The 568,164-nt window shown below is 36.3% G+C and overlaps 3 protein-coding genes and 1 pseudogene across 4 annotated transcripts; 3 read left to right on the plus strand and 1 right to left on the minus strand.

Annotated features, from left to right (window-relative positions):
* The first annotated feature begins 14,891 nt into the window (after positions 1 to 14,891).
* Positions 14,892 to 56,515, plus strand: COL3A1 (collagen type III alpha 1 chain). Its single transcript, XM_059055225.2, has 51 exons — positions 14,892 to 15,189; positions 25,228 to 25,430; positions 25,685 to 25,735; positions 26,173 to 26,286; positions 27,577 to 27,657; positions 29,448 to 29,501; positions 29,964 to 30,017; positions 30,777 to 30,830; positions 31,487 to 31,540; positions 31,704 to 31,757; positions 32,418 to 32,471; positions 32,898 to 32,942; positions 33,082 to 33,135; positions 33,583 to 33,627; positions 34,207 to 34,260; positions 34,670 to 34,768; positions 35,304 to 35,348; positions 35,495 to 35,593; positions 35,795 to 35,848; positions 35,971 to 36,078; positions 36,267 to 36,320; positions 36,931 to 37,029; positions 37,359 to 37,412; positions 37,570 to 37,668; positions 37,995 to 38,048; positions 38,165 to 38,218; positions 38,550 to 38,603; positions 39,374 to 39,427; positions 39,761 to 39,805; positions 40,384 to 40,482; positions 40,570 to 40,677; positions 41,082 to 41,135; positions 42,620 to 42,673; positions 42,761 to 42,814; positions 43,514 to 43,567; positions 44,547 to 44,654; positions 45,096 to 45,149; positions 45,432 to 45,485; positions 45,680 to 45,841; positions 45,958 to 46,065; positions 47,023 to 47,130; positions 47,817 to 47,870; positions 47,959 to 48,066; positions 48,545 to 48,598; positions 48,978 to 49,085; positions 49,381 to 49,434; positions 49,531 to 49,638; positions 50,506 to 50,800; positions 51,392 to 51,579; positions 54,387 to 54,629; positions 55,389 to 56,515. Exons 1-51 carry the CDS (start codon positions 15,111 to 15,113, stop codon positions 55,533 to 55,535), a joined length of 4,398 nt encoding a protein of 1,465 aa, XP_058911208.1. The 5' UTR covers positions 14,892 to 15,110; the 3' UTR covers positions 55,536 to 56,515.
* Positions 56,516 to 68,134: 11,619 nt separating this feature from the next.
* Positions 68,135 to 435,933, minus strand: COL5A2 (collagen type V alpha 2 chain). 2 transcript variants are annotated; one of them, XM_067026444.1, is made up of 55 exons: positions 435,767 to 435,933; positions 255,171 to 255,359; positions 150,490 to 150,714; positions 146,033 to 146,046; positions 141,682 to 141,714; positions 140,566 to 140,598; positions 138,880 to 138,933; positions 133,736 to 133,846; positions 132,306 to 132,383; positions 130,382 to 130,426; positions 129,327 to 129,380; positions 128,856 to 128,909; positions 127,622 to 127,675; positions 124,664 to 124,717; positions 123,404 to 123,457; positions 122,466 to 122,510; positions 122,026 to 122,079; positions 113,702 to 113,746; positions 112,215 to 112,268; positions 109,891 to 109,989; positions 109,503 to 109,547; positions 109,300 to 109,398; positions 108,003 to 108,056; positions 107,662 to 107,769; positions 106,550 to 106,603; positions 105,865 to 105,963; positions 104,606 to 104,659; positions 103,783 to 103,881; positions 103,623 to 103,676; positions 103,474 to 103,527; positions 102,462 to 102,515; positions 101,689 to 101,742; positions 100,061 to 100,105; positions 99,645 to 99,743; positions 92,694 to 92,801; positions 92,363 to 92,416; positions 90,074 to 90,127; positions 89,780 to 89,833; positions 89,301 to 89,354; positions 88,770 to 88,877; positions 88,604 to 88,657; positions 88,011 to 88,064; positions 87,034 to 87,195; positions 86,262 to 86,369; positions 85,079 to 85,186; positions 83,608 to 83,661; positions 81,063 to 81,170; positions 80,452 to 80,505; positions 78,240 to 78,347; positions 77,791 to 77,844; positions 76,674 to 76,781; positions 74,466 to 74,757; positions 72,637 to 72,824; positions 70,192 to 70,431; positions 68,135 to 69,505 (listed from the first exon to the last, which is right to left on the minus strand). In XM_067026444.1, the coding sequence occupies exons 3-55, from the start codon at positions 150,671 to 150,673 to the stop codon at positions 69,359 to 69,361; spliced, it is 4,362 nt and encodes a 1,453-aa protein (XP_066882545.1). In that variant the 5' UTR covers positions 150,674 to 150,714; positions 255,171 to 255,359; positions 435,767 to 435,933; the 3' UTR covers positions 68,135 to 69,358. The 2 variants fall into 2 exon arrangements, with proteins under 2 accessions (XP_066882545.1, XP_058911210.1); XM_059055227.2 differs by lacking the exons at positions 255,171 to 255,359; positions 435,767 to 435,933 and adding an exon at positions 216,020 to 216,349.
* Positions 435,835 to 478,448, plus strand: WDR75 (WD repeat domain 75). Its single transcript, XM_059055268.2, has 22 exons — positions 435,835 to 435,933; positions 436,081 to 436,338; positions 441,851 to 441,980; positions 447,616 to 447,681; positions 448,578 to 448,668; positions 453,150 to 453,274; positions 454,934 to 455,004; positions 455,962 to 456,081; positions 456,527 to 456,615; positions 459,463 to 459,621; positions 460,460 to 460,519; positions 460,612 to 460,727; positions 461,805 to 461,980; positions 463,015 to 463,172; positions 463,636 to 463,816; positions 464,629 to 464,723; positions 465,734 to 465,829; positions 466,431 to 466,600; positions 467,427 to 467,486; positions 470,084 to 470,233; positions 477,349 to 477,440; positions 477,837 to 478,448. The coding sequence occupies exons 2-22, from the start codon at positions 436,253 to 436,255 to the stop codon at positions 478,039 to 478,041; spliced, it is 2,496 nt and encodes an 831-aa protein (XP_058911251.1). The 5' UTR covers positions 435,835 to 435,933; positions 436,081 to 436,252; the 3' UTR covers positions 478,042 to 478,448.
* Positions 478,449 to 523,696: 45,248 nt separating this feature from the next.
* Positions 523,697 to 524,653, plus strand: LOC131751452 (nucleophosmin pseudogene; annotated as a pseudogene).
* The last annotated feature ends 43,511 nt before the right edge of the window (positions 524,654 to 568,164 follow it).

The raw sequence follows: 568,164 nt of genomic DNA on the forward strand, positions 1-568,164 counted from the left end.
CACTCAGGAAAGAGGTCAGAGGTGAAGTAAATGTTTAGGGTTTATTTATTCATTCATTTATTTTAAAAATATTTATTGAAGATCTACCATGTCGGTACTTGAGTATTAGGTGCTGGCGTTGCAGGAAAGAATAGAAGAGACAAAAGCCCTGTTTTCATGGAATTTATAAGCCATTTGGAAAGACACTAGCAGAAAAGTAAGTAAAATATATAGTATGTCAGGGGATCGTAAGTGGTGAGAAGAAAAATAAAGCAGGAAAGAGAAGGTAGAGGGATGGTAATGGTAAGGATGTGAGATTTTAAATGAGATAGTCAAAGAAATACTCACTGGGTGATATTTGAGCAAAGATCTGCAGAAGATGAGGGAGCAAACCATGCAGATGTTGGGAAGGAATGATCAAGGATGAGGAGGAGAAGGAGAAGAAGAAGAAAAAGTAAAGAGATCTTAGGATAAACAATACCTAGATTACTCTAAAAATAGACGCTTAGATCTCTTTCTCAAATGCATTACAAAATTACCTAACTCCTTTAATAGAATATAGAATATAACATCTCTCTCTTACTGGTAAACATTATTGACAATACTACAGAATAGGGCTTGTTCGGGGGCTTATGGCTCTTGTAGATGTGTTTGCTCCAACTCTGAATGTTTTGAGGCATTATGATCTGGAAATAAGAAAGAGTAACTAATTTGCCTTTTAGATTTCTTTTTTTTTTTAATTTTTATTTTTTGGCTGCATTGGGTCTTCGTTGCTGCATGCGGGCTTTCTCTAGTTGTGGAGAGGTGGGGCTACTCTTATTTGTGGTGCGCAGGCTTCTCATTACGGTGGCTTCTGTTGTTGCTGAGCACGGGCTCTAGAGCGCAGGCTCAGTAGTTGCGGCGCACGGGCTTAATTGCTCTGCAGCATGTGGGATCTTCCCGGACCAGGGCTTGAACCTGTGTCCCCTGCATTGGCAGGCAGATTCTTAACTACTGTGCCACCAGGGAAGTCTCTAGATTTCTTTTATCTATCCTCTTTCCTACTTTCTTTCCTAAAAAAGCTACTGAGATGCACAACCTGAACGCAACTCTATTTCTTATCAAGGAGAGGGAAGAAGTATTACGAAAGCCCTTTGGTTGTCAGAATCTTTCATTACCCAATTTCACATTTATAAGAATTTTCTGGATGGTTGAGGAAGTTAGAAATGGTACCATGTTCAGTCTTTCCCAGGTAGTGTAGAAAAGAGGGAAGCGTAGCAAGATCGTTATAGAACAGGCCAAGGTTGGGATTTAGATGTAATTGGATGAGCCTCTTTGTGTAAGATTTGTAGAAGATAGAAGCAGAAGCAGTATCATTCTTGAAATCATTTGCTGTGGAAAACTCATCTTGACCACTATAGACTAGATCATGTGGCCTTCACAAGTTTCAGTACCACCTTTTTCATAGTATTTTTCACTCTGAGTTGAAACTGTTTCTTGTCAACCTTTTAGACAAGACTATTTGTAGATTTATTAAAGATGTGGATCAGGTCTATTTCGTCACTAGCCCCATGCCAGGCATAATGCTTAGCACACAATAGGTACTCAATAAGTATACATTTAATTCATAAACAAGGGCATAGACCAATTTAACAGCCATATTTCCTGCTAAGATTGACTAAAACCTACCAACATTTTTTTTGTCACATCAGCTACTATTATGCAGCCATGTCTCTTCAACATATTCTTCTGTAATCAGTTTTTAATAGATGCTTTTACATTTATCTCTTACACAATTTTGTGATGTTGATATCAGCCCACCATCACTAAATTCTGAGATTTTAATTGTAATCCTAATATTTCCATGCAACATGTAGTTTTTATCACCCACAAATTTGATTTAAATTTCTGCTATGTCCATTAATCATAGGACCATTGGTTAAACTGATTTCACACCTTTTATTTCAATATCGACCCACCAAGACGTCTTCATTTATCTGGCACAGGATAATATGAGAGACATTGCCAAAATTCACTAACATGAACTCTGCAGAATCAGGAAGAAATCTCTAATTAGCCTCAATCATGTAAAATTGTCCAATTGGAAGATAGTAATGTTGAGATTTTTGTCATATTATTTTTAAGTATATTCACTGTTCTCTACACTAAAAAGCTTACATTATTGTCAGCACTTTCCTAAGGCAGAGTGACGCATTTGATTAGAAATGTTAGAAGAATGTATGCTTTCAAGGTCTTGAGCTTTCTACAGGACAGTATGAATCAGACTCAACTGGTATGATTAACAAATAAAACAATGTGACAGCCAGATGAAGAATATGCTTACCATGACTCAACAAAGCAGTCACAAAAAGGCCAACCACCCCATCTCTGGATCGTGGATATTAACAGTCCCTATATTTATTAAGCAGTTAATACACTTTTTAAACATGCTACATATTTTGATATGAATTTCTTTGATCTCTTGGCATAAGAAACATTTTGGTTAGATTGAGAAAGTAAGTTTCTTTTTTCTAGGCTTATTTCACTAAAGTGTATACAATAGAAAAAAATAGATGCTACCTACTAATAGTTAGAGTTTGTAAGCTTATTGCCTTATTCTGAAGCATCCCATTCAAAATTAATACATCAATTAATCAGGCGACTCCAACTAAAAACAAAATGAACTCAAGTGTAATAAAATAACAAAAAAGAATTAATCTAGAGAATAGGTATAATCTTTTATTTTAAAGTACAAAAAATTCTAGCATGAACTTTAAGTGGAAAGCATCCATATATCAGCTCCAGAGAGAGCTTAAGTAGCTCACAGCTCAGAAAACACTTCATGTGCAATATTTTAAAAAAGTATGTTTGGTTCTCTTTACCTGTGTTTTACAATGATGTGTTTTAAGAAAAAGAATGATATACTGTTAAGTCCAGAGAACAGATGCATCTATTTCTGTGGGAGCTATTTGGAAAACAAACTACTGCAGAAATACAAAACATATTACAAGAGGGAGAAGCAAGTATGAGTAAATAATTGAAATATTTTTAATTGGGGAAAAAATAAGTACTCTATTATTTTTTTAGAAAATTGTCAAATTCTTAAACTAGAATAAATCTCAGTCAAATTATGTTTAAACTTATCACTTCATAGATGAATTTATTATAAGAGTGCCCAATGGATTTGTTCAATATTAAGTAAATTATATAATCTCTGTAAGGCTAAGAATCATATTACTCTTCTGTTTATACCCTAACAAACTTAGTGTGGTTCTTTGCACACAATAGGTATTTGAACAGCATAATTAATTAATTGATCAGAAACTGTTAGAATCATCAAGGAGATATGCTCTACACCTAGAGGCACTTACCTGAATTGTTGGAAAGTAATTTGGAGACAAAAATGTAGAAAGCGGACAATGTCCCTGAAAATCCAAATCTATAAAGTGAGGGCAAACGGCACATCTATCAAATGATTAAAGTGAAAATAAAATAAAATAAAAATTGGAATTTAGTTATCTGCTTTACTTTAACTGTTAATAATCCTCAATGTCCCCCAGCTTAACTGTTCTTCACGTTCTTCAATTGCTTCTTAGCACTGAATCAACATGTACATCAAAATAAAATTGTTGTTTGAATAAAAAAATTTTCTTTGAAGAAACTGAAAATTAATAAAGCTTTAAAAAAATGATAAACAGAGAAAGTGATAAAGAGACGGCCAAGCTGAGAAATGTTGTAAAGGCTATGAAATACTGTTGTAAAGGAAAACCTATGATCCTTTTGGAAATATTTGTCTAAGTATGTCATTTCGGGACAGCTCCCTGCCACATATGTAAGTTTTGTTGGAAACTGTTCATTTCTGCACTGTCAGGATGGGATTGTTTTGTACAGTTTACAACGTGGACAGGCCCTCATGGGAAGGAAAGCCTAATTTTTCACTTTCTGGTTTTGCTTGGCTAATCCTAGATTAATACTGCCTACAATAAAACTTGGGTTGTCCTAACAGATTCTGAGAAAAACAAAAATCAGATTAAAAAATATAATTTATTAGAAGAATGAGATTCTACACAAAGACCTCTGTATTCCAATGTACATTCACCACCTCAATTCAAGACAATGGACTGTAAGGACTCTTCCATTGACTTTTAAATTCCATAAAGCACTGAGATTTTTCTTTTCTATTCTTCTCTTTTTACTAATATAATAGAAAGGATACACCTTTGACTACATCTTCACATTATATATTTTTTCAAAAACACTTTGGATCTAATCTGTGGGATTGTCTTTACAATCATTTTATGAGACATGAAGGAAAATTGGAATCATTACTTTGTATTAAATTTTGTTTTTTGATGCAATGTCACACAGTTTTACTTGTTTAATCCTACTTATTCACCAGAAATTGCAACAAATCGTTTTTGGTAGTTAAAGAAATTAAACCTACTCTCAATAGGTTCACCAGTGGAAACAGCGAAAATAATGTTTCAAACAAATATGTAATTGAGAGGAAAAAAAATGAACTAAACCTAGCTACTCTGATGTTTTCACTGATGAGGAAAACACTCATTTAAATATAAAGTTTCTGATCTGTTTGAAAGCATTTAGGGCTACTAAATTCAACTTAATACATGGGGATTGAAAGAATGGATCCTGGAATCAGATTTTCTGGGTTTGAATCTTGGCTCTGTGTTCACTAAGCATGTGGTCTTTGGGAAGTCATTTTACTCATTTGCAAAACAGGTATAGCATTAGTCATGCTCACAGGGTTGTGGTGAAGATTAAATAAATTATATGTACATGTTATATATTCTACTTATATATTCTGTTTTTATATATTATATTAAATACATATAAAAATAAATACATACCAATAAAACTTAGAATAAGGCTGGCACATAGTAAGTATTAAATAAAAACTTCTATTATTATTCTTATTATTACTAAGGGCTTTCTTTATTGTTTTAATTATGGACAATCATCCACAATTATTTTTTCATGAAAATAACCTTCTTCCTACTAATAAAATCAAAACATGAAAACCCAATTCATAATTGAGCACCTTATGTGCCAGGAACTGCATCAGGCATTAGATATTTAATATTTTTCAAATTTTATTTTGAGATGATTGAATCTCTCTGCATTAACACTCTTTAGGGCTAAGTGCTTAAATGACACAGTCTAAAACAATTTCTGAGAATATTTTAATTGTGGGAGACACGTCCTCTTCCTCACTCAACCCCATTCCTTGCCTTTATCTATGCAAACTAACATTTATAAGCCAAGCATTTTCTTATAAGCTTAAAAAAAAATTATCTTTTGGATGGTGATCCAAAATAAACAGTTCAAATAAGATATGCTTTGGGAAAATGTTAATAAACTTGCCCTGGCAAATTATTTGAGTCTCCTTGTATTACTTTCGTTTGGCAGGGATTTTATCTGGGGATTTAAAAAAAAAAAGAAATGAAGAAAAATATCATAAAACTTTACAGATGGATATTTTTATTCTAAAGTGATGATTTTCTTATAAAACCACTATTACAGGTTGAGAATTAAGAAGGCTTTAATTTAAATTTAGATTATATAAATTAGACTGGAAAAATAATGAAATCACCAGAAAGCTTAGACTCACTGGTATTGGACTGGATTCTCAGCATCTCATCTGTCAGCAGGTCAGTACTTCCTGAGCACTTACTTACTGAGTTGAGTACCTTCTCTTTGAGACTACATGCAAGGTACCAGAGAAAACAGTGACCACCAGAACAGACACAACTCTTTCCCCATGAAGGTTTCATTCTTGCAGAAAATATAAAATAATAATTATGAGTAATCAAGTAAATTATCATAATAAGTAAATAACTACCAGAAAATAATGAGAGAAAATAACTGAACTAACGGCCACTTCAGGAATGTGACCACTCAATATGGCCCATATTTTGGCCTTCTTTTTCAATATTTTAAAATTCTGTGTCTTAAGATTTCTTTACCCCAAACTCTTGATGCCCACTTCCCCTAAGTTCTAAGCTGTTGAGAAGAGGAAATGAGAAGTGTTCTCTTCACCTTTTTTAGCCAAGAAGAACAACATTTAATCACACCAATGTAGTGTTGGAAAAAAACAACTAGGAAGAGAGGTAACACCATGGTTAGCTCTTTTTGCTAACTAGTATGGCTGCAATCATTAACAATTTGGTGAGATTCCAAAATCCACAGCCCCTAGAAATTTTCCTGGATTCCCTACTTGGAGAATCACTACAAGCAACTTACAGCACACTAAATCAGAAAGGTTGGCCTGGAAAACCATTTATGTAATTTCTCTGCTTTTGTTTGGGGGAATCTTCCAAATGAAGTGTCTAGAGAATCAGATATAATTTTGAGCAGGGTATGCTAACGTGGCTTCAGCAATGATTTTACTTTTCTTGTAATTTTGCACTTGACATCATTTTTTCCAGTGGTGTGTCATGCTGTCCCAATTGACTGTCTGGCCATATTTTGCTCTGGTGTCTGCTATAGCAAAAAGTGCAGATATGAAGTTACCTTCTTCAACTTGATGTTAATTTCAGTGAAATCTCTCAAGATGCATCCTCTCCCCTTTTCCTACACTAAATCTATATGATTTCAAAGAGTCCACCAGTTCTTGAATATATTTTGAATAGGAAAGAGTAACTCTCTGATATTTTTAAATATTTCAAGAGACTTATTTTAGCTTGGGATTTCTTCTTAATTAGTTAGTTATCACAATTAATAACTAGCAAACATATTTCTTTCTTATTTCTTCCCTTCCCCACCATAAAAGTACTTTTTTTTGAAACGTACTTTTATTTGAAGTACACCACTTCAAACTGGGAGATGGAGAGGGCCAAGGAATTTTCATACAATCCTATGCAGTTTGATCACATAGTGCCTCCAACTATAACCTTTAGCTGTTGGCCTCTCACTGCCAGTCATACCCTAACTGATATTTTAGGAGTGACCATTTCAGCTCACACCAAGCAGCAGTCAAGAGTGATACACCCTGATGCTGAATCTAGGTCAATGAGGCTGCTCATTTTGGAGATGACCTTGACCCAAGCAACCGAAAACTGGATTCCAACTCCTACACACAGGGGTCCTCTCAAAAATACTATTACCTGTTTCTATATTTTCCTTGGCATACTCAACTAACCCAACTGGCATTTCCATACTTCTCCAGGGAATTTAAACCAATAAAGCAAGCAATACGAAAAAAGGCATTCAACATTTTTCTTACATTATGTGTGGGGTGCCTGTATTTGTGGAAGAGAAGGAAAATGTCAGTATTTTGATGACGATTATTTTACATTATTTTTTTTTTCCTTTTTAGAATTTTTACTGCAAGGAAATTGAGTCAAGGGAAGTGAAACAGTTCAAAAGTGTGAGAACTCCTCGTTGAAGTATTTTCTTCTCATGATACTCATTGATATGTCATTAAAAAATTTTTATCCCCAAAATAAAACAGATGAAAATCATGATGCATTTCTAGCTCAATTATTTAAATTGTTTTTGAAATTGATTTTTGACTTTCTTGTCATTCTTTCTTATCATCCTTGGCAAATTACCTGTGTTTCATTCCATTTAAAAACAAATTGTTTGTTTTTCTTGTTTTAGTGGTCTCTTACTTGTGATGCTTGTAGTAAACACAGTTTGACTGTTTTCAATTTGTTTGCTAACTAGTTCTATTGTTTACTTTTTTTTCTATTTTAGAAATAAATTCATAACATCTGGAAGTCTTAAAAACCAATTATAAATCCAAAGACTTCCTACACTGGAAAGAGTGACCTTCCTTTTTTCAGAGTGATGGAAATATTGGGGATAATTAATTTATCAAAAATTACATGAGTTCTAAAGGATACAAAGGAAATAGATTATTTCACATGCATTTTGTTGGATTAAATGTTTCATATTGTAAATCATGACACTTGACATTTATTAATTGCATACTCTATGTAAGGCACTGTAGTAGTTACTATTGGGTATAAAATGATGATTAAACCTGAATCTTGCTTTCAGTAGCTTTCAGTCTAGCAAGAAAGATAAAACACTATAAATTAAAAGAAACTAAGAGCCATGGGAAAGCTAAGGAAGATTAGAGGAGGAGTAGAATTATCTCAACAGGAAGGATCAGAGAGATTTCCTAAATTAGGTGATGTTTGGGTTGGGTGTTAAAAATTGAGTAGGACTCAAGCATATGGAGGGGAGGAAGGCTCATTTCAGACAGGAAGGCAGTGTAAGGAAAGGCATGGATACAAATAAATATGTTAGGTATTGGAGAACGAGAGCCATTCGATTCTCATCAGTCAGATGTTTTGACCTAATCACTTCATGAAATGTATCTAATATCTGTGAAATGATGAAGGGTAGAGGCAGATTCTTGGTATGGGTCCTGTAAATTTTAAGAAATTCTTATATTATTAAACACTTAACTTTTCCCCTACATTTTTTTTTTTTTTCCGGTACGCGGACTTCTCACTGTTGTGGCCTCTCCCGCTGCGGACCACAGGCTCCAGACGCGCAGGCTCAGTGGCCATGGCTCACGGGCCCAGCCGCTCCGTGGCATGTGGGATCTTCCCGGACCGGGGCCCGAACCCGTGTCCCCTGCATTGGCAGGCGGACTCTCAACCACTGCACCACCAGGGAAGCCCCCCCCCCAACTTTTATTTGTTTACTTTTCAATAAGTCTAAAATCTCAAGGGGCACAGCATCATGTGGATTCTGTGTCCAGTGGGGCCTTTGCAGGAAGATTGCTTCAGAATTTGGCACAAAACATGCCACTTGTTTGTTTCCATGAGCATAAGTGTACTGACTTTTTTCCCCACATTTTTTTTTTTTTTTTTTTGCGTTATGCGGGCCTCTCACTGTTGTGGCCTCTCCCGTTGCGGAGCACAGGCTCCGGACGCGCAGGCTCAGCGGCCATGGCCCACGGGCGCAGCCGCTCCGCGGCACGTGGGATCTTCCCGGACCGGGGCACGAACCCGTGTCCCCTGCATCGGCAGGCAGACTCTCAACCACTGCGCCCCCAGGGAAGCCCCATTTCCCCACATTTTTTTGGTTTTGTCTGGTTTGCCACGAGGAGTCACTGTGTTCTTTGCTTTGTATACAAAAGAACATTTCTTGCCAAAATAGAATTCAGTTTTATTTCAGGCATTAGCATCTTCAGTTTTAAGAAAAGCTGTGTGGTACTCCCTCTTGTTCTGGAGATCCCACTTAGGCCAGCAAAAATGGCCTTGGACCACAACCTTCCAGACATATCTGCATTTTAGAAATTCTCTTCCCAGCAGGCGTCCACACATACCAAGATGGCAGAAAGAGAATGCCTAATATTTCAACTACTTCATTCCAATCCAGTCATTCTTTTTTCACATTTATGACCTATTACCTATGATCTACACAGGACTGTGTTTGCTGCTGTGCATGATTTTTAAAAGGGGATGGGAATAAAAAATAAGAATAGTTTATAGGCAGGAGTAAAATAAATATATAAATAAACATAAATATAAAGCAAAGTTACAAAAATGGACATTGTCACATGAAAGCTAAGACTCCCAAGGGCAACACTCACATCCTTTGGAGCAAAAGGAGCCTATTTACCATAGCTTCCTTCCACCAAGAATCTAATATTGGAATTATTCCATATACCAATAACATGCCTAAATATAAAGCTTCTTTAAACATGATTTATTGTATAGACAAAAATGCAGTCTTCAGACAATCAAGCAGAATATTTGTTACATGAGCAGTAATGCTGACCTGAAGAGGGGTTAGTTGTACAGAGCAACAGTCATAATAAGTTACACCTGGAAAGGCCACATTTACCTCCATTTATTTGGTGAGTGGGAAGCAGGTGGCTCTAAATTTCTTGTCCTAAAGAATTATTTGGATTAAGAGACCCTAAATATGGCCCCCCATGGAATATCTGAATATAAATATATTGAGAGGCATTAAAATCACTCTCCATTTGAAGCATGTAAATCCAATAAATTTGGCTTTGGCCTATCTCATGATTCTATCAGAAGATCGTAATTTGGGCTTTCTTTTTATCTTCAGACAGAATTGGCTTCATTTGAAAAGCTATTGCAGCTGTGTTGGATACTGCTGAAAATTCCTAAGTATGACTCAGATGACAAATTATATTTGATAGAGAGTCTGGTGGGATTTGCAGAGTGGAGCTTCAATCCTGAGAATGATTAAGTTAACTGAAGACCCAACAGGGAACTTCTGAACTCCTACAAGATGTTACTCCCAGACTCTGTGTCACCTTTGTGACAAAATTTATAAAGTAATCACACTGTTCTGGAATGAGTCAGTATGTTATGTAATTAGATAGATTCCAATTTTCTGTGAATTTTCAAATATAATTACAATAATTATGATGGCAAATAAATATCATTGAAACATAAGTATATAAAGACTTCATTCTAGGAGGACATAATCATAACACTCCATAAACTTTCACAATTCAAACATGTACATTAAAGCATTTTCCAGGGGACTTCCCTGGTGGCATAGTGGTTAAGAATCCACCTGCCAGTGAGGGGGACACGGGTTCCATCCCTGGTCCGGTCCCTGGTTCTGTCCCTGGTGCCACATGCCGCGGAGCAACTAAGCCCATGCACCACCACTACTGAGCCTGCGCTCTAGAGACCGTGAGCCACAACTACTGAAGCCCGCATGCCTAGGGCCCGTGCTCCGCAACAAGAGAAGCCACTGCAACCAGGAGCCCCAGCTCACCGCAACTAGAGAAAGCCCACATGCAGCAACGAAGATCCCAACGCAGCCAAAAATTAATTAATTAATTTTTTTTTTTTAAAGCAGTTTCCAGGAAATTTTACTTGCTCAAATTTTAGTCAACCTTTAAAAGTATATGTGAAGGACTTCCCTGGTGGCGCAGTGGTTGAGAGTCTGCCTGCCGATTCAGGGGACACGGGTTCATGCCCCGGTCTAGGAAGATCCCACATGCCATGGAGTGGCTGGGCCCGTGAGCCATGGCCGCTGGGCCTGTGCATCCGGAGCCTGTGCTCCGCAACGGGAGAGGTCACAACAGTGAGAGGCCTGCGTACCACAAAAAATAAAAATAAAAAATAATTAAAAATATATGTGAATATATTAAAAATATATTTGCGTATATATAAGCATATAGACACACACATATATGAATTCTCTTGCATGCCCTCAGATGGAACTCCATCATTCAGTATAAATTAATGAGGATTTACTCAAAACTTCTTAAATTACAGCAACACTGGAAATTAAATGATGAGCTGAAATTAGAATATTTATTTTTAAAGATTAATGATGAGCCGAAATCAGAATTAATGATTAATGATGAGCTGAAATCAGAATATTTCTTTTTAAATTGGTCATTAACTCTACAACTGTATTCTTTCTCCATCTTTTTACAATCCCTCATTAAAAAAAAAATGTATTCACCCAATTCCTAAATTGCATAAAAATATTGTTACCACATCAGTGACTAACCCAAGTGGAAAACATGGTGAAAAAAATTTGGAAAGCATGCTATTTAATTCCAGTTCCAATGAGTAATTTTGAGATCATGTAACCTCATTGAACTTTCTGTTCAATCTTGGGGTAATTTTCAGCTGAAAAATACTGGGAGAGAAATGCAGAACCTCAGGCTTAACAGCAAACAATATAAAAAATAGATAAGAATAGAGATACTTAGTGTTTCCAAAATGAGTACGTGTAGCACACTTCATTTTACTAAACATCAAGGAAGTGTGAGTCCTGTCCAAAAGTAAAATTTCTATAAAGAGAAGTGGTTATCAATATAGTTCTATAGGAACAAAAATAAGGGGACAATTAACTCTAGTTTAGGGAATAAGAGGAAATTACAGGGTCTTGAAGAACTGATCATAGTAATCATTCAGAAATTTGCCTGTCATGTCCCACTACCAATCTCACTGCCTCAATCTTAGATATACCTGTGGTTAGAAGTGCCCCAGCCATTCAATACAACATGACATTTGCAACCACATTTTGGCTCTACTACACACATATTGGTATTTGTTTACATTATTTTAAAGGGAACACATCTCTCCAAACATGTTTTCACCACATAAAGTAAGAGAACTGACCCACCTCTCTAGGAGTAGCAAAGAAAATTTGCATTGTATTTTACAATTGTAAGTTATCCTATTTTAGGCTGCAATTCTGCTATGGATTCAGTATATTTTTAAGTGAATCTTACCACAGATACATTTTAAATGGTTTTACAGTGATTTGAAAGCATATCAAAAGTCCATTAAAAATGCACCTCCTTTGCTTAAAGAAGAAAGTTATATATGAAGCAGTACGAGAGAGAGAGACAGAGACAGAGACAGAGAGGGAGAGACTTCTCTTCCATGTGTTTTTCATGATGGAGATAATTGATTTTCTTATCGCTATTGTAGAGAGCACTGCTGACATTCACTGGCCCACTGAGTTCATCACAGCTGTGCTTATGCATCTCTCCCAAGCTCCATTTTCCACTGAACTGGAAAAGATTTGAATTTTGGTTTGATAATCTGCCACACCCTTGCTTTGCCTCATCTTTTTAGTCACCCTCTTTGTTAAAGGAGAACCAGATTAATCAGTGCTTTAGTTGGTGCAGGTGTTTAGATTTGTGTTAAAACTCTAGATGTGATCCAGAGAGCAAAATGACATGTCTGTGTGAACTGGTTAATATCAGGGAAGTCAGGGATGTATAGAAATCAATGTGTGTCTAGATTACTACAAGGACATCAGCCCTTGGACTGCATAACGGAATTCAACACTGTGTGTATTTTGGCCAGTCGTGACACCAGCTGAGATCCACATCCATCTAGACACCTTATTAGAAAACATTTTGACATGAAGAGGAAAATAAGATCTGGGACATAGAATACAAAGGATCCTGGGGCAGGACCTCCAGATATGCTTGAGGTAGTGAAGAATGCCAAATCAGAAAATCTGGAGTATGAGATTTATCTCTGGATCTCTCATGGATACCTTAAAACACAAGAATTATTTTTTTGTGCAAAATATCAGCTAACTTTTTAAAAATGAGTACATCAATCATGAATTTTTCTCATGGGTATAAAACTTTTATTTGAATAGATAACCAAATTAAGAATTTTAGGACAAACCAAAAATACAATAGAAATTATATATGTAATGCCTGAAATAAAGCATAAAAAGCATAATTTAAAAAATAATGTATCTAATTTTCCACATTGGAAAACAATTCTAATGAAGAAATTTAATAAATTTCAACTTTTATTGATCATGTACATAAGATAATGAATACAGATATATAAATTTTTTTATGCAAGTGTCAGAGACACCAGGAGAAAAGTGAATCATGTTTCTGAATTGGTTTGAATGCAAGGGGATATTTTTTAATATAAAGTGAAGATGATTGAAAGACAGAAAAATGTATATAACAGTCTTTTCCCCCAACATCTCCACTATGATCCAATAGCAAAGCTTATTTTCATGACTGTTCAATTGTTACTTTTTTTCCCTCAAGTAGTGTATCTCTGGTCTAAAACCAGAAGATGTACAAGAGATTGGTCCAACTAGTTTTCTTTTCCTGTCACCAGATGATGTCATCTACATTTGGACATCTTTGTGCATTTAGTAACTGGGCCTGTAGGGAGGCAAGTGTACAACTGTCCTCTCTTATAGAATAGATGTACACCTACGATTATACAAATAACATGTAAATTGAGTAAAAAATTGTGTAACATGAATTGGGAGAAAGATAAAGAAGAAGATGAAAACAGTTTTAACGGAGGAAGGTCTTGAACTGGGTATTAGAGAAATAACTTCCATGAATTGGTGTGAGATGGGGAGAATTTTACATGCACATACATGCATGGAGATGGGCATGGCTAAGTTGACATGGAAAAAATAAAATAAATGCAGGTGACCTTGATTAGAATTGAATAGCTCATGTAGAATAGAGAGATGAATGCAGGAACTATGGACTGATGATTATGGTATAAAGAAATATCTTGATTAATAGAAATAACATGGTACTGTGGACAAGCACATTTTTCTTGCAAAGATGTATCAAAGACCTATAAATAGTATTTGCCCCTCTTTAAAATATGACCCAGAAATTATTCCCCATATCCAGAAATACATTGTAAAGCTATGTTAATGTGGCCTGGAAATTATACATACAAAAGTCTAAATTGAGAAATATTTATACTAATATTTATACCAATCCAGATAAAATGAGAACTTTTGGTACTCTTTTGATATTTCATGTGATAAGCTCTTTCTCTTTCTGTTTCTTACAAAGTCAAGACATGGAGGGCTAAATTTCTCTCTAGAAAAATCCGTTTCAGCTTTTACATCAGTATAAAATTCGCACTCTCACAAGGAATTACTCTTTGGCTGGCTAAATAAATTTGTGAAAAATAGAAACAGCTATAGATTAGTATCTAACTTTTAAGGTGCCATTCAAACATATCTTAGATACTTAGTCTTTTGACATTTGCCTGAAACTGAATTTCCAGGACCCAGAGTGGGTGGATGAATGAAAGGGACAAACAGAGGCTTTTCTTCCAGTTAATCTTTTACAGTTCCCTATTTAAATTGAATTAGGGTGGATTCTGGCAAAATCCCAATAGAAAAGTCTTCTAGGAAGATCAGGTTGGCAAATTAGTCATACCCGAGAAAAGGGCATCAAGAAATTCCTCAAAATGATGCAGTTGTTAATAAGGGGAAATAAAAAAATACCCACATCTAAGTCTTCTATTAAAACTCAAGGCAGAGCCTTTTGATATATATTCTTAAGTTGTGCAAAGACACGTATGACTAAAATATGAAACAAACTTATACATACACAGATAGACACAAGCTCCAGATGTGCAATTTCTCCTAAGTTGTGGGTTGTGTCTTCCATAAGGGAAAAAGACATATTAATCATTTCTTTTACTGCTCAGGGGATGGGTGCTGCTCTCATATTTCAGAAAGGGGCTGGAGAGCGAGGGAAGCCAAACTTTTTCCTATTTAAGGCCAAAGCACAGGAATCTCAGTGGCTGAGTTTTATGACGGGCCCGGTGCTGAAGGGCAGGGAACAACTGATGGTGCTACTCTGAGCTGCTTTGCTTTTCTCCTTTTTGCACAAAGAGTCTCATGTCCGATATTTAGACATGATGAGCTTTGTGCAAAAGGGGACCTGGTTACTTTTCGCTCTGCTTCATCCCACTGTTATTCTGGCACAACAGGAAGGTGAGTAGGTACCGATTTCAAAAAACTTTATGGGGTTTTTGCCTTTACTTCTCTTTACAAATCAGTATAAAGGGGAAACCAGTCTCCTAAAAGCTAATTTCCTCTGTCAGCTCCCAGCTGTGAAACGTAGAACTGACCAGGGTGGTGCTTTTTACATTTGCTTAAAGAGAATACTGTCCCTTTTGTATTTAAAAGTTCTCTGGTTGTTGAAGATAAAGATGTTCTTGTACTAACTTGTTTTCACGTTAACGGTACTGGAAACTTTTTTAAATGGCTTTCAAAAGTTCCCCTCCTGGATTGTTAACATCTGGAATGCTTCCCTAAGCAGTCTGGAAGTTATTGGTCTCCTGTAATACCTTTATGCTCTCCTTTGTATGCTGGATTCTTTGTCAGGATAGAGCATTAAGCATTGTTTACCCAGTAAGATAATGCATCTTAAAAATTGCATGCATTAAGGACGGTCTAAAGGAAAACACTACACATTGTTAGAGCCACTGAAATATATTTCTGTAAAATGGCAACAAGGTAGTATCTGCAACGTTCTTTAAACGGGTTCAAACTGTAAAAGAGTTTCATTGTTCCTGTTTGTATTCAGTTTCAAGCACTTACATGGTTGATTAATACGTATCTTCTAATAATTTATTGTTAAGGGCCTAGTGTTTTCTGCATGTTCTACATTTTAACTGCATTTACATTGACAAAGAGAATATTTATGAAAATACTTTCAATAGGAATGTTTGACTTTTCTGCAAACAAGGTAAAGATATTAGTACTCTTTGACTTCAAAAAGTTGATTTGTTTTATTTTCTAATAAGTGCAAATGATGGTTCCCATGTTCTAATTTCCTCAAAGCCATGTTTGGCTCATTATCTTACTGTGTGAAAATATATCTTTTAATTCATATGTTTCTCAGAGTCATTAAAATACCAGACATACTGGAATTAAAACTTTCATAGAAATAAGTCTTTAAATGCTAAATTTGAAGATACTAGAAGAAATCATTACACATTCATTTCTATGTGCACATAATAAAAAAAATGCTTACATTTAAACCTATAGTTTTTGCAAACATGGTGTCTGAAAACAGTTTTTCATTTTTAACGTCAAATATCTTTAATGTCCTATAGGTTGTATATGTAAGTAGGGGGGGAAACACCCAATGATCTTTCTTCAGTTATATTCAGCCCATGGCCACAAACGAAAAGAAACATCCATGTTCCTTGTTCCCTTCATTTCCTCTCCTCCTTTTCCCTCTCCTCCCTTCCTTTCTCCACCTTCTTATCTCTCCACCCCTTTTTGACTCCTTAGGACCTCTTCCCCCTTGTCATTCCTTCACTCGTCACCCCACCCCCTTCCTAGGCAAGACCATCTCTCCTCACCTCTCCTCCTCCTTCCCCTCTTCCTCTATCAACCCCTCCCTCATCCCCTAGTGCCTCCCTATGGCTCCATCTCTTTTCTTTCTTCCCTTCTCTTGCCTCCTCCCCCTTTCCTTCCCGTGAATTCTCAATCCTCTTTCCTCTGTTCCTCTCCTCTTCCCCTCCCCATTCTATTCTCCCAGAAGATGCCACAACCCCTAGTCCTTCCTTGGCTAAAATACCAAATGACTTCTACCACACCTCCACCTCAATCAAGACTTTTACCTTTTTAAAAATCCTTTAATTCTGCTAATTTCTGGAGAAAAAAATCACAAAGCTCTCATTTATTGGAAAGACTATAAACCTTTAATGTTTAGTTCAAAAGAGTGACAAAATATTTGTGGTTGCCTGGTGGTTACAATCTTTTATAATCATTCTGGCTATTTTTCTTCTCAATCCCACTTTAGAGGGGAAAGAAGTGTTTGACACCTACAGGATCTTTATATCACATAAGTTCTTTTTATTTTCCCTTTAGCTGCAGAATATAATAAGAAACTATGAAATTTTGCTGATCCATTTGTATGCTTTTATGCTCAAAAGAAGTTGTAAAGGATTTTGTTCAGTTTACTGCTTTTGTTTCTCATGAAAAAAGATGTTTTAGGTTTTTTTTGAGATAGTAACATCTTATGTTCCCTGGAGGTTTTACAAAACAAGACCAAAAATTGCTGGTAGATTAGTTTTGGGGAGGTTATAGGAGGTGGTTGAATATATAGCACATTGAGAATAGTCATATATAGTTCTGGGGTATGGGTTTCTTATAAATGCCCTGAGAATCCCAGAAACAGAACAGCTCCAATAAGCACTAACTTCTAGTCTACTCACACGAATATTCTAGAGCATAAAACATGTCCTCACAAAGAATTTTGGTCTTTTTACATATCTCTGTAAGTTCTATCTAATTCATGTATTTTCTTCTACCAATAGAGAAATATGTTCTATTTTATATTTCCTGTAGTTTATAAACATGCCAGATTTTAAGCACAAAGACTTGCCACCTAGTGGCTGACAGACAGTTATCATTTGCATAACCAATGCCAACATAAATGTTACACAGCTGGATTCCGTACTTTATAATGAGATTTTAAAACATCACATGTGTGAATTTTAAATATTAAACACTACTTTCCTAAGAAAACAGGTATATTACTGATAAAATATTGTCAAACACACATACTCAAACACAAACACATGGTAGCAATATTCAAAGACTTTTAGGAAATGGGCTTGAATGTTATGGCCATTTTCAAAATTCCATATGTAACTATTCCACATATAATATATAACTATTTTTGTGAATATTTGTCAAATTTCTGATTTTTTAGACTATTTGACATATTTTAGTTACTGCTTATTAAATAGATAAAAGGATTAAAAAGTTATTTCTAATGTTTGAGCTTATATTTAGTTACTCGGCTAATTCCACTGTGATAATGAACTGTGGGCATTTAATTGTTTTAGAATTAAAGTCCACTGCAAATGGACTCAGAGAAATCAGTTCCCTATCACAGATTATGAGAGTCTATTTTCTTTTACACTAATTTCCATTATGCTTTTAGAGGGGATTTGTAACTGATCAAGCACACTTTGAATTGCTAAATCTACTTTTTAAATAAGAGGATCATCTAAAATTTAAGCAGAAATTATCTTCAGCTCTGTAAAAATATAAATTCCAAGAAAATAAAGTATTGGTACAAAATTTTGTGTCTTTCATTAATGATACCTTGCATTTCCTCCCCACCTATAGGGTATTCAACATCAGATGATCTAAAGGCCTCTAAGTAAATAGATATTCTGATTAAATTCTGAAATTAAACATCTCTGTATTGTAAGAGAAAAGAACAAAGCCACTGGAACAATTCTGGAAAAGAAAGACTGTGGTTATGTGCTTCTAACTAATTCAGATTCTTGGGTAGATGTCTTATCTACAGGCTCATTATAAAAAATCAAGAACTGTTGGATATGAGTTTTCTAGGAGTAGAGTTGAGACTAAAAGCCCTCACAAAAGTCTCTGTTGCACAACTACAGAGTTGCATGCGAGAACTTGAGTAGTCACTCAGGGAGAAGAGTGCCATCTACTGAAACCCCATGGTTTCCATTGTGGATGACTGGTGCGGAGTTCCAAAGATTATGTAGCTCAGTTCTTTCATTTTGTAACATCAGATGATCTCACCACCTTGAAGTGATTAAAGTGGATGGCTTAAGAGTTAAAGTTTTAAAGATGAAAGATGTTATTGCCTTTGCTGGACATGAAGAACATTTGTAAAGTTTCCAGGTCTACAATAACTTTCTGGAAACGTCTCAGTGGGCTGTTTCTCGTAAAACAGTTTTCCTAGAAAAAAGTGTAGTGCTGCTATTTTCTACATTCAAAAGAAAAAAATAAAATAGAAAAGAAAAGAGAGGGGTGGTATGATGTAAAAAAATCTAGAGTTTTCAAAAGGGAAACTTGGCCTGTTTCATGTCAAGATGACAACGGAAAAAATAAGATAGCAATTCTTACACAAATCATTTGTTAACTGCAGTTTGGGGAGTTAACATTAAACACTAGAATTTCTGTCTGTGCCTAATGAAAACACAGCAGAAATGGATTCCTTTCAGATTAAGTAATAAAACCCTTGTATTTTCCATGACTGAGGTCAAGAACTTCTGTTTAAAATGTAATCTTAGTGAACAAAATGAAAAGTTCAAAGAAGAGGGCAAAAATTAAAGTGCCCCAAAGATGTAAACATTGAACATAAAGGATTTAGAACCTATTAAAAATTAAATTTGCTTTGAAAAGTCACATTAAGAAATTACTGCTTCAGTAAAATGGCATTTATTTTTCCAAAACTTTGTTTTCTATAGTATTTGGTGTGGAGGCCAGCAAACAGGGACTGTGTTTCTCAAGTTAATTAAAATCAGAGAAACGCTCTGGAGCTGCCTGGTATGTTCATAAATGTCCAGATTCAGAAGGGAAGCTTTTAATGAAGTTAGAAGTTCATTAATATGAATCATTTAGTAACTATATTTTCTGAAAATCAATCTTAGACATCCTAAATATGTTTTTTTGCACCGGATACATAAGTCTTATCTGTTTATTGTTGTTGTTGCTGATAGGATCCTGCTTCTCTGTATCTAGTAAAATGCATGCTGAGTTCCCAGTCCCAGTTAATCCTGTTGGTGGTCTGGATGTCATTAGGGTGGTCTTGGAGATTAAACTCTTTTTCATAAGGTCAGGAGAAAATAAACAACAGAATTCAACTCCAGATATTATCTTCTAGTTTTGAGGCCAGATTGAAAAGATATTCTGCAGAAAAATATTATTCCTTAAAAAAAAGCAGAAAACAAAAAATAAACCGGTCTTTTTAGATTCTGATTTTAAGTTTGCAGGATTTAGAAATGATAATGGAACAGAGTTTGAAGTTAACTTCTTTAATCCTACCCTGCCCTTGAAACTGCAGAAAGGGAATAGAATGTAGTGGTTAAGAGTATGGAATTTAGAGACAGCTTTCCTAGGTTCAAATATTAGCTTTACCTCTTACCATATAAAACCTTGGGAAAATCACTTCATGTCTCTATATCTCAGATTTCCCACCTGTAAAATGAGGATTATGACAACACCCACCTCACAGGGCCTGTGGGAAGATTAAGTAAAATAGATATACGAAGCACTCAGAGCAGGGCCTGCAACATAAGAGATACAGATACAAACTCTGCCTAGTATTAGTTTTACTAACATTGGAAAATAAAATTACTGTAAGGAAGAAATTAAAATACGTAATGATTTAGTGATAAGGAAGGTAAGAATAACATTTTGGTTATCAGACATAAAACTTAAAGTTGTTTGCCAGCTGTAATTATACAAGTAGAATATATTTTCCTCAGTATTCCTATAATTGATCATTAATCAGATTATATGATAATGTAATTGCTGATTGTCAGGTATATGATACTTTTAATTCTAATTCTCTAATATTTTTATTTTTCACAGGGCAAAATATTAACCACCTTAAAGGAAATTTCTAATCGGAGACATAAAAATCATATAACTATAAAGAATAAAACAAAGAAACATCTAGAAATGATGATTCATAAAATTTCTTGGTTTTTTTTTTTTTTTAGATGGTGGGGGTAGGAGTTTATTAATTAATTAATTAATTTTTGGCTGTGTTTGTTTCTGTGCGAGGGCTTTTTCTAGTTGCGGCAAGCGGGGGGCCACTCTTCATCGGGGTGCATGGGCCTCTCACTGTCGCGGCCTCTCTTGTTGCAGAGCACAGGCTCCAGACGCGCAGGCTCAGTAGTTGTGGCTCACGGGCCTAGTTGCTCTGCGGCATGCGGGATCCTCCCAGACCAGAGCTCGAACCCGTGTCCCCTGCCTTGGCAGGCAGATTCTCAACCACTGCGCCACCAGGGAAGCCCGGGTTTGTTTGTTATTTTTTGTAGGGGTCAAGAATACGAAGAATCTACCTTGTCCATGCAAAACATTTTAAAATTGAAATTATCTATCTACTTAGGTCTACAGATATTTCCTTTAGTCCTTTTTGTTAATTCCTCTAACATACTTTAACATACTCTGATTAATAATAAGCAGCCAAAACATGTTTATTAAAAAATGTATGTTCTTCAAACATAAGTATCATTGAAAAGCCAAACGTATTTCAGTTGGAAGCTATGTGAACTCTTTTTGCTCACACCCTTACAAAATATTCAACTTTCTACAGTAACAGGAAAAGATGAAAGAAAACCTTCTCTCTGAAGAGGATTCAATAAGAAGAGAAGAGAAAAAACTTAAAATTATCACTCAAGCTAAATTAACAATTTGAATGGATGCTTTAGGGCATATTATTTTTACTCCAAAAATGGAATTAAGACAAACATAACTTGCATTATTTTTTAGTCACTACAGTAAAATTCTATCAAATCAGCACAAATTAACATTTGAAGAATGGAAACCAAAACAACCAAAAGGAAAGCTTTTAAGAACATCTGAAAATATTAAATTATGTTACTTGGTTTTATTTTTCTCTAAAGTTCCAAAACAGAGAGCTAGAAAATAAAAGAGTCAAATAGTGGATTATGTCATACACTAGCTTCATTTTGTTTTATAACTTAGATGATGATTTAGCCTAATGCATTGTTTGAGTGACCACAGAAAAATTTATTTCAGGACAGTTCTTTGTACTAAGGAACAGAAACACTAAGTGACATAAGAGGTGGGGTTTAAAATTAATTACACATTGAAACAGGGAGGCTTAGTTTAAGCAATAACAATAAAGGAAGTAATTGGGAAATCTATTACTTGTCCAGCAGTAAAAATGAGATTATTTACCTTTTCTTTAACATATTTACAAAAGTATGTATCTTATTTTTTTTCATCAAAGCTGCTCTGAATTTAGATATCTCAGAAAAGAAGGGAATAATATGAGATGACTACTGTTTCTGAATTCCATTTTCTATTTTATTTCTAAACACTGCAAGTGGCTAACTAGAGCATTTTATTCCCCTTGAAAACAAAACATTTTTTGCCTTGACTCTGCCATGATTTTCTCATATATAACTAGGCTATGGTCCTAAAACTGAGGACCGTGAGACATCTGTGTAATAGGTTTAGCTTCTGAGAGAACATATTGCCAACCATACTTTGTCATGCACAAAACACAAAGCTAGAGGCAACTGCATAAAATTCTCCATTCTTTCAACAAGGGTGGCTGAGGTAGAACGGCAGAGAAAAGTCTGACTTTCCGCTACAACTTTCTACAGGAACTGACTTTTCAGGAGAGCCAGGTTTCTTTCAAATAAATGTGAGATAAGTTACAGCAATAAACAAAAGTGCATTAATTCTTACTTTTCAAGCATTCCACCTTTCTTCTTTTATTTAGAACAACATCACCTTTAAAAAAAAGAGAAGTACACCAAAATAACTCAGCCTTTATATTGAGACCTCTATGTTTTGAAAAGCATAATACACATGGCTTCTAATAAAATTTGGAAACAAAAGGCTAAAAAATTTTCATTTATGTAACACTGAGTTTAACCACAATTCTAAAAAATTCATTTACAACTTTAATGTCAATATTATGCTCATATGTTTAAAAGTTTGCAGAGTGAATGTAAAATACCATATCTCTAGGTTGTGATAGTACCTTCAATGAGACACAAATATAGGAGGATGAATACACAAGGGAAAATGTTTTATGTTAATTTTAAAGCAGAATAAGAACATAGGAAGAGGAGATATTTAAAATACAACATGCTTGACCCTAGTTTTAACTGTTATCTTCATTTGTCTTTAATATGCCATCAGTATCCAATAGCTAATTTTTATAAGACAGGTCCTATGTTAAATATAGAAAGATATTCTTGACCCAAAGACAAAGAACTAAAGAAAGTAATCGTATAAACTGGTCGTATCTTTTTCTTTTTTTCCTCAGCTTTATTGAAGTATAAATGACAAATGAAATTGTGTATATTTAAGGTATACAACATGATGAGTTGATATATATACACATTGTGAAATGATTACCACAAACAAATTAATTAATACATCCACATAGTTACGTGTGTGTGCGTGTGTGTATGTGTGTGTGTGGTGAAAACACTTAAAATCTACTCTCTTAGCAAATTTCAAACATATATTGGCTTATGGTCAATATTCTGTATACTAGTGATATCTTCAAGAAAGATGAGAAGCCTGATATCCACATTATTAATGAGAAAAAATCTTGAGCTAAAACGAATCTGTTGGGACACTTCATATAATGTTAATTTAGAGAAATTTTTACAAAATAATTCATCTTAAGAAAAGGGAGCCAGTGTAAAGTTTGAAGAGTGTATGTCATACAATTTTATTAAACAACCTTCCATCTCATCAATATTTTCAGGCCTTTTCTGGAAACCAGTGAACTTAGTTTCTAAACATGTCAGTTCTGCTTAGAGAACAAATTTAATGCCTAGATCCTTTAAATTACTACTGTTCATAATAATATGAAAAAGATTGCACTTCTCTTAAGCATATCTTTCAAAACACCATTTAAATAGGCCTACTTCATTCACATGAGGTAAGCATTTTGGCATTCAGCTTTTATGCCCACAAAGTATAAAGGAATGTTCCTTTAAAAGCTTAGACAATATTTCTTTCCAATGTTCTCATCTGTTTCAAACATGGAGGAGGAACTAAAATAACTTTTTAAAATAAGCAGATTCTTTCTTGCCTACTTAAAATTGCAGTGAAACAATCATACTTTCTTTTATTACCTGTAAACACATTGGGTAATTGTAACAAGAAAAGACTTTTAAACTTCTTGAATCCATCAGGGGTGTGGCACGAGATCATTAAAGATATATCTGCACACATAGATGGAAATGAGGAGGGGAGGTACGCTGTAGAGTCCCTAGATTCTAAAATTCTCCTTTTTGTGTGAACTTTTTTTTACTGAATCAGCCAAACCTCTCTACCGAAAATATTTAGCATTACTTCAGGTATGGAGAGGATATAAAAACAGGAACTTGAAGAGGTGATCTTCATGGCTGTATGTAGTATCCAGGTGGAAAAAAGCTCAGGACTCTCTCAAAGGCCTCTTGGCCACAAGGCACCAAAAAGTGTTCTTAAACGACTTGCCTTCTCCCAAGCAAGCCTCTTTCAACAGACAAAAGTTCGGGCTCTGAGAAAATAAAATTCACTGTTTCACAAAAATACAAATACTGAACAAGTATATGATTTGTTGTTGGCAAAAATTTTTGCAGATGTTTAGAAACCTGTAATTTATTTTCTCAATTACTGGCAAGCTATCATAGTAATCCCCAAGAGCTAAAGTTGTATTCAAGCACAGTCCACAGCTAATGCTTTAAGAATTGAGACCTGGTTTTATTTTGGCAACCCCTAAGCTGATTCATTGTTAATAGCTGCTGAAATTTCAGTATCTTACATATAATTAGGAAACAAGTCTAAAATTTTGGTTGAAGCAAATTTTTGACCATTTTAAGCCACACATACACATGGTCATGATTCATATTTTTCCCTATTATTCTATTCCTTGCCAATTTTTGCTTAAAAAACTTTTTTTTTTAGTGATTTGGAAACCTCTTTACATCCATATGAGGTATACAGTATATTATATTATATCATATTATGTTGACCTACTAATGCCCAACAGAGCTAGCAGTGATATTCAATACATACAATAAGACTTGTTAAGATTTTCCCAGGAATCTGGAAGAGTTTTATGTTGCCCAGAGTAATTCAGTTTGCCCTTGAATTTCTCAACTAGGTTAATAAAATCCAGAAAGTCTTCAGAGTTAGTGACAAAATCATCTTTATAGTTTAATGCTCCCATCTATAGTTAAAGCAAAGAATAGAAATTAGATAGAAAAACTTGTTTTCAATTGCAGAATTAATAGATAAATGTTTAAGTGATTGTCAGATTTCCACTGGTGTTAAGTTCTCACTACCAGCAAAAGTAAAATACCTACTGGCCCTAAGGAAAATTTATCTTGGTATGCCAATTTGATGTTAATAAACAGATTTGGTATTTAAAGCAGTCTCTTACTACTTAGCAAATTATGGAGGAAGACCATGATAGTCTTCATAATTTAATTTTTGGATTTTTTTGAATGTGCAAAATATCACACCATCTCTCTTATTTTTCAGTTGTTGAAGGAGGATGCTCCCATCTTGGTCAGTCCTATGCGGATAGAGATGTCTGGAAACCAGAACCATGCCAAATATGCGTCTGTGACTCAGGATCTGTTCTCTGTGATGACATAATATGTGATGACCAAGAATTAGACTGTCCCAACCCCGAGATCCCATTTGGAGAATGTTGTGCAGTTTGCCCACAGCCTCCAACAGCTGTGAGTTTAAAGAAAATCTGTACATACTCAAGATTCATATTTAAACACATGAATAGTTCCTATGTCATAGGAGCCTGAAAGGAAGTGAAAGTAATGTCTAGCAAATAATCACATGGGTATTACCAGTAAAAGGTGAACCTTCCTGTTAAAAACCAGAGATTGGATGCAATTTAGGATAAGAAATTGGGACACACTTCATGGGAAAATTGTTCCTATCTATGTCTTGTTTAATCTATATCTTTTCCATTTATTAGCCCACTCGCCCTCCTAATGGTCATGGACCTCAAGGCCCCAAAGGAGATCCAGTAAGTAAACATTCTACAGTGCAAGGAAATTAGTTCCTTGATGAGTTTGCTTTCTTTTTTTCCCTTCTAATAACCTTTCCATATTTGAACTTTCATCATGTATACATTTCCTCTAGTACCACATATTTAAATAATGACACATGATAACTCAAACTGAGAATCCATAATTGTGCATGTAAAGATTCAGATTTCCCCAACTTTGTATAATGTCATAATCCCTATTATTGGTTTGAAAAATAACATATAGGTCAATATACAAAGGACTAAATTACACTGAAGTTATTCACATGATTTGGGTAAAAATGTATAGATTCCCAAGAAAACGTATCCCTATGTTGATTTCTTATAAAGCATAGAAGCTACAATCTAATAATGATTCTAAATCACTAGGACTTTTCAGTGTTTTGTTTAGTTTTATCTCTGATTTTTTTTTTTAGGGTCCTCCTGGTATTCCTGGGAGAAATGGTGATCCCGGTCTTCCAGGACTGCCAGGTTCCCCTGGTTCTCCCGGCCCTCCTGGAATCTGTGAATCGTGCCCTACTGGTAACCAGGTAATAAATTCCAGAACTAAAAGAGTGTCCCATTTAAAACTACCTGCTTCATTTTCTTTTCTTTAGTCTATATGACATCTCACTTCTGTGGGTTCCTATATCTATTCTCTGATTTTATGTATTTAACAAATTCCCATCTAGTGCTTATATATACTAGACACTCTTCTAAGTGCTTTATAAATATTCACTTTTCCTCAAAATTATAATGCTATTGCTACTATATCTTTGCAAAATTTCCCAGCTTCTAAGCAGGCATATAATATATGCATTAGGTTTGAAAAATGAACCATCAACTCCCCAAAGAATTAACCTAGAGAATTTAGAATTGCTGTAACTATTCCCCTTATAATCCTGATGGTAAAGCCTCTGAAAGTCTGGACAAAAGCAGCTGAAGAGCTATGAACACTCCTTAATGACTTCAAGTCCAGAGGATTATTCAAGCCTATGCAACTACTCTTGCCAAGCCTTCAGAGCATATCCTGCTCCTCCTGAAAAGCATGACAACCCACTAACTCTGCATGTAAAGCAGATAACTAAACAAATAAATAAGACAACATTTCTACTGCATGAAATTAGAAGAAATTAGAAAACACATATACAAATCACTGTGGGTTGAAAAAAAAGATTTTTAAAAATCAATTTGACAGGAAGCAAAGGATATAGTCTAACTTATTCTTATCTTGGTACCAAACAGAATCCATTGCTAGGCCTAGAATTCAAAATAAAATGATCTCCCAAACTATCCAATAAACACATGAACCTTTCTATTAAATCTCATGCTTGTTTTCTATGGGGATGTTTACTTTTTGGCGAATCTGTTAGGTACATTAACCAAAAACTGGAGATATAAATTTTGCTTGTATCATTAACTTTTGAGAAAGTACTTTGACATCTTCATTTTTTTCTGCTCAAAGTAAGAAAGTCAGATTATGGGATCTCAAGGCTCTTTCAGCCTTCGTCTATGATCTTATGTTTCTAAGGCTGTAGATATCACTTAGAAATATTTTTAGTAAGAGCGTATAGAAACAAATTATTTAGAAACAAATTGCATACAGTCCGTTGAAAGATTTGTGCATTACATAGGCAAGTATTTCTGTAAGACATCTAGTATCTAAAGTTACAGAGAGATAGAATTAGCAAGATAATTAAATAATACATAACACATGCTCTGGCATGCAGAAACCTTTCTATCAGTGAACAGATGTTGCATGCATTTCTTCTAAATGCTTCTGAAAAGAACTATGATCTATATACCAACATGATCTTATCTACCTGGTCTCTTTGCTACAGAACTATTCTCCCCAGTATGAGGCATATGATGTCAAGTCTGGAGTACCAGGAATAATCGGAGGAGGCTATCCCGGGCCAGCTGTATGTACAAGTGCTTGTCAGCATTTAGAGAATAATTGAACCTTCCACTCTGTTAAATCTCGAATGGTTGTTCTTCTAGTAATACAGTGTTATGACAGAATTGTACAAAACAGCTTATTCTTTGTTAAGGCCGGGAAAGAAAATGGTAGGTTTATCGTGATCCTTCTTTCCTAACTCATTTTTTTTTCCTTCGCTGCCTCTTATTTCATGCCTGTTTTGCCACTCTCCTTCCTTCTTTACAAAACCACCTATTCCAGGGGCACGCTTGCCTTCATACTTAGGTCTCACACTCATATATTTCCTAATTTTAACCCAACTTTGTTATTTTTCACTTCCACTTTTCCTTTCTCTCACCTGAGTTGTTCAAAACCTTCTTTCCATGTCTGCTCACTATTCAAACGCTGCTTTCTAGATGACAATCCACTTGATGACAATCCAATATCACAATTCATCTCACCTCAAATCCTGAAATCAAATACAAATATTTCCAGAATTTATCGAGTATTTAAGTTCATCTAATGTAAATGATATCAATTCACATTGTATGCAAAGGGTTCCCTTCAATGTAAATGACTTGAAGTTTTGATAGAAGAAAATAGCAAAAAAGCATTGAAACCTAGGTACGTGTGCTTGACGCACGGTGTCCCACGTAAATGACCCTTGTTGAAGAATAGCCGTTAGGAGGAGCAGTACTATGGAAGGTTATCATTTTACTGCCAGAAGCAGGTATGTGTGTGTAAATGAGACATGAAGCTGGATTCCCAGGGATTATGCAAGATTGCTGCCCAGATCATTGGACCCCATAGTTGTGACTTCTAAAACTATAGAGAGGACAAAATTTCAACTATTACATCTAAATGATCAGTTAAAGAAAGACCCTTAATTGGTAAAAAGTAAATTGTAAGAAGAGAATTTTACTCCTCTTTAAAGTTTTAGAGCCTGTGATTTTTTGTGTATATTTTAAAACCAGAAGGACAATTGTATTAACTATGTACATGTAAACATCTGTTGTTACTCAGCTACATTCACATTATGAATCCTATTTTTCAATCCTATATACTGTTTTTACTAAAAAAAAAAACCAAAAAAAACTAAAAAATCCACTACTTATTAAGATTCCAGAAAAAAAGTTACAAGATAAAATTTAAGAAGAAACTCTAGATTTATAAGTTTATTATCAGTATTTATAAATAGTGTGCCACAAAACTGAAGATTTTCTAGTTTAACCTGTATTTCTGAACAATGATAAATCATTTACAATTTATTGTTGTCCCACATACGATGAATCTTACATACGCATCTAAATCTTCATATCAACACAACTCAGTGATATAGTTAAGAACTTTTGGGTTGATTTACATCATTATTTTTAGAAACTGGGGTTTATAGTATGCAGATCAACATTTTTCCACATTGAATTGAGCTGCCAGGCAAAAATATGCTTCTTCACTAGTTCGAGTATCACCTTAATGTTGCAGAGATTCTCAACGCATTTTGTATAGATTTTTCCAGATTTTGAATGCACTTTTTGGGGAATTCAGGTCAAAATTTTATAACACCAATAATTTTTATTGACTCTGAGAGAATTTCATTTAGAGTGAAGTTTTTGTGATGAGATTTTCATTTAAAATTAATAAAATTAATCTATGAATAGTTATCACATAATGAGGTATGCTGTTCTCATTTTTAAAGATATCAGTATCATTCCAGACAGAGACATCTCTGATGCCTGGATAAAGTGTATTTCAGATGCATTTATTTTGTACTTATCCTTCAAATTTTTGTTCTAGGGTCCACCTGGCCCACCTGGTCCCCCTGGTACATCTGGTCATCCTGGTTCCCCTGTAAGTATAGCCATTAATGGTGATTTCTTCTTCATGCATATTATATGGATCAAGTTAATACAGATCTTGCTGTAATTTTGCCATTCCAGCAAGCATAATCCCAATTAAGTAGAGAAGTAGCAACCAAGAAACTATCATTCCTTCAAAGATGTTGGAATTTCACATTTAGTTCCTTTTAACTATTAGCAATCAAAACCTTGGTAAAATTAAAACACATATTTAATTTGCATGTCATATGGCTTCAAGTATGAAACAATTCAGTTTCAGTGGAATTAAGTGTGTAGAATGGAATAAATTAACTCTATTTTGATCTGAAAAATTGTGGTTTCAATATTTATAAACTAGAATAAAATTCGCTGACTACATTCACAAATTCTGATTTTATACTGTCTTCAAGATGTAAATGAATCATATGAAGATTAAGTTAGTTTAAAAATATTTACGTATTATTCTATCCACTAGGGTTCTCCAGGATACCAAGGTCCCCCTGGTGAACCTGGGCAAGCTGGTCCTGCAGTAAGTAACAATTATATCTATATTTAGTAAATTAACAGTTCTAGATAGAAACCACCTTCATTTTCTAAAACATAACAGTTGAATGCTACAAAATATAGATCAAATTTATTTAAAATAATAAATTGTACTTTTATGATTGTTGAACTGGTTTCAAAGATCTTTTGGACTCAATGGTTTAGCTATCTTAGAGACACTTACTATCTTAATCTAGGAATTTCCTTGCTAATTAGCCACCACCACAGTCTACTTCCTAGTGTGAATACAAATCCTCTTTCTCTTAAATATAGATTAATTATCCTGTAGCCACTCAGTTCACCTGCATGTCTACTCTTCTGAAATATAATTTTAAAATTAATTTAGTAGAAATAAGCATAGTCTAACAAAGTCCACCAAGAAAACATGCTGTGTAAGTAAGGTGAAGTTAGTTTAATATTTCAAAATATTTGAAAATACCTATACATTTAAAATTTCAATATCTCAAAAAATGTAGACGTGCACTTGGGTTTATAAATACACACATGTGATATAAAATACTGATACATGGTACTTTTAATTTTCATTAAAAATAAGTTTAATAAACAGTAACAACAAGATTTAATATAGGTATACTATTAACTCGGTGTGTCGTTTTCATGATGAGAAACATTGATAGTATTTTTTAAAGGAGTTTTTTTCTAGATATACACTTAATTAGAATAATAAATTGATTGTAACAGAAAAATCTACAGATATATTTGTTTTTTATTTCCTTTTTTTCAGGGTCCTCCAGGACCTCCTGGTGCTATAGGTCCATTAGGTCCTGCCGGAAAGGATGTAAGTTTTGAAGAATTGAATGGGGATACAGCAAAATTCAAGTTGGAATATTCTAAATAGTATATCCCATGTTCTAGAATCTCAAAGAGAAAATCCTTACTCAAAAAATTGTTGCTATCTTAATAACTTTTTAGCTCATATTAATCTCTGAATATCTACATAGTATTTGTATGGCTACATATACCAGTTTTTGAATTCCAAACCAACAAAACCCCCAAATGTGCTTCTTGACTCTGTCAAGAGGAGTCATCCAGTGAATACATCACTTAACTAGAGAAGACGCTTCCTCTCTCTGTCTCTTGTAATAAAGAAATTTGTATCAGTTCTTTATGAACTTGAAAACTTAAAAACACAATTAATATTATGCCAGTCTCTCTTTCCCATTGAATTTCCAATGGCAAATTCTTCCCACTGGATTGAGAGGTGGTCATAATACTTGTTTGGAGTGATGCCTGCATTTTTTATAAGTATATATCAAGGGGGGAGAAGCTCTCCCCATTCCTTTTACTAGGAAAGCTGTTCTCACAACTATATGTTTAGTCTAACCATTTTCATGAGTCCTTGGTGAGAAAAATGCAAAATAATCAGTTTACTAATTGGTTACAATGAGTTTTCTCTTACACAAGCTCCCATATATTCTTTATTTCTCCACCTAGGGGGAATCAGGAAGACCCGGACGACCTGGAGAGCGAGGACTGCCTGGCCCTCCAGTAAGTCTTCAGCATGCAATGAATTAGTTGGAGTAATCACAATGATCTTAGATTGAAAATTATTATATAATTAAATTAAACTTAAAAAGGGAAGGCATTTTTACTACTGGATTGTGAGTCTGTTTGAAAGTTCATTAATACCTTTTTTATTCCTTATTTATAGGGTATCAAAGGTCCAGCTGGCATGCCTGGATTCCCTGGTCTGAAAGGACATAGAGTAAGTACAGTTTCTAAATTGACTCTAAGTTGTTGCATTTGGCTATGTTTACTTACCTAACCAATTTTATTGGACAATTGAGTGTGTGCCAAAAATGATTGATTCTGACTAGCTTTTTTTTATTTTCTAAGTCTATCAACTTTATCTGTTGACCAAATCAACTAGTTATTTTACATAAAGTAATAAAGCTGATTTTAAGTGTATGGAAAATACTTGCAAAACAGTAAGTTTCTTACTGCCACTGTCAGAAAAGATGAAAATATACTATTGAGAACTATTCTTGACTTAGTCAATATGACTTAGAGACCGAATCAAATGACTTATTCTATGCAAAACATTAGATAGAGTAAACCCGCTGAGCCAAAAATTGATCAACTTCATAGACATAAAAATCTATGAAACTGATACTTGCCTTAATGCTACATTTAAAGCAAATTCCTAATTGGACTAAATTGTACTTTCTAATTAGTTCATGTTTTTTACTGTAAAATCAATGTCCAAGGTCTTCAATGCACTTAAAAGAGTTTTAAATTATTCATGTCAATGTTGAAGATAGTGCTATGTGGTAAAGCTAGCTATAAAAAATTTAATGTAAAGTGTTTAACTGTTCTGAATTGTTAACAGATCTTAATATTTTTACTACTTTTATGTATTTCAAAGGGCTTTGATGGACGAAATGGAGAAAGAGGCGAACAAGGTGCTCCTGGATTAAAGGTAAATCACAACAAAATCATATTTTCATAAATAAATTTATTTAAATATTATAGCTATATTTAAAAATTATATTTTAGGGTTTGCCTTTTTCTAAAACATACCTGTTTTGCATATTAAGAGCTAAATAACAGCGACTAATTGAGATGTTCTCTTAAAACTTCCATGAAAGCTGATAACTTGAACTGTCTAGATTAGAAATAATTGAGCGCCCCTGAGTAACACGTTGATTACTTCTGTTTAGTCCTCAAGTTTTTAAAATGCAAAAACTGATATTTATAGCATATAAGATTGCTAACAAAAATTTGGTATTGTTAAAATGTAAACTTTTTCTTGGTTCCATATGTTTCTTATAATATGCTGTGTTGAAAAAGTTATAAATTTCTCCTCCTGTTATACAAAATGGTGACACATTTTACATGTTTCTAGGGTGAAAATGGCCTTCCAGGTGAAAATGGATCTCCTGGAGCGATGGTAATTATATTTCTTATCATACAATTTTCAGTTTTACTATTAACTTCCACCTAACGCAAAACTTGCCTCGCTCACTCTCCAACCATTCTCACACATATCTAGTTTAAAATAATACCACACTCTTAATTTTATTCTGTAGGGTCCAAGGGGGCCTGCTGGTGAGAGAGGACGACCAGGACTTCCTGGAGCTGCAGTGAGTATTCTTACTGATATTACACAATTACAACCCGAGTCACCGAGAAGTGTCTCAGTCAGTTTCCAGGCTGTGACAATCTGCAAGAAGTTTTCTATAAAATTGCATTTAAAGTCACCTCCATAAAGATTTTAGCCATAGCTATATGCAAACAAATAAGTGTTTTATAGTTATTACCTGTTGAGGATTTTTTAACGTGTTAACTTGGCATATTTATGCATTAATTTGCCTTCAGTTCTGTAAAACACAGAATCCAATCTTTCTACATCAGATCATTGCTGTACCTATCAGAATTTCAACAATTTCCCTCTAAAGATATATAATTATTAAGCATATTTTAATAGACTTGAGGAAAAGTCAACTCAATTGAGTCAGACTTTTAGTTAAAATATTACTTGTGACCAGCCTTTCAGAAAGAAGATATTTAAGACCAACTTCTCTTTTTAGGGAGCTCGAGGTAATGATGGAGCTCGAGGAAGTGATGGACAACCAGTAAGTAACTTTTCATCTAACCCTGATGGGCTTAGTGGAATGAGAGGTTATGGAATTTTGGATTAGTGGAATAACATGGATTGTAGACATAAAACTCAACGTTGTTCATAAATGTCTGATTCAAACTGACACTGATCCCATAAACAAAATCTAAAAACAATTAATCTAGAAACAGGAAGCCCATAAACAAAATTCTGATACTCCTTATTATACTTGGCCAGTTACTAACATCTGTATGGTGCTTACAATGTTAGTTAAGGGCCAATATTGGATATGACAATTAAAAGAGTCCTGAAAAATAGATAATAATGCTATCTCTATTTTATAAATGAGAGCTCAAGGCTAAGGGACCTGCACAAAGTCACCAGAATTCATGGCATAAGTTGTCGGGCATGGGGGATCCAAATTTTCTTTTTATTTCACCACACTATTTCTCCACATAATGTTCATCTCTGACGATAAATACTGTTTTTATCTAATTTTCCTCTGTATTGTGTATGTACCCACTTATTATTTACCAGTAGTGTTAGTTTTCTTTTACTTGATTAAGAGCTCTTGAAATGCTATTTATTTTTTTAGGGTCCCCCTGGTCCCCCTGGAACTTCAGGATTCCCTGGTTCTCCTGGTGCTAAGGTAAACATGTATTTCTGTAGAAGAATGTAAAATATATCTTTGAGACAACAGAAAATCATTGGGCTGCTTCTTGAAAGTGATTTTTTTAAGAGTCAAGTGGATCTCTTTGAGCTATATAGATCTTTAAAGCCCTATTCTTGATTCCAAAAGGGGTTTTATCCCTGGCCTTTTGCTATTCTGATCTCTTCTGATGTCTTTTCTTTTTTCCCAGTCTCTTTCTGCAAACACAGATAACACAGTCACACACATAGTTACCATTTTTCTCCGCCTATATGATTAATGAAACTTTGCTTTAATTATCATACTACTTCAGCCTTTGGGAGATGGGTTTAAACAGGACTGACTAGCAAACTGGCCAAGAGATTAGAAGTGGCAAGGGAGACTGATTACTTAGGGTTTTATCCCTTAGGGTGAAGTTGGACCTGCAGGATCTCCTGGTTCAAGTGGCGCGCCTGGACAAAGAGGAGAACCTGGACCTCAGGGACATGCTGGTGCTCCAGGTCCTCCTGTAAGTACCAAATATGGCTGTTTAAGGGAGAGCATTGTTACACTTTATTTCATGAAAGCATATGTTCTAATGTTGCTATCAATTAAAATTACTTTTTTGCAAAGAAATGTTGCTTAGTGCTCTGCAATAAATCTACTATGATAAATACTGATTTGACTAGTACCGAAATTAGTTTTGCGGTCTGTACTTTTCTAGAATTTATGAATTTTATGGTTATATGACACAGAATAAGTAGAGGATGGATAGTTATCTGATACTTTGAAGACTGTGCCCCAAACTAATCACCAATCAGAAAAATTCAGAAAATAAACAAGACCAAAAACCTCTTCTCTATGTACTTATTTAATAATTTAGACCAAGTGCATATTATCTTTAATTTATTCAGATTATGATCATTTTTTGCAACATTTTATGTGTTGTGCTGTAGTTGGAAGAATCACCTAATCTCTATAAAGCACAACACCCATCAATAAATTTATTTTAGTTATATAAGCAACTTCAAAATTCTTATTCATATGCTCTTTTCCCCCTCTAGGGCCCTCCTGGAAATAATGGTAGTCCTGGTGGTAAAGGTGAAATGGTAAGATGTCCCCACCACTCACCCGCATTCAGCCACACACATATTATTGGCTTCCTCTGCATTTTTCAGGACAATACACTTAAGTTAGCTATTTAGAAAAGAAAGTTAAAGTTTGCCTAATGTTAATGTTCTTGGATTGTTTCTAGGGTCCTGCTGGCATTCCTGGGGCTCCTGGACTGATAGGAGTCCGCGGTCCTCCAGGACCCTCTGGTACCAATGGTGCTCCCGGGCAGCGAGGTGCTGCAGTAAGTTGTCTATTTTTCCTTTATTGTCTGAAAGGTGTGGTTAATTTCTCACAGTAAAAAAAGAAATAGCAGGCTCTTTGTTCTTGTTCCATTGAATTTATATTGATTTCACTCTGGTTTTATAATTGAATCAGGTGTGACTGGTGATTATTTTGTTAGTCTATTTTCCACATTTTTAAACCAAAATTATGTCCCATTTAGGGTGAACCCGGTAAGAATGGGGCCAAAGGAGAGCCAGGACCACGTGGGGAACGTGTAAGTACCGCCCTAACAGATTTGATTATTTCTTAGAAATGTATACCATAATCAGGAAATAAACAGGTAAAAAATTAGCACTGAAATTCAGTCATTATTTCTTTATTGACGTCCTTTCACAGGGGGAAGCTGGTTCGCCAGGTATTCCAGGACTTAAGGGTGAGGATGGCAAAGACGGTTCTCCTGGAGAACCTGGTGCGAACGGACTTCCCGGAGCTGCAGGAGAAAGGGTACGTTTCCCACGGGCGTTGGAAAGGAAAACAACCATAGAACTTCCCCTTCACTGTGAGGCAACCATGTTTGTTCCTAATCTGAGTGGTACTCAATCCCAAATATTGTTTTGAAGCATTTCACAATATGAGAATTATGAAAAAGTTTTGACACTTTGGACTTAAATATTTGCTTTTCACTATTTCAGGGTACGCCTGGATTCCGAGGACCTACTGGAGCAAATGGCCTTCCAGGAGAAAAGGTAGATAACTTTAGTTTTCAATGTTCAGAAATGCTGGTGCTACACATAGGTATATTCTTCTATACAGTTTCCCATTAATTAACACCTAACTATCTGAATGAAATATATTGGAGTTAAAAAAATAATAATTCCCAATGTAAAACAATGATTGCATTCCCTGCTCAGCCATTCTCTTAGCTTTGTAACTAACATTATTTAACCTCTATGAGAATTCTTTAATTTATCTGTCAATTGGAAACTATTTATCTCAGTATCATTGCAAGAATAAGTTAGACTAAAATGCCTGAAAGTTCTTTGGAAACTCTGAAGTGCAGTGCAAATCTGATTTCCTAACATCAAAGATATTTGATTTTATATGCACCAAACTATACTGCTAAGCCCCCTAAATATTGCTTTCTTCAGCATGTGATGTTCATCGAAGTTGCCTTAAAATATTTCCGGTATGACAACCCAAGCTAATAGGTAACAGTGATTTACGCTGAGCATGCCAGCAACACCCCAACTCTCTTTAAGGGACCAAAAGAAGTTCTCTAGTTGCAACCTAAGTACTGTCAACGTTTAGGTCAATGAAGGCTCTTTTACATACATGTTGATTTATTTCATCACATAGGGTCCCCCCGGGGAGCGTGGTGGTCCAGGCCCTGCAGGGCCCAGAGGAGTTGCTGGAGAACCTGGCCGAGATGGCCTCCCTGGAGGTCCAGGATTGAGGGTAAAGAGGAACACTTGTTTGATTGACACTGTCATTTACTAAGAGGAAAAGCAAATGAAGAACGTTCAAAAATAACTTAAATCAGACTATACATTTTGTAGGCTCAAAACAAAACAAAACAAAATTCTCTGAAGAAAACTTAAGCTAGTATAGATTGAAGAACAGAAAATAGAATGCTTGACGAAGACATTTACAGACAGAAAAACATGTGTGCAAATATGAAGCTACATATATCAGTGGAAAGCTCAAAATTTTACAGATAGGTGCTTTTAGTTTTTTTTTAAATTATCATTTTAAAATCAGCTGACTGACTGAATTCTTCAATTTAGGGTATGCCCGGTAGTCCTGGAGGACCAGGCAGCGATGGGAAACCAGGGCCTCCCGTAAGTACATTTTTAACATCTCATTTTACAAGTCCAGAGAATAATGAAATCCACAGTTTGGACTAGGCTTGATGTATATTGTATAGTCTTGGTGTGTACATGTATATTTTGATCAGATTTTTATGAAACCTCTATTAATATAATTTTTTCTCGTTAGGGAAGTCAAGGAGAAAGTGGTCGACCAGGTCCTCCAGGCCCACCTGGTTCCCGAGGTCAGCCTGGTGTCATGGGTTTCCCTGGTCCTAAAGGAAATGATGTGAGTTCCTTCCTTCATTTCTTCAATAAATATTTGACAAAAGGTCTTGTACTTTCTATATGGGAGTGCAGATGGCCAAACATTGATCTCCACTTCAAAGCACAGAAGAGTATATGAAAATCAAACTACCATGTGAGAAGGGAGCTAAAGTATTTTTTCTGGAGTTCTGGGCAAAGAGTGGAACATTTATGGAGACCTAGTTCTCAAAAGTAGTTTTCAGTTGTGGATGTATGCATGTGTGTGTAAGGGACAGATCAAAAACATGAGAGAACACTATAATGAATAATTTCCTTTTGAGAATAAGTAAATACTGGCTACTTCTTTAGGGTGCTCCTGGAAAGAATGGAGAGCGTGGTAGTCCTGGAGGTCCTGGCCCTCAGGTATGTAACTTTCATCCACTCATTTCCAGTCTTCTAGTAGAAGCATTTCTCTCCAACTCTATGACTTCTATTATCTTTATCTCTGCTTCCATAACTACTTTTACTTTTTTTTTCAGGGTCCTGCTGGAAAGAATGGTGAGACTGGACCTCAGGGTCCCCCAGGACCTACCGTAAGTTTACTCACATAAATTGGAAATGGAAGTGGATGGGACTGGGGCCAAGGGAAGACTTTGGGAATTATACAATCTCTGACACTATATCATTATAGTTCACCAAAGCAATTACAAAGCTTGTTTAGTTAGTTAGCTAGCTAAATACTAATATTGAGTAAAGTTTATGTTGTGCATGTCTCCCTTGCATCACTTGCACAAGCCAGACTCTGCCCTCCTTTACACCATTAATTTTTTAATTAAGCAACTGGCCTGATGAAATGAAAACGGTGTGAACTAAATATGAAAGGATATCTTTTAATGAAGCATCTCAATATTTTTTTGTACATAGGGGCCAGGTGGTGACAAAGGAGACACAGGAACCCCTGGTCCACAAGGATTACAAGTAAGAATTTGTTACTTAAATGTCATTGGGCACCGACTTTTATCAGTACTTTCCTTTGATAGTTAGTTGTATTTGTTGAGTTAATCAGCTGTTCAGTTTTTTTGTGACACTAAAAGATTATAATGCATCCTAAGCTTAAAATGGGTCGATCTGGCTTCCCTGGTGGCGCAGTGGTTGAGAGTCCGCCTGCCGATGCAGGGGACACGGGTTCGTGCCCCGGTCCAGGAAGATCCCACATGCCGCGGAGCGGCTGGGCCCGTGAGCCATGGCCGCTGAGCCTGCGCGTCCGGAGCCTGCGCTCCGCAACAGGAGCGGTCACGGCAGTGAGAGGCCCGCGTACCGAAAAAAAAAAGTGTGGATCTGACTTCTACCTTGAAATGAAATAATAGGCAATGTTAATAGGCATAACTTCCATGCCTATTCTAGAATGAGTGCATTAATTATTTTTAAAAAAATAAAGTTCACATAATTCTATATGCTTATACTTATTTTATTGTAATTTAAATGTATATAGCTAAATTCATCTCACCACACTCATCAATTCATTTATATATACAGCAACAGAAAGAACTGAGGGAGATGAACATAGGTTTGTAAGATATGACTATCACCTCTCGATTGTTGGATTTTGAGAGCTACATATTTTTTACACCTAAAAAGACTGCTAAAACCGTTTTTTGAATACTTTGCCGAAACATACTTACATGAGAGAAGCTTTTCTATAAGCAAAGTTTGAAGTGATTATACAATACAAATATGATTCTTTGTAGGGCTTGCCTGGAACGAGTGGTCCTCCAGGAGAAAATGGAAAACCTGGTGAACCTGTAAGTTGCTTGCCATTTTTTCAAAACTCAGAAACCAAAAGAATAAATATGAATCATTTAGACATTATTAACTTTTGCATTTTCATGCCATGATATCTGAGCTTTAACAATTAGTTTTGAAATATTCGTTAATAAAACAAAGAAAACTTATTGTCATAACTACTCCATGGAAAGTTTGAATTTTATCATAAAATAAAAGAAACTCAAGGAAGAGTAAGTATACAGCTCAAGATTGGACAAATTATACAGTATGCAAGTCAAGTGTGTATTTTGCTTATACTTATATAACATATATTCTGATAGAGGCCTAATCATGCAATGCCAATCTCCTAGGGCCCAAAGGGTGAGGCTGGTGCACCTGGAATTCCAGGAGGCAAGGTAAATATTTCCATTTATTTTCTCATTTCTTCAGCATGTTATAGAGCAGTTGATTAGTGACACATTTTTAGTACAGCAAACCAAAATATTCCTTTTTTTAGAAGCATGACATTGCAAATGTTTGGTGAATACACTTAGGGTAACCCGAGACATTTCCAATGCACTAAATTTGCATCATCTGGAAAATGAAATTTTCTGACATGAATAAACACTGTAGAGTCAACTATGGACCTGAAATATCAAAAGAAAACTTTTCTAGTGCATTAGCTCTCTCTAGAAAAACTGTTTTGGTAGAAGAACTTTAAAAATTTGCCCTTGTGATAAAATAATAATAATAGTGTCAAAGCTAGCTCATCAGACCAGCTATCCAGGTTTCCTTGTTTAGATTAACTAATTTTGTGTTTCTGTTTCTCACTCAGTTGATCAAATGTCTTTTATAATTATAAAAATTTCTAAATTGTTCAAAAATGTAAGTTAAGAACCTTGTGGTCTGTATCAAAACAATACAATTTAGGGTGTTTTTGCTTTGTTTTTAGCCTTGGTTTTCCTAATAGGGATATTCCATTTTCCTACTACAGGGTGATTCTGGTGCCCCTGGTGAACGTGGACCTACTGGAGCTGCAGGGCCCCCTGGGCCTAGAGGGGGAACTGGCCCCCCTGGTTCCGAAGGAGGAAAGGTAACTCCACATAATTCAATTCACCTAGATTTTACCAAATGCATTTCACTTCTTTCTTGTGATTTACTATTTCTCCTTTAATTTCAGGGCCCTGCTGGTCCCCCTGGGCCGCCTGGTAATGCTGGTTCACCTGGTCTGCAAGGAATGCCTGGAGAAAGAGGGGGTCCTGGAGGCCCTGGTCTAAAAGGTGACAAGGTACCAACTTATTCTCTGTTAATTGTGTAATGAAACAGACTTTGTTGGTTAAAGGAAGGCAACATTTCTGGAAAGTAATCTATTTTCAAAATTAATCTTATCATTTTCTTCATTTATTTTTAGATTTTGTTTTTTATTGGAGTAAAATTTCTTTACAATGTTGTGTTAGTTTCTGCTGTACAGTGAAGTGAATCAGCTTTATGTATACCTATAACCCCTCCCTCCTTGACCTCCCTCCCACCCCACCCCCATCTAGTAAGTATAATTTGAGATGGATTTCTAAAGCAACTTTTTAAGCAGAACACCTACTATACACTGAAGCTAATCTTGAGGGTTTCTCCTCTTCTTGGCATGTTTTCAGTGAAGATACCTCTAATCTGATGACACTGGCTTTTATTTGACAGGGTGAGCCTGGCAGTTCAGGTGTCGATGGTGCTCCAGGGAAAGATGGTCCAAGGGTGAGTACTCGAATTGGGGAGAAACAGAATTTATCTGTATGTGATATGGAGTAGTCCCTCACCTCAATTTCTATGTTTTCCAAAAACTCTTCATGATAAGTTAGACCTTACTTTGCCACCTTCTGCGCATTAAGAAGACCCAAATGACATGATTGTTAAAATTCCTGATTTCTATCACTAATAGTTCAACAGTGACCTAAGAATGGAAAAAATCTCAAAAGTATGATAAATGTTATAAGCTGAAGTCACAATAAGTCACTAAAATTCAATGCTGATGAAGGAACTTTTTGATTTTAAAAAACATTGAAATTCCATGGTACATTCATACCATGGAATATTACTTAGCAATAAAAAGTTGATACATGCAACAACTTATACAAACACCAAGGACATCATGCTGAGTGACAAAAGTCAATCTCAAAAGGACGTGATTCCATTCATGTAATATTTGTGAAATAACGTAATTATATAGAACAGCTTTATGGTTGCCAGAATTGAGGAATAGGGGAGAGGGAGATGGGTGTAACTATAAAGAGGTGACATGAGGGAGTCTTTTATGATGATTGTACCTTTGAATATCTTGATTGTGGTGGTGGTCATGCGAGGCTACATATAATAAAATGTCATAGAACTACATACACACACACACACACACACACACAAATGAGTGCATGTATAACTGGTGCGAACTGAATAAGCTCTATGGGTTGTACCAATGTCAATTGCTTTGTTTTGATACTATACCATAGTTGTGTAAGATGTAATCCTGAAGGAGGCTGGGAGAAAGATGCACAGGATTCTCCTGTATATTTCTTTGCAAACTTCCATGAATCTATGTAACTATTTCAAAATAAAAATTGGAAGAAAAACCACATTACAATCAATTCTATTCACATTAGTAAACACCTAGATATGACTAGAGCAAATAAACATGATAACTAAGCCATTAGATAGACATTATCTTTACTGTAGTTGCCTTAAACAAATTCATAAATGCTTCACTTTTAACAGATTAGATGAGTAAGCCATCATACAATTTTTTAAAAACTCTAATATTTTATTTATGTAATATAAGTAAAACTTTAATATTTGAAAACTTCAGTGTGAAAACTTTAATATGTGTAACAATACTTTGAGTGGTTAAATGAAATATTTTGAATTATCATACAATTGAATAAGGCAATGCACTTTAATTATAAAAGATACAACTGTGAAATCTTATATCACATCTTATTTATCTTCTGCAATAGAAAGAAAAAATGAATCTATAAATTGCCACTGAATTATATAATCCATAAAATCTTATATTTACTGAACTCTGCAGTATTTACACACTGAGTGAAGAGCATATCATTCAAGCCATCAAAGCAATCATATTATCTAGTTTATTAGATGAACAGTATGTCCTTATATATGCTCTTTGATTTATAAGGAAAATGATGCTTTTTATCTTTGAAATTAAAGTATATTTCTATTTTCTTTAGGGTCCTACTGGTCCCATTGGTCCCCCTGGCCCAGCTGGTCAGCCTGGAGATAAGGTAACACTATTTAGAAACAGAAAATGTCTTTTGTCGTCATTGTTGTTTGGATGCAGGGCAATATAAATTATTTTTCTCTTTTTTAAGGGTGAAAGTGGTGCCCCTGGACTCCCGGGTATAGCTGGTCCTCGTGGTGGCCCTGTAAGTGTTTAAGACATTTCAACATAATTTTAACCCCACACAGGCAGCAGCTACCTGTGCTTCCTTCTTTAGCAATTCTGCTTGTGGCCCTGAGTCTCAATGATGGGTTACTGTCTTTAGGCATCATATGACATGCAAGGCAAGGTGAAAGTTCTTAAATCTAAAATTCAGAAGAGACCATTTCAAATCTTGCCATCTTTCCTAAATGATTCTGGAAAAAACATAACAACTGCACAAGTAATATGCATTTGTAAATGAGTATTTCTTAAAGCTGTAGGATCTTTGCCTGAGCCTCCTTCTAGACCTAAAATTCTCTGCCTTCAGGGTTTGCAGACTCAGGAGAGATATTTAGTAAATGTTTTTAATTAATTAATTTAATGATTGATTTCTCAAAACTTTTACCACATTTTTAGAAGTTATACAAGTAAGTCTTTTAAACACTTCAAAATTCTCAAATTATTTTTCTTGCAAATAATATCACAGTCAGAAGCAGAAAGAATCATTGGTTCTGGTGTTGTCTACTTTGAATTTTATTGAGAAATGGAAAAGTCTTCAGAGGTTAAGCTACGTTAGTTAGCTTTGCACACTAACACTATCTTTTCTTAGCTTAAAGGAAAGATAAGATGATACAGAGGATGACATGTGCTCCCAATGGGAAGATGTCTTCACTGTGACTAATGAGTATATTTTTCACTTAAGGGTGAGAGAGGTGAACATGGGCCACCAGGACCTGCCGGCTTCCCTGGTGCTCCTGTAAGTATGAACATTAAAACCTACATATCACACAGCCCAGAATCACTATCTCACTGAAAAATAGCAGAAGTATAAGTCAAGTCTGAATTCTAATCTATCTCAACCACTTATTCCTTATGGGGGTTCATTTATCGACCTCCTTTTTTTTTTTTTTTTTTTTTTTACACATTATTCTTACTGTTTAAAAGATGGAGATAGGGCTTCCCTGGTGGCGCAGTGGTTGAGAATCCGCCTGCCGATGCAGGAGACACGGGTTCGTGCCCTGGTCCGGGAAGATCCCACATGCCGCGGAGCAGCTAAGCCCGTGAGCCATGGCCGCTGAGCCTGTGCGTCCGGAGCCTGTGCTCCGCAACGGGAGAGGCCACAACAGTGAGAGGCCCGCATACCGCAAAAAAAAAAAAAAAAAAAAAAAGATGGAGATAAAAACATCTGGCCTGTCTTTATGCCAGGTTAATGAGGCTAACATGATCCCCTAGACTTAAAGCACTCTGAAAATTTGTAAGGTTCTTCCATTATTAGATGGTATTAATTAAAATTTGCTCTAAGCCCCATCTTTCTCAAATGCATTTACTGGTGATTGCTTTGAAATGCACAATCCTTGGAGAGAGGTTCTCCTGTATGACAAAGAATGTACATCTTACCACTTTCTTCAAAATTTGCTTTTATCATAGAAACTCTTTTTTGGGGGTGGGGGGCACATAATGGGGCATGTGGGATCTTAGTGCCCCAACCAGGGATCGAACCCGCCCCCCCTGCAGTGGAAGCTCAGAGTCTTAACCACTGGACCACCAGGGAAGTCCCTGTCATGGAAACATTTTCATTGTCTTTGTTTCTTCCATGACTTCAAAGACTCTTCTTTTCCAATTTTATTTCAATAGCTCTCCACCTGAAGAATTCTATTTTCTGAAGGAAAATAAGGACAAGCCCAGTGTATTGTGAAGGATGTAAGCTCACAGGTTGTTTTTGTTTCTGAATGCAGGGCCAGAACGGTGAGCCTGGTGGTAAAGGTGAAAGAGGCGCTCCTGGTGAGAAAGGTGAAGGAGGCGCTCCTGGAATCGCAGGGCCCCCCGGAAGTGCTGGGCCTTCTGTAAGTATTTCTCTTTCGCTAAGCCTTCTAATGGAAAGCACTTAGGTTTGTCGATACTTCAATATTTCACACTGAGAGAGCTTGTCATGGTGACAAGGGTACAGTTTTCCTAGGAATACAGTTCTGAGTTTGACACTTGACTCCAACAATCTAGATATGACCTCAGTCAAGTTATTTTAATGTCCTCATAGAGTTACTGGTTTTGTTTTTGGTTTTTTTGATGTAGCTTCTCATTTCTGTAGTAATGTTTTTCCGCCAGTTCTACTGAGATATAATTGACATATAACATTGTATTGTATATGTACAACATAATGATTGTATCTATTACAAGATGATTATCATGATAAGTAGAATTACTGACTTTCAAAGGCTTAATGCTTCTCCCAAATTTTGATTTTGGTGCTAGTCTTATAAACTATTTCCATCTCCCTTCCTGTATAGGGTTCCCCTGGTCCCCCAGGTGTCAAAGGAGAACGTGGAAGTCCTGGTGGTCCTGTAAGTAATGATCCTCTTAACTATTATTGACAAGCATTAATTAATATCAATCTGTATAAAAACTGCTTTGAAAGCACTAGATCCCTAAAGAGAGTATAAAATTATAATCACTCATTCATATGTGAGTTATATGTAAATTCCAAGAGGAAAAAACAAACCATAAGTGATCTCAGAGTAGAATGCAGGTCCTACCACATTTCTTACAATTTATATTTGTTTTTAGTGGTTAATTATTTGTTTTCCTTGATTTTTGACATCAAAAATGTATTTATAATTTCACAGGGTGCTGCTGGCTTCCCTGGTGGTCGTGGTCTTCCTGGTCCTCCTGGCAATAATGTAAGAACTTTTTAAAGTATTTTTTAACCATATATTCCATAAAGAGCATTCATATATACATAGGGTGAGAAACTTATCCATTGCTACTTCTCTTTGTATTAAATTCCATATAAAATTATTTGAATGCAGGTAAAAGAGGGAAAAAAATTACTTGTTCATTATAAAATATTCAAATTTCAAACATTTCTTTGTAGGGTAACCCAGGCCCCCCAGGCGCTAGTGGTCCTCCAGGCAAAGATGGCCCCTCAGGTCCAGCTGGTAGTACTGGTGCTCCTGGCAGCCCTGGGGTGTCTGGACCAAAGGGTGATGCTGGCCAACCAGGTGAGAAGGGACCACCTGGCAACCAGGGCCCTCCGGTGAGTGGTTTCTTTGGTCTATTGATTGACAGTAGTTTTATTTTCAGTCATAAATCCAACAGAGGAAAACATAGTCATGTAAAGAATAACTAAGATTTCATTATCTGTCACAACAGGGAGCTCCAGGCCCACTTGGAATTGCAGGGATTGCTGGAGCACGAGGTCTTGCAGGCCCACCAGGCATGCCAGGTGCTAGCGGCAGACCCGGCCCACAGGGCCCCAAGGTGAGTATCGTTATCTTTCACTGGACTCTTGTTCCCTTTGATAGTCTTCAGACGTCACATAAACATAGCAAGTATGTAATGATCAAGTTTTCCTGTAATTAGATGCAAATTCTTGATATTTTCAAATTTTCAGGAAGCATGTATATTATTAAAAGTCCCTGGAACACAAAAACAATGCACGTAATAGACCAGCCTTGAACATCAAAACAAATAGATTGATATCACAGAAAAATATCTTGTCATCTCAAATACCTGTTAGGAAACTTGTCAGCATTCTTCAGTTTGCTGACTGTCAGTCTTGAAGTGGGAAATCATGTCAGGTTATAGACCTATGAAAGCCTTTAATTGATACCAATTATCCATCAACTCAATTCATTTTATACTCCTGACTTCCTTTCACTGATATTACTATAGCATCCTAGTGCTTAACATCTTAAATATTTGTTTAGCAAATAGGGTAATAAAATCGTATTTTATTAGGGCGCACCTTTTTTCACTTTGAGCACCTCTTTAAACTAAATGTCATATACGGTTATAGTGAAATTACAATATAACATTTAAGTCTAGTCAATTTATATGAACATTTCCAATAAATGTATGTTCTTTAAATAGAGCCAAATGTTCAATATAACCTAATTCTAATGGGTACCATAAACCTATAGTTTCATGATGGCTCATCATTATATTTTTCTTACAATAGCCATGTCTATTTATGTACCTCATATTAGGATGTATTCTAATATGATAATCAATGTAATTACTCAGCCTTTTGGTATCCAGGTTCATTGGGCAAGTTAGAAAAGACAAGAAGCTTGCTTCCCCAAAGCTTTTCTCCTATGGCAGGGATAGTTTTAGGAACAAATTCGATAGAAATTGGGAAATAAAGATAGCTGATAATATCATATTAACTGATTTCTTAGGTTAAAACACAAATTTATTTTATTCTTTTGTACACAGGGTGAAAGTGGGAAACCAGGAGCTAGTGGTCTCAGTGGAGAACGTGGTCCTCCTGGACCCCAGGGCCTTCCTGGTCTGGCTGGTGCAGCTGGTGAACCTGGAAGAGATGTAAGTACTAGTTCTTAGAAAATACACAATAAGCTGGGTAGTATTTGATAATTTATTTAAGCAAGGGTCAAATTGGGCCCTACTTTGGGTCTAAAAGTATAAATATTGCCACATGCCAAAGTTCTCCTTCTTTCTCTAGTAATAGATATTCTTTCTATTACAACTTAGAATAGCCTTAAATGTTCATGTTCTTTAGTATTTACCCAATGAATGATCATTAATGGAAAAGAATATGATCTTTAGCTAAATAAGAAAAATGTTGGGGATGGGGAGAGCCCCAATTTACAACATTCCTTCTGGGTAAGAATATTCTGCATGTTATCTGTGATTAGTCTTTCCTTAAATTGTAGATTTCCGTTATCAGCTGAAATTACGGTGTGTCAAGGTTTTATTTATTATTTCTCCCCCTAAGGCTCCTTTTTAGACTTTTTTTCCTAGTCACTTCTCGCTCTTTCACCCTGTGAAGCTTTAGTACCATAGATATACTGCATATCTGTTTAGGTATTGTCACTTCTTGCAGGGCCACACCCATTGTCATATCTAAGATTTTTCACTCCCAAGAACCAATTTTTATCCTCTTTAGGATGATATTTTTCCCATTGAGAATGCAGGGCTTAGATGGTATTTAAATGGTTCCAAAGAATTCAATTTCCTTTCTTCCTCTTTCTTATTTTTTCTTTAATCAGGGAAACCCTGGATCAGATGGTCTGCCAGGCCGAGACGGATCTCCTGGTAGCAAGGTATAACAGGCACACATACAATAGGTTTGTGTAATAAAAACAATAGCTGCTGATCGGATTGATTTTGGAACTGTGAACTTGTCCACAGGGTGACCGTGGTGAAAATGGCTCTCCTGGAGTCCCTGGTGCTCCTGGTCATCCAGGCCCGCCTGGCCCTGTCGGTGCAGCTGGAAAGAGTGGTGACAGAGGAGAAACTGTGAGTTCTCACGAACTCCATCTTTCCCTACTTACCTATTTTCCTCAATAAGGAGCTCAGTAGGTAGAAAATAGAATGTCATATCTGCCAACCAAAAGATCTACTCTCAATTGTTTCACAGTGTTGTATGCTAGTCAGTCCTTAGGCAACTGTGGTAATAAAGATATATGAGATTTTCTGGCAGTAGTCACTGAAGAATATTATTAAAATTCGAAATGGTATTAATCACACTAAGTGTATATCCACTTGGTCAATATAAGGTTGAATTAACAGGTTTTTCTCAGCTTGCCTATTCAGACCCCCTGGTAAAGCTATAAACAGGTAAAGAATTTTTAAGGAGCAAATAATACTAACTTTCAATAATAGCAAACATGTCATTATTCCCTCACAATGAAATTATTAACGTTTAAGTAAAACACAACTGTATCAATAAATAAACGCTTCCCTGTGCGTGTTCATTTGTTTATTTTTATTTTAGGGCCCTGCTGGTCCTTCTGGTGCCCCAGGTCCTGTTGGTTCAAGAGGTCCTCCTGTAAGTCATTTTTTTTTTTAACTAATTCTACAGTGTAGGAAATATTCTATTTTCTGGCATGCTCAGCAAAAAGGGATGACTAAATACATAACTATGGAACCAAATTCAAACTTTCCTTTGATGATATAGAAAGGAATTTAGGATCTAAAAGTTCCCTGGGGCTATGAGATTACACATCAATTATTGGGGCTCCATACAATTCTCAGTCCAAGATCAAAACAACCACAAGAACAATCTTTATCGTTCCAAGTATGCAGTGTTTGTTGATGGGATTTCTAGCTTGTAGAATGTTATAAAATGGACTTAATTGTTACAAATCCTATTTTGTTTTTCCAATGTGTATGTGTGTATGACCTTAACTCGAAATGTGTTTGTGAAGGGTCCCCAAGGCCCACGTGGTGACAAAGGTGAAACGGGTGAACGTGGTACTAGTGGCATCAAAGGACATCGCGGATTCCCTGGTAACCCAGGTGCCCCAGGTTCCCCAGTAAGTGTATCCATTTTGTTAGAAAATCCCCTCAATGCATTTTAACTAATGAGATAGGCAAATCTTAGAGACCAATGGTAGAAAAATGTTCATCTGTGAAAGTCATGCTGAAAGAGATCAGAAATGGATTTGAGGGCTTATTTGAAATAGTAGTTGGCATGAGACAATGGGGATATTAAAGGAAAAGGAAATCATATTTTATCATGATCCCCATGGTTCTTGATCTGATCTTGAACATACCGTTTCCTAAGCCTTTTTAAAGTCTTCACTTATATTCACCTTCCTTTCCTTTCAGGGTCCCTCTGGTCACCAAGGTGCAGTCGGTAGTCCAGGACCTGCAGGCCCCAGAGTATGTACCACAGAAAGATATTGGAAGGTCCATATTTTAAAATGTTAGCACTGCAAGAAAATATTCTAGCATTGTGATATCATGATAATTTCTTAGGGACCTGTTGGACCCAGTGGGCCCCCTGGCAAAGATGGAACAAGTGGACACCCTGGTCCCATTGGACCACCAGGGCCTCGAGGTAACAGAGGAGAAAGAGGATCTGAGGTAAGACATCACTTATAAATATGCATATTTAATTTGCTTTAATTTTCACATTTTCAGAAACACTTTGCAATATTTTAAAACTGAGATAGTGAGTTAAACACGATGCAATTACCAAACCTAAATTAGGACCTGGACGATGACTTTAAGACATTCTACCCCACATGAAGACTTTCTCATCACACTATAATGACAGGGAGAAAAAAACCTTTCTTACAGTTTATCAGGTAACAGTTATATCAGAATAAAGACATAGCCCAATCAATAAGATGAACTCTGCCAGCACTGATCTCATATTAGAGATCTCACAATTATGATAATCTTAATGATTTACAAGTATAAAGTACATTCCACTTCTCAAATGGCTTCCATGACTCCTGTTTTGCTACTGATACCATCATTCTTAATACATTCCTATCCCACACTTTTGGAGTAAGCAGAAGAAAAGCTATTATCCCCACAAGTTACACAATTAAAACACAAGTAGGTTAAGTGGTGAGCCCCAAAACACAAAGTTAGATTCCAAAGTTGGGATCAGAATCTAAGTTTCCTGATCATAACCCCTCTGTCATGTCAGCATTAGAATTGCTTACATCATTTATACAGAAGGAAACATGAGAGAGTAAAATGTGTGTTCCAACACCAATTCTTCTTACACACTGGAACACACTAAGTGTCATAACAATGAATTATAGTTATAAATTGGTTAATATTTGATCACAAAACAACCCAAATAAACTTTTACTGAAACAATTACTATGACACAATATACTAATTGTTTGTAATGCATTTTGAGGGGCTAGCAACATATTTTTTTCAGTGGATACCAAACAAGTGCCCCTCAGTGATGTATGTTCTTACGCTTCCTAGGGCTCCCCAGGCCACCCAGGACAACCAGGCCCTCCTGGGCCCCCTGGTGCCCCTGGTCCATGCTGTGCTATTGGGGGTCCTATCACCACTGGCGTTGGAGGTGAAAAATCTGGGACTTTTTCCCCATATTATGGAGATGAACCAATGGATTTCAAAATCAACACCGACGAGATTATGACTTCACTCAAATCAGTCAATGGACAAATAGAAAGCCTCCTTAGTCCTGATGGTTCTCGTAAAAACCCTGCTCGGAACTGCAGAGACCTGAAATTCTGCCAACCTGATCTCAAAAGTGGTACGCTGGGGAATCTTTCACACTCATGGCAACAGGATAACAGAGAAAACTGCTTATATTAGAATTTGGGGGAAAGGAATATTTTACTGGGAATAGAAAATATTATATAGCAGAGATAGTACTTAAAGAATGTTAGTTGAATTAAAACTCCTTGATATTCTGAGTAAGAAAACATGAATTTTGTAGGTGTACTTAAACTGTAATGTAAATTCAAAATATGCCAAATGTAGGAAAATCTAAAGACTGTTTTATAGAAATTTTAATACAAATTATAGTTTGGCATGTCTTTTCATATCATCACAAAGTTGTCTGAGTGATAAACAACGTATAACACTGTGTTTGTAATTTGATGCAGACATAATTTGTAATTTAATTATTGCAACATTTACTTATTGAAACAATTTTTATAATAAATCTAATTATCATTTTTTTCAAATTAAGAAACAACTAAAAGTTCCTCTATTCTGCTACACTATAAAAGTACAAATACATTAGCAGTCAACATTATGAATGCCTTACAAAATCATTTTGGTCCAAAGCCCATTACTGGATATTATAACCAATTCCATTGTCCTTTTTGTGACTATTCAGGAGAATATTGGGTTGATCCTAACCAAGGTTGCAAGATGGACGCTATTAAAGTATACTGTAACATGGAAACTGGGGAAACGTGCATAAATGCCAGTCCTTTGACTGTTCCACGTAAGAACTGGTGGACAAATTCTGCGGCTGAGAAGAAACATGTTTGGTTTGGAGAATCCATGGATGGTGGTTTTCAGGTAAGAAAAGATATACCATTTTTCTTTAACTAATCCATCTCTACTTACCTGACTTTTTTGTTCCTCCCATTTGTTCATCACAAAACAAATTTAGTTAATAAATAGAAAAGTGAAAAATTTTATATACACAGGTAACTACGTTTATAACTTGTCTCTCAAAAGCTAAACTAGATTATTCTTCATAAGTTACCAACTTTCCTTCAATTCTTTTTTTTTAGGTGTCTACTTTATTATTTTATTTTTTAAACATCTTTATTGGAGTATAATTGCTATACAATGGTATGTTAGTTTCTGCTTTACAACAAAGGCAATCAGTTATACATATACATATGTTCCCATATCTCTTCCCTCTTGCATCTCACTCCCTCCTTCCCTCCCTATCCCACCCCTCTAGGTGGTCACAAACCACCTAGCTGATCTCCCTGTGCCATGCAGCTGCTTCCCACTAGCTATCCACCCTATGTTTGGTAGTGTATACATGTCCATGCCACTCTCTCACTTCGTCACAGCTTATCCTTCCCCCTCCCCATATCCTCAAGTCCATGCTCTAGTAGGTCTGTGTTTTATTCCCGTCCTACCCCTAGTATATCTTCATGACATTTTTATCTTCTTAGATTCCATATATATGTGTTAGCAAACGGTATTTGTTTTCCTCCTTCTGACTTACTTCACTCTGTATGACAGACTCCAGGTCTATCCACCTCATTACAAATAACTCAGTTTCATTTCTTTTTATGGCTGAGTAATATTCCATTGTATATATATGTCACATCTTCTTTATCCATTCATCTGTTGATGGACACTTAGGTTGATTCCATGTCCTGGCTGTTGTAAATAGAGCTGCAATGAACATTTTGGTACATGACTCTTTTTGAATTATGGTTTTCTCAGTGTATATGCCCAGTAGTGGGATTGCTGGGTCGTATGGTAGTTCTAATTGTAGTTTTTTAAGGAACCTCCATACTGTTCTCCATAGTGGCTGTATCAATTTACATTCCCACCAGCAGTGCAAGAGGGTTCCCTTTTCTCCACACCCTCTCCAGCATTTATTGTTTCTAGAGTTTTTGATGATGGCCAATTTGACTGGTGTGAAATGATATCTCATTGTAGTTTTGATTTGCATTTCTCTAATGATTAATGATGTTGAGCATTCTTTCATGTGTTTGTTGGCAATCTGTATATCTTCTTTGGAGAAATGTCTATTTAGGTCTTCTGCCCATTTTTGGATTGGGTTGTTTGTTTTTTTGTTATTGAGCTGCATGAGTTGCTTATAGAATTTGGAGATTAATCCTTTGTCAGTTGCTTCACTTGCAGCTATTTTCTCCCATTCTGAGAGATGTCTTTTGGTCTTGTTTATGGTATCCTTTGCTGTGCAAAAGCTTTTAAGTTTCATTAGATCCCATTTGTTTATTTTTGTTTTTATTTCCATTTCTCTAGGAGGTGGGTCAAAAAGGATCTTGCTGTGATTTATGTCATAGAGTGTTCTGCCTATGTTTTCCTCTAAGAGTTTGATAGTGTCTGGCCTTACGTTTAGGTCTTTAACCCATTTTGAGCTTATTTTTGTGTATGGTGTTAGGGAATGTTCTAATTTCATACTTTTGCATGTAGCTGTCCAGTTTTCTCAGCACCACTTATTGAAGAGGCTGTCTTTTCTCCACTGTATATTCTTGCCTCCTTTATCAAATATAAGGTGACCATATGTGTGTGGGTTTATCTCTGGGCTTTCTATCCTGTTCCATTGAGCTATATTTCTTTTTTTTGTGCCAGTACCATACTATCTTGATTACTGTAGCCTTGTAGTATAGTCTGAAGTTAGGGAGCCTGATTCCTCCAGCTCCATTTTTCTTTTTTTCTTTTTTACATCATATATATATATTTATTTCCAAAATGTTTTGTAGCCTGCTTGTGCCCCTCCCCAATCTGTGAACAATGTATTATGGGAACATTTCTTTTTTTTTTTAACATCTTTATTGGAGTATAACTATTTTACAATGGTGTGTTAGTTTCTGCCTTACAATAAAGTGAATCAGTTATACATATACATATGTTCCCATATCTCGTCCCTCTTGCATCACCCTCCCTCCCACTATCCCTATCCCACCCCTCTAGGTGGTCACAAAGCACAGAGCTGATCTCCCTGTACTATGCGGCTGCTTCCCACTAGCTATCTATTTTACATTTGGTAGTGTATATATGTCCATGCCACTCTCTCACTTCGTCACAGCTTATCCTTCCCCCTCCCCATATCCTCAAGTCCATACTCTAGTAGGTAGATGTTTTATTCCTGTCCTACCACTAATCTCTTCATGACATTTTTTTCTTAGATTCCATATATATGTGTTAGCATATGGTATTTGTTTTTCTCCTTCTGACTTACTTCACTCTGTATGACAGACTCCAGGTCTATCTACCTCATTACAAATAACTCAGTTTCATTTCTTTTTATGGCTGAGTAATATTTCATTGTATATATGTGCCACATCTTCTTTATCCATTTATCTGTTGATGGACACTTAGGTTGCTTCCATGTCCTGGCTATTGTAAATAGCCTCCAGTTCCATTTTTCGTTCTCAAGATTGCTTTGTTTATTTGGGGTCTTTTGTGTTTCCATACAAATTGTGAAACTTTCCTTCAATTCTTAAGACCTTCTTTACTCTAGCATTGTATGTTATACATGCAATAAAGACATAATCATACATAAAATATATGAACAACTTACATTACAATGACGATACTACACTGCATTAATCCCTTATGTATAATTGCAGCTAAAATGTTTGACCAGCCTTATTTGTTCCCTATCACAGTTTAGCTATGGCAATCCTGAACTTCCTGAAGATGTCCTCGATGTCCAGCTGGCATTCCTCCGACTTCTCTCCAGCCAGGCCTCCCAGAACATCACATATCACTGCAAGAATAGCATTGCATACATGGATCATGCCAGTGGGAATGTGAAAAAAGCCTTGAGGCTGATGGGCTCAAATGAAGGCGAATTCAAGGCTGAAGGAAATGGCAAATTCACCTACTCAGTTCTGGAGGATGGTTGCACTGTAAGTAACAGCATTTTTATAAGTATGCATCATAATGAGCTTAGCATTTCTTATTTAATTATGCTACTTTGAAAAGAAGGAATAAAAATAATGAGGGTGAACAAAAGATGGCATTTGGTGTGAATTATATTGAATCTACTGATCCATTCCAGGGAAGGTTAAATCACACAAAAAAATGAGTATATCTTCTCAACCTCCAGGTGAAAACCAGCTGATATGAAAGCAATTGAAATTTAAATCCATGATATAAAGTTTGCCAGATAATTTAGACAGTTACTAGCCACTCTACGTAATTGCCATCATATGGACTCAATCTAAAATCTCTTTTTAATTTTAAAGGTCAACTTTAAATCAATCATTTGTTATCATTTAAGAACAGAAGGAGAATTCACTTCTAATATTAACAGATTCCAATGTGAGAGACCTATCCACTTCTTAGTAAACCAGCTCTATACCTGGTAACAATGACCAGAGCCAAGGTTTCTGAGAATGGACTGGCCTGTGGCAATCTCCCTGTTGGGTTTACCCTGAAGCCCTATAAGGCTTTTGTTTAACAATATGGTTTATCAACTGGGAGGATTATCACTTTGAACTGGAGCAGGTCTCAGATGTATGGAAGATAATATACATGGCAAGTTGGCAACTCCCTTCAACAAATTTTTTTTAACTTTGTCAAACAGAGAAATTGTCTAAGTAATTGTAATGTCATGTTCACTTACTTTTTTCTTTTTTTTTTTTTTTTTTTGCACTTTTTTACAGAAACACACTGGGGAATGGGGCAAAACAGTCTTCGAATATCGAACACGCAAAGCCGTCAGACTACCTGTTGTAGATATTGCACCCTACGATATTGGTGGTCCTGATCAAGAATTTGGTGTGGACATTGGCCCTGTTTGCTTTTTATAAACCAAACTCTATCTGAAATCCCAGCAAAAAGTTTCACACTCCATATGTGTTCCTCTTGTTCTAATCTTGTTAACCAGTACAAGTGACCAACTAAGTTCCAGTTATTTATTTCCAAAATTTTTGGAAAAAGTGTAATTTGACCAAAAAAGAATACTTTTTTTTTTTTTTTTGCTGTTACACCAAATACAGTTCAAATGCTTTTTGCTCTATTTTTTTACCAATTCCAATTTCAAAATGTCTCAGTGGTGCTATAATAAATAAACTTCAACACTCTTCCAATAACACTGTGTTACATTCTTTGAATCCTAGCCCATTTGCAGAGCAATGACAGTGCTTACCATCAAAAGATAACCTTTCTTCTGAAATAGTCAAACATGAAATTAGGAAAGACCTTCCTGTTTCAACTACCTCAACCTGGTCAGAAACACAGATGAATTCTATAAGCCCCAGAAGATGAAAAAAAAATGTATAAAATACCAAATTTATAAATTTCATTGATTAAGTTCCTAAAATATTGGTTAAAAGAAAAAGAGTAGAGTGTAGTACAAGAATTTAAAGAAATATTTTTGAAGCCATAGTTATTTTAATCTTGAATATCGACTGCTTTTAAAGGTGCTTTTCCTTTTTCTTGTCATTGCTGGTCAAGATTACCAATATTTGGCAAGGCTTTAAAGACACATGTTCTGGTGCTAATGTACTTTCACTTTTAAAACTCTAAGTCAGAATTGTTGTCTTACGTTAAAAACACAGATGCACACCATCTGTACGTGTCTCCGGTCAAAAAGATTTCTTGGTGTGTCACTGCCGGGGACTCTTTCTCTGCAACGTGTAAAAGTCAACAACAATAACAAAAAACAAATTTTGGGGCTGCTTTTGTCACAATAACAGAGAATGTGTTGAAATTAAACTTTGTAAGCTTGTATGTGGTTGTTGATCTTTTTTTTCTTACAGACACTCATAATAAAATATCATAATAAACATTCCTGGTTTTTGTCAACTTTTCATAGATTTAAAAAATGCAAGTTCACAATCTAGTGATTTTTCTTAAAAAAAGCATATTGAATCCTAGCTCTCTGGCTTAATAATGCAATGACTTTCAGGAATATGAGATGATATAACTCATGCTGGGAACAATAATGCGCAATGGGGAATCTTGCAGATTTTTAGATCATATTTAGTGGAACTCCTTGGGGCATATTGAAAACTGAGGGCTTCTATATGACACAATCCCTGGAAATATTAACATAGTAAATTAGGGAGTCTCCAAGTAGTAGTAATCAGGGAGGAAATTGCTGGTAATTTAGAAAGAAGTAAGCAGGGTCTGGCAAAACAGACATTAATATTAAGAACAATTGCAAGCTTAGGCTTTTTCTACCACCTTTAAACACTGCCTCATTTCCCTTTTGGGTCAGCCCCTTCTCCACCAGAAAGTTATTAATCTTTTAGTTACTGCAAATGAAAATAGCATCGTCTTGCATACCAAACTTTATAGTTTGAAATGTATTCACTCTATATAATTAATAGTAATAATACTTTCAAAAATAAAAATTCCATCAGTCAAATGTCAAGACTCTTAGTCTACTTATCCTCCAAGCTAGAGGCAACCAATGTTAGCAGTTTCTTGTGCATATTTTCAGAAATATTATCTATCTATCTATCATCTATCTATCTGAGTCTATTTGTGTTATGCATTAGAAATTAAATTCCTTGCAGTTTCATTTTAGACATATTCAAAGCCAGCAATATTTGGTCAAGTCTTTCTCACATTGCATCACACTGATATTGGCTCTCCTGCCTCATCTTTCATTTATAAGGACTCTTTTAACTACATCAGCCCAGTCCCCAACTAGATAATTCAGGATAATTTCCCCATTTTTAGGTTAGTTGATTAGCAACCTTAATTCCTCCTTGCCTTGCCATGTAACATAACATATTCGCAGGATCCAGGGCTTAGGATGTGGACACATTTGGGAGCCATTATTCTGCCTACTTCAACAATGATGCACAGAAGTAAGGAGAATGGTGGTGGTCATAGCTGTAATGAGGGCAGTAATTCCAGGTTTCCAAAGAAACTTGGCCAGTAGTGTCAGAAATGTCATCCAGTGCCCAGTTTGTTGATTTCACCCGGCTGCTTCTGGGGTGTGATTTTGAAGATGGCTCTGAATGTCAGCATTCCCTTCATAGCTGTTCATTTTATGAACCTGGGTTCTATAACTTGCTCTGAATTTCCCTGAATTTCCAATAAAATCTATCAATTGCATTTCTTAAATCAGCCCAAGTTGGTTTGGGTTGTTTGCATGAATCCAAATGTTTTGGCCTGAGTAACTGGGAGAAAAGTTGCCAATAGCTGAGATAGAGGAGACTATCAAGGTAAAAGATTTCAAGAGCTAAAAGATTTAACAAGATGGGGCAAGTTAAATGTAGAATGCCTATCAATCATCTAAGTAAACTTGCTGAGTTGGAAGTTAGGTATAAAACTGGAGGTCAGAAGAGAGGTCCAGGTTAGAAAAATAAATTTAGGAGTTTCAGCATATATATGGCTTTTATATCCATGGAAGTAGATACAATCATTAAATAATTGAGTATAGAAAGAAAGGAGAAACTGTATAAGAACTGAATTCTGGGATATTTGAATACTTACAGGTTGGAGAAGTGAGGATGAAGCAGCTAAGGAGATAGAGTAGGAATAAAGGGAAACCAGGAAAATGTAGTGACCTAGATGTGAATAAAAATGTTTGCTGTTTAAATTTTAAAATTATAGCATATTAAGAGGATAAGGATGCTTAAGGTTGATATATTACAAGGCCACTAATTGTGTATTTTAAAAAGTAAGGTCACGTGAGGTTATATCAATATTCCTATGCCCTATAGATGGCAAATAATGATGTAATTAAATCTTCTCATTCACAGTTATAGTATCACTTTTTTACCTCTTTGTTGATGGAAAACTAATACAACTCTCTTTACCTTCAAGCTGGCATTTAAGCAAAAAATATTTCATTTATAAAATTTATTTTATAGGTCTTGAGGGTGAATTTTTGCAGTCATAACAGTATTTTTGGAAAATGGAGAAAAGTAGGAAGAAATATTAATTATCCATGTCTCACATCTGTGGATACTTCCTTAAAGTCTTTGTTGTATATGCTGACATAATTATGACAAAATACACTTGTAATTTTGTATGTTGCTTATTTCATTTAACACAATACCATTTTATCCATAAGAATTCTTTTTATTTTGTTAATAATTAGGAAAAACATAGAGGAAAATAACAGTAATGTATCCAAAGTTAGAAATAACATCAAAGTGATTGTACTTTTATCTAGTTTATATTAAAATTTTATTTGTCTGAGTTCTATCTTAAAGGAATGTACTTATTTTTAAAAATGAATCATAAACTGTGAAAAATATTTTCTTTTCAGGCAAAACTCTCCAATGAATCATAACTCACTAAGTGAGCTTGATACAACATTGGTGAAAATATTTTATATGATGGAGCACACATGAAAGCTCTCCCTAAATCTTTATGTTTCCCAATTTACCACACCTAAGGTTTTCAGAAATTTTTGAAGAATCACTTGTTGAGTTAATGTCATAAAGAAAAAAAGGCAATCATCCATAGCCAATATATTTTTAAGCAAATTCTTATCTGATCATATTTTTCCTCCTTTTTCTTCTCACCTCTTTAAATCTTGTTCAAAAACTATTTCCCTTTAAAATTTCACTAAAATACATAAAATGACTTTGGCATCTTTTAACCATATCTAACATGATATTCATTAATAGAAGAAAGGCTATCCTATGTCCATAAAGTTTATAAGTGGGGATTACTATATTTCACACCAGTTTAGTGATGATGGAAAAGCAATGATACACTTACTTCAATTTTGAAAAGGAGATATTTCATAATTAAATAGGTGGGAGAAAAAATAAAAAGATTTAAGCTCTGTCTTAGATTGGGTTCCCTGGAAACAGATTCTATGGCAACTTATGTGAAGATTTACTGAGGAGTCATCTCGGGAGATACAGAAAGTCAGGTTTGGACAGAAGGAGAAGCTGACCCATATGCAACTGACATTGAGGCTTTGGGAAATCCTACAAGAAGCTCTGGAACTGAGATGGCCCTTTAGAGTTGTTATAATTCACAGTAAGAGTGAAGGGTCTGTGTAACCTTGACTCAGGTGGTGATTGACTCTGGGCCAGAACCTGGAAGGGGTGGGGAGTAGGAGAACCTTCTGAAAGGCAGTCTTGGTGATTGAAAGAAATTTTTAATGAGGGGCATGGCTGTGAGTCCTCAGTAACAGATACTCTCAGGAGCTGACGCTTTGGCTTTGAAGAGAGAATATGGATGGAGCAACACATTATCTGCTAGAAGCTTCTCTTCCATGCTCAGCACTCTGTCAAACACTATAGGGAAATATAACACATGATCACTCCTTGTTAGGAATGTGTTGTCTAGAATAGATAAGTTGAACCCATATGAAATGGTACAAAAGCCTTCAGATGGTGAACAATTAAGTGCTAAATTATGCTGGGCCAACCATCTGAGATATAGGTAGTAGATGAGAAAAGGAATTAGCCAGTGGTGATTATATTGTCATAAAACTCTTTAAGAAGATAAAACTTGAGTTGTGTAATAAAGAAGGGGAATAATTTTGGTAAATTGTGGCAAAAAGGAAAGCTACTTTAGAGTAAGAAACAAAAAAAGAGGAGAAATAGGAGCAGGGATAATTATTCCATGCTCACAGGACAGTGAAGAATCCAGGCTACCTAAATCTATTTATTTCAACAACATTCCTGAGCAATTATTAAATGCAAGGCTCAGAACCAAGTGCTCAAAAAGGTTCAAGGAGAATGAGATTCCATGAAATTTAGAAAATAACAATGTCACGAGACTCAAAGTAGTAAGTTGTATTAGAGAGATCCAATGCACTTAGAAAGGCCCAAGGAAGGAACTGTCATGTCTGCTTGGAGGTCCTCAGGAAAGGCTATGTGAAGTATATTTGGCAACTTATATTAGCCCAGTTTCAGATGAAGCATGGATTTCATGTGGTGGTGTAAGAGATAAGGCTGGAAGTATAGTCTGGACCAGAGAGCTTAGAAGAGCCAGGTGACAGGTTTTTGTATTTTTTTTTTCTAATCTACATCTCAATGTAGACCCATATAAAGGTTTTAACTATTGGAAGGCTGTTACTTGAGGAGAGCCTTGAGGTCAAGGGAAGTGTAGTGAAACAGCATCAGATTTATGGGAGATGAAGAGACACCTACTGTGGAAGAAAGAAAGATGAATCAACATTTTAGGGAAGAAGAGGATTAGACTGAAGAACCTTGGCAAGGGATCAGAACACCTTTATTTTCAAAGACTAGACTGAGGAAAGAGTCACAGAGTATAGACATAGTTGCTGGGAAAATTAGGTTAAGAGGCGACAATGGGGACAGCAAGAGGAGGACCTCAGAAATCAGGCAAGAGATGTTTCTATTTAACACAGAAGAACTCAGCGGAAAGTTACACAACTCCATTCTTACAGCTCTCAACGTGGCAGTTCACCATGACAGTGATTCCTTTGGAAGTGTAGCTGAACATGATAAAATGTCTGACTGATTGGAGAACACTAGGTCAGGGGCAGTTAAGTAGATTTGGAAAGTACCCTTATACAGATGGTCGATGAAATCATCTGGCTCCAGAATGAAATCATTAGGGATCAAAACTTCCAAAGGAAAGGGGAAAAGGACAGCATGGTGTGCCTGTGGTGGGAGGGGTTATGTGGAGAAAGCATCAACAAGCGTTGGATTTGGCATCCTTGGTTTTTTATGGATTAAGAAAAGGAGGGTTTAATTTTGAGGGCTAAGGTTGTGATTAACTCAAGGGTTATGAGGAGAGAGAGGAGATTAAACAGAAGGAGGGTTATCATTTGTGCTACTGATAAAAATGATTGGGGTCTGATTTTCAAATCTTGTCTTGAATTTAAACCACCTGGAAACTGTCTTCAGTGGTATCAGCAAGAGCACAGATTTGAAGGAGTGAAGGCTGTAACTGCCTGTAAGAACCCACAGGGCACAGCATTATGCAGAGAAACTTGTCAGATGTCTCAAGGAGGGGCTTGGACTGCATCTTCCTATCTGAATCTGTAGGGCTTACATTTGGACTACAGATGTCTTCAATTTTGTTGCATTTTTCTCATTAAAGTGACTAACAATTGTCATTCTGTATCTCCAGCTGCCTTTCATTAGAAGATCTATCTCATAACAGTTTCAACTCTTGGGAAAATTGTTCACATTGCATTTCTGCCTTCCTCTGTTTATTACCATCTGAATCCACATTTTTTTACTTCACATATGCGCAGACCAATTTCTTATACTATTGATGGCATTTAACTGTAATTGCTTATATATGTAGGCTTTTGTTACACACTCTAAATTGTGGTGAATCATATTCTTAGATAAAAATAAATGCACTCTTCATATTTTTGTTTTTGTTTTTAACTTGTAAGATAGTCCCACGGTAAGGCATCGATGTGAATTAAATATCATTTGAGGTGTTTGTTGACGGCATCAAAATCAAATCCTGCAGAGAATTAAAAGTGTAAGTTGTATAGGATTATGCTTAATTAGTACAACTTCATCTTTAGGGATCCTTATTATAACAGTCTCACAGGTATCTTTGCTTAGATTGATTTTCAACCAGAATTTTCATCTTTCTTCATATTTCTTTCTATTGGTCTTCTTGAGTTTAGTCAAGAAAGGGCAAAAATGAGAATAAAAACTGCATTATTGCATCAAAGGAGGCTTCAGGTAATCTTTTCCAAAGTTCATGGTTACCTTTAACAACCAAGTTTTGGGATCCTACAACTAAAAAGTAATATTCCTAACTTTCCTCTTTCTCTCTTTTCCCCTTAAACTCCAGAGGTTCCCAGTGATGTGTTCTGGCTCACTACTCTCCTTTGACGTCCTTCTTGAGTGATCCCATTCCCACCCAAAGCTCTAACAATTCCTTGATGTGATGGCTCACTTATCTTTAGGTATAACACCCACTTTACCTCCAGAGAGATGCTCCATACACACATCAGTTACATCCTCAGCCTGTTTCCTTTTCTATTTCCCCATGTTAGTAAATGTCATCAGCTTCCATCCAGGTACCTAAGAAGCCAGAAACCTGAGAATAATCCTAAATCTCTTGCTGTCTCACCCTCTCACTCTTTCATCAGATTTTGTTGATTCTATTTCTTCAATCTCTTCAAGTCCATCTCTCTTTCTCCATCCTCAGTGGCACTGACTTCTCATTCCCTGTTACTTTTTCTCCAAACTTGTTCTAACTAATCTCTCTGTTGTCAGTCTCACTCACAGTAAAAATTCTCCCTGAGTATTGCTGCCGAGGTGATCTTTCCAATATGCAAATCACAATATGTATCTTCTTTGTTTAAAATGTCAGTATTTTGCAGTAAAGGTTCTCTTGATATTTTGGATGGTTCAGATTTTGTTCAAAGGGATTGGCTTGCATGCAAGATATCAACATCTTTGGCCCATCCATAAAATGCCTAGAATATTTCCCAACTGTTATAACCACAAACACCCTCCTCACACATTTCCAAGGGTTCTCTAGAGAGTATGTTTACACTCCCAGCTTATAACCAAAACTAGCTGCCTAAAAAAAAAAAACAAAAAAAAACACAACTTCTTCAGAATAATTTTCAATCTCTTTAGCTTGACATACCTTCATGGTACCTCTTTCTACTTTAACTCCAAACAATCCCTTGTAGGCAGTCCACTGCCATGTCAGCCTAACTGGGATTCTCTGAACAAGCCACAGCTCTTAAGAACTGCATACCCTAATTTATGTTGTTCCTTATATCTGGTATGCCTTCATTACTCAAGACACTGCCTTAATCCCTCACAACTCACTAAGAGAAAACCTTTCCTAGTCTTCCTTGCTCTCCCTCCTCTCCAAATCCCAGCCTACTTTAGAGGGCTTAGTTCTGTGGTTCCACTGGGCATACTCCATTTAGATCAGTTATAACCATGTATTTATTCAATTCAGTTGGTGTATTGGTCTGTTTTACCCACAAAATGGTAAAAACAGCATATAAAGCATGGAATGACTTCCTGTAGCGTCAACCGGATACTACATTCCAAATAAAAATATACCAATATCCTTACATGAAATACACAAGCAATACATACACTCACAACAGATTCTTAGGCTATAGTGTAAATTAATCAGCCACCATTGTGAAATTGGTTTTGTTATGTGAATTTTAAGTTCCATTCTATTTATATTTATATCTGCAATTTTTACAAATGATATTTTAAGTTACTCATCATCTGTTAAAATTCATAGTTCTGGAAGATCCCCAGTGTATCCTGTTCTTTCTCCTACCCCCAGATCACTTCTGCTGGCACTATCTACTCACATTTACAGGAACTCTAAGTAAACCAATTTGATAAAATGACTGTAACTATACTTTCCACATCCAGTGGGAAAAACAGACAGAAAGTGTATGTGAGTGTTTTCCCGCATCTTCTTTTACACCTATTACAATCAAACATTTTAATATTTGTCAAATTCTGATAGATGAAATTTAATATCTTACTGTTTTGGTTGCAGTTTTTATTTCTAATGGCATTATATTTCTTCCACATGTTTATTGGCCTTTATATTATGACTTTCTGAATTATCTATATAGGATTCTGCATAATTTTGCTTTTTTGTACTGATTTTTAAGGGGTTTTTTTGCAAATAAAGTATATGAAGTCTTTTCTGTCATAGTTATTACAAAAATTTTCCCTATTTAAACAAGCTCTTATGCATGCTCATTGAGTTTTATAATATAGATTTAAAATTTTAGAATCTGATATTTCAACATTTTACTTTGTTATTTATATATTTGTTTTCATTACCATTCCAAGATTATTAAACTACTCAAAATATTATGCAAATACTACATTTAGAGGTTTTTTTAAAAGTGAAATATTCAGTCCATTTGGGAAATGTCTTGGTTTAAGGACTAAGGAAGGAAACATTCTTTAAAATGATAAATATCTATCAAGTAACTGTAACAGCATTTATTGAATTAATGAGAATTAATTTAATTATACATTAAAAATATAATATAGACATGTATTTATATATTTATATATAAATCTAATATAGATATATAGATTCTTGCCTAAGTACTCTTCTTTTACCATGGTCAGTAGATTTTTATTATTTTTTTTCATATCTAATAGGAAGAGTGACCCGTCTTTACTCAGCATTTCTGTTTTGGGGGGGATTCCTTGTCACTTTTCTTGCATATTTTTGATTCCAACGAGTTCTAAAATGGTTTTGTCATGTCTCATGCTTTTAAGATCCTACAGGGATTTTGAGTAAGATTGTACTAAACTTATATTTTAATTTAGGAAAAAGAATTACATTTTTCAAATACTGAGTTTCCCTATGTGAGAAAAAGGCACAATTATGCCCATTTTATCTTATTTTACATACCTTGGTCAAAAGTTATAGTTTTTTTTTCAATCAGGTTCTATAAAAGTCTTATCATGTTAGGTCCTTAGTGTTGTATGTTGTTATTGCCTTTGTGGATAGAATCATTTCTTCTGTTAGGTTTTCTATCTAGTAATACAAATAGAAACAGTAATCATAACACAATAGTAATAATGACATATGCTTCATACTAGTACATAAATCAACTATAAATATTCTCTAAATATACTTTTCCAGTTACACAGTAGATATTTTCTCATCATTCACTCAATGAATGTATTTTGAACAAACACAAATATCAAGCAGTATGTTGGATCTTTGTAAAGAGCCCCTGCCCTTATAAAAAATACAATTAGTAGAGAAGACTAAGACTAATCAAATAATCATACAATTACAGAAAGCATCATAATTTGTGCTATACGGAAAAAATACAAGGTGCCAAGAAAATTTATAACGGGGGATGTTATCTAACCTGGGAGGTAGGGAAGGGTGAGGACTCTAGGAGGATTTCGTGAGGATGCAGCATCGAACAGAGCTCTAAAAGATGAGTCCTAGTAAACCGGGCAAAAGAAATGCAAATGCAGATGGCCTTTGACAGGATGGGGAATCTGGTTTAGGAAATGGACAGAAATTCATTGTGTGTGAAGCAGAGAATAAGGCAGATGGTGGCAAAATGAAGCTTGAAAATTAGGCAGGAAGTCAGGTCATGCCAGAGCCTCATAAAGTTTAAGTGTTTTTGTCTTTATCCTAGAAGTTACCAGTGAAGCTTTTTAAGGATGTGTGTGTGTGTGTGTGTGTGTGTGTGTCTGTGTGTGCACGCGTGCATGTCTGTGTGTTGTGTTGGATGGTGGTGGACAGTGAGGTGACATATTCAGGTTTATATTTCAGATTGATTGCTCTGGTTCTCCTGGGAGTAATGGATCATAAGAGGGTAAGAATGGATGCCTAAAAACCTTTTAGAAGGCTATTGAAGGAGCCCAGGTGAGAAATAATGATAATGTGAACTAGGATAGTGGCAGTGGAGGTAGAGCGAAGGGTATGGCCATAAGGAACATTTAGGAAGCAAAATTGAAAATACTTAGCAATGCCAGGATTCTGGCATTGTAAGGGAGAGAGAGGCTACAAGAATGACTACCAGGTTTCTGGCCTGCCTAAATGGATGAATGATGAGGCTCTTGCCTGAGATAGGGAACACAGAACATAAATCAGCTTTGAGATATAAGTATCGTAACTTTTTGAAACATAATGAGCTACTAGTACTTCTGAAATCCAAATGAAGATGGTGAGTTAAACATTTACGCATGCATTTCTTGAGCTCCCAGGAAAGATTTAGGTTGTGTATATACATTGGAGCTATTGACATTAGATAGAACTCACATGGATAAAGCCGGTGATGAAAGAGTATTGAGAGTGAGGGTAAAGAGAAAAAGACTGGTCCCTGGGGAATGCTGACATTTACATATTGAGTAAAATGATCATTGATAAAGGAGACTGAGAAGAAAAGCTGCTCTTGGGTAAGCCAGCCAGTCTGATTAAAAAAAAAAAACAAAAAACCATCCTACTGGCATGCCCCACACTCCATAGGCTTTTAGTTGTCTTTGAAGCATCATTGCCTTGGTTTGCCACTGTTGGACCTCAGCCCTAAATCAGCTTTTAAGAGATTATTCTTAGTCTCTCCTAAAATTTTCATAATTTCAAAGAAAAGTGTTATCTTGAGGTGTTCTTTTTTCATGGTGGGATAGGAACTCTAAGTGAGATGGTTCCAATGATTTTTTTTTTCCAGATTTTTCTTGCACTTGCTTTCTGCCATATAACAACATTGATGTGAGAAGAAATGTTCTCTACAATTCCTTTGAATCTTTTTTAAATTTAAAATAAGTTACATTGAAACTGGTTCATTTGCCAAATTTCGTGTTAGGAGTCTGGGACTTTTTTGGCATTGTTTGTGTTTTCTTTGCTATTTTTCTTCCTTTCTGTTCATTTGGGGAATTTTCATTTGTATTTTTAATAAAGTAATAATAAATTAATGTCACCACCCTCCCCAGCTGCAGATTATTTCACTTCTGATGATGCAGAGTTTGGGGTGTGTGTTGGACATGACGGAAAGAAGTACACTCATCTAATGAAACCTATAGATCTGGAACAAAGGCAAGAAATTTGAGGGCTTCTGGAATGGTCTGGGACGGCCTTTTATTTGTAACATTCCTGAGGTTCAAATAAGAAGTGTTATTTCTATAGTTGAAAATTATTAGTGCTTTTGACTTAAGAGAATCACCACATATTTCTGGCTCATCTAGCTGAACTTGTACAACTTGTATAGGTTGGACTTGGAGGAAGTGTTACTACAAACAAAACTCACAAATCTTTAGGTATATACATATTCAAATATTCAAAATCAAGACGTGGAGCTCAAATAATAACCAACTTGTGAGAAAACAATACTGTGAAATAAATATTGAAGGTAAAACTCTGAAAACATTTAGGCTAAATTCATATGTGATACACTGAGACAAACGTTTTATTATCACAGTTTATTCAACCATGAAAAATAAGTTGCTTTTCTCTTGTTATCAATAGTCAGTACCCTGAGATTTTTAAGAGCATAGAGAGTGATAATTAGTGTCATGTTGCCTTTGTGAGTGACGCTGCAAATTGATTTTCTTTATAAGCCAGTATCTACATGATGAAAGGTATTTGTTATTTTATCTTTTAAACAAATGGCAAACAAAGAATACCACAACACCTAACTTTTCACTACTGAAAATGAAATGGATCTTATGTTCAAAGGAATTCCACGAAACGAAAACCATTGACATGACAAAAGCGTGCATTTAATTCAATGTTTTGCAGAGATACATGACTAAAGTTGTGTGCATGGCTTGTCCTTTGGGATGGTCCCAGCTGTTTATTTTTAAAGAAAAAATAAAAATGGAGCCAACAAATGCAATTAAGGGAAAAAAATCCTTGAGACATAAGGGGACCTACATGTTCTAGTCTAAGAAAAATGCAAGTATTACAAAACATTCCAGATACAGTATGACAGATGAACAGTGAACAGGCACTGGAACAATGCTCCTTCTTTCAGAAACGGGAAGTGTAACAGTTGTATTTTCACAAATGGTATTGATGAAACCATCTTTATTTTTAAAGAATTTTATAGAAGGAATTTTAGCACCATCATTAAAGGAAAAATAATAATACAGTTTAGCCCTGCCTATCTCCAGTCTTGGAATAATCACAGAAGCATAGCACCTTTTAGTATCTAAAATATAAACAAGACTAGTTAAGTCCATCCCAGCTTGTAGAGATGAGGTAGCTCATGCTAAGAAATGTTGGGTCATTTTTCCTATGAGAGTTCAAAGGCCAAATGTTCTAATTCCAATCATCAGATTTGATTAGAATCAGCTCCACAACTCTGAGTTTCGAAATCTTTTTCTTCATTACAGGCCTCAAGAAGATGAGATTGTACATGTGGAAGACTCTCAATTTTGGGTCCTGAACATTTGTTTTTAAAGTTATGTGGAAATTATTTAGCATTCTATATTTTTTTAAACAAGAAAGTGCAAATGTATTCAATGGTATACTCATTTAACTTCTACCTATATTGATAGATCGAGTCAAGAGGGAAAGGTAGCTTTAAACTTGAATGAGAAAGTTTAGGTTCAGCACACTTTACAAAAATTTAGGATTACTTTTTTTCAGAAATTCCATTGAATATATACTATTTTAACATTCCATTTAAGACAGTGAGAAACTGATATTTTTTTCGTGGTTCCCTTTAAAGAGTATCCATGTTAGTTATACAATATCAAGACATGCATGTGGGTTTCAATCACAAGGATAAACATTTTGCTTTCATTTTTAATTGATAATCTGGAAATGAGAGGTCACAAAAGGGTACTACTTTCTATTTTTCCAACTGCAGCCACGTGAAATAAACATGTGTTGTGGTTTTATATACCCCACTCTTTAAGCTATCTGCCAGGAAGAAAGATTTTCTTATAAATACTAAGCAACTTTGTCATTACATTGAAATAAATTGAAGAAAATGGAGATTTATTTATTCAAACAGTTTACTTTTTTTAAAGGTTGTCATTGATCATCTTAAACCTAAACTTCTTATTGAAAAATATTTTAAATCAATTAAAACTTGAGGATTGTAAGTAAAATAAATATTCTGAAGGATAAGGAGGCCAGGCACTTAAGACCATATATACAATGCTGATGCAGAATCAGCCATTACTTCAAGAGTCTCAGGATCAGCTTCAAATAGTCAAAGTCCTGTGAATGGTGGTGGTCACTGAGGGTTGGGGTGGTGCTCATTGTCGATGTATCTCGGCTTGCTTCACACAAAACAAACTGGCCCAATTTCGATGCCAAATTCTTGGTCTGTACTGCCGACATCCACAGGGGCAAGATCTATAATGGGCAAGCGTGCTACATTCTGTGTTCTATATTCATAGATGGTCTTGCCCACATTTCCATTTCGTTTCTGGAATTAAATGGTACAACGGGTTAACAGCATATACAAATTATTCCAAAGATTTTGGACAGCAACTTCCAAACCGGTTTTTATAAGGTAAAAGCAATGATTTTTAGAGCACTATTTAAAAGTAAGAGCGCTGTTAACATAAAGCGAGATACTGGCATAACTGGCGGGCAGTTCTCTCATTCTTTAAATTGAGAAAATGACCTTTATTCTTTTGCAGCTCCCCAAATGGTCACTAACAATATAAATTATGAAAGCCTTTTTGATTTTCACAAGTGAAACCATAATTCATCATTAAATATTTTCCTTTTTTATATCTAGGTATGCAAGGGGGAAGACATATAAATCAGTGAAAAATATAAGGTAACTCAGATTGATTACATATTTTAGAATCAGGAAATTATAAGCATGGAATTGAGATTAAATAAACTAAGTAACTTGCAGGAGAACCAAAGTGAGTTTGCAAAAGAGCTGCAAGGATCCAGTCCTTTATTGTTTTGTATTAAAACCTCTACCGGCATTTCACGTACTAACACACATTCAAACTTACCCAAAGGAACAACTATAAACAAACTGCTATTGTGTTTATATACAGGGTAAAATTGCCCCCACCTCTAGTGCCAGGACAGTATTTTTAACAAAATGATTTTTTTTCTTCAACCAGATCAATATGGATCAAAAGTACTTACAGAGCAAGTATCATGAAGAACTACGTATCTGAATCTAACGTTTCCCTCTGCTTTGATTTCTAAGTCATTTGACCCTTTGAGAACCACAGCTTTCTTGAAGTTTTTAGCTTGATCATCCATGTACCCTACACTGTTTTTACAGATGTAAGTAATGTTCTGGGAGGCTTCTTTCGATAAAAGGCGCAAGAAGGTCATTTGAGTAATGGCTGCATTTGGTGACTGGTGGTCTCCATAAACAAACTAGAAAAACAAAAAGAGTCGTTGTTATACGTGTCTACCCCTCTTGAGTTCTCATGGTTGGACTAATAAAGTTGGCACAAGACGGATTAACAGGAGAAAAAGAAACAACTTTAATTCAGGACACAGAGGTCTCATAGAAATGGGACCTAAGAAGTGGCTAAAGCAGGCAGCTTTTATACTTTTTAGACAAAAAAACAAACAATAAATTTGAGAGGAATTGACAGGACAAAGAAACCTAGGTTTGGGTATGTAATTGGTAAGGAATTTAAAGTTTGGGCTTGGGTAGTAAATTAATAAGGAAGTAACAAGGTTTGTTTATACAGCCTTCTTGGCTCTAAATTCCCTGTCTTCGATGATAAAAATGTCTTTTTGTCCCCCAGTACAGGGACGGCACCTTTCACAAGGGAGATTTATTTCCTGCTTTTGGGGAGACAGAGAGCAGGGCCAAATTGTCCCTGTTGCATCAACTGTTACTTAAATAACTTTAATTCAAAATAATCAACATGCCACTGAATCATATTTTGGAGCAGCTTGCCCTGGACCCCAATATATGTAATACTGATGAGCTTTACAGTGGTGTGTGTGTGTACTGATTTCAGACAAATTAATTTTGAAGAGTATTATTTCTTTTGAAGAGTATTATTCTTTCATATAACAAGATATTCTACCTATATACATAAAAATATCTTAAAGTTTCTATGAAAATTCACAAATAAGAAGCTTTGTCCTTACTATCCCAAACAAGTGGTGATGAAACCAAAGATAATTATAACTCACCAGAGAAAGTTTAAGTATTTTTAAATTTGCTTCTCTATTTGTTTCAAAAAAAATCTTGAATATTACTTTTTAGAAGAAGTTATATACTTGAGCATAGGTTTGGATATTCAATCATGTAGCAAAAATAACTCACTGTTTTTATTGTTAATTATAATAAGATTTAGGACTTAACTACTGGTATAAAATCTTTTTTAACCCGACTGTTATATACTTGTAGGAAATATGAAGTGTAAGTTTTCCATTAGCTAAAACAAATAATCAAAAATAACTTCCTACAGGATATTTCCTACCCATCTTCTACTTTGAGCTTTATTTTCAATGCTCCTATATGAGCTTTTTACATAATATGTTAACTAAATTACATTTCACTTAGGTATATTTAAATTAAAAAATTTTCCTTTTCATTAAATAATGGTAGATTCTAGTATATCCTGCATATACCCATAATGTCCTCCTACTATGTTTATTATGAACAGGAGTTCTGAGAAAAGGTCAGGAGCAGAGTTGAGAAGGAAATTTCAGAGTTAGGCTGCCATAAAGAGGTCTGGAATAGAGTTAGAATCTAAACACTGGACCATGAAAGAAACATAGAGGGGACTAGACTCAGAAAAATATCAATACAATTTATATAATCATAAAAATGCCTTAAGTTTAAATAATACTACAAGGTTTGCAAAGTGATTCAATCATTAAATAATATTATAGTAATTATCTAATATTTATCCATAACTTAAATACTAGACACTATATTAAGCAGTTTATATACACACAGAAATTGTGAGATAAATATTATTGCCGTCACTTTTTTTTTGCGGTACGTGGGCCTCTCACTGTTGTGGCCCCTCCCGTCGTGGAGCACAGGCTCCGGACACGCAGGCTCAGCGGCCATGGCTCACGGGCCCAGCCGCTCCGCGGCATGTGGGATCTTCCCGGACCGGGGCACGAACCCGCGTCCCCTGCATCGGTAGGCGGACTCTCAACCACTGCACCACCAGGGAAGCCCTGCCCTCACATTAAAATGGCGAAACTGAAGCTCCAAAAGGTTACATGACTTCCTAAGGTCCCAAAGTTAGTAAGACATCCAGGTATGAGTCACCTAGGTCTCCTGACGCTAAATATACTTCCTGTCTTCCAACTATGGCAAGATCCCTCCCTTCAACTCTACTCCACAGTCAGTGTCATGTGCATTAAAGGAGCTAATGTGAAAAAATAATTACTTTTGGACTTTCCATCAATGGGAAAATTACCATTCAAAATTTATGTTAATTTAATTCATAGTAATGTTTATGCAATGATACTACAGTTGTAACTAATGAGAATATATCACTTCAAAATAAACCCAGTCAAAAAATAATAGCACAGTCCTAAATAAATACAATAAATAATGACAAGCAATGAATAAAATTTTAAGTAAGCATATTAAATTACCTGAGATCCTCTATTCATATCAAGACCATACCAAACAGGCTTATTATCAGGAGATTTGCTGGCCCACCAGGTTTTACGTGGTACACTGGATGGGTTTGCTGAAATACATGTTTCTCCTGTTTCCATGTTGCAATAAACTTTGATTGCATCTTCAACAGATCCCTGGTTAGGATCAATCCAGTACTCACCTATTTTCCAAAATAAAAATATTTGCTAAATAAAAAGAATTTTAAACATGATTATGAGTCTCTAAAAGAATTAACAGAGGGTTTGAAAATATGAACGCATTGATTAAGGACTCTTTGAAGGGAGAATCGCAGTTAAGGAAACACTCTGCAGCTAAGGAAAAAGTAACTGTTATGCATTTGGGCCCTTTCTACATTCCAGGCACCTTGCCAAAAGGTGCCTAAGGCTCAAAACACAAACGTGAAGAAAACATCATTATACCCATTTTACAAATGAGAAACTATTCCCATTTTACAAATGAGAAACTATACCAAAAAGAGAGAATCCACAGTAAGTAAGCAGCTTTGCCAAAATGAACGTGTTCCCACTTAGTTTGTAAAGCCAATATTTTAAAACAAATAATAATGGAATGTAATAAAATAATGTATTCAGAAGTATGAATAAAGTAAGTAAATGAGTCAAACTACAATTAGAATGCTATGAATTATCTCACTGGCCTTAATTAGAATTGATCTCATGTAGAAGAGATCCTTGAAGCAGGCTATACCAAGATAGTGCTGGGTGCTAGAGATACAGTCAGTAAATACACAAACTAATACATTTTTGTGTATATATGTCTATGTACACATCTGTGTGTATATTTTGTACATATATAAAATATATGTATATATATTACATGTATATTTATATATGTATATATAAATATATATCATTTATATAATAGTATATGTAATATATGTGTAAAATATATAAATATATGTATGTATATATAAAATGTAGGTATAAAATATATAAATATATGTATGTATATATAAAATATATATATAAACTATGTATGAAAAACTGCATTTTAAATGAAATGAAGGGGCATTTATTTGGTGGTGGGATGTAAGGTATAGAGTTAGTAATCGAATTGCCTATTCTGCAAAGATAACAATTTTAGCTATCCCTGTCAATATCATTTCAAAGTTAACTGTAACTCTTAAGCATTTCATAGCTCATTCCTGTGGCCTAGGATCTTTCTTTTCCAGGTCTTATTAGATTAATTAAAATGATAGAATTTTGCAAACTTCAGGCATGGTATATACAACTAGAGAAAAAGACTATTTAATTCCAAAATATTTTATAACATAACTATAACATAATCCTGCAGCAGAGATTACTGAAGTGTGATTTGTAGAACAGTAAATGACATGAAAGGAATTCCATATTCGAATAAATTTGGGAAATAAAATGTATACTTTATTCTACTCTTGATGATCCAACTATATGTTAGCATATTAAATCCCTGAGAATTACTGAGGTAACCAAATATATTTAACCTTGCTTAAGCAAGTATTTTGGACATTTATATCACCACAAAATTATCAATATTTTAAGACTTCTGGATGGAAATGGAACTACCACCGTGAAATTGGATCATGAATAGGCTATGTCCTCAATTAAAGCGCTTAGCTTCTCACCCCCTAATTTTTCATATCATTGGCCATCCCCACCACTAAACCACAAACTCTGTGACTCTCCACCATTTTATCTCTTGTGTCTATCACTAAATAGAGAGTAAATAAAATATTTTGGAATGCACTGGAGAATTACACATCAGAAGCAATGAGCTTTGCTCAAATGGGCAGCTGTCTACTCACCGCTCTGCTTCGCAGAATGGCAAAGCTTTAAGTCATCACAAGTTCGGGCTGGGTGCTTTCTAGAGCCATCAGGGCTGCGCATGGTTTCGATCTGACTACTGAGTGACTTCAGGGTAGCATGCACCCCTGGGTCCGTTTTGTTTTTGTCATCAGGAGCTGCCTGATCTTCAGTAAACTCTGGAAGTGGATCTGGCATGCTCTCATCATAGTGCCCCATGATATCCCCAAGAGCAGCTGTAAGGTGGCCAGGGGGACCCGGAGGGCCAGGGGGACCAGGCTCGCCAGGAGGACCCTAATTTTAAAAAAAATTAGAAGTACATTTAACACATTTTTTTTGGTTTTTGTTTTTCTATTGGACGTAAAGGCATTGATGGGACTTGGTGCAAAGAGAGTTACAATGCAACACCCCAATGTGATGGTACTTGGGAGATCTGTGACTCATGCCCTTTTTAAACTAGATGGTTCTGGCCTGTGAACCTGTAACATGTAACATTCCAAGGGTGAGAAATGATGCATAATTGTTTTTCAGGCAACACATCTACAAGTTGGCATCTGAGGTAAATAAAGAGCAAAGCATAAAATATTTGCTTTGATGTTTACCCTTGAAGATGCAATACATTTTATGTTAAGAATATATAGATATGCACACTCATTTGCAAACTATTTTGGGCAAGGCACAACTAAAATGTTTTAAAAGGATTTATGGACAGAAGCTGAATGAGGATATGCAGAGGAGTTGTGGGTGCTAGTTCTATAAGACTACACATCAGCGCCAAGGAAATACACACAAGAAACACCCGCAAGAGAATTTCCCCGTATTTCCAAATAAGGGGGAAAGCACAGGACGTCTTTTTATGTGCATTAGTTAGTGTGTAGATCAAAATCCTCTATACTAAACAAAACTGGAGGAAGTTCTCTTTGCCCTTTTTATTAGCAAAAAATAAAGAGTTCTCTTACTTTTTTTTTTGCCAAACAAGAACTACTGGAGCAAAAGGGAGATAAGCACAAAAATTGGCAGAGGCTAGAAAAATGGATCCTCTTTATTAATTTCCTTCTGCATTTTCTTGAGAAAAAACTCAGCAACTTGAGAGAATTAACCAACAACCTGAAGATATGTGTGGTCCACATCTCTCGTGGGGAGTACAGTCCTGGCAGGCAGAAGGCTGGAGTTCTGTTACTGGCTCCGCCACTTGTTACATGGCTCTGGAAAGTTGCATCAACCTCTAGTGCAAACATTTCCTCGCTGTTAAGAGACTGTTAAATCTGTGGGTTTTTTTTTTTCCTTTAAGATCATATCATGATTCCATACATTCCTTTATGCTAATCTCAGGGGAGGAGATTTTTTTTCTGTCAAGGACCACTAAAATACAAGATAAAGTTAATCAAGAGCCACATAAGTCTGAGGTATTCCAATTCTGTGGCTGTTTTCCATTTAAAGATAGAGAAATAAACAAATAGAAAATATTCCTCTTGACCACAGGAAATGTAAAGCTATTCTTTCCATGTAATAAATGATAAATATTTGGCTTAATGGTATTGACAATAAAGGGCAGAGACAGAATAAAAAAAGGAAAATAAAACCAAAGAGGAAGAAACACCAGGGAGGGATGCATAAACTCATATACACACATGCACATACACACATGCAAGCATGGCAGATAGAGGAGACTGTTTCTTAAAGTTTGTTTTCTGAGAAGCCAAAGTCTAACTAAAGCAATTTTTATAGCTTTACATAATCCTCAAGTCAATACTACTAAAATATGTTATTAAAAGTTTTAATTGAAATCCTTTCTGAATTTCATTTTCAGTAAGTAACTCTTCGATTTCATATACTTCACTTTCCAGCATTTTCATGAATGAATGCATTAATCAAATCTCACATTTAGTCTATTGCCTTTTAAAGCAAAGCAACATTTCCAAAACTCTAGTTATAATACATTCATAACTTACTATTTGCTTTCATTGATATCACATGAAGTCAAGGCCTAGGTAGCTGGGACTCTGATTTTATATACTTTGAATAATCTGTATTAAAATGTTTGAAATAACTACTTATACAGACAAGCTCTTATGTGACTTTTAGACTTATTTTCAGGGTTCCCTGAAGTCTTTTGTCCATCATGCTGCACAGACATTCCTTAGACAGAATCCAAGCTATGAGAATCAATAGAATCAATCAATCACTTGCATACAAATCTGTGATTTTACCTCAGGGCCTGCTTCTCCGACACTGCCTCGTACACCCGGAGGCCCGATGGGCCCAAGTGGCCCAGGGTTTCCTTCTTTACCTGAAGGACCAACTGGGCCTGGAGGACCCTGTAAGCAACAAAGACTGTATTTTAGATTCTAGGAAGAAAATCTTTACAACACCTTTCTCTGATCAAAGAACTATTTCTTTATGGAATTATCACAGTGATTTCTCATATTTGTTTTCCTAATGACTAATAAATGGAATTCTAGCACTTTCTAATGTGTACTACTTCATCACACATGAATTTTCCACCAACCATGCAAGGTAAAAGACCAGTGTCAATTAAAAACGTGAATGGACTAGTCATCTACTTTTACTGGTAGGCATTGTTTCATCAAATTTCATGTATTGCACCTAACTAGAAATTCAATTAAGTAGGAGTAAGAAAATGACAGAAGGAGTGTCTGATATAAATTAAATTTGTGCACCTATACCCCAGAATCTCATCACATCCTAGTAATTTTGATACTGTTCTCAATTTTATGTGTGACTTGTTTGTACTATATTTAGATACAGCGGAATTTTTTTCTAATGATTTTCCTAAGTAATTATGTGTGTCAATTATCTTATGGCATTAATGACCTATTAGAGGCAGCATTAATACTAATGTAGAATTTCTATAAGCTTCAAATATTGGTTTCATTTTATGATTTGCTTCCTAGTTAGCCTTATGCCAACCATTTCTGAGGAACTATTACAATTACTTAAAGGAAAAAAATAAATCCAGCTTCAAAATCTATCTCCACTTCATGGTAAATCATATTATATCATTTCAAAGAGTACAATTAAATGGAAATTTCAATAAACACAGAGTAAGAAAATGAACTAACAGATGAGTATATCCACCCTAGGTAAGAGATTTTAATGTGGGCCCATGAAGTAATATGTCATATTTCAGGATATTTCTACTTAAAGGTAAATGCTGAATGGTTTGTCTCATATGTTTGCTGCCAGCTTCAGAGAACCGAGGCCAACTCCAACTTCAATACCATGAAAATGATACTGAAGCACTAACAGTATGCCACCAGGAGCATTATTATTTACATCTGCAACTTATTAAGTTTTGTTACTTACTCTTGGGCCAAATGGTCCTGGGATTCCAGCACTGCCTTGTTCACCATTGGGACCCTTAGTAGGAAAAAATAATGATGCCAAAATATTTATATCCTACGTTTTACCATTCTTAGCTTTTTCAAATGTCCTGTCATTGACTTTAGCAACATAAACTACTTTCATAAAGTCATCAACCTCTATAATGTTTCATGAGTTGACCAATACTAAAGACAACTGTAGGAGTAATGGTGCATATATCATTTTGCTTTATTTCTTTCCTACAAAATTACAGCAAATATATGAACAAGTATATTGGATAGCTAGGTAATTAGTTATTCATCGAGATATTCTTTGAAATGAAAATAAGATACAAAAAAACCCCATCCATTTTATAGACAAATAAATGTTCATGTCAAGATACCTGTGTATTCTCACATGCAGGGCAAATAATACTTAAAGGGATAACTTACAGGAGGTCCAGGAAGACCTTGAAGACCAGTAAAGCCTCTGTGACCCTTCTGACCTCGGTCACCTCGGTCTCCATGATCACCTTTGTCACCTCGAGGTCCTTGGGGTCCCTAGAAATAGGATCATAGCATGGATATTGCCTGTTGAGACTACAATTTACTATAATTTTACTTTGTGCAATTGTATTTGCTACAATTTTGGGTACTGAATTTTATATGAACTAATATATTTACTTATCTAAATAGTATTAGACCTAGGAATTTTTGTCTATTTTTCTCAAGGAATGAAGGTAATCGTTAAAATCATAAGATATATAATAATGCTTTCCTAAAGATTCAGTTTTTTAATGTTTATCCTACATTCAGGCTAAAATGAGGTATTTTAAAGTTTGATCTAGCCTAACTGAGACATTTTCCAAAGATTATATTTCACATATTTAGCTGATATCATTATGTAAAAATACTGCCACCATATATAGATTCTTTTAAATTAAAACGTGAGTTCTTATTTACTTATGTTAGTTCTAAGAATAAAATGTTTATTAAATTTGCATATGCAGATAAACGAACTAGATATGAGCTGGGACTATGTTAAGAAATTGTCCATATTTGAAAGTTGCAGAGGGAGTAGATCTTAAAAGTTCTACCACAAGAAAATAAAATTTGCAACTATGTGGGATTATGGATGTTAACTAAACTTACTGTGGTAATCATTTCACAATATACACCTACATCAAATCATTATTACCTTAAACAAGTACAGTGTTATATGTCAATTACATCTCAATAAAACTGGTGGAAAAATAAGAAATTGGCAAAAACTTGTTTGAACAAATGAAAGAGGAATATCATCATTGAGCCACTCTCTTCTAAAGAAAACACAAAGAACTCTATGTTATCCTCATATCTGCAATCTAAATCAATCAACCCTGATCCTGAGAAACTAAACAAAAAGCAATAGTTGAGAATTTAACTGTGGGACAGAAGCTACACCAAGAAGTGAAAATTATCTGATCAATCTTATCAGTCACAGACTTTTTCTTTGTAAAAGTCTCAGGTAGTAAAGGCAGCTCCAAGGGTCTAGTGGTTCACAGTAAACTGACAAGTAACACAGGGTCACCTACTACAGGGAAAGCTTCTGTTGTCTTTAAAGTTTTTCTAAAAGAGAATTGAAATTCTATCAATCTGACTTTGGAGAATGGAAGATACTATCAAATAGACTGGCTCTCAGGTTAACTTGTCCGTTATTAGTTTTTTGTTCTTATTTTGTTTGCTTCTTATTTTTTAAATTGGATATCCTAATTGTCAAACAGTACGAGAATCTTTTTTATAATAAAAACAAGACTACATCTCAGTAACTTTTACATATTGTATAAAACAATGTAAATTTAAATACTAAAATCAGTTTGAATGTTTTTATAATGTCAGAAAGGTTATGTTATTTTAGGGATGCCCCCAAATTTCATAATTAAAATAAACTAAACCAGAAAGCACCTATTTAAATTATTCACTAGAGTTCATTTAATCATGGAAAACAAATTGTAACTGGTTAGAAAACCATTCACTTGACATGCCATGTAACTATAAAATCTTCTCTAGCTTAGCTCAAATCAAAGCTGAGAATGATGATTTAATAATAGGTCATAATTTTAAGGCTATAATTGTTCTTCATGAATATAGATATTGATATTGAATACAGATATTGATTTACATAATGGGTGTGAAAGAAACATGACCTATTAGACTGCCTGTAAGAGATGATTCACTCATGATAAGACATCAATATAATAATCATTAACCTCGAAGCAATTGCAAAGAGCAAAAAATCAGAACATGGGCAGGGCAGTCTAGTTGAAAATAAAATATATTTGAATAGTACTTTTCAAGTTTACAAAGAGCTTTCAAACCCATTTTCCTATGTAATTTTTAGAAAATCTCAGAGAATGGCACTATTTCTCCTGTTATTTTGGGAGAAAATTGTGACTCTAGAAGTCTTAATTGATTATTGAAATAATTTGTAGTTAAATTCAGAGGAGCTATGTTAACGTTATAAAAATAAATATAAACTCCTGGGTATCATTTTAAATCAACATTTTGTTGAAAGCTTGAAGAATCTGGTAATTTTCACTTATGAGTCTTAAATTGTACTTCTTCTTTGGGAGTATATTTTACGTAAGACATATATTTAAAAAAACAACAACAACAGAGAACTTACAAGTAAGCCACGTTTCCCAGCTCGACCAGGTGGTCCAATAGGACCCCGAGAACCCTAGAAGAAATTTTCATAGATATTAATACAAAAATATGGATGTATTATATAGATATAGAATTCAAGAATATATGTTTGTAGTTGAATACTTATATATGTGTATGTGTGTATCTAAGTGTATAGTTCTATGACTAATTAATTAAAACCAGGCTGAAGTCTCTAGGTATAAGAATGTGCTCACTATAACCCCAATGACATTTCTATACTCGATTTTATCAATGGTCTTCACTGAATGAAAATCATCTTAGTTGTTTACATAAGACATCACTTGCTTAAATTTAACATGATACATCCTTATTACATTTCCTGTAAACAACAACATTTTTAGATGATGAAAGTCAAAGCATCAGGATTTTTGAATACCTATTAGAAATCAAATTTTTAAGACAAAAAACATTAATTCCTAATTGACTGTTTATCATTCGTTGTTTAGAGTACTTAACCAAACACACGTCATTGAATGCGTGCATATATGTAGCTCATAATACAGTATGTGGATGTTTATAACTGTGAAACTGTGTGAAACTGTTTATAAGTGTGAAACTGACTCTCCTTACCGGATCTCCTCTTTGTCCTGCATCTCCTGGGGCACCAACGGGACCAGGAGTTCCAGGTCCACCCTGAGAGCCTGGCAGACCTGCAGGCCCAGGGTCTCCACGATCCCCCTGACAAGAAAACCATGATATTATCTTTTTAATATTAATTCTAAAACAGCCATATTCTATATGCTCATACTATTCATGAGAAGGAAAAATATAACTTTTAAAAACATATTTTATTTATTATTTTACTAATATTTTACTTAAATATTTTAACTATATTTGCTTATTAATAAATCAAACTGAAAAGAATGAGATATTTTCCCCCAATTTCATCCCTCCCCTCACTCTCACCCTATTATTCCCATAGTCAAGATTGCTGGACTATAGGAGTGGTCACCTCCAGAATTCAGCATGTTTCTTAAACCAATAAGCCTTCCAACTGGGATATCCATGCACTTGGTATAAACAAAAACTTTCCAAAGAGTGTAAAAACAGGGAAAATTCTAAGGAAAGCACTTTCCAGATTTTCAACTTCATATGTGTTCTTTCAGAAAACTGACTTGGAGCATCCTTCCCTACTTCCTCTCTAGTAATCACCCTTCTCCCATTTTATGAAATAAAAGCAGATATCATACAATCTGCAATCTTATTATGGCGCAGTGCTTCGAAGAATAAACACCACTGGGCATCAAACTAAGGGACTTTTCCAGAATGCACAGTTCACTTGAGAATAAAGCAAAGAGGTATTCAGGAAGAAAGAGGCGGCTCCTTATTTGACCCAGATGACCCCATTATGACAAGGCTCCAAATCTTACTTGTCTCTTTAAGTCAGAGATGAGATTATTGTTACGTGGACATGTATTAATATAATTATTTGACTTGAGAAACGGAGTCAGACCTTTTTTCTGACAGAAGTTAAGTCTTATTTGACTGATTAGTTTGGCAACCAGGATAATCTCTGGCAATTAGGTTAGAGAATTGATACATAATACATCGAATAAGCTGAATTGGCAACTCCAAGATGGTGAAAAAAAATATATTGAAAGCACATGTACATTTAGAATGTACTAAGAATTACCTCATTTGCAACTATTAAAACTTGTGATTAAAATAAAATGTGATGGCAACTTAAATTATACATAGGGGTTCACAGAGTTTCAAAATTATATCAGGGTGGGCTTCCCTGGTGGCGCAGTGGTTGAGAATCCGCCTGCCGATGCAGGAGACACGGGTTCGTGCCCTGGTCCGGGAAGATCCCACATGCCGCGGAGCGGCTAAGCCCCTGAGCCATGGCCGCTGAGCCTGCGCGTCCGGAGCCTGTGCTCCGCAACGGGAGAGGCCACAACAGTGAGAGGCCCGCATACCGCAAAAAAAAAAAAAAAAAAAAAAAATTATATCAGGGGTACATCAGCAAAATCTTTGAAGACTACCACACTGGACAATATATTACCGACTGAGGAGAAAAACCCAGATGCCAAGAGAATTTGCATTCCCTGGCTTTACGGTAGATGGAGGGGAGTGGCGGTACCCCAAGATTCCTCAAAACTCTTTCTTCCCCTCTCTTTGAGTGCCTACTAGATACTTTAAACACGTTATTTGAAACACAAATGCCCAGTGGTATAGGTACTAATCATATTTAAAGTATTTGAAAATTGAGGTTCAGAAAATATGTTCAAGAGCACATAGCTAGTTACTTAAAGAATCAAGATTCCAATCCAGGTCTCTCTGGTTTCAAAGCCCATTCTGCTACATGATGAGCTCCTGGAGTGGAAAAGAGCCTCTGCATCATAATAGACATTAGAGAGGGTTTTTGTTTTTGCCTTCCATTTACTACTATGTAGTCAGAGACAACTGTGTGACTGCCCAAAGGGACTAGAGTTTCAGATAAAGTTGGGGATATTTTCAGTTCAGCCCATGTCTAATTTAAAAACACATAATGAAATATACAATATTTAGAAAGACATGGTTTATTTCCTCATGGGGCATTCACTTTAGGAGGTGAGTAGAGAAATTTAGATGTTACACAGCTCATTTGTGCTGCCATACTTTTGTGAATGAGTTTGAAATTTAGACTATTTCATATGTATCCTCATCCAAAGCCTCATGGTGCACCTTTTCCTACTGTTAATTAAAAAAATGCCAGCTCACTTGGCTGTGTATTCAAACTTTCATTTGTAAGATCTACTCAAGGGCTTCCCTGGTGGCGCAGTGGTTGAGAGTCCGCCTGCCGATGTGGGGAATGCAGGTTCGTGCCCCGGTCCGGGAGGATCCCGCATGCCGCGGAGCGGCTAGGCCCGTGGGCCATGGCCGCTGGGCCTGTGCGTCCGGAGCCTGTGCTCCGTGGCGGGAAGGGCCTCAGCGGTGGGAGGCCCGCGTACCGCAAAAAAAAAAAAAAAAAGATCTGCTCAAATTATGATATTACAAAAAAGATTGTTACAATCAGAAATTTCAGGGCTGCATTGGAGCTATGAGAAGAAAGAGTAGCTTTTTACAATTTAGTATTACAAAGATTTCAAATTTACATTATTCCAGATTTTTTAATCAGTGAAATTGCCCTTACACGTTCTCCAACAGCACCATCCCGTCCTGGAGTTCCATCATTACCAGCTGGACCCTATAAAGAATCATATTTGAAAAATGAATTAACTGAGTAATAAAAAATCACATTCCAATTGCCAGAAAAATTACAGCATGTTTTCCACTTCTTTTCCATATTATAAATTAGCATTTATGGAAATTTCAGAAGAAGAAAGTCTTCTGCCATCTTTCTATTACTTTGATTTGCCTGTAAAATTATTAACACATTCTTACATTTTTGGTGCCAACTTTAAATGCAGTTTTATTTAAGACACTATTTTCCACTTACACTTCAGTGCTTATAAAGTGCAATGTTATTTCCTTTCCCCGCGTACATATTTCATATTCAAGTATTAAGAATGCCCAGTTATTTACTATAGCAGCTCAATGTTTAAACTGTCCTGGAATTTGCTACAAATATGGGCTCTTCAATGTTTGGTGTGAAACAGTACTAAATCTATGCTCAGGTTGGCTTAATCAACCTCTTCAATGGTGGGCCCAGTGGAGGAGCTCCATCCACCACCAGAGAAGCCCCCAGACATTCCTCCTGGCGTGCCTTCTGCACTAAGTCTAAATTCTTCATTTCTGTTTTTTATTTTTAAAAAAGAAAAAGTATTCAAATTCTTCTAAATAAACAGACAACAACTACATTCCTGGTATTTTATGTTTTGTTTATATTATCAGTGAATGGTTTTCCTCACATTTACCTACCCAGATAATATCCTTAAAGTTTAAAGTAAATATCTGTGTTTAGATATTAAATTACTTTAAAAAATATATAGTCTTCTTTTCCTATTTTATTTTGATTTTTTTCAGAACTATATTTTTACCATTTGAGCAAAAATTGCTTTGAAAGGCATTAATTGTTTCTTTCAAGAAAATGTGACACTAAATGTTTGGTGATTTACTCATTAAAGCACTGAACAGAGGAAATTCCAAGCTATAATTTCTCAAATCACCTTTCAAAAGCTGATTTCCTCTCAAGAGAGCCTAAGGGAACATGATCTCCATAATGTAACTTTATAGGGATATGTAAGTAAAAGCATCTCTACTTACTTTGCCCTCTTCACAAGCTGTAACAATTATATTAATCCTATCACCATAAAACTTGGCAATTTTGACAAATATGCCATTACAGAATGAAATAATAATAAGAGAAAAGGTAAATGGTTGTGTCCTTTCACCTTCAAAATAATTTGGCAACAACGTAAATCAACTAAAATACTTGGCTCCAGACTAGATGAAAGTCAGTGCAAGACACAAATCTTACTACTTTTTCTTATGTCATCATTTAGTCAACTCTCTAGGCAAGAACACATCAAGAAACATCACTAGGAAACTTCCTTCAGGTCAAATGTACAATTTCTAAATTTCTAAATTGACTTCTAAATTTAAAAAATGTCCCTGGAACACCCAGATGAGGAAGGGAGAGGGATTTTCACTGTAGTACTCACTTCAGGTCCTGGTTCTCCCACAGGGCCATTTGAGCCTGGGGGCCCCACCGGTCCAGGCGGGCCTTTATCTCCTGGTGCACCAGTTGGTCCTACTTTTCCTGGTGTGCCCTGAAATAAAAGTATAAATATGTCCACCACTTCTGAAGAAGTTTAAGGAGGCCAGTTCACATAAAGGCTACATTTATTCAAATGGCACCCCAGTCCCTCCTTCTATAGTAATAATTGTCCATTATCCCACAACACTCATGTCACTATAGTGCCTTCCCAGAGGCATGTGCACTTCTTATCACACTCATCCTGACATACCAAAGGGAATAAAAAGTATCCTTTGTACCAATTCAGGTTCATTTTGGTTTCTAATCTGATGTATCATTGTCATTTCTGGATGCCCTTCTTGAATCTGTGTCACTAGTAAGACTTGCTCATCCTTATTCATTTCTGCTTTGTCTCTGCTCACTTTACTTCTATATCCTAGCACTTTGGTCTCAGTATTGAGAGATTTTACTTCCAGGTTCCTCGGCTCACTCCTGATAACAATAAGACAGCCCTTAACTCCCGGTTTTCTGGTTTCACATCTCCACCCATATGTCCCCAGTTCCAAGGTCCCAGCAGTAAATCTCTCTGTCTACATTCCATATAAAAACACCATTTTTGTTCTCAAGCATGTAAACTTTCAGCAGTAAAATTTAGTCTCTTCAAAGCTAACAGCGAGTTAAACTTTTATCCATACTCCAGGGAATATGAAATTCTTAGCACCCTCCAGGGAACAGGAGATTACTTTCAGAATCCTTCTTTATTGTTCACCCCACTTTCACCTCCAATATTACTTTAGTTCAACTACTTCTTCCCTTTGATGGTTTATGAAAACTTACTCTCTCAACTGTGAAATATGAGTGTTTCTGTTAGGCATGTTTATTTTAAAAGAGGCTACCTACTCACCAGGAGACTATCCCCCTTCTCTAGCTCCATGGATATTTTTAATCTTTGAAGAAAGATTTAGAGTCACCAAAAATCTATATCCTTATTTGTCTACTTCTCTAGTCCCCAGGGTTAAATAACTATATTTTTCAAGGACTTTCTAAGGTACTTAAGTAAAGAATTTGACATTTAAAGTCAAAAGGTTTTTAAGATACTCAGAATCTGTGTCTAAAAAAGACTTCAAATCTATTGCACAGCTACTCACTGCTGGGCCTGGAAGGCCGGGCATCCCTCGCTCTCCACGCTGCCCCGGCATGCCGACGATTCCTCTTTGCCCAGTAGTTCCAGCTGGGCCAGGGGGACCATCTGGACCCTAATTTTGAGAACAAACTATAATGAGAAATTCTCCAGGGAAAACTATATGCAAGCACTTTACAATACATCACAGCTTTACAGGTTTTTTGGTATGAGAAAAAGTTCTCTGTTCCATAAAACCACACTATGTATGCGTAGTCAAAATGTGTAATCCACACTGAGCCTCTAACATTATTTAAAGGGGAGAATGGCTCATTTAGTTGGAAAGGAACTTGAAAATTAATGTGAATATTAGTAGAATAAAAGAGGTAACTATTCAGGCAAATATTTTTCCCCTTTTTAAAATGACAAGAAAAAATTTAAAACAAAGAAATAGGGCTCTGTCTAAACATATTAATGTTGAGGCATTTGGATATTAAATAAAATAGTTTGGTTTAAAAAAAGGTTCTTCATTCAATACAGATATTTAACAAAAAAATGTTTCCTTGTTTAGTTTCTGAATACCATATCCATGACTATTATATTTTTATATCTGTATATATACTTTTTCCTAGAGCACAGAATTATAAATTAAAAACCTATAGGGCATAATGCATTTAAAGGATTATGAAAGTGCTCAGCATAATATATATAAACAGTTTCTCTGTGGCAGTAATTCTTATGAATTTCTACTAGTAAATATCTCAGTTAGAGGTGGTCTAGAACAAAGATTCCAAACTTACAGGTTGCCCATCTTCTCCTGGGTCCCCTTTGTCTCCTGGGCCACCAGGGGGGCCAGCTGGTCCTCGATCTCCTACTCGTCCGTGAGAGCCGGGGTCCCCACGAAGACCTGGAGGTCCCTCCTTCCCAGGTTCCCCTAAGGGCCCTGCAGGTCCTGGAGCTCCCTAGTACAACATAGAAAGAGACTCAGGAGGGCAAAGTGGAAGCCATGTTAGAAGACCTAATGTGATGGTCTCTGCCTCAGAGGCAGATTCCGAAGCCTCACAGGTCCATTTTTCCTGTTAGATGATCACTCAGTGGATTTAAACAAAAATAAAAAACACAACTGCCACACAGCTGATTCATTTCCCAGAGGAAAATCTAAATTATTTGCAGACAATTACCTTTTAGTCATTATTAAAAGTGTGCTGACAATATTGAAAAATCAACTATACTTCAATTAAAAAATAAAAAATAAAAGTAAAGTGATTTGGAATTGCAAAAAAAAAGTGTGTTGAAGTTAACTTGAACTTTCAAAGTCCATAAGGCTCTGCCCCAACAACGAGTACATAATTTGATATTTTATTCTGTCTGACCTGATCTTATAATGAAAGAATAACTTTTATTAAAGATGATTTCAGAGATTCTTCCTAACTGAAAAGAATTATTGTTAGCACACAATACTGTTACTATTTAGTACCCAAATGAAGTAACAGTCAAACATTGGGGCTTGAAAGGATTTGCAAATAAGCTCCTCCAGGAAACACTGGATGATTAAAGAAGGATCTGCTTGACAACATACCACTATGAATTATTGGGACAAGAGTTGTCAACATGGGATAACAACTAATTAAGGGATTAAACAAAAGAACTAATAATAACGTAATTAAATATATGTGTGTATCATTATAATATGTACATATGTATGTGTTTGTGTGTATTTTTATGTGTGTGTAAAATTACTCCACTATCAATGATTTCAATTACTGAATCGACTTACAGTAGGACCTGGAGGTCCAACTCTGCCAGCAGAACCAGGAAATCCTGTAGCACCCTAGAAATATAACATCATATAAGCAATTTTAAAATAAAAATTAATTCTATATACTTTCTAGGGATTATTGATTTTACAGGGATACTTAGGCCTTTATATTCCTCTCATTATGACCAATATATATTTTTTCTTTTATTCTATGTTTTTTGGAATGGATCTGGATTAATTGATAGGAAGGATACTATTTTTCTCTTTCCACTTTCCATTTATCTTGAATACATACAAGTATATTGAAGGCAAGGGCTAGAATCACATTAATATTGTATATAACAGAACTATACAAAGTGCTTTGACATTATTCATTCCCTCTTCCATAGGTAATATATTATTTATGTTACATATGAGGCAGCTGGGTCTCCAAGATCAAAAAACTAATTTTAACCCAGATCTCCATCAAAGTTAAGTGCTCTTTCCACTACTGTATAGTTATACAACTAAAAATTTGTTGTTACGGGCTCAAATGAACTTTAAAATGGCTATAAAGTAATAGGTATCTGTGACTAGCTGTGTGTAATTCCCAGAGCTTCAAACCAACTTACAGGTGGACCCTGAGTTCCTCGACCACCTTTTAGTCCAGGAACGCCATTAGGACCCTAAATAGAATGAAACAAACAAAAGATCGCTATAGGATAGACAGATGGTCTCAACACAAGGTCAAACAGTGGGCACAGGACTCAAGTTGTGTCTTTTTTATTTGAAACTTACATGAGGGCCTGGGGATCCTGCTAGACCTTGTGGTCCAGGAGAGCCAGCATCGCCCTTCTGTCCTGGCTCTCCAGGTTCACCTTTTACTCCAGGCTGCCCATCAGGACCCTACATTAATTGAACAAATAAGCAATTGATTATAACACTTATAGACATATTATTTCATGATAATTATTCCTAACATATCATTTATTCATATATGGTATAATGGTGCTTTGAAATCAGTATAAAAGCATAGAAGAAAAAAAAAAACGCCCTGATAAGATCTTTGAAGACAGTCTGAAAAAATGTTATGCCACCACATTTTTATTATAACAAATAAGTATATAATTCAATATAATGCAAATTCATCCATTTTGGGGCCAGTTCATGATAAAAATGTATTAAAAATGAGAATATTGCCTAGAAAACTATAAGTTTTTCAGAATCTTGAATATACCTTCAAAACACATGACAACAATAAGTAATTAAGTTCATTGCTCTAACAAGAGGAATGTTTGTTTGTAAATTAGGGATATTTGAAACTCATACCTGGGGTCCAGCAAAACCAACGGCTCCAGTTGGGCCATTTTCACCACGAGAACCCTAGAAGAAGACAAACATTACTGTAGCTTTCACACATTATTCTAAATAGGAACAGTATTTTAAAGTGCAATTATATAAATTTGTAGTGTCTTGAAATCTACATATAGAGAAAGTAGACATATTGCTTGAGGAGGACTCTTAAGCGTGATGTAAAGATAAGGGTCATAGAAGAAATTTTCCAAGGCCCAAAGTCTCAAAAAAGCTTCTAATTACTTAGTAAACGAGCTGCCTACCTAGACTTAATAGATTGTACAGAAATAATGCAATGATTTTTTTTAAGTTTAATGAGAATAGTAAAAGGTGAAAACCAGGAAGTTAAAAGTAACCTAATCCAACAGGCATGGTTTTATAAATATCAAGACAAAATGAGGAATTGTTTTACTGCTCAAGCTCATACTAAAGAACATCAAAATACTGTCACTTACAGGATTCCCACGGGAGCCAGGTGGGCCAACTAAACCTCGAGGGCCAGGTTCTCCCTAGAAAGCAGATTTTAGATTGTTATTGTCCAAAGCAGTGGCAGTTATTGTCCAAAGCAGTTATTGTCCAAAACAGTACAACTGTAGGATTTGGGCCCTATGTGTAGGGCGGATGGGAGGAGAACTCTGAGATGATCTAGTCCAACTGTTAAATTTTATGAAAGAGAAAACATTATGAAAAAGATTCAGCATTCAAATCTCAGGATTTCAAGTCCACAAAATAACAACTTGTGACATTACCTTTTCTCCAGTAGGACCTGAAGGACCAGGAGGACCCAAGGGACCCGGAAGACCCTGTCAATTAACATAACATAGGCATACTGAGGAAAAGAATGCACAGAAATCTCCATGTTTAAACAAACTAACAAAGAAGGGACTATTTTGTTACAGCTGACTGCTTTTGTAAAACATTACCTGTAATAAATGATATAACTGTATATTCTCAGTATTTTATATAGTCTGAAACAATTTCCAATGGATTTTCTCCACAAAATGTTTTAATCTCATTCATCCAACTCAACTCCTCCATATATAACACCATCTTCAAACATTAGTATGAAATTAGTGCTACCCTTCAATAGTGTTTCTGTGCTTCTTAGCTTATTTAATTTTGCTAATACTTATTTGAAATGTGACAATAGATTGAAGAGGCTTTTCTTCTTTTGTGTAGAACACTATATTCTTAAATTATACTAGTGAAATATCACTCCTTTATTTTTAAAAAAAAGTGAAATTCTACTAAAGCACTCAGTTTTCCGCATTCCCCTGAGATGAAAAGGAGTTGCACTACCCCACTATACTGAAGATGATGGTGTTCTTTGGCTCAGAATGTAGGGGCGCTACCACATGGGGTTTTCTTGACATGAGGTTACAATCTTTAAGCTGCTGCACTGTATTGGAATCCTTCCTAAGACAGGTTTTCTCTCTGATATTTGTGTATTGCCTCTTCACAAGCCGCCCAGATATTCTTTTGTCATTTAATTTCTGTATGCATTACTGCAGAAACTTTAGGAACAAAATGACTTTTTAATTCTATATATGTGACAAGAACATGAGAAAACTGTGATCTTAAATTCTCTAGATCTATAATGAAACAATGTTCTGCCATCCATTTACCTAATATACTTCCTTAAAGGATTTGATTAAATATAAAGGTGACTTCATTACATTCACATTTTTTTCATACAGAAAAAGTGATTCATTTTTTTTCCTTTACCATGAGATCACAGCAAATGCTCTGCTCTGCTTCTTCCCTAAAACAACATATTTCCCTCACTAAAAATGAAGCAGTCATTGCTTAAATCTTGATCCTATTGCATTGCATTTTCATAGTTCAAAGGAACAATAGATATGTATTTCATCTTTCTCCTTAAAATAAATTGTCAATGAATCTCTCCTTCAAACAGCACTTCACTACTTACTGTGCACTCCAGACCAACCAAGATGTGAAATACAAACAATAAACCGTATTTACTTAGACCACTTTTTGAAATATTAAATCAAATATTAGATTTAGTTAAAAGGCAAGACATATTTTGAGTTCATAATTTGCTAAACTAAGTGTTTCACCCTTAATTAGCTTTCCAGAAAAAGAAAAAAAGGGATAATTACCACTAAGGTTAAAACTTTTCTATAATTTACTTTATTACTTTAATCAAAAGTTAATATAATCAATATATTAACAGTGGCTCAATGGACAGAATCGAAATATTAACAGTGGTTCAGTGTCATCACTTTTTTAATAGTATAACGGCTATTGTCAGGACACAGAATGACAACTAACAGCAAACCATGTCATACTGAACCAGAAACTATTTATCAAATATCAGGAACTATTTCCAGGAAATGTTGACTGTCTGAGCAACTGTAACTACCTGCTCTTACCTGAGAGGATCATTCATGTCTGAAAATATATTTTCAGTCTAATTGTCTGATTATCCTTAGAATTGCAAATACATTCTATTTTTAAGGACATAAAGCTTGTTAAATGTCAATTTCTGGAAGGATATTAAACAATCCTTCTTTGCATTTCACTTATTCAGCCTCTTTATCAATGAAAGCATTAATGACGATTCATCATGCAGTAATTTTTTCACCCCTAACATCTAGTATATTGAGAAACATTTGCCACACCTTTGGCTACTCTGTAAAACTCTACTTGCCTGCACTGGAAATGAGGTCTAAGGCAACTCATTAGATCAGCATTTTAATAAAAATAAACATTGCCTATGAAATAAAAAGATAATAAAGATAAAGAGGGCTCCACCGCTTAAAGCACCAATCTCATATGCACAATAAAAATGTGTCTACTTCATTCTCTCAATAATGACTATATTTTGGCTTGTTCTAATTCAAGGTAAGCAAAATGAATATCTGTGGTCCATCAGTGTCAAATCTCAGATCTCATCATCCTCCTAATCCTGACAACCATGGAAACATGAACCTTATTTTTAAAAGTTCAGGCAAATTCATACGATAGTGATGTTGTTGATTCCTGGCCCAGCTGCTGAAAGGAATGATTTCACTTACTCTTGCTCCATCATTTCCAGCTGTGCCTTCAGAACCTTTCTCTCCTATGCCACCCTGGGAAAACACACAAAACACCATTTAATCATTTAATTGGATTTTTCCTACACTTGCATGGAAACTTCATGAGAGCAGGGACTTCTCTCTAATGTTCACAGCTGTATCCCCTTGAGCCTAGAACAATGCCTGGGACTGAACATTTTCTAAGTACACATATACTGAAAGAATAAATGAATGAATGACTTGTGACTTAGGGTGGTAGAAGTAAAAGTCTGCCCAGGAAACCACTAACAGTAGAAAGTGTAAATGGATGAACTAAACAAACCAAACTTACTCTGTCACCCTTGGGACCAGGAGTTCCTGCAATTCCTCTTTCTCCCGGCATACCTTGAAGACCAGGTGGGCCTGTATCTCCAGGGGTCCCAGTTGGTCCTGGACTGCCCTGAAATGAACAAACAATAAGTAAGCTCACCTATATATTAAGGTTGAAACAATATGAAATTCCTGTTTTGGTAAATCAAAAATAGTAGAATCTTGGCAACTTCATATGGTTCAACCTAGTGCTTATATTTTTAATTTGGGAAAATTAACTTTGAGTTCATTTTAAAAAAATCAGATCTTGCTGTTTTGACTGTTGATTTGTTTTCAACATTCTCTTTGGAGAAATTGGGTACCGATTCAAATAAAAATGATAGAATTGCCTTTTTATTTTCTTTTTTTGGCAACATCATAGGGATTCTAATAAAAAAAGAAGACATCACATTTAGAGAGTATTCCGTTCTCTCTCTAAAGAACCCATGATATGGTTTCCGCAGAGCTGGAACTCCCAGCTCGGGGTCTCTTCCCTCCGCCGTCATGGAACTGCCCTGGAGCCCGAGGGGAGGGCGGCCTCACTGAGGCTGCAGGCTCTGGAGGGGCCCCGGCGGCTGAAGCCAAGACAGTCGTGGGGCCAGCAGGCCGGCTGTGTGGAGGACAGGCTTTTGGTGCTCCAGCCAGGCGTCAGGGCTGTGTCTCTGAGGTGGGAGAGCCAACTTCAGGAGACTGGTCCACAAGAGACCTCCCAGCTCCACATAATATCAAATGGCAAAAATCTCCCAGAGATCTCCATCTCAGCACCAAGACACAGCTTCACTCAATGACCTGCAAGCTACAGTGCAGGACACCCTATGCCACACAACTAGCAAGACGGGAACACAACCCCACCCATTAGCAGAGAGACTGCCTAAAATCATAATAAGGCCACAGACACCCCAAAACACACCACCAGACGGGGACCTGCCCACCAGAAAGACAAGATCCAGCCTCATCCACCAGAACACAGGCACTAGTCCCCCCCACCAGGAAACCTATACAACCCACTGAACCAACCTTAGCCACTGGGGACAGACACCAAAAACAACGGGAACTATGAACCTGCAGCCGGCTAAAAGGAGACCCCAAACACAGTAAGATAAGCAAAATGAGAAGACAGAAAAACACACAGCAGATGAAGGAGCAAGGTAAAAACCCACCAGACCTAACAAATGAAGAGGAAATAGGCAGTCTACCTGGAAAAGAATTCAGAATAATGATGGTAAAGATGATCCAAAATCTTGGAAATAGAATGGAGAAAATGCAAGAAACATTTAACAAGGACCTAGAAGAACTAAAGAGGAAACAAGCAACGATGAACAGCACAATAAATGAAATTTAAAATACTCTACAAGGCATCAGTAGCAGAATAACTGAGGCAGAAGAACGGATAAGTGAGCTGGAAGATAAAATGGTGGAAATAACTACTGCAGAGCAGAATAAAGAAAAAAGAATGAAAAGAACTGAGGACAGTCTCAGAGACCTCTGGGACAACATTAAATGCACCAACATTCGAATAATAGGAGTCCCAGAAGAAGAAGAGAAAAAGAAAGGGACTGAGAAAATATTTGAAGAGATTATAGTTGAAAACTTCCCTAATATGGGAAAGGAAATAGTTAATCAAGTCCAGGAAGCAGAGTCCCATACAGGATAAATCCAAGGAGAAACATGCCAAGACACATATTAATCAAACTATCAAAAACTAAATACAAAGAAAACATATTAAAAGCAGCAAGGGAAAAACAACAAATAACACACAAGGGAATCCCCATAAGGTTAACAGCTGATCTTTCAGCAGAAACTCTGCAAGCCAGAAGGGAGTGGTAGGACATATATAAGTGATGAAGGAGAAAAACCTACAACCAAGATTACTCTACCCAGCAAAGATCTCATTCAGGTTTGATGGAGAAATTAAAAACTTTACAGACAAGCAAAAGCTGAGAGAGTTCAGCACCACCAAACCAGCTTTACAACAAATGCTAAAGGAACTTCTCTAGGCAAGAAACACAAGAGAAGGGAAAGACCTACAATAACAAAAACAAAACAATTAAGAAAATGGGAATAGGAACATACATATCGATGATTACCTTAAACGTAAATGGGATTAAATGCTCCCACCAAAAGATACAGACTGGCTGAATGGACACAAAAACAAGACCCGTATATATGCTGTCTATGAGAGACCCACTTCAGACCTAGGGACACATACAGACTGAAAGTGAGGGGATGGAAAAAGATATTCCAGGAAAATGGAAATCAGAAGAAAGCTGGAGTACCAATTCTCATTATCAGACAAAATCAACTTTAAAATAAAGACTATTACAAGAGACAAAGAAGGACACTACATAACGATCAAGGGATCGATTCAAGAAATAACAATTGTAAATATTTATGCACCCAACATAGGAACACCTCAATACATAAGGCAAATACTAACAGCCATAAAAGGGGAAATCGACAGTAACACAATCATAGTAGGGGACTTTAACACCCCACTTTCACCAATGGACAGATCATCCAAAATGAAAATAAATAAGGAAACACAAGCTTTAAATGATACATTAAACAAGATGGACTTAATTGATATTTATAGGACTTTCCATCCAAAAACAACAGAATACACATTTTTCTCAAGTGCTCATGGAACATTCTCCAGGATAGATCATATCTTGGGTCACAAATATAGCCTTGGTCAATTTAAGAAAATTGAAATCGTATCAAGTATCTTTTCCAACCATAACACTATGAGACTAGATATCAATTACAGGAAAAGATCTGTAAAAAAAACATACACATGGAGGCTAAACAATACACTACTTAATAACGAAGTGATCACTGAAGAAATCAAAGAGGAAATCAAAAAATACCTAGAAACAAATGACAATGGAGACACAACAACCCAAAACCTATGGAATGCAGCAAAAGCAGTTCTAAGAGGGAAGTTTATAGCAATACAATCCTACCTCAAGAAACAGGAAACACCTCGAATAAACAACCTAACCTTGCACCTAAAGCAATTAGAGAAAGAAGAACAAAAAAACCCCAAAGTTAGCAGAAGGAAAGAAATCATAAAGATCAGATCAGAAATAAATGAAAAAGAAATGAAGGAAATGATAGCAAAGATCAATAAAACTAAAAGCTGGTTCTTTGAGACGATAAACAAAATTGATAAACCATTAGCCAGATTCATCAAGAAAAAAAGGGAGAAGACTCAAATTGATAGAATTAGAAATGAAAAAGGAGATGTAACAACGGACACTGCAGAAATACAAAAGATTATTAGAGATTTACTACAAGCAACTGTATGCCAATAAAATGGACAACCTGGAAGAAATGGACACATTCTTAGAAATGCACAACCTGCCGAGACTGTACCAGGAAGAAATAGAAAATATGAACAGACCAATTACAAGCACTGAAATTGAAACTGTGATTTAAAATCTTCCAAAAAACAAAAGCCCAGGACCAGATGGCTTCACAGGCTAATTCTATCAAACATTTAGAGAAGAGCTAACACCTATCCTTCTCAAACTCTTCCAAAAGATAGCAGAGGGAGGAACATTCCCAAACACATTCTGTGAGGCCACCATCACTCTGATACCAAAACCAGACAAAGATGTCACAAAGAAAGAAAACTACAGGCCAATATCACTGATGAACATAGATGCAAAAATCCTCAACAAAATACTAGCAAGCAGAATCTAACAGCACATTAAAAGGATCATACACCATGATCAAGTGGGGTTTATTCCAGGAATGCAAGGATTCTTCAATATATGCAATTCAATCAACGTGATACACGATATCAACAAACTGAAAGAGAAAAACCATACGATCATCTCAATAGATGCAGAGAAAGCTTTTGACAAAATTCAACACCCATTTATGATTAAAAAAAAAACCCTGCAGAAAGTAGATATAGAGGGAACTTTACTCAACATAATAAAGGCCATATATGACAAAACCAACAGCCAACATAGTCCTCAATGGTGAAAAACTGAAACCATTTCCACTAAGATCAGGAACAAGAAAAGATTGCCCACTCCACCACTCTTATTCAACATAGTTTTGGAAGTTCTAGCCACAGCAATCAGAGAAGAAAAAGAAATAAAAGGAATCCAATTCGGAAAAGAAGAAGTAAAACTGTCACTGTTTGTAGATGACATGATACTATACACACAGAATCCTAAAGATGTTACCAGAAAACTACTAGAGCTAATCAATGAATTTGGTAAAGTAGAAGGATACAAAATTAATGAACAGAAATCTCTGGCATTCTTATACACTAATGAGGAAAAATCTGAAAGTGAAATTAAGAAAACACTCCCATTTACCACTGCAACAAAAAGAATAAAATATCTAGGAATAAACCTACCTAAGGAGACAAAAGACCTGTATGCAGAAAATTATAAGACACCGATGAAAGAAATTAAAGATGAGACAAATAGATGGAGAGATATACCATGTTCTTGGATTGGAAGAATCAACATTGTGAAAACGACTCTACTACCCAAAGCAATCTACAGATTCAATGCAATCCCTATCACACTACCACTGGCAGTTTCCACAGAACTAGAACAAAAGATTTCACAATTTGTATGGAAACACAAAAGACCCCGAATAGCCAAAGCAATCTTGAGAATGAAAAATGGGGCTGGAGGAATCAGGCTCCTTGACTTCAGACTATACTACAAAGCTACAGTAATCAAGACAGTATGGTACTGGCACAAAAAAAGAAATATAGATCAATGGAACAGGATAGAAAGCCCAGAGATAAACCCACACACATATGGTTACCTTATCATTGATAAAGGAAGCAAGAATATACAGTGGAGAAAAGACAGCCTCTTCAATAAGTGGTGCTGGGAAAACTGGACAGGTACATGTAAAAGTATGAAATTAGAACACTCCCTAACACCATACATAAAAATAAACTCAAAATGTATTAAAGACATAAATGTAAGGCCGGAACGGGCCTTATGTTTTCTTAGAGGAAAACATAGGCAGAACACTCTATGACATAAATTACAGCAAAATCCTTTCTGACCTACCTCCTAGAGAAATGGAAATAAAAAATAAACAAATGGGACCTAATGAAACTTAAAAGCTTTTGCACAGCGAAGGAAACCATTAACAAGACCAAAAGACAACCCTCAGAATGGGAGAAAATATTTGCAAATGAAGCAACTGACAAAGGATTAATCTCCAAAATTTACAAGCAGCTCATGCAGCTCAATAACAAAAAAAACAAACAACCCAATCCAAAAATGGGCAGAAGACCTAAAGAGACATTTCTCCAAAGAAGATGTACAGATTGCCAACAAACACATGAAAGAATGCTCAACATCATTAATCACTGGAGAAATGCAAATCAAAACTACAATGAGATGTCATCTCACACCGGTCAGAATGGCCATCATCAAAAAATCTAGAAACAATAAATGCTGGAGAGGGTTTGGAGAAACGGGAACACTCTTGCACTGCTGGTGGGAATGTAAATTGATACAGCCACTATGGAGAACAGTATGGAGGTTCCTTAAAAAACTACAAATAGAACTACCATACAACTCAGCAATCCCACTACTGGGCATATACCCTGAGAAAACCATAATTCAAAAAGAGTCATGTACCAAAATGTTCATTGCAGCTCTATTTACAATAGCCAGTACGTGGAAGCAACCTAAGTGTCCATCAACAGATGAATGGATAAAGAAGATGTGGCACATATATACAATGGAATATTACTCAGCCATAAAAAGAAATGAAACTGAGTCATTTGTAATGAGGTGGATAGACCTGGAGTCTGTCATACAGAGTGAAGTAAGTCAGAAGGAGAAAAACAAATACCGTTTGCTTACACATATATATGGAATCTAAGAAAAAAAAAAGGTTATTTATAGCCTATGGGTAAGATGGGAATAAAGATACAGACCTACTAGAGCATGGACTTGAGGATATGGGGAGGGGGAGGGGTAGGCTGTGACGAGGTGAGAGAGTGACATGGACATATATACACTACTAAGCGTAAAGTGGATAGCTAGTGGGAAGCAGCCGTGTAACACAGGGAGATCAGCTAGGTGCTTTGTGACCACCTAGAGGGGTGGGATAGGGAGGGTGGGAGGGAGGGAGACACAGGAAGGAAGAGATATGGGAACATGTGTATATGTATAACTGATTCACTTTTTTATAAAGCAGAAACTAACACACCATTGTAAAGCAATTATACTCCAATAAAGATGTTAAAAAAAAAAAAAAAAGAACCCATGATATGAAGCTGGCTTTCAGGCTCATTCAGTAATTAAATTAAAGCAAATCTTCTGCAATCACTCTGGCTCTTGAAGGTGATAAGGGATCTAATATTATATGATCATGAAAAATTCTACTTCAGTTGTTTGCACTGAAGTTGGCCACACAGTCTTCTACCAATTTTAAAACAGAATCCAAAAGGAAATGGTACTGATTTTTTCCTTATAATGTATTGTACTTTCGGATTTCAAAAATGACATACTTTCATATATTAAGTAAGCAGAACTGTAGAAACTGAGACAAGGCAAATGGAGCATATGATTAGGAAGACATCCTAATAAATTACGCAATTTTTGATTTCTTGCCTCTGCTTATTAATAGAAGTCATTAATAAAAGTTATATAAATAAATATTAGAAACAGGTTGGCATATGAGAATGTATCACTACTTTATGTAATGATCAAAAATCCCATCGAAGAAGAGATTCTTTTTTAGCTGACTCTTTAGTGCCAAAGAAAAGCCAAGCAGGTGCTCATTAAATATTTGTTGAAGAAATTATATAATCAAATATTTTGTAAAAACAAGAGAAATAAATAAAATAAATAATAATAAATCCTAGCACCATTATGTGTTTATTGAGCAGTAATTTTAGACCATTTTAAACTACTGAGCTCGCTACCATACTTACTTTTGGACCATCAGGACCATGTCCTCCAGCCATTCCCTTCTCACCAGGAAGTCCAGTTATTCCTGGTTCTCCTCTTTCCCCTGGATTTCCTCGTTCTCCCTGCACAACATAGGAATGTCAAACAGTTTCAGTGCTTGATCTGAAAATGGGTTAAAAGTGTTCCTGCAAATGTGAAAAATGACTTCTACTGGGGAAAAATTTAGAAATGAGCAACTATTAAGGCTCAGTTTTCTAATTTAATAAGAAATGAACTTGAAGTAAGCATATACTAGTTTCACAGCATAAAATATTTCTCATAAGATTGATTTTCACTAAGTAAAAAACTGTAACAATTAAAGCCCAGTTTAAGATAAAAGATGCTTTTTCAAACTGAAGCCAATGGACACAAAGTTAATCATGAAGAAGAAAATACTTACTCTAGGTCCTAATGGGCCAACTGCTCCAGGATCTCCAGGAACTCCCTATAAAATACATTTTTTTAAATGAAAAACTTTCAACTGAACTTTAGGTATTTATTAGAAATCTTTCCAGATCATATACCTAATTTCTTCTAACATACTACTAGAAGTCTGACTAAACCCATAATATTGAAGAAAGAAAAATGTGTACAATTTTATAAACAATGGGATATCATATACATTGGATGGAAATACTTTGCCAGAAAAATTTATATTATACCTGAATGATTGATTTTTGGCAATGAGTTCATTCAAAATATTATCTCACAAAGATATTACTTTTAGCAACAATAAAATACAAGCAAAAGGCCTTTTATTTCCTAATGGAATGTGAAAAACTTAACAGAGGAAAGTGAAATTAAAAGCAATGAAGTACTATTCTTTTAAATAGAACCAATTAATTCAATTTAATAAATATTTCTTGAACATATAATATAGACAACACACTCTACTAGGAATTGTGGGTTCAAACTAATGCAGTCATGACTACATTAAAAGTTTGCTCTTAACTAAAGGAAAATTTGTCATTTAAAACTTCTCTGTTTGATAAAGACAGTAACTATATCAAGTAGGCCTCCAGTCTTGTCCCTTGAAATGTATTGTCGTCATTGTGGCATGATCTTCCTAAAACCCAATTCTAACAGTATCTCTCTCTACTTAAAAGCCCTTCATTAGCTTCCCATTACTCTAATAATAAGAACAAACTAGACTCAAATTAAGACTTTCCAGAATCAGGACCCTGTCATTCTCCACCCTCTTCTTCACCCTCCTCAAATTGTATTTCACATTTCTGACCTACTGAACTTTTTTCAGTGCCTAAATTTGATCAGCAAGCCTTTGCACTTGCTGTTTCCATTTCCTGGAGTATTTTCTTACCTTCCCTCCTCCCTGCTTACCATCATTCTTCCTTCAGATCTCATAAAAGATACTATTTTGTCCAGGAAACTTTTTCTAACCCCCAATGTCTGAATTAGGTGCATCTTCTAGGTTTATATGCACACAGTGACTCTCTTACTATAGCATTTAGAATATGTTACTGTTGTAACGGACTTTCTATACCCTCTGTCTCCTAGTAAAATAAAATACAAGGCAAGGTCCATGTCCATCTTGTTCAATTGGTTCAGGCCAAGGCTTAGTAGAGCTTAGCACAGAGCACTCAGCAAATATTTTTGAACAGTTAAATGAATGAATAAATCACTCAGAGAAAAATAAATTACATAAACCTATGTGCTGGTAAAATGACAGAAATAAAATGGTAAGTTTCTGTTCATAACTGTTTATGAAGCCTCCAGTAAAATGTACAGTAAGACATATTTAGTGATTAAGAACACAGTATAAGCACATGACCTGGGTTCAAATCATATCAGCTGTGTGACTTTGGGAAAATTACTTAACATCCGTGTGCCTTATTTTCCTCATCTGTAAAATGGGCATAATAATAATAATAGTACCTAGTACATATGAGTTGTTTTGAGGATTAAAGGAGATAATTAATTTAAAGCAAAGCAGAACAGAGCCTGACACATAGTAAGTGATATTATGTTAGCAATTTTTAGTATTGCTATCCTTATTATTTAAACACTTACCTGATCACCTGGCTTTCCACCTTCCCCAGGAGGCCCTGGAGGACCAGGAAGCCCCTAAAGCAAAAGTAAGAATATAAAATTGTGACTCTGTGGAAATTTAATAGGCCACCAGTGTTAACAGTTCACAATTCATGGAGCTCCCTGACTATATTTTCAAGCAAAATACATTATTTAAACACAAGTTAAGCAAAGCAAAATGAGAAACCTATGTCCTCTAACATAACACAGCAGCTAGTCAGTTCGTAGGTTTAGATTTTCATTCGCACACCACTTAGCAAAAAAGAGGTAAGAATATAACAGTAGGCTCTTTATATTTATGGAGCTTTTAATGGCTCTGAGAACAATACTTTAGGCTGCCAGAATAAATATTGGAAGTCCTGACAGTTTTTTCCCCAAATTATGATTATCTATGCTATTAATCTACCATCATATTTAATTAAATAAATCATGAAAATTTGTTCAACAAAAAATTTTAGACAGTGTGTCAATAAAATTAGATAAGCCTTAATATAGTTAAATAAATCTTATTGAGATATTAAGAACATTTTATGATTTATAATTTGTTAATAGGTTTGGGGTTTGATTAGTTGTTCAGGGGAAATCTGTTCCTTCTCTTTGAGCAAAAATGTTTGATGTTGTCGTCTATCTTATTTACTAAAAGAGAAATGACTTCTTTGAAAATTGTAGAATTTCACATCATTCAACCATATCTTTTTATAAAAAAAGCATTTTGGTTAGGGGAAGAAGAAATGGAAGACTGAGTCAGTGCATACCTGAAAGCCAGTGGGGCCTGGAGGGCCCTGTTCTCCTCTCTCCCCAGCTAGACCCTAAGTCACGAAGGAAAGAAAATCATGAACATCAAGAGCCAGATCCTTATGCCTGCTTCCTACTTGTGTGAACCACCAGAAGTATTTATATTTCTCTGTATTTCTTCCAATCACAAGTTTTTCACTTTAGCCAGATATTAAACTAGTCCTAAATGTCACCTAATAGTACTGTTTGAAGTTCCTCATGGTGAGAAAATATCTTCTAAAGCCAGTGAAGAAACTGATAACATGTGTTCATTTTTTTATCCAAACATAAATGTCTGGAGCCAACTGTAAAATTTTGGGGGAAATTGACTATTGACATGGGAAAATCCATTATTTTTATATGTCTAATCTAAAAGGGTAATTAATGTTTCCATTGTAGTTTGTTTCTCAGTGTTATAAAAATTATTAGTCAAACCTTCAAAACTAGAATAACTAAAGAAAGCAAAGCTAACATTTAAAAAAAGATATTTAAATTGCCGCATTCCAAAACAAATAAACATGCCATAATATTTCTGATAAACACAATTTTAAAATCCTAGGATGAAAATATACCTCAAAGGATAAATATTATTCCTTTTAGTCTATCTAAAAAATGCTTAAATAAATTTCTATAAGACACAATATTAGAAAAAAACCTGGTATAATCGAGTATTTATATATTTTAAATAAAATACAGTATAAAATATTTGTCAGACACTACTTTCCTCACATAATTTTCATCTATGATAACACAGAGATGATGAGGTAGCTTTTACCATCAGCATTTCGTAGAAGTTTAAGATGAAAAGACCAATAATTCTACTTAAAAAGGCAGAAGATGCCAGCACAGTAATCAAAAGAAAAGATATAACTGAAATTCTTCCATCTTGCACTTTTTTATTTACTTCCCCCTGAAACCTCTCCATGAATAAAGTCTCAGACAAACATCATTGAAGAATGCAATGTGAATATATTCTCACTAAAACTTACATACCGGGGGGCCCACAGGACCGGAAGGACCAACTTCACCATCTTTTCCAGGAGCTCCCTAGCATTGCAGAGAGACAATTTATGAGGTGAGACCATGAGAATTTGGGTAATTTCATATATATTTTTTTTCTTTAGCAGAAAATGTGTAGTTACCCTCTGCCCAGGAACACCAGCATTTCCTGCTTCTCCAGGTTTTCCAGGGTCACCCTAAAGAATCAATGCAAACTAATTTAAATTTCAATCAGTTTGCTATAAACATGTCAGCTCCAAGTGAGGATTGTGATGAGATGGCAACATTATACACTGTACTCACACTGCTACCTTTGGGGCCTGGAAGACCCATACTCCCAGGCTGCCCTCTGATTCCTATGGAGCCTGGAGGACCTGGCCGGCCATCCTCTCCTGGAGCACCCTACAAAATTGACAGGAGCAAGGAAAGTTTCACATAAGTTCTCTCTGAATGTTACATCACCCAAATTGTCGCTTGCCTTTCCTTACTATAAAAGTTATATAAGTTTTAAATTAAGCTACATTTTTATTTTAGTGAATCAGGACAGTTGAGTGTTTAAAAAAAACTGCTGAGGTATTTGAATGTTTAGAACAGAGACTTTATTCTTATTCTATACACAAGCCTCATCTTTATGTCTCTTTACATTCTCATATTAATAGGGGAAATCTTCCTTCTTTCATTTACTCTTGTTTGTGGTAATGAAAACTCAGGACTTCCATTTCACATTTACTGTATAAGGGAAGGGCCCAGAATATATGAACTGTCAAATTTGTACTTACTTATCTCTTAAATGTATAAAATTGGAAGGATATCAAGAAATGAGAATGTTGCTAGCAAATTCCACTAATATTAATAAATACATCATAGCAACTTTTTCACTTATGTCAGAGAAGCAATTACAATCTCAAGCATTTATTTCAATACAATGTTATCAATTTTTGGTCATTTTGAAAATACTCAGATCCTTAATATTTGCTTGCAGGAGAGGAAGGTACATTTTAAACATGTAAACATGATCAGCATCCACCTGATCAAAAATGTTAACCTTAAATAAACATCTTACCATTTAAGTTGCATGTCTATTGAGAAAGATTAATGGTGGCGGACTTTTGTTTATATTACTTACCAAAGGTCCAAGTTTTCCTTCAGGACCTTGAACACCAGGATTTCCTGTCAGACCCTAAAAATTAAAAGCAATTGTCAGTTAGTTGCTGACCTGTAATTGGAATAAAGATTCTAAAGAGTAAAAATAGCACTGCATTACAAAGATCCAGTTCTGCTTTCAACGCCCACTCTCAGTAGCCTTAGGCTCCTCTAGACAAACTCACAGGACCATCATGGACCTCACCCAACCTGGCTTCAGAAGGATACAGGGCAGACAACACAACATGCAACAAGGCATCACATGTGGGACTCTCCACTGGGAGGAGTCCTCACAGCACAGCCTTCAGGGCCAGACTCTAAGCCTCCCACAATGGGAGGCCCGATGTGAGAGAATCAGTCTACGTGGTGGGTGCAGGAGCCACCCTGGTTTGAAATCTCACATAACCAATATTTGTAACAGCACCTTGGACATACTACACTGGTCCCAGCAAGGTGAATGCCCAGGTACAAGTCCCTGCAAACTCAGGAAATCCAAAGCTATGCCCCCTACCAGTTTTTTAAATTCATTCATAGTACTCCAAGTCCAAATGCAGTCTATAATCAGGGATCACTTTTACTAAAAGTAATTGAATGGTCATTCAGCTGGCATTCTACCTTTCTCATGTGTCTAGGGAAGAATATCAAAGATATTCATCGAAGATGAACCCAATTCCTGTTTCTCACATACAAGGAGAAAGGGTTGTGGGAGACTTTTACTCATATATCTAACACTGGGTTCAGGATAAAGAACTTATGTTGAGCCAAATGTATCTTTCCATGAAGCTTTTTGTATAATCCTTTTCTCTTTAAGGGGTATTGTTGACAACTGAATATAGGGTAATTCCATAGTTCAAATGAATTTTCAAGTGACATTTTGTTAAAATGAAATTTGTCAGGAATTCTCTGTGCTAAAAGTCACATAAGCTGTTCATCAGCAAGTAAAGAAAAATTATAACAATTGATAAACAGGATTTTTTTCATAACAAGTGGTAAAATTATTAATACATACCTCTTGGAATAAAAGAGACTAGAGGTTTTTTTATATATACATGATAAAAATAGCAAACAATTCATTATTTCAAAAATAATGAATCAGGTCAAACCCAAAGAAAAAAACAAAGAAATGTTCCAAGTCGTGAAAGCAAGCTGTTAAGAAAAAAGACAACCTTTAAAAAAACCTTTAATGAATTCTCAGGAGCATATCTCCTGGGTTGATGTAGAAAAAAACTGCTATGTTCTTACCCGAGCACCTGGAAGCCCAGGTTCCCCTGGACGTCCTGGATCCCCCTGACCTCCTTTAGGTCCTGAAGAACCTACAGGACCCCTCTCTCCTTGAGCCCCCTGTTCCAAAGCAAAGCAGAACATGTCAGAAAAAAGGGAGTGCAGGGAAACAAAAGCAAGCATATATAAAATCCTTGTTTTACAAATCAAACCACTAGTATAACATAAAAGAGTTTGTCAAAGTAGTTACAAAGACTTCTTTGTAAACCATGTCACTTCTCATTTTGTTCTCATTTGGATTCCTTGTAGAATAGAGGTTTTTCATCATTAACTAATGAAAGTTGTGTTTAGCGCCTCACTCCAATAACTTAGATTTAGAAACCCCCAAATTTTGAAAGAGTCTAAATTTCTAGATAAAGGAAAAAATATATATCGGCTAAAGGAAAGATTTATGGCCTATACTTCTCAAGAATGTCCCTGGAGAGTTTCAAAACAAACTCCAATACACCTCCAACCATCGTCCTTCTCCCCTAGGCCTCTATAATGAAGAAACTGTGCAAGAAGGATTGGCGTTAGGAGTAACATCTGTGCCCAACTCTCTTCTAGATCTGGACCCATGTGGGCCAAGGCTAGATCACCATGCTGGACAGTCGCATCTTTTGCAACACTACCCACAGGAGTGTCAACCTTGATAGGATAACCTTACCTTTGGTCCAGGTAAACCATCAGAGCCTGGAAAACCACGATTGCCAGGAGCACCCTACAAATGACCAAAATGTGATTCTTAATTGTGGATGTTTTTGTAATATATAACGAGTGGGTAATTTTTATTCTTAGTACTATAAGGTTTTAGGAGCTATGATCAACCCAACGCAGCAATAGATATGTATAAGAAAAAATAACCTGACTATACAGAAAGACATTTTAAATTTTGAAAAATATATGTTAAGTACTGAGCCAAAATTATCCAGATCAAAAAATATTTTACCACTTCATTGTAAAATTAAACATAGAGAAAAACTGATACGTAGATATAGATACAAAGAGGCAAAGAAATGGTACCATCTACCGCAATCAAAATGTCAGTGATTGCAGGCATTATTATTGTCTTTGATGTGAAGCCCTTTGCATTTTCTGAGGTTCCATACAAAAGTAAGGTGATATTGTTATTCTCCCTTTCAGACCTGTTTCATTATAGTCCAGTCACAGCAACCTTTTCTCGTCTTTAAAATCACTAAGCCCTTTCTGGCCTCCTGACTTTGCATTTTTTGTTTCCTCTGCTGAAAAATGCTTTTTCTCTCAAGTTTTCTTGCTGGCTCATCCTAATCTTCAGATCTTAGCTAGATGCCATCTTCTCAAGAATCTTATTTCCTAACCACCTAACCTAATGACACACTACTGTCATAAGTTACTCTCTACCACATCACCCTGCTATTCCCTAAGCATATATGGCACTTATCAAAATATGTAATTATATTTTTATTTACCTGTTAGCTTGTTTATTGCTTACCTCCCCACTAAACTATTGTTTACTAGCCCCCACATGAAGGCTGGAACCATAGCATTCTTGTTCACTGATGTTTCCCAAGCACCATATACCAAATTGGCATAGAGCAGTTGTTCAGTCAATATTAGATGAATGAATGAATGAACAAGGATTAGACAGTTGGTTCCCTGAATTCCCAGATAGCCATACTGAACTGTGCAATGCACCTGCTAGCATTTCTCTTAATTGCTCTAGTTTTCCTCACTATCCCCAAAGTTATTCATGTAATTCCCCCACAACTATAAAAATGTATTCAATCATTCAAATTTTACCCTTTCTCCCATGGGGCCTGGAGGACCAACTGTTCCTGGATCACCTCGGGGACCTCGTTTGCCTTCTTCACCAGGTGGGCCTATTGGACCCTGAATACCATGTGGCCCCTATTGAAAACAGAAGGACAGATACCAGAAAGAGCCATTTGACAAGGGAGTTATAGTCAAAAGATTCATTTAAATAAGTCAGTCACAAATTTTAAACTATATTAAGCAAACTATTTCCATCCAAAAGTATTATAATTCTCACTGTTATTATTTGAAGCACTTGAGTATTTTGGGCTTACACTTCTGGATAATATTCATGTTCTTCTTATCATTTAAAAGAAATAAAACCTTACCGGTTCCCCTTTTGGGCCAGCTTCTCCTTTGAAACCTGGAACTCCTGGATCACCCTAAAATAAAAACATCGATAATTGCAAGAACCAAGATATTTAAACAGCCCAACTTGCTTTAATTATTACAGTGAACGGGTCTTGAAAATTTTCTGCAGCTGAGTCTGTACTGAATCAGCAGTATAATAATTTTTTTAAATTATGCAAATCTTGTAGAATGTGTGTGAAATTTTATAAAATCCAGTATAGTTAGGTAGCAATTTGTATATTTTACAGGGGTCTTCAAAAGATTTACTTTTAAAATCTTGTTTTTAATCATGCATAGTAGGATAATTAGAATTATTCAGTTATTATTCCAATTTGATAATAAAAATTAGAACTAACAATGACAACTTCAATAGATAAATCTATTTAGAGTCTATTTTAGGAAATAGATTTGTTCACCCAAAATCAAAATAATTTTATATTTATGTTCTATTTATTGAGACTTGACAACTTCAAATAGGGTATTTTATCTTTAGCGTATTCAAGAGTTTTGGGTATGTGTGTCTTTATAATACCAACTGTACTATAATTTGGAACCAGATTGCTAAATTGAGAACATGATAAAATCAAATGTAAAATACCAACAACACGCATGTTTTTATAAATTTGTCACTAGCATTTAAAAAGGATTTATTAGCATAATCAATTTACTTAGGTCGGGATCTAAAATATTTGGAAACAAAGTTTTGTTATATAGCAAGCTAAAAGATATATAAGCACAACTTCTGAATGTGTTTATTTCTTAAGAACTAACCGTAATATTTTTACCAATAGATAAATATATGAATATAGAACATACAAATTTATACAAAATGTGGAAACTCATTCAATATAAACAACATGTTGGAGGCACTCTTCAAGAATAAATCTCAAGAAATAGCTGTTGAACCCATTTTAGCCAAGTTGTCATTATACACCCCCATGAAAACTCCGTATTTCCCCATACTGGCTTGCAAAGTGTCTCCATATGTTATGCAACTATTTATAAAATTCTATGAGGTGGATCATGAAGTTATGACCTTACTATTTTAAACAAAAGGACACTAAAATTTAACACAGTGCAATAATTTCCCCCTTTGATTAAACCTGTAAATTGTACATTAACATTTGGCTTCCACTTTACAAAAATTCCTACCTTCTTCTGCCTCATTCAAATAAGTCACATTATCTATGTTTCACTGTATCTCATTACATAGTATTTCTCTGGCGATCTTAGTTGTATTATACTAATGGATGATAATTCTTTGATGGACATTACCGGTTGGCCTCGAATTCCTGGCGGTCCAGTGCTACCCTGAGGTCCTGGAGATCCAGGGGGCCCTGCTAAGCCAGCAGGACCAGAGGTACCCGGAGAGCCCTATTGGAATGCAAGAGTAACATGAAGGCAGAAGTCTATGGTCACTGTGCAAAGGACTGTGCCCATTTGAACCTCATGTGGCATAAAAGAAGTTAGTTACTCACTGTTGGGCCTTTGGCACCAGGCGTACCATCAGTTCCCACTGCACCCTAAAAGATACAGGAAAAGTTCAGGAAATATTAAGCCATATCTAGGGTGGTATTCAGATGTCCACCCATCTCGCAAAAGGAGGCAGAAAAATTACCAAAAAGAATGAAAGGAAAAACAAATCAACCACCATTATATTCTAAAAATCACTTTTATGACTAATTAATTCCCTTTTCCATAAAATAGACAAAATTTGCAGAGTTGAGAAGGGACATTTTTTTTTCATGAGTTCTAAACACTCATTCAGAATTGAAAGAGAACATATTAAAATATGTTGCCTTTGTTCAAAAGTTATAAAACATGTCCAGCTTTCAGTGATAATTTTTAAATATACTAGGAACTTACAGGAAGACCTTGAGAGCCAACAGGACCTGGTAGCCCAGTTTCACCTCTTTGCCCCTGAGGACCTTCAGGGCCTCGTGCCCCAGTGGGACCTGCTTCTCCCTAAAGGGGTATGAGGAAAACGTTAATTTAAGAAAATATCAGTGTGGTGTGTTTCAAAGCTGACTGCTTATTTGGAGTTTTACATTTTACACCCAATCATTTAAAAGAGTCAAGAGCACAAAGCAGTTTCCAGGGGTGTGTGCCTAACTTAGCTTAAGGGATGGACTCACTTCCCGCCACTCTGGATGTGACGATGCCCACAGCATGCAGAGCAGAGCAACCTGGTGAGGGTCACCTGATAGCCACCCTTGTTTCAACCCAAGATAGGGATCCAGATAGTAAAAATAAAAATACAGGATGCCTGGTTACGTTTTAATTCAGGTAAATAACAAATGATTTCAAAATAAGTTTGTCCCATGCAATATCTGGAACACATTTATCCTAGAAGTTTATTCTTTATTTATCTGAAATTCAAACTTAGCTGAGTTTCTGCATTTTATCGAACATATTAGGTACCTAATGTAAATCAAATCCTAGAGGGAATCCCTGTTATCCTTCACTGAAATACAAAGAACTAGATGTGAAAGTTTATTCTTCATCTAGACAGCCAGAGACCCTGGAAGAATATTATAGGTATAGCAGAATTTTGGCCAAAAACAAACACCAGGGGTGGTGGTGGTCTTTATGTTGGGGGTGGTGGTTGGACAGGGAAACAATTTCTGAAACAGTTTTGTGAGGTGTTTGACTTTATTAAGGAGTTTTCAGTAGCCAACAGCCCGTTCTAGAAAAACCCAGGAGGAGAGGGAAGTATCCAGAGTCAACTACTGTATAAACTATGATGGCTAGTGAAGTCTTAACCAGAGGCCACAGTAGGAGCAGAAACCACTTCCTGCTAAGTGAGAGTCCTGGGCATTGTGAGTATCCTTCCTTGAATTCTCTAGCCAGAGCTCGGGGTAAGGGTGGAGAGTCTCACAGAGAGAGAGAGAGGGAAGGGATTTTGCCTATTTTGATTGAGGTACACAGGGAGGTTGGGCCCTCCAAGGTCAGAGTCAGTGGCAGCAGACTTAGGACTCCAGGGAGCAGATCAGATACAGAGGGGAACTGAAGAAGGTCCCACTCGGCTGAGTTCACAGTGAGTTCTCAGTTAACGGAGGGACTGGTTAGTGAACCAACGGAGGGCACCATTTTAAAATAAAGCAGCCACATCCCTGTGGCACAGAATTTAAAGTCAGCGTTAGAGAGAGCCGAAGAATAATTGGACTTGATGACTCTCACATTTCAAAGAATACTTGAAATGTCAACTAGAGATTTGTTTGTTTGTTTGTTTGTTTGTTTCGAAGTTCAAATCCAATCTGAGTGGCTCCACTAACAAGAAGCGTGGGCCTGTACTGAGGGCATCCTCTGCCTCAGGCACTATGCTAAGGGTTTGCATATCTTCTCATTTAATCTTCAATAAAATTCCTTGAGAAAACAAGATTTAGAGAGGTGAGGTGACTGGCCACGGTTATTTTTGTACAGCAGAATCCTGTGAGCAAATCCCTTCTTCAAGATGAAGAAAATTATTGCCAAAGTAAAACCGGGTGTGAGAAAAATCAAACGTATTGTGTTGTTCAAAGTTTGAAGGTAGTGTTCTGAGTTTATTCACTAATTTAGCTAATATAATCTTAATAACCTCCCACTGTAATCCATGGATTTATCATCCAAAGTGTTTAGAGAAAGAACAAATTGTGACTCACTACAAATGTAAATCATCCCAGCAGAATACTTCAGTCCATTCCCACATGGACAGCCAAATAGCCTCCCCAAGCGTTCCACTAATGATTGTGTAAGTTGTGGGGGTGGAGGTGGGGAGAAGGGGGGCAGAAGTGGAGGCCAATATTGTGTGGCCTTCTGACAACCTCTGATTTATTTTACTCTCTTATTGTTTAGAACGTTCTGCTATTTATTACTGCCAGGCACTGTATCCAAGATTCAGATTAAACCCTTACTCCTCACAGCCGTTACAATTGTCTGGTGTTAGAGTCCTATTGCAACAGATTCTTTGATACTACAAGTGTATGATTATAAGTAATTCTCTTTTAATTACTTATTATATAATAATATCATTTTTTTCATTTTCTTTTTTTCCCCCCCTACCATAATGGACATTGAGAATACGCTAGGCTCTCTTCCTTAGTTAAGAGAGACTTCCACACTCGTCAATGAAAGAAATGACATCCTTTACTTTGGGATTCAGGTACTTAAGTAATTCATGTCATCAAGAGCTAAATATAGTAACATCTTACCTTCAACCCAGGATTTCCTGGAAAACCAGCAGAACCAGGTATCCCAAGAGGACCCTATTAAAAGAAACCAGAAAAGTGATTAGATATGTATTTTAATTAACATGAAATCTTTTATTCTTTTATTCTGTACTTTGACATATAAGAATAATCCACTTAGTACTTTAAAATTTAATAATATAATTTAATAATATAAGTACTTTAAAAGATAATAATATAACTTTATCATAAGAACCTTACAACACTGATGTGAAATTGTGCTAAAAGACATGTCCAGTGGTATTAAACATAACAGAATTTCCTAGTTGTAGCATACGAGAGTCAGTCACAAACACAAATTGAAACAATTGCTTCTAGAGAAATTACTTTCTATGTGTTAACCAAGTAATAAGGATAGTTTTTAGAAAGTTACACATTGTACCAAAATCTAGGACTTCACTTTATAAAAATGATGATTAAGAGTCATCTGGATATTTTGGAGTGATTTTTTTCAGTCTAATGAAAAGTGAATATGTGTCACTATACTACATTTGGGAAGGCATGAATAGAGTCTAAACCACTGATTTAAAGCTGGATTTAAAGGAAATGAGTGTAAGAGGAATTTCATTCTAGGTTATCCTGATTCTTCTTTGAGGACTGTATTTTATTTTATTTTTATTTATTTTTGGCTGTGCTGGGTCTTCTTTTCTGTGCATGGGCTTTCTCTCTAGTTGTGGCGATTGGGGGCCACTCTTTATCATGGTGCGTGGGCCTCTCACTGTCGCGGCCTCTCTTGTTGTGGAGCACAGGCTCCAGACGCGTAGGCTCAGTAGTTGTGGCTCACAGGCCTAGCTGCTCCGTGGCATGTGGGATCTTCCCAGACCAGGGCTCGAACCCGTGTCCCCTGCATTGGCAGGCAGACTCTCAACCACTTCGCCACCAGGGAAGCCCGAGGACTGTATTTTAAATCCATCAGTTTTGCATTAATAAAAGCCCTTTTAAATTACACTTATTTTCCTCCCATAGTTTGTTTCCTTTTTATGAGTAACAAGGGAGAAAAGATCTTAAGGGCAAGTAATTTCAAATCCGATTTACCCTCCTAGTACTGAATATTTCCCTGAGCTCATCGTGTTTTTCACCTATCCATTGTACGGACCATGCTGTATTCTTGTTCTTTTTATATACTCATCTTTCAAGACTAAGCTTAAAAGTTGTTCCTCTTTAAGTCTTTCTTGACATCTTTGTCTCACTGCTTGTGTCGATACAGGTAAGTTCCCATACTTCAGGTTGCTTTCCCTATTACAGCAGTTAGCAACAGCATTATGCTACAATATCAGTTGATATATCTCTCTTCTTTGATAGGGCAGGTTTCAAAGACAAGTACTATGTGTTTATTGTCTTTCTGTCCCAAGCACCTGGGACACAGTAGGTGCTTTGTAAATGGTAATGAATGTACAAACGGAAGAATGAATGAATAAGTGAATGAATGAATATGAAAGTAATACACTCACCATTGGCCCAGGTTTTCCAGGCATACCATGTGCACCTCGTTGTCCCTAATTAGGAGAAAAGGCAAGATAATGGTGCATTTTCTACAGTATTTGTTGACAATTCATTTACGTTATAAAAATTTCTATGTTAAAAATTGGAGAATGAATATTAAGGTTAACTGACAACTTTAACTAGGTTAATAGCAATAAAAATACACATTTATACAACATGCGTAAAGTAGCAATAAGCACATCTATCCTTACAGCAATAAGAAAGAAAAATCAAGACTGGAAATACAAACTGATTAAAATGATTCTTTTTACTTGCACGTGTCACCTTCTATCAAATGAGCTCAAAGACAATGAAACTTTGAACACCGGGCTCTTCTTAATAGCCAGAGTAACCCAGAGGAAGGAATGCGCTCCATGTAAAACAGAATCCTAAAGCACATGTGCACACACATGTACACACACACACAAAGGAAATTAAGTAGTAGTGAATGCTGCAGGAGTCACCCAGATCCCCCTTCAGCACAGAAATAATCATTCTACCACTGCTGGAAGTGTTGTAAGCTGTGATAGCTCACAGTTGAGACCCTCCTCACAAATTGCTGAAAGGAGTTAGCTATCCCAAGGTTATGCCCTTCCATGGTCAATGCAGTGGTACAAAGGATTAGCCCCCATTCAAAACAGTCTGAAGAGCCATCCCAGCTCCACTGTTCCCATGGAATGGAAGATTCATGAAGACTGAGGTCTCTGTTGCAAATGTAACACAGTTTAATTTCTCCCTGTGGCAAATCCTGCTTATTTTATTAATTTCTTCATAGGTGTAGTTTATTTTTTTTAAATAAATTTATTTATTTATTTATTTTTGGCTGCATTGGGCCTTCATTGCTGTGAGTGCGGGTTATTCTTCGCTGCGGCGCACGGGCTTCTCATGGTGGTGGCTTCTCTTGTTGCGGAGCATGGGCTCTAGGTGTACAGGCTTCAGTAGTTGTGAGACATGGGCTCGGTAGTTGTGGCTCGTGGGCTCTAGAGAGCAGGCTCAGTAGCTGTGGTGCACAGGCTTAGATGTTCCACGGCATGTGGGATCTTCCCAGATGATGGCTCAAACCCATGTCCCCTGCATTGGCAGGTGAATTCTTTTTTTTTTTTTTAATTTAATTTTATTTATATTTTTATACAGCAGGTTCTCATTAGTCATCAATTTTATAAACATCAGTGTATACATGTCAATTCCAATCATCAAATTCATCCCACCCCCACCCCCACCCCCACTTTCCCCCCTTGGTGTCCATACATTTGTTCTCTACATCTGTGTCTCAATTTCTGCCCTGCAAACTGGTTCATCTGTACCATTTTTCTATGTTCCACATATATGTGTTAATATATGATATTTGTTTTTCTCTTTCTGAATGACTTCACTCTGTATGACCATCTCTAGATCCATCCACGTCTCAACAAATGACCCAACTTCATTCCTTTTTATGGCTGAGTAATATTCCATTGTATATATGTACCACAACTTCTTTATCCATTCATCTGTCGACGGGCATTTAGGTTGCTTCCATGACCTGGCTCTTGTAAATAGTGCTGCAATGAACATTGGGGTGCATGTGTCTTTTTGAATTTTGGTTTTCTCTGGGTATATGTCCAGTAGTGGGATTGCTGGATCATATGGTAATTCTATTTTTGGTTTTTTAAGGAACCAACATACTGTTCTCCATAGTGGCTGTTTCAATTTACATTCTCACCAACAGTGCAAGAGGGTTCCCCTTTCTCCACACCTTCTTCAGCATTTGTTGTTTGTAGATTTTCTGATGATGGCCATTCTAACTGGTATGAGGTGATACCTCATTGTAGTTTTGATTTGCATTTCTCTAATAATTAGTGATGTTGAGCAGCTTTTCATGTGCTTCTTGGCCATCTGTATGTCTTCTTTGGAGAAATGTCTATTTAGGTCTTCTGCCCATGTTTGGATTGGGTGTTTTTTTTTAAATATTGAGCTGCATGAGCTGTTTATATATTTTGGAGATTAATCCTTTGTCTGTTGATTTGTTTGCAAATATTTTCTCCCATTCTGAGGGTTGTCTTTTCATCTTGTTTATGGTTTCCTTTGCTGTGCAAAACCTTTTAAGTTTCATTAGGTCCCATTTGTTTATTTTTGTTTTTATTTCCATTCCTCTAGGAGGTGGGTCAAAAAAGATCTTGCTGTGATTTATGTCAAAGAGTGTTCTTCCTATGTTTTCCTCTAAGAGTTTTATAGTATCCGGCCTTACATTTAGGTCTCTAATCCATTTTGAGTTTATTTCTGTGTATGGTGTTAGGGAGTGCTCTAATTTCATTCTTTTGCATGTAGCTGTGCAGTTTTCCCAGCACCACTTATTGAAGAGACTGTCTTTTCTCCATTGTATATCCTTGCCTCCTTTGTCATAGATTAGCTGACCATAGGTGTGTGGGTTTATCTCTGGGCTTTCTATCTTGTTCCATTAATCTATATTTCTGTTTTTGTGCCAGTACCATACTGTCTTGATTACCATAGCTTTGTAGTATAGTCTGAAGTCAGGGAGTCTGATTCCTCCAGCTCCGTTTTTTTTTTCCCTCAAGACTGCTTTGGTTCTTCAGGGTCTTTTGTGTCTCCATACAAATTTTAAGATTTTTTGTTCTAGTTCTGTAAAAAAATGCCATTGGTAATTTGATAGGGATTGCATTGAATCTGTAGATTGCTTTGGATAGTATAGTCATTTTCACAATATTGATTCATCCAATCCAAGAACATGGAATATCTCTCCATCTGTTGGTATCATCTTTAATTTCTTTCATCAGTGTCTTATAGTTTTCTGCATACAGGTCTTTTGTCTCCCTAGGTAGGTTTTTTCCTAGGCGTTTTATTCTTTTTGTTGCAGTGGTAAATGGGAGTGTTTCCTTAATTTCTCTTTCAGATTTTTCACCATTAGTATATAGGAATGCAAGAGATTTCTATGCATTAATGTTGTATCCTGCTACTTTACCAAATTCATTGATTAGCTCTAGTAGTTTTCTGGTGGCATCTTTAGGATTCTCTATGTATAGTATCATGTCATCTGCAAACAGTGACAGTTTTACTTCTTCTTTTCCAATATGTATTCCTTTTGTTTCTTTTTCTTCTCTGATTGCCATGTCTAGGATTTCCAAAACTATGTTGAATAATAGTTGTGAGAGTGGACATCCTTGTCTTGTTCCTGATCTTAGAGGAAATGCTTTCAGTTTTTCACCATTGAGAATGATGTTTGCTGTCAGTTTGTCGTATATGGCCTTTATTATGTTGAGGTAGGTTCCCACTATGCCTACTTTCTGGAGAGTTTTTATCATAAATCGGTTTTGAATTTTGTCAAAAGCTTTTTCTGCATCTATTGAGATGATCATATGGTTTTTCTTCTTCAATTTGTTAATATGGTGTATCACATTGATTGATTTGCATATATTGAAGAATCCTTGCATCCCTGGGATAAATCCTACTTGATCATGGTGTATGATCCTTTTAATGTGTTGTAGGATTCTGTTTGCTAGTATTTTGTTGAGGACTTTTGCATCTATATTCTTTAGTGATATTGGTCTGTAATGTTCTTTTTATGTAGTATCTTTGTCTGGTTTTGGTATCGGGGTGATGGTGGCCTCATAGAATGGGTTTGGGAGTGTTCCTTCCTCTGCAATATTTTTGGAAGAGGTTGAGAAGGATCGGTGTTAGCTCTTCTCTAAATATTTGATAGAATTCATCTGTGAAGCCATCTGGTCTTGGACTTTTGTTTCTTGGAAGATTTTTAATCACAATTTCAATTTCATTACTTGTTATTGGTCTGTTCACATTTCCTATTTCTTCCTGGTTCAGTCTTGGAAGGTTATACCTTTCTAAGAATTTGTTCATTTCTCCCACATTGTCCATTTTATTGGCATAGAGTTGCTTGTAGTAGTCTCTTATGATGCTTTGTATTTCTGTAGCATCTGTTGTAACTTCTCCTTTTTCATTTTTAATTTTGTTTTGAGTCCTCTCCCTCTTTTTCTTAATGAGTCTCTCTAATGGTTTATCAATTTTGTTTATCTTCTCAGAGAAACAGCTTTTAGTTTTACTGATCTTTGCTATTGTTTTCTTTGTTTCTATTTCATTTATTTCTGCTCTGATCTTTATGATTTCTTTCCTTCTGCTAACTTTGGGTTTTGTTTTTTCTTCTTTCTCTAGTTCCTTTAGGTGTAAGGTTAGATTGTTTAGTTGAGATTTTTCTTGTTTCTTGAGTTAGGCTTGTATAGCTATAAACTTGCCTCTTAGAATGGTTTTTGCTGCATCCGATAGGTTTTGGTTTGTCGTGTTTTCATTGTCATTTGTCTCTAGGTATTTTTTGATTTCCTCTTTGATTTCTTCAGTGATCTCTTTGTTATTTAGTAACGTATTGTTTAGCCTCCATGTGTTTGTGTTTTTCACGTTTTTATCTCTGTAATTCATTTGTAACCTCATAGCTTTGTGGTCAGAAAAGATGCTTGATATGATTTCAATTTTCTAAAATTTACTGAGGCTTGATTTGTGAAATAAGATGCGATCTATCCTGGAGAATGTTCCATGTGCACTTGAGAAGAAAGTGTAATCTGCTGTTTTTGGATGGAATGTCCTATAAATATCAATTAAATCTATCTTATCTATTGTGTCATTTAAAGGTTTTGTTTCCTTATTTATTTTCATTTTGCATGATCTGTCCATTGGTGTAAGTGAGTTGTTAACGTCCCCTACTATTATTGTGTTACTGTTAATTTCCTCTTTTATTGTTGTTAGCAGCTGCCTTATGTATTGAGGTGCTCCTATGTTGGGTGCATATATATTTATAATTGTTATATCTTCTTCTTGGATTGATCCCTTGATCATTATGTAGTGTCCTTCCTTGTCTCTTGTAACATTCTTTATTTTAAAGCCTATTTTATCTGATATGAGTATTGCTACTCCAACTTTCTTGATTTCCATTTGCATGGAATGTCTTTTTCCATCCCCTCACTTTCAGTCTGTATGTGTCCCTAGGTCTGAAGTGGGTCTCTTGTAGACAGCATATATATATGGGTCTTGTTTTTTGTATCCATTCAGCAAGCCTGTGTCTTTTGGTTGGAGCATTTAATCCATTCACGTTTAAGGTAATTGTCGATATGTATGTTCCTATGACCGTTTTCTTAATTGTTTTGGGTTTGTTTTTGTAGGTCCTTTTCTTCTCTTGTGTTTCCCACTTAGAGAAGTTCCTTTAGCATTTGTTGTAGAGCCGGTTTGGTTGTGCTGAATTCTCTTAGCTTTTGCTTGTCTGTAAAGCTTTTGATTTCTCCATTGAATCTGAATGAGATCCTTGCCAGGTAGAGTAATCTTGGTTGTAGGTTCTTCCCTTTCATCACTTTAAGTATATAATGCTACTCCCTTCTGGCTTGTAGAGTTTCTGCTGAGAAATCAGCTGTTAACCTTATGGAGTTCCCTTGTATGTTAATTGTCATTTTTCCCTTGCTGCTTTCAATGATTTTTCTTTGTCTTTAATTTTTGCCAGTTTGATTATTATGTGTCTAGGCATGTTTCTCCTTGGGTTTGTCCTCTGTGGGACTCTCTGCACTTCCTGGACTTGGGTGGCTATTTCCTTTCCCACGTTAGGGAAGTTTTCAACTCTAATCTCTTCAAATATTTTCTCAGGTCCTTTCTCTCTCTCTTCTCCTTCTGGGACCGCTAAAATGCAAATGTTGTTGCATTCAATGTTGTCCCAGAGGTCTCTTAGGCTGTCTTTATTTCTTTTCATTGTTTTTTCTTTATTCTGTTCCGCAGCAGTGAATTCCACCATTCTGTCTTCCAGGTCACTTATCCATTCTTCTGCCTCAGTTATTCTGCTATTGATTCCTTCTAGTGTAGTTTTCATTTCAGTTATTGTATTGTTCATCTCTGTTTGTTTGTTGTTTAATTCTTCTAGGTCTTTGTTAAACATTTCTTGCATCTTCTCGATCTTTGCCTCCATTCTTTTTCCAAAGTCCTGGATCATCTTCACTATCATTATTCTGATTTCTTTTTCTGGAAGCTTGCCTATCTCCACTTCATTTAGTTGTTTTTCTGGGGTTTTATCTTGTTCCTTCATCTGGTACATAGCCCTCTGCCTTTTCATCTTGTCTGTCTTTCTGTGAATGTGGTTTTTGCTCCACAGGCTGCAGGATTATAGATCTTCTTGTGCTTTTGCTGTCTGCCCTCTTGGCAGACAGATTCTTAACCACTGCACCACCAGGGAAGTCCCATAGGGTGTAGTTACTGAGAGCACTCAGAAAACAAATTTCCTGCACACAAGTGTGCTTCAATGCCATTTCCTTGGATAATTGACCCGTATATCATTGGTGCCAGAGGTAGTCAAGAAAGCCAATGCTAAAATGGAGTTTTTAAGCTGGATTACTCCCTGGCCAGCTGGTGATAGATGGGAGTATGGATTTCTCTTGGCATGCTGTAGTGATGCAGTAGTAAATATTGTCTCCAGTAGCGAACTCACATAGGGTACAAGTGTAAGGGAATGGGCTATGGGTGCAATAGCTCAGGCATTTGAGAAGGTTTAGGGGATGTAACAATTACAAAGTTAATGGAACTGCATGGGTCTTGTCAAGTGAATCCATTGGAGAAAGATATTGAAAGGCTGATGCTAATTAATCATCAATATATATCTCCTTAGTGGCATTTAAAAATATTGTCATCTTCTAAAACCAGAGGGAATAAAAAGTTGAAGATTAGGCCCAGGACTTTATGATAAAGGTTTAAGTGCTCTTGAGAAGGTTGAATTCTAAAATGTGGAAAGTCTGCTATGCCATGGTCAGGCCCTTGATTGGAGGGAATGGAACCTTGAAATTTGGCATTGGGATATCTTAAGAAGTTTGAAATCTCAAATACCCTGAAGCCTCTGGGCCTACAGAAGTGGTCCTTCCCACCATTAACAGCTTATAATTCTCTCTTGCTTAAAGATGAAACAAAGGCCTCTAATTTACCAGACAACATATGCCACCACCACCACCACCACCTGCTCCTCCCCCGGCCACCAGACCAACAGCTAGCATCAAGTCACAAAATAACTGCATTGAGGAAATGCTGTTTCTGATAAAAGAGTGAAGAGACTATACATCAAAAAATCTATAAGTCCTATACATCATGTAGAGGCAGAATCCAAGAAAGAATGTATGGGACTAGGTCCTGAAGGCACTGGATCAAGAGGGACAGGATATAAAGCTGGAGAATTTTAATGATTTGGAAGCACTCTCCCATAATACATATTTAACACCCTGATAAAGACCCTGGGAAATGTTGTTAACAGGGACAATAGTTCTTAGAAACTTGGAAAGAGCAATGGCACACACTAAGTGAAGTAGAAATGCTGGAACTGCCTTGGCAGATAGTAGAATAAAGCACAGAGAAGTGAACACAGTAGATTGGATATAATATGTACGGCTGGATAAGGCAATAGCTGACTATATTCTACAATATTCTCTACATTTCCAGAGGATACTCTGCCTGTAAGTGATAAAAAATGACCTACTGAGAGGGTCTCACTTCTCCTGAATCAAGGCCCTGACTTTGGTACCATTGAGAAGCGCTAAGGTGTCTTCTATGGGATAATAGTAGGGGATGCTATAAACCTGGGAATTTTAATTATAATGGGGATGATAGGATATCAAAATAACAGAGGCCAGGTGGCAGTCCTTAATTGTCAAAAGAAAAGTGGATGAAATATAATGAACTGCAAGTTTGAAATATTAGCAAGTATAGCCCGACTTTCAGAGAGTTGTGATGAGAATGAACAAAATAATGCCCCCTTCCAGGTTCAAGGTAGATGGACAGACAGCAAGAGAATTTCTCAATCTGTACAATTAAAATCAATCAAGGGAAGATGACCAGGAGACTCTAATCTTTAAAAGGGTTTATTCATAGTACTTACCTTTTAGGATTGTGATGAACAAGAGATAAAGATATTTAGAAGAATGCTTGGCAGATAATAAGTGCTTGATAAATATTACCTGTTATTATAATGTGATTACTATTCCAAAGTCTATGATTCTCCATGCTGCTAAATGTTTTTATTATTTCTTAAATTCTGTATTAAAATAAGTAGGCAACAAATGTACTTTGGTTATGTAAGATTAACATCTTACAGAAGGTAGGTATAGGGTACAAGGGTACATGGGAACTCTTCTATTTTTGCAACTTTTCTGTAAACCTAAATTTGTTTCAAAATAAAAATATAAAAATTACAAAGTAGGCAACCAGTATGTCATTCTCATTTAAAACACATATTCAGTAAAGCATTTGAGAGAGTTGAAATACACATACTTACAGGAGCACCCTGTGGCCCAAGTCTCCCTCTCTCTCCTGGCATTCCTCTTGGGCCCTGCAGATGAGAGAGAAACACCTCTTGAAACATCTTACTTGAATTTCTATGGTAGTTTGATTTCACTACTCAAATCAATCAAGACTCATTATAATTGGCCTAAATAGATTTCACTTAACCTAGCTTTAATGGCCGAAATCTACAATAATCCTGATTTGATCACTGGGTACCAAAAAAGAATAAGGGCATTCAACAAATAAGAAAAACAATGTAATGCAGGAAGCCTTTTCTATTTGAAGGGGCAATTCTTATAGTGTGCTTGCCTTTCAGCTGATAATAAAGGATTATTTCACCAGCTAACATATGTTCTCTAGGTCTTTTTTTTTTTTCATTTAAACATTGTCTTAGTATAATCTAAAAAAGCAAAGAATTAAATTGATACGTACCATTGGACCCATGGCACCCATTGGACCAGTAGGGCCAGCTTCACCCTAAAGCAAAAATGAGATCATATTACAATATGAGAAACCTTCAATTGATATTCATATCATTCTGTTCCATGTGTGTGTTATTTTAAAGGTTTATTTTTCAAAGTGAGCATTTGAAAGGTATACTTTCAGAAGGACCTCAAAATTCTGCTGTAACACCTTTTCTCAAAATACAACGGAAATTTAGTTTCTACAGAAATAAGTCTAAAATAAAATTGGGGATTTAAGCAAGATTGATAGAACTATCACACCTAGCCACATTAATTAGAATTTAAAAACTATTTGTCTATGTCTGATAATACTTTAGGTCAAGTAAAATTTAGAAAGCTAAAATTGACTGTAATATTCCTTTAAGATCTCTTATAGGAAGCTTAGAAATGACAAATTTAAAGCCAAATGCTTTTCCACATATGTATTTCATCATACTTTCTACTAAAAAGTCATCTGCACTTCCTGAATGTTCTCTTTCCCTCTAGAAGCATAAATAAATTTGGGAAAGAAATGATGGCCAAAAGGCCCTAGAACTAAAAGGGTACTAAATAATGGGACTAATGAACCATCTAAAACTCTCAGATATTTTTAAAGAAGTAAAAAGAGTAAATGTGTTTTAGAGGGTGGATTCATAGTGCATCTTTATATAAAGATAACAGCCATCCTACACTGGTAGAAACCCAGTGCCATGGTGGCTGTTCTTGGTGGCAAAATTAAGTCATGTTGTGTACCCTGATAAATCTATTGCCACTCATCCATGAAAGATTATATTTATCTATTTAACTATTCATTTTTTATGCTCCTCTTTCCTCCAGAACTATTTAAGGTGGTCCTGAAAAAAATTTTAGACTTGAAGCAGAACAGAAATGCTATAGTGAGGTTGTATTGAGATATTATACAATTACCTTGGAACCGATTGCTCCAACTTCACCTTTAGGGCCTTCAAGACCTTTGTGTCCCTGAGAAGAAAAATATAAATTTGTATTTTACTGCTTTTTTGAGCCTCAGAAATGTAAAAGAAGAACCAAAAATAAGCTCACAGAAAGTACCTTATGAAAATGGATCTCAGATTTACAGTTGTTACTCAAAATGTTTCCAAATTCTCAACCTTTTTTGAAAGTCTATTCAAAGAAAATTAAAGTAGGGTTTCCCTCTTTATTTTATTTTGCGGTATGCGGGCCTCTCACTGTTGTGGCCTCTTCCGTTGCGGAGCACAGGCTCCGGACGCGCAGGCTCAGCGGCCATGGCTCACGGGGCCCAGCCGCTCCACGGCACGTGGCATCTTCCCGGACCGAGGCACGAACCCGTGTCCCCTGCATCGGCAGGCGGACTCTCAACCACTGCACCACCAGGGAAGCCCGGGTTTCCCTCTTTAAATAACGTTTTTAATGTGCAGTGTTCTCACCTTTCAAATTTTTGTGACTTCATAGAAATTTATTTTATAGCAACAAATAAAAAACCTATGGTGGCCTTAGAGAAAACAAATAATTATAGAATTTATATAGTTATAAAATATGGTTTATATCCAGGAGTGATGTTCAAAATATTTAATAACTAGTATAGAAGCAAGCATTCTAATCATAAGCTCAACCACTCAAAACAGAGGCCAGTCAATGTACACTGAGTGAATATCAACCATGCTTTCAGATAGATAGATAGATATGTAATTTCTATATATGTATGTAACATAATAGTTACATATTAATTATCCTGAGTTATAAAGAGAGAAGCATTCTATAGACTTCCATGTCTGAGCTGGGCTGAGTTGGCTAGGCACCCCATGTGTTCTAGTGCACTTTTTAGTATTGTGTCATTTATTCCACTATATAGTAATTGCCTATTTTCTTAACTGAATCTCATTAGCCGGAAGCTGAGAGTCAGCTTTGGGCATTCATTTATCAGTGTTTTTTCTTTTATAGCACAGTATTCATAGTATTTGCAGTATTACATAGTAAGAACTCAAAATACATTTATTTATAAAATCAAATGAAACTCAAAGGAAATGTAAAAAAAAAGCATTGTGATTTTGGTAACTGCAGATGACTACAACCACAGCCAGTTAAGGGCAATTGACAAATGGAATTGTAAAGATTTTAAGGTGATGTTCCCCAGACCCTACTCTATAAGCCACAAGATCTAAAAGGATTACAGAGGATTGAACTTACTCGGTGACCCTTCAGGCCTGGAAGACCAGGAGCCCCAGGAAATCCTCGAGCTCCCTGTTGAGGGTGAAAAAAAAAACTAGATAAGGCATTTCAGAGTCATTAACTGCATAATACACTTTTTGTCCAAAAAGTATCTGGTACATAATTTTTCACTAACAAACCAAGAAAAAAAGGAGAAGTATATTTTTACCTGTCAAAATACATCTAGATGATAAAAAATTAGCAAGGCAAATGGAAACATGTCTTACACAGAGATGTGGATTAATGCCAGGTATTGATTTAATGACATTTAAAATTTTTCAAATTATATCACTGTATTATAATTAATAAAGAATAAACAACAAGAAAATAAATCTGAGTCAAGCTTCTCAGTGTCTGAATCAAGTAGCTCAAGGTACAGGAAAAAAAATCCAAAGAACTTAAGGAAAACTGTGGTTTCCCACCTTTATATCGTGTTTTATTTGTGGTAGAAGAATAAATGTATGTGTAGCAAACCAATATGATTTATTTTTTCTGAACTTCTAAGTACTAGCAGCAGAATATGATTAGAAAGATTATATTAAAATGTGATCAGAAATTTTTTAAAATAAAATGTTCAGGAGAAGCTTGTGGATTTGTGATTGTTTAAAAAACTGAGAAAATGAAATATCCAACAGAAAAGAAAGTCAAGAAATACAAAGAGAATGGGTTGGTTCCTTGACTCAGTTTCTTCATTTCTGTTAATTCTATGCATCCTTCACCTAAGCATATCAAATAAAAAGAACAATAGAAATCAACACTAAATAAAATCCAAATGGCATGACTATTTTGAAATGATGCTTGAAACTTTTTCCTCATACCCTCTTAAAATAGATAAGAAACCAGTGACTTAATTATTCACTTATTCTGTTTGACTACATTAATTAGGTTTTGTACTGAATGCTATTAATACTGCCACCAGTAGACTGAGCACTTTGATAGCACAGACTGATGCTATCAAATATTATCAATTATAATTATTAATCTGCATATCCCTGGCACTTAGCCTTATGCCTTAGTAGAGGGCATTCAAGAATAAGCATTGAATAAACAACTGAATGAAGAAATGGTTTAACATTCATCATCTTTTTCATCTTCTTGACATTCACAGTGCTTTTCCTAAATCTTTCTTAAGGAAATTCTCTTGTACTAGCACAATCTAACAAGCAAAATCCTTCTGTTCAATTAACTTCTGAAGAAAGTTAATTGAATGAATAAATAACTCAATAAATGAAATTTGTATGATAAAAGCAAAGCAATAATTCCTCTGCGACCTCTTCCAGGGAAAGTGTTTCTGTAGTGTTTTCTAGGGGGTTATCATACTAAGGGCACATCAAACCATGCTCTCTGAACAAATAAAGTTCCACTAATTCTTCTGTTTACACAGCCTGACTTAGGAATTCGTTCACTTCAAAAACTCCCTTTAAGTTTTTCCACTGGAATGCTCCCCTTTACTGAGATTCGTCTCTCCTCCTTCCTGAGCAGAAACTCAGTATACATCCATCTAAGCCTATAGGGGAATTACTGAGCTATGTTGTTTCAAATAATTTGTTAACTTTTGAGGTTTTTTGGTCTGCAAGGGAATTCTCATATGATTACATATCTCTAATATAACAAGAAAATAAACCAGATGTACTAGTGCTCATAAAATTTTTCTCATTCTGCTGACCCAAGACTGTCATCACACCCCAATCACACATCGTTGCATTGCACTCACAGAGTGCATCTGTGACATGCTGGCAGGGCACGTTTCCTCCCCGTGGAGGGCTCACGCTGTGAGTAGGTGCAAAAGTGTAGCAGGGCAGGAGGTTCAAGCCTAGATTGGTTCACGTGGACATCTGTGCTAATGACTAAACCACATGTCTTTGTCTGCATGGACTTTTCAGGCTGATGGGGGAGGAAAGGAAAGAGAGAGAGGGGAGCTGGGGAACTGGTTTTGTGTTTGAAACGAAATAATCCTTACAGCCTTGTAAATTCTGTTAAAAGATCAGCATTTATTTGTTTAAAAAAATCCTAGCATTGAACCTCATCAATTTGCAGAAAGCAAAGGGAGAATAATTCAGTATTGTTGGATGTATTGGGTGGTAGAAACATTAGGATATTATCAGAAACATAATAAGTAGGAGGCCAAATCAGTTTAGGGGATTTTGGACAAGGAAAAAGATTAACAGCAGGAATGTTAGAACATTTTTGCTTGCTTATCATTTTCTAATTTTCCCCATTGCCTTGTGTAGTGCGTCCTAGGGGAGGGCCTATCAAAGTAATACGAGTGAAGAAAGAAAGGTGGGGTCAGAGTGTGGCCAAGTGGCCCAGGTCTTGAATTCTGGTGGAGCCAGTTGCTAGGGACTTCTCCCTGTAGTAAGCCAAGCAGGAAGAAAACAGCTGTATTAGGAGAGCTGGTGATCAGTACACCTTGTTATAAGATTTTAGGGGCCAGAACATCAATCAAGAATTTCAGTCAACAATAGGGTTTGGGGAAGCAGCCAAAGAGGAATCTTGTCCACAGTTTATTGTTCTAGGATATAAAAAACAAATCAATAAACTCTTTAAAGAAGTCGTTTTCAACCTATGAAAAATACAAAATTAAAAATACTAAAAATATCTTTAAAAGATAAATGGGATTGATATGTTGTGTAATTTAAGTAAGTCAAGCTGGTGACTTAAATGAAAATTTGATACTCATTTTGGAAAGAATACATGTTAGGTTATGATATAATTTTCCAGCTCTAGGAAGGTCATTCATATGGTGCCAATGCAAAGCAGGCAATTGGAGTTAGCTATCACCCTGGCAAATCGTCCTGTTTCACAATGACAGAAGAGAACATATCTTGGTGACGGTGCCTAATGCATGCACAGGCAATGAATTGCAAGTTAATTTTGAATGTTCTTTATTTTTTGAAGTTTGTCTTTACATTGTTGTATTGATCAGTATAAACTTACCGGAGATCCTGCAAATCCTACTTCACCAGCTTTTCCATTTCTACCAGGCTCACCCTTTATGGAAAAAAAGCAAAGTAGAGGGAAGCAAAGAGGAATTAAAATGTTCTCTCCTGAGACTAAATGACAAATCAATTGCAGATAAAAAGTCTTACTTAGAAAGCTCATGCCCAATGCTCTAAGCAATGTAAGAACACAGCTCTATTTCTGATGGCAATCCATTAGAGCAAGTCAGTTTGTGGAGATTTCACGCATTTATCAGAAGAAGAAATAAATATAAATTATACTGGTCTCACCTAGCTCACCATTTTATGAACATTAAAATTTACACACACACATACACACACACATGCTATGAAATTCTACATCAACATGTAACACTGACTGAATTAAATAAATAGTGCTTCTTATAATGATATGTGCCATTTCTTTCCTGTGATGAAAAAAAGTTTAAGAACTACCAGAGGTATTTTCTTTATGGCCAAACTCATTGTAATCCACTTAAATAAATCTCATGATACACAAAGAGAAAATAGTTTCTTGGTTTAATGTCACACAGACGTTGATGGTTTACCCATAATTTTATCCTCAACTTTGGTAAAACTAACAAAAGAATCCAGAAAAGCAAATCTGTTGTTACACCCTGTTCTTTGATCAAAGATCAAAGAACAGGGTGTTCTTTGATCTTTGATCACATGTTCTTAATGTTAAAATCTGAAGTTCAGTCATAACTTTAATTAAAAATTCAATTAAAGAAATGAAGCATTTCTTCAAATGCTCAAAATTTCTTCAGTGCTCAGAATGAATCATTTTGAGCATTGGAGAGCAATATTGACACTATTTTACTAACACATTTTTAAAAATCCATTTAATGAGGGCCTCACAATGATGTTTTGGGATCAAAGCAATGTATTTTTCCTTAAGATCACTTCAAAAGCTCTACTACCAAAGGTTGTTGCTATTGTGACAATTCTAGTATCTCATGGAGAAATCATAATGGAAAACCTGAAGAATGCAGGCAAGGGTACAGTACCTAATAATATAATACCATCAAAATTAAGAGCACTTTTAAATTTTGTAAAATTCCATTCTGACTTCTCCAGTTTTTAGTGACTTTAATGACAGTTAGAAATGAAGGAAATGAAATGGGAACCAATGAGTAACATTCATGTTAACACTGTAGCTCCTTCTTAGCCTCTTGCAAAATTTCAAAGCAAAATGAAGAAAGGTAGCTTACATCTTCACCAGGTTTTCCAGGAGGGCCCTCTGGTCCACGTGTACCAAGTGGACCCTAATAAAAAAATGAAACAACACAAAAGGAAAAAAAAGAATATTTACCTATATTTACCCATACCCATCAATGATATAATCCAAAATACGGCTGCAACAAATGAAAAATATCATAGAAAATAACTTTATTAATATTCTGAATTTTATGTTGTATCTGTCAGATTATGTGCTCAACAGGAAAAAAGTTCACAAATGCAAGTATCTTAGCACTTTCTGCTGACCACATTCAAAGCCTCTGAATTTAAATACTCTGCCAAAAGAAATGTATAGCTTAAGCACAGTCCATAACAGAGGACTCCTGAATTGGACTGGAATTTCTTGCCACATTAGGAAAGAGCTGGTAATATAAATAATTCATGACATCATTATAATGATGGACCCATATTTAACTGGGTCTACATGCTTACTTGACATTTACCATTGGTCCAGGGTCACCAGGCTCACCAGGAGGTCCTGTAGGGCCAATACCACCCTAAAATTGAAAATAAATTATATATCTATATATAATTTATGTATAATATGTAAGTTATATAAACAAACCAAAGAAAAACATAATACTAAATCCTACACTCTCTGCAGTATAATGCAATTGCTCAAAATGCTGGCTCTACCACTCTCTACCTGTGTGACTTTGAGTGAGTTACTTAATCTCTCTATACCTCATTTCCTAATCTGTGAAATGAGAATAATATGGTACCTACTTCATTAGGCTGCTATAGCTCTTCAGATAACTAATGCATGTTAAGAACCTAGAATAGTGCTGGCACAGAGTGAGTGTTCAATAATGGTAGTTATCTCCCACTTCTCCTTCTTCTTCTTCATCAACTACAGTTGCCATTCACAGTGGCAGTAATATAAAATATCTTGAAGTAAAAGTCCACACACATGATAATGAAAATATGGTATCTTTGACTGAGCTAAGAATTCTTTTTTTTCTCTCTTTTGAAAAATCATTTCTTACTGCCTGTCAAATTGCCAAAAACATTAAAATAGCTCTACATCACTATTTTATTGGCATTTGATAGGCTATAGAAAGAAAGTACAGTATTATATTCTTTTCAAAGATTCGATGGAGTGATCATCTTCACTGTTATTTTTAATAATACCACATGGTGATGTCCTTTGATCTGATTTCAGAGCTCCAGAGTTGGCACGTAACTAATTATGAGAATTTTCACCATGACATGAGATAATGATGTGTTATTTCAGAAGCACAGGCACATAAAAATTCTTTGTATTGGAGATTAGCAACAGAAAGAAACCGGATAATAAAACTTTAACATCATGAAGAATCTATGAAAAACATACTGCATATATTTCTAAGTGAGTGAAAATTAACTGAATACATACCATTCAGTGAGCATTAAAATATGCAATTCAAAGGCCAACCAAAAGCAGTCATGTCACACAGATCTTATTTATAAATTTTTCTTTCTTTGCTACCGTATGTAATTTAAGTATAAGAAGACTTACCTGCTGTCCTTGTAAACCTTGAGGTCCCCTTGGGCCAACAGGACCCTTAGAAACAAAGGAGAAGAAAAGTTGCATAGTGTTCATGACAATTAATTGAAACATTTCAAAAATGCTGAATCAGCTTTAGAATCTGGAAAAGTAAAGCTCTGACAGTGAAAAGGTGATGACGTTGTCCTTTATTTACCTGGAATACAGCTAAATTCAAAAAGATTAAAGCTTAGGCAACATTTGGGACGATTTTACACACATCCTCAGTGTCATACAAAGAAATAAAGAATGTGCCTATACACACCCAATGTCTTTGGAACAAGAACACTTGCATTGCTTAAAGGGTGGTTCTATTAAAGCAGAACATCCAACAAAGAAAAACCTTGGCAAGCATAAAGTCGTTATCAAACTGTCTATTTCATTCTTCAGCTTCACAGCAGCTAACTCTTATAACTTAAAATGAGCAAGTTGAATTAAAGGCTTATGAAACTATCAATATTAATGACTAGATTATTTTAAATGTAAGTTTAAAACAATCTGGGGCACTAAGTTTTCTGGGTTATTTTTTTCTTTCACAACATACACTTAAAGTATAAACACAGGGTTTCCCCATTTCACCATGAAATGATTACACTGAAGCTTAACCAGAGGAAGAAAAGGAAAATGCAATTTTAAAAATTATTAATAAATGTCTATGTAATTTTTTTAAATGTCACACTTTTTAAGGTGAAAGCAATTAAATCAAAATCTAGTTTGTTCTTATGGCAAAAACTTAAATTTTTGTTCTGGATTGATCAGATATTTAGCTAGTAAGAAAATAAAAGCTTCATTAAAAAAAAAACCACATATGTAATTTCAACTTCAAATGGTTAAAAACTCATATATTTCAGAAAAATATCCCAAGTTAATCATTGAATGAGACCATACTGCTACTGACTTAGAATGTATATAAACAAACAATGTTTAAGTGACTTAAAATATATACAAACAATGTTTAAGTTATTTGCTGGCCTTAAGGATGGGTAGAAGGGGTGTTTATGCAGTCTGACTGCATTGTCTGAAATGTCATTAATCTGGGATGCCTTTGAATTATGTTATGAGCAAAAAAGCATGGAGAAGTTGCTTTGAAAAGTGTTAATTCATTCAATGAAATTGCACTGCTCCAAATACCCAGATTAAAATACTTATCCAGAGAAAATGGGAATCTTTCTAGCTGCTGAAGAAATTCAAAAGAGAACGGGGGGCTTCCCTGGTGGCGCAGTGGTTGAGAATCCGCCTGCCGATGCAGGAGACACGGGTTCGTGCCCTGGTCCGGGAAGATCCCACATGCCGCGGAGCGGCTGGGCCCGTGAGCCATGGCCGCTAGGCCTGCGCGTCCGGGGCCTGTGCTCCGCAATGGAGAGGCCACAACAGTGAGAGGCCCGCATACCGCAAAAAAAAAAAAAAAAAAAAAAAAAGAGAGAACGGGGATGGCCCAGTGCATAAATTTTAGAGTTGTTGGCATAAGGCAACCAGAGAGTATTAAGATAAATAAGAAATAATAAAAACTTAAAGCAGTAAAACTTCTCATTTCAAAATTTTTTCAAATAACTTTCTAACAATACCATAAAAGTTTTTTTTTAATTTTTAAAAAGTACAGTTTTTGTTGAGGTGGTGGTGGTTATATGTTTTAAAATTCTTTATTTCCTTCAAATAGTAAGTGAAAAATACAGACAGCCCTTTATTAATGTAGACAAATATCTTGCATAGTTATGAATGGAAAACCATTTGGCTTTTAACTGGTACACAGCAGGGTTTGATAAATAAATTGAATGAATGAATGGACGGATGGATATGTTTTAAGAAGACTCATATCACTTCTTAACTAGCCAACTCAAACCTCTCTGCACAATGGTTTTTCCAAAGTACTTTGATTATCAGTAAAATCTGAACTTACCACAGAGCCAGGCATCAGTCCTACTTGACTCCCAAGTCCAGACTTTTCATCCAACCCAGCCATCTGAGCTGAAAACGGCTGTAAAAGCAATGTGTTGACATTATTTCCACAGTAAAAGACATATATCAACATACTTTTTAAACTGAGAAGTGTATATTCTCTGGGATTCTTAAAGAATGGCTCTTCGGAGAATCATTTTAAACTTTTGATTTAAAGCAAGGAAAAAGGTTCAAGCTGTTTTTCATTGTGTGTGTTTTCGATTGAACAATCTTCCTTGGGGTATTTTATTACTATGTTGCTTCAGAATAACTACTGTAATGGGTCAAATGTCTGATACTTGATAAAAGCATGGATCATTCTGATAAGTATTTAGCCAGTCTAATCGACTTCAGGTTCAAATCTCTTTATCTGATTTCCTCCCATGGTTAGAGCATGCCAAGCATCTGAACAAAACCTAAAAGTGTCTCTAAAACGTTTGTCCTAAAGATTCCAAATTCCATTTCAGGATATTTTACTTAGGTGGTATTCTTCTTTGTTTGTGGCCAACTTTAAACTGTACTTATATAAGTTGATTATAATTTTACAATCCTTTTAATGAGTCCCTGAATGTTCCAAAATTGGCAACAGTTTTACCTACTCTCTTTCATATCTAAAAATCTCTGGTAACCCAATTGACCAAAACTGCCCATACTCACTCCAGGAGTTCTATTAATTTCCAGATTTTAGTGGGAAAAGAATGTGCATATTGTTTTAAAAATAAACTGGCAATTCCTTCTACAATGTGTTGAAAATCAGATGTAAAAACTGTTGTAAAAGAAAAATCATATTTCAGGGCTCCATAAGTTCCCTTGTTGTGCTATGCAATCTACTCATAAATCCCCTGTCTCTGCCGCTAAGAATTCAAAGAGGCAGGTATAGAAAGACACTTTGTTTTATTTTACTTCTGGCAGTAAACTGATATTCAGGAAATAACCAGGTAGTATTTGTAGTGTCAACTCAGTGGCTCTTTCATATACATCATCCTGGATGTGTCATCCTCCCTTGGTGTAGAGGACATGACACAGAGTTTGTCAGCATTCTGAGCCTAGAGAATAAAGGATAAGTACATATTTCTCTTATCAATTCATAGTGGGAACGATATTGGTGGTCCTTCAGAATCAACAGAAAGTACAAAACTCCAATGACCAGAACTGACATTGGGAAACACAAATAATTTAAAGCAGCACTTTTAAAAAGTGCTACTTTGAATTTTCCAACAATTCCCCGTGGATTTCCTAGTTTTATTGTTATTCATAGCAGTATTGTGTTCACTTAAGCTTCTCTTGCAGTCAAGGGTCAACATCTGAACTAACACAATTTAAAATCATCACAATAAATCAAAAACTTAATATTTTATCTAAAGATGATATTGAACAATGCACACATCTCACCCTGCTCATGCCATCGGGTCCTGGGTGAGATGGATGTCCAGGAGGCCCTGGGGCACCCGGCTGACCAGGAACACCTGGTTCTCCATCGATTCCCTGAGGACCACGAGGACCCTGGAAAAATAAGCCAGTAGAAATTAGAACCCATTGCCAAATATATACTTAGTAGAAAGCAAAAAGCAGACTTCTTGATGGAGATAAAGTGTTCATTATTTTTTAAAAAAGAGCAACCCAGCCACCTACAGTAATTTCATCAGCTATTCCAACACTGCGGATTTCAGCCCTGGTCACAGCCTCTACCATCGGGACATGGTACATTCTGGGTAAGAATTTTACTCTTGATGTGTTAAGTCCCCAGTAATGAGCCTTCTTGAAATAATTATAAGAGTGTATTCAGTTCATCAGTATTCTAGTATAAGCTTCCTTATTTGGTTGAGTTTTGCTGTTCAGGGTATCCCATCAACGATTTCTAAATTCACTTGTCTGTCTTAGATTAAATTAACTGTGTATGTTCTTGCTTAACTTTCCCCGACTTAGAAAAAGAATGTGATGGATCCTTGATTGGGGTTTGTGGTTTTTCTCATCTTTCTAATTTTTTAATGCTTCACATAGTTCCTGGCTCATAGTAGACACTCGGTATATGCTCATTACATTTTCACATTTCAATCCTCTTTACTCTAGTACTTGAAGTCTGGCACACTTAATTTTCCCTACTACTCCCAAAGGCAGTCCAGACCAATGAGAAGTAGAGGGAAAGGCACGGGAACTCAGCCAAGTCTAATTCTCAGGGTAGTGAGCAATGAGTTGTAGCGGCTGAATTCCACCCTCCTCCTATAGCCCACATTCTGAAGGCAGGTTGGGGAACAGCCACGTCCTCAGCTCTGGAAATGCTTCGTCCCCTAACCTCATCATTCCCACAAGCCTTGTTCACTATTTCATGGCTTTTTAACCCTAGACATTCTTAACAGGACCAAAGAAAGGAAAGGAAGGATGAAAAAACTCAATATACTTTTACTAATTAGAAGCAGGGATCAAGAAAAATATGGTGAGTTAGAGTTTAATAATAAAAGAATCTGCTCATGCCTAAGCATGAGGATATCTTCCAGCCCACAATAAGCAGATATGAGCTGGTACAGCAGAGCGAATAAACACAGGACAAGCAGAGGGGAAATAGGAGGCAGTTTGCATATGATGGTTTGGGGGAGGGGGCATAATAGCTATTCAGAAATTTAATTAATATATTTTAATATATTCAAACACTCATGTTTGACATGCTTACTTCCTGGAGTAGTGGAATAATTAAGCAAATTTATGGGTTCAAGTAGAAGTAGATAGCTTAGCCTGAGAAAACTCACCTTTTGAAAACTAATTTCTCCGAAAGTTATTCTCATCCTTTAAAAATCAAACCTCTTCTGACCCCTAAACCACTATCCATTCACTGCACTCTTTTTTCATTTTACATAATGGAGGCTAATTTTTCATTGCTATCTAGGACTTCTGGATCATATGAATGTGACACCATGAGCTGGAAGTGTATATTGTCAGTGGTGGCATAGAAAACATAGTAATCTGACCTACTCAGACTACTACATGTGGGAAACTCTTAATGTATTTTTTAAATGTGAAATTGTTCATTGATAACCAGGTTTGGTTAATACGAAAAATGAGCTAAAACATTCTCTCTGCTCCCAAAGAGATTTCCAAAGCAAAACCAAAAACTACATTTAGTTCCAGTGCAAGTAGAGAGAGGTTTGGGCAGAATTAATCCTCAAAAACTTGTGTCCTTTCCCCGGCCCTCTGTGATTAAAAATCATGTTTCAAAGTCTGCTCTGAAGACAGTTCACTTTTTCATTGACTTCATGATGCATTCTGTGCCTCCATGGTATCTCCTCTGAATAGCCTACAGGATTTACTTTTATACAAATTGAGATTAAAATTAATAAAAACCTGTGAAAATTATCCAAAATTAAGTGAACATAATAAGCAAGTTTATAAGTGAAAATAAGAAAAAATATTATAATACATGGTATTTTGCTGGTAAATATTTAAAACAAAAATTATAACTTTAGAATACATTAAAATATATATTTTCATATTTCCAAGTGTGCTGAATCACATAAGTTTTATATTAAGGTAAGTATTCTATTTATAATCATTCCTTCCCAACCCCCAGGATACTCCACTATCTCAGGCAGCAATCCACAATAAAAAGTACTTGTACATTGCCACTAGGTGGCAACATTTAAACATTCACAAATAGAAAGGAATAATAATGACCCCAAATTGTAAAGAACTTTATTCACTGATGGTTAGTAATATCTCACACACACACACACACACACACTATGAAATGTTAGAGTTGGTAATAACTGGTATATTTTCCATTTTACAGATGAGGGAAGAGACCTACAGAGGTTGTGTCTCGTGCAATTAGAACTCATCACACCATTGACTGTCCACCTCCTGACAGGTTGTTAGTTTGTCACTATGAATTTACCAGACAATACACTTAGAACTAAGGATACGTGAAGAGAGACAGTCATTATGATCATTAGCTAGTAATGAGGGCTTCAAGAGAGTATCTCTATATCTGTAGTTCTCAATCTTAAGCAATTTGCTCCCCTCCCCCACTCCCCACTGCCAGGGGACATGTGGCAACACCAAGACACGTTTTTGTTTGTTCCAATTGTATGAGGGAGGGGGGCAGGTGTTTCTACTAGCATGTAGTGGGTAGAAATCAGGAATGCTGCCAAACGTCATACAATGCATAAGGAATGATCTGGCCCCAAACATCAGTGGTGTGAAGATTGAGAAACTGTGCTCTACTTCACGAGCTTCTGTAGTGTTTGATGGTAAAGAAGTAAGGGGAGAAAAATGGTATTTATGACTGCAGTACCAGCCTATATTGTGGCAGCCACAGCTTTTGGCCAGGTAAGCATCTCCTGCAAGTCTTGGGACCTGAGGCAAAACATTCTACCTGTAGGTATCTTATGACATCATGCCAGTATCTTGAAAACAGCCCTGGTGTGAGTATTTATACCAGGGAAATCAGCAAAAGCTACAGGCATATTCTTTTTTTTTTTAACACCTTTATTGGAGTATAATTGCTCTACAATGGTGTGTTAGTTTCTGCTTTATAACAAAGTGAATCAGCCATACATATACATATATCCCCATATCTCCTCCCTCTTGCGTCTCCCTCCCACCCTCCCTATCCCACCCCTCTAGGTGGTCACAAAGCACCCAGCTGACCTCCCTGTGTTATGCGGCTGCTTCCCACTAGCTAGCTATTTTACATTTGGTAGTGCATATGAGTCCATGCCACTCTCTCACTTCGTCCCAGCTTACCCTTCCCCCTCCCTGTGTCCTCAAGTCCATTCTCTACATCTGCATCTTTATTCCTGTCCTGCCCCTAGTTCTTCAGAACCTTTTTCTTTTTTTTTTTTAAAAATAAGTCAGTCATTAAACATTTACAATCACACCACTGCTTGCTAGGATTAAGAGAGGAACAGATTTCCTACTTGCGTATCTGCCAGGACTGTCTTACTTGATTCCAGGTAAATAACTACTCACAGTTTTTCACACACACACACACACACACACGCAATTCACTTTGATTGTCTCAGACTTAACCAAGATAGGAAATGGAGCATATAACATACTCAGTGGAGAAGAGAAGAGTAAGAGGAGTGAGGAGTAGATTCACTGAATCCTAACAGAAATTCTGGAATTCCAACTATTTCCACAGCAACTTCTACCTAGACTTAGGACTCAGTTTTATCAATTATTCTGGGCACAAGTACATTGATACACAGTGTTTTCTGCATGACCACCCACCCTCCACCCAAATGAAGTCATCTTCCACCTGTCTCTGTCATCCTAGACCCTGGACAGACATCTGAAGATCTACCAACAGCATTTAAGCTACCAACACTGATGAGGCATCTCAGCAGAACAGCAATGAAGAATGGGCCATAAGGGAAGGGAATTGGGACACAGCTTTGCTGCCCACCTACATGGCTATGAACTCCTTCCTTGGGGCCACTGTCATTTACCTGCATACCTGCAAATACCTTCCATAACTCCAGCTGCGGTTTGGAAACAGTACTGGCATCACCCTATACTTGGTGAAATGTGTAGAAGCAAAAAAGAGCATCAAAGATGAAACCAGTGGCAAGAGTTCCTAGCGACATGATCTAAAATATGTTTTTTCCTTATTTATATATTTAAGGTTGTTTGTTCCTTCCTTGCTCATCTATTTTTCCCATTTAGATATGGATAAATACATCTTTGGAAGGTTAAAAATCCATAGAGAGTTAAATTTTAGTAGATATCATTAGACAGGAAATTAAGCAGCAGAAATTTTTCTGATTGTAACACGGATAATGACAGCAATACACAAATTCGTCTAGGTATTTAGTACCTAAAGGACATAAGTGTTTGAGGGTGAGATATAAAAAAAGCAAAAGAATTGCTATAGTAGGACTTGGTAATAAGAGAAAACATTTGGCACGTATTATATAATAACCTCATGCCTTATCTCAAGAATAAAGAATTGATTATTTAAATTTAAAGATGTTCCCTTTGGTAATGAATTTGTTGATGTTTAAAATCACTCCTTTGATAGCTCTGCAGCTGCTGCTCAGTGAAAAAGGCAGTGTTACTTGGGAAATAAATTCATTATACAACCACTTGAAAGAAAATTTTGTCCTCTAATAATTTCTTGTTCCTTTATCCTATTTGGTTATTCCTGTAGCAACCACGGATCACAGAACTTGGGTGTTTTATCTCAAAAATGCATTCTTGGCATTGTTTAGTCATGATTTACAACTTCTGAAAACAACATGAGGTACTCATTATGTTTCCTTAGATTCTACTTTATTTTCATTTGACTCCCTAAAGGACAAATAAATATCATCTGTGTTATCTAAGAAGATGTTAGGTAGTTATTAGCATGTGATGCTTTCCTTTGAATCAGGATCGATATGCAATTACCTCATGACCTGAATTCTATGTCACATTTAATAGAAGTGAGAAAGGAACGGTGCCACTGGCTCTTTGCTGCATCCAGGGAGCTTGGTGTAGATAGACGGGCTTATGCAGTAGACAGTACAATTCGCAAAAAGGGAACTCCACTGCCAACTTACAGGTTTTCCCTTTGGGCCTCTCTCTCCTCTTGGTCCTTGTGATCCTGGAGGTCCCTAAAACAGAAAACAATGGTTATGCCTGCAAAACACATATACTTCAGACATTTTTGTTTTAAAGGTTTACCGATATAAGAAAATTGGAAAACAGAAATATCACACTTTTAAAAAATTTAATTCAGTTGAAGACTACAGAAAATAAACCCATGTGCATATAAAAGCTCTGTGTGCATAGAAAGGCTGTTTTTTTTTTAGCACTGAAGCATAAAGACTTGAAAAGAAGTGTAAAAACGTGGTGCCCAATGAGCTGTATATATTAGTTTGAACAATAACTAAATTTGTAAGGATTTTTTTTTGCTGTCTTGTCTCAGACACAAAAACTTACGATTCAGATTTGAGAACTACAAAATCGTACAAACTCCAGATTTCCAATTTTCTGATGGAATGTATGAGTTCATATGGGCACGTGATGTCCTAAACTGTTCATCACTATTCAAGTTGCTGATGAAAGCAATGGAAAGAAAGGCCTCTTATTCTACTATTAATTTGTGGGCCTTCAAGTATCTAGTATCTTTTTTTTTTAACTTGATTTAGAATATTGCATCATCTCCATCTTATACTTAAAATCCACTGAGAATTTTCCAAATGGTAATTGCAGTTATTTCTCCATTAAAATAACAAATGATTGGGACTTCCCTGGTGGTCCAGTGGTTAAGAATCTGACTTCCAGTGCAGGGGGCGCAGGTTCGATGCCTGGTCGGAGAACTAAGATCACACATGCAGCGGGGCAACTAAGCCTGCATGCTCTAGAGCCCGTGAGCCACAACTAGAGAGCCCGCACACCGCAACTAGAGAGAAGCCCACGCACTGAAATAAAGAGCCTGCGTGCTGCAACAAAGGACCCCACATGCCACAGCTAAGACCTGATGCAGCCAAATAAATATATATATATATTTTTTAAATAACAAATTATTATATTTCAAAAGTGGCATTTTGTGCTGATATCTTAAATTAACCGTTTTTTTCCAGAAAATGGCAGTTGCCAGGAGAATTTTATTTCTCTTCAAAAGAGTTTCAATCGAGTTATAAAAATTAGACTGTTCATTTACTCAAGTCAACATACAGTATTGTTTAAAAGCAAAAGCTTCAGAAGGACTATAGCAGGTCTGTTAAAGCGTATCAGTATTTCACTTATGTTAATTTAATGTGTTTTAAAATTTACAGGAATTGTGTGTGTGTGTGTGTGTGTCTTATTCATCTGGTTACCTGTGAATGCTACCACTAAACCAAACCTGAAATCAATAGTCTTTTACGCTAAACCAGAAATATGCTATCTGATGCATAATTTCTCAAACTCTAATGTAATATATGATTTAATTTTACAGTAACAGATGAAATTAACAGTTTGTTTCATTAAACAGATAAAAGGAGTCTACCCTTAATCATTGTCAAACAACAGACTAATATGCCCTAATTTCAATGAGTACAGTTAACCTAATTAGGGTTCATCAATATCATTCACTGCTGCAAAGGAAGTTTTAAACTTGAGGATGTTTCAAAACAAAATGTTTCAAGAAATCAAGAATCATTATTTTATAGTCTATTGTCTTCTCATAGATATAATATCCATAAAGATTCAGTATCTCAAAGAACTTAAGAATACCATGAATATTGGAGGAAACTACTTACTGAGGGTCCTGGACGTCCACGTATGCCTGTTACCTAAAGGATAAACAAGATAATATGTAAAGATAAGATTCTAAAGAGTTTTTGAAAACTTAATAGTCTAACAAATAAGAATAACAATAGCCCAGTGAATTTTTTTAGAACAAATAGATGTTGACAGTTGATGCCCATTTCCTCCTTGCCTATAAAGCTAAGACATTATCTAATTCAAACTCTAACATAGGGAGGCAGTACTGGTATAGTGATTGAGAGCACCAATGCTGGAGCCAAGAGGCCTGGGTTCAAGTCCTAACTCCATCCCTTCCCTTACCAGTTGTATGACCTTGGACTAATTAATTACCGTCTCTTTACTTAAGGTTCCTCTTCTGTAAAATGGTGATAATGATTATGAACTTACCTCCCTCTCAGAGTTGTTGTGAAGACAAACAAATAAATATTTGGAAAATGCTTAAAACAGCACCTTAGACATTGTGTTTTTAAATGAAAGAAAACAATATTTAATGGTTTACTTTTTAGGGAATCTTTGTTAAAGACAAGCCAATTTAAAAGCAAAGCAAAAATGCAAATATTGTCAAATAAATCAACATGTTATACTTTTGTCTTGACAAAATGATGATAACTCCTTTAAAATCTAGGAGAGTGGTGAAGAACTTTCATCCTCTTTAATGATATATTTTTGATCATCTACAAGTCTAAATAACTCTTAAGAACTCTTATACACTCTGGAATTTGAATCAGGATAATGGCATAACATATTTCCAGAAGTGTGGCACATTAAATCATGCCTTTCCATTTGGATTATATGGCTATTTATACTGTAAAAAATGTACATCTTAACTATCACTTTATATTCACATACATTATATTTAATTTTGTAAAACCTTGATTTACATCTTTAGTCATGTGACAATAAAAGTCAGGAAATTGTGAAAAATAAACATAAAATATTGTATTAAAGAAATGATCAATTTTGGTTTGCTTCTTTTACACTAAAAACTTGGTTATAAAATAAATTCCCTGTTTTTGAACGTATGTATATAAGCAATAATATATCAATACAACAAGCTATAACTAAGTTTATCAATGGTACATGAAAGCAGTATATTCATATATACTTACAACAGGCACTAATCCTGGTTCTCCTTTTTGTCCCTATGAAACAAAATAACAGTTCAATTAGCAAAATATAGTGGCTTGTTGAGCATTAACATGTCATATTAGAATATTCCATGTAAACACTGGAAATTTCTGCGTAAGAAAGGTAAAAAAATAAATTGAGAAAAAAGTTAACAATCAATCTTTAAAATATTTAGTCAGACATTATTCATGAAAAAAACACTATTTATCTCAAAGACATGAAAAGAAAATTAATCCAACGTGTGAAATGTGTAAAGTTGTTTCCCTTCAGTTTTTACAGTTAACAAACCCAAAGAGAAAATCCAGAAATGTGGATATATTTGAATTTTCACACTCATATTACATGCCACCTAGCTTTAATAACCTATGAGATGCCATTCCTGAAACACCTGCCATCCCTTTTTTTTTTTAACTCATGGAGAATATGAGAAATAACAAGAGATATACGGCCGTCTTTTAAGGAAAGAAAAGAAAGGACATAATAATATTAGTCAGGTAATTCTCAATATCTGTGGAAAATCTAGAAAAAACATTAACTGAACAGGAAAGTAAAAAATAACACAAGAAAATATCATAACTTAAAGTCAGGAAGTTTAATTTGCTCTTATAGTAGATGTAGCTGACACAACAGGTATAGATGGAATTTCTTTTTATTCTTAGAACTTTAGATTATCAAAAACTGCATTCTTATAGCATGTCAAGTATATAGTTTAAATAATATTGGGTGAATTGTATCTTTATATACCTCTACTGTATCACATACTTGCTTGTATTATTTATTTCAGAATTTGTCTTCCAACAGATTTTGGTCTCCCCAAGGTCATGATTATGTCTACTTTATATTCTCAGCTGGACACACAGAAGTTCTCAATAAATTAATTAATATATTAATTTTCATTAATACACTATGAAAAATGTTTTTTCCTAGGCAATTACAGAGAATGAATGCATTGAGGCTTATATCCAAACTATAGAAAATGCAATGATAATGAATTCTCTTTTATTAAATTTCTCCTTTTACATATACTGTTCTTATATCTGATTATATAAAGAACATGAGTTCTTAGTAGGGAATTGTTAAACAGAGGAAACAGAGAGATAAACTAAATATCATACTCATGCCCAGGAGATAATCACTGTTAACATTCTCGTAATCTTAATTTTCCATCATGTACCTGAGCTTGGTTTACCTAATCAATGCCTCAGTATTTTACTCTTAGATTTTGTCTTCATTTAAAACATTATTTTACAATCTTGACAGTCTTAATGGTGGACTCAATGAGAGAACAGTACCCTGATTGTACTTCCTGATTCTAATGCTGAGGCAGCTAATACTCATGAAGTCAGGAATAAACTGAGAATTCAGAAGTATTGCAAATGCATTGCAGCTCTATTTACAATAGCCAGGACATGGAAGCAACCTAAGTGTCCATCAACAGATAAATGGATAAAGAAGACGTGGCACATATATATAATGGAATATTACTCAGCCATAAAAAGAAACGAAATTGAGTTATTTGTAATGAGGTGGATGGACCTAGAATCTGTCATACAGAGTGAAGTCAGAAAGAGAAAAACAAGTACTGTATGCTAATACATATATATGGAATCTAAAAAAAAAAAAGGTTATGAAGAACCTAGGAGCAGGACATGAATAATGATGTAGATGTAGAGAATGGACTTGAGGACACAGGGAGGGGGAAGGGTAAGCTGGGACGAAGTGAGAGAGTGGCATGGACTAATATATACACTACCAAATGTAAAATAGCTAGCTAGTGGGAAGCAGCCGCATAGCACAGGGAGGTCAGCTCGGTGCTCTGTGACCACCTAGAGGGGTGGGATAGGGAGGGTGTGAGGGAGACGCAAGAGGGAGGAGATATGGGGATATATGTATATGTATAGCTGATTCACTTTGTTATAAAGCAGAAACTAACACACCATTGTAAAGCAATTATACTCCAAAAAAGGTGTTTAAAAAAACCAAGTATTGGAAATGGCTCTACAGAGGCAGGAGGTAGACTGAAGCACACCTACAAAAAGTCTAGAGGAATAGGGGTTCAACACATATGGGAGGCAAAGTAGAACAGGCTTATCTCTGCGCTAACTTCTAGACTAGGTCTTTCCATTTTTAACATGAAAGTAATACAAATTAAGAGCTAAAAGAGCTTTTAAGAGCTAAAAGCTAACCTTTTAAGAGCTAAAAGAGCTTTCTTTGAAATACTAAGAGAATTTTAATTGTTCAGAGAGGGTATGCAAATCTGTGTCCAATAAATAAAGGACTTTATGAGAATGATACTGAAGAAAATGTTCCTTTTCGGAACAAGTCTAGAAAAACAAGTAAGAAGGGAGGAGAAATTATTTCAGGCAAAATTAGAAAAATGAGCCTCCTATTGTTCCACAATACTTGATATGGGATTAAATGTTCTCTTATCAGGTTCTGATAACAAATTTATCTAATGATTCTATGATATTTCTTATTTTGGAAATAAGCCACATATGTAAATATTTGTTGCTTTTGTTAATATGGGCTTTGAATAAATCAATTTATGTGGAATGATAATTTTACTAAATTTGATTTCCATACCCCTGGGAAACATAAAACTCAAGTACTCGGATTCAGATGAGAATTACAGTTTATTTTACTTCTCATTTGTTATTCACCACTTAATTCTCTGTGGACATGCCTCATCACTTTTATAGCATGCCGTTACCATGGAAGCATTTTTTCCAGCATCATGTCATCTGTATTATTTACCTCCTACAGGATGTTAACAAGGGCTCAGTAATTATTTGGGGGTTAACATAAATGAATGAATGAATGAATTATAAATAAAAAACAATTTTATATAAACCAAGCACAAAATGTATTTATATAATATTACTCTGCTCTCATATTTCTGATGACGCTTGATAATAAATAACAGGGTCATGAAGATAGTAGCACATAACTAGAGCATGCTAAATTAACAGCTGTTTTGAGTGTGTCCAGCTGTCCCATACCACCTTTGGGAAAAGTCAGTAAACTAAATGACACAGCCTGACAGTTGTCCCTCAGCAAATAGGGTGATTACTAACCAAATCAAATTGATTACATAAGGGCAGTTCTCACTGTCTGTTCTTTCAGTGTTTCACAGATTGTTTATCTATCTGCCTACCTATTCACCTATCTATCTAGTTTGTTTGAGGCCTATACTCAAACCTTTATGTTTTATATTTTTATAGCTTTCAGATGTAAATTAAGTGTGAGCTGGAATCTGTAGTCCTTCTCCTTTAATATATATTCAAATGTAAATAGCTTCATTGATATTTATGTCAAATAAGACAAATTTATGGTGTTGCCCTCTAAACCAAAAAATGTAAAGGTTACAAGGACCTCCCCTTGATAGATAGCATCACTTTCATTTAACATGAAGGTACTGCATTGCATTATCTGATTATCACTTTACCACAGTTCCACTGCATGCAGAGGCAAAGAATTTAAATTTGCTGTCTAAAATCTGCCATGAAAATTGGGATGCCTGCTCATTTCCATTCTTGATTCCTGTGCCCAGCCCATCTGGATAAGACCAGAGCAAATTCCATAGTTTTCAACTTAACCAGAAAATGGAGAGCACTTCCTAGGGAATGGAACTCTCTTCACTGACTGGGATTACCCATGTCCAGATGACAAGTGGCTAAACCAGCCAGCTGTACCAGGGTCATGGCTATACCCCAATATTGTCCTCTTGAGTGTAAGGTTTGTCTCTCGGATTAGATTTTAGGCTCCTTGAATGTGAAGAAGGGGAGAGAAAGGGAGGTAATGTGTGTTTGGCAAAACGTTCAATTAATTCTTTTAAATGAATCTTTACTTCCCAATCAATGGGTGAGAGACCATGATTCCACTGAAGTAGAACTAATACCCTCCCTCTCTTCCTTCCTTCCCTCCTTATTTCCTTCTGTTAGACATTCATTAGACATTTAATATATTAATTAGACCTTAATAATTAATTAATTAGACCTTAATTAGACATTTAATTAGACACTTAATATATATAAGGTATATACTAAGTGCTGTGATAAATGCAAGTAATACAAAGGTTAATATGACACAGTCTCAATCCCTAAGGGATTCACAACCTTCTGGAAGAAACATCTATAAACAAAAATTAACAAAGTGAATAAAACAGAGGCATCTATAATCTATAATCAAAGTAAACTGTGCTCATATATTTATATTTGTGTGGTACTTTATACTTTACAAAAGTTTTTCAAACACTTCAAAGCACAGTCCTATGTGGATAGCGTTAGAATTTTAAAAATTTACAAAAATGAAACTATGCAAAGTAAAACTTACCTTTCTTCCTCTACCTATAAAAAGAAAAGAATAAATATGTTATTTTATGCAGATATAGTTATTGAGAATCTCCTAAATATTTATTTCAATAATTATTTTTAGAGAGTCAGAATTTAACTTAAACAGCTTTCCCTGTCACCAGTAGATATAATTCAAAAGTTGGTTTGGATCAATATGTTCGTAGGAGGCAAAATAATACATCCCTTTGGAAAATTCTGACATTATGTGATTATTCTTAACATCCTTTATATAGCATTTAAAATTCATTAAATTATAAAATTGACTATTAAAATTATAACTAATTATCTTCAATCAGTATGCTCTGTTTTTGTTTTTTATACTTTTTTGAGTAGGCTATTCATTTACATGGTTAAAAAAAACAAACCCAAAATATATTTATAAAGGTATACAATTATACAGTGAAAAATCTCCTTCTTGTCTCCTTTCCTCTAATTCCCACATTTCACTTCTCACAGGAGGTCATTATTATTAATTTTCCTATTATTAGTCTTCGTAACCAAGAACATAATAGAACATTACATTTATTAAAGTCATCATTTGAGTTAGTAGTGTTTTAAAGTTTTTTTCAGATAGGTCTTGCAAATTTTGTATGAAGTTTATCCTTAGCCACTTTATCCTATATATTGCTATTATAAATAATATATTTTTATTCCTATTATTTATTCTATGAGGTAATTGTATATAGTATATTTATTAATTTGTTAATTTTATACTGCACTATCTTACTAAATTGTTTTGTAGTATTTTTTTACTCTATTCCTTCAGGTTTTGTAAGTACACAATTGTAACAAAACACTGTTACTATAAAGATGAATCATTGGACCAATTCTGAGTTGGCCCTTAGCATTAAAGGTAATGCTTCTATTATTAAATATAATAAAGCTTCTAAGCTGAGATGTAAATATTTTATCATGTTAATGAAATGTCATTTATTACTAAGTCACTAAGTATCTATATCAAGAATATTTATTTGTCTTTGCCAAATGTCTTCAATTATGGAGAAAAACATGTGATTTTTTTTTAATAGATCTGCTAAGATAATTATTTTTAATTAATTATTTTTATTAATAGCTTTCCTAATATTGAATTATTTTTTTACTTAAGGAATAATCTCTATTTCTTCATGGCTAATTACCCTTTTAATGTGCTAATATATTTAATATTTTATTTATGTTTTTAAATAATTTTTAAAATATTAAGTAAATTCATATGATTATAGTTTTCTTTTTTGTGCAATCTTTGCCACATTTGGCTATCAAGGATGTACTTCCTTCATAAAAAGGCATTAGATGTATGCTTTATCTTTGCATGTTCTAGAAGAGCTTAAACAGCATTAATCTGTTTTGTAATGGTTTAGCACAAATGTGAAATCATCTGCTACTTTTTGTAGGTCTATCTGCTTTACAGATTTTTCTATTTCTTCTAGGGAAATCTTTGTGCTCACTTTTTCTCCTTTTACCAGGGTTAGTTTTAGTAAATTATATTTTCCTAGAAAGGTATCCATTTCATATAGGTTTTCAAATTTATCAGCATAAAGTTGTGCAAAGAAACATTTTATTATTCTTTTATGTTCTCTGTTTTCATTTGGTCATTTTCCCATTACCATTTCTAATTTTATGGTTAATTTATTTTGTTGATTTCCTGTAGTACTATCTTTTGAATTTACATATTTCTACTGTATTTCAGTTTTCTCACTTTTCAACTCCTTTTTTCCTTATGAATTTCTTCTGCTTATTTTCAGCTTATTTTGTTGTTTTTTTTCTAATTTTTTGAGATGGATGCTAAATGTACATATTTTTATTATTTCTTTTTCTATTTTTTAAGAATATAGCTGTAGATTTTTCATTATATTGAAAAAAATGTTTTGAAGAACATTTGTATTGTTTGGTATGTTAGTCTTTCTGATGTTTGAGAAGATTCATATATTGGCTCTACTATTTAACATTATTCTTTTATATTACTCATACCTTTATTTAGACAGTTTCTATTAGCTCTATTAAAATGAGCAGTGACAAAAATTACAGTGATTCCTATTTCTTCTCTGACCCCCACACCTTCTTCTAGCATGCAATTTAAGACAAGAAAATGCCCTAGTATTGATCTCTGTAGTGTTAAATGTGCTAGTATACTTCTTTATGATTTGTTAGCTTTGAATGATATTCTTTGACTTCTGCCTCTTAAAGGTGAGGAATTAGCAAACTCAACTCTACTTCGCCCCTTTTTGTCTTCTCCTCTCATTATGTATTATTAGTTGTATTATTTCTATATTGTCAGATTCAATAACATTTACATTCCCATCCGTCACCCTAAACTGCACTTTTGTTTTAGTCTCTTTCTAGAGTTAAATATATCAATGTTCATGTCAGTTCTTTGACAATTTCCCCAATTAACTCTTGGTTGTCTTGGGTTTGTCCCATAGTAGTTTCCCTAAGAAATTTATGGAAAGATTCCCAGAGTTCCTGTGTGTTTTACTGTTTTTTCCATAACTTTTATACTTGAAGGAGAGAATGGATTTATCTTTAAACTTTGGTTCCACATATTTTTTTTCCTTGAGAAACATGTAGATATTGTTCCACTCTCTTCTGGTATTGAATATTATTACTATGGAGAAATCTGTGATTTATGAATAATTTTTCATTTTAGAATTTATCCATTCTTTTTCACTGATTTTCCAATAGACTCTTTTTCTTTAAAGTTTAATAACTTTACTAAGATATGTCTCTATGCTGACTCTTCTGGGTCAATTTTTTTAGCCACTTGGTTTCCTTTTTCAATATCAAAATGAAAGTTTAATATTACTCCAGAAAAGTTTTCTAGGATTATATCATTGTCTGTTCTGCTCTATTGCATTTATTTTTTCTTTGGGATTCTTCTTTAGGGCTAGCCTTTACATATCTTCTATATTATTTTCTTTCAAATCCTTTCCACTATTTTTATTTTTTATTTTTACTTTTCTCATTTCTATTTTCTACATCCCTTATTGTATTTTCTGCAGTATCAATTCTCCTTGTGCACCTTCCTATTTCATCTTCATTCCCCTATGATGATTTGGTTATCCTTCTATTTATTTACTCATTATTCCTTCTTTTTGTATTTCTAATTTATGACGTTCTTTCAATTACTTCATTAAGTTTTATTTAGTTTATGGTTAAATGGTTGGTCAGAACTTTTATCTGTTCTGTGATAGTATATTTATTGGTGTGTTCTTTATCTCATAAATTTCGTTAAACTGTCCTACATTTTTCCTTATAGTATCTTTGTATCAATGCTGTTGTCATCTCTTTTTTTTGCATTATTCATCTTGGAATAAATTGGGCTTCCCTAAACCACCTATTTGTAGGAAGTTGTGTATTTTGCTCTGCTTTTTGATATTTGCCACCATTGTCCCAACATACTATTTGCTTATTCCCACAGGTTTAATTTTGCTTTAATCCTGGGGATTCTGTGCAGATTGTATCTACTTCAGCTAGACGTTCGGTGTCTTGTTTTTAATTCTTCCCATTATATCTTCCATATTACCTGGCTAAAAATTAAATTTGGGTATTTATTCCAGGCAAATTGTCACTGTTGAAAGATACCCAAGAGGATAATTGGTAAATTACTGTGTCATGTTTCCATGAAAATACTTTTGAATATTTCATCATATTTGTTGTTATTTGCAGTGAAATTTGGGGGAAAAAATAAAGCCTTGACACTGTCTTGACAAGGATGCATGCACGTCTCCATTCATGACTGCTAAAACAAATAACCTAAAAGTTTAATATTAATCTTACCTGGTTCACTAAAACACATAACTATTAACTTGTTTCTCTTATATGGAAGTTTTTCTAACATGTTATTCAAATACACAGGCTATGTTAAACACAGACACTTTTCTCCAAAAAAGAAGTTTTAAAAACCAATAATTTACATCATTCTTTTCTCAAGGAAATCCATTTCTTTCTCTTGTCTTTCTTAGCCAATATTAAAAGCATTCTGCATTTCTGAGCCAATGTAATAGAGGGTGCTGTGGCAATAAATTTCATTAGAAATTATTATTCCATTACCAAGGTCAAAGCTGGCACCAGGGAAGAGAAATGTGTTTCTAGATTTCCTCTTAGATATTAATGGACTTCATAGAAAAGCAACAAATATCTTGGAGGCACCTAGCATGGATAGGGTAACAAATGACCATCTTAAGAACTACAACGAATTCTCAAATTAGGCATAACCACTTAAAATGCAGCCAAAAAAATTCCCTGGTTTTTAAGAAGACAAGAAATAACTTTATTTTCATTACTGTTAGATAAAGTGGGTGAGAGGAATTATTAATCCCAAAGACCACTGAATAGTGGCTTAATTATTTTCTTGGGTTGCTGATTTCTGAGAGCAAAAAACACTGTTACTATAAAGATGAATCATTGGACCAATTCTGAGTTGGCCCTAAGTATTCTTACCAAAATTGGTATTGCTACTTCCAGTTGTATGTGGACAGACAGGACAGCACTCCCCAGGGGGAGTTACGGGGTCGGCACATTCAAGCACATCCTGGCACTGTATCTTGTCACAAAGAATGGCGCCATTGTCACAGACACAGATCTGGCAAGGGGCAGGTTTCCAAATGTCCCTGTTTAAGTACATCTGACCATTCTGAGTACAGGCTATTTCTTCACCATATCCTTCTAAAATAAGAAGAAAAAAAGGAGGTTAGCAATCTTCTGAAATTTTGGAATCTGGGAAATATTTAAGAAGGTGAGTCATCTTGTGGGTTCTAAAAAACTCTGGGCTAAGTGGTAACCTCCTAAGGAGGCAAAACACAGATGAACTTACTTCATTAGTATTTAAAGACAAAGCATGTAATTCACAATTAAATTATTATGATACTTATATTCTAGCATGATGGGGGGGGGGAAAGTGATCCAAAATTAAGTATACTAAGTCAGAGAGGCTTCCCAAGATCATTTTTGAAGATACAAATAACCAAACGTGGTAAGATCATGTCAGAAGGATAAAAATAAACCATTTGAAAAGCAGGAAAAGAATAGTTCCAAAGAGAATACATAATTTCAGCATTTGGTGAACCCTATGTGACTTTAAACTGACCAGAAATTTTCCGTTAGTAAATCCCACAACAACAGAAGACAATATATATTCTCGTACCATGAAGAAAAACTTAAATTCATTTTAAACATTAAGGTAAAAAAGAATAATGGTGACTCATTTCATGGAGTAGATTTCCACTAAACATCCGAAACTAAAGGTGTTTCCTAAACTGTAGTGGAAATGCAAAGCTTATACAGGTAATGCATTTATTATCTTTGCATCAAAATTAATTAAGGAAAGTCACGACCAAAACAGTATGGTAAGCTATAACCTAATATCTGCCAAATACTTTTCTTACATTTAGATAAAAATTTAATGCATATTTGGAAAATATATACACACAGTTATACACATAGTAGTTCTCTTATACATTTACTATAAAATAAACACATATATTTCATCTTTAACTTTGTGATTCTTAAGAAACAAAACTATAGTATTTTAAAACATAATGTGGATCATATAATCCTTGCTTAATTCCTTCAGGAGCTTTCCAACTACTTAAATTCAAAGTTCCTTTTTCAAGCCCAAAGGCCCTCTGTCCCAGTTCTTGTACAACTTGACCCCTTTGCCTAGCACTACCTTTCCATCCCTCAACTCAGACTCTGATAGCTCACTATTATGTTTTGCTTGTCACCTGCCCTCCACAATTCTTCTTTGACTACCCTATAAAAGTAGACTTCCTCTACCGAATTGAAATGCTTCACAGAACTCTTTAAAGAACCCATTCACCCATCCATCCAGTGATTCATTCATTTTGTATTATATGCAAGGTAATTAAATATTTACTAAAATGGAATGGCTAGGCAAAAATCACTGCCTTCATAAGATTTATCACAATTAGTATTCATTTTTTTTCCTTGTTTATTTTATTTCCACCACTAGACAGTAAATTTTATGAAGGTAAGAACTAGTGTGTATTGTTCGTCATGGTATTTCTAAACCTTGACGTCACACCTTGCATAAAGCCGACATTCAACAATTACTTGTTCAATGGATGGATATGAATGAATGAATGAATCTAAATTATGGTTCACTAATTTAACTGCACCAGCACTAACTTTGCACTTTACAAAAATAAAACTAAAAATTAAAAAATGCATTTACAATTAGTTTTTGAAATATATTTAGTTATATTTATATATTTATCACAATAAATATAGTCAAATGCTAATATAGAACTACGGATGAAAATGATTTCAGTTTAAAGACATTAGTCCAAATATCCATCTTCCTAAATTCAGAAAGTTTTTCTTGGAGAACATTCTTCTCACTGCTCTATGAAATACTTTGCCTCACATATTTAGTCTTTCATCACATATTTGGTAAATGGAAAATTGCTTTCAGAGCCTGACACCACATCCTGGCTTCTGTGTTATTTATAAGAAGAGCACGAAGTTTATAATCTGTTTCATTTTCATCAAAAGATATTTCTCACATAGTATATAGCTATTCAATAAAACAATATTGGCTCTGTCTATCCAGTGTTACTATAGGCATTTTAAACTAAGGAGAAAAAAAGTATCCTGCTTTAATATGCTTTCCTGCAGAACTATTTTGAAAAAAATAAATTTGTACATCAAATAAGCAGTGTTACTTTTAGAAGAAAAATCACTTTGAAACAATGTAGTTCCATGGTGAATGTTTTCACAAAACACAACCTATATAGAAATGGACTTACACCCATAGTCCATTGAACTACTCCATTAAGTAAAAAGTGAATAACTTTGTTCATTAAATTTTTTGATTGAGAAAGAAATATCCAATCACAAGCACTAAATACCATTGACTGAAAATGAGATACACCATAAATTCAGTTAGCTTGCTTCTCCCTTCCCACACCCTGGGAGGCAAAAGTGTTCACATGTATCTACTGAGGGTTAAGTGGGTATGGGCCTAGGACTTCATGTGCAAAATATTGGAAGCATGTGTATTCTGTTCTCAAAAATATATACTATCATTGTGAAGTAGATTTCAATTTCACCGATGAAACAATTATATATGGGGAAGTAGTGAATGTGAAAAACAAAAAACGAGATGACATACAATGATGTTGTTGATTAAACATCATTAAAATATGTGAGAGACTCTTCAGGGGTGAGTTATCCTGTTCTCTGTGGCTCCTTCAAGGTTGGAATAAAAAGACACATTCTCTCAGTCTGTGTTAACTCACAGAAGGTCAGTTCCTTCCTGAAAGTTAAGACAGCATGACCTCAATCCAAGGAGCACTATATTACTTGCTTTAAATGACGATGTTAAAAGTTAGTTTTATACTCTGAGTCATCGCTGGTCCTTTTCCCCCTGAGAATTTATAATTAAATTTAATATGATGTGGAAAGTTAGTTGGAGTGCTTTTAAATGGCAAGGAGATGAAAAACCACATTCGCTGCTAAAACCTGCCCTCTCTTCCCCGGCACAGAATCCATGCACATCACAGAGGGCACAAAAACTCAGTGAACTCTGATTTTTCGTGTCTGAATGAAAGACATGTACAAAGAAACATTGGGTAGAAAATACAGGGTGTCTTGCAGTTCTCAAGTTTGTACGTGGCAGTTGTGTACCTTATGATTAGGTTGTCCCTTCTGTTTTCTACATAGATGTTTATTTAAATGAAAAAGAAAAGTAAAATAGGAAGCAAAATTGCAGCCAATTTACAGTAAAGTAGTCATGACATAATTATTTTATGAATGACAATATTAATAAAAAATAACTAAGTAAGAATTCTCATATGACGTTCTGAGAGGGTCAATACCACCCTCCAGATTCCTCTATAGAAATCATAAAATAATGCAAGCTGACATTAATCTTAATTGAAGGTCCAGAAGTTTAAAAATTATTTCTTATAAAATCTGAAAAAGAATTCCAAAACCAAAATACTTTGACCCTTGTATTTTTTCTATGTATGTTTCTTTAATTTTCCTAAAATTGGGGAAGACTGATAGATATCTGATTGTATTGCCATTATTTTGTAATCTTCCATGGTGTTGTAACTTCCAAAAATTTTATCTTCTAAGCTACATGTCTCTTTCACCCTTATCAAATGTTCCAACAAATTAAACCAATCCATTGCAAAGTCATTACCACAAACATCTTGGCACTGATCTCTTAGAGAGAAGAGATGTATTTTATCTGGCCATGTTTTGTTTGAGAGTAACTCAAGTGTCTTGTGTTTCTCATATATCCTCAGAGATTTGTCTTCTCACAAAGATTAGGTGCTTTTAAATTTATTTGTAAGTATTCAGTTCTTAATCACTAGATGGCAGAACAAATCCATCATCTTATTATAATAGACAATTGGAAACTCAGACATCAGAACTGCTGCTGCTTGACAACTATGGCCCACACCCTAGGGCTACATTCCTTTATATAATTATACTTGTGCAAAAAAGTCTGTATAGAAATGGCCTTATTGAAACCTTTGACTGTCCAGGAGAGATGTGATTCTATTTTTAATATTAAATTATTGGGGTCTACCTAAAAATTTTGAAAAATATATGAAAAAAACGCACCTAAGCCCATGCTGGACATTCTGTAGACATTAAAGATCTTCCTTGTAGAAATAATGTGCTCGCATATCACAGAAATTTTAAATCTCTTATTCAAACCAGTGTTTGTTCAGACCATTTTCTCTCACTGGACTGTGAGCTCCTTGGGAGCCAGACATGTGTTCATCTCAGTAACCTTCACATCTAATGTCATATAATTAGTCTTTGATAAACATATTTGCTGTGTGGATGAATGAGTGAGTGAATGAAGGAAGGAAGGACTAGTTCATTGATGTGTTTAAAGTTTCTCTAATTGTAAAAGTTTTTGCAGGGTTAGAATCATGGCACAGTCAGCTGGTGTCCTCATGAAGTGGGCAGAGAATGCTTTATGGGACAAGAGAAGCAGCAGCAAATCAGCTCCACTGGTCCCTCTGGACCAGAGCACAGATGCTGCCTTTACCAATGCACAGCACAGCCCCAGCTGCTGGACTCAGTTCCAGAGAATGTTCCAAGGCAATCCCTCCCTTCCTTCTGTGCTCAGGCACTGTTTATCAACACAACAGAGAGACGAAGAAGAGTATTCAGCTCTTCCTTTAGACCTTTCTGATTCAATGCCAACAATTCCACATTGATCATCTCTTTTTCCTTATCTGATACCCAACATTTAAAAAATAAGATACTCGGGCTTCCCTGGTGGCGCAGTGGTTGAGAGTCCGCCTGCCGATGCAGGGGACGCGGGTTCGTGCCCCGGTCCGGGAGGATCTCACGTGCCGCGGAGCGGCTGGGCCCGTGAGCCGTGGCCGCTGGGCCTGCGCGTCCGGAGCCTGTGCTCCGCGACGGGAGAGGCCACAGCAGTGAGAAGCCCGCGTACTGCAAAAAAAAAAAAAAAAAAGATGCATACTTTGACAATATTTTTCCACCGCAGCCTCAAGGTCTATGAGAGAGTGGGTGGGGGAGTATGCAGCAGGCCTGTGAAATTTTGCATCTTTTGTTTCTTCAATCCACTTATAGACTTTCACTTTCCAACGAGCCCTCTGAATTTAAATCCCCTTTTAGGATGGTTACTCAAACTATTACTTTTTTTGTGCCCTTCTCTATTTTTTTGTACCATTTGAACAAAAGTAGCCATTTGATGATTATTTGAGCTGAGTTAAATTTCTGTTCCACTAGAACAACCATATTTAATATTCTAAAGCAATATAATAACAATTAATTTTGAAAACTTATCTTGAAATCTGAGAAAGTAAAAAGAAGACAATGTATACATAATATTTCAGTGAAACATACAAATAATGAGATTAGACAAACTGTACAAAGGTAGTTAGTTTCTTCAATACAGTCATGAAATGTTTCTCAATCTCATATGCAAAGGCTTTCCAGTTAACTAATAAAACTGCTGTTTTTCCTTTACTTAAAATGGAAAAAATAAAAAGGAAAATCTTTTATATTAGGTATTACTTAAGTTTTTTTCCATGTATCATTGGGAAATCTAGATGATTGTGGCCAAAATGTGAAACTAAAATTACACACAGTGCACATGCAATGCTCATCTACAGTTTTGTCTGGAAAACCAACTTTCAGTCTGTTAATGCATTTGACATAGATTTTTTTTTTCTCCAACCGAAGGCTCAAACTATTGACTAGCTGTAAAAACACCACACAGAGAATTGAGCCTACCTTATATTGAAAACACTAGAAATTTTAGTAGTAATATCTATAGCAAACCCTAGTTCTATTCTCAAATATTAATCCTAAATGAATAATTAAGTACAATTTGTGCTATGCCAAATGTATGAAATGCCTGCCTAAATGCATGAAAGGTTTCGAACTGTTTTGAATGAAGTCTGTCTGCTTAATCTCTCTCCAGCATTGCTTTTTTTTTTGGTACGTGGGCCTCTCACTGTTGTGGCCTCTTCTGTTGCGGAGCACAGGCTCCGGACGCGCAGGCTCAGCGGCCATGGCTCACGGGCCCAGCCTCTCCGCGGCATGTGGGATCCTCCCGGACCGGGGCACAAACCCACGTCCCCTGCATCGGCAGGCGGACTCTCAACCACTGCGCCACCAGGGAAGCCCAATGACATTGCTTGAAATAAAGAAGAGAACCAAAAATCTGCCTAGCTATTTCTCTTATCAAATGGGTAGTATCATGACTTTTATGTAGTCTGGAGATAAATTAAGTAACAAATTCTGAGCAACATATAGTACCCACATTTCAGATTTCCTTCATCTCCTTCAAGTCTTAGCTCAAATGTCACCTTCTCCATGAAGCTTACTCTGACCGCCTTATAAAAAATTGAAAATTACCACACACACACCCATGTCACCCTCCATCTACCAATTCCTTCTCTTTATTCTTTTAATGTGGTATTTAGCACTTTTGAACCTACTATAATATTGTATTTTTGTCTATTTTGTGTCTCCTCATGATAGATTTATAGCTTTATAAGGACAGATACAATTTATTCTGGCTTGTCCATTGATATATCCTGATATTCTAGAATAGTAGTCAGGATCATAGTAGATGCTCATTAAATATTTGTTGAATTAATTTGTGAATTGAATTGAATATTAGTTGTTTGTGTTAGCAGCTTTAGATGGTGTTGTTTTGTAATTATAGAGTTATTATGTAACTAAAAAGTGTTATTGTTATAAGAGAATATTTCCAGAACTAAACTAGGGATATTTCATTATCCTATGTTTGGACAAGAAAAATACAAAAAATGGAATCCACGATTTTGACCTGTAAAGCCATTTACAGGTCAAAATCCAAGATTTTGGATTTTAACCCACATTTTTAACCAAGATTTTAACCTGTATTTAAAGTAAATAACTGTAAATACAGTTATTTACAATAACTGTAAAGTTATTAAGGGTAATAACTTCTCAGTGTTTCTGAGAAGTTATTACCCTTAATAAGTAAATGGAGACCAAATTAAAACACCCTTATGTAGGGGAAAAGAAAATATCTATAAAGGAAAGGAACACACATTATTTTCTTAAAACATTTCTTTCTTAAAACATGTTTTAAGAAAGAAGATTTAGAGTTTTCAAAAGACTTCATTATTTGTTCAATCCCAAATAGCTATGGAACACTTTTTTTGTGCTAACACATTGGGTTATCTGGTGTTGAGATCAGAGGAGAAGAATGTAGAACATTTGCTAAACTGTAGAGGGTAAGATTTAGGTTGAACAAAAAGATATTAACTAGGTTGTTTACTTTATTAAAGGATATGTGCCTCAGTTTCTCTACTCATTAATGTATAGGAAAAGATGAAATATGAGCCTTCACTTTTGGGTGGGATGAAATATACTAGGATATGACAAATAAAGTTGCCTTAAATTGCTGCTGAACGTTAATCCAAATAAATTAGTCAATCTTGCAAAAGGAATGGAGGCATTATTTAATCCATTTAACCAGTATTTATTTACCCAGAAAGTTTTAGTGAATACTTGTCTAGTACAAGAACACAGTTTAGGTGGTGGAATGAGACATTTGGAGTCCAACTTCCTTGCCAAAAACAATCAAAATATACAGAAGTTTCAAAAGGTAATGCAACTTTCTTATAGGAGAAAAAAATAAGTTTGTACAAATGTATATTTCAAGAATTCATTTTGGAAAATTTGCATACACGTTGAAATTTTTATAAACTTAATTCTATTTTCTCATTAACCTACATGAGTCCCAGCCCCTTTTGAATTATTGATTCTTATCCTGGAAATCTTCCTCTGTGTTTTGAGAGGTCTTTGCCTAATGCTATTTATTTTAATTAAAACTAATTCTCAGGTACATCAACCTGAGGGCTTTCTAGAATCCCAAACAAAAACAATCTTCAATCATTTGGGGGAAAAAAAAAAAGTTATGTTTATAAAAGCAGGCTGCAAATAAGCTAGGAGTGAAAGGAATGCAGAATTCCAAAAGGCATTAATTGAGGTGTAGATTGGTCACATACTGACTGTCCTTCAATGTCCTCTTTGGTAAGAAAATGGACTTCGAACCCTAGGATAGTCTGAATGCATAGCAGTGAGAGAGCGGAAAGTCACAATTCACACCATCTCAGCAGTCTCCACGGTGCAGCTGCTCCGCTGTGTGTTTTTCAGGCTTCCTTGGATGTTTTAGTCTTCCAATAGCTTTGGCATTAAGAATAGTTCCAAATTATAAAGTAAATGCGCTTACTCTTGAAACAAACATCAAAGTAACATAATGTATGCATTTTGATAATACAGTTTATTTATTTAACTAATATTTATTATCCATCTGTTACTTTGCCAAGCACTGCGAATATAGAGGTCAAGCTACGAATTCCTCCCCATCCTCAAGAAGTTCACAGACCAGTTAGGGAACCATTCCGGCAATAGATCAGAAGGACACAGTTCTTGAAGTATAAAACTAGAGGCAAACCCAAGTTGTTGTGGGAATATTTAAGAGGGGCACTTCACCGAGGCTAGAGGTCAGAGAAGTCAAAAGGGTTCTGTAATGTCTTTCTTTATTTTCTTTAACAATTTTTTAGTTTTTTTTTTAAGTGCAAAAACTAATATCCAAAATGATTTCTTCCCAAAATTCACTTCCAGGCTGTATAATATTATCACTCCTGGCTCATTGCTGGTAACAAGCAACGAACTCCTTCTTTCTACCAACTGGCTGGGATGGATCTGAAGGAGCACAGGCACTTCCTCTCACTCATTACTTCCCGTTTTCATCTCCTTGGCATATTTTCTTGTCTGAGGGTAAAACAACAGCACTCTTGTTTCTAAACCTCCTGATGCCTACATAGGTGGGTGTCTTAGAGGGGAGCAGGGATGTGGCTCTTCGGTGCATGGAGCTGCCTGACAGTGCAGAAACCTGGGACGGCGGCACACAGCAACACGGGAGGAATCAGTTGCCACCAATGACTAAGTCTGGCAACACTGTGATGAACTATAAATGCATTTTTCCAGGTCTGATTCTACAGGCATTTGGAAATTCAGCAAAGCCAAATTAAAATACCATTCCTCCAACTTATATACAGAATTCTGGGTTATGCTGCCTTGAAATTTTAGGAAGTCAAAAATTGTTGTATTGTGTTACATTTAGCTTGAAAGACAATGAGTTTCAACCATGGGTGTCAGTTTATAATTTAGAAAACAGTGAGAAATAAGGTATCAAATATCTGTGCTAGAAGTTCACTTACTTTATACTCAGCAAATCTATTCATATCCACTTTCATAGATTACATAAGCATTTATCAAGAGTCTGTGACCATATCCCATGCCAGAGAGATACAAAAGTAAAAGACATATAAGCTACTCCAGAAGAGCTTGAAGAGTTGAAAAAATAAGAAGGAAGTTTATAAAATCATGCTTTTAACAAATATTTACTAAGGACTATCTAACTATAAATTATCTTCTATCCAGCTATTTCTCCAATGACTACAATTAGTCAAGGAAGCACATTGTTTATGTAAGACACTAGGTTCAAGGAATTATGGATAAGAAATCTAAACAGCTGAGATCACGATGAGTTGAAATTATCTGAGGAGGGGTGAACAGAAGTGGGTAAAGTAGGTCTTGAAAAATGCAAGGTATTTGAGATGGTGGAGGGAAGGAAGACTCTGCCTGAAAAGAGGCATGGAGAGGAGGGCAAACATGCTATAACAGGAGGGAACGGTTCCATATATGGAAAAGAGAGGTGATGTGAATTCTTGCTATGAGTGACACTTCTTCCTCTAGGAAGGTTTTCATGACTTAACCCTTTCCCACATGTAATTTGGTCACTCTCTTCTTTGTGCTCTGATCTCATCTTGTCCATGCACCTGGCAAAATACCTGCAACAGTCTATCTATTGTTTTTTTACATGTAAACTCTATCAGGCTGTACATTTCTTGAGGGTGAACACATTTCATTTCTCTCTGTATTGTGAATGTAGAACAGTGCCTGACTCATAGAACATGTCCAGTAAATGCTTATTGAATAAATGAATAAGTGAACGAATAGGAGAATGTATAAGTAGCTTTCAGGAATATTAATCTAACAACAGAATTTAAGGTGAATTGGAAGCAAATGAGACTAAAGGCCACTAGTTTAAAATGTTATACTGTAGTTAGGAGAAATAGTTGTTCTGGGAATGAAGAGGGGTAAATCCATAAGACACCAGATAGAAAATAGGTAGGGAGTTTGCTTAACTATGGATGGGATAAGGCATTGGAAAAATTTAAAAAATAACTTTCGAGGTTCAGGATAGAATGGAGGAAGTAACATTTATTGGAAACAGTTGTGGGTGGAATTGTGTCCCCCCAAAATATATGTTGACCTTTTTTGGAAATAAGTCCTTAGAAGATGTAATTACTTAAGATGAGGTTGGACTAGAATAGGGTTGGTCCTTAATCCAATATGACTGGTATCCTTATAAGGAGAGGAGAAGAGAACACACAGAGAAACACAGACACGTGATAGAGGCAGAAATTAAAGTGCTGCAGCTGCAAACCAGGGAAAATTAAGGACTGCAGGCAACCACCAGAACCTAGGAAGAGGCAAGGAAAGATTATCCCTTTACAGGTTTCTGAGAGCTCATGACCCTGCCAACACCTTGACTTTGACTTGTAGCCTCCAGAACTGTGAGACAATACATTTCTATTTTTTTAAGCCACCCAGCGTGTTATACAGCAGCCCTAGAAAACTAGCACAGATATCTGCAGGATAGGAGGATGGTCCAGACGTTGAAAGAAATGCAAGTTTTGGAAAGATAAATAAATTTGATTGGAAAAAATTGTAAACCCTATTTAAGGCATATTGCGATGAATACTAAGGAAGAACAGCCCAGTATAAATATTAACAGCTACTATTTATTGCATTGTAATTTATGCTAAATTCCTATGTACATTTTATATTTAATCCTTAAACCACCCTGGTAGAGACCGGGAGTCAATCAGGATCACAAAGTTAGTGAGTAGCAGAGCCAATATCTGAACAAACACACACTCCTAATAACTATGTTCTAAGTTAGACAATTGGACTGCTACTTTAGAGAGTATTTAAAAGAAAGACAAGTTTGAATACATAAGATTTACAATGCATACTCTAATTGTAGATTTTGAATGCATGAGAGTAATAACCCGACAATCCATATGAAGGATGAAGAGCAAAGGGGAGTCTGGATTAACTTTAAAGAAAAATTTAAAAGAGTAAAGCATTCTTAGAGATACCAAAAGGGAGAGATAGTGTTGTTGTTGTTTTTTTTAATGAATTTGTTTTCAAAGGGAAGCAAGTGAAACATACTAAGAATATGAACTCTATTCTTTCTTTCTATTCACCTCCCAACTCTAAATGGTCAATATCTCATTTCCTGATGCTATGCCTGTGTAGCCACCAAATGTTACCATTCTAATATCCTGTGAAATTTCCCCTAGCTTTCCTGAGGCTTCACAGGATATTGATGGGGAACACTAGCTCCAGGACACAAATAAGCTTTCAGGCATTTTGATGAGTATGGATAGTAAATGACTGCATACCAACTGTTATTCAGTTCTTTTTTAGATTGGTTTATAGGGCACAGGAAATGAAATTTTCCCCCAGAAAATTCAGCTTACATTGTATAAATGTGATTCTCCTCATAGCAAACAATATACTTTATTCTATCTACTTCATTTAAACTAAAGAGGTGATGCTGAAAAAGCCATTGGGGAAAAGTCAATGAAATTCAACATTAAAAAATATAATTTAAAAGGAAACCATCAAACATCTGCTTCTTAAATTACTTCATATTCAGTTCTTCATTTCCTTTCATTTTTCTGAAGTCTGAACTAGTCTTTACAAAAGTTAACTGTTTTCCTTTTTTTAACATTTAATCTTCTGTTAAGAGCTATGAAAATAGAAACTTCCTCCAAGAACCAATCTACAACTTCAATTTTTTCCCGTTTAATAACTATCAGTTTGGGGCTTCCCTGGTGGCGCAGTGGTTGAGAATCCGCCTGCCTATGCAGGGGATACGGGTTCGTGCCCCGGTCCGGGAACATCCCACATGCCGCGGAGCGGCTGGGCCCGTGAGCCATGGCCGCTGGGCCTGCGTGTCCGGAGTCTGTGCTCCACAACGGGAGAGGCCACAGCGGTGAAAAGCCCGCGTACCGCAAAAAAATAATAATAATAATAATAATAATAACTATCAGCTCATCACAATCTACGTGACTGGCAATAATGATTAGAAATAAAAGTAAATAATGGAATAGATGTGATTGTACATTTTGTTTTATGTTAATAAAAGAGGGAATGTGATCTAATAAAAATGTAAACCTAACACGTTTGCATCCTAATTTAATGGAAACTAATTGGATGAATTGATATTCTTATGATGTTAATGGAACAGCAGTGATTAAGATTTATTTAATGGAACTTTTTGGCTAAATATCAAATACAAAGGCTGATGGGATTTATCATAAACTCAGCCAGACTTTTCATGACTGGATCATATTATCAAATAAGATAATGAGATGACAAGGTGGGCTAGATACAAAAACAAACAAACAAACAAAAAACCCTTACAGGGCTTCCCTGGTGGCGCAGTGGTTGAGAATCCGCCTGCCGATGCGGGAGGCACGGGTTCGTGCCCTGGTCCGGGAGGATCCCACGTGCCGCGGAGCAACTGGGCCCGTGAGCCATGGCCGCTGAGCCTGCGCATCCGGAGCCTGTGCTCCGCAACGGGAGAGGCCACAACAGTGAGAGGCCCGCGTACCGCAAAAAAAAAAAAAAAAAAAAAAAACAAAACCCTTACAGTATGTCTCCACCAATAGAAATCTCTCTGGAGTAGCAGCGGTTCAACTATAGGGGAATAAGGTCATTCTCAGCATTTAATTGACAAACAGAATACATTTAGAATACATTTAGAGGCATTATTTCATGCCTATCTACATTTACCAATGACTTCTCTTAGAGTTAGGAATTCTAAGGCATAGACAAAATCATTCTCTATAACCACACAAAACTGTAAGTCCTGTATAGCAGAATTTATATATTCAACATTATTCTATCTCATCTCATAAAATAAGAGGCTTTTCATCTCCTATAGGCTCCCAGGTTTTGGAGTCCTTAAACTGTCCATGGAGTAAATGAAGAGTTTACCCAGAACAGGAATATGAAATATGCAGTGATAACCCTCTCTCAGCCATGACTTTGTGCTACTTTATGCCAGCCCATGTATGCTAGAAAATCCACCATTTAGAGTGTTCTAAAGATGTCATAATTTTAAAAAATAATTCTTATATGGGAACTAGATTATACTTTAAATTATTGGGGATTAATTTAGCTCAACAATCATTCAGTTTGTCAATCTTAAGAGTGAAATAATTTAAAAATTAGTAAAGGAGAAAAGCCAATGTGACAATAAGGTAGCAAAATGTATATTATCTAATAGTCAGTATATGTGGATTGTTTACATGGCGGTATCTTGTGTGATGGAAAGAGACTATGGCAAATTTCCCTCAGTTATGATTATTAACACCAAATTAATAATTTCTATTTCAAAAATGTTGTTCATACTTAGGAACTATTTTATAATCAAAGAAGTATTTCTCGTCCTTGTAAAATTTTATTTCTTTCCATGTTGCTAAACAAGGATAGATTTCTATAAAAGTGATATATCACATTCTGCAGAATATCTTAAGAGGAAAGAGGAAATCAGCTCTTCAGCAGTTATACTAAAATGTCAAAGAGTCCTAAAACCCAGGAAGAATAAGTTATATTTCTTAGTGAAGCATGTAAATAAAATAATGTAAATCAAATCTAATTTCCCCGATAGACAGGCAGCATTGTAATTAAAATGCATTCCAAACCAAGGGCCTAACAACGGCAATGACAAAGATGACCATGTTTAGTAAAATGAAACATATACAACCCAGTGTGCTACATACAGGCCTTGAAAAGTCTTGGCAGAGTAAAGGTACAAAGTGGAGTCTCCAAAGAAGTATCCACAGAAACACTCCAAGGAATGCTAAGGCCATGAGGAGAGGCAATATGGTCTTTATCCAGCCAACAAATTTTGAGTACCTACTATGTGCCCTTTCTCTACCATGTACTAGAACTGAACAAAACAAAAAATGCCATCCTAATTCCAAATAGCTATAGCCCAATGAGGAAGACCATCAGATAATCAAGCAATTGAAGTATGTAATGATAAGTATCTTGATAGAAATAAATACAGGATGCTAAGGGAGCTCACACAAGCATTGTTTCAGGCATTTCGCAGGCGGGGTGGGTTAGTCTTTCTGGTGGAAGCTGCATGTCAGGTGCGAACTGAGAAACAGAATTTATCCAGTAGCTATATGTAACTCACTATGGTTGGAAGGAAGAGAGGGAACGAGAAGAGAAAGAAGAGGAAATAGAAATTGAACGGCGGCTTAAAGGGACAGGGATGGACGAAATGGCAACTCTTTTTTGGCTCCACCTTCGGGGTAAATAGTACTCTGCCAACTCAGTTCAAGACAACAAGGAATGAGGAATGAGAGGGCAAACTTGCAGCTCTAACTGATGAAACTTTCAGATGTATTTTGACTCTTAATCCAGTCATTGGGAACCTCTAAAAGGCAAAGTGGTACATGGAGAATGAAAATTGAGGAGTTGAGGAAAGCTAAGCTTTTTGTTTTATTTTGCTTTTTTGACCTTGGCACTAAATATTACTTACACATTAATAATTTTTGGCAAATGAAAACTTCTTTTATCCTCAAATTTTTTCCTCTAAAAAATAGGGTAATATACTACCCCTCACACAAGGATGTTTTGAGAACTAAATAGATGTGAAAGTGCTTTAAAAAATCAATGTTATTCAAACACAACCATTATTATTATTTAGCACAGAGGTTCCCAGACTCCATTTACATGTACATCAAAAGCAAATTCATGCTCACTCCTCTTCCTCTCATGAGTACCTGTCAGAATCTGGCATAGTTAGGGAGGAGAGAGAAATCCTGCATTACATTATATTGGCAGAAATCCATTCATACAGGGCTATGATCACAGTGGAGGAATCCTGTTTCTCCCACAAAGCACCCCGAGGTCAAGTTTTTAACAACCAGTCTTCTGGTCTGTCCACATAAACAACATCACAAAACAGAAGCACACTTAGATTTCAAGAAGAACAGTGATAAGACATAGGGAGGAGGGGGAAGGTGATTTCTGTAGGGCAAGAGGAATTTTTCTAGTTAGCATATGATACCAGACAAAGCTGTTGTAGCAGTTAATTGGGCCTGTTAATGCCACAGTACCTGAGCTACCTGCCCACAGCAGTACAAATGTGTTTAATGTAATCACAGCTAATTATGTGGCACTTTGACAAGAGGCTTTTTAAGTCGTTGCAGAATATTTTGTGATTTCATCCAATATGACACATACATACCTTGCCAGTTATGTTTTTAAAAAGTAAGTGGTGGACTTCCCTGGTGGTGCAGTGGTTGGGAGTCCATCTGCCAGTGCAGGGAGAAGCGAGTTCGAGCCCTGGTCCGGGAAGATCCCACATGCAGCGGAGCAACCAAGCCCGTGCGCCGCAACTACTGAGCCTGCACTCTAGAGCCTGTGAGCCGCAACTACTGAGCCCGTGGGCCACAACTACTGAGCCCACACACCTAGAGCCCATGCTCCGCGACAAGAGAAGCCACCGCAGTGAGAAGCCCACGCACCGCAACAAAGTGTAGTCCCCGCTCGCCGCAACTAGAAAAAGTCCGTGCACAGCAACGAAGACCCAATGCAGCCATAAATAAATACTTTTTTTTTTTTTTTTTTTTTTTTTTAAGTAAGTGGTATTGAGCCTGCAGGGTTGGGAGGCAAACCTAAGTGTCATCTTTCAGAGCCATTTAAATCTTCGGGTTACTTTTATGTCCATAGTTTATAATATTTCAGTTCTTCCTTCAGTCAGATTTCACCCAAAATCAGTCCCATAAAAATTACATGGGTTTTGTGACTTTAAATACTATGTATCCCTCAAATTGAAGGGTTTCTTTTAAATTTATGTTTAATTTCAGCCTTTATTTTAAGTTGGTATATCAGAATCTACTCAAAGAATTTTTTTGAAATGCCAATTCCTAGACCCTACCTCTTGTGATTCTGACTCTGTTTTGCACCTGGAAATCTCTATTTTTTAAATCTTCTCTGTATTTTGATACCAGATTTGGGAATATTACTGTAGTCATCACAATAAGCACTTCCAATGATGTACTACTTTCTTTAAATGGAAGAAACAACAGGAAAACTATTGTTCCTTAGTGTAATCATGCCCATTTAGGGCCTTTCCTTCCTTAGGTACAAGCTGTTAAAGAATATATTTTCTGCTCCTTCATTTTAACAACACAGATAAAAGCTAAATGCCATGCCCCTCCATAAATGATTTACCACGAAGAACTACCACAAATCTGAAATCTCACTCTATAATCATTTTTTAAGGTATAAATGCCCTTAAATATAAATTGATTTAATCATTATGACCCTGGTATTTTAGTAATATATCTCCCTAGAAAAGTGTACAATTTAGATCAGTACAGTGAGACTCTGTTGTGAATGTAAGAAGTTGCAAAACTCCCTGAGAATCCATCTGTGCCTTTATGGTCCACTAGTGAGTTGTATCACTAGGTAGAATTCAGAACAAAAAAAGGAATTTCAAGGAAAACATTTCACAGGGAGAATTTAACACGAGAAAACAATAACTACATTACAGAAAACAGATGGCTGGCATTAGTAAAGCTGGAAGGCTGTCAGCTGTGCCTTCGCCCATTTTCTGTGCTTTTATAAACTGGCAGGAAAAATCCCTCACATTTTACCAAAAAAGGCCCAGCCCATAAACAGTTTGCTAAAGAAATATGAAAATACATATTTTGAATGTGAAAAATGTAAAATGACTGAAGAATAACTTTTTAGTTCCTTTTATTTTGAGAGATAATTCTGAGACATTCCATAAATATTTAAGAGTACACAGAGAAAAATGGTGTAGACAAAATAATAGTTTATATGACAAATATCATTTTTGTTTTCATTTTTTAAAACCCTCTTCTGTCTTTTACATTCAAAAACTACTAGGTGTGGGCTTCCCTGGTGGCGCAGTGGTTGAGAGTCCGCCTGCCAATGCAGAGTACACGGGTTCGTGCCCCGGTCCAGGAGGATCCCACATGCCGCTGAGCCTGCGCATCCAGAGCCTGTGCTCCGCAATGGGAGAGGCCACAACAGTGAGAGGCCCGCATACCGGGAAAAAAACAAAAACAAAAAAACTACTAGGTGATGTTTATTTTCATAAATCACCTATTTAATCTCAAAATGGACAAGGTTTGTGGTCTAGGAAATTATTTTCAAGTTAGGAGTCAAAGAATGAATTAACTGTATTGTGTGCATTCATTCAAACTTAATTTATACTAAGACTTAGGAAAAGACATTAGATTATAATTTAGCCATTTATTAAATACACATTTTATACAGTTAAATTATAGTATATAGTATACTGGGAGGTTTATATAGTGATGTAAAATAAAGTTCATGCCCCCAAGGGGCATGAACATTTGAGTTGTTTTAAATTATGCCCTTGTAATGGTTCTGTCTAGAGCAGTTATGAATTTTATGACCATAACTGACATTGAAGCAAAGAAATATGAAAGAAATGGGCAGTTAACTGAAGTAAGATTTATGTATTGTGATATTCTAGAGATCTGTTTTGGCCAGAGAATTAAAATACTTTTCCTTCCTTATATTCCTTCAGTTCAGTTCGACAAAAATGCATTTTCTATCTTCTCTGTGCCAGACACTTCCATGGACACTGGTAATACAGTGATGAGCAACACATGCCTGAATACTTTTACTTCTGATCAGGCTCACCTGGCTTTGCATGATAATTTTCCTTCCTCTAGTAATTCATGGAAAGATGGCAGTATTTTGTAGGAAGAATCCATGTGTGCACTTTTGGATAATTTACTCCAAATCTTGTTAATCACAGAGATATTGTGAGAGGAGAGTCTATGAAAAAAATGTTTGCTTTTCACTTATAAGTGAAAAGAGATTACTGTTTTGTTTTGTTTTTTGCGGTACGCGGGCCTCTCACTGTTGTGGCCTCTCCCGTTGCGAAGCACAGACTCCGGACGCGCAGGCTCAGCGGCCATGGCTCACGGGCCCAGCCGCTCTGCGGCACGTGGGATCTTCGCGGACCGGGACGCGAACCCGTGTCCCCTGCATCGGCAGGCGGACTCTCAACCACTGCGCCACCACGGAAGCCCAGAGATTACATTTTGATTGAGAATTTTAAAAAATTCATTTACTCACTTATTGAACAATTATTTATTGAGCACCTAATATGTGCTCAATTTCAAAAGGGTACTTCTATAAAAAGCTGATCGTATTCAACCCTAAGTTTTGCTTTACTGCCTCCTAGACTACACTCTCCACTGAGGCAAGGTATCTCTGTTTTGTTCACATACAGAGAATACATCTGTATTCTTAACACCTCTAGTAGGTGATGTCAGGCACAGTAGGTGTTCATTACAGCTGCATGATTAACTAAAAGGGAAAGGAAGAAGTCAAATCAGAGGAATGCTACCATATTTAAATAGCCACTTTGGCTCTGAAAAGATTTCATCCATATCTTTCATTTCTTCTAAAGGGATATGTCCACTTCATTTTATAGATGAAGAAGTAGTTAGAGGATCAACCAGTCTACAATCTTACCTTTTGCACAGTAACTGTTAACTTTGAGTCCAGATTTAAAATCCCAAGTCACATCAAAAATCTCAGTAGATATCTTTTTCATTCATTCAATACATATATATTGAGTACCTGCTCTGTATTGGCACCATACCAGTGTTAGGAAGGTAAGTGTGGACAGAACATAAAAAGTCTCATCCTCAAAGAGCTTACGAACTAGTGGAGGGAAACAGTAAACAAGCAAATTAAATACATTATCATATTATCTCTCTAATAGTGACAAGTAAAGAAAACTGCAGCAAGGCAAAGACAAGGAGTGCTGGGAGAGAAGGGAATTCTCCAAATGGGAAGGGGAAACCAGGGTTAATTTTGAATAATCAGGGATGACCTCATAGATAAAGTAAAATGTAAGTAGAGATCTGAAGGAAATAATATAGCATTTTAAAATGACCATTCTTATTAGGAGAAATGTCATCTTTGAAAATTATAATCATGAACAGTGATTTCAAGTTCATTCTTGGGTTATAGGAAATGACTTTGACAGTTAAGTGTATTGTAAAGTTCACATAATGGGACACTTTGCAAATGTGACTTAACAGCAAATAAAATACAAAGCATTTTAAGAATTCTGTTTTGCCCTTAAATTGATCATGCCATGTTAAAAATTTCACGAAAATATGACAATCATTCAGTGAGAAAATTAACTTTTGCTTAAAGAGTTCTCAGCTGGAAAAAAAAAAAAAGTTTAATGAACTAGATTGTCTTAAGATACCAAAATAGATGGTTTTAGGACACTTCATTGGACAAAAGATTTAAGAGTCAAAGGTTGGGTTTGAGCTGCTGTTGGATACTGAAGGCAGCTTTAAGTACTCTGCTTAGTTCACAGAGAAAGGTGTGTGTGTCACAGCAGGGGGATTTCTGTAGAGCAGAAACAATAATAGGCTTGGAGCTCACTAATAAGATGCTCAGCCTGTCTGGACCTGGGGGATGGAAAAATATATGATGATTCTTGATGCAATTTGGCTTCAGAAGAACACAATAATGATACTCTCTTTAGCCCCCAAAGGTGAAAATCAAGCAATTCTAATGAAGTGTGAATTTAAAAACCAAATTGTTGACAAGAATAAAAACTATGATTCAATTAGTTTTACAGTCTCTGCAAGAGAATTTCTTCATATATATGTAAAAGTTTTAGCTAAATTTACCTCTTGTACTTGGAAAAACAAATTAGAGGGGAAAGGGAGAGAAAGTATGTGTTAATCATATTTCTCATAATAATATTTGAATTTTGAACATAACATTTGAATTTTGAACAAAATACTTCTATGAAATATAATTGATAAAATATGAACACTAAATTTTGGGTTAATTCAGAGGATATTCGATTTTGATTATAAGGTATCTATAATTCACCCACTGAGGTTCATATTTTGATTGTCTTGTATTAAAATGTCTGTTATTGGAGAGGTTAAGCCATTGAGATGTACGGACATGTGCTTAAACATGCACATGGCCAGGTTCTTTGACCTCAAGAAGCCAGAATAGCCACGTTTTACATCTATTTTTATGATATGTAGTCATGGCCTACTTTTTAGAGACATAAGTAGAAGTTTCCTACCACATCAACATTCCAGAGTAACAGTATCATTTTGGTACAGACAACTTCAGAAAATCAGAGAGAATAAAATATCGCGTTTTAGGAAGAGTTACAATCTTGATCATATATTTTTTTAATTTAAAAAAACCTTTTTGTTAATAAGATAAAATGATGTCTGCATGTTTAAGGGTGTTGTGTAACTAACATTCTAAGCCCTGGCTTCAAATATTAAGTAAAAACTATCCTAACTTTCTAATAATTTGACTGTCCTTTTATTTAAACCAAATACCATGAATCATTTTTAAAGCATAATAGAATTAAAAAACAATGAATGAAATTCAACTAACCAAAACGTAATATATAGCAATAAAACATGTATAATTTTTAACTACCTATCTAATTTATTGTCAGACCTCAATCAATACAGCAATTAAGTAATCACTGCCTGTGAGTACCTGGCTATGAACTTCAGAAGTAACAACCGGGGAGATACTTAAGCAATTACACAGAGATAAGGAGGTAAAGATGGGACGTGCTTGGGGAGCATTCTAGAATTTGGTTTGCCTGATATTGAGTATTCTATATAGGGAATAAGTGGAAGAAATGCCAGAAAGTATGAGTTGCGTCCAATCACAGAAATCCTGAACACCAACGAACAGTGTTGTATTTAACTTGGTTGATGATGATGTGACAGCACTGAAGTCTTTTCCTTCACTGAGCAGAAAAATGAAAGGAAGATTGATATTCCTGAGATTGTAGAGTAAACTGGGAGAATCATAGAGGAGAGAAAGTTGCCAGGCAGCAAACAGGTAGGTGGTCATTACTCTGGTCCTAGCATGAATTGAGGAGGGTTCAGCCTAAGGACAGAGGGAAAATAACAGAAAGAAGCTAGAGAGGCCATGTGAAGCCAGATGTTGGTGACAGAGCCACAGGAGTTCAGAAGTTATGTTTCTTACATGGTAATGATTTTTTGGAACAGTTTGTCCTGCCTTGAAAAGTGGAGCAACTAATTCTTCTTTTAGGTGTCTATTTCTGAACAAGAGACTAGGGAGATACATAGGAAATCACTGCCCTGCCCTCACAGACCTTACAGTCTAGTGAGGACACAGCCATGTAGAATTAATTGGTTCACCATCCCTGAAAGCTCTTCTTTCACTAATAAAAACAGAAACAAACACTGAAAATGATATGCTCATCAATGTTCTTCGGTATCAAGAAAGATTCCTAGATCTAACGTTCTCTCCTGCTGGTCTAAGAGTTTTTAGTACCTCTAGCCCTCCATTCTGTTCTAAAAGTCACTCACTTAGAGCTTATTCACTCACCAGCCAGGAAGCCCTTACAGAGTTGACAGTAATTATAGCTTGAGCCTGAAAATCATTCTATTAAAGTAGTTGACAATATAAACATAATAATCTCTCAGCAACTTGCTAGACTGTACTGGAGTGCATCATTTTCAATAGTTTTGTATAAAGCAAATTCAAATTTGGTGAACTACAGAGTAAACAAAACTACATAAAAACATCCTTTTGGAATTTGTGAGTTCCCAAACACCAAGAAATAAAGGGCAAATTCCAGGAAAGTGAAGCAAATTATATAATAAATGGCAATGCAAAAATTTCATTTATTTCTCATAAGCCTGTCTGAAAAGGAGATGGGGTAGATAATCAGTTTTAAGATTTACAAAATGAAATCCCCCTAGTCCCAATTATTCCATCATTAGTGAAAACACTAACTCCTATATGCCTTATTAACCACATGAAATTAATACAATCTGAGAAGTTATAAGAAGCATTAGTTTCAAAGCTTTGGAAAGTCATCTTGCCCTTAAGAACAGTAACCATATCTTCAGCTCCACAACCTAAGGTTATTGGGAATATACATATAATGTATATAACAAATCTTTAAGTCATACTTTTTTGTGTGTGTGGTACGCGGGCCTCTCACTGTTGTGGCCTCTCCCGTTGCGGAGCACAGGCTCCGGATGCACAGGCTCAGCGGCCATGGCTCACGGGCCCAGCCGCTCCACGGCATGTGGGATCTTCCCGGACCGGGGCACGAACCCGTGTCCCCTGCATCGGCAGGCGGATTCTCAACCACTGCGCCACGAGGGAAGCCCTGAGTCATACTTTTTATTTTTGTTCTCCTATTTCTATTTCCATTTCCACTTACATTTACAGCTGAAGTCAAATAATAAAGTACTAGCTTAATTTAAAAACCCATAACTTCTAATTCAAAGCAACCAAACAGCAAAAACAGAACCTATCACAGATGGTCATAGATTTCTAGAGTGTTAACTCAACCCCTTTAGCAACTTTTTTCTTCCCAAACCTGGATAATAATGTGTAATACATAATTTATGATGAAGATGTTTTCTGACAAAATATTGCCACACAGGCAATTGGGTGTTCTGAACAGCAGCCCAAGTGTTTTCAATGCTCCATGAAGCTGCTGGGTACCTGATAAGAGAAACACTACCTAAGCTTTCATATGAGGTACTACAATGATTTCTAACAAGTCCTACTCTTCTGTGTCATAAATGTTGGTTACAAACAGTGAACTGAAAAACAGAAGGTAGTATTCCACTTGGCATTTTCTTGTTCATGATAATCCATAGGCTAAAGTGTTTCAATTGTTTCGGCTTCAATCAATTGCAAACACTATGGCCATACCTACACACTTAGGAAATTTCCAGATTAATGACAATGAACTGATGATTCAGCATTTTGATGTTGATCTTTTTCGATTTTCTAAGAGTTATTAAAATAAAAGACAATTCAGTTTCAAAGAACTTTATGTAAATTGATAGCAGTCACAGTAATGGTAGCACTAGAAATAGCAATAGAAGCTTATATTTATTGAATACTCGATATGTGCTAAGTACTGTCCAAACTGTTTTATATTCTTGATCTCATTTAATCCTAAACATACTTTCATCCCCAGGAGGTAACTGACAGTAGCTCACAGTGATTAAACAATTTGCCCCAGGACCAAGATTCCCACACCTCAGAAGTGATAGGCCCTGGATTTGAAACCAGACAGTATTATGGCAGGTGTAAGCTTTTTCATGAAGAATGAAGATCAGCAGAGAAACAAGATTTTATTAATCATACATTCTTTATCAATCACATTCATTCTCTGGATAGGCTGTAGTCAGGTGGGTGTTAGTATAAAATGATTGGTAGCATGAGAGCTGCTGAGATAGGGTCCTGACTCAAGCTCTGGTTTCTCAGCACTGAAAGTCCAGCATCTTGATGGTTAACTTAAGCTGTATTCATCAAATTTATTTCTCTAAATGTTAATTTATGTGGCATAAATTCATAAGAAATTAATTTGTATATGAAAAACCAACATACTGTTCTGCAGACCAGAAGTTTCCATTGAATTCACCAGCATCTTCTAATAGAGATATTACTATTATATATATATAAAAATATCTGGTAAAAACCCTACATCACATATATCCTTGTATGTGTGTATGTATTTACAAACACACACACATATATATACATATATATATATATAACATAGTTTTATATTGTGTACTGTGGTTGTAGATATTTCCTTTTATACAAATGGTTATATACATTCATATTAGGCCACTGTAATTTTTTATGTAAATACATATATACCTAATATACATGCACAAACATGGTAAAATCTTGTGGTTTTATATTTATATGTACAGACAGACATGCATAAACATGGTAAAATTTATGATGCTGACAATTATGCAATGACATGGGGAGAGGGAGGTGGTCAAATTGCTAAACCTGATTTATTTTATATACTTTTAAATTTTGTTTTATACTATACTTATTTTTATACTTAAACTTGATTTAAACCCATCTTTATTCAGGTAATTACAACCTTATTTGTTGTTGTTCCTGCCATAAGTCCATTGTCTTGCCAAATATATCTAATTTAGTTCAATCAGTAAAACATGGCAAGCTACAAGCTTGTTTCATTTGCAGCTACTTATAACCTGGGCTTTATTTTTATTTTAATTGTTGATGGCTCAAACTTTTTATTTTCTTGTAATGTTCATCATTTTGAAAACAGAAGATAAATGTAAAATATGATGCTGAATTCATATTCTATATATTTAGCATACCAGAAATCTATCTTCTACAATTAATAAATGTTTCCTTTATTCATTTCCCTTCTGAATAAAACTAACTGTATTGATCTCTGCACGCAAAAATACAAATATAGTGCTTTAAATATAGCAATAAGATGTAGTTTATGGATCTTGAGTAAATCATTTATCATTGGCCATTTACACAAAATAACATGGTTCAAGATTTATAAAAATTATCACAAAAAATAAAAGACATTAGAGATATCTTTGAAAGATTTAAAACTAGGCCATATAATAATGGTATCTAAATCAAGGTCACACCAAAATCCAAACTCTGTGTTGGATTGTATTACTTTATGAAGTCATTTTAAAGAAGTGGCAGGAAAACATTTCGTTCTGATCCTCACTGGAGAACCAAGGATTAGGGCAGACATCCAAATTTAGTGGGCAAGGTTCATTTTGCATATTAAGCAAATAGGGATACTTCTCATTCACATAGAGGAATATGCTTTCATTCATTTTACTTAAAAAACATATATGGGGGCTTCCCTGGTGGTGCAGTGGTTGAGAGTCCCTCTGCCGATGCAGGGGACACGGGTTTGTGCCCCGGTCCCGGAAGATCCCACATGCCGCGGAGCGGCTGGGCCCGTGAGCCATGGCCGCTGAGCCTGCGCGTCCGGAGCCTGTGCTCCGCAACAGGAGAGGCCACAGCGGTGAGAGGCCCGCGTACCGCAAAAAAAAAAAAAAAAAAAAAAAAAAACCAAACAAAAAAACCCATATATGTCATAGACAACCCTTTGTTTTCCCAATGTGTTAGTCATGGGTTCAAGAACTATTTTCCTCTTTTCCTTACTATGTGAAAAACAACAGTGCATGTAAGGTGGAACCTGAACTGTTTCCTCAGTGTCCAAGAGAAAGTGAGGTAGAGGTGGGAATGGGTAGATGGCTTATGGTAGACTGGAGCTTGTGCAGTCCCCACCAAGATTTCAACCACCATTCAATGCCAGGTGATTGGTACATGAATAATGTGGGTCCACATTTTCTCGGATAGGATAAATTTTAAAAAGAAACTAGAAATCAGTATTTGTATTTGACATCTCTCAATTTTTCAGCGTTAGTTTTGTGATTCAAATAGTTTTAAAAAACACTGTGTGGACCAAACAAAACATATATGCAGGCCCATTCAGCCTGTTAACTCCAGGTAGGGATCTCTGGTTTAGAGTATATATTTAAGATATTGTTTTCAGCTTTCACTTAGCTCTACCATTAAGGTATTCATTAATATGTCCTAATTTGCCTCTATTTTATATGATATCCCACACAAGGAAAGGTTCAGAAGAAATGCTATAAAAGCTAAGGTTTTCCTACTTCCAAGCTGTCCTTGCTTCCAAAATATTTTTAAAAATCATTTATATATATACATACACACACACGTGTTTGTATACACACATATATTTCCTTGCTCTGTCAACTGAGAGGGTGTAAAAAGAATGACTTGTTAGTAGCAATGAACACACACCTAGGTCCCAAATTGTGGTTTTAATGTCATACTGCAATTTAAAATTTAAGCCTCTTTGGAGAAATGACTGATTCAATGACTGGGGTAGGAAATACACAGGATAAGCCTGGAATGTCTTATAATGCTATAAAGTAAGAAAATACTCAAAAAACCCCCATAATGATAGGGATATATCAAAGGGACACCAGAGCCAAGTGAAAGAACTCCCAAAAGCCAAAGCTAAAACAATTTGACCAACAAAATAAGCAAAGTAGCATTGAATTATTACCCCAAATTTAAAATAAATACCCATGAGTCCATACTGAAATAAATGCATGAAAATAAATAAGTTAATAAATGGAATAGACAAATCTCTGTGCAGAATTCCAAATAATTTTTGTAGATACTACACTCTCAAGAAGATAGAACATAACTCCTACTCCTTAATTGTGGGCTGCACGTAGTGAGTTTCTTCCAAAGAGTACAGTATAGAAAGGGAGAAAAATAATAAATTTACAGTGGAGACATCTGACAAATACTACCTTACCCAGGGGATGAAGTTTAACATCAATAGTGATAAGGTATGTGGGTAGTTGAGAGTGACACCCACCTCTCAGGTTGTCTTCCTCAAAATCCACAACTCCAGTTTAAAAATGTAAAAAAATCAGACACATCCCAATTGAGGGATATTCTATAAAATACGTGGCCAGTACTCCTCAAAATTGTCAAGGTCATGAAAAGCAAGGTAAGTCTGGGAAACTGTTCCAGCCAAGAAGAGTGTAAGAAGCTTTGATGACTACATGTAATATGGTATCCTGGATGGGATCCTGGAAGAAAAAGAGGTCATTGGGTAAAACCCAGGGAAACCTGAATAAAATATTGACAATAAAGTGCCACTATTGGTTCATCAGTTGGTAATGTAAGATGTTAAGAAGAGGGGAAATTGGGTCTGGATATAGGGGAACCCTATGTACTAACTGCATAATTCTTCTGTAAATCTGAAATTTCTAAAATAAAAGATATATTTAAAAAAATGGCTAGAAGTTAAAGCATGTTGAAGTACAATTGTTTAGCATTTTTATAATTATCTCGCTCTAGAAAGTGAGAATAAAAATAAGCATCAAAATTTTTAAAATAACTCATTTATACTAACAAAGAGAACTCACTTTAACATATGTACATACTCCATAGAGTACCATACAGAACAAAGAACGAAACAAAAATTTCCCAGAACATTAAACACAAAAATTTCCCAGAACATTAAAACACAAAGAACATGCCCAAGGCCTCAAAGATGAACACAGCCTTCTGAGTCCCACTCTAGAGCTCTTTCCTGGGGACCAAGTCGCCTTCCCCTTCTTTCCTTTATTCTGTCTTTAACAGATTAGAGTACCATTCTGAATATCAATACATTTTAAACCTGGAGGCACATTTGGCATGTTATTATGAAACAAGGATATCTTTATAGAACAGATAGATAAACACAGAGATACCACTATGCTTCAACAAAGCTAATGATAAGGATACAGAAATTTTATGTATATATGTGTATGTGCACATATATACAAAAAAGAAGAGCGAGAATGGAGAAGTTTGTCTTTGCTCAAAATGCATAATGCTCTATTGTCAGAGCTTTAAATATCCATACTCCTTTCCTTTTAGGATATTATCTTTACCCCTTCCCCTTGTTTTTATCGTCTTATTTCTCATTGTAGAAGTTTAATGTATACTAGAAAAAACCGTTTTTGGCATCAGAAGACTCAGCTCTAGAAATTACTAGCAGGAACACCTTACGTAAGTTATTTATTTTTCTAAGCCTCAATTCTTCCAATTTAAAAAATGGGTTTAATAATTCTCACCTCAAATCAAATGAGATAATTAACATGAAAAAAAGCATTGTAATCTGTTAAGTGCTACACAAATATGACTTGTTAATTTATAAAGATTCAAATATTCTATTCTAAAATGTACTAAAAAATCATACTTTGCCCACTTGAAATTTTAAAATATTTTTAATAATAAATCATCATTCTTTCATTGAAAGGACCTAGAAAACAACCAGATGTATTCCTTATAATAGAGATGTGCTGAAAGTGAAGCATTCTGGGAATTAAAGCAGGTTTGACAGGCAGAGATGGGAGATGAATGACATGAGCTAAGGATTCCAGATGGTTTAGTGTGGAACTACAGTGTGCAACAGACCAATGAAGACAGTGGTTAATTAGGATGCTTAAGGTCACCAGTAATAATAAGAATTACTTATTAAGTGTTTACTTTATTCAAGGCATTTTCAGATGTTATCTGATAAATGCTCACAATTATTTGAGGTAGAAATTATTTTCCTATTTCCCCATTTTACAGACAAAGGGACTGGGGCTCACAGAGGCAAATGATTTCCCCAAAGTACTGAAGAGCCAGGTTTCAAAGCCTTACTTATGTGACTGCAGAAGGTGTGTTCTTTCTGTTACATTAGCCAACAACTATGTCATTGATATACAGTAGAATGCCCATCTGTCTAGGATGATTTATTTGTGGCTCTAGTAAAAGATCTCCTCTCACCCAATAAATAAAATAAGTTTACACAGTTGCATGTGTCCCATAGTTAAAGCAACCTTATAGTTAACATACTCTCATCTCCCAACTTTCCCCTGAATTCTTGATATTTACCAGTGCTGCAGGGAAAGAGTGAAATGCACTGCTAAATTTTCCCTGGATTCTTAAGGTATATTCTGACCTGTAAACAAAGTTAACAGGCCAGTTAATTGGATCAAAGAGATTATAGAGCTTAGTAGTGAAACCATCTCTTCTAAACTTGAAGTAATCCAGTTGTCCAATATAATTTCCCTTGCTTAACTTCATAATGAAGTTTATGTCAAAGACCAAAGACCAAAAGTTAAGCTTCATGATACTAAGGAAAAAAAAATTGAGATGTTTTACGGATAGTCATCTTATAGATACTAACAAACCCTTCTGGAATCTCTTAAGTCTTATGCTAACAGATTATATAAATTTGATGTATTTAACAGCTAAATTTTCCCCTAATCTATGTAAATATTGAAAATATTGTAAAGACTTGACAATCTACAATTGGAATAGATACAGACTATTCTAAAAGATTTAAATTAAAACTGTTTAAAATGTTTTGATGTTATGATTAAAAATAATTTTAAACCAAAAATTTCATTAAAATAGTAAAATTCCTTCTACTGCAAAACAGGTTTTCTTCCAATTATATATGTCTAAACATTTATAATACCCCCCAAATTCCTTTTTTCCTTATTGTTGAGATAAATTCTTAAAATTTATAAGTAAACTGTAGATTAGTATTTCCCCTAAGGCAGTCAACTAGTTCACCATAATTATAAATTTTCTATACTTGTTTATATTATGTACCATTGTTTTTGTGTATTTTCCATTAAACTTCATTTTAAGTTGACACTTCCATTTTTGAAGCTTAAAATTTTTAACCTCAGATTTGATAAGCTATATAGTTGGGGTTTTTTTTCCAACACACGTATAAGCACATAACTTGCAAAACATAAAATGTGTGCTACCTGAAATTATCCTGTGTATCACTACAGACTAATGTCCTATGCCTTGGGAAACATTCCCATAAGATCACAGAATTTTAGAGTGTAATTTTTAAAGTTAGTTTTTATGCCATAAAAATCATAAGCAGATTATCAATTAAGGAAAACAAATGATCCTCTATTAAAAAAGAATACTTTAAACCTATACTGAGGAGATCATATTTTTGAATGCCAATTCAGTACTATGTTCTTGCTTTATTTAAGAATGCTTAGTAACTGAGTGCACAAATCAGGAACTCAATAAATGGTGCTCTCAAAATAATAATAATAATTATATTCATGAATATCCATTAAAGAATAATAATTTAAATCATTATTATCTGTTCCATCTCCTCAACTTTCAAAGCACACATCCTTAGATTTTATACCCATATACAGTTAACCAGAAATTTTTCTCCATACTTTGTCTTAATCATTCTCCCTTTCTTTCTCCTTTCAATACCACAGACATCTTGCAAATTTCTTTGTACTCATGCTATCCTGCAAGTTGTTTTAAATGTAGCTACTAAAACTGTCTTCTTAAATGGCACCTCAACCATGTCACCTTTCACGAACCTCAGCAATAGCCCTCAGTTGCACTCTGCCCCAGTAACAAATTCATCCACACCTTCAGAATTGTGTCATTTTCTTCACTCTGACGCTCACTCCCTACAAACCTCATCTACTGCTTCCTTACCTACGTATCCATTCTCTGGCCTTTTCAATCTCTTAAACAATTTTGAACACCAATTTAAAAGCTAGATTCTTAAATAAATCTTTTTCACACAAGCCACGACTACTCACAACTCTCTCCCAACGTGCAACCCATAAAACTTCCTAGGTTCTTAGCCTCTAGCTTCATGCAACACAGAGTATACCACACAGAGTAGGCACTTCCTAAGCTACCAAACTTCCTTTACTTGCATGCATCATCTGTGCCACTTTTGGAGGGCTCCTATGTATCATTTGCATTTTGTACACTGAGGGGGCCAGTGGGAGGTGAAATTCATTCCAAGCTCCCTTTGTCTTGCTATGAGCCCTAGCTTGAAGGCTGCACCTACTGGATGAAGGGAGGCATTTTTGTTTGCACAAGGGTACTGTCCACTTGCCTACGATCACACAGAGGTGACACCTCTAATTCACACAAATCTATGTAAAGGCTAGACCTCGCCCTGTAATTGAGGTTAATATTTCACATTGTACAATTTTTTCCTAACTTAATCCCTTCCTAATACTGTCTCTCCCACATTCTGTATTAGAATGAGGCTTCTTCAAAGGCATTACTTAGTATTCATTCAACAATTAGGTCTTGAATATCTGTTGTGTCCCTATACTGTCCCTTACACTTTACAAAATAAACAAAAAGAATCTTGTTATCAAACAATTTACACTCTGATTGAGGAACCAAAGCACACATGAAACATTTAAACTAATGTACACCATGATATGATGTGAAGACAAGTGCTCCAGGCAATGGAAGAGCAATGCATAAACGTTGGATTATAACTAGGAAAGACTTCACATGAAAAACAAAATCTTAAACCAGCCTTTGAAAAAGGAGTAAGATGTGGCTAGGCTACAGAAAAGAAATGAAGACATTACAGCACCATGGAAAATGTCCTACAAATGTCCTACAAATGGAATGTCATAGGTAGTGTGTGTTTCAACTTTAAAAAAACATATAGCTGGAGAATTGAATTCCTGAAGAATTTGACATGGTAATGAAGATTAACATATTAGGGATCACCAGGGTAGAATTTTAGGTCGAATCTGTTTCCCAGATCGTTAGGGGGGAAAAGAAAACACCCTAGTGCTGTATTTATCATCTGCAAACCAGATGGTTATGGAAAGGGGTGCGGGCTCTCAAAGACATTCTTCCCCTGCAAGAAACATGCTGCTGTGATGCAAGACTCTTGAGTCTCTAAAAACAGTGAACTCAAAAGTACTTGAGAGTTTTCTCAAGAATTCAAGAAATCAAAAGATAGATAAATAAAAGAAAGAAACATGCAGTTTGACACACATGAAGAATAGGAATCTCAGTTTCAATAAGCAAGTACATAGTTGGGAATTTGCTTAGCTTTATCTAGTTAGGGGAACAAAAGTTTTATTTTTGAGCAAGGTTTTTCTTAAAGGAGAGGGAGGAAAAACAATCAGCGCTTGTTTATTGTAAATGTTGGATTAGAAAACTGGACTGTGATTTTATAAATATATCTTTAGCTTCATAAAGACTCAGAAGGCTGCAATGTCCTTGTTGTAACCACACAATACCAAAAGATTGGGACCAAAGAAAAACAGATGTACACAATATGATATGTAATACTCTTTCAAAAAATCCGACTAAATGAATTCCATGAGCCATCTTGTTAAATTTTTAAAATATATACATTTTTATCAGAGTCTTTAAAAGTCATAATGAACTTGAGAAATGGCAAATGCTTATTATTCCAACAAATAATGTGAGACACTAGCAGGACTAACTAGTCTGTATGAATAGAATATCCTGAGCAGGAAGTACGGCTTGAGCACTGAGCAGTCCTGACTTGCTGATGTGGATGAAGAATTCTCCATTTGGTTTTGAGTAGGAACAGATGCATCATTTTCCTTTAGAAAGGAAATTGCTTTCTACATAAGAGGAACTCAGCACTGCCAAATTAATAAGACAAGAGATTTCATCATCTCCTGGAATACATTAGCACGCAATTTTCCTCCTATTACAATGATTCTTACTGAATTAGCCCTTCTTTGAGTTTGGAATCTCATGGAAAGCTGAACTATAGTCCACAACCAGCACTACCTTCAGAGCACTGCAGAATTCTTTCCTAAATCCTACATTATGGAACAATGGAAGCCATGAGTATTTCTTTATTCTCATAAAGACTTCCTAACCCCAGACTCTCAAAAAATGGGATATGAGAGAATATAAGTATTCTTGATTTTATAAAGTGCTAAAAATACTATATGGGAACTATGACTCCAATATAAACCTTACTCAAATGAGTAAAATAATGTGAAAAATCATTTACATAGGAAATTAAGAATAACTTATTCCTTGAGCATCTTTTCCTTGTTTAATGTTCTTACATTTCAAGGCAGTGTTCTTTGAATTTCCTATTTAATAGTAAAAATACAGTAATGAAAATATACTATAGTTCACTAAAATAATGAAACTAAGCTGAAAATATAAATGATTCATTCATACATCCTTAATATTTATTAAATACTTATTATAGTAGAGCACAATATATATAGGTGCTACACTTAACTCCAAGAATGCAAAGTGAATAAGACATCATCCTTCCTTTGAGTTTACAGACTAGTAGAGTAGATCAACCCACAAATAATCAATTATAATAATGCATGGTTACATGTAGGAATAGAAGTGTGTATTGGATGCTATGGTAGCCATAGGAATGGCACAAAATCCAGCTGGGAATCCAAATCAATTAATTTGTAACAATGCGTTGCTGTTTGGATCACATGCTAAATTAGAAACTCCAAGAAGGTAAAAATCTTATCTGCACTTTCACCACTATAGAATTGGTGTCTACTACATTGCCTAGATCGTTGTGGGCACTTTAAAAATTACTGTTAGGTAATAAGCTGAAGAAGATTTTATTCAGTACAATTTCTATTGGGCAAGCACAATATTTTAAAAGAAAGAATATATTTGTTAAGTTGCTTAGAGTATAGAGAAAGCTTGTATGAAAGGTGAGGTCAGGCTACAAAGATGTATGAAATAAAGAAAGATTTTTTTTTTTCTGAGAGGGAAGGTAAGGGAGAAAAAAGAGATAGTGATAAATACAGATAGAGAGATGGAGACAGAGACAGAGAGGATTGAGGAAGGATGAAGAAAGAAATTGAAATCTTAGTCCTTCATAACGTGACACTTCCTTAGAACCCTAAATCTTCAATTAAATTATTAAATTATCACAGACTTGACATGAATGGTCTTTATCGTGTTTATGAGTAATGTGCTGACTCTCACATCTGGACTCACACAGGGCAAGACAGTAGAATTACACAGAAAGCAAAGAATCATAGATTTAGGGAAAGTTACATGAATTTAATTGAGAAGTGGCCTATAGGTAACGTTTTGATTATAGTGGACATCTTGATTACATTTGAATATATGAACAAGGAAGAAGATAAGGAAAGATATTCCAGGAAGATCTGGGAGAAGGTAGAGTTGTGGAATGATACCGTTCAGTAAGAATTTTACTGGGAGAGAAAAGGAAGAGTTCATGTGGGAAGTAAATGAAGATAGGGTAATTAGGCACCAAATTATCAAAGGCCTTGTTTGTCAAACTAAAGAATATGAACCTTATTCTGAATGTTATAGAGAACCGTTTTAAGTAAAATAATCAGAATAGTATATGACAATTAAGAAAGTGAAAACTTGATAAATTAATGATCATGTGAATTTATATTGCCATTCTCCCATAGGCAGATATGCAATAATACAAGAGATTACAGACATCTGCTGGGTAAAACTGAATTTTCAGAGTCTAGACAGATTTGAGCAGGAATTGATGCAGGCTGTATCGTGAGTGCCCATTTCTGTCTACTCATTATTTACAACAATTAGGCTCAGCATTTGGGCAAAAGAAGGAATGCCATAAAAAATAATTTAATTTTAGGAAAGAAAGCTTAGGAAAATGTCGCCATGATATTAAAAAAAAAAGTAAAAAGGAATAGTTTAAAGTAACATAAACCACAGAAAGTCTGGAGACTATTTTAAAATACCGCATTAGGAGCCCAAGATGAATTTTCTGTCACGAATCATAAAAACAAGCCAGAAGCAAAAAAAAAAAAAATTTTACAGCAAATTGTTACAGAAGAAGCTGACTTCACAGTCAGTAAAACAATAAGCATAAAATGTAAATATTTCCAAATCAACGGAGAAAAGGGAAAATTCCAAAATGTGACAGATAAGATAAAAATAGAAATTAGGCAGATCAGAAAAATATCTGGGAAACTATCTTACAAGGAACATCATAGCCACTAATGAAAAGTATCCTTAAATTTGTCAAAGAAAAGGAGATATCCAACCACAGAATCCAGAAGAATCCTAAATATAAAATGGTATATCAGGGGAATATTCTAAGAATAGTTAGTTATTTCTGTTTTGATGTATTCACTTCATGATTTCAACATTTAAACTGTATATTGAGGTAGGTGCATCAGAGGTACTAGATTCAAATTGCTAAAAATACATTAAGTGATTTATTCATTAGAAAATTGGGCACAGATAAATATCTGTGACACTGTAGCATCTACACAAAAATTATGAAAGAATTTAAGAGTGAATGTCAAACAGTGAGGTAAGACATGTGACCTGTCAAACAAATTACACCAAGCCAGAAAAGGTAAACTGTCAATAATAATCCTCACTCATAAACACAGAATCCAGCGAAGACCTTGGAAATCTAAGACTAATTTCCACCCAGGCAATCTTATGGAATCTGTTATAAAGTGGGTCATAACTATGTACTTAATACAACAGAACTCACAGAGGAATCATGGTCCTGGAAGGGGAAATGGTGCTTGACTAACATATTAGAGTTGTCAGGTTAAGTAAGCAATTTGGACAGGACAGACCTGGTGAATGTAATTTATTTATATTTTCAAAGGGCCTCTGACAAGGTTCATACCAAAACTACTTGAATTTTGAGTCACCGTGAGACTTAGGAAGATGTCTTGACATGCATAAGGAGCTAGCTTAGAGTCAGGAAACAAGAAGTAGGAGGGCCAAATAAGTATTTCTTCAGATATAGAAGTTCAAACACTAGTGCCTTCCAAGAACTGGAGTGCTGTAATTTCTTTAGACAAAGGAGTGCCCAGAGACTTCTCTAGAAATCCATCTACAAGTCTTCTCCAATATTCCAGCACCCCAGCAAAATCTCTTGGGTAAGGAGATGGGGGGGTGGGTGGGTAGAAGAGATAGAGGAGGAGAGGGAGAAGGAAGAAAAGCCTCATCTCCTCTCTCAAGCTTTCTGGACCTCTACCAAATGAGCTGGTAGAAAAAAAATTGAGCATGTTATCACAAATCCTTAGAATTGCTACTAGACAATCTTAAACCCTTCTGGGGATTGAAAAAACAAATTGTGAGTAATTGTCAATGAAAAGTTCTGTGATGCTCTTAGTAGACAGATAAAAGGACTAATGAACTTATCTGTGGAAAATATATTTACAGAAAAACAAATTTCCATTCATTGGGAGAAGAGGGATCCTTAGATGACAAGCTACACTATGATGGGAAAGACTCAGAAAGATAATCTGAGCTTTTGCACAGTTATCTCTGAAGATATTCCAGCAAGATGCTAATTTAAAAAGGCAACATATTTGTGAAGAGAGAAAAGTATATAAACAAAGTAGTATCTGACAACCAAAGTCACAATGTAGCTGGGCCTGGAACATGTCATGTAGCTTAGGTTGCTGAATCGAGGGAAAGATACATAGAGGTGGAAAGAATCCAGCAAAAGCCAAACACAGACCCAAGGGAGGTTGGCATCTGTATAAATAGATACAGAAGAAATGAGGCTTCCAGGCTGAGAAGAGTATGACAGGTCAGTGACCTCTACTTAGTCATGGAGGGTGTAAATTGAGACTTGAAAGATGTAAATATAGGTTCGAAAAGAAAAGATCATTATAAAGTTGATAATAAACATAAAATTCATGTTTCCTTCCTGTATGGGGTTAAAAAATTATGAAGTACTGCAACAATCAAGATTTAGCGAAATTTAGGAATGTTAGACAAAGTACAAAGATATTTGGGAGTACCTTTAAAAGTCCTTCACCCCCCCATTCTAAAATCATAGATCTAGCTGAATCTTCATTTTGCCACAAAGAGTCACTGCACAAACTTGATCCCACATATGGATTAATAATTCATATAGACCATGGCCTTAACCAAAGATGGAATTCCTAAAATATTTGAGAGGTAATTAAGTTCATTTTAATTGTAATATGATCTTCTATAAGAACTACAAATTGCTCTCCAATGAAAGTTTGAAAAATGGAAAATATTACTCCTCCATCAAAGCCATTTCACTCTCTTCTCATCAGAAAGAAAATTTGATTTGTGAATTTTAAGATAAAGATTTTCTTACCATTGTATCTTATATGTTGTTTCAGAAACTAGTGGTGAAGACAGCTAGAACTAAACTCCTGCAAAATTCATACAAGATTGTTTCAGAAAGTGAAATAAATACAGTAACACTTGCTGAACATTAATATTTAATTGGTTACTTAAATTTTTGGCTTTCCACAATCTAAAATAAATTACTTATAAATATTTTTAATATTGGGCCTAAATTTCATTTAATTCTGAAAGTCTATGATTCTTTTAATAGTCAGATGAAATGCAATTTTATTTGCAGACATCTAATAGAATAAAAGCTAATGTGATACTTTATGTTAAAAAAAAACCTTTTAAGTTTCATTAGGTCCCATTTGTTTATTTTTATTTTCCTTTCTCTAAGAGGTGGGTCAAAAAGGATCTTGCTGTGATTTATGTCATAGAGTGTTCTGCCTACATTTTCCTCTAAGACTTTTATAGTGTCTGGACTTACATTTAGGTCTTTAATCCATTTTGAATTTATTTTTGTGTATGGTGTTAGGGAGTGTTCTAGTTTCATTCTTTTACATGTAGCTGTCCAGTTTTACCAGCACCATTTAATGAAGAGGCTGTCTTTTCTTCATTGTATATTCTTGCCTCTTTTATCAAAGATAAGGTGACCATATCTCTGGGCTTTCTATCCTGTTCTGTTGATCTATATTTCTGTTTTTGTGCCAGTACCATACTGTCTTGATTACTACAGCCTTGTAGTATAGTCTGAAGTCAGGGAACCTGATTCCTCTACCTCCATTTTTCTTTCTCAAGATTGCGTTGGCTACCCGGGGTCTTTTGTGTTTCCATACAAATTGTGAAATATTTTGTTCCAGTTCTGTGAAAAATGCCATTGGTAGTTTGATAGGGATTGCCTTGAATCGGTAGACTGCTTTGGGTAGTATAGTCAGACACTATAAAACTCTTAGAGGAAAACATAGGCAGAATACTCTATGACATAAATCACAGCAAGATCCTTTTTGACCCACCTCCTAGAGAAATGGAAATAAAAGCAAAAATAAAAAATGGGACCTCATGAAACTTAAAAAGCTTTTGCACAGCAAAGGAAACCATAAACAAGACAAAAAGACAACCTACAGAATGGAAGAAAATATTAGCAAACTAAGCAACTGACAAAGGATTAATCTCCAAAATATACAAGCAGCTCATGAAGCTTGATATCAAAAAAACAAAAAACCCAATCCAAAAATGGGCAGAAGACCTAAACAGACATTTCTCCAAAGAAGATATACAGATTGCCAACAAACACATGAAAGTATGCTCAACATCACTAATCATTACAGAAATGCAAATCAAAACTACAATGAGGTATCACCTCATACCAGTTAGAATGGCCATCACCAAAAAATCTACAAACAGTAAATGCTGGAGAGGGTGTGGTGAAAAGGGAACCCTCTTGCACCTTTGGTGGGAATGTAAATTGATACAGCCACTATGGAGAACAGTATGGAGGTTCCTTAAAAAACTAAAAATAGAACTAACATACGACCCAGCAATCCCACTACTGGGCATATACCCTGAGGAAACCATAATTCAAAAAGAGACATGTACCACAATGTTCACTGCAGCACTATTTACAATAGCCAGGACATGGAAGCTACCTAAGCGTCCATTGACAGATGAATGGATAAAGATGTGGCACGTATATACAATGGAATATTACTCAGCCATAAAATAAATGAAATTGAGTTATTTGTAGTGAAGTGGATGGACATAGAGTCTGTCATGCAGAGTGAAGTAAGTCAGAAAGAAAAACAAATACCGTGTGCTAACACATATATATGGAATCTTAAAAAAAAAAAAAAAAAAGAAAGGTTCTGAAGGACCTAGGGGCAGGACAGGAATAAAGACAGAGACGTAGAGAATGGACTTGAGGACACAGGGAGAGGAAAGGTAAGCAGAGACAAAGTGAGAGAGTGGCATTGACATATATATATATTACCAAATGTAAAATAGATAGCTAGTGGGAAGCAGCCGCATAGCACAGGGAGATCAGCTCATGCTTTGTGACCACCTAGAGGAGTGGGATAGGGAGGGTGGGAGGGAGACGCAAGAGGGAGGGGATATGGGGATATATGTATACACATAGCTGATTCACTTTGTTATACAGCAGCAACTAACAGAGCAATGTAAAACAATTATACTCCAATAAAGATGTTAAAAAAAAAAAGCAACAATGATTTCCCACACTATCAACCAAAAAAAAAAAAAAAACCCACATGTGATAAAGGTTAATTATAAAATTAAATTGGACTTAGCTAAATATCAACATATTCTGATAATACAGAAAATAAAGTGCATTAAAAATGGCTCTTTTCAATGGGTTAGGATCTAAAATTCTACATTTCCCTTTTCCTTTTTAAGTATTTAGTGGTTTCAAGACAGCTTGGAAGGCTAGCATTAGAAATTTCTGTCATCAAGTCATTAACCTCCAGAATAAAAACGTGGGCTTCTATAAAGACATTCCTCTTTCATAGCCAAAGTTTTCTAGAGAAAAACTTTATGATAACACTTATTAAAATAGAACCTTTTATTTAGTGTTCTTTGTGAAGTCTTAGAAACTTAAACATACACTTTGCAAAAATGATATATGTCCTATATGGCTATGTAATTACAAGCTTAGTGCAAGGGCTTTAAAAATCCCTCTTGAGGTGTATTTTATGTGCACCCTCAGTTGTTACGGTTTGCTTTAATTTATGTAATTATGTATGAGGTCAATATGGAAAACTCGCCCTCACTCATTACTGGCAAACATTCCTGAACAATGTGTGTGCCTTCAGGAATCAAACAGGCTCCCAGTCCATAACAAGGTCAAATGAAAGCAACCAACTGTTTAGGCACTAAACGGTTGTGATTGTTTCCTAAATTACAATTGTACTTTGCAGATGGCTTAACAGGCAATAAATTATGTCCAGAATGCTCTCAGATGAACAAGCAACAGCACAGGAAGTGAGTAGAGTTCATGCTAATTGTCACATATCAAGGCACAAACACAAATCTTATGCTATGTCAATATAAAAATCCTTGAGATATGGTGCATGGAAGAGATTTCTATTTCAAATCCAGTCAACTAGAACTCTTTGAGACACAAATATTTTCAAAGATGTAAATTTTAAAGCCCTTTAAAAGTTCTCAAAGATTGAAATGTTAATTTCAAATGTCTTTCAATGTCTTTGTGGGCTATGAATATTTTCTATCTTTTAAGAAATAATCTAAACCAGGCTTGGGTTTTATTCCTCCATTTTAAAAAATCCTTGAAAGATAAAGAGTTTTGTATACACAGTAAATGTTCCCTGATATTCACTGGTCTGCTTGGTTACTTCAAGAGATGGAGAATTCACCACCTAAATGGGAGCCCATTCTATTTTTACTTAGGTCAAATCATTAAAAAGATCTTCCACAGGGAACCCCATGTGGCATTTTAGAATGTTCCTATGCATAAATACAGAGCAGAGCAGTCTTTAATGTAATTCAATGAGCATATCATGGGTTATGTGGCAGCCAAAATCGACCTACCTATACTTTCTACCATATGGAGCTACCTTGGCCTGCTGGAGTTGCAAGAAATAAATCTAACTCATTTCCACACAGATGATCCCATCAAATATTTTAAGATGCACTAACAAGGTCCCCACCTTGTTCTCTTCCTTTCTTATCCTCTCTGATACTCAATCACTTTACCCTTTGTATTACAATAGAATTACCATATTCTTCTCTGAATATACTTCCAAAATGTACCTTCTTTCAACTAAAATGGTCTCTATGGCAAATGGGCTTAGAGTCAATCGATCCCAAAATGGTTTTATGGTTTATATTTCATAAAGGCATAATGACAAATGAAGCAATCTTCATAGTAAAGACACTCATAATCAAGATAACAGATCCTCTCAAGGAAAGCAACAGTGAAAATAACTGGGCTTTGACTGTCGTTCTTCTGTCTTATCCATGACTGAAGACATGAATGTATGGCAAATGCTTAAAGAGAAGTGATGGCCTAGACAATCTAAAAATCGAATAAACATCTGACATCTAGCTATTGCTTTTATAAGATTCCTTTTCAGTTGGCTTATTCTCCTTCCACAATGAGTTTCAAAGGTGTGTTTAAATTAAACACACTTTACATATCCCAGTAAGAAATGATATAAAAGCTATTTTTATTTTAAAAACCACTTTGCTTTAAAAAAAAAATCACATGACTATGGAATTCACCTGAAAGTTGTATTGTTGGGTCTATGATCCTAGCTTTTATATTAGAAAGAGAACTGTTCTGTTCCTTTGTTTACTTAAGAGCCTTAAAAAGATAACTCCTTATAATTCAAGGCATAACATTGTTTTCAAATTTCTAGGAGAATAAAAAGCATAATCATCTAATCTAAAGTAGAAGAAAATTTGTACTTCAGTAAAGAAAATCTCATTGGAAACATTTTTTTAAATTGTTGATTACCTATAGCAAAAATTAAAACTAAGGAATTTTGTAAGTTTAATCTGTACCACACATTGAGTTAAATGCTGTAGGTATGTTCTCTTGTTTGATACATGAATTAGATAAGCAATGACTTTCATCCCATTTTACAAATGCGATAACTGAGGCTTCATGAGGTTAATTTCTTACTCAAAGTCACAGGGATCAAGGCAGCCTGAGATTTGGATTTGCAGCTTGACTTCAGAGGCCCCACTCAAAAATGTTCTATGTACATCCCCTGGACCAACCAAGTGCTAGATACTGTGGTTGCAACAAATACACAGACATAAAAATGATCTCTATCACTTAGTCACTAAGGAGAGAGTGTCAAATAAATCACAATGTAAACAGAATTATTCAAAATCTCAGAGAACTGAGAAGGAGTCATCCACTCTGTTTTAAGTACTTCAACACACATGATCTCATTCCGTCTACACACAATGCAAGATAGTCAGAGCAAGTATTCTTACCTCTGCACTTTATAGGTACAGAACCTGAGGCTTATATGTATGATTTAAAATAGAAGATCATGCAGCTCGTCAATGGAAGAGCTAAGATTTATACCGACAGTTTCTAACTCCAAGTATAATAATAGGTAAGGTCAGCACCCTATGACTTTCAGGCTACTCAAATCATGATACCAAGAAATTCTGAATTGTATCTCCTTGATGTTTCTTCAGAGAAATCAGGATGGCAATACGCATTGGCAACTAATGTGCTAAGTTGAAGCGGCAGGCAGATCAACACAAGGTGTAGCTCAACTCAAAATTTAGACTTCAAAGCTCCCGCAGCAAATTCACAGAGGAACACAGCCAAATGTCCAGGTGTGGAATGAGCTAGTTCCCCACAGGAATCTCTTCCTGTTATCCTGGCCCCCGTTACTCCGCCCCTTGGGAAAATAGCTGTGGTTTTTAGGTTCCAACTCCTGCAGAGGCTGGCCTTTTGGAAGAGCCTGGCTTTTTCTGGCCCAGGACCAGGCTTAGCACAGAGGTTGGAAAAAAATCTCTATTTCAGAAAAGATCTGGGGCAGAGACGATTTGTAGAGGGAAGTGGGAAAATGAAAATGATTTCGAAAGGGAAGTTCAAGGTCTCACCAAGATGTGAAGCTAGGTGGGCAATTTTATCTGTCTTGAACTGCTTAGAACTGATGACTAGTTTGGGATGGCAATTACTAGCCTGCATTTTAAAATCAACACACAGGTTAAAAGAATGTTGGAGGAAAAGAAGCATCCTGGATATTCAGTGTGTAAAAAGAAATTCATCAAGGATGGATTTTTTTATTTTCGTATTTTCTTCACCTTTTATGAAACAATTCCAAGAGGGTGCCTGATATGTAGAGAAAACACCTGGTTGCCTGTGGGATTCTATTACAAGAGCTCACAAAAAGTCAACCTGGCTAAAATATCCAATCTGTGAATCTGCCAACATTACATTCAATTCTCAGATGTCTTCTGAAAGTAGAATTTTTTCTAACTGGACAAAAACATAATGCTAATCCTGGAGGCTGGTTGATGCGGAAAAAAGGGAGAAGAAATTCATTCAGGCATGCACTTCACATACATTATTTCATTTGATTCTCACAACAGACCTTTGGCAGTGATATTATAACCTCCATTCTACAGATGAAGAAACTGGATGGTTTAGAGGTTAAACAACTCAGTCAAAGCCACCCTGGTAGTAAACAAGGAACCCAGAATTTGAAGACAAATCTGTTTGACTCCAGTCATGCAGGTTTTAATAACCCCATGATATCTAACAAACATATTAGCCAGGAAGAGTTTCCTGATTACCATATTGACAAAAATAGTTATAGGAAAGATAACGAAGGTACAGGAAGGGGTAAGTGGGGTACACAGCAGTGATAAGCTTGTGTGTGCATCCCAGGACAGAGGCAGACATACTGTTACTATTTGCAGTTAATGGGGCACCAAATTTTGATCTCTTGGCTCAACTATCTTCCCTGTACCTATACTCTCTGGGTTCCGCTTGCCTTGCTTTCCATGTGCCTAATCCCTCTTACATCAGTGCTTCACAACCTTTCTGGTTGTTCTGGCAGGACATGCTTCAGTTTTTTGGAGCAGTGGCCAAAACAAGCATTTCAACATCTGGAAATCATTCTCCATCACTTTCCCTGGTAAGATGCATTTGCTTTAAAAGGTAGTACCCAGGGATTCCCTGGTGGCGCAGTGGTTGAGAGTCCGCCTGCCAATGCAGGGGACACGGGTTTGAGCCCCGGTCCAGGAAGATCCCACATGCCGCGGAACGGCTGGGCCCGTGAGCCATGGCCGCTGAGCCTGCGTATCCGGAGCCTGTGCTCTGCAACAGGAGAGGCCGCAACAGTGAGAGGCCCGCGTACTTCAAAAAACTGCAGTTTAATTCTCTTTCTCTAGAATCAATGGCCTTCTGAAGCCATCAAAATGAACCATAATTTTTAAAAGGAGAATTCTACCAAACTATGAATTCCATGAGTTTAGCATCTCTGTCATATCATTTTTGCATATATGTTACTTGGCATAAAATCTGACACAAAATTAGGCTTTCAGTAAATGCTTGCTGAATGAATGAATGGCCTAATGGGTACTTAAAAGGGTAGGCAATGTCTCTAAGGCACACTGAGAGGTTTTTAAGTGCTCTACATCCCATCCGTATATTTTATTTATTTTATAGCACGTATTGCTCTACATTTTGCTCTTTCTGCCAGGAATGCTCTTCCCTTGGCCTTTCACATGCCCAATTCCTTCTTCTCATTCAGACTTTCACACAAACTAAATCCACCTTATGTAAAGGTGCACTACTCTCCAGCTCTCCTGAACAGCACTGTCGAAGAGGACTTTCTGTTATGATGAAAAGGTTCTATTATTTGCACTGTCCAATACAGTAGTCACTAGCCACACTAGCAGCACTTAGATTTTAATTAATTTAAATTAAATATAAATAGTTACAAGTGGATAGTGGATATTAGACTGGCCAGCACAGCTTCAGAATTCTACTCTGTTTTACTTCCTTTGCCACTTAGTAACTGAAATTATCTTTTTTAAAAGACATATTTTGCTCATGTATTGTCTTATCCCATTGTATTAATTTTCAATTGCTGCTATAACAAACTATCACTGACTTAGTGGCTTAAAAACATCACCAATAGTATTTTACAGTTCTGGAGATCACAAATCCCAAATGGGTCTCACTGACTAAAATAAAGGTGTTGGCATTCCTTCTGGTGGCTCTAGTAGAGATTTTATTCCATGGTCTTTTCCAGTTTCTGGAGGCTGCCTGTATTCCTAGGCTCATGGATCCATTCCATCTTCAAAGCCAGCAACCACAGGCCAGTCCGATTCAATGTTGCCATCTCTCTGCTTCTTTCTTTCAATTCCCTCTTCTACTTTTATATTGTTGAATTTGTATCTTATTGTTGCTGTAACAAATTACTACAAATTTACTGTCTTAACAACACAGATTTATTATCTTGCAGTGTTGGAGATCAGAAGCCTGAAATAGGACCCACTGGGCTAAACTCAAGATGTCGGCAGGGCTGCGCTCACTCTGGAGGCCCTAGAAGAGAATCCATTGCTTTGCCTTTTCCAGCATCTAAAGGTCACCTGCATTCTGTGACATATGGCCCCTTCCTCAATTTTCATAACTACCAATGTAGCATCTTCATGTGTCTCTCTCTGACTCTGAGCCCTGCTTTAGTCATCACATCTTCCCTGACTGCATCTGTTCTGCCTCCTTTTTTTCCTCTTATAAATATCCTGTGATTACGTTGGGCCCACTCAGTTAATCCAAGTTAATCTCTCTCTCTTAAAGTCAGCTAATAACCAACCATAATGCCATCAATAAACCTAATTCCCCTTTACTGTGTGAAGTAATATATCCCCAGGTCACAGGGATTAGAGCATGGACTTCTTTGGAGAGCCATTATTTGCCAGCCACACCCTGGAGTAGAATTCCAGTTCCACATGGTCAGAGACCCACTCATCGCTGTATTCCCAGAGCCACAGAATTGTGTCTGTCACATTGCACTCAATAAATATTTGTTAGAACTACCATATGGCCCAGCAATCCCACTACTGGGCATATACCCCGAGAAAATCATAATTCAAAAAGAGTCATGTACCAAAATGTTCATTGCAGCTCTATTTACAATAGCCAGGACGTGGAAGCAACCGAAGTGTCCATCAACAGATGAATGGATAAAGAAGATGTGGCACATATATACAATGGAATATTACTCAGCCATAAAAGGGAACGAAACTGAGTTATTTGTAGTGAGGTGGATGGACCTACAGACTGTCATACAGAGTGAAGTAAGTGAAAAGGAGAAAAACAAATACCGTATGCTAGCACATATATATGGAATCTAAGGAAAATAAAAAGGTCATAAAGAACCTAGGGGCAAGATGGGAATAAAGATGCAGACCTACTAGAGAATGGACTTGAGGATACGGGGAGGGGGGAGGGTAAGCTGTGACAACGTGAGAGAGTGGCAGGGACATATATACACTACCAAACGTAAAATAGATAGCTAGTGGGAAGCAGCCGCATAGCACAGGGAGATCAGCTCGGGGCTTTGTCACCACCTAGAGGGGTGGGATAGGGAGGGTGGGAGGGAGGGAGATGCAAGAGGGAAGAGATATGGGGACATATGTATATGTATAACTGATTGACTTTGCTATAAAGCAGAAACTAACACACCATTGAAAAGCAATTATACTCCAATAAAGATGTTAAAAAATAAATGAATAAAAATAAATAAATAAATATTTGTTAAATAAGTGAATTCTAAGTTTCCCTTCTAGAGAATGATTTTTGACTTTGTATACTGAAAAATGTAGAATTTAAAAATACAAGAATGAAACATACCATAAAGTTATAATTTACATCACATCTGAAAACAAACCAATACATTATTTCTTCATTTCAACATATTTTCCTCTTATAAGGACTTGTCAATACTTGAAAGTTTCAAATATACTAAGTTTTCTGATACATATTGATGGTCTTGTCCACATGTATTAATTTAAAAAGAGTCTGGCTATCCTGCTTTGTTGGAGAGATTGCGCCAATGAGTCATAGGCATTATATAAGTAGAACATTATCACACATGGATGCACTGATAGAATAAAATTAATGTTACTTTTTTGCATACCCCAAAATATATATTGATGTGTCTCAGATATGCTTTTGTGCTAAATATTTGAGTCTGTTATCTAAGAATAAATTCCATTAAATTGCCAGTGTTACATTATCTTCTGAAACTTTCCAAATAGCTAGTGCAAAATCCAGTGTTAATTCCCTCTAGGGAATATAATAAGCATATGGTCTATTAAGTTACTCTAATAACTTGCAATAAAATAGTGGAAATATGATGGAGGATTAGTTGCCATGGTAGATGAAAAATAACATCTGGTAACAAAATGGAAAAATTCAGCCTAAGCAACTGTTAATATGACTATGTAATAGCTTTGACTATGTATATATTTTTCACCCATCTTCCCAGTGGATAGCCCTCAGCACTCAGGCTATAATGAAACAAGGAGCTAAATGTTCTGTACAATTTAATGAAAATTAGAGAGATAGATAGATAGATCACAAAGCACAGCACCATGTTCTAAATGAGCTTTTGAGATATATAAAGATCTGAATACAAATAATGCTAAAACTATTAGATCACATTAAAAGTGAAAGTTGTGTAAATTTGTTTTCTTTTTTAAAATTTGTTTCTTCCATGTTTATTAAAACATATACAAATGATAACACATCTGGAAGCCTGACCCAAAACAAAAGTTAAAAACAATACAGTGGTATAGAAGAATGTAAAATATTCTTTGAGATAACAGGGCATGCTAAGGACATTTACGTAAAAAGGTCCAAAAAGAACAGGAATTCAATTTCATCAATTATCTTGAACAGTAATCACAAACAGGGGATTCTGTTATTTCCTTACGCTAAACCAAGTGCTAGTTGCACCACTTTGCCCACCTGACAGGACACAGTAAACAACATGGAATCCCAACCTAGGCTATTGTCTAAAGTATATTTCATACATATCAGTAATAGGAAGTCTGGAATATAATGAGCTTTGGATGACAGAAATAAAATGTGGGCTAATTCTTCAGTGGAGCTAAATATTTTGTGGTATTCTTGCTTGAAATAAAACTTTGCCAAGAGTTGGGTCAAAATGCCCTACTTCCTCCAGTATGTCCTGGTTTGAAGAAACAATATTTTTACCGTCAATGAAAGCACTGAAATAATAAACAATTTTTATCTGATGTCAGTTATATATACATGACTTTTTCTTGATCTAAATAGAAAAAATATTTTATTTGTGACAATTAAATTTTAAAACATTCCCATTCTATGTTCTTGTTTTTCTCTCTCTCTAGATAGACCATGAGTTCAATGAGAGCAGGGACTGTGTCTTATACACTGTGGTATCCCTACCTGGAACACAGTAGTGTCCAATAACTGTTTGCTAAATTGTAATTAGAAAGTCAAAATTTTTAGGTAATCATACCAGTAATTAATAGATGAGTCTCTGAGAATCAGCACAGCAATGGCGGAAGATATGTGCAATGGCTGACTCCATAGTAATGACTTTATTGAGTAATTTATGGAGATTTCTGTTATTTTTATGGTAACAAGTATTCTTATCACATTAAGATTAAATATCATCAAACCAAAGAGAGGTTTATGCAGCTCTCTATCTAATCCATTGATCACCGTTCTCTACTTTTGTATAATACCTCACCAGCACCATAAACATTTCCTAGCACTAAAAATATTAACATAATGGAAACGCCAACAGATCACATCTATCATTTCATTAATAATAGTCAATAGCTCCTTAGAATTAGAAAACAACGTAGAACTAAAATTAGCTGAGTACAATCTAGTCAAATATATGACCTAAATGACTGCTGTGTAAAATTAGTTCAAAAATCAGTATATTAGAATATTTAAAAAGTCTGACCTCTGGAAATTTTGCTTTGGTTGTTTACTGCCTGGACAACCACTCTCAAAGGTGAACAGGAAACTCCACACTGCCAGATCCAGTAGCTTTTCTCCATCACCCCTCCCTTGGATCTCTGTGATACCATTACCACTGACTTCTTTTTAGAACACTTCTGATAGCTTCCACAACACTATATCCTCCAGTCTGCTGCTTCTCTGAAACCTTCACTCATTTCCTGACAACTCCAGCTGATTTTCCCCTCTCCTGAACTGACTCTAGGCATATTCTGAAAAGTTTAATGTATTTTTAGTTCATATTACATATCCTATTTCATAGCCTAATTATTTCAAGTATTTACTTTCCAACTAAATTAGAAGCTTCCCATGGTTAGGAATCAAGGATTCTACTTCCTAATTTATTAATAAACATATAGGTTAAGTGCACCATAGCACTTGACTTGGTACACAGAAGTCAAATAAATGTTTCTTATTGGCAGATTTAGTGATTATCAATGGCAGCATTTACACAAATTGGTAGAACATTTCTGCGGGTGATTAAATTTTTAACTCATTTGTAACTACCTTCATGGAAACTCTTACAAATGTTTTGACCAAAAATGTCGCTATAGCAGGAAGAAAAATATTTTCTTAGCAAATAAACATTTTCATTGCAGATCTTCCCATTTAAAATGTTTGGTTCAAATGTCTGATATTTATAACTTTTGACTAATTTATAAACCAGCTTAAGATGGTCTACATGCATGTTGGTGCCTATATATCCATCATTTCTCTTCACAAAAGTACATAACTAGCTGTTATCTCTCATATTGTGGTTCTTAAATATGAAGATCATTTCTTATTCTTCTTTCTACTTCCAATTTTTAACATGGCACTTAGGATTCGGGTATCATGGAAGCACTCAATAAATATTTGGCCAATGATGGTTTCATTGATTTTATAATCAGTGCAGTATGTAAAGCCAGGACAGAAAGCCTAATAATTAGAGGGATCTCACTGAACACTAAACCAGCATTAGTTTTTCTTTCCAAAAGTCCCTTTTGGCTCTTGCCCTGTAACACAACCTGTGATTGTGTTTGTTTTCACCACTATGCAGATTCCAGGTTACAAGGTTTCCTATTTCACCTCAGGTAAAAAATTTTATTTTTATAAACTAAAAGTTGTATAGTTATTTCCTCCTCACTATAGTTCTTCATGATAATCTCTAACTTCCAGGTCTTAAAAAAAAAAATCTAAGCTTCTACAAGATTGAATTATACTTTCCCTAATCACTGTCTGTCACAGGTTTGGTCTCACTGAAGTCTCTAAGAATGTGTCACTGACTCAAAATGATTTTCATATAGTAGTGTGGAGTGCTCTTCTTGATAACTAAAACTGTCTTCCTCTTTCCTTTTCTTTTCTCTGTGAGATACAATTGAAAGAGTCCTGGACGGGGAGCCAGAAAACCTAGGTTCTCTATCTCTATCCAACATCTGCTGCATCATTTATCCCTTGTGCATCTCGGTTTCCACATCTGTAATCTAAGGTGCTTAGGTTTTACGTGTACATCAAATGAGTGAATGTACTTTGTGAACTGTACAATCCTACTTAGATCTAGTGTGATATTATTACTAATAGAGGCAGAAAACTCTACAAATAAATGTCAACTGAATATAGACCACTGGCCAGCACAGAAAACCTTAACCTTGCCTCTGAGAAAGTGAATCTTTTTTTATCGTTGTGATTTAGGAACACCTGATCTTTAGTGGGGGTGAGGTGGGGGTGGGGGGGAGTTAGAGACTGATGGAAGGTTGAACCTGACTATCCAAAAGCACAACGTATTGCCCAGTTGGAAAAAGAAACATCATCTATCATGATGCAAGCATTTTGAGCAACTATTTGATATTTAACCAACATTCACAATGAAAACAAATGACTTACTGATAACTTAATCTTCACATGATGCTAGCACAAACAGAGCAATAGGTGAGACAACTGGTCTCAAAGGACATGCTAGTATATATAATTTAATTGCTTAAATTAAATTGATTCCATTTTAATTTATTGATGCATTAAAATGGGCTTCCCTGGTGGCGCAGTGGTTGGGAGTCCGCCTGCCGACGCAGGGGACACGGGTTCGTGCCGTGGTCCGGGAGGATCCCACGTGCCGCGCAGAGGCTGGGCCTGTGAGCCATGGCCGCTGACCCTGCGCATCCAGAGCCTGTGCTCCGCAACGGGAGAGGCCACGACAGTGAGAGGCCCGCGTACAGCAAAAAAAAAAACACAAAAAATGATTGAGGCATTAAAATAATTGAGGCAATAAAGAGACGATGTATTCAAGCATGAACAATCACACCCCTACCTCTTGTATCCCAAACGTATTTCTTTCACCTGAAGCTACAACTGCATCTTTGCCTTCCCACATCTAATGTCGAAGATACAACAGCCAATCTCCTTTTAGAGGCTAACTCCTATCTCCTTACACCCAGTGTTGCCCTCTCCTATATCCTGGTCAATCTTTTCCCCCTTTCTTTCTGTATCTTCGACATCTGTCCTTCCATAGGAATCTTTCTCTCAGTCTGTGAACATCTCATCCTGTCATCTGAAAACAAAACAAAAATCCTCACTTGACTCTACCTAACTATGGTCCTATATCTCTTCTTCCCTTCACAACTAAGTTGCTTAATAAATAGGGAAAGAAAAAAAATAGTCTATACCCACTGTCTCTACTGTTATTAAATACTGAATTTTTAAATAATTAATCAATAAATTATCCCCAAAAGTCATCTCTAATAATAAACGAGATCATCCCACGTTCCATTCTCCAAGCCATCAAAGTATTTGTAGTTTCCTGCAAAACAATGTTAAATAACACTTCTGAGTATTGCAAATATATTTTCCTATCTACATGCTATTTACTTGCTCCTCTTGTCTCATTTCTTCTGGTTACTGCACATTCATCATTTATATTTTGGATCTGTCTCCTCCAAAACTAACCTTTGCTCTCACAGGTGAACTGAATACTCCTATGCCATTCTTTTTCATCATATTTATTATATTGTTTTATAATTGTTTGTTCATATGTCTATTCCCCTCATTATGGATGCCCCTTAAATACAGGAGAGTGTGTCAGTCATCTTTGCATCCTTATAGCCTGACTAAAATCGCTATAAATAAAATGGGTAAGTTATAAAATTAACTTTTGTTTGCATATAGTAGCCAATTAGTGTGCTTTGAAGTATGTATTTTTATGAGGCTTTACCCAAAAAGGCGCTAAATACAGCTAACCTATACGTAAAAAACGGCTCCATTTTTTTAAGTTTGCTGTTATGTATGTAAAAACAAGCAAGATTGAGTAATGTAATTAGGCAACAATCTGACAATCAATGGAGAGAAGGCATTTGACTTTAAACCATCAAGGGAAATATATTTTGTTCAAATTGTTAATCACAAACATTTATTGAAAACCTCTTATATACATAGCACTGAATCTGTATCTGACGTTTTGGGCTTGAGAAATGGTCTTTACACTCAAGGAGCATATGACATAAGTAAGAGATCAATGACATTTATTAAGTAAAACTAAAACAATGGGTGATGCAGAAAAGGTTTTATTAAGTGCTAAATATGTCATAGAAAGGAGAAGTGCTGTAGTTTAGAGAAAAAGAGCAAAGATATCTGGGATAATCAAAAGTTTTCAAGGAGGACACACATCAGACTTGATTATGATTTGAAGGGTGTGGATGTGTGAAGACGAGGCTGGAATACAGATAGAGGAAATAATGGGGTGAATGCAGGGGAATGACTGCTCAGGTGCTCCCTCCTCTGAGACCTTCCCTGGCCTCCCATCCTGCCGCCACCTCTCAGGCTGTGTGTCAGGGACGCCCTCTAGACTCCCCTAGTACCCTCTGTCTGCCTCCATCATTGCACGGACCACATGGTATTGTTCTTGCTTTTACTCTTCCCCCTCCCTGGGGGGCAAGGACTAAATATTTGTTTCTGTATCATCCAATAAAGGGCCTGGTTAACAACAGGTACTCAGTAAATATTTACTGAGTTAATGAATAATGAAGGAATGAAAGTAGGTTGCAGGGTGGGGATATACTGCCCTGTATAGAAAAGCAAGTCAAAATCATCATCACTTGAGATCAGAGCACTATTTCTTTTAAAAAAAGACAAATTTTTCAGAATCATATGAAGCAAATTCTAATGTCACTAAAACAGTTTTATAGTGGTTTTTGAGGATAGAATGGGATTTATATTCTCCAAAGAAGGAAATTATTGTCACCTGCTTTAAGATGACTGAGTATATCTCATTTATCAAAGAGTCCATTAATCTAGAACCTGACAGTTTTCTCCCACTGGCATTTCTGATTTTACATGGATGTGAGCATTAGTGAGTGCCTTTTTAAAATCTTGTCAGATTTTTAATCTAAATTTTTCATGTGCCCAAATTAGACACACGTATTTCTTGTAAATACATTTTTTTAAAAAGGCTATTTTCTATCCATAATGCCTGGGAGTGAAATTCTAGCAGGACTTGGGGACATAAATGTTTAGAGGACTGAATCAGGATCAGTGAAGTAGGAAAAGTGGAAAATAAAACACAAAAATTAGTCTCTCATTTTCCCTGAAGAAAATGGGAGACAAGCAGCATGTTCCAAAAAAGTTCTGTGCTCAAGAAATATCAATGGAATAAATCAAACCTTCTAAATATTCAGACTAAACATGTACATACCTCCCAACAAACATTATTGCAAAGAAAAATAAGGGCTCAGGAACAAGTATAAAATAAGGAATCAGAACAATCATGACAATCTCATGATCTGCTCCTCAGGTAAAGCTCATAAGTTTTTAATTCCCCTTCCTGCCTCCCTCTCTCCCTTCCTTCCTTCCTTTCCTTTCTTTAAAGGCTAGATAGAATAGCAATTTAGTACCTTCAGCAGATTGTCAGGAAAAGTAAGCGGAGTCTTCATTGAAAAGACAAATCCATCAGCTTTAAGGGCAAGAGTCTAGGATGCCACTAACCTCTGACCACCATCCCACCAAAAAATATTTAGAGAGTACCGAGTCTTATGGTTGTAACACAACTTATGTGTAACACAACACTGAATGCATTTACATATTTTCTCTCTAACTGGGAAACTCACAATTAATCTGAAATCTACAAAATTTAATGCCAGATTATTCTGGATTTTTTTCACAATCACCTTTTACAACAATGTCTAGAAACTTTGTTGTAAAGCCATTCACTGAAAAGCAGATCATTTTGGAAGTTGTGTTTCTTAAATGAACCATAGTCAGGTAAATAACTAGAAACCTGGATCAAAACTTCAAATCCTAATTTAAAAGTACAGAAAGATATTACCTACAGAAATTATGCATAATGCTTCAATCTACCAAAACGCATACATGAGATTCTTCACAGTGGTATAGCACAAATCTGACCTATGTGAAGTAAGTTTATGTAAACCTTCTATAGTCATAGAATTTCAGAGCAGAAAGTGGCCCTGGATAATACACCACAGGTCTTACAAAGGAGGAAACTGAGGCCTGAGAATTTAAGTCACTTCCACAAAATCACCAAGTTAGTTCATTATAGAGCTACAATTAGAATGCAGATTTCCTGTGTCCTGGTCTAGTTTTAATTTAGAATTATTTCAACAATTCATTCATGAAAGAAAGAAACAGACTATTTAGTTGAGGCCCTCATCTCTTTAACTGCATGTTTCTCTCTGTACAAGTAGAGAGTCTTAAAATATACCAGAAAGTAGACAGGCTTGAGGGATGGTGGAACCTTTGTCTAAACACTTGGCTCAGATTGCTGTGGATATTTATCACCAGTTTAAACTTCTGGCTCAATGTCACCTTCTGACCCAGGGAAAAGGGATACCATGCTACAAACAGGCCCTTAGAGCTTAACTTTGATTTTGAGATAGGCTTCCTGATGAGAGATGAATAGGGAAAAAGCAATAATAATAGTGGATCCAGACTTCTGTCAGAAGCTACATTTTTGCTCGTATAGAGACTGCAGTCCAGTTATATTAGAAAAATCACATTTTGTCTTTCCATCTGTTCTGTTTATCCTCAAGTCAAAGTCTCTATTCTTATTCTTTTCCTAATTAATTCCTATTTGGGGGCTTTGGGAGTTTTCTAGATAGATATGTAAACAAGGTATTTTACTCTCTGCAATTCAAGGTTTAAAAAAACCCACTAATTTTGGTTTTTTTTCAGTTCTGTGAAGAGTCTTATATTCCTTTGGATTATAAATATTCTCATTTACCTAAAATATTTATTTTGTATTCATCTAACTTTTCATTATAGTAAATCATACTAAAATAATAACATTACCCTTATCGAGGCTTTTAAACATGACACAGAATTTCCACAGATATTATGAATTCTTCATTTTGAATCTGTGAGGTAGCTGGGACTTTTACCCAGAGCCATGATGTCAGCCGATCCTGATGGCCAGAGAATATTGGGGGAAAAAAAAATCATACAAGGCAAATAACCATGTATAATATACTCACATTACAAAGGAGTAGTATTTTATAAAGGGTACATTGGAATAATGACTAGAGAGGGCACGTGTTGTAGACTAGTTTCCCAAGGAGTAGAAAAGAAGAGGACACCAAACAAGTAAGTTTTGATAGGAGGTCAGGCTAGAAGAAAAATTCTGTTATTTGAACCAAATTTGGGAAGGAGACATGCAGATAAAGCTTCAGTGTGAGACTTTGATTCTCAGGCAGATTCCTGAATGCCTTTCCTTCAAACTGAAAGGAGGTTGAAAGCGTATTTCCCTAAAAAAATAATTAAATTAAATTTAAAAGTCTTCCAGTTCAAAACTGTTTTCTTAAAACTGGACCTGCTTACCCTCCTGGGACTTTAGCAACATGGAATAGATGTAGAAGGAGTACAAGGTAGCTCAGGTGAATATAGCTCTGGCAAGTTTATGAAATATTTATATTCTGAATATATCAAAATACCACAAAAATACTAATTCAATTATCATAAAATACTGATTTAGTTTTATTTCATCATCCTTCACATACCCAAACACAAACACTGCCAATGGAACTTTGAATGTATCCACGGATTAATCTCTTTAGAACTAATTGTTTCCATTTTGATTCATTCTCTACATAAAGGAATTAGCCTACTTTTTAAAAAAAATAAAACAAACAGATTCAAAGTATCCGAAATCTTCCCAGGCTAATAAGCACTCCATTGGTTCAGGAATTTATCAGTTGTTTCTCAGCAAAATTCAGTTCAGTTTTACTGTGCTTAATGGAGAAAAATAAAAATACAGACAAATACATGCCTAATCTAATGTGTAGAGATCAAGATTTAAGAGGAAATGGAGAAGGGCTGGAGAAAGAAGTGGTTTTTTGTGAACACTCAGAAAGACATAACACTTGCAGCACCTGAAAGCTTAAACACAAGCTCTTGATGGAATGTTCAGTTGCTCCTCCTTCATTGCCCCCAAGTCTCTTTTTCTTTTTTTCTGTACAAACTCATATAAAAGAAGATTCTCATATCAGAATCACTCATTTGCCTTAGAATGGCCAGTGCCCTTCTGCCCTCTCAAATGAAAGTATCAGCGTTCTTTATAAAACTTCAGAGGGTTTGTGTTTTTAGCCAAAGACCAGAAAACTAAGAACTTTTTCTTTGTAGTTCATCTTCCCATGGTAACCAGTTAACCTCACTGTTCACCCACCCGTCCAACCTACCGGAAACTCTAGCTAAAAATTTAGCACTAACATGAGAAGCATAATGTTCTGAAATAAACTGTAACTTAATTATTTCTTCAATAGAAAGGTCTGGGAAGAATGAAAAAGAAAAAATTTAAAAATAATTTCAAACTAGCATAAACAAATCTGATAGGTTCTTCTCCCTCGGGAGAAAATAATAAGTATATAACTGCTATTTAAGAAATATTAAATGAAATATAAATGAAATGAAAATATTAAATCTCTATAAATAAATTGTATTTGCTAAGGGAAGCACCCATATTTTAAAATTCCATAATGAAAAACTCTAGAGCTGACAGCCACAGAACAGCTATATTGAATAACAAAGATTTAATTAAAGGAATTCATAGCTACTAATTATCTGGTGAAATTCCATGTACACACCTCCTGCCAAGTCAAACCCATCATTCCGTTTAACTTTGAAAAACTGAGAAGAAAGAAAAGTACAGCAAAGTAAGGAAAGTGTGAGTATAAAGAATGTGCCTACATCCTACACCAGTTTCTGCTTTCTGGAGTCAATTTCACAAAAAACTCCTGGGAGCAAAGGGAGTGAAGAAACCAGCCTTTGGAAAATGAAGAAACTTGCTGCAAAGTCTGAGAAAAGACAGTCACTCCCTCTACTGTATCCAAATAGTCCTGGGAGCTGCATTGTAAATCCCTGTGCAGTGAAGCAATTCCTCTCATTCCAGATACAACACAGGGCAATGCAGCGTGGAAAATAAGCTTCCAATTTTTACTACAGACTTTTATGACAATCATATTTTCAGAAAATAAACTCTGAAACAGGCAGAGCTGGTAGACAGACATGAGGTAGCACTGGGGCATGGAACGGATCGTGCTTGGCTTGCTTACATCCTGGGAACGACTACAGAGAATGAAATGCTGTGGGGGTGAGAAACAGGAGAACAGCAGTGATGCTTCAAATCACAGGGTCATTAGAAAGTATTCAATGGAAAGAGCTTTTTGTTTCCTTTCTTTTTTCCCATGTAAACCTGTACACAAGAAGACGCTACAATAAAGCTCTGTTATTTGAAGGGTAAAATTTATAAATGGGCTTATAATATAGCCTGTTTAGATTTAGATGAAAATACTGAGGTATTGTCCAAATGACCATAGTAGAACAGTAAATAAAATTTGCATTTTAAGTTTTACACTAATTTTAATCTCTTTGAGAGCAAAAGTCGTTTATTTTTTCCATAACATCTAACATTTTGGTTCTTATAGTTACCCAATAAGCATTTATTATTATTGCTATACTACTAAATAGTAATGGAATAATAATATCTACTGGATAATAATGTTGGATAATGATGTCAATAATCATTTGATGAGCTCCTAGTATTTGTTGGGAGCCATACTACTATGTAGGTAGTTTATATACATGATAGTCTTCAAAATAATTATTTAAGGTAAATATTACTATTCTAATTTTATAGACAAAAAAACTGGGACATAGAGCCATCAAGAAAATTGCTCAAGAATATGCAAATATAATTTGCAAATCCTGAATGTGAAATCAGTTCACTAATATGTGAATGAATAAATAGTGGGAAAGATTTTTTTTAGATTTTCAAAAATAATATTCATTGGCATATATGCATGGAATAACTATCATATACTTAATACATAAAATAAATTTATGACATGAAGTTTAACTTGGGAAATAGACTTAAAAAAAGGAACCGTTGGGCTTCCCTGGTGGCACAGTGGTTGAGAGTCCGCCTGTGCCGATGCAGGGGACGCGGGTTCGTGCCCCGGTCTGGGAAGATCCCACATGCCACGGAGCTGCTGGGCCCGTGAGCCATGGCCGCTGAGACTGCGCGTCCGGAGCCTGTGCTCTGCAACGGGAGAGGCCGCAACAGTGAGAGGCCCGTGTACCACAAAAAAAAAAAAAAAAAAAAAGGAACCGTGTGTGTGCATGTGTGTAGTGAGAGGTGAGAACTACAGGCAATTACTAATTTGAGGCAAAGAATGATAGTGACTGTGACTAGAATTCTAGAAATAGGCCAGATCATGGAAGGTCTTATCTGCCTTGCTTAGGAGCTTGAGCATTATTCTTTCCTCAAGTTATGGGAGTCAATGGAAGATTTTAAGGAAGGTAATGAGGTAATCAGATTTTAGCTTTATATCACAGTGGCAACAGATGGGGTCTCTATAGGTGTGGGTGGGAAGTAGTCACGTGGGAGGCAAGAGACAAAGTTAGATGCTACTGCAGTAAATTGTAGTAATACTGCAATATGATGATGAGAGCCTAAACTTAGGCATTTGTAGTAGAGAGGGAGAGGAGGTATATATGAGGAATATTTAGCAGGTAAAATGATAGAGTTTAGTGACTGATTAGACTTTTGCTTGAATAACCAGGTAGGATGATCTTGCCTTTAAGTGACATAAAGAATACATGAGAAAGATGATCTTGTCTTGGAGGGAAGATAATGAATTGAGTTTGGGATACACTGAACTTGAAGTGGTTATGGACCATCCAGTGGGAAGCTGGGTATTCTGAAGTAGATGTGGAAGGTCAGGGTTGGAGAGAGAGATTTGAGAATGATCAGCAATTAGCTGTTAAGCAAAATCTTGAGAGTGAGTAAGATTCCTAGATACTCTAGGGAGAGAATATACTGAAAGGACCAGTGGACAAAATCCTATGAGAAAACAAAGTACTAAGGGATAAATAAGGAGAAGGAGCCCGTGAAGCTGAGAGGGAAAGGTCAGGAAGGTAGAGGGAGAATCTTCAGAGCACCGCCTTTCAGGAAAGCTGGAGTGGTCAATGGTAGGTGAAAGAAGCCCCCTGTAACATCACACATTACTAGGAGAGCTTAAGTGGAATGGAGGGGGCAAAAGTCAGAGTGCCTGGGATGAGTGAGGGCATGGAGGCAGACAGAAAACTGTTCTGCTCCTTTAAAGCAGCTGGGCTAAGAATAAAGAGAGGGTGGGAGCCAGACACAGACCCTGGGAGAAAGCTGAGCTTGTTTACATGCGAAGGGGAAAGAGCTCATAGAAAGGAAGTTGTTGAACTTATGGAAAAGAGAGCATGATTAATGGAGCAACTTCCTCCAGAAGATGGAGAACAAACAAAGTACAGAAGGAGAACAAATCTGGAAGTTTCTTCAAAACATATTCAAAGATTTGGAGAAAGTAAAAAATATACCACCAAGGTTTGTATCTGTGATGACTGAAATCAGATTGTAATATCACTTTCTGTTTCTCATTTAAGTGCTCTAAAAGTGCCTTCAGGTAAAGTTCCCAAATGACCGTCCTAAGAGTCCCATCAGATTAACAGGGGTGTGTATAAATTCTCCAATTTCAGATGAGGACCCAAAGGTTTGGTAAAGTTAAAGGACTCTAAAGGTAGCAAGACTGCTAAATAGCAGAGATGGACCAGAGCTAAGGTGTTCTCCCAATGATGGTTGGACTGTGGCTTACTTTACTTACTAAAATATATAGACTACAACAAGGCTATGATGTTTATGTTGCAAGCAATGTTTCCACTGAGAATACTCTCATCTTGAAACTGAATTTATAATTCTGATTCAGCAGAGAGCCAGAAAAGAAAAGATAAGAAAAGAAAAAGGAATCCAACTGTGAGACAGTCCTTCCTCCTTCTCAGATCTAAACTAAATTTTTTTTAAAAAAGCATACAAACATTTTTGAGTTTGAATATTATACCAGAAAGCTAATAGGGACAAAGTTCATTATTTATTAATATTAATTTATTAATATTGTTAATATTACTGACTTCTCTGTAGAAGGCAACACGTGAGTAAGGAAAATCTTGTGCTATTGTAATATCCCTGATACACTGTTCCTTAGAGAATATACTCAGTATAAGATGGAACAATCCTGATTTCTGTTGAGGAGTTTAGTTTGAAACATATCAATAAAATAAAATAAAAACACTAAGGACACCAATGTAGTCACAACTTTAAGGAAAAATTTTCCACTGGATAGACTACCCCTCATGCAAATGCCAAGGATAGATACTCTTTGTATATAACAGTTCTTCAGCCTTAAATGAAATTTAGAAAATGCCACATGAAATTTACATGGAAAGAAATTCAGAGGAAAACTGAACAGTCCGTATGTTCCAACTATTCCATTGTCTTATATAAACTTGTTCAACTTGCCAAAATGTACACAATAGGTCAATTAATAATTAACTATTTTAGTCTTTCTTTCCTACTATCATTATATCTCTCATGTGTAAATCTAAACTTTTCAATGTTGTAATCTCAGAGAAAAAAACATTAGTCAAAAAGTGACTGATCCATTTTTAAATATTTTATGAATTTCCATATAAGGCTGAGTGATGATGTATGAATTATCCTTCAAGTTGGAGCAAGCTGTTTGATTAAAAAAAGAAAAAAATAGATTAACATGATTTCAATCTTCTAAGTCTCCTCCTCTCAAAACAAAGCTTTCTCTTTATGTTTTTACTTTACATACTGCATTATGTGCATTTCTAGAATGATCAACACAATGAGTTTTAGGCCTGTGTTGATATGACAGAAGTGTGAAGAGCAGGAAGTAAAAGAGAGAAAAAGAAAACTATATATTCACCTGGAAATACATTTTAATAGTCTGTGTCCTTTGCATAGTAGAATGATTCACCTAACCTGCCATGAGGAGGATTTGGTCCTTGAGTTGTTTTTCCAGAAATGATGGTGAATTTGCAGTGGTTTATATACAAACTTCAATTAAGCAGCCTTATAAGTGAAAGGAATGACTAGAATAGCAAGCTATTGCCAAAGTCACAGTGTGTAGCCTTAGAACAGGAAGCCAAATGGTGTCATATCAAGGCAAGACTGTTAGGTACAGATTTAATACAGTGGTTCACCAGCATGAATTAGAATCACCTGAAAGGTTCCCAGATCCCATCCAAATCTACCAAATCAGGATATCTGGAAACAAATGAAGCCTAGAATCTATATTGGCAACAAGCTCTTCACGTGATTCTTTATGCAGGCAGCTCAACACTGATCTTTGGATCACTTAGCAACAAACTTAAAGAGTCACGGTTAAACTATACACTGCATTTGTCAATATAAAAAATTCACTATAACTATCAATCTACCAATCTACATATATAGAGAGATACTCTTCAAAATAAAGCCTCGTTCTAATTTGAATAAAAGTTATAGGTACTTCTAGGGCTTCCCTGGTGGCGCAGTGGTTGAGAGTCCACCTGCCGACGCAGGGTACATGGGTCCGTGCCCCGGTCCGGGAAGATCCCACATGCCGTGGAGCGGCTGGACCCGTGAGCCATGGCCGCTGAGCCTGCGCGTCCGGAAAAAAGTTATAGGTACTTCTAAATTTATCTGAAGGGAATAGGGAAAGAATTGCAAAGAATTACAACCTGGTATTTAAGTGCCATCCAGTGCTCTTGGCTTTGTAGTCTCCTCAGAAGTGAACAATAACCAGGGTAAATCAGGTTACTCAACTATATTCTGTCCATTGAAACCAGATCTATTCCACTAGTTGACAATTATGCTCCTTGTGGCTGGGATTATAGTTGCCTCCTAATAGCTATTCTCCTTTTTATATCCTTCATAACATAACTCTATTCAGTTGAGTACACTGCCAGTGCTATCCAGCTAAGACTACATTTCCCAGCAGCCCTTGTATCTTTGTATGACCATATAACTAAATTCTAGCCAACTTTCAAGTAAGTTGAAATGATATGATGACTTAAAAGTCCCCATTTAAAAAGAGGGAGGGCTTCCCTGGTGGCGCAGTGGTTGAGAGTCCGCCTGCCGATGCAGGGGACACGGGTTCGTGCCCCAGTCTGGGTAGATCCCACATGCCGCGGAGCGCCTGGGCCCGTGAACCATGGCCGCTGAGCCTGCGCATCCGGAGCCTGTGCTCCGCACCTGGAGAGGCCACAACAGTGAGAGGCCCGCGTACCGACAAAAAAAAAAAAAAAAGAAAGAAAAAAAAAAAAGAAAAAAGAGGGAATTACAGCCTTTGTCTCCCATTCTCTATCCAGATGCCAGGAAAGTAAATATAATGGCTGGGATTCCAGCAGCTGTCTAGGAACATAACATCAAGGACTGTACCCTAGGGATATGAGAGAGCTAGAAAAAAATTGTATCCCTGATGACTTTGTAGAGCTGGTATACCAGCCTTTCACTACCTACCTAACTAGAAGCTTATTTTATATAAGGAAAAAAAACACTTTTTTTGTTTAAACTACTGCATTCTGCTATATGCAGGTAGATCTAGATTAAAACATCCACTATAAAAGTTTTCATATCCTACATGATTCAAAGTATCTATTTCAGTAGTAAAGAGTTTAAAACAATTTATGAGTGAACAAGTATCTTAAGCTATGTATTTGTATTCTGTACCTCCTTTAAAATCATCCCATCCAAGTACTGCTGACTGCTAAGCATTAGTTTCTTCATATTTGTATTTTAACAATGAGATAAATGGTAGACGTAATATAATAAAAATGCAGGAGACCATGGTATAGAAAGGACTGTGAGCCCCTCATCTCTTAGTAGTCAGAAGTTGGCTTGGGTCCAGGATATTAGTGTAGGGTTGCCACAAGAGTGTTGCAAATTTATGGTTCTGGAGCCAAACCTGGCACTCAAATATATTGCACTTGGCTTAGGCAACGCTTTCTGAAAAGATTAGATCTGACTGTCTTCAAGTGGGCATGCATCTTCAGTTCTCCACAGGCCCACTATCCCCTGTTAACATACAAACACTCGCTTGCTTCACTTATTGATGTTACCTACCTTCTCAGTGCCTCTGAGAAGCACTGACGTTTATAGTCTCTGGAAATAAAATGGTACATTTCTGCACCCTCCCTTCTCTCCATTTCTTCTCTGTTGTTGAAATCAATGATTCATATCAGAGATTATTTTCCAAGATTAAGTATGTCCACTTCTAATAACAAGAATGTATATAAGCTCACTAGGTGTTAGACCTTTATTTAGGAATATAAAAATTACTATAAATGCCCTAGTATTTTCTCCTACATAAAACAAATGGGGAACCTCTCAAAGCACCCCCCTAAGAAACACGTACACATACACACACACACACACAAACTCATGAAAAGCCGATTTTGTCACCTTAACTCATTTTTGTTACTTAATTTTACTTAGTAGTCTCAACTAAAGTTAGCCCAACTCTCAAACTTTCTCATTTTTATGAATTTAAAAAATCAATTCAGTTCTTAAAATTTAGTGAAAAGTAATAATGATTTTGGCCTAAACGGCCTAAAACTTTATTTACGTTCTTTTATCTCATCATTCATAAGTATTTTTATCAGACAGGTACTGCATAACTAAGTAAAATATGTTTTAGATTTCCAGTAAAAATAATCACAAACAGAAGAAAAATATACCTTGAAGTCCTGAAAAGAAAAAAACAAAAGCTCATAAATATGTACTTACATACGATAATAGGTCTCCACATTCAAAGGGGACATATTTGTACACAAAATCAATACCACATTATATGACTTACAGCTAAAACTTGAAAAACATACTTGTTTTGCATGTGTGCCTTAGATATTTCTTTAGTTTAAAACATTTACCTGAACTTATTCTTCCCCAAACTTAAAATCACATGGAGTTTCAAAATTCTGACACTTCTGTTAAGCTTGTGACAAGCCTGAACAGGGAAAATAACGTATTGCCAAGTACCACACAATATAACTTAAACTAAAATATGCATGGTAAGTAAATACAAGTTATGTAGCTCTGAATATTCTGGATTCTGGAATTCTTTTCTACATCAACTTTAATTAGGACCATAACTATTTTCTTTTGCTTTTGAATTTTTATCACATATATTCTCTTAGCTTGAGTAATAAAACTGAGGAATTTATTTTTTATAATACGTATGAAAGCAATTACCCTTTTTTTGTAAAATATAATGTTTGGAATTCCAGTTTCTATGCTGTTTGGTTATACTGGGGGGAGCAGAGTTGGAATCAGGGACTTTTTGCATCAAACCTCACATTCCTAACATTTATGTAAATTAGTATTAAGGAAAATTGAATTCTGCTCATTTTTCAGAAACACCTACAACGTAATTACAACTGTTTGAGAAAGTCCTTTAACATATGGCCTACTCCATATGCTTTAGGAAACATTTATTTACATGTTCAATTATTTTCATACTTTATGAATGTAAGTTATTTATTTTAAAATATATTAACAAGGAAAGTTGTGTTAATTAAGTTTTAAAAGAAAGTTGTTGGTTGTTTTGGTGGGGGAGGGGAGTCAACTACTTTTATGTTCAGATTTTTCTATTTCTATTGTAATTTTTCTGTATTTTATTTTTCCCCTTTCCTGACTTCTACTTCCTATTAAATTATCTCCCCAACCTTTCCAAACTGTACATGCTTTTCACAACATTACAAGGAAACTCAAGAAGTTTCATCTTTTATAAATTGTCTCATTTTCAAAAACATAAAAAGTAACATAAAAAGATCCAAGATTTTAGAAAGTGCCCCCTCTATGGGACTCTGGACAGATTGTTGGGTATTCATCCCAGATTCTTATTTTCACTTTTTAAATGTTTTTTAGACCTCGTGGTCTCTATATTAATTTTATGAACATTTATAGAGCAAAAATACACAGAAGCAGGTATTAAAATACATATATATGTACACACAAACATATGTGTATATATACACAAAAATATACATGAAAGACAATAACAAAAGTTTAATAAATATGCTAAGTTTTAAAAGCTTGAGTTTGATGTTAAATTGTTATGAAAATCTATAATGGCCTATTATGAAACAGTACATGTCTGTATTTGAAACGTCAGGCCTGGAGGGGAAGGATTTAATAATCAGTGGAACCAATTTAAATATTTTGTTATATTTTATAGCAGCCATGCATTTTTGCTTAACATACCATAGAACCCAACCCTAACGTATGCAAATTTCTAAGGAAAAGAAATCGGTAACCAGTCAAGATTTGTCTCACATTTTAAAAAAAAGAAAAGAAAGGAAACTTGTGTCTAATGAATAATGCCAATAAAATACTCCTTGATAAATAAATTATATAAGGCATGTGGATTTCCTGCCTTCCGCCATCCAACAGGGAACCACCACTGTCCTGATAATCAAGTCAGTAGGGTGGGAAAATAAGAAATCTGGCTTCTATCAACTTCTGCCATGGGAAAAGAAAGGAGATCGTCTCTCAGTAAGCAAAAGTGATTGTAAGATCACAAATGAAAATGGGAAAGACGTAGAAGTCTGTAAAGAGAGAAAACTAAGGAGCCAAAGACAAAGAAAAAGTCAGTTATCAGACTGGCTGCAGAGGTTTTTCTAAACAAAGAATTTTATGAAGCAGCTGAAGTTCAGTACAAAAAAGACTCCACCCTACCCTGCTTCTGCTGCGACTTCTCCTTGCTCTGAAAACTCCAGCCCACAGAACAGAACTCCTCTAACTAAAAGTGCCTTTAGTGCTCTGTTGTAAGCACTCTCCTTTTCTTTTAAACTTCCCACTCTCCACATTCAGGCAAAAGGACTTATTCTAGGCTTTCCCAGAAATATTCAGTAGTGTACTCTTCGAACCGCAGATGTGGAAGCTCCGGATTTACAAACATCCCGATTGTCTTCCAAGCTGTTTCCCAGGTGCAAATCTGTCAGCCCCCTTCTCAACTTCAAATCAGAACCTCCTCTTCATGCTCTTCCTGAGGCTTAACATTCCACCTATTTCCCAAACTATGCAATAAACACTACAAGGAAAGCAAAAGGCAAACTCACCATCCTCGTCTTCTTCCTGGGCTTTTATTGAGACAAATTGCCCTAATAAAATAGTAAGAATGAGGAGAGGTCTTGCTTCCACCCAATTTGCCATCATGTCTAAATATTAGACATGTGGGTCCTCCTGGGAGTGAAAAGTAGATTCTAAGGTTATTGTAGCACCATGAAGTCAGCTGTGGGCTCTTCTTTCAGCACCAGCCCCGGGGCAGCCTCTGAAAACCCCCTTTTTCAGCACCAGCTCCAGCACAGTCTGCGAAAACTTTTTTCAAGCGATGCAGCTTTAAATAGGAAGAATGCTGCCTCCACTTCTTTTCCTGCCCCTTTTCAGCTAGTTCAGGCTCATAACCATCCAGTGTCTGCCAAGCAACGGTCTGATTGATAGTAAACAACCAAATCAGAACACGCGCCTCAGTGCCTTGAACTGTCCCTATTTCATTTATGTTTTAAACATAAATGGGGCTTAATCACAGAAACAAACGTTTGTTTCTCTCCCCCCCCACCTTTTTAAAAAGAAATCTCCCCTCCCTACCCTTTTCCCCAGACACACACTCCTTCAGTTTTTCCCTATAGGGAGGAAATGCAGACTTTCAGCCTAGTTTTTGGTGTCTAGATAATTCAGGATCCTTGTCCACCTTAAACTTTCAAAGGAACAAATTTTAACCCTTTCTTTTTACTAAGGAGGACTCATTCTTGTCCCCTTGCTACATTCTGCTTCTTTTCCCAGATTCTGGAAGGGGACCGTCAAATGTCCAGGTGAAGAAACTATTTGACAAATGCATCATGCTTTGAATTAAGATCGTCTCCTTATCTCTCCATCTCTCTTATTTAGAGAAACACATCTGCAGGTCCTTCTTGTCCCAGAGAGTTTTATTATGTAAAAAAAGCAGCCTGCTATGTTAGTGTGGAGTAATGGGAAGGACACCATTTGGATGCAAAAAGCCTCGCTTCAGACATCAGCTCTGCCACTCGCCCATTTTGTAAACACAAAGTCCTTTATCTCTGTGCACTCCAGTTTTCTCATTTGAGAACAGAGTTTTGCCCTGACCAGTGGACAGGGTTTAGTGACATTAAAACAAGTAATATATTATTAACTAAGTTCTGAGTTGCAAAGAACTACGTAAAAGTAGATGGTGGTATTATTACCCCTAAACCAGCTTTTCAGGGAATTTGGTAGTTCCAGTTGCAATTGCCATTCAAGAGCATTATTCATGAACTTTTGTGCCACTCTCATGCTTGCCAAGATCTTAATGACCTCCGAGTGTTCCACATAACCTAATTAATACATTTGCTACCTTGAGTCTACCCAGAATCAGAATGGCTGTTCTACACAACACAGGTGAGTCAATGGTTTATAATTACTCAGCAGTGATCAGGAACCCTGCATTGCGCTAAGCACTGGAGGGAGAGGATGACACAAAGTAAGTGAAAGGCAGACCCACTGTCTCCAAGGAACACCTGTAGACACTAAGAAAAGAAATTTACATGAAACAAGAAATATAAGCCAGAGCATATACATATGTGTGGGATATATTAAGCCTAGGAGAAATTCAGAGAAATGGGGAGATTATAGGGTAAGATTAGGTAAGTAATGTATTATCCTCACTTTTCTTCATAGAAGAAATCCAAGAAACTTTGACTTTTCGCTTTGGAGCTAGAATCTCCAGAGAGGTATTCCAGAGGAGGTCAACTCTCCACGCAGCTGTACCCCTCAGTCTAGCTTTTCACTTCAACACGTCCCATTTCAATTAAATACTTCTGGCACCACCGCACTTAAATGCCCTGCTCCCACTTAAACGAATGGGCCAAGTAAGAACCAAAAATCACCCTTCTGCTAATTCTAACTAGAATATCTGAAAGAGGCCAGGACTTGAAAAACACCTTGCTAAATATTCAAAAAGAATAACAGGAAAATGCAGAGAAAAAACAATTTACTCCATGTGCCTGCCACTTCTATTCTACTTTGAAACTATTTTAGACATCAACACCCCAATACCAAAGGGTTGGCACAATTTTCAGGCGTCTTGTGTGGAATCTTTACTGAACCACAGAGACTAAGGACATTTATGGAGAATCTGCAATTCTCAGAAAGTATTCTAAATGCTGAGAGCACATAGATGATAACTAAACAGGAACAGGACTTGTAGCAGAATCAGTGTACATAAACACTCAGTGCTTGCTCAGATCAGCATCTTAGTATCAGTAAATCAATAGTTATTTTAAATTTAAATGTAAACACAGCTTTTATAAGAAAGATTTAAAATCCAAGGCAACCTCTCACAGTTTCCTCCAGTCCCAGCCTCCTCTTCCCATCATACCAAAAGCACATGGTATGATAGAGGCAGAGCAAATATTTTCAAGAGAGCTGAGATAAATTATTAGCATTCTCTCTTATCCTTGCTAGATTTGTGACTTGGGCTTTTCTTCTATGTTTGGCTTTAGGATTCTACATTATAATTTGGGAGAAAAGTAAAACATACACAGGTATTGACCAGGTGTGTCTGTTTAATAGATGTGGCTGAATTCAGGAAGACTTGACCATTTCTCAGTCCTTGAAGAAATGATTCTAGGCCTCAATGCTTGAGTGGAGAGCTCAGAAATCTGTCACAATTCCAATGAATTGTGCATATTATAATAATATGGGCCCAGTGGGTCAATTTTTACTAATCCAATTTTTCACAGCAACGCTGAAAGGGTATTTATTAATTTTCTCAAGTCATATATAAAGGGATTAAGCTTCAAAGACGTTTCAAGTTTGCTAAGCTAATAAGTGGTAGATTTAGGTTTCTACTACTCCAAAGTGAGTGTTCTCACTGCTTCCTAGCTTTTAGATCTACTTGACACCAATACTTCCAATCTCAGAAGGTGTCTCAGCACCCTTCAGGGTTAGTCCCTCCCTCTGCACTCTTTATCCCTTCCCTCTACATTTCCTTCGAGACATTACTCTGTCAGTGTCTTCCTCAATTTCTTCAAAAAACCAAAGGTTTCCCTTGACTCCACATCTTCTACCATCTCTTTTTTCCCTCTCCTTCCTCTCCTTCCCCTCCTGGTTATACTTCACCCTGTGCATCAGGATGTCATCACCAGCACTACAAGAGACACCAATACCCCTTTGTTGATAAACCCAAAGATCTTTCCTTTTTCCTCCTGTTGTGTTTGATACTCAGACTACTCCCTTCTTCTTACTGAAAGTTTTTCCCCCCATGGCTTCCTGGTCCCACATACTACTACTCCTCCTCCGTTTTGGGGGTCAAATTTCCTTTGTTAATTCCTTTCAGAAAGTTTTTGTGCTCTACAGTATTGTACTATCAACTTTTTTCTCTCCTTGTCCATTATCTGGATCTATTTTAACTACTAGACCCCTTGACTTTATTTCCATTTACGTGCTAATAACTTCCAGTCAAGGCTTCCCTCCTGAGTTGTGGACCTGTATTTCTAAGTGCTTGAACATCTCCCTCTGGACAAGTCCATGTAGCTCAATGCCAATTAACACTACCACAATTATCCTAGTCCCAAAGATAAGACACAGAGGACACTCTTCCTTCTCCTTCAACCCGCATCCAATTGTTCACTGAGTCTTGCTGGTTTTATTATGTGCTTGCATTTTTTAAAATTGTAGCTGATTGACAATATTATATTAGTTTTAGGTGTACAATATAGTGATTCAATATTTTTGTAGCTAATACTCCATTTAAAGTTATTATAAAATATTGGCTATATTCCCCGTGCTGTACAATATATCCTTGTAGCTTATTTTGTGCATAGTAGTTTGTACCTCTTGATCCCCTACCCCTATGCAGTACCCCCTTTCCTCTCCCCACACGTAAACACTAATTTACTCTCTATAACTGTAAGTCTATTTTTTTATATTTGTTAATTCCTAAGTACTTACATGATATAGCAACATGATATTTTAAAATAATAATAACAGTAATAATAATGAAGGAGAAGGAAAATGCCTATTTCTTGGTCCCATCGCCCTCTACTTTCCTCTTTTGGCTTCAGCCATTGGAAACACAGATTTTCCCAGGAACATAAGCAGTTTCACACCTCAAAATTTATTCAGGCTCTGACCTTTGCCTGAAATAACCACCTCCCCAGTTTAATTCATTTTCTCAAATATTTGCCAGGTTCTAATCAAAGCACTAAGGATGTAGTATGAACAACACAAACAAGGTCTGCAGTAGAGCTGTGAACAACACAGACAAGGTCCCTGATGCTACGGAGATTAAAACAGAGTAAGTGAGCAAACAAGGTAATTCCAGACAGGGATACGCCATGAAGGAAATAAACAGTGTGTTGTTTTAGAGTTGCTCAGGAGTCAGTGGTGGGAAGGATCCTGCAGATAGGGCCATAAGAGTAGACTCTGTAAGGAGGTAATAGTGAATCTGAGACCTAAAATTTGAAAAGGATCTGTCCCTGAAGAACTGGGGGAAAACGGCATTCCAAGAAGAGGGTACAGCGAGCATGAGTGGCCTGGAATGGTGTATTAATTTTCTATGGCTGCCATAACAATTACCACAAACTTAGTGCCTTAAAACAACACAAATGGGCTTCCCTGGTGGTGCAGTGGTTGCCTGTCGATGCAAGCGACACGGGTTCGTGCCCCCGTCCAGGAAGATCCCACATGCTGCGTAGCGGCTGGGCCCGTGAGCCATGGCCACTGAGCCTGCGCGTCCGGAGCCTGTGGTCCGCAATGGCAGAGGCCACAACAGTGAGAGGCCCACGTACCGAAAATAAAAAAACAAAAAAACAAAACACACACACAAATGTATCATCTTACAGTTCTATAGGTCAGAAGTCTGGGTCTCATTAAGCTAAAATCAAGGTGTCTGCAGGACTGCTCTCCTTTTTAGAGGATCTAGGGATGAATTCATTTCTTTGCCTTTTCACGCTTCTAGAGATCACCCACATTCTCGTGGCCTGTTCCTCATCTTCAAAGCCAGCAACATAGCATCACTCTGACACTACTTTTGGGGTCACATCTCTTTCTCTGACCTGAGCCAGGAAAGGCTCTCTGCTTATAATAGCATATGTGGCTGCATTGGTTCCACCTGAATAATCCAGAATAATTTCCCCATCTCAACATCCTTAATCACATATCACAAAATCCTTTTTGACATGTAAGGCAACATATTCACAGGTTTTAGACACTAGGCCATGGACATCTTTGGGAGCTCATTATTCCTCTTACCAAAGATAGGAATAAGCTCTGAGTATGAAAAAGTAGAAAGAAAGCCATTATGGCTAGCCTGATATGATGTAAGGCTGGAGATGTGGTCTGTCAGTCTTGCAGGTCATGTATAGGAGTTTAGATTTTTTTCTAAATGCAGTGAGAATCCAATGAGGGTTTTTTAACAAAGGAGTGATGTGCTCTAATTTACTGATTTTTTGAAAATCTGAATGGCTTGTGAGAAATGTATTATAGCAAGGCAAGAATGGAAGTGAGGACACAGGTTAGGAAGCACTTTTCGTCCAAATGAGAGATGATGGAAATAGAAAGAAGCAAAGAAATTCAGACTATATTGTGGAAATAAATTCACTGATGACTTATGAGAAGCTGAAGTGCAAATTTGAAGAGGACACCTCTGCCAACTAAGTAGATGATAGAGCCAGCAAAGCTCAAGTGTTGCCCCCCTGACAAACCAGTCTGCTCCTTCATAGAGCTGACCAAGGTGTCCTGTATGGACCTCTCTAACCTCACACATTATTTACGTCTGATTTCCCTGCCAGACTGAAAGCTCCTGAAGATTATGGACATTGTCTGGTTATTTATATTTGCCTAATAGTTATTGTTGAACCCATATTGTTTAGTAAAGAATCAGTAGAACTTGATGATTGAATGGCCATGACAGAAGAAACAGTGAGCATAAATAAAAATGATTACAAGATGTCAGCCCCAGAGGACTAGGAATATGATGGTTCTAGTCAAAGAAATATCTAAGCAAGGGACAGAAACATAAAAGAGTAGAAGGAGAACACATAACTGATTAGGTGCCACTCTACACATATTTGCTATAAAATAGCAAAACCATAGTTTTTTTTGCGGTACACGGGCCTCTCACTGCTGTGGCCTCTCCTGTTGTGAAGCACAGGCTCCAGAAGTGTAGGCTCAGTGGCCATGGCTCACGGGCCCAGCCGCTCCACGGCATGTGGGATCTTCCCAGACCGGGGCACGAACCCATGTCCCCTACATAGGCAGGCAGACTCTCAACCACTGCGCCACCAGGGAAGCCCAAAACCATAGTTTCTGAACAGAAAAAGACTGCATATTGTGAATATACTCTTTTTCGGCTGAAAGCCATTGTAAAAATAACTATAACAATAATAATAATGATGGCTAGAATATATTAAGTACTTACTATGTGTCAGATACTATAAAAGTACTTTTTCATGTACTCATTAACTTAATCCTTAAATCAGTACTATGGAATAAGTCCTATTATTTTCTCTGTTTTACAGATGAAGAAAGGAAATTGAGGCTCATAGAAGCTAAATAACTTGTGTCAAGTCATACTAGACAAGTCAAGAAATGACATACTAGTCAAGAAATGGCTAGGTCCAGGTTTGGAACTCTGGTTTCACAGTCTTTTTTCTTAAGGAGCTGAAGTTCAAGGTAATTATATGATGTTTATTTCTTTAACTTAAACGCCATCACTGATTTTTTTTAAACAAATGACAATATTTAGAGAATCTCTCAAAATGCTTTCAGTATAATAGCTTTTCAAGTAAACAAATATATGAACCAATTAATTTAATGGTATCTATATCCAAACGTTATAAATATAGGTTAGCTCTACCTGAATATTTGTATTGAAAATATATCTTTTTACATTTAGTCATAACTAGAAATATATTTTTTAAATTCTTAAAATATGAACCTTCATTTTAATCTGGATGTTTATATTTTAGCATAAGTCATATTTTGAGAAAAGTTTGCAATTTTACATTTCAAAATATTATCTCTTAAGGCAATCAACAGTCACATTTAGAAGTTATGGAGAATGTGAAAACTTTTATCTATTACTTTGTAGTCTATGCTTTTTTAAAAAAAAAATTTTATATATTTATTTATGGCTGTGTTGGGTCTTCATTTCTGTGCGAGGGCTTTCTCTAGTTGTGGCAAGTGGGGGCCACTCTTCATCACGGTGCACGGGCCTCTCACTATTGCGGCCTCTGTTCTTGAGGAGCACAGGCTCCAGACATGCAGGCTCAGTAATTGTGGCTCATGGGCCCAGATGCTCCACGGCATGTGGGATCTTCCCAGACCAGGGCTCGAACCCGTGTCCGCTGCATTGGCAGGGAGATTCTCAAGCACTGAGCCACCAGGGAAGCCCAAAGCCTGTCCTTTTTGTGTCTTCTTTAGGAAATCTCCCTACTCCTGTATTTTCTTCTGCAAGTTTTTCACATTTAGGTCTTTAATCCACCTGGATGTTTTGTTTGGGTTTGTTTGTTGCTCTTGGTTTATAAGTTAGAGATACTTTTTTTTTTTTTTCATTTGAATAGCCATTATTTACTGACTAGTCCATCCTTCCCCCACTGATTGTGATGTCACTGCTGTTATACATTGTCACATGTGAGGGTCTGCTCCTGGGTTCTCCAGCCTCCTCCCTTTGTCTGTTGATGTATCCCTGTGCCAGTGGCACTGTGGCTTACTTACTGTTGTTGTTAGTAAACCTTGATAACTTAATAGGTCAGCTCTTCCCACTCCTCTTAATCATGAAGATCACTTCAAACCCTTCCTGTTCCTTTACTCTTTCATATAAATTGTTTATTCAGTTTGTCAGATTCCAGGAAAAGGCCAGTTAATATTTTTATTGGACTTACATTGAGTTGAGAGATTCATTTGGAAAGGATAGATGTTTTAATGATATTGAATCTTTCTCCTAATAAAAATGGCATGTCTCCACTTATTCATATCTTTAAATGTATTTCAATAAAACTTTATAAATCTTTAAAAAAACAAAACATAACAGAAGTTATGGAGAGTCCTTTCAGCCAAAATTATAAATGATCTGATAAATCATGTTGGCTCATATAGCACCCAACTCTTCACATACTGTTTGAGCACACACATACTCTTTGAGACTCAATAACCCAGTGAAATAATATGAGCAGAATGATCATTCCCATTTTATACTGGGATTCAGTGAGATTAAGTGACCTGTGTCAGACAATGTAAACAATAGTTTCAAAAATGGTTTCCAAGTCCTAGCACTCTCTGCACTGTACTTCATGATAATTAAACTATAATATAATTCAACTCTACTAACTAGGAAGACAGCATCAAAAGAGTCTGCAGGCTGGATAAGAGTGTAGGTCTTAAAGGTTCTCACCACACACACACACAAGAAAGGTAACTATGCCATGTTTATTAAGGCACATTTTAGAATAAATTCACCTTTTGAGATGTACAGCCCTTTGAGTATGACAAAGGTATATAATCGTGTAGCCACCATCGCAATCTAGAGGATATTTTCTTTACCACAAAAAGTGCCTCCATTTGGAATCAACTTTCTCCTCCCAACCCCCCTCCTGGCAACAGTGATCTGACTTCAATGCCCATAGCTTTGTCTTTCCAGAACATTATATAAGTGGAATCAGACAGTATGTACCCTTTTGTGTCTAGTTCTAAGATTCATCCATGTTGTTGCATGTATTGGTAGTTCATTCATTTTTTAAAAATACTATGTTTACGTTTAAAACATTTATTTCCTCATTCTTAACCATGAATCCCTTATTTATTAAGCCTGATAAATCCTGAAATGTGGATGACTGTTTGTATTAGAATAGACAATTCTCTGTAGCTAAAATGAGAGTCCATGAGTCAGGGCTTCCCCTGAGGGAAACTTTTTAGATGGCAGGAGTACGTACAAGCTACAAAGGGGAAATTGTCCAGAAACTCAGTGACACCAAAGGCCATTTATACCAAATGAGCTTGCCATGCTCCATATACTGCTTTGAAAAAATTAAAGGCCTGAGAGTCTCAAGTTGTTTCTCAACAAAATAAGGAGTCATTCAGCCCATCAGACTTTTGAGTTCTTACATTGTTCAACTGACAACTATGTGGTGACCAGAGGTCTGGGAAATTGGTCCTCGGTTTGGAGAGGGCAGTAGAGGGCAAGGAAATCAATATGAGACATCTTATCACATTTCATACCTCCATCAGTATTTTGTTTAATGTTTTACATTTTCCCGTGTCTTGGGGCAAACTACTCCTTCAGACCCTTTAGTAACTTCATTTTAGTTTTACAGAGCTGTGGAATTCTCTGCGTTTGCGAGGTAATAAAAGAAATTTTTGTAAATTGGCTGTTGAGAAAGTATAGCATTTTCTATAACCTGTCATTTCAAGTGTCATTTATGTTGTAGTTTTGTTCTACATTTTACATTTGTGTACAGTGTTTGAATATGAAAAATAATTACACCAATAATTACATCAGTTATCAATATTTCAGGAGTATTCAATGCCAATTTTTTAAAACACTTTTTTAGACAATCTATGAGTAATAAAAAGATTCATCCCTATCTCCCTCTGATATACATATATCCCTCCCATATGATATGCATATATCAAATGAGAAATGGCCAGCAGTGGTCAATTCTTAATGCTGAAAAGCAGAAACTTCTGCTCACAATCTCTACTATCACAATTATTTGTCATATGTAAGTACCTTAATAATCATGAAAAAGCTAAAATATATTATTGATTAAAAAACATGGGCTTCCCTGGTGGCGCAGTGGTTGAGAGTCCGCCTGCCGATGCAGGGGACACGGGTTCGTGCCCCGGTCCGGGAGGATCCCACATGCCGCGGAGCGCCTGGGCCCGTGAGCCATGGCCGCTGAGCCTGCGCTCCACAACGGGAGAGGCCACAACAGTGAGAGGCACGCGAACCGCAAAAAGAAAAAAAAAAAAAAAAAATATATATATATATATATATATAATGCATTTGGATTATAATTTTTATTTAAATATCTCCAAGTAATCAATGAGCTCACTTTGGTATAAATATACAAATATAAATTAAGATAGGCTCTTACCACAGTAATTAAAGTTAATTAAATATTAAAATTAGTCACTCTGTAGTCAAGATTTTCAATGCTTTAAATACTATAAGGACCCAGTGGCTCATTGATTATATGGCTTAGAAATCAGGAGCATTCCGTATATTTATCACACATTGCCCTAATTACTATCTAATTAAAATGTGTAGATATCTATACACAAAAACATACACATACACAAAAAGAGTGGGCAAAAAAGCAATTTATAAACTTGATTTTGAATATATTCTTAAGCTACTGCAGCAACACAAGTCTGAGTCCTCCTTGACACCCAAGGATAAGAAAAGCAAAGACTCCTACGACCACTTATTACCAAAAAAATGGGTTATTATTCCTAATGCATAGAAAATACTAAGGCAGGATTTCACTCACCAGTCGAATAGTGTATTATTTTAATTTTTCTAAGTATGTGAGTGATATCATCTCATGAGATTAGGAGGAACACATGGATCTCATTTTCTTGTTTTACAAAGACTTACTTTTGTTTTCTCTGGAATAATTGCAATCATAAGATATTATTGGATGAGTGAAATTTTATAAATGTGCCTTGTCTTCTCTTTCAGCATCATCTCTACTTCCATGATTTTGGAATGAGAGGAATCCAGAAAACTGTTCCTGGGACATCTGAAATCTCTTTTCCATAAATACATAGTTAAAGCAATCAAGGGACACAAAACATTTGGCAATTTCTCTCCCTGTTAAACTAACTAAAATTAATTTTACACACATTTATTTGTAAGAAGAGATCCTTCATTAATTCACATCTTGTAGTCAATCTCTAAGGCCCATCAGTTGGCTCCAAAAGCCACAATGTACTTAATTTACTAAATTTATCCTGGATTCTGTTCAATTTTTATGAATCTCTCCCAATTACTTCAATTATTTGTGACACGGAAATCATCAGGAATAGAAAGAATTAATAACTGCCTAAAGGCATGAGCGCAAAACCCTCATTTCAAATATACCTTGCTCATTCTAATATGTCCATCCTACTTACTTAAGGAAGAGGAGGTTGTGGCTTCAGAAGTTATATGCAATTCAATGCAATGCACATTTGTCAAGAGACTACTTTGAGGATGCAAATACATATTGGACCTAGTCTTGGTTCTCCATGGGCTTCCCTGGTTTAGTGGTAATAGACATAAGCACTGATATCTATAATCCACATAATACTGGCCCGAGTTCTATTATAAAAGTACACAAAACAATGGAAGAACAGGGTAGGGTAAAAGCACTTAGAATCATGAGGAATATGGAAAGAAGTTATGGATGTGGTGGAATTTAAGCAGAGCATCAAAGAATGAATAGTGCTCCAACAAAGACTGGCTGAAGGGAGGTTAGGGAAGACACATAGGAGAATGCTCAAGTGACTTAGAGAAACTGAAGGTAATCTAGCAGAGTTAAATCATAGGCCACTTAACACTACAAAGTGAGGAAGTAAAAACTAAATGTTTTAAAAAGCATGAAGTATTTAAGTAAAACTTATATTTACTTATACTTAAAAACTTATTAGGTAAAACTTAATATTTTTAAAGTATAAAGTATTTACAGTAAAAGACATGGGAAGAGGGGGCAAAAAATATTTAAAAGCTAACTGCAATAAATCCCAACCTTAACAATACCTTTATCTTTTAATGGTTTAGTCAGTATTTCAAGATAATATCTATGGTAATTATTATATTTCAGGGTGCAATGATTTTTTAATGATTTCACTAAACTAATAAACTACTGTAATGGATTCTTCAGAACTCTCTGTCATTAGAGAGGCACAGAAAGATATTGATAATATACCCACATCTTTAGTCTTGTAGCAAAAAAATAAAAGCATTTCTAATACTCTGCATGGTTTTGTTTCTTGTAGAAACACACCCATATCTTAGCTTCCAAAAGAAGACATACCTCAAGAAAAAATGTGCATGAATCAGTAACTATACATAGATTTGAATTCTGTTTTTCACATAGCAACCTCATCTCCTAAGCTCACTCCAAAGTGGTTTTTCAGCAGCCTGAGTCAACACAGCAGAGAAGTAGAAAACACACATCTGTAGGTCCCTATCTTATCTAAGCCTGTAAGTGTTACTAGCTCTTTAAAATATTTGGAAAGATAAATACAGTTCCAAATTCCAAATCTTGAAAAGAGGGAATGAATAGCTAGTATAATCAAAATGATTTTAGGTTAAAAAAAAAAACTACAAAAACTCATCTTGTTCTACAGAATATTATCACTGGCAATACTGGGCCTTGAGAGACATGAGCTCTGGTCCTGGGACAGTCTCTGATTAACCTCTTGACCTGAGGAGGACCTCATATATCATCAGAGCCCAGTTCCTTGTTTGCAAAAGGGATTAGTAAACGTCCCTTCATATTTCCATGTGTTGTTACAGGGACTATTCATGAATGAGCTTCATAAATTCTAAAAATTAATAAAATATAAGCTATCATTCTCATTATTACTACCCTTAAAAGGTGATTAAATGGACTATTTAAGAAAAACCTTATTCATTTCTTTGCTTAAGAATGGACAGTGGATATTGAAGTTATTTTTAGCCATTAAAAGCGTATTTTCAATGGGTAAAAGGACAAGACAAGTGAGCAATGTAATATTCCTTGGTTTGGCAGGGTTCCATTCAGATTGCCTCAACTCAGAAAGAACTTCCAACTTGAGCATTGATCTAACAGAATGAGCTAAGAGGAGAGCAAGAGTTTGGAGACATGGGATGGGTAAGAATAATGACAAGGACAGTTTGATAGTCTTCTGAAAAAAAAAAGACAAATTTTTCCATTTGCTTAGAAGTAATGCACAGACTTAAAATATTATTCCTTTACCATTTATGACTATGAAAGCTGAAAACATAACTACTACCATAAAAGACAGTACCTGATTAAACAGAGAAAATAGAAAAATGACATGTATTGTATCTGAAGTCTTTGTTTTGATAATGCAAAGGAGTTCCACAATAACAATGACTTTTCTCAACAACACAGTGGGATACAAATCTCATTTTACAGATAACTAACATTTAGTTCAGTGGGGTTTCATGAAATGTCAAAATTACACCACTAGTAAATAAATCACGCAGGTCTAAAACCTAGACCTAGTTCTTCCAGTTCTTCCTCTACCTCAGAGAAGGGTCTAAGTACTCCTGGGTGCTCCTAAGAAATTCTTTTTTTTAGGGCGTTGGGGGTAAGGGTGAGTCTGTGAAGTTTTCCCTTTTCCAATCACATATCTGTATAAGGCCAGGTTTTTTCATATACTTTAACCACAACAAAATATGGCAACAGATTGAAATCAGATGTAAATATGAGAATCTGCTGTATTCTATTAAGCCAGACATTTAAAGGATTTGCAAAAATTTTAAATAATGTCACTCTTCTCATTAAGTTTTTGTTTTGGTACATACAGTTATTTTATAACAATACATCATTGATGGTAACATAAAATGGGCATATTGTCATTTTAAATGAATTAATAACTTTAAAAAATGTCTGAGATTTAATTTCTAAAATGATAAATATCAATAGGTATAATCTACTAAATGCTATTTGGGGTCCTTGATAATTATAAAAGTGAAAAGTGCTCCTGAGACCAAACCACAAGTTTGAGAAACACTGCTCTACACCATGATCTAAGCACGTCTTCTACATTTTTAATCTAGTATGTAATTTTCACATTTACAAGAGTAGCATATGCTTCCCTCATCCCTAGGAAAGGGAAAATGCAGAAAGTATAAAGAAAATGATTTCGCTTAATAATACCTGATATAATCATTGTTAATACAATATAACACTATGAGATAGCATTTAATGTATACTAAAAATTTTATGAACAGCCCTTTTAGTGACTATACCATATTCTATCATAGTCCAATCTATAACTTATTTAGCCATTCCCCTGTTGTCAGATACTTAAGCTGTTCCCAAATTTACAATATTATAAATAAAGGAAGGTAGAAAGAGTTCCTGGAAAGATTCTCTGTTTCTGGGTGGTGGATAAGGCACCTGGAGACGTGCATGTGCTTTGTTGTGGTTAGGAAAAGACATGTTAAAGCTGTTGAATTGGTTAAAAGAACGTTTATTTAGGTTTAGTCAGTTTACTAATGATGTTTAAAATGAGAGCTAAATGACAAAAAGTTGCTAGCCATGAAAATTACCAGAGGAAGGAAACTCCACCAAAAACTCATACAAATGCATTAAGATAGGATCTGCTTAATATCTGTAAGAAACAGAGATGACGAGTTTGGCCAGAGGCTTCAGATTACTGTTCTTTTATGTGGCAGAAATTTCTCATAGGCCCTTGTTATTTTTCATTCTGCAAACTTGACCTTTAATAAGATATATATTTAGATCTAGAAGTACATCACTCTTACCTGAAAGAAGTGTACATTACTCTTTATCATCAGTTTTCCACATGGACACTGAATATATAAATATTACTATCTTTATATAATAAAGATATATACATATAAAGATAATGAATACACTTGCAAGTATAGAATCTAATCTGGCAATCACTCATCTTTGGCAGTGCTGCTGGAGTAAAGTGAGATCTTTTACCACCAATTTGTGATTACTTGATTATGAGCAAAAATTTTATGAAAATGAAACAGTATGAAGCTCATCTTTAAATGGATGAAATGTGGACAGCAAAAGGGGAAACATGGTAGCAGGTACCACTTTTTGGAAAAATCCAGTGAGAAAGGATAGGCAGGGTAGAAGATTTGCTAGAAAAATGCGAGGAGCTAGAAAAAGTTTTAATTGTTGGTTTGTTGACAGATGGGAGGCACATACTGACCAGAGCCATTTATTAATGATATGTCTGAGAAGTCAATTAATCATCCAGAAATTGCTTTCATAATAGTAGATGGAAAAAAATTAAAGGTCTGAAAATCAACTCCTTACCTACTGTTATAGAACATGTATAAGTTGCCCTCTTGAGGGATACACATAAGTGATAAAAATAAACAATCATTAGAAATGATGGTCAACATCAGGCCACTCATTTCTCAACTTGAGATATAAACTAATTTTTCTTTTCAGTAATAGTCAGTTTTTAGATTCCAAGTTGGAAACTAAGAGAGAGTTGTTGACTTTTATTTTCAGAGTAACTCTATTCTAATTTATAATTTATTCATCAACTACTTTATGTATTCATTCATTCAGCCATGTTAATATTTTTTCTTTTCTAAAATTATGTTTTCACATGATGTTCTGTCTTTTCAATAGATTATGGTTCAAGAGAAAGAAGCAAGACCAATTCTTTTTGTAACTTTTTGTGAGCTGGAGTCCTATAAGCATGAATTGTTGAGTCGGCCCATGATGAAAAAGTAAGATTGGGCACTTTGTTAATTCTATTCTTATTTAGCAAAAATTCATATAATCCACATATAAGTGGTCATTAAAAACTTAAATGTAAATCTATCTCATAAATGTTAGCAAGAGGGATGAACCATGGGATAATGCCATAAGCATCTACAGAGTAAGGTTTGTTAAGGTAGCATTTAGTCAAGTTTTTTCTCTTCTCTTTAAAATATAGAACAACCCACAAAGTTATGTTGGCTTGTTTTTATTTCAAAACACAAAGTAGAGTGGCTAATTAAAAAAAAAAAGCCAGAACTCTAAAAATTCAGGTCAAAAAGGATGTTCAATTTAAAGTCTAAATTATGTACAGATATGGCTCTACAGAATTTTCTACAGTTAGAATATTTATCCTGATTTAATAAATTCCCCAAAAAAGCAACAAATGTACTTTGTTTTCTCTGTTTGCCCCATCAGATTCATTCTCCATCTTTCTTTGTACATCTCTTTGCCCCAAGAGGCTGACATTTACAGGTTGTACCTACAGACAGCCTCATCCTCTGGTTTGGCCTGTTATGGTCTGGCCATTGGGAAGCACAGTAGGAGACTGGAAAGCAGGAAGAGAATGAGGTCAGAGTATTTATTCCTCTGGGCCCCGCCTGCCAGGCTGTGGTTAGAAAATGGCTGCATTCCTGTGGGGTAGCTTTTTCCTATAGCAACATCTCCCCAGGTTCCAAAAACTGCTCTCCTCTTTTCCTTTTCCAGGTCCAAGAATGATAAACACAGGTCTTGGGTGCTTTACCATTTGTTGTTGACTATACTTTCCTTCCTACATGTTTGTAAATGTTTTCATTCATCATCCTCTATTATGCCCCTGGAGGATCTCATCTCTTTCTTGCCAGGATTCTGGTATATACAATCTATCGAAAACAGAATGCTTCCAAGTGTTAGATACGGAAGAATATTGGTGAGAAAAAGAAAAAAGATGACTAAGAAAAGGTGAACCAGATGAGATTAAGGAAGATGTTTGCTCAGCAACTTGTAGGTAAGGATTTTGCAAATTTATAAGAAGGAATTAGTAGTTAAAAGCAAAATGATATAATAAAAACAAAAAATTAATCATAGTAATAATAAAATGTATTGAATACTTTTTGTGCCAGGCATTCTACTAAGTGTTGTTTGGGCCTTATATCATTTAATACAAACATGATGCATGAAATATGTTCAAAGTTAAGAAAACCAAATCCTAGAATGGTTACGTATAATCAGGCGAAGACAGTGGTTAGATCAGAGTTTCAGACTCTGGTACCTTTGACTCCAGAGTCCATTCCCTCAGCTACAATACAATATCATCACATGGTAATTATTTAGCCATATAATTTCTACCTTTTTCAATTATTGCATTTATATATAACATTTATATAAGGAGGTAGCATAGCACTTAATCAAAAGATATGTAATTTTACCAGATCAAAGCTCAGAAGGTCTGTGGGGAAAGGACAGGTGAGTAGGAAGGAGAACTTCACTGTAAACATCACTGTCAGCCATGCCAACCTCATGGATGATGAAAACTCAGTGAAGATTCACTCTGAAAGAGTGCTCAAAATAAGAAATCCAAATCAAAGTGACAGGCCCTTACAGTTTGTTTCTTTGCTACTACTTTCCTTTCTCCACTTTATCTTTCAGCTAATTTCCAGCCTCATTAATGCCAGAACGAAACTAAAAAGAGAAACTGAAAAATAAAAGGAGAAAAGGAATGCAAGCAAAAAGTAGAAGAGGAACAGCAGAACACATAAAAAAAAAAAGAGCCATAATTTAAACAAAAGAATTCTTCAGACTGTCAATAAAACTAGTGTGTGATATTTTTATTAACAAATTATACTAATAATAAATTATGAGTCAAAAAGTTTACCTGTCTATAGGAGATGAAAAATGAGTTTATAAGTGCTCAAAAAGGAAATGGAAGATAAATATGAAAATATTTAGAAATGAAAGCCACAGTTGAAAGTAAAAGCAATGGAATAATTATTACTGAAAGCAGAAAGATAGTGAACAGGTTAAAGGTACTCACACAAAAATGAAATGGTAGATAATACAGTTATTAAAATATATGAAGATGATAATAGATATTGGAAGACTAAGGAAATCAGAGATTCAATATATACATAATAGGTGCTCCTGATTTTAAAAATAGAACTAATGGGGACTTCCCTGGTGGTGCAGTGGTTAAGAATCTGCCTGCCAATGCAGAGGACATGGGCTCAATCCCTGGTCTGGGAAGATCCCACATGCTGAGGAGCAACTAAGCCCATGTACCGCAACTACTGAGCCTGCACTCTAGAGCCTGCAAGCCACAACTACTGAGCCCATGTGTCACAACTACTGAGGCCCGTGCACCTAGAGCCCATGCTCCACAACAAGAGAAGCCACCGCAATGAGAAGCCCACGAACCACAATGAAGAGCAGCCCCCACTCGCCGCAAATAGAGAAAGCCCACATGCAGCAACGAAGACCCAACACAGCCAAAAATAAATAAATAAAATTTCTAAAAAAAGAAAGAAAAAAATTAATCAATTAAAAAATAAAGAACTAATGGAACAGAAAACATACACAGAGTATATGAGAGAAAAAAAAACATTTTTAATAAAGAGAACATCTTTAATACACATATAAAAAGAAGATATATATCATAACAAAAGTTGTTACTGGACAATCAACACAAGGTCATATCTTAGCAGACTTACTGAATTTCCATGGTAAATAAAAAATGATCTGAATATTGAGGTAATTTAAAGAAAAAGTCCAATACAAAGGAGGAAAATCAAGTTGGCCTGAAAATTTTCCACGGTAATATTCAGCACCAGAACAAAATGAAGTGATGTCTACAAAATACTGAGGGGAAGGAAAAGTGGCAAAATAATACTTTTAAAACAAAAATCTGCAATAATAAAAACAGCCAATCAAGAGGTGGCTGATGAAATGGAGGCACAATGTGCTAAAAACTGAAAACATTTAGCTAAAGGAAAAAAAAAAGTTAAGTTTGATGGTATAAACAACAAACAAACAAAAAACTGAAGTAACAAACTAATCCAAATTAAGGAGTTGGAAAAGAAAGAAGGTAGAAAGAAGACGAAATGTATTAATTTTCACATCTTTCATTGCTCAAAGCCATTAAATTATATCTCAAAATGAAATATATAACTAGAGGGCCTCTTGCTTCTAACTAGTAAGTAGAAAGCTAATAAGCACATTGCTCCCATCCTAATAATAAGTAAAACCCAGAGAATCTTCAAAATCATAATTTTTCCTTAACCCAAAAAAAGGTGAGGTTACAATGGAGTCAAGCAGCTTGGATTCCAATAATATGAAAAGAAGATAGGGTTGCAAAACAAACTCAAGAAGAGAGTGAGAATGCGACAGAAGAAATATTTGGAGAGATAATGGTTGAGAGCTTCATCTAAGTAATAACATACATACAAGGCTCTGATTCAAGAAGCTCAGAGAACACCAAACAAGACAAATACCAAAAAGGAAAAACAAACAAGCACATCATCTTTAAACTTCTGAAAATCAAAGATAGAAAATAAAATCTGCAAGGCAGCCAGGCTTAAATGACATAATATATAAAGGGGAACAAAGAATTACACCAGATTTCCCATCAGAAACATTTCAAGACAGAAGAAAGTGGAATATCACTTTTAAAGTAGGGAAAGAAAAAATAATGCCAACCAAAAATTATTTACCCAGCAAAAATATCTTTTAAAAAAATATCTTTTAAAGTAAAAAAGAAATAAAAAATACTTTTTTAAGACAAACAATAACAGAGGTAATTCACTACTGGAAGTCCTGCACTACAAAATTATTTAGGCATAAGGAATATGACAGAAACTTGTGTCTACACACAAAAATGAAGATATCTGAGAATGGTTAAAATTATGGTAAATATAAAAGATGTTATTTTATCATTTTTACCCTAAAATATAACTGAATGCCTAAATCAACAATAATAGCAATTATAGCACATGGAAAAGTAAGCTATAAGATAAAAATAGCATAAAAGATGAGAAAGAAGAATTGAAAATATACTGTTGTAAAGTTTAATACTACACGTGAAGGTTGACCTTGATTTAAAAATGTATATTATAAACCCTAGAGCAACCACTAACAAAATATTAAAAATGGGTATTAATAAAAAGTCCATAATGGAGATAAAATGAATTCATACAAAATACTCAGTTAATCCAAAAGCAGACATGCTAGACACAGCTAAAGAGAAAATTAATAAATTGGAAATTAGAATTTAAGAAAATATCCAGTATGGAATATTAACAAAAACAATACAATAAGAAATATGAAAGAGACATTAAGATATATAGAGGTTAGAATAAGAAAGTTCTAACATACAACTAATTAGAATCCCAGAAGGAGAAACTCAAGAGAATGGAAGAGAGTCAATATTCAAAAAGATAATGGTCAATAATTTTTTCAAAATTGAAAATTACTCTGATCCTCAAAGTTAGAAATTTTAAAAACCTAAACAGGAAAAATAAAAAGAAACTCATAGATAAGTGCATTGTATTGAAACTGCAGCACACCAAAGATATAATATTATAAGAGCAGCACAAGAAAAAGGCAAATTAACAAATAAGCTAAGAGCTAATTTCTCAACAGCAAAAATAGAAACCAGTGTAAGTCACTTTAGGGATATACTGTAGGAAGAAAACAAAAGTTATCTCAGAAAAGATATCTGAGATGCAAGCAAAGAAAAATGGTATACATATGTGTAAATCTAAATAATCACTGACCATATAAAACAATTTCTAAAAATTCCAATGGATTAATAAATACAATATAAAACTAAAATTATATAATCATTTCATATTGTCATATACAATATAGTTAGATTATATGCAATGTATAATATAACATGATAAATATATATACTCTATGTATTATACAATATATATAATACATAGTCTATTAGATAACATAATACATATATATTATATACATTGTAGTGTATTTTATGTATTATAAAAATATATTATATATAAACATTATAAATATAATGTATATGCACATACACATAGGGTTTCGGGAGTATAGCATTTTAAGCTGCTGTTTTAGTTGGTAAGATATTAAAGATGTTAACTTCTTTAGACTGTTAATTTTAATATATGTGTAAAAAACTAGGAAGATAATTTTAAAAATAGAAATTAAATGCATAGAATACAATCTAGTTGGGTGAGGGGGAGTAGAATGTAAACAAAAACAAAAACCACTAACCCCCTCTCTGAAAAAATGAAAAAGGAAAAAACAGAAAAATAGGATAAAGTCAAAAGAATGAGATGCAATGTTAAAACTTAAGACATAGGAAATGTAAATCAACTGAATTATGCAGTTAAAAAGCCATAGATTGTGAGACGGGGTCTTGAGAAAAAGCTGGATTTAGAACGAGTAGAAGAGAGAGGTGAGGAGAACAAGTACAGGGAAAGGTGGAGGATGGAATAACATTTATTTATTCAAGTTGCAATAAGTGAACAAGCAGAGGTTTCATATTCAGAAGCAGTAGAAATTAATTTCTACAGGTTTAAAATTAATGTAGAAAAGTGAGAGGTACTGAGCAAAAGAAAGAAATGACAAGAGTAGTATATAAATAAGCATGTAAGGTAAATTTAAGGAGATAGATTAAAATATGAGATTCCACAACTCACTTTGAGGAAAATGATACATTCACGGTGGGCATGATGAATTTGAGAATCCTCATAAAAATCATTATCTTTGGTGGAAGATTCAGACAGAAAGTAGAAATGAGGATGAGGGGAAGGAAAAGAGGGATCAGAGACATAAAGCTCATTTATTAAACTTTTCTCAAGATCAATTTCAATCATTCATGTTTCATTACTTGTTACATTTAAATTTACCAATATTTAAATGAAATTATTTACTCCTCAAAAGAGTTGAGCTTAACAGCTCAATTATTTCCAGAACAATATTATTACTGATAGAGTTCAAGCCTCTTCCCTGCTAAATATTTTTTCCTCTAGTAGCATGGAAATGTTAAGAATAAAATTCAATTTCAGTAAATTCCCACTAGTACAGATAAAGCATAAATCTGAAATGGAGTTTTTAAAGGTATATTTTGGAAACAAGAGAAAATGAGTTCTTCAAACATGTGTACAAGTCAAGGATACATAATGAGGATATATCATGACCATAATATAATTGCCCTGCCTTATTTCTTTGCACTCTTCCAGATCTAAAAGTGTCATTGCTTTCAAGTTCCAACGAAAAAAACATAGAATGAACTTAAGTACAATGTAGTCAAGAACCAAACACCAGAGCTTTAACTTACAATCAACACACCCATCCCATAAATACAGGAGAAACTCTGGTGGTGTGGTAGAATTACAGGGAGCAGACCAGTATTTGCTTTGGCAGATTTGAAGTCTGTGCAAATAGGAACACATCTGTATGCTGAGTTTTTACTGTTTCTAAAACTGCTGAATCAGACATAAAACCAGATCCAAAGTTGTAATGTATCAGCAAGTTTACAGAACAGTATTTTTTAAATTTTTATAGAATAAGTGACCTGTATTAAGCATTTTTGTCACCATGTCAGTTGTAACATTTTACTTCCATCTTCGATACTGAGGGTCATATCTTACTTACATGGCTACAGTTCTTGTTCCAATTTAGATATTTTACCATTTTCCTCAAATGTAACACAGGCAAACTCCAGAGGAGCTAGTGACCCATTCGCCTAAAAGAGACTTAACTGAATATATAATTAGTTACAATGTATGAAAATTTCAGTACAACTGAAATACTTCACATTGAAATTCTGAAAAGCAATACTGAAATACTGAGAATAATATTGGAGAACTTGGTCCATGACTATCCTTGTCTAAAAAATGAGGCATTTTCACATAACACACTTTTAAGTCTCCAATTTAGTAAATAATGCTATTTTATGGAGAAGTCTAGGTCTCTTTAGCATTTCAAAAATAAAAATGAAAAAGAAGCACCTTTTTATTTACCAAGTAGGGCTTTGTCCAAAGATGTTTGCTGAATGAATAATGGCTGAATGTCCCCTTAGTGCCTTACTTTCCCCACTGTTGAAAATATTTAGGACTTCTTTCTGGACTAATTAATCACCACCTACTACAACCTATCTTGTTTCTAAATTACGTGTTCATGTGTGTCTAACTCCCTACTCATTTAGAGTTTTAGACCAGTTTGTGTTTTGGTAATTGTTATTGAACTGACTTAGACTTACTTTCAAATTATCAAATTCATTTTATTTTTAAACTTTAATCTCACCACACTAGGATGGTTCCCTACTTTAATTCATTTTCCCTCTAGATTCCTTGCGCCAATACTATTTTAAAAGTTAACATCCCACAAAGACTACGAATAGGTTTCATCCTGTGGGCTGACTCCTGATGGATTTATGATGACTACCTGCATCATTTTACTGGGAAGAGCTTGAGAACAAATCTATGCATTAAACAGGAAAGAATGCTGTGTTAGATGAACTACGTCTGCTATGGATTTAAAATAGTGGGATGACAAGTGGTAAAATAGCTACCATTTATTTAGAACCCCAGGTCTTGGTATTTATCTACTAAGATCTCTTAGTCTTACTTCATAGAATTCTAAACTAGTTAAAGCCACTACACCTCTTACTGCAGAATTCTCCATTCTCTGCAGTTTTTCATATCCTGAAAGAGGAAAGAGAATTCTAACACTGTTGTCCTAATCACCATGACACGTCACCTTTGCTTCATTTAAGGATTTTACTGATGGTCACCTCTACCTCCCACCTTCAGGTTGTGGCATCCATGAAGAAACCAAGAAACACAATTCCTTCTCAAAGGAATATGGAAACTCTTGCCTCAAACACGTAGGGTTTTTGCTTCCTATTTTATTAGCCAAATGGGAAGAAAGCTATTTTTTTTTAAAGCCAAAATGTCCAAATTAAGAAAAGAACTATTACTTTATGTTTACTCTATACCAGTCACCATGCTAACTGCTTTACATGGATTATCTCATTTAGCACAGACAATCCTGGAAGAAAGGAACTATTATCATTTTTTACCATTACCATTACCATTACTAGAGATTAAAAAATTGAGTCTTGGGTATGTTAAGTGATGTACTCAGAGCCTCAGTGCTGGTGAGTAGAAGAAAAGGGATAGAACCCGGGAAATGAAATCTAATTCCAATGCATGTTCTTAATTACAATGGGAAACTACATCTAAATGAGACAATGGGCCACATTTAGATCCTACTAAAATACTTGAACTAAATGTTAATGTTCAGAAACAGCACAGTTTGCATTTGACCTTGGCTTAGATTCCTGTGTTCATGCCGTATTTGCTACCTGTGTCTCATAGAGACACTCTTCCCTTGTGTATAATACGGAGATGATGCTCCCTAAATAGTGGAATAATTATGAAGATTAGTAAAATAACTGCGTGTAAGACATCTGGCCAATAGTACATGTCAATAATTGTTGGTTGTCTATACTCATATTTTAATTTCTTACAATTCCTAGAAGATCTCTAGGTTTAAAAAGGGATCTATAATTCATTAGCTAGCAAAAGTAATAAACATTTTTAGTGAATTACAAGTTTGTAATTTGCTAGAATCAGGATATCACATTTATTAGAAAATTGGTGGATATTTTAAATAATAATATAGCACCAATTTCATATTATCCCACCAAAATTCCAGTTGCCCAAAATGAATTGTTTAAAGAGCAATTACTCCCTTTTTTCCCCCAAACAGACTGCTCTTAGCAGCTCTTAAGTCTACAATGAACTTTTCCAAGGATTACTAAGTGTGTACGTCACATCACAGCCTGGGAGTAGAGGAACTGAGTAGGGCACGGAGGAGGCATAACAGGAGGTGTGTAGAGATAATAAGCCCCTGACATGACACCAGTAATAGGAAATTAATAGAGAAAGAACTGGTTCGAGTGAGTTCAGGCTCATTGGTGGACTCCATAAGAAGGGCAAGTTGTTGAAATATGTCAAGGCCAGGGACGTGATTATAACAAGACAAGCAGATGGCAAGAGCAAGAGTATCCAATCTTGAACCAAATGCTGAAAGGAGCTTTAGGGGAGTTAGTTCAACAAAGGAGTACAAAATTTTGTGGAAGTTGTTTAAGACTGGGAAGCAGAAAAGGAAAGAAGAGCCACAGGGGATGACAAGGCTATGAAAGGTGACGCTGAAAGGTTTTAATAACAATATCACATATTTGACAATTTTGTGTAGAATTGGGCCCAAAGTCCTCTGATAATTTGTTTTCAGTTGTATTGTGAGCAACAATTCAATAAAAACATCTAGGAGATATTAAACTTGGAAGCCTAAATTAAAATCCCCTGACTTGTAATATTGCAGATATTTTTACACATAATTCAAATTTATACTTTTAAAAATAGCAAAAGTGATTTTGTAAACATAATCTTGGATTTTATGCAAATTAAAGACAAAAATTGAGATACTTGCTCCTATAACATTGGAGAATATATGTTGAAAGAAACTAGTAATACCACTGCAGATCAAACAAAGCTTAGTTTTCTTCTTGCATATGTTAAGTTGGAATTAAACTAGGGTATACCTATGACGTTTCAAACTTAACAGGAATGTGGATTAGAGTTGTGAAGTTTATTGCACTGTGCTATTTTCAAAAAATTGGCTTTATTTTCTAATCAATTCCTCTAACTTCTATTTTTACCTTTTAATATGCAAGATGGGGGCAAGATGGGGGCTTCCCTTCCCTGGTGGCGCAGTGGTTGAGGGTCTGCCTGCCAATGAAGGGGACACGGTTTTGAGACCTGGTCTGGGAAGATCCCACATGCCACGGGGCACCTGGGCCCGTGAGCTACAACTACTGAGCCTGCGCGTCTGGAGCCTGTGCTCCGCAACAAGAGAGGCCGCGACAGTGAGAGGCCCGCCGCGCACCGCGATGAAGAGTGGCCCCCGCTCGCCACAACTAGAGAAAGCCCTCGCACAGAAACGAAGACCCAACACAGCCAAAAATAAATAAATAAAAATAAATAAATTTATTTTAAAAAATATGCAAGATGTTTTTGAATCATTGAAACATATCTTCAAAATTAGGCCAAAAATAACTCAGGGAAAAAAATCAACAAACATTTTAGCTTCTATTCTATTAAACCTAAGCCATAAAAAGCTTGCTCTGTGCTATGACCTGAATGTTCATAACCACCCCAAATTCATATGTTGAAATCCTAACCCCTAAATGTGATGGTATTTGTAGGTGGGGCTTTCAGGAGGTGCTTGAGTAATGAGGGTGGAACCCTCATGAATGAAATTAGTCCCTTATAAGAGGCCCCAGAGAGATCCCTAGCCCCTTTCTACCTTGTGAGGATACAACAAGAAGTCTGTGACCCAGCAGGGGGCCTTCACCAGACCGCGACCATGCAGGCAAACTGATCTCAGATTTCCAGCTTCCAAAACTGTGAGAAATAAATTTCTATTGTTTATAAGCTCCCAGTGTGTGGTATTTTGTAATAACAGCCCAAACAGACTTAGACACTCTGTTATTCTACAGTTTAATTAATCCCCTTTAATAATCTTCATCAGTCATACAACTCCTTAACAAGCATCTAGTAGGTGCTAGTGTCTGGTCTAAGTGCTAAGTTTATAGAAGTTGCCTGCAGGAAGTGCACACTGTATCTGGTTAGAAAAGCTGGAAAATAACTCTAATACAACAAAATAAGTGCCCTGGGTCTTTCTTCTTCAAGTCAAATCCTCTTAACAAGTTTTTCACATTAGCTGTCTCCATTTTCATTCCCTCATTCTTCACTCTATTCTATGTGCTGGTGCCACTGCTCCACTGAAAAAGATTTCCTATGATCACTATGAGGTCATTAAGTCCAGTGCAAAAGTCTGCATGCTCATCTTACTAAACCTCAGCAGCATTCAACACTGTAGCTACTCCATCTTTTTGAAGTGTTTTTCTCAGTGTTTCTGTTTTTAATCCTGCCTCTCTGATTACTCATTCTGCTTGATTTAGCCTTTAAGTGTTGACGTTATTAAAAACTTAGCCATTGTCTTTTTCTCTTTCCTGTTATACAACAGTGCTCCCAATTCTCTTAGATGTCTCAATCTCAGTTCCCTCCAATCCCAGTTCAAAAATCATTTCCTCAGGAAACTCCATGTAGCAAAGACCAAGGGCATTTGGTTCACCATTGTATGTACGACGCTTTGCACAACGTCTATAACATAATATGGAGTCAATATACACTTGATTTGAATGAATGAACAGATAATCTATGGAAGTACCGAAGAATGGGTCAATAATTTTGTCTGGCACTCAGTTTAATGGAAGAGTTGACTTTTCAAGGATGGACACAATTTTGTCAAAATAGAAAAAAAGTCAGATGAGGCAACAGACTAAGACAATGGAAGTATTAAATGTTTCAGGAGAATGAATCAAGGACTGCACAGTAAAGGGCATGGTGAAGATGCGGCTGGAAGTTAGGAGGTGGGGTGGGGATAGTAATAAGGGAAGAAAGGGAGGATTGAGAAAAGAGCTAAAAAAGTAGATTCTGACCAGAGAGTGAGGAGTCTAAAACTCTAGGCAACGAGGAGCCACTGAATGTTTTCAAACTGAGGAGGAGAGATTGTATTTCAGAAAGCGTACAGTATTGGTTATTAAGTTACTGACTCTAGTCTGCAACACATCCTTCTATACCCTCTCCTGGGATGCTAGCGCTAGAATTATGCAAATAACTCTCTTTTGCCAGCTGGTTCTGTTAGATTCCGTCAAAGGGACTGTAGAGGGAAACTAGAAGACTGGAAAAAGGGAAAATGGACTGTCTCCTTTCTGGTTGCTTCATGGTTTTGTCAGTCACTCTACCATGGCACTCGGGCTTCTTTTGACTCTCCCAAACCTTCCTCATGAGGCCCCTTGGTGGTACCAGTACCTTCCAGGTAGTGCCCTTTCCTCCAAGTCTGAGTCCCTTTCACAGGGCCTTTCCTTTATTCATCCAGTTTCTGAAAACCACAGCATCATGCCTCTCTTCCCTCAGCCTTAGGAGTGGTAGCAGTTTCTGCAGTTATTCCTCTCGTTACTTCTTTTTTTTGGAATCCCCTAATAAATATTATTCAATACCTTTTCAATTCTCTATGTTGACACACTTAGTATAACTTCTGCTGTTCTGACTGGGCCCTCACCTACATAAACACTTTACTCAGATTAGGAAATTGGGTGGTAAGAACTGGAGTTAGAAGGCTACTTAAAAGACCATTGCAGGACTTTCCTGGTAGCACAGTGGTTAAGAATACACCTGCCAATGCAGGGGACATGGGCACAATTACTGAGCTTGTGTGCCACAACTACTGAAGCCCGTGCACCTAGAGCCCGTGCTCCGCGACAAGAGAAGCCACCTCAGTGAGAAGCCCGCACACCGCAACGAAGAGTAGCCCCCACTCACTGCAACCAGAGAAAGCCCGTGCGCAGCAACAAAGACCCAATGCAGCCAAAAGTAAATAAATAAATAAATAAATAAGTTTTTTTAAAAAGACAAGAGGTAAAAGTGAGTGAAGCTGTGAAGATGATGATGATGAGAATAATAATAACTAATATTTATGGAGTACTTTACAATATACCAAGTACAGTTCTAAATCCATAATCCCTATAATATAGGTACTACACTTATTTCCTTTTCATAGACAAGAACACTGGGGCCCAGAGAGGTTTTAACTAACAGGCTAGGTCACACAGATAGTAGTGGTGGAGACAGGATTTAAACCTGGTTCCAAAGTCCTTCCTTTTAACAATTAAAAAGGGACTGAATTCTTGAGTTATTTCTGAGAAAGAAGCAATAGTATTTGAACACTTATTCAATAGGAAGGATCATGGAGAGGGAAGAGTTTAAAAAATACTTCAGGGACATAGTTTTGGTGACTGGATGAATGATGAAGCTATTAATATTAACAATGAAAAATTATTTTAAAAATCAGGTTTGGGTGCCCAGTAGGAATAATTAATTCCGTTTTGAATATTCTGAATGCTTTGAATTAAAGATGTTTGTGGGACATCTGAGGAGTGCTGTCAGCTGAAAGCTGACTTTGAGTCAGGCCCTTTAAAATGGTTCGTAAAAAGGTAAAGCTTTCAGAGCTCTTAGAATAAAGATGTTAGATAAAGTCATAAAAGCAGACAGTAATGCCAGCCCTGAAAGGGAGGCTATAGAGAGAGAGTGAGCAGAGTTTTCAAGCTGCTAAGTACAAATCTTATGGCTCTTTTTCCTACATAAAGCATAGCAAACAGTTTTCAGAAGAAATATATATTAAGCAGTGGAATAAAGACACAGGGGATGAAAGGAAATGTATGTGGTATGACACACAAGCAAAGTATGAAATTATTCAAGAGGTTTTTTAAAAGGAAACAAAAAAAAGAGGAAAAGGGGAGATAAAGAGTGTTTAAAACAGAATGCTTCAGTTCCTACACTGAAATGCAGGATCCCCTAGGTTGATTTTTTGCCTTAGAATGATTTGGCAGCAGAGAATGGGATGACATCAGCAAGCCAATCCCTAGCCGAGTAGAATGAAATAGAATGAGTCACATTTCGTCTGTTTTCACTTGATTAAAATATTTTACATTTGTTGAGCTTGAAAAAAAAAGATAGAGGAAGCCATGAAAGGAGAAAATCCAAAAAAAAGAAAGTCCAAATATGGTTTGTTTCTGACTCACCAGAATTGCAGCATCATAGGAACTTTGACTTAGATACATTAAAATTAAAAAAAAAAAAAAAAAAAAACTTCTATTCAAGAAATAACTCTCCAAATCGCATAAAAGTGCTTTACAGTTTTCTTAAACTTTTAACTTAATACCAAACAGAAAAAACCCTATAAAAGGGTGATCTTCTTTAATACTTTAAAAATATAAAGATCTTGTTAGCTATAGAAAAAATGGGTAATATTTAAATATCATCTGGTCTTTATAACTTATTTTGTTCAGATTAGTAGAAACTGCTAGTTTTGATGGTTCAAACATTTGCTTCTTTGGAACAGAGCAAGCAGGAAAAGCAGAGTAAAGGGGTGGGGGCAGATTTGCTTCTTTACAGGGATTTATGCCAAGTAATCTGCAAACAATCCATTTCCTGGCAAATGTCTGCTAACTCATTTGTCCATGACTCTTTTTTTACTCTAGTTGCTAATACTGACCTTCAGATCCCTTAACAACAAGAGAGATTTATAATTAGGCAGAATTCACTTGGAAAAGAAATCCATTGCTGCTGACTTTAGGCAGTTATTTTTCTAAGAATGTGAATTATTGTGAGGCTCAAATTATATAAGTGAAAGAAGTCTTTAAATAATGAGGCACTGCAAAAACCTTAGTTATTTTTTGTTTAATAGATCAGAACATGTAGAAATCATCTACGAATAAGAATAACACTGTTTGGGGCCATTTCCCATTAAGAAAATGTGCTGCTTTCTAAGATTTCATTGTTCTTCACCCTGAATTGATGTTAATTAAATATTGTTCATCAGTAAAACTTACCAAGCTCTTTACCAACCAGTGGGTGGGTCTCTCCAGTTTTTTTTATTGAAGTATAGTTAATTTACAATGTTGTGTTAATGGGTCTCTCTAAATATAACCAAAAACAAACAAACAAAAAAATTGAGAAATTTATTCACTTAAAACTATATTATGTAAAAATAAATTTAGATGATAAATGCCACACTGTTAAAAATTACTATTGTTATGTGATAGACAAGAATTAAGATTTATATCTTAAGAAGAGTTCTTACATATTAAGAAAAAGGCAAAGACTCCAATAGAAAAATAGGCAATACTACAAACAGTCCATATACAAGAGAAAAAATATAAATGGCCAATAGGGCTTCCCTGGTGGCGCAGTGGTTGAGAATCCGCCTGCCAATTCAGGGAACACGGGTTCGTGCCCCGGTCCAGGAAGATCCCACATGCCGTGGAGCGGCTGGGCCCGTGAGCCATGGCCGCTGAGCCTGTGCATCCGGAGCCTGTGCTCTGCAACGGGAGAGGCCACGACAGTGAGAGGCCCGTGTACCACAAAATAAATAAATAAAATAAATAAAAATTTTTTTAAAATGGCCAATAATAAATACATACATAATAAAATAATTTTATCAGGCTTACTAAAAATCAAGTAATAAAAAGTTAAAAACAATGAGGCACCATTCTCACATTTCATATCAACAAAGACTAAAAATGAAAATACCCAGGGGGATTCGGGAAGATGACAGAAGTAGAGACAGCAGAGTTCCAGAAAAACTATATAAGAATGGACAGAAGAGCTAGAGAGTAAAACCAAAAACCCATGGACAACATTTACAACAAAACTAGGCGGCGATATACAAATATGTGGGAGCAAACCACCAATAGCCTCAAACCTGCAAGAGATGGGAAGTTGTGCAAGAGAAAATCAAGGGAGGCCAAGAACACTTGACCAATAAGACAATCCCCAAACAACTGCCAGCAAGTAATCACTGAAAACTCCAGTAACCGATTTGAGATCAACTGCTTAAAGGAGGAGGTGGCACAGTGAGAGTGATCCCTCCAGGCGGAGAGGATTATTTTGTCATTGACATTGTTTAATTGACATTGACATTGTTGAATTGCCAGTGGAGGCTGATAATATAAAGCCGACCAAGTTTCAGTAGCTCATTTTGTAAAATTCTCTATAGGCAATGTGACCCTTTTGGGTCAAGCCACTAATCTCTACTGGCTACTGTTAGATTCATTCAACAATTAACTAACTCACTCATTTGTTCAGTATTCTTTTCTCTAGGAGCTAGGGGATGAGAAAATTAAATACCTGCTGCCTTGGGATCTCAAGATCTAGTATGTAAACAACACAACAAAAAGCTATAATGTGATTATAGTTACACTTTGCTACAGTAAAGATTATACTGTACATGTCACTAGGATAAATTAATCAGATTAAAAGTAGTCACATTAAAGAGCAGATAGTTGGATTCTAAACAAATAATATACTATAATATGGTATAATATGTTAAGATCACAAATCTGGAGTCATGCAGCTCTAAATTCTAATTCTGAACACTTACTAGCTGTGTAAACTTGGGTAAATTATCTAGGCTTTCTCTGTCTCCATTTCTTCAAATAGGGAAAACAGTAATAATACTTCAGAGTGTTATTAAGGATTAAATAAATTCAATAATACTCTGGGACCTTAGCATTGTCTCTGATACATTGTGTATACTGGAAAATGTACATTTTTATTACTATTGAATGGATCTAATGAAATCTAAATTAGCTGGAGGGAAAGGCATGGGCAGACACATGGATATTTCACTGATCAATGAGGACCAACATGAAGAAATCGATGAAATTTACCTTGAAAGAGTGTAAAAAAGAAGAGAGGGGGGAAACTGACGGTGAGCATCTATGTGACAATACTGCATTGGACCTGCTTGATTTAATAAAACAATTCTTAAAAAAAATTAACACCTGTTATTTAAGAATGAAGATTCATTAATTACAAATGATATTGAACAGCTCCATACAGTCTCTGCATTTATTTACTTCCTGAAATAAGAATGGCATCAGCGTCCTGTTGTCCCAGAAATACACCAATACTGGAAATCAGGAATTCCTTAAAGAGGATACGTTGGTAATCAGTGTAAGAGCTGAGTAGATTTACCCTCCTGAACTCTAGGATGTGCCCTAGCAATTTGTGCACATAATCATATTTTTGTAAAATCTACAAAGATAAGCTATTTTAACTATAATCAGTTAAGGTCACTTTCCATTTGACTTCCTCTTTGTCACACTTTCCGTCATGGTCCAGTAGTGTTGGAGAGGCCACAGGCATTTTGGGGATCCAACTAAGAAGATGAGTTAGGGATACATTTATTTTTGATTTGGTGTGGTATATTTATGTGGTTCACAGTCCATTCCACATATAGTTAAGATACTGCTAGCAGGCCTAGTGTAGGGATAGCTTCCAGAAATACACCTACCCAGGGCTTCCCTGGTGGCACAGTGGTTGGGAGTCCGCCTGCCGATGCAGGGGACGCGGGTTCGTGCCCCGGTCTGGGAGGATCCCACGTGCCGCGGAGCGGCTGGGCCCGTGAGCCATGGCCGCTGAGCCTGGGCGTCCGGAGCCTGTGCTCCAAAAAAAAAAAAAAAAAAGAAATACACCTACCCAGAGTACTGACTTGATCCAGCATCATAACACAAAGGTTCAAGACTAAAATTTCTTTATTAACATGAACATGTCCAATGTGCCTTGTAATGAAAATATATAGGTAGTGGAGAAAATACACGATTTGAAATGTATGAAACCAGAAACTAGTCTGTGGAAAATTCTTCCAGTCATCAGCTGTGTGCAACTGAATGGGAGCATTACGTTCTCACTGATGCCTAGTCAAACTATATATTGATAGAAGTTCTCTTCTGTCAGCAATGTTTAACGAGACAGTGCACACAATTGTAAATAAACCATACATTCTTTTTGTTTTTCGGTGAGAAGCACATTAAATGGAATTGTCAGTTGCCTCTACTTATAGAATACAATTTGTAACAGTAGTAAAAACAGGAAGTACTTCAGGGTGTGAAAATGCTTGTGTTATGCATATCAATGTAATGGATTATATTTTAGCATATCTGTTTTATCCTATTCTGACAGTCTGGTGCTTTCAGAGCAAACAAAATGCCAAATTCCCCCAATGCAGCAAAATTGCTTGAAAAAGCTAGTATTCCAATAACAAAAATACTGTGCACATATGCATCAGTCAGCATATAAAGTACAAATGCAAAGCTCAATATGAAAGTGCAGCCATTTAAAAATGCACTTAAATTGCTCTTCTTTATGCCTTAATTTTAGGTTAGTTTTGTATTTTTCATAATTATTGATCATACCAAAATTCAAATATAACATGAAAACAGTACGCTAGTAGAAGCCAAAAACATTAACATTCAAAAGATTGGTTAAAACTGGGTTGAAAAAAAATTTCTATATTTATGGCATGTCAGGTTTTTATATTTAAATTTATTACTTCTTTCATTCTAAGTAAATACTAACACGCATACCAAATTTGTACTTTTGATTTCATAGTCTTTTTCTTATAGAAGACCTCTCAAATTGAATAAGTTTCAGGACCCACAGAATCTGGAAGTACCCCTGTGTAAGGACAAAAATGAAATGGATGAATAATCACATTCACGATGACTTAGGTAGGAAAGTGGAAATTACTGTAAAACATTTGGAAATAACTTAGATAAAACTGAATGACAGCAGAGTTGCTCATGTCATGGTATTTAGAGCTATAAGTGAATCTGAATAGTACGTAGTTTAAAGTTTTTACTATAAAGTATTTGAGATTTAGAAAAAGTAAGCAACTTTCTTGGTTACACAACTAGCAGGCACAAGAATGGGCTTGGAATCCAGGTTGAACTGCAACGTAAGCCCCATGTTCCTGGGCCTGGAACACGCGGGGCTGTGGAGCCAGGGTCGACTTGGGGGCAGGGGAAAGCCTGTGTTCTGCAAGTGGGCAGATGGCCCCACTCGCAGAAGCATCCCGCACTTGGTTCATTACTCTGCCGTCATCTTCTTGAAATTCTTAGTAAATTTTGAAAAAAGTGGTCCACATTTTCCTTTTGCGCTGGGCCCTGCAAATTACGTGGCCAGTTCTGTGTAGAACAAGTATGGCCCGTTGCAATGGCCCCCATAGGGCTGAAATGGTAAACCTTTACTCTGCCTGGATGTCACTAGTAGTGGGCTGCCTCAAGAAGGACATGACCTAAGGTGAGGAGACTCTCTGCAGCTGAGACCCGACCCGAAGACAGCGACAGCTGGGCAACGAGACTTCCCGAGGGAGATCAGGGTATCACCTCCGTGACCACCACTGGAGCCATTTACTCCATATTGTGTTAAGATCTTATCACAAGTCTTTAAAGATAACTTTAGTTGCCCAATTTTCTCCTTCCTCATTGTACGTATGTAAAGATTCCCAGAGGCTAAGTCATTTTCCAAAGTCACTTAATTTCTTAGTGAGAAAGTTTCTTAGTGAGAGAACTCAAATTTGTTTGAATATTATTCTTTCAAAATCACTTTAACTGTACTTTACAACTTTAACATTAATTCCATGCATTCAAGAAAAAAGACAAGGACTAATTTTCTACAGGGGTTTTAATATGCCAATCACTCCCACGGTAGCCAGTACAGAGACAATTTGTCTTTTTAAGTCAAATTTCGCTCACATTCCAAATAGAGTCTCAGAGAAGGACATATTTTAGGAAGACCTTGAATTTAGGGGATTCTAGAAACAAACCAGTAATCTTGGTTATAAATTAGGAAATAAACCACTGGCAGCTATCGTATATAAAGTGAAAGACCCAATGCAAACAATATTTTGGCATACCAATGTTACTTCTGATGCTCTGGGGTAGGTGAGCGCAATCATAATCATGAGGACCATCACCCAGCCCTCCCCACTTCTCTTACCCTGCTCACTTTCTCCATAGCACGTATTTCTTTCTAGCTTACTATTCACATTTGTTATTTTCATTGCCTGTCTCCTCCCTCTACAACATAAGCTCTATGAGGTCAGGGCTTTCTGTCAGTTTTGGTCACTGTTGTATCCCCAATATAAAGAAGAGTGGCTAACCGACAAGAGGTGCTCTAAAATAAGTTGTTGAATGAATAAGTCCATAGAAATGTACAGAATTGTGACTAAAAATATAAAGTCCCTAAATTCACATTTGCATAATTAGCAAAGGCCAAGTGCCGTTATACTATAGCTTAACAAAAATTAAAATGGAGATGATAACGTAATACTCATACCCTTAAACACCCCACATTATGAAAATTACAGCATATACCTGTTTGAAGTTCAGCTTGTTTGTGAATGATTTAACTCTACTCAGGATCATGTTTTTGTTGCAATCTAAAGTGTATCTTAAATATCTGAGCAAAGTATGGAGAAGTTATTCTGATTCTTTTTTTTTTTTTTTAGAGTAAAACCTAGAGAATAGTATCATGTGCTAGTAATAAAACTTTGCTTCTGTTTTGCTGATCAGAATATGATTAAGATCTTATCTTTCGCTGAGACACAGGTTCTGGAATCCTTGGGGATGGAAGGTGTGGGGGGAGAGTGTAGAAAGAAATGCTAAAGAGAAAAAGATATAGTCAGGCTAACATTAACACTGAAAGTACATATTTGGTATGAAGTTTATATCCAAACATTACAACCTCTTTATCGAAAGGCATCTATTCAAGAAATGTAATTAGATAAGCTTACAATTAGGTAAAGAAAAAAAGAAGGCACATGAAAGTTAGACAGGAGCAGCTCTTGACTCTTGTAAACAGGGGCTTCCCTTTCTAATACATCATGTTCTTAAGAAAAATTCATTTACTTTTTTCATCTTCTTCTCTCCTCATCTGCTCCTCTATGGCAGCAAGGGTGAAAAATAGTGTATGGCAATATTATAGAAGTTGGACTAGAATTTGGCAAACTAATAATGCTGGAAGCCCACTATAACTTCATTGTCTATAGAATAAAATTTTCTATAATGTGGATTTATTCAAGACTCAAATCAAAGGACATTTAGTTTTGAAATATGAACATGTTCATGAGACACTTACACCACACTCAGTACATTCTGAGTTATGGCCTTGAGGCTTTGAAAAAAAAATTCCTAGAGTATTATTAGAATTGAGCATAAATAATGCTTAACTATTTCAGTTGATCCATGTAAATTACCTTCATTTTGTTGCCATTTAAATTTCCTCTTACTCTCAAATGGATTCTAACTAGAAGAATAAATTCAACTGAGTATGCTTTAGGGTTTGAGCCAGATGTCCACAAACATTAGTGTACATCAGAATCATCTGAGATGACTGATAAAAATGGAAATTCTTAGGCCCCTTCCCCAGAGATTCGTAAATAAGAGGACTGGAGGTGTGGTCCACATACTAAGAAACACTGGAAGAAACACCTGTGAATTCCAAGCTTTTGCTAGAGTTAGAAATACTGTGAAAAACACTATTATATAGCAAAGATAAGGAACAGTTAATGGATAAAAATATTATTAAGTATGACTTTTCATAATATATCCTCTAATACTTCTAGGTCAATGAAGAATATTTCATATCTTCTACCAGTCGTATCCTACCAACCAGGAAAAGCGCCAATTCAAGGTTGTTCTCCTACAAACTCAAAAGAAACATCTGCGTACTAATAAATGCCAGAACAAAAATGATTGGGTAATTTCCTTCTTAGTCTACCAAGCAGACTAATCCTCAGAGAACCTAGACTGGGCACTTGAAAACACACTTAAGGCCTTGACTCTGGGCCACTGGACTTTGGCCAAGGCAAATCTTTCTGCTTTCCTCCTCAGAAGAGGCAGTTGTGTTTGTAGTTTAGGAAAGGAAATCACTGATGCCCAGTAGAAAGCCTCCCAGAATTCCAAAAGTACAGTTCTGCTTCAGGCCGAATGCAGAACATCACTGAGCATATGAAAAACGGATCTCAGGACCAGAGTAAGTCAGCATTGGTCCTGAGTGCTACTTTACATGAGGTTGCTCTAGTTTTCGGCCCTGAGAAATCCTCACTCACCCAGCACAAGTATTCCCAGGATGTATGTCAGAATAGTTCATGGGTAACATTCAAGGACTATAATAAATAAATTCTAGATTTCAATCAAAAAGGATAAATATTTGGGTTTTCTCCAAGTCATCCCAGGTGAAAATGTTCTCCTGTATAAGACAGTTCTGTACTATAATATCTTACTATCTTGTGTTCATTAGAAAATAAAGTTCTCCAAATGACTCAGCACACAAGAAACCTTCACCAAAAGAACTTCTAAACAAAGCCATCTTAAAAAAGGCATCTTTCTCATCCAAATTTAAAGTCTTTTCTTCATCCAGACTCTTTCACACACAATATTGACTGCAACAAAACTGTATGTTTGAACAATATTTTATGTATAAAACCAGTCTGGACTACACTTGCCTAATATATAGTCCCTTCCTGTTTTTCCAAATTCAGATTATTCTCTTCACTCGTGGGGTCTCTGTGAATACTAGACCAAGCTAGGCAATCAGAAGGTCAGAAATAAGCCCAGAAGTCTAGAAAAAGCTAATAAGGTTGTACTGAAGGTATGTGTGTGTGTGTTCACCAAAAGACATGTATGAAAACAGCCATACCAGAACTTATTCCTAATTGCCAAAAACCAGTAGCCACCCAAATGTGTATCAACAACAGAATGGATAAATAAATTTATGGTTATAATTATACAGCAATGAGAATCAATGATCTATAATTATATGCAGTTAAGTGAAAACCTTACAAACATAACGTTGAGCAAAAGAAGTCAATATTATGTTATTGGTACACACTCTGTATTTCTATAAAGTTCAAACTCAGGGAAAATTAATCTATAGTGTTCTAAATCAAAATAATGGTTAACCTGAGGGAGGAGGAGAAAAGAGACGGATTGGATGTTGGCACAGAGGGGCTTTCTGGGTTGTTAAATGGTTTCATTTACTTATCTGGCTCCTGACTACATGGGTCTGCTCACTCTGAGAAATTTATTGTGTGTATTGTACATAAAAGATATAACACTTTTCTATATGTACATTACACTTCAATAAAATGTTCATTTAAAAAAATCCTATCATGTTGTGTAACCTCTGAGGAAAATAATATGAAATTGGACTAAAGGAGATGAGAGGTAAGGGCAGGGAAGGGTTGTACCAGGGAAAGCTAGAAGAAAAAAGGAATAAGACAGAAGAAGTATCTCAGAAAGTGACTGCCAGGCTTCTTAAGGGGGAAGGTATGGGAACTGAGGATAAAACCTAAACCAAAATGCTTTGAGAACACCAAAGATCAAGCCTCCAAAAACCCCCAAGCCAGTTTCTCCCTTAATAAGAAAACACAGGCCAAAAATCAAATGCAGGGCTTCCCTAGTGGTGCAGTGGTCGAGGGTCCGCCTGCTAATGCAGGGGACACGGGTTCGTGCCCCTGTCCGGGTAGATCCCACGTGCCGCGGAGCGGCTGGGCCCGTGAGTCATGGCTGCTGAGCCTGCGCGTCCGGAGCCTGTGCTCCGCAACGGGAGAGGCCACAACAGTGAGAGGCCCGAGTACCGAAAAAAAAAAAAAAAAAAAATCAAATGCAACCAAGAAAAACAAATGGCATTGTCTTCCCTAATGATTTAAAAAAAATAGTGAGCTGCCTAGCTCATACCATGCAATCTCCCCAGAAATCAGTTTTCCTTTCAATTTAGATGAGATAGATAAAGTATAAAGAAGGAGAAAGATAAAATATAAAAGGGGAATCAATTTTTTAAGGGAGAAAATATAACTTTGAAGCATGAGTTACTCTAAGCATAATACCATAATTTTTTCAACTTGAAAAATCAAAAATACCTATACACCCAAAACCATAACTGGAAGTAAGAAAACTTTTAAGAAATTTGGGGAAATATCTGCCACTTATTTGAAAGGCAAAGAGTCAATATATGTAATTTGCTAAGAATACTCACAAACCAATAAAAATGTTTTAACAGAAAAATAGACAAAGGACACAATCAGGCATGTCACAAAAGAATACAAGTAAATGAAAAATGAATCATTCTCAATGCATATCAAAATAATTATAGCATTTTGCAATTATAAAATTGGCAGGGGCTTTTATAAATGTTAATAACCAGTGTTGGTACAATGCAGAGATATGATGGAGATATAAATATTAAAACCATCTCGGAGGACAATCAAACTGAATCAAAACACTGTATACTGTACATACCAAGTTCAAGCTTGACCCTCAGCAATCTTCAAAGAGAATCAGGAGGAGGTGGTTATGTATGAACAGTGATGACAGCAACTCTAGGACCCAGAAGCTTGTTGGGCTGTTCTTGGGTATAACACCAATGAGGAAGCAGATGGCTGGGCTTTTCGGGACTTTTGATACATCAGGAGCTGGTCCATGAGGAGGCTAAAAATGAAGAAAAATATTCATGACAAACGGACCCAAAAGGACCAGCAGCAAAATGCCAAAAACCTCTCCTATCTTGAAAATAGTCTCTAGTATTATTTTAACCTAAATATCTCTTACCACATCTTAATTATCACAGTCAGACTCTCAAGAAAATCTGTATTCAAATTTGGCAAAACATTAGTTGTGTTCCCTTTGCACCATTTTCCTAAAGAATAAAGCCGCTGTGGGCCTTTTCTCCTATTTACAACAAAGAGAATATAATCAGTGTTTTAAAAATAATTTTTTAAGTGAAAAAGATACTTTTCAACTATGAAAAATAAAAAGAATTAACTGTTTAAAAACAAAAGCAAAGCAACAACAACAAAAACAAGCAAAAAGAATCCTTCACATATAATATACGTTCCAAGTTAGACACTGAGTTTTGGGGATACTTTGGGTTTTTTCAATTTCTATGTTGTTGTGTTGTTTTGTTTTTTCCTATTGTGTTTTACTTTTAATTTTTTTTTTTTTTTTTTTTTTTTTTTGCGGTACGCGGGCCTCTCGCTGTTGTGGCCTCTCCCGTTGCAGAGCACAGGCTCCGGACGCACAGGCTCAGTGGCCACGGCTCACGGGCCCAGCCTTTCCGCGGCATGTGGGATCTTCCCGGACCGGGGCACGAACCTGTGTCCCCTGCATCAGCAGGCGGACTCTCAACCACTGCGCCACCAGGGAAGCCCGTGTTTTACTTTTAGAGTAACCACTGAGTTAAGCTACATAAGTATGACAGTTACTGTGCACTGTCTCTGACTGCAGGGCACAGGTTCTGTAGTTAAACTTCCTGGGTTCAATTCCCAGCTCTTCTGCTAATAAGCTGCATAACTTTGGGCAATTTAAATATTTTCTCTGTGCATCCATTTCCTCCTCTGTAAAATCAGGAAAATAATAGTAACATATCTGCAATGTTTTGCGAAAATTAAATATTGCATAAACACTAAGGATAATTATTGAGGCAGTAAAAGTGCTACATAGTGTCTGTCATTACATTTATATCTCTTAGCTGTTTCCACTATTAACAGATAAAAAGCATAGAGCATGATTTGTTGGTGATAACATTTCCAAGAACTCAAACCAGAAAAGCATATGTAAGTAACAAGAGCTAGTACTAAACAGAGAAAACGATTAGAGGAGTGATGTCAGCAAGATGGTGGAATAGGATGCCCCAGACCCTTCTCCCTCCCACAGAAACACTGATTCAATAACACATGGACCAATTCCCTTTATGAGAAATCCAGACACAGTTAAGAGGCTTCTGTACCCCAGGTGAGCACAAAATCGGCCACACTGAAGCCAGTAAGAAAAGGCATGGCATTCTCTTTCCATAACCCCTCTCCCTGGCACAGCACCACACAACTGGGAGGAAACTCCCATCTCCTGGCTTTTCCCTGGGAAGGAAAAGAGAAGACTAGACCACACATCTAACATTCTGACTTTTCAGAGGGGCTTCCATGGGATTGGCTTCTGCCTCACCTGTCGTGTAGTGTTAATGGAACCCCAGCTACTCTAGGGGGGCCACTGGGAAAAAAAAAGCTGGGTGGCACATTGATGCTCCAGAGGACCCACAGTACAGCAGACAGAGGCGAATACAGCTCAGCAGCCTCTCTCTCTGGAGGAAGAGAAGAGTGGAGCATGTGATCAATTTTCCAGCTTTTTGAGAGCCACCCAAGGCACTGGTTTCTGCATAGCCCAGCTCAGGGCTCTGACAGGACCCAGCAAACTATGGATGACACTATAATACAAAACTACAAGCTAATATTCCTGATGTATAGATAGCATAACTCCTCCACAAAATACTAGCCAACCAAATCCAATAGCACACGAAAAGAATCATTCACTATGATTAAGTAGAATTTATCCTAGAGATGCCAGGATGGTTCGGTATATATTTTTACACCTTATCAATTGCTGTGGTACACCATCTTAACAGAACACAGAGTAAAAATCACATGATCATCTAATAGATGCAGAAAAAGCATCTGACAAAATTCAACACCATTTCAAGGTAAAAACACTCCATAAACTAGGAATAGAAGGAAATTATCTCAACATAAAAAAGACCAAATATGAAAAGCCCACAGCTAACATCATACTCAGTGGTGGCATACTGAAAGCTTTTCTTCTATGATCAAGAACAAATCAAGGATGTCTACTCTTGCCAGTTGCATTCAACAAAATACTGGAAGTCCTAGGCAGAGAAATTACGAAAGAAAAAGAAAAGGCATCCAAATTGGAAAGAAAGATTTAAACTGTCTCTGTACATAGATGATAAGTAGAAAACACTAAAGATTCCATTAAAAAACTGTTAGAACTAATAAATGAATTCAACAAAGAAGCAGGATACAAAGTCAACATACAAAAATCATCTGCATTTCTCTGCATTAACAACTAATAATCTGAAAAGGAAATTAAGAAAATAAACCCATTTACAATAGCATCCACAAGAATAAAATACTTAGAAATAAACCAAGAAAGTGAAAGCTTGTACAATGAAAACTATAAAACTTTGCTGAAGTAAATCAGTAAGATGCAAATAAATGGAAACACATCTGTGTTCATAGATTGGAAGACTTAATATTGTTTAAATGTCCATATTACTCAAAGTGATCTACAGTTTCAATGTAATCTCTTTCAAAAACCCAATGATCTTTTATTGCGAAAATAGAAAAAATAACCCTAAAATTTATGGGGAGCCACAAATGACCTCAACAGCCAAAACAGTGCTGAAAAAGAACAAAACTGGAGTCCTTACACTTCCAACAGGATAGTAATCTTTAAAGTATTCACTAATTTAAGATGAACTTTTGCCTGTACAGTGCAGGGGTGCATACTGTCAGTGTTTTATGGCATTACCCTTCCTCTTTCTGAGCTACTCCAGCCAATCAGTGCCTCTTGTGATTGGCTTACCTGGGTTTTACTCCAGTCTTGTAGTCATCCAGTAGTCATCCAGTGTCTTTAAGATAGCTTTATAGATCTCTTTTCTGAAACATTATGTGTTGTTTCCATAATATGACTCTTAGAGGATATCTTAATTTATTTCCCAGTTCTCAGAGGAAGCTACTTGAGGTAACTCTCAAAAGCAGTCAATATATGATATAACACATTAATATTATTAACAGGTAATGGAAAATTAATGGATCAATTAATCAGTCAATAAATCTGTGGAGGGAAAATCTAAGCCATAAAACTATACTCAGAAGTACACACCATGAACAGAACCATGTTCATAACATTTTGCTTTTTCTATCCATTGGTATTTGGACTTCAAATTGGACTTCAAATCATACAGTTTTATCATTAAAATCAAATAGCTTGCCACTCAGATAAGAAGATCCATTAATCCCCCATTGTATGTTACTAATATTAATGTTTTGTAGAATTTGCATTTTCATTCTTCAGTTTTCTACAGGGTTCAATGGTGCCCTATTTTCTTCCACATCAAATATAATCATCAACTTTCCTCACCATATATCCTCATTATTCTCTGAAATACAACACAGCTTTTGAAACTGAAGCTTAGAGAGGTGTGTTGTCTTGCCCAAGGTTAAACAGCTAGTAATCAGTAGATCCAGGATTCAAATACAGCTCTAGCCAACACCAAGACCTTCTTTTCACTGTATATAATATGCCTCACAAACAAACATGCCCTACGGGGTCCTACTTCACTCTGTTCATTCTTGACTGAAAACCCATCTGTTCAAATTTCACCCATCCTTTATGGTCCAACTCAAACTTTGCTGCCTTTCTTTCAAAGATACATATTTTTTGTGAGAAACATCATTACTATAATGCTGAAAAATGTTAAACTGCAATATAATATTAACTTTAAAATATGCTTTCAAACATAAAATACAAAGTGGAAAATTTGACAACTCAATGGAACAGGTTGAACTTGATGATGAGAGGAAGGGACAATGGATAAGGGAAGGGGGCTGCAGAGAGGAACCTATCAGTTGATCCTGGAGATTCTGGGAAAGTGGGACACAGATGTCTCAGTTCCCAGCAGCTTCCAGAGGAAGTAGGATGGAGCAGCCTGATCAGTCCAAGTCCTCCAGTCTTATACTCATGGAGACAGAACGCCAAATAGAGACACCAGAATAGATGAGCCAAGGAAAAAAAGTGAATAATATGAGAGCTTGCCTTACGTATTTTGATGGGTTGCTTAGAAGGGCAGATAATAGAAACACAGTGAGCCCCTGAATGGATCAGGAAAATGTCACCACTCAGGGAGAGAAAGGTAAAGGAAAAAGCAGCATAGGAATGCTACAGCCAAGTGAGTGGTAATCAATCCTTTTCTATTTGGTAAAAAGAATAGAGGGCAGAAGAATATTAGAAGTTTAGAGGGAGGAGAAGAAAGTGAGGTGGATATGTCAGAGAATTAACACAGCCTTTTCTGAAGGGCCAGATTTCTCTTCATTGGTTTGGAAGGAGACAAAAAAGAAAGGTGGGTGAAGAAAATAAAAAGGAAAGAGAGGGAAGGAAAACAAAACAAAGGTGAAGGAAGGAAGGAAGTGGGGAGGGGGAAGGGGAGAGGCATAAGAAGGTATTTATCTTGCAATTTTTCATATGTTCTAACATTGAACTGCAGGATTCATGACAATACTGTTTCTCATAACTTACAAGAATTCCAGGTTTCCTGAGAGCTGTGTTCATGCCTTTTTTCTCTATTCAAATAATTCAACAGACCACAATAGAGCCACAAAGAAGCAATATTTTATAAAGGGTGTTACTTCCTTGCTATTACCCACTCCATACACAGAAACTTCATTGTGACAGTTAGATAAAATCTATACCTGGAAGAGGTGCTTTAAATCAAAACTCAGATGGATTATTTAAGATGATGAAGCTCAAACTATGGTATGCTTACTATATGTGTTTTATTCTAAGGTTAATTTAGGAATGCTTCAATTTTTTAAAAAACTAAATAATGTATATTGGGAATCAATATGAACTTTCTCAGACATTCTTTAAGACATTTCTCAATCTTAAATCTTTATGAGTTGATCTATTTCAATATTAGCTTTCTCTAAAAATCTAATGTCCCTAAGATTTATGCATTTTTCCCAATTTCTCTACAGATGTATTCTTTTTCTCTGATTATTCTTTCCTTCCTTCCATTGGCTATATTTTAATCTTTCATATCTTAACTGTAATATGGTAAAGGAATATTTTTAGAAAAAATTTTGCTAGGAAGAATAGTTCACTATATGATAGAGTCAAAGTTGAAACTGTATTTTCCCTATTGATGACATTACAACTTATGTTTAGTATATTTCCTTTGGCTGGAGAAACATATGCCATGTACTATTGAACTATTTCACAGCTAATATTGTGGAAACCACAAAAGCACTTAGCTTAACGATGAAAACAAATTAGACTTCAGTGAGTAGAATTCTGTTGATACTGCTGATTTTATTTACGGATCATTGCAAATACTTATGATAATATATTTGGTTATTTTAAACAGAATACGTCATTTTATTCCTGAAAGAAATTTTTAATCTTTGTAAACAAGAAGCATATCATATGAAACTTTCCAATCATTCATAAATACTTGAAAAATCCATTCTTAATCCATAAATATAATCCAAATCATACCAGGTCACAAGTTAGTTAATTACACATTAGTTCTATCTTTGATTCATATAATAATTTATTGAAAGACCTGTCCCAGCTATGTCAGAGCTGAGACTGGAAACTGTAGCAAATGGAAGCAGGTGATATCCCCGATGGCACTTAGCTACATGCTTTGGCTATAAGAAGCTAAGGAACCACAGAGAAAGGAAACTGAACCTGTCCACATTTGGGCTTTAGTTATATACAGACACGTGACAGACTGCAGTATGGGGATGTGGTAAAATGTAATCAAAGCCAAATAACAGGCCGATAGAGAACAAGGCTAGTCTTAGAGAAAAATCAGCATAAATGGTAAATAATTTTGTACAATGTACCAGATTTAGCAAAACATCTCCTTGGTGAGAGAGACTGACGGCTGAATATAAAACCTCAAGCAATGTTTGAATGCAACAGCCTTAAGCAATGCTTGAATGCAATAGATCCAGCCTTCTGGACTGGAGAGGGCTGCCTGTGGTCCTTGAGAAAGAGAAAACTATGGCGCAAACCTAAAACAATTCAATTGCTTTTTCCTTTTTTTTGAGCTCTTGAATGTCTGAACACACCTTTATTCTTTTTTTTTGTTTTGTTTTTTGGCTGTGTTGGAACTTCGTTGCTGCGCACAGGCTTTCTCTAGATGCAGAGAGCGGGGGTTACTCTTTGTTGTGGTATGAGGGCTTCTCACTGCAGTGGCTTCTCTTGTTGAGGAGCACAGGCTCTAGGCGCGCGGGCTTCAGTAGTTCTGGCTCACGGGCTTAGCTGCTCCACGGCATGTGGAATCTGCCCGGACCAGGGCTCGAACCCATGTCCCCTGCACTGGCAGGTGGGTTCTTAACCACTGTATCACGAGGGAAGTCTCTCAATTGCTTCTTAACTGAAGAAGAAAGCAATTCATCAAATCAGTTCTTCTGAGGGGTAATAACTTCTCCTCCACTTCCAAACAAAACAAAAAAGCAAGACTGAGATGGAAGAAATGTTTCTCTGCCAGTTGGATAAAAGATCAACCTCAATCTAAGACAGGTAGAATAGTGAGGAGATCCAAGCACAGTAGTAGAGAAGCAGTCTTTGCACCCTAACAAGAGACCTATGCAGGTTGTGGCTCCTGTGCAAATGGGCCAAGGAATGCTGACAGCATCACAGATGGTGAAAGAAGCATCAAAGTGAAGAGCAGAGTGATGGACAACAGTCCAGAGAGATGGTGGGTACAAAAGTAGAGGTGCAGGACTGTGGAATGAATTAAAGAAGAGATAAGAAATGAACCTTCTCTGAGAAATCCCAGACAGCCAAAAAAAAAAAAGAGAAAAAATATTTGGCAGCTGGTGGCTCTTTACCTAACAGTTTTATTTAGTGTCCACAAACCAGTGGGTATTTTTGCATATTAATATATGAATATGTTAATAGGGGCTATGTACCCCATCCTCTCTCCCCAAAAGAAGCTCTGTGGTTAAATAGGATTGTGAAACAAGCACCTATAACCCCTCTTCAAGATTCACAATACATATTAGAGTCAGAAAATTCCACAGTACAGCTTATCTGCCCAAAAGATGCTTTTTCTGCAACATACTTACTGTCACACTGAGGATTACATGACATATCGGTTAAGGAATACTAGTTTGAAATTTTTAAGTTTTAAAATGCAAGTAATCGGGCTTCCCTGGTGGCGCAGTGGTTGAGAATCTGCCTGCCGATGCAGGGGACACAAGTTCATGCCCCGGTCCGGGAAGATCCCACGTGCCGCGGAGCGGCTGGGCCCATGAGCCATGGCCGCTGAGCCTGTGCGTCCGGAGCCTGTGCTCTGCAGCGGGAGAGGCCACAACAGTGAGAGGCCCGCGTACCGCCAAAAAAAAAAAAAAAATGCAAGTAATCCAGTGCATGGAACAATGATAGGTTCTGAAAATATATTTGATGAATATTCAAAACCTTTAAAATCAATGCATGTTCTAATTTTTCTAGGAGTAAAAATAATTGTTATAATTCACTTGGAAATATTTTACTCCCCAAATTGCTTAAGCTGCACTTTTAAAAACATCATTTTTTAGCTAGTTCTTACTATTAGAGCTCCAAAATATCAGAAAAAGGGAATGTATGTATTCAGTCTACGAAATGTCACAATTTCTAACCTAATGGCATTTTTAAGTTTTGGTTTTATCAATGTCCCGAATTAGTAGTTTTCATCCTCAAGATATAGCTGTGTATGCCATGATTTATGTCTGTACAACAAAGTCTGATATTTCAGAGAACTTTCCCTTATCTACAGCTATTTCCATGTTTAAAAAAATTGGAGAAGAAACAGATGTTGAATGGTGAGATATATTCTAAACTATTTCAAAAATATTTGGCAGCAAGTGCTAGAGCATTAGTAGAAGAACAGCTCTGTATAAATGGCCAGTTTATTTTGCATGTACTTTTCTTGAAAGAAAAATAATTTTAAAAGAGACAAAGGAGAATTATTGATGTGTATTATATAAACATTTATTAATATGGAAAACAGCTTTTAGTATTGTATTTCATGATTTTGAGTCTCTATGAAGCTCTACATATATACTCATAAATATAATATATTTAAATTTTTTCAAGTTCCTTCTCCTTATTACAACCTGTGATTTTTTTTAATTAGCCCTGATGATTTTACCCTTCCTTCCTACCTTTTAATTTCTACTATAGCTTTTAAACGAATCCTTGCTCAAAGAATAGACTAATCCAATATTGCTCTACATTCATTTCTGAAAGATTCTTGTGGTCAAGTAATAACTCAAGCTTCTGGGCATATCTGGTCATTTTGTGTAATATGTTCATTTTACTCTTGGTCATCAAGCTATGTTTCTACATTACTAAACAGCATTAAACTATCTTTAATGCTATTTTAGTGGATAGACTAAAAGATGATTCCACTAAAAAGAAGGTTGTTATAATATTTCAAAGAATTTGGGGCAAAAAAGCATTAGTTGGCTTAACTCAAAGTTTTTTAATGAATTTTTTCTTAACCATTTGTCCCAGGGATAGCCAACTCTGTAGTTTTCTTTGGCATGCCAAGAACAATTTTATTAAAACAAACTTTCAGGGAATGAAGCTAGCAATATATAGGATAAGCATATACTATCCCAGATTATTTTTCCTTTTGCTAAAATTCTCTAATATGGCTACTGAAATTGATATCATTTTATCACTAGTTGCAATCATTTACCAAAATAGTCAAAATTCAACTGTCCACATTTCATATCAAAAGAAGGTAGCAATTTTAAAGTTCAATTAATGAACCTGTCATTAATGCAAAGCTTCAATTCTTTTCCAGTTGGCCTTGAAGTTTAACGTTGTGTATGATGTGGCCAAACTCCAGCAACTGACTAATTTATGAATAAGCAGTAGACTGGTTACAGTTTCCCACAGTAATTCAAGATCCAAAGTTTCCTTATTCAAAAACAATCCAGAACTCATTAGACAATTTTAGCATACTTGAAGTACAAATAAATTATCTTTGTCTTTATCCCAGCATTCCAAATTTAGGTTTAGAAGTAGTCCTTTCATCTGTGATCCCGATTGAATACTCCTACTTAATTATTTAATTAAAAATAAAACAATTCAAATAACAAAGACATCACTCAATCACTAGCTGTCAGCTGGATTAAGGCCATTGTAGCTACCTTTGTATCATCATGTACATGAGTATGGTTGTAAAAGTAGAGGAAAGAACAGCATATTTCACTTCTGGCCTGCAGCCAAGCCACATCTTCTAATGAAAATCTATAGTATATGAAAAGAATGAACAATATAAAAGATATTTAGGGTGCTAGGGAACAGGAACACATAGCAGCAACAGCTCCCACTTACATATAGGGAGCTTTCATTGTGTGCAGAGTACATTTCCTAGAGCTTTGCCCATGTTAACTCATATAATTCACACAGCAAATCTATGAAGTTGGTACTATATTACCCCATTTTACAGATGAGGACTAAAATGCAGAGATTAAGTAACATGCTAAGATCATGCAGTTGGTAAAAGGAGGAGCTGTGATTAAAATCCAGACAATTTGACTTCATAACCCACACTCCAAACCAAGTTGATGAAGCTTAATCAGGCTATTCTGCAATTTTAGAGATTGATATTTTAGCCAACTGCCCCAAAGTTTTTGTCCAAATAATTTAGAGTCACTTTAGCTAGAAGCTTCAATAGAGTGGCTATGATTTCCTGCAAACTTCTTCCCTCCCCTACTTGTAGAGCACTCCTATTTTCTCTACTTTTCTCCTTCATTGAAAGAATAAATATCCCTCTTACTTTCCAAGACTAACTAAAGGTTCCACTTTAGCACTTAATTCCATCCCCTACCTTTTTAGGGATAAAACCATACCCTTTTAAAGACCATGACGCATAACTGTCCTCACACTGCTGCACAGCATTTTTTCCTCCACTCAAGACTATAACATATTCACATGTCTCCTTCCTTTGATAAAATAAATCTTCCCTCAACCCCTCTAGATCTATTATCCCATCTTCACTCCTTTACCTCATGCAATTTTTATTTTAACTAAGGAAAGGTGGCTAAAGCAGGGCCAAATTAGTCACCATGATCTAGTTAGAGGCCAAAAAGAAATCACAATACAAATTGTTCAACTGCTTTGATATAAAGAGATCAAGACTTGGAGCCAGAAATCTACTCTGCTTAATGGTGTGAATTCTGGACATCAGTCATCTGCAAAATATGGACAATGATACCTACCCCCATTATGCTCTTGGGAGAATTACATGTGACCAAGTGTGAGAAAACCCCTCAAACTCATCTTGGAACACACTAAATAATTAGGAAATATTTGTTGAATAAGAATTATAAGTAATAATTAATTGAAAATTATTTTATATTTAAAAACAAGGAATGAGATCAGAATGGATAAAAAGGAGAGAGCACTTGTATGGGAGGGAGAGAGACAGAGGTCAAAATGGAGAAAGAATGAACAAGATTGTGTAAGCACTAATCCCCAGAAGGTGCTTTGGAATTCATTCATTCAGCAAATATTTATAGAGCACCTACTATGTTCCAGGCAGGGTTCTTGGCACCTGGGATTCATCAATAAACTAAGCAAAGAGAGTCTCTCTACGTCCGCTTTTGTCTACTCCAACAAATTAATCCTACTAAAGAACCACCACGTTATTTCACTGTTTGAAAGTCTTTAGCAGAACTTCATTGTCTACTTAATAAATTCCAAACCCCTTAGCCTGTCTTTCAATGTCTTTTTAAAATTTTTTTAAACTCCAATCTATGTCTTACTATTTCAGCTTTTCCCCTACATGTACTCTCAGGAGGCATAAAAATAAGATTTTAAAGGGACTCTAGAGCTCTTCTAGAGTTTTGAAATTGAAGCATATTTGAGTGTAGCTGGGACATCTAAGAGACTTGAGGAGAGGGTGGAGTTGCAGATGATGGGGCTGTGAAAGAAAACTGGACTAGAGCCAGATTATAAAGGACATTATATGCCACGCTAAGAAGTTTGAGTTTGTTCTTAAAGGCAACTGGACACTGTTTTAACAAAGGAGTGACATGATCAGATCTGTGTTTTCCAAAGGTAATTCTGGAGGCCGTGGTAGCGTAAGTTTGAAGAGGAGATGTCTAGTGGCATGGAAGGCAGCTAAGAGTATTGCAATAATAATGAGAGACGGTGTTAGCTAAGTTATACAGTGGAGCTGATGGAGTGAAGGATTAAAGAAACATTTCAGAGTTATTATCAATGAGGTCAGGGGTAAGGTGGCAGAATGATTTAATGGTTATGTGGCTCTGGAGTCAGACTGCCCTTGTCTGAACCCTGTCTTCCACACTTCTTAGATATATAACTTAGGTCAAGTTAACACTGAGATTCATTTTTCTCATCTGTAAGGTAGAGATATAACCAAAGTATCTATCTCCATAGATGCCATGAAAATTAAAGTTAATAATTCACACCAAGTTCTTGGCACCATACCTGGCTTATTAAGCACTCTATAAATTGTATCCCTAGAATGTAGCAATGCATCATTCAGCCTTTAGGTCCCCCTCTCAGATTTCTGTCTTCAAATTTGTTAAATATTCCTCATATTCTCTACATAATGCATTTTTACCTCTATTGGATCATTCTTCATGTCCTCTCTTTCACTCTGGTTTCCATCTACCAAAATCCAACTTAATGACAGAGTCTATGGTTTAATCATCTCTGAATTCCCAGCACTTAGGTTAATTAGGCTGGAATTAAACTTGTTCAAAGTTCTCTGAAAACCTCTCCCAACATGATTTTTCCAGCCCCTGAACTTTCATAGTACTTTATATCATCCTTGACTCTTACCACACACAGTCTTGCATTTGAGGACTTGATGTAAGTAACTAATCTCTCCTTATTGCTCCACGAGTCATTTCCCCACTCCAAATTTTCTGGGGCTCTACACATGATCAGATTGGTGTCTTAGTCCAATGCATAACTATTTAATGATTTTCTCATTCACTCAATGACAAATAATTCCAAGGAAGCCACCAACTAGATTATAAACTCATTATTGCCATAAACTGACTGTCTTTGTAGTCAATATTTACATTTAATGTTTCATTATCTTGGAACCTTTTGCTGGAGAAGTACTAGAAGGTGCTCATTAAGTAATCTTGAGTTCACAAGATTTGATCTTCTGTTGACCGCCCTTGGGTATTTCATGATTCTCACAAAATCTTTCCAAAAAGTAAAACTCAGGTCTTCTCAATTAAGATAATTTTAACTTTTAGGCACATGCTCTGCTATAATTTAACAGAAATGATTGTTGTTTGTCCAGCTTGGGTCACATTACATTTCATTGTGGCGCAGGCATCTGAAAGTTTCACAAACAGCAGTTATAAGGGATGTAAATATTGGTTCGCTTATACTTAGTTTAGAAACTCAAGCTGCTATGGCCAATGATCTAAACCAGCATCACTGCTCCACTAAAAGATCTTGGGCAGGGCTTTCAAATGTCTTGGGAAGGCAGCCAGCCAAACACATGTGCCATCCACATTTCTAAGTCTGGGGATATGAGAAAAAAGGAAATCTGCCTGAGCATGCTCAGGGCAGACAGTATACCCAGGACACTTCTCCCGTCCTCTGGGGTTGTGCTCCCACCTGGGGCCTTGGGAGCACTCCCACACTGCCTGCTGCCACTCCAGGCCCTGTGGCACAGAACTACCCCTGACATTACACCAGAATCAGGCTGGCTCTGCTTGTCACCAGAAGTCAAGAGACAGTATTCTACTGCATTCGAACCAAATGCTGCTGAGGGAATGCCAGGAAAAATGTGAAACTGGAGCCAATTTGGGAAGTAAACCACCTCACAGATTCTTGCTCAACCTAGCAACAAAACCCCTATCGTTTGAAAGCATCAGTACACACTCCTTTCGTTCCAAAGACACCATAATAACTCTGTATCTTACAGACTTCATGCTGCTACCTGCAAATAGTTGTTATGCTTATTCATCAAATGCAAAAGGAAAGTATCTGCATACTGCATCCTACATCTTTTCCCAAGGGATAGCCCTAAGATTGTAAAGGACAAAAGCGATGCATCACTCCCACTTCCACCAATCAGAAAACAAGCTAGCCAGGTTCTTTCCCATGTATTAGAAGCATATGCTTCTGAACCAAACACTTTGGTTGGTAGGAATCAAAGAATCAAAACATAAATTCCAAATGTTGATTAAGAGAATATGCAATGAAGTTAAACAGTTAAAATCTAAATATTAAAAGTCTAGTTCAAATACATATTTCATGCAAGTCAAAAATTTGCATTTCCCAATTAATTATTAAAACAGTCAAATTTGTGTAGTCATTTAACATTCTTTCCAGTGTGCAATAAAATTTATAGGATAATTTTAATGCCATCTGTAATTTTACTTTTCTCCATCTGAATGGACACCTTCTTTTCCCTAACTTCAATCCCAAAATCTCTTTGACGCTGGAATTGTTCTGAAACCTACTATTATTTGGATAAATGTTTGAAAAATGCCAATATTTTCACAAAACAAACCAAATTTATATTGCCCGTGATATAATAATTATTTGTACATCAAAAGTGTCACTGCTGGGCTTCCCCAGTGGCGCAGTGATTAAGAATCTGCCTGCCAATGCAGGGGTCACAGGTTCGAGCCCTGGTCTGGGAAGATCTCACATGCAGCGGAGCAACTAAGCCCGTGCACCACAACTACAGAGCCTGAGTTCTAGAGCCTGTGAGCCACAACTACTGAGCCTACGTGCCACAACTTCTGAAGCCCATGTGCCTAGAGCCCACGCTCTGCAACAAGAGAAGCTACCTCAAAGAGAAGGCTGTGCACCGCCACGAAGAGTAGGCCCTGCTCAGCACAACTAGAGAAAAGCCCATCTGTATCAATGAAGACCCAACGCAGCCAAAAAAATTAATAAAATAAATTTTTTAAAAAGTCACTGCCATACAAATATTTTATGTTTTTAAACATTTTTGACATGATTCAATTTGATAAACATTTATTAATTCTTATTATAGGTTGGTGCCAGTGCTAGCCACCATATACAATAAAATAAGCTCCCTTGAGGAGTTAATACTCTAACAGGTAAAACAGACATGAAAATATCTAACTATAACGTAAAGTAGAATGATGTAAGAACTAATGTCGACTGCAAACATGTTGTAAGAGTAGAGTGGGAAGAATTATTGATCTTGTTGAGGGAAATCAGGTAATGTGTCATAAAGGAAGTAGCACTCAAGTATTCTGAAACATGAATAAGTTGTGACAGAAAAGAGATGGAAGAATATTCTTCTCTCTGAAATGTCATGCCTTAAAAATACAAGGAGGATGAGGGACAAATAGTGTGGAAGGGCCAGAGTATATGCAGGGTTGGAGTAGGAGCAGGGCCTTTAAAGGTGATTAGAGAATGATTATAACCTTCAGCATTTATTTGTTATTTATTTACCATATACTCAGATGTAGCCATTGCATGCCTGTTATATCTCAAGCAGACCACTCATACTGAAGATTCAATGGGGATTAAATTCAGTCCATGTCTTCCTGTCTAGAAGGCAAATTTAAGAATTTTTAATTTCATTTTTGTAGGCAACAAGAAGCTTCTGAAGGTCTTTGTGGAAACAGATGGAATAAAAGAGCCTGTGTTTTGAGAGCACTGCTATTTGGTAACATGTTAAATAGATTGAAGCTACAAAAATGAAAATGAAATGGGAACATGGGTATGTCTGGAAGGATACTTTTTCCCTCTGCTGTTTCCTTCCTGGTAAAATGAGGGCCACTAGCAGTATTACTCATGGCTTCTCTTCTCACTCTGAGGAAGAAAATGACTTAACAGATTCATAAATTTCAAAGGAGAAACCAGGCATGTGGGGCCCTGCGCATCCTTCTTCCTGTGCCCTTTGGAGAACACCTGACTTCAAGGAGCTTATGTTGCCCTGAGCTTCTCTAGGCTCCAAGTTGTCCATAGTTGACTCCAACTGGGCAGGGAAGGCTGGCTAATTCAGGAGTTTATCATTAGGAAAAGTTGGAGAGCTTTCCAAATCAACAAAGAGTGTTTTCAATATTTTTTACACCTGCATAGTATTTCCTTTTTGAATGTACCATAATTATTTAAACCATCTACTACTGTTGGAATTTAAGTTACTTGCAAACTTTCCTGTTATAAAACAAAAATTCTATTACAATACTAAAATTACCATTCTAAAACAATATTGCATTTAGTGATTGTACATTTCTCACTTCACACATATATGAATGAATTTATCTTTAAGATAAGTACTCAGAATCAAAGGCTATATACATTCATAATTTTAGTAGATATTGTTAAATTGTCCTTCGTAAGAGTTGTACTAATTTATGTACAGCCACATATGAGAGAGTCAATTTGCTCCCACATTGCTGCCAACACAGTGTTTAGATTTTTATGCAGTTTTTCAATTTTTTAGATGTCATTTATAGATCATTTTCTAGTCGTGGCACTGTGAAAATTTTTATACTTATTATTATATGATGTTTCTCAGCTTAAATAATCCATGAGGTTTGGAATATAAAAATTATGCAAACATTAAGGTATGTGAATTCCCTCAATTATTTGATTTTGATGTTTTATTATAAGATGTCATTTATGTCATCGTATATAGAAAACATGATCTGAGCCTCAATATAATTGAATTTAATTCTAATATGGTTGTAAAATATATTTTACCTTTCTGGATTGAAATCTGAAATGTAAAAATATCTATATCATACTTAGATGTAATGTTTATTACCACAGATACAGTAATAAATACCATCATTGTCAATTAAACATGACATGCATAGAAATGAACCAGATCGTGGGAATAAAATGAAAATTAAGATAATGGTTGTCCCTGCCTCAAAGTAAATTACCATTCATTAATAGCTATCATTGAATATATTTTAAAAGTAAATCTTCCAAGTATAATATAACCCCAAGTCGAGATGTGTATATTTTATCTTATTCGATGAAAAGTCATTTTAGCTATACCATACTATTTCTTATTAAAATACACCAAAATGAAAAGACAACGTACTGAATGGGAGAAGATATTTGCAAATGATGTGTTTGATAAGAGGTTAATATCCAAAATATATAAAGAGCTCATAAAACCCAATATCAAAAAAACAAACAGCTGATTAAACGATGGCCAGAAGACCTGAGTAGACATTTTTCCAACAGAAACAGAAACAGAACAGTTTCTGGCCAACAGGAACATGAAAAGATTCTTAACATTGCTAAGCATCAGGGAAACGTAAATCAAAACCACAATGAGATATCACCACACAACTGTTAGACTGGCTATTGTCAAAAAGACAACAAATAATAAACGTTGGTGAGGATGTGGAAAAAAGGGAACCCTAGTTCACTGTTGGTGGCAATAAAAACTGGTACAGCCAGCCACTATGAAAAACAGTATGGCGATTCCTCAAAAAATTAAAAATAGAACTAACAACTGATCCAGCAATTCCATACCAGGGTATATATCTGAAGAAAATGAAAACACTAATTCAAAAAGATATATGCACCCCAATGTTCATAGCAGCATTATTTACAATAGCCAAGATATGGAAGCAAACTGAGTGTCCATCATCAGATGAATGGATAAAGAAGATGTGAGATTATATACATATACACACATGCACACACACACATACACACACACACACAGTGGACAATTAGTCATAAAAAAGAACAAAATTTTGCATTTGTGGGACTTCCCTGGTGGCGCAGTGGTTAAGAATCTGCCTGCCAATGCAGGGGACATGGGACGAAGCCCTGGTCTGGGAAGATCCCACATGCTGAGGAGCAACTAAGCCCATGCGCCACAACTACTGAGCCTGCACTCTAGAGCCTGCGAGCCACAACTACTGAACCCGCATGCCACAACTACTGAAGCCCGTGTACCTAGAGACCGTGCTCCACAACAAGAAAATCCACCACAATGAGAAGCCCGTGCACCGCAATGATGAGTAGTCCCTGCTAGCCACAACTAGAGAAACCCACATGCAGCAATGAAAACCCAACACAGCCAAAAATAAATAAATAAAATTTTTACAATAACAAAATAAAATTGTTAAAAAAAATTTTGCTATTTGCAGTAATGTAGATGGACCTAGAGGGTTTTATGCTTAGTGAAGTAAGACAGAGAAAGATAAATTTTTATTTATATGTGGAATCTAAAAAATAAAACGAATGAATATAAAAAAACAGAAACAGACTCATAGATACAGGGAACAAACCAGTGGTTACCAGTGGGGAGACGGGTTGGAGGAGAGGCAGGACAGGGGAAGGAGACTAAGAGATACAAACTACTAAGTATAAAATAAATAAGATACAAGGATGTTATGTATAGCACAGAGAATATAACCAATATTTTATAATAACTTTAAATGGAGTATAATCTATAAAAATATTGAATCACTATGTTGTATAACCAAAGCAAATCTAGCATTGTAAATCAACTATACTTCAATTTAAAAAAAAAAAAAGAAATATGCCTAATCCCTTTTGTTATGAAATAAATATATTTAAGTTTATTGTAAAAGTAAGTTTTGTTGGGTTAATTACTGTTATTTCTGTTGTGAAGTTAATTTCTGTTAATGCAAGAGTATAACTCCAAACAATTAAATAGATAATACTAAAAACTTTGGCAGAGTGATCAACTGCCTCATATTTTCTTCTAGTGGCCTTTAAAAGCTAAAATACTTGGGCTGATAATTAACCTATGATGTACAATTGTGTATCCAAAATAATTCATTTACATTGCTGCTTTTTCTCTATAATTTTAAATTACCATTCTTTTCTGAACAGACATCTTAGCTAATTACACCTGATCATCTTATTGGGAACAGGAGATAACTAATTCAATAAAAAATAAAAGTGTCCTATCTTTGCTTAACATAGTAATTCTGGTCCCAGGACTGCTAAAAGAGCAATATGCAGTTTCTTAATCAAATCCTACCTCAAAATGAATGATTGTAAGGAAGGTGATATTTGGTTGAGTTTTGTGCTAAAAAGGGAGACATAATGTTAGGATTCTTTTTCATTCATGTTCACTCCTTTACCCACTTCAGGCAAGTAATCTGTAATGAACGCTTGGTCCATTTTAGCCCAAGGGCAGAATAGTTATTAGTCAAAGAAAACAGTGTGCTAGGAGATAATTATGCAAGCAAGAAATGCGTATTAATTTCCTTCTCAAATGTGAAAAAAGTAACGATTCTAAGGTTTTCCATTTATAAATTCTTACAGTAATATTTATTCAAGTCTAATTTTCCAACGTTATTTTTAACCTCACACAGCATGATTATTCTACTTCACTATGGTAACCATGTCACCAGTTTTATAAGGCAGCCTCAGTTCCCATTGTTTTGTCCCAAATTTAGACCAAGTTTTAAACTTTATCTCTTTTTTTAAGTTTAGGAGATGTGATTGCCCATATACTTAATTATTCTCTGTCTGTGTCTCTCTTCTCTGATTACAATAACAAACTTGATATGAGGTGAGTAGACTAAGGAGATACACAGATTTTTATATTTCACATCTTTGTACTTGGCTAATAGTTTCACAAGCTGATGTGGTGATGGAAAAATTTGGACCCCCGACATAAGATTTACCCATTGAGTAAACACAGATAGTGGGAGACATTTAGCTACAGTAACTGACCACACAATTTGGAATTCCTGTGAAGCAAAGTCAGGATTGCTCTACTGTTAATAGCATTTCCAAGTGGATATATTAGGGTCCTTATGAGGGGAAAGAAGCCAATAAGTTTAGGAAGCTGGACAGACCGGTAGTTGTATTCTGGGCAGAAAAGACAAGGGTCCTGAGATCTTGGTAACTGGGCTGAGGTCCCAGTTATTACTTAGGAATCCACACAGAAAAGAGACAGAAAAGGGCAAGGAGGGTCATCAGATACCCAATGCTGGGCACAAGGATATATGGAAGCAGGGGAAATGTTTATTTCTTTAATTTTATTTTGTATTGGCTGTAGATAACATAATATTGCACTCTTAAATCCTTCAGTATACATCCCTAAAATATAAGTTGTTTTTAAACTTGTATTACATTCCTCTTTGAGAAAGTGCTAAAAACTACAGAGCCAGAAAAAAAAAAATACATACATGCACAATGTCTTACTGGCAATTTCAGGGGATTCACAGCTTCCTAGAAAGATAGCCACAGACTTCAATTCAAAATCTTTAGCAAAGAGAGATTTGACTTTGCAGGGTGATCTAGAAGGGTAGTGGCTAGCACGTGTCAAATCCAGTTAGCAGCTAAGACTATCTGGATATCCCACTGACCAGTGGGGAGGCCCCAGTTTCTAGAATTGGAAGGATAATTAATAGTCAGCCTCTGTGGGTAGCTGAGGCTGTTTATTATCATCATCTGTGTGTCCTGTTTGGTCTAGAAAGTGGAGCAGGGATGACTTGTGGTATGAAAATCAGTGGGCCCAGCTCTCAGGAGCTGAGTCTAGCAAAGGTCAAAAAATAAGGTATCCAATAAGGCTGAGGCAATCAAAGAATCTGCTGCCTGTGCACCAGGCCCAAACACCACAAATATAAAGTGGGATTTTAAGGGTCAGACTTGAATAGTAAAGGTCAGAGGAAAGGGTTCTGCTGATGGCTTTGGCAAAAGGTAAAAGAAAGAAAGGAAGATGGTGACCAGATGTTCTCCATTTGGAATCTGTAAAAGGGAAATTACATTACAATAGCAGGAATTTAGGTTATATAAAAGGAAAATTCTGCATCCAATGAACTTTGTAAAGCATGAAAACTACTTACTGAGGGACATTGTTATTCTCCTTCCATGTAATATGTGAAAACAGAACAGACCTTTGTGTGTTTTCAGGGATTTGAATATAAGGTTGTCAGAAACAAGAGATCAGGTCAGGTATATATGGACATATTCAAATTCCTTGAAAGACTGGCATATCTGTATTTGACATTTATTTAATTATAATAGTTTTTATAATTAGTCTTAAAATCCATTGAATTCCTCTAATCTGAGAGTTCAAACTTTTCTATACAAAATTATTGAGAATAAAAATATGCTTAATATAATTCATAATCAACATATTCACAGAAACCATTCATCATCAGTATTCCTATTAATTTTTATTAATATGTATTAATAAGAATTAAGTGAAAACATCAAGATGTAGCAGTCCAATTGTAATTTGAAAATATAGTTTTTAAGTAAAATGACTCATATCTACATACACATGTTGAAAATAATATCTTAAGTAAAGTACACTCTGGAAAACTATGTAGAAAGTAATGGAAAAGTAAATACCAAAAAAAGTTCTGAAAAGACTGTTAGAAAAGCAATGAGATTTACAGATTGACTAGAAACAGCAGAAAAAACCCCAAAAGGTATTTGACATTTGGTCAGTCAGTTAGAAAAAAGAGTTGGCAGTTGGTCAGGAGAAAATCTGAATCCTAAAAGTCTATCTCCTCCATCATATAATGCGTATGAATCAGATGTCTGCTAGCTAGTTCTTGGTCTCAATTCTAAGAGTCACTAACTACTTTATACTACTACTTCATGACCAAGTTTAGAGTTCCTGTTTTTTCAATTTGTAATATACATAGCTCACGCTCACACAGAATTTGGGAAAGAGTGTCACTATCCTCCCACCCATTCACACCATCCTTTATTTTGGCCAACTGCTGAAACACAATTGCCACATCTATCACCTACAATGGAAGTTTGACATTTAGCCAACTATTAGGAAGCACAGTAGTGACTGCTGTAGCAACATACTAAACAGACAATCTAAAAGGCAGAGTTAGAGGAAGAGGTAAGCAATTCCAAATACATGGAGGTATGAAAGTACTTTAAGAATTTTCAAACGTAACTCCAAGGCATAAAAACTCAGAATCCACATCAGAGTTAATGATATTCTTTATATTAAAAACATAATTATTTTCTATAATTGTTTTACCAATATAACCATCTAAGAATTTTTAAAAATGGTTTAACCTCAATTTCTAATGAGGTACAAATTCAAAGAATACATAGTTTCAAAATAAGAATTCTAATCCAAAATTTTCAAATGCTGACTTCGTAAATAAGATTATATACAAACAATGTGAAATTATTCCATTCCTTTTGAGCTGTTTCCTGCTAGCCTTCCAGTTGAAAAGGAAAATGTTAGCAGCACCAAATGTAAGCCACAAAGGAAAAAATGACACCACCTGTCCAAACTCTACTTCCTTCAGTTTATTTCTCTGAAAGCTTAGTTTTCTTAATCCTTCCATTATAAACTCTCTCTCTCTCTCACACACACACATACCTTCCTACAATTTTATCAAGACAAAAATCAATTTAAAAAAAATCCATTTGTATAATAGCATAAGATTATTGCCACTCTTAGACGGCTGTGTTTGTGGAGTTGGGTGAAACTTTAAAACTGTTTGCAAAGAGAATTACCATTTTTGGTTCACCAACTGATTCTCTATTTAGACCAGTGATTCTAAACACTGACTCAGAGCCTTCTTTTATAACAAATATTTTTTAACCGTTTTGTACTATCATAGAACGAAGTTCTTAGAATATATAACTTCTAAGTATACTTAATTTTAACAAATTAATATAATGTCCTAACTGCCATGCAAACAAGAAATTAAAAAGGAAATAAAATAATATGTATTTCAATATGTAAGTGCTCATCCATGACTACACTAGATGATATACAAAATAAGATCCTTGTACCTACTAATAATCAACCAATATGGATATAATACAAGTTAGACAATGTTCATCTGATTGTTACAGTACTATTTATGCTCAACATCTAGATATAAAGGCCAAATAATTACAGTCATATACTTGGCAGCTGCATTCCAGAGAAATGCATTATATATTAAAACTTTAAAGAAAGTATTTTGTGTTTTCATGTATAATGAAGTTGTTTCCAGGCTCAAATAATTACAAATGGATTTTTCATTTATATGAATGACTGGTAAGACCATCAGTCAGGCAAGATGTAGTTTTTCCTGCATACCAGGAAATGTAGTATCCCCATCTTCCACCATAAAAAATCCTCTTACAAATATCCTAAATTCTCCTAGAGGGCAGCACCTCACCCCTGCCTCAATCTTGAGAAATACAGGGCTAAGTGGAGACACCTAGACACCTTAGATCCATTTTGGATTTATGGAAAGAGATGGAGTGGCTCCTCTGAGAAGATTATAATAAAACTTATGTGTGCCATTACAGATATTTTTCAGGTCAAAGAATTGGAATTATGAAGACTATGATTTCTGATTATAAGGAAAATATTATAAATTAATAAATAAGATGTTTAATTATATATGCAAAAATTAATTGCATTCCTGCATACAGCAACAAATGGTTAAAAACTATGTTTATAAGATAAAATTTAGGGCTTCCCTGGTGGCAGAGTGGTTGAGAGTCTGCCTGCCGATGCAGGGGACATGGGTTCGTGCACCGGTCTGGGAAGATCCCACATGCCGCAGAGCGGCTGGGCCCGTAAGCCATGGCCGCTGAGCCTGCGCATCCACAGCCTGTGCTCCGCAACGGGAGAGGCCACAATAGTGACAGGCCCACGTACCGCAAAATAAATAAATAAATAAAATTTATAATAGCAAAAAGAAATACAAAGGACCAAAGCAAAAATAACAAAATATGTTGAAAACTATGAAGCATATTATAAAATTTTATTGAAATTCATTAAAGAAAACCTAAATAATTGGAGAGTTTTACTACACTCATTAAAAGTAGAACTCGGTAATATAACCATGTCTATTCTTCTCAAGTGACATAAATATTTAATATTATTTCAATCAAAATCTCACAAGAATTTCCAGTTTCTAGCCAGACCACTCCAAACTAACAAGTAAAAGTCTGAACAAACTGAAAAATCGACAACTCTTCTTTTATCTGTCAGAGAGGTGATGGCACAGGGCAAACCACTGCCCCTCAAATTAGAGACAAAGAGAGGAATACAGAGAATCACAACACACCAGAGCAGAAACCTCTACAGGAACTAGTGCCAGGGCTATAAACCCCTGACCTATAATTGACAAACTGCTGGAGTCTCAGTGTGGGCAATTCTGAGAAATAACATCTCAAAGGGGACCCAGTCATTGGTGGGAGTGTGGGAAATGGGGGGGAGGGGGGCAGGAAAGGGTGTTCACAAGTTTTGTTATGCTTTATCTTCTGAAGCTCTACCAGGTTCTCACAGAGAATACTAGGTAAAAGGCCCTGGTGCTTCTGGTAGGGGGAGGGTGAAAAAGGAACCATTTTGAAATATAGCAGAGCACTCTGTTCTTCATAACAAGGTGTGCCCTCAGGAGAAACTGCTTAACCAGAGTCTAAAATGGGCCAGAGGAAGGGAAACACCCAACTCCAGCCCACACTAGTTATCTTGTCCTACCTAATGGGGGAAAATATTGATATACATATATAAGGTTTACAGTTCAGAGGAAGGACACAATAAAAAACTGAGCCCTAACCATAAGACCATAGAACACTTACCCTTCCTCTGCCACACCTTACTACTGCATTACTAAAGGCCTATTTATAACAATTTCTTTTAACCAGTACATCACACGCCTTGCTATCAAGAAAAAATTAAAAGACATACTAAATGGAAAAAACATAGTTTGAAGAGACAGAACAAGCATCAGGACCAGACATGGCAGAAATGTTGGAATTACCAGATCAGGAACTTAGAACAATTGTGATTATTATCCTAAGAGCTCTAATCGATAAAGAAGACAACATACAAAAACAGATGGGCAATGTAAACAGAAATTCTAAGAAAGAACCAAAATGAAATGCTAAACATAAAAAACCACTGTAGTAGAAATAAATAATGCCTTCGATCGGCTTATTAGTAGACTGGACATGGCTGAGGAAAGACTCTCTAAGCTTGAGAATACCTCAGTAGAAAGCTGAAAAGCTGAAAAGCAAACAGAAAAAAAAAAAGGCTGGAAAAAACAAATACCAGAAAAGAATATCCAAGAACTAGGGGACAACTATAAAAACAAACATAGAATGTAATATACATGTAACACACACAAATGGAAATACCAGAAGGAGAAGAAAGAAAGAAAAGGACAGAAGAAATATTTGTAAAAGTATTGACTATGAATTTCCCCCAAATTAATGTCAGACTCTAAGCCATAGATCCAGGAAGCTCAGAAAGGCTGGGTAGAATAAATGTACAAAAATCTACACCTAGGCATTCATTTTCAAACTATATAAAATCAAAGATAAAAAATCCTGAGAAAAGACAGAGCAATAAAATACTTCACATATAGAGGTGCAAAGATGAGAATTACACCTGACTTCTCTTCAAAAACCATGCAAGCAAGAAGAGAATGAAATGAAATATTTATATTGTTGAGAGGAAAAAAGTCACCAACCTAGAATTATGTGCCCTGCAAATTTATCTTTCAAAAGTGAAAGAAATAAAGACTTTTTCAGACAAACAAAAATTGAGAGAGTTGGTTGCTAGTGGACCTGCCTTGCAAGAAATGTGTAAAGAAGTGCTTTAGTGAGAAGGAAAATTATATAGTTCAGAAACTTTGGTCCATATAAAGACAGGAAGAGTATCAGAGAAGGAATAAGCAGAGGTCAAAGAAAAACTTTGATTTTGCTTACTCTAAATTGATGTAACAGATAACAGTTTGTTCAAAATAATAGCAATCATGTATGCTTATGTACAGGCATACCTCAGATATATTGCACATTCAGTTACAGACCACCACAATAAAGCAAATCTTGCAATAAGACAAGTTACATGAATTTTTTGGTTTCCCAATGCATATAAAAGTTATGTTTACACTATACTGTAGCCTATTAAGTGTGCAATAGCATTATGTCTTAAAAGACAATGTACATATCTTAATTAAAAGTACTTTATTGCCAAAAATGCTGATCTGAGCATTCAGGAAATTATAATCTCTTTCACAAATAGTAACACCAAAGATCACTGATTTCAGATCACCATAACAAATATAATAATAATGAAAAAGTTTGGAATATTGCAAGAATTTACAAGTGACACAGAGACACAAAGTGAGCAAATGCTGTTGGAAAAATGGCACCAATAGACCTACTTGCCTCAGTATTGCCACAAACCTTCAATTTATAAAAAATACAATAACTGTGAAGTATGGTAAAGTGAATCACGATAAAACGATGTAAGCCAGTAAAAGCCAAATGAATGACAGCAGTAACACAAGGGACAGGGTAAGGAATTAGCCTTATGTTGTTATTATAAAGTACTTGCAGTATCCATGAAGCAGTATAGTGTTATTTGAAAGTCAACTTGGATTAGCTGTAAATGTATATTGCAAATTCTAGGGCAACCATTTTTTAAAGTTCTTTTTAATTATAACTGATATGCTGAGAAAGCAGAGAAAATTGAATCATATAAAATGTTCAATTAAAACCTCAAAGCACAAAACAGAGTGAAAAACAAAAATAGGAACAAAGAACAAGGGCAACAAATAGAAAACAGTAAAAAAAAAAATGATATATATTCTTCCAACCATATCAATAATCACTTAGAATATCATGGTATAAATGTACCAATTAAAAGACAGATATTGTCAAAGTGGATCAAAAATCAAAACCCAACTGTATGTTTTCTACAAGAAACCCATTTTAAATACAAACACAGCTATAGATTAAAAGTAAATAGATGAAAAAGACATACTATGCTACCACTAATCAGAAGAAAGCAGGAGTAGCTATATTAATTTTGAAAATAGCAGACTTCAGAGCCTAGGAAGTTATCAGGGATAAAGAGGGACATGATACAATAATAAAAGGGTCAATTTTCCAAGAAGACATAACAGTCCTTAACATATAAGAGTAAAAATAGAGCATCAAAATGCATAAGGCAAAAACTGGTAAAACTGCAAGGAGAAACATGAATCCACTGTTACAGCTGCAGACTTCAATACCCTTCTCTCAGAATGGACAAATCCAGCAGATAAAAAATGAGTAAGGACATAGTTAAATGCAACAACACCATCAATCAATCAGATATAATGGACATCTATAGACTACTTCATCCAACAACAACACAATACATATTCTTCCCAAGCTCATATGAACATTCAGCAAGACAGACCACATTCTGGACCATAAAACACACCTTAACAAATTTTTAAAAAATAGAAAACATACAATGTCTGCTTTCACACAATAGAATTAGATTAAAAATCAGTAACAGAAAGACAGATGGAAAATACCAAAATACTTGGAGATTTAACAACACACCTCTAAATAGCACATGGGCCAAAGAGAAATTTCAAGAGAAATTTTAAAATGTGTTCAACTAAATGAAAATGAAAACACAATTTATCAAGATTTGTGGGATGCAGCAAAAGCAATGCTTGGAGGAAATTTTATAGCATTACATGCACATATTAGGAAAAAAGATCTAAAATCAATCATCTAAGCTTCTACCTTAGGAAACTAGAAAAAGAAGAGAAAATTAAATCCTAAGTATGTAGAAGAAAAGAAATTTAAATGAAGCATAAATCAATAAAATTGGAAATAAGAAATCAAAAGAGAAAATCACTAAAAGCCAGTCTCTTGAAAAGATCCATAAAATTGATAAGCTTCTAGCCAGGTTACCTAAGGAAAAAAGTGAGAAGACACAAATTACTAATATCAGAAATGAAAGAGGGGATATCACTACAGATCTCATGGACATTAAAAGAATGATCAAAGAATACTAAGAACAACTTTATACCCACAAATTGATAACCTAGATGAAATGGACAAGTTCCTTGAAAGATACAATCTGCCAAAACTCACAAGAAGAAATAGATAACCCAAATAGGCCTAAATCTATTAAAGAAATTGAATCAATAATTAATAAACTTCCACAACAGAAAGCACCAGGCCCAAACAGGCTCACTGGTGAATTCTACCAAACATTTAAGGAAGGAATTATACCAATTTTTTACAATCTCTTTCAGAATATAGAAGATGAGGTAATAGTTTGACTCATTCTATGAAGCCAGCATTACCTTAATATCAAAACCAGATAAAAGACATTACAAGAAAACTACAGACCAATATCTCCCATGAATATAGATATAAAAAAATCCTCAACAAAATATTATTAGATTGAATCAAACACTGTATAAAAAAATTATACACCAAGATCAAGTGGGATTTATCCCAAGTACGCAAGGCTGTTTCAACTAATGTAATCTGACACAACAACAGGCTGAAGAAGATCATATCAGCAGATGCAGAAAAAGCACTTCACAAAATCTAACACCCATTCATGGAATGGAGAGAAATCTTCCTCAACTTACTGAAGAACATCTATAAAAAATTCTAGAGCTAACATCATACTTAATGCATTGTGAGAAGCTCTAAGCTTTCCCACCAAGATCAGGAACAAGGCAAGAATATCCTCTCTTACCACTGTTTTTCAACACTGTACAGGAAGTCTTGGTTAATGCAACAAGACAAGAAAAGGAAACAAAACTTATACATTGGGAAGGAAGAAATAAAACTGTCTTTGTTCACAGATGACATGATCATCTTTGTAGAAAATCAAAAATAATCAACAAAAAATTCCTGAAACTAATAAGTAATGATGGGAAGTTTGCAAGATACAAAGTTAATATATAAAACTCAACTGCCTTCCTATGTACCAGCAGTGAACAAGTGGATGAAATTAAAAACACAATACTATTTATGTTAGCACCCCCAAAATTGAAATACTTAGGTAGAAACATAACAAAATATGTATAAGAGCTATATGAGGAAAATTGAAAACTCTGATAATGAAATCAAAGAACTTAATAAATGGACATACATTCCATGGTCATGGGTAGGAAGACTCAATATTTTCAAGATATAAATTCTTCCCAACTTGCTCTATAAGTTTGATTAAATCCCAATCAAAACCCCAGCAAATTATTTTGTGGCTATCAAGAAACTCCTTTTAATGTTTACATAGAGAGGAAAAAGACTAATACTAGCTAACACAATATTGAAAGAGAAGAACAAAATTAGAATACTAATACTACTTGACTTCAAGGTTTACTATAAGATTACAGTAATTAAGACAGTGTGGTATTGGTGAAAGAAAAGACAAACAGATCAATGGAACAGAACAGAGAACCCAGAAATAGATGACCCACATAAACAAAGTCAACTGATCTTTGACAATGGAACAGGGCATTACAATGAAAAACAGGTAGACTTTTCAACAAATGGTGCTAGAACAACTGGACATCCACATACAAAAAAATATTAATTGAGACACAGACCTTACATCCTTCACAACAATTAACACAATATGGATCACAAGTTTAAATGTAAAATTCAAAATTATAGAATTTCTAGAAGATAACATAGTAGAAAGTCTAGATGACCTTGGGTTTGGCAATGACTTTTTAGATACAACACCAAAGGTATGATCCATGAAAGGAATAATTGAAAGCTAGATTTCATTAAAATTAAAGATTTTTGCTCTGTGAAATACACTGTCAAGAGAATGAAAATATACTCCAACAGATTGGGAGAAAATATTTGCAAAAGACATATCTGATAAATGAGATACCACTACACATATATTAGAATTTATATATATCCTATCCATGACCATGGAATATATGTCTATTTATATATCTTTATAAATATATATTTTATAAATATATAAATATATTTTATTATAATATATAAATCTATATATTTATAAATATATAAATCTTTATATGTTTATTTATATATATAAATCTTCATATATATAAATCTTCCCAGAAAATCTCATGGGAGTATTTTCTGTATAAATTAATAAAATTCATAAAAAATAATAAATAAGATGTGGTATTCATTCAGGGAAATATAAATGATGCAATGGAACAGAATGAAAAACCCAATAACAAATTTATGCACATACAAAAACTTTATATATAAAATAGGGAGCACGGAAAAGCAGTGAGGAAAAGATGGCTTATTTCCTATGAATTGAGGAGTTAAATGAGAAAAACATTTTTTAATTCTAGAAAAAATAACATATTTCTGACTTCACTTTTTAAAAATCAAGCACAAAAATATAAATCATAAAATTAATTATAAGGAAAATTACTAAAAAAAATTAAAAGACAAGCCACACTAGGAGAATACATTTGAAAAGCATGTAACTGAAAAGGGTTTATATACACTATAATGTGTACACCAGGATATATGAACAAAAATGTTCCAAAGCAGCAAAACTTTAATAGCCTCAATTCAGAAACAACTCAAATGCCCATTAATAGTAAAAAAAAAAAAAAAAAAAAAAGATAAATAGTGATATATATGTGTATATATATATATACACACACACACACACACACACACACACAATGGAATACTATGCAGTGATGAAAATGAACAAACTACAGCTATTTGCATCAGGACAGATAAATCTTAAAAAATATAATGTTAATAGAAAGAAGGCAGAAGAAAAAGCATATTTTACTGTATGATTATAAGTTCAGAAATAGGAAAAACTAAACTGTATTGTTTAGTGATACATAAGGAGGTGGTAAAACTATAAGAAAAGTAAAGAGATATATACAGTAAAACTCACAATACAGGTTAAGTCTAGAGGGAATGGGTTATAATCAGAAATAGCCATTTGAAGGGCTTCAATATGATGAATATATACACAGCACAGTAAGAAATAGGCAAAAGATCTGAATCCTCAGACTCAAGAAAAACAGCAATAAAATTGGAATTCTGACTAAATGCCTCAGAGTAAAACTGAGAAGACAAAGATCTTGGAAGCAATCAAAATGAAAAGAGAGATGACCTACAAAGAACATTCCTTACAAGATAACTTCTTCAAAGTTCTGAGGAAAAGTACTGTCCATAAAGAATTCTCTACTTAGCTAAATTATCACACAAGTTGAAGAGTAAAAGAAAAACTGCATACATAGAGGTAGTAGAAAACTGATATTCTATTAAGCAATCATAGTGGTACAAAGTAACATACTAGATTGGTACCAGTTGCTTGAACATGGTTAGGGAGCAAACAAATAGGTAGATTTTTCAGAATGGTTGGGAAAGGCCAAATGGTATTTCAAAATTTCCTGGGAGACAAAGACCATATACAAAAACTAATTCAAAATGAATCATAGACCGAAGTGTAAGAACAAAACTATAAAACTCTTAAAAGAAAACATAGGGGTAAATCTTAGTAACCTTGAATAAGGCAATAGTTTCTTATATGACATAAAAAGAACAATCAACCAAAGAAAAAATAGACTCTATTTCCAAATGAGGTCACATTCAAAGGTACCAGTGAGTCAGGATTTCAACAAATCTTTTTAGGAGACATAATTCGACCCACAGCAGACCTGAATAGACATTTCTCAAAAGAAGATATACAAATGGCCAATAAGCATAAGAAAAGATCCTCAACATTAGCCATAAGGGAAATGCGAATCAAAACCACAATGAGATACCACTCACATCCCCTAGCATGGGTAAAATCAAAAGGCAAACACTAACAGGTGTTGGTGATGAAGTGGAGAAATTGGAACCTTCATAAACTACTAATTAGAATGTAAAACAGTGTTGCCACTTTGGAAAACAGTTTGGCAGTTCCTCAAAAGCTTAAACATAGAGTTACCATATGACCTAGAAATTCCACTCTTAGGTGTATACCCAGGAGAATTAAAAACATATGTCCACGTGAAGACTCGTACACCAGTATTCACACCCCCACTGTTAATAATAGCCAAAACATGAAAACAACCCATGCCCCTCAGTTGATGAATAGATAAACATTCAGATGGTAAATCCAGACATGGAATATTATTCAGCCATAAAAAGAAATGAAGTACTTATCTATGCTACCACATGGATAAACCTTGAATACTTAATGCTAAATGAAAGAAACCAGACACAAAAGTCCATATGTTGCATGATTCCATAAAATGAAATGAAATGTCCAGAATAGGTAAATACATAGAGACAGAAAATAGAGGCATAGTTGCCAGAGGTGGAGGAGAGGCGGGGATAGGATGGGATGGGTACACGGTTTCCTTTTGGGGTTATGAAAATATTCTAAAATTAAATAGTGGTGCTGCTTGCACTCCGTGGATATGCTATAAAACACTGAATTGTACATTTTAAAAGAGTCGATTTATGGTATATAACTTATACCTCAATAAAAATGTTACAAAAAGAAAGATTCTTTAAATTATTGTGTTAAAATAGCTTTCTGTCACTAGTTAGTCAAATGAAGTACACAGATAATCCATGGCCCAGCCATTCTACTCCTGTGTGTGTGTGTGTGTGTGTGTGTGTGTGTGTGTGTACATGTATATATCTAGATATATGTATCTCCAAAAATGTTTGGACAGTTACATAATAACATCTCTGAAAAATATCTATTATAGTGTAATATGTAGTGCTGAGAAGTTGGAGGCAACCTGCGTGTCCATCACTAGAAAAGTGTGTAGGTAAAATATGGTAGATGCACACTGTGTAGTATTAGGCAACCATTCAAAAAAACAAATTAGATACACATATTTCAAAGTTTTTATGTGGATGAACATCAACAATAGGATGCTTGGCAAAAAATATATATGTATATATTCATTTATTTAAAATCCATGCACAAACATATTCATTTTTGCAAAAACACATACAAACGAAAAGATGCATGTTAAATACATTTAATTGATTGCCTAAGAGGAGAGGAAGAAAATAGGAGCAATGTAAGTAGGAATAAAAGGAAATTAATTAATTCCCTATCATTTTAAAAACAATAAAATAAGAATATCAGGGAATTGAGAAGCCAAGATACCAAAGGCAGAGAAGAACAGGGGTTGATGCCTAAGTTTGGGCTTCTATTTGCTCCACATGATCCACAGGGCAGGCTGACTCCACTTAACAGACTAGCGGTAGATACAAATGATGTCTTACATTATATTTATGTTCACAGAAATGCTTTTAGGGTCAAGAATAAGTGGTTTACTAAAAGTCATTTGGCCAACTATGAAAATTACTCTAGCAAACCGAGTAGGCCAACCAAACTCACCATGACAAGAGTCTTGCCATTGTATCATATATTTTAATTGATCCCTTGTTCAGTGTTTAGCAATCCAGTTGTTCTTTTTTTCTATTTTTGTATATTATGATCCTTTCTATATTGTCTGTTATTGACTATTTAGTACAAAGACATAGCTATACATATTTAGGCTTCATGTATCTCCCTCCCCCGAAACTAGAATTAAAATCTTGTATTATTCACTATTTTTTTTTATTCAGTTAATAGATAGAATTCTGGTTTACTTTTTCCCACACCCTTTGGGTCACTGAGTCATTTTATAATTTTCAAACAGAAGTTCTTCATTACTATGGCCTCTTCCTTTAGTCAGTCTTACAATCCAAACTAAAAATTCTAGGAAAACTGGCATTGTTTCCGTAAGAAACAAAGTTATCATTTCATTTCTAAGGTATAACATTCTCTTCTTTTTAAATAAAACTTCGTTTTGTTGCCTAAAATTGTTAGTAGTTCCAGCACCATTTCTCTGGCTTACTGAATATGTGGCAGAACTTTAAATTGTTTCCAGACCTCATGCTATTTTTATATTAGTCATCTGAGTAAATTCTATTCAGCATACACTTCACTTAGAAACAATTTTTCAGACAAACACTCTACCTCCAAGGAGTAAGAAGCAATGAGAATTAACGTGTCTGAGGTTCAAAGAAAATCCTTATGTTTGAGAAGTGTACATTTACTGATAATAAATGTTTAAAAGAAATTTCTCAACTGTGAGTGAACATATAGAAAATAATATGCTTTTTCTGGGAATAAACTTTAAGGAAAACAAAACGAGCACTTTATCATTTGACCAAAAATGAATCATCTCTTTTAAACAAAATTTAGAGAAAGAAATGCCACTCTTAGTGGCTATTTTGTATAAATTTAATTCTTCATTAAAACTATATCCCTTTAGATAGAGCTACACATTAGAGAAGACAGAAAAATTGTATAGCTTTTGGTCAAGAAGACAATTTTACATAAATCAAATTTGAGTGTTAGCAACTACTCAGCAGTTGCTTAAACTCTCAGAGCCTTTGTAAAGGAAGAATATTAAATAAGATGATCACTTGTGTCCCCAAGACTCTGTAATTCACTGAAACCAAAGTCTAGCCTTGTTTTAATGGAATGAAATGAGAGATTCCAAACATTTGGTTGGCTACCAACTCCAATACTTAACCATTTTCACAATCAGGAAATTCTTCTGGGCTAGCCTAAATCTTAAGCCCTTCCAATAATTCTTTCTATAATGTGGTTAGAAAACAGATAATTACTTTCCCTTGTATGGAAAAAATTAATTCCATACTTGAATAGAGCTAATAAATCACACCTTACATTTTCTTCTCCAGGCTGAAGAGTCCCAAACTTTCCTTAAAAATCTCAACTTCCAACTATTTAATCATGTAGTGGCTTTCCTGTGATTCTACTCCAAGTTTTCTAGATTTTAGCTGTGGGTCTCAAACACAGACAACAAAATTCATGGAGGATCAGAAAAGAGCTGAGTGTGACTCTCGACCAGTTTATGGACATGGACAAGTAGCATAGATATTTCAGGAACTAAGAAAACCTTTACTCCTTGTATATCACGACCACCAATTTTGTGAAATGATTATAGCTTTCTCTTTGCCAAGACTGCCAGTGTAAAATGACTGGGTGGTTCTCCTCTATCATCCACAAACTAAAAGGTACAAATAGCTTTTCTTTACAGTATTCCAAGGGAAGATAGAATTCAAATTAGGTGGATCAAAACACTGGCTATTTTCTGATCTCTTATAATAATAATGTGGATGTAAGTTGTGCTTTTGTACATGAAGTCTCAGATAAAATTAAATTGTTATGATGAAAGAAGGCATTTATAGAAAGCTTTGAATGTGAGATCTGATTCAAAATTGTATTACTTACTGCCACTTGATAGCCCATGCCCTACCTAGGTTATTATTTAATTTCTCTGGGGCTTAGCTTCCTCAATGATGAATATGCAATTGAGAATAATAATATGTACCTCCTAGGATGGCTGTAAGATAATTTTAATAAGATAATTAAGCTATAACCCAGATATACATTACCCTCTCATCCACTCAGGCTAACTCTGGCATAACGCTGACACACAATTAGAATCCTTCATAAACATCGATAGGAAATCCATTTATAGCAAGCATATCATGATTGGGGTATTTTTACTGAAGATTTACAAGGTCTCAGGGGATTGCACATACATTTCACTCATAGTTCTCTGCACTCTTTCCCAAGATTTTGACCACAAGGTCTGTCTTCTCCTTAACCCCGAGTTTAGCCTTACAGGTGCTGGTCTCCTTCCTCTTGCATCGTCCTCACAACCTTCATTGCCCATTCTCTGTTACATGAAAAACTTGGTCCAGCCCCAGGTTCTGCACTGAAAACGCAGAACTTTTCCCAACAAAGTGCTCAGTAAGTTACAGAAGGCAGTGGAGAATCATAAGTACCTGTTTTTCTTACTACGAAAGCAAAGCGCTTCCTTGACAAGGTGCTTGATGAACATTACCTTCTGTCATTCATCCCTGTGGGAAACTGCACTAAAGAGAGTTATTATGTCATGCCAAAAACTAAAAATAATAAAAACTGAATCATGGTAACTATTTTAAGCTTAAAAATACTTCTGTTTTGTGCTTTACAATTTGTACTAGCAAATATTTCTAGTGTCCATGGTCAACCATCCCAGTAATAAAAATCAAAACCAGATGCATTGATACTCTACAAAGCAAAACCTGTGGGCAATGGTTGAATAGACACTATTTAAGCTTGTGTATAATTATTTTTACCGTTACCTAACCCATTTTATTTTTCTACTTAGGGTCTTCTTGTTTTTGCTCTGCTAAGTGAATTAATTACTTGTATAATGGCTATTGACTGGGGAAGCACTTCTATGATTTTAATTATTTTGGCTATAGTAAATCAAGCCTTAACCACATAACACTGAATTTTACTGGAAGTTTACTAGAAGTTATTAATTAAATTGTGTGACATTTGGTTCCTAAACCTCATAATTGTAAATGTTAGCAAAGTACTTTTTTAATTTTAAAGAGTATAGCATGATGGTTTGATTTACATATATTGTGTAATGATTACCACAATAGCTTTAGTTAGTACCCATCATCTCATATAAATACAATGAAAAAAATTTCTTCTTGTGATGAGACCTCTTAGGATCATCTCTTTTAACAACTTTCCTGTGTATCACACAGCAGTGATATCTATAGTCATCATGTTGTACATTACATCATCCCTAGTACTTTTTAATCTTATAACTGAAAGTTTGTACCTTTTGACCACCCATCCCATTTCCCCTACCCCCTCTTCCCACCTCTGGTAACCACAAATCTGACTTCTTTCTCTATGGATTTAGTTGTTTGTGGGGTTTTATTGCCATTAGATTCCACATTTAAGTGAGATCTTACAGTATGTGTCTTTATCTGTCTGATTTACTTCACTTAGCATAATGCCTTCAAGGTCCATCCATGTTGTCACAAATGGTAGGATTTCCTCCTTTTCAGGGCTGAATAATATTCGTGTGTGTGTGTGTGTGTGTGTGTGTGTGTGTGTGTGTGTGTGTGTCAAAACTTCTTTATCTATTCATCCATTCAGGGACACTCAGGTTGTCTCCATGTCTTGGCTATAGTAAATAATGCTGCTTTGAACATGGGGGTGTAGATATCTTTTCAAGTTAGTGTTTTCATTTCTTTTGGATATATTACCAGACGTTGAATTGCTGGATCACATAGTAATTCTATGAATGAAGTGGTTTTATTAGCATTAAATTAGTCTCCTTAAAGAAAAAGCATTGTCTTCTAAATATCTGTAGCACATTTTTCTAATTTGCCATTTTAAACATCTTTTTTCAAAATATCATTATTTAAATAGTAAATTAATATATATATATAACAAAGCATGGAATATCCCTTTAATTATATTACTTTTCAAATAAAAGAATACTTCTAAAATTCCAGTCTCTTCAAATTAATGCTCCTTTCCCTCAAACACCACCCACTAATACATTAACTGCAAATGTGTAAAAATACAGAAAGTTTTTTTATTTCTAAATAAAAATATTCTTTTTCATTTTTTGTAATAAGCCAACATTCTAGATCAATTGATTTCGTATTTGTACCTTATGAAATTGCCACTTTTTAGATTAAAAAATGGCTGAATATCAGCACTTTTTATGGTTCAAACTAATTATATTTCCATCCCAAAAGAAAAATGTTGACACATATTCCTTTCTATAAGCTACACAGAGCCAATAGGAAACTGTGGGAATCTGTCATACGCACCACACGGACTGCTTATGATTTCAAATTTTTATCTCAGCCATAAACCAACTTTTATGTTTCTTTTCTCCAAACTAGGCAGTCTGTACTCTGGGGGCAGAGCTGGAGTTGGTTGAGCATTATGACCTTTATTCACTGTGTGTAATGACCACCACATGTTGTTATTTAATGTCATATATTTGCTGGATTACATGTCTGGTGAGATGCATTACTCCCTGTTGCTTATTTACGGTAAATTGTCTCCTTTGAGGTTAAGGACATAGAAAAATCTGGGGATTTTTTTCTGGTTTAACCAATGACATGAGATTCCCAGAGACTGCTAAGTATGTACTACAGTTTGAAAGTGCATGCTTACCATATTGCATACAATTATTGTCTTATTACCACACTAATTTCCCTTAGGAATTGCTCAGTTATGACTCATATTATATGGGTGTGACTCAAGGCTGTAGCATTTTAGAAAATTACTTCAAAAAGATATTTAAACAAAAGTTGGCATATTTCTATACTATTTCTAGGAAATAGCATCATAAATGTGATATATTAAAAAATAAGATTTATTTTCTCCTATGCAATAATATATTGGCTTATTTCATACTTTCTTGTAGTTTTCTAAATTTTGTACTTCTCTTCTCATTTCCATTACATCTGTTACTCTGAACTTCCTATTCAATTGTCATAAATCATGTCTAAAAATTAAATTCTTGACTCATTAGCATTTTAATTTTCTTATTTTTCTAATGTAAAAAGGTATGTTTTGAAGATATATTTCATGAATGCTTATTATTATAGCTTAAGTTGATTTTTGGAGTATAATAGATCTGTATTTGAATATCCACTCAGCCATGTACCAGCTACAAAACTTTGGGGACATTATTTTACCTTCCTAACTCTGTTTTCTCATGTATGAGATAATGATAATAAAAATTATATGTAGAAATTAAACTGGGTAAAAATCATAAACCACAAAATTTAATGACTGACCTATATTAAGTGAATAAAGGTACTAGCTATTAATATTACTAATAGTATTTACCAAATAAACCAAAACAAGAAGCTTTCTAACCATAGAGCTTCTCATTATATAAGGGCTATCTACATATGTGAATGAGTCAATCAAAATGTTCTTAATGTGGCCCCATGACTCACTGAAGTGCATCACAGAATTAAGGTAAATAAAGTAAGAAAGAATAAGTCTGGCTTATTTAGCTAAATAACAGACTGAAAACACAAGGGGTGGATTAAGTATTACCTGTGAGTTTAAGTCAATCACCATAAATCCTTGCCCCTCTCTATACCCCTTAATAGCAAAATATCATGGACATTACAAAGGCCTATCCTAACCATTTTTCCTAGACTTAAGAAGCTCAAGGGGGAGGTCCTTTACAGGCCATAGTTTGGGAAGACATTAAGCTACAGAAGTAAGAAAAGCCTTACTAGCCACAGGGTATCCACAAATTCTATGAAACATATATTTTAAAATAAAACTAAAGTAGATTGCTCCATATTGTTGCATACAGTTAGTGATAAATCCAGTATCTCTTTATCAAAATCTCTTAGAGTATTAAGCTATTCTAAACGATAAACCACTTGTCAGTATTTCCACTTATTTATTCTTTGACCAAATACAATGGACAAAACAATACTGATCTGCTAGCCCCCATGGGCAGTATTTGAATATGGGTTTGGCTGTCAGGAACTTTCTTTCCCTTTTTGGAAAAATAGGAATCTGTTTAGGTTTCCAAAGTGGGTGGGTCCAAGGAGGTCAAAGAGCATCTCCAGAAACCTTACTTTTACAACTAAAAATAAGGAATTTCCTCTAGGAAAATAAATAACCTCAACTTCCAGAATGCTAACAGGAGACACCTGAGACATGTTCATACAGGACCAGGAAATCACAGAGATGCACTGTACTGCAGTCAACACTGAAGCCAGAATAGACAGGGTATGGTCCTTGCTGGAGAGGAAGCTGTACAGATCAGAGCAGCCCCGGCAACAGAAGGGAATTTAAGCACTCCAGGGCCAGTGCATCAGCATCAATAATGAAGTGTAGCAAACGAAATTTGGGTCTAAAATTATACTTGAATCAAAGTAGATTGCTTACTTGAAGCAAAGTGGAGGCCTCTGAGAGACTCTGAGGCCAACTGATAAGTTATGGTTTGAAAATTTTGACTAGTGTCAAATGAGTCAGAAGAGTAAGGGATGACCAGAAGGTGAATTAGGACACTGAGCCTAGACAAACATGCCTAGATAGATATAAATTCCTAGGAAGGAAACTCATTTTAAGATAAATGTAAGGTTACTGAGCTCTGCCCACCAGAACAACACCCAGCTCTACCCGCCAGCAGTCCCTCCCATCAGGAAACTTGCACAAGCCTCTTAGATAGCCTCATCCACCAGAGGGCAGACAGCAGAAGCAAGAAGAACTACAATTCTGCAGCCTATGGAACAAACACCACATTCACAGAAAGATAGATGAAATGAAAAGGCAGAGGACTATGTACCAGATGAAGGAACAAGATAAAACGATAAAACCCCAGAAAAACAACTAAATGAAGTGGAGATAGGCAACCTTCCAGAAAAAGAATTCAGAATAATGATAGTGAAGACAATCCATGACCTCAGAAAAAGGAGGAGGCAAAGATCCAGAAGATGCAAGAAATGTTTAACAAAGACCTAGAAGAATTAAAGAACAAAGACCTAGAAGAATTACAGAACAAACAAACAGAGATGAACAATACAATAACTGAAATGAAAAATACACTAGAAGGAATCAATAGCAGAATAACTGAGGCAGAACAGATAAGCGACCTGGAAGACAGAATGGTGGAATTCACTGGGGCAGACCAGAATAAAGAAAAAACAAAGAAAAGAAATGAAGACAGGCTAAGAGACCTCTGGGACAAAATTAAACACATCAACATTAGCATTATAGGGGTCCCAGAAGGAGAAGAGAGACAGAAAGGACCTGAGAAAATATTGAAGAGACTATAGTCAAAAACTTCCCTAACATGGGAAAGGAAATAGCCACCAAAGTCCAGGAAGCTCAGAGAGTCCCAGGCAGGATAAACCCAAGGAGAAACATGCCAAGACACATAGTAATCAAATTGACAAAAATTAAAGACAAAGAAAAACTATGAAAAGCAACAAGGGAAAAATGACAATTAACATACAAGGGAACTCCATAAGGTTAACAGCTGATTTCTCAGCAGAAACTCTACAAGTCAGAAGGGAGGGACACGATATACTTAAAGTGATGAAAGAGAAGAACCTACAATCAAGATTACTCTACCCAGCAAGGATCATTCAGACTCTACAGAGAAATCAAAGGCTTTACAGACAAGCAAAAGTTAAGAGAATTCAGCACCACCAAACCAGCTCTACAACAAATGCTAAAGGAACTTCTCTAGGCAGGAAACAAAAGAGAAGAAAAAGACTTACAATAACAAACACAAAACAATTAAGAAAATGGCCATAGGAACATACATATCAATAACTCCTTAAATGTAAATGTATTAAATGCTCCAACCAAAAGACATAGACTGGCTGAATGGATACAAAAACAAGACCCTTATATATGCTATCTACAAGACACCCACTTCAGACCTAGGGACACATACAGACTGAAAGTGAGGGGATGGAAAAAGATATTCCATGCAAATGGAAATCAAAAGAAAGCTGGAGTAGCAATTCTCATATCAGGCAAAATAGACTTTAAAATAAAGACTATAATGAGAGACAAAGAAGGACACTACATAATGATCAAGGGATCAATCCAAGAAGATATAACAATTATAAATATATATGCACCCAACATAGGAGCACCTTAATACATAAAGCAAATGCTAACAGCTATGAAAAAGGAAATCAACAGTAACACAATAATAGTGGGGGATTTTATCACCTCACTTACACCAATGGACAGATCATCCAGACAGAAAATTAAAAAAGAAACACAAGCTTTAAATGCCAAAATAGCCAGATAGATTTAATAGATATTTATAGGACATTCCATCCAAAAACAGCAGATTACACTTTCTTCTCAGGTGCACACGGAACATTCTCCAGGATAGATTACATCTTGCGTCACAAATCAAGCCTCAGTAAATATGAGAAAACTGAAATCATATCAAGCATGTTTTCTGACCACAAGGCTATGAGATTAGAAATCAATTACAGGCAAAAAAACATAAAAAATGCAAACACATGGAGGCTAAACAATACATTACTAAGATAACACTGAAGAAATCAAAGAGGAAATTAAAAAATACTTACAGAAAAATGACAATGAAAACATGATGATCCAAAACCTATGGGATGCAGCAAAAGCAATTCTACGAGAGAAGTTTATAGCAATACAATCCCACCTCAAGAAACAAGAAAAATCTCAAATAAGCAATCTAATCTTACACCTAAAGGAACTAGAGAAAGAAGAATAAACAAAACCCAAAGTTAGTAGAAGGAAAGAAATCATAAAGATGAGAGCAGAAATAAATGAAATAGAAACAAAGAAAACAATAGCAAAGGTCAATAAAACTAAAAGCTGGTTCTTTGAGAAGATAAACAAAATTGATAAACCTTTAGCCAGACTTACCAAGAAAAAGAGGGAGAGGACTCAAATCAATAAAAGTAGAAATGAAACAGAAGTTACAACAGACACTGCAGAAATATAAAGCATCATAAGTGACTACTACAAGTAACTCTGTGCCAATAAAATGGACAACCTGGAAGAAATAGACAAATTCTTAGAAAGGTATAACCTTCCAAGACTGAACCAGGAAGAAATAGAAAATATGAACAGACCAATCACAAGTAATGAAATTAAAAATCTTCCAACAAACAAAAGTCCAGGACCAGATGGCTTCACAGGTGACTTCTATCAAACATTTAGAGAAGAGCTAACACCCATCCTTCTCAAACTCTTCCAAAAAACTTCAGAGGAAGGAACACTCCCAAACTCATCCCAAGAGGCCACCATCACCCTGATACCAAAACCAGACAAAGATACTACACAGAAAGAAAATTACAGACCAATATCACTGATGAACATAGATGCAAAAATCCTCAACAAAATAATAGCAAACAGAATCCAACAGCACATTAAAAGGATCATACACCATGATCAAGTGGGATTTATCTCAGGGTTGCAAGGATTCTTCAATACATGCAAATCAATCAATGTGATACACCATATTAACAAATTGAAGAAGAAAAACCATATGATCATCTCAATAGATGCAGAAAAAGCTTTTGACAAAACTCAACACCCATTTATGATAAAAACTCTCTAGAAAGTGGGCATAGAGAGAACCTACCTCAGCATAATAAAGGCCATATATGACAAACCCACAGCAAACAACATTCTCAATGGCGAAAAACTGCAAGTATATCCTCTAAGATCAGGAACAAGACAAGGATGTCCACTCTCACTATTATTATTCAACATAGTTTTGGAAGTCCTAGCCAAGGCAATCAGAGAAGAAAAAGAAATAAAATAAATACAAATTGGAAAAGAAGTAAAACTGTGACTGTTTGAAGAGGACATGATATTATACATAGAGAATCCTAAAGATGCCACCAGAAAACTACTAGAGCTAATCAATGAATTGGTAAAGTTGCAGGATACAAAATTAATGCACAGAAATCTCTTGTATTCCTATACACTAACAATGAAAGATCAGAAAGAGAAATTAAGCAAACAATCCCATTCACCATTGCAACAAAAACAATAAAACACCTAGGAATAAACCTACCTAAGGAGGTGAAAGACCTGTACTCAGAAAACTATAACACACTGATGAAAGAAATCAAAGATGCCACAAACAGATGGAGAGATATACCATGTTCATGGATTGGAAGAATCAATATTGTGAAAATGACTATACTACCCAAAGAAATCTACAGATTCAACAATCCCTATCAAATTACCAATGACATTTTTTACAGAACTGGAACAAAAAATCTTAAAATTTGTATGGAGACCCAAAAGACCCCGAATAGCAAAGGGAACCCTCTTGCACTGTTGTTGGGGATGTAAATTGATACAGTCACTACAAAGAACAGTATGGCGGTCCCTTACAAAGCCAAAAATAGAATTACCATATGACTCAGCAATCCCACTAGTGGGCATATATCCAAAGAAAACCATAATACAAAAAGACACATGCACCCCAATGTTCATTGCAGCACTATTTACGATAGCCAGGTCATGGAAGCAACCTCAATGCCCATTGACAGGGGAATGGATAAAGAAGATGTGGTACATATATACAATGGAATATTACTCAGCCATAAAAATGAACAAAACCAGGTCATTTGTAGAGATGTGGTTGGACCTAGAGACTGTCATACACAGTGAAGTAAGTCAGAAAGAGAAAAACAAATATCATATATTAACGCATATATGTGGAATCTAGAAAAATGGTACGGATGAACTGCTATGCAAGGCAGAAATAGAGACACAGATGTAGAGAACAAACGTATGGACACCAAAGGTGGAAAGTGGGGGGAGGCGGAAATGAATTGGTAAATTGGAATTTATAGTGACATATATACACTAATATGTATAAAATAGATAACTAATAAGAACCTGCTATATTAAAAAAATAAATAAAATCCAAAAAAAGATAAATGTAAGGAGTTGTATTTATACCTAAGTTAATTGTTGGACAGAATTTACCTTAAATGTTTTCTAAACAATTTCTTTGGTCTGATTTCAAGTCATCTCTCAGATATTATAGCCTGACAATCCAGACGTTGTTATAAACATATTTAAAGAAGAACTGCTGTGCAAATGACTTCCTTAAGGTTAGTTCAAGAAATGTGACCCAATGGGAGACATACCTGACTTTGGATGTTACCAGGAACATAAAGGCTCTAAACATATGTGTGTAAGCACAAATAATTGTATTTCAGTTAAAATTCTTCTGAGTAAATAAGAAATTTTACAATTTTAGGAAATATTTTCTGCCACACTTCTTTTAAATCAGAATTTGATAGTGTCTTTATTATATTCTTCTTCTTTGTAAGCTGAACTAGATATTCTATTATTGGCCAGGCATTGGGGCAGGAATAGCTAGATTTAGAAAAAAATATTTAACTTCCCATGGAGAATCTTTTTGTATACAATTTCTGGAAAATTAATTAATGTAGTCATTTCTCAGTGACAGTATAGTTTTCCATCTTAGTTTTTATTCAGGAAATTTTGCTGGAGGAAAGTGTTACCTTCTTGCTTGGTTAATAATTAAGTGGAACATTCAGTCAGTCAAAAAAAATTATTGCATATCAGCTATCTGCAAAGCACACTTTTGGGAAGAAGTAGAAAATATTAGAAGGCATGAGTGCTACTTTCAAATAGCTTTTAGAATTTTTTCTTTTCCTTCACTCTTGATATTCATTAGAGAGGGTTTGATGTTGGATTTTTCTTATATTCTAAATATTTGGAACACCTTGAGCTTTTTCAAACTGTAGTTTCCATCTTTCTTTAGTTCCTGAAAATACTATGTAATTACTTTATGAAATATTTTTCTCTTTAAATTTTTAATCTTTTTCTGGGACTGCTATTAGATACTGACACTTCTTTTTTTCTTCATATCACAACTATTTTCTTACTCTTTCTATCACTTTATCTGATTCTAATGCTCCTAAGATAGTTCATTGACCTAATGACCTAATTTCATTGAAATAATAGTATTTCAAACCATTAATTAGTTCTGAAGCTGTATCTTTTCTATTTAGTTCAATTTAATTCATTATTTTAATAATTGTATTTTCATAGCCTTCATCTGGTTCCTCTTCATAAGTTTTTTTCTGCCTCATGTTTTTATTACATTCTCTTAGCTCTCCCAAAATATTTATTATGCTTTGTTTCAATTATTTTCTGTTTGTTTAATTTGTTCTTTCTCTGGAATGTGTTATTCCAGATAATTACAACAGTAATGAGATGGAAGTATCCTTAAGTTCAATACATTACCTTTGTTTTCAAACTCTACTTTCATTTTATATTGAAAAATCCTAGTCCAAAAAGAAAAAGAAGGAAAAGAATAGAAGGAAGATAAAAGGAAAAGAAATAAATAAGGAAGACAACAGACATATTGCCCTATGGCAAGAACTTGATAAAGGAAAGGGGACATAGATTGGAGAGAAGAAGGATAAGCTTTCAAGTTAAAAGGAAAGACAATTATTAAGCTAATAATATACGAGTATAAAAGTACATTCCTAGATGATATCAAAGAGAAATCTCTAGAGATTTAAATGACAGATCTTTAGAAAACAAGCATACATCATAATGCATTGGAAAACAGAATCATTTTTTAATTCATTGATATGATAAAAAGTTGCAGATATAGAAATAGATACAGATATAGATACAGATATAAATATAGATAAGATATAGACATAGATTCTGCCAAATCTCTAGTATGTGTAGTTAATGTGCAGTAAAGACAGTATTTTTGTAAGGAAGTCAATATTTATATTGTTTCTCAGTGCCCGGAAATGTTAGTTCAAAGATAAAATGATAGAAAACATTTCAAAAGAAGCATGATATTATAAAAACAAATATAAATGTTGGAAATAAGAATAATGAATTTCACTCCTATATCTGCTTCCAGTTTCCTATCTGATGCAGTCACTTGCTGCCAACTTTTGCTCTTATAATATGGAACTAATAAAACTATGATCAGAGTAAAGAAAATTATTAAGCAGAGAGGCTAATGGAAAGCATATACTAACTCCAAGAAATTTCAAGTAACAGGATGTAAAATGATGAGTTTGTTTTCATCTATAGGATATGGAAATAAAATGGATTAATTTCTAGCACACCTTTTGCACACATTCTGCCTTCCATTCTTGATTTATTTGTTTGACTATGTGGATGCTTAGATTCGTCTTTTCTAGGTCAGTGATTTTGCTCTCAGAGTGGGATATTAAGAGCAAAAAAGAAGTTAGTACATGTGGCTGGGATCAAAGTAAGTTGCTTGACTCAATAGAGTTTTTGTGCCTGATGATCTCTGAATACTCCAAAAAGATCTAAAACCTAGAATAAATGCAAAATACTAGTTATAGACACTATAAATGATGTGCATCATATTTTCTGTTAAAATCAATCTCAAGAGCAACAACAACTACAAATCTGTGATAATTATTGTACAAATTAGGCAGATATAGTTTCTTACATCCTAAAATATAAAATCTGAGAAACAGCATTAAGTTGAAACCAATTCAACTTAACAAATGTATAAATTTGCCTCCTGTGTTAACAAAACCACAGAGTTAACGATTTTTAGTTAAATGTAGGTGAGTTAAGAGCTTTGGAATCTTCATATGCAAGAAAAATACATTACTAATATTTAAATACTGGTAAATGCTGTTGACTTGTTTGGAAATGAAGAAGGAAAGGAAGGAGAAAGGTGGGAGGGAGAAAAAATAGGGAAGACAATGAGAATAAAATTGAAAGGGAACCAGAAAGGAAAGAAAGATAAGGGAAAGCAATGCAAAGCAGAGAAAATTTTAAAAAAAGAAAAAAAATTAGCCCATGAAATTTTTGAAAGAGCAAAATGTGGGCTGAACTTACCTCTATGCTCTTCTTCCAAAGTACCCATAACTCCAGATTAATCATAAGACAAACATTATACAAATACCAACTGATATATTCTACAAAATACCTGCCCAGTGCTCCTCAAAACTGTCATGACCATCAGAAACATGGAAAATGTGAGGAATCATCAGAGCCAAGAAGAAACTAAGGAGACACGACAACTACATGTAATGTCCTAAATGAGATCCTGGAACAGAAAAAGGATATTAAGCAAAAACTAAGGAAATCTGAATAAAATATGGACTTTATTTAATAATAACCCATCAATACTGATTCATTAATTGTGACAAATGTGCCATACTAAGATAAGATACTAACAATACAGGAAATTAGGCGTGAGGTATATGGAAACTCTCTGTACTTCCTTCACAACTTTTCTATAAATAAATAGAATTATTCTAAAGTTAAAAGTTTATTTTTAAAAATATGGGCCTAAAACTCACTCTAGCAATTTCAAAAACTACCACTTGAATCAAAAGTTGGTCTCTAATCTGAACCACATTCATTATTAATCTGGAAAAATGTACCAAAATTACATATTACAAAGAATAATGCTGCTTAGCCTAAGTAGTTGGAAGAAGAATTTCAAGAATAGATGGCACGCTTCCAGTTGCCTCGCGATATACATCTTCAGCCAATGGGTTGGCCTTTCTTCATTAGGCACCTCTTTTTAGAAATGAAAGAATGAAATGCTGTCATGGGTAACACAGGAAATATACAGATCTCAATAGTGATGTCTATCACAGTAAATCTGATCACTGACAGTTGTGGATGTTTTTGAAGAGTGAAGCATGGTAACAGTTGCTACCTCTAGGATCAGGCAGATCTGACTTGACCACCGACTGACTCTGTTCTCTTGGATGAGCAGCTCAAACTGGCTCATCTCTTTTCCCAGTTTTAAAAACAGACATAAAACAACTCATCCCATAGGTTCATTGTGTAATTTACATGAAAGAATGCATGGAAATCATTTAGCACAGGACTTGACACATAGTTAGCACTCAAAAAATATTAGCCAGATTTTAAATTTCTTTAAATTTGTACTTGCTGTGGTAGTCATTAGAGTTATTTGCCAAATATTCCTGGTTCTACCCACTTCCATTCTAGGCACACGGCAAATTGCACTTTCTGGTTCTCTTCTGGTTGGGTAGGGCATGTGACATTCTGGGCAAAAGACTGTGAACAAAATGATGCATGTCACTTCCAAGGCAATATGAAATCCTGTATAAGTCCTCCCCTCTGGCAAGGGACCATGCATGTTCAGGCAGATGGCTGTCACCCTTGGTCCCTGAGTGACATCAATGAGCAAGGCTCTAATATTGACTCACGATGAACACACAGTAAGAAGTAAACTCCTTGGATTCAAAGCCACTGAGATTTGATAAGCATAACCTAGCCTGTCCTGCCTAATATACTTCAGTTCTCAACATTAATAACAAGGCTATTTTAGCCTGTAATTCAAATTAATATGCCATGTTGAAGCAGACTTTTATACAGGCCTGGTTCTGTTAATAGGATAGCTAAAAATGCTAAGAATGCCTATTTCAAATACAAGAGATAATGAAGTATTAGATGTGTTATATAAAAATAGCAGAATTTTTTAAGCACTGTAAAAGAAGGAAGCGCTTACTGAACCACGCTGCTCCACAGATTTCTCTGTCCCAAGGATCTTATCAAACCTCATTTGATAGTCATAGTATTTTTCAAAGTAGAATTAGTAATCACTTATTTGGAATACAAAAGTATTTTTTTTATTGAAGCATAGTTGATTTACAATGCTGTGCCAATCTCTGCTTTGCAGCAAAGTGACTCAGTTCTACACATACAGACATTCTTTTTACAATATTCTTTTCCATTATGGTTTATTCCAGGAGAATGGATATAGTTCCCTGTGCCATACAGCAGGACCTTGTTGTCTATCCATTCTAAATGTAGTAGTTTGCACTGAAATACAAAAGTCTTTTGCTTCCATTTTTTAATAGTTGAGTGTTCCTAGTCAATGACCACTTCTTTGTTTAATACAGTAGCCATATATAGTCAGTCCTTGCAAAACCAAAGGATTGAGCAAAATATAAGGCATGCTTGGATAACAAGCATTTTTCTGGGGTGTTTTATTATTGGGAGATGGAGTTGTTCTTGTTGATTTTGTTTGCTTGTTTCTTTTATGAAGCCGCTTCCTCTATGATACCAATATGGACACCTCTGAGTTAGCCTCCAGTGTACTATTGTGTAAGCATTTATGTATGTGTATGAAAGAGACAGACTAGGAAAACATTCTCTTGAGGTTATATCTTTTAAGGAGGGAGAAAAATAAAATGCAGAGCAAGACAGTGAACCTCTCTGCTGGCTGCTATCCTTGAATGTGAGCATCTGTCTTCTGAGATAGGCCACCATGACAAAAATTGGCACTGTCCCCGTGATGCCAGACCATATGTCAAAACTTCTCCAAGGCCTGAAAAAATCACAACTCTACTTTACATATAAAGTTCTGGACCCATCAACACCTAAACATTGCTTGTAATTCCAGGTCCTACACCTCTGGAGTAAGTTAAGGCAATTTGAAAAGGTCCCCTGAGTTCTAACCTACATTCGTAATGCAATTTCTCATTAGTATCATTTCATCTGGTGCTCACAAAAATCCTATAATTTAGGCAAAACAAGCAACATTATCTTCATTTTATATAAAGAAAAACTGAAGTTGAGATAAAATAACTGATTTCCAGAAGGTCAGATATCACAACTACCAAGCTGGGACTAGAATGATACTAGGTCACCTAACTTAACATCTTCCTACCAGTGACACTGATTTTGACCAGGCACAGTGTCAAAGACATAATTTCAGAGTAACTGGTAAAGTGGCCCTTTGAAGTGAAAGAGAAATGATTTTTAAATATGTGTATCCCTGGGAAAATTCCTTTGATAAAATATAATGTCCTTAGAGATTAATTTCTCTCACTACTAGTTTTCCTTATTTTTATCTTATTAAACTATAACTAGAGAAACTTTCCATGAAGCAAATGAGTGACCAGCTGAGACATGAACGTTTCTGGTTGAACATATCAAAAAAGTAGAATGTTTCCTATCTCCTCAAGTGTTCCAAATGAACCCATTTTATATCACTATCCTAACATCCCTTTTGATATATGTTTCTGACACTATGTTATTTCACCGGGCAGCCATTTATTTAATAGTACTTTGAAATTCAGTGCCTGGATTCTTTGAGTGGCCTAAGGGTGACTCCACAGAAGCTCACACATGGTAAAACAAATGACTGAAGATGGAAGGGAGCATTAAATGGCACAGACAGATTAGATTTCACAATTTGGCATTGCATTTAGTAAATTATAGTCAAGCAGCTCTTAGTCACATCTTAACTGTCCATTTTCAGATGGTACTTCTGCCAAACATCAAATTACTGGGGCTGTGTTAGAAAGCTCAAATAGCACATTCAAATTTGAAACTATAGGTCTCATTTATTTCTAGTTTTTCAGCTGGCAGACATGAAAAGCACTTTTGAGCAGCCAAAGAAGATGAAGAAATAACTTACAGTGAATGGAAAATGTTAGGAAAGTGAGGGCTAGACAATTCTATGAGTCACTACTGAGATATCTAAAGGGATAGGGATTCCAGTCCACTCATTAAAGTGTGGGTTGAAAAGTTGCTTTATTTTTCAAGAATTTCCATGGGAGGAACTTGGAGGGAAAAACAGGAGGTGGTCACACTTGACTACAGCCAGAAAAGGCATATCTTGAGAGTGGTGAGATACTGGCACAGCTTGAAGACACTACAACACAGACAAGATTTCCAGTCTTAGATGATTTTAAGACACTTTATGGCACTATTTCAAAAGTGAACCAAATCCTTCAAAATATTGCTCTAAATGAACAAATGTAGTTTCTAAAATCGTTTTTAGTTTACTTTTGGGTTCATGAATACAACAGAATTAGTTTTGTCTAAAATTTAAAATCTTTGAATGTCTATTTCTAACAAAGGAGAAAAATATTCTAAGATAGGAACTAAATTTAGATTCACGATTTTTTAGGAAGAAATTGTCATCTATTTTTTTTTCAAACAACAGGAGCAAAATGAATAATGAACCTAAAAAGAAATATTTACCTTGTGGATATTAATTTAGTTAATATCATAATATCTATTACCTGCTTCCTGGAAAAAAAGATGATTTGTGCTTTGGATACAATCTGCCTAAAGTCTCGAAGTGTTAATTGCACCCGGAGAGACCATGACCAGCAGTAATTAGGAATATAGTGCAATGCTGGCTCTGTCACTTAAAGTTTCAGTGTCCTCTGTAAAATGAGAAAATAATAGTATCTAATTCATAAAGTTGTTGTTAAAGGGGTATAGCTCAGGGGTAGAGCATTTGACTGCATAGAGTTATTGCGAATTTAAGTACATAACATCTATAAAGTACTTAGCATATAATAAATGGTCGTTGTTACTATAATTAAAGTTTCAAAAATTTATTCCACAAAAAGTTAAAGGAGATCTGAATAAATAATGTCATTTGCTTCTCCAGTTTTGTTACTGACCACTGAGATTTGGCATAGATGTGGCACAAGCACACTAAACACAGGACTAGTGACTTGGGGAGAGATAAGGAGAGTGCAAGGGAGATGTAATGGCATGTATGTGGAAAAGCCCCACTTTCAGGCACCTCTTTCATTCAGCTTGACAAGTATTAACAGGCTCCCACTATGGCCCAGTCATCTAAAAGATGCTCTATCCCTGCCTTCAAGAGCTACTCCTCATGATAAGACAAAACTTGTGCACATGGGACAAAGAAATTTATGATTAGATACTAAAATGAGTGGTACCATAAGGGTTATACAATGGGTTCATACTAACAAATCATGTTAAATTACAAGATTTAGAGCCATACACATGCAGAGCCAGCTGAAAAGGGTAATCATTATGATTACTCTTAATATATCTCAAAATGCCATGTTCTACCAATCTCTAAAAAAAATGTAAAATGCCAACTGCTTTCCATCACTTTACTTTAGGTATCTAGTTTACTTGTGCTTTCTAAATTAAACTGGAAATCTTCTAACTTGGGTTTCATCTGTCTGAATTTTAAATGTAAAATTTATCTAATAATTTCTCAAATGTTTCAAAGATATAAAATTATTATTTATTTCACCCTTGTGAGCCTAAACTATTCATGAATTCTCAAAATTGTGTATTGTACGTGTGCAAGAGGCAAAGAGCAACAGCAATGTAAATCAACAGATGTCAATAGCTCTGCTGAAAAAGAAAAGAAAGTATGCCCCCTGCTGTTTATGGAATTAATGCTTCTGAACATGATTGCAGCTGAAAAAAAGTTTTGAGTTGCATTTCTTTAATTTCCTAGATCTTGATTCCAGCATGTTATAACAAGTTTATGACCATGAATATGGACCTAAAGTTATTGCAAACAAGTCTAGTCCTTGTCTCTCTCTCCCCTGCACAATATAGAGGTGGTAGGTTGTTTAACTATCTACTTGTGCTGATCTCCTATTTAAATTTTTAAGTACATGAAGAGAAAGGTTTATGTGTTTTCCTAGGTATGATTGTATAGTTATTAAAAAGCTCTACATGCAATATCAGAAAGTCCAAGACATGACTTCGTGGTGGTAAAACAAAAGGAATCATGTGAATCACCATCATTTCTTCTGCCTTGAGTTCCAACCAGAAACCAAGGTAAATCACACTTAAGAACCTTAGTGAGTTGACAGGAACTCTAGCACTTAGAAATTGCCTGTTGGCATATTTATATCATATAATTCTAAAAACTAACAAATATTTTTGACATTAATCATTCACAGCCATTTTTGCTACACTCTCTTATTTATTCGGGGTACAGTTATAATGAAGGACCAGTATAAGATAGTGGTTATGAGCACAGACCCTAGGCCCAGACTGCCTGATTTCAAATCCCAGATGCACCACTGACTGCTTGGGATAGTTACTCAATGTTTGTGCCTCCTTTCTCTCATCCATAAAATTGGAGTCATATTTATAGCTGCCTCATGAGATTATAGATGAGAACATATAGAAAGAATTGTGTCTGGAACATAATAATTACTACACAAGAATTTACCAGCATCAATGTCATTTGTTATTACTACTATTTATTTCTTCACTTTAGTCTATTATGTATTGCTACAATGCTTTACTCAAGACAAGGTTTTTAGATTGCAATGATTTTAAATATACTAGGGCACCCAGAAATAATCAAGAAATATTTATCTATGGCAAGAAAATAACACAACTTTGCTGACACATACAAAAGAAGTCTTAAGGAAATTATCATACCATGTTTATGAACATGGAAACAGGAATATTATAATGATCTAACATCAATATAAGTGGTTTTATTTGAAAATAATGTAGGGGGGGCAAAACTTGCCACCCCCAAGTATCTCTTTGGCATGTGGATTATTTCAAGCTGAAAACAATCAAGGTCCAAAAGACTCATGAATAAACTTTGACTATTCCCCTAACTGCCTAGAATTTACATAGAGGGCCTGTTTCTGGAATAGAGCTATCACCAGAGATATCTGCAAAGAATAGGGGGTAGGTTTAGTTGGGGAAACATTTGTTTGATTTTTTTCCTAATAATTTGTTTCATATCATTTAATTCTTAAACCAGCCAGAAAAATCTAGAAAGGTGAGAAAAATTTCTTCCTCCCTGACAGTAATAATAAATCTAATTCAAGCTGCCTTTAAAACATGAAAAGAATTTGTTGGATCTTATAACTAAAAAATTCAGATATTTCAAATGAAGTCTGATCCAGTAGTACAACAATGACACCAAATACCTGAATTCTTTCTATCTCAATTATCTGCCTAAAGCTTCTTTTCCCAGAAGTGAACACTGAAATCCCCTGTAATTGGGTCTACTTAGGTCACTAGCCCACCATCTCTGTCACAAGGGAGAAGGAATGTACTGATTGGCTTAGTTGGCATAGCTTCCCTGAAACCATATGGTTCCCAAATGAAGAGAAAGGTCTGATAGGAATGAAATAGGGAAGAAACATATTTTAAGAAGACACACAACAAATACTGATCCACCTAAAATTAAGTTGTAGGTAAATGGAATCTAAACAAAATTCCAAAGTCATTTCTGAAGAGTCAGTTAAGAATTTTAATCATTAAGAACTTTAGAAAAATACACATGTGGAAAAAATAGAAAAAAAGAGTTAACTTTAGGGAAGAAAAAAAGAGTCATTTCAGGGATGGCAATTTGATATACCATATATAGAAATATACAAAGCTATGATAATTAAAACAGTATAGTACAAGTATAAAGTCAAGCAGATAAATCATTCAGTAAATAATAGTATAATTGAATAATGACTTAGAAAAATTAAATTTTAGAACTTCCATTCAAATTGTATATCAAAATAATTATGGATGGATAAAGAATTAAGTCTAAGAAATTAAGCTATTAAAAATAAAATATTTATAAGCAAATATGATTTCCTGAATTGGGAAGGCTTTCTTAACATGAAAACAACAGAAAAATAAAAATGAAAATGTTGTTAGATGTGACTACTTAAAAGAACCAGATAAAAAAATACCCTTTTACCTAAATCAAATTTTATAACAAAATCGAAAAGCAAACATTTCAAGAAAAATATTTGCTTTAAATTTAACAAGGAGTAGGTAGAAATTAGTAATTCTGAGATATCAATTAGTGAAAACAAAAATGTAAAAGAAAATTGTTAAATGACATAAACTTATACTTCAGAAAACAAGAAATATGCATAATTAACACTATGAAAAGTTGTCTACTTCATTAGTAGGCAAAGAAATAAATATTAAAGCAATGAATATAATCTTTAAGCCATAAAAATAGCAAAAATTAAAATATATAATAATGTTAACAATGTCTTAGTCAATTTGGGCTGTATAAATAAGTGCCATAGACTGGGTAGCTTATAAACAACAGCAATTTCTTTCTTATAGTTCTGGGTGCCAGTATGGTTGGGTTCTGGTGAGAGCCCTCTTCCAGGTTGCAGACTGCCAACTTCTTATATGCTCACATAGTGGAAATAGAGTGAGCTAGCTCTCTGGCCTCTTCTAAGGGCACTAAACACATTCATGAGGGCTCCATCCTCATGATCTAATTACCTTCTAAAGACTTCACCTCCAAATACTCTGACATTTGGGGATTAGATTTCAATACTTGAACTGGAGGTAGGGGAAAAGACCAAACATTCAGTCCATAGTAATTGGTATACATATATATGTATGCATACATAGCAGGATTATATACTGACTAAATTTCCTACAGAAAAATAATTAAAAATCTCTATCAATAACCTTAAATATATTTTAGTCCTTTGACACAATAATTTCAATTTTAAGAATCTATTTGTAAGATATCATTTAAAAACACAAAAATTTATACACAGAAACACTCACTGCACCATTATCAAATAAGAAATAAAAACAATTTAAAAAGTTTCATAATAATGGAACTATCAAATAAATTAAGATTATTCCTATATTATGCAATAATTTGCAAAAGCTAAAAACACATATAAAGAATATGTAGAGGTCTGAGAAAATTCTAAAAGTTGAGAGAAAAAACAGTATACAAAATATGTGTGTGTTTGTGTGTGTGTATGTGGTCTGTGTGTAATCTCATTGAGGAAAATTGGAAAAATATAAACAAAAATTGTTAACAGAGACCCTGGGTGGAATACAGGTGATTTTTATTTTCTTATTTATAAGAATTTTCTATGGTGCCTACTTTAAATAATATAATCAAATCAAAAGCATTTTAATATATTAGAAAACTTTCATATGCAGTTAGATTACTATGAGTTATTTGCAAAATAAACAATCCTTTTGTAAAAAAACATTTAAATATTAAAATGTATTACATATAAATTCCTATTTCGTGTATCAGCTTTATTTACAATGCTGCACATTTGAAAAATACAATAAAGAGGTATGTTTTTGTCCTTATTAATCCAGAAAAAAATACACGATCAAAAATAAGGACCTCAAAATACTTCTATAATAAAATTCATATTATTTTACTAGTTTTAACATTACATTTTAATCACATTTATAACACTAAAGAAATAAAAATTGCTAAAGAAATGGATTCTGTAATTGAGGAACTGGAGACAGCTAGAAGGTAATTCCTTTTGGCTTTTTGCTTTATAGTAAGAAAGAATGTGCATCAGATTTTTATTTTAAAATAATATACAATGATGTAATAATATAGGTGTGTAGTCTTTAGATTTGGGCTGGTTGAACTGTATCAGTTTATCTCTGAGAATTTACCAACATCCTGTTTGGATACTTGGCGATCTAGGGTCTACTTCCCAAAGGAAAGATTTGGACTGGATAAATTTGAGATTCCACCATATATATAGTAATTGAAACCATACACACTAACACCCACACACATTATTATATAGATTTTATATGTATATATAGGTTGTATATATATATATATATATATATATATACACACACACACACACATATATATAAAGATGTATAGAGTACTTCAAATCCCTTTTAGAAGGATGTGTGTTAGACACAAACAATTGGAGAATGGTATTAAACCTCAAAGCCAGGGAAAATATCTTTGCATGTATGAAAGGACCTTTGAATTAGGGAGGCCATCAGAAATGTACAAATGCATAGATAATGGCTTTGTTGTAGATTCTAAGGTACTGGGCCTTATTCTGGAAAATATGAATGTTTTAGTAAATAAAAGGTGTCTTAAAATGTTATATTCTGTTCTTCTTTTATATTGATAAGTCATAACACAACATGTCAAAGAAACATCCAATTAAATTTTCATAACATTTAATTAAGGGATTTAAGAACTCCCATTTAATGAAATCATAGCAAATCTTATCTAAATTCCATGGATTAATTCCATAAATCTCAATAAACATTTTTGTTTCATGTATTTTAGGTAAAGATACTCTTCTCTCTAAAAGCTTTAAAGAAATGCAAGTGTCCTATTAGTTATCTTTATATTCACTCACAACAGAAGATTGAAAGGTTTGCTTTGCTGCTGGTTTCTGGATCAGAGTATTAGCTCTATAATCTTAACTACATCTGGCAGGAAACAGAAGACCAGTTTTCCTGATTTTGCCACACAAGATATTTCAAACATTCATTAATTCCTACAACTGCTTAAGAACAAAATGACAAAATTCATAAAATGTTGAGACATTTTCATTTTCTCAGTTTTGGTCCTTATATGTAAAATCGATTATTTCACTCTTGGCATTTCTTTCCCATAACTTTATTATTACATTGGATTATATTTTCATTTAAATTTAATGATGGATAAATTCTTTCAGAGTAGGTGTGATTCTCATTCCAGAAGAAACTTAGACCTATCATATAATGTACTTGTAAGCCACACTCAAAGAAACTCACTTGGAAATTATGACTCACTGTAATGAACAATATCATTTCTCTTCAGCATGCCTTGAATTTTTATGTCTTGGTAAAATGTTTTCTGATTCTGTATTATTGAAATTTTTTCTGGTGTTTTTTCCTATGGGCAATTAAGTTTCTTGGTTTAGAAAGACAGCTTGCTATGTTCTATAATGTTTTGTTCCAACTCTTGGATTATACTAAAAATACATTAATTTAGTACATTTGATATATCTTCTGTGCAAATCTATCTAGACTTTTTTGGAGTTTCTCTATATTATAAAAATGGAGAGCTCGCTTTCAAGGAATCCATGCACCCTTTTTATTACATGATCGTAATTAACACCCCAGAAGGAAATCAGTTTAATAGCTCCATGACCTATGAAATGGAATTTTTGCATTTCTTTAGAAAGAAAAACAGTAGTCTATTCAACCCAAGAAACTCCACTAAGTGGTCTGGTTCATGGGAACTTGGTAACCCAATTTGATGTAATTGGTTATATATTCCATGGGTAGACAAGGGCCACACATATTGTATGGAAGATCATAGTTTAAAATTACCTACATTCGTTGGTCATTTACTTTTAGGGTGGGAAAAAAATCTACATAGGAAAACTGGTCTGTGATTAACATTTAAGTAAAAAATTACTGTATTTAGGACCTAAATAGAAACTGGAAAACACTGTCAGTGTCTCAACCTCTTACCTATTGACATTGACCATTCTGCTGCATGCTAAAGAAGGCCTTAGGACTTCACCTGGTCAAAGCCTGCTTGTACTGTGCAGGAGTCAGACCAGAAATGATTGGGAGTCAGTGCCCTCTGGGAGTTCTCAATCAATGACTGATTGATGGGAGTCAAGGCATAAGCATTCCAGACAATTCTTTCCTCAGCTAGGAATTAAGTCTGAGGTATTCAAGTCTATCTATCCAAATTACCCAACAGGATAGAGCAAGTGGTAACTTGCATGGTAATACACCCTATTGCCTGTCTACCTGCCTTCCCTCCTTCCTTCCTCCTTTTGAATTCCTCTACCAGTGTTTCCTGGAAATAGCATTCAAATCACTATTTGCACTCAAAACTTTGTACCCAGGTGTGCTACTAGGGAAATATAAAATAAGATGGAGGTTATTTAATTTTTTTTTCTTCCTCCAATATTGAAAACTGTACTTATATGACTTCATATCAGCTAGCTCTATGAAAATATATATACATATATAAAATGAGGCAGAAATAGTTATTTCACAATTATCTTAATCAACTCCAATCTAATGTTTGGAGGAAAAACTGATACCACTTCCTAGTGATCAGAGACTTTATTATATTCCTAATAACCTGTGATTCTTGGAATACATCACTCTTGTCAGTAAAATAAAACACTCTTAATATATCCAGTATCCTTTAACACATTTTAAAAGCAGAATATACTCATACAAACACATTAGAAAATTTCAAAGCAACAGTCAAATATATCTTCAATATGTACTGGAAAATCAAATGTCTTCCAAGAGAAAAGCTAAGAATACATTGGAATTACATATTCATTTCTACACAGATACCCTTAATGGAGACAAATCCCTTGAATGGAGACAAATCTCCCACATTCTCCATGAAGCATGGCATGAGGTTCTAGTTTACACTTTGAGTGAAACTTTACACCTTAAAATTACACACTAATTCCACTCTCTGATATTCCTGTGTTGCTAGGAATATTGTCTTTCAAGGGAAAAAAAGTGTCACAGAAATTTCATATATTACTCTTGAGCTAAAACTTAAAATTGCCCTTGAGACATAGCTATGCTAAATCTTTAGGGTTTTTTTCCCCCATCTCTGAATTTTTAATATTTTTTAGTTCAATTCTTCACAACTTTTACAGTAGAACACTAATAAAGAGGAAAAAAATGAAGTGTAAGAACAATCATGCCAGAAAATACAGTAGTTCATCTAACATGGAACACTGTACCATATTTTTTCAGTCATGAGAAATATTAAAAAGGCAGTCAAATATTTGGGGAATAATAATAGCTAAAAAAAAATAACGCTTCCCATATGACATTCAATGAGGTAAAATTCTATGCATGAATAGACTAATCCTTTCAACAAACTCATGGGGCAGTTACAATTAATGTCCTCATTTTTCAGAGAAAGAAAATAAACTGAAGCTCAAGGAACTTAACTTACCCAAAGTCATACTGCTAGAAATGGTGGAACCAGATTTGAACCCAGGTGTTTTGAATGTAATGTGCTCTATATATCCACATAGCTGAATTGATTCAGTCAGACTAGGTCTTCTCTGCTTCATGACCTCTCAGAATCTCCAAAGGGATAAATAGTTTCTCAAGTTTATTTGACCATGTTGTCCTTTTGTGTGGGGCATCTTGAGATAACAATATTTAATATTCAGAGGAACATACTCTAGGAAATTCCTCCCTAAGTAACGAAACTGGGTAACTACTGTTAAAATTTGTTACATAAAATTATTTTGGCAACAATAAACAGATTATTAGAAAGAATAAGAAGAAAGTGTTGGGCTTCCCTGGTGGCGCAGTGGTTGAGAGTCCGCCTGCCGATGCAGGGGACACGGATTCGTGCCCCGCCGGGAACATCCCACATGCCGCGGAGCGGCTGGGCCCGTGAGCCGTGGCCGCTGAGCCTGCGCGTCCGGAGCCTGTGCTCCGCAACGGAAGAAGCCACAACAGTGAGAGGCCCACGTACCGCAAAAAAAAAAAAAATAATAAAGTGTTAAAAACGTATAATATTTCTTTCTCAAAATTTATTTGAATATTTAAAAATTATAACTGGCACAATTCTTAAGTCAAAATTAGTCAAAAGTTAAAAACTCTTGATATGCTATTGATGATAGATTTATTTTAAATGAGGATATGTTGCCAGAATGTTACTTAAAAACATACTGATCAATAAAAGAAAATAAGTTACTAGTAGCAACTCAAAGAATGATGAATTTAATCATTTCAATTTCAATTCTTTCTCAGATAAGTCCATAACACAAAATGTACACTATAATGCTTCTTTTTATTATTATATTTTTATCCAAGGGCCTTAAAATGCCTTAAGAAACCTCCTAAACATCCTAAATCTCTGAGAGTATTAGCCCTACGTTTTCTGGTTTCCAGCTAAATTTTATTCTGACTACTCTGAGTGACTGAGTTCTAGTCTTCACCCTGTGACTAAATAGATATGTGACTTTGAACAAGTCATTTAGTCTCTGAGTTTTAATTTCCTCAGCAGTACAATGAAAAGACTTAAATAGACTATTTTAAACATTTGTTTTCAGCTTTACAATAATATAATTCTAATAAGAAACTCTAGTCATATTACTATAAAATTTTCTCCTCTTTAATGTAAGCCATTTCATGGAAATAAACCAATAAGACACTTTACTAGGTAGAATTCTAACAAAATAAAAGTAGTTGACACATGTGTAATACTTTGGGGGTATAAATTATTTTTTTAACTGAGGTATACATAAGTAAAATAGACAGGTTTAAAGTATACAGTTTCATGAGTTTTGAAAAATCCCACCTCAGTCAAAGACAGAATATTTTTATCATCACTTTTTTATTTTCAGCAGTTTACCTGTAATGTTCATAGATATAGTTTTATTTGTATTTATCCTTCTTGGGATCTTCTGAGTGTCCTGATTTACTGGTTACTTGGGATTTTTTTTTTTTTTTTCTTTTTACAGTAGGTCCTTGTAGGTTATCTATCTTAAAAATAGCAGTGGATACATGTCAATCCCAAACTCCCAATCTATCCCTCCCCACCCTGCCCTTCCCCCCAATAACCATAAATTCATTTTCTAACTCTGTGAGTCTGTTTCTGTTTTGTAAATAAGTTCACTTGTATCATTTTTTTTTAGATTATGCATATAAGCGATATCATATATTTGTCTTTCTCTGTCTGAGTTACTTCACCTAGTATGATAATCTCCAAGTCCATCCACTGTAAATGGCATTATTTCATTCTTTTTAATGGGTGAGTAATATTCCATTGTATATGTATACCACATCTTCTTTATCCATTCATCTGTCAATAGACATTTAGGTTGTTTCCCTGTCTTGGCTACTGTAAATAGTGCTGCTATGAACATTGGGGTGCATGTATCCTTTCGAACCATATTTTTCCCCAGATATATACCCAGGAGGGGGATTGCTGGATCATATGATAGCTCTATTTTTAGTCTTTTAAGGAACCTCCATACTGTTCTCCATAGTGGCCATACCACTTTACATTCCCACCAACAGTGTAGGAGGGTTCCCTTTTCTCCACACCCTCTACAGCATTTATTGTTTGTAGATTTTTTTTTTTTTTTTTTATGGTACACGGGTCTCTCACTATTGTGGCCTCTCCCGTTGCAGAGCACAGGCTCCGGACGCGCAGCCTCAGCAGCCATGGCTCACGGGCCTAGCAGCTCCACGGCACGTGGGATCTTCCGGGACTGGGGCATGAACCCGTGTCCCCTGCATCGGCAGGTGGACTCTCAACCACTGCGCCACCAGGGAAACCCTGTTTGTAGATTTTTTTGATGATGGCCATTCTGACTGGTGTGAGGTGAATGTAGTTTTGATTTGCATTTCTCTTATAATTAGCAATGTTGAGCATTTTTTCATGTGCCTGTCTGCCATCTGTGTGTCTTCTTTGGAAAAATGTCTATTTAGGTCTTCTGCCTATTTTTTGACTGGGTTATTTGTTCTTTGCTATTGAGCCACATGAGCTGTTTGTAAATTCTGGAGACTAATCCCTTGTCGTTTGCTTCGTTTGTGAATATTTTCTCCTATTCTGTGGGTTGTTTTTACATTTTGTTTGTGGTTTCCTTTGCTGTGCAAAAGCTTTTGAGTTTAATTAGGTCCCATTTGTTTATTTTTGTTTTTATTTCCATACAGTCATCAAAACAGTATGGTACTGGCACCAAAAAAACCTAGAAATATAGATCAATGGAACAGGATAGAAAGCCCAGAAATAAACCCACGCACCTATGGTCAATTAGTCTAGAGGACGCAAGACTATACAATGGAGAAAAAACAGTCTCTATGATGAATGGTGCTGGGGAAACTGGACAGCTACCTGTAAACAAAAATGAAACTAGAAGATTCTTTAACACCATATACAAAAATAAACTCAAAATGGATTAAAGACCTAAATGTAAGACCTGATTCTATAAAACTCTTAGAGGAAAACATAGGCAGAACACTGACATAAATTGCAGCAATATCTTTTTTGATCCATCTCCCAGAGTAATGGTTACTAGGAATTTTTTAAATCAGAGTTGATAAAAATAGAAAAATAAAACATTTATCTGTCTCATTCTCATTCTCCTTTCTTTCTGAGGCTCTGATTACATGTATGTAAGGCTGATTGACATTATCCCATAAGTCACTGGGGCTCAGTTCTTTCTCTCTCTCTATGCTTCAGTTTCTGAAGTTCACTCAAGATCTTTGCTATTGCTTCCAATCTGCTGTTAATGTCATCTGAAGGATCTTCAATTTCAGATACTATACTTTTTTCTTCTAGGATTTCTATTTGATTCTTTTTGATAGTTTCCAACTTCTCCTGAAATTCCCTATCTCATCATCTATTATACCCATCTTTTAAAATTGCTTCTTTTACATAGTTATCCTGCTGATCATTTTACAATCCTTCTGCAAATTCCAACATCTGTATTGTCTGTTGATATGTTTCTAGTGACTGATTTTTCTCTTAACTGTAGGTCACTTTTGCTGTTTCTTCATATGTCTCATTATAATAAATTTTAGAGTGACTTTATTCTGTTATGTTCCTCTGGAGAATGGTTAGTTTTGTTCTTGCAAGTAGCTAACTGACTGGTGGAACAGTTTTCACTTAGTCCAAAGGTGAATCCCTTAGTCTTAGAATGTAGTCTTGATTCATAAAGCATAATCCTTTTTGGGTTTCAGTAAAAATCCTGAAATATTTACCAAGACTCTGTAATCTAATAGGATTGGACATCCAAACTTTGTCTTCCTCTGGGAAGCAGCTATTGAACTGCTATTGAACTGAACAGTTCCCCAGCTGTTGTTTTCTCCTTGAGCTACTTGATGAGATCCTAACATATGTGCAACTTAAGGACAGCCAAAGATTTGAGAAAGGTCATTTATAAGAAGGATTTATACAGATTTTGAGGATTTCCCTCTGAGGCCTCCTCAATTCTTGTATTCCCTATTCAATTTCCAGTAACTCTGGCAGTCCCTATCCTCTGCCTCTTCAGGCCAATAAGACTGATTTTCTGATCAAATACTATACAGTAAGTCCCCTACATATGAATCTTCAAGTTGCGAACTTTCAAAGATGCAAGCGTACCTGCCAGCCCCTGTATGCCGGCTGTTGTACTGTACTACTGTACTTTTCAAGACACTGTACTGTAAGATTAAAAATGTTTTCTTTATTTTTGTGTTTGCTTGCTTTTGTACATATTATATGTGTGAAAAGTATTATAAACCTATTACAGTATGGTATTATATAGCTGATTGTGTTAGTTGGGTACCCAGACTAACTCTGTGGACTTATGAACAGATTGGACTTATGAACACACACTCGGAACGGAACTCGTTCATATGTAGGGGACTTACTGTACACTGTGCCCACAGGTCTTGAGAATGCCCTCAGTGGAAAAGCGATATACACATGAATCTAAATTGTGATCATTCCTATCTTTCAAGAAAGGATTCTCCTCCAGTTTTGCCTGCTTTTGATTGATTTCCAGTAGCTTCAGAGACTTTTAAAATATTTTTGTTCAAAGTTTGTAATTATTATTGATAAGAAATTTAGTACAATACAAGCTCCTGCAGTTATTGGAAACCAGACTTCACATCTGCAATAACTTTTTGTTATTGATTTCTAATTTTATTACATTATAGTCAAAGAATATTATGTTATGATGTTGATTTGCTTGGACTTTCTTTGTAGTCTAGAGCAAAGACAATTTGGTATGCTCTGACTCGAGGCATGAGGCACTCAACACATTAATAGAAAGTTTGTGTTTAAGTGGGTCATTTTTACTCTAAAATTTTTGACTTGATGTAAACTATTTTCGCTTATTTCTACTATGTTTTGTGTTTTTAAGTTTCTCTGAGTTTTTTCTTTGTTTTCAGCCTTTCTGTCTTTTATCGATCATTGGCTTAATCAAATTAATCAGGTAATCTTTATTTTTTCCACCTCTACTATTTTCTGTTACACATCTATTTCTATTCTTTAAGTAGTTACACTGAAAAATCTTAGCATACAAATGTAACATAAGAAAAACATCTTTATCCACCATCATTATCTACAAGAACTATAAAAACATTTAACTTTGAACTCTTCTTCTACCATCTTCCATGTTATTTTTATCTGGTATTTTAATTCTACCTTATTTTTAAACTCTCTAAAATTTATCCATTTTTACATAGTCAATTCATTATTTGGGTTGAACCACATCTTCACCAACTTATTTGTTTCCATTTGCTTCTCACATTCCCTTTCTTCCTTCCAGGTTTAAATTTCTTCTAATAATTCTTTTCTCAGTCAATGGTGACTGGTATACTCTCAATACTTATTTATCTGAAAATGTTTTTAATTTTTTTCCTCACACTTGAATGATAGTTTGTTCCCTCACACTTTGTACATAATTAGTCCTTCCCTCTAGTTGCTTTTAACATTTCTTTGCCTTTTGTATTCTATAATTTCACTCTGATACTTTTAGGTGGGAATTTGATTTTATTCTATGCTATTTTGATTTGGTAGTTTGTCTTCTTTACATCTGGTAGATCCTCAACAAAAAAATTATTTTACTATTGTTATTTTTCCATTTTCTCTGTTTTTACCACTAAGATTCCCATTACTTATACATTTAACCTCCATGTTCTATCCTTTATCTCTGCCAACTGCTTTTTATTATTCTTCATACCTTTATTTCTCTGTGCTGTAGCTTTATTTTGTGGAGATGATTTCCTCAAATTAACCACAATTTCTCTCTTGAACTATGTCATATATTATACTTATCTTCTTATACTTTATTTCATATTTTCTTGTTTCATTATGGTTTCTGCTCCATCTTTATCTTTTAAAACAATTTAAATAAACTTATTTTATAACCACTTTCAGATTGTTTATTGTTTTCTATTCTTGAGAGTGTTAATCCTCCTGTTTGTTATTCCTTCTTACTCTCCCTCATAAAGGTTCATTTGCTAAGGTAGTCTGTAACTTTTGATTGTAAGTTCATCTTCAATGGGTTTGTGTTTTCCATAAGAGTTCTACATTCCCTGAGTTGTGAAATTATCCTGACAGATCAATTTTGTACTTTTTTCTGACAGAATACAATAGATTTTAATGGTCTTTGACTAGCTTTTATTCCAATTTCTCAGCTTGTATTTCCCATATCATTCAAGAAATAGCAGTTGTGACCCCATGTGGCACAAACCTGGGCTTTCAGTTTCTTACTAGTACTTTTTTTCCACTTAAAGCTCCAGAGAGCAGATTTTCAGGCTGCTTCCCAAGGCTTGTGGGCAGGATATTTCTAGTCCCATTTTTGCAAGGAGAGCACTACTTTAAAGTACTGTTTTTTAAGCTGGTTACTCAGTACCAGCTCCCCAGCTCTTGTGGATCAAATGAAATGGCTCTCATCCTTATGTGCATTTAAAATTCTCATCCACAGAGTCTGTATCAAGCCTAGAATCTATGTGAGCTCTGACTGGCTCAGCTTCCATTTAAAACTCTGACTTTTATTTCTCTCAATTCCTGGCACTTATAGATTATCTTTTCTTTCATTGAAAATATTATTGCATTTTAAATTATTTTAAATATTTTATCTAGTTTTTTTTAGGATGATCTGCATTAGTTTAGTTCATCAAGTTCTGCAAGTCTCAAAATATAAACCTAAGGACATAAACGTTATTCCAAGCAAAAGAAACAAGTGGTTCAATGATTAGAAGAATGAAAGTTAATCATAAATAAATTATACTAGGGTATAATATATCCTTGGTCTTCATATCACGCTAAATAGTACGACACGGAAAGTTAGAGAGGCCTAATCAAAGAATGAATTAAGACAGTACATGGTACTGTAAGAAAAAAGAGTTACGAGATCATAAAACTTACCAAAATAAGAACAAAACAAGGCAGTAACACTAGGGAAGATGTTATAAAAACGCAAGTGAGACGTAACTGAAATTTGGATAATTAACTGGCAGCAAAAATGGAAACAGCACATCCAAGAGATGTTGTGCAGGAGGAAGCAGGAGCAACGTTTGTGGGGAAAAGATAGTGAAGAAATGCCTCCAGTGCACTGAATTTGTAAAAGAGATGTGCAGCAAGTATACATTTCAGATTCTTCAGAAAGTTATGATATCCCCCAAAACGCATTTTTGCAAAAACGTAGCTTGTTTTAGTTTCCTTTAATTTAATTTTTTGACTCTCAGGCCCCATGCTGCCAAATGTAGTAAACTAATCCAACTGAGTGATTTTCAAAGACCTCAATTTAAAAAGCAATCATAGTCTCTTTGTCCCCATTCCTCTTTTCCTGGGGCTGATGCTAATCTCCAGGAATGCATATATAATTCATCCCATAATTGTTTCCAGATATCTTTGACCTCCATCACCATAGTCCTAGGGGTCTCATCTGAATCCAAGCCCATGGCCCCAGGTGTCAGCTTCTCACAGGTCCCTCTACTTCCTCACGTTACTTGAATTTTCTGAATTGCTCTACCCAATCTACCCTTCTCATGAGCACAGAAAAGATCTGACTGTTCTCTTGTGCCCTGCTGAGGACTGTGGGAAATTTAGGGGTGAGTGCAGTGTCTGCTCTTCCCCTGATTTCTCCCTTCATTTCTGTGAGGCTGCAACCATTATTGACGAGATAGGACAGGTATGAGACAGGGCCCTTTGGTTCTGATTTCTCCGACACATGGTGGGGAATGTAGGCCATGTTCAATGTCTCGCCTGTTTGCTCTTCCTTACCTCTAAAATCTTCGTTTCCATCCTAGAGATTTATCTGACCACAGGACTGTGTTGCAATTGCAGACAGACAGTGAGGAGTCCATCTGTAGCTTCTGTCCCTGATTTTTATTTGGAGGTATATTGGGGGAGTAGAGGTTATTTTTTTGGCCTGAAAGTATTTCAAGCTTTATTTTTTATATTCATTAGGTTGGGATAAGATTTTTATTCCCTCTTATTTCTTATAAGATGAGGGTAATATCAAGAGAAGAAAAATTCAATGTGTTGTTATAGTGTAAGGTGACTCTGTGTGATCAAAAGTATCTTAGAAGCATATGAGAAACATCTGTATTTTTAGCATTAATGGGGACTCCTTAAATGATAATGTAAAATGTCATTGCTTAAAAACACAGGTGTCGGGGGCTCTCTGGGCAGCTCTAGTTTCTCGCAGAGGCTTGATGCTTTACCATATGTTTGTACTCCTTTGGAATCATTAATGCAAACTGGCATCTCCCATGTGTCCATTTCAAAAACTGATTCACAGTGACTAACCTGTGTGCCCGAACAATTGACAACTTATTTGTTATCTGATGAAGAAATATCAAGATGCTTTTTACATCGCGTGAGATTTTCTTTTAAATGTTCGTACATAGAAGTCTAATCCCAAATAAAATCATAACCACAAAAATGCCATTCATGTCCCTGATTGTAACTTAATACCCAAAGTCTTGAAATTCTTACTTTTTCCAGAAGCTGAAGTGAAAAAGAGGTGGCCCCCTCACTGCACATTTCTCCCATTATTTCTCCACTCTATTTGCCAAAACAATGAAAGACATTTTATCAAAAATGAATACCAGTGCAATCTCAAACAGCTGGAATATAAGCATGAAATCAGTTATTTTTTCAATCACTGCTTTCAATAATGCTTTGTCCAATCTTTTTTCTCACCCCCTGGTATCATATTTGGTAGATTCCACAACTTTCCAGTCAATTTTGATTATTAAAATTCAATCTAATATAAAACTTCAGTCTCAGACTCAATCTAAATCTCATCAGCTCCAAGCATAAGGGCAGACATAGACTGCTAGGGGTAGTGATGAGGTGGAGGTTGAAGGGAAGTCTGTGAATCTGTATTCTTCTTGTCCCTTTGTCACCCTTTTTCTTCAAGGCTTAGCTCCTTCAGCTGTTGGGGGTAGGGAGAAGGGAAACAGAGAGGAACAAATGCCTCTTTATATAACTGCTGCTATTATACCCTTTTTCCTGTTGGCTTTCTCTGCTTCTCTGGTTTGATATTGATGTCCTATGTAAGGCAGCCATCCAAATGCTGACTGTCTCATGAGAGCTATGCAAGTTCTTGGGAAAGCCTAAAGGGGTCCCCTCATGGCACAGTTCTATGTTAAGGTACATTAAGCTTCAGGTCAACTTCATTCTCCAATCCCAACTCCCTCCCCTGGCAATACATCAACTGCCTCTTCCTGTTGGGGCCTCTATAAAGCAAGAAGCCTTACAGATTGGGTGTTTCAGTCAGCTCAGGCTGCTATAACAAATACCATAGATTGAGTGACTTAAACAACAAACATTTACTTCTCACAGTACTGGAGGTTTGAAGTCCGAGGTCGGGGTACCAGCATTGTTGGGTTCTTGGTGAGGTCCCTTTTCCTGTTTATGTCCTCACATGACCTTTCCTTGATGTATATATACACATGCACACACAAACACACACACACACAGAGAGAGAGAGAGAGAGAGAGAGACAGAGGGAGAGATCTCGTGCCTCTTACTCTTTTTATAAAAGGACATTAATCCCATTATGAGGCCTCTACCCTCATGACTTTGTCTAAACCTAATTTCATTCGAAAGGTCAAATACCATCACCAACATATGAATCTTGGAGGGACACAAACATTCAGCCCATATCAGTGGGCAAGTAGGCCTAAGCCTGCTTACATTCCTGGATATATGTCTGACCTCATCTTTACCACACCAGATGGTAAAAGTATAGGCTCTCTCCACTCTGCCAACAGTCTCTTATTGTGTTCTCTTCTGTTGAAATAGGCCAAGAGGTAGACTAGCAAGTTTGCTGGCTAAGCAAATATCCAATCAAAAAACACAATGCCGGGCTTCCTGGTAGTGCAGTGGTTAAAAATCCACCTGCCAAGGCAGGGGACACGGGTTCGAGCCCTGGTCCGGGAAGATTGCACATGCCGCAGAGCAACTAAGCCCGTGTGCCACAACTACTGAGCCTGCACTCTAAAGCCCGCGAGCCACAACTACTGATCCTGTGTACCAAAACTACTGAAGCCTGTGCGCCTAGAGCCCATGCTCCACAAAAAGAGAAGCCACTGCAATGAGAAGCCTGCGCACGGCAGGAAGAGTAGCCCCCGCTTGCTGCAACTAGAGAAAGCCCGTGTGCAGCAACAAAGACCCAAGGCAGCCAAAAATAAATAAATTTAAAAAAAAATTTTTTTTTTAAGAAAAAGAAACACAATGCCAACCAGTCTCTCCTGGTGAGAGCCCTCATTCTTTATGAGAAATTCTCTTGGGGCCTCTCCTATTCCCAATTTGGCCTTAGACAGGAAAGCATCTCTATTCCTCCCCAAGGGAAGGGAGGGTGAAGCCTCTAACACAATAGCTGCATCCATGGTGATTCCTGTCTCCCCAGTCTAGTCATTTTCTATAAAACGGAGAGTGGGTGGGGGTGGCTGATACAGAAGGGTTGGTTCTGCCACTTATTATTAACTCTGAGGGAAGTGCTAATAATTCCCTCTTTGGGGGCAGTTCTCTTTAAATTGTTGGATACTTAGCACCTCAGTATTTTTAAGCTCTGACTCAAAACACTGAACATTGAATTCCACTACATATCCTGTTGCAGAAGCAAATTTTCGTGTTTTAAATTCTATTCCAGAGCTTTTGGCCACTGCTTTCTTAAGTTTTTAAAAAACATTTTCCAAAAGCAGTCAGGAAAATAGTGTATTGAACGCATGGTTATTTACACACAACTAATATTTGAATTTGCAGATTACTACCCAGGAAGGTATATCTTTGAACTAAGGTTTAAGCTAAACCTTTAAGCTAAAATCCTAAAATAATTATTTTTTAATATTCACTTTCAGATGTACAATTCCATTAGCTTCCAAAAAAAGAATAATTCAGAAACTGCATTAATTCACTGAGGTCTAGATTACTTGAGGATAATCATTTAAAATCATCCTGCATTTTTGTCAAGTGGAGATATCATCAGGTTTAGGCAATCTCTGCAGCCTGAATCCATGAACCACATTGATACATGGCTCAATTCTATGTAACATGCATAGAAGAACTACCAAAACTAGGTATCTACATCCTACCTATAACTTGGGGAACACACATATTTCAATATTTTTAGGAGTATATTCCACAAATGGCACAATACAGTTTTTTAAGCCATTAAATATTATGGGTCTCTGATAAATATTGATGATACCTACATGCTAAAGGGAAGATCAGAGAGGAAATAAATAAAACAGAAATCCGAAAAGCAATAGAAACAATCAATGAAAACAACAGCTGGTTCTTTGAAAAGGTAAACAAAATTGATAAACTTTCAGCCAGCCTCATCAAGAAGAAAAGAGAATGCAAATAAGCAAAATATTTAAGAAACGAGAGAGGAGAAGTAACAACTGATACCACAGAGACACAAAAAATCATAAGAGAATACTATGAAGAGTTACATGACAACAGATTAGACAACCTAGAAGAAAAGGACAAATTTCTAGAAATATGCAACCTTCCAAGACTGAATCAGGAAGAAATAGACAATCTGAACAAACCAATCATAAGTAGCAAAATTTAGTTTGTAAAAAAAAAAAAAAAATCCCAGCAAACAAAAGTCCAGGACCAGACAGCTTCATAGAGGAATTCTACCAAACACATAAAGAAGAACTAATACCTATCCTTCTCAAACTATCCCAAAAAACTGAAGAGCAGGGAACACTTCCAAATTCATTCTACAAGGCCACCATTACTCTAATACCAAAATCAGACAAACGCACTGAAAAAAAAGAAAATTATAGGCCAGTATCTTTGATGGATATAGATGCAAAAATCCTCAACAAACTTTAACAAATTGAATTCAACAATATATAAAAAAAGGTTCATACATCATGATCAAGTGGGATTTATTCCAGGGATGCAAGGATGGTTCAATATTTAAAAATCAATGAATGTGATACACCATGTTAACAAAAGGAAGGTTAAAAACACATGGAAAAGAGATTCCCCAAGGAAATAGTTTTGTGCTATGTCTAAAACATAGAAAAGTAGAATCCAGATATATACACATCACTGGAATTTCTGGATCATATGGTAGTTCTATTTTTTAGATTTTTGAGGATCCAGCAACTATTTTCCACAATGGCTACACCAATTTACATTCCAACAAGAGTTCCCTTTTCTCCACATCGTCATCAACATTTGTTATTTGTAGACTTTTTGATGATAGCCATTCTGACAGGTATGAAGTGATATCTCATTGTGGTTTTGATTTATATTTATCTTATAATTAGTGATGTTGAGCATCTTTTCATGTGCATGTTAGCCATCTGTATGTCTTCTTTGGAAAAATTTCTATTCAGATCTGCCATTTTTTAATTGGGCTGTTTGTTTTCTTGAATTTGAAAAAATACATGCACCCCAATGTTCATAGCAGCATTGTTTACAAAAGTCTATATATGGAAGCAATGCAAGCATCCATCAACAGATGAATGGATAAGATGTGATACATATATATATATACATATACAATACACACATACACAAACACACACACAATGGAATATTGCTCAGCCATAAAAAAGAATGAAATTCTGTCATTTGAAACAATGAGGATGTACCTAGCGAGTATTAAGCTTAGTGAAGTAAGTCAGAGAAAGACAAATACTGTATGTTATCACTTATATGTGGAATCTAAAAAAATAAACAAATGTATATAACAAAACAGAAACAGACTCACAGATATAGAACACAAGCTAGTGGATACTAGTTGGGAAAGGGAAAGGAGGAGGGGCATGATAGGGGTATGGGATTAAGAGATACAAACTACTATGTATAAATAAATAAGCAAAAAGGATACATTGTACAGCACAGGGAAATATAGGCATTATTTTATAACAACTTTAAATGAAGTTTGATCTATAAAAATATTGAATCACTATGTTATACACCTGAAACTAATATAATATTGTAAAGCAACTATACTTCAATAGAAAAAGCAGAAACTAAACACAAATAAGATTTTGCTTCCGTATGTGACAAAACTTATGGTGTGATCTAGCTGAAGTTGAAGTATATGGTATGTCTCCAGTGATTAAGAAGATTCTTATAAGGGAACATATGTATATGTATAACTGATTCACTTTGTTGTAAAGGAGAAACTAACACACTATTGTAAAACAGTTATACTCCAATAAAGATGTTAAAAAAAAAGAAGATTCATTTATTTGAATAAAGTTTGGTACTAAATTTCTCACCTAATCTGGTAATTTTATAAATGGACTTCCCATTTCTCTAGACCCTAAACTTAGAGTTCACTAAAATCCACTTTAATTTGTGTCATTTGGTGTCATTAACCAAATTTGTGTATTTCTAGAAGTATTTGCCTATTCAAATTATTAAATGTTGAAATTTCATAGTGATTTCTCCATAAATCATGACTCCATTTAAACTTTTGCTACAAAATCTCCTGAAATATTATATGCTAATATTTAGAACTTGAAAGTTTCCCTGCACTTAAAAGAAGCCATTTTCTTAGCAGTATTTTAGGATCATGAGCAACATGTTATGGTACCAAAAATCTAAGCTTCAGGAGCCAGCACTCCACTCTACTCTGTATCCCTCTCAATCTCACCTCAATAAACACATAAAATATACTAGTTTCTTCAAAAATTATTAAGCAGCCCTTTTTTCTCTAACCCCTCGCCCCATCCTCTAGTTATTCTCTTATAGGTCACTCTTCCCCAACAACTCTTGATCCAAATTGCATTTCAAAAAATAATATCTTAGAATTAAGATACTATTAATAATAATTAAGATTAATAATATTAATCTTACATTGTTTCTTTTTATAAAAGTTCCTTGTAAACTATAACAATGTGTAAGACTTACTATGAAGTACCTGTCTCCACTCATTCTCTCTTTTCAGTGAATTTTCCAGCCATCACAAACCCTATTGCCTATCAGAATTCCTGAATGCTCAGCCTAGAGCTGGTTCCACAGAACCATTTGAAGAGACTATAAATTGATGAATATCACATAATAAATCCTGCTTAAACCAGCTAGCATAGATTCTGTTCTCTGCAACTAAAGACCCTGGCAATATCATGGTTTTATATTGTATGTCCTATGAAGGTCTTCCCTATCTCAGAGTTATATTTTGCTATATTTTAAAGCTTTTATGTATGCATTTGTAACTATGAGATTATTTTCTAGAAATTTCTAACTGAGTTTTGCTGGTATATAAAAGTTACTTTGTTGAACTGTTTTATAAGTTCTAATTGTTTTATAATCAATTCTCTTGGACTTTACAGGTAAATAATATCTGCAAATAATTAGGGTTTGTTTCCTTTTTCCCAATATTCATAACTCCTATTTCTTTACCTTATTATATTGGCTAAGATCAGCAATACAATATTGATTAGTAATGGTGATACTAGTCATTCTTAGTTTTTCCTAAATTTAATAGAAATGCTTTCTCGCTTCTGGTAGATAAATGAAGTGTTTCACTGAGAAGAGATTCATGAATTTTGTCAAATAATTTTGATAAATCAAGGAAAATGGGGACTGGAAGTGATTATTTATGAGACTCACCTAAAAGAAAACAAAAACATACATGAAGTTTGAAACAAACAGAACAGGCAAAATCAAAGATCAGGAAAATCTAACAACAAAACTAACAACAGAAACTCTAAAAGGTATAAAGATAAAGAATAATATTTCAGATTGATACAAGAAAATAATTTTTGAACATTTGGTATCAGCCAACTTCATGCATCCACCACCCCAGTGCTAGAAAATGGGCTCATGAATGGAGTGGCAATGGTAGGAAAGACAGAGGTTATGCGTAGGACCAACAGCTAAGACTCTCACTTACCAAGGCTTCTTTACCTTCTGCTGGCATAGTCTAATCTGCCAGGAGCAGAAATCAACACTAAACTCTTAATATGGCACTATTCCTTAAGAATAACTACCAGCTAAAACTAGACACATATTCTGAGTGTAGGTTTGCCTTACCTCCCTTCAGGGTCCCAGCTAGCACCCTTTCGATTAAGAAGTGTTTCATCTATGAGCATGGGATCCCTCACAACACTGCATCAGACCAGTGGATCCACTTCATAGCAAAAGAGGTATGGAAATGGGCACAAGACCAGGGTATCCACTGGCCCTATCATACACCACTCCATTCAGAAGCTGCCAGGTTAACAGATAATTGAAATGGCCTGCTGGAGACACAGCTGAAGCACCAGCTCAGAGGCAATACTCCCTGAGAATGGGTTGTCATTCTCCAACACACAGTACACACATCGAGTCAAGGACCTTTATAGTGTACTATGTACTATGTACCTTTGTATGTCTCCAATGGGAAGACATTATATTAATAAATTAATGAATTATTTTACAAATAAATAATTTTTAAAAGAGAAATTTATCGAGTGAGTGTTTACACAAGCAACATCAATAATAGATAATGCCACCAAGTGGTTTCCCAGAAAATCTAGAGAGCTTATTTATAATTATATGTTTGTCTTGATATAAAGCCAAAGGTATATTTTTTTAAAAACCACACTTGTGAAGTCATTTCTGAAGAATGATATGATAATCAGCACGGAGTTTTCTAGTAATTAAAATGTCATAAAGTTCTAAGTTAACCTTAAAACTGCATTCCAATATACATTAGGTGCAGACAAATATTGTTTGATTCCACTTATACGAGGTACCTGGAATAGTCAAATTCACAGAGTCAGAAAGTACACTGGTAGGTGCCAGGGGCCGGGGGATGGGGCAGTAGGGAAGAGGAATGGGGAGTTAGTGTTTAAAGGGGACAGAGTTTCAGTTTAGGAAGCTGAAAAATTCGGGAGTTGGATGATGGTGAGAGTTGCACAACAATGTGAATGTACCTAGTGCCACTAAACTGTACAGTTAAATATGGTTAAAATAGTATGTTTTGTATTGTGTGACTTTTACCACAACAAAAAAAAATTTTAATGTCATAAAGTTCAAGTCACATTATTTTATGGATAGTGTATATTAATAAAGCTTCAAATATCAATTTCAATTTTCTTATCTAGAATTTTACTAGAAATGAGATTTACAAGTAATTTGAATTACTCTAGCATTATTTTCTCTACATAAATTATAAGAAATACTCATTTGGTTTTGGTGTTATTTCATGTTATTGTTTTTTAGTATATTTTCTTCTCTGATAACGAAAAGAGCTAACACATCTATAGTGCTTCCTGTATGCCAGGTTATATTATAAACATTTTTCACATACTGTTAGGTCCTGATATTTGAACCAAGACTGTCTAATCCGAGAATCCACATTCTTAATGACTACAATGACTCAATAATACTCTTGATTTGCATACTAAGCAAAGTAAGTCAGAAAGAGAAAGACAAATACCATATGATATCATGTGTGGAATCTAAAATATGACACAAATGAACATATCTACAAAACAAAAACAGACTCACAGACATAGAGAACAGACTTGTGGTTGCCAAGGGTTGGCGGGGGGAGGGAAAGATTGGAAGTTTGAGATTAGCAGATACAAACTATTATATACAGGATGGATAAACAACAAGGTCCTACTGTATAGCACAGGGAACTGTATTCAATATCCTGTGATAAACCATAATGAAAAAGAACGTATAACTGATTCACTTTGCCGTACAGAAGAAATTAAACACAACATTGTAAATCAACTATACTTCAATAAAATCTTTAAAAATATTCTTGATTTGAAAGAATATATGAAATTTATGAATAATTTATTTCTACCTATAATCAGATTTTTCCAAACCATTCAACTGGCCAGTTTTATTACTTATAAAGCCAAGAATCCATTTTCATCCATATCAATGGAATGCGGAAAGGTATATATAATTCCAAAGCATAGCTAATCCAAAAGGTATGTGACTTTAAGGTAATGAGAATCATTTCTATATTTGAAGTGCAGATTCAGTTGGATTATATTACAGGTATAACTTATTTGCAGGTAACTAAAGCAACTGTGTGTCAATATTCAAAGTGACTCAAACTGAAATTTACAAGTTGTAAAATTGATTAGCCGGCATCCAAGATTATTATTATTAGATTGACCAAGATATTGGAGTAATAAAAGTGACTGCAATTCTAATGAAATAAAAATATAAGCACTCACCTGCCCTAATGAATATTTTCTCTTTAGCTCTAAATTTAGGAAATTTTCTTACTCTCAGAGCTCCTGAATTCTCTAGAGAGATGCACAATACACAGAGCTGAAATACCATCATGTTGTTGCTTTTTCTAGACCTTATATCTGATCACAGTAGCACACCTGTGTCTGCAACCTCTGATATGAGTGGTCCCAACCAGAATTGAATTCAAATGGCATTAATATTTCAACTTATTTCAGTGTCTTAAAGGAGAGTTGGTGAGAGATAACTTGTGAAATTTTGTCCCCCCCCAAATCCATACATTGAAGTCCTAATCCACAGGGATCTCAAAATGTGACCTTATTTGAAGACTGGATCTTTACAAAGGTAATTAAGTTAAAGTGAAGTCATTAGGGTGGGGTCTAATCCAGTGTGGCTGGTATCTTTATAAAAAGGGTAAATTTTGTCACAGAGGTAGTCAGACAGGGAGAATGCCATGCACACATACAGATGATCATCTATAAAACAAAAAGGAGCTGATTCTTCCCTCACTGCCCTGGGAAGGAATCAAACCTGCCAACACCTTGATCTTGGGACTTTTAGCCTCCAGAATGGTGAGACAATATTGATACATTTCTGTTACTTAAGCCACCAGTTTGTGCTACTTTGTTATAGCAGCCCTAGCAAACTATACAAGGGGATTAAAAATACCAATTAAGTTTTCCTCACCTGCAGGGTCAACCTATATAACATTATTTATGCCCCAATCAAGGAGTTTAGGTAGCTCCACCTGTCTTCACCACCCATTTTACTAACTTCCCTACTTCCCTCACTTCACTCTGGCCTTTGATTTCTACGCCAGCCTTGCATTAATTGATTCACTCTACACACCTCCCTCTTCTAGTTATTTAACTCCATTTTTCAAAAAAAGAAAAAGCATGGGTTAATCAAGTGCCATGATTTTTCTAACAGCCTCCCTCTTCTAGTTATTTAACTCCATTTTTCAAAAAAAGAAAAAACATGGGTTAATTAAGTGCCATGATTTTTCTAACAGCCTCCACAAGAAGCCCTTTCCATTTATTCTACACCATAGCATGTCTTTCTAAAGGATTTCATTCTCCATGAACTCCTCTAATTAATAGTTCCTGACAGGCAAATGATATTTTGACAAAGCTATTTTGACATGATATCATTTTGAAGCAGCTAAAAATCAAACCATTAAATTTTTCTTACCAATTTTTATTTTTAACTAATTTGTGAAACAAGTGTCATCACTCCATCTCCTCCCCCAGCTCTGGCAGATGACATAGAACAGGGGGCAAAGATAGAGTGAGGTTCAAGAGTGCCTGCTGGTATGTCTCTTTGATTAGGCTGGAGTTCTGACACAGCTGCTTTAGCCACCTGCAAATAAACCTCTGCAGAATCAAAACAGCTGCCTCCAAACGCACAAGCTGCACTTGAGTCTGATTAGTTATCATTATATATCTGTGCTTCTCAAAGGTGTGTGAATCCCCAAGATATGATGTACTGTGCCAAGAGACGGTCAAAAGCAAACCTAGCCATGACATAGCTCCTTGAAGTCTCTATTTTCATCACATTTAAGAATAAAAGCACTCTATGTGTTACTGTTTTTTTTATATTAAAACAAACATGGATATGGCATGAGATAAAATGAAAATTTTAATATATTTTTAAAATAAATCATTACTTGTTGAAGAAGGAGGCTGCTCCTATTCACTCCTAGCTTACTCTCAACCATCCATGTTCCTTCCCCTCTGTCTTTAGTGATCCTTCAACAGAAATGTTTGAAAAGCACAGTCATAAACAAGTCTATACCTCTCCAGCAAACACACATGCCTTCTTTCACATTTTCCACCTACTCAGCATTTAATCACTCATATATTATGTATGTGTGTGTGATCTGCAGTTATTTTTCTTAGGTCATTTATTCTTATTTTTTGCATATACTTGAGAGAGTTTTAAGTTTCTCCCACTGATACATTGAAAGAGAAAAAAAAATGTATGTCTGCTTTCACTCTAACACTTTAAAGTTACCAAAGAACATAATTCAGAGAGTTCCTGGCTGGTAAATGGACATTCCTACAAAATTTTGTAAGTCAAAATGTATTTATGGTAGAAACAATGCTAGAAATGGTATTAAGAATTGTATATAAGATGACAAAAAATATTTAATTCACTACATAGTTTGCAATGAAATGTTGAACAAAACTAGCTTGTTTTATATACCAGCATATTTTAATGATGATGATTAAGCAAAATACAAAAACAAGCAAATAACCTAATAATTTATTTTTAAAGTTTAATTTGTTGGCTAGGAAAAAAGCAACCTCAAGAGTAATAAAAGATTTGGAAAGCAATTTTCAAAGAGATTCTAAAAGTGACTTCTAAGGTCTTTGGACAAAATGATGGATTTACCACTCCCCCCACCACAGGTATAACAACATTCATAAAAATCAAAATGAGGGATAAGTTAGGTCATGATCCTACCAGCCAGATCAACTGAATTATATTCACTTTCTTTCAGGATTTCTTCCAGCCTCTATATATCTGACTACAGGAGATTTAAATTATGCTGAGTCTCACTTCAAAACATATGCTTTCTCTTTCCTCCATACTAGTGCACCCCAGACACAACTTACATTTTTGTGCCATGTTTACATGAACATATTTATTTCACAAATAGCCAGAAGGAGAAGGATAGGGGGATGGGGAGGAAAGGAAATGTTAGAGAAGGAAGAAGAGAAGACAAAAGAAAAGAAGAAAAAAGCAGATTTAGAAGGGGGCCCACAAATACAAAAGAACAGACTGAAGAAAGGAGCAAAACTCTCCTTAGATAACTGGGAAGAATTAGAAAAAGACAGAGAGGTGTACAGTTGAAGAGATATGTGAAAAATACATCGTCAAGATGGAATTGAAAAATAATGAAAAGAGTATGAACTTTCTGAGGAAGAAAAAGAAAGAAGTGGGAATAAAGAGGCTGGGTAGAAAAGTCTCCATACTGATCATCAGAAGGTTGATATCCAGAGTAAAGACAAAGCAGACCACAAAGAGCAATCTCAGGATCCTAGGGCAAGGAACATCAGTGCCCCAGACCTTTATGGTGTGGGTATGTCTAAACCAGGGAATTCCTAAGGCACACGTGCAAGCCTAGGACTTATTCTGAATGACTTATTTGACATTATTTCTCAAAGACCTTGCTTTGGTTATTAATCAAATTTATGTCTTTGTTTCATTATTCATAGTTACAGAACTTATTGAAAATGGCATAGTGATGCTATTGTTCTTGATACAATATGTGAACAGATGATCTTATGATAATGAAACTTATACAGGGATTATATTTCAGAGTTCTGAGATCACTATGTAACAAATTAGTGTCTTTTAAATAATAACAAGAGATTGTATTGATAACCTGTCTTGAACAGTGCCTTAATATATCAACAAAAGCTGCATGATGATAAAAAAGAATTCTAGCATTGTTGAAAGGCTGTCTGAACATAATTCCTAAAGAGCTACACACCTACAGAAATAAATGGAAATTCTATATTATCTGGATATAAAAGCAAATAACATAAAATCAATTTAATGCTTTAATTAATGTTTCATTAATAACAAGAGTTCAGAAATTCAGATTGCCCATATCAGGAGCAAATTATAAGCCCATCTCTTTAAAAAAATAAAAAAAAAATAAACCACCATAAAAACACTGGTTTAAATACTACCCAGCCTTCATATGTTACCAGATTCTGGCTCTTCCTGTTTTAGGAAAATTGTAAGGGCTTTCTTAAGTTTCTAATGTGTGAATTTTATTTGGCTCTAATAATAATGAGATTTTTTAAGAGTCTAGTGGATATATATTAAAATGCTCATTTCCCAATCATCTAAGTAAAAGTCACATAAACACTCTTCCTTCAGCTTCCTTGTGACACATTATCTCAAAAGAAATAATCAAACTTGATGGAAATTCAAATTGAATTCTTAAAAGATACTTGAATTAGATTTTCATATAATTTGATAAAATTTACTGATGGCCATCCATATGTAAGGAATTATTCTGGACACAAATCAACATATAACTAAACATGATAAAAAAATTTTTTAGGTAGAAGTTTAAAATAACATGGAGTTACAGACTTTGAAATTTATAGATCACATCCACATTCTGATATGACATAATTGGAATGTTCAAGTGCTTATTTTCATGACAGAGTTCATGCTGAATCAATTTAGGGCTTCAAATTTTCACAGCAAGAAACAGCCTGTTATTTTCCAAGGCATTATGTATTTTACAATCCATTTATACTACTTCTGATGTGATTCAAAATTTCAGAATTTAATGGCATGTTTATCCTCTGAGATACTCAGGTGCACATGCAGACACAGATATTCCTGTAAGTCCACATGAAGAGCCAAATTTGTTCTGTCCCTATTATATAAAAATGCTTTTAACTAAGTTCCTTCCCATGTCTTACCCAGCAAAACTGGCATTCTGTAGTTCTTAATAGATTCCAACCAAAAATACATGACCATTTATTGAGTTTCAGTTCGTATACCAAGAAATTCATATTCACTGACTGCTTGATATCTAAATATTACTTCAATGAGTCAAATACTTAACTAAAACCTCTTACTTCTTTACATAACATATTTTGAAACTGTATTCAAAAGTTCCATGTCCAAAAGTTAAAAAAACAGACATTTATATTGGCAGCAAATATATTTAGGTTCAATTGCCAGGCAGCTAAATCATTTTACAAAATCCTATATTGAGATTCCTATAGACAGTGTCTCCCTCAGGCTCAGTCAATCCAACATGATGATGGAGGCCTTATAGGTCTCTTGAAACCTAGGGCCAGGGGGCAGTCTACCCTTTTGGAGATACCAGTTAGCTCTCCTATATGTGTGTGGGATAAGAATAGGGTCTTGTTTCCCTATCACTATAACACTAGTCAACAGCATGTTAGCCAGCCATTCCATTACCAGATTGCGGGTCACCATGGCAAACAGACACAAGAAAGCATGGTCAACCATAAACCAGCACTTAAAGCCTATACTTTTAAGTGGTACCAGTCACTTCTCTACCACTTCTGCTCATGTTTAACTAGTCAAACTAAGTCACATGGGCAACTCTGGTGTCACCGAGGGTGGGGAAATATACATAAAGACAGGTAGTTATATTTGTGAACAAAAAAATTTACTAAATCTTAAAGAAATGTGTTTTATATTAATTAACCATAGAAAATTCAGGGTGATTTATCCATTATGTAGTCTATTTGTGCATTTCCCAAGAATTCAACTTTCATTAGTATGTGATAAGTACCTAAATTTTGTAGTAGTTGGTGACTTAATACTACTCTTACCTTATAGAAAAGTTACATTTAAATCTCATTTATTAGCTTTGGAAATGTCAAAAAAGTACTCAGATTCTCAACTGAGCGTGAAATGTATTTTCCATTGCTGTACTGACTCTCTTCACCTTTTGAACATGGCTTAAAAAAAAATCAAATGTGCTTTGGAACAAAATATTTCAAATCTGTAAATAATGAGACTTCCAGTTGAGATGTGGAAAGTCAGAAGATATTGTTGTCGTCATCTTAACAGAAACAAAAACAGAAAAGTGACAAAATAATAAAGTTTTTTTCAAACTCATGAGAGCTAAGACAGCAAAATTAATGAACCTAAGTGCACTAAGTTCTAGAAAGGGCAAGCCCTTCCTAGGAGAGAAGAAACCCATGGCTGCTTTCATTCATGGAAGCTTAGCAGGAGAAAGAACAAACCTTTAATTGATAGGATTGAGGAAAAACAAGCTAAAATTTTAAAGAACTTTTAATAAACCTGTGTTGGCTGGCATAACAGACTAGAATCCTAATGTACCTCAGTGAAAAAGAAATCAACCCACACATAAATTTTGTCCCATGAAGCCTTCACTGAGTACATGTCAGTAGTGTAGCAAAGGCTGGGGGCAGGGGAGGAGGTCTGAAAGAAACTCTGAAATGCACTGGGCTTTGACGAAGTGAAAGGCTGCTTCGTAATTCCAAAAGAAGGAAGAGAGCTGAGAAAAATTCCCCTGGGGTACACTAGCAAAAGAACAGCAAAAGGCTAAAGGCAGGGAAGGAAAACTCATAGAGTTTCCCGCCCCCTCACCCCCCACCACCCCCACCCCCGCCCAAGTTGCATAGGGTAGTAAAATAGCAGCAGCCCATCAAAGGCTGGAGACAAGACAGGAGAACTGACAGAAATTTCCCCAAGGTTCACAGGGCCTTCACCAAACGCAAAGCTGCCAAACTCGGAAGGCTGGAACAGGATGGTAGGATCTCCTAAGGTGTGGAAAAGAAAATTCTTCAGCAACCCAAAATTTAGGCAGTGGGACTATAAAAGAGACAGAAATGTCTTACTGCTGAGAAAAGCTGACTTAACTAGGGTGAAAAGCATCTCCAGAGTCTCACCACTGCTCAAATCCCAAGGCATACTGAAGAGAAATTCCTGATTTTACCTTTGAAACATGTGAAGCCAGTAGGGAACTTACCCATAAAAGCTGCAAAGAAGCAAAGACTCATCTCAGTCACAGACTACACTGACTCAAGTCCTCCTCCTTACAGCTTAATAAAGCAGTGTGCCAAATTCTTGAGGAAAATATTACCTAATTCAATTTCAACTGCTCTTTGACACAAGGTCTGGCATACAATTAAAAATTTTAAGACATGTATAAAACAGGAATATGTGACCCAGAATCAAAAGAAAAACAGTCAAAAGAAACCAACCTTAAGAAGACACAGATGTCAGAACCATATAAAGATTTTTAAATAATAAATATATTAAGGGATCAAGGCCCAATTTATGTGAAAATGTAGGGAATTTGAGCAAAAATGTTGAAACTATAAAAGAACCAAATGAAAATTGTAGAATTGAAAAATACAAAATTAGAAATGAAGAAGTCATTTGATGACCGTAATAGCAGAATTTATATGACGGGGTAAGAATCAGTGAACTTAAGGACAGGAGGAATTAACCAACTGAGCAAAAAAAGAAAAAGAATTTTTAAAATCTAAACAGAATGAGCAAAACGTGGGCCAACAGCACACACCATATATAATATGTGTAGTTTGAAATCTCAGAAGGAGAGGGGAGAAAAAATAGGAAATAATTATTTTAAATGACAATGGCTAAGAATTTTCCAAAGCACGTGAAAGACACTGTGATGGTTAATTTTATGTGTCAACTTGGCTGGGTCATGGGGTGCACAAATATTTGGCTAAATGTTATTTGTGGGTACGTCCATGAGTGTGTTTCTGGATGAGATTAGCATTTGAATCAGTGGACTTGGTAAAGCAGATTGCCCTCCCCAGTGTGGGTGGGCACCATCTAATCACTTGAGGGCCTGAATAGAACAAAAAAAGGAAGGCAGAATTCATTCTTTCTCTGCCTGATTGCTTGAGCTGGAACACTCATCTTCTCCGGCTCTCAGAGTACGATTTGCACCATCATCTCCCCTGTTTCTCAGGCCTTTGAACTAGGACTGGAATTACACCACTAGCTTTCTTGAATGTCCAAATTGCAGATGGCAGATTGTGGAATTCTCAGCCTCCATATCACATGAGCCAATTCCTTATCATCTCTCTATATCTATCTATCTATCTATCTATCTATCTATCTATCTATCTATCTATCTATCTCTCCTATTTCTGGAGAACCCTGCCTAACTCAGATATCAAGCCATAAATCCAAAAAGAACAGCAAACCCAATGTAGAATAAACACAAAGAGGACTACATCTAGGTGCATCACAGTCAAACTGCTAAAAACCAAAACTTTAGAAAAAGAGCATTAAAAAAACAGTCACACAGAAAAAAATTATGCATTACTTTCAGAGGAATAAAAAAATGACAGCTTAATTCTCATCAAAAGCAATGGAAGCCAGAAGATAATAAAATAGCATCTTTAAAGTTAAGAGGGGAAACATTTTCTCAATCTAAAATTTTATACCAAATTAATAATATCCTTGAAAAATAATTAAATTTTCAGAAAGACAAAGGCTGAGAAAATTCATGTACAGCAAACTTTCACTATAAAAAATGCAAAGGCAGGGCTTCCCTGGTGGCGCAGTGGTTGAGAGTCCGCCTGCAGATGCAGGGCATACGGGTTCGTGCCCCGGTCTAGGAAGATCCCACATGCCACGGAGCGGCTGAGCCTGCGCTTCCAGAGCCTGTGCTCCGCAAAAGGGAGAGGCCACAACAGTGAGAGGCCCGCGTAACGAAAAAAAAAAAAAAAAAAAAGCAAAGGCAGTTTATCAGACTAAAAGAAAATGATAGCAGATGAAAGCACAAATGAAGAACATCAGAAAAGATAAGTACGTGGATAAACATTTTTGCTATTTTTATATATAAATATTCTTAAATTAATTTTTAAATTATTTATTGTTAAAAGCATAAACAATAACAATGTAGGGTAAGGAATATAACACATGGAAGTAAAATAAATGGCTAATACGAAAGATTGATGTTACAGAATTCACACTGTAAAGTTTTTATATTTTTCATAAAATAGGATAATACTATTTTGAGGTAGATCATGATAAATTAAGGAGGCACACTGCAATCAGTAGAATAATCACTAAAACTTAATTCTAAGAGGTATAGCAGAGACATCAATAGCAGAGAAAATATTTAACATGAAAAATACTTGAATAACTCCTCAAAAAAGAAGAAAAGGAAATTTAATTAAAAAGAACAGATGGCGGGTGGTTGAGAATCCGCCTGCCAATGCAGGGGACATGGGTTCGTGCCCCGGTCTGGGAAGATCCCACATGCCGCGGAGCAGCTGGGCCCGTGAGCCATGGCCTTTGAGGCTGCACGTACGGAGCCTGTGCTTCGCAACGGGAGAGGCCACAACAGTGAGAGGCCCACGTACCGCAAAAAAAAAAAAAAAAACACAGAACAGATGGCAATTTTCAAACCAACTAGATCAAAAATTATGTTAAATGTAAATGAACTTAACACTCAACTTAATAATTAGATATTGTCTCTGGATAAAAAAGCAGGACCAAACTATAATATATGCCATTTGCAAGAAATACACTTTAAATATGAAGATGTATGCTAAAAATAAAATGATGGAAAATATATAAACTAATTTTTTAAAAGAGTGAAAATAAGAAAGTTGGTGAGGTTATATTAATATATACCAAACAAAGTAGACTATGATTAGAGATAAAGAGAAATATCTCATAATGATAAAGTGTCAATTCATCAGAAGATGTAGCAATACCAATAAGCAATACCAATTAGGTGCATAATAAGGTATGCACCTAATAATATAACCACATGATGCAAAGACTGACAGAACTAAATGGAGAAATAGACAAAACCACAAACATAACTGGGGACTTTAACGCCCTTTTGTCAGTAATTGATACTGTAAGTAATCAAAGACAAATCATTAAGGTTATGGACAATTTGAGTGCTATCAACCAACTTGACCTAATTGGCATTAATAGAACACTATAACTAACAAGTGCAGGATACATTCTTTGCAAGGGTACATGGAACATTCACCATGATAGACCACGTATTAGAACGTAAAACAAATTTCCATATGTGTCAAAAGATTGAAACCATACAGTTATGATTTTTAAGACATTAGTAAATTAAAAATCAAAAAATTATCCTTAAAATCCCCAAATATTTGGAAACTAGCAATAGTTTTCAGTAATTTGTAAATCAAAGAAGAAATCAAAAGGAAAATTGAAAACACTTTGAATGGAATGATAATGAAAATACAGCATATCAATGTTTCACCTAAAGCACAGCTTACAGGGTAGTTTATAGTACTGAATGGGTATACTGGGGAAAAATAAGGACTTAAATTCAATGATCTAATCTTATTCTCACAGAAGTTAAAAAAAGAGCAAATTGAACCAATAAATGCAGGAAAATGAAATTTTAAAGATAAAAGCAAAAATCAAGGAAGCAGAAAACACAAACAACAGAGAAAATTATTAAAGCAGGATTTTTTTAAAAAGATCAATAAAATTGCTAGCAGGACTAACCAAGGAAAAAAAGAAAGAAAATGCAAATTGATAATATTATAAATGAAAGAGGGACATAACCTCAGAGCCTGTAGATTTTGAAAGGACAGAAAGGAACACTATGGACAATTTTATGCCAATAAACTTGGTGTCTGAAATAATATGGGAAAATTCCTTAGAAAACACAATTTAAAACTGACACAAGAAAAAAACAGAAAATCTGAGTAGCCATATGTTATGGGCTGAATTGTGTATCTCAAAAACCCTATGTTGATGACCCAGCAATCCGACTACTGGGCATATACCCAGAGAAAACCATAATTCAAAAAGACACATGCACCCCAACATTCATTGCAGCACTATTTACAAGAGCCAGGTCATGGAAGCAACCTAAATGCCCATCGACAGACAAATGGATAAAGAAGATGTGGTACATATATACAATGGGATATTACTCAGCCATAAAAAGGAACAAAATTGGGTCATTTGTAGAGATGTGGATGGACCTAGAGATTATCATACAGAGTGAAGTAAGTTAGAAAGAGAAAAATAAATACCGTATATTAACGCATATATGTGGAATCTAGAAAAATGGTACAGATGAACTGGTTTGCAAGGCAGAAATAGAGACACAGATGTAGAGAACAAATGTATGGACACCAAGTAGGGAAAGAGGGGGAGGGGGTGGTGATGGTGGGATGAATTGGGAGATTGGGATTGACATATATACACTAATATGTATAAAATAGATAACTAATAAGAACCTGCTGTATAAAAAATAAATTAATTAAATTAAATTTAAAAAAAAAACAAAACAAAACCGTATGTTGAAGTCTTAACCCCCAGTACCTCAGAAGGTGACTGTATTTGGAGTTAGGGTCTTTAAAGAAGTAATTAAATTAAAAAGAGGTCATTAGGGTGGGCCCTAATCCAATTTGATTGGTGTCCATATAAGAAGAAATTTAGACACAGATATACAGAGTAAAGACCATGTGAAGACAAAGGGATAAGACAAGCCAAGGAGAGAGGCCTCAGAAACCAAGCCTGCTAACAATACCTTGATCTTGAATTTCTAGCCTCCAGAATAGTGAGAATATAAATTTCTATTGTTTAAGCCACCCAGTCTGTGGTACTTTGCTATGGCAATCCTAAAAACTAATATACCATACTTCTAACAAAGAACTGAAATTTACAATGAAAAACTTTTCCACAATAAAAAGGAAAACAAACAAACAAACAAAAACCCAAGACTTGATGGTTTCTCTAGTGGATTCTAGCAAATATTCAAGGAAGAAATAATACCAATCTATTACAAATTGTTTAGAAAATGAAGAAGGAAAAAACATTCTGAATTAATTTTATTAAGCCAACATACCCCTTCTACCAAATCTACTAAACACAGTTGTTATAAGAAAATTACAAACCAGTAGCCTCATGAACATGGTACTAAAAACCTCAACATAATTTTAGCAAATCAAATCCAGCAATATTTAAAATGAATAATTCACCACAAACAAGTTCCGTTTTTCCAAGGAAAGTAAAAATGGTCTAACATTCAAGAATCAATCAGTTGAGATTCACCAAAAAAATGAAGAAATTATGCACTCATCTTAATAGATTTTTAAAAATTAACAGTATTTACTTTAAAATTAATTTTGTAATTTAAAATTCTCAGCAAATTAGGAATAGATAGGAATTCACCAAATCTGATAAAAGGCATTTATGAAAAGAATTAACATTTATCGTAACAGTGAAACATTGAAAGCTGTCACCCTAAAATTGGGAATATAGCAAAGATATCTAGCCTCATCACTTCTTTACAGCACAAAACTAGAAGTCCTAACCAGTGCAAAAAGGCAAAAAACCAAAATAGCCAGAACAGGAAAGGAAGTAAAACCAACCAACGTTTGCAGATAACATTGTGGCATATAAGAAAACCCTAGGGATCCTCCAAAAATCTACTAGGAATAATAGGTGAATTACCAAGGTCTCAGAATACAAGACCAATATACAAAAACTAATTATATTTAAATACTATGAGCAATTAGAAAGTATTATTTTAAAACAATACCATTGGGACTTCCCTCATGGCGCAGTGGTTAAGAATCTGCCTGCCAGTGCAGGGGGCACAGGTTTGATCCCTGGTCCGGGAAGATCCCACATGCCATAGAGTAACAAAGCCCATGTGCCACAACTACAGAGTCTGCACTCTAGAGCCCGCGAGCCACTACTACTGAAGCCCATGTGCCCTAGAGCCCATGCACCGCTACTACTGAGCCCACGTGTTGCAACTACTGAATCCCGTGCACTCTAGGGCCCACGTGCCACAACTACTGAGCCCACATGCTGCAACTACTGAAGAGAAGCCACCATAATGAGAAGCCCACACATCTTAACAAAGAGTAGCCCCCACTCGCCACAACTAGAGAAAGCCTGCGCACAGCAACAAAGACCCAATGCAGACAAAAATAAAATAAATAAATAAAAAATAAAACAATAGCATCAAAAACTATCACATACCTGAGACTAAATCTAACAAAAGAAACACAAGACCTTTACACTAAAAAATAAAATCTAATAATGAAATTAATTAAAGAAAATCTAAGTAAATATGAAGATATACCATGTTTATAAAGTAGGGAGCCTCAAATTTATAGATTCCATTTATCCCCAAATTGATAGATAGATCTAGTGAAATTCCAGTTAAATATCAGTAGATGTTTTTGTAGAAAATGACAAGGAATTTCTAAAATTTATATGGAAAGACAAAGGAACTAGAAGAGTCTAAGCAATGTTAAAGGGAAGAAAAAAAGTTTAAGGTCTTGCATTACCTGATTTCAAGGCTACAACTATCATGTGGTATTCACATGAAGACAGACATATCTATCAGTAGAACAGAATAGAGAGTTCAGAAATAGAACATACATATACAATCAACTGGTTTTCAAAAAAGGTGTCAAGATAATGTAACAGAGGAAATTATAGTCTATTCAATAAATTGTGCTGCAACCATTGGATACCTATATGGAAAAATAAATAAGACTCTACATTTACTTCACACTATATGTTAAAACTTATCTCAGTACTGACCATTGATCTAACTCTAAAAGCTAGAGCATAAAACTTATAGAAGAAAAAATAAGAGAATATCTTCATGACTTTAGGGAGACAAATATTACTTACACATAACACACTAGTCATAAAAGGAAAGGAAAAACTTAAAATTTTATCCTAATTTCATCATAATCATCAAAAATAAAAAATTCATCAAATTAAAAATGTCTATCAAAAGAAACCATTAATACAAAGCTACAGTAATCAAAACTGTGTGGCACTGGCATACAGATAGACATACATATCAGTGGAATAAAACTGAGAGTCCAGAAATAAACTCATAAATTTATGAGCAGCTGATTTCAACAAGGAAACCAAGACAATTCAATGAGGAAAGAGTAATCTTTTCAATAAATGGTGCTGGGACAACTGGATATCTACATGCAAAAGAATGAAACTGGAACCATGCCTCATACCATAAATAAGTCAAAATGGATCAAAGACCTAGATTTAAGAGAAAAACTGTGAAACACTTAGAAGAAAACCTAGATGTAAACCTTTGTGACTTTGGATTAGGCAATGGTTTCTTAGATATATACCTAAAACACAAGCAACCAAAGAAAAAATAGACAAATTAGGCTTTACCAAAACTAAAACTTTTGTGCCTCAAAGGACACTATTAAGAAAGTGAAACTACAACCCAAAGAATAAGAGAAAATATTTCCAAACTGTATATCTAACAAGGGTCTAGTATCCAGAATATATAAAAAATTCTCATAACACAATTTAAAAAAACCTTTTAAATAGGCAAAGGATCTGAACAGATATTCCTCCAAAGAAAATACATAAGTGGTCAATAAGCACATGAAAAGATGCTCATTCGTCATTAGAAAAATGCAAATCAAAATCATAGTAGTAACTATAATTTTAGAAAACAGGCAATAACAATGGTTAGCAAGGCTGGGGAGAAATTAGAATGCTCATACATTGCTGGTGGGAATGTAAAATAATGTAGTTGGTGTGGAAAACAGTTTAGCACTTTGCAAAAAGTTAAACATAGAGTTGCCATTTGGTATTACCCAGTAATTCAATTCTAAGTAATTATCTTAGTCAGTTCAGGCTGATATAACAAAAATACCCCAGATTGGTTGGCTTAAACAACAAACATTATTTCTTACAGTTCTTCTGGTTGGAAGTCCAGGATCAAGGCACCAGCAGACCCAGTGTCTGATAAGGAGCTGCTTCCTGGCTTGAAAACAGCCACCTTTTGTCTGTATCCTCTCATGACCAGGAGGAGAGATAGGAATCAAGCTCTCTCCTGTCTCTTTTTTAAGGGCATTAATCCCTAATAAAAAGGGCTCCACCCTTATGAACCAATCACCTCCCAAAGGCCCCATCTCTAAATGCCATCACATTGGGGATTAGGATTCCAACCTATGAATGTTAGGGGAACACAAACATTCAGTCCATAGTAGGAATATACTCAAGAGAAGTGAAAATATTGAACATAAAAACTTTTACATGGATACTCACAGCAGTATTATTCATAACAGCCAAAAAGTAGAAATAATACAAATATCCATCAACTGATAAATAGAAGCCACACACAAAAGGCCACAGATTGTATGATACCATTTATATCAACTGTCCAGAAGAGGCAAATCCAGAGACAGAAAGTATATTAGTACATGCCTGGGCCTGGAGGAGGAGGGGAAAATGGGGAGTGAATAATAATGGATATGGGGTTTATTTGGGGTGTTATGAAATGTTCTAGAATTACGTAGTGTTGATGGTTGCACAACTTTGTGAATATACTAAAAAGTATAATTCACTTTAAAAGGCTGAATTTTATGCTATGTGAATAATTTCTCAATAAATAAAAAGAAACCATTAAGGAAATGAATAGATAAGAAACAAACTAGGAGAATATGTTCAGAAAACAGTCATCTGACAAAGGACTTATAGAATATAAATATAACTCTTAACCAAAATAAATATATTTACACACACACAGAAAGAGAGAGAGAACAAAACAGTTATTAAATGAGTAAAAGAACTGAAGGGACACCTCATAAAGGAGGCTATAAAAATGCCCAATAAACACACAAAAAGTTCCTCACATCATTAGTAATCAGAGAAACGCAAATAAAAACTACAATGTGATAATGTTTCCATCCCACTCGAGTGGTTAAAATCAAAAAGACTAATAATACCAAATGATGGCAAGTATTTGGAACATATGAAACTCCATGCATTGCTGGTAATATTGTAAAATCATACAATCACTTTGAGAAACTGTTTGGCAATTTCTTATGAAGTCCTATTATGCAGTGCTCCTGCTCCTAAATATTTACCCAAGAGATATAAAAACATACAACCACAAAACAACTTTCACAAGAATATTTTAGCCCCCTTATTTATAATACCAAAATTGTAAACAATGAAAATATCTATCATCAAGGGAATAAACAGACAAATAGTGGTATACTCATACGATGGAACATTACTCAGCAACTAAAAGGAATGAACAACTGACACAACAATATGGATGAATCTTAAAAACATGCTGGGTCAAAGAAACAAATCCAAAAGAGTACATACTATATGATTCAATTTATATGAAGTCCAAGAACATGCAAAACTAACCTATGCTGTTTCTGGTGTTTGGAGGAAGGCAGGAAAAAGACTAGAAAGGGGCACAGGGAAGCTTTCTGGGTGATGGAAATGTTCTATAAATTGATTTGGGTGGTGATTACACAGGGATGAAAACCTTTTGGACTGTACACTTAAGACTTTCACATGTTAAGTGTACCTCTATTTTAATCATTAAAAAGAGAAAATAATCACTAAATGATAAATCAATTTACAGATTATTCAGACTCCATAAAATATGAAAGAATTTAGATTCGGAATCTTGAATTTATGAACTAAGGATTAGGTACTCTTTTTTTCTGGCCTACTTTTTGGTTCATTCTTAACACTGATAATTTTGTTCATAAGATATGCGTTTGTGTCTGTATTTTTCCAAATTCAAACACCAATATTTAAACTAGATTAAATAACCCCCGTACACACATGCACACACACTTAGAAATACTCCTTTCTGGCAGCATTATAAAGTGTTTTTGACGTCCTTTTTTTAATGAAATGAAAACATATGTCTCCAATTACCAGCATTATAAGCTTTCAAAATTGTGGGAGTAATCTGAACTACTTCCTTCAAAGACAACTGAATTAAACATACAGAGGAAGCATAGATTAGGATCCAGATTTTTATCTATTTTAAGAGAATAGAAGAACAGAAGGGGTTACAATCTTGTCATATTATGCCACTCTTCTGCTCCAATATATGAAAAACTTGATGAACCGAGGTCATGCAGGACAGCTGAGAAGCAATCAAAGTAAACAATGTACCCTGTTGCCAAGAAAGCTTGCCAATATGAGTTTAGAACTCTCCATCCTAGCAGAAAAAAAGTCTTTGGAAAGTTCCTTACAACATTTTATGACTCATAGGTATTCCCAGAGGTTCCTGTTTCCATTCTGCAGTAGACAGTGTTTGAAGACGTGCAGCTCTAGTCAACTGTTGTTCTTAGGCAACTTGGCTGAAAGATCTGTTTAAAAAACATTTGTTGGAAAGATATGTTTGGCTGTTTTAATTTTTTTTAAACAAAATTCCAGATTTTAAGTTTGTTTAACTCCTAATTCAATGTTAACTTAAGGAATAGCCTAAGAAGAATTACTAGTTCCATAATATATATTAATGAACTCAGCAATTTTCCCATTTGAAAACTCCCACACCAGGGGGTATATATTCTTGGCATAGCCCCCCTTGCATATCCTTCCAATCTGCCTCCAGACCCTGGCTCTGTACTCAGTAGTTCTGGCTCTGATCTTGGCTACCCAGTTCAGTATCTCACCTTGGCTTCTACTTTGACCAAAACTGCCAACTCACCTCCCAGCCCACCAGGACTTGATTCCTGGCTATTCTCCACTTTTGTCTAGCCCAGTTCTCCCTTTCTAAGTATTGAATACCATTCCTGAGGTATTTTCTCCCCAAACTCATCTAACTGTACTTCACTCTATTTACATTTTAACAGTCTTCATGCCCAAGGCCTATTCTCTACTCCTAGCCAACTCCCCCATTCTTTCCTTGCTTTTCTCCCAATGTGTCGAACAATAAGCCACCTGGTTCTTAACAGTTTTCATCATCTATACATGGTCTTGTTGGTTTGCTTCCTGACAATAACTATAAAGATATGGACATGAGAGAAGGCATAATATTATAAAATATTTTAGCATTATCCCAATAAAAGTTATTCCTTCATTTAATAGGTATGTTAATGGAGGGTGGCCTGATCTCTCTTGACTCCTTAAGTGACTCATTGCTGCTCTGCTCGCTAGCTCAATCCTCCATCTCACCTTTATTTCTGGCATTTCCCTCACATACACTTTCTTTAAAAAGGCAGCTCCTCTCCCAGGTTCCACCCCCATCCCTCCCTTGATTCTTTTGTGGATCAGACTCTGCACAGATGTGGCAAGCTGGGGTCAGCCCAAACACACATTTAGTTTGACTTACACAGCATTTTAGACTTTTTTTTCAGTTAGTTGCCAATATTTAAACATTGGAAGACTAAGCCTAAAAGCAGAAATTTCCAAAGAAAATGAACATAGGATATCAAAGGTATATCTGCACTCTCATGTTCATTGCAGGATTATTCACAATAGCCAAGATATGAAAATAACCTAAGTGTTCATCAATGGATGAGAGGATAAATAAGAAGATGTGAGAGAGACACATATATACATACATACATAGAGTGGAATATTATTCAGCCATGAGAAAGAAGGGAATCCTGCCATTTGCAACAACATGGATAGAACTTAAGGGCATTATGCTAACTGACACAAGCCAGACAGAGAAAGACAAATATTGCATGGTATACTTATATGTGGACTCTTTTAAAATAAAAAGTCATACTCATAGATACAGAGAATAGAAAAGTGGTGGCCAGGAGCTAGGGGTTGGAGGAAATAGGGAGAGTTTGGTCAAAGAGTACAAACTTTCAGCTATAAAATAAATAAGGTCTGAGGATCTAACATGTAACGTGGTGACTAGGGTTGATAACACTGTATTGTACCGTTAAAATTTGCTAGAGAGTAGAACCTAAATATTCTCACAAAAAAGATAAATATGTGAGGTGACAGATGTGCTAATTAACTACATAGATGGGGAATCATTTCACAATGTATATGTACGTCAAATCACCACAATGTCCACTTTAAATATCTTATAATTTTATATGTCAATTATACCTCAATAAAGCTGATTTTTTTTTTTTTAATGAGAAGCTATTTGTTTGAGATCAGGGGTCGGCAATCTATAGTTTCAAATTTGTCCAAAAATAAAGTTTATTGAAGACAAGCATGTTCATTTGTTTATGTCTTATCTATGGCTACTTTTGTGCTACAATGGCACAGTTGAGTAGCTGTGGCAGAGATCATATGGCCAAAAATATTATAAATATTACCAAGGCCAGAAACATTTACAATCAGGCCCTTTACAGAAAATATTTGCCAACCTCTGTTCAAATGGTCAGCAACACTGATGCCTCACCCACAGAGATTATAATATGATTAGTCTGCAGTGGGTGCTGGTGTCCAATGCTCAGAGCTTCTCATGTGATTGGTCTGCAGTGGGTGCTGACATAGGAATTTGCAAGCTCCCAGATGGTTGTAAGGTACGTACAAGTTTGTGAACCCCTGAATTAGGTAATCTGATGTCTCCAACAGACTATGATTCTTTTCTCTCTCTCTGAGAATATATATTTCTCCTATTTAGATAGGAAAAGACTACCTTCTACCCACCTTCACAAGTGTTCTAAGCAATGCAGAACACCCTTTTATATTATCAGAAAGAAATCCTCTAGATCATTCATGGCTTAGTACTTTATAAAAACAGATTTCAGGCTCCAACACAGATCTATCAAATGAAAGCCTCCAAGAGGTAATAATTTTGAAAATTTTGGTATTAATATAATTATCCAAGAGAATAATCCCCAAACGGTTCTGATGAGTAACTAGATTTGAGAGCCACTGCCCAGCAATAATAAGGTCATTCATACGGTTACAGTCACTGAAGCTCAGCTAGATCTTACATACCCACGATAGCCTCTCATCCTCCAGGGTGTCTCTCCACATGGCCTCTAATCTCTAATCTTTAAAGCATAACAACTAGGCTCCAAAAAGTAAGGACAAGGAAGCTGTAAGCCCCTTAATGATGATACGAAAGCCCTTAAGGCCTGGACTAGAACTCCCAACTCCCAGAATGTCACTTCTGCCACATTCTATTACTTGAAGCAAGTCAAAAGTATGCACATATCCAAGAGGAGGGAAAGTAAACTCCATCTCTTGTGAGAAGCAGCATATGCATGTACAGGCTGGTGAGGTTTTGATGGTACCCATCTTTGGAGACCTCCAAAAGAATCTAGTAAGGGAGAAAAGTAAAACAGGGATGACAGTCAAGCATTTGGATTGTGGTATGAATAAAATAACGGTATGAAAAGAGAAGTATGAACAACAGAAAGGAGCATCAGGCAGAACTGTTTCTCAAAGAAACATTGAACTAAAACGGTTGTTTCAACTAAGACATTTAAACTGAGATATTTATTTGACACAAGTTTTTTTTTAATTAGACATTAGAAATTAGTTAAGCATTAACTACATGAAGAAAGTGAACAAGAAATGAAGCATTCCAAATGGGGGCAGACTGTGGAATAGAGAGGTATAGAGCACAATGAGAGCCAGAAGCTGCAAGTACCTTGCTATGAGCAGAGCAAGGATATATGTGGATGGAGTGGCTTTCCAGCATGCACCTGTACATAAAGATCTGAAGCTTTGGGAAGAGGTCTAGGCTAGAGATAATGGATTTGGGAGTCTTCAGCACATAAATAGCAGCAGAAGGCCAGATGTAGGCTAAAATAGGGTCGTGTGGGAGAGAAAATACAGTGGGAAGAGCACAAGACCAGGAATAGAGCTCTGGAATTACCAGCATTTGAGATTCTGCATAGGAGGTGAGAAATAGCAGTAGAAGGAAATATGGATCAAGACAAAAGCAGAAAAGTGTTTGTCGAATTTGGCAATATGGAGGTCCTTGGTAAATTCAAGGGTTGTTTCAATAGAAAGGGATCAGAAATTAGATTAGAGGGAGTTTAATACCAAAGAGTTGAGAAAGTAGAGTAAGTTAATGTAGCTTAATTTATGCAAGCAGTGCTGTGAATAGGAGAAAATGGTGACAGATCTAAGACAGTCAAAAATGATACTAATGCATTGACCCACATCATTACCTTGCATTGTTATATATTAATAAGTGCTAGTTGACTGAATATGAATGAATGAATAAAGATGCAGTATAAAGAAGTAATTGACTTCATAGAAAGGCAACAAGTTCTCTAACACTGTCCCTTCCAAATTAAAGTTCTCAGCATAATACCTTAATATAATGATTAATTCAAAGAAACCCTAGATTAATTACTTTATTTATGCTCATTTCTTGCCAAATGCTAACAAATCCTTGCACTGGATACATGTAAAATCATAAGCAGCTAAGGCAGCTTGAGGCAAAAGGAAGAAAATTAGATTCACTTCTGCTCCAGGTTTCTAACCACTCACTTATATGACCTTGAGCAAGTCTTTTCATCTTTCCTGGTCTTGTTTGCTTTATGTATAGTGGACTATGAACTAGATAAGGGACAAGAAATAGGCATCAAGTGATTTCTGTTATTGTAAAACCTAATTGGAACCCCACTGGCAAAGATTAAGTATTTTTGCAAGGAGAAATTACTATCAGGGATAACACCCATTTTTGCTTTGATTGTGGAGGTATATATATACATTTCACATGGCATGTTCCATATCACATAGTAAAAATCATCACATACGTATCACATGTTAAAGGCCTGAATCAGGAAAGAATTTTTTTAATGTAAATCAAAAACAATGCAATGAATTTTCGACTTGATTTTTCCTATTTTTAACATTAAATATAATTTAAAATATATATGACGAGGGACTTCCCTGGTGGCACAGTAGTTAAGAATTCATCTGCCAATGCAGGGGACACAGGTTTGATCCCTGGTCCAGGAAGATACCACATGCCACAGAGCAACTAAGCCCATGCACCACAATTACTTAGCCTGCGCTCTAGAGCCCATGAGCCACAACTACTGAGCCCTCGTGTCACAACTACTGAAGCCCCCGCGCCTACAGCACATGGTCCACAAAAAGAGAAGCCATCGCAATGACAAGCCCGCGTACCACAACAGAAGAGTAGCCTCCACTCGTTGCAACTAGGGAAAGCCCATGCGCAGCAATGAGGACCCAACAGAGCCAAAAATAAATAAATTTTTTAAAATAAATAAAATAAAATATATGACTGTGCATATATATACATATATGTATATATACACATATATATGAGTGGGTGTGTGTGTGTGTACAAATATATATATATTAGGCAAGTCAAGAAACCACAGTTTCAGCAGAAGGGATTTAATGGAGGGAGCTGTCTTCACAGGTGTTAAAGGGCTGAACAAGCAAAAAGGTAACAATGAGGTAACCCAGGAGGAAGCTACAATGTCTGAGGTTAGGGGACCAAAAGGGAAAAGGTGGGGAAAACCAGAATCTAGGAGCTAGAAGAATAAGCCCCCAGATTCGATGCTTCAAGGAAGGGGCTTGAGCTGGCTGCTGCTGGTACCTCTAGGGAACACAATGAGGATAGCTCTGGAAGAGTGAAAAGGAACAGGGGGCTGGAGTCACTTGCACAGCTGTGGCCACCAGCTGATGCTCAGGAGAAGTGCCATCTTGGAATTGAGGCCAAGAAGAACAGTACAAATTTAAAAACAGGAAGAAAGTCTTATCTCCTCTCCTACTACTCACCTCCAATACCTTCAAGTCCCACCTAATGCCTTCAAGAATCCAGCAAAGAAATCTGAGTAATAAAGTTTACAGAGGGCTTCCCTGGTGGCGCAGTGGTTGAGAGTCCGCCTGCCGATGCAGGGGACATGGGTTCGTGCCCTGGTCCGGGAAGATCCCACATGCCGCGGAGCAAGTAAGCCCGTGAGCCATGGCCGCTAGGCCTGCGCGTCCGGAGCCTGTGCCCCGCAACGGGAGAGGCCACAGCAGTGAGAGGCCCGCATACCGCAAAAAAAAAATAAATAAATAAATAAATAAATAAAGTTTACAGAGTCACAGCCCTAGCATCACAGAGTAGAGTCAAAAAGGAGGACACATAGCTGAGGGACAATAAATAGATAAATAACTGGCACAACTTATTTACTCAGAAAAGTGAAGGTGAATTGCATTGTAATTAACAGCACAAAAATTAATGTTGAAGAAAGTATCTTAGACAATGTAAGAATTATGGAGGTTTATACATGAGCATCCAAGCACATTTGAACAGAAAAACGAAAGCTATCCCAGGCTTAAGGAATGACATGCAGAAAGAGGGAAGAAACAAAGAAAATTTGGACCTTGTGGAAAAGATCTCTATTTAAAAAGGAAAATGACACTGGTATGAATATCATAATCATGACATTTAAAGTTCTATGTAATCGACTATACTTCAAAAAAAAAAGTTCTATGTAATTAAATTAGGTTCCAAGGGTAAGAAATTGGCCCTTATATTAGTGTTAAAGACTATCATGAAATGTCCCACGAGACCACAGTGCCTAAAATTTAGGATTACTGGGCTCATGTACTCATGAGCAAACACTACTCACCAAGCGCCCCAAAGTTAAAATAGACCAACAGTGACATCTGCTGCTGTGGACTTACGTTGAAAAGGGCCAGTCTAAACATTTTGAAGTTAAATCTCCTGCCAAACCACTGGATTTCTGCTGTGATGAGTCAGCACTTCTGGAACTCCTGTTTGTCATCTGTGGTATTAGAAGCTTTGCTTAAGTGAACACACAACATGGGAAAATGAGATAATATTTGAAAAGTAACTAAAACAAACAACAAACCGTGGGGTGGAGGCATAAATGATGAGAAAAAGAGACTTCATATTATGGTCTTTTCTCATCCTGTTTTTCCTTTGGCTAAGTAAGTCCAAACTAATTTTGTAGTTGTCAGAAAGCATGAGCATATCCTCAGTAAAAAGAAGGATTAACTGTTGCCAGCTTCAGTGGATTCCAACACAAAATTTATAGCATAATATCCAGACCAGGAAAAAAAAAAAGGTCAAATGATCAAAGGAGGGTATGTGGAAAACATTTGGGGTTACTCTTGCTTAGGAAACCCCTTCCTAGTTATCTAAGTGTTTAGGTTGATTATACCTCCTTCAACATCTGCTGACCCTCAGGCTTTTTCTTTTCTGAAAGCCAACAGAACAGAAGGTTTGAATCAAACATGGCTTTTAAAAACTACATATAATCACCAGTGTAAAGTGGTCAGTGGTGCTCATTTATGTAAACTAAGAAATATTAGTTCAAGAAAATCATAAGTTAATTTATTTGCTCAAGAAAAAGAATGGCAACTGATACCAAATCCCAACTCTGGTTATTATAAAAGAACATGAACAAGAAAGGCAGACCTTGCAGTGAAGGAGAACTGAATTAAGAGTTCTTCTAATACAGGTTCTGACCACTCACTAAATGTGTCACCCTGAGGAAATCACATAACCTCTCTGAGCCTCAGTTTTCTCTTCCATAATACAAAAGGACTGGACTACACAAGAGATGAAAAATGGGTTTCAACTCATTTTCCTTCTTTGGTTAACTGGCAATGGCCGCTTATAAGTAATCGTAAAGCTGCATCCAGACTCAATGGAAAAGGTGCTGATCAATTAGCAGGTCTGCTGTAAGCAATACAAATGTAGAGGGCAGCGTGCATGTCACATATATACCAAGCTCAAACAAAATTATTTTTCATTTTTTGCAGCTATAAATTCTGCTATTAGCTACCATTTTTAGTACCTACTATGTTTCAGCTATGCAAGATGCTCAACAGATATTATTTCCAATCTTCACCATATTTTAAGGACAAGGAAACTGAGAAACATAAAATAATTTTCTCCAAGCCACACAACATGGCTGGACTTAACTACTAACAAAATATCCCAACAATCTCTATTATGAATAAAATCTTAACTTCTCGTATTTTAGATCACATCCCCTAGCCCTCTTGCAACATAAAAGCTATAATATCATTATGCCTTATCTGATGATACCTTAATACACCCATATTTCCACAGAAAGAAAGGATGAAGGTTTTGACATGAAATTTGGCTAGCCCACATAAACATAAAAGGGAAAGGCAAGAGCTTAAGGGAGAAAGTGTCCAAGAAAATGCTTTTTTCAGCAAACAGACCAGGAAGGATTGTATGGTAAAAATTAAAAGTGACAAAGGAATAGATAATAACTAAAAGTCATGTTCAACTTTAAAGCAAATAGAATTCTAAACAAATAAAATCACAGGGATAGCAAATCCAGACTTGAAAAGATTCCTGTAAAAACAGGACATTGTGTATTGCATCAATACACAGGCAACAGCAACTTAATTAGTACAGTACTTAGGGAAGTACTCAGGTACAGTACTCAGGATGTCAGTGCTTGATACACACTTTTGATTATGATGGTTTACAAATAATTCAGAAAATAGATTCCTGGTAAGAAACATTTTTGACGCTTCTTTAATTTGATGCACCATTTTGGACATTCTTTGGGTTACAGTATCCAGGTAGAGTAGACAGCAAGACACTTTAACTTTGTTATAACAAACTGACCCTTTCTATCATATAACAGAAACTTTGAAAATGGCATCACAAAATTGGTCTATCCTGACTAATTACAGAATTACATACTGATGCTTTCAGAATACATACTCAGAAACTTATACTTGCCTTTAGGAAATTACTCAGAAATATGGATTAGTAAAAAAATTTTAAGGAAACCAAATGCTAAAATGTACCCATAGGAGAAAAATGATTATTAATAGCCAAACTGGATTTCATATCAAGGTACCTCATGGCCTATGATTAGCTGGCTGATTTATCCATGTTAAAAATATTTATTCTTCACTTACTATGAACTAGGCACTCTGATAGTCACCAGGAATACATTATAAAATAAAATAGTCCTAACTTTGAGGAGTAGAGATCTAATTGGAAACAGGTACATAAATAAATTAAAATACAAAATGACAAGTAAAGCAACTGGATTATGTTTGAGGTACATAAGTATTACATGAAAGTGAAGTAATTAATTTTCTCTCACAGGGTCAGAGAAGGATCTGAAAGACACATTAAGTACAGGGCTGAACTGAAGATCAATATGTTTCTTAAGATACCCATAATTTGCATGTTTTTAAAATGATATTAAGAAAATAAAAAAATATTAAGATCAAAGGCATGGACTCTTAGACTGGCCTCACTTATAAGATAGCTCTGAAAAGAACATAGTCAATAACCATATGGGGAAAATGGTACTTGTATAATTATGTAAAGCAAAGTGTTACATTATTTTTCATCCCTGCTATTTTAAGGTAATTTCATTCCAAGGGATGAAGGCCCAACATGGAATCATGCACTAAGAAAGTCAACACAAGAAAGTCCTGCAAAGAGTGTTGTTCTACATATGCTTTGTGACTAATTCTGTTTGTGGAATGAACTGAGCTGTGGTCATGGGTCACATTCATCCAGCCAAGAGAATGTTTCCAGAGTGTAATTGTTCTGGGCATCAAGGCACTTTACAGCATGTTCCCATTGCTTTTTGCTATTCTGTGGACAGGAGACTGCTGAGAAAATATTATTCACCCGAATTAGACTGAACTAGTCAACCGCCTGGTTATTACATCTCCATGTAAGCACAAGCAGTGTCTGCAACCGAATTTACCAGATGTTTCTAATTTCTCTACCTTCTGAACTACAAGTTGGTTTTCTCTTCCTGACTTTGAAATATTTTAAACAAAGGACTTTCTGTAATGTCTCAGGAAACTTACAAAATTAAAATCCTGGTTAATATCAGAATAAGAGTCCTGGGACTCCTGCCATTGCCACATTGATGGGATTTCCACCTTGCTACTCACTACTGGAGATTCTCTCTCCAGAGTCTCATTCACTCTAGAGATTTCCATCTGGCTAACAAATTGAAAAACACTGAATGCTGGAGGTAACTACATGTCCTCTGCTATCACATTATCTAAAATAAATTCTACTTCAAATTAAGGCCTTAATGTTAATAAAAATGATCAAGCCACATACCTCTCAAACCAGCAACTGCATTTCTAGAAAGTTACCCACAGAGATTTGCACACGTTCACAAGGAATCGTATACAAGGATATTCATTGCAGCATGGTTTGTCAGACCTTGAACTTGGAAACAACCTAAGCATCTATCAGCAGGGGACTGGTAGAATATCTTATGCTACATCCACACAAGAAATAATTTGCAGCCCTTAAAATACCTAGGCAGTTCTCTAGATATAATAAGAGAAATCCCCATAATAATTGTTAAGGGAAGAACTAGGCCAATATGTATGTGTAAAAACACACACAATATATACTGTGTATCTTTTTGTAGCTTTTGAATTTTAATTTGTTGCCATGTGCAAGCATTGTTTATTCAAAAAATTAAATAAGTTTGGTGAAAATAAAGGAAAATCAAGATAAAATGAGGACTTGAGGAAACTAAACACAACCAATGGAAAAGGGACATAGTAGAAGGAGGGAAGAAAAGAAGGGAAAGAAAATTGTGAGACTTCAAGCTTCCAAAACCATGGAAGGGTCTGTCTTTTATTCTCACCAGCAAAATTTCCAACTCGTGTCACACAGTTGGCCTACCTCAGTTCTGATTCTCTACAAGTGCTCAGGAGTGGCATTTGACACTTGACTGGAGACTCTCCCCTTCCGTGAACTGCCTCACCCTGATTCTTTTCTTTTTTTTTTCTTTTTTTAAATTGAAGTATAGTTGATTTACCATGTTGTGTTAATTACTGCTGTACAGCAAAGCGATTCAGTTATACATAAATATACATTCTTTTTAATATTCTTTTCCATTATGGTTTATCACATGATATTGAATGTAGTTCCCTGTGCTATACAGTAGGACCTTGTTGTTTATCCATTCTGTATATAATAGTTTACATCTGCTAATCCCAGACTCCCACTTCATCTCTCCCCTAACCCCCTCAACCTTGGCAACCACAAGTCTGTTTTCTATGTCTGTGAATCAGTTTCCGTCTCGTAGATAGGTTCATTTGTGTCATATTTTAGATTCCACATATAAGTGATATCATATGGTATTTGTCTTTCTCTTTCTGACTTACTTCACTTAGTACAATAATCTCTAGTTACATCCATGTTGCTGCAAATAGCGTTATTTCGTTTTTGTTTTTGTTTTTTATGGCTGAGTAGTATTCCATTGTATACATGTACCACATCTTCTTTATCCATTCTTCTGTCGATGGACATTTAGGTTGTTTCCATGTCTTGGCTACTGTGAATAGTGCTGCTATGAACATAGGGGTACGTGTATCTTTTGAATTATAGTTTTGTCTGAATATATGCCCAGGAGTGGGATTGCTGGATCATATGGTAATTCTATTTATAGTTTTCTGAGGAACTCCCATATTGTTTTCCACAGTGGCTGTACCAACTTACACTATCACCAACAATGTAAGAGAGTTCCCTTTTCTCCACACCCTTTCCAGTATTTGTTATTCGTAGACTTTTTAATGATGGCCATTCTGACTGGAGTGAGGTGGTAACTCACTGTAGTTTTGATTTGCATCTCTCTAATAATTAGTGATGTTGAGAATTTTTTCATGTGCCTGTTGGCCATCTGTATGTCTTCTGCACATTTTTTGATTGGGTTGTTTTGTTGTTGAGTTGTATGAGCTGTTTGTATATTTTGGAATTAAGCCCTTGTCAGTCACATCATTTGCAAATATTTTCTCCCATTCTGTAGGCTGTCTTTTCATTTTGTTTATGGTTTCCTTTGCTGTGCAAAAGCTTATAAGTTTGATTAGGTCTCCTCACCCTGATTCTTGACATGGTCATCGGTCACTCCTCCCAGCTCCCAGGTGGCTCTTAATCCCCCTCGTCCCGGAGATCTCCCTTCAAGGCTTTGGTTGTGAGCATTTCCCAGAGCTTAGGGACTAGTCCTCAGTACTTCAGATACTCTATTGATGGCATTTTATTTGTAGATGATTCATAAAACTGTATCTCCAACATTTGCCTACCTTTTGTTATTCGTCTCATCCTCCCTTTCCCTTTGCATTCTCAATGCCTTCCAACCCCATTCCCTGACTGCCTACAGAGAATTTCCAACAACTGCTATTTAAACACTGAACTTAATCTTCCCCAATCTCTCCTGCTTTCATGTTTTATATGGGTACATGCACTGCCTTCAAAACAAAATGTCAAATTCCTCAAAGTTAGGAAGATTTTTACAGTCATCTTAGTATGCACCCCATCATTCCATCCTTCCTCCAGCCAAGAACAGTGTTCTAACCAGCTTATTACCCAATGAATTCTTATGTAATATTATGCTTTTATGAATAACCCATTCCCTTCGCATATAACCACCAGATTTAATTCATAATTTGCTATGCATAATAGAACACAGGAATTTTATTTATGAATTATTGATTTATTTATTTCTAACCTATTCCACAATGGATTATTATTTCACAATGGATTTGAGACAGCCTATGTTAGAATCATTGTTTACATGTTTCCTCTCTCACTAGACTAAGCTTTTTGAGGCTAGTGCTGTATGTTGTTTTCTTTTGCTAGGGACTGACTCCCATTAGGAGCTTATCAAAATTATTTGTTAAAAAATGAATATTTTAAAAAAGGAAAATACATGATCTGAAGTATTTTCCAAAACAGATTTTAACATTTAGTGAATTAATCCTTTTGTAATAAAAGTGATGGTTTGTATTCACATGGAATAAAATGGATCTGTCACCAGTGTAGCAGGGATAAATGAAGCCCACAAATTCAGATATGCAATAAATGCAAATGTATTTCCCATTACTCCACTGAATTGTTATTATGAGTCTGTAAGGCAGGCTGAAGCTTCCACTTGAATCCTTTTAAAGAAATCCAATTCTCCAGGGTTTTGTTGAGGTTTAAAGAAGAGTAAATGATTTTGTAGGGTTAAGAATTTCGGGAGATAGGAAACTAATACAGCCCTAACATCACTCCTCATATAAAGGTTACCACTGAGAAGTCCATCATGCCATGGAATTATGATCTTTCTCGTGCAGCTTCCTTACTATTCTTGGAGCATAGGAATCTGTCCATAAAGTTTCCCATTCTCCATCTGCTAAAAGCCTCATGTTGTTGCTTCCTTGGTAGCATTTACCAAACCCCATCCTCTCAAGGGCATTGCCAGAAAGCAGAACTGTACAGTCAGATCTCTAGGATGCCATGAACCTTCCAGGCTGTCTCTTCCCTGCCCAATCTATTTCCTTCTAGTCTCAAAGCAATTCTCCCTTCACAAATCCAGCCAACACATTTTCCTTTGCATTCACATTCACTTTATTCTACCAATTTCACAAAGCCTTCCTCTATTATGAGGTTTAGACTTCTAACACAAAAGCCAAGTTTTTCACTTCCCACCAGCCACATCCCTTCCCTGATATATCCTTTCCGGGATCCAACGATCCCGGAACCAAATACTTACTTGAATAGGGAAAGGAAAAGGGAAAAACACAATGTGAAGCTTAAAACTAGGTTACTATAGCAGTATATTAGCCCACTCTGTTTTTCCCAGATCTTTCCATCATTTGCCTCTTATCTTCTCTTTCCCTTTTTCATTCTCATTGCATTCCCACTTCATATCACCCTTTTCTGGGCACTTATCATCTCACACTTGGATTACATCAACATTTTCCTGAGAATTCTCCTCTATAACATTCTCCTCTACAAAAGCATTTATCATGCCTCTGTATAATCTTCTGCTATCTGTGGCAAGAAGCTTAAAATCTTCTGCCAACTTGAAATATTTGCATATTAAGTTATTTTGATCTAACTTATTTTCACCTGATTCTAAGCACTCAATCTCTTTTCCAAAAAGACCAACCCTTTCACTGCTCCCTCCATGCTTACAGTACTCATTCCTGCTTCTGTGCTTTAACTCACATCGTTTCTCTCATCTTAAATGTCCTTAACCATTTTCTCCTCTTAGTAAACTTCAACCAACTTTTAGGACCAACTCTAAATTCACTACCACAACCCAGTCTTTCTTATGCACAGTAATTTCACCATAGGGCATGAATTGTCTAATTTAATATTTAATTATGTGTTATGTATTTTTGAATTGCACTTTATTTCACATATTTTGTTCTGTGCTCCCTCCACTAATTGCATGCTCCCTGCAAACAGGAGCATATCTTCTCATTTCCTTCATTATACCCAAAGAATAACCTGACAAGTAATAAACACTAAATCAAAATTTGTGTGGTGGAATGAACATGTGAATTACCTGCCAATGTGGCTGCTATTCTGCTTACTCCTCCTGCCCCCAACTTGCACACAGACACAGTCTGTGCTAACGGATTTCCCTCCTCAAATCAGGAGGTAGCAAAGGAATTCCATACTTACTCTCTAAGTAGAGTTGTTCCAGCAGAGATGCGGAAAGAAAAACTATAAAGGCTGGAACCAATTCTCAGCTCTTGACCTTCAAAAGAAAGTTTTATGGCCCACACAGAGACAGCAAAAAGTCAGAAAGTCTGCAATCTAGAGCACAAAATAATACGTGCTTTAAACAACTGAAGGATGAAGAAGAAATAAATTAGCTCTCCGATTTAGGAAGAAACTTTTAAAAAGAATAATACAGTGAGATGCTTATGTGAGTCTCTTAGAAGGGACTCTGCGCTCCCTTATTCCCACTCCAAGAAGGTATAAATAGAATCTCTAGTATATTTGAGTACTAAAAGCTTATTCTGTTTCCCATCTGCAGCCTTGAGAAGGAGCAAGCTAACCAGCTCCAAAGATGCACTGGAGTAAGAAAATAGAGATGGTTTCATGCATACTTGGAGGACTTAACAGGTCCAAGAGGTATGGAGAGCCTTGAACTAAATGAGTGAATAAAACTTTTTCACTTTTTGAAAGAGGCCAGGCAGAGAGAAAGTAAGTCCACTGAGTGTACTGTAAAATGACTAGATTAAACTTTCTGCCCCTAGATAGAGTGGAAGTTCAAAATGAAGCTTAGGTTGAGTTACAAAAAAATAAAGAGAGCTACTTTACATATCCAAATTTATTGTCAGAGAAATATCACACCCAGCACTATATTTATGATTGAGTGATTAATTCATTGATTGATCAATTCATAATGAAATAAAAGTCTGAGCTAGACTCAGAAGATGAAGACACAATTTCTAAATGGTCCTAAGTGCATTTTTAAAAATCTATTAAAATATTCATAAAATTTAAATAATAATAAAATCTCATAAGTCAGAAAAAAACTCCCTCAGAAAAGTACAATGCTAATTAATAAAGTTTATTTTTATACCTATAAATGTAACATCTAGATGAGAAATGAAAATACATGTGATCACATAATATAAAATCACGACAAGGGGGCTTCCCTGGTGGCACAGTGGTTGAGAGTCCGCCTGCCAATGCAGGGGAAACGGGTTAGTGCCCCGGTCTGGGAGGATCCCACATGCCGCGGAGCGGCTGGGCCCATGAGCCATGGCTGCTGAGCCTGCGCGTCTGGAGCCTGTGCTCTGCAATGGGAGAGGCCACAACAGTGAGGGGCCCATGTACCGCAAAAAAAAAAAAAAAAAAAAAAAAATCACGACAGGATAACAGTATATTAGACCATACTTTTAAGGTATTTTTCTGTTTCTTACACAGTGATTTTTAACATTACAAAATAATTTACCCTCTTAAGTCTTTTTACAAATCTATCAATTGCCACGATTCACAAAACTTGAAAAGCAAGAATTTTATCTATGGAATCTTTTGGTAATCATATAATGGGTTTATAAGGTCATTAGCCTATTGAAGAAGAGTGTAGAGTGTTATAAATGTTTCATACCAGTAAAAAAAAAAAGGCATCCAACTTACGCCTTACATAAATAGAACATTTTCCCTTTACCCATAATTTGTCTCCTCATTTTAACCAATAGCATTCTGTCAACCCAGTACACTAAAACCATGATGATGGGAAAATATTGGTCATTTGTCTCCTTCTTACATTCTGTGAGTTATTACCTTGGAGCACAGCTGGATGATTAACTACTTGTCTTAGTCAAAATATTCCAGTTGTGTCCTCACTGTCAGAATTTTTTTCATTTTGATATATAACTTTCCTTGCAAGCATATTATTAACTTTACATCTCTGTAGTTAACTGCCAAATGTGAACAATAAGCTATTCAACATATCAGCTTCCTTATTCTGAGTAAGCCTGGTTTCTACTTGGTGAGAAAACATTCAGCAGAAAGTGCTAATTATTAGTAGGAAAATACTCCATATTTTGAAATTAAGAATCCAAACTCACACACAGGTCAATAATTAAATATTATAAGCCTGGTTTAGTTGCATTTTCACTTCAAACATTTTGGAGAATGTTTTCAATCTCACCAAATAATGTTTAGATCACATTTTTAAGTATCAATTTTAAGTCATTAAGAAAGGAAAACAAAAAATAAGTTCTTATACTATGTATAATCTTTAAGGAAATAAGTCTTCCTCAAGATAATAGTCTTTGAAACAGATGGAAAAAAGTTCATCTCTTTTAACATTGATTTCTAAGTAGTAGCCTGGAGACTATGCAGAAGCCTCAACTGAGGCAGATGCCTTGCTAGAAAATGCTGGCCTCCTCAGACATGCCTTTTTTCTCCTCTCCTGGCCACTAGACCAATGTCTAGGGCTGTGTTGACATAACCTGACTTGGGAATTGTTAACTCTACTAAGGAGAAAAGGGATTTTTTTCACCAAAATTGCTGTAAGGCCTTGCTAATGTGAACTGGTAGGAATCAGGACAGCATGCCTAGAAGTGGCTCTTGAAAGTCCTGAACCAGGAGGAGACCTGAACTTAAAGCCGGATTAGGAAGAGTTTGTTGATACGAGGGCATGCTCTGTGACTCAGGAATTAATGCCCTGGCAAGTTCTGATATGCTGCTGGGATGAATATTGGAAGCTTGAAAAAAAAATAATGGCCTTATATTAAACAAATTTGAGATGCTAGAACTGATAGACTGCTAAGGAAAGGAAGCAAATGTCCCAGAGAAATGAACATGGTAAAATGTGTCTATTACATACAATGGGAGAACCCTCCAGCTGACTTTTCCTGGAAGGGGCCAGAGAACAGCTCATTAACTGCGGTGATAAGGAATGCACTGGAAACTGAGATGCCATTATTACTGAGAAGCTTAGTAGTGGCTGTCCTCTGCAGACTGAGGCTGATGGCAGGACATATTGTTATTAAACTTGGCTCCCCAGTATCAACAAGGAAGACAAGATTCCAAAGTAGCAGAGGCAGGTGGCAGCACTTAATTGTCAGAGACAAGGTACATGTAATAACTGTAATTGGCAGCATGGTTGAAATGGCATCCAGGGCACCCTGACCCAACAGTAAACTATCATGATGACTAACAGACCATGGTTCCAAAGAGCAAGACAAATAAGCAGTAAACAGGGAGTTTCTTCAGATGATACATACATACATACATACATACATACATGATAGATTCAAAAGAGATCAAGAATGGATAAAGACGCAGACATAGAGAATGGACTTGAGGACACGGGGAGGGGGAAGGGTAAGCTGGGAAGAAGTGAGAGAGTGGCATGGCCATATATACACTACCAAACGTAAAATAGATAGCTAGAGGGAAGCAGCCCCGTAGCACAGGGAGATCAGCTCGGTGCTTTGTGACCACCTAGAGGGGTGGGATAGGGAGGGTGGGAGGAAGGGAGACACAAGAGGGAAGAGATATGGAGACATATGTATACACATAACTGATTCACTTTGTTATACAGCAGAAACTAACACACCATTGTAAAGCAATTATACTCCAATAAGATGTTTTAAAAAAAAAGAATGGATGAGCAGAAGAATGATATCAGCTGCCCCAATAGAACTAATCAAAAGCTGCACTCTCTCACCTACATTTCACACCTGAGCTAGTTCTTAGACAAGAACTCATCAATTAAAAGAGAGATCAGATCTCTGTAAGGAAAGACCCAAGAATACCATAGTAAGTGAGGGTAGTAATTCCCTCAGTCCTTCCCCACAGTGACCTAGGGTCATTTATCAAATAACCATGATCTTTTTTTTTCAGTTACATATATTTTTTCAGATTATTTTCCATTATAGGTTATTATAAGATATTGAATATAGTTCCCTGTGCTATATAATAAATCCTTGTTGCTTATCTATTTTATGTATAGTAATTTGTATCTGCTAGTCCCACACTCCTAATTTATGCCTCCCTCTCTTTCCCCTTTGGTAACCATGTTTGTTTTCTACGTCTATGAATCTATTTCTGTTTTATATATAGATTCATTTGTATTGTTCTTATATTCCACATATAAGGGATATAATATTTGTCTTTCTTTGGCTGACTTACTTCACTTAGTATGACATTCTCTACGTCCATGCATGTTGCTGAAAATTGCAATATTTCATTCTTTTTTATGCCTGAGTAATATTCCACTATATACATTTATCTCACATTTTCTTAAACCAATTGTCTGTTGATAGGCACTTGGGTTGTTTCCATATTTGGCTATTGTAAATAGTGCTGCTATGAACATCAGGGTGCATGTATGTTTTTGAATTAGAGTGTTCATCTTTTCTGGATATATGCCCAGGAGTGGGGTGGCTGGATCGTGTAGTAGCTCTATTTTTAGGTTTTTAAGAAACCTCCATACTGTTTTCCATAGTGGCTGCACCAATTTACATTCCCTCCAAGAGTGCAGGAGCGGGGGAACCAGGATCTTTTGAGGTCTACTAAATTCAGGATCTAAACTGACTCTAATAACAAGGACTACAATAGATACCCCACCACAGATAAGATAGGAAATCAAGAACAATACTGAATAATACTGCATTCCAGGTAGAAGGACAGAGCTTAGTGCCAACCTCAAAGGCTTAAAAAAATGCAGCAAAGGTGTTTCCCATTAAGAATCCATTTAATTCGCCAGTCTGGCCATAAAAAATCAAATGGACCTTGACAGATGACAGTGGACTTCACAATTTAATTAAATACTAGTCCCAATTTCAGCTTTTTGCTAAATGTGGTGTTTTTGGCAGAGCAACACGGACTAGAGTATGTGGTATGGAGCTACTGATCTGTTAAATATCAATCAGAAAGGAGGCTCAAAAGCAGTTCTCATTCACCTGAGATAAATAACATGATACATTTATGGCATTGCCCAGGGGTATGTTGAATCACCTCTCTTCTGAGGCTGTATGTCGCTTTTCTTTATATATATATATATTTTTTAAACATCTTTATTGGAGTATAATTGCTTTACAATGGTGTGTTAGTTTCTGCTTCATAACAAAGTGAATCAGTTATACATATACATGTGTTCCCATATCTCTTCCCTCTTGAGTCTCCCTCCCTCCCACACTCCCTATCCCACCCCTTTAGATGGTCACAAAGCACCGGGCTTATCTCCCTGTGCTATGCAGCTGCTTCCCACTAGCTATCTATTTTACGTTTGGTAGTGTATATATGTCCATGTCACTATCTCACTTTGTCACCGCTTACCCTTCCCCCTCCCCACATCTTCAAGTCCATTCTCTAGTAGGTCTGTGTCTTTATTCCCATCTTACCCCTAGGTTCTTCATGACCTTTTTTTTTTTCTTAGATTCCACATATATGTGTTAGCATATGGTATTTGTTTTTCTCTTTCTGACTTACTTCACTTTGTATGACAGACTCTAGGTCCATCCACCTCACTGCAAATAACTCAATTTCATTTCTTTTTATGGCTGGGTAATATTCCATTGTATATATGTCCCACATCTTCTTTATCCGTTCATCTGATGATGGACACTTAGGTTGCTTCCATGTCCTGGCTATTGTAAATAGAGCTGCGATGAACATTTTGGTACATGACTCTTTTTGAATTATGGTTTTCTCAGGGTATATGCCCAATAGTGGGATTGCTGGGTCGTATGGTAGTTCTATTTGTAGTTTTTTAAGGAACCTCCATACTGTTCTCCATGGTGGCTGTATCAATTTACATTCCCACCAGCAGTGCAAGAGTGTTCCCTTTTCTCCACACCCTCTCCAGCATTTATTGTTTGTAGATTTTTTGAGGATGGCCATTCTGACCAGTGTGAGATGATATCTCACTGTAGTTTCGATTTGCATTTCTCTAATGATTAATGATGTTGAGCATTCTTTCATGTGTTTGTTTGCAGTCTGTATATCTTTTTATTTTTTTTTTTTTTGTGGTACGCGGGCCTCTCACCGTTGTGGCCTCTCCCATTGCGGGGCACAGGCTCCGGATGCGCAGGCGCGGCGGCCATGGCTCACGGGCCCAGCCGCTCCGCGGCATGTGGGATCTTCCCGGACCGGGGCATGAACCCGCGTCCCCTGCATCGGCAGGCGGACTCTCAACCACTGCGCCACCAGGGAAGCCCGCAGTCTGTATATCTTCCAAAATATCCCAAATAGCCAAAGCAATCTTGAGAATGAAAAATGGAGCTGGAGGAATCAGGCTCCCTGACTTCAGACTATACTATAAAGCTACAGTAATCAAGACAGTATGGTACTGGCACAAAAACAGAAATATAGATCCATGGAACAGGATAGAAAGCCCAGAGATAAACCCATGCACATATCGTCACCTTATCTTTGATACAGGAGGCAAGAATATACAGTGGAGAAAAGACAGCCTCTTCAATAAGTGGTGCTGGGAAAATCGGACAGGTACATGTAAAAGTATGAGATTAGAATATTCCCTAACACCATACATAAAAATAAGCTCAAAATGGATTAAAGACCTAAATGTAAGGCCATACACTATCAAACTCTTAGAGGAAAACATAGGCAGAACACTCTATGACATAAATCACAGCAAGAACCTTTTTGATCCACCTCCTAGAGAAATGGAAATAAAAACAAAAATAAACAAATGGGACCTAATGAAACTTAAAAGCTTTTGCACAGCAAAGAATACCATAAACAAGACCAAAAGACAACCGTCAGAATGGGAGAAAATAGTTGCAAATGAAGCAACTGACAAAGGATTAATCTCCAAAATTTACAAGCAGCTCAATAACAAAGAAAACAAACAACCCAATCCAAAAATGGGCAGAAGACCTAAATAGACATGTCACTGTATATTCTTAACAGATCTTGATCATCTGGACCTTCCACAGAACATCTCATTGGTCCAATATACCGATAACAACTTGATGAACAGAACTGATAAGCAGAAAGTGGCAAGTACTCTGAATGTTCTAGTAACATACATGAGCTCCTAAAAATGGGTGATAAATACTACAAAGACTCAAGGTCCCAATTTATCAGTCAATTGTTTAGAAGTCCAGCAGTATGCTAAAATATCATTTTCAAGATAAAGAATGAGTTATTGCACCTTGTACTTCCTACCACTTAGAAGCATAGCACTTGGAGGGCTTTTTAAATACTGTTTCAGCCCACTTATGTGACTCAAAAGAGGGCTTTGGAGTAAAACAAGGCCAAAGTACAAATAGTCCTGCCACTTGGGCCACAGAGCCCATCAGACCCATAGTTCTAAAGGAATTTATGTTAATCTACATAATCAACATTATGTACAGTCTCTAGGAAGACCCAATAGGAGAGTTGCCGCAAAGATCTCTAGGGTTCTGGATTGAAGTCATGCTATTTACAGTGGAGAACTGTATCCTATTTACAAATCAGTTCCTAGCATGTTATTGAGTGATGGTAAAAACTAAGTGTAAGACCACAGGATAGCAAGTGACCATTGACCATAGCTGCCCAAAATGAACTAGATGCTATTAGACCTAAGGATGTCATAAGATTCAACTGGCCCAGCAACAATACATCTTTCAAGAGAAGCTTCATCCACATATACCTAGGACAGAACCAAGGAAGTCTAGAAGACCCAAGTAAGCTTCATGATTAGGTTTATCATGTACCAATGACTCACACTTTTCTTACACCTATGGGCTCATGGAACAGTTTCTTACAGCCAGATAACAGAGGAAAAACCCAGAACTGGTTCATGGATGTATACTAGATATGTTGAGGCAAGATTAAAAATAGACTGTTGCTACACTGCAGCCCAATTCAAGGGTGGACCTGAAAGACAGTAGTGTGGAGAAATTCTCTCAATGAGCAAAACTTGGGTCAGTGCATCTGGTCATCCAATTTGAACAAAACAGCTGGCTAAAAGTAAGGATATATATGAACACATGGACAGTGGGAAATGGTTTGACTGGTCAGAGGCCAGGAAAGAGCAAGATTGGAAGATCAGCAATAAGAAAGTCTTAGAAGTGTTTACATGAGCCTGAGGGAGTGGGCACAAAGGTTGAGCATCCTTGAAACACACTAAATGCCCTAGATAGAGCATCAATTGCAGAAGACATCCTAAACACCAGGTAATCAGGATTACTTATCCAGTAGCTGTCTGCCAGCTTCTCTACTTGGGCACCCTAGTACTTTCTCAATGGGCCCAAGAATGGAGTAGTGGTGGTGAAGAGATGGAGCCTCTACATGGGCTCAACACCATGGGCTCCTCCCACCACTCAATGTTATCTGGGTAGCACTAGTGCTGAATACACACACACACACACACACACACACACACACACACACACACACACACACATATATATTCTTTTTCAGATTCTTTTCCCTTATAGGTTATTGCAAAATATGAGTATAGTTCCCTGTGCTATAGAGTAGGTCCTTGTTGGTTAACTATTTTAAATATAGTGATGTGTATATGTTAACTTCAAACTCCTAATTTATCCCTCCCCCCACTTCCCCTTTGGTACCCATAAGTTTGTTTTCTATGTCTGTGGGTCTATTTCTGTCTTGTAAATATTGATAAAACAGAAATTTGTATCTTTTTTTTTTATAGATTCCACATATGAGCAATATATGATATTTGTCTTCACTGTCCGGCTTACGTCACTTAGTATAATCTATAGTTAGTATGATAATCTATAGGTCCATCCACGTTGCTGCAAATAGCATTATTTCATTCTCTTTTATAGCTGAGTAATATTCCATTATATATACATATAATATACATCCTTATTATTATTATATATAATATATATATTATATAATATATATTCATTATCCATTCATCTGTCAATGGACATTTAGGTTGCTTCCATGTCTTGCCTATTGTAAATAGTGCTGCTATGAACATTGGGATGCATGTGTCTTTTTGAATTATGGTTTTCTCCACGTATATGCCCAGGAGTGGAATTGCAGGATCATATGGTAACTTTGTTTTTAGTTTTTTAAGGAACCTCCATATAGTTCTCCATAGTGGCTATACCAATTTACATTCCCACTAACTGTTTAGGAGGGTTCCTTTTTCTCCACACCTTCATCAGCATTTATTATTTGTAGACTTTTTGATGATGGCCATTCTGACTGGAGTGAGGTGATACCTCATTGTAGTTCTGATTTGCATTTCTCTAATAATTAGCAATGTCAAGCATTTTTTCATGTGCCTGTTGGCCCTCTGTATGTCTTCTTTGGATAAATGTCTATTTAGATATTCTGCCCATTATTTGATTGGGTTGTTTGTTTTTTTTGATACTGAGCCATATGAGCTGTTTGTATATTTTGGAAATCAATCCTTTGTTGCATCATTTGCAAATATTTTCTCCCATTTCGTAGGTTGTCTTTTTGGTTTTTTTTATGGTTTTCTTTGCTGTGCAAAAGCTTTTAAGTTTGAGTCCCATTTGTTTGTTCTTATTTTTATTTCCATTATTCTTAGAGGTGGATCCAAAAAGATACTGCTGCGATTTATGTCAAGGAGCATTCTGCCTATGCTTTCCTCTAAGAGTTTTATAGTATCAGGTCTTACATTTAGGTCTTTAATTCATTTTATTTTTGTGTATGGTGTTAGAGAATGTTCTAATTTCATTTTTTTACATGTAGCTGTCCAGTTTTCCCAGCACCACTTACTGAAGAGACTGTCTTTTCTCCATTGTCTATTCTTGCCTCCTTAATCATAGATTAATTGACCATAAGTGCATGGGTTTATGTCTAGGCTCTCTATCCTGTTCAATTGATCTATCTGTCTTCTTTCGTGCCAGTACCACACTGTTTGATTACTATATCTTTGCAGTATAGTCTGAAGTCAGGAAGCCTGCTTCCTTCAGCTCCTCCTTCTTCCTCAAGATTGCTTTGGCTATTCAGGTCTTTTTTGTCTCCATAAAAATTTTTTTAAAAAAATTGTTCTAGTTCTATGAAAAACAACATTGGGAATAGGATAGGGATTGCACTGAATCTGTAGATTGCCTTGGGTAGTACAGTCATTTTGACAATACTGATTCTTCCTATCTACAACACGGTATATCTTTCCATCTGTTTGTGTCATCTTTGATTTTTTCATCAGTGTCTTATAGATTCCAGAGTACAGGTCTTTTGCCTCCTTAGGTACGTTTATTCCTAGGTAGTTTATTCTTTTTGATATAATTGCAAATGGGATTTTTCCTTAATTTCTCTTTCTGACATTTCATTATTAGTGTATAGAAATGCAACAGATTTCTGTATAGCAATATTGTTAAAGAATCAATATTGCTAAAATGAATTATTTCATGGATACATTTCAAGCTTATGTATGTCCAGTTTTTAAACTATTTAATATCATTCAAATTTGCATACTTTATAAATAAAACATTGAAAATGAATAAAATTCTATCCTTTACTATTTGCTAATACATATGAAAAAGTTTTAATTATATATAAGAAACTATAAATGGTAACATTTGTGCAAGTAGGTTAGCAGGAGGATTTTCACTTTTAAATTTTAAGTCCTTCTGAAAAGTTTAAGGGTTTCACAAAGACCATATATCACTCACATAATCATCAAATAAGCACATACATATTTTTCCAAAAATAGTCATTATAAAATGGAATTTATCCCTTCTTTCTTCTGATGAAGTATTTTTGCATAAGCTTATATATTTAAAAATTACATTTCAAAAGGCAAGATTTGTTGACTTGTTTGGTCATTACTTCATCTTTTGTCTGTAGACTTTTATTATATTTATACAAACAAGCTTTATTTTTTGAATGCTTTTCATGAACTTACACCTCTTACATTTGATGTTAGGACTGTTCTAGAGGGTGAATTTTGCAAGCCAATCAGTTAGTGCCAAATGCAATGACTTCATATTCTGGGAAAGTTGACATATTTTAAGAAACAGTTTTTCAAATGCTATATTTGGCACAAACTTTAGAATGACATATTGTTCTGGATCATTTCATGGCAAAATTAATTTCTGTATTACCTCACATTCTTGTCCAAAAGATGCCTTTTTTTCTATTCAAGTTAAACAGACACTAATATCTCAATAGGGAAAATATGAATTTTAAAATTTTTATAATAGCCTTTTCAGTCCCAAACATTACAGTATTGGTTACAGTTAATGCTTGCTAACTAAAAAAGGTTCTTTTCAGTTTAGTTCAGTTTAACATTTACTGATTATTTTATATACCACAAACTGGCTTAAGCTCAAGAGTTACAAAGATAGCTAAGTATTCTCTGCTGTCCAAAATATTCATCAACTAAGAGAAATCTAAAGAGAATATCAATGTGATCACTGTGATCACTGAGGACTAAGGACCCACAAAGGACAGGAACATCTCTCATTTCTACCTTTCAAAATAAGTATACACTCTTTAATTTAAATTTAATTATAATTCAATTATAAATTCTTACTTGGTAAAATCCCTTTATACCTTTCTTTGTGCCAGGCTTTCTAAATAGATATGAATAATCCGACTTAAAATAATATTCCTTGTGAATGACAATGATGAGATGTGTCTGGGAAGAAATATGGCAGGGACATATATCAAGAGTCTCAGGGGCTTCCCTGGTGGCGCAGTGGTTGAGAGTCCGCCTGCCAATGCAGGGGACACGGGTTCGTGCCACGGTCTGGGAAGATTCCACATGCCGCTGAGTGACTAGGCCGGTGAGCCATGGCCGCCGAGCCTGTGCATCCGGAGCCTGTGCTCCACAACGGGAGAGTCCACAACAATGAGAGGTCCGCGTACCGCAAAAGAAAAAAATATATATATATAAATGCATAACTCATCAGTGTATAATAATTTATAAATTGTCCTTTCATGCTATAAAGCTCTTTAAAAAGTTTCTAAACTAAGGAAAATGAAGCACCTTAATCTTCAATAAAGTTAATAGGAAATTTGACTGCTTAGTAAATTGAATTGTCAAATATGCTCAGAATAAAATGTAAATAAAATATTATATATCAAAATATAGGTGTATCCAAATATAAATATAGTATACATGTGCATTTACATATATGAAATACATGAAATGGAGAAAATTCATACCTGAAACTAATGAAAGTGGAAACAAGCATTCAAGAGGTCTGTATTTAAGAATGGTTCTACAGAAATAAATTGAAGTGTAAAATGTAATCAATGAGCTACTTTAAATGGAGATAAAAGAGTTATTGAATAAACTTTTTTATTTCTACCCCAATCCCCTTTACCAAATAGCATTATTTCATACCTATATTTTGCTAGATAGCTTGTAGGTCCCATTTTAATATACTGATCAATAATGTGGATAGATTAAAAGTAACTTATTGATTTCATGCTTGTTTAACACAAAATGGAGGCAATGGCTTCTTCTGTCAACTAATATGATATCTATGTTTTGTTTTTAGCATACGTTATACACTATTTATCAATGTTTAAATTCTTATAGAGAGAATGTTACCTTCCCAAAGTACTCTGGCTTTTAGGATAATAGGGGAGTTTGCCCAGGACAGTACTATCTATTATCATAGGAGGTCTGTAAGGGATCTCACACCTAATTGGTCCACGTTCTTGCCTCAAGATATTGGGTTGGCCAAAAGGTTCGTTCGTTTTTTTCTGTAAGATGGCTCTAGTAGTGCTTAGTTGTCTTTAAATTCATTCGAAACAATTTTGTTAGATTGTATTGATATAGCTGTGATAGCTGTCATATCAGTGTGCATTTTTTAAAACTTACCAAAATTGGTGAATTTTTGTGTAGCCATTTTAATATTGAAGATGGAAGAAAAAAAGCAACATTTTCAGCATATTATGCTTTACTATATCAAGAAAGGTAAAAACGCAACTGAAATGCAAAAATAGATTTGTGCAGTGTATGGAGAAGGTGCTGTGACTGATGGAACGTGTCAAAAGTGGTTTGCGAAGTTTCCTGCTGGAGATTTCTCGCTGTACGATGCTCCACAGTCGGGTAGACCAGTTGAAGTTGATAGCGATCAAATCGAGACATTAATTTAGAACAATCAACGTTATACCATGCAGGAGATAGCCAACCTACTCAAAATATCCAAATCAAGCGTTGAAAATCATTTGCCTGAGCTTGGTTATGTTAATCGATGTGATGTCTGGGTCCACATAAGTTAAGCGAAAAAAACCTTCTTGACCATATTTCCTCATGAGATTCTCTGCTTAAACGTAATAAAAACATTCCATTTTAAAAATAAATTGTGACAGGCGATGAAAAGTGGATACTGTACAATAATGTGGAATGGAAGAGGTTGTGGGGCAAGTGAAATGAACCACCACCAATCACACCAGAGGCCTGTCTTCATCCAAAGAAGGTGATGCTGTGTCTATGGTGGGATTGGAAGGGAGTCCTCTACTATGTGCTCCTTCAGGGAAACCAAACAAGAAATTCCAACAAGTACTGCTCCCAATTAGACCAACTGAAAGAAGCACTCAACAAAAAGTGTCCAGAATTAGTCAACTTTAGAAAACGCATAATCTTCCATCAAGATAACACAAGACTGCATGTTACTTTGATGACCAGGCAAAAACTGTTACAGGTTGGCTGGGAAGTTTGGTGTCATCTGCCATATTCACCAGACATTGCACCTGTGGATTTCCATTTATTTCAGTCTTTACAAAATACTTGTAATGGAAGTGGAAATTCAATGGAAAAAATTTCAATTCCCTGGAAGACTGTAAAAGGCACCTGGAACAGTTCTTTGTTCAAAAAGACAAAAATTTTTGGGAAGATGGAATTATGAAGTTGCCTGAAAAATAGCAGAAGGTAGTGGAACAAAAGGGTGAATATGTTGTTCAATAAAGTTCTTGGTGAAAATGAAAAATTGCCTTTTATTTTTACTTAAAAACAGAAGGCACTTTTTGGCCAACCCAATAGGTACAGTGGTTAATAAACAAGATAACTTAATAAAACTGTGATATTTGAAAATAATTACATAGACATCTGGAATTCAGTAGACAAGTGAATAAAAAGGAAAAAATTAGTTTTATATTGCATGACCCTTTCTACTAGCATGTTAACAAAGTTCCAAGATTAGCAGAGGTCAGGACAGTGGAAAGAAATTTCCAACCCTTCCCTGGGGAAGCTTTCAATTCAGCTGAAACTTCAACTTGGCTCTAACTCTTCTTTTCCTCCAAAGGGAGAATAAGATCTCTTTGCTCTTTTCTAATTTTCTGACACACAGGGAGAGTTTTACACAATGTGGGTAAACAAAGGCTGCCTTTATGGCATCAATAAAATATTATAATTTATTTTATTCTTTGATTCTCCTTTATTGATACTTGAAATTTTTATGCTTATAACCTTTGCATTTCACACTTTGCTTAGTATTGGTATTTGATCACCGTCTGAGATCTTACATTTCAAATTCTGCTTCTCTTTATCTGTTTATCCTTTTCTAGCCTCACTATCAATAATGAAGAATGAATATAATTATTCTATCACCAAATACATTGCTTCTTCCATAGTTTCCCCAGTAAACAAGCTACGATGAGGCCTTCAGGTTACTTCATTTGACTTATTTTTTTACCATATTCTTGATATGTTTTAAAAATAAAATACAATATATTTATGGCATAAATAGTAAAACTTTTAAAATTTACTTATTACTGAAATAGTTGATGTACAATATTATGTTAGTTTCAGGTGTACTACATATTGATTTAACATGGACATATATTACAAAATGATCACCACAATAAGTCTAGTAAGCATTTTTCCCATACACAGTTATTACAATATTTATTGACCATATTCCTTATGCTGTGTATTATATCCTCAAGGATTATTTATTTTATAACTGGAAGTTAGTATCTCTTCATCACCTTCACTTGTTTCACCCAACCCTACATCCCCCTCTGGCAACTACCTATTTGTTCTCTGTATCTATGAGTCTATTTTCACTTTGTTTTGTTTGTCTAGTTTTTCCACATATAAGTGAGATCACAGTGTATTTTTCTTTCTCTGTCTGACTTACTTCACTTGCTATGATACCCTCTAGGTCCATCCTTGTTGTCACAAATGGCAAGATTTCATTTTTTTATGGCTGAGTAACACTCTATTGTATTTATATACCATATATTTTTAATTCATTCATCTATTGGAAGACACTTAGGTTGTTTCCATATCTTGGTTATCATTAAATAAAAAAAGATACAATGGGGCTTCCCTGGTGGCGCGGTGGTTGAGAATCCCCCTGCCGATGCAAGGGACATGGGTTCGTGCCGTGGTCCGGGAAGATCCCACATGCTGTGGAGCGGCTAGGCCCATGAGCCATGGCCACTGAGCCTGCGCGTCCGGAGCCTGTGCTCTGCAATGGGAGAGGCCACAACAGTGAGAGGCCCACGTACCACAAAAAAAAACACAAAACAAACAAACAAAAAATGATACAATGAACACTGGGGTGCATATATCTTTTCAACTCAGAGTTTTTATTTTCTTCAGATAAATATCTAGATGTGAAATTGCTGGATCATATGGTAGTTCTACTTTTAATTTCTTGATGAACCACCACACTGTTTTCCATAGAGGTTGCACCAATTTACAGTCCCAACAACAGTGCATGAGGGTTCCCTTTTCTCCATATCCTTGCCAATACTTATTTGTTGTCTTTTTGATGACAGCCATTCACAGATATGAGGTGTTATCTCATTGTAGTTTTGATTTGCATTTCCCTGATGATTAGTGATATTGAGGATATTTTCATGTGTCAGTCAGCCACCTGTATATCTTCTTTGGAAAAATGTCTATTCAGATCTTCTACCTGTTTTCCAATGAGTTGTATGGTTTTTTTGATATTGAATTGTACGTGTTCTTTGCATATTTTGGATATTAATCCCTTATGGGATATATTGTTTCCAAGTATCTTCTCCCATTCAGTAGGCTACAGTTTTGTTTTGTTGCTGGTTTCCTGCACTGTGAAAAAGCTTTTACGTTTTATTAGGTCCCACTTGTTTATTTTTGCTTTTGTTTCCCCTGCCTGAGGATACAGATCCAAAAAAAATGTTGCTAAGATCGTACTGCCTATGTTTTCTTCTAGGAGCTTTATGTTTTCAGGTTTTACATTTAAGTCTTTAATCCAGTTTTAGTTTATTTTTGTATGTGGTATAGAATGTAGTTCAGTTAGATTCTTTTACATGTAGCTGTCCAAATTTCCCAACACCATTTATTGAAGAGGCTGTCTTTTCTCCATTATATATTCTTGCCTCCTTTCTTGTAGATTAATTAACCATACTAGTGTGGGTTTATTTCTTGGCTCTTTATTCTGTTCCAGTGATCTATGGGCCAATTTTGGTGCCAGTACCATACTGCTTTCATTACTATAGCTTTATAGCATGGTTTGAAATCAGGGAGTGTGATACCTCTAGCTTTGTTCTTTTTTTTCTCAAGATTGCTTTAGCTATTTCAGTTCTTTAGTGTTTCCATACAAATTTTAGAATTATTTGTTCTACCTCTACGAAAATGCCATTGGTGTTCTGAAAAGAGTTTCCACTGAATCTATAGATTGCCTTGGGTAGTAGGGTCCTTTTAACAATATTAATTTTTCCAATTTATGAGCACAATATAAATTGTTTTTCATTTGTTTATACCATCTTCAGTTTCTTTCATCAGTGGCTCATAGTTTTCTGAATACAAGTCTTTTACCTCCTTGGTTAGATTTTTTCCTAGGTATTTTATTCTTTTTGATGCAACTGTAAATGAAATGGTTCCCTTAATTACTCTTTCTGTTAGTTCACTCTTAGTGTATAGAAATACAACAGATTTCTGTATATTAATTTTGTATCCTGCAACTTTACCAAATTCATTGATGAGCTCTAGTTTTTTGGTGGCATCATTATGATAGTCTATGTATAGTGTCATATCAGCAAACAATGACAGTTTTATTTCTTCCTTTCCAATTTAGATTCCTTTCTTTTCTTTTTTTCTTTTCTGATTGCTGTGGTTAGGACTTCAAGTAATATGTTGATTAAAAGGCATCCTTTTCTTGTTCCTGATCTTAGAGGAAATGCTTTAAGCTTTCTATCATTGAGTATGATGTTGGATATAGGTTTGTCATATATAACCTTATTACATTGAGGTGTGTTCCCTCTATACCCACTGTGTTGACCGTTTTTATCATAAATGAATGATAAATTTTATGAGAAGCTTCTTATGCACCTATTGAGATAATCATGATTTTTATCTTCAACTTGTTAATGGGATGTATCACATTGATTGATGTGCAGATCTTGAACCATCCTTGCAACCCTGGAATAAATCTCATTTGATCATGGTGTATGATCCTTTTAATGTATCACGGTAATAGTTTGTTGAAGATTTTTGTATCTATGTTCATCAGCGATATTGGCCTGTAATACTTTGTGTGGTGTCTTTGTCTGGTTTTGGTATCAAGGTTTGCTGGCCTGATAGAATAAGATCCAAAGCATTCCTTCTTCTTCAATATTTTGGAATAGTTTAAGAAGAATAGGTATTAACTTTTCTTTAATTGTTTGGCAAGGCCCACCTATGAAATCATTGGTCCTGGACTTAGGTTTGTTTGGAGGCTTTTTTATTACTGATACAATTTCACTACTGATAATCAGTCTATTCATATTTTCTATTTCTTCTTCTTTTTTTTTTTTTTGTGGTACGCAGGCCTCTCACTGTTGTGGCCTCTCCCTTTGCGGAACACAGGCTCCGGACGCACAGGCTCAGCGGCCATGGCTCACGGGCCTAGCCGCTCCGCAGCACGTGGGATCCTCCTGGACCGGGGCACGAACCCGTGTCCCCTGCATCGGCAGGCAGATTCTCAACCACTGCGCCACCAGGGAAGCCCTCTATTTCTTCTTGATTCATTCTAGGGAGATGGTACATCTCTAGGAATTTATCCATTTCTTCTAGGTTATCCAATATTGGCATATACTTCTTCATAGTACTCTCTTATGATCCTTTGCATTTTTGTGGCATCAGTTATAACGTCTCTTTCATTTCTGAATTAATTTTGGGGACCTTTCTGTATTTTCTTTCTAAGTCTGGCTAAAGGTTTATCAGTTTTATCTTTTCAAAGAACCAGCTTTTAGTTATGTTGATCTTTTCTATTATTCTTTTAGTCTCTAATTCACTTATTTCTACTCTCATCTTTGGTATTTCCTTCTTTCTACTAACTTTGAATTTTGTTTGTTCTTCCTTTTCTAGTTCCTTTAGGTATGAGATTAGATTTTTTACTTGAGATTTTTCTTATTTCTTGAGGTAGGCTTGTATTGCTTTAAATTTCCCTCTTAGAACTGCTTTTGCTGCGTACCATTAATTTTGTATCATTATTTTTCCACTTTCATTTGTTTCCAGGTATTTTTTTATTTCTTCTTTGATTTCTTCAATGACCATTTGGTTGTATAGTAGCATATTATTTGGACTCCACATGTTTGTGTGTTTTTTGCAGTTTTTTTCCCCCTATAATTGATTTCTACTCTCATACTGTGTAATTGGGGGAAAAATCCTTGATATGATTTCAATCTTCTTAAATTTATTGAGACTTGTTTTGTGGCTTAGCATGTGATCTATTCTGGATAATGTTCTATGTGCGCCTAAAAAGAATGTGTATTCTGCTGCTTTCGAATGAGGTATTCTGTACATGACTATTATGTTCATCTGGTCTAATGTGTCATTTAAGGCCAGTGTTTCCTTATTGATTTTCTGTCTGGATCATCTGTCCATTGATGCAAATGGGTGGGAAGTTAAAGACCACTACTATTATTATATAACTGTCAATTTCTCCCTTTATATTGGTTAATATTTGCTTTATGTATTTAGTGCTCCTATGCTGAATGCATGGATATTTACAATTGTAGTACCTTCTTGTTGGATTGATCCCTTTATCATTATGTAATGTCCTTCTTTCTCTCCTGTTACAGTCTTTCTTTTAAAGTCTGTTTTGTCCAATATAATATTGCTACCGCAGCTTTCTTTTTGTTTCCTTTTACATGGAATACCTTTTTCCATCCCCTCACTTTTAGTCTGTGTGTCTCTTTAGATCTGAAGTGAGTCTCTTGTAGGCAGTATATATAGGAGGTCCTGTTTTTTCTTTTTTTTCAATCCATTCAGCCCCTCTATGTCTTTTGATTGGAGCATTTAGCCCTTTTACATTTAAAGTAATTATTGATAGGTATGTACTTATTGCCATTTTGTTGGTTGTCTTCTGGTTGTTTTTGTATTACTTTTTGTTTCCTTTCTTCTTTTGCTCTCTTCCCTTGTGATCTGATGACTATCTTTAGTGTTACATTTGGATTCCTCTGTGTGTGTGTGTGTATCTATTATAAGTTTTTGGTTTGTGATTTCCATGAAATTCATATATATATATATGAATTTCATATATATATATACACATAAATATATATATGAATATATATGTTATTATATATTTTGAGTTGATGATCTCTTAAGTTCAAACACATTCTAACAATCCTGCAGTTTTACTCCCACTCCACCCATGTTTTATGTTTTTGACATAATTTTACATCTTTGTGTGTGTGTGTGTGTGTGTGTGTGGTCACGCTGCACAGCAGGTGGGATTTTAGTTCCCCGATGAGGGATTGAACCCAGGTCCTCAGCAGTGAGAGTGTGGAGCCCTAACCACTGGGCCACCAGGGAATTCCCTACATCTTTTATTTTGTATCCCTTAACTACTTTTTATGGATATAGATGATTTTACTACTACTTTTGTTGTTTAACCTTCTTACTAGCTTTATAAGTGGTTAATCTACTATCTTTACTGTATGTTAGTCTTCACCAACATTTTTTTTTCTTTCATAATTTTCTTATTTCTAGTTATGGTTTTTTGTTTTCCACATAGAGAATTCCCTTTAACATTTCTTGTAAAGCCAGTTTGGTGGTGAACTATTTTAGCTTTTGCTTGTCTGAAAAAGAAAACATCTTTATCTTGCCTTCAAATCTGAATGTTTAGTTTTTCCTTTCATCACTTTGAAAACATTGTGTCACTCCTTTCTGGGCTACAAAGTTTCTGCTAAGAAGTCAGGAGATTTTCTTACAGGAGTACCTTTGTACATAACCAGGTGCTTTTCTCTTGCTGCTTTTAAGATTCTCTCTTTATCTTTAATTTTTGCCATTTTAATTATAATGTGTCTTTGTGTGGACCTCTTTGGGTCTATCTTGTTTGAGACTCTCTGTGCTTCCTGGTATTGGATGTCTGTTTCCTTCTCCAGGTTAGGGATGTTTACAGCTACTATTTCTTCAAATAAATTCTCTGTCCCTTTCTTTCTCTCTTCCCCTTCTGATCCTTATAATATGAATGTTAGTATGCTGGATGTTGTCCCAGAGGTCTCTTAAACTATCCTCCCTTTTTAAAAAAGAATTGTTTCTGCTCACCTTGTTTGATTTTCACTACTGTCTTCCAGATTGCTAATCCATTCCTCTGTATCATCTAATCTACTTTTGATTTCTTTTAGTATATTTTTTATTTTGGTGTATGTATTCTTCAGCTCTGTTTTGTTCTTTTTTCTATTTTCTAACTCTTTGTTGAAATTCTCACATCCATTTTTCTCCTAAGTTAAGTGAGCAACTTCCTGATCATTATCTTGAACTCTTTATCAGGTAGCTTGCTTATCTCTACCTTGCTTAGTTCTTTTTCTGTCTTGTTCCTTTGTTTAGAACATATTCCTCTCTCTTCTTACTTTCCCTAATTCTCTGTGTTTATTTCCATGTATTAGTTAGGACAGTTACACCTCTCAATCTTGGAAACATTGGCTTATGTAGGAAACATCCTATGAGGTCCAGCAGCATCACCAAAGCTACATGCTCTAGGGGTGCCTCCATATGAGCTGAATGATCCCTTCTGTTGCGGTGGGGCTGACTACTGTGGGCACACTGGTAGGCAGGGCTGGTCCCTGGCCTGGTTGGCTGCAAAGCCTTGCCTCATGCTATGTCTGTGAGGTCCCTGGAGGACAAAGTAGGCTTCTTGTGAGGTTGGCTATGCAGCCCACTTGCACACAGTTGCTGCCGGCCTGCTAATGGGTGTAATAGGGTCCCCAAGGAGCCAGTCATATGGCCTGGTGGTATACAGCTATTGTAGGCCCACTGGTAGGCTTGGTCACCTCCCCATACAGCTAACCACAGGGCCCAGAGGCACTCGTCTGCTTCAGACATGCTGGTGGGCATGGCTAGTCACAAGGCCAGAGGCACACAACTGCTGCCAGCCCACTGGTGAATGGGACCAGTACCTTGTGCAGCTGGTCATATAGCACATGGCTGCTATGGGCTCACTGGTGGGTGGGGCAAGCTCTCCAGCACTAACAGGCTAGAGAGAGAATCCAATATGGCACTTGCAAGCACCAGTGTCATCACGGTAGAATGGGCTACGAAAAATAGCTGCCACCAGCACCTTCATCCTCAGGGGGAGTCCCAGTTGCCTCCTGCCTCTTTGAGAGGCTCTCCAAGATCAGAAAGTGGGTCTGACCTCATGCTCCTTTCAAACTACTGCCTCTGCACTGGAACTCAAAGCATATGAGATTTGGGTGCACCCTTTAAGAGTGGAGTTTGTTTCCTATATCCCTACAGCTTCACCAATTGTAAGCCTGGTTTTCAAAGTCAAACATTCTGGAGGCTTGTCTTCCTTGGAGAGCCCAACATGGACCTTGGAACTTCTTGGGGTAGACCTCTATAGTTGTGATATTCTTCTCATTTGTGGGTCACCAACTTGTGAGCATGGGTCCTGATTATACCATGCCTCTGCCCCTCCTACCTGCTGCATTGTGGCTCCTTCTTTATACCTTTAGTTATAAAAAATCTTTTCTTCTTGTCTTCAGGTCTTCTCATAGATACCTGCTCTGTAAATAGTTGTAATTTTGGTGTGCCCATGGGAGGAGGTGAGTTCAGGGTTTTCCTATTCTGCCATCTTGGGCTGACTCCCCATAAACAGTGAATCTCAGCTTGTCCTCCAAAGTGCAATAACCATGGATAGCAAAAACTTGGCTGAAACTTCCCTTTTCTGGCACATAGAAGATATTGCTAATCAATTACAGTGCTCTTTCCCTCTGCACCGATATGCAGCCCAGTACCTATTTCAAAACAATGTTTCAAGCAACCACTACTACTCTGTAAATATTGGCACAGGAATATGTATAAGCATATTTGTATTCTCTGGTAAAAAAAAGGCTATTATAATTCTGAATTTATATTATCTATGCAGTTATGAAAATCCTAAGTTAGGAGTTCTCAGTTTAAATGGACTAAATATTGGAATAAAATGTTCCATTTTCCTTTGGTAATCAGTAAAACAGGCAAAGCACTTATATCCATTTGAAATACGTAAAGTAACAAGCAGTCATCCATAAGACAAGACAACGGCATATTGTCCCACTTTACAAGTTGTACGAGGTGCCACCACAGTAACTAGAGAAGTGGTAGAAAAGATGCTAGATTTTTTAAATAAGTAGTTCTTATTACTATTATTATGTTATGTTAAAATTATGAAATATACTTCATATGCACCTCATCAATTAATTGTACGAGTGACTATGAGACTGAGGTTCATCTTATCTTACAGAACAAAGTTCAAACAACTTAAAATGATCTGCCCTTACTTTCTACCATGTGCCCACCAGAATATATGCTACATAACAGCCATGCTGAACTGTATCCAAGCATAGTATGGTTTTCTTACATTCCTAGATATTTGAAAGTCATTCCTATTGCCCTCAATGCCCTTCCTTCCTTTGCTTTACAATTCCTACCTACTTGTCAAGACCAGGCAAAAATTAGCTCCTCTAAAGCCTTCTCTGAACTTGGGCATGTCAATCATTCTCACCCCAGTGTTCTTAGAGCACTTTGTACAGAGTTATGTTGCACTCACTGGGTCATGATGTTATTACTAATCTTCCATAAACTACATATATGATCCTTGAAGACAGGAAACACTGATATTTTCATGTTTGTGTCTCATTCCTTGAATAGTACTTACACCAAGTAGAAACTCCAAAAATATATTCTGAATGAATAAATGAACATTTGAACAAATCATACACTAACCTAAAATGAATTCAGTTTATAATCAAGAGCCTTTCTTGGGTCCACACTAGTCTTGCTGCTCCCTTACCAAATTCTTCATTGTGCTATTTTTACAAGGCTCACTCAAAAGTGACAACCTTGCAGCTTCTGTATTTACCTATCATAATCTCTCCACTATCTCCTCATCCCTAGAAGTGGCAAATACCACAGTGAGAGATTTTTTATTTAAAAGAATCATATGTCATTACAGAATAAAGCAATGTAGATGCTGTCATTTAGTTTAAATTCTAATTTTAGTTGCCTGAAAGGTAAGGTAAAAATGAAAGATAAAATGAGTAATCTACTTATTATTTAAAAAGGAAAAGAAACTAACATTATAGATACTAAGAGTAAGCAAAGATTTTTCTGTCACTGAACTCTGAAAGAAAGTTCTCATTGAAATTTTCATGTATGAAATATGAGATATGAAGTGGAAAGTAAACTTTACCCTCAACAATTATGTTTATAGTATGTGCTAGAAAAAAAAATATGACTATTATTTATTTTATTATATTTTACAGGCATATTATTTTAAAAAACTCAGTAAAGATGATTATACATCAGGCTAAGTTAATATGGTTCAAAATATAATCTTCCTGTAACCCAATTTCTCCAAAGACAGTTGTCAGAGTATCTAGGAATGTGGTTCTTAATTCTATTTGAGCTTTGAACCATTTTACAAATCTGCTGAATACTACAGTACTCTCAGAACAAAAATGCACATGCACACCCGCCTTTGTATACAATTTCAAGGCGTTCATTGACCCCTTGAAGCCCACCCATAGGTCCCAAGGACTAGTGTGTAGATGGATTACACAGCCTTTAAATAATTTCTCGTATGTGTCCATTTTAGACACTACTTTTGATAAAAGATGAGGAGTAAATGATTCAAGGCTGCGGTTTCACTGAAATTCCTGAAATATTTAATTTGAATGACTCTGACAACCCTTAGGGCAAAATTCCTTCCTCTGATGATAATAATTTTTCTTATAATAACAGTATATTAATCTTCTGAAGCAATGTCACTTTTGCTTTCTGCAGGTATTTTTTATGGCTGGATGAAAGGGGATCCTTAGCCTCTGGTAACTGAACTGTCAAAATGTAAAGTTGGCATCTCGTTATTAAAGGCTATAGAGAGGCAGGGTACAGAGGTACGTAAGGCAAAACAAATTTTTCTTCAAAGAGATATTTGAGATTTACTCCAGCTGAAGAAATGGTAGCTGATACTGAATGCTTTTCATGTCTTTGGTTCTTTACAGACATTATTTCATGTAATTCTTACAAATTCATGTTCATATTATAAACATGAAGAAACCAAGGGTCTGAGATGTTAGATAACTTGCCCAGGTTTTCATAATAAGTGACAAAGCCAATATTCAATCTGAGGTTGGTAACTCCAAGCTTATATATGGTCTTTCTAGCATACCATATTGACAATCATACTTACTCTGCTTTGCACATTAATACTGGAAGGAGTTGGAAGACCCTACATTCTAACTCTCTCCAGAAAGGTAAATAAGATCAAGGTTTTTGTCAAAATTAAATCTCTGGCATTATGTTAAGAGTCTTCCCTTAATGGAATCTCCAATCTACTTCCTCAGTATTTATGTATTCATTTATTTAATCTGATTTGTTCAATATTCACTAGTTCTTTATTGATTTTAGAATATGTCACTCCTCTTCAAGGGAACCATAACAAATGGTGAAAGAAGCAGTCTCAGCAGTTAAAAATGCTATTCACATAAGCAGTGATTGTCATTATTGCAAGGAATTTGGCCTGTGGGTTTTCAGAATTGTTCAGATCAAATATTCTAGGAATGTCAATGATAAATGGAATGAGATAATGGGATCTCGGGAAGGTAAATGAGCTGTTCCAGAACCTACTAGGGTAAAAAAGAGGATCTTACTTGTAATGTGCACTGTGCTTAAGTTAAAAATTGTCACACAAAACTCTTCCTCCTTACCTTTACATTAGCTAAAAAATAAAAATAATAAACTATTTTAAGCTTCATAATACAAAATTTTTAAAATAAGCTCAGTAGGGCTTCCCTGGTGGCGCAGTGGTTGGGAGTCCGCCTGCCGATGCAGGGGACACGGGTTCGTGCCCCGGTCCGGGAAGATCCCACATGCCGCGGAGTGGCTGGGCCCGTGAGCCATGGCTGCTGAGCCTGCGCGTCCGGAGCCTGTGCTCCGCAACGGGAGCGGCCACAACAGTGAGAGGCCCGCGTACCGCAAAAAAAAAAAAAAAAAAAAAAAAAGCTCAGTAAAAATAAGATTTAAAGCAAATCATGCAGTGTTAGAATCAGTGGGGTGGGAACAATCCTGGCAACAGAGTTTTGGAAAATGCCGTGATCATATAGTGCATTAAAAACTAGGCATATGTTTACTGGTTCTTTCATATGCTTACTGCTTCATAGAATCAAGAATGTTGTTGGAAACTTATGGTTACCAGAGAGGAAAGGGGGTGGGGAAGGGATAAATTAGGAGTTTGGGATTAGCAGATAAAACTACTATATATAAAATAAACAACAAAGCCCTACTCTATAGCACAGGGAACTATATTCAATATCCTGTAATAAACCACAATAGAATAGAATATATATATATATCTGAATCACTTTGCTGTACACCAGAAACTAACACACTGTAAATCAACTATACTTCAATTAAACAAAAAAAAGAATATTGTTAGAATGCAAAAAAAAAAACAAAAAGATTTAAAGCAAATCAGAATTGAAACCTAACAGTATAAATGATCAACACAGTAGAAAAAATCATGTTAAAAAAACAAGAGAAATTTGCCCCTTTTTTGGCCCTAATTTTTATTTTTATTATTTTTTTTGGCCCTAATTTTTAAATGAAAAGCATAATGGTATATTCCATTTTAAAAGCTAGAATTAATTTTTAAAATAATAAAAGCACAAATAAATAATTAATATAGATCTTGCTATAATTTATATATATATTTATGACATCTGATGATTTTTCCATATTAAATATGGGAATTCAGTTCTGAATGAATCCACACTTCTAGGGAGAAAATCAAATGAGTTACCTCTTGTATATTTCTGGATTGCTTAAATGTTTAGTATTATCAATTCTGTGAACAATAAAGTAATAATTCTATAACATTTTACTTAAAATCATGAAAGCATTATAAAGGAAGATGTAATAGTACATGATCTTAAAAATAATAAATAGTTAAGGTATCTTCTACATTCTTCTATATATGTAAAAGATGGTACAGTAATTTCAGAAGAGAAGATTGAATGAGAAAACTTGAAATAAAATTGTATTCTTTCTATCACTTGAATAAATTTGTAAAATGACATATCTTTCCTACCTCAAACAGCCTTTAAGTAAATTTCAAAGTTGATATTAAAACTAGAAGAGTACTATAATATGATTTTTATTTTTAGTAAAATTGATTTGAAAAATAAGCTCTTATTATGTGTGTTAGTGGATAATTAAATTAGACTATAATATAAATTATTTACTTTCAGATTGTTTTTTAGAAACCATGTTTGTTGAAATTTAGTGAAATGAAAATGGTATTATGTAAGAATGTTCTGCTGATGTTCAATATTTTTTCACATTTATTAAACATAACTTGAATAAATAACTACTCAACAATTAATATTCTGAGTAATTTAAACTTTTCCTTTCAATAAGCTAAATAAACAATTATCTACATGCCTGATATTGTCAGGCCAGCAATAAATAGAAGGTAGTATAAAGTTCAGTGTTTTTGTGTTGAAGCCAAAGAATTTAAGACTGTCATAAACAAATGAAACAATAGCCAATGTTTACACAGTAAAGATCAAGATATTAAAATCTTATCTTTACCATATAGTTAATTATATTTATAATATTTTTTTCTAATTTCCATTTAGAAGTGGTTATATATAAAATAAAGAAAAATTTTGGTTCATTATAATTATCTTCTAACCAGCCATCTAACCAAATTCCCTTATTTTTATTTGTAGATTTTTACTAGGATGAACAGGTCATGGTTTTCTGTATTAGTTTTCTAGGCCTGCCAAAATATGACAGACCAGGTGGATTAAACTACAGAAATTAATTTTCTCATAGTTCCAGAAGCTAGAAGTCCAAGATTAAGGTGTCAGAAGGGTTGGTTTCTCCTAAGGCCTCTCTCATTGGCTTGCAGAAGACAGTCAAGCTTTCTTGCTGTGTCTTCACATGGTCATCTGTCTTGCCTGTGCCCTAATATCCTCTTCTTATAAGGATACCAGTTATACTGGATTAGGGTCTCACTCTTATGACCTTATTTTAACCTTAATTACCTCATTAAAGGCTCTATCTCCAAAGAGGTCAAGTTGGGGGTTAGGACTTCAACATATGAACTTAGGAGGATACATAATTTAGTCTCCAGAAATTTCTAAGGATAATAAGATGTCATAGACAAAAAAAGAGAAAAAAATCATTTTATGTTTTTGCTTCCATTATTTTAGTTATTTCATTTTTTTTCCTATTGCATTTTAGAGAACTTCCAAAACAATGCTGAATACTAATAAAATATTGGTCATCTCTGTCCTTTTTCTAATCGTGACAGAAATGTCTATAATGTTTTGTCATTTAGAATAATGTTTGTTATTTATTTCTAATAGCATTTATCTGATTTAAGCATACCCTGCTATTCTTATTGTACTTAGATGTTTTATGGATAACTTCTATCTTTCATTCAAGGTTTTTCAGTATCTATTATATAATTATATACCTTTCTCTTTTAATTGGTAAATATTAAAATAGGCTTGCATTCCTGGGATGAGTTTTACTTAGTCATGATGTATTATTCTTTGGAGGCATGTAGTATTCTGTTCGTTAATATTTTATTTAGAATTTTTGCATCCAATAAAATTAAAAATTTATATAAACTTTGATTCAGTAATCCCACTTCTGGGACTCTAGCCCATAGAAAGAAAGTGCCAACAGGTTAAGATTTTATGCTTAAAGATGTTAATTAGCAAATGTTAAGTGGCACAGTTTACAATGGGAAAAAAAAAGTTATCCTATAAAGAAATCCATTTTAAAAATTTCATCTACTGACTAGATAGATGCTGTTCTCAGCATATTATAACACAGATAATTTTACAGCAAAGTTGGATTGTAACTGATGCAGATTACATTCATGGTATATTTATTTTTGACAAAAATCTCAATTAAAAAAATGTCCCAATAAAGAAAAGAAAGCCTCTTCTACAAAAAGTGCTGGAATAATTGAATATGTATATGGAAAAAAATGAACCTTATTCCTTACATAAGACTATACACAAAAAATAATTTAAAATCCACATAGTCCTAAACATAAAAGTTTAAACCTATGAAACTTCCAAAAGAATGCATGGTGAAAATAACGAATGAAAGAATGGAAAAGCAAACTGATATATTCAGAAAATGTAATATTACTCAGAAACTTAAAAATTAATCAAGCATCATGGAAGAAACTCAAAAACATTAGACTGAGAATAGGAAGCCAGACACAAAAGAGTATAAACTACATGAGGCCATTTGTGTGAAAGTTTAGAACAGACTAAACTAATGTATAGTGCCAGAAAGTGGAGCAGTTATTGTTTGGGGCCAGGACTAGGGGTGGTGGTTGATTTCAAATGGATTTAAAGGAACTTTCTCATGTGAAGAAAATGTTTTATCTTTTAATTGTGGTAGCCAAAATTATTTGAAAGTATACATTTTAAATGGGTGTACTTATTATATGTAAATTATTTCTCAATATGGTTGATTTAATAAAAGCAAGAAATATATTAGATTTAAAGAAAGCCGTACAGGCAAAACATTGAGAAAATGCACAAGAAAAAACTAAGAATTCAGCAATCAAGGTGCTGAAGCAACCAAGCTCAAAGTGGGTGAAACAAGCCCTTTGTGGGACATACAGAACAGAATCTATGACTAAGTTGTCCAACAGAATTGTCTGTGATGATATAAATGGTCTATATAGGGACTATCTGACATAATAGTCACTAGCCACATTTGGCTATTGGTACTTAACTGTTAGTTCACCTGAGAACCTTAATTTTTACATTTACTTAATTTTACTTTAATTTTACTTAATTTCTATTTCAATAGTTACATGTGGTTGGTAGCCACCATATTGGAAATCACAGTTCCTCATATACAGTGATTAAGGTTCTTTCCAGTTTCTTTAGGAAGAGAAATTAAAGTAGTAAAACCCACCATGTGTATTATTTATATTTAGTTGTATATAATAATATAGCATACTGTAGAAAGTCCTCATTTTGTAAAATTTAGAATCATTTAAACATTATTTTTATTTTAAAATAAAAATGTAATATGACATCCTTTGAAAGCAGAAGAATACACTAAATGCCCTGTCAAGTCAGTATTTACTAAGCTATAGAGGGCTCAGTGAGTAACAGATACCAAGCTTGGTACTTCCATAATTTGAATACACATAGGAATATTACCAATGAGAGGCTTAGAGGACGAATGTTAGAATCATTCAGAGCCACATTTATACCACATGGAAACATTTTATCTCTTCTACTCTCTCACTAATCACAGTGGGGGGCAAGCCTATTGTCATGACAATTTACTGAATGTACTATACCTACTATATAAGTGAGGAGCTTACAATAAGTAAATAAAAATTGATGCAAAAAATAGTTGTACCTATGACTAAATATTGTATTCAACTGCCCGGTTTGTTGGAGATATATGGAAAGTTCCTTCCTAAATAAATCCTGACTATTGAAACACTGAGTTCTCATTTATTTCTGCCATTAAGACACAGTATAAAATTAAGTGGGCAAAAACTCGTGTTTTATTCATTTAAGCTAGGATATGGTACAACTGTCTGAGATTTAAATTTTTTATATGATTCTTATATTTTAAAAGTAACTTCCTTAATATAAAACATTAGTTTATTTCCAAAAGAAAAATGTCACTGTCCATGGCAGGATCTGTTTATGCAAAAGAAAACATATATATTTATATTTATATGTGAAAACATGTTATATACACTCATACACACACACAAACCAGAGACCATTTTGAGCTCCCAATATATGGAGAATGTTGTATTCTATGGAGAATGAATTAAACTTTACATGAGAGTAGGGACTGTATTGTATTGATTACCAGTACACTGGAAATATATGCTCAATTATTTTTCTAATAAATAAATGAATAGTAAGAAAACATTAGGCATACATTGAACCACTAAAAGGAAGAAACCATATTTAACTAAATGTTACAGCTCTAACACTAGCACCATCCCTGGGGCACAACAAGGGTTGCACCTGTTGATGTAGTTCAATGATGTCTAGATATACATAAACTATATGTGATAATAATGTTGTTAATAATAAAATAGCAAATTCTTATATAACACTATGTGCTAAAAATTGTTCTAAGATTCTCCTTTTATTAACACATTGTCTTAACAGTATGTTTATGAAGTACGTAGTAGTATTATCCCCATTTTAAAAATGAGGAAATGGTGGCACAAACAGAATAAGCATAGATAGAGCTGGATAGTTAGAAAGGAAGGAAAGAAGGGGGGAGAAAGAGAGAGAGAGAGAGAGAAAAGAAAGGAAATGAAAAAAGCAAGCAAGCAAGCAAGAAAGAGTTAAAATGGCCCAAAGATAATAAAAATCATATCCCTAAGTGAGGTGACAGACCACCATTAGGATTTGCAAAAAGAGAGATGAAAGAAAACCATCCTTAAACCTTTTGCCCAAATATAAAGTATAAAAAAGTCTAGAATAAAAAAATAAGGAGGAATTATTGCAAGAATTATTGGTGTTTCCTGAGCCCTATTAATCCACAGTGTGAAAGAGTGGGAATGGTTCCCCCTCTACCTCCAGTTCAAAATAATTGGGAAGATCAATTACTATTTGTCTCTTGTAGTTTGAGGGACAAGATGGCCTGCTACACTGCTCCCACCGGGAGAATCTGAAAGATAAAAAGACGTTCTAGTTAGCTACTTAAACAGAAGAGAAAGAAGATGAGCTACATGGAGCAGCCCGAAATCCCCGAGTCTCTTGGGACAAAGCATGCACAAGCACACCACACAGAAGAGAGAAAGCATGCGCATAAGGTCTCTTAGGTACTGTCCAAATTGGGCCACCAAAAGGAGCAAGTTGACTTCATCAGACAAAAGCCAGAGTTTGTTCAGGATGTCTAAGGAGCTAATGAAGTAGTAAACTACCAGCTGGAATTATGATGCACTTGCCATCATTAACAGAACTGCAAGTAAGAGATCACTAGTAATGTGGGAAACACAGAAAAACCAAAAAGAAAAGAAAATCCTTGTGAATAAGAGGCTTCTTCAAATATCTACCAAATCCAGAGACCAGCAATTCTGGGTTATCATACCAGAAGCAGACTAACAAGAATGTTCCGGGCTTCCCTGGTGGCACAGTGGTTGAGAGTCTGCCTGCCGATGCAGGGGACACAGGTTCGTGCCCTGGTCTGGGAAGATCCCACATGCCGCGGAGCGGCTGGACCCATGAGCCATGGCCGCTGAGCCTGCGTGTCCGGAGCCTGTGCTCCGCAACGGGGGAGGCCACAGCAGTGAGAGGTCTGTGTACAGCAAAAAAAAAAGAGAAAGTTCCTGTTCTCCATGCATCTTCTCCCTTCCAATATTCCCATGCTGGAGGGGGTCAGAAAATGTGGTTGGCCACACACCTATGGTCAATTAATCTTCAACAAAGGAGGCAAAAATATAAAATGGAAAAAAGTCTCTTCAGCAAGTGGTGCTGGGAAAGTTGGACAGCTGCATGTAAATCAATAACGTTAGAACACACCCTCACACCATACACAAAAATAAACTCAAAATGGCTTACAGACTTAAACATAAAAAACGACACCATAAAACTCTCAGAAGAGAGCATAGGCAAATCATTCTCTGACATAAATCGTACCAATGTTTTCTTAGGTCAGTACCACAAGGCAATAGAAATAAAAACAAAAATAAACCAATGGGGCCTAATCAAACTTACAAGCTTTTGCACAGCAAAGGAAACCATAAAAAAAAAAAAGAAAAGACAACCTATGGAATGGGAGAAAATATTTGCACATTATGTGACAGACAAGGGCTCAATCTCCAAAATATACGAACAGCTCATACAACTCAACAACAAAAAAACAAACAACCCAACTGGAAAATAGGCAGAAGACCTTAATAGACATTTCTCCAAAAAAGACATACAGGTGGCCAGTAGGAACATGAAAAGATCCTCAACATCACCAATTATTAGAGAAATGCAAATCAAAACTACAATGAGTTACTACCTCACTCCGGTCAGAATGGCCATCATTTAAAAGTCTACAAACAACAAATGCTGGAGAGGGTGTGGAGAAAAGGGAACCCTCCTACTCTGTTGGTGGAAATGTAAGTTGGTACAGCCATTATGGAAAACAGTATGGAGGTTCCTCAGAAAACTAAAAAAAGAATTACTATATGACCTAGCAATCCCACTCCTGGGCATATACCCCGACAAAACTATAATTCAAAAAGATATGCACTCCTATGTTCATAGCAGCACTATTCTCAATAGCCAAGTCATGGAAACAACCTAAATGTCCATCAACAGAAGAATGGATAAAGATGTGGTACATATATACAATGGAATACTACTCAGTCATAAAAAAAGAATGAAATAATGCCATTTGCAGCAACCTGGATGCAAACAGAGATTATCATACTAAGTGAAGTAAGTCAGAAAGAGAAAGACAAATACCATATGATATCACTTATATGTGTTATCTAAAATATGACACAAATGAACTTATCTATGAAACAGAAACAGACTCACAGACATAGAGAACAGACTTGTGGTTACTGAGGGGGAGGGGGGGGAGGGGAGGGAATGACTGGGAGTGTGGGATTAGCAGATGTAAACTATTACATACAGGATGGATAAACAACAAGGTCCTACTGTACTGCACAGGGAACTGTATTCAATATCCTGTGATAAGCCATAATGGAAAAGAATATTAAAAAAAAGAATGTCTACATGTGTAAAACTGCATCACTTTGCTGCACAGCTGGGATTGGCACAGCATCGTAAATCAAATATACTTAAATTTAAAAAATAGAATTAAAAAAAAAAAAAAGAAAATGTGGTTGGTGAGATATGAAGAAGGAGTTAGAAAAAGGAAGAAGCAAGGGGCAGACCATAACTGCCATCTTCTCGCCAGCTACCTGCCTGTGTACTGCTGATGCCAGGAGAGGAGGAGAGCCACAAAGACAAAACAAGATTGAAACTTTAACAAGTACAAGAGACTGGGTATTTTAACAACTAAACTACGACTCTGATCTTTGACGTGCAATAACCAGAGGACAGTTTCCAGAAATGTTATAGGGCTGCCTGAGTTTCTTCCCAAGGGCAGAACTGCATAGAACATATTTAAAGGGAGAATAAATTATAAAAATCAAGGCTTTCTCTTTCTGACTTACTTCACTTAGTATGATCATCTCTATTTGCATTCATGTTCCTGCAAATTACATGTGTGTATGGATTTAAAGAAAAATTACAGAAAAATGAACTACATACATCACCCCCTACAGTACTTTTTGCAGCAAATAAAAATGTGTGTCTAACAACACTGAGGTATTGTTTCCAGGAAATGGAAACTATAATGAGGGCCTAATCAAAAGCTGCTGCATCAGTGTGAAAAAGAAGTTCTGAGCATGAACCTCAAAAACTTTAAGGAGGACAGAGCTGCCTTTTAGAAAAGAAAACCAAGACCAGGAGAATCCAGTGTTTTCAACATATGGTAAATAGTTTTATTCCTGCAAAGGGCCTCAAACAAAATACGCAACAGACAATGCTAAGATCCCTAAAAGGAGTTTTAATCTGTTCCAAGACAGTGTGCTTCAGAGCAGGGAAATCGCATAAATAAAGAGGCATTTAGGAGAGTTTGTTCTTGCTCTAATCCAGGAGACAGAGTATTGAACGAAAAATCATTGAGGAGGGGGAAACCTCTAAGGAAGCTGCTGCGGGAGTTTGATAAATAATGCAGATGGGCTGAAACCTTAATATTGAAAGCTATAGGGGACCTTGGAGAGTTTCTAGGCCAGTATATTTTCCTCTTGAAGCCAAGCAAGGAAAACATGTTCATAAAATGTAACAGACATTAAAACTCAGATGTGCAGCAAAATCTTAAGTTCCTTATTTAGTCTAAAACTAATCTGTCCTGTTTCCTTTTTCTCCACATAATACCTAGTGGGTTTAGATAAAAACATAATAGAGATCTAGACATAGAGAGATCCCCGATCCAATCTGGTCATTTAACAGTCCCTTCAAGTAACGCTCACTCTCCCATTTGGATAAAAACTCTGTATCACAAGAGCCTCTTCTTGCCCAACACCCAGTGAAGTCAAAACCATTTTAGGTATTACGTTCTCCTGGCGTTGTGATGAAGTGGCCACCAGCCAATCCTGGCACTGGTAATGCTGGTGTCTGAACTGAGGTCCCCTGTCCTCTGAGTTATGGTTTGCTGCCCTGGGCCCTGTTGCTACAATTTACAGCCAGCAAATTTATGGTCTATTCCTTTGGCTTAGACTTTGTTCCCAGAAGAAATTGGCTTCTTCCTCGTGCCAACTCAGCTTTCCTACAATTCTTATTGGCTTCAGACTCGTGGTTCTCCCTACTGCCTCCATACAGTCCCCTGGCCTAGAGGTCTTTTCTCAACCCGTTTTGGGGTCACTCACCCTCACTGTCTCTCACGTTAGTGTCCAACCTACTCCCTTCTCTACACTGATCAGGATGTCTCTGCTCAGTCTCCTCCATGAGTCCCATTTAGGGGAGCAAGGAAGAGCCACATGCCATTGATATCCCATCAACTGCCCAAACTCTTTCAACCCAGGCTAAAGCCATGAGAGGGAAAATCAGGCTGCATATTTAACTGGCCCCATGTTCTCACTCTTCCTATCCCTTCTGTCTACCAACCCTCAAGGCCAAATTCTTCTTATTTTCTTAACTTCATTCCTCACTTCTTTCTGACATGAGTCTCTCTGTTAACGCTTAGAGGAGATTAGGGGAACCTTCACTAAACCCTGTGACAAGAAATACATACACCTGGGCTTCCCTGGTGGCGCAGTGGTTGAGAATCCGCCTGCCGATGCAGGGGACGCGGGTTTGTGCCCCGGTCCAGGAAGATCCCACATGCCATGGAGTGGCTGGGCCCGTGAGCCACGGCTGCTGAGCCTGCGCATCCGGAGCCTGTGCTCCACATTGGGAGAGGCCACAACAGTGAAAGGCCTGCGTACTGAAAAAAAAAGAAAATAAAAAAGAAATACATACACCTAAGACTCCGGTCTAACATTAAAATAATAAATAGACTTTAAGGGTTAGGAATTCCTAACTCTTCAAAAGCCTGACTTTCAAACTTATTATCTTGAAGATATATCAAGTGTGTGCCTTCTATTGGTCAAGCGTTAATCATCAGAGAAATGAAGATTAAAACCACAATGAGATACCACCTCACACCTGTCAGAATGGCTATCATCAAAAAGAACACAAAAAACAAATGTTGGTGAGGATGTGGAGAAAAAGGAATCCTCATACACTGTTGGTGGGAATGTAAATTGGTGCAGCCACTATAGAGAACAGTATGGTGGTTTCTCAAAAAACTAAAAATAGAACTAGGAGCCTAGTACATTCACAAACTGAAAGGTAATTATGCTCCCTTTGTTTTCATATCATTAAGTAATAATAATGCTGAGCAGAGAGTAGCACTTTAGTCTACCTGGTATATATTTTCTACCTTTCATTCATTCTTTCATCCATTCTGCAAACATTTTCTAAGTACCTTTTATGTTCTAGGCACTGATACTAATTGACAAGGTATAAGATTATTCCCAGTGCCTTAGGCAGCCTGATCCCAGGAAATACTAATGGAAGAACCACTGAAAATACCTAACATCCTATCTCAAGCTATATGGAATAGCTGTGATCAAATATTGTAAATCAGATATTTTCAGGTTCTAATATTCTACGATTCTATGATAGTTTTATGTTATTTTCTTAAGGAATTTTTAAGAAATTACTTTTGGGAAGTAACATGCTGAGAGAAATATGGAAACACAGATATGGAGATACATTTTATTTCTCATACTTTAAAAAAAAAACCTTTTAAATGAAATCATCATGGACAAATGGCAAAGACTCTAGGAATTTTTTCCAAGATCTCTTTTACTTTCTCCCTTAGAGAATTTATGTGATCTGGTGTCTTTAGAATGCCCAAATCCATACTGTCAGTCCAATCTTCAGTATATAATAACTAAAAATTTTAAGTTGGAAAAAAGCAATTTGGCTTTATAAACATATGTATGATCTCCTTGAAATGTGTGAAGGGGCTGTGACATTACTGCTTACTCCTCAGGAGAAGAAAATATGATCAGCTAGAGCTCCTAATTCCCACACCTCAACCACATATATTGTGATAATTAACTGGATTAATGGAAACAAACACTATTACAATCTAAACTGAAGAATCACTGCAATGGGAAATGTTAACTTCTAATGACCTGCCAACATTAAGAGTTTTTAGTAAATCTAAATATATCTGAAGACTGGAAGGAAGATATTACTGCATTAAGAAGCTAGACTCCATCAACACATTTTGTCTCTCATTAAACTTCATAAAACCTGGAAATACTGTGAAACATTTTGAACTGTGAAAACACATTAGTCAGTGGAAGCACACTAGTCTATCATTCTAATGAATAAGATGATGGAGCCCTGGAACAGATACGAGTTCTTATGGACCTCGTGGTTCTCCAGGGCATGTTCCAAATCTGTAAAGTCCAGCCTAAAACTGCCTAAATAGAGCATAATGTAAAATGTGTCCCCAGAGGATGACTCTGTGCTTAAGTACAGATTCACCACCTTAGCAACCCCAGGCTCAGGAGTTCACCAGCACATACCCTGATGGTTTGGTCCTTCAATCTAAGACATGCATAGTCACAGCAGAATATAACTATGTGGCATGACTCAAGAGACACCAAAAAGATTTGGAGTAAGGAAAAAAACAGGTCTAACAAATAAAATATTTATTTTTAATTAAAAAGCCCAGATGATTGAAACTACCAAATTTTTAGCAAAATTTCTGTAGGATCAAAGAGTAAGGGTAGGGCTTCCCTGGTGGCGCAGTGGTTGAGAATCCGCCTGCCGATGCAGGGGACACGGGTTCGTGCCCTGGTCCGGGAAGATCCCACATGCCGCGGAGCAACTAAGCCCGTGAGCCATGGCTGCTGGGCCTGCGCATCCGGAGCCTGTGCTCCGCAACGGGAGAGGCCACAGCAGTGAGAGGCCCGCATACCGAAAAAAAAAAAAAAAAAAGAGTAAGGGTAAATTTGACTGTCTATATGTCCTAATGGAGAAAAGGCCCCAAAAGAAGGGAACAGAAAACAAGTTAGAATCAATGTGAATGAAGTCAAATCCGGCTGTTGCTGCCTAGCAAAGCAAGGCCATAGGGTTGGAATGGAGGAGGGAGGGAGGGAGGGAAATGAAGTTATGAGGTAACGGCCGCAGACAGAAAAACCAGGCATAAAAAGGTGGGATAATGAGCTATCCAAATACAGTGGCTACCCTGCTCTCGAAGACCACAAGAGCACGTGGTATGGACTATGCTCACTTCTATCCCAAGATTGTTTAATGATCTTAATAACCAGTTCCCAACCGCAGTCTTTTCATTACAGTCTAAATGAATACAAGAAAATTAAAAAATCAAAAGATTAGGTAGTCAGTACTGAGAAGCCATTTCCTGAATTTATTTAGCAAATTAAGCCATTTATAACAAATTAATAAGGCATTGGTAATTGACTTTGGAATTCATTACAATTGAACTATTTCCATGCTCTGAGATTGTCACGTTGGGGTGAGATGCTAACTATAATAATAGAAGCTAATTTCTTAAAATAATAAAGTTTTCCTTTTGGTTATCAGGTCTGTTTAATTTAAATGTGAATTTATTAAAGTTGGCTTAAAAGGTGAGTCATTAGCCAGGAAAATTGGTGGTTGCTATTTTCAAAGTTTTTTTTTTTTAACTACTTTGAAAGTAACAAATGCTCTGCAGCTCAAATTTGGCTGTATCTTTTAAGATGTCATTGAGGTTTAGATCTGAAATGGAGGTAGGATGGTAGGACACCTCCTAATCCTGTCTTCCATACACAACATCTGACAGATATGCTATACGGGGAATTCAGTTTAAGAGCTGAAGAAGCTCCTAGGCTATATGGCAGTGAGAATTATAGAGAACATCTCTGACTTGTGGCTATTGTTCCACTGATGTAGACAAACTTAAAATGAGAATCCACTGCTCTCATTACATAAAAGAAATTAATTTGGTAGCTCCTTAGAAAAAGGCTGATTGGTGTCACAAAGAGCAGAACAAGGGTGAACAAGGTGATATATGAACAAAATAGCAACTAGTCTCAAAAGAGGTAACTTGTGCAAAGTGTAATTTACTCCAGATTCCCTTTTAGGAAGAGAAACTAACTATCTGAAAAGGTAAGTATACTGTTCTCAGAAGGCATCCACCAGTATAAGGAACAGAGTTGTTTGTTCTGAAAAGATGAATTTACTAGGTCTTTTTAAGTATACTCAGTACATGTCTTCTTATTTCTGGAATATAGAAAGGGAAATATTGGGCTTCCCTGATGGTGCAGTGGTTGAGAGTCCGCCTGCTGATGCAGGGGACACGGGTTCATGCCTCGGTCCAGGAGGATCCCACATGCCATGGAGTGGCTGGGCCCGTGAGCCATGGCTGCCGAGCCTGCGTGTCCGGAGCCTGTGCTCTGCAACGGGAGAGGCCACAACAGTGAGATGCCCGCGTACCAAAAACAAAAAAAACAAAAAAAACAAAAAAAAAACAAAAGGGAAATATTAAAACTTGCTTTGAAAATGACTTAGTTCACATTAGCTCACTCTACCTGCTAAAACTGTAACTTGCTGTTCATGCTTTTGCTAATAGGCCACTAATTTTTTCCATTTAAATGGATATGTTTTTCTCACATTAACTGTACATCTCAATATTACTAAGTTTGGCATCCTGAAATGGTGTTCCCATTAGGTAACTAACCTATGTAAGTTACGAATGTTCAGCTGAGATATTAGTTTAACCTTTATTAAAACATTTTTTGCCATGTTAATACATAATATTCCTTTATTCTCACTATTTTAAAAATAAAATAATTTGAGAAAATATAATATTGAAATATACAGAACCCCTTTTACTTTTATGTATCAAGTTATATCTTAAAAGTTTAGACATTGAGCTTAATTCAACCGCTCAAAATTCCACATAAACCTGGAAAGAAAAATTTATGGATGTGAAAAACCACCAATGCAGTACTAAGACAGACTTTATTTACAACTTTGTTGACAGATCTTGGATTTCAACAGAACTGGAAATATGTGCACAATATTCAGGAAATAATTCCTCAAAAATGTCATACTGACTTTGACCACACCCTCTACCGGCCAGTTATTGTCCTCCTGTGCTCCTGGTTGTCCCAAACTCTCATATTCATATCAAATGATGCTCTCTCCCTTTTCCTTAACTCTTAAAACAAAACCAGAGTTTACATTTTCCTACTTTTAATGGTAAAGAATGTGCCTTCCTTAGTCCTCCAACTTTATAGGACAAATGTGTTTCCACATTTCCTGATCTAAAGAAGCAAATCATCCTACTTTATCACCAGTAGAGTGGTTCCCTTCTACCCCATCACTCCCAGACTGTAAACAGCTTGGACCCAGCCCTGCAGCAGAGTGGGGAGACAGAAGGGGTAAGGCAGGCTAAGAACTCACTGCAGTGTTAGTAGGAGTCATAGGCAACAATAAATCATACTTTTCACATGGCCCAATCTGCTGGAAATCATATGAAGCACCAACTGTTTTCTAGCCCTGCCTGCAAGCCTTGTTTAGCATCCTCTCCTTGGATTTAGTCCAGTCATAAATTATCTAATCACCTGAACAGCTTAAGTACCTACCCTGAGAGTACTGTCACCAAGCAAGGGGAATTAACTTAAGATATGCCACACCTCTCTGTTAAAAAAAAAAAAAAAAAAAAAAAGGCTGTATACTATAGTTACATGTAGGTTGCCCTTGCAGTCATGTCTTATTACTCCTGTTTACTGCACAGACCTCTACCTACAAATAAAAAACTTAATTGTAAGAATTAATTGATTAAAATAAGTTCTTTGCCAATTTGCTCATAATTAGCAATGCCAATTTAGCATAACATGTGTGCCACTAGAGCTCACAGTCTCCCACTTTGGGGACACATTTTTGAAATCTTCTAACCTATTTTATAGAAAAACACAGAAAGAAGTTGGTTCCAGCTGTGACTTCACTTCCTATGTCTAAAGATACTACGATTTTCCAGTCTTGGGTCTGGCAACATCTATGTTTATGCTTTAGTCCAACACTTAAAAAACATTAACTGTGGGCTTCCCTGGTGGTGCAGTGGTTGAGAGTCCGCCTGCCAATGCAGGGGACACAGGTTCGTGCCCCGGTCCGGGAAGATCCCACGTGCCGCGGAGCGGCTGGGCCCGTGAGCCATGGCTGTTGAGCCTGCGTGTCCAGAGCCTGTGCTCCGCAACGGGAGAGGCCACAACAGTGAGAGGCCCACGTACCGCAAAAAAAAAAAAAAAAAAAACACATTAACTGTGAGAAGAGTCAAGATGGCGGACTAGGAGGATGTGGAATTTGCGTCTCCACACAACTAGGGCACCTACCAGGCACCCGTGGGGGACCACGGACACCTAAGGGGATGGGAGGAACCCCCAGCAACCCGGTAGGATGTGAAGCATAGGGAGAAGTAAGGGGGGGAAGAGAAGTGGAGGCTTGATGGGACTGGTGCCCCTGAGGGGTGGCTGGGGGAGGGGAAGGGATCCCATGCCCAAAGGGGGAAATTGGGGGACCATTGGGAGGGCAGAGGATCAAAAGGGAGAGTGGCCAGGTTTCCGCTGCCCACCTGGGCCCCCAGGAGCCTGCTGAGATGCCGGGCCTGATTCTCTGCCCACCGAGGCCCTCTCCAGCCGGGTGGATCCTGAGGGAGCAGGAGGGAGGGAAGGAGGAGCAAAAGTAAAGGCTGAAAAAAAAAAAAAAAAAGTAAAGGCTGGACCACTGGGACCGGCACCCCTGAGGGGTGGTTGGGGGAGGGGAGGAGTTCCTACATCCAGTGGGACCCACCCATGGTTACGGGTCCAGCAGCAACGGGGGAGACTATGGGGGAGACACGGGGGGACACGAAGGAGCAGAAGGGAATGTGGCCAGTGCTTTCCCTGTCCACTTAGGAAACAGGGAGCCTGTTGGGCTCTTGGGCCTAATCCTCTGCCCTTGGAACCTCCCTCCTGCTGCCCAAGTGCCCAAGCCCCACCCATACATCCCCACCCAGGGCCCCACCTCTACACTTGGAGACCCACTCTGAGACCTCCTCCAAACACACTGGGCCTAAACCCCATCCACACACCCTCACCCAGGGCCTTACCTCCAAACTCCAGAACTCCACAGAACTCCACACTCAGGAGGCAGCCCTTTGGATATGCTGCCTCTCTGCTTCTGGGCTGGTCCTAAGCAGAGGCCCTGCCCTAAACTTGAACATCACCAGCCTAGGCCCTGCCCCAAGGCCTTTCCTGGCTGCATGGGTCTTGAACCTAGGCTCACCCCCCCCACCCCCAACCCCTGCCTAGGTCCCGCCCCACCCTAAACCCCGCCACTGACTAAGTTCCAACTCTGCCTAAACTCTGCCCCCATAGCCAAGGTTTTTTGTTTTTTTTTTTCTTTTTTCCTCTTTTAGATTGGGGTTCTGTTTTACCTTGTTATTGATTCATTGTTGTTTATTCATTTATATTTTTATTTTTTCTAATAAATCTCTTATTCTTCTGATTTTATTCTTTATACTTTGTTATTGTTCTGTTCCTTTTGACTTGTTCCCCCTTTTTATTCTTTTCTCTGTTGTGGTTTTGTTTTATCTTACTGCACTTGTTTCAATTGTATTTTTATTTTTCCTAATATATGTTTTATCTTTCTAATTTTCTTTTGTTTTTTATTCTTTGTTATTGTCCTGCTTCTTTTTCCTCTTTTTTTTCCTTTTTGCCTCACCACGTGGCTTGCAGGATCTTAGTTCCCAGGCTGGAGGTCGGGCCTGAGCTCCTGTGGTGGGAGCTCCAAGTCCAAACTGCTGGACTAACAGAGAACCTCAGACCCCAGGGAATATTAATCACAGTGAGCCCTCCCAGAGGTCCTCATCTCAGCACCAAGACCCAGCTGTATCCAACTGCCTGCAAACTCCACAGCTGGATGCCTCAGGCCAAACAACCAGTAACACAGGAATACAGCATCACCCATAAAAAAAAAAGAAATGACACAAAAATGTTACAGATGAGGGAGCAAAGTAAAAACCTAAAAGACCAAGTAAATGAACACAAAATAGGCAACCTACCTGAAAAAGAATTCAGATTAATGATAGTAAAGATGATTCAAAATCTCAGAAACAGAATGGAGGAAATACAAGAAACACTGAACAAGGATCTAGAAGAACTAAAGAGTAAACTAACAGTGATGAACAACACAATAACTGAAATTAAAAAGACTCTAGAAGGAATCAATAGCAGAATAACTGGGGCAGAAGAACAGATAAGTGACCTGGAAGATAAAATAGTGGAAATAACTGGCACAGACCAGAATAAAGAAAAAAGAAGGAAAAGAATTGAGGACAGTCTCAGAGACCTCTGGGACAACTTGAAACTCACCAACATTCTAATTATAGGGGTTCGAGAAGACGAAGAGAAAAAGAAAGAGTCTGAGAAAATATTTAAAGAGAATACAGTCTAAAACTTCCCTAACATGGAAAAGGAAATAGTCAATCAATTCCAGGAAGGGCAGAGAGTCCCATACAGGATAAAACCAAAGAGAAACACACCAAGACACATATTAATCAAATTATCAAAAATTAAATACAAGGAAAAAATATTAAAAGCAGCAAAGGAAAAGAAACAAATAACATACAAGGGAATCCCCATAAAGTTAACAGCTGATCTTTCAGCAGAAACTCTGCAAGCAAGAAGGGAGTGGCAGGACATATTTAAAATGATGAAAGGGAAAAACCTACAACCAAGATTACTCTACCTGGCAAGGATCTCATTCAGATTCGATGGAGAAATCAAAAGCTTTACAGACAAGCAAAAGCTATGAGAATTCAGCACCACCAAACCAGCTTTACAACAAATGCTAAAGGAACTTCTTTAAGCAGAAAACACAAGAGAAGAAAAAGACCTGCAAAAACAAACCCAAATCAATTAAGAAAATGGTAATAGGAACATATGTATCAATGATCACCAAGAATTTAAATGGATTGAATGCTCCAACCAAGGCACAGGCTCGCTGAATGGACACAAAAACAACACCCTTATATATGCTGTCTACAAGAAACCCACTTCAGACCTAGGGACACATACAGACTGAAAGTGAGGGGATGGAAAAAGATATTCCATGCAAATGGAAATCAAAAGAAAGCTGGAGTAGCAATACTCATAACACACAAAATAGACTTTAAAATAAAGACAGTTATAAGAGATAAGGAAGGACACTACATAATGATCAATGGATCAATCCAAGAAGAAAACATAACTGTAAATATTTATGCACCCAGCATAGGAACACCTCAATACATAAGGCAAATGCTAACAGCCATAAAATGAGAAATCGAAAGTAACACAATAATAGTGGGTGACTTTAACACCCCAACACCCCAGTTACACCAATAGACAAATCATCCAGACAGAAAATAAATAAGGAAACACAAGCCTTAAATGACACAATAGACCAGATAGACTTAACTGATATTTTTAGGACATCCCACCTGAAAGCAGAAAAATACACTTTCTTCTCAAGTGCACACGGAACATTCTCCAGAAAAGATCACATCTTGAGTCACAAATCAAGCCTTGGAAAATTTAAGAAAACTGAAATCATATCAAGCATCTTTTCCAACCACAACACTATGAGATTAGAAATCAATTACAGGAAAAAAACAGTAAAAATCACAAATAACAGTGGCTAAACAGTGCACTACTAAACAATCAAGAGATCACTGAAGAAATCAAAGAGGAAATCAAAAAACACCTAGAAACAAATGACAGTGAAAACACGATGATCCAAAACCTATGGGACGCAGCAAAAGCAGTTCGAAGACGTAAGTTCATAGCAATTTAAGATCACCTCAAGAAACAAGAAAAATCTCAAATAAACAATCTAACGTTACACCTAAAGCAAGTAGAAAAAGAAGAACAAAGAAAACCCAAAGTTAGTAGAAGGAAATAAATCATAAAGATCAGAGCAGAAATAAATGAAATAGAAACAAAGAAAACATCAGCAAACATCAATAAAACTAAAAGCTGAAAAAAAAAATTAAAAAATTAAAAAAAAATAAAAAAAAAAACTAAAAGCTGGTTCTTTAAGAAGATAAACAAAATTGATAAACCATTAGCCAGACTCATCAAGAAAAAAAGGGAGAGGACTCAAATCAATAAAAGTAGAAATGAAAAACGAGAGATTACAACTAACACTGCAGAAATACAAAAGATCACAAGAGTCTACTACAAGCAATATATGCCAATAAAATGGACAACCTGGAAGAAATGGACAAATTCTTGGAAAAGTACAACCTTCCAAGATTGAACCAGGAAGAATTAGAAAACATAAACAGACCAATCACAGGTAATGAAGTTCAAACTGTAATTAAAAATCTTCCAACAGGGGCTTCCCTGGTGGCGCAGTGGTTGAGAGTCCGCCTGCTGATGCAGGGGACACGGGTTTGTACCCCGGTCTGGGAAGATCCCACATGCCGTGGAGCAGCTAGGACCATGAGCCATGGCCGCTGAGCCTGTGCGTCCTGAGCCTGCGCATCCGGAGCCTATGCTCCGCAACAGGAGAGGCCACAACAGTGAGAGGCCCGCGTACCGCAAAAAAAAAAAAAAAAATTCTTTCAACAAACCAAAGTCCAGGACCAGATGGCTTCACAGGAAAATTCTACCAAACATTTAGAGAAGAGCTGACTTCTAGCCTTCTCAAACTCTTCCAAAAAATTGCAGAGGGAGGACCACTCCCAAACTCATTCTACGAGGCCACCATCACCCTGATACCAAAACCAGACAAAGATGTCACAAAGAAAGAAAACTACAGGCCAATATCACTGACGAACACAGATGGAAAAATCCTCAACAAAATAACAGCAAACAGAATCCAACAGTACAATAAAAGGATCGTACACCATGATCAAGTGGGGTTTACCCCAGGAATGCAAGGATTCTTCCATATACGCAAATCAATCAATGTGATAAACCATACTAACAAACTGAAGGAGAAAAACCATATGATCATCTCAATAAATGCAGAAAAAGCTTTTGACAAAATTCAACACCCATTTATGATAAAAACCCTGCAGAAAGTAGGCACAGAGGGAACTTACCTCAACACAATAAAGGCCATATATGACAAACCCACAGCCAACATCGTCCTCAATGGTGAAAAACTGAAACCATTTCCACTAAGATCAGAAACAAGACAACGTTGCCCACTCTCACCACTATTATTCAGCATAGTTTTGTAAATTTCAGCCACAGCAATCAGAGAAGAAAAAGAAATAAAAGGAATCCAAATCGGAAAAAAAGAAGTAAGCTGTCACTGTTTGCAGACGACATGATACTATACATAAAGAATCCTAAAGATGCTACCAGAAAACTACTAGAGCTAATCAATGAATTTGGTAAGGTAGCCTGATACAAAATTAATGCACAGAAATCTCTTGCATCCCTATATACTAATGATGAAAAATCTTAAAGAGAAATTAAGGAAACAATCCCATTCACCATTGCAACAAAAAGAATAAAATACCTAGGAATAAACCTACCTAAGGAAACAAAAGACCTGTATGCAGAAAACTATAAGACACTGATGAAAGGAATTAATGATGATACAAACAGATGGAGAGATATACCATGTTCTTGGAGTGGAAGAATCAACATTGTGAAAATGACTATACTACCCAAAGCAATCTACAGATTCAATGTAATCCCTATCAAACTACCAATGGCATTTTTCACAGAACTAGAACAAAAAATTTCACAATTTGTATGGAAACACAAAAGACCCCAAATAGCCAAAGCAATCTTGAGAAAGAAAAACGGAGCTGGAGGAATCAGGCTCCTTGACTTCAGACTATACTACAAAGCTACAGTAATCAAGACAGTATGGTACTGGCACAAAAACAGAAATATAGATCAATGGAACAGGATAGAAAGCCCAGAGACAAACGCATGTGCATATGGTCACCTTATTTTTGATAAAGGAGGCAAGAACATACAATGGAGAAAAGACAGCCTCTTCAATAAGAGGTGCTGGGAAAACTGGACAGCTACATGTAAAAGAATGAAATTAGAACACACCCTAATATCATACACAAAAATAAACTCAAAATGGATTAAAGACCTAACTGTAAGGCCAGACACTATAAAACTCTTAGAGGAAAACATAGGCAGAACACTCTATGACATAAATCTCAGCAAAATCTTTTTTGACCCACCTCCTAGAGTAAGGGAAATAAAAACAAAAATAAACAAATGGGACCCCATGATACTTAAAAGCTTTTGGATAGCAAAGGAAACCATAAACAAGCTGAAAAGACAACACTCAGAATGGGAGAAAATATTTGCAAATGAAGCAACTGACAAAGGATTAATCTCCAAAATATACAAGCAGCTCATGCAGCTCAATATCAAAAAAAACAAACAACCCAATTCAAAAATGGGAAGAAGACCTAAATAGACATTTCTCCAAAGAAGACATACAGATGGCCAACAAATACATGAAAACATGCTCAACATCATTAATCATTAGAGAAATGCAAATCAAAACCACAATGAGATATCACCTCACACTGGTCAGAATGGCCATCATCAAAAAAACTACAAACAATAAATGCTGGAGAGGGTGTGGAGAAAAGGGAACCCTCTTGCACTGTTGGTGGGAATGTAAATTGATACAGCCACTATGGAGAACAGTATGGAGGTTCCTTAAAAAACTACAAATAGAACTACCATCTGACCCAGCAATCCCACTACTGGGCATATACCCTGAATAAACCATAATTCAAAAAGTGTCAGGTACCACAATGTTCACTGCAGCACTATTTACAATAGCCAAGCCATGGAAGCAACCTAAATGTCCATCAATAGATGAAAGGATAAAGAAGATGTGGCACATATATACAATGGAATATTACTCAGCCATAAAAAGAAACGAAATTGAGTTATTTGTAGTGAAGTGGATGGACCTAGAATCTGTCATGCAGAGTGAAGTAAGTTAGAAAGAGAAAAACAAATACCATATGCCAATGCATATATATGGAATTTTTAAAAGTGGCACTGATGAACCTAGTGGCAGGGCAAGAATAAAGACACAGACGTAGAGAACAGATTTGAGGGAATGGAAGCAAAGGGGAAGCTGGGATGAAGTGAGAGAGTAGCATTGACATATATACACTACCAAATGTAAAATGGATGGCTAGTGGGAAGCTGCTGCATAGCACAGGGAGATCAGCTTGGTGCTTTGTGATGACCTAGAGGGATGGAATAGGGAGGGTGGGAGTGAGGCTCAAGAGGGAAGGGATATGGGGATATATGTATACATATAACTGATTAACTTTGTTGTACAGTAGAAACTAACACAACATTGTAATGCCTTTATACTCCAATGAAGATGGGGAAAAAAACATTAACTGTAAAATGGAAGAAAACTAATAGCTAAATAGGATTAGACTATGTCCCATTTTATAGTAATTGGAAATTTTCATATTTTAAAAGTTTTTACACAATCCCATTAATTCATTTTTAAAATATTTTTATCAGCTTGAATACTGGCTAGAACTACAGACACCTGTCTTTCTACAGTCTAACATCTCTACATAAAAACTCTCATTTCTACCCAGAAATAGAATGTGAATCATTGTCAAAGCAGTATCTGTATAATGTCTGATGGTTGATAGGATGGGTTCATGGTGTGAGGACTGCTGTTTATAACAGGGAGATTTAAAGTTGGATTCCCATGGACAACAGTGATGCAAACAAACTCCTAATCTACAAAAAAATTAGTCATAAACTGATAAGTGCATCTTTCAATAACTAGTTGTTACCCCTCTATTTACATGCCTTCTCTTTAGTATGCTATTCCTAGAATGCCAGAAGAAATGAACTTGCCAGTGCCTTTACTTAATTCAAAAATTCCCTCAATATATCTCAGTTACAGTGGCAAGAAATATTGTCTGGCTATTCATGGCAAACAGGGCCTTCACCACACACTAACTCCCAGCTGCCTGCCTGCTGTTAGTGCATTAAAAGACATTCTGTCCACTTAATTTTCACTCCTTCTCAGCCACATTTTTTACGCTTCTCCATCCTTAGTAGGCAATTTCCCTCTGCTGAACTATATTAATCAGAAACTATATTAGGTCTCCCCTTGGGCACACCTCTCACTAACAAGTTTCGGTAGCAACCAATCCCTATAATTGCTTACTAGTCGTTATTGTATTTGTTTTCAAAGGTTTATCCCTCTCCAAAAAAGTTAAGTTGTTCCTGGACAATGCTGACCTTAACCTAGTTGCAGAAGGTAATGCACTATGAGAGATATCTACACGACAAGATTAAGGAATATCAGGAAGCTTCTGAAAAAAAAATAAGAAAATTCCTTTAAGGTTCTTCATACAAATGTTCCCTTTTAAAATACAAATACACTTGGAAAGGTTATGCAATGGATGAAATGATCATGTCCCCCCAAAACGTATGTGTTGAAAATCCAAATTCCCAATGTGTCACTATTTAGAGATAGAGCCATTGGGAGATAATTAGGTCATGAGTGTGAAACCCACAAGATGGGATTAGTGCCCTTATAAAGACAGACACAAGAGAACTTGGTTCCTCTCTTTGGTCTCTGCCATGTGACGATACAGTGAGAAGATGGCCATCTGCAAACTAGGAAGAGGGACTTTACAAAGAACCCAACCATGCTGGTACACTGATCTCGACCTTCAGCCTCCAGAATTGTGAGAAATACATGTTTGCTGCTGAAGCCACCCAGTCTAAGGTATTCTGTTATAACAAACCAATCTAAGATGGGATAACTCAGCAAACTAATTACACAAAGTCAGAGACTCAAAACATTCACCTCCTCTACAAGCTTATAAAGGCACAAAGATTGAGAGTCATGATGGTAGGAAAAAAGGTGTGCAATAGAATGAGATGAAGCTCACAGAAAGCTAATTCTACCTAATTAAAAATGGTTCCTGTCCCAGATAGTCACATTTTGCTGATGACACTAAACCTACTCTAAACTAGATTGAACAGTAAACTAGTCTTGATTTACCCACTTTATTTTAGTCGTGCATTTTAGGTTTGTCTTTTTATGAGATGGTTTATAGCAGCTCCAGAATTTATTTGCTTAGAGTACAGTGCTTGTTATCAAAGCTTCCACAAAGCTCTTTAGATTAAAAAGATACCAGAGAAATTTCTGAGACGCTATAAGCATGATCATCTAAAAAAATTGTCAAAGTCAATAAAATTATTTCCACATACTACAAAAATACTTTAAATAAAAGATGAGAAACTATCCAAAAGTGCCTAAGATGTTGACAACTTCTGTATCATACTTCTTGAACACTTTTTAACATAATTTAAGATTTTTTCACAGTTTTCATGGTCCTTTGAATGAGGATAATTTTTACATTATGAATTAGAATGAAATGAATTTTGTTGTTGTTGTTGTTGTCGTTGTTGTTGCAGAGCGCAGGCTCCGGACGCACAGGCTCAGCGGCCATGGCTCACGGGCCCAGCCGCTCCGCGGCATGTGGGATCTTCCCGGACCGGGGCACGAACCCATATCCCCTGCATCAGCAGGCGGACTCTCAACCACTGCACCACCAGGGAAGCCCCAGAATGAAATGAATTTATAAAGAAGAGCATAATGTAGATATAAGCTGGAAAGCAATGAAAGAATTTTCATCAATTAATAGTTTCCAATTTCACATCACAATTTGTAGACCAAACTTTAGTCTCTTCTATTTTTAAAAACCACTTCTAGGCATATACTTGTAATTGATCACACACGCAAAAAAAAAGTATCAATAAGCTCCATAAGCTCTCCTTTTGGTTTTTATCTTAGAGATGCCAGGTGCAACTTGAAATTTCTTATCGCTACTAAATTATTTGTTTTAATTAACAGTTTTAGGAAAATATAGCTGATAGTTCACATTTCTAAGTAAAATTTGGAGCAAAGGTACTATAGAAAGCCATTCTTAAGAGGTTATTGGCTAATTTCACAACTTTGCATGAAAAGGGGTAGCTATATATTTTTGTTGCTATTCTGTTGGTATTTGGAATGTACTATTAACAAAGAATACATATAAAGCATCTACTAGATAGGAATCAGGATATTTGAGTAAGAAATATACTCAAGTATCTCTTTTTGATATTTTATCCTGATATAGAAAACTTTATTACCATTTGGTCTGAATTTCTTACTGGTATCAGCTTTACTAAACTTCATAAAGTTTAAGAAATTTATAAATATTTTCTTAATGGTAAATGTACTAGATGAAAACGCTGAAGCGAGTGATCTCAAATTATTTAACCTCTCTCATTCTCAGTTTGCTCCTTTCTAAAATTTTCTTTCTTTGGTTGACCCCCCTAGGGTACATGCAGTAAATTTGGAAACCACTAGTATAGTGGAGAGAAATGGGCTTTGAAGACAGTTCAGATTCAAAACCTGGCTCTGCCACTTAATGAGCATGAGCAGATTAATTAGCTAATGTAGTCCTCTCTTAGGACCAAAAATTTCTCTCATTATCTTTGACATAAATCATAGCAATTTTTTTTGGATCTGTCTCCTAAAGCAAAGGAAATAAGAGAAAACAACAACAACAAATGGGACCTAATTAAACTTAAAAGCTTTTGCACAGCAAAGGAAACCATAGAAAAAATAAAAAGACAACCTACGGAATGGGAGAAAATATTTGCAAATGACATGACCAATAAGAGATTAACATCAAACATATATAAACAGCTCATACACTCGATGTCAAAAAAACAAAGAACCGGATTTCAAAATGGGCAGAGGAACTGAATAGACATTTTTCCAAAGAGGAAATGCAAATGGCTAACAGGCACATGAAAAGACACTCAACAACTCTTGCTAATTATCAGGGAAATGTAAATCAAAACCACAATAAGATATAACCTCACACCTGTCAGAATGGCCGTCATCAAAGAGAGCACAAATAACAAACATTGGTGAGCATGTGGAGAAAATGGAACCCTCGTACACTGTTGGTGAGAATGTAAACTGGTGCAACAGCTGTGGAAAACAGTATGATGGTTTCTCAAAAAACTAAAATTAGAACTACCATATGACCCAGCAATTCCACTCCTATGTATATATCCAAAAACACCAATTCGAAAAGATACATACCACTCAATGTTCACAGCAGCATTAACAATTGCCAAGATATGAAAGCAACTTAAATGTCCATCAACAGATGAATGGATAAAGAAGATGTGGTATTTATATACAATGGAATACTACTCGGCCATAAAAAAGAATGAAATTTTGCAATTTGCAGCAACATGGATAGACTTGGAGGGCATTATGCTAAGTGAAATAAGTCAGACAGAGAAAGACAAATACTGTAAGAAATCGCACATATGTGGAATATAAAAATTAACAACAAACTAGTGAATATAACAAAAAAGAAATAGACACAGATAAAGAAAACAAGCTAATGGTTATCAGTGGGGAGAGAAAAGGGGGGGAAGAGGATTAAGAGGTACAAGATATTATGTATAAAATAAGCTACAAAGATATATTATACAACACAGGGAATATAGCCAATATTTTATAATAACTATAAATGGAGTATAATGTTTCAAAATTGTAAATCACTATATTGTACACCTATAACATAATATTGTACATCAAAAATACTTCAATTTTTAAAAATTTAAACAAAAAAGAGAAAAAATAATAAACACTGTGAAGAAATAATTTTAAAAATTACTCTCTCAAAAGAGTAAGATAATTATGTACATGTTCCTAGCACAGATCCTGGTGTATAGAAGGCACTCAGTAAACATTAGTAGTTATCTTCCTTTTTAATGCAATTATTCAACAAACTTTTACTGACCAGTTATAAGTACTAGTCCTGGATGCTGGGGATACAAAGATAGCTAAGATATCACACTCCAGTCAAGTAGATAATGGTTTAATAGGACAGACAGATGTATAAACAAATATAAGCAATACAGTAAGAATATTTCAATACTAGAGACTAGATATAGTCATTCAACTAGTATTACATGAGCACTACTATGAACAAGGCATCCTACTTGGCACTGGAGATTTGAAGGTAAAACATAATCCCAGGTGGGAAGGTTTTCAATTACTGATTCTATTTCTTTAATATCTGGGAGGATTCATATTTTCTCTTTCATTCATGTCAGTTTTGTTAGGTTGAGTTTTTAAGAAATTTGCTCTAAATTTTCAAATGTGTTAGCATAAATATGCTTATAATATTCTCTTATCATTGTTTTAATGTCTGTAGCATCTGTGGTGATGTCCTCTTTTTCATTCCAATTTTGGACATTTGTGCCTTCTTTCTCTTTTCCTTAATTAAGCACACAAAGATTTATCAATTTTACTAGTCTTTTAAAAGAATCCAATTTTGCCTTTTCTATTTTCTCTATTGCATATTTTTCCTATTTTATTAATTTCTGCTCTTACCCTTTTTATGTGTTTTATTCTTTCTTTGAGTTTAATTTGCTGTTTAATGAGTTTGAGATGAATCATTTATTTTTAGCCTTTCTTCTATAATATACTTCCTCAAAACTATGAGTTCACCTCAAAGCAGGGCTTTAGCTGCATTCCACAAATTTTAATATGTCATATTTTCATTAGCATTCGGTTTGAAATGTTTTCTAATCTCCATGGCAATTTTTTTTTAAACCCACGGGTTATTCATAATGGCATTTCTTAATTTCCAAGTGCTTGGAAATTTTCTAGTTGATATTTAGTCATTGATTTCTAGCATAATTCAGCTCTGCTCAATGAATATATTTTGATGTTCAAGCTGATGAAATGTGTTGAGACTTGCTTTAAGGCCAAGCACATGGCAAATATTTTTTATAGGTATTCTGCAGTTTCTGGGTTCAGTTTTACATGTATGTAAACATATTTACATATTGGATGATGCGTGTTATTACTCAAATATTATATATTCTTCTATGCTCAATTTATCATTACTTAGAGAAGTTATAGTAAAGACTCTCTTTGTTTTTACCCATGTTTACATTTATTACAATCAATGTTTGCTTTATATAGTTTGAAGCTTTTTCATGATACACAGTTTTAAATTATTATATTTTCCTAAAATATTGACACTTATGTCATTATAACTTATCTCTCCTTATCACTTATAAGGCTTCTTGCTTTGTAGTCTAATTTGTCTTATGTTAGTTTAGTTACACCAACTTTCTTTTGGTTGCTGATTGCATGATATATCTTCTTCAGTTCTTTTTCATTCAACATTTCTGTATGCTTACACTTAACCTGTGAGTACTGGAGGAGAATATGGTTGAGATTTGTTTTTTTTTATCCAGTTGGACAATCTTTGTCTTTTATTGGTATATTTTATCTGTTTCAATTTAATGTAATAATTGGTCTATTTGGGTTAATCTTCCATATTAGTATGTTTCTTTTCTTGCATTATTGTGTTATGTAGTTTTGTTATTTCATTTTCTTCTATATTAGCGATTTAGTTACACATTCTTTATTCTATTAAAAGTTGCTCTATAATTACAATATGTATCCTTAATTCTTTTAAGTCATACAGTAGTTTTACCATTTCTTAGACAATTTAAAGACTTTAGAATAATTGAATTCTCTTTCTCCTCTCTCATATTTTATGCTGTTTTTGTTATATGTTCTCAAACCAGTAGTGTATTATTAGTATTGGTTAATACAATAAATATCATTTAGATATATCCATATCTTTATTCTTTCCATAAATTTTCATCTCTTTCTGCATTTTCATGCTTCCAGGTAGAATTATTTTCTTTCTGCATGAAGTACGTCATTGCTATTTCTTTTAGTACAGATCTTCTGGGTATAAATTCTTTCAGTCTTTGTTTATCCTAAAATCTTTATATCATCCTCCTTTTTGAAGGATGTATTTTATAGAATTTTGTGGCTGATACATATTAATTACATATAATATTTGTTTTGCACTGAGTTATCATCATTCCAGTACCTTCTGCTTTCCATTGTTTCTGTTAAAAAGTCAACTGTAAGACATTGTGGCTCAACTGGCAATAATAACTCTCTTGGTCTGATTTTATAATTTTCTCTCTTTTTGCTATGGTTTTCAGCAGTTTTACTATGATTTGCCTAGATATGTTTTTTTCCTTCATATTTATTCTGCTCAGAATCCATAGCAGTTCTTGAATACATGGCTTGACTTCTTCAATCGGTTTCAGAAATTTCTCAGTCATTATCTCCTCAAATATTCCTTTTGTTCCATTTTCTTTCTTCTTCTGGAATTCCAACTACACATATATCAGACCTTTGCACTTTGTCTTACATATCTCCTATATTCTTTTTCTACTTTTTCTATTTATTTTTTTCTGTGCTGCTGTCTTAAATTAACATTTTCTTATTCTCTATATACCAAATAACTAATTCTCTCTTTAGTTGTACCAAATATGCTGTTAAGCTATCCATTGAGTTCTAAATTTCAGATATTTGAGTTCTAGAATTTCCATTTGATTTTTTAAGTTCGCTGCCAAAATTCTTCCTCCTTTACTATTAATCACAGTTATTTTAAAGTCTATGTTGGATAACAGCAGCATTTGGACCTCCCGAGAATATATTCTATCATCCTTAGTTTGTGTCAATTCTTTTCTCTCCGTATGAATGAATTAGATTTTTATTGGGTGATGAACACTGCAAATTTTCAAACATTGTAAAGATAATCTGAGAATCTGGGTGGTGTTACCTTCTTCCAGAGAATTTGGGGCTAAAGAAAAGTTTGCTTTAATCTAATTAGAGATCAGGATAATTTGAAACTGGCCTTCAGTTCCTGGTCTTCATGACTAGTCTATTTCTGGTTTACCCTTACTCTAGGATGCAGCCCTTGATGGTTCCAACTGAGAAGATAGGCTATTTACCAGGCACCTACCTCTTTGACAAATCCTCAATTCCAATTTTTATTCTTCAATCTCTATAATACAAAGCAGCTCTCTTTAGCTTCTCAATCTTCCAATCACTGCTTTCACTTATGAAATCTACAATTTCCTTGAGGGAGAAAGTATGCCCAAATGCTGGGCTCATTTCTGCTAGTTTCCCTCTTCTTTCAGCTCTTGGCTTAAAAATAATTAGTACCCATCTGATGACTTCATATAGATTCTCTTTTCTTCTTCATATTTTAACCGAATTTTATAATCATTCTTAACAGAAAAGTTGGTTTTAAATAACCTAGTCATTAATGGAAATTCTTTTTTTAATTTCATGTTTTAATCCTTTACCTTGTGGCTACTCTCTTCCTTCTACACTATGTCACTTAAGTTTTAAACCTTAAAAAACATTTCTAGCCAGAATATTGGTGCACCCATACTAGGCTCAGATAGATCAGAAAGTCCATATCAAGAATGCAACATCAAAGAAAAAGAAGGGAAGAATAAAACCATGATCCAGCAAAAATGCTCTAGTATCTAGGACATTCAGAAATGTTGATAGCTCCCCAAATTATCTCCTCTAGCTTTTTCTTTCTTAGCAAATCCATTATTGTGGGAATTCTGAGTTACTGGTCTTTTAGTGGTGGCTGAAAGAGGCCAGAGTTTCCAATTACTAGCTCTGCTAGTGACTTAACAACCCGAAAGGTAGATATTTCCAGCTGAACTAACCCACCTTTAGCAAAGAAATCATAGTAATGTGTTTCCCTTCATGGACAATAACTATTGTTCAAGGGAAACAGAAAAATAGCCCTAGGAACATATTGTATAAGTATAAAGTGAGGTTTATAAAAAACAAAACTTACAAGTGGAGAAAACAGCAGATTACACACGACACCCAAAGTGCATATAATCCCACCAAGTAGCGTACCTGGGGTGGGCACAGCTAGATTCATCATGTAACCTACCCAAGAAAGGAACCCTGCCCTTGTATTCATTGTCAAGTGGTATAGGGTCAAGATAAACTTCAAGTGGACTATGTAACAATGGGGGCTTCATGGTTGAAGAAATGTTTGAAGAAGAGGGTAGCCTCGGGAGCTCAGGTAAGGTATTAGTGGTTAGCAAAATAGCAGGTGCCAGTAAGAGACCTTGTTCTTCTTACATTGAACAGGCATGCTCCTCCTGACAAGCCAAGTTTTTGCAAAGCCACCAAAAGGGAGAATAGAGAGAGTGTCACCAGGGTAGTATCCAAGGCAAACCAAGAGAAAAGCCTTATCTTTTCTCAGAGTTTTAGCCCTAGTTCTATCATTATGATCGTTTGAACATAGACACTTGGCTCCCATGGATCTCAACCTCCACATCAGTACACTTGGAGATGAAGATAAAGGTGAATCTTGATAAATTTAATTCCAGATGGTATTAGGACACTGTTTTCTAATTCTCCACATGTGTCCAGGCCCAAACTTTGCACAACACAATTGCTGTTACTCTAATGCACTTATATCAGTGGTCCTCAGCCTTGGCTGTACAAATCTTAGTGTAATCATACATTTTCATTTCTCTAAATAAAAACCTACAAGTGGAATTGCTGGGTCATGTGGCAGGTATATGTTTAACTTTATAAGAAATAAACTTTTCCAAAGCAGTTGTACCATTATACCTGCCCACCTGCATTGTATGAGATTTCCAGTTGCTCCTCAATCTCACCAATATTTAATATTGTCAGTACCTGCAGAGCTTTAATAAACATGTTGTCCAGGCTACAACCCAGAATAATTAAACCAGCGTCTCCGTCATTAGCATTTTCAAAACTCTCCAGGTAAAACCAGTATGCACTCAAGGTTGAGAATCATTGGCTTCACGGATAATATGATCCATTTTTTCCTCCTTCTCCACAGCTATGTCTAATGGATACAAGCTCTAAAATTAGCATACAGTTTCAAAAGCAAGATTGAAAGCAAGCTAGTAGACACAATAATTTGGGTAAAAGAACTCCTTGGACTAAAATAAATATCCCCAAATAGTGTATGCGTTTGTTATAACTTTTTATAACACTTTAGGTATATTATAATATTTTGAACTTTTTTCAGATGTTTTCAGATATATATCATTTTAGTAATTAATCACATTTTTTGCTATAATAAAGTTGAAACAGCCTAATTAGTCAATAGAGGTATATTAGAAGTAAAAATCCATCTAATTATCTGCCATATAAAATGCAATCACCATCTGTACTATTCCCTTGATCTTATGTAGAACAGATAATTCCACAGTGGCATGTAGCCACTTAACACAATCAATTAACCACATTATCCTAAGTTATCCAAGTATACATATGAGTCTGAGGTGTTTTGACATAATGAATTGTTGGAGAAAACACTGCAAATTATAAAACATACATGGCAAGGTTCTATATTTGTAAAAAATCAATAATATACAAAATATATACATATAAGGTATCTAAAGAGATATAGTATTTATGTCAATAGTGTCAGATTGTCTATAGGTATTCTTCATATTTTTCTTTTGTTAAATGTCTGGTTTTTCATTTATATGCACATACTGCCTTTTTTATTCAAAAGAAATTCTTAAAAAAGTGTGGAACTTGGGTGTTCTGCTTTTTACAAAATATTTTATTTTAAGCCAAATACACTTGCTTTTCTTGTTTATGTTTTGTGCATACAAAGACAGGTGGTTCACACTAATTTCATTATCACATATTTACATCCTTCTAATTTTTTCCTATTAAGAGAGGCTAAGCAAGGACTCTAGAGACAGACTGAATACAAATACTGGTTCTGCCATTTGCTAAGTATATAATTTTGGATGAATTATTTAATATCAGTGTGTCTCAGTTTTCTTGTCTACACAATGATAGTAACTGTATAGGTTATTAACTTTATAGGTTAGCTGTGAGAAATAAATCAGATAATCCAGTAAAAGTACTTTGCTGGCATATAGGAGGTTCTCTATAAATATTAGCCATTTTTATCAATATATTTATTACTAACTGGAAAATATTCAAATTAATTGAGTGAAAATAAATAAAAAGAAACACACACATACAAAAACAATGACACAGGATATCCATTTGCAATTAAATTACCCTTTAACAAAGCTTAGTGTCACAGAATTTAAGATTACTGCATTGTATAGAACATTCTACTTATTGGCCACTAGGGAGGCATGCAGGAAACAGAGACCCAAAAGAACTTTGTTAAAATATAACGCAGAGGCATATAACATAATACTGTGCTAAATTTAAAAAGACAAATTCTTGCACAGAATTTATTTCATGCTCATAGTGGAAAATGCATGTAAAACCATCTGGGTATCCATAAGCATGAATCTAATATAGAATTATAGTGCATTTCAGTCAAAAATCTCTTGTTGTCCCAAGGTTTTTCTGATAACTTTTAAAACCACTGTCAAAACTTAGTCAACATTTATGGTCCTTTAGGAACTATTTTTTGGACTAATGAATTAATCTGTTGCATCATTTGAAATTCTTAATTTATTTTTAAAGCAATGAATATGAATAGCTTACTCTTTCTAGAGTATCTGCAACCACATCATACAATGATTAAAGGAAATATGCAGGTAACTTATTTCAGCTAAGACCAAAGTTATTCACAAACAGTAATCAATTTTCATATTTCCAAGTGCTAACATTATATCTTTTAATAAATGAATGACTAAAGAAATAAGTTCAAAGTAATAAATAAAATTCATTATGAAAATGTGTTGGAAATTGCCAATTTTAATTTCAATCTCATTTTAATTTTTAAGCTATGCTTCTAAAAACATGGATTTAATGCTTTTTAAGATATATTTCTTCTAAAGTACTGTATTTTTTGGTAACTATGTATTTCACAAATAAAATGAAGAGGTGGTAAACTCCATCACTGAGATAATTCCATCTCAGACACTACTAATAGCTGACTATGTTCACAAATATCCAAGACCATCAAAAATGCACATATTTTTTTAAAAAAGCATATATTGCTAAAATCTAAAAAATTAGTTTTAGTGCATATTTCCTGCCACAAATTATAATCTTATCCTTGCACTTCTCCTTAGTCTAAAATCAAGCTCGTTCCCCTGCTTAAGCTCCACAAGAAAATGCACTCCTTGAGGTCTTAGAAGAAAATTTCAGTACAAAAAAAGTTCTGTAATTAAACATGATTGACCCAGCTCTGACCTCTAGCCACGTAACTAGGAAAACTGCTTGAAAATTGGTTTAGACTGGATTACTTATATATTAAAAGCCACTTGTACATGATGTTATTCCAATACAAGATGCCAAGAAAAAGCTATTAATTTGTGAATACAACTTCTAAAGTGTGGGAAATTCATGAATGATGATGCCAGATCTTAACATTATTCAAAGAGCCCAAAGACAAATCATCACAAAAGTGAGAAAGATGGAGCTATAATTTATAGGGGTTGAAGAAACTGGATCACTTCCTGTAAACTCAAAGAGAAAAGAATTATAATTGGTTTGCCTGTTTCAACCCAAATATCTACTGAACATGTATTAATTTGTCTTGTCTGTGCTGGCCAAGTTCTTCCCCAGCAAAAAAAAACACATTTGAAAGCTTGTTAATGGTTATACCATAGGAGGATGTTTTAAGATTACACTAAATTTTCAAGAAAATGGTACAGTTTTTCAATCATTTTTAGGTTATTTGCTTGAAGTAAGCATTCAAACTCCATCTCTGTAAAAGGTTCTTATAAAGTTTTATTTAGTTAAAAATGCAAATAATTTTAGGAAATGCATGATAAGAAGAAACTGCAAAGTTTTTAAATCCTTTGCCTTGAGCCTGGAAAGTGTAAAAATAAGGATGAGGTGGAGGGGAATGTTTATATCACTCAAAACATACCTACAGCTGTTTTGTATCAAAGGGAAGGTTTTTAAAATGTGCTAAAAGCCAAGTTCAAAATATCTAAAAAGAGGTTCACCACACATGGAAAGGGATATCCACCTTCTCCAAAACTTAGTATTCTAAGCTATTATGTTACTTGATATTGGTTAAACGTGACCATTATCTAACATTTTCACTGAAAAATATAAGATTTTTTCTACCTTTGAAAAGTCCAAAAATCCTCCATCAACTCAGCAGCTGTGCATGATTAAGAATGTAAACAGGCTCAAGAGACTGATTCCATTTCCAGGTCCTCTGCTTATGAATCACCTACCCAGAGACATAGTTTTAATGGAAACAGAATTTCTTTCTAAAGCAACAAATAAATTAACTTGCAGGAATACTACAGCAAGACAACACTTCTTTACTGACACTACTGTACTGAACAAAGGCAGGCTCCATTTTCTTTTGCTTTAAGACATATAGTGAGGAAATGAGAGTTTCTCTGTTTTTCATTTTCTGGGAAAAGAAAAATATTATAGTTGCCTTTCCAATAATAGCAACTTAAACTCCAAATCTTGTTTTGGCAGCTTAAAGATCTTTCACTGAGGATGAACACAGTATTTTGGATGGTGAAAGTAGAGTGCGTTACTTAAGGCTGTTCAAACCAAGATTGGGTTGACTGGTTCTGTTTACCTGGCTACCCTTGACCCAGATTCATGTGCTTAATTTACAGATCAAGATGCAATCCACTCTAATGTCTGGGATTGTAAAAACATGTGCTATATTATTTAGCCAATTATTTAGCACAGGGACTCATTTCAAGTGAGAATGCCAATGTTCTTTCTGAGTGAAGGACAAAGGTAAGTGAATACAAATCTGAGTAAAAGTAATAATAATACTTATCTGAAATAAGAGGCTACAGCTGAAGCTGAAGCTAAAGGAAAATTAATTCAATCTCACAGACATTCACATGCTGCCCATTGTATAAACTATAGTGCCTGCACATGCACACAGTTTTGCTTTTTGCCTCTCAGGTGGTGTGATGTCAAAAGAAAGTACATAGCATTACTATGTAAATAGATTTGACATACTTCATTCAAATCTGACTCTTAAAAAACATGTGACTATCATAACATCAAGTTGTATACCTTAAATATATACACTTTATTTGTCAATTACACCTCAAAGAAGCTGTTTTTAAAAAAAATTCTGTGGGTATTAATTCTTAATACTTAAGAACACAGGATATAAATCATAAAAAGGAAAGCAACCCAGAGTATAAAATTCAGTGACCATTGTGACTTTTAATAGTCATTCTTTAAATTGGAATATAATATAAATATATCCAATCACACTGTACATCTTAAACTTACACAATGTTATATGTCAATTATATCTCAAAAATAAATAGGAATTTTTATATCAATAAAGATATTGGAATATAATAAAAATTAAAATACTATGATTCATATATACTAATTTATCTTTTGACCATTAGCCTTACTTTAAATCATCTTTCTAAACACTGGATAGAAGCCATACAAGACACAATCACCACCTCTACTATTCCCTTGACCTCAGGTAGACCCACAGTGGAATATAGTAATGAAAGGCACTCCATGTAAATCCAGACACAGTCATTTAACTGCATTATCCTGAGTTATCCAGGAATATTTGTAAATCTATCAGATGTTTTGATGTAATGAACTAGATTGTTTATTCAACTGGTCCTCTTGACTTTGGTTGTAGAAGCCCAGCTTGGAAACAGTCAAAGGAAAGTGAAATAACTGAGGGTGTCCATGGTCTGCGTATTTACAAGTTTAATTTTCATGACTACAGTCCTTCACTTGAAAATCAGCATGAATCCATTCTCTTATTTGAAGTTGTGCTTATAAAATTTTCACTTCATGGCATTTATTCTCATTTAGTGAAACTTCTTTCTGAAAGTCACCAGTATTTCCTTTTTCATGAGAAAATTACACTTGCAAAATGACACAGGATAGATTCTGCTCACAAAATTATAGAAATACCCTTACATTTTATTGATTTTTTTATATATCTACTCAATGCCAAGACATATGCCCTAGTCAATCAGAAATGCAAGTCTAATTGCTCAATTAGCACTGTTCCTCTTATAATATTGTGTAAGGGGTTAATGAAACAAGGAAATTATCTTTAGTTTCTCCTTAATACTTTGAGAAGATCTGGAAATGAGAGTTAGATTCTACTTCTAATTTGGAGGCAGAGTGGGAAACCTTAAGTAAATGGAAAAATTCAGATTAAAACTACCACTTAATTCTTTTAAAAACTATTCACTTCACCCTAAAAATAGAATTGTTTTAATGTTAAAATAAAAATACAATCTTTATAACACCCCTTTATAAGACAATTTATTTATGACTAAATTATTAGACAATTATTTTTTCAAGTGACTTCCATAAGTGAAATTACGGAAGGTTTACTATTATTTATGACCTCTCAAACAGACTAGAAAACGTAAAGAATGTCATAATAGTTTTCTATTCAATCCCTAACCACAGTTTGATGGAAACTTTAAAATGGAAAATAGAGAACTTAGAATCTATTTATTTTAGAATTATAATTCAGGCTAAGAAAAAGAGTGGGTTCAATATCAGTCATTAAATGTAAGAGAGCAATATGAATGCTTCTCTCTTAAATTAGAAGTATGTTTTATTCTGATCCAATAGAAAAATAATATATATAAAATACTTTCAGGGCAAACTTCCAATATCCACATACATCCCAACAAATAACATATATTCCAACAAATAACATCATTTCTTTCCATGTAACTAAGACTATAGTGGCAAGACCAAAAGATGTATATATGAGAATAAAACAAATACTAAAACCAGAAGTAGGAAAATTTATTTTTATAAGATAGAAAAATAGCATTATGAATCGAAAAAACAGAGCTCCTGAAACACTTCCACCAATGATTCTAAAAGCTAGCTAGACAAATAACACAGAATATATTTTTTGAATGCAAGTTTCTCCACATACATTTTGAATTTGGTTTTGTGAGGAAAATACTACAGATAATTAAGTTATTTCTGTTACATTTAATATATACTAGAGCTATCATTTAGCCATCTAAGTTGACCATTAATAAAGGCCAAATTATCAATTAATTACCAACACAGCATTATAATTATACATATGTATTATAATTATATAAAAGCATAATATACATTTTTCACTAAAGCTTTGCTTCTTAATCTAGAAGCTAAATACCTATGGCCTTGAATGGTTAAATGTAATGACAAATTTAAGGACACTTTTATGTTTATTTAACAAGACAAAAATATGTGAATATACATGGAACTGCGTAAATTTTTAGTCACTGATGTATTTTACTGATACATGTAGAAGGTAACTCACTAACTTAAGAACATCAGCTGTTATGATACCTATTAAGTTTTTACTATGAAGGAGAAAAGGTCATGTATTATCACCTTGAAATAACATGAATCAAAACTTTTTCACATGGGACTTCCCTGGTGGCGCAGTGGTTGAGAATCCGCCTGCCAATGCAGGGGACATGGGTTCGTGCCCCGGTCCGGGAAGATCCCACGTGCCGCGGAGCGGCTGGGCGTGTGAGCAATGGCCGCTGAGCCTGCGCGTCCGGAGCCTGTGCCCCGGAACGGGAGAGACCACAACAGTGAGAGGCCCGCGTACCACACACACACACACACAAAAACTTTTTCATATATCAAAACTTTAAAACTATAATCTCTAATTTTTAATTTAAAAAAGATTCTGCATTTATATTTCCAAACCTTTAGGCAAAACTAAATCTCGTCTCACCCTTTCTTTCAATTCTTTTTTTTGCTGGGGGTGGGCAGGAGCACAAGGTAGTGCAGGCACTTTTGCTGGGCATTTTCTTTTTTGTTTTTTTTGTTCAACTGCACCATGCCGCTTGTGGGGTCTTAGTTCCCCGACCAGGGATTGAACCCAGGCCCCCAGCAGTAGAAGGACGGAGTCTTAACCACTGGACTGCCAGGGAATTTCCCTTTCTTTCAATTCTTTCTCGCTACCTAGTTACTCCTTCCATTTATCTGTAAGAAAGCTATGTTCCACAAATCCATCACACTAGTGCTCATTCCATTCTGCTGCCTCAAAAACCTGTTGTTCCCTTCACTGCCTAGAGAAATTCCCCTCTATCATTCAACACTTACCTCCAATAACCTCTCTTCTATAAAGTTTTCTTTAGTTCCCCTAGATTATGGGTTGGCTGTCCTGCGCTGTCAGAAATTTTTCATTTGTGCTTCTTTCCTAAGTTACATTGAATGTCCCTTAAGATGAGGATCTTTCTTAATCCTTTCTGAGCATAGCACAGAACCTGAGGTAGGCCCTTAACAAATATCTTTGAAAAGAGAAAAAGGGGGGAGGGGGAAAGAAGAAGATATAAAGAAAAAACAAAGTAGTTAATAACTAATAATAACTCTACCTTTTTGGGGAAAACTATTGGAAGCACAAATTCTAACTGTGTGGTTAGAACTCTATAAACTATCATCAACATAAATCAGATATTAGAATACTTTCAAATATAGTATTTAAATATCTGATACCTGAGAAGGTACATAGACGTTGCATAAAAATCTGCCTTTATTACTGCTAATCTTTAGGAAAATAAAAGTTCAGTTATTATTAAATGATAATATCAGTGAGATTTAGTTTGGTTTTAAGAAAACTTATATCATTAGAGTGAATAGCTTCCTAATTAAAGAATAAACAAAGCTTATAGGGAAGGAAAGAAAATCATATGGTTATCAAGGAAGGATTTTAAAGCAAAATCCAACATTTATTTGGGCAACTGTTTCCCAGTAATAAACTGCTACTCACTAATGGGGTCAAAGATACTAGCTGGCTCTCCAGAGGCCCTTTTCTATTCAAAGGGCTTTCAAAATAAAGTGGGGGTGGAATAAGAGGCTAGGGAACTGTTCCTTCATGCACCAAATGCATTCTCAGAGTACTAACATCTGTTTCAGTTTACATACTTTAAGTATGACTTTACACATGGAAATTAAACTTAGGCAACATGCCTAAGACCTGTCTGCAAAAGAACTACACATACCATTAACAGCTGGAATTTGATTAGGTCCACATTCTACACAACATAATAATCTGTGAGCCACCAATGACCCCCATCTCAAAACCCAAATGTTAAAGAACAGCTTCTAATGCTCATGAAGTTTTTAGAGTATAGAAGGATAAGACAGTGAAGGAAGAGAAATCTGATTCCAAAACAATATATAGGAGTTCTACAACTTAAAGACATCTTTTGTAAAACAGACAAGTAAAGATGCAAAGATCTTTCTGAATGTTTCTATACTAAGAAATGCTCATTCCATAACACTCTACTAAGTTTAATTATTAGTTAGATATTTTAAAATATTTTTCAACGTGCTAATACGATAATTATAATTTCTGGTAGACCGAAGTACAATATAACACAAAACCTACAAAAATAATGATGCACCTTTGGTGCCACCACGTGGTATATCTGTAGTTTTGCAGTCGTCGTTTGTTTAATAGTTTTCATACCTAGTTCTTAAGTCGTCATCATCAGCTCAGATCTCTGGCATGCAAATACTATTAAATACTCTAGGAATATCGGGTCTGTTCCAAGATAATTTACATACTAATAAATCATCAACTAGTAAATGGTAATTAGGAACCCACAATGCAGGAAACATTGCATTATGATACCTGGAAGACCAATATACCATCTTGCCCTCAAAGAGCATACATCTGTAAACACGAAAACACAGACAAATCAAGTATTAACAGGAGACAACTCAAGCTATTATACAATTAAATCACAATAAGTGGTAAAGAAAAGTTTAAGTGCTCTGACTGGAAACTAGGAAGATAAATGAGAATGTTCATGGAAGAGAATTGAGAAGGTTTGAAGCTCTTGGAAAGGATTTAGATATTCAGAACAAAAATAAGAGGGCATTTCAGGTAGAAGCAACATTAAATAAAGGTAAAGATCTAGAATCATCATGGAATGCTAGGAGGACCACACCCACAGTGAGGTTCACAGAGGCGAGAAAAATAAGCTAGATTAGAAAAAGTTAGGACAATTTGTGTCAGTCCTTCATTGCCAGATCCAGAAGCCTAGATTTTAGCCTATAAGGTCATAGGGAATCATTGATTCAAAATACCATGCTTTTATTTCCCAGATATAATCCCTCTACCACGTGAATGTCTATGAGTTTATACAAAAATAATTCATTTCCCAAATTGAGAATAATCTAACAGCTCAGATCCTTTAATCCCTCACTCTGAGTAAGTAATTTGAGGTTACAGAGCCCTGAAATCAAAGTCAACCAGTAAATCACCCCAGAGGGAAAACATTAATAAATAAATATTAAAAAGGAGGATGACTGGGCCCAAGGAGATGTGAAACTATCTTCCTAATATTTTACTGAGATCTGTTCTGAGAGGGTGGTTGTGCATTGCAGGGAAGGAAAAGAATTTTAACAAAGAAGAAAGGAGAAGAAATTTGGGTTCATAGGCCCCTTTCAAAGCAGAGTGTAATGTAGTGTGTACTGGGGAGGAGCAGAGGCAGGTAAAGCAATGAAGGACTAAGACAATTGCTAGGTGACACTCAGATGTCCAGGTAAAAATAATAACTCCAGCAGTGGGTCAGTTTGATTCAAATTGTTGATGTAAAAATTTTAAAAAAATAGAAAATTTATTGTGGGTCATATATTATTGGATGCTACACTGATTTGTTCTTTAAAACACAATTACAGAGCACCATGAAGAGTAAAAGATCTCCAGGCGGGGAGATTCGAATAATGGTTCCTGAATCTTCACATGTGAGAAATCACGGGGAAAACTTGGGGTCTTTGTTTATGCTGCCCATTCTGCCTGGAATGTCCTTTCCAGAATCTCTTTACATGGCTTACTTCTATTCATCCTTTAAGAATTAGGTGAATCATCACCTCCTTTAAAAATGCAGGCCAGGGCTTCCCTGGTGGCGCAGTGGTTGAGGGTCTGCCTGCTGAGGCGGGGTACATGGGTTCGTGCCCCGGTCCGGGAGGATCCCACATGCCGCGGAGCGGCTGGGCCCGTGAGCCATGTACGCTGAGTCTGTGCGTCTGGAGCCTGTGCTCCGCAACGGGAGAGGCCACAACAGTGAGAGGCCCGCGTACCGCAAAAAAAAAAAAAAAAAAAAAATGCAGGCCAGGTTAGGGGGCCTTCTGTAAACCCACATCACCATGTATATACCTAACATTTGCACTCGATTACAACATAATATAATGATCACTTTTGTGTCCATATTCCTCAATATAAGATCCCCATGTACCATGTCTTAACTCATCTTTATATCCCCAGGAACCAGGACATTGTCTTACATTAACTATTCAATGTTTGTTGAATTAGGAAGCAAAATGTGTTATTAAAAAGATAAAATTACACACCTATCAGAATGGCCAAAATCCAGAACACTGACAACAAAAAATTCTGGCAAGGATGTGGAGCAACAGGAATTCTCATATATTGCTGGTAGGGTTGCAAATTAGTACAGTCCCTTTCGAAACAGTTTGGAGGTTTCTTACAAAACTAAACATACTCTTACCATACAATCCAGTAATAGCACTCCCTGGTATTTACCCAAAGCAGTTGATACACAGAAACCTATACATGGATGTAATAGTAGCTTTGTTCATAACTGCCAAAACTTCAATGCAAACAAGATGTCACATCCACATCAAGTGAATGAATAAATAAACTGTGGTATATCCAGATAATGGAATATTATTATTCAGCACTAAAAAGAAGTGAGCTATCGTGCTATCATGCTATGAAAAGACATGAAGGAAACTTATACGAATATCACTAAGTGAAAGAAGCCAATCTGAAAAGGCTACATATTGTATGATTGCAACTATATGACATCCTAGAAAAGACAAAACTAGGGATGGAGACAATAAGAAAATCAGTGGTTTCCAGGAGTGGGAGTTGAGGAGGAAAGATGAATAAGCAGAGCACAAAGGATTTTTAGGGCAGTGAAAATATTCTGTATGATATTATAATGCTGGATAAATGTCATTATATGTTTGTTCAAGCCCACAGAATGTACAACACTAACAGTGAACCCTTAGGTAAGCTAGGACCTTGCGTGATTATGATGTGGCAATGTAGGTTCATCCTTGGTAAATATCTTCCCATCTACACTGTGAGAACCTGGCAGGGTTCCTGGAGATAAAACATATGAAAGGGTGGGGACATTCATGCAGCTAGGCTCCCTTGGAATTTTTAACTATCAAAGTTGTCCACACTATAATTTGTCCACTCCAATAATTTGTCAGTTATAGCTTACGTTTTCTTTCCCAAGTACTGCTCCAGCAATGGCACTCTGCTCTTGGGCATCTGCTCTGATATGCTGTGATTCTATCTGCCTGTCTCCAGTTTGGGGAGCAGGGGCAGTGCTTTTCCTTGTGCCCTCAATTATTTGATGGATCTAAGAAGAATTGTTAATATTCAGTTGTTTTTTTCTTTTTTCTTGTTGTGAGTGTGAGAGTAATGATTTCCAAGTTCCATATAAGCTAGACCTGAATTGTGACTACTGTGATAGACCAGAAGGGACCCTATATGACTTTTGACACTAGACCACAAGACACTCTCCGAGGAATGTCAGCCACCATGTAAAAATTCCAACTACCCTGAGACTGCTATGTCAGAGACGCCAGGTCTAGGTGCCATGGTTGATAACCCCAGGTAAGCTTGCAGCAAACAGTCAGCATCGACTTCCAACCATAAATGCGCCATTTTGTATGTCCAGTCAAGTGAAGCCTTCAGATGACTGCAGTCCAGCCAACATGAAAAATCCCATACAACCATCTCAACTGACACAGAAAAGTCACTTGACAAAATACAACAGCCTTTCGCGATTAAAACACTCAGAAAACTAGGAAGAGAAGGGAATTTCCTCAACATGATAAAGGGGACATATGAAAAATTCACAGCTAACATCATACTTAATAGTGAAAGATTGAACACTCTCCTCCCAAGATCAGGAATAAGACAAGGATGCCTGCTTTTACCACTGCTATTCACCATTGTACTGGAAGTTTAGGCAAAAAAAAAAAAAAAAAAAAAAAAAAAAAAAAAAAAAAGAAAAGAAAGAAATAAAAGGCATCCAAATTGGAAAAGAATATCTATTCACAGATGACATGATCTGACATATAAAAAATCCTGAAGAATACAAAACAGAAAACTATTAGAGCTAGTAAGTGAATTCAGCAAAGTTGCAGAATACAAGATCAACATACAAAGATCAGTTTTATATCTATACACTAATAATTGTGGGGGTGGGGGGAGAAGTAAATACTTAATGGTAAACAATTTCCTTCGGGGTGATGAAAATGTCCTGGAACTAGATAGAGTTGTGGTTGCACAACACTGTGAATGTACTAAATGTCACTAATAAAAAAATTTGTTATGTGTTTTTCACCACAATTTTTTTAAAAAAAACAAAAAACTGATGCCCAGGTTACACTGCAGACCAATTACATCAGAATTTCTGAAGATAGGACCGGACCAGGTTTCATTATTTTCTAAAGCACACCAGGTGTGCTTTACACCAGGTGTAGCTAAAGTTAACTACATCTTTACATATATTAAGGAGAATTTAGTAAAAGGTTGGTATGAATAGCTAGAATATCCTTGGGGATATAACTAGCATAAAATATTTATTAAGGCCAGGTACTTAAAAGTATAGTGTTTTGTATGAGTTGATTTTTATGTTGGTAGGACTTGCGGGTCTACTTAATGATTTGTTTTGCACGGTTGTCATTAAATTGTGGAACTTTTTTTAGCTTTATGAAGCTATTCCTTATTGCCTAGCCTCTCAGATTGAAATCTGAGAGTTCAATAACAATTTTTAATTTTTGAGATATCATTTTAATAATCTGAGAAAAAAATTACCACCAAGAAAACCCATAAGTTCTCTTTTGCAGTGTTACTTCCCAATTATATTACACCCTCAATCTATACAAAATAAAATAATACTATCCATGTTTCCAGTCTTCACGAACACCCTCCTTCTCCATTCCTAGCTTACCATTGACCAGAAGTCTTACCAATAACAAAATAATCAACATATATTTTTGTTAAATGTATATCTACATACATTTTATGCATTCCTGACATATCTTTCTCTTAATTTTTTCGATATTATTAGGCAATTCAGTGCATCTGTGAGTTTTTTCAAATTGTCACAAACCTCCAAAAAAATTTTCCAACATATTTATTGAAAAATATCTGCATATAAGTGGACCCACAGTTCAAACCTGTGTTGTTCAAGAGTCAACTGTATAAAACTCTTCATGTAAAACATAGGAGAATATTTTCATAAACTTGGAATACATAAAGTGTTTTTAGATACAATAACAAAAGCATGATCCATAAAAGAAAAAAAGTGATAACTATACTTCATCAAAATTTAAAACTTCAGTTCTGTGAAAGACACTATTAGAAGAATGAAAAGACAAGCCACAATCTGGGAGAAAATATTAACAATTCACATATCTGACAAAGGAATTGTGTCCAAAATATATAAAGAAATCTCCAACTCAACAATAAGAAAATAACCAACTAATAAAACAATGGATAAAATATTTGAAGACATTGCACCAGAGAAGATATATAGATAGGAAATGAACACATGAAAAGATGCCCAACACCATTAGTCATTAGTGAAATAAAAAGTAAAACAATGAAATCCCACTATAAACTTCTTACAGTGGCTAAAAGTAAAAATACTGACAACACCAAGTGCTGACAAGGATGTGAAGCAACTAAAACTTTCAAAATTTACTGATTAGAATGCAAAATGGTACAAAACTGGAAAAACAGTTTGGCAGTCTCTTAAAAATTTAAACATATTATTTGACCCAGCAATCCCACTTATTGGTATTTATCCCAGAGAAATGAAAACTTATGTTCACACAAAAACCTACAAATTAATGTTTAAACAGTATTATTCATAAGTTCCAAAACTGGAGAATAAAACTAAACATCCTTCAACAAATAAACAAATTGCAGAATATCCATATAATAGAATACCACCCAGCAATAAAAACGAGAAAACCACTGATCTATACAACATGAATTTCAAATACATTATGCTAAGTGAAAGAAGCTAGATTCAAAAGGTTACATACTATATAATACCATTTATACAACTTTCTGGAAAAGGCAAACTATAGGGACAGAGAACAGATTAGTGGTTGCCCAGTGTGATAGTTAATTTTATGTGTCAACTTAACTGGGTCACAGGGTGCCCAGATATTTAGCTAACCGTTATTTCTAGGTTCGTCTGTAAAGGTATTTTCGGATGAGATTACCATTGGACTCTGTGGACTCAATAAGGACTCAATAAAGCAAATTGCTCTCCCCAGTGTGGGTGGGCATCATTCAGAGCCCATTAATAGCCTAAGTAGAACAAAAGGAAGAGGAATAGAGAATTCATTGCTTCTCTACCTGACTGCTCAGCTGGTACGTCATTCTTCTCCTGTACTTAGACTGGATTTACACCATCAGCTCCCCTGGTTCTCAGGCCTTCAGACTCAGACTGAATTACACTACCGGCTTTCCAGGGTGTCCAACTTGCAGACTGCACATTGTAGGACTTTTCAGCCTCCATAATTGAGTGCACCAATTCCTTTTAATAAACAAACAAATAAATAAATTCTATTGGTTATGTTTTTCTGGAGAACCGTGACTAACACAGATTTTGGTCCCAAGAAAGGGGTGCTGCTGTAACTAACAAATACCTAAAAATACTGAAGCAGCCTTGGAACCGGATAAAGGTAGAGGCTGGAAAAGTTTTAAAGTGTGTGCTAGGAAAAGTCAGTACTCTCATGAAGGGACTTTTAAAGATGATTCTGGTGAGGACGCAGAAAGAAAGGAGAGCTGAAGAGAACCGAAGACCTGTCAAAGATGTTCAACTCAACAAATGAACCAAACTTCCCTTGCTCTCTTCTATGAAATGCCTAAGGAAGTATCTGATACCATGTACAGAGAGTATCTAGCCACCTCTATCACCCTCAGTATTCTATTACTTCTTTCCAGTCCTCCAAACACTTTAGAAAATTTTGCTTTTATTTTAGTGTTTGTAGGCCAATCAACAAAGACTGTTGTATGATATATGAATGCCAGTATATGAAAAGATATTAGACTTAAGAAGCAGAATTCACTATACTTAACAATTCTTGAAAAAGTGACTCCACATTACACTCTTAATTTTAAACAGTGAACTCCCCACCCTTGCTACCTTTCAATTGTTGTTCATTGATGCAGTATTTATAGGCAACTTCATTTGCCTTACACCATTTCATCAGTCCTTTTCCCTCCTGATTTGTTAAGAAATCATACTCTCTTATAACACTCCCTCTTCTTATGGATTTTCCCAAAACTTTAAATAGTTCCCATTTTTTGGCTGCCATTAGTTATTCCTCTTGGTTTTCCCAGTAACACATATCTCTATTCCACAAAACATACCCTCAAAATAAAAAATGCAAATATCCTTTAACCCCACAATACCTATTCTAGGAATCTCTCCTACAACAATACTGTCACAAATTTATGTGTCCTGTAGCACTATGTACCACTTTTTAAAAATTGGAAATGACTAAATGTCCACCTTTGAGTATGACTTAATCAATTATGGCACATTTACTCTATGAAATACTATGCAGTTATTAAAAAGGGGATAAAAATCTGTATACACTACAGTGAAAGCATATAGAGGAGAAAAAAGAATACGTGGTGCCTTGCATTGCACTGCAGAATAATGTTAAGGTATATGTATGCCTAGAAAAATATCAGGAAGCATATACACCAAACTTTTAATGGTGGAGAGATACTCATAGGCTATATGATATACCGAGACCATTCTATTCCTGCATTGAATTATTTTATATCAAATTTGTATTAACACTGAATTGTTAAAATATCATCTTTTAACCTACACGACCTTAACAAATATATATTCATCAGGTTACGCCTAAACCTCCTCAGAGAAAACTATTCTCCCTTATATTACTGTTTTATTTTCTTCGGCACACAATTTGTGATCATCTCGTTTGTTAAACATTTTTGTCTCTCTCCCATAGAAGGTAACAGGGCAGCGGTCACGTCTGTCTTGCATTGTGTCTCACATATAGAAGGCTCTCAATAATCATTTGCCTCCAGAAACACTGAAGAGATGTGGTAATTTTCTACACAATCAAGGCCGATCTCCTGTTCTTGTTAAAGTTAAGCTGTCACTGGCTCTTTATCCTTAGGAGTGTTACAGAGCCAGCACAGAGGGGACTGGTGGAAGGAAGGGAGGGAGGGAGGAAGGAAGATAAGCACCCCCTAATATACAGGGGCCACGAAAATGATACACATAAGTTTATAAAAAGGAATGGAGATAGAGGCATAAACTTTCTCAGAGTTCGGGGCTTCGGTCGACTAATTGCTAAAGCTAAAACCACGGCAACACGCAAAAAACAGTAGCAAACCAGGGAGCAGCGGCCCTGGAACTTGGCCAGGGTAGAGTGCAATGTCAGATCGACCAAGAAGGTCCAATGAACCAGGGAGAGAAATAGGAACCAGAATCCCGGAGTAAGAGCCAGGTGTCCAAAGGAAAATGCAAACCTCCTGGAGCTGTGAAGATCCTGTAGGAACGTATGCTCTGCTCAGAGGAACAGAACAAAGTGACGTCTAACGAGAGGAGCTAACAGGTGTGCAAAAAAGAGAACGCTACCTTTCCAACCAAGAACTCAATTGCGCGACCAGGAATGCTGTTGGCGCAAAACGCTGGCGTCATCTCGCAGCTCCCGAATCAAAGTTAAGAGAAAGGCGAAGCCTGGCGGGGTATGGAAAAGGACTGGCGGTCATCTGACACACTTCGGGCCACCTTTCCCTTCCGGCGTAAGAAACTTTAGAGTCAGATTAACAAATCCGGAGAGAAATTTATCTTTTCTAAATAAAAGTTTAGAGGGATCTAATATAAATGCATTCTGTGTTTCGCTTTTTCCTTTTTTCACATGTCCTAATTTGACGGTGCCCAAACCAAAGATGGCCACACAGGCGCTAGGTCTTACCATTGAGAACTACCATAGAGACTGAGGCCTAGAGGAGCCCTGCAAGGACCGGGTCTGTGGGCTGGGGCAAACGCCCTATCAACCGGCTTCCGTCGGGGAAGCTCGGGGCGGGGCCGGCGACAGGGAGTCCTTGCGCTTGCGCGAAGATGGTGGAAGAGGAGAGTCTCCGCGTGGTACGCTGTGGCGGCAGCGAGTTGAACTTCAGGAGAGCGGTGTTCTCTGCGGATTCTAAGTAAGAGGCCACCACGCGTTGCCGGCCCAGCTGAGGGGCGAGAGTCCCCGGGGGATGGGAGAAAGAACTGTCAGGCGCGTCTGGACAAACCAGCAGGCGGTTCTGGGCTCGGGGAAGGGACGCGCGTGCGGCTGACCGCAGGGCCAGCGGTAGGGAGCTGGTGCCCGTGTGCTGTAAGAGGACTCAGAACTCCTTAGTTCCGTAGCACCTAAGGCTGGGGCGCGCTTCCCCCGTCCCCGGACCTGCAGGTAGATTGTGGGCCCCCCGGGCGGACTCACGTGTCTAGAATCTTCTGTGTGGGATAAAAACACGCGTAAGCCCTGGTCCCCTTCCTCAGGAGCTCAGTGTAGCTGGGAAGCTTAACTAAACCCAGTTCATCCATTTTGTGCCCTTCGCAAGGTTCTTAATGTCTGCCTCAGTTGCCTCATCTATGAAAGGGGAATAATATTTAGTAATCCATCTCGTAGGGTTGTTGAGAGGAGTAAATGTCTTAATACAATACAAATAAAGCAAGTTAAACAGTGCCTAGCGCTTAAGGGCCCAATATACGTCAGCTGTCACCATCATTGCTCTATTGTCATCATCTAGAAGTGACACAATGAAAAAAAACGTTTTCAAGTCATTCAGGGATAGAGAGACACTTAGTAAAAACCCTTTCTATCTTAGAAAAGTAGAGGTATTATCTTATGAAAGTTTGTTTGACCCGCAATGTCTTGCTTATGGGTGTATGGCAGGTAGTTATTGAATGCATGCATAACTTGAAGGAGCTTTCATAAATTGCCTTAGAGGCAAAAAATAATCCTTGGTCTTTACAATAAAGAGGGCTTTGTTGATACTCATCTTGTGAATTGGAGGAAGAAACTGAGGCTTCAAGAGATTGCCAAAGTTCTGCCACTTTGGACTTATATCCAGTTTCTTCCTCCAGTGTACTGTTTGTATATCTCATTCATTATACTGGGATCTATTGTATTTCACTTGATTAGTGCAAACTGATTAGTCTTACAATTCATTTTTTAAGTATTTATCAGCTATGTATTTATGACACGCTGCGATGACAAAAACTAAGATAATTCCAGGATTGTTCCTACCTTCCAGAGCTCTCAGTGTAGTGAGGAAAAGAAGATAATCAGTAACAGATGTTTCATACAGTGGCACCTTGGGGTCCCATAAGAAACAGAGTACTTCAAACTGGAAGGATGGAGAAGGTTGATGAGAAAGTGATGTTTAGGCTAGACATAGATGGATGGATGGTATTTTGACTAGGGGATATGGATGGAAGGCATTCCAGATATGGGGCACAGTATAAGCATGAGGACTGTGGTACAGTGAGCTTGTGAGAATGGTATATGAAGAGAGCTAGTGGGAAATGAGGTTCTAAAGGGAACATAGAGTCAGTTCTTGGTTGTTTGGTCCAAAGAGAGTGTATTTTTTTATTCTGCAGATAAGGTGTTGGTGGGGAGGGGAGGGCGGGATAACATGATGGTGTTTCCTCAAGAATATTAATCTGAGAACTCTATAAAACTATACAGTATGTGGTGGAGAGAGGAGAGGTGGCTAGGCTAGCATATTCAAGGTGCAGTGATGGCATAGAAGGAGGAGTTACACAGTGAAAGTTTCCCTTCAGCAGTAGGATCTTGCAAAACTAACAGGAGTTTGCCCCTTCCATGATACTGGGGGGAGGGCAACCAGGCAAAGTGAGCAACTTGAAATTGGAGTGGGGGAGGGGTGTCATGTGCATAAGGTCAGTATACTTGCAGCATAGGCTGAAGGGAAGTGGTGGGAGAAGAGTCTAGAACATTATAGACCAGGTATTAGAAGACTAATGCAGGCATCCAAGCAAGAAATGATTTTGGCCAGAATTAAGATAATAATGAAGATGAAGAGAAAAGGCAGAGTTTTGGAGTGATTTAGCAATTAGGATTAACGAGGAGAAGATGTAGGGTTCACATGTGCCTGTTGAGTTTAAAGTACCTTTAAAACAACCAGGTGGGTGTAGCAGGTGTTTAGGCAGAAATTCAGGACGGGAACTTGGTCAAGATTTAGAGATACATTTTTTTTCATATATATAGAAGCTAATAATTAAACCAGTTTTCTGGTAAATTAACAGGGTTATAATGAATTCACCAAGGACTTGAATATTATCTAAAAGCTGCCACAAGGGTTGGCTAACTTATACAAAGGGGAATAAAATAATTTTGTATTTTACCTCAAGGAGCTTATTAAAAAAGCTGAAATAGGGCTTCCCTCGTGGCGCAGTGGTTGAGAATCCACCTGCCAATGCAGGGGACGCGGGTTCCTGCCCCGGTCCGGGAAGATCCCACATGCCGCGGAGCGGCTGGGCCCGTGAGCCATGGCCGCTGAGCCTGCGCGTCTGGAGGCTGTGCTCCGCAACGGGAGAGGCCACAAAAGTGAGAGGCCTGCGTACCACCAAAAAAAAAAAAAAAAAAAAAAAAAAAAAGCTGGAATAGTAAATGAAACAACAGAATCGTGGAATTTTAACAGCTTTCTCTTGGTCATTAGGTCCTCTTAGAACTAGGACAAAGCTCTACTCTGCCTACTTGAGTGTGTTATTATGAGAGGCAAGCAGGGAGGTGAGGTATACATGAAAGGACCTGGCATCCGCCTATCAAGTATTACTCCCAGTCCAGCACTGTTTGCATCACACCCTATTGCCTCCCCCAGTTATATGGTGCTATGTATCATAGCAGTAGGGTACTAGGGTATAGGAAACTAAAACAATGGGTCATTCTTGCCTTTTACATTTCTAAATTATCACAGAATCGATGTCCCTGACTAAGTATTTTTCCCTGCAGATCTTTCTGGATACTGCTGCTGTTACATTACTGTAACTCTTATTCCTAGTCTTGCTCAGAACCCTGTAACAGGGTTCTGTTGCCTTCCTTAACTATAGCTCTTATGTCTGACTTTCAGGGCCTTCCCTGATGTAGCTCAACTCTGCTTATGGGGTTGTGTTTCCTGCTAGTGCCCATTATGCACACTTAGCTACTTACATAGGTACATTCCCTGTCTCTCGTAGGTACCATGTTGTTATTTCCCTACTGTTTTTTTGTTGCTCTTCGTTTTCTTTCCCAGCCCTTAAATCATGCATCCTTCAGAACCTCATTTAAATCCTGATTCCTGCTTGAAAACATCCCTAATTTCTTACTTCACCACTTGATCAACAAAGATGATTTGAGTCCTGTGTGACAGGCATTGTGTTGCTTTACATGCATCCCTGTCTGCATGGTTTAGGTATTATCCTCATTTTACAGAACCATTTATTGAGTGTTTGCTGTATATGCCAAGCTTGCACTTGCATGCATTGTTTCATTTAATCCTTATAATAACCCTGCGTGTGGAGAACAGCAAGGTTTAGAAAGGTTAGGTAAATTCTTCAACATCATTCAGCCTTGTACATAGTAAAGCTGGCTTTGGAACCCATCTGTGTTTGACTTCTTAAAAATGCCTCCTTTTCTACCACACCCTGTTTGTTTTATTATTTCAAGTAAGTAAACACACAGTTCCTCCCCTCAAGGAGGGGAAGTTCTCTCATAACACCTTGCAGAAAGTGGTGGGATAGAGTCAAGCCCCACACCCTGCAGGTGCGTGTTAGGACTGGTGCTGATCTGGAATGAGGTGAGGGAAGGCTTCCAGTGGAAAGACCCCTGAGCTGAATCTTAAAGAATTTAGTCAGAAAGAAAGCATTCTCAGCAGATAGCAGAATGTGCAAGTGTGGAGAGTGTTTTCTCTAGAGGTTTGCATTCAAACAGTTAAAGTCATTACTCCCTGCGGAGAAGCAAGGAGAGAGGAAATTACTTTCCACTGGGGAAGAATATCAGAATCAATTAGCGGGAGTTTTCTTGGCAAACAGCAGTACCCCCTCACCCATCAATATCTCTAGGAAACACTGCCTAAAGGACTTGCTGATGCTAATGGTGAGCAGGGGAGAGTGAGGGGGTCGTTGGAGTTTTGAACCACTTAACCTACTGTTCAAGTGAAAAAGTATTTCCAGTCAGACTGGAGTCAAACATAGGAATTTGGATCATATCCTGAAGGCAGTGAGAAAACACCGAAGGATTTTAATTTAATTTTATCTTTATTTAAGGAAGTAATATGGTCAAGTTTGTAAAATTATTCTGGTATGAGTATGAAAGGTTGAGTCAAAAGGCCACACCTGGAGACTGTAGGAAGCCCTTAAGAGTGGTCCAGACAGGAGATGGTAAGAACTAGGGTACTCATGGGAATGGAGAGGAGGATCCAGCCAAAGGGGAATCCATATACCTTGGTTGCTTTGTTGCTTGTACTTTGTTGATCTTATAAACCGTTGAACACAACCATGGCCCCTGGTTACAGCACTTACAAGATGCATCCTGATTTCAGAGAGGTGAACATATGAAAATTGAGTGTCTTAAAAATGATAAAATAGGGTAGTAGCAACCCCAGTCAGCATTAGAAGATTTACCCTTTGATTATTTTGTAATAATTTTTTTACTGGTTCATTTTATCTAAATAGTGTATAAAACATTTGAAGATCAGGCATGTTCTGTTTGACAAACTGGATTGGACATTGAAAATCAAAGATAAATAGAGTCTGTGCCCTATAGGAGCATATGGCCAGATAAGGGCAATGTATATTTACATAAATGAGACATTTCAACACAGTTTGAAAGTACCCAGATCAAATCATGCCTTGGGTGCTTTGAGAGCACAGAGAAGAGGTCCGCCTAAGGATTCTGTGGTTTGTACATTCTATGGTATATGAGAAAACACCATGTTAGACACGTACGCTGTCAGATATAATAGGCACAGAGCAAACATTTGTTATTTGATGCTAGAAGATTTGCAGTTCTGAGCTTTGTCTTATGGTTATATCTATTATGAAAAAAGTTAAACAAATATTACCTCAGGTTAACCACAGTTAATAATTTAGTATCTCTGGTATATGGAAGAAAGCCACAAATCCAGAAAAACAAAAGCAAAGTCAGCTTTTTGGGAGTAAGGAAAAGAACTCTCATAAAGTCTTTATACTTTGCTATCTAAGAGACCTCACTGACTAGAGAGAATATTTGACTTCGTATTTGTAAGCTGGTGTCTGTACAATGAATGATGGAGAGTTGGAGGACAGGGGAAGGCTCTGCTGTTAGCAGAACCACTGCAGAATAATAGCTGATAGTGACAGCGTAGCACAGTGTCTGCATCCATTAGTGAGCAGGCAGCTTGGTTAGGTTGGCTGTTTTTGCAGGATGATTCCATACAACCTCTGCCCCTGGAACAGGTCAGTAGTATGACTTTGGCATCATTGATCTACGTTCAGAATTTGTGAACTAAACGACCTCAGATGTCCCCATAGGCTTAAGCAGCACAATTTGAATACACAGTTCTTAAACTATTATTCTGAAAGAAATCTCTGTTGCATGTTGTAGCTTTGTTTTTTGTTTTGTTTTTCATGGACAATAAAAAGATTATGCTGTCTATACAGTATGTGAATCTTATTTTTCTCTCTTATTTCCAGGTATGTCTTCTGTGTCTCTGGAGACTTTATTAAAGTTTATAGCACAGCTACAGAAGAATGTGTGCATATATTGCAAGGGCACAGAAATCTGGTGACTGGAATCCAGCTCAACCCCAAGAACCATCTACAGGTGTTAATTTACAGTCAAATATTTTAATATTGGCTTTATTGTTGCCAGAAAAATTTGAATTGAATTTGGCTGGGAAGCTTTCTAGATGATGATCAGGGAAATATCTATTTTGATTTTCTGATTTAGTATAGTTTTCACTTATTTTTAATTATTAAAATAGGGTCACAGCCTAGAACTACATTGTTCATGGTGTATTCTGTGAACCATTTGTTCACAGGATGCTAATAGGTGTTACTTGAAAGAAGGAGTTCTTGTTTGTATAGTTTCTGAAATTCAGGATTTGGCACAGTTAAATGAATTTCTTGATTATAGCTCTTCTCTAGTCCTTTATATGCATGGTGAATATCCAGAAGGGGTATATAGTCTCGGATATTTCTCAAATTTATTTGACCTCTGAACTCTTTGGTTTCTAGAATGCATCTTTGAGGTATTGATTTTGTAGATCTATGTCTTTAGAGATGAGGCTCTTTAGTGTTAATGCAGATGTCACCGAATCTTAGGGCCAGTATCTAGACAAGAAGAAAGGATTCTTTAGCCAGTGGATCAACCAGTTAATTTCAGGACAAACTTGGGATCTACTGGAGTCTGGACTTTCCCACTCTCCCCACAAAACAGCCCTTGCCTTTCAGAAGTCAACAATAAAATGGTTGTTTTAATTCTGTTCTTAAGTGTCAGCAAAGCTGCCAGAGAGTTATCTCAAAAGTACTTGCTCTAGTTTTTGATCAGGTTCCCCTTTTCTGGATTAGTCTCAGCCAACTTGACAGTTACTGCTTGATTTAAGAATGGATTTGCATTGCCATTCACTGTGTTATAAAAGGTGTAGTGCATAAAGTAACACTAACACTGATCTTTTCTTTCTAAAATAAAATGAGCTACTCTTGAAAATCATAGTTCAGTAGCTCTTCTGCAGGGTTCAAACACACATTTTGTCCTTGCTGTCCTCTGAGGACTTGAGAAAAGAGGTTATGGTTATGTGTACCATTTGAATGTTTTTTGTAGCAGAAAAAATTAAAATTGGAATTTGTGAAGTCTATATTACCAAGTTTAACAGCAGGCTTGGTTGAGGTGAAGGGGTGGGTGCCAGAGATTCTGTGGACTCTCAACTCACAGTATTTGTGTATAACCATTTTCTTATAGTGATTCTGTTTGCCTTGTTATATTTTACTGATCTGTGTACATGATTCATGTTATATGTAATAATGCTGGTATATATTTTCTACCTGATATATATAATTCTTTTGCTTGAATAGATAATATTTTCTTACTCCATCATTTTTTATTTCCATTCTGTGATTCATGTCCTCCCTGGAAGAAATCTTAAAATTGCCACTTTTTAAAAATTGAAGTAGAGTTGATTCACAATATTATGTTAGCTTCAGGTGTACAGTATAGTGATTCTTCAGTAGTAGAGATTAAACTCCATTTAAAGTTATTACAAAATAATGGCTATATTTACATGCACTGTACAATATATCCGTGTTGCTTATCTATTTTATACATAGTAGTTTGTATCTCTTAATCCTGTACCCCTATCTTACCTCTCCCCCTTTTCTCTCCCCACTGGTATCCACTAGTTTGTTTTCGGTATCTGTGAGTCTGTTTCTGTTTTGTTAAATATATTCATTTGTTTTATTTTTTAGATTCCACATATAAGTGATAACATGCAGTATTTGTTTGTCTTTCTTTTTGTCTTATTTCAGTAAGCATAATACTCCTAGGTCCCATATTGTTGCAAATGACAGAACTTTATTCTTTTTTATGCTTGAGTATATATATCACATCACATCTTCTTTATCCCTTCATCTGTTGGTGGACACTTAGGTTGCTTACATGTCTTGGCTGTTGTAAATAACGCTACTGTGAACATTGAGGTACATTTATCTTTTCAAATTACTATTTTTATTTTTTCAGATATATACACAGGAGTTGAATTGCTGGATCACATGGTAGTTCTGTTTTTAGTTTTTTGAGGAACCTCCATCCTGTTTTCCAGTAGTGGGTGCACCAGCAGTGTACAAGGCTTCCCTTTTCACCACATCCTCGCCAACATTTGTTATTTGTAGACTTTTTGATGATAACCCTTCTGACAGGTGTGAGGTGATATCTAATTGTGATTTTGATTTGCATTTGTCTAATAGTGATGTTGAGCATCTTTTCATGTGCCTGTTAGCTGTCTGTATATCTTCTTTGGAAAAATGTTCAGATTTCCTGCCTATTTTTTAATCAGGTTGTTTATCTTTTTTTATCTTTAGGTTGTTTATCTTTCTGATGTCGAGTTGTATGGGTTGTTTATTATGTATTTTAGAAATTAATCCCTTATCAGTCAATAGCATTTTCAAATATTTTCTTCCATTCAGTATGTCATCTTTCTGTTTTGTCTATGGTTTCCTAGCTGTACACAGCTTTTAAGTTTAATTAGGTCCCATATGTTTATTTTTGCTTTTATTTCTTTTGCCTTAGGAGACAGATCAAAAAATATGTATTGCTACGATTGATGTCAAAGGGTGTTCTGCCTGTCATCTCTTCTAGGAGTTTTATGGTTTTCAGTCTGACATTTATATCTTTAATCCATTTTGAGTTTATTTTTGTATATGGTGTGAGGAAATGTTCTAATCTCAATCTTATATATGTAGCTGTCCAGTTTTTCCAGCACCACTTATGGAAGAGACCATCTTTTCTCCTGTGACTGTCTTGCCTCCTTTGTTGTATATTAATTGTCCATAAGTATGTGGATTTATTTCTGGGCTCTCTATTCTGTTCCATTGATCTGTGTTGTGTTTTTGTGCCAGTATAATCCTGTTTCGATTACTATAGCTTTGTAGTATAGTCTGAAGTAAGGGAGCATGATACTTCCAGCTTTGTTCTTTTTTCTCAAGATTGCTTTCATAATTGGGGTCTTTTGTGGTTCTATACAAATTTTGAGATTATTTGTCCCAGTTCTGTTGAAAATGTCATGGGTATTTTGATAGGGATTGCATTAAATCTGTAGATTGCTTTGAGTAGTTTGGACATTTTAACAATGTTCTTCCAATCCAGGAACATGGGATATCTTTCCATTTCATTGTATCATCTTCAGTTTTCTTCTCAGTGTTTTATAGTTTTCAGAGTATAGATCTTACACTTACTTGGTTAAGTTTATTTGTAGGTATTTTATTCTTTTTGATGTGATTTTAAATGGGATTGTTTTTTCTTCTGTTTCTGGTAGTTCATTATTAGTGTATAGAAAAGCAACAGATTTCTGTATATTAATCTTGTATCCTGCAACTTTACTGAATTCACTTACTAGTTCTAGTAGTTTTTCAGTGGAGACTTTAGGGTTTTCTGTTTGGGTTCATCTTGTTTGGGACCCTCTGTGCTTCCTGTACCTGGATATCTGTTTCCTTCTTCAGGATTAGGACATTTTCAGCCATAATTTCATCAAATACATTTTAGACCCCATTCTCTCTCTCTCCTTCTTCTGGGACCCACATTATTGTGCCCTATATTGTGAATGTTGGTACTCTTGATGTTATCCCAGAGATCTCTGAGCTGTTCTTTCTTTCCTTCTTTCTTTTCTCTTTTTGTCCTTCTGTTTGGGTGATTTCCATTATTCTCTCTTCCAGATTACTTGTGCATTCTGTATCACTTAGTCTGCTGTTAATTCCTTCTAGTGTGTTTTTCATTCCAGTTATTGTATTTTTCAGTTCTCAGTGGGTGTTTTTGTGGGTTTTTTCCTCTAGTTCTTTGTTAAAATTCTCACTGTGTTCATCTATTCTTTTCCCTAATTCAGTTAGCATTCTTATTACTAATGATTTGAATTCTTTATCTGATAGATTATTTCTGTTTCATTAATTTTTTCAGGGGTTTTCTTTTGCTCTTTCTTTTGAGACCAGTTCCTCTGTCTTCTCATTTTGCTTAACTTTCTCTGTCTCTATGAATTTAGGTGAACTGGTTACTTATCCCAGTCTTGAAGGGGTATCCTTATGTGGGAGCATCCCTGTGCAGTCTGCATGTGCTCAGTGCCTTTGGTAAGAGAGCTGGCTTTGACATGAACTACAAGTCACATCTTTCCTCAGGGTGTGCTGGCAGCTGTCACCTTGGTTAGAGGTGGGGCTAGAGATGGAGGTGCTAGGTTGCTTCTGTGTTCCAGAGCCAAGCTCTCTCCCCAGTCACAGCAGGCCTCTCTCCCATGTGGAGCTGCGTCATGAAGTAAGCAGGGATGGAACATGTACTGGAGCGCTCACAGGAAACCAGGCAGCTACTAAGGCAGTCTTCAATCTACCCTCTTCCTCAAGAGCAAGCCCACATGTGTGCTCTCCTCTTGAGTGGAATCCAGGCTTCCCACTGCCTTACTGTTAGTCCCAGCGGCACTTCAGCCAAGGGAACTTGTCTTCCCTGTGTCAGACCCTAGGACTGGAGCACCCAGTATGTGACTCAAACCGCTCACTCACTCCGCAGGGCAGATCTCTGCCCATGTAATCTCCTTTGTCCTCTGTGTTTCTTCCCAGTGGAAACAGGTCCCAACCTGATTGCTTCTTTTCCCTGCCTACCTCATTCCATGTGGATCTTTCTTACAGTCTTGGTTGTATAGGACTCTTTCTGACAGTTTCCAGTTAGTTTTCAGTGAGAATTATTCCACATGTAGATGTATTTTTGATGTGTTCATGGTGGGAGGTGAATTCCACGTCCTTCTACTCTACCATCTTTCTTTCAAAAAACTCAAAATTTTAAGTAAAGTGTTTTCACAGTAACAGCAACGAAAAAATCCAGTGTGACTTTAGTAAACCTCAGTCTGCTGGGACAAAAATAAAAACATGCTACAAAGGCATTCGGTGGTACCAACGTATGGCCCACAGACCAGTGCCGCAAACCGTTGGTTACAGGTCTGCAATGAGATAAGTATAGAAATTAAGTGTCTAAAACTTTAGGGCACTTTGACATTGCCACAGCATCCAAGTACATAATAACTTAAGTTGTATTTTACAAAAATATTGGTCCGTGATGGGTTGGAAACTTTTCTTTTTATTTTTTTTTTGATTTTTGTTTTGTTTTGTTTTGCGTTACGCGGGCCTCTCACTGTTGTGGCCTCTCCCGTTGCGGAGCACAGGCTCCGGACGCGCAGGCTCAGCGGCCATGGCTCACGGGCCCAGCCACTCCGTGGCATGTGGGATCTTCCCGGACCAGGGCACGAACCCGTGTGCCCTGCATCGGCAGGCGGATTCTCAACCACTGTGCCACCAGGGAAGCCCACTTCTCTTTTTAAAAAGGACATTCTCAGATCATTTGAGAGACACTCCTTTGATACCAATGTAAGATAAAAGCAGTTCTGCTGATAAAGGACTGGGCTCTGGGAAAATAGTGACAAGCTGTCAAGTGCTTTTCATAACTCAGTACCTTACCATCTCCCTCTTGAAGATAGAGGGTTGACTTTTTTCTGTATTTTAATTAAAACTTGAAATTGATAGGTCTGCTTTCTACAAAGAGCTGTGATAAGATTTTTTATTTTGCAAAAACAATACAAATAAATGATTTCACCTCTTCAAAGCTGATAATAAATTAATGAACAGGCAATGCCTTCTGTACCAGCAGTTAAGTTACTTGATATCTTAATGTAGTTCATTTTTTAATCAGTTTTGTACTATTTTTACCCTTCTAGCTGTATTCGTGTTCCTTTGACGGCACGATTAAACTGTGGGACTATATAGATGGCATTTTGATAAAGGTATGTGGATTGAGCTTCCATTTTCATTATGTGAAGAGGAATGGCAACATAATATAATGACAGACATATTATTTATTGAATACTCCCATAAGGCCCAACCTTTTAGATAGCCTTCCTAAACAAATCATAAAATTCACTCACCATAAAAGAAATGATAAATTTGACTATATAACATTTTAAACTTTTTAAACCAAAAAATGAGCAATGAAACTGAAAGAAAATATTTACAAGAGCTATTATCCTAATATACAAAAAATTACCAAAAACCAATAAGGAAAAACTAATGACCCAACAGGAAAAGAATTGGTATAAAGTAAGAATATGTAATACACAGAAAAGAAATAACAAATAACCAATAAACATGAAAAGATGCTTAACCGTGTTAATAATTAAATGTAAATTAATAGATAACACAGCATTTTCCCTGTCACTTTATCCAAATTGCAGATTGAAAAAAATACAGCGATAAAGTATAGAGAAATAGACACTTTTGTATACAGTCAATGAGAATGAAGCTGAAAATGAATAAATACATTTTGCTCCAGCAATTTCACCTTAAGGAATCTCTTGTTGAAATAATGGCAGGTCTATGTGGTTCTTAAAACATTGTTCATGGTAGAAAAAAAAAATTGAATATAATCTTGAGGTCAGTTAAAATTTGATAGTCATTCAATAGAATACTGTAAAACCATTGATAAGAAACAGGTAGATCTATATATGTATTAACTTAAAAGGTTATTCAACAAATATGTATTGAGTGTCTCCGTAGGCCGGGTTTCCTTCATGATGTTGGCAATATAGCAGTGAGCAAAATGGATAAAAAAAAAAATCCCTGCCTGTTATGGAACTTATGGGGGGTGCACAGAATGAACAATATCGTGCTTTTTATCTTTCAGACTTTCATACTTGGATGTAAACTTCATGCCCTCTTTACTCTTGCCTGTGCTGAGGATTCTGTCTTTGTTATAATAAATAAAGAAAAACCAGGTATAGTATAATTAATTTTTTTATACATATATAGCATTGAGTGGCTCTTTACATTTTACAGTGTCTCAAATTTACCATTTTGGTTTTAGTCTGAAGTTAAGTTTTTGGAGTTGGCTTTTAAATTGGTTTCATCACTATTGCATTCATTTGGGGGAGGCTTTGTATTTCTGAAATATTGATGAGGGAATGATTACTTAATAAATGGCTGTGATAGTGGACTGCATAACTCCAATTTTAAAGCTGTTTTGAGCTGTATGTGTCTTCCTACTGACCTTAAATCTGTCATTCTTAAGCATCACTATTATTTTACCCATCACTGAACACCCATTCGTTGATCTTGAATCTGGAGGAAATGGTATAGAAAACAGATGATTAGGAACTAATAGTGTGGCTAAATTATTATTATATTTTCATTATCATTGAAATATGATTCCATTGAAACTGCCATGTTTCAGAGCATTTAAGGATTTCTGGAGTATCTTCAGTGGTTACAAATAATTGTCCTTTAGCAGTAAATTTAATACATTTAACATTGACATGAAGGATATATCCAAAGAATTTTTCTAATCTCAGACTTCAAGAATGCCAGTCCCCCCTGTGTTGTCCACCTTAAAATAGAGTTGTATTCAGAATTCATAGTACAGGCCAGCTTTAAACTGGTTACTTGGCAGTCAGCTAGATTGGCTCACAGCTCATTAGCTAAGTGAATCCTTTCGGGGGGGGGGGGACGGACACGTTGGCTTGGTTTTTGTTGGGGGTTCTGGTAGTGGTTTTTTTGTTTGTTTGGGATTTGGGGAGTTTTGTTGTTTGTTTGTTTGTTTTGCTAAAACACATTTACAGATTGTTATATCATGGACTTTTAAGTAAGTTGAGAATAGTCAAAACTGTGAAGCTAAATCTTATTTAGCTAAAAGTCGTTTGGTGCCAACTCTGTAAATGAGAAATATTTTTATCTATCAAAAATGTGACATGAGGGCTTCCCTGGTGGAGCAGTGGTTGAGAATCCACCTGCCAATGCAGGGGACATGGGTTCATGCCCTGGTCTGGGAAGATCCCACGTGCCGCGGAGCGGCTGGGCCCGTGAGCCATGGCCACTGAGCCTGTGCGTCCAGAGCCTGTGCTCCGCGATGGGAGAGGCCACAACAGTGAGAGGCCCGTGTACCACAAAAAAAAAAAAAATGTGACATGAAAGAATAAAAGCTGTAAGCTTAGTTTTCTGATGTGGCCCATAAACCATCTCTAAGGGACATTCCAAAAAATGTTTTGGAAATGGCAGTGTAATTCTTAAAATAATTAAGTTGCCTTACTGGATGACTATTTTATTTATTTATTTATTTATTTATTTATTTTTGTGGTACATGGGCCTCTCACTGTTGTGGCCTCTCCCGTTGTGGAGCACAGGCTCCGAACGCACAGGCTCAGCAGCCATGGCTCATGGGCCTAGCCACTCCGCGGCATGTGGGATCCTCCCAGACCAGGGCACGAACCTGTATCCCCTGCATTGGCAGGCGGACTCTCAACCACTGCGCCACCAAGGAAGCCCCCAGATGACTATTTTAAAGTAGCACTTTTCAATATTTAGGTTCTGTTCTGTATATAAAAATGTGAATTCTTTTTTTTTAAGGGAGTTTTTTATTTTTTTGTAAATTTATTTCTTTTTGGCTGCATTGGGTCTTTTTTTTTTAATGTTTGGCCGTGTTGGGTCTTTGTTGCTGTGCACAGGCTTTCTCTGGTTGCGGTGAGTGGTAACTACTCTTTGTTGTGGTGTATGGGCTCTAGGCACACGGACTTCAGTAGTTGTGGCACGCAGGCTCAGTAGTTGTGGCTCACAGGCTCTAGAGCGCAGCCTCAGTAGTTGTGACACACAGGCTTTGTTGTTCCACAGCATGTGGGATCTTCCCGGACCAGGGCTCGAACCCGTGTCCCCTGCATTGGCAGGCGGATTCTTAACCTCTGCGCCACCAGGGAAGCCCCTGCGTTGGGTCTTTGTTGCTGCGTGTGGCTTTTCTCTAGTTGCAGCGAGCAGGGGCTACTCTTTGTTGCAGTGTGCAGGCTTTTCATTGCAGTGGCTTGTCTTGTGGAGCATGGGCTCTAGGCACGCGGGCTTCTGTAGTTGTGGCACATGGCTCAGTAGTTGTGGCTTGAGGGCTCTAGTGCGCAGGCTCAGTAGTTGTGGCGCATGGGCTTAGTTGCTCTGTGACATGTGGGATCTTCCTGGACCAGGGCTCGAACCCATATCCCCTGCATTAGCAGGAGGATTCTTAACCACTGCACCACCAGGGAAGCCCTGTGAATTCTTAATGTCTGTCTAAATGCTTACTAAAAATTCATGTTTCTAAACTCCCTGACAGACAGTTGATTCACTAAGTCTGAGATTTGCTCTAGGAATCTGCATTTTTTGTGTCTCCCCAGGTGGTTCTGCTCATCACTCTAGTTTGGTAGCCACGCCCCATACACACTGCATGATTCCTCAGTTGGACGGGTAGTTGCCAATAGCAGTAATGAAAGTTTTTATCAGTATCAGTAGGACAAGTGATTCTTAACACTGATTACACATTACAGTCACTCCAAGGAACTTAAAATGTAAGATTCTCTGTGGTGGGGCCTGTCTGTTTATTTAAGTATTCCCCCAGTTGAGTCTAATGTGCAAGCCAGTATAGAAAACTGTAGATCTAAAGTAAGTCTCACTCAGATCTAACCTTTTGGAGTTAACCTTTTGGAGTTAACTGGAAACTTCAAATGCTGTAATGTAATCTGAATTCTGTTCATGGTGGAATCTAGTGTTACTCTTCAGTACTTGGCACATCGTGGGCACTCAGCCTGTGAAAATCTAATTACTATATAAAAATGTGAATAAGGCTTAAAAAAGATTCCCTGTGACTGGCATCTCAAAATATATATTAACATATCCTTCTTTATTTGTTTCATCTTTGTTCCACAGTCCAACACCAGAGTCTCTAATAGAAATTTGTATAAATCATATTGAAATATGCTTCTCTGGTTTAAAAACAAATGAACCTTTTATTTACACGTTATCTTATATGGTGTCATTTCTTGACTGTAATTAATTTATTCACCAGCTAATTAAACATTTACCATGTACCAAATACTGTTCTGGTTGCAGAAAACTAAACAGACATTAAGCTTACTAGATCAGTCATATACAATAAGATGACAGGTGTTCTAGAGAAAAATAAAGCAGGGGACGGGAATAGGCAACACTGGAAGAATACATATTAAATAAGTGATATGGGGAGGTCCTGGGAGAAAGAAGAATACACTGTGCAGCTGTGTTGGAGAAGCATATTCTAGAGCATCCTGCCGTGTTTGAGGCATAGCAGGGAGGATGGATTGGAGTGAGCCTAAGTAGAATGGATAATGTAGAGCATTGTACGCAATTAGGACTCTGACTTTTACTCTGAGTAGACAAAAAACCATTGAAGGTTTTTGAGCAAAAGAGGGACATGATCTGACTTAGTAGTAATAGAACACTGGCTTCTGTGTTGAGAAGAGACTGAAAGGGACCAAGGGTGGACGTGAAGAGCTGTTAAGAGATCACTATTCCTAACACTTAGGATATGAAGCAGGATCATGGCTTTAGGCTAGGTGGTAGCGGCAGAGGTGGTGAGAATTTATTGAATCTTGGATGTCTTTTGAAGATAGAGCCAGCAGGGTTTGCTGCTGGTTTGGTGTGGGGCATGAGAGAGAAGTCAAAAGGTGACTCAAGGATTAAGTCTGAGCAACTAGGTAAACTGTGGTGCCATTTCCTCCAGTGGGCAATGTGGGGGAAGACTAAGTTCAGAAAGGAAAATAAGAGTTCAGAATTTAGGCATGTAAAGTTTGAGATGACTGAAAAGCCTAGAAGAATTGAGTTCAGAGTATACAATAAGCAGGCTGGAAAACAAAAAACGGTAGATCAGTGTATTACAGTGTATTATAAAGTCTAGGAGGATAAGGAAATAGCATAGTGAAATATAGCTATTTCCCCTTAAGGAGAAATTTTTTAAGTGGAATGCAAAGAGAGGAGCATGCCAATTTACAGAAAAGGACATTTATTCTATGAATGTGTGGCAAGCCCATAGCATTTCTGAAAGCTCTCAGATGGTTTGTTGCTTTTGGCTGCTCAGTTCACCAATGTATCATATTCCATCTCCATCTTAAAGCTCATCTCAGTACTTTGGGGTTTTTTGTTTTGTTTTTTTTCGTCTCAGTACTTTGGAAATCAGTATGCACCAGTAAAACAAATTTTTTCTATTTCTACATATATGAAGCGTGTGTGTGTGTGTGTATGAGTTGTGGAATTAGCCTTCCAGTTAAAACTTGTATATTCATATGAAGAGTACAACTTGTTCAGATAGTGTAGAATTATGATCTTAGCATCAAATTAACTTTGGAGTACTAATTAACAGTTTTATATGAACAAATGCACATCTTCACTTTCTCTAGAGAAGCTTTATATTAATATAGCTGCCTTTGGCTAGATGTATTTCAGCTGGTTTCAGTGAAACTACCAAAATCATCAAGTCAGGAAATAGAAGCTAAGGAGCTCTCCTTTGTTTTGGATTATATAAACCAGTCACCCAAGTGTATTGCCTTTGGAAATGAGGTAAAATTTGCTTTGTTGGTTTTCTTTTTTGTACATAAAATCTCTTTCCTGCAGTCTTTCCTCTGATGATTTTATGTTATAGTGATTTAATATTGCCTTGAGTTACAATATTTTTGTTAGTAACTAAGAAATCTGTCTTACTACTTTAGCATGTGTTTGTAGTATAGATTTTTTTAAGGACTACCCTAATTTTGTAGATTGTGTCTTTTTGCTCTTGTAAACTCTATAATTGTCCAAAAAAAAATCAATGTTTTGGCATTTGTACTGTACTTCTTAGCCTGTACCATATAGAAGCCACTTAAATGCTTTGATTATAGATGTGTGTCTTTTGAAAATATGACCTCCATGTCTATAAATAACATGCCCTTATAGAAAATTTTGAAATTACAGAAAAATATAATGAAGAAATTAAATCTCACCAGTGGTAATAGTTGAGGAATTTTTCTAGACTTTTTCCTAAATGTATAAAATAACTTTTCTCAAATTGAATAATTATCTGAGGGTTTTATCTTTTTTTTTCACTTAACACTGCAGGATGAGTGTGTACTTAAGTGTTCATCAGAACTAGTGACTGTATGATGTTCATACCATGACTTAGTTAGCCATCCCTTGTTAATAATCACATAAGTTATTAAAATCAAGTACCATCAAAAGTCCCTGTATATCATTGTGGTAGCATGTTTCTTTAGTCTTAAGTTTTGTAGCATTATTTTGGCTTTGTTCTGAAAAGGTTTAATTTCTTAGAGTAGAGAAAACACTTGAACATTATAAACATCATTATTCTTTAGCATCATAGTCGTCAGTTAAATACAAAGTAAAACCACAGTGAAATACCACTTCACGTCCACTAGAACAGATAAAATTAAAGAATGACAGTACTGAGTGGTAGAAAGATATGGGGCAAAGTTAAACATATGCATACTCATAATAGCTCCAAAATGGAAATAACCCGTGTTCATCAATAAGAGAGTAAACAATTTATGATACATATGCATTCATTGGGATGCTGCTTCACAATAAAAAGGAACTAATGATACACATAAGAGCATGGGTGAATCTCAAAAAGGTGATGTTGAGCTACAGTCCAGACATGAAATGTATTTACCATTCTGGTTGTATTGTGTTATAGAAAAGGCAGAGAAGTAAGCTACGGTGATGGAAATCAATAGTTGCTGAGAGGGGTGGGGGCATTGGGGAATGACTGGAAAGAGGAACAACGGAGCATTCCTGAGGCAAAGAAAATGTCCTAAATCTTGATTGTCATGGTAGTTACATGGTTATACACATGTGAAACATTGCATTCTGTGGTGTATAAATTACGCCTTAATAGAAAAAAGTTTAATCCTTATACTTAGTCTAGTTTTAGGATTTAGAACCTACTTTCATCTTTTAATTTTCTATGATTATTGTAAATGTAGGAGTATCCTTTCCATAGTTAAACTGTAATATGGGTTGGCCAAAGAGTTCATTTGGGTTTTTCTGTAACATCTTACTGAAAAACCCGAATGAACTCTTTGGCCAACCCAGTATATCATTTCATACTAATACACTCTCAGTCTGCAAAAAGTTTATTGTTCCCTTGTTAACTTTTATGATAATATTTCTTCTTAAAGGGTGTTGACTATTTTTGTGAATGTTATCTTCTCTTTGAAATACTAGGGAGAGTATGTTGCTGCAGTACGGGACTTCTACTTGTCTGTTTATTTTTTCAAAAAGAAAACAACATCAAGGTAAGAATTCCTTTTTGATAGCTTCATTTTATTTACTCAGGAGTTTATTATAATTTTATTCATCCTTATACCTGTGACCCAAAGCTGTTTCATGTTACAAGTAATTGTGAAACCACAAGATGAGGTAGAGTTTTTTACCCACAGTGGGTTAAAATTGTTAGTCACAAAATCCTATGGAGCTTTTCCCCCCAAAACCACTTTCACACTTATATTCTGCTGTGTATACTTGGTGTCAAAATTGGATGTGGTTTGAAAAGTTTTCCCTAGGTGATCCACAATGTCATTTTATGGCTATAGGAATGAATATAGGCTTTGGTATATCTGGGTTTAAAATGAATCAAATTAGTCCATTGAACCTCACTGCACTTCAAATTAACATGTATTTTAAATGGCGATAAATTTTACCTAATAGGGTTGTAAGAATGAATGAGATAACGTATTTAAAGAAACTAGTGCTGAGCATGAGTAGTCACTCTTCAGATGACACTGTCCCCTCTCCCTTTTTACCCTGCCAAGATTAACATTTGTTTTTCTTTGCAGTATAAGGATCCTGACATCTTTGGATGTCAGGATTAGCCAGTTGTCTCAGATATAATTTCTCAGGCTAGTCCATACTTCATGCTAAAAACTTAGCTTTAATGAGAAATTCAAACAAACTTTGCCCAGGCAGAAAACTATAAAAAGAACTGTGTGTTTATTATTTCACTCTCAGTGGCCTCCATAGACAAGTTATTATGGTAGAATGTTATTCACATGAAGTTTATATTGTGTATTAATAAATGTTTACAAAACAAAATTCTTGATTCTCGGTCGTGATTTTTCTTAAAAATTGTGCATTTATGTTCAGTGAATTCTGAGAGCTCACCAGTTTGGGTAGATAAGGGAGGGACCTCCATTTTGCCTAACTACATCACTTACCAAGCCTTTAATAATCAAGGGAAAATATTTTTCTTCTAGGTTTACTTTATCATCATCAAGAAATAAGAAACATGCTAAGAACAATTTTACATGTGTAGCATGTCACCCGAAAGAAGATTGCATAGCAACTGGTCACAGGGATGGCAAAATTCGTCTTTGGTCAGTTAACTCTTGAAGAGCTTGGCAATCATTTATTTATTTTAGATTAGTTCTACAGAAAAGGGGTATACCTGGGTGCAGGGAAAAGGATAGAACTGAAAAGCAACAGCTGATACTAGAGATGATGCTTTGCTGGCATCCTCCCTTTCTTTTATTACTGTACTCTTCATTGCGTAGACTTACTATTTTAGGACTTCAACCCTTGTCCCTAGGAGTAAATCCGTTTTGTCCTTAATCATTTAATTGAAGAGAACTTTTTGTCAACCTTTAAGTAAAAAGGAGAGAGTAACAGTGAATATTGAACTAGTAGAATACTATGATGGCCTATTGTTTACAGAATTGACTGGTTTAGAAATAGAAAATGTACTTTTTGCACATTAAAACCAGTAAACTTGATAAACATACGCCTTTGGCCAAGTTAAGAATTTTGGTTTTTCTCCAATAGGAGGAATTTTGATGATGAAAAGAAATATACATACACATGTTTACATTGGCACCATGATTTGGTTATGGATTTGGCTTTTTCAGTGACAGGTAAGTACAAATTTAAGACTTAAAATGAACTTTTAAAGTATGTGAACCAGGCATTTTAATTCACTGTACTTATAGTTTGAAAGATTTAGAATTGCATGAGCCAAATGAATTTTTTTTAAGCACTTGTATATCACCCCTGTGTTTTGGGCTTTGCTCAGCACAATGCCATATGCTTAAGATTTCAAAGCTCTTCAGAGTATCAAAGTGTACACCTATCATAAAGTCTCTTGTTAATATAAACCTATTTAAATTTTATTCCTTTTCTTTTTTCAAGTATGTGCACATAGCTAAGTGCTTGTTGTCCATAAGTATAGCTACAGTTTATGAGGAGCAAATGACTCTGCTGATGCTTTACATCCATTATCTCATTTAATCCTTGACTCTGAAAACAGGCATCATTATTCTCATTTTACAGATGATGGAAGTGAAATTTGTAGTTGAGAACTAACTTGCCTAAGGTCACGTGTCTCGTAAGTGGGATTTGGACCTAGGTCTAATTCAAAAGTTTGTTTTTAACTGTAAGATCGCCACATTCACTATTTTAAGTTAATTCAGATCTTTGTTCCATTTAAGCTGCATGAGAGTGGCTATAATGCGTAAAAATACCTCCTTGGAAATAGGATGACCTTCAACAGAAATTTGGAGAAGTACATTTTGTCTTTGGTTACCGTTACCATCCCCACACGTATGTGGTGAAAATTATGTCAGTACATTTTGACTGGTCCTTAAGGGGGTGGGGGAGGGGAGGTGCTAGATGCTCCAGAAGTTTACGTGCCTGGAGAAAGTGGTTCTTCCTGTAGGTCTTCCCAGATACTGGCAGGACAAGTCTTAGTACCATTTGCTCTAGATTCCTACAGGCTTACTTGGGTTTAACTCAGTGGAGCCTCAGGAAGCAGGAGGCAGGCATCTTTAGCCTACTTGTGCTTTTGGTTTTGGGGATCAGTGACTGGCACACTTAAGCATAGTACAACAGGAGTACAGCTGTGACATATGGGAACGAAGAACAGGAGAATGAAGATGGTGTTAACGCTATGGATAAAAGACATCGGCTACTCTTATCTTCACCCTCCTCCCCACCAAAAATAAAAATGAGTATGTTTGTGGCATTGTGTGTACATATGTCTGTAATGTTTCAGGCAGTGTTGTTATTCTCTCCTGACCTAAAGTGGTTTCTTCTGCCCTTCCTCATCAGTCTTTTTCTCTGCTGTGGCCCCTGCCCAAAGGCCAAGACCCATTGATGTATATTGTCACTGTGACTTTTCTCTATTTTGTTGCCCTTACCTATCTTGTCCACCTCCTCTCACACTAGTTATTAGTCACAGCTTTCTGTGATGGCCTTACTTATTACCCTTAAGTCCTGGGACATTCAGGATTGGCCTTCTCAGGTGGGGTTTGGGAAAGAAGGAATAGTTAGATTAGTTGGCAGTCAAAAAAGAGAATACCAAGTGCCTCTACTGTGAGCCATGGCTTTCATACAGGAGGTCCTGCAGATCATCTCGGCTATTAGAGAGTTGAATTCTTGATGTTATTTTTTAAATCGTGTGAGTATTTGTGAGAAGTAATATAGTACATGGTTGTCAGTGAATGTATAGGTATGAGTGAGTTAATAGAAGAAAATTAGATGTCTGTGTAAATGAACTACAAATTATAGGGTTTTTGAGAACTGTTTATAAGTTAAGGCAAATGTTAACAGTATAAACTGTTTGGGCTCTGCTTTGAACGCAGTCATGCTGTCTGTGAGCATCTAATTTATTATTTACGTCTTTCTGATTCTTAAGGCTTTCTTATTTCAGTGTTCTAGGACCTCAAGTTAATGTTGAATAAAAGTGGTATTGGTGGGCTTCCCTGGTGGCACAGTGGTTGAGAATCCACCTGCCGATGCAGGGGACACGGGTTCGTGTCCCGGTCCGTGAAGATCCCACATGCCGCGGAGCGGCTGGGCCCGTGAGCCATGGCCTCTGAGCCTGCGCATCCAGAGCCTGTGCTCCGCAAAGGGAGAGGCCACAGCAGTGAGAGGCCCGCGTACCACAAAAAAAAAAAAAAAAAAGTGGTGTTGGTGTTCCCAACACGGGGAAAGTTTTCAGTGTTTTAACACTAAAATATTTGCTATAGATTATCTGTAAGTATTCTTGATGAAATTTTAAAGGTTTCATCAATTCCTAGGTTACTGAGAGTTTTTATTATGGATCTAGAATTCTATCATTTACTTTTTCTGCATCTGTTAAGATACTGATGATCTATTTCCTTTTTTTCTGTAAGTAGAGTTCATTACATTGGTTTATTTTTCAAATGTTAAAATAACCTCACATTCTTACAGTAAATTTTACCCTGCAGTGATGTCTTTTTAATATATCATTGGATTCAGCTTTATGATACCTCATTTGATAGTTTTCATCTGTTAGGAAATTGGCTTGTACTTTTCTTTATGATGTGCTAGTTTTGGTGCAGAATTATGCTGGTCTTCAAAACAAATTGGGAAGTGTTCTTTCTTTTTTGTTACCTGGAAGAGTGTAAAACTGGTTTATTTCTTCCTTAAATGTTTGGAAAAGTTGACTAGTGAAGCCAGCTGGGCCTGGAGGATGTTTGTTTCATCCAGTTTTTCTAGTTATTGGCAGAAGAATTTGTCAGCAACAAAGTAGTCACATGTTACTGGAGAGGAGAAATCCCTGAGCCAATGATCTTTAAATCTTTTGTCTTGCAAGTATATTAAAAGATATAAAGACACTTGTTTGTGTGTTTTTTTTAATAGTTTATTTCTCTAACATAGGAAAAATCAAAATATTGATTATATCTTCCTGTTTTTTCCCCCAAACACTGTCCTTTTCATTTCTTTGGGTGGATGAGAAGGCAGCAGTCTGCTGAGTGGTGGCCGTGAGTCTGTCCTTGTAGAGTGGCGAGAGGCAGCAGAGAAGAATAAGGAGTTTCTCCCCCGTTTAGGAGCTACTATTGAACATATCTCAGTGTCTCCAGCAGGGGATCTCTTCTGTACTTCACACTCCGATAACAGTAAGTCTCAATTTGTTGTCATGAGGAAATAGTTTGTGTAATGTCATAAATTAGGTAGCATCTGTAGGAGATGGAATATAAGAGACCTCAAACTAAGAGTAGCATAGGATTTAACGAGCATTTTTTTCTCTTCTATTTCTCCTCTTTCCTCCACCCCTCTTGCCCCAAGATGCCACCTGAATCCAACATTTCCAGAGTTGTTTTTATGAAAGTGTAGGGCTAAGTGTATTTGGTTACTGTTGTGCCACTTATATTTAAAAATCTTTTCATGTGGAATGATTGGGGGAATAAAGGAGGTTTTCACAATATAATGGCATTCTCGAAAGAATGCTCTGAGGTTTTCCTTTGGTACAGCCATTGTCTCAGTGTCAGAGTCCTGTGGATTTTGACAGAAATGGAGCAGTCTTCTGATTCCTCCCCAGCATTTGGTCATCCTGTTACACCTCAGCTTGGATGTAAATCCTGTGCCCATTGCCTCCTTTCCCTTCAAAAGAGAGCATAACTGAGCAATCCATTAGTGCAGTGACTCAAAGTAAACAGCTGTCTCTTTGGGGGCATATAAGTTTCTGAATTAACACTTCTAATGTATTCATAGTCACAGCAGAAAACTTAGAGACTCCAACAGAAAAAGCCCTCATCCCCATCCCTAGTTTTTCTGTTAAATCATAAAATATATTCCTAATTTTCCAGGAACACTCCAAGAAGTTGAACATACTCAATTGTTTTGTATTCTCGTATATTTCAGAATGATATAAATTCACTTTTTTTTTTTAACCTTGAAGGTTTGACCCATTTATGTTTAGATGTTTGTTTATTTATTTATTTATTTTACCCACAGAGATGATAATCATTCACCGAAACCTTGAGGCGTCTGCAGTAATTCAAGGCCTAGTGAAAGGTATCACAGACCTCAGTGGATGTGGAATTGTGTACATTTTTAAAAGTGAATATTTGTCTGATTTCAGCTATTGTTCATCACTTCTTTTGCAGACAGAAATATCTTTACCGGTTTGATGATTGACCCAAGAACTAAAGCTTTGGTTTTGAATGGGAAACCTGGCCACTTGCAGTTTTACTCTCTCCAAAGTGATAAACAGTTATACAATGTAAGATTTTTGATCTGTTAACTACCCTTAAAACTAATGAAATATCTTTATAGCACCAGTGGGGTCAAGTAACTTATTGTATAGCTTCTAAAACAAGATCCTGTGCCTGTGTTATCTGAACATAGTATTATCAGTTGTTTATAGCTTGATTCTAATGAGGCCACAGTTGCAGATGAAGTCTACATGTAAGCCAGTTGGCACTGTTGTGTGCGCTATTTTATTCTGTTTAAGACTACACTCTAAATTAACTGTCGCACACATCTGTGCCTTTGAGTCATAAGGATAGGCAATGAGAATATGGATTAACAATACAGACCTGTCTCTGCTTTGTGGTGAAACAGTATCATATGTACATGCTGAAGATAAAATCTTCAGTTTAGATTAAAAAGGAACACTTCCTATAATCCTGGTAAATGCAATCCAGACTTTCCACTTTTTCTTCAGTGCACCACAGTACCCTTTACAGATTTCTATCACAGCCACCGTAACACTTTATCTCTTTCTTTCCAACACCTTTAAACCTCTCAAAGAAAGGAAACTTATTGATCTTTGTACATTTCTAGTACAGTGCCTGGAAATAGTAGGCACTTAATACATTTTTAGTAAATAGATGAGGAAACAATAAAAGAAACAATTATAAAGAAAATGCTGGCCTATTTACGATGTTGTGCTCTTTTCACTTCTTAAAAATTGTAGGTTTCATTTTTGCTCTCCTTGTTTCTAGTGATAGGGAATATAGCCTTGAGATTTTATGTAAAGTATTTGTTCTTAGAAACAAAAGAAAAGCATTACTGTAACCTAAAGTTCTGCTGTATCATATAAATGGAGCATAGTCGTTACTAAAATTTAAGGTCATTGAAGAATCATCACCAAATTGGTATTATATAATATGCTCCATGTTTTCAATGGCAATTTTATGTCCGTAAGTAATGATTAGTTCATTTTTCTCTTTAGCTAAAAATCTGTTACTGTATATTCCAGAAGGTATCTATGATGTGGTTAATTACCATTCCTTGAATGCTTTAACATTTATGTATTTGCATTAATAAGAATTTTGGATTTTTTTTAACCCATCAGTTAGATATTACACAGCAAGAATATATCAATGATTATGGTCTGATCCAAATTGAGCTAACAAAGGCTGCATTTGGCTGCTATGGTAATTGGCTTGCAACGGTGGAACAACGTCAAGAAAAGGAAACTGAGCTTGAATTGCAAATGAAACTGTGGACATATAATAAGAAAACACAAGGGTAATTCTACCTATATAGACATTTAATTTCAGAGCAGAAAATTATTTGACTTTCTAGTTTCAATTGTTGGTCTTTACGATGTTTCATTTTGATAAATTTATATTAAGAGAAATGAAGGAGGTATTATTCCTCTAATAAAGCCTTTATGCTTTCTGCTCTGAGAAGGCATTGGTGTCCTCCAAATTATGAGTCATCTCATTGCATAAATGAGGAAACATGGAGAAGTGACACCCCCAAGAACACATACCTACTTAGAGGCAAATCCAGGATTAGAATGCAAAGGTCTTAGTTCCTTAGCTCTTTTATTAGTGTTACATTACCTTCTTTGGGAAAATGGCAGTGGTAGGTGGTAGAGGTGTGGTGTGGTATAGTCTTGATTAGATAAGGAGCCCACTAGTTTTTCATACGATGGCTGTAATAGCAGTTTATCAAGTCCTTGCTTGTCAAGAACTGGGCTTAGTGCTTTCGTGCCCATTGTCTTGTGAATCTTCACAAGATAATCTTTCATTCACAGCAGTGTCCTGTCGAGCCAGAAACAAAGTTTGAGAGGTAGTTTGGGTGACTTTAAATATTAAGTATTGACCAGGGCAGTGAAATAGGTAATGTTCTTTCTGTACCGTCTTGCCACAAATAAGGGCTTTCATAGCCATTTCCTTTTTTGCTTATTTTCAAAAGAGTGAGGTATCTGTGTTCTACACAATTGCCCTGCAGTTTAGTATAGTAGCCTTTCAGGTATCATTTTTTGATGACCCCTATTTTATACTCATTCTGTACCAGTAAGCTGACACTATTTATAATCATCTGTTATGTACGTTACACAAGGCCAGAGGTAATGTGTTAGAACTCTTTGCATCCTGTGGCCATTAGTGACAGAACACTCAATTGTTTGTCATGCTAGGTGATAATATAGCAGTTGCTTATTCTTAAAAATGCTATTGTAAAATGTGCAATATGTAAGGAGGAATTCTTAATACTCATATGATAGTATATCATATTGCCCTGGTGTAAAAATAAATTGGTTTCCTTCCTACTAGGTTTGTTCTCAATACAAAGGTTAACATGCCACATGAAGACCACATCACAGCTCTCTGTTTCTGTAATGCAGAAAAATCTGAAAACCCCACCTTGGTTACAGCTAGTAAAGATGGTCACTTCAAAGTGTGGATATTAACAGATGATTCTGATATATACAGTAAGTTACTTAAATATAGTATGTCTGTATGTAGTGCAGTTTTAAGAATTGATATATTTATCCTCTCATGAATTATATCCATTCTGGGAGGACATTTTCTACTTTGTTTAATTCTATAGGATATTGCCCAATTTCAAAAGATTTGAGAGATTACATTTTTACATGCTTTTTCTCCCAAATCTTTACTTATTTTATGACATTCTTGATTAATCGTGTGCTAATTATTCCAGTCTGTGAGGCTACAGTAAAAAGGGCTTTTGCAATAGTCCCTTTACTGTTCCACTAGAGGAAGGTCAAGTTCTCTTGGAAGGGATGCAAATTTCAAATCAGTCAATGATTTGTAACTAAAATTTTGGAGAGGAGGTTTTGTGTTGTGTTTCCTGTTTCTTAATCCATATTTCTTATAAATTCCCTAAAATATTATCTAGCATTTGTACTATTTCTATGGTCTATATTTTCACAGAAAAAGCTGTTGGCTGGACCTGTGACTTTGTGGGTAGTTATCACAAATACCAAGCAACTAACTGCTGTTTCTCCGAAGATGGCTCTTTACTAGCAGTTAGTTTTGAGGAAATAGTTACAATATGGGATTCGGAGACATGGGAACTTAAATGTACATTTTGTCAACGAGCTGGGAAAATAAGGTAGGTAAATAATTGGGGGAGTATGAAGTACTGGGTTTGTTTTTTTTTAAATTCAAACAAGGCTTTTCTACATAAACTTTAGTAATTAATTTATGCTTTCTCCAGAGGTATCTTGTGGGTCAGTGGTGCCAGCAGCTAACCAAAATACTGGGAAGCTAAAAACTACTGGGTTTATGAACCATGTGCATTACTTTTCTTGGTTGTACTACACAATAATAGAAGCTATATATAAGCCTCAGTAGATCCAAACAATGTGTATTTTCTCTGTATTTTCATAGAAGCAATGTTATGCTCAAACTTAATTGTTTGTAATAATGGCAAGGGAATGTAACAGCAGTATCTTCCATTTTATTTCTGGTAACTTGGGCATTTGAGGACAGAATGGGAAGTGGCTGTTTCTAATTCCCAACATGTCTAATTCTGAATTTTCTTTGTAAAACTTTCTTCAGAATTATTTATTCAGAATATTGCAGATTTTCCTCTTGAGACAAAGAAGCATAAAAAAGAGTTTTTGTTAAATAACTTGGTACGTTTCACATACATTTTCTCTATGTGTCAATTATTGTACCGTACAGCATATTAGAGAAAAGAATTGGTCATCAAATCTGTTTTCCTAAAGAAACAAAATAGCTAAATAAAACTTTCCTGTTGTGCTCCTTACCCCCTTTCCTGCAGAATAATTATGAACAAAAACATACACGTCTGTCTAAAAATTTGCATTGCACGAAGCTAGTACTGTGCAGGAAGTCTGCAGTCCTTTGTAACTACATGTGATAGAACTGACTGTTGTTAACGTCCTTGTTTTAATCTAGGCACCTTTGCTTTGGGAGATTGACTTGTTCCAAGTATCTTCTTGGTGCCACTGAAAATGGCATTCTGTGCTGTTGGAATCTGCTCAGTTGTGCATGTAAGATATTTTTTGCTATAAAGTGATGACAAAGCACATAGGAAGTGGACATTAACTAATCTTTGGCCTTTTAGGACTTCTGGATGATATCTTCATATCTTTACCCAGAGAATATGTAATTTTTTACGTGGTGGTACATTGTACCACCAAACTTTGGAGTGCTATGCCTGTAATAGTAGACTTTGATTAAAGTTGACCCTCGAGCGATGCGGGTGTTAGGGTCGCCGACCCTCTGTGCAGTCAAAAATTCACTTACAACTTAAAAGAGAGTCAGCCCACCTTGGATTGAGCAGTTATTGGTAGTACTTGCTATTTTAAAATCCACTTGTATGTGGACCCTCACAGTTCAAATCCATGTTATTCAAGGGTCAACTGTATTTATAAACTGCCTAATTGTCAGCAAATCATCTTCCATTATCCTCACCTTTTTCCAGTGTCTTCATTGTATGACTTTGTTGCCCTCCATATTATCCATCCTCATAACAATTTGAGGAAAGTTTCTGATAGTTTATAATGCATATTAACCTGCAGTGTACCTGACAGCATTAAATTTGAATGTAGCCAATCACAGTCCTCCTAACAAATGTGAACTTTGTGGCATTTTACTCATCCGAGTATATGTTTGGAAGACATTGTGGTTAACTTTGTAATGAATGTGTGTGATAACATTTTTTTAAATATTCTCTACAGTGATTCTGGTTAACATTTTGCCCACATTTAGCAGTAGTGGAAAAGCACCAGACAGAAGTTGCACTGTAATAACCATTTCATAGCATGTGGAAGAAGTATCAATACTTTGTTTTTCTGCTTCTTGCCCCTCGTTTTAGTGCAGACTTCCACAGATTATGTCAGTGTGTTCTCCATGTATTATCTGGAATGGTAAAATCCCTATTCCTAAAAATAATAGAATTGATTGTCCCAATAAATATTGAGTACCTAGTTTAAATAACAAGCTTATAAAGCTTTTGGTAAATCTCTTCTTAGAAGTGAATCACTTTTTTTTCCCCCAGTGGAGTGGAGTGCAAAATTAAATGTGAGAGTTATGGAACCTGATCCCAATTCAGAGAATATTGCTGCAATCTCTCAGTCTTCCATGGGTTCAGACTGTAAGTACAGACCATTCTTTGACAGAAGAAGTCTATTACCTAAATTTTCTTTTTAACACCTTTAATATAATTTGATTTAAACTTACCTTCAAATCAGATGTCCATTTGAAGCCATTTGCCTGACCACTGCCCTTCCTTTCTTGAGTTCCAGCTCCAGCACATCCCTCATTTTTCAACATGTCATTTGCTACTCAGCCTTCAAAATCCAAGAGAGATTTTGCCTCTTTTAAGCATTCCTAAATCCCCCAAGGAGCTTTTATCATTCTTCTGTGATCTTGAAGCCCTTTCTACAGATTTCTGTTCTAGTGCTTAAGACAAAATACTGCCATAGTGTTTTGTTGTCTGTTTTCTGCAGTTGACCCTTCTCTCAGAAACAGGAATTTTTGTTTCTGTTTTTCATCTTCAAAGCCCTCATTCCTAACTGGCTTGGCACATAGTAAGCATCAAGTAGATACTTGTTGACTCAAAGCCTAAAATAATCATGACCTGATAAATTTACTCAATGGGGTAAGTCCCAGGATGAGTGTGGTCTGCCAATCTGAGGCTGAAACTAACCTTTGCAGGCAAAATGTTGTTGTCTGTTTGGTTTTTTTTTCTCTAGTGTTTGTGTTTAGACCTAGCGAGCCAAGGCCATTGTATATTCAAAAAAATATCTCCAGAGAGGAAGTCCAGTGGGGAGTGTTTGTTCCACGAGATGTCCCTGAATCATTCACCTCAGAAGCTTACCAGTGGCTGAACAGATCACAGTTTTACTTCCTAACAAAATCACAGGTAACCATGCACCTCAGAAAAGGCGGTCATGTTATATGTGTGATTTTCAGTTGCTTTAATATTTGAGAGTAATAGCCCAGGGCAAGTGGAATAGTTTTATTAAAGGATTACTCCTCTCCCCTCCCACTCCCCTGCCAAACCATCTAATGTGCTCTGTACAGTCATATATTACTGGTGGGAGTATATTCGCCCACACCTTTGGGGCTAAGTATTGCTTGCATTCATTCACTCCATGACACCAAAAAAGATATCACCTAGAAGATAACTAGAATACTTTAAATTGTATTTATTAGAATGGCTCTTCTTTAATTTTAGTATTTGATTTACCATAAAGAAATTAGTGGCTTAAGTTTGACCCATCAGTTGAATTTTATTTCATTACTAATTCTTAAAAATGATCTTTGAGGGCTTCCCTGGTGGCGCAGTGGTTGGGAGTCCGCCTGCCGATGCAGGGGACACGGGTTCGTGCCCCGGTCTGGGAGGATCCCACGTGCCGCGGAGCGGCTGGGCCCATGAGCCATGGCTGCTGAGCCTGCGCGTCCGGAGCCTGTGCTCCGCAACGGGAGAGGCCACGACAGTGGAAGGCCCCATGTACCACAAAAAACAAACAAACAAACAAACAAAAAAAAACAAACAAAAATGATCTTTGAGGACAATCTTACAACTGTCATAACAGTTATTAAACACGTTTTAAATCTTTTATTACTTTTCTGTGAGCAGATACATTTATATCAATATGAAAAGTCAACATCATTTTCTAACTTTAACATTTAGATTTGCACTTTACAGTTTATATTTTGCATCATTAATTGACCTCTCTTTTCAGAGTTTATTGACATTCAGTACACAGTCTCCAGAAGAGAAACTCACACCAACAAGCAAACGGGTATGTTCTAGTCACTCGTGGTGCAGATCATGCACATTGCCTCCCTGCAAAGATAAGGTTATCTTTTAGAATTCAGCTATGAGAAAAATGTTTTACCTGCCCTAAAGGGGAATTAAAATTACATACTTAGAAACTACTTGCTTCGTTTGATGTCATAGTGCTCTTTGAAAATGTAGTCTCAATTTGTAATATCAGTAATATATGCTTGTGATTTAAAGAATCAAATAGTTCCACAAGACTTCTTGGGGAAAACTTGAACGTCACCACCACTGCCATTACCTACAAAAATACTCTCAACTCTTTGAGTTGAAGTTTTTATTTACCTCCATATCTCTAAGAAACATGTTTATATTGCTAATTCTGGATTTTTCAGATCTAAGTATTATTTGTTAACTCTGATCTATTGATGTTGAAGTTTCTTTCACACCACTCCCACCATATACATAACATACCCCTGCATATTTTCTGTCCCCTAATTTTTCCAGTATAGATAAATCTTAAATTGGTCAGGTCACTGTTCATCCTTAAACATGTAAACACAATTCATAGCTGAGCCACATAGTAATAAACAGGTTGTTTTTCCTTTTGTGACCAACTTCTTTTCTCTGGAGTTATTGATTGTCTTCTTTTTTCATTTGCTCAGTTTTCTATTTCTCACCTAATTCACCCCAAAACTCTACCCTGTAAGTCCTCTCTCATTATTTTCAGACATATTAGGTATTCTTTCGAGTCTTGAAGAAATATTTTCAAGAGCCTTTGTCTGACCTGCTTCTTTCTGAACTGATTGCCCTGTAAACCTGCTGCACAGTAATCGTCTTAGGATCTATATTTGCTACCATTCTGGGGATTTATTCACATCTACTGTAATAGATCCTGTAGTTTTTCTCCTTCTTTGGTCACTCCCTTGCTTTGGTAAAGCACATCCTATTGGTGCATGGGAAGTAAATTTAAGACATTGCATGTTTGGACATGCTTTTATTCTCTCCCATTGGATTGGTTGGTTGGGTAGAGTTCTAGGTTGAAAATCATTTTGTCTTAGAACTTTGAAGATACTGTCTTATACTTTATCTGTATCCTGACTTGTTTATTTTTCTCTGAAAATTCACTGAATTCGTTTAACATTTTTTTGTTGATCATTACTATATGTTCTAGACATTTGGGATATATCAGTGAGCAAAAGAGTCAGGTCTCTAAACTAGTGGTGTTTATAGTCTAACAGGAAGGCACAGATAATAAACATCAAGTAAGTAAAATATATAGTATTTTAGAAGGCAGTAAGAATTATGGGAGGAGGAATGGTGGGAAAGGGAGTGTGGAGTGCAGTTTGCCTTTTTAAATAAAGCAGTCAAAACAGGCTTTAATGAAAAGACTTTGACTTTTCCTCTGAGTTAAATGTAGAGACCTCTTTGAGGGTTTTAATCAAAAAACTGTCTAAGGAGAAGAATTAATTCTTTCTTTGCCTTCATTTTCTCTAGAACTGCTATTATTTACTGCTGGACCTTCTAGAATGGTGCTCTCTAATATTTTCTCCTGTTTTCTTCCTGTTGTCTGAGAGGTTTCCTCCTCTTTTCATCTGATCCTCTATTTTTTTTCTCTCTCTTAACATGGTTCATTTCTATTAGGTTTTTATTTCCAATCTGTTTTGGAGATTTTCATCGAAGTCTCATGACTCTTGGCTGTCTGCTCTTATTTAAAAGTGAGCAAAATCGCCATTTGGAGGTTTTCTGCCTAGGTGGAACTTGACCTCTGGCCTCCACTATCTGCCTGAGCTATTATGAGAAAATCTCCAAAGTCATTATTTTTAGGATTTTTTTCTCTTAGATTGGTCAAATTGTCCAGGTAAAATTCTTCCAAATTCTTGCCTGAAAGATGTCAACCTGGCTGCCAGTGTTCTGAGAAGCACCCTCTATGGAACACAGCTGCCTTCAGCTGTGAGGGCACCTCCACCCCGCCACACACCAAGCCATCCATTCTAAAGACACACTTTATTTCACTCTTCAAGGAACATACTGCCAGCTCTCTGCTGGGGCTGAGGAGGAGATATGGAAACCTGAGTGCTCTCTAAATAGACCTTCAACCAGGCTAACTTGTTTCTTTCTTTCTTTTTTATTTTTTAGCCTTTTACAGAGGAGGTACTGTTACCATTAGTACCAATTCTTGAGTGTTTGCAGGATTCTACAGTATAAATGGGGATGCTTTTAGCTTTCTTCACCACCAGCTTCGAATCCTGCTTTCTCAGGTCTACTAAGTTAACTACCACCATTCAAACTGCTTTTCACTCTCTACATCACACAGTGTCTTTATTACTGTGGATTTATGCTCTTTTGAAAACCCGTTTGCTGCCATTTTTGTAGGATTGGGGGACTAAGTGGTGGCTGCACATTTTGTTCTGTCATCGAAGTGTCTACTGTTAGCTTTTCCCATAGTAAATTCACTGCCCTCGGTTGCTTTACCTGTGAAATGAAAGAATCATACTAGATAATTTCTATAGTTCCCTCTGTCGGACATGTTACGACTGTGATACTTCTTATTGCCTCAAAGGCAGTTCCTCCTTTTTAGTGAAGTAATTTATTTCCCTTTGTCTTAAATCCTTACAGCTATTAGCAGAAGAAACTCTTCCAACAACCCCATTTTATTTCATATTGGGAAAGCACAGGCAGCAACAGCAGGATGACAAGTTAAATGAAGCCTTGAAGAATGAACTGGTACAACTACCCTTAACAGAAAACATACCTGCAATTAGTGAGGTAAGTAATTATTAATTGCTTATTAGTGCGAAACATAAGTTTATTATAATATTAATAGTGTAAATTAATTGCTTACCGATGTGAAATGGGTTAAACGCAATAAAGTTCCTTAAGTTAGACTTTATACAGTCTGTAACAATTAATTTTTAAATAATCATTTATACACTGCAATTTTTTTTTGAATTTTTGGATTTTTTTTATTTTTTTATACAGCAGGTTCTTATTAGTTATCTATTTTATACATATTATTGTATACATGTCAATTCCAATCTCCCAGTACATCCCACCACCACCTCTGCCACTTTCCCCCCTTGGTTTCCATACCTTTGTTCTCTACACCTGTGTTTCTATTTCTACCCTGCAAACTGGTTCCTCTGTACCATTCCTCTAGGTTCCACATACATGCATTAATATACAATATTTGTTTTTCTCTTTCTGACTTACTTCACTCTGTATGACAGTCTCTAGGTCCATCCACGTCTCTACAAATAATCCAATTTTGTTCCTTTTTATGGCTAAGTAATGTTCCATTGTATGTTTGTACCACATCTTCTTTATCCATTCATCTGTCATTGGGCATTTAGGTTACTTCCATGACCTGGCTTTTGTAAACAGTGCTGCAGTGAACATTGGGGTGCATGTGTCTTTTTGAATTATGGTTTTCTCTGGGTATATGCCCAGTAGTGGGATTGCTGGGTCATATGGTAGTTCTATGTTTAGTTTTTGAAGGAACCTCCATGATGTTCTCCATAGTGGCTGTATCAATTTACATTCCCACCAACAGTGCAAGAGGGTTCCCTTTTCTCCACACCCTCTCCAGCATTTATTGTCTGTAGATTTTTTTATGATGCCCATTCTAACTGGTGTGAGATAATACCTCATTGTAGTTTTGATTTGCATTTCTCTAATAATTAGTGATGTTGAGCAGCTTTTCATGTGCTTCTTGGCCATCTCTATGTCTTCTTTGGAGAAATGTTTATTTAGGTCTTCTGCCCATTTTTGCATTGGGTTGTTTTTTTTTTTAATATTGAACTGCATGAGCTGTTTATATATTTTGGCGATTAATCCTTTGTCTGTTGATTTGTTTGCAAATGTTTTCTCCCATTCTGAGGGTTGTCCTTTTGTCTTGTTTGTAGTTTCCTTTGCTGTGCAAAAACTTGTAAGTTGATTAGGTCCCATTTGTTTATTTTTGTTTTTATTTCCATTCCTCTAGGAGGTGGATCAAAAAAGATCTTGCTGTGACTTGTGTCAGAGTGTTCTTCCTATGTTTTCCTCTAAAAGTTTTATAATGTCCAGTCTTACATTGAGGTCTCTAATCCGTTTTGAGTTTATTTTTGTGTATGGTGTTAGGGAGTGTTCTAATTTCATTCTTTTACATGTAGCTGTCCAGTTTTCCCAGCACCACTTACTGAAGAGACTGTCTTTTCTCCATTGTATATCCTTGCCTCCTGTGTCATAGATTAGTTGACCATGGGTGTGTGGGTTTATCTCTGGGCTTTTTATCCTGTTCCATTGATCTATATTTCTGTTTTTGTGCCAGTACCATATTGTCTTGATTACTATAGCTTTGTAGTATAGTCTGAAGTCAGGGAGTCTGATTCCTCCAGCTCCATTATTTTCCCTCAAGACTGCTTTGGCTATTCGGAATCTTTTGTGTCTCCATACAAATTTTCAGATATTTTGTTCTAGTTCTGTAAAAAATGCCATTGGTAATTTGATAGGGATTGTATTGAATCTGTAGATTGCTTTGGGTAGTATAGTCATTTTCACAATACTGATTCTTCCAATCCAAGAACATGGTATATCTCTCCATCTGTTTGTGTCATCTTTGATTTCTTTCATCAGTGTCTTATAGTTTTCTGAGTACAGGTCTTTTACCTCCATAGGTAGGTTTATTCCTAGGTATTTTATTCTTTTTGTTGCAATGGTGAATGGGATTGTTTCCTTAATTTCTCTTTCTGATCTTTCGCTATTGGTGTATAGGAATGCAAGAGATTTCTGTGCATTAATTTTGTATCCTGCAACTTTACCAGATTCGTTGATTAGCTCTAGTAGTTTTCTGGTGGCATCTTTAGGATTCTTTATGTATAGTATCATGTCATTTACAGACAGTGACAGTTTTACTTCTACTTTTCCAGTTTCTATTCCTTTTATTTCTTTTTCTTTTCTGATTGCTGTGGCTAGGACTTCCAAAACTATGTTGAATAATGGTGAGAGTGGACATCCTTGTCTTGTCCCTGATCTTAGAGAAAGTGCTTTCAGTTTTTCACCCTTGAGAATGATGTTTGCTGTGGGTTTGTCATATATGGCCTTTATGTTGAGGTAGGTTCCCTCTATGCCCACTTTCTGGAGAGTTTTTATCATAAATGGGTGTTGGATTTTGTCAAAAGCTTTTTCTGTGTCTATTGAGATGATCATATGGTTTTTCTTCTTCAACTTGTTAATATGTTGTATCACATTGATTGATTTGCATATATTGAAGAATCCTTGCATCCTTGGGATAAATCCCACTTGATCATGCTGTATGATCCTTTTAATGTGTTTTGGGATTCTGTTCGCTAGTATTTTGTTGACGACTTTTGCATCCATATTCATCAGTGATATTGGTCTGTAATTTTGTTTTGTAGTATTTTTGGTTTTGGTATCAGTGTGATGGTGGCCTCATAGAATGAGTTAGAGAGTGTTCCTTCCTCTGCAGTTTTTTGGAAGAGTTTGAGAAAGATGGGTGTTAGCTCCTCTCTAAATGTGTGATAGAATTCACCTGTGAAGCCATCTGGACCTGGACGTTTGTTTGTTGGAAGATTTTTAGTCACAGTCTCAATTTCATTACTTGTGATTGGTCTGTTCATATTTTCTGTTTCTTCCTGATGCAGTCTTGGAAGGTTATACCTTTCTAAGAATTTGTCCATTTCTTCCAGGTTGTCCATTTTATTGGCATGGAGTTGCTTGTAGTAGTCTCTTAGGATGCTTTGTATTCTTGCGGTGTCCGTTGTAACTTCTCCTTTTTCATTTCTAATTTTATTAATTTGAGTCCTCTCCCTCTTTTACTTTTTCTTTCTTTTTTCTTTTTTGTCAGCTTTGCTTATGGTTCAGGAGATTCTGCAGAGAACAGTCCCTGTGTATTCTTGCGGTGTCCGTTGTAACTTCTCCTTTTTCATTTCTAATTTTATTAATTTGAGTCCTCTCCCTCTTTTACTTTTTCTTTCTTTTTTCTTTTTTGTCAGATTTGCTTATGGTTCAGGAGATTCTGCAGAGAACAGTCCCTGTGGCCAGTGAAAACAGTGATGCCGTGTGTGTGTATGCGAGTATAAGCATCCCTCAGAACACAGGCTGCCATACTAGACTGCATGTTGGAATCTCACGAGGAGTTTTTAAAAATAAGGAAAAAATTTATTTTAAAAAAAGCCTAGGCTGCACTCTAGACCAATCAAATGAGAATCCCTGGGGTGGGACCCATGAATTGGTATTTTTTAAAACTCCCTCTTTTTCTTGATGAGTTTGGCTAAAGGTTTATCAATTTTGTTTATCTTCTCAAAGAACCAGCTTTTAGTTTTATTGATCTCTGCTATTGTTTTCTCTTTTTCTATTTCATTTATTTCTGCTCTGATCTTTATGATTTATTAGCATCTAACTTTGGGTTTTGTTTGTTCTTCTTTCTCTAGTTCCTTTAGGTGTAAGGTTAGCTTGTTTATTTGAGATTCTTCTTGTTTCTTGAGGTAGGCTTGTTTTGCTATAAACTTCCCTCTTAGAACTGCTTTTGCTGCACCCCATAGGTTTTGGATTGTCATGTTTTCATCGTCATTTGTCTCTAAGTTTTTGTCTTTGTTTTTGCGTTACACGGGCCTTTCACTGTTGTGGCCTCTCTCGTTGCGGAGCACGGGCTCTGGATGTGCAGGCTCAGTGGCCATGGCTCACAGGCCTAGCTGCTCCACGGCATGTGGGATCTTCCCGGACCAGGGCACGAACCATGTCCCCTGCATGTGTTCTCTTGGTAACGTATTGTTTAGCCTCCATGTGTTTGCGTTTTTTACATCTTTTTGCCTGTAATTGATTTCTCATCTCATAGTGTTGTGGTCGGAAAAGATGCTTGATATGATTTAAGTATTCTTAAATTTACTGGGGCTTGATTTGTGACCCAATGTGTAATCTATCCTGGAGAACGTTCCATGTGCACTTGAGAAGAAAGTGTAATCTGCTGTTTTTGGATGGAATGTCCTATAAATATCAATTAAATCTCTCTGGTCTATTGTGTCATTTAAAGCTTGTGTTTCCTCATTAATTTTCTGTTTGTATGATCTGTCCATTGGTGTGAGGTGTTACAATCCCCCACTATTATTGTGTTACTGTCGATTTCCTCTTTTATAGCCGTTAGCAGTTGCCTTCTGTATTGAGGTGCTCCTATGTTGGGTGCATGTATAATTGTTATATCTTCTTGCATTGATCCCTTGATCATTATATGGTGTCCTTCCTTGTCTCCTGTAACTTTCTTTATTTTAAAGTCTATTTTGTCTGATATGAGTATTGCTACTCCAGCTTTCTTTTGATTTCCATTTGCATGGAATATCTTTTTCCAACCCCTCACTTTCAGTCAGTATGTGTCCCTAGGTCTGAAGTGCATCTCTTTTAGACAGCATATATATGGGTCTTGTTTTTGTATCCATTCAGCAAGCCTGTGTGTTTTGGTTGGAGCATTTAATCCGTTCACGTTTAAGGTAATTACCGATATGTATGTTCTGGTGACCATTTTCTTAATTGTTCCGGGTTTATTTCTGTAGGTCCTTTTCTTCTCTTGTGTTTCCCACTTAGAGAAGTTCCTTTAGCATTTGTTGTAGAGCTGGTTTGGTGGTGCTGAATTCTCTTAGCTTTAGCTTGACTGTAAAACTTTTGATTTCTCCATTGAATCTGAATGAGATACTTGCCAGGTAGAGTAGTCTTGGTTGTAGGTTCTTCCCTTTCATCACTTTAAATATATCATGCCACTCCGTTCTGGCTTGTAGAGTTTCTGCTGTGAAATCAGCTGTTAACCTTATGGGAGTTCCCTTGTATATTATTTGTCATTTTTCCCTTGTTGCTTTCAGTAATTTTTCTTTGTGTTTTTGTCAATTTGATTACTATGTGTCTCAGTATATTTCTCCTTGGGTTTATCCTGCCTGGGACTCTGCGCTTCCTGGACTTGGGTGGCTATTTCCTTTCCCATGTTAGGGAAGTTTTCAACTCTCATCTCTTCAAATATTTTCTCGGGTCCTTTCTGTCTTCTCCTTCTGGGACCCCTATAATGCGAATGTTGTTGCATTTAATGTTGTCCCAGAGGTCTTTAGGCTGTCTTCATTTCTTTTCATTCTTCTTTATTCTGTTCCCTGGTAGTGAGTTCCACCATTCTGTCTTCCAGTTCACTTATCCATTCTTCTGCCTCAGTTATTCTGCTATTGATTCCTTCTAGTATATTTTTCATTTCAGTTATTGTATTGTTCATCTGTTTGTTGTTTAATTCTTCTAGGTATTTGCTCTTTAGTTTTTCTAGGTCTTTGCTGAACATTTCTTGCATCTTCTCGATCTTTGCCTCCATTCTTTTTCCGAGATCCTGGATCATATTCGCTATCATTATTCTGAATTCTTTTTCTGGAAGGTTGCCTATCTCCACTTCATTTAGTTGTTTTTCTGGAGTTTTATCTTGTTCCTTCGTCTGGTACAAAGTCCTGTGTCTTTTAATGTTGTCTCTCTTTCTATGAATGTGGTTTTTGTTTCACAGGCTGCAGAATTGTACTTCTTGCTTCTGCTGTCTGCCCTCTGGTGGATAAGGCTATCTAAGAAGCTTGTGCAAGCTTCCTGCTGGGAGGGAGTGGTGGTGGTGGAGCTGGTTGTTGCTCTGGTGGGCAGAACTCAGTAAAACTTTAATCCGCTTGTTGGTTGTTTGGCCTGAGGCAACCCAGTACTGGAGCCTACTGGGCTTTTGGTGGGGCTAATGGCAGACTCTGGGAGGGCTCAGACCAAGGAGTACTTCCCAGAACTTCTGCATGTGTCCTTGTCCCTATGGTGAGCCACAGCCACCCCCCCACCTCTGTAGGAGACCCTCCAACACTAGCAAATAGGCCTGGTTCAGTCTCCAGTGGGTTAGGAGACTAACCACTGCTCCTTCCCCTGGGTCCTGATGCACACACTACTTTGTGTGTGTGCCCTCCAAGAGTGGAGTGTCTGTTTCCCCCAGTTCTGTGGAAGTTCTGCAATCAAATCCCACTAGCCTTCGAAGTGTGATTATCTAGAAATTCCTCTTCCTGTTGCCGGACTCCCAGGTTGGGAAGCCTGACTTGGGGCTCAGAACCTTCTCCAGTGGGTGGGCTTCTGTGGTATAAGTGTTCTCCAGTTTGTGAGTCATCCACCCAGCAGTTACTGGATTTGATTTTATTGTGATTACGCCCTTCCTACTGTCTCATTGCAGCTTCTCCTTTGTCTTTGGATGTGGGGTATCTTTTTTGGTGAGTTCCAGTGTCTTCCTCTTGATGTTGTTCGGCAGTTAGTTGTGATTCTGGTGCTCTCACAAGAGGGAGTGAGCACACATCCTTCTACTCCACCAGCTTGAACCAATCTATGTACTGTGCAACTTTAATTCCCAAAGTAAATGGTCTAAAACTTAGAGTTTCTGATTATCGTAGCCTGACATGGGTTTGGGGGAGAGGTTAATCTATTTTTTTAATTATTAATTTTATTTATTTATTTATCGGTTGTGTTGGGTCTTCGTTGTTACGTGCGTGCTTTCTCTAGTTGCAGCGAGCGTGGGCCACTCTTTGTTGTGGTATGCGGGCTTCTCATTGAGGTGGCTTCTCTTGTTTCAGAGCACAGGCTCTAGGTGCACGGGCTTCAGTAGTTGGGGCACGTGGGCTCAGTAGTTGTGGTGCACGGGCTTAGTTGCTGTGTGGCATGTGGGATCTTCCCAGACCAGGGATTGAACCCATGTTCCCCTGCATTGGCAGGCAGATTCTCAACCACTGCGCCACCAGGGAAGCCCCCAAAGTAGGGAGATCTTTGGTTTGGTTTTTCTGTGGGGAGAGCCTGCTGTTGATGAAAGCCTTGGCATTTCATCTTTTTAAATGAAACCCTGTTTTTCTGTTTTACTGTAGCTTCTTCACACTCCAGCCCATGTACTGCCATCTGCTTCTTTCCTGTGCTCCATGTTTGTAAATTCATTGCTGCTGTCTAAGGAGACTAAGAGGTAAGGCAGTTCATAAGATACATTTAGATACTCTGTTTTGAGAAATAGGATGGTTTGTGTTATCCTTGATTAGAATATTCTTTCCCTGTGTTTCTCTTTATTTCAGCTTTGACCTATAGTTAAAGGATATAGGATTACTAAGTCAAATAAATAAAATACATTGAAACTATATATCAGAGATCTTTCATGGTAATGCGTTAAGGGTTTTAAAATTTCATGTTTTATAAATGTGCCTGTTCTTTTATAATCATAATTTTTAAAGTATATTCAATAATAAGAATTTTCATTTATTTTATTAATGATTATGTTTTTTCATAGATACCTTAAATTGGAAAGTTATTGTTTAGAAATAATTTTTAATAATAATTGTTGTATTTTATTCTGTTATTGTTAAAGTGCTGAAGAAATTCCTGATGATGTCAGTATGGAAGAAGAAAAAGAAAGTGTTGATTCAGATGAAGAAAATAATTTCACTGAAAAGGTCCAGGATACAAATAACACAGATCTGGGAAAAGACATTTTACAGCAGTTGTCAAAATCTGAAGAAAAGGAACTGAGAAAATTTAGGAAAGTAGACTACAGTTGGATAACTGCTCTTTAAGCCTTGGAGAATAGAGGAGGGTTTTACACTTTGTTTTTGTGGTTTATTTGTTTTGTGGTTGTTTTTTGGTTGTTTTTATTGTATGTTGATATTCCAAAATTCTATTTTAATGTTATTTCTGTTCATAAAATGTTAAATATTAACAGGCTCTACTTTTTAAATGAGGGTAATATGAAGCTATATTTGCATCATGTTTTAGTTGCTATATACATCATCTCATTTCACTTACCAGTCCTATAGAGTAGCTAGATATTTTCTTCACAGGTGCTATAGCAGAGCTGGGACTTGAATTTATACAGCATAAGTCCCCCTGTCTGCAATTTGGAGATAGATATTAAAAGTCAAAAGGTTTTGTTAATGATGTTAAGTTCAAAATTCATTTGGTGGCCAAATATGACCTGAACTGAGATTCTCTGTAGTCTTGTTTGATCCCTCTTAGAGTATTTCTCATAGAGAAATTTATAAAAATGATTTGATTATGGTGGTATTTCACAGACCCCGCTGAGGATTTTATATAATATGAGCTGCCTGAAATCTGAAAAATTCTACATTCACATCATCTGCTCCCATATCTTTCGGGTAAGGTCTTGTCTACTATACCTGTAAATAAAACTTTCATGACAGCCTTGGCAGGTAAGAAGAGCTGGTATTACTCTGTTAGTGTTATGCCTTTATACTGAGTCAAATAACAACTACTTTTTAACTACAGTCCCATTACTAGTAGAAAAGAATGCAAGACTCCTCTGTATTACCTTAAAGTAGTGAAATTTCTGCATTTTAACCACTTAGCATTTGGAGTTTTCCAATTCCATGATACACTTCCATAAAATTCATATTTTAAAAGTTAATGCAAAAACAAGTGTACACATCACAAAAGCACATCTCAGGGAATGTTCACAAAATTGCTGTAAGTGGGTTTTTAAGTATGTCTGAGTCAGTATCCAAGTAAGATCTATACATTTCATTTAAATAGCTAGATTGAGATATAGATAACTAACTCACAAACTGTACAGTTCACCCATTTAAAGTGTACAGGTCAGCGGTTTTTAGTATATTCAGAGTTGCACACCATCACCACAGTCAATTTTAGAACATTTTCATCACCCAAAACTCAACCCATTACCAGTCACTCCCCATTACTCCCAGCCTGCCCCACCCCACACCATAGGCAACCACTGATATTTCTGTCTCTATAAATTTGCCTAGTCTGCATATTGCATAAAAATAGTCATATAATATGTGAGCTTTGTGACTGGTTTCTTTTCACTTAGCATTCATTCTGCAGCATGTATCAGTACTTCATTTCTTTTTATTATTTTCATTTCACCTGATTATATACCTAGGAGCAGAACTACTGAGTCACTTGGTAACTCTATGTTTAACTTTTTGAAGAATCACAAAACTTTTACAAATCAGCTTCACCATTTTACATTATTTACAGTATGTGGGATATAAATTGTTTCACAGTCTAATCCATTAAATTTAGGTCCCTTTGCAGGGTTAGTTTTTGAGGCCAGTGTTTGAGGTTCCTGGGAAGACTCTTTAGCTGTCTCTCTTCCTGGTTCTTTTTGGTAAATTAGCTGGCATATGGATTAGCTTGTTGCTCTCATGGAGCTACTAGCTCCCCCTTAATTGCTTACCACCAAAATCTCCATTGTTTTCAAGAATACCTTAGGCTTGAGCTTCACTCTATTTCAAATAATGTCAGAACTTTCTATTCTTATGGACTGTCTCTTGCCCCTGGGCAAAATCTCTCACCCGCTGCTCCCAAAAGGGGGGTAGGGGAAATAAGGCACAGTGGACCCTCTCAGAGTGTCAGAGAGAAGCCTCTGCTTCACAAACAGAGGAGAAAACAGCCTCTGGTCTTTGTATCTCCTGACGTGCAACCTCTGCCCTTAACCAGCTGGGGTAAGGACAGCCAGGTGACCAGTGTTCTCAGCCTGGGGAGCGGGGCTGACATAAGTTAATTATTTTGCCACCTTCAGACACTGATATGGTACCTTCAAGTTTATTTTTTGCAGTTACATATGAAAGGTTTCATACTTTGAAATCAAATTACTTAAATTTGGAGCTTTTTAAAATGATTATTCCATAATCTGAATCATTGCTTTATAAGTGTGGGTTTTTTCTAAGGAGTTGATCTCTAACACTAAAACATGACAACCTTGTTATTATTCTAATTTTTTCTCCAGTACTAAAAAAAAATATTTTTCCAAAGACAACTATACAGATAAAAGGGTAATAGCCACTCTGTTCCTTCAAATCTGAACTTCTGTCCAGCAGATCTGTACTGCCATCCCACAGAAAACTGGTCCCATCATAGTAAGCAAACCCATAAAGATTATTCACCTTCTATCCTCCCTTGTTTATCTGGCACCGACTCACTACTTGCTCTCACAAGTGCAGCCTGTACTGGACTCAGACAATATCAGCCTTACTGCAGGTGGACCACATGTTAACCACCTGCCATGTCTGCGTATCCATGTCAATATTTACCCCAGTTTGACAAATGAGAAAACTGGATCCATAGAGAGTGAGTAATTGGTATCTAAGTCACTGGGTTCTCAAGAAGTGGGGCTAAGACAGGAGCCCCTCCCTCTCCCATCAAATACCAAGTCCTGTGCTCATTATAGAATAGCACATTGTATCCCAGACACTTAAAACAACGAGTTAGTATTACGAAGACATCTATAACTGGGGAGGAATTGTGATTAAAAAGAAAAAAAATTTTTTTAATGGGGCTTTCCTGGTGGCGCAGTGGTTGAGAGCCTGCCTGCCAATGCAGGGGACGCGGGTTCGTGCCCCGGTCCGGGAAGATCCCACATGCCGCTGAGCCTGCGCGTCCGGAGCCTGTGCTCCGCAACGGGAGATGCCACAACAGTGAGAGGGCCCGCATACCGCAAAAGCTGTGAAAATGGCAAAATTATCTTACAACATCAAAGTGAAGGTTCTGTATCACCACACAATCCTAAATTAAATGATAGGGCCCCAGGAAGGATATATGATCCCAGGAAGATTATTTATCATTGAGATTAAAGAGAAATAGAAATGGAAGTAACTGGGATTTGATAGTATACCATGCAGGGGGGAATGTGAATGGAATACAAGCCACCAGAGAGGTGCAGATGCAATGATTACATTGTTCAAATTAATTTTGTTTTTCTAAAAGCATGAGCAAAACCACAATCTGAGTTACAGTTCATCTAAGCTGCATAATTAGAATGATCTCTTCTAGCTCCAATACTCCAACCACAAAACCAAGATGCCAGACTGGTGTATTATAGCCCCCACTCCCACCTCATGCCCCGAAACACCAAGGATCTGGTCTTGCAAGTACTAATTTGTGGTACCTGTATGTAAACATGTAAAGATATATCCATCTTAGTTTCCCATCTTCAGGCATGACATATCTCTGGCTTGGAAACTCCTTTGGAGATCAGAGCACTTCGTTCACAAAAGAAAAAACCAGACATGAAAGCACACCAGTTCCTCCTATTGTTGTGTTGAGTTCTGATAATCCTTGTTGTTCAGTGGTTGCCGATTTTAACGGAAGGATGAATATAAGTGCTCTGAAAACAAGCACTTTAAATGCAAATATTGATGTTATATTCTAGACCACATAGGAAGGCAATTTTAAACTTCTTGTTCCCTCAGAAATGCCTGTCTGCAGTTGTAAAATATGAGTCCCTTAGCCCAGCTTTATTTGGTGAGCAGTGTTTCATACCAGAAAGACCACTCGTCTAGGAGCCAGAAGACCACTAATTCCAGCTCTGCCTCTTAATAGGTTTGTGCTTGTATTAAGTTTATTTGAGGCCTTAGTTTTTTTTATCTCTAAAATAAGAGGGATATGTTTCCTTAGATGGTCCTCCAAAGCCCATTCTTGACTCTCAAATTGTGATTTTCCAAAATGCTCAGAATTCTATTAGCCCTACTCAAAAAATATATGTGGGGCTTTGCTACTTAATCACAACTTCCACTGGTGCTGCAGAGAAGAGGAAACAGTAGTTTAACAATATTTCATTTCCAGGGACTTCCCTGGTGGTGCAGTGGTTAAGAATCCACCTGCCAATGCAGGGGACACGGGTTTGAGCCCTGGTCCAGGAAGATCCCACATGCCGCAGAGCAACTAAGCCCGTGTGCCACAACTACTGAGCCTGCACTCTAGAGCCCGCAAGCCACAGCTACTGAGCCCATGCACTGCAATTACTGAGGCCCGCACACTGCAACGAAGAGTAGACCCCACTCGCCACAACTAGAGAAAGCCTGCGCCCACCAACGAAGACCCAACGCAGCCAAAAATAAATAAATAATTTAAAGGAAAAAAATATTTCATTTCTGAATAAGAGATTTGTACCTACTTATTCTCGAGATGCCCTTGGCTTAAATCTGCAGACTTTACCCAAGAGAACAGGTTAGAATCAGAGCTCCTCATCAGCACCTTCCCCAGAAAATACAAACAAAAGCCAAAAAAAAAAAAACCCAAATGGAATGAAGGAACAAGCAGGCTGTGTGACACACAAGAGGCACTCACATTTGTTGAATGAAACCATAAAGAAGGTAAGAGGAAATAGGTTTACACTTACAGGTTTTTACTTAAATTCAAAGTCAAGGTGAAATAAAGAGCCAAAGATGCCCTATTTAATCAAATCTATTTCCCAGGCTCAAAGTACTCCCAGAAACCACTGAGGAGTTAGATATTCTGCAACATGGGCAGCACAATCCATGAATTTTAATCAGGAGGTAGAGTAGCATAAGAACATTGAATGTCCCAGTCTTAGAATATAGCACTTCACAGGATATTTGAGGCATTCTCCACTCCCCATGTCCCTCAACACCAGGATAGGATGAGGTCGGCTTTCTGTTCCACACTTTCATAAGGATGCTCTTTCATCCTTGTGTAGGAGCACGTCTTTGAGTTTCTTATTCCCACCCTCATGGTTTTTATCCCATTTTTTTCTGGTCTGCTTGGGACTTGCTCCAGCAATCATCCACTCCAACTCTTCTTTTTTACTTTCCCCTTTCTGCTTGATGTAGGAACATGCTGACACTTGGTATTGTCAGCTCTTAAAACAAAATCACACACCTTACGCTTTGCGTTGTATTATGAATCTCAATGTTGGCATTTTCTTTCACCCCACTTGGCATTTTTGCATTTACCTCCTTTTGTTGTTGTTAAATCACATGTATCTCTGTAAGATACTTTAAATCCTTTTGAAAACAGGCCTGAATCTAAGGGCATGCAAATATTCATATTCATATGTTCTAACAGGTATCATAGCCAGCCTTTCATCCTGTATCTAGCAAAGTCAGTTCCAAATGAAAGAACTCAATGAGAAAATGAATGTCTTAGGTAACATGCAATTAGAACAACAAATAAAAGTGAGATTTTTGTTTTAAGACTGTCACTCGTTCTACAAAAATTGTGGGTTCCAAGATCTCAGTTAATCTGATCTCTGGTAACCTGATCTTTCTAGTGACCATTTCTGAAACCACCACCTTTCTCAGGCAGACGGGAAGGTAGTGTATGTGTGGCTGCAAACTGCTCAACAAGCAAAGTACAGTGAGTGTAACCTGGATCTCGGACTAACCTCGTCTCCTCTCTGAGGCTTCAGTCATCTCACAACCTCACAGGGTTATTAAGAACATTAAATACAACTGTGTATGATAAAGCCCTTCATGAAATAGAAACTTTTGTATAAAAGTTAAGCAAACTAGTTGGTAAATTTAGCCACCCTACCTAAAATGTATCCCCTTGAACAGCAAAAGGATTTCAGTTTCACTTGGAGGATGAATTACAGCAAGAATAAATCTAACATGAGGTTAACACTTGACATGTATATTGCCACACGTATCTGTTTTTCAAATCTATTCCTTCAAGAAAAAAAAAGTGCAAAGTATAAGCTCTAGAGTGAAAAGACCTGATTATCAGTAACAGAAACCAGCCCTCTGATTCCTGAACTACATGTAGAACAGAGTAAGGTAGAATTTTGAGATGAATCCAATTTATGTCATGGAGGTGTAGCTCAACTGTCAGCACGTCCCCAGTTCACTGAGTAACCATCCCACTTATTCTTTATAAAACATATTCAAGATGCAAAGCAGAATCACAGCAGGCTTATAGGACTTCAGTGCATTATGACTTACTGAAAAGCTTATTGTCTACAGTGCCACTTACGTGGTACTCCTACAAGAAACCGTTTAACCTAAATCCAATCATGAGAAAAGAGGCAAGTCCACATTGAGAGAGATTTTGCAGAACTGAACCCAGGACTCAAAAATAGCAGCCTTTTAAAGAAAATAAGCTAGGGATCTACTACAGATTAAAGGAGACTAAAAGAGACATAAATAAATGCAATGTGTGCTCCTTGGTTGAATCCTGAATTGTAAAAAAGGCTATAAAGTACATTTGGGGGACACCTGGGGAAATTTGAATATACACAAATTTTAGATATAGGATTATATCAATGTTACATTTCCTGAAAGTGGTAAGTGAAATGTAGCCATGCCCTTGTTCTTGGGAAATAGATGATGAAATATTTAGGCGTGAAGTGTGATGTAAAACATTTAAAATTCACAGATAATATTAAGTGGTTCGGGAAAAAAAAAAAGTGTATGTGATAGGTAGATAGAGGCAAATCTAGGTAAAGAATATATGTATACTCGATGTACTCTTCTTGCCAACTTTCCATAGGTTGAAAGATTTCAAAATGAAAATACAAAAAAAATCAAAAAATTATATAAAAATTCTACTATTTCTATTGTTGCAGGACCAAATCTTTGCAACCCTGTCCGGCTATCTTTAGCTTGTCTCCAGAACTACTCAGATTCTTCATTTGCTAAGTCTCCTTATGAGTCCATTCTTTCCTCCTGGAGTTTTACTACCCTCAACTTTCCCACCATTTCCTCTTAAGCAATTTATCTAGCATTAGCTGTGATAACACCACTCTTTGCTTATTCACCTTACTCTCTGCTCCTTTGGCCTCCTTTGCATTTATCTTGCTCTCCTATTCTATTGCCTTAGGACCAGTTGTCATCCTCCAAGTTGAGATTTGAGATCTTTACCATTTCCATTTTTCCTGCATTAAGGGCACTAAGCACTCCTGCTCAAATTGTTCTCCTTATGTGACTTAATCTGTCCTGCATTTTTGCCCTATCTTCAGTCCTATAACTTCTTTGGAACTCCTGCTGCTAACTGAATATGCCTGAGTCCATTCCACTCTATCCCTCCGATGTATCCAAACTGTGTAACACTCCTCTCATCCCCTCAATTCATAACCTTGATAGAAAATATCCTATTGACTATATAAGCCAACCTAAAGGAAATCTTGAACACTACAAAATATACTGATATGTTCACATCACTTAAATAAAGGAGTGTGGGGATATGATTGGCTGTTGAAACTAAACTACCCAGGGAGCACATCTTTATTGGTATGTCCAATAATTGGGAATATCTTGAACCAAGGACAATAAATTGCTATTTTACATTTTGCCTTTGTCCTCTAACACTTCCAACTTTTAATGGGAAATTCAGCCACCCTGAATATCCCTGCATCTTTTGAAAGATCTCTATCAGGAGTAAGCTGTATACCCATCACTATAGACCTGTATTTCCCGTTCAAGATGTTATAGAATCTTCCCCCAAGTAGCTCTTTGAGGGCAAAGAAAGTGTAGCTCAACCCTCAGTTCAGTCACAGTGGCTCTGCTGTCTCCGTCTGTCCCTATACCTTCAATGCCTCCATCCTATTCCCACCAAAAACTTAAAAAGTCAGGATTTTTTTTTTTACTGTCCATGGCTTTGTGTTTAATGAACAATTTGCAGTGACAGATAGAAAATCACTTAAACTTCCATGAACATGTTTCCTCATCAGTGAGGCAGGAGGAGGCTGTCATCTCTGAGGTACCTTCTAGCCCTGAGACTCCCTGATTGCAAGAGTGCTACACAATATCTTTTGCAATTAAGATGGTAATGCTTTGATCGTAATAATTCATTGCTGAATATACCAATAGACTAATGGTGTGCAGAATTCTCTATACAATTAAAAGGAGTCATGAGTCAACAAATACACCTCCATACAAGCCAGAAAGACACCGACAGTCATCCTGCCCTCCCAGGGCTCTAGTCCAGTTGTGTGGGTATGTGTGTGTTGCCAGAGCTGAGAGGGGCAGGATGCAAAATGGCAGAGGGGGAATCAACCATAAAGCATCTTGTCGCATAGATAATTCCACCTCTCTTAGGGACCCCAGAGATGTAATAATAACAGGAATGCCCAGCATTTACTTAGGGCTCACCATGCTCCATTTAATCCACACAGTAGGATGTAGTTAGACGTTAAAATGCAGTCTTATTATCTCTAATTTTCAGAGTAGGACACTAAGATCCAGGAAGGTGAGGTGAATTGCCCAAGATCACAGCACTAGTTAAGTGGCAGAGTGGATATTCAAGCCCATTTGGCTCCAGGACCTGCTCCCTTAGCCACTACAGTTCCCAAAGCCAGCGAGCAGTTTCCTCACCATAACCCCAGGGCCTTCTGCAAATTTAGCACCCCCAGTCTGGAGTGTCTTCCCTCCCATGAGTCTGGGTTGGAGCTGGGGTCTCTGCCCCTCCTCACTGACTCTGTGGCAGTCTCGTGATCCCCACTTCCACCCCCGTCCCCATCCACTGGAGGCTCTTCGATCTCCTTCCTACCTCTTCTCACCCTCACCATAGCCTCAGCTGATTGGCAAACCCTGGGCATCAATCGTCCTAATGTTGCCCAGCTGGGCGAATGCCTGGACCCTGCCCCTGTGGAAAGTGACCACCTGCCTCAGCAACAGGATCACTGCCAACCCAACTGGTGTGAGAGGGGCTGTGGATGTCCTGTGTGGTACAGAGCAGGAGTCAGAGGCAGTACAAGGCTGCCCACATCCCTTTGCATCACCACCCTCCTTGTAGCTCTGCTGAACCGGCTTGTCTACATTACTGTGGCCGGGTATAACACCTTTGTAGAAGACAAGGAGTCCACGGACCTCCTGGTACTCACCTCTGGGATTATCTTTTTCTTCCCAGTCCTGACCCTAATCCGCATCTGCTAGACAGCCCGCATCATCATCCCCGACACTGACAAGCACCTAGGCTGGGTTGCCTCAGCCTCTGGCTGGATAAACGTGGGGAGGCTGATGTGCTCTAAGTGCAGCCCTGAGGGATCCAGGGCTCCATCCCTTACATGGTACTTTGCTCTGCCTCTGCCTCATCTGGCACCTCTTTGGGAGCCTCTGGGTATCCCCACTAAGAATTATCTCTGAGGAGAATGGGAGAGTGAAGGCTCTTTTGACAATGGAGACTTCCCCTCTTAAACTGGAGTCATCAAAGTGATGCTTGTCAGCTTTGGGGTTGGTTTTATATTTATTTTCTTGCTTTTTGGTGGGTTTTGGTTTTTCTGGGTTTTTTTTTTTTTTTTTTTAATCCATTGAATGACTGAACCAAGAAAATGACTCAGACTCCTACCCTGGACTCTGTTGCTGGTGTTCTCACCTTTGGACGATGGATCCAGAAATGATGCTTTGAAGCTTCTGGATCATCATCCCTCCTCCAAGGCCTGGAAATGGAGCTCCTGGTCACATCCCCACCTTGGAGGTAAAGCTGGAGATGTGGACCTACCATAAAAGGCTGCTTTCTGTCCTGGCTCTTCCTGACAAAACAGTCTCTCTGAGAGGACCTGCTGCTGTTGGGGGAGGAGTGTCTCTGGACCTGAAGGGACACACACCCGCTTTCCTCTCAACCTCTGGAACACCCCACCCCCACCTAGGATAACTCCTAGAACTTCAGCAGATATGTTACCAAAGAAGCCTCACCTCCAAGACTTCTCACCTCTGGTTCCCGTATCCCCTTCAATCTGTCACAATGTGCCCTCTGGGACTGGGGGCTTCTGGCCCTCCCCAAGTCCCGGATAAGCTTTAGTCCCCCTACCCTTTCACTTCTTACTCACTGTAAGTTTCTGCTTATGCCCTGCCCCATACTCATAAGCTTTTCCCTAAACAAAATGAGTAACTCTGTGTGTGTGTGTGTGTGTGTGTGTGTGTGTGTGTGTGTGTGTGTGTGTGTGTGTGTGTGTGTTTAAAGAAGAAGAATTAGGAGAGGCATCTACAGTTCAGGGGGCATCTTGATCATCAGTGACCTTGGTTAAAACTTGGCAGATAAGTTTACAATTATGGCAAGACCATTGAAGATTTTTATATTTATCTTTATTAATTTTATCCTAAATATGCACATGAGGTATTCTAGATCAGAAACAGATTTTGTGCTCATTACCTTATGGTAAATAAGAAGCATACTGGCCCCCCTAGGGTACCGCAATGAGAGCCAGGTAAAGTGTCTTACACAAGTAGCTGGATACTCCATAGGTGAGTGATGACAAAAAGTGATTTTTCTCTGCTTATAAGGAGGAAGGGAAGCAGCTGTCCCCCTCCCTTCCTGAAATAGTCTCCTTAGAAATATCTCTGAGTCCTTTCTCCTTATGTGAATAAAATAACGCCAGGAGCCAGATAACCCCATGTACCTCAGTTTTTATGACCTAGAGATGTCTCCAAGGTCTGGGCTTCATACCAAAGGAGATAGCACTGCCACTGGTCATCCTGGCACCCTGGGGCTTAACCTAGGGACCTAGTTTGTGTTGTAACCATTTGGCTCTTTCAGGGACATGAGAGAAATTGTACTGTCACTTCAGATCAAAGCAATTACCCAGACAAGTGGATACAGATCTAATTCTCATGGTATGTAAAAAGTGTTGGGAGGCTTGGGTTTTTTTTACCAGAGCACGAGGGAATCCAAGGAAATTTTATTTCCTTGTAAACACCCACAGTGTTCTAAAACCAAGGAATGCCTAGAAATTTCTGGTGTCCAGAAAATTGACTTTATTCAATAAGTTTTTGAATATATACTTTGTGAAAAGGTAAGATGTAGTTCCTGTTCCTAAGTTGCAATGGTGCATGTGGTCAATTTGTTATAGGCCAATGGGACTTGAAACTACTGCTTACACAGTTTCAGAGCAGACCCACCAACATCACAATATAGGCAGGCTTACTGTTAAATAGCAAGAAAAGATTCTAACCAGATGTTTTGCCTCAGATCAACCACATGAAAACTGCTGCCTCACTGTCACTGCACACAGCTGTCCTGAAGATGTGTACTATTAATAGAAACTTACCTATCCAGACCCCTCTGCAGTTCACAAAATGCAACGCCCATAGAATTGATCTCCATAAAAATTAGAAGAGTGATTAGTATAGCCCAGAAGTGACTTGCCCAAAGTCATGTGATGAATAAACAGTAGAATTCAAATTCTGATTCAGATCTTTGATTACAAAAGCTGAATCCTTTTCACTGAGTGAATTCTATATAATTCTATGTAAGCACTCAATATTTATAATATTATAATGTTAATTATTGCAATAGTTGCTGTATATCTCATTCAAGTTCTGAGGACATGAAAATGTTAAAAATTCTTAAACGAGACCAGATTAAGAAACTGTATAAGAATGCATTGAAGTCCTACTTGTTACCATACAGCATAAATCAAATATTGGGAAATGGCAGCAGTAAGTGGGCTTATAGAGTATGTGATAATCTAAGATGACATCACTTTTTTTTAAATCCCTCTCCCTGCACCACCAGCAATGCCTGGCAACCACTGATCTTTTTACTGTCTATGTAGTTTTGACTTTTCCAGAATGTCATAGAGTTGGAATCACACAGTATATAGCCTTTTCTGACTGTCTTCTTCCACTTAGTAATATGTATTTAAGGTTCCTCCATGAATTTTCACGGCTGGATAGCTCATTCCTTTTTAGCACTGAATAATATTCTACTAATAATAATATGCTAATATTATTACTAATTACTAATATTATTACTACTAATAATATGCTAATAATATGTCTTGATATACCACAGTTTATCCATTCACCTACTAAAGGCATCTTGGTTGCTTCCAGATTTGGCAATTATGAATAAAGCTGCTGTAAACATCTGTGCTGGTTTCTGTGTGAGTTTTCAGCTTTTGTGGGTAAATACCAAGGAGTGTGATTGCTGGATTATATTGTAAGAGAATGTTTTAATTCTGTAAGGAACCACCAAACTGACTTCCAAAGTGTCTGTACCATTTTGCATTCCCACCAGTAAATTCCACATCCTTGCCAACATTTAAAGCTGTCAGTATTCTGGATTTTGGCCATTCTAATAGGAGTGCAGTGGTATCTCATTGTTTTAATCACATTTCCTTGATGACTTATGGTGTGAAGCATCTTTTCATATGCTTACTTGCCATCTGTAGATCTTCTTGGTGAGGTGTCTGTTAAGGTCTTTGGCTCATTTTTCAAAGTATTTTCTTATTGTTGAGTTTTAAGAGTTCTTTCACATTTTGGTTAACCGTCCTTTATCAGATGTCTTTTATAAATATTCTCTCCCAGCCTGTGGTTGCCTTCTCATTCTCTTAACACTGTTTTTCCCAGAGGAGTTTTTAATTTTAATGACATACAATTTTTCAATTCTTTCTTTCATAGATTGTGCCTTTGGTGTTTTTTTGGTTTTTTGAAATTTTATTTTATTTTTCCTGGCCATGCCACATGCACGGCATGCAGGATCTTAGTTCCCTGACCAGGGATTGAACCCGTGACCCCTGCAGCAAAGTGCAGAGTCTTAACCACTGGACTGCCAGGGAAGTCCCATGCCTTTGGTGTTGTATCTAAAAAGTTACTGCTATACCCAAGGTCACCTATATTTTCTCCCATATTATCTTTTAGGAGTTTTGTAGTTTTGCATTTTACATTTAGGTCTGTGATCCATTTTCAGTTGATTTTTGTGAAGGGTGTTAGGTCTATGTTTGGATTCAATTTTTTTGCATATGAGTATTCAGTTGTCCCAAAATCATTAGTTGAAAAGACTATCTTTGTGCCATTGTATTGCCTTTGCTCTTTTGTCAAAGATCAGTTGACTATATTTATATAGGTCTATTTCTTGGCTTTCTATTCTGTTCCACTGATCTATTTGTCTGTTGTTTTGCCAATACACTGTCTTGATTATTGTAGCTTTATGTAAGTCTTGAAGTCAGGTAGAGCCTGTCCTCTAACATTGCTCTCCTTCAATGTTGTGTTGGCTATTCTGGGTCTTTTGCATCTCCATACAAACTTTAGAATGTGTATGCCAATATCCACAAAATAACTTACTGGGATTTTGATGGGTATTGCATTGAATCTAATATCAAGTTGGGAAGAATTGACATCATCACAATATTGAGTCTTCCTATCTCTGAACATGGAATATTGCTCCATTTATTTCGTTCTTTGATTTTGTTCATCAGAATTTTATAGTTTTCTTCATAGGGATCTTGCACATATTTTGTTACATTATACCCAAGTATTTCATTTTTTGATACTAATATAAATGGTATTATGTACATTTGAAATTTAATTTCAAATTTCACTTGTTCATTGATAGTATATAGGAAAATGACTGACTTTTGTACATTAACCTTGGATCCTGCAACCTTGCTATAATAACTTACCAGTTCCAAGAGTTTTTTGTTCATTCTCTCAGATTTGCTACATAGGTAATTACGTTATCTGTGAACAAACACAGTTTTATTTCTTCCTTCCCAATCTGTATATCTTTTATTTCTTTTTCTTACCTTGTTGCATCCACTAGAACTTCCAGTATGATGCTGAAAAGGAGTGATGAGAAGGGACAGCCTTACCTTGTATCTGATCTTAGCGGGAAAGCATCAAGTTTCTCACCATTAAGTATGATGTTAGCTGTAGTTTTGTTGTTGTTGTTCTTGTTTGGTAGATATTCTTTATCAAGTTGGGGAATGTCTCCCTATTCATAGTTTACTGAGTGTTTTTATCATGAATGAATATTGGATTTTATCATGAATGAGTATAGTTTTCCATCTATTGTTATGGTCACTAGATGGTTCTCTTTTAGCCTCTTGATGTGATGGATTATATTAGTTGATTTTCAAATGTTGAACCAGTCTTGCATACCTGGGACAAATTCCACTTGGTGGTGGTATATAATATTTTTTATATAGTTGGGCCTCTGTATCCATGGGTTCCATATCTATGGATTCAAACAACCATGGGATCAAAAATATTTGAAAAAAATTTCCAGATAGTTCCAAAAAGCAAAACTTGAATTTTCTGTGCACCAGCAACTATTTACTTAGCATTTGCATTGTATTTACAACTATTTACATGGTATTTACATTGTATTAGGTATTATAAGTAATCTAGAGATGATTTAAAGTATACAAAAAGATTCACATAGGTTATATGCAAATGCTGCAGAATTTTATATAAGAGACTTGAGCATCTACAGATTTTGGTACCTGCAGTGGGTCCTGAAACCAATCCCTGGTGCATACTGTGGCAAAACTGTATGTTACTGAATTTGACTTGCTTTTATTTATTTTTTTTTTTTGAGGATTTGTACATCCATGTTCATGACAGACATTAATCTGTAGCTTTCTTTTCCTGTAATGTCTTTGTCTGATTTGGTATTGGGGTGATCCCGACCTCACAGAATGAATTAGGAAGTATTCCCTCTGTTTCTCTCCTCTGAAAGAGATTGTAAAGAACTGGTATAATTTCTTCCTTAAATATTTGGTAGAATTCACCAGTTGACTCATTTGAGCTTGGTGCTTTCTATTTTGGAAGGTTGTTAATTACTGATTCACTTTCTTTAACAGATATAGATCTACTCAGATTGTGTATTTCTTCTTGCGTGAATTTTAGAGGAATGTGTCTTTCAAAGAATTGGTCCCAGGGCTTCCCGGGCTTCCCTGGTGGCGCAGTGGTTAAGAATCCGCCTGCCAATGCAGGGGACACGGGTTTGAGCCCTGGTCCGGGAAGATCCCACATGCTGTGGAGCAACTAAGCTCATGCGCCACAACTACTGAGCCTGCTCTCTAGAGCCCATGAGCCACAAATACTGAGCCCACGTGCCACAACTACTGAAGCCCGTGAACCTAGAGCCCATGCTCTGCAACAAGAGAAGCCATCACGATGAGAAGCCTGCGCACCACAACAAAGAGTAGCCCCCACTTGCCGCAACTAGAGAAAGCCCGCGCACAGCAACGAACACAAAACGCAGTCAAAGATTAAATAAATAAATGTATTTTAAAAAATAAGAATTGGTCTCTTTCATCTGGGTTATCAAATTTATGGGCGTAGAGTTGTCCACAGCATTCCTTGATTGTCCTTTTAATGTCTGTGGGATGTATAGTGATGTCCCCTCTTTCATTTCTGATATTAGTAATTTCTGTGCTTTTTATCTTAGCCTGGCTAGACACTTATCAATTTTTTTTTTTTTTTTTTTTTTTTTTAGCGGTACGCAGGCCTCTCACTGTTGTGGCCTCTCCCGTTGCGGAGCACAGGCTCCGGACGCGCAGGCACAGCGGCCATGGCTCACGGGCCCAGCCGCTCCGCGGCACGTGGGATCTTCCCGGACCGGGGCACGAACCCGTATCCCCTGCATCAACAGGCAGACTCTCAACCACTACGCCACCAGGGAAGCCCGACGCTTATCAATTTTATTCATATTTTCAAAGAAACAGCTTTTGGTTTTACTGATTTTCTCTATCGCTGTCCTGTTTTCATTTATTTTTGCTCTAATTTTTTTACTTCTATTGAGATATAATTGACATACACAGCACTGTATAAGTTTAAGGTGTACTGCATAATGATTCGACTTACACACATCATGAAATGACACACATCATGAAGCGATTATCACAATAAGTCTAGTAAACATCCATCATCTCATATTAGATACGAAACTAAAGAAATCAAAAAAGGGTTTTTTCCTTGAGATGGGCACTCAGGATTTACTCTCAAACAACTTTCATATGTAACATACAGCAGTGTTATTTTATTTATGTTGTACATTACATCCCTTGTACTTATTTATCTCACAACTAGAAGTTCGTACCTTTTGACCACCTTCGTCTAATTCTCCCTCCCACCATCCCGTAACCACAAATCTGATCTCTCTTCCTATGAGTTTGTTTGTAATTTTTTTAATTTTAATTTTATTGGAGTATAGTTGCATCATTTTTGAATAATAACTAAATGACAACACTATGTTAGTTCCTGGTATACAGTATAGTGATTCAGTATTTTTATGCATTTCAAAATGATCACCACAATAAGTCTAGTTTCCGTCTGTCATCATACAAAGATGTAATTATCGACTATATTCCCCACACAGTACATTTCATACCTATGACTCATTTATTTTGTAACTGGAAGTTTGTGCCTCTTAATCTCCCTCACCTATTTCTCTCATTTCCCCACTCCCTTCCCTTCTGGCAACCACCTGTTCCTTTTCTGTATCTATGACTCTTTCTGTTTTGTCATTTTTGTTTGTTTTGTTTTTAGATTCCACATATAAGTGAAATCATACAGTATTTGTCTTTGTCCGACTTATTTCACTTAGTATATAATACACTTTGGGGTCCATCCATTTTGTTGCAAATGGTAAGATTTCATTCTCTTTTATGGCTGAGTAATATTCCATTACTAGATATATATATATGGTTGCTTCCATATCTTGGCTATTGTAAATAATGCTGCAATGACTAGAGGAGTGCATGTATCTTTTCAAATTAGTGTTTTTGTTTTCTTCAGATAAATACCCAGGAGAGGAATTGCTGGATCATATGGTAGTTCTATTTTTAATATTTTGAGAAACCTCCCTACTGTTTTCCATAGTGGCTGCTTTTAATTTCATTGATTTCTGCTCTCATTTTTATGATTTCTTTTCTTCTTAGTTTGGATTTAATTCACTCTTCTTTTTCTAGTTTCCTCAGGTAGAAACTTAGATTATTGATTGTAGAAATTTCTTCTTTTCTAATGTATGCATTCAATGCTATAAAATTTCCTCTAAATACTGCTTTCACTGTATCCCACATATTTTGATAAGTTGTTAAATTGTGTTTTAATTTTCATTCAGTTGAAAGTATTATTTAAATCCTCTTGAGATATCTTCTTTGACTAATATGTTATTTAGAAGTGTGTTGCTTAATCACAGCATATTTTGGAACTTTTAAATTATCTTCCTTGTCTTGATTTCTAGTTAATTCCATTCCAGTCAAAGAGCAGACATTTCAATATTTCTATTCTCTTAAATTTGTTAAGGTGTGTTTTATCCCAGAATGTGGTCTGGTGAATGTTCATCTTGGTGAATGTTCCATGTGAGCTTGAGAAGAATATATATTTTACTGTTGGTGGATGAAGTGATCTGTTATTATATCCAATTGATTGATGGTGTTGTTGAGTTCAGCTATGTCCTTACTGATTTTTCACCAGCTGGATCTGTCCATTCTGATAGAGGGGCACTGAAGTCTCCAATTATGATAGTGGATTCATCTATTTCTCTTTGTAACTCCATTAGCTTTTGCCTTACGTGTTTTAATGCTATATCACTTTTTTAGCAAAGGTATTTTGTAAATTTTGTAAAATTATATTAATATTTTAATGCAAATGCTTAACACCTAAAATTATCAAAGCTCAATTTTAAAAAAATTGTATTTAATAAAGATGGTTAACTCCAAGAATTGTACTGTATTTCATTTCTGCTACATAATGCCAACCCTATGCAATACAATAAGAAGTGTATCATTCACTGTTTATTTTTTCCACTGCTCTTCTGAATCCTAAAGGGCAGAGAGGGAGGTAATCAAACAGACACAAAACAAAATACAATCCAAATAAACTGAGCAGAGTGATTCCTGATAGTTATAAGTACATTCTGACTAAGCTCTCTAACCAAATAGGGGATAAATGCAGGTATTGCTCCCAGGTTGATAAGAGGCTTTGTTTCCACAGCTTGGTAAAAGCTTTGTACTAAGTACTTACTGTACTTAGTAAAAAGCTTTGTCACATTTTAAGGATGCATGTTCTTTAAATAGTTATTACACATACACACTTAGTGTCTGTAAACACTAGAAATATAAGTTAGACAGGGTCTATGTATGCCTCAAAAGTTGGGTACAGTTTCTTAAAAGGTGAAGTAACATGATTTTCAAAGTCCACAGGAATCCTGCCTGAAGAGTTTGAACCGCTGCCAATAATTCATCTTCACTGTGAGAGATTCTTAACTCTGGGACCCTTAGGGGTTGTCCAAACTGGATTTTCTGGCTTTCAGTATAGGAAGTGCATTTTTCACTGTGTGGTAAATAACATTCTTCACCTGTAATTTATCTTCATGATTAGTATGTGTTTGTGACAGATACCAGAATTCCTGAGTAAGCCAGAAGCATTGTTTAACATGCTCTGGAGAAACAAAATCTTCAGTCACTCGGATACGGCTATATAAGTTATGAGCCTTATATGGAATTCCAGCTGGGATACATGCCACATCTCTGGGAAACTGTATAATAGCCCAGCCTTGAACTCCATACTCTTGATGAAGATGCTTTCTTAGTGATCAGTCTAAATACCAGCTCTGATCACTGATAGGACCATGGTTGCAGGGTTTTCTTGAATTTGCCCTTCTGATGCCTTTTTAGGAATCCACATTATCTTCTTTGTGTCTTCATTAGCATATATTTGCCAGAAGGCTCCTGGCTTCTCTTTTCTTCCAATAAATTGCTTTATTGTGATTTCATGAGAATTTCCATCTTGCACAATTTTAAGGACTTCTTGGTCACACTCTCCTTTGGGATTGCCTACAAAGACCGGGACATTAGCTGCATCTGATATGTCTCAGTAAAGACATTGCTCCACACTTTTGATCTTCTGGAGTAATTAATCCATAATTAATCTTGGGACCCCAGTCTGGCCAAGCAAAGTAGTCTGGCAGCCTAGAGACAAAATTCAATTTATCATCTCACCCTGTGTACTCAAGCAGTGGGTGCTGGCCATCAGATCATCAAACCCAGAGCACATCATATCTCTAAAATTTCCCCCTGATAGCCAGTCCTTAAGTATCAGCATTGTTCATTCTTTTTCATTTTCCAGGAGATTTGGAACATCTTCAGATCCATTCCAGGAGTATCCTACTATGGCTTCTAGGATTATTTCACTGGTCTTTGGTATAGACTGATGGTTTGTGTCCTCCCAAAATTCGTATGTTGAAACCTAATCCCCAGTTGTGATGGTATTTGGAAGTGGGGACTTAGGTTTGAAGGCAGAACCCTCATGAATGGGATTAATGCCCGTATGAAAGAGACCCCAGAGAGCTCCATTACTCGCTTCCATCACATGAGGACACAATGAACACAGCCATCTATTCCAGTGGAAAGTGCTACAAAGTCATGTGCCAAAAGGTGTAGCTGTATAATTCCATTACAGAGAGGGAATGAAGGACTGGGAACAAAAATTCAATCTATCCCCTCATTCCAACAAACTGGGGAATGAAAGAAAGCAATGACTTGAGTAGCCATCCAATTGTGTCGACACCAGAGTAATCAAAAGAAGCCTTAGAAACTTATTTTTCTGATTTAGTTAGCAGGAAGAAGAGGAGGAAGTAAGGAAATGGTAGAGTTACAAATTGCTTTCCTGGGCAGGGGTTTCCAGCTACAACATTGCTGGACAGTTGAATAGGCTGATATAGACTGTTTAATAACTCAAACTCTCATTTTCATAGTCTGAATGCCTGTGAATAGCAAACATCTCTGATGTAGTATGTGCCTGGTACTACACTAAGTACTTTACATGCATTAGCTCATTTTATCCTCACAACAAACCTATGAAGCTATTCTCACTTTACAGTTGAGAGGTCAAATAACTTAAGCAGCTGCTTACACATGGCAAAGCTATGATTAGAGCCCAGATCTCTCTGATTTCATTCACTCATGCATCCACTACTTGTCAGGCATTGAGCTGAGGATGCAGACCAACAACACAGCCCCTGCACTCCAGGTCTTCAGATCTTAAGTTTCTAAGCTGTACATCCCACTAGACGTTACATGTCAACTAAAAACTATGAGTCAAAGTCAAATATGTGTGTTATTTTTTAAATGAATATACTTTATATCAGTTACACTTTTGAAGGCTTATCATGTCATACGTCAATAAACTATCATACCAACTCTTTGAAGTAGGTACTATTATTCCCCATTTTAAATATTAAGAAACTGAGATGCCTAGAGGTTACCTTTAGTATACACTAGAAAGTGATGGAGCAGGATTAGAAACCAAGCCATCTGACTCTAGAGCTCACCTTTCACCACACCTGCCACGTGCAGCCCATGGTTAATAAAATACAGGTTTCTTCAAGTATAGTAATGAATCAATATAGCTTTTTCTGATGTATTTTCTCATTAAAAGATACTAGTTATAAACTTATCACATAAAGGCCTGTAAACTATTTCATGTTTAAAAGGGTTCCTCACACTTGAAAAACTTGAGATCATGGGTCTGGTATTTTTAAAGTGTTTCAAAATGATAAACTAAGAGGGAAGATATTAAAATATAAAACAATAGGTGTGATTTCTTTTTCCTTAAATCTCAGAGACTGGATTTCATTTATTCCACTATTTTATCTGTTTGATGTTCACATACTACTTGACAACTGCTAATTAATCACGGTACATTCCAGCGATGATTATAACATTATTAAAATCACTTCGCTTGGGGGTGCTGGAGGCGCCACTGGAGCCCGCTTGCCTGCCAGCTTACAGGCAAGAGCCAGAGGTTGGGCGGCAGTTCCAGCCACATCGGCTCCCGGTTCCCGGCCACCTGGCGGCACAACGGCGGGGCGACATTGCCGCCGCCCAGGCGGCGCTGTTGAGTGCGGTTCCCCGAAGCAGCGGCGCTGCCGGGCTCTGCCCGCCGCACTCCGGGCCCCTGGCCCCAGACTCGGCGCTGAGGACAGGACCCCACCGCCCAATCTGCAGCAGCCTGGCGCTGCACGACGTCCAGGGCGCCTTCCAACTCCAGAGCAAATTTTTGAGAACATAAAGCAAGAATATAGTCATTATCAGAAGTGGAGTCATTCAGAAGTTGTTCTTAATCAGAGTAAAGCTTACGTTTCCGAAAGTCGTCCTCCCTCCTCCGCACACCCAGCACCTGGTTCTCCAGGTTCCTCCTGGATGAAGAACGACCAGTCCCCCTTTACCCTCCAACAAGTTGGAATAATATGTGAGCATCTCTTAAAAGACTAGAAAGATCATATTTGGGAGGGGTATGAGCAAATCCTCTACACCTAATAGCGGAATGGTATGAATCCTCTGTGAAATTCACACATCATCAGATTATGCCACGAGGTAGGAAGAGGCCAACAAACTAGGTGTCCCGAAGCTTTTTGCGAATCTGGGTGCCAAGCTTGACATCAAGAGATGGCTGCTATCTATAATACTTTTTGCAACTGGTTTGATATCACGTTTCACTCCAACTTTACATCCTGAGAACACTTAAATGTTTCTACAGGTCCATTTTAAGACCTTAAAACTTCCTGGTTGCAACAAGCTTCTCTTTCTATTCTGCTCATCCAATAAATAGCCGTGCCCTACTGGGATAGATTTTCCAAACAAAAATACCTGGAGCAACAACTTATCAAAATATACCTTCAGTGGCATTTAACAAGTGGAGTTTCCCCATGCATAGTTGTGTAAGAAGTGTGTGTATCTGTCTTTTACATAATTGTCTGTTTGTCCAAAATTTTTTTCTTTTTTTTTTTTTAATCTTGGGGATTCTGGCTGTGAATTTGACACATGATGACTATGGTTAAAAGCATTTCCTTGGTGTACAGAAGATCATTAATGTTTTGTTACCATGTACATTATAACAGTAGATTATGTGTAGGTATTATTGTTAAATACAGGGGCTGTTTCCAGGCACAGAATATGAATCATAAGTTGGTACGGACATCAGATGTTCTTATAATGACATAGCAAAGGTCTATGGTCCTAGGTCTACAAATGCATGGTGGGAGACTAGGACAAAGCAGAAATGAGCCATTTGACAGCTGGATTCTCCCTAGGTGGTATTAGGAAAATACTTTGACTCCAACACTTAAAACACCCATGTGGAGTCTGTGTTCATCTCATTCCCATAAAGAGCTCCCTGGACACTGAACCTCTAAAAAGAAAACGTCTCCTCTGGAGTAAAAGCATCAGGATTTACTTGGGAGCTTAGCATAGGTGAGCACAGGGTGGGCCAGATTCCAGAGGCACTGCTTCTTGGGAGAAACCACATGACCTTTGTATCAGTTATTAAAAATAGAATTTGGATTCTTTGGTCAGGTTCCCCCAAGTTCTTTTAAGAGGTGTCCACGGTCAACTGCTTAAGCTTTGTTTTGGCAGCCCCCTGACCAAAATTGCTTATGGACTCTTTTTCACCTTGTTTCCAAGGCTGAGGAACAGAAAGCAGCCTCTGCTTGGAGGAGGTGGAAGTTAAGTATACATTTATTTATTTGCTGTTACTTGTTCAGAACCACATTTTATAAAATGCTTTCTATTATTATTGTTTCTAGAAAGAAAAGTTCTACTAAAATTGTTTTAGTTTCAATATAGGATAGGTTTTTTAATAGGGCTTATTTTGAAATATTGAGTTTAATTCAAATGAAAAAAAAAGTTATAGGTAACCTCATTGATAAATACAGTTGTAACACTCCTAAATAAAGTATTCACAAACTACACTCATCAATGAACAAGAAATAACACTACACCATAATCAATGGTGGACCTTGAAAGGCAGGGATTTTCCAACACTGGAAAATCTATTTATGCAGGTCATTGACATTTAAATAATATTTAAATCCTTGGTAATAAAGAAGATTCCCTAAGAAAGATGAGTTAAAGAGAAAGTGATTCCCCAAAATGTGACCTACAACATTTAAAGCTTATGCAAAGGAGACTCCAAAGGAGCAGCCAATGAAATGAGGGTGGAGTGGGAAAGAGGGATGTGTGGTGTCAAGGCATCCAAGAGAAGAAAGTGTTTCAAGTGGCCAAGCCCTGAGAGGTAAAGTAAGATGAGGACTCAGAATTGACTATTAATTCTGCACAGTGGTGGTCAGTATTTCTGTGATAAACACAATCTCTGTGGAGTGATGCGAGAGGAACCTGACTGGACAGGGTTAAGGAAAAATGTGAAGTGAGGAAATGGAGCCCAGATTGTAGAAAAACTCTCTTAAGAAGTTAAGTACTGAAGGGAACAGATAAATGGCACAGTAGCTTGGCTCTTTTAAGAGGAGTGGGTAAAGAAAGTTTTGTTTCTTTGTATACTGTTTAATATTTGTTGTTGTTATTTAAGGATGATAGGCACTGGACATATTTTACACCGAAGGGAATAATCAAGGAATAAAAGTTTGATGATGCAGAAGAGAAAAGAGAGAATTATGGGAGCAATGCTTCCTCCCTCAGCCAGGAACACCTTGCCAAACTCCAGCTCAGGTGAAACTCAACTGTCTGCCATGCTCCCGAACTCAAGCAGTTGAACATAGTGGAGGAAAAAATACACAGCTAGTCTCACTTAAAATCCATGACTACGAATCTCAAAAGAGCACATAACACTAACCAACAATCCTTCTACACTTTGCTAATATGATGACTTCACCTCTCTCCAAAATAACTACATCACACATTCTTCTCTCTCCAAAAACAAATGGTCTTCACCTCCTCCACTAAAATAGGAGCTATTAGATAGGTGTCCTCTCATCTTCCCACCGCCAAATCTACCTGCATTTCTGTACCTTCCTTCTTTCTTCTGTCTCTCTGTATGGTCTGGACCCCAGACCACATAAGAGACACCAGATGAAGGATGACTGAAACATTTAGGCTTTCTTAGAAGAAATAATAAGCCCAAATAAAACTGAAAAATTGCTAAAACTATACAAAACAAAAATGTGACGAAAATTAATGGAAGAGTTCAATCTCCTTGAAAAAGTTAGATTTACAAACTTGACCTGGGGAAATTAGATTTGGTAGTAATAATGCACCCAAATAAAGGTCCAATACTATGTGCCATCACCTATAAAAATCTTCATTATAAAATTTATACAGAAAAGCTGTCCCCTAAAGAAAATGATTCAGTAAAATAATAATAAAATGGTATATTTTGACGGTAAAAAATCAATCAAGGCCATAAATAGTTATTAACATGCTGATATTTAGAAATGAAGCCAAAACAATCTTTTATAAAAATATTGGGAAAAAACTGTCGGAGAGGTCAAAATGTCCTATACTAATTTGTTATACTTCCTTCCAGACCTATTCCTATGTATTCAGAAGAGTGGAGTTCACTCCCCACTGCTCCAGCTTAGGGTCCTCAAGCATAATCAGCTGGTGAGAACATAGTACAGACAGAGGACAGTTTCCCCAGAGTGTAGGCTGAACCATCAGCAGGCATAGGCCCCGCCTGCAGGCAATATGAAGTTCTCTTTCATAGGAAGTCTGGGTGGCCAGGTCTCTGATCCAGCCTGGCGTTTGGAGCCTCACAGCAGTCCTCCCTCAGACTAGCTGCCCTTATACCTTCTATACAGGGGCTCTTTCTTGCACCACTTTTTCCATTTGGGGGCTCCTGGTATTTTACCTTCCTTTCCTACCCCCAGCATCTTTCCATGCTCCCCTTTTGCCCTATAGACTTTTTCCATTTCTCTTGTAATATCCTTCTTTTAAGGCGTCCAAGAATTTATTTTACTAGAAAAAAATTTAATATCAGTCTCACTAGTAGTCAAAGATAAATTCTATAATTTAACAATGAGATACCATTTTCACCTATCAAATTGGCAACAGTTGACAAAATTAAAGGGGGGTGGATATTACTCACAGCAGCTGAGGAGCTGCAAATTGTCTTAACTTTCTGGAAGATGACTGGGCAAGACATCAAAATCTTTTAAATGTTCACCCTCCTTAACCCAGTCATTCTGCTTCTAGGAACCTATCTTTTTTCTCCTTTTTCTTTTTTGCATTGAGATATAAGGTTGTTTAAGGTGTACAATATGCTGGTTTGATATACTCTTGCAAAATGATTACCACCATAGTGTTAGCTAACACCTACATCAGGTCACACAATTCCCATTTCTTTTTTGTAGTGAGAACATTTAAGATCTACTTTCTTAGCAACTTTCAAGCGTATAACACAGTATTGTTAACCATAATCATCATGCTGTACATTAGAGCCCCAAAACTTATTCGGCTTATAACTGGAAGTTTGTACCTTTTGACAAACTTCTCTCAGCCCTCAGCTCCTGGTTAACAGGGTAGACTACTCTCAGTTCGAAAATTTTTTTTTTCTTTAGATTCCACATAAATGCTATCATACAGTATTTGTCTTTCTCTGTCTGACTTACCTCACTTAGTATAATATCCTCAAGGCCCATCCATCTTGTTGCAAATGGCTGTAATATCCTTTAATGTTTGTTAGAAAGAACTTTAGTGTCTTTAATGAGAAACTGATTTCAAGCCACTTCCCACTCTGCATTTAAGGAGCTTGGCAGTAGCCGCTCCAACCTAACAACAAGTAAAAAGCTAAACATACTGAAAAATCAACAACTCTTCTCGGATCCACAAGAGGGGAGAGAACACATGGCAAACTTCTGCCCCCGAGATTGGAGAGACAGACAGCGAATACAGAGTCATGACTTACCAGAGCAGAAACGCACTTAGCCGAAATGACCTCAGGAACCAGCAGCAGGGTAGGAAAACCGGACCTGTAATTGATGCATTGCTGGAGGCTCAGTATGGACAACTCTGAGAGTTAAAAACTGCAGGGGACCCAGTCATAGGGGCCCCCCACGATATCGTGAGATTCGCTTCAAGGAGCTTGAGCAGGTTCCCACGGTAAATGTTGGAGAAAAACCTCTCCTGCTTCCAGCAGGAGGAAGGGAAAATACGCCAGTACATTGCGTGCTTCTTAACAAGGCCTGCCCTCAGGAGAAACTACTTAACCAGCTTGTTAACAAGGCCTGCCCTCAGGAGAAACTACTTAACCAGATTGTTAACAAGGCCTGCCCTCAGGAGAAACTACTTAACCAGAGCCTAAGAGCCTAACCTGCTGGAGTATTATTAGAACCTAACTCACCCGGCGGGAAGAGAAATACTCCAGTCAGCGCTAGCCTTACATATGGGGGAGGGGAAGTACCCAGCGGCAGCCCACTCTAGCCATCTGCCCCACCTAAGGGGGGGAGAAAAAAATGGAGAAACACTTGTGAAGTTCACAATCCAGAGGCACAGCTTCACTGAAAGACTGAGACCTAATCCTAAAACAATAGAATGCTTCTCCTCCAATGCATACCTCGTTACCACATTCCTAAAGGCCAATACAGCAGTTCCTTTTACCCAGTACATCATGGCTAGCTATCAAAAAAAGAAAAAAATTACAAAGCATACTAAAAGTAAACAACATCAACAACAATGCCTACATAGTATTCCAATAGAAGAATGCATCATATTTTGTTTATACACTCTCCTATCTATATCATTTAAAATTTCCACTGTCCTAAAGCAATAAAAACATATATATATATATATTTGTGGAATCAGATGGTAAATTTCCTTAGGATATATTTCTAAAAATCATTTGCCAGAAGTTTGAAAATAACAGCTTATCACTAGCTTAGTAAACAAATACTGTACAATATCACTTATGCATGGAATCTAAAAACTACAACACACTAGTGAATATAATAAAAAAGAAACAGACTCATAGAGTCTGTTACCAATAGGGAAAGGGAAAGGGGAGGAGCAATATAGGAGTTGGAAATTAAGAGGTACAAACTAGCAGGTATAAAAAAAGCTACAGGGATATATTGTACAACAAGAGGAATATAACAAATAGTATAACCTTAAAAATTTTTTTTTTTTTCGGTATGCGGGCCTCTCACTATTGTGGCCTCTTCCGTTGCGGGGCGCAGGCTCAGCGGCCATGGGTCACGGGCCCAGCCGCTCATCGGCACGTGGGTTCTTCTCAGACCGGGGCACGAACCCGTGCCCCCTGCATCGGCAGGTGGACTCTCAACCACTGCGCCACCAGGGAAGCCCATAACCTTTAAAATTTTTGAATCACTATATTGTACACCTGTAACATACAATAATTTTTTTAAAACTCAAAAAAAAAAAAAAAAAAAACAACCCCAACCTCTGGCACAGAAGAAAAGAGCGTGGGGAGAAATGTGGGAAGAGAAAATAAGTAGGTCTAGGAAACTTTATGACCATGTATGTTACTTTTTTCTCCTCTTAAAATGTTTATATTAATTGTTTGAATATGATAAAAATATCCTTGGACTTCACAGAATATGTGGAGAAAAGTGAGTCTGCCTCTCAAATGTCTCCCAGTTCCTAAGTTTCTCCCTAGTTTCTCTGTCCTAGATATCAGGATGAAGCATAAAAAAGCCATTTTTGTGGATCTTACATGGTTTAAAGTTTTAAGAAATGTAATATGGTTCCACCTAATTTGATATGCACGTCCATTTACTTTTCCAAATATATGACCATAATATATTCAGTGACTTTTTCACATATATCAGGATGTTTTGCTATCAACTTCTTTCCTCAGTGGGAACAAAATATCTGAAAATCAGCTTTTAAAAATTAAAACTGCCAAGGGATGTCAGATAGTGGAGTAGAGGAGGTCTTGGGTGTGGTGTTATTCATTTTCCTAAAATGAAAAACGGTTTCCTTTAACTTGAAGAGGGAGCAACACTTTTGAAGTCTATAAATTACATAAACAATGATAAGAAAACATATTGTGTGAAGAATATCTCCCACTAACAAAGCCTAATGGTTTCCTACAGTCGGAGACAGCCCAGCCTCTGGCTATGCAGGCATGTAGGCTAGAGGGTGCTGTAGTTCAGTCCTAACATGTTGGTTCCTGTAGCCAGGATTTGGGGATAAAATGGCCTAGAATAGTTTTTGCACCATTAGAGGACCATGGGTGAATAGTTTGCCTATTGCAACCCCACTTCCTGAAGTACATTTTCTGCTAAAAAAATAAAGGAAATTATTAAATCTTGGCCGTGTAAGTAAAATAATATCTTTTCAAAGAAAATTCAGATTATAGAACTGAAAGAAACCATGGAAGGTCCATGGTTCTTAACAGGGAATCATATCAGTAATGCCGTGGCATCTTAACTAATCGTTCAAAGGCAATAAAATGACTTTTTTCAAGTTTGAAACCAGATCTTTGGACACTGCAGCATTGGAAAGTGATCCTTCCTATTTTGGTTGCCCAGCTTTTCTGAATTACTGCTCAGTCACCTCTTCAAAAGACATTCCTTATTATTCTCTCCACAAAGTGTATCTAGAATCGCTATATCCTGGTCACCTCTGCTAACCCAAAAAGTACATTTCCTCACTCCTGGTCTCTGAATAAATTTATCCCTATACACAGTATAAACTTTGTCTATCCATGTATTGGTTTTATTTTGACCTTCCCTTGCCTCTCTGTAGTGCATTGGTGTTCCTGTTAGTGTCTAACTTAAAAGTATTCGGTTTTATGTTAAGCTGTTTGTTTCAATGGGAAAATATGTTCCTGTGTCAGATTAGAAAATGATGGTTGAGCTTCCAAGCTAGACCACCAACAACTATTTAATCTATAATTTACCTGAACCATGTTGCCGATGCCCCTTTATAAATTATAGCTCCATTCCATTGAATAAGCATTGATTAGGCATGCATTGGAAGATTCTGTTGTGTTCCTGATGTGGGACACTAGCAACAAAAATTTCTCTTAACTTCAGTAGGAAGCATGACCACTAGCTGTAGAGTCAAAAAGGATTGCTGGGCATAAGTCTCAATGTTCACTCGCTGTACTTGAAGTACCCCTGGTCCTCGGGAATATTCTTGTTTTGTGTTCAATAGACATCTATTCTGAAAAATAGTGTGTAGTGGATCTCAAACTAATGAAAGAATGAAAACATGGCAAAATTCAAGTGGGAGCAGTTAGTTCAGACAGTATTTCGTTTAGTGATTAAATGAGTGAGTCAAGGTAAGTCAGCCCGCAAACACAGCTACCACAACTGTTTCCTTTTCTTTAAAGTTAGCAGCAGATATGTAGGGAGCATTAGGGCAAGAGCAAAAGAGAAAAACCTAGAAGACTTCTCTAAATCTTGCCACTTCTCAAAATGGAAGTAAAAGAGAGTGGGGAGAAATTTAAAATGGAGAAGATAGAAAGTTTATCTTGGTGCCTTCGGTGAGAAGCAGGGTCAGTTCCTACAGCCTGGTTAGGATGTGGTTTCTTCTGGTTCATGTGTAAATGATTATAGGGAGTTTTCCTAAAAGCAACAATGATGTTGCTGCTGTGTTATCAGTTTATAGCATCTCATGAACGAGAACATACCTGGACAAGATTAAAGACTCCAGGTCGCACTTACATTTCTAACCCTCTGCCAGCTGCCTCTCAAATTGCTTATAAGGTCACCAGCAATGAGGCGTGTAAGTGTGGATAGCTCTGTGAAAACCCACCATCACTAATGAAAACAAACTCCAGTGTCTGGTCCAGTGTCAACGAGTCAATCACATCCTATTTGTAAGGAAAAGACAATAGTATTTATTATGTGGACAGTGGTTCATTAACACACCTTTTTTTCAGAATATTAGTTTGTTTGCTTATAAGTGGACATATTCACTGCACAAAGACAAATATTCTCATGCTGAACAGAAGGTAAACACTGTTCGCAGAGTTTTCTCTCTTTGATGAGCTTTGCTGAATGGGTGGAATATGGAGGTGATGGGGAAATAGGGAGAATGATTATGGAGTAAGTAGCAAATGTTTCCTGGTAGTTGGTTTACATAAGATTAAATGCAATTACCTGTTCCTCTGACTCACTAAAAAGTTTCTCAGTCCAAGAGGCAAGGTCTGCCCCTGGTATGTGAGGGAAGCCAAAGGCCTTTCTGATTACTTACCTGCCAGAATAGCCACATTAGCACAGATCATGTGAGTGGATTAATCCATCATCAACTGTAGTCATCTAAGAGAGAAAATTTCCCTAGAAAATAAATCAACCCTGTTGAGACTGAGGTGTTGTAATGGATGGTGAGTGCTCTAAAAAGGGAAAGAGTATTAACATTATAGGACGAGAGGATAGTTTCCTTACTTATAAAAGCTTCTTGATCTAATAATTGGTTTATATTTTGGATTTTACCTGAAATAATATAAATATGGCTTGATGGTATAATGGAAAAGTAATTATTGAAATAATAGACAGTAGCCATCTTTCCATAGAGTTGAGGGTTTGTCCTACTGTTTTGTAAACCTGGTCGACAAATTCCTGAACATTATCATTTAAAAAAAAGAAAGATATATGGCCATTTGACAAAGACAACTATATAACCAAAGTTGTCTCTTTAAATATAAGCAAGACTGATACAGCTGGAAATATTCCTCTAAATTAGGAATATATTTATATATATAGTGTGTGTGTAGGTGTGTATGCTGTGATATATGTTATATATGCTATATATGTAGCTATGATGAAAGCTACATCATTCTTGGGATATTGTTAACCACTGAAGTCCAGATTCAGACTTGAACAAGTGAAGAGAAGCCATGAGCAATTATCTAGCACTGGAAAACGACGGAGTTTGGCATTGCAAAATCTGGGATGAAGTCCCTTCCCAGTCCCTTGGGTTAGTCACTTAATCCCTCTAAGCTTCATTTTACCACATCTGTCAAATTAAGAATAATATATTACTTCACAGGGTGTTTGGGCATTCAAATGCCATAATGGAAAGGTATATACTTCCTAAATTATAAAATGCTCTACAAATGTCATTTTAACACATTTAAAACATTTGAAAAGTAATATCTGAGACAACTTCCTGGCTGAGCAGGGCTTTCAGGAATTATTTAAATAGTCAGAAGAGTATCAGAAATTGAACTTGACATAATTAAGTATGAGATAGTCACAATTCATGCTCACTTTCCAGGCCAATGTACTTACTCCAGGATCCCCATGCCTTCTGGCTGTGCAAGACCTACTCTGTGGACCTGGAAGTCAAGGGGAAATTTTTCAGGCTCTTGAATGACCAGGACTAGTTGGTTTCTTCACTCATTTTCTGTACTAGGCTCTGGAGATAACAGAGAAGACTAGTAGCCAAGGCACCTGCTCTTCTGGAGCTTAGAGTCTAGTAAGAGAGACACAACTTAGTCAAGTAATTACCCAAATACATAAAAAGAGTGTAAAGCCTTTAAGAGTTCAGGTGGCTCTGAAGCATATGAAATATGGACTTGATCTATTTTAGTTTTGTCAGAAAGCTTTCCTGAGGAAGTAACATTTGGCCTAAAACATGACAGCAACAAGATGAAGTTGGGGCAGGGTAGAGAGGGAACTGTTTTAGCAAAGACATTGAGACAAAAAGAACTGAAAGGAGGATGTGTTGAAGGGGCTGAGACTGGCAGCAGTAGACGATGCAAGCAGGAGACAGTCTTTATCTAAGAGCAGAGAAATGACAAGATGACTTTTTTGAAATAGCACTGCAGAGTGAATTGGTGGGCTGGGAGGCAAAAGTGAAAAACAGGAAGTTGATTAACAAGGAAAGTTTGATTCAACAGAGAGCACTTGCTAGCTTCAAAAGAGGTCTGGGCACCATCCCATATCTATGGATGTAAATTAAGGGAAAATGCTGATGAATAAGTCTTGAGGGGCTCCAACTTTTAAGGCCTCAATAGAGAAGGATAAGTCTAAAAAGAAGAGGTAGGAATGTAACAGGGACGTTAAGAGCCACAGGGGGGGGAAATGCTGCTGAGTGGTCAAGTAAGATGAAGACTGAAAAAATGCTCATTGGGTTTAGTGACATGGAGGCCATTAAGTCATTAGCAAGAACTATATTGGAGGAGAGATGGGGACAAATGTCAGCCAAAGAGTGAGAAGAAATGTTTATGAAAATTATAAGTAAAAGATTGTAGTAGCTGAGGGGGAAAGACTGAGAAATATTGGGGGACATTTTATCCACCCCTCAAATCGTGAGCCAGTCACTCAATCTATTAGTCTAGAATTTCTTTCTCCCTTAAATTTGGGGTGGTGTTGGTCCTTAGATAGTATTTGGAGAGGAGGATGGAGATTAGACTAATATAGAGAGAGACTCCAAAATTTAAAAAATAAATAAATCAATGGGTTATTCATTTCCTCACTACCCACTATCAGCAAGCGCCACGCCAGGATTTATGATTTCTAAAAGCAACTCTCAATGGTATGGTGCTGGAAGGAAAGGAAAAACAAAGAAGTAATATTTCTCCACGTAAGTGTGGGGCTTCCCTCTCTTTCCAAGACTTCTTTTCCCAAACCATTATTTAAAGCCATGTCCTGTCCCCTCCTAACATCTCTTATGGGTCTGTTTCATCCATCTCTGTCTTCATTGGTTTGGAAACGTCTCCTGCTATATTAGGCCCTAGACAGGTATGGCCCCAGGGGTTTGGGGGATACCACTGCCTTCTCTATCCCAGTCATCATTCCTCATTCCTTGTCCTCTCACAGTAGACAGACTTCCACCGAGCACCAGCCTTTGGTGTTATGCTGGCCTGTGCCGAGGTTGATAGAGATGAGATTCCAGCCCCACTTGCTAGTCTGTCAGTTCCTCTCTGCCACTCACTGATAATAAACCACATACCACAGTTGGCAATTGGCACTTGTTTTGCATGTCCTGCTGAGCCCAGCTCCCAGACAACATCTTATAGATCCTGATGCCTCTTCTTAGAAGTTTTCTTCTAGCTGAACCTAGATGTTGATGGGCAGTGTAGTATATTCTACAACTCAAATTATTTTTTTAAAAAGTAAATTTATTTTCCATTACTGACCTCATTTATTAACCAATTAACTCAAACAATTAGACTCCCTAAGGATCACCAATACTTTATAAAATTAAAAAAAAATTTTTTGAGAGTGTTCTGAAAGCCATTTCCCTATTGCTGAGCACTCAAGTGACCCTTGAGTATAAAGATAAGGGTTATGTCTGTGGGAAATGTGTTGGCATCTCTGCAATGAAACAATGACAGATAACTTGTACATGGTATCAATGTCGTTTCAAATTTTAAAGAATCCACAGCAGAAGTTAGAAAGTTGTACACTTTAAAATACAAAGCAGAAAAAAAATACAAAGCAGGACTGAAGACATGAACAGATGTTTCACTGATGAGGCTATGCGGATGGTAAATAAGCACATGAAAAGATATTAAACATAATTAGCTATCAGATAAATGCAGATTAAAACCACAATGAACTATCACTATATACCTATGAGAACAGCAAAAATAAAGTTAGTGACAACACCAAATGCCAGTATATACGTGCAGAAAGTAGAGCACACGTACATTGCTGGTAGGAAGCAAAAAGGTACAGCTGCCCTGGAAAAAAACTTGGCAATTTCTTATACAACTAAACAAGCAATACTATTCAACCCTGCAGTTACACTCTTGGGCATTTATCCCAAAGGAATTAAAACTTATGTCCACACCAAAGTTGTACATGAAGTTTCATTGCAGCTTTATTTGTAATAACCAAAAAGTTGGAACAGCCCAGATGTCCTTCAACAGATGAATAGTTACACAAACTGTGGTACATCCCTACCATGGGACACTACTCAACAACAAGGAGAAATGAACACAACTTAGATGGGCCTTCAGAGAATTATTCTGAGTGAAAAATGTCAATCCTAAAGGTTACATCATATAGGAGTCCATTTACACAATATTTTTGAAATGACAAAATTTCAGAAATGCAGAGTGGATTAGTAGTTGCTAGGGGTTAGGGATGGGGGTGAGAGGTGTAGAAGGGAGAAAAGTGGGTATGGTATAAAAGGGCAATAGTATCTTGTTCAGTACCTTGACTGTGGTGACAGATGCATGAAAACCTATACATGATAAAATTGTATAGAGCTAAACACACACACGCACCCACACCAATAAGTACAGGTAAAACTGGGGACATCTCAGTAAGATCAGTGGATTGCATTAATGTCCATATTATGGTTATGATGATACACTAGAGTTTGCAAAATTTTACCATAAAGAGAAACTGGGATCCCTCTACATTACTGCTTACAACAGCATGTGCATCTCAATTGAAAATTTCAAGTATAAAAAGCAGGCAAAGCAAATTTTCTTACCAGTCTTTATCACCATGAGTTTCTTTTCTTTGCGAGGTACTCCTTTAAGCAAAATGGTGATGAGCAGTGATCATTAGTAAGCACATGCTTTGCCACGTATAGGTTAAGACAGCTGTGTCAATAGGATAGCCTACCACATGAGCTGGAAAAATAGTTCAAGCAGTTTTTTATTCAGTCAGTGAGTACTTTATAGTCTTTTCAAATAACATCAGGAGCCAATTTACTATATGAAAACTACAACTATTAATTTTTCCCAAATATTTTATTTTCATAATCCACTTCTATGAAAATGTAAGTATGAATCTCCATCTGGGCAGGAGTTTGCAAAAGGCTCTACAACTTGCCTAACAAAACTTTGACTTTGCTTCTTACCCACACAGTAATTAGGTGAGGAACTCCTATCCATTTATAACCCAGAATCTTGTGATTTCAGGAGCAGGTTCGGTTTTTGAATTCTCTTCTCTGCTCCTCTTCTCACAAGCTCATCTGGGACCCCTGAATCCTGAGATTCAGGCTCACCACCCCAGCTTCTCATCAGTTTAACACTGCAGCCATCCAATCACATTTCTAAAAATCCATTACGAAGCACTCTAACACAGACATACTTTCATAAGCCTATCTTAACATTTTACTTTCTATTTGAGAAAGGGTTATTATAAGAAATAGCCATATTAAGACTGTTTCTGCATTTCCTCGAACTATGAATTGAATGTGCTGTCTGCCATATTATTAAAAGTCTCCTATGTAATAATTCTTGCAATAAATTTCTCTCAGAGTATTGGTGAAAACAAAATGTCTCTTTGGGTACAAAGGTATAATTCCTGAGATTAGATCACGAGAAATATAGAATTTAACATGATTTATTTTTGCTCTACCAAGAAACTCAGACCTAAGTTTTGTGCTCATTTACTATTTTGACCTAACTAGAGATATTTTCCTCTTCCTCATACCTATTTACTTCAATATAACATGTCTTAAAGGTTGTACTTATTTAAATTTTATCAAAGATTTCTGCCAACTTAAGTCCATTTAATTCTAACAATTTAATAATAAAATCATTATACTACTACCTTAAGCATTATTTATTTTAATTCTTTTCACAAAAAGATAAACAATATACTCGAAGGAAATAGAACCAGCAAAAGGACACGTGCAGGATTACTTAATGTGTTTGCGTTTCCATTCATTTTAAAACTTAAGACTCAGGGATATTTACTTCCCTATTTGAACAACTTCGTAGATTCTCTTGATCTAAGAAAAATGTATTGCTTGTATCTAAACTCAAATTGCCAAGGATGACTCATATAGTATACATTTTTTAAAAAAGGAAAAAAGGTCCACCCTGCCAGAGATTCCTCCTAATAGTTTCTGGTCCTAAATAAAAGAAATGACTCATGTAAATGTATTTTCTGCTTAGGTGTAAGCAAAATCAACAAAGGAGGAAAACTTATGATCACTAAAAGTCATTATATTAGTAAAAAACTGACTAGGATACAAAAGTCACCATTGAAGGAATCTCATTACTGGTCTGCCAGTTTGCAAACCAAAAGCTGGTGCCAAAGGACATCACACATATCTTGGCTTTATGTGGCCATCTTTTCTCTTACCCCCTACCAGGAGTCCAAGGATACGTTATAATTTTGTACTAGCTGGTCCAAGTTGGCAATCTCTTTTTCCCAATTTACCTCCATTTCTATTCCTTTCTTTTATATCAAAAGTGACTTCTACTGGAATTTCAGAGAAAGCTGGATAGAGATCACTGAGCCATGTGGCCTCCCAGTCGGATCCTTCCAGGGGCCATTTCATCTTGGGGCTCTCAGCTGTGGTTTTCTTTGGTTTCTTTTGACAGTAGTTTCTAAGGTCAGCAGTTCCAGGTGCTTGATTTCGGACACTTCTCTGGTTTACTACGGCCTTCCGTGAAGATTGCTCTTGCAGGTGATAGTCCCAATCAGTGATGATCATCCTGTAAAAAGTAGTGTCCCTCACTTTTGTACATGTCTACTATGACCCTATGTCTTAACTGAGGCTGACTTATTCACGCAAATACAAACAGTGCCCAACAAAGAGAACCCAAGCAACATTACTCTGCTCGTTGCAAAAATTCCAGACCTAGACCCCTTCACTCATGTGCTTTTAGCTCCGCTTCATCTTGTTCCTGGATTCTTAGATTCCTTTTTGACTTTTGGACCCATTAACTGTTTTTTTTGTGTGCTTTTTTTTTTTTTTTTTTTTTCTGATTTTGGCCCATAGCACTCTTTCTTACACACATGCTACAGACTAGCTCTCTGGATGCCTCTGACCCCTATGGTTAAATAGTAACTACCTTGTGTCCTGCCTCACTCTCCCTTTGACCCCCATTATGTGGCCCTACAGTTCTTTCAGGGATTATATGCAAAGTCTCTTATGAATGCTAATTCCTATTCCTCTAGGGAAACTGCCCCTAGTAAAGGAGGGAGGACAATACTCAGAGCTGCTTCATAGACTTTCTCCTGCTCTTTTTGGAACCAGAGCCTAAGCCCACTCTTGTTGCAAATGAGTCCTCAGAATATTTGAGAATGTCCACCTAGGGGATGCTGTGCGGAGTCCATCACTTCCCTATATCCAATTCAGATATGAAGGCAACTTGACCAAACACCCAAATTCCTTTTCATTCTTCTTGCTCACCCAAGGCACTCATCCAGATTGGAGCACAGGAATATCCTTAGCCATTTCATAGTTCCCCAAGCTGGATCAATTTATTGAACTCTATTATTCAAAATGGTCACCTCTTATACTGATAATTTTAACTATTCCACTTAGATGGTTCCAGTCACAATGCTCTCCTTTCAATTCCTCAAATACAGCAAACACATGGGAACAGGGCTTATTTGGCCTTACATGATCTAGCTTAGGCTCACTTCTCCATCTTCATCTTTTGCCACTTCCTTTCTCACTTCAGCCATGCTGAACTTGTTTCGGTTCCTTGAGTGCTCTTACAGGGATCTGAGATTCACACTTATTTGTGATTTTGTGTGACACTAGTTAGCCCCCAGCTTTCATTCATCCTTATAACAATACCACCTTAGCCCAAATTTGGATCCTGTGGTCTATCTGCATGCATGCGTGGTGGCGAGCTGCAGAGTATCATGATTTAATGGGAATTAAAATTACATTTTTTAGCATTTTCAAAGTGTTTCCTGGTTACACCTGTTTACTTGATGGTCTCTACCATTAGACTGCAAACTTTGTGAGGTAAGGGGCTGTTACAACATGATAGATGGTCAATTCATATTTGTTGAACAAATGAACTATCAAACTATAATTTTCCAATAAATCTCTTTAATGAAGTGTCTCACTTCAACTTAGATTGGTTATACTAGTTATATTCACACTCTTGTGAACATGGAAATCCTACCCGGTTGGTGCTGCCTGACCCCATCTCCCTACATCACTCTTACAGCTGGGTTTTAGCTGTTTCAACAGTGAGAAGTAAAATGGGGCTGCCTCGATTTTATTAGTAAATTAATTTCCTGAAATGAGAAAAAAAAAGCTCAGACAGCAAATACACCCCCATGTTCACAGACAAAGCATGCAGTGTTCAACGAAAGGTACTTGAAAAGCCACTTCATTCTTTATTCTTATGGATGAAAATGTTGACTATGACAGTTAGTCCAAAACACAGAAACCTCAAAGTTGGCAGAGAATGTTATCTGGAAGGCAATGTCTGACCAAATTCTGAATTATTATCTCATTCCCAGGAAATGTCCTCCCTATCAGTAACTTTTGCTATGATTCTACCATAAGCTTCAAATTGACCGTATTTTCATAAACAGACTAATTTTCCTTCTTAAGGCAACTTTAAAAGCAATGTTTTTGAGAGTAAGTGGAAATTGCACTATTAAAAAGATCTGAATAGTTTTTCCTCTGACCAAAGCCATCCCCATTTTTGCTGAAATCACCAACCATGCTATGCTTTGCTTTTTTGCTCTCATTGAAATGTGTTTATGTATCTTACTAAAATAGAAACACTGTAATCAGTTCCTTTGAAAAGGAAGTAAACACTAGCCCTTCCTTCACAAGAGGAGGTTCGTTCATAGGAACAAGTACCAGGAGTAAGTCCTGACCAAACTACAAGGAGCACTGACTCATTTTTTTTAAATCAGATTTTTATATGATAATAGGTTTCAACTATTCCAGAAGGTTCAATACCTGTTGAAGAGTAAAATACTAATTTTTTCTCCAAGTTTTTTCTTGAGTTTATTACATCTAATTAATAGATTCCTCTAATCAAACATTTGAAGAGAAACCATTTTATTCTTCAACCTTTTAAGAATGAAAGAAATAATAATAATTTTAACCTCTAACTTCAAACATCAGGATTACCTTTCAAATAGTTTTATCATTAATCAAGGCAACTGCCGAAGCAAGTACTTTGATCCTATTCAACGTCTTCAACTATTCAAAGATTGTCCTGAGACCTGAGATCAAAACAGATCCTAAAACTCTCAGGTCAGTTCTAAGATCCTGGAACATGCCTACCTCAAGGGCCAGTAAAGTGAAATGGGGTGTGGAGTGGGGGGATGTTTTGGTAAAGTAGTAAGATCAGTCCTGTGGGAACAAGATACAGAAAAGAGAAGTGTTGATGGTAAGGAGGAAGAAAACATGGCAGATTCTAGTCTTGAGTTGAGCCATAGGTTTCTTTTTTAACTGAGGTAACATTGGTTTATACCATTATATAAGTTCAAGTGAACAACATTATATTTCTACTTCTGTGAACACTACAGCATATTCACCATAAAAAATTTAGTTTCTATCCATCACCATACAGTTGACCCCCTTTACTCCTTTTGCCCTCTCCCCTGCCCCTTCCCCTCTGGTAACCATTACTCTGTTCTCAGTGTCTATGTGTTTCTTTGGCTTGGTTTTCTCATTTATTTTGTTGTTCTTTTGCTATATTCCACATATGAGTGAAATCATATGATATTTGTCTTTCTCTGACTTATTTCATTTATCATAATATTTTCAAGGTCCATCCATGTTGTCGCAAATGGCAAGATTTCTCTTTTTTTATGGCCACTGGTATTCCATTGTATGTATATTCCACTATTCTTTATCCTATCATCCATTGATGGGCACTTAGGTTTTTTCCATATCTCAGCTATTATAAAAGAATGCTGTGGTGAACATAGGGTGCATATCTCTTTTCAAATTAGCATTTTTATATTCTTTGGATAAATACCCAGAAGTGGAATAGCTGGATCATATGGTAGCTCTATTCTTATCTTTTTGAGGAATCTCCATACTGCTTTCCACAGAAGCCACAGACTATCTTAAGATATTAACCCAGAGAGAGATATCTGGGATAGGTGCCTCATCAGCCTTCCTGAGTTGTTACTGCAATTTGGCCAAGGAAGGCAAGCCCCAGTCATGGGTTGTTCTGCTTATTGCTTTGAGTAAAATGATCTCCTTTCTTACCTGTTGCACATGTCTATCATGTGTATTATATAGTTATGTAGCCATTTTTTTAAGCTTCTTGAGGCAAGCCTTTGTTTCTTATAATAGTGTGCACCACCATGCACCTGTGCCTGGCACAGAGCAATATGCAAAAAAATATTTGTTAAATCAATGAATAAACTAATTTTTATAATATTTGGGGTTCAATGTAACAAATCACAGAGAAAAGCATATCTTCAACATAGTTCAATCTGTACTGCTTATATTATGGACAATATACAATTTGTTACTTGATTAATATTTCTAAATGCATACATTTAAGGAAAACACTAATCCACCAACAGAAAATGCAAGGCAATATCTTCTCATTTGGAGTGTTCTGGTATTTAAATGGAACAATACTCAGCATTTTTAATTGCTTAGTTTGGGACCAGTTCTGTTTTCTCATCTTTGCTAATCTTCATGTTTGTCACAGGCATAGTCATACTCTGTATTTATTCTCCAATATTAGTTCATCTCTAAGCAAAATGTGGTGCTTCCCTTCTTTTACATCTTCTATTCCAGCTTCCTCCACAACACATCTGTGCCAGGCACAGATACATGGTGGTGCAGACTATTATAAGACATAAATGCTTGCCTCAAGAAAGTTAAAAAGATAGCTACATAACTAGATAATACGCAAGGTGTCTTTCACCTTCAACTTGTTCAACAAAATATTTATTAGTAATAAAAAATAATATTCATTGATCTTTATTATCCCTAGAACATGATAAGAAATGTTATATTATTTACCTATAGAAGCATTTTATTGATGAAAAAAGCCTGGAAGTTCAGTAGATTATATAAATTGTCTACAGTCATATAAATGTCAAAGCTACTGTCACTAATACCTAAATGGAGCTAAAAAGAGGGGTCAATGTAGGAGAAATAGATTTGATATTGGCAGTTGATAGCACAGTGGTAATTGTTGACAGGGTGGGAATGCATGAAATGACTATCTCAGAGAGAGAACATGAATGTGAATAAACAATTCCAAATTAAACCTGGGTGAACATTTAAGTGTCAGGATGAAGAAACAGGAAAGTGAGAGAAACTGAGAAGGAGCAGTAAAATAGGTGAGAAGAGAACTAAGAACCAGTAACACTGTAGAAATCAAGAAGAAAAAATGACCAATAGTGTTGCTGCTACAAAGAAGTCAAGGAAGGTGAGGATTGAAAACAGGTTCTGGATTTGTCAGTTATAAAGTTATTAGCAATCCTAACCAGCATATTTTCTGAGGATTTGTGGAGATAGAAGTCAATTTGCAAAGAGAGATCAGAAAGACAGAGAGAGCAAGTATAGACAAATCTTATACACATTTTGGTGTCAAAAGGAAGAAGATAAAGCAGTACAGTTGGCCCTCCATATCTGCGAGTTCCTCATCTGTAGATTCAACCAAACTTGGATAGAATGTATTGGAAAAATATTCCAGAAAGTTCCAAAAAGTAAAACTTTCCACACACAGTGACTATTTACATAGTATTTACATTGTATTAGGCATTATAAGTAGTCTAGAGGTGATTTAAAGTATACAGGAGGCTGTGTATAGGTTATACGTTACATAGGAACTTGAACATATGTGGACCTGGCCGTCTGAGGGCGTCCTGGAACCAATGTCCCCACAGATATCAAGGGATGACTGTAGTCTGAGGCAAAGTCAGAATCAAGGGGAAATTCTTTTAGTCCTTTTTGGCTCTCTTTTTAAGAGGGAGGAGACAACATGTAGAATGTGAAGCCACCAATAACTGATTGAACAAAGTCCTAAAAGGGAGGGAAAAGATTCCTTTAGGGAGACACAATGAGAGGAGGGAGTCATGGGTGAAGTTATTCAGGCTGGAAGGATAGGAAAGGGGAATAAATGGGCTTTATTGTATCTATGACTTAAGAGATAAAGTGATAACACCTAGAATGAGAAGATGAGTAGGATAAAGAGTTGCAGAAAATTTGAAAATATTTGGGACCATCCCAGTGAGGAAAAAGAAAGACAACTTAAAAGAAAGAAAGAAAACTATCTGGAAGCACTAAGTGCTCAGAGGGAGGGTAGACTCACCATAAATTCAATTTTCCCAACAGAACTCAGGTCAGCAAGTTTCCTGCCCACCAAGTCTCTTAAAAACAACCACTCTTTCCAGTAAAATGAAGCTGAAGACAGGAAACCAGATTAGCCAGATTGGGGGGTTGTACTCTCTGAAATAAACTACACTCAGGAAAAAGCAAGAGTTTCAAAACAAAATTGTGAGACAAAGTAAAGCCTTCTTTTTATCTTTACTTTATATACATCCTTCACTTTCCTTTTCTTTCCCCTCACCTATTTTTCTCAAACCTGACCCAAAATGTGCCATCTATTAAAATCAAAACTGAAAAATGCGTATGTGTTATTTTTGAATCCAAACATCACATGACTGGAGAATATTTCATTTTTATTTCACATTGTCTCAGGTCAATGTGCCAGGTTCTTGAGCCTGTCACAAGTCTCAGAGATCATTCCCGAGAACTGCAAAACAAAGAACCGTGTGACAGAAATGCTGACAACGTGGAAGGACTTTGTGATTTGCTGAGTTACTAATCATAACTTACAATTTTGAACATTTTCTTTTGGAATTAAAATTCCATATCCTAACATGCCCATCTCTATATATACGGATTAAAAATCATTTAAAATTAACTTCCATATATGAATGAAATGGTAAAAACTATGTTTTCAAGTACCTCTCCCCCCACCATACACATTCAACTTTTTTTTTTTTTTTTTTTTTTTTTTTTGCGGTACGCGGGCCACTCACCGCTGTGGCCTCTCCCGCTGCGGAGCACAGGCTCCGGACGCGCAGGCTCATAGGCCATGGCTCACGGGCCCAGCCGCTCCGCGGCATGTGGGATCTTCCCGGACTAAGGCACGAACCCGTGTCCCCTGCATCGGCAGGCGGGCTCTCAACCACTGCGCCACCAGGGAAGCCCCCCATTCAACTTTAAAAATGATCAATTTCTCATTAATTCAATCTTTTCTCCTACTGAAAATTTGCAGTAATTTAGAAATGGGCTAATTGTAAGTTTTCCTTTTGCACATCTTTCAAGAAGCAAATAAATAAACACAATTTCAAGGGTAATTTTTACTTGAAAATATAAATTATGTTGACATTTGGAGTGAATATATGCTGATGGAAACATTTCTATGGTGAGGCAAATCAATGCCATAGTGTCTAACTATAGATTTGCTAATCATTCTTCTATATTCGTTAAAAAGGACCTCTACTAGAATGCATGTTAACCTAGATCCAGGTCCTGTCTCTATTTGATAGTACAGCTGACCCTTGAACAACAAGAATTTGAACTGCAAGTGTCTACATATATGTGGATTTTTTTCAACAGTAAACACTACAGTAGTACATGATCCGTGGTTGGTAGTATCCACAGATGCCAAACCATTGATATGGATGAACCACCTATATGGAAGACCGACTATAAGTTATACCTGGATTTTCTTTTTTTTAAAGATACTTTTAAATTTTTTGTTTTATTTTATTTTTTAAAATTTATTTATCTTTGGCTGCATTGGGTCTTCGTTGCTGCATGCGGACTTTCTCTAGTTGCACTGAGCGGGGGCTACTCTTCGTTGCGGTGCACAGGCTTCTCACTGCAGTGGCTTCTCTTGTTGTGGAGCACGGGCTCTAGGCGCACGGGCTCAGTAGTTGTGGCGCACGGGCTTAGTTGCTCCGCGGCACGTGGGGTCATCCCGGACCAGGGCTCAAACCCGTGTCCCCTGCATTGGCAGGCAGATTCCTAACCACCGCACCATCAGGCAAGTCCTTATACTTGGATTTTCAACTGCTCAGAGGCTTGGCTCTCCCAGCCCCAAAGTTGTACAAGCGTCAATGTAATACAATTGCATTCCTATTTAATATTTTATTGATTTAAGTAGTACACTAATTCTAATCAGGCTTGATCCTAATTACTTAGTGTTTTAATATAATCTTATGTTTATTTTACTTCTACTTTTTAAAGTATATGTTATTTTTATTCCTAGGAAATTACTTAAAATAAAACATTTATTTCACCAGTGTCAGTCTATAATGCTTCTTTAATGTCAGATCAGAGGTAGTGTTTCAAAAGGAACAGTTCTCAAAAGCCGTGACAGTTCCTGCCACATACCCGAGTTAAAATGAAGACTTTCCACCAGGCAAAATTTTTAAAGCCTAGTCTGAGATATTTTCTGTACTTAAAAGTAAGAAACTATATCGGCTTTAAAAAACAACAAAGACGGGGCTTCCCTGGTGGCGCAGTGGTTGAGAGTCCGCCTGCCGATACAGGGGACACGGATTCGTGCCCCGGTCCGGGAGGATCCCACGTGCCGCAAAGACAACTTTATTATTTACATTTTGCATTAATTAAGACAGGGTATCTGTTATTTATTGACATATATATAATTGTTTGATGGAATTTCACTATACGTTGAACTTATTTGAAACAACCTAACTTTCTCTTCTATTTCAGAGTAATTGCTTAACAATGACCTCTCTAAATTTGTAATTTCTGGAATCTGAACTAATTCTGTTCATCTCTGATAAAATATTCCGATGCTTAGAATTCTCTCAGACATTCTACAAACGTATTTATGTTGCAAATGTGTATTGAGGACATGCTATCTCTAACCAGGCACTGTGCTGGATGTGATAATCCAGAACATTGGCATTCTGTTCTGGAGGAACTGACATCTGGGTGAAGGATCCAGTCACGGACGAGAACCTGCATGAAGCAAGATAACTTTAAAAAAGGAATACGCGGTATGCGACGGTGAGGGGAGCACCTAACACAACCTGGTGAGGTCAGTGTACCAGGCTGTTTTAGAGGGAAGGTGACACTGAGCTGAGCCCTAAAGGAAAAGGCTTTGAAGATCACTCACTTGTGCGAGGGAGGCCTGCCAGTGCAGGCAAAGGCCTGGGAACGTGATCTGCTGACAGCTATGAGGGTATGTTAGAGAGTCTATATTGCTAGACTTTCAAGTGCATAGGAAAAGAGGAGGGGCTCATTCTCCCTGACTTTATAGTGATCGGAAGATTAGACTTTAGTCCTAAATTCAAATTGCTTCAACCTTAAAAAAGTTTGTATCTAAGAGTTTGACTGAAGTCACAGTTCTTTTGTTCTTGAATGCAAGATGTTCTAGAAATGGTCTCTAACCAGGTCTTTCACTTTGGGACAGGACATGTTCGAAGAGCAAAACTGTAAACCATGGAGTCCTTCTGAGGAGGAATGTTGTTTATGCACCAGCGGAAGCCAAGGCTCAGCGAGCTTATGGGTTGAGGGAGAAGGAGATGGGGTTCAGGACCCTAGCTTCTTGCTTGTATGGCTCCAGATTGGAGTGACTGAGGAGGGCTGTCCCAGAAGTGTTTCCTAGTCATGAAGGAAAGTCGTATGAGAGGCTGTCTCCTTCCCGACTGCTTCACTTTTAACCCAACACAACAAATAGAAAGCAGATTTCCCAGACACTGCAGAAGAAGATAAACAGCCTGAGGAAAGTCAGACATCTGCAAATCAGCACAGACTAGCTCTCAAATACTTTACATGAATAACAAATTAAAACAGCAGCCAAGCAGGACATGGCAGATGGGGGACTGGGTGGAAAACAGAAGCCTGGGCCGAAGATAAGTACCTGATAAAACCATTCTTTTCAAAGAATGCCAAGAACTCAGATTTGAAGATTAGCCTTGTCAACTTCTTAAGTCTCTGATTCCTCTCAAGAAAAGATGTGCTGAATCGATAAGAGTAAATTATAATGAGTTTTTTAGTAGTTGTTTATAAGGTACTTAAAAGCAGTTCTTTTAAGCCTCTTAAATGTTTCAGTATCCTCTTATTTTACATTATACAGAAGATGACTGACTTAGCAAATGCACACACTGGTCCAGCCAATGATCACCAACCTCAAAGTAGTAGAGTCAAAACCAGTGAGGCTATCCTGATGCATGCTAGCCCACACTGTCAATTTAGCATTTGAAGCTACATTTAAAAGCAAAAACCTGTTGCTCTTCCTATGAAGCTCCATCCGTTATTAAGTAAAGACTATGCATTCTGCTTTTCCCTGGTGTGATTCTGTCCTGCTCGACTGTTCCCTGAAACAGTGGTCTTTTATCTCCATCCACCTTCTCTCCCACCTAAGTGTGTGCCACCAACCCATGGAAGATTTGATGGACATGGACACGAGCCCCCTGAGGACCCAGAACTATCTTTTCAGTTGTGAACTAAAGGCCAACAAAGATGATCACTGTAAGGTGGATCATGATGAACATGAGCACCAGTTATCGTCGAGAACAGTCAGTTTAGGAGCTGGCGCAAAGGATGGATTGCACATTGTCGAAGCAAAGGAGATGAATAATGAAGGCAGCCCAATTAAAGTAACACTGGCAACTTTGAAAATGTCTGTGCAGCCAGCGGTTTCCCTTGGGGGCTTTGAAATAACACCACCTGTGGTCTTATGGTTGAAGTGCGGTTCAGGGCCTGTGCATATTAGTAGACAGCACTTAGTAGCTGTGGAGGAAGATGCAGAGTCAGAAGATGAAGAGGAGGAGGATGTGAAACTCCTACGTATACCTAGAAAGCGTTCTGCCCCTGGAAGTGGTAGCAAGTTTCCACAGAAAAAAGTAAAACTTGCTGCTGATGAAGACGAAGATGATGATGAAGATGACGATGATGATGATGACTTTAACGATGAGGAAGCTGAAGAAAAAGCTCCAGTAAAGAAGACTGTACGAGATACTCCAGGGAAAAATGCACAAAAATCAAACCAGAATGGAAAAGACTCAAAACCATCAACACCAAGATCAAAAGGTCAAGAATCCTTAAAAAAAAAAACGGGAAAAAACTCCTAAAACACCAAAAGGACCTAGCTCCGTAGAAGACATTAGAGCAAAAATGCAAGCAAGTATAGAAAAAGGTGGTTCCCTTCCCAAAGCGGAAGCCAAATTCATCAATTATGTGAAGAATTGTTTCCAGATGACTGACCAGGAGGCTACTCAAGATCTCTGGCAGTGGAGTAAGTCTCTTTAAGAAAATAGTTTAAACAGTTTGTTAAAATGTTCCATCTTATTTCATTTCTGTAACAGTTGATATCTGGCTGTCCTTTTTATAATGCAGAGTGAGAACTTCTCCTATGGTGTCTGATAAATGTTGTCCAGGTTCCATTGCCAAGAATGTGTTGTCCAAAATGTCTGTTTAGTTTTTAAAGATGGAACTCCACCCTTTGCTTGGTTTTAAGTATGTATGGAATGTTTTGATAGGACGTAATAGTAGTGGTGGTCAGACAAATGGAAATGGTGGGGAGACAAAAATATACATGTGAAATAAACTCAGTATTTAAAAAAGATGCATTCTTACACATTAAATACATATATACAAAGGCCTCTTTTAAAAAAAATAAATTTATTTATTTTTTTATTTTGGCTGTGTTGGGTCTTTTTTGCTGTGCACGGGCTTTCTCTAGTTGCGGCGCGCGGGCTTCTCATTGCGGTGGCTTCTCTTGTTGCGGAGCACGGGCTCTAGGCACGCAGGCTTCAGTAGCTGTGGCACACGGGCTCAGTAGTTGTGGTGCATGGGCTTAGCTGCTCCTCAGCATGTGGGATCTTCCCGGACCAGGGCTCGAACCCATGTGCCCTGCATTGGCAGGCGGATTCTTAACCACTGCGCCACCAGGGAAGGCCACAAAGGCCTCTTTTTAAGACAAAAAAAAATCCAGTTATAAATAGACTGCAAAGCATGGTGAACCTCCCTAGCCAATTGGCAGGATGCTCCCTGTTACAAAAACATCCCAGCAGAGGAGTCTGTCATCTGTTATGAGGCATCCAAGGATCTGAGTGCTTGGGAGGCAGAGTTCCTCTCTAGCTCTAGGAAGCCCAGCTCTGGCTGGGGGCCAAATCAAAAATTACTGTGAAGCTTTTGAAACCTACAGATACAAAAAAAAAAACAACCTTCTCAGATATTTTGTATTAAAAATTTGGGGGGACTTCCTTGGTCACCACAATGAGAAGCCCGCGCACCACAATGAGAAGCCCATGCACCACAATGACGAGTAGCCCCCACTCACCACAACTAGAGAAAGCCTGTGTGCAGCAACGAAGACCCAATGCAGCCAAAAATAAATAAATAAATATATATATATATATATTTTTAAAAAGAAGAACATCTTCCTTAGAGATAAAAATGGCGACACCCCTAACATCTAAATAACAAGTACGGCCCAACGTCAGTGAAGCTGCCAGCACAGAAATAATAAAAACAGTTAACATACAAAAAGGCCTCTTTCCCACCGAAGTTTTAAGAAGTCTCCCTTAAACAATGAGTTAGAGGAAATATAAAAATAAAAAAATTAAAAGTTTTGGGTAGAGTTCTAGAGACAGCAGACTCAAAACATAGGTGAGGCTCCAACAAAGCTTGATGGTAGGGCAGATCAGTACACCTTGCTGCTGATTTAAAAACCTAATCTAGAGTATTGTCTCAAAATTAAGAATTAATGCACTAATACAAACCTAAATTTGTAAAATTATTGTTGAACTCTGCTTCCTAAGAAAGATCTTTCAGGGTCCTTTGACTTGCTTAGTTCTTAAGAGCAGTATTAAATGGGATACTATCTTTGTCTAAATGTAAATATGGTCACCATCTTATAATTGGGACACATGAAGTCAGAGAGGTAAGGAATTTTCCTTATATCACACTGCAGAAAAATGAGTTTGTAATAGAATTCAAATATTTTCAACCAGTAACTAGAAATGACAACAATCACATAGTCAACTTTCTATTATCATGGTTTATAATTCTTTCCATGACTTTTTGTGTTTCTTTGATTCTCCAACCTATAATGTAGGTACTACTGGCATTTACCATTTTACGTGTGAGGAAACAAACACAGAGTAGCTGCATTACCGCTCCAGTATCACACACAGCTGGTAAATATGGAGGCAGGAGGGAAATTCATAGTCCATGCTCTTAACCACTGTACTTTTCCCCCTTTATGTCTCTACCTACTTCCCCAAATAACAGTTTGTGGGTATGTTGTCTGTCAGACACCATGAATGAACTCACCATAGAGTAAGTCCGCCATCTAGACTCAAAGGCAAAACAAAACCACGAGGGTACCTTTTGGTCTAACAATCTGTGACCCAGGATCTGCTGAGAGGAGGCACCCAACTTACAATTCCTGCCACAGTCTCTGTGGTTCAGGGCCTCGAAACACATTTCAACCACTCATCTGTTGCTTAAATCTCCTCTATGATATCCTGGCAAAGTGGTCCAGAAATTTGAAACTTCCCATGGTAGCACATTCCATCCTGGTTGGCTTTCACTGAGAAAAGTCTTCCTCACGTTGAGAAAAAAAAATCTGTCTGTAGCTTCCTTTTATTTTTTCCAGTTATAACTATTAGATCTAATCTGTTTGTTTGTTTTTATTTTGAGAATTTAATAAACATTACAGGCCCTACCCCCAGAAAAAATGTAGTCTGTAGCCATGAACAAAAGCTGACAAGCAGACCTCCTAAGGCATATAATGGTCCGTGGGCCTTAAGCTTAGAAACCCTCTTCGATAGTAACCCTTCAAATGCCCTTCAGGGGAGAGTGCTCTTCCTCTCTGTACTGTGCACCGGGTCCAAGAAGGGACTTGTGTTCTTTTCTCCCCATTAAATTGCATCTGCTTAGATTTTGGTCATTCATTTCAGCCCATGGAGACCTTTCTGAACACTGGTCCTGTGATCTAATCAATTCACTATCCCTCCTTCAAGTCATGAGGCTTCCTATGACGCACAAGGAAGTGTGCACATTTAACAAACAGAATATAATCATATGCAGTTAAGTTTGTTACCCAGGAGACCTGCTTTTGTTCTGATTTCTTCAATGTTGGGTTAATTCAGGAATTAGACTAACCAACTCAGAGGATACGAAAACACATGAGAGCCACATGATTGAAGGTCTAGGTACTGATTGTAAAACTTCCTTTTACAGTTTAGCATGTGACCTCAGGACACCCAAGTATTTTCCCAGGCCTAAAGCACCCCTGCAACTGTAGTCTTCCTAAATAAAACAGAGTGGCTGCCCAGGGGCTATCTCTTTGGCGTGAAAGATTCTCATGGCCAGCAAGTTTACAAATGCCATGTTGGGTATTAGGGGTTTTTTTAATGATTTAATTTACTTGTTTTTAAATGAATTTTTTCATGCTTCAAGAGTAGCTTCTAGTGTTCTAGCATTTTGTGGACAACTTCACATTGCTCCTGTCCAAGTACTTTGTAGATTTTATAAATTAACTCATATCACTTCTAGTGTTTGTCATTTCATAACTAAGAGTTTTAATATAGCCAGCATTGTGGAAGAAGATTGAAAAAAGATTTGAGTCAGAGGACCCCACTCTGTCATTAACTAACCAAGTGATCACAAGCAGTTCTTCTATCCCTTCTGGGCCTTTTATTTCTCATGTGTAAAAGGAGGGAGCTGGGTTACTTCTTCTGTAATGTCTCTTCCAGTTTTCAATATCGTTTTATTCTAATTTTGTTAAATTAGATGGATGCCCTGAAGCATCAGAACCAATACAAATAGCAGTATCTGGATTCCTTTCTGTGCCTTAAACTTCAAGGCTGAAAATATGATTTTAATACACAAGGGCTATCACAAAACATCCCTTCACTATATTAGTGATGCATGGTAGGTCACAGGACACAATCTCTCTATTCCAATGATTCCTAAACTTTGGAAACAACTAGGGAATTTTAAAAATTGATGATGCCTAGATCTCATCCCCAAATGTTCCAATTTAATTGGGAAAAAGTGAGATCATCTGGACCAGTAGAATTATAAAAACTTCTCCAGTTTAGAACCACTGCTCCAGTCCATAGTTTTCAATTCTGAATGCTTGCAAGAATCACCTGATAACTTTTCAAAGCCTGCCAATGCCTAGATCCACTCCCAGATTCTTATTCAATTGGCCTGTGGGACCAGGGCATTGACATGTTTTTAAACTCTGCAGGTGACTGTAATATGTAGACAGGGTTGGGAGCTACTCCTCTAAACTCTACCTCACAAGTTCCTTCTAGTTGATCGTCCTCACATGCTACTCCATCTCACACTGGCTATTCATCGAATGAAAAAATTTTGGACCTAGTTACAAGGTACAGCTCCACCTCCACTATATCAACCTGGTGTCATAACTTCCTGCTTTTTCTCTAGGACCATAATATCTTATCTTGCCAATTAACCAGTGCTCCCTGTTATGTGACCTGAATTGCCCAGCTATGAGCTCTCAAATGCTTCTTTCAGATTGTAGTACCACTTCTTTTTATCAATTTCTGTCTGCTTTATGCATCAGTTTTCCCTAGTACCTTGAATGCCTTTGCCCACTATTCCAAACTTCCTCTGCATCCTGGATTATCCTGATAAAATTTCTCCTATGATCCCAACGAACTACTATTAAATGGAGTCTAAAGGACATACCCAACTGAAAAAAAATCTGCCTACTTTCACCAACAGCTAACCAATGCTAGGCATGTATAGCAAAGGGATTGGACACACACACACACACACACACAATTTCTAAAACTCTACCACTTTCTTCCATTCAACACTGGCTTCAGTTCTGGACAGGTACCTTAAGAAACATAAGAATCAATCTTGGAAAAGTACAAAGATGAGAACTGTACATTTTCAAGGGAATTAAGAGTTACCGAAAGAAGGTGAAAGCAAAGATTAGATCCTCAGTCTAGAAAAATGAAAGCTGACGGTGAATCATTTTTAAATCATGACTAAAATAATACTACTTTCTCAAATATGGAACATAGAAGCTGAAAGAACAACGTTCTAGGAAAAATAAAAGATAATACTGCATAGTAGGTATAAAACAAAATTATAAGGAGCTTATACAGGTTAAAGATAAATAGGTTCTTTGACAGCTTAGATAAACTTGATAAATGAAATAAAATGGGTTTTTCAGAAAGTAAGAAAAATTACTTAACATTTGGGGGGGAAATTTATCATTTTTTAAAGTACTTTCATACACGTTTTTATTCAAGTCTTATAAAAAATCAGAAGTGAGAGCTGTTCTGAGAACATTCTGAACATTTTGAGGCCAGTATTACAAAGGTATCCAACATCTTCCACAAAAGCTCCTTTGAGATGCTGTCTGATGCCTGGCTGGCCAGATATTCGCTCTGGAGGCATTTATATTCTTTATGACCAAAGGTGGATTTACCATGAATCTAATGAAGCTTTAAGCTTTAATCACTTCTCTTGCAAAGGCTTTTTCCCAGTCTTAAGTGGAGCCCTGACAGTAGGTTCCCATGGTTGTATGTTTTTGTCAAATAGCAAAAGTAAGTTATTATCATCTGTTGTGACTTTTTTTCTTCATTCTGAATATTTATTTTTGCACATACTCTGTATTGGAAACTTTATATTCTTCTTCTTAAATATGGAATGTGGTGCCCCTCCTGTTTATGAGCTATTATTACTAAGTCATAGCATCCTGCTACCCACTGCAAGACCATCAATATCCTCATCTTTGTCTTTAAACCTTCCTTCTCCATCAACACTCAGCCTTTGAATTTCAGCTGTTCCTTGCTCTCTCCTCGGCCATATTCCTCCTTTCTGATGACCATCTCCTCACAGGGAATGTCTTCCCAAGGAAGACTCAGAGTATCAGGTAAAGCTTTCCAGTTATTCCCTTTCTCTTCCCTGGACCAGCTCTCTTCCTTTTCCTCAACCTTGGAGAAGGTTCTCAGTCTGAGAGAACTCAGTTTCTACTTGGAACTCTCTCTGCCGTGTCCTCCCAGCTTTGCCCTTTCATTTCAGGCACACACCCTTCTCCTGCTCCTCAGAACCCTTTTTGCTGTCTTTGCCCACACTCAGCACCTTCAGCAGTTATGGTCTCCTTTAGTGGTTTCTCTCTTCTAAATTTCCATTCCTTCCCCAAAAGTAAAAAATACACTAAATACTGAAAATGCCTTTTATCTTGAGTTGTTTTGGCACAAGTGTCCCAGAAGGAAGGGAGAGAGAAGATGTGTGGCAGTTACTCCTGGGCCTAACTTGGGAGCAGTGCTTCCCCCGCTGTGGATAAGTTGCCAAAATAGACACTGGGAAATGAAAAAAAAACAAAACAAAAATAGTTTTTCCTTCCATGAAGTGTGGTTTCACGCACCTGGAGTTCTGAAGTCAGCCTGAGCGAGGCAGAAAGTGTGGGGATGTGCGTCACCTGAGGTATCCATTTACACACATGCACACAACCATAGAACATGGGTCAGAAGTGTTAGGACTTCAGGAGCTCAGCTATGAAATAAAGGTTCCACTGTGTCTACCCTAAACTACCACCCAAAATAGAAAAAGGGAAATTTTTATTTTACAAAGATTTCAATAATGCAGGCTTCAGCTCAAAGAACTGTAATACTTTGAAGTTTATCTAGAAGATATAATTAAAATGTAGACTATCTCAGTCACTGAATATTTTAGTTATCATGGTTTTTTCAGGTTTAAGCAATACAAAATAGTGATTCTGAAAAATGTTTAAAATATGTTATAATGTTACGGTGTCTTAATTTTCCCCCCAGAAAACCATCTAATGGGTTAAATCAGATTTAAGTAAAGATTTTAATAAAAAGAAGCATTTAAATGAGAGTCCTGTGCAGGATCAGCATTGTGGTTTAGTGGAAACACACAGAGTCTGCCAAGAAAAAAAGAGGAAGGGATTTGACCTTTGCCTTAGATTTTAGTCTAGGAATTTGCAGTACTTTAATGCTACATATTTTGTTCAACCAACAAAAAGCCACAATGTTTATGGAAGCTCAGGAGAGTCAACTTCTTCTCACTAGATAGTCTCAGTACAATAAAATATTAATGCTGTGCTAAAATTATAAATTTTCATATATATAAGAGCAAACTGTGATTTCCTGGGTGCAAAAGATTTAGTAATTAAAATAAGTGAACTTATGGGTAAACATGTGGCCCTAGATATTTTTTCACATCTGTCATTTGCTAGCTCTCCAGTGTTAATTTGAGTACCCCTGTACTGGCATATCTCTCTGGAGAGAAGAAAACTACAGCCTACACATAGTAACAAAATCCTGTGAATTCCTGACAGTTCTAACATTTCTGACATAAAGATTTTTAGTTAAATATGTATGCCTTGATTTTATCCTACCCATTATCACCACCTTGGTCATTCACTCACTTTCAGTAGCTCAACAGTATACATTCACTGAAAATGCTGAATCATAATGCTATGAGGTATTCATGCAATCTCCTGCTTAGGATTACCCATAATGAAGAAAGCTCAATGATGATTGGCTAAATAATGACCAATATAGAATTTAGTCCACTATTTATATTGCCTATCTTTCACTCCATTGTTGAGCTGAGTTCCATAAGCCTACATTGCCTCAGGCATGAGGAAACAAAAATACAGTTCAGAGTCCTTGCAATATTAGACTAGGGCTTCCACCATAAAAAAAAAAAAAAGAAAGAAAAAACAAAGAAAAAGCTGAAGACAATGACAAACATGAAAACAGTTTCCCAAAAGGGTTGGACTAGCTTCTTTGAGTCATCACAATAAAAATGGACTAACATTCAGCAGAGTCATCAATGGCACTTACGTCACATACAGACTAAAAAAAACATCATAGCCCAAACATCATGGAACACAAAGCAGAAGAAGTTGGGTACATCCACCGTCTTCATAGCAGTGGCCACAGCAATCATCTTTCAAATCTCAGAGAAATATCCCAGCAAACTGATACTCAAATGAGTAAATATTTATTCTACACATTAAAAAGTAGTTTCTTATAAGCTTATGTGTCTTTTCTCCTCACTGTACCTTGCTGTCCTTTTACTCTATTACCTCTGTGTTTGGCATATAGTTGAATTTTACATATGAATAAACAAATGATGGAAAGAAAATGGAATATCTTGAGATATGATATCTAATTCTTAAAAATAAGAATTCTTAAGTATGCTTGAATTGGGAGAATTTCCTGGGGCAGTGCAGGAGGTGCTAAAAGACGACTTATTTTTAGTGCACAAAAATGTTTTCAGGGGTTCCCTGGTGGTGCAGTGGTTGAGAGTCCGCCTGCCAATGCAGGGGATACGGGGTCATGCCCCGGTCCAGGAAGATCCCACATGCCGCGGAGCGGCTGGGCCCATGAGCCGTGGCTGCTGAGCCTGCGCGTCCGGAGCCTGTGCTCCGTAACGGGAGAGGCCACACAGTAAGAGGCCCGCGTACCGGAAAAAAAAAAAAAAAAAAAAAAAAAAAGTTTTCATTAGTTATTTGATTTCTTCATTTATTCAGCAAATATTTTTTGTCTGTCATCGGCACACCAGGAATTGTTCTAGGTTACTGTGATTCAATGATCAACAGTACAGACTTGGACACTGATATCATAGAATTTACATTCTAGGGTGGGGGGAAATGGTTGAAAAATAAAAATGAAAAATGAGCACAAAAATAATGATATAGTTATGATTGTGATTGGGGCTAAAATAGGACTTTTTGGAGAAATGGAAAGGTGAGAGCCAGATTGTACAGAGCCTTATATACCATACCGTGTTAAGGATTTTCTGTTTTATCCTAAGATAAATGGTAAATATTGTGAAATTTAAAGCAGGAATATACCATGATTAAATTTTCATTTTGAAAAGAATACCCTAGGAGCCTAAAAGTAGAAAGGATTAGAAGAGATGAGCAAAACACGATTATAGCAGGAGTGGGTGAGAGTAAAGGTCCAGTTGGGAGGCTACAGCTGTAGTTTAGGCAAAAGGTGATGGCAGTTGAGCCACAGGAGTAGCAGTGGACACATGGAGATGTGACCAGATCCAAGATTCATCTGCAAGGTGCAAGATGCTTATCAAGTAGATAAGTCAATGGTAACATCAGCGTTTCCGTCATGAGCAACTGGAAGGATGGGGGATGGGAAGACTGAGAATATTAAATAAAGATTAGGTTTGAGGGATAAGTAGGTTTGAGGGATAAAATCGATAAGAGGTAACCAAGAGGAGATAGCAAGTAAATGTTGTACGTACAGTTTTGTAGCTCAGAAGGGAGATCTGTGATGGAGAAAGCAATCTCTGAGTCATGGTGAATACACAGTATTTTTTATAAGCTGAGGAAGTGAATGAGATTTCATAGGAAAAGAATGTGGGGTAAGAAAGAAACAGGATCTAAGACTGATCTTTGAAGAACTCTAATTGCTAAGTAGAGGAGGAGGCTCTATCAAAGGTGGATGAAAAGGGTTGGTCAGATGGGGTAGAAAGAACACTAGATTGTGTGTTACACTAAGTTGTGTGTTACAGAAGCCAAGAAAAGAGAGAATTTCAAACAGAGAAAGTGATCACGCAGGGAAGTCAAGTAAGAGGAGGATTTTACAATGGGGCCACCATCGAGATCTTAGCCAGGACAGTTTGAGTGGCATGGTAGATTGGAGAGAACTGAGCTGTGAAAGGGAAATGAAGGCATTAGGAAAATGTGCAACAATAACCCTTTCCAGAAGCCTGATCATGGGCAAAATTTTGAAGCTCTATTCTTGGTTATGTAGCCTGCATTTCTCCATTTGTGAAATGAGGGTGTGAATATAATCATATTCAGTAAATAACTCAGAAATTCAAGGGCAAAGCCCTGTGATTGGCGTCACTCAATTCAGTTGAGTTCAAATAATATTTATTGAGCACATGATAGATCCTGGGACACAGAGATGAATAGGACAAGGTGCATTCTTGCCAAGAGCTTATGATTTAATGGAGGAGACAGAATAGAACACATAAATTTTTTTAAGTGCAATAAGTTTGAAGATGAAAGTATGCGTGATGTGCCATGAGAGCAAAGAAGAGGGGCATATAGCCCAACCAGAAAATTTGAGAAACTTTCTGGAAGGGAAGATACATGAATTAAGCTGTGGAGAAGCAAATAGGAATTAGCCGAGTGGTAAGTAAAGACACAGCATGGAGGGAATGTATGAACATAAGCAAAGGCCCAGAGAGATGGAACACAATTTAAATTCTGTGTACACCCTGTCCATGATTTGCTCAGAGCATCTGCAAACACATCAGCTACTAGAATGTAAACAGGAGTGTGAGAGTTAAGTCTGGAGAGATAGACAGGCCAAGCTCATGAAGAATTGTGTGCCATGTTAAGAAGATTTGACTTTAGTAACTATATCTGGATTCAAATTTAAGATCAACCACCTATTAGTCCTGTGACTTTGGACTATTTCCTTAGACTCCCAGAGCTTCAATTTCCTCAATGAGAGTTTTTATTTTTAATTTCCTTAAATGAGAGCTTAAATAGTACCTACATCCTAATATGAAAATTTCATGAACTCTCAATTAGGGTTAAAAATTATCTGAGCAGGAAGCAGCCTTAGACTCATCCAATCTACTTATTATACATATACGGAAACTGAGTCCCAACGAGATGAATAACTTATCCAAGTTCATGATTTGAAGAAGCAGCAGAGCCTACAGCAAATCTAAGTTCTATAATCTGATACTATGACACTATTGAACATTCCTTTCTTCCAGGAGTTAAAGAGAAGTTTGAAGCAACCAAAAAATCAAAGAGGCGGCAGAGGACAGGATTTCAAATGCCGAAGTGTCAGTAGAGATGACATTTTCTGATGATGAGCAACAAACCAAAGGTTGAGAATTAAGACAGGGACAAGGCTGGGATGTGCTAGTCACTTTCTTTCTTCCTGGTGCAAATCACCATGAACTCACAGCTTGCTACGTATATCGCAAGAGACACGGGTTTTGACAGAAGCCAGGCTAGGTTCATATCCCTGTTCTGCAATTTATTAGCTGTGTGACTTGAGTCAACTCTTTTCTGTATCTGTATCTGTAAAATCTGAAAATGATGCCTTACTGATTTCTTGAATAAGTTAGTCTATATGGACATGCTTAATATATTGCCTCACACAAAGGAGGCACCTGAATATTTGTTTTCTTTATTCCTTCTGACAAAAATACAGGGCAGACCACCACAGGTACAAGATGAGTCCATTTAATGACATATACCCAGACAATTTATTCTCAAGACCCCCCAGGGAATATGGAAGTGGATGACAGACTATTTTATAGACCATTCTTTATCTTCTAGGTTTCAGATCGATCTACTAAGTCCTGGACAGCTGACGACAGACTAGTCAACAGCTCAGAGACCAAAGATCAGAGTCTGAATTGACTTGGTGGAGCTTTTAGCTAACAAGAAAGGGACATGTGATGGGTTAGTAGGACAGGTGTGGTGTCTACGATAGAAATAAATGCAACTGAAGGTAAGAAAATGAAAATGGGTGAAGTAGAGAAAGAAGTCGTCAACCAACACGTCACGGTCTCAAACATAAAAATGCTCTGTGTGGGCAGCCATAAAATGTTTTCTCTGTAATTATTAACAGCTATGGCCTGAAAATCATTTTGAGTTCATTCCAATGTAAATAGTAAGACAGGAAGAGTAAGCACTTTTCTTTCACTGCATGACTTTTAAGGAAGAAAGCATAAAGATTTGCTTAAAGTGGCCATGGAACTAGTTCCATCAAATTCATGTGACTGGGTACACTCCAGCCATCTGATGAGGACAGCAGAGAACGAGCCCGAGGCCGGGGGTACATGAGGATTTGAACCATGTTTCATTGCCGCTTCTTTCCTTCCCTGAAACTAGCTGACTTCTCTGTTTGGGGCATTTGGGAACATACACACTTCCTGTTGAAACAGCCAGGCAAAAACAAAGGCAGACTAAGCTCTCCCCATGCTCTTAATCTCGAGCCTCACAAGTGTTTTATTTGCCAAAGTCATACCACATATCAACTCTCTTCACATTTCCCAGTCTACAGTTTTCTAAACCTTTCTATCACAGGCCAAGGGAGGACAAAAATGAATCTCTCTATAACTCCCTCTCCCTTTTTCTGCTTAAGAAATTCTGATAGAAGAAATGAGGAAATACAGGTGAGTCTCATTCACTTTTCAGCTATTCACTGAGTACCTCCAATGGGTCAGGTGCTCTGCTAGGTACAGGAGACACAAAGATAATAAGACATGGATCTTGCCCTCGGGTACTCTCAGCCTAATACAGAGACAGACAGGAAAACTAGTCATTTTACGGCAGTGTAACAAATGTAATGAAAGAGGTAAGCAAGGGATTAAAGGGGCTCATCAAGAAAACATTCAAGGCAGATCAAGAAAACATTCATGAAAGAGTATTTTGAGTTGAGTCAAGATGGAAGAACAGGACTTTGCCAGAGGAAAGGCATAATGGCAGATGTAACAACACAATAAACACAGAGAGGTATGAAAGGACCTGCCAAATCTGAGTATCTGCTAAAAGTTTGTTATTGATGGAATAAGGGTACAATAGAACGGAGTAGGATTGGGGAAATGAGGCCAGAAACGGGGGCAGAGGCTAAGTTATGAAGGGTTTTATATGCCATGATAGAAACATTTTAACTCTATCCAGAAGGTCATAGATACCCATTGAAAGGTATTAATCCAGGAGTGAATAACTAGATTTAAACTCTAGAAAGGTCATCCGCAGCAGGGTGGAGGTGGAGACAGGATGGGATGGGGTGGAGAGTCGAGATAGGATTTCCAGTGAGAAAGTCAGTGTGTTGGTTCATGTGAGTTATGATGGGAACCAGAACTAGAGGACTGGCAATGGGGATGGAGGAGAGGAGGCACATCTGAGACGTATTTAAGATTAGCCAACTAATTAAATGTGTAGATGAGGGCAAGGGAGAAGTAATGGAAGATGAACACCAAACTGGGGGCTTTGGCGCCTGGGTAGGTGGTGGTAAAATTAGCTGAAGTAGAAACATGGAAGGACATTAAGGAGAAGATTTGTTTGAATTTATTTTTAAATTATTTATTTATTTATATTTTTATTGTGTTATGAACATTTAGAATGAGATCCATCTCAACAATTTTTTTCAGCGTAAAATACAGTATCGTTGACACTATATGTACAATGCTGTACAGCAGATCTCTGGAACTTAAATCATCTTGCTTAAGTGAAACTTTATGCTTGTGGAATAGTAATTCCCCATCTTCTCCTCTCTCTAGCCCCTGGCAACCACCATTTCACTCTTTCAGTCTATGAATTTTACTATTTTAGATCTTTCAAAAGTGGAATCATGCAGTTTGTGAAATTAGAATCTCAAAGAGATATTAGCACTCCCATGTTCACTGCAGCACTATTCACGATAGGCAAAATGTGGAAACATCCTAAATGTCTATCCACAGATGAATAGACTTTTTAAAATGTGGCATATACATACAATGGAATTTTATCCAGCCTTTAAAAAGAAAGAAATTCTGCTATATGTGGCAATTTGGATGAATATTGAGGACACTATGCTAAGGGAAATAAGCTACTGTGAACTTCTCACAGGACACTAAGTTGATGCTGTCCAATAAGTCCTTAGATATACATATGAATCTTCAACTGAAGTAGAGAAATATCTGAAGAAAATCAAGACAAATCATAAAGTTAAGAAGGCAACCAAAAAATTGTACATGACATTCTCTGCTTCTAGAAGTCAGATTTGCTTAGGAAATCAAGTAGGAACTAAAGTAGTTTAATAAACTTGTTTTCATTTTATTATCAAAACAGGAACAGAGGAAGACTGGAAACAAAATTGAGGAAGACACTATATGTTATACATGAAAGTTAAGAGTGTAAATCCTGAGTTCTGATCACAAGGAGAAATATTTTTTCTTTTTCTTTTCTTTTGTAGTTATTTGAGATGATGAGTATTCACTAAGCTGACTGTGATAATCATTTCATGATGTAGATAAGCCAAATCATTATGCTGTACACCTTCAAAATACAGTACTGTATGTCAGTTACATCTCAATAAAATTGGAAGGAAAACAATTTGAGGAAGATAGGCTGATTAACCTGGAGGATGAGAAGGATTTCCTAAGATGAAAGACTGAGATCCTAGTGGACACCTTGACAGATTTAAATGAAGGCTAATAGGCCAGGAGAGACTCATATGAGAAAGGGTGCTCCTTGTCTAACTGCTCTTTCAGAGGGTTTTAGAAAGGGGGAAGATGGGTCGACTGCTACCAAATCAGAAATTGTGTCTTCCTGTAACAGCTCTGAGAAGGCAGAAAACTATTGAGAAGCATCTCCTTAAAGTCACAGAGACTGAAAATCAATTGGGGAACTTTAAATATTTAGAGAAGTGTACACAGTGGTTACAGAATATCTGAATGGGTATGATGGGGGAAGATAAGGAAGATCAGCATATGATGCTCAGGGCATTACTGGGTAACAAAGCAGAAACAATGAATAAGCAGAAACTCTGGGCATGTATGAAGTAGAAAAAAAGTTAGGGTTAGAGGTAACATAGTTGATCGGTAGTGACAAGAGCAGTACAAGCAGTCAACAAGGAGCTGAGTCACCATTACGATGGGCTCAATATTTCACACTGAGGAAGCCACAAAATAACCCCATCCCCAAGAGTGTTTCACCTCCATGTGGACCACTTACAGGGCTATTCCTCTTTCCATGAAATTTCTATTACATTATTTCTACAAATATATTTACAATACCTCCCTCAGTACCTGGGGGTAGTCTGAGATCATACTGTTCTCTCTTTTTCTGGCAGCCAAAACTGCATAAGATACCGCTCCAACTTTTTAAAGCAGTTAACTACACACTTCTTTTAGCATGACAGCCAGAAATGAGTGAAATAGGTCATAGTGTCCAACAAGAAGTCAAGGGAAATGATCACCCTCTCCACTCTGAATATCATCTCCTTCTGCTGGCAGCCTCATTGCACTGCTCATAATGACTTTTCTGTCCATTAAAAGCCTCAATTCTTTTATTATTTACTTATTCATGAAACATACATTTATGGAACTTCTATCATCTACCAAGCACTCTATACAAAAGGAACTGGAGGATGCAAAAGAGAGTAAAAGCAAACACAGTCCCCTGCCTTCATGTAGTTTAGCATCCAATGGAGGAGACAGGCACTGAGCCAATAATCACACTCATGAAAGTATCATCCATCACACGTGAGGGAGGAGGTGTCCCAGGACCACTCACTCTCCCCGTAAGACTGCCTTCCCTTGTCTTCAATCCCTCCAGTGGCATGGAAGAAGAGGGTGCTCCACAGCTCCCTCCCAAGAGAGGCTTATAATCCTTCCACCACTATCTACACTTTATCCCGGTTTCCTGCAGTTAGCACAAAAGGTCCCGGTCTCTCAGTAGATCCCACAAACCCCAACCCCCTAACTCCTTAAGGCTCTGACTTCAGCCCTACCCTAACTCCTACTCCTCAAACTCTTCTGCTCTCCCCTGAAGAATACCCAGTCCCATATCAATTAAAATCCATCCAATAAATACATAAATAAAAATAAAATCTCCAATGTCCTCAAAATTTCCATGAATGTTCCTATCACCTTTGTGCTCCACCCCAAATCTCCCGCTCCCCTGAGGAATCTGCTTTCCCTGCAGTCGTCTCTCGTGGTGGCTCTTCTATCTCCCTGGGCCTGGAGGGGGGAAATGCGTCCTCCTTGTTCCTCTTCTAAATCTTTTTCTTTCTCTCATTCCTAACCCCTCCCCCCTCGCCCCCCTCTCCCAGGCTCCTGCTTTGAAACTCGTGTCATCAGACTATACAACCTATTACCTTCCTTACAGGAGCCTTTGGCTCACTTGCCCCTCTTTCTTCTCACCTTTAAACTTCTTCCAACACATTCACCCCACCCTGCTCTCTTCCCTGGACCTAGTCCAATCAAATGTGTGGCCTCCACCACTCCATGGCAACTGCCCTTTTCAAGATCACCAGTAAGTGCGGCAGTGCTCAATCCCGTGGTCACTCATAGTCCTCATTTTGATTTGCTTGTCCTCAATATTTGGCACAGGCTGACCACTACTTTCTTGAAACATTTCTATCACTTGACTTCCAGAACCTTATACTCCCTGGTTTTCCTTCTACTTCATTGGACCCTCCTTCTTACTGTCTCCCGCTGATCCTTTCTCAACTTCCTCACTCTAAATGCTCGGGTCACCTTGGACATTTCTTCTCTAGTTCACTTGCTCTCTGGATGATATCATCTAATTTTGTTTTACTTTAAGTGACGTTTACATGCCAAAGACTCACACATTTATATCTATAGTCCAGACCTAGGGTAACCAATTCATCCCAGTTTCCCCAGGACTTTCTTGGTTTTAGCACCAGATGTCCCATGTCCCAGGACCTCCTCAGTCCCAGGCAAACCAGGATGGCTGGTCGCCCCACCCAGACTTCTCCCCCAAACTGTAGATTCGTAAATCCAACTACCTACTCTCTAACTCCACTTGGATATGTACTAGGCATCTTAAAGTTGATGTGTCCAGACTGACCCTTAACCTTTCCTCTCAAATCTGCTTCTCTCATAGACTTGCCCATCTCAGTAAATGGTGACTCCATTCTTCTGGTTACTTATGCCATTAACCTGAATGTAATCCTTGATTTTTTTCTTTCTTCTGTAACTCATCTTCAATCTGTCAACATATTCTGTTGGCTTTCCTTCAAATGTATCCAGAATCTAACCACTTTCCTCAATGCTACTGTTATTACCTTGACCAAACCACCATCATATCTTGTCTGGATGAGCACAGACAAGTTTAAAACTGACATGTCTGCTCTACTCCCCAACCCCCATCCACACAGAGTGTTTATTGCCCAAACAGTAGCCAGTGCAATCCTTTGGAAGTGTATGTCAGATCACGTCCTTTGCTTAAATTGCGTAATTATTCTCCACCCACGCAGACTGAAAGCCAAAGTTCTTACATTGACCTTTCAGGTCCTACTTCACCTGATCCCTCTCTGTCTTCATCTCCTGCTATTTGCATATCCATTCACTCTCTTCCAAACATGCCGGCCTTATGGTTGCTCTTTTGTGTGTGTGTGTGTGTGTGTGTGTGTGTGTGTGTGTGTGTGTGTGTGTGTGTGTGTGATATGCGGGCCTCTCACTGTTGTGGCCTCTCCCGTTGCGGAGCACAGGCTCCAGATGCGCAGGCTCAGCGGCCATGGCTCACGGGCCCAGCCGCTCCGCGGCACGTGGGATCTTCCTGGACCGAGGCACGAACCCGTGTCCCCTGCATCGGCAGGCGGATTCTCAACCACTGCGCCACCAGGGAAGCCCTGGTTGCTCTTTAAACATGGCAAACACGCTTCTATCTCAGGGCTTTTGCCCTTACTCTTCCCTCTACCTGACGTAGTTTGCCTTCAGATATATGCAAGCTTCACCTTCTAGTTCAAATATTGCCTCATTGGTTCCTCCTTGACTATTTAAAATAGTGTGCACTTGTGCACACACATGCACTTCCTATCTTCTCTCTCTGATGTACTTTTCTCCGTAACACTTAATACCAATGGACATCCTTTATATTTTACTTGTTGATATCCCCTCCATCACTAGATGACGATCCTTAGGAAGGAACTGTTTTATTCACCACTATATCCTCAGCACTTAGAACAGAGCCTGGCACACAATAAATATTCAACAAATATGTGTTATGTAAACAAATGAATGAATTATAAATTGAGATAAGAGCTCAAGAGGGCAGGACTGTAGGGCTATGTAATGTGTAACAAAGGAATCTCAGCCCAGAGAGTTAGGGAGGGCTTCCCTATGGAAACACCCCTTGAATGGAGACCTGAAGGATGAGTAGGTATTAACCAGATGAGGATGAGAAAACCACATTTCAGACAGAAGGAACAACCTATGCAAAGGCTTTATAGCAGGAGACTTCACAGTGTGTTCAAAGAACTGAAAGAAAACTCATATGCCTGGGGTACAGAGAACAAGGAGGATATTTCTAAGACTAAGCTGGGCAGGTATACAGGGGCATGGTTTTTATCTGTATGTGAGAGGAATAAAAAGACATTAGAAGAACTTAACCTGGGGGTAGATGTGTATATGACCCAATCATATTTGTGTTATGAAAATATTTACTCAGGCTGTTGTGTTAAATGGGGTGAAGGGGGCCAGAGTAGAAACACTGAGACAAGATGGACCATAGTAATAGTATGGGTGAGAAATGATGGCCCTATAGACTAATAAGGTAGTAGTGGAGATGAATGAGTGACAAATTCTGAGATTCTAGGAGTTAAAATGAACAAAGTCTGGAGAGGAGTTAGAGATGGGGAGGAGGGAGAAAGAGGTATCAATGATGATGCCTAAATTGACTAATAACAGAAGAGAGAGTAGTAATATTTGCTGATTGGGGGTACTGGAAGAGGACCTGGCTTGAAGGGGATGGTTTAAGAGTTCCATCTTGGACATGCTAAGTGTGAGGAGCCTTTCAGACATCCAACTCCAAGAGAAATTTGTTGAGCTATTGGACATACAGCACTGGAGCTATGTAGAGATCTGGGCTGGAGAACAGTGTCTGGGGACTATCATTGTAAAGATGGTAATGAAGCCTTGAAACTGATGAGACAGGTGATTTTTTTGCATGAGTTGCTACTAAGCCACATCTTTCCACCTCTGTACTCACACAGATAACTTTTCAGATAAAAGCACAATTATAATTTTACTCTTAATTTCGTTGTGTTAGAGTCAGCTTATTGCTGTCACCTGTTATAATTTTTTTAAGATTCTCATTCTCGGTTTCCCTCTCCTCTTTCAGCCTTGGATATCCTGCACTACTAATGATAATCAGTAGCAGCAGCAGCATGGCATGAATGTTTCTAATCCATTAATAACCACATGGAACTAAACAAAATGTAAATGTTGTTTTTGGTACCCCACTTGGGACCTCCCTCCAGAGAGGCACTAATAGAGGCAAATCCATGTCAGTTCAGTCACAGCAACAGTTCAAAGTTCATCCAACTATTCAACAGCCCATGATGTCTCCCAAGGATGGCATGAGAGAACTTGTAAAATTATTTATGCGTCAGGCAACTTCAGAAACATTACAAGCATACTCTTAAACCTGGTGCTTAAATCCCAGTTCCTTTGTTTGTGACAAGTTTGAGCAAGTTGCTGAAACTCTCTGGGTTATAGTTTCCATTTATAATACGCTGATCACAATATTTGTCCCACAGATCTATATAGAAGATTAAGGGAGATGATGCATGCAAAACACCTGGCACCTAATATGTACACAAACAGAAGCTTGTTTACTTTTGTGTTATTATTATTACTACCATTTCCCCCTATCTATGTGCATCTAATTTACTACCAGGTTATATCTTTTTTCTTTGATAACTTAGTGGGCTCAAGGGAGGATCATAGCCTTATCCCAGCAGATAGAAATCATATTTGTGCAAAGTTGGTCATAAGATGCATGAAAAGAGTTGTCCAGGAATAAGTTACCATTGAGGAATATTTTCAAATACAGCATAGGGGATGGAAGGACATCACTGGTTGAGAGTGAAAATCAAACTTAACAAAGTTTCTTTTTGTTCAAATGTTGGAAAGCATAGACATGTACCTTTATTATCAATTTAATGCTGAAATATTTACCACTAGATAAATGTCTTAGGTAACTAGAAAAATAGGGTACTTACAGAAATTTACATTGTAGAAAATATTGAATTTTAATGGAAAATATAACTTATAATGGAATTTTACTGAACTCTGGTCTTTTTCTAAGAAAGTATGCACTGGGAAAGCCAAAAGGAAGAGCACAGCTTTTGGAGTCAGACCTAGGCTGGAAATCTAGCTCCCTACTTACACACCGGGTTGCCTTTAGCAAGCTTTGCCACGTGTCTAATCTTCAATTTCGTCATCTACCAAATGTGAAAACTAATGCCAGTGTCATAAGGTTTTTGAGTGCATGAAGTGACTTACCGTATGCAAAGTGCTTTATACAAAATAAGCATTTAATAAATGTTAGTTCCACCTTCCTAAACACTGCTAGCTAAGCAAAGGTAAACAATAGGGAAATAAAAGGCTTCTTTTGTTCAAATGAACTGCACTGCACCCAAGCTATTCTAATAATACACTCTACAAGCTTCTTACTATCTTTCATTTCCAGTACTTATCTTCACAAACCTATCTTGGGGATCCCACCATTCGTTACAGCCAAGAGAAGACAATGAAACAGTATCTATTTTTAAACACTTGCTAAAAGCTCCAGAAAGGAAAATCTATTTCTAATGATTTTGTGTTTAATCCCATGACACTTGGTAGATGAAAAATGAATCTCATTCTTTGATTGTAACTGTTCTTAGAAGTCACTGAATTTAAATATATATATATATATATATTAATCAATATAATACATGCATGTGGTAACAAAGCAAATAGGACTCATGATGAAAGCAAAAATAACATTCTCATCCTTCTCTTCTCACCTTCAGTACACACCGTAGAGACAAACTCTTTTGGTTGTTTCTGTTTCTAGTTTTGGTGGTTGCCTCCCTAATTCTAGATACCATGATTTTATCTCTGTTTTCATTCATTCACTTCAGACATAGTATCTAGTGAATCCCGTATATGAGAGCTTAAAATTCAGGTCACTTACTCATCTCTATTCCTCTCAGTGTAGGTTATCATTATTTATAGTTTTTCTATTAGTTATCTTTACATCTTTAATAATATATTTCAACTCTTTTTTATTCCAACAGCTTTAGCAGTATCTGTGGCAGCTACATGTCCTAATGGTATAACATAATGTAAACTCCAGGAAGGTAAGGAGTTCTGTCTGATGTTTTTCTTTCTGTTTCCCAAGTGCCTAGAACAACACCTACACCCAGTAGGTTCTCAGTAAATATTTGTCAAGTGAATGAATAAATGACTACGCTAAGGTATCAGTGTATTAGCATCCTTACCTTTCCTTCTACATGTCCTTCCACCCATTAGCTCACTTACTTTTTTTTTTTTTTTTTTTTTTTTTTTTTTTGTTTGTTTGTTTGTTTGCGGTATGCGGGCCTCTCACTGTTGTGGCCTCTCCCGTTGCGGAGCACAGGCTCCGGACACGCAGGCCTAGCGGCCACGGCTCACAGGCTTAGTTGCTCCGCGGCATGTGGGATCTTCCCGGACCGGGGCACGAACCCGTGTCTCCTGCATCGGCAGGCGGATTCTCAACCACTGCGCCACCAGGGAAGCCCTCACTTACTTTTATACATTGTAAAATTATTAATATTTATATATTGTCCTGTAAACACAGCAAAGCCTTCTACATTTTGTCCACAAGTGATTTAGGGCTACTTGTCTTTGCTTTCCCCAAACGTTGTTCCGTTTATTTAGTGAGGAGGCCCCTACACACCAACTGCCTACGTATTCTTTTGGGGAAGGGCGAATGAAGTACCCACTGGTGGCTGTGGTTTCATCACAGACCTCAAGTGAACCCCTTGGTTTCAACTCCAGTTCTCTCTTCCCTGTAGTTGATCCTGAGGCCAGAGACTCTGGGATTCTGAAGAACAGATCAGCTCTTATCTCCTTATAGCTCCTTTTCTATGAAACTAAGGCTCTTCCAGCCTGTTTCATTCACCAGGACATTCTTGTTCATTTTCAGTCTCCCAGAAATTTGTTAAAATCATTTGCTTGGGAACTTCCCTGGTGGCTCAGTGGTTAAGAATCCACCTGCCAATGCAGGAGACACGGGTTCAAGCCCAGGTCCGGGGAGATCTCACATGCCGCAGAGCAACTAAGCCCGTGCGCCACAACTACTGAGCCTGTGCTCTAGAGCCCGCGAACCACAACTACTGAAGCCCACGTGCCTAGATCCCGTGCTCTGCAACAAGAAAAGCCACCGGAATGAGAAGCCCACACACTGCAACGAAAAGTAGCCCCCGCTTGTCGCAACTAGAGAAAGCCCGCGCACAGCAACAAAGACCCAACGCAGCCAAAGATAAATTTTTTAAAAAAATTATTTGCTTGTTGAATTGGTTGATCCTCACCTTGATTTTCTTTATTGCTAGTGGCTTATTTCTTTTTGTGCTTTTCTACTTTTATTTCAGTAGATGTTACTATGAAAATGTGTTTATCATTTGTCATCTTAAACCAGAAATGTTACAAGTAATTTCTTAATGTTTTATTTCATTTGTGTGTATGTGAAAGGGAGTATAGAATACACATGATTTGTTGTAGGCAACTTCTTTTTGCCTTTCCTGCTCTAAGTGTGACTGCCCACGTGAACAATAACATAGTCAATATGTGACTGTTGAGTCTCTTAAATTTTCTTTCTTATTTTAAGTTGAACTCTGAGATTTATGTTAATTCTGTGATTCACCTTTTTAAGCCACGTTAAAATCTTTTTTTTTTTTTTTACCAAAATGCATTTAAAAATAAGAAAACTCATTTAAAAAAGAATATCCCCTTTCGTCCCATCACACTATGGATGAGGACAAATCCCACCTCAGAGAGGAATGGACAAAAGGAGAAGGGAGGAGGGGTGAATGAGCCACTGTGTCCTGACTTCCTGCTTATGTGGCCATAGAGCCAACGTACTGACTCAGCCAATATTTTCCAAAAGGGGATGAGGCTGGAGAATTCCAGAAAAAGAGGTCCAAAGATCACCTACACTTATCACACTTCCACCTGAAGAAAAGCAGTTCTCTTACCAAATTCATTCTTTCATCTAACAAACATTAGTTTGGAAGAAAGGAGTCTCATATTTATTGATCATACCATGTCCTAACTCTTCTACCTGTATTACATTTTTTTCATGGTTACAAGAAACCATGAAAAGGAAATAGGTATTACAGCAGACTCTTGTCATTTGAAGATTTAACATCGGAGGCTTTGGCTATTTGCCAGTAACTCCAAAAGTTTAGGACTTGGCATTTTTCTAAAGGATTCACTTGAAGCTGATGCCCCCTTGGAGGCTGAGGTTGCAGAGCAAACGATAAACCAGTGAGTGAGATGGGATTATTGGCGAGCATCTCTATTTCAGAGTTTGAGTTTGCTTTTCTCATATCTCTTTCCTATCTGTGTAGCTCTCCAGAAGTGCTCCAGTAGTCTTCTTGCATTTAAGCCTTCCACGTCTCAAGATTATCCCTTGAGTATTTCAAAGGTCTATTATAATCAAGACATAAATTAATGTGACAATGTTTACCCAGGAAAAAATGGCAAACTGGGACTCGAGACCATTTTTCTAGACTCTAAAATTCATGCTCTTCCTTGGCTCACCCACTGAGCTTCCTCTAATACTGGGGACAGAACTGCAGCAATAACTTTTGTCCCCACCAAGTCTGAGGCCCCATAAGGAAGGCTGCATCTCTCCCAGCAGCAAACTGGGCTTCAGGCAGTTATGGGTCCTGTGAAGTTCAACCTGTCAACAAGGAGGCTTATCTTTTCTTTGTTTGCAGGAAGATACAAAGCTAACTCCTGAGGACCAACAGAATAAGATGAGCAAACACAAGTCATTCAGTTGAATCACTCAAATGACCAATTTAATAACAGGTAAAGATGTGTGACCTGAAGAGAATATGTATTAATCATGAAAAATTGACAAAGATGCCAAAATCGAGCTCAGAAACAATGGTCTTAAGTTCTGCCAAATTCAGAGGAAGCCCATGACTTAGGCAGCCCATGGTTTACCAGCTGCATGATCAGCTGGCAGAGTTTTCTACAATTCCAATGTTCTCATCCATAATAAGGTGAAACTTAGAGTGTTCCAGTTATTTTTAGCAATCACTAGACCAGTGTCTTTCGGCATGGGAAATATTTTGTCAATGACCAAATCTGCTTCTCTCTCCAAAATATCTCATCAACATGTTTCCTTCAAACGAATTAGCTCTGTTTTAGTAAGAAGTTTGCCCAGAATCTCTTTAAGGAGATTAATGATATTAATTCTTCCATAAAACTACCAGTGTATAATAGGGCCCTAAGTGCCCATCCTCTGACTGAGACTCTTAACAGATATTTATGAGCTTTTCCTACTTTGTGTGGCATACTCTACTTGATATGAATGTTTTGGTTTGTTCTGCTTTGGGGGATTTTTTTTTTTTTTTGCGGTACGCGGGCCTCTCACTGTTGTGGCCTCTCCCATTGCGGAGCACAGGCTCCGGACGTGCAGGCTCAGCGGCCATGGCTCACAGGCCTAGCCGCTCCGCGGCATGTGGGATCTTCCCGGACCGGGGCACGAACCCGTGTCCCCTGCATCGGCAAGCAAACTCTTAACCATTGCACCACCAGAGAAGCCCAGGGGATTTTTCTCTCCAAGAAAAAAGTTCAAAAATAATTTCTTAAATCCAGATAGCATCTGGGCCCCAGGCAGCTTAGTTAGCTGAGATGCCCCTAAATAAGTATTATAATCATTTAGAAAGTACCTAGGTCAGATAATCAGTGAGATTATTAGTGTTTTCTCCTAAAGAACACAGTACAAAGAAAAAATAAAATCTAATTCAATTTGCACAAATAACAACCCAGGACTTTCATGAGACACTTCAGAATTATAGAGTAACTTCACATCCATTACTTCATTTAGTCCTTTCGAGGTTCTTGTGAGATAGATATTATTCTCTTATTTAACAAGTCAAGTAACTTTCCTGAGGTGACACAGATGCTATATGACCAAACCCAACTCCATTTATTATATATATTATTCCTTTACTGAGGACAAACCTGGTGCCCATACTGAGGTGCTGGGGTTACAACAATGAGTGAGACAGTGTCTTTCTTCACACTATGTTTGCAGTGTGTGTACACATATTCTCAGTAAAATGACTAACACTTGCTGGAATGAGCTAGAAAGTAGTCTTTTTGCCAGCAGACAAGAAAACTCCAGCCAGGCATGGTTCCAATTCAGCCCACCTGCCCTGCTTGGGCTTTGACCTTGATAGATCATGAATCATGTGAAAAGATGCTCAGTCATGGTGCCAATTCTATCTTTGTTCAGATGCATACAAGTTACCAAGAAAGCTTTTCAGCAACCTGATTTATCAGATTGTTGTTATGAGGGCAGTTAGTGTCACATTCATTGTGCCAGGTTGCATCAGTGTCCAAGCTCCGCCCTAGGAAAAAGTAAGGACAACTCTTGAAGTTGCAGTCACTAAGAGGAAACCATGACCTGAAAGAGGTCACGTACAACCACTTATACCAGTTAGATGTGAATAAACTCTTTTTTCTGCTGATATCTAAAATGGGATATAGTAACATGAACTAGTATTCACTCTGATGTCCCGTAAATTCCACTGAAATGTTGTCAGAAAATCAATATGTAAAACTTTCAAACCATTGGCCAAAGGCACAGATGGCGGTCTGATTAGTGGAGAGTTATGCCAGCAGGACATGTAAAACCTTACAAATGACTGTGACCTGTGTCATCTTGACCTCTCCACCTCTTCCACCTGCCTGCTTCTCTGTACTGAGATACCTTCCTCTGGTATATTCAGGAACAGGCTCTGTCCCCCTGTATCTTTCCTGAACTCTATACCCAGGAGTTGCTCCTCCCTACTCTTTCAAGTTCTGGCATCTGGCATGACTCATTTTGCAGCTGGGAATCCTCTAGAACTTGCAGTCAGAGTCCCTTTTGAGGGAGGCTGCCACTCCTTCCCATGGGACCAGCAGACAAGACAGGCCTATCTTGTTTCTGTTCATGTGTGTCACGGCCCCAGCCCCACAAAGCTGTATGATGTATCAGTCTTATCCGAACTGCCCACATAGCTAAAAGCACTGGGCCAAGAAAGGAGTAATCTAGTTCAAGAGAAATAGTCCAGGAAAAAAGCACGCAGCAATTTTAAGCCTTTATAGCAATTCCTAGATGGACGCCCCCTATGCCTCACCCTGTTGCCCAACCTGCCCCATCTGGTGTAATCTCTGCACTTTACATAACCTCTACCATGCAAATCGCCACCTTTGGCAAACCCCACTCTCAACCACAGCGGTTACCCTTCCCTCATTGTTCATTACCCCCAAATCATTCCATCCAAAATAAATCCCTGAGGTGTTCCAGCTCGTCAGTCCAGAGTGGCATGTGGAAGTCTCCATCATGCAAAGCAATCCAGGGTGGATGAGGATATATCACATCCAGGTCCTCCCTGAGAATTTCCCATTAATGAGAGCTACAGACACTCCCCTTCCTTCAGATATCCAGGAAATAGCTGTTAGCTCAGATACACACATCTCTAAAGGACAAACATTCACTCTCAGAGATGGTATAGCCAGAGTTTAACCAGAAATCACAGAACAGTGGCCACAGACACGTGTTATTTAAGCCTTTACATTAAAAAAATTAATCAGTTTCTGGAGTGGACAGAATAACCCCCTGCCCCCAAATTGTCCACGTCCTAATCCTCAGAACCTGTGAATATGTTACTTTCCAAAGCAAAAGGGACTTTGCAGATGTGATTAAGTGAAGGATCTTGAGATAGGGAGGTTATCTTGGATTACTCAGATGGACTCAATACGATCACAGTGGTCTATACCAGGGAAAGAAGGAGGCAGAAGCGTCAGAGTCAGAAAAGGAGATGTGATGAAGGAAGCAGAGGATCAGTCAGAGAGATATTAGAAGATGCTATGCTGCTGGCTTTGAAGGTGGAAGGAGAGGCCACAAGCAAAGGAAAGCAGGCAGCCTCTAGGAACTAGAAAAGGTGAGGAAATGGATTTTCATCTAGAACTTCTGGAGGGAGCACAGCCTGCCAACACCCTGATTTCAACCCACAGAAACCAATCGCGCACTTCCAATCTCCAGGACTGGGAGATCATAAACTCATATTGTTTACACCACTTAGTTTGTGGTCATCTGTTTCAGCAGCAATAGGAGGCTAATACAGTTTCCAACACTTAAAAATCAGAAGTTTTGACATTAAAAAAAAAATACTTCTTGCCTTTCTTAGAAAATGAAGGAATCGGTCTACGCTTGGCCTACTTTCCAATGCAGAAATCAGCTGAGGTGCAGCTGCCTCCTTTAGAAAGAGAATGGGGTGTAGAGTCGTCCATCATCCCTCCCTTCCCTGTGTCCCCAAATGCCGAGGCTAAGAGCCAGGTATGGGTTGTCATCATCAGGTCGCTTTCGTGAGTGATGGCTGGTCTGCTTCAATCAATGCTCAGGCATCACTGTGGTCATACCGTTCTTCCTCTACCTTTTTACCGACTTGAACAATCGCTTAAATGGACAGCCATTCCAAGTTTAAAAACCTGCCAATGGAAGGCTACTGCTTTTATCTTCACCTCTGAAAAACACTGTACAGAGAATTGGAACAAACCAGCGAAAGGAGATAAGTGTATCCACAGGCAAGCGGGAAAGAGGAACAGAATCATCATGGTGACACCAGTGAGGCCCCATATCTTCTCGGGTTCAGACAGACTTATTCTGACAATTTTATTCATGGGTGATTCATAGTGATTGCGCACACACACATCAAGACTCTGCGGATTATGATCACTGGAAAGCCCTGGCTTTGTTTAGTTTGAGAGAAAAGGAGTCTCAATTAGATTTTAGAATTTTTGGCCAGTGATGGTTATCATGTTTTATAAAATCATATTTTAAATCCAGTGGATGTCAGCCAGAACCTAGCTTGTTTTCTCTGGGAAGAAAAGCTTTGGCCACAAACAACTCCTAAAGGTCTTATAAATAGAAAGGCATAATTCTAAATGTACCTAAAAGGGTACCCAAAGTATCTCTGCCTTGGAAGCACCCACTCAACAACTTGACTCCCCAAAAATGTTTCCACTGTATAGGGAGAATTTTTTGCCAAGCCTGGTGCAACCATGATGAGCTGTAAATGTCTAAAGTTATTTTTTTTAAGGCTACTTTATAAAATAGTAGTGGAATTTTTTTGCAATAACACTGAATATCAAAAGTCAGCACAAACAGTACCTTTCCAGAAATCAAGATCACTTCCTCCGTCAAAAACACCTATTCAGAGCCTTCCCTGTGAACGGGTAACTTCATCTGGCTTTGTTTTTATAACATTTTATAACACCTCTGACAGTTCAACTCTGGAAAGGCCAATGATTGTGAACCGGCCAGTTCTATTATTAGGTTGGTTGAAAAGAGTCTGCAGTCCCGAATGGTGGGAACAGTGGAAGAGATTTATTCTCCAAAACTGGCTGTTCCCTCTTGATGTAAACTCTGGTCAAAGAACTGCTGTCTCTGGGAAATGAAGCACATTTGGAATATGAAGCAGATTTGGAAAATGAAGCAGTTTTAAATTGCTTATGTGAATACATTTTTTTTCCACAGTGAACTAAGTCACTCTGTTCTCTGTGGTACATGTGATTTCAAAGTACAAGCCCTGAGGAAACACACTGTTGACCTATTTGCTTATGGACCTGTGTTAGTTTATTAGAACAGCTGTAACAAAGTACCACAAACTAGGTGGCTTAAGCAACAGGAATTTATTGTCTCACAGTTCTATATCCTAGAAGTCTGAGATCAAGGCATTGGTAGGATTGGTTCCTTCTGAGGCAAGAGAATCCATCCCAAGCTTCTTTCCTAACTTCTGGTGGTTTGCTGGCAATTTCCGTCATTCCTTGGGTTTGGCTGCATCACCCAGATCTCTGCCTTTATCTTTACAGCTATTCTTCCTGTGTGTATTTTTGTCCAAATCTCCCCTTTTATAAGGACCCGAGGCATATTGGATCAGGAGGCCACCCTACTCTAGTATGATCTCATCCTAACTAATTACATCTGCAGTAACCCTATTTCCAAATAAAGTCACATTCTGAGCTATTGCAGGTTAGGATTTTAACATGAATTTTGAGAGAACACAATTCAACCTGTAACAGGACCAAATCCATATTTTATATCAATTGGACCAATCTTTTAGAAAATCATACTAACAGAAAAAAGAAGTTTTAAACTAAGGCTTTTCTCTCACTTTTCTCTTATATGCCATCCTCTCTGTTCTCGGCATTTGGAAGAAGGATGTATATTTATGAATAATAGGCCTTTATCAGGGTAAAAGCTATAGAAAATTTTGTTCAACATTCAGATGTTGTAATTAGATATTATCAGAGACTCATTTCCAAGAACTGGAAATGGGTAAATTAGTATTATTAGGCTTTATTTTAAGAGCTAAAATAAAAGAATGAGAACATTTTGGATAAGATAGTTAATGTTGTTTCTTAAAATGGAGATAAATTGGCTTGGGGGTGGATTTTTGGTACAAAAACCTGAGAGACTTTCGCCCTACAGTGTAACCTTTGCCATTGTTGGCCTTCCTCCTTAAACCTCCTTGGCTCCCCTCCCTAGCGCTCCAGTTTGATTCTCTTCCTGCCTTATTCTCACTCTTTGCCATCTTCAGTGTATCACAGTCATCTTCCCAGCCACTAAGTGTAGAACTTTCTCCACATTATACTCCAATCCTGTCCCCTTTCCCTGCTCTATCTTGTGACTGCATTTACTCTTTGGCTCCAGTGATCAATTTTAGGTGCCTGATTCCGAAGCTGGTATTTCTAACCTTGACTTCTCTACCTCGCTACAGACTCACACGTCCAGTTGTTTACACCTGAAACTCAATACCACTCCAACTGAAAGCATCATATCATCCTCTGCCTTGAGCCATCTTCTCCTCTCCATCACATTGTTCCTGTTAATTTATTATTCTTCTACTCAACCAGGAACCTTATGATCATCATATATGTCTGTTCCAATTCTCATATATCCAGTCTTTCTAGAAATCCTGTTGTCTCCACCTCTGATTTGTAAATGATCTTCCTCTGACTTGTCCTAGTTCAAAGCCCTCATTCTTTTTCACCTGCGTGGTTTAAACTGCTTCCTGTTATCTCAGACTCTCTCTGCTCCTTTCTAAAGTATACCTCGCTTCCACTTGCAAAAGTTCAGCTGAAAAAAGTAATTGATTCCCCCATTCTCTATAAATCTTAAAGTGAGGCCAAAGTTGTAAACTGGCATTTGTGACTGCTCTACTATGGGTATACTCTTCTGGTTTCCTTTATTTCCAGACAATGTTGTACAGGTACCCCCTTCTTTGGCCAAACTAGACTACTTGCTTTTTATTAAAATGGATTTGACAAAAGTGGATTTTTCCAAACAGTGCATTCTTGAAGGCCAAAGACTTATTTACTCCATATATTTACTCCATGAAGTCATTTTCGGATCCAACAAGGTCTCTGAGGCTTAGCATTTTATTTGGAGCCTCTATTGTTCCACTTAACACAGCCCTGACAGAGGGATGGACTCATGGTATATGACAAACGTTTTAACTGACTTTCTTTCCCAATAGGCCTTGCCTTAGAGTTATGGGCATGTGTGTGTTATCCTGTCTACTAGATTACAAGGCTAAGAAAAGTGAGGATTTTGTTTTATCCACCTCTCTTTGCCCCATATGCCCTTCCAATGTCTTGTTCTGGGCTTTAATTCGACAACTAATTAAAGACTATTAATGTAAACTATACATGATACTGGAAAATCAACTTGACATACCAAGAAATTGTGTTATAAACTTCCCAACCAATAGATGAGCAGAAGTTTGAAATTATTATTTGACCTAAGTATCTGTTTTGTTAAGTTTACATTGATTACTAGATTATATAACCTTATCTTTGAAATACAGATTTGTGCAACACTCTTATGAAGCTTCCATGGGCTTCCTATGGCTGAGGACTTAGAGGAGAGGGGATGAGGAACACCAGGAGGAAACTTCATGCACCCGTGAGCCCTGTTGAAAGTGAAGGAGAAGACAGGATTCTAAATCATAATCTCAAGAATATCCCCCTGACAAAAATTTTGCTTGTACCTGCTTCTGCTACTCTTTCTTTTTTTTTTTGTTTGTTTCTGCTACTCTTTAGTACAAGATTTCCTGCAAGAGAACAAGGCTTGGTTTCTGTCTCCTAATTACTTAAGTTGAACATTCAATAATAATAAAAGTTGTTCTCCCTTGTATTTCCTCACAGGCTCACAGTAAATCATCCAAGTCTATTTTTTACTTATCTTGGTGGCTGAGTTCATCTACAGAGGAATGGGAGGCTTTGCTTTCTCCTCCAACATGATATCCTTGGTTTCCCCTGAGCTGGTGTGATGTTCAGTGATAATGATGTTGGAATTTTGGAGAGAAATTTGACACAGTGGCAGTTTTCAGATACCTTGCTTGAAAGAAATGCAGTCTAAAAATACAAGTTTACAGATATGCAAAATATTCACCATTTTAATTTATTTGTATAAGAGGCATAGGCATAGCTTTCCACAGTGAGCTGCTATAGCCCTGGATACTTTAAAATTGCAAAATCTGACACTTTTTTTCAGAAATGTCTATTAAGTAAGACTGTATATAAAGAGCCCTCTCCAAAGAAGCCACTCAAGATGCTTTAGCTATTATTATAGTTACTGCTATTATTATACTATTATATTATATTATATATGATATAATATTATTATATTATATCATATATATTATAATATAATATTAACATTTTTATTAATATTAATAAATTAATATTAATTATTAATATATTGATAATAATTAATACTGTATTGTTCTATTATATTATAATTAATAATTATTAATATTAATTAATATGTATATTTATATCAATATAATATATATTATATATTATTAATATATTATATTATACTATTATACTATACTATTATGCTATTATACTATTATATATTATACTATTATTATTATAATAGTTACTGCTATTATTCATAGCAGTAACTGTCAAATTAAACCGATAATTATGGTTGGTTGTTTTTGTTTTTGTTTTTAGACTATAAGTTATATGGATTTCTTTGGCTTTTTAAAAACAGCTTTATTGAGATATAATTCACATACATTTCACCCATTTAAAGTGTACAATTCAGTGGTTTTTAGTATATTCGCAGACTTATGCAACCATTACCACAATCTGATTTTAGAACATTTTTTGGTTTTTGCCTAATAAGTTAGCACGTCTCTTTCTTTTTAATTTTTATACTCTAACTACCTTTTTAGAATTCTTCCTACAGTCCCTGTAAGGCTATGGTTGAATAGTAGAAGGAATCATTTTATTAATGGAACTGCTAGGATTTTTGAAGTTGGAGAGGTATAAAAATTTAATCAACATGAGGACAATGCTGGATTATGTCTGTGTCCCTGGCTGTCTCTTAGGAGATCTAAGATCAGTTAGGCTGGTAGGACGGAGAAAAGCAATGGCCTAATTATTATTTTTTTCAACAGTTAGGTTGTAGGTTGGCATGTAGGTTTGGACTCATGCCCTGAGAATGAAATGAGTTCCCTTATGCAAATATACACGATATTGTTGAGGGCTTAGAGAAAGGGAGAATATAATTTTATACCCCTCAGTGGTGTAGAGAGGAGAAATAAAGTGTCACAGGATGGGGGGATAATAAATCTCTTTAAAATTCTGAGCTCTGAAGAACAACTCTGGATTAAAATGTGCTTTCAGGTACATTCTTTAGGAGAGGAGCACATTGTTGTTTATTTCATCACTTGGCTAAATGCAGATTAAATAAGACCAATTATTCATGACTAAGTATTTGAGGGAGAAGGCTCTGCTTAGTGTTAGCTTGAACAGGGCACAGAATGTAAATACCTGAGCAGGAAATTAAACCCTAGTGATGGTATTCCAAGGCCATGCTTCTGAAGTTGAGGTGAGATGGGCTGAACATGAGATTAAATGGCGAATGAAGGAAAACTGGAACCACTTCACAAAATTGCCTAGTTCCTACTCTGTTCAAAATACCCACAAACACACATCAATCCATATTCAAACTCCTTGGTTCATACACACAGATTGAAAGCATATTAGACTTTGGATTTTTTTAAGAGCGAATAGGTTCAGAAGAAGCTGAACATGTATATTGTTGCCAGACGGCAGAAGTTTCTCGGATTAGCTCAGGCAACAGCTGCATAAATATTTATGTTGGCTGCCTGCCCTATTCCACTTCTTTGCAGGAAAGAGCACATTTTTTTTCTAGTTCGCTTTATTGCTTGTATCTTATGTGGGTTGACTGAAGAACATTATTTCTAAAACTAGAAGTGTTCCAAGCATAACTATGACTTCTGGCAGCAAAAGAGGACCAAACAATTTTTATCCTTTTTTGTCTGGCTATTCCTATTCATCCTTCAAGACTTAGCTCAGAATATTCAGTATCAAAAAATGAAAAGGACCTGTGTGAATAAAACTATAAGTCCTTATTAAATAACACAAAGAAACACTTGAATAAATAGAATGATATACCTATTTAGTGAAAAGGAAAATTCAGAATTATGAAGAACTCGATTTTTCCTAATTAGATCTATTCTCTATAATGACAGACAAAATCTCAGTAAGCTTGTTAGGAATTCTCAATATGACTCAAGTTCATCTAGAAAAAAAAGAAACGCTAGAAGAATCAGGAATATTCTGAAAAAGAATGAGAGAACTTGTCTACGTATAAGGTAAAGCTAGAATTGGTACTGCCCCATGAATTTCTAGACTCTAGTGGGTGTAACAGAATAGTCTAGAAATAATCCCACATAACATGTGAATTTGGTATCCAATAATAGCTACTATTTAGTGAGCTCTTATTATGTGCTATGTATTCTTCTAAACACTTTAATATACTAATATGCAGTTCTGACAGCTCCAAGAGGTAAGTACTATTATTATACTCATTTTACATATGAGAAGTCAGGTTCACCCAGTAAGTAAACAGTGAAGCCAGAATTTGGACCCAGACAGCCTAACTCCAAGACCTCTATACTATGCAGTATTTTAAATTAACAAGGGAAAAAGATCATTCAACATAGGTGACTAACTGAAACCCTACTTTACTTCTGATATTACAGCTAATTCTATTTTTTTTTGTTTGTTTGTTTGCTTTTGGCCATGCCACAAGTCTTGTGGGATCTCAGAGTTCCCCGACCAGGGATTGAACCCAGGCCACGGCAGTGAAAGCCCAGAATCCTAACCAGTAGGCCACCAGAGAACTCCTTTTATAGCTGATTCTAGATGGCTTAAATATTTAAAAATAAAAATATAAAAGTAACAGAGGAAAATTTGGGCTTTTATAAATCTCAGTGTGGAGAGGTCTTTTTACAGCCCACACAAAAGTCAAAATCAAAATAGAAAAGATCAATAGACCTGACTCAAATATTTTAAAACCATAATTGAAGTCAAACAAAGAAGTGAATTAAGGGGGTCAAAGGTAAAAAATAATAATAATAATGCCAGCCACAAAGGATGAGAAAAAAAGAATGTGAATTGGGGCTTCCCTGGTGGCGCAGTGGTTGCGAGTTCGCCTGCCAATGCAGAGGACACGGGTTCGTGCCCCAGTCTGGGAAGATCCCACATGCCGCAGAGCGGCTGGGCCCGTGAGCCATGGCTGCTGAGCCTGCGCGTCCGGAGCCTGTGCTCCACAACGGGAGAGGCCACAACAGTGAGAGGCCCGCGTACCGCAAAAAAAAAAAAAAAAAAAAAAAAAAAAAAAAAAAAAAAAAAGAATGTGAATTGAATAAATGTATATATGACTTTGGAACCTACATGCTTAACACTCTAATATACTGGGAAAAAATTAAGGGGGGGAAAAAAAGAGGAGCTTAAAGTTAAAAAAAAAAAAGAAGTGAAATAGTAATCATAGTATGCATGATAGGCAAACATTAACATTCCTAGCATACAAAGATCTTTTACAAATAAACTAGATGGTGATAAACGTGCCAATGAAAAACATACACAAGTAATTCACAAAATAAGAAAAATAGGTAAAAACATGTAAAAAGATGTTTAAACTTATTAATGATTAAATAGGTGCACATTAAAAAGAATTTTTAATTTATCAGATTGGCAGAGACATAAGAGATAAAATTCAATGTTGACAAAAGCATAGGAAAACATGGAATTTGAATTGGTACAACTTTTCTGGAGAGGAGTTCAGCATTTGTGAATCAAAATTTCAAATGCGTATAACCTATGATCTAGCAATTCTTCCAGAGACCTATCTGTGGAGATCATTGCCCAAGTACCAAAGCTATATATACAATGGTGCTATGTTCAGCATTATTTAAAACAGCAAGAAGTTGAAAACAACTGTACTTTGATAAGCAACTAGCTAAATAAAGGAATAAAATATATGGAATACTATATAGCCATGAAAATTTGTGATGTAATTTTAAACTCATTGATCTGGAGTAATATGCAGGGCATATTATTAAATGAAAAACAAATAAAAATACTGATTAACAAGTGGAATATGGCCACATTTATATAAAATTATGCCTATAAACACACACACACACACACACACACACACACACTACATACACATACACACACACATATCTGCCTAGAAGGATACCCACCAAAATGTCAATGGTGATTATCTTACAGTGAAGAGATCTGAAGTGAGTTTTACTCTCTAGTCTATATTTTCATATATTATTTGGATTTTTTTTTTTTTAGAATTTTTAAACAAGCAAATAAATACCACTAATCAAATAAACAGAAGAGACACAACTAAAGCACTACCTTTCCCAGGAAGACTTCAACCCAGGTTAGTCTCAGTGTTGCCCTCTGACCTCTCATAACACCCAATGCACATCTCAACCACAGAAAATTCACTTTACAATATAAAGATATTTATTGGTATGTGTTACCCCTCCCCACTAAATCATCAGCTCTTGACTATCCCTGATATCCTATTTATGTTGTTCTTCCTATATTAAGCTCAGAGGTTGGCAAGGGCAGGCACCCAGTTGCTCAACTATTTGGGAACTCAAACAAACATTTTGTAAAGTAATATATTGTTCAGGACAGTACTGTGAATTTTATGAGATTAAGATATGGTTTTTTCCTTGGGTTTTTATAAGATAAATAGATTGTGGAGAAATGCAAAGTAATGCCCTTTTTAAATGGATCTCTCTACCTTTGAGCAAGATACAGGGTCTCAATGAATTAACCAATATCCTTCAGAACCCTTCTTGTGAGTACTGCTGTTTAAGTTGTGACAAAATGCCTGACACTGATTTGCTACTGGGAACTTGTCTACTTTTCTGGAACTGTCACATTCTGCATCTGCAAACTGGAAATGAGGATAATTCACCCAGCAACAGACACCTACCTCCAATGACTGTGGAGATGAGGAATAGCTAACAGTGTTTACTCGAGGACCCTGCTTTAGGCATGCTTTATTTCAGCTCCAAATTTTCCAGTGAACTCTGTTGCTATTTTGACATTGAAAAACAATGTTTTGGCACTGAGCAACACTCAAAAAGTTTCACAATAAGCTCCTCTTATCAGCTTGTTGACTTCATCATGTGACGTTTTCCTCTAGCCAGATTACAAATACATTCTGGGGTTAGTGCTTTTGAACTATAGTAACATATATGAATTGCAGGTAGACATAGTCTCTAATAACTATTATCAGATATTACCATGACATTTTAAATACATGAAAAGGGGAGTAGATAACATATCAGATACCCCAAAGGAGCCTTCTAACTGAAATTAGTTAAAAACAGAGATTCAGGGCTTCCCTGATGACGCAGTGGTTGAGAATCCGCCTGCCGATGCAGGAGATACGGGTTCGTGCCCCGGTCCGGGAACATCCCACATGCCGCGGAGCGGCTGGGCCCGTGAGCCATGGCCGCTGGGCCTGCACGTCCGGAGCCTGTGCTCCACAACGGGAGAGGCCACGACAGTGAGAGGCCTGCGTACCGCAAAAAAACAAACAAAAAAAACCACCAGAGATTCAAAAAGTCCATATCAAAAGTGTTACTGTATCCATGAACATATTCTAGAGGACAGTGTTAGTTTTGGTGCTGATGGTGCTATTGCTGCTTTAAAAAGCAGCAGACAGGACAGAATGGAAGTAAGTAAAAAGTTACTGCTTTAGCCCTCAATACACCAACTAGAGACAATCATTCCACATTATTCTTAGGTGTTCAGGTAGTTACCTCATCATTGGGCTTGTTTTCCTGTGTTTAAGGTGGGTGTGATTTTCACACGCTCCTCCAGCCAATGAAAGTACCAGCTTTTAATGATCACATGAAAGCTATGACTTATTTTATAAATTTTGACACTGAGGGGTTAGTCAAGGTCTTTCTTAGTGTTTGTTTACTTAATCTTTTGGAAATTAAGCCTGGAATTTCAACAACGTGTTATGCACGAGTCATCATTTTAATCTTAACATACTACAGAAAAGTTTATAAGACTTATGCATTCTTAAGCATTTATTTACTTAAAATCAATGGTCCAAAAGTTTTAAGAAATGTAAAACATTGGAATATGAATGATATACTTCCAGGAAAAAGAAAGAGAGAGGAAAAGTTAAAGAAAGGATATTTAGAAATAAGAAGAGTGAAAAAGGAATTCACTTTGCTGTACACGAGAAACTAACAAAATATTGTAAAGCAACTATACTCCAATAAAAAATTTTTTAAAAATTGAAAATGAATGTTAAAAAAAAAAGAGTGAAAAAGGAGTACCAGATACAAGCAACCTACAAGCCGTAGTCAACACAATTGTATATGATGATAATTTATAGCACATTATGGCACATATTTATAGTATAAATACTACAATTAACTTAGATATAGTTCTAAGGTCACACAGTCTTTTCCTTCCACTTGACACAAATATACTTTTCACTTTCAAAAGAAGGCAATCTGTTACATATTCAGTCAAGTCAATGAGTGTTAGCACATCACAACAATAAACTTTTGAAAAAGTCTGCTCATGCCTTCCTAAACTTGTATGTTCAAATCAACAAATGAGTCTCTCGAAAATTCAAACAACGGACTCACTGGGAATTGTATTTGAGAAGAACGCGCTTGTTAATAAATGTGTAGATAAAAGACTTAGGTGACTACTAGGATCTGCTAGAGAGGGTGATGGTAAGCCAGCTACATCTAATTCTCAATAGTGATATATCTCTGTTTCTCGATTTCGCAACCTAAGATGCTATCTCTCAAAGACCCACTATGATGGATAAGTAATTCACCTCACATTACTCCCTGCTTTTTCCCTACCCCTTCTCCCAGCTTTTGTTGGTTACTCTGTACTTCTTAGGTCTTTTATTGGTTACATAATTCATATAATAGGAATTATTTTGTAATTTCATATAATTGCAAATAATATAATGCATATAATTTCAAATAATATGCTTAAATTCCCTTTATTGTTCCATTATTTTAGACAGTATCTTAATTCTCTTTCTGTATAATGGGGGAATAAGAACCCTACACTATCCTTTACCTCTTCTTTACCCCCATCTCCCAGCTTTGCCAACTACACCAGGGCTTTCAAATTATCAGTATTTAGAGAATTTACATTTACAGCCACCCTGTCCTTGTTTTATAACTTGTATTTAAGATTCTGAGCTTTGTTTAGAGGTTAACTCTAAAAATTAAAAACCAACAGCCAATAGAACATTATTATTATGTCAGTATTATTCATTTCAGAATCAAGTACTGTGTTTGAACCTCATGTAATCCTTTGTAAGGAAAACTTTGCCATTCAAAGAAAATGATTGAAGAATCAAAGTAAAATTAATTCATTGGAATCATGCACAGTTTACTTTGTTTCATATATGGAAATGACTTTATTGCACAAGTTTTTTTTCTGAGGTTTCTAGTTGCCTTTTTTTCTATTAGATAAGAAACATATGAACCCTTCATCATATTATTAAAGTAATCCAGCTCCTTTTCCTTCTCCTCCCTTCTCTCCCATTCATCTCTTCCATTTTTCTGCTACTTCTTACTCGATTTCTTGATAGAAAGATATTTGATATCCTGGGTTAATCTTTAAGGTCACCTGTTTTTCTCATTCTATATTTTTGTCTCATTGCTCTACTTTTAAATTCATCATTTTATTGAATTTAGGGGGGCAATATTTTAAATTTCCAATCATTTTCTCCTGTTCGCTTCTTACATACAACCTTGTACTTTCTTAATAGATATCATCCTTTTTTGAATCTCTCTGAGGATATTAACTAGAATTGAAAAAAATCATTTTCTTACCTGAATTATCACTTTCTTTAATTCTTTTTTGGTCCCATCACTTTCTTTATTCATCATAGTTCTATTTTTTGGTGCTGTTGCTTTCCCCCTTGTATCATCATTGGTTATCTGTTCATACTTACAAAAGAAAGTCTAGGTTGACGAATTCAAGGAGCCTGTGTGGATTTCCTTCAATGTTAGTAGGTTGTTTTTCCTCAAAAGATATCACTGACTGAAGATTTCAGGGTAAGTGGGTGTCATGTTGATGGGTAGGCTTCTTTAAGATATGTGGGCAAGAACACAAAGGCAATCAGGGTAAGAGCAGGAGGTTTTTTTCTGGAGCCCACACCCTCACTAGGAGCTTTCTCCAGGGCTAATTAGCACTGCATACAAGCTCGGCATTGGTGGGAAGGAGCAGCTGTTTTATATACAATCCTCCTACCCATTGCCCTCATTGGGAACCCAAGCTCTTCCAGGAAAGGTGGCTTGCACCTGTGCTGCAGCCTTTTGTGCTAGGGCTTATCTGTCAGTATGTTCTCATTTGCTTTCCTTATGTTGGAAATTTACCTTTGATCTGCTAATGATTCCAGCCTAGCCTGTTTTCAAAAGAACAAGCTGAAGTGTTTGGGTACTCTTTTCCTGTCATTTCAGTGGTATTTGAGGAGGAAGAATGGATAAATATATGTACTATCCTGTTCACTATCTTTGAGTAAAAACTTGTGTTGTGAATTCCTTCCCCACTCTCCCCAACACCCTTCATTCCTTCTCCATCCTCTGTCCATCTTTTCCTCTATCCTTTTCTTTTCCAGGTAAGTATCTAGAAGTCTAGGAAATGAGATTAGAATTTAAAACAATGGTAAGATATATACCCAGGAGTGGGATTGCTGGATCATATGGTACTTCTATTTTTAGTTTTTTGAGGAACCTCTACACTGTTCTCCATAATGGCTGCACCACTTTACACTCCCACCAACAGTGTATGAAGGTTCCCTTTTCTCCACATCCTCACCAACATTTGTTATTTGCTGTCTTTTTGAAAATAACCATTCTGACAGGTGTGAGGTGATATCTCATTGTGGTTTTGATTTGCATTTCCCTGATAATTAGCGATGTTATGCATTTTTTTTTTTTTTTTTTTTTTTTTTTAATTTTTGCGGTACACGGGCTCTCACTGTTGTGGCCTCTCCCGTTGTGGAGCACAGGCTCCGGACGCACAGGCTCAGCGGCCATGGCTCACGGGCCCAGCCGCTCCGCGACATGTGGGATCTTCCCGGACCGGGACACGAACCGGTGTTCGCTGCATCGGCAGGCGTATTCTCAACCACTGCGCCACCAGGGAAGCCCTGTTATGCATCTTTTCATGTGCTTGTTTGGTCATCTTTATGTCTTCTTTGGAAAAATGTCTATTCAGGTCTTCTGCTCATTTTTTAATCAGGTTGTTTGTTTTTTTGATATTGAGTTGTATGAGCTGTTTATGCTCTTGGGTATATATCTGAAGGAAAAGAAAACACTAATTTGAAAAGATACATGCACCCCAATGTTCACAGCAGCATTATTTACAATAGCCAAGATAGGGAAGCAACTTAAGGTCCATCAACAGACGAATGGATAAAGATGTGGTACATCATACAATGGAATATTAGTCATAAAAAAGAATGAAATTTTTCCATTTGCCACAATGCAGATAGACCTGGAGGGTACTATGTTTAGTGAAATAAGTCAGATAGAGAAAGGCAAATACTGTATGTTTTCACTTACATGTGGAATCTAAAAAATAAAATAAATAAATGAATATAACAAAACAGAAACAGACTCACGGATATAGAAAACAAACTAGTGGTTACCAGTGTGGACAGGGATTAGGTGAGGGGCAAGATAGGGTAGAGCATTAAGAGGTACAAACCATTATGAATAAAATAAATAAGATATAAGGATGTATTGTACAACACAGAGAATACAGCCAATACCTTATAACAACTTTAAATGGAGTTTAATCTATAAAAAATTGAATCACTGTATTATACACCTGAAACTAATAATTGTAAATCGACTATACTTTAATAAAAATAAAAAGCAGTGATGGGAATTTTCCTCTTTTTTTAATAGAGGTTCTTTATAATGTCCACAAAAGAAACTTCAGCTATTTTCCAAAGAACTGAAACTAAACTTAATTCAGTGTTTTTTTTCTCCTCAACAGCTCTCTTTGTAGACTCCTACTATCAAAGAGAATATGTCACATTTGAAGAAAAAAATTAACAGGTAAAATTAATTGGTATATTTAACTAAATAGTTCAACCAACATGACACATTTGTATAAGAATAATTCGTGTAACAATAAATTATGTCGAAACAGAGAATATCCTTAATTATTCCTCGTATGAATTTAAGAAACACTTTGGGGCTATATATTAGGTACTGGCTAAGACTGCTAATCCCCTATAAAATAGGTATTAATATTGCCATTATGCAAATGAAGAACAGAAGTTCAGGGAAGTTTAAAAACTTGCCCAGAGCACAGAAGCTAGTAAATTGGCAAGGTAAAAATTTGAACCCAGGTCTCACTGCAATTCCTACCCATTTCCCTGTTTCACTTCATATAGGTATTAGGAAAGCCCCAAAGTATTGTAAGCACTGCCAAAGGACCAACTAAGACATTTAAAACAGGTGTGGCAGCTGTGAATATTGGAAAAACTTTAGCTGTCTGTAAACACAATCAGAAATTTTCATGTTCAGTGAGTCAGTTAACAGTTATACCCACTTCACTATGTACGTTAAAATCTGTTTGCCATAAACAAACAGACTCCCTTAGGGATATTAAGGATTTTCTGACCTTTCTCATTAGGAAAAAAAAAGCTTGTGCTAGGGTTGTGTGGTATGGAGGAAAGAAGACAGCCTTTGGAGACAGACAGAAATGGTTCTAGATTCTGTTCTGACACTTACTTGCTATGTAGGTGCATGACACATCCTAAGACTCAGTTTCCTCATCTATAAAACAGATAATAATACCTTCTTTACTGAGTTATGGTGAGGATTAAATGAATAAAATGCTGACAAATAACAGATATTTAAATATTATTTCTTTTCACCAGTCTTTCACTTAAATACCTTAGAATTAATAAATAAGATACGTATATATTTGGTCAATACATAGTACTAAATAAAAAGTAAATCTATCATAGGACAACCCTCCTTTCTAGACTATATATGTACATTAAGCTCAAATATTCCTTTATGTATGATTTATTATGTGACTATGTCTTGTTTATTAGGGATCATTTATCATAAGGTCTATAGTTCTTCAAAACATATATTTCTCCTGAATGTTTTAGTCACTATGAAACATATTTATCCTCCTGCAACTTCAATCTGTTGAATTAGATTACTTTTGTATTATCATCACTACAACTGCATACATAAGTTAAGGACAAACACTGTCTAAGACAATTTTGAAAATAACTACTTCAGGAACTTTGCAGTGCACTTTTAGCTCAGTAAAATGCAATAAGGAAAATGTTCAAATAGGAGAATATGTAATAACTTACATAGAGCTCAGGGTGAAGAACCTGGAAAAAAGTACTTGAACTTTGATCTCTCATTTGCCCATTCTTTAGATAAAATACTTGCTCCCTTTTGGACTTGGAAAATGTAAACAAGTATCCATATAAGGGTTAAAAGTCGTTTAACTTTCAAAGTGTGCCTAAATGCAGCCAGTTCAGACTTGTTTGTGATAAAAGTATATGTGTTGTCACAAGGTTCTTCTACCGTTTCAACTCTATTCTTGAATTGCTATCTTGTAAGACAAAAATGTTCTGGTAGCAAAGATTACTGAATGGTGGATCAAGAGAAGAAAAAGGAGACATTATAAAAGGAGAAGCAATGTTTAAATGAACTAATAAAGAGTTTCAAGTAAGTGTCATTTGTGGAGAAAAAGGTAAAACTCAGTGGTCTTTTGTCTTGGCTGAAAGAAATATCAGATAAATTTACTTCTCAATCACAATAAAATTATACTTTGTAATTTGTATACCTATGTCACTGTTTTTAAAGTTTTTAATTACTATGTCAACAGCCTTAATGCAAACATGACTTTAATATAACCCTCTGAAGTTGGGGGAAAAAATATACATTGATTGATCAACAGATATAGACAGATAATGATATAATCTTGCTGAACAAACCAAATGATATAAGAAGTTATTTTTGAAAATTTCATTTAAAAATTATCTGGAAGTATAAACTGTTCACAGTGGGCACTGAGGATTTGGGGAGTCGGGTAGGAAGAGGGGACTTGAACAATTTAAAATTCTGTGCTTTTTCTTTTTTTAAAATAGGAGCACATTATGTTTATACTTCAGACAAACTTTAAAAGTGGTTTTTAATTAAATTGGCATTATCCTTTAACCCAACTGTATAAACAACTCATGGAATAAGGAACTAAGGGGCAGAATTCTCACTGACATCAATATGGCAGGTAATAAATGCATAGGTTATTTGACCTTAAATGATCTTCAATAAAAGATGCCTAATCGCCTAATGTTTTTCACCATAAATGTTTGCTGAGTTCTATCTTGTTCTCTGTACTCCGTCACTTTTTAAATATTTACCTCCTTTTACCTACACTTTTTCAAATACTATTTTCTTGCTCACAAACCATCATCTTAAAAGAAAAACTTTAAAAAATGGCAGCCCATGGGTGGCTTATAGGTAGACCACAGATGTATTTGGTTTGGCTAGAAAAAGTTTTCAGCTTTTTCAAATTAGTTGCCAGTTTTGTGTGACGCCAATTTTGTCACACAAAATTCCAGATTCCCAGCTTCTCTTGAAAGATAAAAGATAAGACAAGAGAGACCCACATTCCGAGTTGCTTAGCTGTTCCTTTG

The sequence above is a fragment of the Kogia breviceps genome, chromosome 2, assembly GCF_026419965.1.
Source record: "Kogia breviceps isolate mKogBre1 chromosome 2, mKogBre1 haplotype 1, whole genome shotgun sequence".
NCBI classification, from domain to species: domain Eukaryota; kingdom Metazoa; phylum Chordata; class Mammalia; order Artiodactyla; family Physeteridae; genus Kogia; species Kogia breviceps.

What these genes read in the sequence shown, in the direction of transcription:
- COL3A1 (XM_059055225.2), top strand. Translation starts at nt 15,111, where the DNA reads ATGATGAGCTTTGTGCAAAAGGGGACCTGGTTACTTTTCGCTCTGCTT. An exon ending in CGTGCCCTACTGGTAACCAG is followed by an intron (nt 26,287 to 27,576) that starts GTAATAAATTCC and finishes TCTTTGCTACAG; the next exon opens with AACTATTCTCCCCAGTATGA. An exon ending in CTGGAGGTCCTGGCCCTCAG is followed by an intron (nt 38,049 to 38,164) that starts GTATGTAACTTT and finishes TTTTTTTTTCAG; the next exon opens with GGTCCTGCTGGAAAGAATGG.
- WDR75 (XM_059055268.2), top strand. Translation starts at nt 436,253, where the DNA reads ATGGTGGAAGAGGAGAGTCTCCGCGTGGTACGCTGTGGCGGCAGCGAG. An exon ending in AAAAAGAAAACAACATCAAG is followed by an intron (nt 455,005 to 455,961) that starts GTAAGAATTCCT and finishes TTTTTCTTCTAG; the next exon opens with GTTTACTTTATCATCATCAA. An exon ending in TACTTCACACTCCGATAACA is followed by an intron (nt 459,622 to 460,459) that starts GTAAGTCTCAAT and finishes TTTTACCCACAG; the next exon opens with AGATGATAATCATTCACCGA.
- COL5A2 (XM_059055227.2), bottom strand. Translation starts at nt 216,116, where the DNA reads ATGATGGCAAATTGGGTGGAAGCAAGACCTCTCCTCATTCTTACTATT. An exon ending in GACTGATGCCTGGCTCTGTG is followed by an intron (nt 130,427 to 132,305) that starts GTAAGTTCAGAT and finishes TTTGTTTCTAAG; the next exon opens with GGTCCTGTTGGCCCAAGGGG. An exon ending in TGGGAGAACCAGGACCTGAA is followed by an intron (nt 83,662 to 85,078) that starts GTGAGTACTACA and finishes GATTCTTTATAG; the next exon opens with GGTCCAGCTGGTAATGATGG.